General features: G+C 35.5%; 4 protein-coding genes, 2 long non-coding RNA genes, 1 other non-coding gene and 1 pseudogene across 34 annotated transcripts; 2 read left to right on the plus strand and 6 right to left on the minus strand.

Annotated features, from left to right (window-relative positions):
• The first annotated feature begins 7,753 nt into the window (after positions 1–7,753).
• Positions 7,754–325,155, plus strand: DEFB135 (defensin beta 135). 22 transcript variants are annotated; one of them, XM_070261344.1, is made up of 16 exons: positions 7,769–8,036; positions 47,883–47,975; positions 113,599–113,713; positions 131,050–131,185; positions 131,651–131,801; positions 135,031–135,056; positions 183,831–183,880; positions 185,165–185,219; positions 189,042–189,373; positions 212,998–213,200; positions 223,790–227,220; positions 229,367–229,505; positions 258,322–258,408; positions 261,188–261,278; positions 298,134–298,223; positions 299,132–300,658. In XM_070261344.1, exons 5-9 carry the CDS (start codon positions 131,715–131,717, stop codon positions 189,064–189,066), a joined length of 243 nt encoding a protein of 80 aa, XP_070117445.1. In that variant the 5' UTR covers positions 7,769–8,036; positions 47,883–47,975; positions 113,599–113,713; positions 131,050–131,185; positions 131,651–131,714; the 3' UTR covers positions 189,067–189,373; positions 212,998–213,200; positions 223,790–227,220; positions 229,367–229,505; positions 258,322–258,408; positions 261,188–261,278; positions 298,134–298,223; positions 299,132–300,658. The 22 variants fall into 22 exon arrangements, with proteins under 22 accessions (XP_070117436.1, XP_070117433.1, XP_070117435.1 ...); XM_070261335.1 differs by lacking the exons at positions 131,050–131,185; positions 299,132–300,658 and adding an exon at positions 314,506–325,155 and having other exon boundaries at positions 7,754–8,036; XM_070261326.1 differs by lacking the exons at positions 183,831–183,880; positions 185,165–185,219; positions 189,042–189,373; positions 299,132–300,658 and adding exons at positions 140,984–141,057; positions 211,411–212,171; positions 314,506–325,155 and having other exon boundaries at positions 7,755–8,036.
• On the minus strand, positions 22,700–25,773 carry DEFB134 (defensin beta 134). The gene is made up of 2 exons (XM_014737749.2): positions 25,580–25,773; positions 22,700–23,666 (listed from the first exon to the last, which is right to left on the minus strand). Exons 1-2 carry the CDS (start codon positions 25,635–25,637, stop codon positions 23,524–23,526), a joined length of 201 nt encoding a protein of 66 aa, XP_014593235.1. The 5' UTR covers positions 25,638–25,773; the 3' UTR covers positions 22,700–23,523.
• LOC106782837 (beta-defensin 43-like) lies at positions 50,895–84,769 on the minus strand. Its single transcript, XM_070256888.1, has 2 exons — positions 84,565–84,769; positions 50,895–51,221 (listed from the first exon to the last, which is right to left on the minus strand). Exons 1-2 carry the CDS (start codon positions 84,620–84,622, stop codon positions 51,067–51,069), a joined length of 213 nt encoding a protein of 70 aa, XP_070112989.1. The 5' UTR covers positions 84,623–84,769; the 3' UTR covers positions 50,895–51,066.
• On the minus strand, positions 102,924–103,113 carry LOC100629392 (DNA-directed RNA polymerases I, II, and III subunit RPABC4 pseudogene; annotated as a pseudogene).
• On the minus strand, positions 260,978–358,182 carry LOC106782840 (uncharacterized). 6 transcript variants are annotated; one of them, XR_011436674.1, is made up of 7 exons: positions 357,986–358,182; positions 353,696–353,768; positions 342,942–343,029; positions 327,266–327,371; positions 308,351–308,455; positions 262,869–263,056; positions 261,135–261,270 (listed from the first exon to the last, which is right to left on the minus strand). It is a non-coding gene; the product is annotated as an uncharacterized lncRNA (long non-coding RNA). The 6 variants fall into 6 exon arrangements; XR_002806423.2 differs by lacking the exons at positions 261,135–261,270; positions 262,869–263,056 and adding exons at positions 307,754–307,919; positions 354,920–354,991; XR_011436673.1 differs by lacking the exon at positions 308,351–308,455 and having other exon boundaries at positions 260,978–261,270.
• Positions 358,088–462,461, plus strand: LOC111772518 (uncharacterized). 2 transcript variants are annotated; one of them, XR_011436678.1, is made up of 5 exons: positions 358,088–358,248; positions 359,964–360,103; positions 409,625–409,743; positions 453,559–453,666; positions 462,330–462,461. It is a non-coding gene; the product is annotated as an uncharacterized lncRNA (long non-coding RNA). The 2 variants fall into 2 exon arrangements; XR_011436677.1 differs by lacking the exon at positions 409,625–409,743 and having other exon boundaries at positions 358,093–358,248.
• On the minus strand, positions 433,517–433,623 carry LOC111772638 (U6 spliceosomal RNA). Its single transcript, XR_002806642.1, has one exon. It is a non-coding gene; the product is annotated as a U6 spliceosomal RNA (small nuclear RNA).
• Positions 462,462–536,140: 73,679 nt separating the features above from the next.
• Positions 536,141–541,719, minus strand: LOC138923274 (disintegrin and metalloproteinase domain-containing protein 20-like). Its single transcript, XM_070261346.1, has 2 exons — positions 541,567–541,719; positions 536,141–538,868 (listed from the first exon to the last, which is right to left on the minus strand). The coding sequence occupies exon 2, from the start codon at positions 538,741–538,743 to the stop codon at positions 536,521–536,523; it is 2,223 nt and encodes a 740-aa protein (XP_070117447.1). The 5' UTR covers positions 538,744–538,868; positions 541,567–541,719; the 3' UTR covers positions 536,141–536,520.
• Between the last annotated feature and the right edge of the window lie 34,997 nt (positions 541,720–576,716).

A 576,716-nucleotide genomic window follows, 5' to 3' on the forward strand; every position in this document is an offset into this window, starting at 1 on the left:
AACTAAGGCAAAAGTAGGAGTTTTTAACCTATTTTATTTCTCTGCAACAAAATAGAAATTTACATTTTTTCATGTTTTGTGCATCTAGCACTAAAAGTGTTTCAAGTGGTCATTGTCATTACTATTAGTATTCAACTGAACAAAGTAATATAAATATAAAGTCAATTTTAATAAATATTAAATTTATAAAGTAAAACGTTTGGAAATTTATTTCTAATGAGATGGATAAAAATTGTTTTTCAATTTCAAAATTTTTTCAACAAAAAAATTTTTTTGTCACATATCTTTGGATAAATATTACTAGAATAAGATTTTGTCACTAATTCTATTCCTGTTTTTTAGATTAAACTCATTAAGAAAGTTTATTTGTAAAGTAAGTAGATGGAAATGAAAGTTTTATTACAGCATTGTCTCTCAATTTCTTGAATTCTCTCTGAGTTATATGCTAAGAAAGCATTCGTGATCTGTCATAGCAATTTTTAAAAATGTTCTATCCATCAACAAGTAATTATGCCCCCCTTCAATTTTGCTGGTATGAAAGAATTATAATCATCTGACTTATGAAAGTATCTATTACTCAAGTTATGGAATCATTGCTTTATTAATTTCCGAGTTTACCAAAAAGGCTTTAAGTTACTTAGATGCATCTCATTTAACCCTTGATTCTCATAGAGTTTGGAAATTAAAATACTGTTAATTTCTATATATGTTTACCAATATAATTTTTTGATAACTGTTTTTATTTTACCATGTGATTTAAATATATTTTATTAAAACTGAAAACTCCAACTTTAGCTCATTTAATTCACGGAAACTATCCACTATATAAACCAATCAAATTAATCAGCTTAATCAGCCTTATTTTCCATCAGAAAAAGTCTGACTTTATTTTTCTATTCAGTCAAGCAAGTTAATTCATAGCCTCTGCCACAGATTCTCACTTCTAAGTTGTAATTCCAAGATATACAAAGATATAAGCATGGATCCCTGCCATGACTTTGTTGCCTAGATGAAATAATGTGTCACCACCTTCAGTATTTCTTCCCATGCTTTACTTTCATGGAGACTTTTCTCACGAGCACTGAGTACTCTCAGTAGGTGAAGGATGAAAGAGGTGAGGTAGTTAAATGAAAATTGTCACTAATTTTGCCATCTTATTTATAATATACTTGAATTGGGAACACACCGATGGGGACAAAAGCATTTTGGCTTAGATTAAAGAAACTCTCCAAACCAAAAGTATAGATTGTCATTCTGTTGCCTAGGAGATTTTATACCTTAAGTCGTTGCATCAAAGCAAGATTTGGGATCTGTGCTTTTGGGTAAGCTTTTCACTTATAAAGCAGGAGATATGTTATTGTGAAATGAAGATTTGGGAAGGAGAACTGGCATGATGCCTCAACTCCAGTTATGTTGAGGCAGAGTAAATATGGATGTTGAATAAATGGGGCTCCTTATTTCTGTGCTCAATCTCCTTGGAAAAAATTTTTAACCTTCAAGGATATGCATTTTCCAGTTTGAAACTGTCAACCTAGATTTTTGTTGGATGGAGTAACCTCTTCCATTGTAATAGGCAGGAAAAAGGGAAGGGAAGGGTGCAGACTGAGGTGAGTGTGTAGATCTGACGGTAGGATTTTGAGATGTAGGAGGTTCTGTTGCCAGCTGAAAGGGAGTGTGGTGATGGTGACGTGTAAGCTCTAAGGAAAGTGCAGGAATTTTGAGATAGTTACAGTGGTATTTGGGAGATAGTGCAGACTACGAAGGCAGAAGGGTTGCCATGCAGTTCTGGGCACTTCACTGATTTGAAAGGGGTGCTAATCTACTTTCTTGTGTAATTTTTCTCCATGAGTTCTCAGCAGTCCAGTTGCAGAACACTGATTATTATACTCATGAAGTGTCCATCAGATTTCAAGCTATGAGTACAGATAGAATCACTCATGAGGAGTCTGCAAAGTCAATAAAGGAGAGTGCTGAGGGGAGAATCTGGGGGACATTGTAGTATAAAAGATGGGTGGAAGAAGAAGGGGCCTAGGAAGCAAAGAAGGAAGACAGTAACTCTATTTCATATCTAGTAAAAAAAACCTATAAAAAGATAGGGATTAAACTTGGAGATTATTTTAAGATTATCATAAGATTTCCTTATGCATTGTAGACACTGATAGACTCACAAGGGATTCTCAGCTTTTGAGGATTGGTAAAATTTTACCTTAGGACAAAAGAATCTCTTCTGCTACGCCCATTTCCTCTGCCTCTTGTGCCAATATTTCAACACATCGCTCACGTAAAACCCCATGCTTCAGAGATTGTCAGTGCATGTGTGTATGTGTAGATGCATCATCTCGTGACAAAGATATGATTGGAGAAAACTCTAGAACACTTTGGGAAAGCAGAGTATAAAAGATAGCTCTGGTGATAATGTATTGTATTGTATACTTGAAATTTGCTAAGAGAATAGTTCTTGGGTGTTTTCACCATAATAACAGGCAAATAAATAAGGTGACGGGTAGATTTATTAGCTTCACTGGGGGAATCATTTGACAATGTACATGTATATCAAAACATCACATTGTATACCTTAAATATATACAATATATATTTGTCAATCCAACCTCAATAAAGCTGGAAAGAAAGATAATAGCTCTGGGAGTCCATACTTCTGAGTTCCAGATCTACCTCTCCCATGCCATCTGTGTGAGCTTGACAGTTGCTTTCAGTATCCAAAATAAAGGGACTGGGGAGGTTGAACTCTAAGGTCATCTTTAACATTCTGTAAATCAAATTCTTATCCTCTTGAGAAATTTTGGTTAATCTGCCTGCTGCTTAGATTTTGCCCCCTCACCCCAGTTTTATTGAGATATAATTGATGTATAACATTGTACAAGTTTAAGATGTGCAATATATTGATTTGATGTATGTAAATATTGCAAAATGATTAGCACAAGTTTAGATAACATCCATCACCTGACATAGTTACAATTTTTTTCCCTTGTGATGAGAACTTCTAAGATCTATTCTCTTAGCAAATTTCAAATACACAAAAAAGTATTGTTAGCTATAGTTATCATGTTGTACATTACATCCCCAGAACTTATTTACCTTGTGACTGGAAGCTTGTACATTTTGAGGATTCCCTTTTCTCCACATCCTCACCAGCATTTGTTGTCTTTTGTCTTTTTGATAATACCCATTCTAATATGTATGAAGTGATATCTCATTGTGGTTTTGATTTGCATTTCCCTAGTGATTAGTGATGTTGGCTACCTTTCACATACCTGTTGACAATTTAACTGTTTTCTTTGGAAAAATGTCTATTGAGGTCTTTTGCCCATATTTTAATTGGATTATTTGATTTTTTGTTTTGTTATTGAGTTGTATGAGTTCCTTATATACTTTGGATATTAACCCCTTATCAAATATGTAGCTTGCAAATATTTTTTCCCAATTCTGTAGGTTTCCTTTTCATTTTGTTGATCATTTCCTTTGTTGCACAGAAGTTTTTCAATTTGATGTAGTCCCACTTGTTTTTAACTTTTTTGCTTGTGCTTTAGGTGTCAGATCTAAAAAATCTTTGCCAAAACCCATGTGAGGAAGATTTTTTCCCTGTTTTTTTTTCTAGAAGTTTTATGATTTCAAGTCTTACGTTTAAGTCTTTAACCTATTTTGGGTTAATTTTTGTGAGTAGTATAAGACAGAGGTAAGTTTCATCTTTTACATATGACTATCTAGTTTTCCCAGCACCATTTATCAAAGAGATGACCTTTTCTTCATTAAGTATTCTTGGCTCCCTTGTGAAATATTAGTTAACTGTATATGCATGGGTTTATTTCTAGGCTCTTGATGCTGTTCCAATAGTCCATGTGATTATTTTTATGCCAGGTCCATACTATTTTGATCACTATAGCTTTGTAATGTAGTTTTAAATCAGGAAGTGTGATTCCTCCAGCTTTGTTTTTTCTCAGCATTGCTTTGGCTATTTGGGATCTTTTGTGGTTGCACACAGATTTTAGAATTTGTTTCTTCCATTTCTGTAAAAAAATGCCATTGAAAATTAGAATATCACCCTTTTGCAATCCTTGATCAATTAATGGATCCAGGTGGTGAGTATCAATGGTTGCATTGAGTATCAATGGTTACTGAAAGCACAAAAAAGAGAGAGAACCAGATATTGTGAGCCTTCTGATGAAAAGACACAAGAAAACTTATACTCTTTCTAAAGAGATGGAACCTGGGTCTGATGAAGCCTCTGGAGTTAGCTATAAATTTTCAGGATATACGAGGACAGAGGTATGAGTTAAACTGCACCATGAGTGGGTATTCAATAAGCAGAATCCAGGTTGTGGGTAACTTTGCAGCTCAACTGTCCTAGGTTCTTCAACAGATAAATTGTAAGAGAGCAGGAGGAAGAATGCATAGATAAAAAGAGGCCAAAAAGACATACCAAATAAAAAATGGGAAGACGAAATTTTAATTTGTAGGAATGCACTATTGGGTGATAAAACCATAAAGAAATTCAAGGACATGATTACAATAAAACTTAGGCTAGTGGTAACATGGGGGGATTATGATTGAGATGGGTGCATATGGAGGGGTTTGTGGGGTGGCTTCAAAGTTCTATTTCATGATATAGGTGGTTTTACTATGGGGTTAACCCTGTAACCCTCTAACTTCTATTTTCTTTTTGAAATAGAAAGCAAAATAATCTGCTGAATGGAAAATGGGTTGTGGTGGGTAGTGAGGTCAAATAGCATCTGAGATTGACTAGGATATGTCAAAGGAATGACGTAATTTCTAAACTCAGTCTGCCTGCAGGATTGTGTGATGTTCTCCAGTGGCTTTCAGAAACGCAGGAGTAGAAGCAGTTCAGTGGATGGCTTTTCTTCTGTGTAGTATGGTGGAGGAAAAAATAACAATTAATGTTATAGAAAAAAAATTGTGTGATGTCGTTGGGATCATAGATATTACCCAGGAAGATGGAAGGTTAATGCTTGTTATGAGTTGAATTGTTTTCCCCAAAAGATGTTGAAATCCTAACATCCAGTACCTGTGAATGTGACCTTATGCAGAAATAGGGTCTCTGCAGATGATCAAGTTAAGATGCGGTCGTTAAAGTGGGTCCTAATCCAATATTACTATGTCCTTATAAGAAGGGCAAATTTGGGCACAGGCAGAGACACATATAGAGGGAAGAAAATGTGAAGACATAGGGAGAACATCATTTGTAAGCCATGGAATGCCTGAGACTACCAGAAGCTAAGAGAGAGGTCTGGAATAGATCATTTTCTCACAGCCCTCAGAAAGAACCAACTCTGCAGACAACTTGATTCCAGACTTCTAGCCTCCAGAACTGTGAGACAATATATTTTTGTTCAAGCCACCCAATTTGTAGTACTTTGTTATTGCAGCCTTAGGAAACTAGTACAGTGTTCTAGAAAAAATTTGGATTTAGTTGATATGATGTCATTTGTAAGTGATAGTTCATGCTCTCATTGAGCTTATGGTCAAGTGGAGGAAGAAAATATTAAATCAAGAAAAACATAAACACAGAAGTATAGAATTCCAATATTTTAGTGCTCCAATTGTAACAGCTAATGATGAAAAAAGATCCTATGAGAGAAATTAATGAGGGGGAATATAATTTAGGTGGGGAACGTTGAGGAAAATTCATTCTGTGGAAGAGACTGATACTATCCTTTGAAATGAGTAAATGTTAGGTGAAGATTGGGAGAGGGTGATGCAGATTTCCAGGAGGTGTGAACAGCATATGTGAAAGCTTTGAGGTGAGCATGTTTGAGAAAAGTAAAATCCAGTAGAGTGGAATACAGTGAGTGAGTGGACGAATGAGAGGAGTTGGTCTGGGAGAGGCAACCACAGGCCAGATCAGGCTGGACCTTGTCATCTATATAAGCAGTTTCTACTTTAGCACAATAGAAAGCCAATGAAAGCTTTTACACAGGGAAAATGCATGATCCAATTTCAGTTTTATAAAGGTCATTTTGGTTTCTGCAAGAATGATGAATGGTAAATATGTAAAAATGATCTGGGTGACCAGTTAGGAGGTCATTTAATTAGTTTAGTGTCAGATGGTGATGCCTTAAATTGTGTGGTGGTGGTGGAGATGGCAAGAAACGGATGAGTGTGAGCTATGTTTTGGAGGTAGAATTGGTAAGATTTGATGAACAATTCAATGTGGGTGGGGTGAGGGAAAGGATGTATCAGGATCATGTCTGATATTGTTCTGTAAATAGCATGGGACTGTTACAAGATTGTGAAATGCTGCTTGTCTGTCCCATGGTGTGTGGAGTCTCAGCAGATGAACAGCCTCCAATCACCAAGTGCTGCTAGGAAGCAGTCTCCTCAGAGGAGAACTCAGCATTTCACTGGGACACAGAAGTGGAAGGGTGTGCTGGGGAGAAAATGTAAAGTAGAAGGAATTGGGGTTCTGGAGGGAACATTGGAAGGAGTAGAGTTGAGGGCCAAGGAGGTTTGTTGGATAAGAGGAGATCAGAGCCAGATGAGGTGAAAGAATGCAGATCTGGCTGTACCTAATGCTCCAGGTTAGAAAGTAGTCCTCAGGGGTGTGTCCCTCAGTGTACTTGTGCTCACTTGAAATATCCCTTTGGGGTCCTCCAAACTCATGTATTCCACTCTTTCTCTACTTATTGATTTTTTGTTCTGCAGTCCTTTTATGAGCCTTCCACAGATATGTAATCTCAACGACATCACAAACTGCATATATATTTTATATGATGAAAAAAACACAGGTCAGTGTGATGAAAGAATTGGCTCCTGTACTGGCTCTTCCACTTTCTAGTTGGAGGAGTACTACCTCTACCACCTCTATTTTTAAGTGTCTTCTTCTGTTATATGGTCTGATAGCCTGGTAAACATACATTTTATAAGGACTTTTCACAATAATTGCTTCATTTGACCTCATAACAAGCTTTTGTGATAGGTAGCACTGATGGTGTGCAACCTATTTTACAGGTGAGAAAACTGACATTTAGAGAGGTGAAGCAAGTGCTTTATTGAAAGCTCATCAAGCTGAGTCAAGATCAGAACTCAGGTTGTCTAATTCTGGGTTCTATATTATTCATACAATATCAGATAGAGCTTTTGTAAAGCTTAAAACACTTTGTAAACTGTCAAGCTCTGTTGACCTTCAGTCCCTCAAAGCCGAGAGTTCTATCATAAATTCTTTGTCTATTCCACATGGTCTGGCATGTACCAGCTGCTCAGTGGGGAGCTGTAAGACTCAGTGTGCTCTCCAGACTCATGTTGATGGTGTTATAGGGATTTGATCATGCTTTTTGGGAACATCTTATTTCCCTAAATAGATTGCAGGTACACTAGAACTGGGCCGGCCATCCTTTAATTCTTCTGCATACAGGAGTCAGGAAAATGTATGTATGAGTTATGTTGCTGACATTTACAATCTGTGTGAACTTGGGAAAGTCATTTATTCCACCTGAGCCTTATGTTCTTTGCTTTTAAAATGGGAGAATAATATCTACCTGGGTGTGTGTGTGTGTGTGTGTGTGTGTGAGAGAGAGAGAGAGAGAGAGAGAGAGAGAGAGAGAAAGAGAGAGAGAGAGATTGGAAACAACTATTGAAAACACTTTATCAACTACACAAGGTAGCCTTACAGTTCTGTTCACACTATAGGCATTTGTTAAATGGATGTACAATGAAGGTACAAAGATACATACACAGTACCCTACCAAGACCTAGAATAGGGTTGTTCACACAGTGTGAATTCAGTTGCCAGCATGCAAGTGGCACTTGGGAAGGGAAGTGTATTTTAATGGTGAGATGTTACGTTCAAAGTCAGACCTTTAGTTCATTGGACTGCTCAGTGGAGCAAGCAGATGTTCTTGTTCCTAAAAGGTTCACTAGCTACGCAGTTCCTCATCTCTTGAGAGCTACATATAGAGTGACTCTCCCTTGCCTCTCAGCTGTCTTTTTGCTGATTGGTTCAGCTATGAGGAGCTTACTCTCGGTCCTTGTGATCCTTGTCTTGCTCTCCTATGTTCCACCAGGTAAAATGGAATTCCCATCGCTGTGAAATTAGGCACAGTGAAGGGAGAGAGGGAGTGAGGTTCTATAAGAGTGAGAAGGAGGCAGGGCTTGGACAAAGGAAGCTGAAACAGGGAGGGATGTGAGTAGAGATGGACACTTTGGGCTGCTCCAGGGAATGGAGAGTAGATGCTAGGAACACATAACAGGAAGTGTCTCCAGAGAAGACACTCGTTCTGGATTTTGGTCCAGGGAGTCTGTGAGGTTTGAAGGGAAAGTTGGATTAATGTTACTGGCAAAAGTGGGGTAGAGCAAAAGCATGAGACCTTTGGAGGACAGGTAGGATTTGGGGCTGGGAAGGAAGCCGTTCCTTTAGGACTCTTAGAACTTGCACTCCTGTCAATTACCCAGATTATTTTTCACACATTTAGAAACCAAGGCAAATTTGATGCTGAAAAGAATCAGCAAACAAAGCTGGTTGTTCAAATATATTAACTCATAGCATCACGGGATCCTATGGAACATCAGTTCGTACAGTTGGAATTTACATCCACTGGACAGAAGCCAGCAACTTGATAACACTGAGAAGGGTCCACTTAAGTCACTAAAATGGAGGTTCTCAAAAACTGCTTTGCTTGTGGTTTTCTGGGATCTGCATAAATCTTTTACCCTTGGCATCACACTTTGCACTGTGTCTCCACTGGACTCCTTTGTCTCAGAGAGGTGTTCCAGGGCTAACAGGTACACAGCACGCTACTTTGCTTCCCAATAGCCTTTGGTCATACCACACTGATTGTTCTCACACCACAAAGGCCCAATAGGTAGTCCCTGGGCTGGCTGGGTGGAGAGACTGTTAAGGCTTAGCACACGAAGGTGGGTAATATATTACAGTGACTCAGAGCCACCCTCACCCTCTTAAACTGCATTCCTACCACTTCTCCCCCACCCCTCAGCTTCCAGAAGTGCCCAGGTCTTAAGGTTAGGAAAAAGACCAGCATTGGATTTAGATATGTGTTTCAGGTATTTCAAACCATTTCACACTTATTATCCCATGGGATGTTTTCAAGTGCCCTGTGATTAAGCCAAGGCAGGTAGTAGGGCATTTGGTTAAAAGTCACATAGAAAGTTATTAGGAATGCAGGGCTAGAAGCATGGGCTTCTGTAATTCTAGGTTAGTGACCTTTCCTTCTTCAAGCCAACACTTTGATAACCTCAGACTGACTTGGTGCTATCCCAGACCCTGCAAGCCTCCTGGTATGGGGCCTCTGCAACTCCTGGGACTACTCTGAGTTCTAAATATTCTTTCCACAGCAAATAGTCCCAAGCTGTATCTGTTGAACTCTGTTACCTGCACATGGTTGGTTAGTGATTTGTGTAAGTGGGGACCATGGGAACTGACGACTCATAATAGGGTCTCTGGAAAATAACTTAAGAGCAACTGAAAAAGGGGTATCTAGCCATAACATGACTGAGATGTTTTGATCCTATCCAATTTGCCATTAATAAGTTATAAAATATACACTTCAATCTAATTTATCTATGGCATCATGACCCTGTAGGACATTGTACATTTACCTTTGTTTTTGTTGGCAGTTAGAAGTGGATTAAATATGTACATAAGAAGAATCTATTCTACATGCTGGCGATTGAAAGGTGTTTGCAAGAGATCATGTGCAAAAAAAGAAGTATACCATATTTTGTGTGATACTGCAACTCTGTGTTGTATTAGCGCAAAGGATTTACCTCCACTGGTTGGGAAATAGTGGTATCTGAGGTTCCTGCTGATTTCCTCTGGGTACCCAGATCCTCCTCAGTTGCATCATTCCATTAAAACGAAGGCTTTAGCCAATCAGTGTTTCTGTGTCTGCTGTGTTTCTCTTTATTCAGAAGCATTCATTGTCTCTCCTTTGGAAATAATCTTTTGGATAATTCTTTGTCATCAGTATTGTTCTTTTCTTTTAACTTATTCCTTATTAAAAATTTCCTAAAAACTTTTTTTGAAGTATGCCATACAATCAAAAAAGTACAAATCATAAGCGACATTAATTTCACAAATTTAATGCACCTATGGAACCTGCACCCAGATGAAAAAAAGAATATTACAATATCTCAGTCACCACCACTCGCTACTCCATGAAGGATAATCTCTACCCTGACTTCTAAATAGCATAAATCTTGGTACTTGGTTTTGAGCTTTACATAAATGGAATCATACAGTAGATATTCATTTGTGTCTGGCTTCTTTTAAGCTAAATCATTTTTATGACATTTATTTCTGTTGTTTGATGTAATTGTAGTTTATTCATTCTCAATGTTGCATAGTATTACATCGGGGAATATACCACAATTTATGTGAATATTCTAGTTTAGATGGTTATTTGTGTAGTATCTGGTTTTGGGATCTTTTAACTAGTGCTGTGATAAACATACTTATACATGTTTTTTGAGGCTTATATGCAAGTATTTCTGTTGGTATGTACTTGGAAGTGGAATTTGGCCACGTGTATGTTCAGTTTTAGTAGATATCGTCAAATTGTCTTCCAATTTGGCTGTAGCAATTTATATTTGCACCTAGTGTCTGAGAGGTCCTGTTGCTTTATGTCCTTTTCCACAACTAATATTTTCTGCCTTTTTTTCCCATTCTAGAGGGTATAAAGTGATGGCATATGGTGATATAATTTGCATTTCACTGATGACTAATGAAGCTGAGCACTTTTTCACATGTGTAGTGGCTATTTACATATCCTTATTATATCCTTATTTGTGATATACCTGTTCAAGACTTTCATCCACTTTTGTGTTAGATTGTCTAACTTTTTCTACTTGGGATCCTCCTCAGGAACACTCATTATTTGACATTGGACAGAATGAAGTAAAATTTGTATTGAAAATATTTAAATTTAATGTTATAATCCAATGTTACTGCTATAAAAACAGAAATAAAAATTAGAAAAAAGAAAATATTTAAGTTTAAATATGGAGTGTGTTGTAGTTTACAATGTTCAGTTAGAGAAATTTTGTACTGTTTTGTTTGACAAGGCCATAAAATGTTTCGACTCTTAAATATTATTAAATTTCATCATCATAAGGAAGATAAATTATTCAAGTTAATAATGATTCGGGTCCCTTCTTTTTTGAATAGGTTTTAGGAAGAATTAAGCCAATGAGAGAGAAGCGGTTTTTCTAGTATGACGGGGATAGGAAGCACTGATTTGCTCCTGATGGGGAAACTCCTGGTGGAGGACACTATCAAAGTTTGGAGCTTTAAACAAACACTGACTGCTGTGATGGGTGAAGCACCCATCCTGTGCAGATTACATCCTAAGACTGAACCAGACTCGTTTGGCTCTTCTATGAAAAGCTCAATGGCGATTATATACACAGCCAAGTCATGTTTCAAGGTCATTACCATCACTCCTGCCATCATCTACATCTATTCTGAGTGTGTCCTGCTCAGGTGGGGAGAGTAGGTAGTACTACTTAGGTAGGTGGTTCCTGTCTTATCTACTACAATAAAAAAACAGAGCCCTTTCTTTTCTTCTTTTTTTAGTGTTTGCCATTTTGGGCTCATTTGGTGTGTATGTGTTTGTGGAATACAGTAGATTAAAAGAGGCTAGTCTTAATTTTTCTAACTTAGTAGCCATCTATGATACATGAGTTTCATCAAGCCTCTGAATAGCAACGGAGTTATAATTGTACTGGGTTGTGCTTTCTCATCTTGTCTACCTCAAATCACTCATTTACTGCTGAGAGCCCTTGGATATGTCTTATGTGACCTCCCTAAATTTTTTTTCATGCTTTTCTTGTTTGGGTCCTTGTGTTGGTTTCTGCTACTAGGAATTTGACTGGAAGGTGAGATCTTCTCTCTATAGCTGCCACTGGGGTTGGTGCTGCCCTATTCTTTGGGGCAAAAGAAAGGGCTACCACATTCCCTGCAGGATTCACTGAGCCAGGCTCATACCATACTGAGCTAGGTAAATACCACTGTTCTATATTTTTTTCATCACCTAGGCATCAAATCAATGCTGCTCATGGTCTCAGGTCTCGCGGAGTTCCTTTTGAAAACAACTTTTTTTGCTACTTCCTGCAATCTCTTTCTGCATAGGACTCAGGCAGATGTTTATGTGGCCTGGAAGGGAAAGAGATACCATTCTATTGACTCCACATTCCTCTCTCCTTTCAGGAATCTTCACAAAAATTTTCTCCTTTTCATCCCCTTTTCCACAGACAACTGAACTTATGTCAATGGATTAAGGCCAATATCCCAGCCCTCCAGCTGCAGACAAAGAACTTATTTCTATGGATGTAAAAAAATATATCCACCAATCCATCCAATTTTTTGGATGCATTTCAAAGTAATGTACAGCTATCAGTACACTTGTCCTGAACTACTTCAGCGTGGTATTAGAGTTCAAGAGTTTCCTTTTGCTTTGAAAACATATTTACATACAATTAAATGCATAGATTGTAAGTGTACCATTTGAAGAGCTTTGACAAATCCATATACCTATGTAATCTAAACCATATCAAGATATCAAATATTTACATCACTCCAGAAAGTTCCCTCATACCCTTTTGCAGCTGGTATCTGCCACCAACTTTCTATTTTCTGAGCAGCAGCTGCTGTTATGTTTTTTTCTTTTTTGCTGAGGAAGATTGGTCCTAACTAACATCTGTGCCAATCTTCCTCTATTTTATATGTGGGTCACTGCCACAGCATGGCTTGATGAGTGGTATAGGCTATGCCAGGGATCTGAACCTGTGAACCTGGGCTGCCAGAGTGGGATGCGCCAAACTCAACCACTAGGCCACAGGGCCAGCCCTTGTTATGTTTTATATTAGCCATCAGTTCAGTTTGCCTATTCTAGAAGTTTTTTTTTTTTTAAAGATTTTATTTTTCCTTTTTCTCCCCAAAGCCCCCCGGTACATAGTTGACTTCAACAAAATTTAAAACTATCGATCATCAAAACACATCACTAAGAAAAAAAATAAGAAACCAGGGATTAGGAACTCAATAATAGAAAGACAAAAAGAAAACCCAATAAAAATGGGCAAGAGATTTGAACATACTCTTGACAAAAGTAGTATCAAAATTGCCAAGAATCACATTGAAACATGTTGGAAGGTCATCAGGAAAATGCAAACTACCACAATAGTGAGATACCCCTGCATGTACACACTGCAACGGCTAAAAATAAAACAGGCTGACAACACCAACTATTAGCTAAGATGTGGAGAACGTTGAACTCTCATACATTACTTTCCTGTCAACAGTGCACAGGATTCCATTTTCTCCACATCCTTGTCAACACTTATCTCTTGTCTTTTGTATACTAGCCATTGTTAACAGATATGAGGTGATGTCTCATTGTGGTTTTGATTTGCATTTCCTTAGTGATTAGCAATGTTGAGCATCTTCTCATGTACCTGTTGGTCATTTGTATGTCTTCTTTGGAAAAATGTCTAGACAGGTCTTTTGCCCATTTTTAAATCTGATTATTATTATTAATTTTTGCTGTTGAGTTGTATGAGTTCTTTATATATTGTGGAAATTAACCACTTATCAGATATATGGTTTACAAATATTTCCCCCCATTCTGTAGATTGCCTTTTCATATTGTTGATGGTTTCCTTTGCTGTGTGGGAGCTCTTAGTATCACACATGTTTATTTTTACTTATGTTGCTTTGTGTTTTCAGGGTTATAGCAAAAAAATCATTACCAAAACAAATGTCAAGGAGCTTTTCCTCTATATTTTCTTCTATGAGTTTTATGGTTTCAGATCTTACACTTATATTTTTAATCCATTTTGAGTCAATTTTTGTGAGTAGTGTAAGATAGGAGTCTAGTTTCATTGTTTTGCATGGGTTTAACCAGTTTTCTCAACACCATTTATTGAAGAAACCCTTTTCCCCATTGAGTATTTTTGTCTCCCTTGTCAAATATTAGTTGGCCATAAGTGAAAGTGTTTATTTCTGGTCTCTCAATTCTGTTCAATTGCTCTATGTGTCTGTTTTTGTGCAAGTATCATACTGTTTTGATTACTATAGCTTAGTGATATAGTTTGAAACCAGAAAGTGTGATGCCTCCAGCTCTGTTCTTCTTTCTCCAGATTGTTTTGGCTATTTGAGATCTTTTGTGGTTCTATATAAATTTTAGGATTTTTTTTTCTATTTTTTTGTGAAGAATACCATTGGAATTTTGTTAGGGATTGTGTTAAATATAGATGACTTTGGGTAGTATGGACATTTTAACAATATTAATTCTTCCTAACCAAGAACATGGGATATCTTTCCATTTATTTATGTTTTATTCAATTTCTTTCATAAAAGTTTTCTAGTTTTCAGGGTACAGATCTTTTATCTTCTTGGTTAAATTTATTCTTAAATATCTTATTTGTGAAGCTACTTCAAATTGAATTTTTCTTTATTCTTTTCCAGATATTTTGTTGTTAGTGTATAGAAACACAACTACTTTCTGTATATTGGTTCTGTATCCTGCAACTTTATAGGATTTGTTTATTAGCACTAACAGTTTTTTGGTGGAGTCTTTAGGATTTTCTATAGATAAGATCATGTCCTCTGGAAACAGAGACGGTTTTACTTATTCCTTTCTGGTTTGAATGCCTTTTGTTTATTTTTCTTGCCTAATTGCTCTGACTAGGACTTCCAGTATTATATGGAATAGAAGTGGTGAGGTGGGGCACCCTTGTCTTGTTTTTGATCTTAGAGGAAGAGGTTTCAATCTTACACCATTGAGTATGATGTTAGCTGTGGGCTTATCATATATGACCTTTATTATCTTGATGTATATTCCTTCTATACCAATTTGTTAGGAGTTTCTACCATGAAAATATGCTGTATTTTGTCAAATACTTTTTATGCATCGATTGAGATGATCACATGATTTTTACCATTCATTCTATGGTGTATCACACTTATTGATTTGCGTATGTTGAACCATCCCTACATCCTAGGAGTAAATACCACTTGATCATGGTGTATGGTCCTTTCTTGTGCTGTTGAATTTGATTTGCTAATATTTTATTGAGAATTTTTGCATCTGTGTTCATTAGGGATATAGGTCTGTAATTTTATTTTCTTGCAGTGTCTTTACCTGGCTTTGATAACAAGGCAATGCTGGTCTCATAAAGTGAGTTCAGGAATATTTTATCCTCTTCAATTTTTTGGAAGACTTTGAAAAGTAGGGCATTAATTCGTTTTTAAAGGTTTGATAGAATTCATCAGTGATACCATCTGGTTCTGGGCTTTTTTTCATTGGTAGATTTTTGATCACTGATTTAATCTCCTTACTCAGTATTGGTCTGTTCAGATTTCCTACTTTTTCATGATTTGCTCTCAATAGGCTATTTGGTCTGAGGAATTTATCCATTTCTTCTAGGGTGCACAATTTTTTGATATATAATTGTTCATAGTAGTTTCTTATGATCCTTTGTGTTTCTGTGATATCAGTTGGAATGTTTTGTCTTTCATACTTGATATTCATTTTTTTTGGTAGTTTGGCTAAAGATCAATTTTATCCTTTCCAAAACTAACCTTTAGTTTTGTTGATCTTTTCTATTTCTCTACTTTATTATTTCTGCTCTGATATTTGTTATTTTTTCCTTCTGCTAACTTTAAGCTTAGTTTATTCTTCTTTATAATTACTTAAATTGTAAAATTACTTTGTTTATATGAGGTGTTTCTTTTTTCTTAATTTGGATGCTTATTGCTAAACTTTCCTCTTGGAACTGATTTTGCAGAATCTCATATGGTTTAGTATGTTGTGTTTTGATTTTCATTTGTTTGAAGTTATTATTTGATATCCATTTTGATTTCTCTTTGATTCATTGCTTGTTCAGGGGTGTGTTTTTTAATTTGTGCATATTGTAAAATTTACATCTTTCCTTCTTTTATTGAATTCTAATTTCATAACATTGCAGTCCAACACCATACACCAAGGGAACGGGTGGGAGTCTCACTCATCTGTGCATCAGGTAATACACAGAAAAATTTGATTTGGGCTATGGAACAAGCAGGAGCCCTCATCAGCTTTAGCCCTCATTGACCATGGTCTGGGAACACCAGTAGAATGCTGACTTGACCAGACACTTATGGACAAGAAAGCCTTTGTAGAAGTCCAGGTTTTACAGAGGACAGGTTCCAGCACTCTGGAAGCTAAAAAAGAAAATACAAATTTGTACACAATGGAGTATGTAAGAGGAACTTTACCAGTAACAACCTTCCCCATGAAGTGGTGTCCTGAGAGCTCTAGGAGGCTGGGGCTCTCTATCATGGAGGGAAAGAGAGAGTAGTAAGTGAGTGTTCAGCTTCTGCAGCTGTGCAGGATGTGCTAAAGAAGCCCATCTCTCTCCCAGAGTAATAAGCGAAATATTCATGACTAGGGGCAGGGTGGAGACCAGGAAAGAGGCAGAGAGAATATTAGAGTGAATTAAAGGGATGTGGCTCCTTCTCACTGCATTCTGGATTCTAGCAGGAAGGCTGCTCATAAGCCATTGGGAATACCTCACCTGAGGATCCTGCCACTTGGCCTGCAGGCTCCTCTAATTCTCTGAGTGCAAACCCATATTTCCCTCCACTCTGTGGCTGGTTCCTTGTGTGTGATCCTGAGGGTGGTGGCTAGAATGACCTCAGGTAGACAGGGAATACACATAAAAAAAAAGCCAAAGTCTGTGGGAAAGGGAGAAACCTTGAGCTGTAGTTCCACCCTTGGGAAAACAAAAGAGTTTTCTTGCAGCCAGCCTGGTGCATTGTAAAATTGAGAGAAGACATATAACCTTAAGAATTCTGCCAGAAGAAGGTATATGAAGTACAGAGTTTGTGTATTCATACAGAGTCAGAGAAAAGTCTCAGATATAAGCAAGACTAATGAAAGCATTTCCTATCTGCTAGTAATAATTGGGGGAGGACACTGCTACTTGAGGTGTGAAATCAGCGATACAAAACTCCAAGGAATGTGAAGAAGGAAGAAAATACGACATCACAAAAGATTACAATGATTTTCTAATAACTGAACATAAAGACAAGGAGATCTGCAATTTACCTGATGAAGAATTCAAAATAACTGTTTGAGGAAACTCAATGAGCTACAAGAAAAAACAGAAGGACAATTCAGTGAAATCAGGAAAACAATACACAAACAAAATGAGAAATTTAACAAAGAGATAGCAATCATGAGAAAAGCCCCAAACAGAAATTCTGGAGCTGAAAAATTAAATGAATGAAATAAAAATGGAACAGAGAGCATGAAAAGTAGAATAAATCAAAGGGAAGATAGAATCAGTGAATTAGAGGATAAGAACTTTGAAATAACCCAGTTAGAGGAGAACTACAAGAAAAGAATAAAAAAGAGCAAAGAAAGTCTACATGATCTGTAGTATAGGATACCATCAAAAGAATGAATATTAGAATCATTAAAGTTCAAGAAGGAGAAGAGAGGGAGAAGTGGCAGAAAGTTCATTTAATCATATAATAGCTGAGAAATTCTCAATCTTAGAGGCTTAACATCCGGGTTCATGAAGTTAATAGATCATCCCATTATTTTAATTCAAAGTGATATTCTACAAGACACATAGGAAACTTTCAAAAATCAAAGACAAAGAGAAAATCTTAAAAGCAGAAAGAGAAAATAATTATAATACAAAAGAACCCCCTTTCTAGGCTATCAGTAGATTTCTCAGCAGAAACTTATAGGTCAGGAGAAAGTGGTATGATATATTTAAAATGCTGAAAGATAGAAAAATGCTAGCTAAGGATAGTCTATCCAGCAAAGTTATCCTTTAGAAATGAATGAGAAATCAAGACTTTCCCAGAAAAACAAGAGCTGAGGGAGTTTTTCACCACTAGGCTTGCCTTACAAAATATGCTAAGAGAGTATTTCAAATAGAAATGAAAAGACACTAATTAGTTACATAAAAACATACAAAAATATACAACATACTGGTAAAGGAATATATAGAATTAGACTTAGAAAACTCTAATTCTGTAATATGATGCTGTGTTAACTACTTAACTATAGTATAAAGGTTAAAGGAAAAGTGTATTAAAAATAACTATAGCTACTATAATTTTAATTAATGTACAATATAAAAAGAGGTAAATTATGACATCGTAAACGTAAAAGATGGTGAGTAAAAGGGTAGTTTTGTGTGTGATCGAAGTTAAGTTGCTACCAAGATAAAATGGACTGTTATATCTATAAGATGTTTTATGTAAGCCTCATGGTAACCACAAATCAAAAACCTATAGTAGACTCACAAAAGATAAAAAGAAGGGAATCAAAGCCCACCACTGAAAATCACCAATTGACAAAGGTAGGCGGCAAGAGAGAAAAAAGGAACAATGGAAATACAAAATAGCCAGAAAGGGCTGAGGCAGTGTCCCACATAGCACAACCAGAGGCACTCATAACTAGAATATACAACTATGTACTGAGGGGCTTTGGGGAGGAGAATAAAAAGAAAAAATAGAAGATTGGCAACAGATGTTAGCTCAGGTGTCAATCTTTAGGAAAAAAAAAAAAAAAGGACGGAGTTGCTGGAGGGATAAAAAAATGGCAAGAACAAATTATATGCTGCCGTGAGAGACTCCCTTAAGCTTTAAGGACACACATAGGTTCAAAGGGAAAGGGTGGAAAAGGATATTTCACGCAGGTGGAAACAAAAGAAACTGGAGGTAGCTATACTTATATCAGACAATATAGACTTTAAGCCAAAAACAGCAACAAGAGACAGAAAAAAATCCTTACATAATGAAAAAGGGGTCAGTTCATCAAGAAGATATAATGATCATCAATATATATGCACCCAACATTGGAGCACCTAAATATATTAGGCAAATATTGACAGATCTCAAGGGAGAAATAGACAATAATACATTAGTAGAGGAAATCATCCCACTTTCAGCAATGGATAGCTCATTCAGAGAGAAGATCAACAAAGAAACATTGGCCTCAAACCATACATTATCCCAATTGCACCTAACAGACATAGATAGAACATTCCATCCAACAGTAGCAGAATACACATTCTTCTCAAGTGAATACAAAACATTCTCCAGGATAGGTCACATAATAGGCCACAAAACAAGTCTTAGCAAATTTAATAAGTTTGAAATTATAACAAGTGTCTTTTCCAACCACAGTGCTTAAAACTAGAAATCAACATGAGGGAACCTGGAAAATTTACAAACGTGGAGATGAAGCAACACATTCCTGAATGACTAATGGGTTAAAGGAGAAATCAAAAGATATCACAAAACAAAAGAATATGAAAATGTAACATACCAAAACCTATGGAATGCTGCAAAAGCAGTCCTTAGAGGGACATTTATAGTAATAAATCCACACATTAAGAAAAAAATATTGTGGGACTGACCCCATGGCCTATTGGTTAAGTTCAGCATGCTGTGCTTTGGCAGCCCAGGTTTACAGGTTTGGATCCTGAGTGTGGACCTACACCACTCATCAGCCACAGATGTTAGCTCAGGGCTAATCGTCCTCAGCAAAGAAAAAAAAAAAAAGAAAATGAAAAATAAAAAAAATATCAAATAAAGAAGCTCACTTTACATCTCAAGGAACTGAAAAGAAAAACACACTAAGCCCAAAGTTAGTAGAAGGAAATTACAAAGATCATAGTAGAAACAAACAAAAGACCAGAAAACAATAGAAAAGTTCTTTGACATTAAGAGCTATTTTTTTGAAAAGACAAACAAAATTGACAAACTTTTATCTAGACTAGGGGAAAAAAAGAAGACTAAATAAATAAAATCAGAAATGAAAGAAGAGACATTACAACTGATTCCACAGAAATACATAGGATCATGAGACTAGCACAAGCAATTATATGCCAACAAACCTGATAACCTAGAAGAAATGGGTAAGTTCCTAGAAATATACAACCTACCAAGATTGAATCAGGAAAAAATAGAAAACCTGAACTGACCAATAATAAGTAAGGAGATTGAATCAGTAATCAAAAATTTTCCAACAAAGAAAAGCCCAGGACCAGATGGTTCTACCACTGAATTCTGCCAAACATTTAAAGAAGAATTAACACCAATCCTTCTCAAACTCTTCCAAAAAATTGAAGAGGAGGAACACTCCCAAAGCCTACATTGCTCTGACACCAAAGCCAGGTAAGGACATTATCAGAAAAGAAAACTATAAACCAATATCTCTATTAATACAGAAACAAAGTTCTCAACAAAATATTAGAAACTGAACTCTACAACACAATGAAAGAATCATATACCATGATCAAGTGGGTTTTATCCCTGGGATGCAAGGATGTTCAACATACCCAAATAATAAATGTGATACAACAAATTAATAAAATTAAAGGTTACCATTTCGATAGATACAGACAAAAGCATTTGACAAAATACAACATCTTTTTATGTTAAACACCCTCAACAAATTTGGGTTGGAAGGAATGTACCTCAACATAATAAATGCCATATACAGCAAACCTGCAACTAACTTCACACTCAAGGAAGTTGCCTATGCAGCGAGACCTGGGTTCCATAATTGAAGGAAGCTTAAAAGTACAGTTAATTTGGAAAAGAGAAAGAACCCCTCTTTGGAATAAAGCAAATAATTCATAGTTGTTGACCCAGAAAAGTATGAATTTCAAATTCAAACAAATATACAAATGAATTATTTTCAATATTTAAGCAAACTAACAAGATTTGAAATGCAAATCCTGAATGATAAAGTGTTCCAGACTAGAAAGCCTTAGAAAACTAAAATTCTGCTCTTTATGGGATTCCAATCTAATTAAGCAAGCCATCCATGACCATTTTATATTATAGCTGGTTACAGGACATGTTCAAACCACAGGGGCCATCCCACCATCTCGTGAGATATGAGAAGGGGATAAAGATGATGATGTCTCTTTCTCCTTGGCTTATGGTCGCAGGAATCAAGTGGGTGAAGAGAGTAGTCCCTTAGAGCATTAGGGAAAGCAATGGATTGTCTTTCTCTACCCTATCTTGACTCACTTTGTATAAGCTGAGCAAAAGGAGAAGGCAGGGTTAAAATGTCTCATTGTAGTTCTTGCTGTGATCTTTGAATCTTTAAAGGGTCAGTTCTAGTTGATCAGTTTCTCGGCTAATGGAGGGATAGCAATTCCATTTCTTATTTAAGTCAGCTTTGAGTAAAAAGGAGTTTCCCTAAAGAGGGAGATTTTTCTTGCCCTTGAGGCATCTCAGAATCCCTATTACAAATTCTAGGCACCCCAAGTATCACTTTTAGACAATGCAGTTTTCATCACTGGATGAGTGGAACGTCAGGGAGCGATATCCAGAAAGAATTTTGAAGGAAGTTTGCTCTATACTGTGACAAAACTTTTCCACGTTTTGTTGCTTTATGAAGACATTTGGTAAAAATATTATTTTTAAAAAGGCTTTGAATCTTAGAATTGAATTTCTTTTGGATATGTCCAGTGTACAGAGACTGACCCTAGTTAGCCAATTTCCATTCAGGTTCCATATTTAAAGAAACCTAGAAAAGCTAGAGAGTTTTCGTGTAACGTACACACTTTATGTCAAAAGAATAAAGCAGTTTGCAGCTACCACTTTTAATAACAGACTTCATTTCCTGGCTGGGTATCTGAACGCAGAGGTTTGGGTTTGCAGAATAGTAAAGTAGATACAGTGTAGTGTTGGCTGAGCCATTTTACTGTGGCTTCTGGTAGCGGTGGAAAGTTCTGTCTGTTCAAGATGAAACCAGATGCCAGATTCCATTCTTCCAACAGACGGAACTCAGGTTCTCTCCCTTGCTTTGGGGATCACCTCTCTAATGGGTCTCTAACAGTGTCCCCTTATCCAGTTAGAAAGAGGCTTTTCAGACAGTCTGAAGTGAAAAAGTAAAATGAGAAGTAAGCCTAAGGCTACCCAGGATGTTACAAGGCCAGAGTAACAGAAGATTCAGTGCTCTTCAGGTAAGGATTCCCCTGCCACCTTCAGAGTCTGATAGTTTTCCTGGGCCCTGTCTGGATGCATTTCTTACTCTGGATACTTAATAACCATGGTTACCATTCCAGGCCACCTCTAATTCCATTCCAATTTAACCCATCTCCCCTACTGACTCCACAGGAGAGTTTGGACCTCTGAGGGGAACACATAGTCTACTGTATTTTTGGTACCTTCCTCCTTAAAGATACTAACACTGGATTTTGTCAAAGATTGAAGAGTGTCTGGGAGGGTAGAATCCCTCACAACTCCTCGTTCTTCCTCACCCACTGTTGTCCTTTCATCTCTTTCCAGTTGTAGTGATTGGCTGGAAAGGCAGTAGTGTCATTTTAGGCCAAAACTTAATCATTATTTCCTCAGCCCTGTACCAGATCAGCAATTGGCTATTTTTCAGCTACAGCCCCACCATCTCAGAATCACTAGAGAGTCCAAGCTGTGTTCAGCATTGAAGTTGAAAAAAATTGCTCGACAACCAGAATTGACCCTACTCTGCCACCATACCCCTCATCCTTAGCAGCAATAGGCAGAACTCACACACGCATGCATCTGTATATGGGTTGATGATGTTGAACAGTTAGGCAGACATTCAGCAGCATCACAGTAGTCAGTAGGACAACCAGCACCACAACAGAAGTTGCTAGATTTGCCTGTCATGCTTCCATAAGGTTGGCTGGTAAAGAAAACAGTAAGTCCAAATGGATTTAGATAGTTTATTATTTACCCATACAGCAAAGCAAGATCAGCATGCTATCAACTCCTAGTCCCACAGAATGACACTCAACCAGAGGGGCCAGATGGTGGATAGCAGAGGTGATGGGCCACTCTGCTGCTAAGGAGCCAACCCTAAAACATAGCCAGGTGGTCTTATAGCTTTTAGCTGAACCCTAAAGAGACTGAGGTGGAAAGTCCCATGTTTCATTCCCTGAAAACAGAGAGGTGGATGAGAACCCGCCTCATGGCAACCCATCACAGGATGGCCTTTCTCCTTGTGTTTCAAGAAGAACTGCAGGGTCAGACTCTGCCAAGACTTAGGCCAGCCTGCAGTTAAGACTTGCCCGTGTGGTCTGTGTGAAAGACATATGGGGTCCTCAGCGGGCCAGGGCAGATCTGTTTCTCTACGGATGGAAGATTCAAAGAAAAGGTGAATGGGGAGCTGGAGGAACAGTAGGGTAAAGCCTACATGTAGAAAAATGTTTCTGTTTGAAGCCTCTATAAATAATTAAGACATCCTTTCTATGAGTAAAGAGAGAAATAGGCATTGAGGAGACCGTAGATATTGCTTTGAAGTGAGAAAATATATTCTAAGTTGTTTTCAAGAGAAGCTTAGCTGTCTTTAGGAAGGCTGCAGCTTGGCTTTTGAAATCCAAGATCATAAGATTCTGATGACTTATAAAAAAATTTCTAAAAACCAACAGCCGTGGGCGTATCAGTGTTACAGTTTAATCTGAATTCCCGGGCTGTGTGAAAGATAGGGAGGGTCAAGGAGTTTCAAGTTAATTGTCATTCACTGGCTTCTCTTGTCAGGGCTCAGGGTTTCCTTTGATACAGCACTCCAGCTGAAACATACAGTGGGCGACTAACATTTCACTTCCGTAGCACTCAAGTCTGCAGGTACCATTTCCACGGCATTTCTTGTGTATTTCTGATGACAATACATTCAAGCCTGGAAAGAAAATGAATGGAAATATAACTAACTATAGGCCTTTATGAACTATAGAATGACTAGTCCCTCCAATTTTACCAAACTAAAGTCCAAGGAGACTTGATCATAGTGATTGATCTTGTAATTAAAAAAAAAATTAGCTAGTGTTATGCATTGAATTGTGTTCCCCCTGGCCAAATCCATATATTGAAATCTTAACTCACTACGTGACTGTATTTGGACATAGGGACTTTAGGAGGTAATTAAAGTTAAATGAGTTAATAAGAGTGGGGCCCCAATCCAATAGGATTGGTGAAGGACACAGAGAGAAGATGGCTGCCCACAAGCCAGAAAGATAGCTCTCGTCAGAAACTAAATTGGCTTGCAGTTGATCTTGGACCTTCCAGCCTCCAGACCTGTGAGAAAATCAATTTTGTTGAAGTCACACAGTCTGTGGTATTTTGTTATGGTGAGCTGAGGTGACTAAGTCAATTAGTGACTTGGAAGTATGCCCAAATTGGTCAGCTAATATACTCTAAACAATCAAGTAACCTATGCAAGTAGTCATTCACTCATCATTTAATTATTTATTTATCCCAAGCCAGTTTTTATAAATCCAGGTACTGTTGAATTGAGTATGATATAGACCTTAATCTTAAAGAATTTTCAGTCTAGAAAAAAAGATATGTGAAAGTTATCAGGCATTTGAGCTGAGCTTACAATTTTGTAGATATGCTGCTCTGTAGAAACATCAAAATCTGAATGTTTCCTTGTTTGCATATGTAAGAGGGTGCTAAAAGGAAAAGATTGCCTATATTTGACTATCTGTAGAAATTTGGAGCCAACACACTACCCTATGTCCTACCAAGTCATCATGCCTTGGAGGATAATTGTCCCATAAGAACAAAAGAAAAGACGAAATGTAATGCTCTACATGACAAGAAATTCCTATGGAAACGGCAAGCTTTGGGAGTGTATAGGGCAATAAAAGAAATATTGTAGACTGTAGGCAGTTGTTGACTGTCTAGAAGTGATGAAGCCTTTGCTGTAAACCATAATGGAACTGGTCCCATCAACAGCTTCAAGAGGCCTGGATGCTACGGATTCTTAAATCTAGCCTATTGAGTCACATGATCTGAAAATCTGGTTCATCTGCCTGGAGAATACTTCAGGGAGTATGAAAAATTAAATGGGATCCTATAACATATGGATTTGAACTGATTAACTCTGAGTAAAGAAAATATTCAAGATGAGATTTCTAAAGTCAGTAATGGATATGGTCAAGCTAGAGTATGAAGCCAGTCAGTGCTCTCTCTCATGTCTCTCTAGCTGCTACCTCATCTGATCAGACATTTCTAGTGTCACATAAAACTCATTAATTCTCTTGGAACAAACAGTTCTGAATCTATTTCTCCATTTACCAAAGGAATCTATAAATAGTAAATTAACTATAAACAATTTCAGTATATTAGAAAGCTTAACAAATTGTGTATCAGTCTGCTGATTTTGACTATTATGACTAGATATGTTCCTGAATTATAGACAAAACAATATTCGCAAAAGAAGATGGGGTATTGCTAATGAAAAATAATGATAACTATCATGAGTCAGGTACTGTACATATTATTTGTATACATATTCTATACATTATCCCATTTAATCCTTACAAGACTCTGAGGTTAGTTATTATTTCCATTTTGTAAATGAAGAAACCAAGGTTCAGAGAAGCTCAGACTTTTGTCTAAAGCTATTTGTCTAAACAGCTAACAAGTTGGAGAGCTAAGATTCAAGCTCAGGTCTTGTTGACATCGAAGCTGCTTGATGGTTTTCCACTTTGAAAATTAAAGTGTCCATGGTGGGAGGACATTCACAAGTTTGCTTAGTGGAGTTGCTCTTCTAGACAAAGGACCCCCCAAGGAAGATTTCCATTTTACCTTCCAGTGTTGAGTCCCAAAAGAAGAGAAAGACAAACACAATGAGGAGAAGCTTCATGGCTAGGAGCTTCTGTTGAGGAGGCTGGTGGCACGGTCTGACACTGGCTGTCAGAGAGCAAAAAGGGAAGGGTGGGCATACCCTTCTGTACAAACCTTTCAGGTCTGTGGTATACCCTGCTCCAGGTATATATCTTACACTGATACACCCTGGGGCAGCTGAGTCAGTGATGCTTATATGAGGAAAGAACTGACAGCCCTTTCTGGTTTGACAGCTTTTCCTATTGGCAAGGGTGCTGTACTCCCACCTGGAGTTTCAAAAAGTACTACAGGAGACCTGAGAATTATATGTTTTTTTATTTTCTAAAAAAATAAAATTTATTTTGTCTGGTTTTTATGTTACAACAAAAATTAAATGCTGAATTTAAAAAATTTGTAAAATATTAAAAATTACAAGGAAAGAAAAGTTACACTTAAGCCCCACCTCTCAGAGACAACCTGTGTGTTTCTTTAAAAAGTTTTATTCATGCCTAGTTTATTGTTTAATATTTTGTTTTACATAGTTATAAACTTAATATACTTGTAATTAGGTATTCTGCTTTTGTAATATGATATGTGCCATAAGTATTTTCCGTGTCATTATAAACTCTTTATAAATGGTATTTTTAAAAGCTGCACAATATTCTATCAAGGTCATATTTTATAACCATCACTATCTTAAAAACACCTGAGATAAAAGTGGCATAAAAAACTGCAAATATTAAAGCATATAATTTGATAAGATGTGACATATATATACTTTTGCAAAACCATCAGAATGTTGAAGATAGTGAGCATATATGTCCCCCCAACCATTCTTCATGACCTTTTCCTCCCCAGCTTTGTTGATGTATAATTAACAAATAAAAATTGTGTATATTTAAGGAGTAAAAGGTGATGATTTAAAGTACATGTAAATTGTGAAATGATTACCACAATCAAGCTAGTTAACACATCCATCACCTCAAATAGTTACCTTTTGTTTTGGTGATGAGAATACTACTCCCTCAGCAAATTTTGAGTATACAATACAGTATTTCTAACTAAGTCACCATTGCTGTACGTTGGATCCTCAGAACTTATTCATCTTATAACTGAAAGTTTTTTCCCTGTGACCAGTATTTCCCCATTTCCCCCACCTTCTAAGCCCTGGCAACCACCATTTTACTTCCCCATTCTGAGTTTGACTTTTTTGAGATATCACATATAAGTGAGATTATACAGTATTTGTCTATGTGTGGCTTTTTTGACTTTGCATAATGTTCTCCAGGTTCATTCATGTTGTTGCAAATAGCAGAATTTCTTCCTTTTTAGTGGCTGAATAATATTCCATTCTATATGTGTATCACATTTTCTCTATCCATTTAGCATTGGTGGTCACTGAAATTGTTTCCATATCTTGGCTATTGTAAATAACGTGCAGATAGCTCTTTGAGATACTGATTTAGTTTTTATTGGATAATACCCAGAAATGGGATTGTGGATGACATTGCAGCTCTAATTTTAATTTTTCAAGGAACTCCATACTGTTTTTCATAATGGCTGTACCAATTTACATTCACACAAAGAGTGCTCAAGTGTTCCTTTTTCTCCGTATCCTCACCAACGTTTGCTATCTCTTGTTTCTTTTGTAATAGCCATCCCAACAGGTGTGAAGTAATATCACCTTGGGTTTTGATTTGCATTTCCCTGATGATTAGCGATGTTGAGGACCTTTTTGTCTACGTGTTGGCCGGTTGTATGTCTTCTTTGGAAAATTATATATTCAGGTCCTTTGCCCATTTTTAGTTAGTTTGTTATCTTGCTATTGAGTTGTATGAGTTCCTTACATAATTTGAATATTAATTTCTTAAAAGATATATGACTTGCCAACATTTTCTACCATTCTGTAGGTTGCCATTTCATTTTGCTGATAGTTCCCTTTGCTGTGCAGAAGCTCTTTAGTGTGATGTAGTCTGACTTATTTATTTTTGCTTTTGTTACCTGTGCTTTCCGTGTTATATCCACAAATCATTGCCAAGATCAATGCCAGGGAGCTTTTTCCCCATGTTTTCTCCTAAGAGTTTTATTCTTTCAAGTCTGACATTTAAATCTTTAATGCATTTTGAGTTAATTATTAATTGTAAGATAAAGGTCTAATTTCATTCCTTTGCATGTGGATATCCAGTTTTCCCAACATCATTTATTAAATAGACTGTAGTTTTCCCATTGTGTGTTTTTGGTATCCTTGTCAAATATTAGTTGACTATATGTGTGTGGGCTTAACTCTGGGCTCTTTATTCTGTTTCATTGTATGGGCCTGTTTTTATGCCAGTTCCATATTGTTTTGATTACTATAGCTTTATAATATTGTTTGAAGTTAGGAGTGTGATGCCACCATTTTTGTTCTTTGTCAAGATTGCTGTGGCTATTCACAGTCTTTTATGATTTTATAGGAGATTTAGGATTGGTTTTTCTATTTCTGTGAAAAATGTAATTGGAATTTTATTAGGGATTGCATTGAGTCTGTAGATTGCTTTGGATAGTACGGACCTTTTAACAATACTAATACTTCCAATACAAAAGCACAGAATTTCTATTTTTATCTTCATTAAATTTTCATCAAAGTTTTAGAATTTTCAGTGTAAATATCTTTTACTTCCTGTTTAAGTGTATTCCTAAGTATTTCATTCTTTTCATGCTATTGTAAATGGGATTTTCTTAATTTCTTTTTCAGATAGATTGTTGTTAGTATTTTGAAAAGCAGCTGATTTTAGTATGTTGATTTTGAATCCTACAACTTTATTAAATTCATTTATTAGTTCCATTAGTTTTTTGGTGGAGTCTTCAGTGTTTTCTATACATAAGCTAGTGTCATCTGCAAACAAGAAAAATTTTATGTCTATTTTCTGATTTGGATGACTCTTATTCCCTTTTCTTGTGTAACTGCTATGGCTCTGACGTCCAGTACTATGTTGAATAGAAGTGGTGAGAACGGGCAACTTTCCATCCCCCAATCTTAGAAGAAAAGCTCTTTGGCACTGGCCATGCTGTTAGATGTAGGCTTGTCTTATATGGCCTCTCTTACATTGAGGAACATTCCTTCTATATCTAATTTGTTATGAGTTTTTATCATGAAAGGATGCTTAATTTTTCAAAAGCTTTTTCTCTGCCTTTTGGAATGATCATATGATTTTTATCCTTCATTCTGTTAATGTGGTATATCACAGTTATAGATTTGTATATGTTCAACATCATTGCATCATACGGGTGAATTCCACTTGATTATGATATATTATCATTTTGATATGCTCTTGAAGTCAGTTTGCTAATATTTTGTTGAGGATTTTTGCATTTTTTTCATAAGGGATATTGGCCTGTAATTTTATTTTCTTGTTGTTGTAGTCTCCAATGTTGTTGGAACTTTGATAGGGATTGCATTGAATCTATAGATTACTTTAGGAAGTATAGACACTTTAACTGTGTTAAATCTTCCAATCCAAGAGCACAGAATATCATTTCATTTCTTTGTCTTCTTCATTTTCTTTCAATGCTGTTTTATAATTTTCAGTGTACAGATCTTTCACGTCTTTGGTTAAGTTTATTCCTAGGTATTTTATTCTTTTTGTTGCAACTGTAAATGGAATTGTAGTCTTAATTTCTCTTTCTGCTACTTCGTTGTTAGTTTATAGAAACACAACTGATTCTTGTATGTTGATTTTGTATCCTGCAACTTGACCGCATTCATTTATTATTTCTAAAAGTTTTTTGTGGATTCTTTAGGGGTTTCTACATATAAACTCATGTCATCTGCAAAGAGTGACAGGATCGTTTCTTCTTTTCCAGTTTGGATCTCTTTTGTTTCCTTTTCTTGCCTGGCTTCTCTGGCTAGGACTTCCAATACTATGCCAAAAAAGAGTGGCGAAAGTGAGCATCCTTGTCTGGTTCCTGTTCTTAGAGGAGTAGCTTTCAGTTTTTCTCCATTGAGAATGAGATTAGCTGTGGGTTTGTCATATACGGCCTTTATTATGTTGAGATATTTTCCTTCTATACCCATTTTATTTAGAGTTTTTATCATAAATGGATGCTGTATCTTGTCAAATGCTTTCTCTGCATCTATTGAGATGATCACGTGATTTTTATTCTCCATTTTGTTAATGTGGTGTATCACGTTAATTGATTTGCAGATGTTGAACAACCCTGCATCCCTGGAATAAAATCCATTTGATCATGATGTATGATCTTTTTACTGTATTGTCGGATTTGATTTGCTAGTATTTTGTTGAGGATTTTTACATCAATCTTTATCAGTGATATTGACCTGTAGTTTTATTTTTTTGTGTTGTCCTTGTCTGTCTGGTTTTGGTATCAGCATAATTCTGGCTTTGTAGAATGAGTTAGGAAGCCTCCCCTCCTCTTCAATATTTTGGAAGAGTTTGAGAAGGATAGGCATTAAGTCTTCTTTGAATGTTTGGTAGAATTCTCCAGGGAAGCCATCTGGCCCTGGATTTTTATTTTTTGGGAGGTTTTTGATTGCTGTTTTGATCTTCTTACTGATGATTGTTCTATTCAAATCCTCTACTTCTTCTTGATCCAGTTTTGGAAGGTTATATGATTCTAAGAATTTATCCATTTCTTCTAGATTATCCAATTGGTTGGCGTATAGCTTTTCATAATATTCCCTTATAATCTTTTGTATTTCTGAGTCTGTTGTAATTTCTCCTCTTTCGTTTCTGATTTTATTTATTTGAGTCTTCTCTTTTTTTTTCTACATGAGTCTAGCTGAAGATCTGTCAATTTTGTTTAGCTTTTCAGAGAACCAGCTATTGGTTTCATTAATTTTTTCTATTTTTTTTTTAGTCTTTGTTTCATTTATTTCTGCTTTGATTTTTATTATTTCCTTCCTCCTGCTGATTTGGGGCTTTGTTTGTTCTTCTTTTCCCAGGTCCTTTAGGTGCAGTGTCACATTGTTTATTTGGGATTTTTCTTGTTTGTTGAGGTAGGCCTGAATTGCTATAAACTTTCATCTTAGAACCGCCTTTGCTGTATCCCATAGATTTTGGCACATGTGGTATTTTCATTTTCATTTGCCTCCAGGTATTTTTTGATTTCTCCTTTGATTTCCTCATTGATCCAGTCATTTTCAGTAGCATTTTGTTTAATCTCCACAGTTTTGTGGCTTTTCTTATCTTGTTCCTCTAGTTGATTTCTAGTTTCATAACTTTGTGGTCAGAAAAGATGCTTGGTATTATTTCGATCTTCTTAAATTTATTGAGGCTTGTTTTGTGATCTAATACATGATCAATATTGGAGAATGTTCCATGTACGTTTGAAAAGAATGTGTACTCTGTGATTTTTGGATGTAATGTTCTATATACATATCTACTAAGTTCATCTGGTCTAATGTGTTGTTTAAGGCCAATGTTTCCTTATTAATCTTCTGTTGTGATGATCTACCCATTGGTGTAAATGGACTGTTAAAGTTCCTACTATTATTGTGTTACTATTTCTCCTTTTATGTCTGTTAATAATTGCTCTATATATTTAGGTTCTCCTATGTTTGGTGCATAGATATTTACAAATGTTATGTCCTCTTGTTGGATTGTTCTCTTTATCACTATGTAGTGCCCTTCTTTGTCTTTTGTTACAGTTTTTGTTTTAAAGTCTATTGTGTCTGATATAGATATTGCTACTCTAGCTTTCTTTTCTTAGCCATTTGCATGGAGTATCTTTTTCCATCCTTTCACTTTCAGTTTGTTTCTTTAGGTCTGAAGTGTGTCTCTTGTCTGCAGCATATATGTGGGCCTTGTTTTTTTTTATACAGTTGGCCACCCTATACCTTTTGATTAGAGCATTTAGTCCATTGAAATTTAAAGTAGCTATTGATAAAAATGTATTTATTGTCATTCTGTTACTTTTTTTCTGGGTGTTTTAGTAGTTCTTCTCTGTTCCTTTCTTCTCCTGCTCTCTTCCCTTGTCGTTTGAAGTCTTTCTTCAGTGATATGTTTGATTTCTTTCCTCTTACTTATTTTATACTTATTATAGATTTCTGGTTTGTGATTACCATGAGGTTCCTGTATAATATTCTATATATATAGCAATCTAAGTTGAGTTGATAGTCTCTTTAGCTTGACTTATTTCTAAAAGCTTTACTTTTTACTCCCCTCCTCCTACATTTTATGTTTTGGAAATAATATCTAATCTCTTGTTTTGTCTGTGTCTATCCATTACCCTCTTGTCATTGAAGTAGGTAATTTTAGCACTTTTGTCTTTTGACCTTCACATTGTCTTCATACGTCTGCACAGGTCTGCTTCATAGACCTGCTACCTTTGCTGTATTTTTGCCTTTACCAGTGATTTTATTGTCTGGTTTTAAATTTTTTAAATAATTTTCTTATCCCTATTTGTGGTCTTGTTTTTCCCACTTAAATCAGTCCCTTCAGAATTTCTTGTAGAACTTGTTTCTTGGTGATAAACCCCTATTTTTTTGCTTGCCTGGGAATTTCTTTTTCTCTCCTTCCATTCTGAATGATAATGTTGCTGGATAGAGTATTCTTGGCTGCAAGCTTTTCCTTTCAACACTTTAAATAAGTCATGTCACTCTCTTCTAGCCTAGAGAATTTCAGCTGAGACGTTTGCTGATAGCCTTATGGGCTCTCCTTTGTATGTCATTTGTTGTCTTTCTCTTGTGGCTTTTAGGATTCTCTCTTTATCTTTAATTTTGGACATTTTAACTATAATGTGTTTTGGTGTGGATCTGTTGATGTTCATCTTGTTTGGTAATATTTTTGCTTCCTATACTTGAATATCTGTTTTATTCCTTATGTTAGGAAAGTTTCCAGCTCTTATGTCTTCAAGTAGATTCTCTGCCCCTTTGTCTTTCTCTTCTCCTTCTGAGACACCTATTATATGAATGTTACTGCCCTTGATGTTGTCCCAGTTGTTCATTAGACTGTTCTCCTTCTGTCTAATTGTTTTTTCTATTGTCTGTTCAGTTTGGGTGATTTCCTCTAGTCTTTCTTCCAGTTCACTGACCTGTTCTTCTGTATTGTCTACTCTGCTATTGAGTCCCTCTAGTGAATTTTTCATTTCTAGTATTGTATTCATTTTGGATTGGTTCTTTTTTATATTTTCCAATTCTCTGTTGACATTCTCACTGTGTTCATCTAGTCTTCTCCCAATATCATTGAGCATCTTTATGAGATTTTGTTTGAACTCTTTATCAGGGAAATTGTGTATTCCTGTTTCATTTAGTTCTTTTTCTTGGATTTTGTCCTCTTCCCTTGTTTAGAATGTATTCCTCTGCCTCCTTATTGTACCTCTTTCTCTGTGCTTGTATCTATGTATTAGGTGACTGAGCTGTCTCCTGAGCTTGGAGAAGTGGCATTATGTAAGAGATGCCTTTTGAGGCTTAGCAGTGTGCTTCCCTGTTGTCATGAGTCCAAATGATCTAGGAGTGACCACTGTTTGGGCTACTTGTGTCCTGCTGTGGCAGGGTTGCTCTTACTGCAGGTACCCAGGGAGTCTAGTCTTTTCCTCCCTGTCTGGCTGTTTGTAGATTGGGTTTGGGGAGCCCCAGTACCATTGGCTGCAAGGTCTAGTAGCACACTCCTGTTGCAGTTTTCCTGTTTTGAGTATGTACTCTTAGCTGGTTGCTAGGCTCAGGGGCTTACAGTTGCTGTAGGCCTCAGGCCTGCAAGGCTATTGTCAGCTATCTTAGGATTGCAGCTGAGTGGGGCTGGCTCTAGGCACAGGAGCACCCTATTTTTTTAGGCTTTGGAAGGTGGAGTCAATTCTCTTTGAGATTGATTGTGAAGCACAGGTCTTCTGTCACTGATAAGCCCCAGCCCCACAGGTCCACACATGCCATCAACAAAACCCTGATCCATGCACACTTCCTGACCCCCTGGAGCATACCCAGTCACCCAATTGCAGAGGCCCCCACCTCTCCACCAACACCCCTCACAGTTCACCTTGTCCTCACACAGGCTCTGGCACACAGAGGTGGACACACTCACTTGCCTATAGAAGATCAAAGCACCCAGTCTATGCAGGCTGAAAAGTAGCCTGAGAGTTTGTTGTTGGGGGTAGCTGGTCCCTAGGGTGGGCTTCCTGCCCTGGCTAAACTGGATTAAATCTGCACTCTAGTGTGTGTGGCAGATCTCCAGGGCTATCAGGTTAGGGGAAGAACTTCAATCACAACTGCCAAGGTCTGTGTCAGCACACCTGTACTAGGTCACAACCATGGCCGCCACCAACATCTCGGTCTCTGGAGATGTCTCACATCTCATCAAGATGCACCCAGAGCCTACCAGGTGAGTCTCTTTTCACCAAAGGACTATGCAGCTGTCTTTTTGGTGATTTTAGGTTGCTCTCTGAGATGGGCGAATTTGCACATGGGCTCTTTAAGAGCAAGGTTTTTTTGACTTTCTTCTGGGGGTATTCCTCATTGCAGTTAATAGCCAGTGAAGCCAGATAGTAGGACATTCATCTCAGTTGTGCTGAGTCTGAAGGATGCTGACAGAGCTTCCTCTGCTAAGGTCCCCACTTCTCCAGGGAGGGCTGCGTACCTTAGGGTGGCTCCTGCCTGGCCAGCTGTGAAGGTCTGTGGCTGGCAAAGATGGACTTTTTCTCTCCAGAAGGAATTTCTGCCTTTTCCACCTCAGTCAGGACTGTCCCTTGTTGTAGGTTTCTTTTTTTTTATATCCAGTTTTCAGTTTTCTCTCCAGGGAAGTTTTTCCAAGAATAGTTGTAACCTGGTTGTGTTTGTGGGAGGAGGTGATTTCAGAGTCTGACTATACCAGCATCTTGACGAGATCTCTAGATGAATAATTTTAAATGGCATAGATGTGCCAATCATTGTCTGATTACATGTAGTTTCTCGAACTTCTTTCCATTACAAACAACATTATAATAAACTTTCTCTCACATATTATTTTAGTGTAGTGTGTTTTTATTCACATGAGATAGATTCTCAAGTGGAATTCCTCTACAATAGGACATGTATATTTTAGATTTTATTAGTCATGATTAGATTATTTCTAAGGAGATTTTAGCAATTTATAGTCTCACTAATGAGGTTTGAGAATACCTATTTCTCCATAGATCCTCCTGCACTAGATAGTATCCTTTAATAAAATTACTGCCAAATTAAGAATTAAAAAAAGATGTCTGTGAGAGAATTGTTATTTCTATGATTGCTTAGTGAGATTATAGATATTTTTTGTAATGTTTATTGGCTGTTTTTCTTTTATTGCTGAATTGTTTCTTCATATGCTTTACCCATTTTCCTACTGGAATGCCTTTCTAGTCTTATTTTGTTTTGTGACTTTTGCCATGTAGAGTTTTAATGTAGTCATGTCTGTCGGCAATGTCCTTTAAGACTTCTAGGTTTTCTTTCTAATATAAAATGTCTCACTTCAATCTGAAATCTAAATTATATAATATTCTTCTTTACTTCTAGTATTTGTCTACTTCTATTTTTAAATTTTATTTTATGAAATTTTTAAAATATATAGAAAAGTAAAAAAGTTAGGAAGTTGCTTATTTTTTATTAAAGAAACAAGTCATTACACATATAGCTAAAGCTTCACTTTTTCATGCTTTTTTCTTCCTACCTTCTTTGAAAATTACCATCATCCTGAAGTTCATATGAAGATAGAAAACTCTAAAAAAACAGAAACTTCAAGCCAGTCTATGGTCTCTGCATCAGTACTGGAGAGTGCCTAGAATTTATTCTACTTCTTCTTCTTCCTCATTTCAGGACAGTATTCTGTTAATAGCACCTTTTGTAATTTATCTTACATCTGTTCCTTTTTTTGTATTTTCTCTGCCAGTATCTTATGGGACAAATAGATCTAAGATATCCTATATTGCATCTGGGATAGGATAATATTTTCATTTTATTAATTCATTTTTACTGTGAATTATTACATATAGAAAAGTGTATAAAATCTAAGTATGTAAATAAACAAATTATCGAAAAGTAAACACACATGGAAACGCCAGTTAGGTCAGGACATAGAGAATCGCCAGAACCTCAGAAGCCTTTCTCACAGCCTTCCTCTCCCAATCATAACCCCTCATTTTCCCTTTTCCCCAGGTAAGCAGTTCTATGAAAATTGTTTCCTTGCTTCTCTTTATACTTTTCTATGCATTCTGAAAGTGTAGTTTAGTTCTATTTGTTTTTGAAATTTGTATAAATGGAATCATGAAGTATGTTTAATTTGTATATTCCTAACATTTCTTTTTTAAAGATTCATTCATGTTGCTAAAATGTAGTGTGGTGCTATCTATTCCTCTATTGATGAGAACTTAGGTTATTTCCAGTTTGGGGCTATTATGAAAAATTCTGCCATGAAAATTTTTGTATATGCTTCCAGCTGAACATAAGCACACACTTACATAGGTCCCACACCTAGTAGTGGAAGTGCTAGGTCATAAGGTATATGCACATATTAAACTGTTCTAGATAATGCCAAAATTTTTGCCAGAGTAATTGTACCAATTTAACCCTCCTATCATCAGAATATGCAAGTTTCTCTTGTTTTATACCCTTTCAAATACTTGATATTATAAGAGGTTTTAATTTTAGCCTGTCTGATAAGTGTATAGAGATTTTAATTTTCATTTCCCTAATTACACAAATGATATTGAATACCTTTATTTACATTTATTGATGATTTGGTTATCTTCTTTTATAAAGTACCTATTTACTCCTTTTGCTAAAATTTTGTGTTGGGTTATCTTTTATAGATTATATATATTTGCATAAACACATAATTATACGTGCATATTCTTGATACAAGTGCTTTGTTAGTAGAATGTGTACTTTTATCAATGAAATTTCTTACTGTTAATGTAAAGTTTATCATTCTTTTTTCTTTTTGGTTAGTGTTCTTGTGTCTTATCTGAAAACCTATAAATTTGCTCATATTTACTTTTTATTATTTCACATTTCTTATTTAATCCTATAACTCATATGTAATTGATTTTTGTGGAAATGATTATATTTTTCTCTGTTTCATTAGGTTTGGTTTCTGTAGATATATCTTTTTCTTTTGTTTGGGCATTTCCCTGTTTCTTCATTTTGCTTAACTTTCTGTGTTGATTTCTGCACATTAAATAAAACAACTCCCTCTCCTGGGCTTGACAGACTGACCTTGTGTAGGAGAAGACAACCAGCCTGGCCTGAGATTCTGGGTACCTCTCAAACCTTTGTCCTTGTCCCTACTGCTGTCTGTGTCCTTAGTGGCCCCCAGGAGGTTAGATTAGGATATGCCATGTTCCTTCAGTGCCCCAAAGGAGAGGGAAAATCCCACAGGCTTGTTCTGTCTCTTAAAGGACTACCAATTACCTGCCCTGTCAGAGTCCTGTTACAGGCTAATTGGAAGCACCAAAAATTGGGCAGCAGCTTGGAAGGTTAAGGTGCTATCTATGCAGTCTAGCCCATATCAGGAAGAAAGTGGGAGCTGGGTGTTTTTGCCTACTTGCTCTGTGCTGAGTCATGGGGAATAGCTCTGGGAGTGCTTCTGTGTTCACATAATATCATTTCTTTATTCTCTGTGGTCCTGCGGGACTCATAAATACAGTTCCCAGAGCTAGGTTATTTACGAGCCAATCCCTTGTGTGGCAGCCATAGAACCAGGGGCACTAAATTTGCGAACAATTTCTCTCAGGGAGAAGCTGGAGACTGTTTTATTGCTGGGACAAAACAGGGAGAGAAGGCCCAGGAAGTTTTATACATCCGTTCATGCTCCCAGAACTACTAATTATGTGCCTTGTGAGCTCTCAGATGCAGGCTAATTAGAGGCATGGCGTCGGGTAGCATCTAGGAAATCATGCAAATACCTTCCAGGGAGAAACTGGGAGCCTTGCTTTTTTTGTCTGCTCCCTCTACACTGAGCCCAGTGAGACAGCCATAGGAAGCAAGAGCACTTCCATTTAAAACTACCCCCTTGTTTAATGTGTTCTCGAGGAACTCAAAGGGCTGAGCCCTGTTGGCTCTCAGAGCTAGGTAATTTGAGACCCAGTCCCTCAGGTGGCGGCCATAAGTGTCAAGTGCTAGATGTGTGGATAAGCACTTTCCAGAGAGAAGCCAATACTTTGTTTTAGAGTTGGAGCAAAGCTGGAGGGAGAAGGTGGGGAAGTGCTCACAAGGCCCTGATGTCATGCTCCTGGAGAAACCCAGCCAGCTCCTAGATGCAGGCTTATTAGAAGCCTGACCCTCGGACAGCAGTTGGGAAAGTGTGCAGTTGGACCCCTTCCAGGGAGAAACTGCAAGCCTTGCCTTTTTGCCTGCGCCTTCTGCACTGAACCTGGGGGAGAGCTGTGGGGAGCTCCTGCACTTCTGTTTAAAACTGCCTCTTTGTTTAATATGGTCCTGGAGAACTCTCGACTGTCAAGCCCTTGAAATTTTTGCCTGTGTATTTACAAGTATAATTGCCTGAAATTTCCTTTCTCACATTGTCCTTTAGGTTTTGGTGTCAAATATACTAGACGTAGGAATGAGAAGGCACATCTTCTCTCTTTTCCTTTTCTCTTGGAGGATCGTGTACAATTGGAATTTTTCTTTTTTATATATTTCACTTACCAAGGAGTTAATCTAGGCTTGGAATTTACTCATGGGAATGTTTTTCATTAAAGAATTCAATTTTTTTCTCACTCTTCTGTTTTATTCTTTTTTCAATTATTTTATTGAGATCATATTGGTTTATAACATATAATTTCAGGTGTATATTTTTATATGTCAGTTTCTATATAGACTGCATCTTGCTCACCACCAATAGTCTAATTTTTATCCATCACCATACGTATGTGCCACTTTACCCATTTTACCCACCCTCTCTTCCCCTCTGGTAACCACTAATCTGTTCTCTTTATACATGTGTTTGTTTATCTTCTACATATGAGTGAAATCATATGGTATTGATCTTTCTCTGTCTTGCTTGTTTCACTTAACATAATACCCTCAAGGTCCATCCATGTTGTTGCAATACCTTTTTTTGTCTTTTTTTATAGCTGAGTAGTATTCGATTGTATTTATGGACCACATCTTCTTTATCCAATCCTCAGTTGATGGGCACTTGCGTTGCTTCCACATCTTGGCTATTGTGAATAATGCTGCAATGAACATAGGGGTGCATAAATCTCTTTGAATTGCTGATTTCGTGTTCTTTCAGTAAATTCCTAGTAGTGGGATAGCCAGGTTGTATAGTATTTCTATTTTTATTTTTTTGAGAAATCGCCATACTGTTTTCCATAGTGTCTGCCCCAGTTTGCACTCCCACTAGCAATGTATGAAGGTTTGCTTTTCTCCACATCCACTCCAACATTTGTAATTTTTTGTCTTCTTAATTATAACCATTCTGACAGGTGTAAGGTGACATATCATTGTAGTTTTGATTTACATTTCCCTAATAACTAGTGATCTTAAACATCTTTTCACATTCCTGTTGTCCATCTGTATATCTTCTTTGGAAAAATGTCTGTTCATAACCTCTGCCCATTTTTGGATCCAATCGTTCTTTTTTTGTAATTGAGTTGTATGAGTTCCTTATATATTTTGGAAATTAACCTTTTGTCAGATATATGATTTGCAAATACTTTCTCCCGGTTGGTGTGTTGGCTTTTTGTTTTGTTGATGGTTTCCTTTGCTGTGCAGAAGCTTTTTAGTCTGATGTAGTACCGTGTTTATTTTTTTTCTTTCTCTTGCCTGAGTAGACATAGTATTCAAAAAGATACTGCTAGGTCCAATGTCAAAGAGTGTACTGCTTATATTTTCTTCTAGGAGTTTTATAGTTTCAGGTCTTACATTCAAGTCTTTAATCCATTTTGAGTTAATTTTTGTGTATGGTGTCTACTCTCATTCTTTTGCACATGGCTGTCCAATATTCTTAACACCATTTATTGAAGAGACTTTCCTTTCTCCATTGTATTCTCTTGACTCCTTTGTCAAAGATTAACTGTCCATAGATGAGTGGTTTTATTTCTGGGATTTCAATTCTGTTCCATTGAGCTGTGTTTCTGTTTTTGTGCCAGTACTTGTGTTTTAATTATTGTAGCTTTGTAGTGTGTTTTGAAGTCAGAGATTGTGATGCCTTCAGCTTTGTTCTTTTTTCTCAGGATTGCTTCGGCTATTTAAGGTCTTTTGTTGTTCCATATAAATTTTAGAATTCTTTGTTCTATTTCCATGAGGAATATCATTGGGATTCTGATTGGGATTGCATTGACTCTGTAGATTGCTTTAGGTAATATGGACATTTTAACCATGTTTATTCTTTGAGTCTGTAAGTATGGAATATCTTTCTATCTCTTTAAGTCCTCTTTAAATTTCTTTCAATAATGTCTTATAGTTTTAAGTGTATAGGTCTTTCACCTCCTTGGTTAGATTTATTCCTGGATATTTTATTCTATTTGTTATGATTGTAAGTGGGATTGTGTTCTTGACTTCTCTTTCTGCTAGCTCATTGTTAGTGTATAGAAAAGCAACTGATTTTTGAAAGTTGACTTTGTACCCTACAACTTTGCAGTAGTTGATTATTTCTAATAGTTTTCTGATAGATTCTTTAGGGTTTTCTATATATAGGATCATATCATCCACAAACAATGAGAGTTTCACTTCTTCCTTTTGAATTTGCATCCCTTTTATTTCTTTTCATTACCTAATTGCTCTGGCCAAAACCTCCAGCACTGTGTTAAATAGGAGTGGTGAGAGTGTGCAACCTTGTCTTGTTCCTGTTCTCAGAGGAATAGTTTTAAGTTTTTCACTGTTGAATGTGATGTTGGCTGTGGGTTTGTTGTACAAGGTCTTTATTATGCTGTGGTACTTTCCTTCTTTACCCATTTTATTGAGAGTTTTTATCATAAATGGATGTTGGATCTTATCAAATACTTTCTCTGCATCTATTGAGATGATCATGTAATTTTTATTCCTCATCATCTTAATGTGGTGTATCACATTGATTGATTTGCAGATGTTGAATCATACCTGTATCCATGATATAAATCCCACTTGATTATGGTGTGTGATCCTTTTACTGTATTACTGTATTCAGTTTGCCAATATTTTGTTGAGGATTTTTGCACCTATATTCATCAGCAATATTGGCCTGTAATTTTCCTTCTTTGTGTTGTCCTTGTCTGGTTTTGGTATCAGGGTAATGTTGGCCTCATAGAATGCGTTAGGAAGTATTCCATCTTCTTCATTTTTTTGCAATAGTTTGAGAAGGATAGGTATTTAATCTTCTTTGAATGTTTGGAAGAATTCTCCAGAGAAGCCATCTGGTCCTGGACTTTTGTTTTTTGGGAGGTTTTTGATTACTGTTTCAATCTCTTTACTTGTGATTAGGCTATTCAGATTCTCTATTTCTTCTTGATTCAGTTTTGGGAGGCTGTATGAATCTAAGAATATATCCATTTCTTTTAGGTTATCCAATTTGTAGGCATAAAGTTTTTCAGAGTATTCTTTTATAATCCTTTGTATTTCTGTGGTGTCCATTGTAATTTCTCCTCTTCATTTCTAACTTTATTTATTTGAGCCTTCTCTCTTTTTTCGTAGTGAACGTGGCTCTGGGTTTGTCAATTTTCTTTATCTTCTCCAAGAATCAGCTCTTAGTTTCTTTAATCCTTTCTACGTTTTTTTTAGTCTCTGTTTCATTGATTTTTGCTCTAATTTTTATTATCTCCCTCCTTCTGCTGATTTGAGGCTTTGTTTGTTCTTCTTTTCTAGTTCTGTGAGGCATAGTTTAAGATTATTTATTTGGGATTTTTCTTGTTTGTTGAGGTGGACCTGTAGTGCTATAAATTTCCTTCTTAGAACTGCTTTTGCTGCATCTCAAAAGAGTTAATATGTTATATTTTCATTTTCATTTGTCTCCAGGTGTTTTTTCATTTCTCCTTTTATTCCTTCCGTGATCCAATAGTTGTTCAGTAGCATGTTGTTTAGTCTCCACATATTTGTGGCTTTTACAGCTTTTTTCTTGTAGTTGATTTCTAGTCTCGTGTCATTGTGGTTGGAAAAGGTGCTTAATATGATTTCAATCTTCTTAAATTTTGAGGCTTGCCTTGCTTCCCAACATACGGTCCATCTTTGAGAATGTTCCATGTGCACTTGAGAAGAATGTGCATTCTGCTGTTTTTGATATATATCTATTAAGTCCATCTGGTCTTGTTTCATTTAAGGCCACTGTTTCCTTGTTGACATTCTGTCTGGATGATCTATCTATTGATGTAAGTGGGGTCTTGAGGTCCCTTACTATTATTGCGTTACTGTCAATTTCTCCCTTTAGGTGTGTTAGCAGTTGCTTTATATACTTTGGTGCTCCTGTGTTAGGTGCATATATATTCATAAATGTCATTTCCTTTTGGAAGAATGTCCCTTTTATCATTATATACTGCCTCTCTTTGTCTCTCATTGTCATTTTTATCTTGAAGTCTGCTTTGTCTGATATAAGTAGGGCAACACCTGCTTTCTTTTGCTTGTCATTAGCTCAGAGTATAATCTTCCATCCCTTTACCCTGAACCTATGTTTGTCTTTAGAGTTGAGATGTGTTTCCTGGAAGGAGCATATTGTTGGTTCTTGTTTTTTAATCCATCCAGCCACTCTGTGTCTTTTGATTGGAGAATTCAATCCATTTACAGTTAGAGTGACTATTGATATATGAGGAATTAATACCTGCCATTTTATTTCTTGTTTTCCAGTTGTTCTATATTTCCATTCTTCCTCTTCCCTTGTATTTCTGACCACCTTTTCAGTTTGGTGGTTTTCTGTGATCACTTTCTCATTTTTCACTTTATTTATGATTTGTGGCTCTATTCTCATTCTATGTTTAGTAGTTACCATAAAGTTTGTATAAAAGATCTCATAGATGAGATAGCCCATTTTCTGATAGCCTCTTATCTCCATTAGCCTAAGCAGGTTCCACCTCTCTCCTCTTCCTCCTCCGTTATTGTTGTCACAAATTGTTCCATTTTAAATTAATAGCCAAGTTTGTAGTATATTGATGACAATGCCACTGGTGTTTTTTGTGTGTGCATGAGAAAGATTGGCCCTGAGCTAACATCTGTTGCCAATCTTCCCCTTTTTTGCTTGAGGAAGATTGTCACTGAGATGACATCTGTGCCAATCCTCCTCTAACTTTTCTATGTTGAACACCACCACAGCATGGCTTGATGAGTGGTGTGTAGGTCCAATCCTGGCATACGAACCCGTGAACCCTGTGTCACCAAAGCAGAGCAGGTGAACTTAACCACTATGCCACTGGGCTGGCATGCAAATTATTCGTTTTTGTATTGTGAGTTTGTGACTAAGTTGAAGTGTTTATAGCTTTTTCTTTGAGGAAGATTAGCCCTGAGCTAACATCTACTGCCAATCCTCTTCTTTTTTGCTGAAGAAAGTTGGCCCTGAGCTAACATCCATGGCCATCTTCCTCTATTTTATATGTAGGATGCCTGTCACAGAATAGCTTGATAAGCAGTGCATAGGTACACTGTTGGGATCTGAACCAGTGAACCTTGGGCCACCAATGTGGAGCATACAAACTTAACTGCTATGCCACCAGGCCAGCCCCTATTTATAGTTATTTTTGATACTTTCCTTCCTTTTATCTTTTATGTTATAATTGTTTGCTAACCTGTTCTTATAGAGAGCTGCAATTTTCTGATTTTGTCTATTTATTTCCCTACTCAAAGCTTTGTAAACTTTGCCTTTTTGTTTCAGGTGGGAGGGCTTCCTTCATCATTTCTTGTAAGGGAAGTCTAGTGGGAATGAACTCCCTCAGCTTTTGTTTATCTGGAAAGATTTTATTTCTCCATGATATCTGAAGGATAGTTTTGCCAGATAGAGTATTCTTGCCTGAAAGTTTTTGTCTTTCAGTATTCTGAATATATCATTCTATTCTCTCCTAGCCTATAGAGTTTATTCTGAAAAATCCACTGAAAGCCTGATAGGGGTTTCTTTGCAGGTTATTTTCTTCTGCCTTTCTGCCCTTTACATTTTTTCTTTGTCATTGACTTTTGAGAGTTTTAGTATTATACACCTTGGAGAAGGTCTTTTTGCCTTAATATAATTAGTAGTTCTATTGACTTCATGTACTTGTAAGTCCAGTTTCTTCTACATGTTTTGGGAATTTCTCAGTTATTATTTCTTTGAACAAGCTCTCTGCTGCTTTCTCCCTCACTTCTCCCTCTGGAATACCTGTAAGCCTTATATTGCATTTCCTCATTTTAAAAAAAATCTTAGTTCTCTCTCCTCTACCTGTAGCATTTCTATTTTTCTGTCTTCTAATTCACTAACCCTCTCCTCTATAACATCAGCTCTATTTTTTATGGTTTCTAGATTATTTTTTATCTCATTAATTGTGTTCTTCATATTCAGAATTTCTCTTTGTGTCTTTTAGAGTTTCAATCTGTTTTGTGAAGTATTCCTTCTGCTCATTCATTTTATTCCTGAGCTCATCAAATTGTCTTTCTGAGTTTTCTTGTAACTCATTGAGTTTCTTTATGACAGCTATTTTGAATTCTCTGTCATTTAGATTGTAAATTTCTGTGACTTCAGGATTGGTTTCTGGAGACTTGTCATTTTCCTTCTTCTCTGAAGTGTTACTGTAGTTTTTCATGGTGTTTGATGAATTGACCCTTGACTGGTGCATTTGTGGTAGTGTCAGGACACAGATTCCACCTGCCACTGCTGGGGGTGTGGAGCAGGAGCTGTGTTTTCTGATCCTGCTACATCTCCTGGGTGTTGCACAGGTACAGCTACTCTGTGCTTTCCCAGGCTGGCACCAGTCACTCTGCAGGTTGTGCTCACTTGGGCAGGGGCTTTGTGCGGGGTAGGTGGGTCATGCTCCATAAGCAAGGCCTCTGTGCTGCACAAGGGGACTGACTGAGCTGCTGCATGCTATGCAGGACAGCACCTATGCAGAATCTGAGCTGCCACTCTGTGGGTCCCATGGGCTGCTGTGATCCATGGGCAGGGCACCTTCTTGCAGGTGGGGCACCTTCTCTCTTCCACTGTGCTAGGAGAAAGAGGTGCCCACACTTGGACTGAGCTACCACTCAATGGATCTGGCAGACTGCTGTACTCTGTGGGTAGCAGCACCTTCTGAGTGGATGGGCACCTTCACAGGGTCTGAGCTGTGCCACTTAATGTAGATTGTTCCCACCAGTAGAGCTGCTATGGCACCATGGGTGCTCCCACAGGCTGGGCTGCAACTCTGAAAGTGTTCGAGTAGCCCAGGCCGTCCTTTTCTTACAGTCACACCAGCCACTGTGTGAGGATCTGTGACCTGGTTCACTGGTGCTGGTGAGGGGGAGAGGTGTGCTCACCCAGTTCCACTGCCTCCTGGGGATCCAGTCCACTTACCTTCAGATGTATAGCTTCATGGATTTCTCAGAAGTCCTGTTGTGCTGTGCAGGGAATCCTCTGGTGCTTAGTGAATCTCCATTTAGTTGTAACTTAAAGAGGAGAGACTAAGAGAATAACTTATTCCACCATAATGCTGACGTCACACTCCTAAAGGATTCAATTTTTGAAAGAGTTTTAGACTATTTAGGTTTTCTCTTTCTTCTTGTGCCAGTTTGAGTCAGTTTTATTTTCTACAGATCTGTCAATTTATCTAAAATTTTAAAATTTCTGCTTAATTAATATATGTTTTCTTTCCTTCACATTCTATTTATTTGATAGATAAAGGGAACAAATCTATTTTCTGATTTCAGTCTTCTAATTTAAGGCTGTAATTGTTATCTGAATAGTATTTTAGCTGTATCTCACAGTTTTTGAAATATAGTATTTGTGTTTTTATTCACTGCAAAATATTTCTAATTTTCAAGTATTTTTTCTTTGACTCAAGAATTATTTAGGTCCATTTTTCTTAATTTCAAAAAGCATAGTGTATTGGTTCTGTAAGACTGCTATAAGAAAGTACCACAAACTGAATGGCTTAAACAACAGAGATGTATTGTCTCAGCATTTGGAGGCTAGAAGTCAAAGATCAATGTTTTGGCAGGGTTGTTTTCTTCTGAAAGATGTAAATGAGAACCTCTTCCATGCTTTTCTCCTAGCTTTTGGTTGTTTGCGGCAATCTTTTGGCATTACTCAGCTTGTAGATGCATCACCCAACCTCTGCCTTCCTCTTAACATGGCATTCTTCCTGTGCACATATGTCTGTGTTCAAACTTCCATTTTTTATGAGGACACCAGTCATATTGGGTTAGGGTTCACCCTAATGACCTCGTTTTAACTTGATCATCTGAAAAGCCTCAATTTCCAAAGAAGATCACATTCATAATTATTGAGGGTAAGGACTTTGCTATAGACTGAATATTTGTGTCCCTCTAAAATTGACATTTTGAAACTTAATCCCCAGTGTGATGGTATGTAGAGATGTGGTCTTTGAGAGTGGTTAGGCATGAAGGTAGAGCCCTCATGAATGGTGTTAGTGTTCTTATAAAGAGACCTCAGAGAGCTCCCTTGCAACTTCCCACAATGAGAGGAGACAGAAAGAAGATGGCTATCTATGAATGAGGAAGTGGGCCTTCACCAAACACTGAATTTGCTAAGCCCTTGATCTTGGACTCTCCAGCCTATAGAACTGTGAGAAATAAATCTCTATTGTTTATAAGCCACACTGTTCATGGTATTTTTGTTATGGCAGCCTCAATGGACTAAGACAGAATTCAACATCTTTTTTTGGGGAGACACAATTCAACCTATATGAGGAATTTATTTTTCACATTATCTTTCTGTTATTGATTTCCAGCATAATTTCATCTGAGACTAAAATCAAGGTGATGTTTATTCTTTGACACACGAGACTTGCCTTTTTGCTAGTTTGGAGTAATTTTTGGTAAGCATTCCATAGCTTCTTGAAAAGCATATATATTTTACACTTCTTGGATGCAGTGTTCTACAGATATCAATTAGGTTGAGGTTGCTAACCATGTTGTTAAAAATTTCTATATTCTGCCATACTTATTTTTCTGCCTTTTCTCTCCATTACTGAGTGAAGTGTGGTAAAATCTTCTACTGTGATTGGAGATTTATTTATCCTTGATTTACTTAGTTATAAACATGTTATTAGATGCACATTTAGTTTATAAATTGTTGATATTTGAATATTTTATCACTAAAAAATGACTTTCTTTATGTTTAGTAAAGCTTAATGTCTTAGTATCTACTTTGCTGTAAATATAGCTATACCAGATTTCTTTTGATGAGTAATTGTTCTGATTATACTTTTCCGTTCTTTTATTTTTAATATTTGTGTATTCTTATTTTTATATGTCTTTTGTAATGTGCATGTATATAGTTTGAATTTTTACTGAGCATCCTTTTCTTTCAATTTCACCAGTTAATTTATATTTAGTGTAATTATTGACATGATCAATTTAAAAGCTATCAAATTATTTTGTTCTTTCTATTTGTTTCACCCATTTTATTTATTTATTTTTTTAGTCCTATTACATCTTACCTACCTATGTTTACATCGGTTATGTTCTTTTATCATTAAATTTTCTACTTCTACTATTTTGGAAGTTATCTGCTCTTTTTCTACTTTTGTAAATAGTTCCCATAAAAATTGCAACACACATCATTGTCATATCTAATTTAATGTTAACTGATGCCTTTGTTCTATTTTTGGAATACAAGGATCTTAGAAGACTTGAAATCCCTTAAGCTCCTTCCTGAAATATATGTAGAATTTTAAATCTATTTTATAACTTCTATGAGATGTTGTTTTATATAGTACGCTTTTATTCAGATCTAGTTGCATATTTACTACTTCCTACATCTTTATCCTTTCATATGGGGATGATTTTCTGTTCCAGGAGCATATTCTAAAATGTTTTGTAGTGTATGTCTTTAAGGGCTAATTATTTCAGTTTTGCTTAGTTAAAAATGTCTTTATTTTACTCATTATTTATTATGGTTAATTTTGTGTGCCCACTTGACTGGGCCATAGGGTGCCTAGATATTTGGTCAACATCATTCTGGGTGTGTCTGTGAGGGTGCTTCTGGATGAGATTAATATTTCAATCAGGAGACTGAGTAAAGTGGATTGCCTTCCCTAATGTGGGTGGGCCTCATCTAATCAATTGAAAGCCTGAATGGAAAACAAGGACTGACCCTCCTGGGAGTAAATGAGAACTCCTCCTAACTCCCTGCCTTGAGCTAGGATATCAGTCTCTTCCAGCCTTTGGAGGGAAATTGAAACACCACTCTTCTTGGGTCTCCAGTCTGCTGGCTTTCAGACTGGAACTTACACCATTGGCTTTTCTGGTTTTCAGGCCTTTGGACTCAGACTGTAACTACCTGTTGGCTCTCCTGAGTCTCCAGTTTGCCAACTGCAGATCTTGGAGCTTCTCAGCTGCCATAATCTTGTGAGTCAATTCCTCATAATAAATCTCTTTATATATGTAAAATATGTAAATCAAGTTGCATTTTGTGTAAGAAGTGGTTACTCTTCTTTTGCCTCTGCTCCTACAATATGTTCCTTCAGGAGTTAAAGCATGAATGACTTTTATTGGAGGCTCACCAAGAACTCTGATTTTTTCACTCTAAAAGTACAGTTTAGCCTCTCAGTTGACTCTTTTTTATTAATCAGCATATGCTTTTATGTAAAATCACCTTTATGTCAAAGTTTAATTCTATGAGTTCTTATCTCCTTATCATATGTTATGTATTGCTGTGTAACAAATTACCCCCAAAGTTGGCAGCTTAAAAGGGCAAACATTTATTATCTCATAGTTTCTGTGGGTCAGGAATTTGGGCATGGCATAAATAGGCACCTCAGCATCAAGGCCTCTCACAGGCTGCAATCAAGGTGTAGATCGGGGCTTCAATTTCATCTGTGGGCTTGACTGGGGGCAGAATTGCTTCTAACTTCACACGGTTGTTGGCAGGATTCAGCTCCTTGTGACAGAGATGTTGGACTGGGGACTTCTGTTTCTCACTGGCTGTTGGCTTGAGCCCTCCTTCACTTTTTTACTATGTTGGCCTTTCCATAGGGCAGAAAACAACATGGCAGCTGGCTTCTATCAGTGATATCACAAGAGAGAGTGAGCAGGAAAGGGTGAGAAAGATGGAAGCTTGAGTCCTTTTGTAATCTAACCTTGCAAGTGACATTCCATCACTTTTGCTATATACTATACATTAGAAATGAGGGACTAAATAGGAAAGGATTACATAAAAGCATGAATACCAGGAGGCAAGGATCATTGGGAGCCATCTTAAAAGTTGCCTACCCTACCCTTGGACTTTTTGGGCTAAGTTCCCTACTAATTTGTTAGATTTTCATTAGTTATAAGAATATTTAAAAAATATTTCATCTGCCTTTTTTTCCTGCTTTCAAAAGTCCAGAACACTTAGTTCCTGTTACCATATTCTAAACAATGTGTACCTTTTTCCCTCAGAAAGAGAAAAACAAAGAGCAGGCTTCCGCATTTCAAACGATTATGTTCTCTTGGTCACTGGAAGAAACTGTTGGATTGAGATTTTATGATAGATTTTGGAGAATGCAGATGAATTAAGAGCATGATTCCTTCCCTAAACCAAGTCTTGAATAAAGTAGAGGCAGAGGGAGAGTACAGAGTGAAGGAAGAAGGACAGCTTAGATAGTGGTGGGTCACTGTTTCTATCTCCAATCCTGGGATTCATATAATGGGAGGGGAGGGAAATGGAATCAAGCAATGGAGGACAGAAACTGGGCAGAGTCTGAGAGTACAGTACACTAGTGTTTCCTTGTGTGAGCAGAGCTCAAAGAGGTGGTGAGACCACAGCATAGCATCAATTGCATAGTTTTCTTTAGTCGATAAGTCTGAGATAGTCTCACAGCACTGATTCCCTTTCCCTCACACAGGTGCTCCAGCACAAGAGGGGAGCAGTAGTAGAGTCCCTTTATGGCTGAGATCAGCATGGAAGTGGTGAAACCAGAGATGTTCCCACCTGAATTTCTGCTAACCTAGAGTGATGCCTGAGTAGCAGAATTATTCCATGAACTGAAGCATGAGCCTCATGCAAAGAGTTTTAAGAATTTTGTTAAGACTAAGAGGCAACTCAGCTGTGGTACATTGACTAGTGACTGAAGACCAAGTAGGAATGAAGATATCTTAGTAATGTTAACATAATCAATGCTTTCCCAGATGCCTCACCACTGCTTAACTCCTCTGGGACTTGTAAGTAACTTGAAGAAAAGAGGAACAGCTCTGAATTGACTAAGTTTAAGTTTCTGTGATGAGATGGAATGAGGTTCATAATAGGAATTAAGTTCATTTATAAAAAAATAAAGTTAAACTTGTGCAAATATGCCAGTGGACTGATATTCATACCCTCTACTTCAATTGAACTTCATTATGCCAAAACATCTCTTCATTCTCTCTCCTCCCCCTCCCAACCTACTTTCTCTTCTGGCCTCTTTAGTTTAGTGAGCTATATCACTAACTATCTCTTTGTCAATTTTGAAATCTCAGTATCATCTCTCATATCTTCTTATTAAATCATATGGCCACTACATTCTGTCAAACCTACTTCTGAAATTCATCCTGAATCTCTTCTTTCTTCTTAGTCTTCACTACCAGTGTTCCAGTCCTACATTACTGAAATATAATCATGTTGCCTAGTGGGATCATATGGAATTTCTGTTTTTTGAAGGGAAGGGGCAGAAGGAAGGTGAAAAGGGTAAAGGGGAACAGGTGAACAGTGGTGGATGGCAACTAGACTTTTGGTGGTGAACACTTCCCCATCTAATTAACCTCAATCTAATTGATATCTGTATTAGATGCAGTCTATATAGAAGTTGAAATATAATAATGAAATTTATATAATGTTATAAACCAATGTGACCTCCATAAAAACAATCTTGCATAAATATATTGTGTTTATATAAGATTGTATATCTCATAAATAGCAAATATACCTTATTTTCAAAACCACACGAAATTTTAAAAAACACCAATTTTATCTGAGACTAAAAAGAATGATTCGATAAATTCCAAAAAGCTATGGGACAGATCACATTCTCTGGCCTGATGAAATTACAGTTAACATGTACGGAGCTTACATTGAGGTCAGGAGCATTTCAGAAATGTACATATATTATCTCATATAATCCTTATAATTCCGTGATGTAGGTGCTATTGTTATCTTGTTTATAGATAAGGAAACTGAGGCAGAGAGAGACTAAAGACCTTACCCAAGGTCAAACTGTTAGTAAGTGGTGGGGCTGGGATATAGTGCTATAGACGAAACAACAATGTGGTGGCTATAAATTGGGGAAATTAAAATAAAAGTGCACACAGGAAAACAGAGTGTAAGCCTTTATAAAATTTATATTTACTTTAACCTGACCATCTAAACATATAATTATCATGAATTTCCATTATCCATCATATTAATTATTCTTATATAGACAAGGGAGTTTTAAACATTTTTAATTTCTTTTCCTGGAGTCTGCAGAAGATGGAGCTAGACTTTTCACCACATCTTTTTTTTCTTCAATTCAGTCTTCTTCAGTCTGCAGCAGATGCTCCAATCAGCACAGTATCTAATTGCGAATTCATCAGCATTGCACTTCATTCTGCAATTATAGTATCCTGAACGACATACCTCCTTAAAAAATAAGCTTCTGGCTTTGAAAAGAGAAAACATTATATTACATTACTTACTGGTATATTTTAATGTCTGAAGTGTTTCATAATAAATTAAAACAGAAAAAAAAATCCAGGAGAGAAAATTAGAGATATTGAATAAAGGTAAACCAGAATTTCTTCTGTAAGGAGAGTAGATAAATGAGGCAGTAGCTGGAAAAGGGCAGAGTTTTTGATGAGAACTATTACGGGATATGTCTGTCTAAAATGAATGCTCCATTTGGGGCTGAGGAGCCATGAGGCAAGAAAGAATGTTTAATTTCAGAAATGAAGTCCTTAAGAATTGAGTGGGGATAAAATCAAGTGTACAAGTGAAAGGGTTAACCTTAAATCAGAGAATGAAGAGAAGGTAGAGTAAGGTGAAATTAGGTGAAGATATTTGGTGGTGGGAAGATGGGGAAGTTATTTCTTGTTGCTTTTACCTTCTTGGCGAAATAAAAAAAAAGGCACCAATTGAGAGTGAGAAGGGGACAGGGGGATTTGGGTCTTGGTTCCAACTTTTCAGTGTATTTAGGCTCAAAACTTCATTTTACTGGGGAAGTTTCAGAGATCTGCACAAGATTCCACAAGGCGTAATCTCTCACTTTGGTTTCCAGTTTTCTCTCTTTCTTTCACACACATACACACCTACACACACACACACACAAACACACACACACAGAGGCATTTCCTTCTATCCTTTGCCCCCCAAAAAACCTATCTTAAGTTTTATAGTAATCATTTCCTTATTTGTTAAAAATAGGGGGTTTTTTTTTGAGGAAGATTAGCCCTGAGCTAACATCCACGGCCAAGCCTCCTCTTTTTCCTGAGGAAGATTGGCCCTGGGCTAACATCCGTGCCTGTCTTCCTCTATTTTATTTGGGAGATGCCTGCCACAGTATGACTTGATAAGTGGTGCATAACTCCGAGCCTGGGATCCTAACTGACAAATCCTGGCTGGTGAAGAGGAGAGTGCAAACTTAACTGCTATGCCACCTGGCTGGCGCCTAAAAATAGTTTTATATTATCTGAGTTTTCGCCCTTAGACAGTATAGTTTTTTTCTCGTTATAATTTTTATATTCCCTTTAAGTCTACAGGTCCTTCCCAAATCCTTTCCTTACAATATTTATACTGAGAAAGTTGAAATGAAAAACCTGTAGCATTTTCCACAGTTTATATTTTTCTGATTGCATACTCTTGGAGAATTCAGCATGTTCCTGTGTCCTCTGTATTTTCAGCAAATTGGCAGCTAGCTTCAGAGTCTTGATCGGACTCATTTTTGATTCCTTTAGCTAGCTGTACTGTAGTTGGTGTTGTGTGTGTGTGTGTGTATGTGAGGCCCATAATGTCTGGTTATCTCTCTTTTGGAGATAATAGCAGCCATTGATTCTCAATGGCTAGATTCATTAATGCAATGGGGCTTGTACATGGGGATACTGTAATTATATAATGTCTTTTTCCTTGTTTAGTTGTAATATTTTAGTAAGGTGATGTTTTCTTTAATCTATTTTGTTTTTTAAGCCACTTTATTATGATATGACTGATGTGCAAAAAGCTGTGTATGTTTAATGTATACCACTCAATAAGTTTGGGGACAAGTATGCAACTGTCAAATCATCACCACCATCAAGGCCACAGACATATTTATCACCTACCAAAGTTTCCTTCCACCTCCATTATTAATATCATGATTATTATTATTAGTAGTAAGAATACTTAGCATAAGATCTATCCTCTTAGCAAAGTTTTAGTATACAATACAGTATTGTTAGTTATAGGTACTATGTGTATAGCAGAACTTCAGAACTTATTTATCTTGTGTACTGAAGCTTGTACCCTTTGACCAACAACCTCCCATTTCCTTCATCCCTCAGCTCTAGGTAACCACTACTCTACTCTCTATCACTATGAGCTTGATTTTTTTAGATTTCACATACGAATGAGATCATGCAGTGTTTCTCTTTCTGTGTCTGGCTTATTTCACTTAGCATATGTCTCTCAGGTCCATCTAAGTTGTCACAAATGACAGGATTTCCTATCTTTTTAAGGGTGAATAATGACCCATTTTTTCTATATACCACATTTTCTTCTTGTGTGTGTGTGTTTTTCACTTTTATTGAGGAATGATTGACTAATAAAAATTGTATATATTTAAGGTGTACAATGTGGTGTTTTGATATAATATACATTGTGAATTGATTAGTATCACAAGATAATTAACATATCTACCATCTCAGATAGTTTAGTTATCTTCTTTTTTGTGTGGTAAGATCCCTCCAGATCTACTTTCTGAGCAAAATTCATGTATCTAATACATTATTATTAACTATAGTCACTGTGCTGTACATGAAGTCTCTAGAACTTGTTCATTTTATAACTGAAAGTTTGTACCCTTTGAGCAATATCTCTCTATTCTCCCACACCTACTCCCTGGGAACCACCATTATGTTGTCTACTTCTTTAAGTTGAACTTTTTTTACATTCCACATATAAATGAGATCATACAGTATTGGTCTTTCTGTGTCTGACTTATTTGACTTAGCATAAATCCTTCAGGTTTGTCCATGTTGTAAATGGTATAATTTATTTTTTTTTCATGCTGAATAACATTCTTTTGTATGCATATACCAAAATTTCTTTACTCATTCATCCATCGACAGACTTTTAGGTTGTTTCCATATCTTGGCTAGTGTGAACAAAGCTGCAATGAACACGGGAGTACAGCTCTCTCTTCAATAGCCTGATTTTGTTTCCTTTGGATATATACTCAGAAGTGGGATTGCTGGATCATAAGGTAGTTCTAATTTTAATTTTTTGAGAAACTTTCATACTGTTTTCCATAATGGCTGTACCAATTTACATTCCTCCCCAAAGTGGACAAGGGTTCCCTTTACTCCACTTGTTATCTTTTTGTTTCACAATAGCTATTGTAATAGATGTGAGGTGATATCTCATTGTGGTTTTAATTTGCATTTCCCTGATTAATGATGTTGAACACCTTTTTGTATTCCTGTTGGATATTCGTATATCTTATTTGGAAAAATATTCAAGTCTTTTGCTCATTTTTAAATTTGTTTATTATTAGTTTTGTCTATTGAGTTGTGTGAGTTTCTTGTATATTTTAAATATGAACCCGTTATTGGGTATATGGTTTCCAAATATTTTCTCCTTTTCACACTGTTGATTGTTCCCTTTGCTGTGCAGAAGGTTTTTAATTTGATGCAGTCCTACTTGTCTCATTTTTCCTGTGTTGCTTGTGCTTTGGTGCATATCCAAGAAATCATTGCCAAGACTAGTGTCATGAGGCTCTTCTTCCATGTTTTCTTCTAGGAATTTTATAGTTTCAGATCTCATGTTTAAATCTTTAATCCATTTTGAATAGATTTTTCTCTATCTATGTACTCATTTGCATGTGACTGTCCAGTTTTCCTAACACTGTTCGTTGAAGGGACTGTCCTTTCTCCATTGTGTAGTCTTGACACCCTTGTCAAATATCATCAGTTCACTCTACATGCAAAGGTTTATTTCTGGGCTCTCTATTCTCTTCTATTCATCAGCATGTCTTTTTTTATGTCAGTATCATACTTTACAAATTATTGTAGCTTTGTAATATATTTCAAAATCATGAAGTGTGATGCCTCCAGCTTTGTTCTTCTTTCACAAAACTGTTTCGGCTATTCAGGGACTTTTGTGTTTCCATATGAATTTTAGGATTTTGCTATCTTTCTTCTTAATATTTTTTACGTTGTCTTAAATTTTTCTTTTAAAAATGTTTTAGGATTGTTTTTTCTATTTCTATAAAAATGACATTAGGATTTTCATAGGGATTTTATTGAATCTGTAGATTGCTTTGGGTGGTATGAACATTTTAACAATATTAATTCTCTCAATCCATGAACACAGGGTATCTTTCCATTTATTTGTGTCTTCTTTAATTTCTTTCATTGTTTTGTAGTTTTCAGTGTAACATCTTTCACCTCCTTGGTTAAGTTGTATTCCTAAGTATTTTATTTCTTTGATGTTATTGTAAATGGGATTAGTCTCATAGATTCTTTTTAGAATAGTTTGTTGTTAGTGTCTGGAAATGTTACTGGTTTTTGTATGTTGATTTTATATTTTGTAATTTATGGAATTCTTTTACTAATTCTAACAGTTTTTTGGTGGCATCTTAGGGTTTCTACACATAAAATCATGTCACAAATCTACAAAAAGCTGAACTCATAGAAAACAGAGAGTAGAATGGTAGTTACCAGAGGCTGAAGGGCTGGAGGAAATGGGCAGATGTTGGTCAAAGGATACAAGTGCCCAGTTATAAGATGAATAAGTTCTAGTAATCTAATATACAGAATGGCGATTGTAGTTAATAATACTGTTATTATATACTTGAAAGTTGTTAGGAAAGCAGACCTTAATTGTTCTCAGCCCCCAAAATAAATGGTAATTATATGCCATAATGGAGGTGTTAGTTATGTTGACAATCATTTTGCAATATATACTCATATCAAATCAATATATAGTACACCTTAAACTTACACGATGCTATATGTTAATTATATCTCAATAAAGCTGGAAAAAATAAAATGAAATAAAATTTATGTTTAGAAAAGATAAAACAAAAGCAAAGTTTATTACCAGAATTTCCCAGCTATATTCCTTAATAAGTCATTCTCAGATATGTGAATGGGTTCTGAGAAATGAAAATCAAAAAAAAGTTTGCAATGAAATAAAATTAGAGTTTGTGTAATTAAAAAGGAAATTCTATTTTCTTCACTCTAGCAGGATAATTTTTTTGGAAAGAGAATTCTAGGTTGGTATGGTACTTTTTCTTTCAAGACTTTAAATATTTTACTTCACTTTCCTTGCTAGCATGGTTTCTGAAAAGAAGTCTGTTGTAATTCTTATCTTTGTTTATCTATAGAAAAGATTTTTTCCTGCTGCTTCTTTCAAGATTTTCTGCAGGTTGAATGTGATATTTCTAGGTTTAGATAGATATATATTTTTTGGTATTTATCTTTCTTGGTGTTCTCTGTGCTTCCTGGATCTGTATTGTGTCTATCATTAATTTTGGGAAATTCTCAGCCATTATTGCTTCAAATGTATCTTTTTTCCCTTTCCTTCTTTCTTCTCTTCCTGTTATTCCCATTAGACATATTTTGCTCCTTTTGTAATGTCTCACAGTTATCGAATATTCTGTTCATTTCATTTTTTTTTTCCTCTGTCTTTCAGTTTTGGAAGTTTCTATTGACATTTCTTCAAGCTCACTGATTCTTTCATCACATGTGTCCAGTCTGTTGATGAGGTCATTGTTATGGCCTGAATTGTGTTCTGCCAAAATTCCTATTTTCATATCCCAACCTCTAGTTCTACATAATGTAACCATATTTGGAAAGAAGATTTTTAAAGAGACTAAATTAAAATGAGAAAATTATGGTGAAGCCCTAATCCAGTATCACTGATATCCTTATAAGAAGATGAAGAGACACTGGGGATGTGCAGTGGCAGAGGAAAGTCCATGTGAGGACACAGTGAGTATGCAGTCATCTGCAAGCCAGGGAGAGTGGCTTCAGAGAGCACCATACCTGCTGATACTTTGATCTTGAACTTTTAGCTTCCAGAGCTGTGGGAAAATAAATTTTTATTTGAGCCACTTGGTCTGTGTTATTTTATTATGGCAGCCCTAGCAAACTAATACACTCATCAAAGGCATTCTTCATTTGGCTACAGTGTTTTGATTTCTAGCATTTCCTTTGATTCTTTGTTAGAGTTTCTATCTCTTTGCCTATATTATCCATTTGTTCTTGAATGTTGTCCACTCTTCGATTAGAACCCTTAGCATATTAATCATAGTTGTTTTAAATCTTCAATCTGGTAATTCCAACACCTCTGTCATATCTGTGTCTGGTTTTGATGGTTTTTCTGACTCTCCAAACTGTGTTTTTTGTCTTTTAGTAAGTCATAAATTTTTGTTGAAAACTGGACGTGATGTACTGGGCTAAAGGAACTGAAATAATAAATCTTTAGTGTGAGGTTTTCTGTTTATCTCACTAGGGGTTAAGCTGTGTTTACTGTTTGCTGCAGCAGTAGCTGTCAGAAGCTGAAATTTTCTCTGGTTACCTGGTGTTTGTATTACTTGTTGCCTTTGGATTTATCTAGAGACTTCTTCTTGAATAAGAATGTCTGAGACATGCAATTCTTCCAGATGTTTTCCTGTATTGATATTATGGTGTAGGGGCTGAGAAATAATTTTGTAGTCCTATGATTAGGTATTAGTCTTTTTGTGAACCTGTACTCCTTGGCTGTGACCTTCACAACTGTTTCTCCATTTTTGTCCCTTAGGAGAGAAAAATATCTAGAAGAGACTGGAGTTGGGTATTTCCCTTCCACCATGTGGAAGGCTAGATCAAGCTAGAGTTGGATATTTCACATTCACCTGGTCACTGAAGCTCTGGTAAAACCCCAGTTGATAAGGTCCTGGTAAAATAGTTTCTCTTGAGGGCAAGCCGTGTTAAGAAGAACACATTGCTCTGGGAGTATTTCAAAATGGCTACCTTCCCCTCCCACTGTTGGAAATATGAGGGGATTTTTTCCCCCTGATCATCATTGTGAAAACTTGATAGGGCTCCAGGAGGTAAAATTCACAATAGTGTGAGAGTAATGCTAAGACTGGAGTTTTTACCCCTGGAGCTTTAACTCATAAATTTGTCCCTGTTTAGCTTCCTGCAATTTCCAATTACCCTGGAAATAGTTTCCATGGATGGTGCTCCTGCGCTTCTGTTCTGGTAAGTTTTGACTTTCTGTATCTGCCTGTCTGTCTCTCTAATTTTGTGGGCTGTGGTTTGCCCTGTGACCTCAGTTCTCTGATGGATTCAAGAAGAATTATTGATTTTCAGCTTTTCTTTTAAAAATTACTTTATTGGGGTCATATTGGCTTATAATATTGTGTAAATTTCAGGTCTACATTATTATATTTCAGTTTCTGTATAGACTGCACTGTGTTCACCACTGATGGTCTAGTTTTTGTTGTTGTTGTTGTTGTTTTTGGCAAAGAAGATTGGCCCTGAGCTAACATCTTTGCCAATCTTCCTCTATTTTGCATGTGGGATGGCACCACAGCATGGCTTGATGAGCCATACATAGGTCTGTGCCCATGATCTGATCCCATGAACCCTGGGCCACTAAAGTGGAGTACGTGAACTTAACCACTACAGCACTGGGCCAGCCCCTCAGTAGTCTAAGTTTTATCTGTCACCATACATATGTGCCCCTTTACCTCTTTTGCCCTCCCCTAACTCCCTTCCCCTCTGGTAACCATTAATCTGTTCTCCTTATATATGTGTTTGTTTTGTTTGTCTTTCACATATGAATGAAATCATATGGTATTTGTCTTCCTCTCTCTGACTTATTTTGCTTAGCACAACACCCTCTAGGTGCATCCATTTTGTTGTAAATGGCACAGTGTTGTCTTTTTCATGGCTGAGTAGTGTTCTGTTATATATATATACACCAAATCTTCTTTATCCATTGATCCTTTGATGGGCACTTGGGTTGCTTCCATATCTTGGCTATTGCGAATAATGCTGCAATGAACATAGGGGTGCATAAATCTTTTCTAATTATTGGTTTCACATTCTTTGGATAAATATGCAGTAGTGGATTAGCCAGATCATACAGTAGTTCTATTTTTAGGTTTTTTTAGAAATCTCCATACTGTTTTCCATAGTGGGTGCACCAGTTTGAGCTCCCACAAGAAGTGTTTGAGTGTTCTCTTTTCTCCGCATCCTCTTCAAGACTTTGTATTTCTTGTCTTGTTAATTATAACCATTCTGATAGATGTGAGGTGATCTCTAATTGTAGTTTTTATTTTCATTTCCCTAATAATTAGTGGTGTTGAACATCTTTTTGTGTGGCTGTTGGCCATATGTATATCTTCTTTGGAAAAATGTCTGTTCATATCCTCTGCCCATTTTTTGATTGGACTTTTTGTTTCTTTGTTGTTGAGTTGTATGAGTTCCTTATACATTTTGGAAATAAACCTCTTGTTGGATATATGATTTGCAAATATTTTCTCCCAGTTGGTGGATTGTCTTTTGATATTGTTGATGGTTTCCTTTGCTGTGCAGAAGCTTCTTAGTCTGATATAGTCCCATTTGTTTACTTTTTCTTTTGTTTCTCTTGCATGAGTAGTCATGGTATTCAAAAAGATACTGCTAACTGATGTCGAAGAGTGTACTGCCTATATTTTCTTCCAGGAGTTTTATGGTTTCAGGTCTTACATTCAAGTCTTTAATCCATTTTGAGTTAATTTTTGTGTATGATGTAAGATAATGGTCTACTCTCCTTCTTTTGCAAGTGGTGGTCCAGTGTTCCCAACACCATTTATTGAAGAGACTTTCCTTTCTCCATTGTATGTTCTTGGCTCCTTTGTCAAAGATTCACTGTAGATGTGCAGTTTTATTTCTGGGCTCTCAATTCTGTTCCATTGATCTGTGTGTCTTTTTTCTGTGCTACCAAGGTGTTTTGATTACTATAGCTTTGTAGTATGTTGTGAATTCAGGGAGTATGGTCCTTCCAACTTTGTTCTTTTTTTTCAGTATTGCTTTGGCTATTCTGGGTCTTTTGTTGTTCTATATAAATTTTAGAAATTTGTGTTCTATTTCTATGAAGAACATCATTGGGATTCCGAATGGGATTGCATTGACTCTGTAGATTACCTTAGGTAATGTGAACATCTTAACTATGTTTATTCTTCCAATCTATGAACATGGACTATATTTCCATTTCTATAGCTAAAGGTTTAGCTAAAGGTCTAGCTAAAGGTTTGTCAATTCTCTTTATCTTTTTCAAAGAACCAACTGTTCATTTCATTGATTTTTTTCTATTGACATTTTAGTCTCCATTTTATGTATTCTTTGATTTCTTTCAATAATGTCTTATAGTTTTCAGTGTCTAGGACTTTCACCTCCTTGGTTAAATTTATTCCCAAGTATTTTATTCTTTTTATTGTGATTGTAAATGGGATTGTATTCTTGACTTCTCTTTCTGTTAGTTGGTTATTAGTATATAGAAATGCAACTGTTTTTTTTGTGTGTTGATTTAGTACCTTGCAATTTTACTATATTTGTTTATTATTTATAATAGCTTTTTGATGGATTCTTCAGGGTTTTATATATATAGAATCACGTCATTGGCAAATTGTGATAGTTTACCTCTTCCTTTCCAATTTGGATCCCTTTTATTTGTTTTTCTTGCCTAATTGTTCTAGCTAAAACGTCTAGTAGTATGTTGAATATGAGTTGCAAGAGTTGGCAACCTTGTCTTGTTCCTGTTCTCAGAGAAATAGTTTTCAGTTTTTCACCATTGAGTATGATGTTGCCTGTGAGTTTGTCATATATGACCTTTATTATGTTGAGGTACTTTCCTTCTATACCCATTTTATTGAGAGTTTTTAATCATAAATGGATATTAGATCTTGCCAAAAGTTTTCTTTGCATCTACTGAGATGGCCACATGATTTTATTCTTCATTTTGTTGATGTGGTGTATCACATTGAGAGATTCATGGATGTTGAGGCATCCCTACATGCCTAGAATAAAAACCATTTGATCGTGGTGTATGATCCTTTCAATGTATTGCCATATTCCATTTGCTAATATTTTGTTGAGGATTTTTGCCTTTTGTTAATCAGCAATATTGGCCTGTAATTTTCCTTTTTCTGTTGTCCTTGTCTGGTTTTGGTATCAGGATAATGTTGGCCTCGTAAAATGAACTGAAAGTGTCCTGTCTTCTTCAATTTTTCAGAAATGTTTGAGAAGGATAGATATAAAATCTTCTTTGAATGTTTGGTACAATTCACCAGAGAAACCATATGGTTCTGGACTTTTGTTCTTTGGGAAGTTTTTGATTATTGTTGCAATCTCTTTACTTGTGATTGAAAGATTCAGAATCTATTTCTTTTTGATTCAGTTTTGGGAGGTTGTATGAGTCTAAGAATGTATCAATTTCCTCTGGATTATCCAATTTGTTGGTGTATAGCTTTTCATTGTATTCTCTTATGATCCTTTGTATTTCTGAGGTGTCGATTGTATTTTCTCCTCTTCTGCTTCTGTTTTTATTTATTTCAGCCTTCTTTCTTTTTTTTCTTAGTGAGTCTAGCTAAAGGTTTGTCAATTCTCTATCTTTTCAAAGAACCAGCTCTACGTTTCATTGATTTTTTTCCTATTGATTTTTTAGTCTCCATTTCATGTATTTCTGCTCTGATTTTCTTTACCACTTCCTTCTACTGTTTTGGGACTTTGTTCTTATTCCAGTTCCTTTAGGTGCACTGTTAGATTGTTTATTTGAGATTTTTGTTTCTTGAGGAAGGTCTGTATTGCTATGAAGTTCCCTCTTACTACCACTTTTACTACATCCCATAAGTTTTGGTATGTTGTATTTTCATTTTCATTTGTCTCCAGGTATTTTTTGATTTCTCATTTGATTTTGTCATTGATCCAATAGTTGTTCAGTAGCAAGAACGACTTGTTCAGCAACAAAATACTTATTTGTTGTTTAGTCTTCACGTATTTGTGACTTTTACAGCTTTTTCCTTGTAGTTGATTTCTAGTTTCATAACATTGTGGTTGGGAAAGATGCTTGATATGATTTAAATCATCTTAAATTTATTGAGGCTTGCTTTGTTTCCCAACATGTGGTCTATCTTTGAGAATGTTCCCTGTGCACTTAAGAAGTATGTGTATTCTGCTGTTTTGGGATGGAATGTTCTCTCTATATTAAGTCCATCTGGTTTAGTCTTTCATTTAAGGTCAGTGTTTCCTTGTTGGCTTTCCATCTGGATGATCTACCCATCGATGTAAGTGTAGTGTTAAGGTCCCCTACTATTATTGTGTTGCTGTCAATTTCTCTCTTTAGGTCTGTTAGTAGTTGCTTTATGTACTTTGGTGGCCCTGTGTTAGGTGGATATATATTAATAAGTGTTATACTTTCTTCGTGGAATATCACTTTTATCATTATATAATGTCTCTTGTTACTTTTTTTTGTCTTGAAGTCTGTTTTGTCTGATGTAAATATGGCTACATCTGCTTTATTTTCCTTGCCATTTGCTTGTAGTATCATCTTCCATACCTTCACTCTGAGCTTATGTTTGTCTTTAGAGCTGAGATGTGTTTCCTGGAGGCAGAATATTGTTGTGTCCTGTTTTTTAATTTGCTCAGCCCCACTATCTTTTTTTTTTTTAGATTTTATTTTTTTATTTTTTCTCCCCAAAGCCCCCCAGTACACAGTTGTATATTCTTCGTTGTGGGTCCTTGTAGTTGTGGCATGTGGGATGCTGCCTCAGCGTGGTTTGATGAGCAGTGCCATGTCGGCGCCCAGGATTCGAACTGACGAAACACTGGGCCGCCTGCAGCGGAGCGCGCGAACTTAACCACTCAGCCACGGGGCCAGCCCCCCAGCCCCACTCTCTTTTGATTGAAGACTTCAATCCATTTACATTTAGAGTAATTGTTGATATAAGAGGCCTTAATAATGCCATTTTATTTTTTGTTTTCTCATTGTTTTATATGTTCATTGATGCTTTCTTTCTTTTTTTTTGGTGAGGAAGATTAGCCCTGAGCTAACATCTGTTGCCAGTCTTCCTCTTTTTTTTTCTCCCCAAAGCCACAGTACATTGTTGCATATCCTAGTTGTAAATTCCTCTAGTTCTTCTATGTGGGATGCTGCCACAGGATGGCTTGATGAATGGTGCATAGGATCGCACCCAGGGTCCAAACCAGAGAACCCCTGGCCACTGAAGCAGAGCACATGAACTTAACCACTCAGCCACAGGGCTGACCTCTTCCATCATTTCTTTTTCTTTGTATTTCTGTCTGCCATTTCAGTTTGTTGGTTTTCTGTGATGGTATTCTCAGTTTTCTTTTTATTTATGATTTGTGACTCTGCTCTGATTTTTTGTTTTATGGTTACCCTGAGATTTGTGTAAAAGATCTCCTTGATGAGATAGTCATTTTTCTGATAGCCTGTCATCTCCATTAGCCCATGCAGGTTCCATCCTTTTCTTCTTCTGCTGCTACGTTTTGGTTGTCACAAATTATTCTTTTTGTGTTGTGACTTTGTGAACAAAGTGAAGTGTTTACTGTTATTTTTGATGCTTTCTTTCCCTTTACCCTTCAAGTTATAATGAAGTACTTACTAACGTATTGTGATATATAGCTGCTATTTTCTGATCGTGCCTATTTATCTCCTTGCTCAAAGCTTTGTAAACCTTTGCCTTTTTGTTTAGGTAGGAGGGCTCCTTTCTTTCTTTTTTTTTTTTTTGAGGAAGATTAGCCCTCAGCTAACTACTGCCAGTCCTCCTCTTTTTGCTGAGGAAGCCTGGCTCTGAGCTAACATCCTTGCCCATCTTCCTCTAGTTTATACGTGGGACGCCTACCACAGCATGGCTGCCAAGCAGTGCCATGTCCGCACCCGGGATCCGAACCAGCGAACCCCGGGCCGCCGAGAAGCGGAACGTGCGAACTTAACCGCTGCGCCACCGGGCCGGCCCCTGGAGGGCTCCTTTCAATATTTCTTTTAAGACATGTCTAGTGGCAATGAACTCCCTCAGCTTTTTTTTTGTCTGGGAAAGCTTTTATTTAGCCATCACATCTGAAGGGTAATTTCACTTGAGTATTCTTGGCTGGTAGTTTTTATCTTTCAGGATTTTAAAAATATCATTCCACTCTTTCCTAGCTTGTAGGGGATTTCTGCTGAGAAATGTGCCGCAAGTCTGATGGAGATTCCTTTGTAGGTTATTTTCTTCTCTCTTGCTGCCCTTATTATTCTTTTCTTGGCATTGACTTTTGACAATTTTAATATTATATGCCCTGGAGAAGGTCATTTTGCATTGAGGTAATTAGGAGTTCTATTAGCTTCATGTACTTCCATGTCCAGTTCTTTCCCTAGATTTGGGAAGTTCTCAGCTATTATTTCTTTGAGTAAGCTCTCTGCTCTTTACTCCTTCTGCGATATTTATAATCCTTATGTTACTTTTTCTAGTTGAGTAAGACATTTCTTGGATAATTTCTTCATTTTTTAAAAATCTTAGTTCTCTCTCCTCCACCTGAATCATTTCTAGATTTCTATCTTTGAGCTCACTAATTCTCTCCTCCATATGGTCTGCTCTGTTTTTAATGCTTTCTCCATTATTTTTCATCTCATTAATTGTATTCTTCATCTCCAGAATTTCTGTTTGTTTTATTTTTTAGAGTTTAAATCTCTTTGGTGAAGTACTTCTTCTGTTCATTAATTTTATTCCTGCAATCCTTGAACTGTCTTTCTGATTTTTCTTGTAACTCGTTGAGTTTCTTTTTGACAGCTATTTTGAATTCTCTGTCAGGTTGTAATCTGTGACTTCAGGTATAGTTTCTGGAGAGTTGTCATTTTCTTTCTGTTCTTCCATTTTACTGTAATTCTCTGTGGTGTTTGATGAATTGATCCTCTACACATTTGTGGTAGTAACCACCTTTCTTGTTTAGATACAGCTTTGGTTACTTTGGTTCTAAACTTCTTCTGTTTGTATTTGACAGCCTGCACTTTCCACCCTCCACTGCCTCTGCTAGAGGTGTAGTTAGGACTCTCCTGTGTTGCTTGTGCTTCTGACATTGCTGGTGCCTTGCTGCTTACAATGTCACCACAATCTCAGGTGTCACCACTATGGTCACCAGGCTGTGAGCACTTCTGCTGCTTCTGGGGTTGCCTGGGTCTCTTGTTCCTTCACTGGCTCTCCACAGGTTCTCCCTGGGCCTGGATGCTGCTGCCCCATTCATCACCTGTGCTGCTTTCCCTGGATTGTCTAGGGGTGCTGGTTGCACTGCTGCCAGGGGTGCTGAATTCACAGGTGTTGCTGTTGTTGCCAGAGACCTGAGGACCCAGGGACTTGTATGCAGCCCCCACTCCTGGTGGAGCTGGTGTCAGGGTTGCCGTCACTGGGGGCTGTGGTCACTGTTTCTTCTATGGTTCCTGAAGCTTCTGGTCACAGGTTCTACCTGCCAGCATGTGGGGAAGCAGGGGTTAAGCAGGGAGAGGCTTTTCTTGCTCTATATTTGTGAAGCTGCTGATCTCTGGTGCTAGCCGGTGTGTTTTGAAAGCTCAGGTCAGGGTGCCCCACCCCAGCTGGGGACATTTGAGTTTTGTATATGATCCCCACTGTTGGAAAGCTCTGGCCACTACTTGGGGAGGGGGTGAAGGGGGTACACATGCTGCATCTGCTGGGAGACAGCCAGGGAGCAAGCTGCACCTGTTTTTTCTGCTCCCACTACATCTGCTCAGTCACGCAAGCTGTGGTGTCTGCTGTGTCTACTCCACTTGCAGTTGCACAAGCTGCAGTACCCACTGTCTCTGCTCCACACCCTGGATCACTGCTGCTCTGGGCGGGGGGGGGGGGCTGCTCCAGTATTTTCTCTGCCTCCCAGGGTTCCAGTCCACCCACCTTCAGATGTATAGATGCATAGATCTCTTATGCATCCTGTTGTGCTGTATAGGGAATCATCTGTTGGTCAATGGATGTCCAATTGGTTGTAATATAGAAAGGAGGGACAAAGGGGACAACACAGTCTGCCGTGATGCTGACATCACTCTGTTCAGCATTTTTATTGCTGTAAAAATGGGAGTGATGGTCTCAAGCTCCTTATGTGCTAGACCAGGAACCAGCAGAAGATCTCCATAGCAATTTTAAGTTGTTTATATTGAATTTGGAATTATACCTGAGAGCCTAATGTTGCTTTTAAAGAACTTTTTAGAAACTCAAGTAATGAAATTTGTACATGTACTTTTTCAGTGGACTGACTGCTGAAATTTATGTGAGTTGTTACAATGAATTTATAGAATATATTTTAAGCTATTATTTCTATCTGCTATACGTAAATGAATTTGAAACTTAGGCTAAAGTATTGAAAGTATTTGATGGTGACGTATACCATGCTTGATTCACCTCTTTTGGAAATAATTAGAGCACAGAGATAATATGCTTGTCTTGGTTATTGACATTGGAGTATATAGCAAATAAAAGTGTCCTTGCTCTCCTGGAGGCCAAGGGTGGTAGAAATAAAATTAGGAGTGAATCTGGAGCATCCACCTTAAAGATGATGATTTCCTTTGAAGGTTAATAAACTGTTTAAATTACACTGTTTAAATTCTTTCTGTAATGGCAAACATTCATGACAAATATTTGACAAAAATGACAAACATTTATAGAAACAAAAATGAATCTTCCAATAATCAGTTTTGAATATGTTCACATGCTGGAATGAGAATTCTACTCAGTTGCTGGACCAGGGAAGACTGCTATAGAACGTTTTGAGCAAAGAAGTTAATGGATATTCATATCCACCATAAAGGAACACTTAGATTTGGGTATACAACTGCGTCTGTCTGTGGTCTATCATACACTCTCCATGCCTAGCTAACTTTCTGTTTATAATTTTAAATAGAATTATTCAATATTTTACAATACTTAGTAAGTAAGGTCAAGAAGAAAGGAAGTGTGTAAATGAGCAAATCAAGTTTGGCTTCATTCTTTTTAGCTCCTCTGGAGCCATTTTCCATTTTGTTCTGGGGAGATATGAATTTGAAATTTTAAAATTAACACAACTAAGTATTGAGAACAAAGTTTTTCAATAACGAAGCATCTGAAAATGTGTGAATTCAAACTGAGAATTCATTAAGTGAGGAGATGAGAGTATTTGGCAGAATCCACTTGTTAGAGATTAAAGGAAATAAATTTATATTTAATTCCCAATGAGTTTATTTTTCCCACTAAAATAGTTATAGGATGTCGCCGAATTGCCTTTCCATATAATCTTTCTAGGGGAGTTATTATGAATCTTTTAAAATCTTTGCCCCTCTGCCTGGTAAAGAGTACTTGATTATTGTTTGATTTTGCATTTTACAATTTTATTTCTTTCATTCTTAATGACGTTGAGCATCCTTTCATATGTACTTGAAATTTTTATTCTTTCTTCTGTGAATTTCTGATCATATTCCTTGCTTATTAGAAAAAGAAGTGTTTGTTTTATTCTTATTTTATAAGAGAAGTTTAATTAATGCAGGGAACATGCCTGTGTTTTTCATCATTCTCATCTTTCACAGCTGAACATGGTTTTTCATATTAGAAGGGTATAATACATATTTTGTTGATTTAGGAATAATAGAGATTTTTCTGTCATACACATTGCAAATGATTTTCTTCAGTTTATCATTCAACTTTGTCTTTGCTTTGGTTGTTTTGCTTTAGTTTTCTGTTTAATTTTTGATTGTTAAATTATCGTCTTTTTATAGTTTCTAGCATTTGTGTCTTGCGTAGAGAGATTGTCACCACTTCAAGATTACACATATATTTTCACCTGTCTTTTTGGTATGTTTAAACTTTCCTTTCATACCTTTAAATATTTAGTCCATCCAGTGGTCCACCTATTAATTGAATTGTGAAGTGTTAAGTATTCATTTGCAAAATAATGTATCTCTACTGCATTCTTTATAACAAAATTAATTCCACATGAACAAAATATTTAATTAAATAATATATATTTAGTCTATTTATTTAAAATTCCTTTTCTATCATAGACAACATGGAATAAATGATCTACTTTTGAATTTTCAATTGTCTTGCAAGATAGGCCTATCCTTTCTGGCACCAGCATCAAGTTGTTTTGAATTATTCTGATATTTAATAATACTGGCTTATCTGCATTATATTTATTTAGAACTTTTTTTTGGATATTCTTTAAGATGTATTTAAATAATGTTATTACTAAAATAAAAAATATTTTCTTGATTTTGGTTGGGGTTTGAATTTGCAGATAAAATGAGGCAGAATTTCTGCATTTAAAAATATTGATAGTTTGTACCTTAGGATGAGTTATACTTTATTCGTTAAATACTTCTCTTATGACTTTGTACTATATATTTCACTTTGCTTCACATAAATTGTAGGAAGTATTCTATGTATTGTGTAATTTTTCTATTTTTTTTTAAGGAAGATTAGCCCTGAACTAACATCTGCTGCCAATCCTCCTCTTTCTGCTGAGGAAGTTTGGCCCTGAGCTAAGATCTCTGCCAGTCTTCCTCTATTTAATATGTGGGATGCCTGCCATAGCATGGCTTGATAAGCTGGGCATAGGCCCCTGCCAGGGATCTGAACCAGCAAACTCTGGGCTGCTGAAGTGGAGTGCATGAAATTAACTGCTGCACCACTGTAGTGGCTGGCCTCCAATTTTTCTATTTTGATTTAATTTTTTTCTATTATAATTTCCCACTGGTTACAATGATGTCATACTCGATATATTAATTTTTATAACTATTAACTTTGTTACCATATGCACCTAATAGAATGCAATCAGGAAAACAGGTGCTATTCTAAATAATTTACCCAAAAGGAAAACACCGGAGTTGGAAGGGCTGACAGAAGAACTCAGAGAAGGAAAGGTCAGTGGAGAAGCAGAAAAAGAAACCATTTGGTCCTGAGTTTTTCTGTGTTTTAAGATTTTTGATTACTGACTCAATCTCCTTACTCATTATTGATCTCTTCAGATTTCCTCTTTCTTCCTAACTCTGTCTTGGTAGGTTGTATGTTTCTAGAAATTAATTCATTTCTTCTAGGTTGCCTAGTTTGTTGGCAAATAATTATTCATATAGACTCTTTTGGTTTAAGTATTTATGTGGTATCAGTTGCAATGCCTCCTCTTTCATTTTCATCTTATTTATGTTTTTATTTTTATTATATTTATTTTCATTTATATTTTTATTTTATTTATTTGGGGCTTCTCTCTTTTTTTCCTTAGTCAGTCTAGCTAAAGGTTTGCATGTTTCATATTTTCAAAAAAACGGCTTTTAGTTCTGTTGATGTTTTCTGTTTTTTTCTGGTCTCTGTTTTATTTATTTTCACTCCAATCTTTGTAATTTCCTTCCTTCTGTTGACTTCAGGCTTAGTTTGTTCTTCTTTTTTAGTTTCTTGGGTGTAAAGTGAGCTTGTTTATTTGAAGTTTTTCTATTTTCTTAATATAAGCATCTATCACTATAAACTTCCCACTCAAATCTGCTTTTGTAGCATCCCTTAGGTTTTGGTATGCTGTTCCATTTTCGTTTGTTTCGCGATATTTTTTGACTTCTGTTTTGATATCTTCTTTGACTCATTCATCATTTAGAAGTGCGTTGTTTAGTTTCCACATGTTTGTAAATTTTCCAGGTTTCCTCTCATTGATTTCTAGTTTCATACCATTGTGGTTGGAAAAGATACTTGGTATGATTTCAGTCTTTTTAAGTTTGCTAAGACTTATTTTGTGGCCTAACATATGATCTATTTTGGAAAATGTTCTGTGTGCACTTGAGAAGAGTGTGTGTCCTTTTGCTCTTGGATGGAATATAAATGTTCTATAAATGTCTGTCAGCTTCATTTGGTCTAATTTTGGTTTAAGTCCAGGGCTTCCTTATTGATTTTCTTCCTAGATGATCTATTCATTGCTGAAAATGAGGTATTGAAATCCCCTACTATTATTGTATTGTTTTCTTTTTCTCCCTTCAGAGTTGTTAGTAATTGCTTAATATATTTAGGTACTATGATATTGAGTGCATATATATTTATGATTGCTATATCTTGATGAATTGACTTCTTTTTAGTTATATAATGACCTTCTTTCGTTTTGTTACTATTTTTGGCTTAAAGTCTGTTTTGTCTGATACAAGGTTAGTTAACCTACTTTCTTTTGGTTTCCTCTTGCTTGCAATATCTTTTTCCAACCCTTCACTTTGAATCTATGTGTGTCCTTAAAACTGAAGTGGGTCTCTTCTAGACAGCATATAGTTGGGTGTTGTTTTTGTTATTTTTTTAATCCATCCAGCCACTCTGTCTTTTTGATTGGAGAATTCAATCTATTTATATTTAGAGTAAATATTGATATGTAAGAACTTTCTAATACCATCTTAATTGCTCTTTGGCCATTTTATATTTCCATTGTTTCTTTTTTCCTGTCTTTCTTTCTACCTTTGTGAGCTGGTGATTTTCCATGGTGTGTGCTCTTATTTATCTCTCTTTTTCTCTTGTGAATGTGCTGTTGACTTTTGCTTTATGGTTATAATGAGGTTTACATAAAACATTTTATAGATAAAACAGCCCCTTTTAAGCTGTTGGCAGCTTAACTTCAGTTGCATTCAAAAGCTCTACTCTTTTTCTCCTCCCTTTTATGTTTTTGATATTACAATTTATCTCTTTTTATATCATGTATTCATTAGTAAATTACCATAGCAACAGTTATTTATAACACTCTTTTATTTTAAACTTTATTCCATAGTTAAGTGGTTAACAAACTCTCATATTATGGAAGTAGAGTTTTCTAAACCCGTGCGTATATTTGCCTTTATCACTGTGTTGTATATTTGCGTATGTTTTCATGTTACTAAATGCTAAATGATGCTAAAATGATTAACATCATTTTATTTCTACTTGAAGAACTTTCAGAATTTCTTGCAAGGCATGTCTAGTGGTAAAAAACTCCCTAGCTCTTGTCTGGGAAAGTCTTTATTTTTCATTTATTTCTTAAAAATAACTACCATATAGAATATGCTTGGCTGGCAATTTTTCCCTTCTTCACTTTTCCTATATCATTCCACTCTCCTTGCCTGAGACTTTCTACTGAGAAATCTGCTATAGTGTAATGGATTTTTTTTTGTAGGTTGCAATCTTTTTTTCTCTTGCTGCTTTTAGGATTCTTCCTTTGTCTTTGATTTTTGAGTTTCTTATATTGTATCTTGCAGAAGATTGTTTTGAATAGAAATAATGGGGTGATCTACTAGATTCATAAACTTGGATGTTAAGCCTCTCCCCAGGTTTGGGAATTTCTCAGCCATCATTTCTTCAAATAGACTATCTGCCCCTTTTACCTACTTTTCTCCTTCTGGAACTCAATTATCCTAATATTTGTACATTTGACGATGTCCCAGAGTTCAAATAGGCTTTTTTTTCTCTTTTTTATTCTTTCTTTAAATTCTTCTCTGACTGGGTCATTTCCATGTTCCTATCCTCTCCATCACTGATTTTACCTTCTGTTTGATTTATTCTATTGTGGATTCTCTCTGTTGCATTTTTCATTTTCATCACTGAATTCTTTAACTCCCGAATTTCTGTTTGATTCTTTTTTTTATGACTTATATCTCTCTGTTAAATTTCCCATTTTGTTCATGAATTGTCTTCTTGATTACATTGAACTTTCTGTGTTTTCCTGTGGCTCATTTAGTTTCCTCAAGACAGCTATTTTGAGTTCTTTATCAGCTAAATTGCAAAATTCTATGACTTTGAATCAGATTGTTGGAGGATTATTTTTATCTTTTCGTGATATTTCCTCGACTCTTAATGTTTTTGGAGTTTACATTCCTGTTTTTTTATTTTAAGGAAACTACACCTCCTTAAATCTTTACTTGTCTTCTGATGGGAGATACTTTTTGTTGTTCCTTCTTGTATCTGTGACTTTCTCCAACCTTCTATGGATACGCCTCTTCCACACTTCTTGCTCCCTCTTGTGGCAAACTTTTTAGCTTGTGTGTCTTCTCTGATTCTTGCACTTCATCATGCTGGCCGCTGGAAACCTCTCCTTTGTTTTCAGAATATTACCTACAGCTCATGTTTGTGATTTCCCCTTTGCCCACAGACTCTGGCCTATTTTCCATGGGAATTTCCTGTTTACTAGAACTTTCCTTGCACCACAGAGCTTGGGAGAAGCCACAGGGGCCAGCTACAGAGTGGAGGGAGATGTGGGCTTAGTGCCTGGGGTGTTCAGGGTGCCGACATTCCAGCTGGGGGGATCCTCAAGTTAGGTTCTCCCAACAGTTTATGGTTAGGCTTCCTATTGGAGATCTGAAAACAGACAGCAGGAACTGTGTTCTTCTAATGTCCTTTGATATTCTTATCTGCTTCTTTTCCTATCTTCTACCTCCCCACCCTGCCCGGTCATGGAGGTCCTGCTTCAATACCATGGGTGTGTGGGCCAGGCACTCCTCAAGGCTGTCTTTCCCCTGTGGTTGAGGACACCACTGGGTAGTTGAGCCCCACACTGTGCCACCCTGCCACCCTCAGGGAGGGGCAACTTTATCAAAGTTCCTTTTACCCTCTCCAATGTGTCCAAACTTGTAATTTTTTTCTCCCACAGAGTGCTGTAATCTCTCCTCAGAAAGCCTGGACTTTTACCAAGGCTCTCTCATCCATGGGTGCCTGCCTACATCGGCATTTTCCTGGTTTTTCCTGACTGTGGCTGAGAAAGTCTGGGGTCGGTTCACAGGCTCTTGCTTGTTCTGTAACTTCTACTGAGGTCTGTCTGCCTGTTACTTGATCCAGAGGTGAATGAGACTTCTCTTCAGTCCCTTGGTATATGGTAGTAGATACCACAACTTTTGTTCATGGATGGATGGCTAATTAATTGTTAAGAAGCGGGGATAAAAAGAAGGAATGTCTTATGCTGCCATGATTCTGACAGCATTCTCATTTTTAAGTTTTTGAGGGATGTCCATATCGTTTTCTATAGAAGCTGCATCATTTTACATTCCCACCAGCAGTGCATGAGGATTCCAATTTCTCCACATCCTTGCCAATGCTTGTTATTGTTTCTATTTTTGATATTAGCCACTCTAACTCATGTGATATCTCATTGTAGTTTATTTTTTATTTGTTTATTTAGGTCACAATAGTTTATAACATTGTTAAAATTTAGCTGTACATTATCATTTGTCAGTCACCATACAAATGTGCCCCTTTACCTCTTATACCCACCCCCTAACTCCCTCCGCCTCTGGTAACCATTAATCTGTTCTCTTTGTCCATGTGTTAGTTTATCTTCCACATATGAGTGAAATCATATGGCATTTGTCTTTCTCTGTCTGGCTTATTTTGCTTAACATAATACCCTCAAGGTCCACCCATGTTGTTGCAAAGGGGATGATTTTATCTTTTTTATGGCTGAGTAGTATTCCATTCTATATATACTATGTCTTCTTTATCCAATCATCAGTCAATGGACACTTGGGTTGCTTCCACTTCTTGGTTATTGTGAATAATGGTGCAATGAACATACGGGTGCATAAGTCTCTTTGAATTATTGATTTCAAGTTCTTTGGATAAATACCCACTAGTAGGATAACTGGGTCATATGGTATTTCTCTTTTTAATTTTTGAGAAATCTCTACTTTTTTCCATAGTGGCTGCACCAGTTTGAATTCCCACCAACAGTGTATAATGGTTCTCTTTTCTCCATGTCCTCTCCAGCATTCATGATTTTCTGTCTTGGTGATTATAGCCATTCTAATGGGTTCACGGTAACATCTCAGTGTAGTAGTTTTGAGTTGCATTTCCCTGATGATTAGGGATGTTGAAGATCTTTTCATGTGCCTATTGGCCATCGTATAACTTCTTTGGAAAATGTCTGGTCATATCCTCTGCCTATTTATTGATCAAGTTGTTCATTTTTTCTTGTTGAGCTGTGTGACTTCTTATGTATTTTGGAGATTCACCCCTTGTCAAATATGTGATTTACAAATATTTTCTCCCAGTTGGTGGGTTGTCTTTTTATTTTGTTCCTGGTTTCCTTTACCTTGCAGAAGCTCTTTAGTTTGATGAAGCCACACTTGTTTATTTTTACTTTCGTTTCCCTTGCCCACATAGACATGGTATTCAAAAAGATCCTTCTAACACGGATGTCAAAGACTGTAGTGCCTATATTTTCTTCTAGGAGTTTTATGGTTTCAGGTCTTATCTTCAAGTCTTTGATCCATTTTGAATTAATTTTTGTCTTTGGCAAAAGATAATGGTCTACTTTCATTCTTTTGCATGTGGTTGTCCAGTATTCTCAGCACCATTTATTGAAGAGACTTTCCTTTCTCTATTGTATGTTCTTAGCACCATTGTTGAAGATTAGCTGTCCAGAGATTTGTGGCACTAATCCTGGGCTCTCAATTCTGTTCCATTGTTCTGTGTACCTGATTTTGTACCAGTACCATGCTGTTTTGATTACTATAGCTTTGTGGTGTGTTTTTAAGTCAGGTACTGTGATGCCTCCAGCTTTTTTCTTTTTTCTCAGGATTGCTTTGGGTATTTGGGGGTCTTTTATTTCTCCATATGAATTTTAGGATTCTTTGTTCTATTTCCTTGAAGAATGTAATTGGGATTGCATTGAATCTGTAGATTGCTTTAGGCAGTATGGACATTTTAACTATATTTATTCCTTCAATCCATATGCATGGAATATCTTTCCATTTCTTTATGTCATCATTGATTTCTTTCAATAATATCTTATGGTTTTCATTGTATAGGTCTTTCATCTCTTTGGTTAAATTTACTCCTAGATATTTTATTATTTTTGTTGCAATTGTAAATGGGATTGTATTCTTGAGTTCTCTTTCTTTTAGTTTGTTATTAGAGTATAGAAATGCAACTTATTTTTGTAAGTTGGTTTTGTACTCTGCAACTTTGTTGTGGTTGTTGATCATTTCTAACTGTTTTCTAATGGATTCTTTGGGGTTTTCTATATATAAGATCATGTCATCTGCAAACAATGAGAGTTTAACTTCTTCATTGCCTATTTGGATTCTTTTTCTTTCTTTTTATTGCTTAATTGCCCTGGCCAAAACATTCAGTACAATGTTGAATAAGAGTGATGAGAGTGGTCACCCTTGTCTTGTTCCTGTTCTCAGAGGGATGTCTTTCAGTTTCTCACCATTGAGTATGATGTTTGCTGTGGGTATGTAATATATGGCCTTTATGATGTTAAGGTATTTTCCTTCTATACTCATTTTATTGACAATTTCTATCATAAGTGGTTGTTGGACTTTTCAAATGCTTTCTCTGAATCTATTGAGATGATCATGTGGTTTTTGTTCCTGATATTGCTAATGTGGTGTATCACATTGATTGATTTGCATATGTTGAACCATCTCTGCATCCCTGGTATAAATTCCACTTGATCATGGTGTATGATCCTTTTAATGTCTTGCTGTATTTGGTTTGCCAATATTTTGTTGAGGATGTTTGCATCTATGTTCATCAGTGATATTGACCTCTAATTTTCCTTCTTTGTGTTGTCTTTGACTGGCTTTGGGATCAGGGCAATGTTGGCCTCATAAAATGTTAGGTATTGTTCTGTCTTCTTTAACTTTTTCGAATAGTTTGAGTGGATAGGTATTAAATCTTCTTTGAGTGTTTGCCAGAATTCTCTGGAGAAACATTCTAGTCCTGGACTTTTATTTTTTTGGGAGACTTTTGATTACTATTTCTATCTCTTTACTTGTGATTGGTCTACTCAGATTCTCTATTTCTTTTTGGATCATTCATGAATGGTTCTAAGAGCCTAAGAATTCATCCTTTTCTTCTATATTGTCCAATTTGTAGGCATATAGTTTTTCATAGTACCCTCTTAGAACCCTTTGTGTTTCTGTGGTATCTGTCTTAATTTCTCCTCTTTCATGTCTACTTTTATTTATTTGAGCATTCTCTCTTTTTTTCTTAGTGAGTCTGGCTAAGAATTTTTCAATTTTGTTTATCTTCTCAAAGAACCAGCTCTTACTTTCATTGTTACTTTCTATTATTTTTTTGTTTCAATTTCATTAATTTCTGCTCTAATTTTTATTATTTCCCTCCCTCTGCTGACTTTGGTCTTTGTTTGTTCTTCTTTTTCTAGTTCTGTTATGTGTAGTTTAAGATTGCTTATTTGAGATTTTTCTTGTTTGTTATGGTGGGCCTATATTGCCATGAATTTTCCTCTTTGGACCACTTTTGCTGCATCCCAGATGATTTGGTGGTGTATCTTCATTTTCATTTCTCTCCAGATATTTTCTGATTTCTCCTTTAATTTCAATAATCCACTGGTTGTTCAGTAGCATATTGTCACATATTTGTCACTTTCCCAGCTTTTTTCTTGTAGTTGATTTCTAGTTCCCTACGGTTGTGGTTAGGAAGGATGTTTGGTATTATTTCAATCTTCTTAAATTTATTGAGACTTGTTTTCTGTTCTGATATGTGATCTATCCTGGAGAATGTTCCATGTGCATTTGAAAAGAATGTGTGTTCCATGGTTTTTGGATGGGATGTTCTCTATATATCTTCTAAGTCCAACTTGTCTGATGTGTCGTTTAAGACCAATGTTTTCTTATTGATCTTCTGTTTGGATGATCTATCCATTGGTGGAAGCAGAGTCTTAAGTTTCCCTAGTATTATTGTGTTGCTGTCTATTTCTCCTTGTATGTCTGTTAGTAATTGTTTCATATATTTAGTTGCTCCTATGTTGGGTGCATAGATATTTACAAGTGTTATATGCTCTTGTTGGATTGTTCTCGTTATCATGATGTAGTGCCCTTCTTTGTCTCTTATTACAGTTTCGGTTTTAAAGTCTATTTTGTCTGATATAAGTATTGCTACTCCATCTTTCTTTCCATTGCCATTTTCATGGAGTATCTTTTTCCATTCTTTCACTTTCAGTTTGTGAGAGTCTTCAGGTCTGAAGTGTGTCTCTTATATGCAGCATATATATGGGTCTTGTTTGTTTATCCAATTGGCCACCCTATGCTTTTCGATTGGAGCATTTAGTCCATTGACATTTAAAGTAGCTATTGATAAGTTTGTACTTATTGCCATTTTGTTACCTTTTTCAGGCTTTTAGTAGTTCTTCTCTGTTTCTTTATTCTTCCCTTACTCTCTACCTTTGCAGTTTGATGGCTTTCTTTAGTATTATGTTTGGGTTCCTTTTTCTTGATGTTTTGTGTATTTATTATAAGTTTCTAGTTTCTGATTACCATGAGGTTCACATGTAATAACCTATGTATATAGGAATCTATATTAAGTTGATGGTCTCTTTAGTTTGACCTTTTGCTAAAAGCTCTACTCTTTTACTCCCCTCCTCACACATTTTATGTTTTTGATATCATATTTAACCATGTGGGTGTGTGTGTATCCATCACCCTCTTATATGGAAATGCATAATTTTAGTACTTTTGTCTTTTGACCTTCATATTATCTTCACAGGTGGTTAATCTGCTACTTTTACTGTATGTTTACCTTTACCAGTGATTTTATTGCTTTTTTAGGCGATAAATTCCTTACTTTTATTTATTATCTTTTCTTTTGCACTTAAATAAGTCCCTTTAGCATTTCTCGTAAGACTGGTTTATTGGGGATAAACCCAAAGTGTTTTGCTTGTCTGGGAAACTCTTTATCTTTCCTTTCATTCTGAATGATAACCTTGCTGGATAAAGTATTCTTGGATGTAGGTCTTTTCCTTTTATCACTTTAAATATATCATCCTACTCCCTTCTAGGCTGTAAGGTTTCTGCTGAGAAGTCAGATGATAGCCTTATGGGATTTCCTTTATATGCAACTTGTTGCCTTTCTCTTGTGGCTTTTAGGATTCTGTCTTTATCTTTAATTGTTGACATTTTAATTATAATATCTCTTGGTGTGGGCCTCTTTGGATGTATCACAGGTGCTCTCTGTGCTTCCTGTACCTGGATGTTTTTTTCCTTCCTTCGGTTAGCACAGTTTTCAGCTATTATTTCTTCAAATAGATTCTCTGTCCCTTGTCTCTCTCTTCTCCTTCTTGGAACCCATAATACAAATGTTAGTGCCCTCGATGTTGTCCCAGAGGTCCCTTAGACTGTCCTCATTATTTTTAATTTTTTTGCTTTTATCTGTTCAGTTTAGGTGATTTTCTCTAGTGTTTTGTCTAGCTCATTTATGTGTTCTTCTGTATCATCTACTCTGCTGTTGAGTCCCTCTAGTGAAATTTTCATTTCCAGTATTGTATTCTTCTTTTCTTATTGGTTCTTTTTTATATTTTCCAATTCTTTGTTGAAGTTCTCTGAGTTCATTCATTCTTCTCCCAAGATCAGTGAGCATCCTTTATGACTTTTTGTTTAAATTCTTTCTCAGGTGGATTGTTTATCTCTATTTCATTTAGTTCATGTTTTAGAGTTTTGTCCTCTTCCCTTGCTTGGAACTTATTCTTTTGCCTCCTCATTTTGCCTCTTTCTCTGTGTTTATATCTATGTATTATGTAATTCAGGTACATCTCCCAATCTTGTAGAGGTGGCCTTATGTAGGAGATGTTTTATGAGGCCTTGCAGTGTGCCTCCCTTTTTTCACCAGTTCCAAATGTTCTAGGACTGTCTCCTGTGTGGGCTACATGTTTCCTCCTGTTGTGACAAGGTTGCTTTTGTTGCAGGTGCTCGGCAAGTCTAAGCTGTCTCCCTGGCTGGTTGGTTGTAATGCTCAGCTGTGTGTGGCTTCTATGGACCCTTCAGTCACTTTATCAAGCATGGGGTGCTCCATTACACTTGTAGGCCTAATAGCACATTCCTGTTGCAGTTCTTCTGTTAAATGAGTAGGCCCCCAGTGTGACTGGTTGCTATGCTCATAGGCTTATAATTGCTATAGGCCTCCAGCCTGGAAAGCTTTTGTCAGCTCTCTCAGTGTTGCAGCTGTGTGGAGCTGCTGCTTGTCATGGGAACACCCAACTGTTTCAGGCTTTGGAAAGTGAGGATGATCCCCTGTACAGCTGTTTGAGAAGCACTAGTCTGCTGCAGCTGACAAGACCCACTGCCCACAGGGCCACACACCCCATCAACACTGTCCTGCCCCATGCATGCACCCTGACCCACTGAAGTGGACCCAGTTGCCTTGCTGCAGAGGCCCACACACTCCACCAACACCCGACATACTCCAGGCACTGCTTGTGAACACCCTATCTTACAGAATTGGACCCACTTGCCAGCCTGCAGAGGTTCTAGGCAACCCACCTTTGCAGGCCCAGAGGTTGTCCAATGGCTTGCTGTTGGATAGGGCCAGTCTTTAGAGTGGATTACCTGCCATGGCTGAACTGGATTAAATTCGTACTCTATTGGGTGGGGCAGATTCCTGGGCTAACAGGCCAGGGAAAAACAGCAATGACGTTTTTCACACCTGTACTAGGTCTCAATAATGGGTGCTGCCAATGTCTCAGTCCCTTGAGAGGTCTCACCTCACACCAAGATGTGCCCAGAGCCTATCAAGTGAGTCTATTTTCACCAAAGGACTGTGCACCTTTCTTTCTGGTGATTTTAGGTTGCTTTCTGAAATGAGTGTATTTGTGTGTGGGCCCTTTAAGAGAAGGCTTTTTCCCCCCTTATGTCTGATAGCTTTTCTAGGGGTATTCCCTGTTGTTGTTAGTAGCCAGAAAGCCAGATATTATGACACTCATGTTGGTTGTGCTGAGTCCCAAACTGTTTATTGTGGTAACACTCCTCTGCTCAGACCTTGCATGTCTCCAGGAAAGACTTCACACCTTAGGGTTGCTCTTGGCTAGCTGTGAGGTGCCACAAGTCACGAAGGTGGATTTTTCCTCTCCAGAAAGGAATTTCTGCCTCTTCCACCTCAGTCAGCACTGTCTATTGTTGCAGGGGTTCTTTTTATCCAGTTTTCAGTTCTCTCTCAGGGGTAATTATTCCAAGAATAGTTGTAAATTTATTGTGCCTGTGGGAGGAGGTGAGTTCAGAGTCCACCTATGCTGCCATCTTGACACCATCTCCTTGAACATCTTTTAATATACCTGTTGGCCATTTGTATATCTTCTTTGGAGAAATGTCTATTCAGGACTTTGCCCATTTAAAAATCAGGTGATGATGATGATTTTGCTGTTCAGCTGTATGAGATCTTTATATACTTTGGATATTAACTTCTTGTCAGGTATATGGTTTGCAAATATTTTCTCCCATTCTGTAGGTTGCCTTTTCATTCTTTTGATTTGTTTAGTTTGCTGCTCAGAGCTTTTTAGTTTGATGTAGTCCCATTTGTCTAATTTTGCTTCTGTTGCTTGTGCTTTTGGTGTCACATCCAAGAAATCATTACCAAGACCAGCATCAAAAAATTTTCCCCTATGTTTTCTTTTAGGATTTTTACAGTTTTCAGTCTTAAGTTTGAATATTTAATCCATTTTGAGTTGATTTTTGTGTAGTGTAAGATAAGGGTTCAATTTCATTCTTTTGCATATAGATATCTAGTTTTCCCAGCATCATTTGTTGAAGAGATTATCCTTTCCCCATTTTATATTCTTGGTACCCGTGTCAAAAACCAGTTGACCACATATGCATCAGTTTATTTCTGGATTATCTAGTGTGTTTTGTTGTTCTATATGTCTGTTTTTATACCAGTCCATACTGTTTTAAAAAAAAGAAATAAAAGTCATCCAAATCAGAAAGGAAAAGATAAAATTATCTTTGTTTTCTGATCACATGATCTTATATGTAGAAACCTACAGATTTCACCAAAAAACTGGTAGAACTAATAAATGAATTCATTAAAGTTGTAGGATATAAAATCAAGATACAAAAATCAGTTGTGTGTCTATACACTAACAATGAATTAAGGAAATTAAGAAAACAATCTCACTTGTAACAGCATCAAAAAGAATAAAGTACTTAGGAATAAACTTAACCAGAGCAGATTATAGTCTGCTACACTGAAAACTGCAAACCATTGATACAAAGAAATTAAAGAAAACACAAATATATGGAAAGGTATCTCACCTTCATGGATTAGAAGACTTAATATTTTTTAAATATCCTTACTACCAAAAGTGATCTACTGATTCAATGCAATCCCTATCACAAGCTCAGCGGCTTGTTTTACAGAAATAGAAATATAATCCTAAAATTCATATGGAACCACAAAAGACCCTGAATAGCCAAAGCAATCTTAAGAAAAAAGAACAAAGCTGGAGGCATTCCATTTCCTGATTTCAAAACATTACAAAGCAGCAGAAAAATTAAATTTTCTAAAGATGTCAGCTTTCCCCAAATTGATCTCTAGAGTCACTGCAATCTTAATGAAAATCCTCATCAAATGTGTATGTGTGTGTACTTGAATAGTTGATTCTAAAATTTATACGGAAATTCAAAGGGACAAGAATATTCATGATGCTCTTTAAAAAAAGAGAAAATGTTGATATCTTTCTCTACCGGACATGAAGTCATCACAAATTGTTGTTAATTAAGACAGTGCATTACTTGTGCCAAGAGAGTCAAATAGAGCAATAGAACAGACTAGACGGCCTAGAGCAGACACCAGATTTATGACAAAGAGGGCTCTTAAGTCCTTGAGAAAAAGATTTTTTTTTTCAGGAAAGGATGCTGGGCCAATTAGCTACCCAAATGGTAAAAACAAATAACAAATTTTGACCCCTATTTCACAAAAATCAATACCAGGTAGAGATTTACAATCTAAATATAATAGGCAAAATAATAAAGCTTTTGGAAGACAAAGAAAAGCTTTTTGAAGAAGATATTCAGACAATATCTTTATGACCTTATGTAGAGAAAGGGATGCAAAAAATACTAAATTAAAAAGAAGTTTGATAAATTGGGCTATATTAAGATTAAGAATGTCCATAAAATGGCATCATAAAGAGGGTGAAAAGGCAAGCTATAGAACAGAAGATATCTGTAAGACACATAATAAAGCACTTGAATACAGAATTTATAATGAAACCTTAAATATCACTGAGAAAATAACAACTCAATGGGACAATAGGCAAAATACTTGAAAGTTACTTTAAAAATTGATATTAAAATGGCCGACAAAAAATAAAAATATCCTCCATCTTATTAGTAATCTAGGAATTCAAGCATGAACTACAGTCACTTACTACCATTCCTCTGCCTGAATGGCTGTACTTTAACAGGGATGTGGACCAATAAGAACTGTCCTACATTGCTGAAGAGAATGCAAATTTGCTCAGCTATTTGGGAAAGTTTTGGCACTATTTCCTAAAGTAGAACATATACATACCCTATGACAAACACTTTAATTCCTAGATATATACCTAATAAATATGTGTTCACACACACAAGAATAATTTATTGAAAATGTTTAGTAGTAATAGTATTCATAGTAGCCAAACCCTGGAAACAATGTAAATGTTCTTCACTGGTGAAATGAATAAACTGTGGCATATTTTTCTGATAGTACACTATATAGGGAATAAAAATTAATGAGCTACAGTTGCACACAGCAACATAGTTAAATTTCATAAATGTGATGTGGAGTGAAGTAAGCAAGATACAAAATGTACATACTATATAGTTCCATTTATATAAATTTTAAAGCAATGTGACAAAACTAAGCAATAGTATATAGATATATGTGCTTAGGTGCCAGAGTTCTAATATATGTCCTTACTTCCAGAGTCCTAATATTGTTTTGTTGTTTGCCATTCCTGTAGGTACCCTAGGCATCAATCTGTATTAATCTAAGTCAATAATAGTGTTCTCCATTTCTTTCCCAGTGTTTAGTTTGGGGATGGGGATGTAAGCCATTTCTCGGGAAATTTTGGGAAAGTATTCTTTGTTGATATATGAGGAAATGCCCTCCTTTTCCTCTGGAATAAATTGGTGGGTCTGGATATGATGTCTCGTAAAAGGACAGCTATCTTAGGACCATGAAAAGAGTTAGTCAAGGATAAACCTGACGCTCTTCTGACACTCGATGGTATGGATGATCTGCGTTAATCAATTTTGGAAGTGTCTGAACTCGTTGTGTGTAATGATGTATTTTCTTTATTGTTGAAGCCAATTGAGTCTGAGTTGTTTGTAACTCGAACTGGAAAACATACTCACTGGTACAGCAAGTATGTCCAGTAAAATATTTTTAAAATATAATCCACACAATGGGAGAGAATATTTGCAAACTTGTATCTGGTAAAGGTTTAGTGTCCAGAATATATAAAGAACTCAACAAAGGTTCACAACTGACACCTCAATGATAAATGACAATCTAATTAAAAAATGAGTAAAGAATTTGAACAGACATTTCTACAAAGAAGATATAGAAGTGGTCAATAAACCATGAAAAGATACTCAGGATCATTAATGTTGCAAATTAAAACTACAATGAGATATGGTTTTACACCAACTAAGGTGTCTATAATAGAAAAGACAGACAATAGAAAGTGTTAGAGAGGATGTGGAGAAATTGGAACCCTCATGCATTGCTGGTGGGACTGTAAAATGAAGCATGCAACTGTGGAAAATTGTTTGATCATTCCTCAGAAAGATACACGTAGAGTTACCATATAACATGGCACTTCTATTCCCAAGTATATACCCATGAGAACTGAAAATATGTCCACACAAAATCTTAGACATAAATATTTATAGTAGCATCATTTATAATATCCCCAAACTAGAAACAATCCATATGACCATATGACTCATGAATGGATGAATAAAAGGTAGTATAGCCATTCAATAGAATACTATTCATCAATTGAAAGGAATTAAGTATTGATGCAAGCTATGACATAGATGAACTTTGAAAAACATTATGCTAAGTGAAAGAAAACAGACACAAAGGGTCACATATTATATGATTATATTAAGTGTCCAGAACAGGTAAATTGATAAAGACAGAAAGTAGATTAATGGTTGCTGTGGTCTGAGAGAAGGGGAGAATGGGGGGGGGGGTGACTGCTAATGAATATGGATTTTCTTCTGGGGTGATGAAATGTCCTGGAATTAGATAGTGGTGATGGTTGCAAAACTTTATGAATATACAGAATGCCACTGAAATGGTACTCTTTAAAACAGTTAATTTTATGGTGAATTGTATCTCAATAAAAAATATAAAAAACCAAGAACTATGAGAGAAATCTTGAATAACTAGGCATTAAAATATGCTTTAAGATAGTATGTGCACCAGAAAAGGTAAGTCAGTCAATGGATAATAGTATAAACCTCAGTTATAAGCCCAAAGATTAACATGTATTTATTATACAGTATTAGTGGATTTTAAAATTAATTTGGGAAGGTTATATTGATTAATAATAAATGTGACTGCATAATTGGTTATTTGGTTAAGTGATAAGATGGAATATTAACTTACACCATACACAAAGTAATTTCCACTCAGGCCCTTAGCTAGATCAGTGATCAGAGTGCTCTGTGAACCACAGGTTGTGATGGAGCAGCCTCGTTTTTACACCTGGCTCTTCTAATCACCACTCATTTTCCATTTTCTCAGTTCTCCAAATTTTCTCTATTGTGTAACCATCCTCCTACCATCTTTGGATCAAACACAATCTTCAAGTTAGAGTTCATAATAGGTTAAATCATCAAAGGGGACTACCACATAGATGTTGTCCTCAGCATCCACTATCCATTACGTCTATTTCTGAGAGCAGCCAATGCATTCCTCTGACATTCTTCATTGTGTGGTACAATCTGCCCTTCTCTAATTTATTTTCAAACTCTTGGAAGACCTCGTATTCCTTTTCATTTATATTTTCATAACTCTGGAATGAAAGGTTTTCGTCTTACCTTGAGGAGCTATGGACAACAACACAAAGACCCCGAGGATGGAAAGCAAGACCCTCATGGCTGAACAAGTCAGTTAGAAAGAATCAGTGGCTGAGATGAAGAGAACTTCTTTATGTATTTAGTACTCAAGAGGTGAGTTGCTGTATGGTTATTGAAGCTTTCAGTAGCAAGAACATTTCTGTGTTCCAATGAGCCTTCATATCAGAAGACAGCATGCAATGGACATGCTATCAGTTATTTCAAGTTCATTTGTCAAATGTTGACAGGGTGTGGGCAAAGACAGTAGGATGCACAATACTTACCAAGAAGGAGCAGCCATGATGAAGGCAGGAGAGATATTCTGTTGAAAAATCATTGTCTTATGGTTGGTTCCTGGAGGAACTGTAAAGGTTAAGGCAACATTTATAGAGTAAAAGCATTCACTTTATTTCTCCAATAATAGAAAAAGAAGCACTAGATATAACAACATGCCTATTAATTAATATTTTTGGGAATGTATATTAGCAGACTTCAGCAATGAAATTATATTTGAAATCATACATAGGCTAGTGAGACATAGAAAAGCTTTTGTTTGTCTCTCTGTCCAACCAACTGAATGAGATCAACTACTTTTTATATCTAAAGTCTTAGTGAACAAAACTTGTTTGGAAAGCAAATAATATATAAAAAGCCATGGCAATGCAATATGAGCATATGCCTGACAAAGTCGCCTAAAGTACCTCGTAGACACTTAGGAAATGAACATAAAGGAACACCAGAGTAGTTTGGGTGGCCCAGGGAATGCTTAAAGAAGGCACGAGTAAGAATAACAATATTAGAAACTGCAAAGTGCATTCACATACATGATCTTATTTGATCCTCATAATTTCTTAGATGGTCTTACTCCAGTTAAGTAACTTTTCTCCATACTAAGAAGGAAGCTCCTTTCTGCCATGCCTTCCTCTGGGTGCTCCTTCTACTTCACAGTTTTAGTGAATGGAACACGAAGTCACGTTATTTGAGCAGGTCCTCGCTGGCCATTGAAACTTTGAAGATGACATCTTAAGCTGAATCAGGGATGGAGGATTGGTAGTGGCTTGTGGTACCATTACTGGAGGTCCTGGAAGAGGCAAATCTCACAAGTGTTAGCCTAAGGAGGAACAATGAGGGAGTTGAAAACTCTGGACATGACTTTCCCTAAGCCTGCGTTCAAGTTCATTCTCCTCGGAAGTTCCTGGGGCAGTGTCACCTGGGACCAAGCCTCTCCTAGCACCCTAAAAAGTCACAGGGAGATCTTGGGGGTCATTTGAGGGTGTGCTGGTTGTTGATGACTGCTCCATTTACTTAAACCCAACTGGCCTGGGATCTTTAGCATCTCTGAACATGAATCCAAAATTTGTTTATTTTTCTCATGTGTCTTGGAGTTCTTGCCTTCTTGATCATAAAGGAAAAGCTTTGGAAGCATAGTTTACATTGCAAAGCCTTCAAATATATGAGCACAAATCACTGAGTTCCCTTAGGGAACACTAAGGGGGGAATTTTCAGTGACACTTTGGCGTCTTCTATAAACATTTGTTACCCATACAGACAGATTTAGAGTCAGGAGGTGGGCTTGTAAAGCTGCCCAGGAAGCCCAAGAACATGTTGTGATCCATGGGCTGGTAATCAGGGACATCAAAGGAAGGGCCAGAGGAAGGTTCATTGCATTCAGGGGGAGGGGCCGTCGGCACCAGGCGAGTGTTGAAAGATAGCTTATGATCAGGTTGCTTAGGGCATCAGTAAAGAATGATAAGGAACTTTGAAAAATGCTTCTTCTTAAAAGAACACAGAGAAGAAAATCAGATATCTATCAAGCTATCAAAGTACAAATTGTCACAGCAGAAGCAAGGAGTTAATTTACCATGAGATAGTAAATTAGACCTAGAATTATTGGATTTTATGGAACACAGCTCTCCAGAAAGGCACTGGATACTCACCAAAAATTCCTGTTCAAGTGTTCATTGTCTACTTTCCTTCTTTGTACTCAGTAGTATTGAAAGCTTTGGAGTCCTTGCTGTATCTATTATCTCTTTTTATTCTTGTTGTCATAATCTTTGTAAATTCATTTTTTCCTTACCTCCAGTCTACAAATATCACCAATAAAACATAAAACTACCTTCCTTGTCTTTAGTTTACTTATTACATAAGATCCTAATTTTTTCCCTTTCCTCTCAGCAAAGTAATGGTATACACTCTATTTCCAGTTCTTTCCATTCACTTCTTACCCTACAGGTTTCTGACATCTTCCCTCATCTTTCTACTGAATATTCTTTTGATAAATCACTAATAACTCTTTCTCTGTTTAAAAACAAACAAATATATATATATATACACACACACACACATATACACACATACACGTACATATATGCCTATATACTAAATATATATTTTATTTTTACATTCTGATTCCTAAATAATATATTTTTATTTTTAAGATTGGGAAACCCACAAAATTATTAAGATGGTAATAAATACAATGCACTATTCTACCACTTAAAAGATCATTACTATTTTGGTTTATTTCTCTTTCATTAAAATAACAGGTAGAGAAGAGTTTAAAAATTATAATAGAGTACTATGAACTCCCCATACCAAATATCTGAATGAAATGGGCACTTTTAGGGAAATATAAGTCAATATGTTGGCCAATAAAATAAAATTGCCTGTAGCCAAACTTCTATCCTTTCATAGTCAAAAGGTGCTAGAGTAAGCTAGATTTTATGCACAACTTTCAAGGTATAGATAATTTCTATTTTATGAGAATAATTCAGATGAGAGAATAAGCTAGATAGCTACTCAACATATTTTATGAAATAGAATAACCACAATATAGAAATGTCACAAGGTCAATGTGTTAGTTATGTACTGTTGCATAACAAAGTACCCCAAAATGTAGCGGCTTAAAACAACAAACATTTATTACCTCATGGTTTCTGTGGGTGAGGAATCTGGATGTGACTTAGCTGGGTGCCTTTGGCTCAAAGTCTCTGATAAAGCTGCAGACAAAACTGTCAGCTGAGGCTGTATTCTCACCTGAAGGCTGGGGGAGTTCTCCTTCTCATCCACGTGGTTGTTGGCAGGCCTCAGTCCCTTGCCACATCTGGCTTGTTCAAGAGTGAGTGATCTGAGAAAAGGTGTAGGAGCAAGACCAAAATGAAAGCCACTGTCTTTTTATAATCTAATTTTGAAAATGGCATCCCATCTCATGTGATATACTCTATATTCATTATATCTAAGTCAATAAGTCCATGGAGCCAGCTCTGTGGCCTAGTGGTTAAAGTTCAGCATGCTCTACTTTGGCAGCCTGGGTTCAGTTCCTGGGCGTGGACCTACACCACTTGTCGGCAGCCATGCTGTGACAGTGTTCCACATACAAAATAGATAAAGATTGACACAGCCATTAACTCAGGGCTAATCTTCCTCCAGCAAAAAAAACAAAAAAATAAAAAAACCCCTCCAGCCCACACTCAAGGGGACAGATTTGCACATGGGGCAGGAATCATTGAGGATTACCTTAGAAGCCACTTACCACAGACAGCAAAAGATAAAAATAGCCACTCTAAACTATGAACATAGATACAAATGTTACATCAAATATCATCAAATTGAATTTAACTTCAAAGTAAAAGGATAATACAACATAACCAAGAAATATTTATCTGGGAATGAAAGAATGGCCCAACGTTAGAAAATCAGTTAACTGAATACACCACTTTATTCTACTTTTTTTGATCACTTAGTATGTGCCAGGCACTGTCTCAGTCCTTGGAATATAGTAGTGGACAAGACAAACAAAATTCCTGCTTCCATGGAATATATACTGTAATAATGGGGAACACTTCACACACACACATGATAATTTTGGAAATGATACCTGTGTGATAGCAATAAAATAGCAGAGTTTTCACAAATTAAGGATAAAAGTGGTTAAGGGTACTGTCTTAGTTTTATCTTAGATGCAAACTCTGAGACAGGGACTTTAGTGCCAGTAGTTTTGTAGGGAGGTGATTGCAAGAAACACCAGTAGAAGAGTGGGAAATGAGACAAGGAAGAGAAAAAACTGAAAAAGAATGGACTTGAAGACAGTTACCACTTTGGGTATATCATTTCCATTGGGAACTCTAGGGTGGAGTGTAGAAGACTTTTCAGAGTTATGCCAGTTGAAGGAAGAGAAAGCTGGGATATCTATCTACACAACCTTTTATACCTCATTGATTGAGTCCTACTTCCAGGGGTACTAACTACTACTCGCATGATGTGGTCCTCAAAAGCCCTAAGGAGGAGATCTCAGGTATTCACAGTAAACATCCCTCACTGTGTAGAGAGGAATTGCCAAGGGATAAAGGCAGGGCGGCAACAGTGTATGCTATTGTCCAACTCTTGCACCACCGAGATTCCCTTATGCCCCATGTTAAGTCTATTCCATCTTGTCCCTGACATTTTAAGATTGTGGCTAGTTATAATTAAAAAAATAAGTGAAACACTAGTGTTAGGAAAGTTACAGGCCTTGCTACTTGCAGTTGGTCTTGAGGCCGTAATTTATATTCATCATCTTTCTTCTAGATATCCCTCATCCTTGGACAGCATTTCTGTTGATCTATTGCTTGCCCTGTGGTATAAGGCAGACCTTCATCCCTGTGATGACTGAAACTCAGGTTACTGTGTCATAGTCATGCTGTGATTACTAAAATTGTCAATTCATGGTTATCACTGGGCATGGAACAACAAGGAGACACCTCAGTGAATCCCCTAAGATTTTATTTGCCCTCTTTGTGATATCTTCCTATGATTATTAGGACCAATTAACTCTGCCAATGTAGTAATTTCTTTCTTTGCTGCCTAGTCTTTTGGTATCAGGAATTCAAAATAACCAGATGGTAGTCATAGCATTAAGGTTGGTGGAACCCTTATTGTCTCCTCTGGTAGAAGCAACCCCACACTGAAAACCTAAAACTTGAGCTCAATGGAGCCTAAAGATGTGGGGATAGGAAGCATCAATTCCCCAAGTGTGCCCCCAGGAGTGACCAGAGGGCCTAATTACACTCATACCTTGATTTTCAGACCCACGTATCCTAGCTGGTGGGAATAAGGAATCATACACTGACCATAGATTCAAAATATTTATTACATCTTAAAATACAGTGCCACAACACTGTAGTGTGACATCTTCAAGATAGTACCTTCATCTTTAAGAACATTTCAATGTTCCAAGCCTGTAAGCTTCTGGGTGAGAAGGCATGTGGTAAAACCAGTAGGTTTCGTGGTCATGTACTCATTTTTGTATTTTCTTTGCATTAAGTGAGTCACTTGGTTCAAGGTGATGTCATGTGGGATCTCATGATAGTAAATTACTTTATGAGTCCTTGCATAGAAGCATTGTTAAGGCACTGTGTGAGAAATGCAAATTCATACCCCCAAATATGTATATCAACCTAATAAGGTTGAATGATTGCTTCTTCTAGGAAGGAGTAGTCCAATGTAATCAATTCGCCACCAAGTCTCTTGAAGGGTGGTATTGTATTTGGGCTCAGTATTGGTCTCTGATGCTGACAGGCCAGATGTTCCACAATTGCCATTACGAGGTAAGTTTAACGAAAGGTTCGTGCAGTTAGGGTCAGGCACAGCTTCCATTCCTGCCACAATGACTAATTTATGTGTGAACCTATTGTACAAGCAGTGAGGTGGCTGTGAACAAAAACTGGCATTCCTCTATTGGAAGAGCATTCTGTTCACCTGGTTATTCAGTGTCTTCTCTACAATGGATACTCCTTCTACTATTGAGACATAAAATCTTCAAAGATATATTGCTCAAAGCTTTGCCTCTTGGGATTATGTTTTGATTTGCATTTCCCTGATGATTAGTGATGCAGAGCATCTTTTCATGTACCTTTTTGCTATTTGGATGTCTTCTTTAGAAAAATGTTTATTTAGTTCATCTGCCCATTTTTTAACCAAGTTTTTTTTGTTATTGAGTTAAGTGAGTTCTTTATATATTTTAGGTATTGATCCCTTATCTAATATTTGGTTTGCAAATATTTCCTCCTGTTCTGTAGGTTGCATTTTTATTTTGTTGATTGTTTCTTTACTATGCAGAAACTTTGAAGTTTGGTGTAGTTCCACTTACAGATTTTTGCTATTGTGGTTTGTGCTTTGTGTCATATCCAAAAAATCATTGCCAAGACCAATGTTGAGGAGCTTCTTCCCTGTGTTTTCTTCTAGGAGTTTTGTGATATCAGGTCTTATGTCTAAGTCTTTGATCAATTTTGAGTTAATTTCTGTGAGTGGTGTAGGATAGGGGTCCAATTTAGTTTTTCTGCATGTGTTTATCCAGTTTTTCCAACACTATTTGTTGAAGAGACTATTCTTTCTCCATTGGGTATTTTTGGTTCCCTTTTATATCAGTTGACTGTATATGCAGGGATTTATTTCTGGGCTCTCTATTCTGTTCTATTGTTCTATGTATCTACTGTATCTATTTTTGTGCCAATACCATACTGCTTTAATTACTATAGCTTTGTAGTATAGTTTGAAATCAGGAAGTGTGATGCCTCCAGCATTGTTCCTCTTTCTCATGATTGTTTTGGCTATTTGGGGTCTTTTGTGGTTTCATTACATTTTAGGACTGTTTTTCTATTTTTGTGAAAAATGCTGCTGTAATTTTTGTAGGGATTGCATTGAATCTATAAATGGCTTTGGTTAGTATTGACATTTTAACAATATTAATTCTTATGATCCACGATACTGGGTATCTTTCCATTTGTTTGTGTCTTCTTCAATTTCTTTCAACAAAGACTTGTGGTTTTTGCTGTACAGATCTTTCATTTCCTTGGTTAAATTTATTCCTAGGCATTTTATTGTTTTCAATACTATTGTAAATGGGGTATTTTCTTTATTTCTTATGCATATGCTTTGTTTTTGGTGTATAGAAGTGCAACTGACTTCTGTATGTAGATTTTATATCTTGCAACTTTATTGAATTCTTGATCAGTTACAACAGTATTTTGGTTGAGTCTTTGTTTTTTCCTATATGTTAAATCATATCATCTGCAAATAAGGACAGTTTTACTTAATCCATTCTGATTTGGATGCCTTTTATTTTTTTGTCCTGCTTAATTGCTTTAGTTGGGACTTCCAGTGCTATGTTGAATAAGAGTTGTGAGAGTGGGCATGATTGTCTTGTTCCTGATCGTAGAGGAAAAACCTTCAATTATTCACTATGTGGGGACCTGGAATTGGCCACCCCAAGATATGTCTCTTTGGCATCAGGATTATTTGAGGTTGATTGCTTTTGATAAACTGGGACAGGCAAGGAGGCTCTGAGGAATGGAACTTGCCCTTTGTTAGGACACGTTTACATTTGTAAGGTAAATCTCTGTCTGTAAAAGGTGCCTCCCTCTCTGTACCAGGAAGAAGAAAGGAGATGACCTTCTCTCTAAAAACTCTTAATCAATACCAAAGGCAAGGACATAAAATCTGCATTTTATTGTGCTAGTCTGGTAACCTCCTGTAACTGACTTCCCTCCCCCTCCCAACGTTGGCATTCCTTAAAGATTGAGCATCTTTCTTTAGGCTAGGAACTGATTGCTGAGCTCACCTGTGACCGCCCAGCTCCAGACAATCGACTTGCCTCCGGCTACACCCTCCGAGACAGCAGACCACTACCTGCTGTGTCCATCAAGCACTGTGCTGACGGGGCAATCTTGTGACTATTGTGGGAGGGACATTTCAGTCACATGTGAAACACCCCGTTTGGGGGCTGTATAGCCACTGTCTGCACCCCACTTCTTCGGTGCCCTTTCTTCTTTCGGGAAGAAAGGCCCCGGGCCATGGTTCCTCATAAAGCTTTGTTTAATTTTCTCTTGCTATTCTGTCTCATGTGAATTTAATTCGTTCTCCAGCCAGACGAACCCCCATTCGGGGAGAGGAAATGTCCTCCTCCCCTACAACTATTTAGTATGATTTGAACCGTGGATTTGTTATATATGGTCTTTTATTATGTTGAGGTACGTTCCTTCTATACCCAATCTATTAACATGTTCTTTTTCTAGTTCTTTCAGGTGTAAAGTTAGGTATATTCGAGATCTTCCTAATTTCTTAATATATTCACATCACTCTAAGCTTCCTTCTAAGAACTGCTTTTGTAGCACTCCATAGATTTTAGTATGTTGTGTTTCTATTTCATTTGTTTCAAGATTTTTTAAAAATTTCCCTTTTGATGTTTTCTTTGATCCCTTGGTTGTTTAGAAATGTGTTATTTAGTTTCCACATATTTGTAGATTTTCCAGCTTTCCTTATGCTGTTGATTTCTAGTGTCAGCTATTATGGTCAGAAAAGATACTTGGTATGATATCATTCTTTTTAAACTTACTAAAACTTATTTTGTGTTCTAGCATATGGTTTATCCTGGAGAATGTTCCATGTCAATCTGAGAAGAATGTGTATTCTGCTGCTGTTGGATAGAAGGCTCTATATACATCTGTTAGATCCATTTGGTCTGAAGTATGGTTCAACGCCAATGTTTCTTTGTTGATTTTCTGTCTGGATTTCCTACCTATTGCTGAAAGTGGGGTATTGAGATTCCTATTATTATTGTATTGTGTATTTCTCCATTCATATCTGTTAGTATTTGCTTAATCTGTTTAGGTGCTTGGTGTTAGGGGCATATATATTTATGATTGTTATATCTTCTTGATATATTGACCCCTTTATCATTATATACCTTTTTTGTCTCTTGCTACCATTTTTGGCTTAAAGTCTATTTCATCTGATGCAAATTTGGTTACCTCTAGTCTTTTGGTTTCCACTTGCATGGAATACCTTCTTCCATCCTTATGCTTTAAGCCTATGCATGTCTTTAAAGCTGAAGTGAGTCTCTTGTAGGCAGCGTATATATGGGTCTAGTTTTTTAATCCATCTAGCCACTCTGTTTCTTTTGATTGGTGAATTGTATCCATTTACATAGAGTGATTATTGATATGTAAGTACTTACTAATGTCATCTTATTGATTGCTTTGCTTTTTTTGTTTATATTGTTTCTTTTCCCTTCTGTTTTTGCCTACCTTTGTAAATTGGTGCTTTTCCTTGGTGGTATGCTCTGTCTCCTTTCTTATCTTTTGTGAATCTACGCTAGATTTTTGCTTTGTGGTTACCATGAGGCTTACATAAACCATCTCATAGGTAAAATAGTCCATTTTATGATGAGACTAGCTTTTATTAAATAGCCTACAAAGTCTCCACATTTTTACTCCCTTCCCTTTTATATTTTTGATGTCACCACTCACCTCTTTTTATGTTACATATCTAGTAACAAATAATAGCAGCTATAGTTATTTTCAATACTCTTTCCTTTAAGCTTTTTTACTGTAGCTAAGTGGTTAATACACCATCCTATTATAAAATTAGAGTTCTCTAAATCTAACAATGTATTTTTAACTTTTAGCAGTGTGTGATATACTTTTGTATGTTTTCATGTCACTGATTAGCATCTTTCCACTTCAGCCTGAAGAACTCCTTTCAGCATTTCTTGCAAGGCAGGTCTAGTGGTGATTAACTCCCTCAGCTTTTGTTTGTCTGGGAAAATCTTTATTTCACCTTCATATCTGAAGCAAAACTTTGCCAGATAGAATGCTCTTCACTGGCAATTTTTATCTTTCAACAGTTTGAGCATATCCTTACACTCTCCTGGCCTATAGAGTTTCTGCTGAGAAATCCACTGTTAGCCTAATGGTGGTTCCTTTGTAAGTTACACTCTTTTTTCCCCCTTGCTGCCTTTAGGATACTTTCTTTATCTTTGATTTTTGATAGTTTCATTATAAAGCGTCTTGGAGAATGTCTTTTCACATTGAGATAATAAGGTAATCTATTAGCTTTGTGAACTTGTATGTCCAAGTCTTTCCCTGGTTTTGCAAAGGTGTCAGCTATTATATCTTTAAATAAACTTTCTGCCCCTTCTCCCTCTTTCTCCTTCTGGAATCCAGATTATTTTAATATTTGTCTTTTTGTTGTAATCCCATAGATCATGCAAGCTGTTTTTGCTCCTTTTTACTCTGTTTTCTTTGTTCTCTTCTAATAGTGTTATTTCAAAATTCCTATCCTCTAACTCTCTTATTCTATCTCCCATCTGCTTTACTCCACTACAGACACTCTCTGTTGCATTCTTCATTTCATTCATTGAATTCTTCAGCTTCATAATTTCTGTTTGGTTCTTTTTCTGATTTCTATATCTTTGATAAAGAGCTCATTTTGGTCATGTATTTTTTCCTTATATCATTGAACTATTTTTCTTAGTTTTATTGCAGCTTCTTCAGTTTTTTCAAAACAGCTATTTTTATCTGTTTAGGCTTTTTTCAGTTTGATTGAGATGTAATTGACATTCATCATTGTATAAATTTAAGGTGTACAGCATAATGGTTTGATTTACACATACTGTGAAATGATTACTGCAACAAGTTTAGTTAGCATCCATCATCTTGTATAGATACAATAAAAAGAGAAAGAAAAATTGTTTTCCTTATGATGAGAACTCAGGATTGGCTGTCTTAATAACTTTTGCATATATTATACAGCAGTATTAACTATAGTCACCATGCTATATATTGTCTCTTGTCTCATGTCTGTACGTTACATCCCTACTACTTATCTTATACTAGAAGTTTGTAATTTTTGACTACCTTTCTCTAATTCCCCATACCCCCACTCCTACCTCTGGTAATCACAAATCTGATTTCTTTTCCTATGAGTTTGGTGGGATTTTTGTTTCCTTGTTTTTTTAGATTTCACATATAAGTGAGGTAATATGGTATTTGTCTTTCTATGTCTGACTTATTTCTCTTAGCATAATGTTCTCAAACTTCATCCATATTGTCATAAATGGCAGGATTTCCTCATTTATTCTGGCTGAATAATATTTCATTGTGTGTGTATATATATATATATATTAAATATGTATACTATAGCTTCTTTATCCATTCATCTCTCAATGGATGCTTAGGTTGTTTCTGGGCTATTGTAAATAATCCTGCTATGAACATGGGGGTACAGACATCTTTTTGAGTTAGTATTTTCTCAAAACATCTATTTTTTTTAATTAACAACCCTAGGGTGCTATTTCTTTTCTTTTTTAAAGATTGGCACCTGAGCTAATATCTGTCACCAATCTTCTTTTATTTATTTATTTTTAAATTTTTTTCTTGTTCTCCCCAAAGCACCCCAGTACATAGTTGTACATTCTAGTTGTAGGTCCTCTGGTAGTGCTATGTGGGATGCCTCCTCAGCGTGACCTGATGAGCAGTGCCATGTCTGTGCCCGGGATCTGAACTGGTGAAGCCCTGGGCCGCTGGAGCAGAGTATGTGAACTTAACTGCTTGGCCACGGGGCGGCCTCAAAACATCTATTTTGAATTCTTTATCATCTAGATCACAACATTCATGGGCTTGAGCTTCATTGGAGAATTATCATTTTATTTTTGGCAATGGCATATTTCCTTGATTATTCCTAAAATGTAATGGTTGTCTTGAGATGGGATACTGTTCGTTGGTGTTGCTTTATCTGGAGTTGTCTAGGATTTGTACGGGTAAACCTGTTCCAGTCTTCTCTCTCTCTCTCCCATGGCAGAATTCTAAAGCCTTTATGTTTTCTCTTGTTTTTATAATTCTCCAGGCTGGCTGCTGGGAACCTCTTTTTGTTTTCCAGAGGGTGGCACTAAAGCTCCAGTTTGTGATTTCTCTCTCGCCTACAGACCCTGGTCTGCCTTTCTGAGAGCACTCTAATTACTCGATCTGCTCTCACTGCAGCACTCAGAAGCAAACCCAAAGTGTGCAGGTGTGGCTTTAGCACTCAAAGTGTTGGGGGGGGCCTGTGCACCTAGTGGCGAGGTCCTTGGGTGGGTTGCTCCCAGAGGCTTACATGCAGACTTCCCACTGAAGTCCTGAAGCCGTCAGCAGGGACAGCATCTCTTTAATTCCCTTTGAAATTCTTATCTGCTTCCTTCCCTTTCTCTTTCCTCCCCCCAGACATGGAGGTCACACTCAGTACTCTGACTGCTGCTGAAGAAAAACAGGTTTCTTCAGACATGACCAGCACAGCTGGGGAAGACGAGCTCAGTTATTGGAGAATTATTATTTTCTCTTTGTGATAGGATGTTTCCTTGGCTTTTCATATTCTTTGTAGTTTTGTGTTGCTGCTTTCACATTTGAAGAAGCAGACGCTTCTTTAAATCTTTGCTAGTTGCCTTCATGTGGGGTGTTCTGTTTGAAGTTGTTGTTACTAACCGAGATTTTCTCTGTCTGTGTGTCAGCCCACCTGCTCCACTCTTTTTGATCTCTCTTTTGGCAGAATTCTTAACCTTTTATGTCTTCTTTGGTTCTTACAACTCACCAGGCTGGCTGCTGGAAGCCTCTCTTCTGTGTTACAGAAGACGGTGGTCTGGCTCAAGTTTATGGTTTCTCCCTTGCCCACAGACCATGGCCTGTTTTCTGAGCACACTCCCTGTCCATGGTTTTTGCATTTGATATGTGCATGGGAGTGAAAGTGTGCACTGAAGAGGAAAATGCATACGCCCTTCCAAATAAGAGGGGGCAGTTAAAGAGTTATTAGGAAAGAAGGAAAAGTATAGGTAAGATCAAGGCAAACAGTTTTTCCAGTTAGATAGTTCAAAATTAGTTGCAATAAATGCCTAAGGAATGTCACAAACAGACAAAGCAATAACCTCAAAATTATATGTAATTACCATCAAAATTTCAAAATGGCTTCGTGTTTAATCCTAGGAACTACACGACTGAAGCATCTGTTACTCTTCCTCTTTATAGGAAACAAAACCCAGTTACTAAGCTGAAACAACAGTGAGGATTAAGGTTAGCTCACAGGAATCAAGCCACAAGCACCAGACAGGTTAGTAGAGTAAGAAACCCCTTGACAATGATAATACCAGGAACGACACGGCTGCTGCCCCAGCTGGCTTATGTCAAATATGCTTTCAGTCACTGAAAGAAGTTCTCTTCTATCTCTCGCTGATTAAGGATTTCGTTAAAGGAACATATGTTAAGCTCTATCAATTACTACTTCAATATCTATTGAGGTGATCAGACGTTCTGTTCCTTTAATCAGTTAACATTAATTCCTTAGTATTTTTTTTTTTAATAAACTGCAGTCTTCTTGCATTTCTAGGACGAAACCTTTCTTGGTCACATTACATTAGGCTTTCAATACAGTGCATGGCTCACTTTGGTAATGTTTATTTAGGAGTTTTGCCCATATTTCAAATGCCAGATTTGTTATTTCTTTCTTCTTTGTGTGCTATTCTTTGGGTTTTTTCTATTTTTATTGGGCTAATATACGCACAATATGAAACTTACCATCTTAAGCATTTTTAAGTGTACAGTTCAGTGGTATTAAATACATTCACATTGTTGTGCAGCCGTCACCATTATCCATCCCCATAACTCTTTTCATCTTGTAAATTTGAAATAAAACTGAAACTCTATGTCTAAGAAAGAATAACTCCCCATTCTCCCCTCCATCTAGCCCCTGGCAACCACCTTATACTTTCTGTCTTCATGATTTTGACTACTCTTAAGTACCTCATACAATATAAGTATATAAGATATACCTATCTCCCTGTTGACATTGTATGAAAAGGGTTTTGTTCTTCACTTGACTCATTCTCTAAAAGGTTACATAATTCAATGTAACAAGATAGCATTGCTAATAAAATATTATGCTCATCTTCCATTAAAATTCTGTATATGAGTCAACAAAGTTAACATTAAGTCTGAAAAAATTATATACCACAAAATATAAACACTATGCAATAATTTCAGTTCAGTTTTGGTTGTGTTTTCTCTTCCAAATGAAGATACATTTGCAGAATCTAAGTAAATAACATTAATATTCATTTTCTTAAGTCTTTAATTTTCTTCAAATGTAACAAAAGTTTGAAATTTAGGGAGACTGAAATTTTTACTGGTTTTATATTCTACATTATTTAACTTGAGTTTTTACCTAACATTATACTTGTATCATAGGTCTTTTAAAAATATTCTTCCATATGGATACTTCTATTTAATCTTACTCTGTCTGCCTAATAGAGTTCGGGACTTGACAATGTATGTCTGTAGCAGATACTGCTGGCTGTTCAACAAACTGACATTGGATTCTGCTTGGGGCTCCCAAGCAGTTAGGTGAAGACATGCCATTGATTTCTAGACAGGGAATGTGAACAGAAGTGATGGATATCCCTTCCAGGACTAGCCCATGAGAAACTTCTAGGTATACTCCTTCATGTTCTTTCTCTTTTCCTATTGAGTGGATAAAGATGACCTCTGTTACATTGAAATCCACATGTTGAAGATGGCAAAGTCTGATAGCTGGGTTATGGAATGACAACATGGAGGTGACTCAACCTACCAGAAATACCTTTCCTAGACTGTTCATGTCAAATGAGATGAGCTTCTGTTCATTTGAGAGATTCTGCAGCATATTTATTACTCTAAATATATGTATATAATATATATATTACTCTGTATTACTATAACTAATGTTACCAGTTAATACCAGAATTCATAATTTGGGGCAAGACCAAAGGAGAAAGTAGAATAAGGGTGAGAACAATAGATTATTTAGGAATGAGGCAAAAAAAAAAAAAAAAAGAAAATCCACACTATTATAACCTCTATACTTACTATGAGAGTGGTACAGACTTGGCTCTAAGATGACTAGCAATGTATGAGACTAAGGAATTCTGGCTAATAAACAAATCATAATATAAGAAAATAAATGCAAGCAATATCAAAGAATTAAGCGTGAAGTATGATTATGCAGATGTTTCTCTTGCCATTCCACCTAAAGAAGTAATTATGTAAAAGTGTTTCCCACAACCTTTGGGACAATATTCTCACACTGGTTCAAAGGCTGTTTTTAAAAACCTCAATCTATATTGATATCATTACACTGGAGCTCTTTTCAGCAAAAATAATTTGGATGAGGTAAAAATAAAATATTTCAAATACACATCTCTCTATTGATCTAGACTGATAGAGGAGCAGATATAATAATATCTGGACCAGTGGGCTATTCTCTGAAACTAGCTTCATGCAGTTATTCTGTGACTCTGTGAAAACCAGTTGAATTCCCAGCCATATATTACATCTGATGTGTGAGTAGGGTTAGCATTCTTTCGAGAAAGCTGAGATTCTTAGCAATAATGGATGCCATATCACAAAGTTTCCCTCTTCTCCTTAAAAGAATGTTAAAGGAAGAGCACATTTTATGTTTTTAAATTTTTTTAAGTGCAACGCATTCAACATTTATTGAACATCTATTATATGCCTCACACTGGACCAAGCTTTGATATTACAGCAATTTTTTTTGTATGGAATTTATAATCTAGACCGGATATTATGAGAGCATCTCTTAAAGGAGAATACTGTATCAGATTGGAAAGTCGCAGAAAGCTTCCAGAAGGAGACTACACTAAAGTTGAGTGCTGAAAAGTTCAGTGAAGGACACCAGAAAAGGTCATCAAACATCTTCTTAGAATCAAAGGATTAAGTGAGAGGTGGATTGAAGTGGTGACAGAGGTAGGAAAGAAGTCAGATTATCAGGGATCAAATATACTATTCCTAATACTTTTGATTTTATCAAAATGGGGCGCCACTGAGGATTCTCACCAGGAGAGAGCCTTGAAATTTGTATTTGAGAAAGCAATCTGAAGAGTATGGAGGATGGAAAGGCTGGTAGCTGGGAGATCAATCCTAGGGTGAATACAATCGTCTATATGGAAATGGTAATAATTCTAGTAATTCTGACAATAATAGTTATTAAATTTGGAGCTTTTATGAATTGTTTCATTTTATCTTACAAATAAGCTTTGAGGTAGGTGTTATTATTTCATGCCTATCTTACAAATGAGGAACATAAACCCTGGTAAAGTTGCATTGTCAGCTATGAAGGGGACACTACGGGTATTTGGACCCAAAGCCTTTCACCAAAGTCCATACTGTTCACTGAGCTCTTGAGAACTAACCAACCCATCAATAAGTCCGACTAGCTCATCTTCAAAACATATCTCACAACCAGCTACTTCTTACTCCCTCCAAGTTACCACCTTGGTCCAGCCACAATTATTATTAGCTTGAACTATCACAGGTGGTCCCTAACTGGCTTCTGCACTGTCATCTGTCTCTATATTGTCCAGTCTCACAGAACAGCCTGAGTAATCTTTTAAGTCTTAAACTATGTCAACCTCTTGCTTACTATCCCAATGGCTTCTTGTCACAAGGCTCTAAGTCAGCTGGCCTCTGCCTACTTTGAACTGTGAGTCACATGGGCTTCATTCTGAAGTGGGGACAAGACAAGCTTACTTTTCATCCAAAGCTTTCACAGTAGCTGTTTCTCCTATTTCAGGAATATTCCTTTCCATTGTCTTCCTACAGCAAGTTCTCTCTCATTCTTCAGTCTTCTGCTCAAATAATCCTTCTCTCTTGACTAATTTCCCACATGGAGCTTATTCTAGGAGGGGTAGGGATGTGCATGTATTTATATGTGTGAAGAGGCAGCGTGTTTTTACATCTTCTCAGTTTACACTTTCTCACTTTATATGATATTTTATTCTTCCTTAGGACTGGTCACTTCTGATTTCATCTACTATTTTTGAATTCTTCATAACTTCAATCCTTGAAGACTTTTCAGAGTCTCGAAGCACTGTTACCTCCAAGTACCAACCACCATAATTCCTCTACTTTGCCAATGAAGCTGAAGTTAAAAGAAATGAATTGAACTGGCCAGTCATTGAGTAGCAGGGCTGGATTTGAACCAATTTCCAGTGCTTTCCCCACGGTTGTTGGTAAGCAGTTTAGTAGGGGACAAGTTATGTATAAAATTAAAGCTCAGATTTACCAATTTTTGTATTTCTAGAGCACTATTCATAAGAATCCTTAAAAGCAATTTTATATCTATTTTCCCATATTTTTTTCTTAAAATTTTCCAGGTAGGCAAGAGGTAAAATTACTCCCATTGTATAGATGAAGGGGACACAAAGAAGTAAGTCACTGACTGAAACGGTGATCTTGAGTTCCAGTGGTAAAACTTTTTCCATTAAACTGCTGTCTAGTTAACCAAATAACAATAGTCAATTAAACTACTGATACAAAAAGGACCTCTGATGAAATCAGAACAGTTAAGAGTAGAGTAGCTACATTATGCAATGGGTCTGGGTTTGTTTAGGGGGCTGTCATGGAGACATCACATTTATGTGGACTTCTCTGTCTAAAAAGGACAAGGTCAAGGAGGAATGTAGCAGAATTAGAAAATTATGAGAGCCATGGCTAAAGGAAAACCTGCACCAAGGAAGTACTCTTTAAAAATTTGAGCATTGTAGTACTTTGTACAGCATTTAGTAAATTTATAGAACTTAGTATTTGAGGATGCTACTAGAACTTAGGTGTTTTTAAAAATTGGCATAGATAGGTTTTTGAATGTCAGAGACACACATAGCTATTAATAAAGTTTGAACATGTCTAATCTTCAAAATGAAGGTTAGGGAGACCACTGTGACATCCCACAATGATGGAATCCTGGAACACATGGAGTATAGATGTGACCATCAATTCTCCTATCCCAAAGATGAAGGCAAAAATTATAAACATTTATCCAATCATTCAGTGTAAACCAATCTCTATTATTTTTATATCCTTAAAGCAAATTTTATTACCTTAATAAATGATTACACCTGGGAAGGTGCACCTGCCTTATGTCTGCTTCTTCCACTTTACTTGGGATTGATTTTACCTTGCAGAAAACAACCATTAAAGCTTCTTCTCTTTCTCCCAAGACTTAACAAATAGTCAAGCATTATATACAAATACAGAAAGGCCTATGCCAAGTAACAAATGAAAAATATAACTCAGAATCATATGTGTACACTGACAGTAAGTGCATTAGTATATGCTATACAAAATCACGCTGGAGAATTTACAAACAGTTGATGTCAAACAGTGATTTCCAAGAACTTACTTAATCAGACCTTTAGAAGGCCCTAGAAAGCTTCATTTATAACAAGAACCCCAGATGATTCTAGGTTTTGACTAAAAATATGGTTCGAGGAAGCACTTTTAACTTTCATTGTGTGGCAGATTACATATACAATAAAATTAAATCATAAATCATATAATTGCATTATATAAACTATTAACAGATACCTAAGTACAATATGGCTTTTAAAATGAAATCATATACGTATAGTTGTATTCAAAAAGATAAATACACTAATCAAAATCCGTACAATGAGAAACATTAACAGCAAGTCCAAATACAAATGAAGATAGTCTTCTGAATTCTGTATTTCATCGAGCATCGAAAACCACCAGTTTTAGTCCTTTTCCTGTACATTATTCTGTATTGACATTCTCTGCATCTGATTGGATCCCTGGATATTATTTCATTTTCTGTGAGACATTTTCTATAGATAAATGTCATTGGCTGTTGCTTTGAGGGTTTAACATCCTTCTGGGTGTCCACTGTTAGTCCCCACATAGCACGAAGAAACTTCTCACTCTGTGCTTCCAAACGGATTCTGGCTCGTTGCTGTGTTGCCAAAGTATTTTGTTCTTATCATTATTGCAAAATTATCTTCCCAATACATTTCTCATATAAATATAATTCCACATATTCTCACCATGATCTTTCTCATATTCATGCACAATGAAGAATACAAAGATAAATCAGATATTTCAATATAATATTGAAAATCCAGTGAAATTCTCTGGTTTCATCTTTCTTATAGTCTTCTTCTAAATAATGGATGGAAAAACATTTGTATTTAAATGGCTTTTACAGGTTGGTAAAATTCCATGACGTTTGGACACTGAGGTACTGAAAAAAACTCTACATCAGATACTCCTTTCTATATAGTCAATAATAAGCAAATTATGTAGCAGCTTATAGTTCAGAGCAGACAGATGAAATCCTTTTCTTTTTTCTGTCAATTGGTTTGTTGCTAAGGAAACTTGTTTAACGTTATTTATTTTTTTCCCTTTACATCACCAATTTTGATGTTCTACAGTAAGTTATCACTGTCAACTCTTTGTGTTTTCTGAAGACTGCCTTCTCTTCTATACATAAAACACTAGTCAACTCAGATCAGTTATTTGTGTATTTGGTTATAGTAGAGTATATTTAAGTTGGAATAAATGTTTGCATTGTGACAATTTCTGTATTTTTCTGTTGATGTTGAACAATTTTGACTGCTTTTAAAGGGCACAGAGCTCTAGCTGTCTTCATTTCCACAATGTCAAAATCATCGCTGTCGGGGTTAGACAGACCATCAGCGCATTTCGTGGGTTGGAGTGGTTTGTTTGGGAAATTTGGTGCTCTGTGGAGCACACAGTTATCTTAAAAACAATGTGCTGCGAATGTCCAAACAAAAAAGACAAAATGTGACTTGGAGTCTGGCAACATGCTGAAACCACGGCATTTGCATATTTACATCTGATATAAACACTGAAAAGATGAACTTTGATAAAAAATTTAAAATAATTGAAATTGAAAATATGACATTTAACAATATTAAGTGATTTAAAGATTTATTCTTTAAACTCAGAGTGGTAACCTCCAGTTAAGAAGATATTTTTAATGTTTGAAATTGCCGTTTGACACACATCACATGTATATAATCTAATCATTTATTACAGAATATTAAGCAAGAGTTTTAGCTGTCAGAAAATTTCACTATGATAACTTGTATCTCTGGGAGAAAAAAGAGATGTGGGAATAAGAAGAATATCTCCAAAACTTTGAATTATAAAAATGTGACAAAGAAAATGCATTTTAAAATAACTTTTATGTTTTTTAAATGTATTGATATGTTATTATCTGAAAATTTGTGTAATGATGTCAACTAAACCCATCAGAGGCAAAACTTGCCTTTCCTGCACCTGTGTGTAGAATTGACTGGCCTAATAGCCTAGACTTATGCTGGTTAAAGCAAAAGATGCCCTTTTGTTTTCCTGAAAGGCATAAAAGCTCCCACATGATGTCACTTGTGTAATTTTAGGACTTTTTAAAATGAAATAATTCTAAATACACTTATTCCATAAAAGTTAAACAATTTGTGAAGGGTAAAAAGTCATTAAACGATAGTTAGAAGAAAGTCTTATTTCTCTACACTTGAAACTGCTGACTCTCAGGTTTGATGTTCTTGATTAAAGTTTATATGATGATGCGTTTTTTTTGGAAGTTGGGGTGGAAGACTTTGCTAGTTGTTTATACCAGTATAGTGTTTCAGAAATTCTTGGAGTCACAGTAGGTACTATTTTACAATGTTTTCTCTTCTTTTGTTGTCTATAAGGAAGAATGACCTAAACATGAGTCCCATTTCTTACCTACCTTTAAAAACTCTAATTATATTTTCTTTATAAATACTGGTTTTATTAAAAAAGGTATACCACCAAATAAAAAAAAATTTATGGAAGCTGATAATGTTCATATGTATGAATCAAATCCTACTTAGCATATAATGGTGCTGAAATGCAATTAAAAAGAAGCTAAGGATAAGTCAATTATCCTTAAGAACAGACTCACTAAGGTTACCCATATTGTAAAGTCAGGCGTTTTGGGAAAACAAGAGCAGAAACAAGTCAGTCCTAATGACTAAAAGAGGAGCCTCAATGCAAGTGGACTTTACAGAAGTTAGGATGTAACTTTATCATCCAGTCAACAAGATTTAAGTTGTACTCACTATATGTACTAGGGTTCTCCAGAGAAATGGAACTGATCTGGTATGTGTATATATATATAGAAGGAATGAGGTTTATTCTAATGAATTACCTCACACAATTGTGGAAGAGGGTAGGTCCCAAGATCTACAAAGTGACTTGGCATGCTAGAGACCCAAGAGAGCTGATGGTTTAGTTCTAGTCCAAGTCCAAAGTCCTGAGAATCAGGAGAGCTGTTGTTTCAGTTTGAGCTCGAAGGCAGGGAGAAAGCCTATGCCCAGTTTGAAAGCAGTCAAGCAGGAAGAACTCTCTTACTTGGTAGAGAGTCATCCTTTTTGTTCTATTCAGACCTTCAACTGATTTGAAGAGGCCCTTCCACATTAGTGAGGGCAATCTGCTTTGCTCAGTCTACTGATTTAAATGTTAATCTCATCCAAAAACACCCTCACAGAAACAGCCAGAATGATGTTTGACCAAATACCTGGGCACCCTGTGGCCCAGTCAGGTTGCCACATAAAATTAACCCTCACACTGTATAATGAACTTCCTTTTTAAAAAAAATTTATTTTTTGTCTTTTTTTAATTGAAGTATTGTTGACATACAATATTATATTAGTTTCACATGTACAATGCGGCTATTCAACTTTATTTGTGTTACAAAATTTGTCACTCTGATAAGACTAGCAACTATCTGTCATCATGCAAAGTTATTTTAATATTCTTGACTATGCTGTACATCACATTCCCATGACGTTTATTTTATGGCTGAAATTTTATACTTCTTATTGTCTTTACCTATTTCATTCTTTCTTTCATCCTTCTCCCTTCTGGCTACCGCCAATTTGTTCTCTGTATCCATGAGTTTGTTTCTGTTTTGTTTTGTTTGTTCATTTGTTTTGTTTTTTAAGAATCTACATGTACGTGAAATCATCCAGTTTTCTTTCTCTTTGGCTTATTTCACTTAGCATAATAACCTCTAGATTCATCCATGTTGTTGCAAATGGTAGGATTTCATTCTTTTTTATGGATGAGTAATATTACATTGTATATTTATACCACATTTTCTTTATCCATTCATCTTCTGATGGACACTTAGATTGCTTCCATATCTTGGCTACTCTAAATAATGCTGCACTGAACATAGAGGTACATATATCTTTTTTGAATTAGTGTTTTCATTTTCTTCAGATAAATACCCAGAAGTGGTATTGCTGGATTGTATGATAGTTCTATTTTTAATTTTTTGAGGAAACTCCATACTATTTTCCATAACGTTTGCACCGATTTACCTTCCCATCAACAGTGCATGGGCGTTCCCTTTTCTCCACATACTTACAACACTTATTATTTGTTGTCTTTCTGATAATAGCCATTCTGACAGGTATGAGGTGATTTCTCACGGTGGTTTTGGTTTGTATTTCCCTGATAATTAGTTATGTTGGGCACCTTTTCATGTACCAGTTGGCATCTGTATGTCTTCTTTGGAAAAACATTTATTCAGGTCCTCTGCCCATTTTTTAATTGGATTATTTGTTCTCTTTCAATATCAAGTTGGAAGAATTTTTTATATATTTTGGATATTAATGAGACATATCATTTGCAAATATATTCTCCCATTCAGGAGGTTGCCTTTTTGTTTTATTGATGTTTTCCTTTGCTATGCAAAAGCTTTTCAGTCTGATGTAGTCCCATTTGTTTACTTTTGCTTTTGTTGCCCTTGCCTGAGGATACAGATCCAAAAAAATATTGCTAAGACTGATGTCAAAGAATTTACTCTTTTTGTTTTCTTCTAGGAGTTTTATGGTTTTAGGTCTTACCTTTAAGTCTTTAATCCACTTTGACTTTATTTTTTGTGCATGGTCTAAGGAAGTGGTCCCATTTCATTCTTTTGCATATTGCCATCTAGTTTTCCCAACACCGTTTATTGAAGAGACTGTCTTTTCCCTGTTGTATATTCTTGCCTCATTTGTCATAGATTAATTGACCATATATGAATGGGTTTATTTCTGGACTCTCTATTCTATTCTATTGATCTATGTATCTGTTTTTGCACCAGTAACATACAGTTTTGACTACTATAGCTTTGTATTATAGTTTGAAATCAGTGAGGATGATTCCTCTAGCTTTGCTTTTCTTTCTCAATATTGCTTTGGCTATTTGGGGTCTTTTGTGGTTCCATACAAATTTTAGGATTGTTTTAGTTCTGTGAAAAATGCCATTGGCGTTGTGAAAGGGATTGCGTTGAATCTGTATTGCTTTGGGTAGTATGGACATTTTGACAATATTAATTGTTCCAATCCACAAGCACAGTATAGCCTTCCACTTCCTTGTGTCATCTTCATTTTCTTTCCTCAATATCTTATAGTTTTCTGAGTGTAGGTCTTTCACCTCCTTGGTTTACTTTATTCCTATGTATTTTATTCTTTTTGATGTAATTATAAATGTGATTGCTTTCTTAACCTCTCTTCCTGATTGTTTGTTATTAGTGTATAGAAATGCAACAGATTTCTGAATATTGATTTTTCGTCCTGCAATTTTGCTGAATTCACTTCTTAGTTCTAGTACTTTTTTTGGTGGAGTCGCTAGAGTTTTCTGTATAAAGTATCATGTCATCTGCAAATAGTGACAGTTTTGCTTCTTCCTTTCCAGTTTAGATACCTTTTATTTCTTTTTCTTGTCTGATTGCTGTGGCTACAACTTCCAATACTATGTTGAATAAAAGTGGCAAGAGTGGGCACACTTATCTCGTTTCTGATCTTAGAGGAAATGCTTTCAGCTTTTCACCACTGAGTATGATGTTACCTGTGGAATTGTTATATATGGCCTTTACTATATAGGTGTATGTTCCCTATTGATTGATTGATGTATTATATTGATGTGTTTATGATAAAAACATCCATTTATGAGAGTTTTTATCATAAATGGATGTTGAATTTTGCCAGATGCTTTTTCTGCATCTATTGAGATGATCACATAATTTTCATCCTTTGTTTTGTTAATGTGGTGTATACACTGATTTGCAGATATTGAACCATCATTGCATCTCTGGAATAAATCCCACTTAAACATGGTGTATGATCCTTTTGATGTGTTGTTGAATTTGGTTTGCTAATATTTTGTTGAGGATTTTTGCCTCTGTGTTCGTCAGGGATATTGGTCTGTAATTTTCTTTCTTTCTTTTTTTTTTTTTTTTGATGTCTTCGTCTGGTTTTGGTGTCAGGGTAATGCTGGCCTTGTAGAATGAGTTTGGGAGTAATCTTTTCTCTTCAAATTTTTGGAATAATTTGAGGAGGATAGGTATTAACTATTCAACTTTTCTTTAAACGTTTGGTAGAATTCTCCTGAAAGCCATCTGGTCCTGAAGTTTTGTTTGTTGGGAGTTTTTTTTTTATTATTATTACTGATTCAATTTCATTACTAGTAGTAGGTCTGTTCAGATTTTCTATTTCTTCCTGATTCAGTCTAGGAAAATTGTAGGATTCTAGGAATTCACCTATTTCTTCTTGGTGGTCCAATTTGTTAGTACATAATCATTTGTAATATAGTTTCATTGATCTTTTCTATTTTTTGTCTTTATTTTATTTATGTCTGCTCTGATCTTAATTATATCCTTCCTTCCACTACGTGGGCTTTGTTTATTCTTCATTTTCTAGTTCCTCTAGGTGTAAAGCTAGATTTTTTTGTTTGAGATTTTTCCTGTTTCTGGAGATAGTCTTATATCTCTATAAAGTTTCCTCTTAGAACTGCTTTTGCTGTGTCCCATGGATTTTGAACTGATGTGTTTCTGTTTTCATTTGTCTCAAGGTATTTATTTGGTTTCCTCTTTTGATATCTTTTTTGACACATTGGTTGTTTAGTAGCATACTGCTTAGCCTCCATATGTTTGTCTGTTTTCCAGTGTTCTTCTTATGATTGATTTCTAGTTTTATACCACTGTGGTCAGAAAAGATGCTTGACATGATTTGAATATTTTTAAATTTACTGAGACTTGTTTTGTTGCCTAACATATGATCTATTCTGCAGAATATTCCATGTGTGCTTGAAAAGAATGTGTATTCTGCTGTTTTTGGATGGAATGTTCTATATTATCTCTTAAGTCCATCTGGTCTAATGTGTCATTTAAGACCAATGTTTCATATTGATTTTCAGTCTGGATTATCTATCCATTGATGAAAGTGGGGTTTTAAAGTCCCCTACTATTATTACATTTCTGTCAATTTCTCATTTTATGTCTGTTAACATTTGATTTATGTATTTAGGTGCTCCTATGCTAGGCACATATTTACAAGTGTTATATCCTTTTGTTGGGTAGTTCCTTTTATCATTATGCAGTGTTCTTTATCTCTTGTTACCGTTTTTGTTTTAAAGTCTATTTTGTCTGATATAAATGTTATTAGCCCAGCTTTCTTTTCGTTTCCATTTGGATGGAATGTCTTTTTCCATCCCTTCACTTTCAGTCTGCATGTCTTTAGATCTGAGGTGTGTCTCTTGTATGTAGCATAAATATGAATCTTGTTTTTAAATCTATTCAGTTACCCTATGTCTTTTGATTGGAGCATTTAGTCTATTTACATTTAAAGTAACTATTGATAGATATATACTTATTGCCATTTGGTTACTTTTTTCTGGATGTTTTCATAGTTCTTCTTTGTTCCTTTCTCCTTCTCTTGCTTTCTTCCCTTGTAATCTGATGACTTTCTTTAGTGCTATGCTTGGATTCCTTTCTCTTTACTTTTGTATATTTATTATTACTTTTTGGTTTGTGGTTACTGTGAAGTTCATATATAACAAACTATATATATAGCAATCTGTATTAAGTTGATGGTCTCTTAAGTTTTAACACATTCTAAAAGCACTATATTTTTACTTCCAACCACCACATTTTATGTTTTTGACATCATATTTTACCTCTTTTAATTTTGTGTATCCCTTAATCTCTTTTTGTAGATAGAGATAATTTTAGTACTGTTGTCTTTTTGATCTTCATACCAGCTTTATAACTGATTGATCCACTACGGTTACTATATATTTGCCTTTACCAGTATTATTTGTTTCTTTGATAATTTTCTTATTTCTCTTTGTAGCTTTTTCTTTTCCACCTAAAGGAGACCCTTTAACGTTTCTTGTAAGACCAGTATAGTGGTGATGAACTTCTTTAGTTTTTGTTTGTCTGGAAAACTCTTCATCTCTCCTTCCATTCTGAATGATAAGCTTGCCAGGTGGAGTATTCTTGGTTGCAGATTTTTTGCTTTCAACACTTTGAATATGTTATGCCACTCCCTTCTAGTCTGTAACACTTCTACTGAAAAGTTAGCTGATAGTCTTATGGGAGTTCCCTTGTAAGTAACTTGTTGCTTTTCTTTTGCAGCTTTTAAGATTCTCTCTTTATCTTTAATTCTTGACATTTTAATGTTAATGCGTCTTGGTATGGGCCTCTTTGGGTTCTTCTTGTTTGGGACTTTCTGTGCTTCCTGGACCTGGATGTATTTCCTTCTCCAGATTAGGAAATTTTCAGGTATTATTTCTTCAGATAAATTCACTGCTACTTTCTCTCTCTATTCTCCTTCTGGGACAACTAAAGTGCAAATTTTAGTTGCTTGATGCTGTCCCAGACATCCCTTAAACTGTCTTCTTTATTTAAATTATTTTTTCTGTTCAGCTTTAGTGCTTTTCTCTACTCTTTTGTACACATTGATGATCTACTCTTCTGTATCATCTAATGCACTATTGATTCCTCTAGTGAATATTTCATTTTGGTTATTGTATTCTTCAACTCTGATTGGTTCTTTTTTATAATTTCTAACTCTTTGTTCAAGTTCTCATTGTGTTCATCTATTCTTCTCCTGAGTTTGGTGAGCATCCGTATGATTGTTACTTTGTACTCTTTATCAGGTAGATTGCTTATCTCTGTTTTGCTTAGTTATTTTTCTGAGGATTTGTGTTATTTCATTTGGAACATATTTCTCTATCTCCTCATTTTGCCTAATTCTCTGTTTATTTCTATCTGCTAGGTAGGTCAGCTACACCTCCTTATCTTGGAAAAGTGGCCTTATATAGTACATGTTCTGTGGGGCCCAGCAGTACACTCCTCTTTGGTCACAAGAGCCAAATGCTCCAGGGCTGTCTCCTGTGTGGTTTGCATGTGCCTTTCTGTTGTGGTGAGGCTGCAGTTGCTGCAGGTATGCTGGTGGGTGGGGCAGGCCCCTGGCACCACTGGCTGTGAGGCCCAGTAGCATGTGACCATTGCAGGTGCATTGTTGGGTGGGGCAGACCCTTGTTGTGGCTGCTTGTGATGCCCAGTGGCATGCATCTGCTGCAGACTCACTGGTGGGTGAACCAGGCCTCTGGCACAAGCTGACTGTGCTGTCCAGCTGGACGTATCTGCTATGGATGTGCAAGTGGGTGGGGCAGGCCCACATGCCAACAGGCTAGAGGGAGGATTCCAAAATGGTACCTGCGTGACAGCACAGCTGAATGAGGTCACAAAAATATCTGTCATCAGTGTCTCAGGCCCTGAGAGGGGTCCCAGCTACCTCCTGCCTCTCCAGGAGGCACTACAAGCCTAGAGAGTCTCTTTTACTTATGGACTATGTGCTTTTCTATCCAGTGTTTTTGCGCTGATTTTTGGGTTGAGTAAGTCTGTGTGTGAACCCTTTAAAAGCAAATTTTCCTTTCCCTGAAGTTCCATAGTTCTCTTGGGCATAATCCCCATTCTTTTTCAAAGCCAGGTGATTTGGGGTCTTGTCTCTCCTGTGCTAGATGTAAGGGCTGGAGTGCCTAATGTGGAGCCCAAATCCCTTGCTCCCCTGGGAAAAGTTCTGTACTTTGAGATTGTTTTTGACCATGAAACCTCACAGATAGGTGTGATTCTTTTCCTCATCAGGGCTATATTTCTGCCTCTTCCACCCTTCTCAGTGTTGTCTCTTGTTGTGGAGGCTGTTTTCATCCAGTTTCCAGATCTGCCTCAGAAGAAGTTATTCCACATGCAGTTGTAAATTTGTTGTGTCTGTCGGACGAGGCAAGCTCTGGATCCTCCTATGCCATCATCTTCTAAACTTTCTGTAATGAACTTTTACTATTTATAAAGTAAAAAGGGAAAATGTGTGCAAGACAAAATATTTTCTAAGTGGACTTTCAATATTTCACCTCTATAAAATCCAATTTTACAATAATAGTGCCTGATATTTCCTAGACATTTAGCTATAAGAAGTATTCATTGTTCATTGCAGTGCTATTAAATGCCAAATCTTATATTATGTGCTTCAGCTAAATTAAAACCTTATTCTAAAAGTAAGTCTGTGAGATAGATGCTATCTTCCATCCTTTAGATTAAAACCTAATGGAGACCACATATTTACTAAAGACCAGACATGATTAAAACACAATTAAAACAAAAATATCTTTCTGACTCCAGCTAAAGATCTTTCCACTATACTTCCGTATCAATTGTCAAACTTAGATCAACCTCATCTATGTAGGTGTGGAGAGTGGAACTAACGTCATTCTATAACTGAGGTGTGAGTATAAAGTAGTTTTGTAATTCCTCAAAATATTTTTTTAAACTAGTTTTTATCATGATGTATTGATCCTTTTGGATTAGATAGAAGAATATAGTAAAGGGAAAACCTTGATGTCAGTAATCTAATCATATGCTTCTTACCAGGTAGCTTTGTAAAGTTGGGCAAAAGACTTTGCTATTCTTAACAGTCTTACATTAAAAAAAATCAATAGATTTTAGTTTTTAGAATGATTTTAGGTTTACAGAAAAATTTAACAGACTGCACAGAGTTTTCATATACTCCCTCTCACACACCCCTAAAGTTTTCTCTGTTATTCAGTTCTTACTTTGGTGTGATGTATTTCCTATAATTAATGAAGCAATATTGATACATTATTATTAACTAAAGCCCATAGTTTATATTAGGGTTCATTCTTGTGTTGCATAGTACTATGAGTTTTGGAAAATATATCATGTCATGTACTCACCATTAAAGTCCCATTCAGAATAGTTCCACTGCCCTAAAAATCTCCTGCACTCCACCTGTTCTTCCCTCCTTACCTCCCCTCAAAGCCTTGGTAAGCACTGGTCTGTTTGCTGTCTCTATTGTTTTGCTTTTCCAGAATCTCATGTAGTTGGAATCACATAGTATATAGCTTTTTCACACTGGATTCTCTGACTTAGCAATATGCTTAGGGTTCTTATATGCCCTTGTGTGGCTTGATAGCTCATTTCTTTTTATTGCTGAATAATAGTCCCTTGTATAGACATATAGTAGTTTCTGAAGGACATTTTGTTTGCTTCTAGATTTTGGCAACTATGAATAAAGATGCTATAAACATCCACGTGTAGGTTTTTGTGTGGACATCAGTTTTCAGCTCATTTGGATAAACACCAAGGAGCACAGTTGCTGGATCCTATGGTAAGTCTAGGTCTAAACTGTCTTCCAAAGTGTCTGTACTATTTTGCATTCCCACCAGCAGTGAATGAAAGCTCATGTTCTTCCAGATCATTATCAGTATTTGGTGTTGTCAGTATTTTGAATTTTGGCCACTCTACATTCTATGTGTGTATAATAGTACACCATTGTTGTTTTAATTTGCATTTCCCTAATGACAAGTTATGTTGAGCATCTATTCATATGCTTATTTGCCATCCATATATCTTCTTTGGTGACGTTCTGTTTAGACCTTTTGTCTACTTTTTAATAGTGTTGTTTGTTTTCTTATTACTGAATTTTAAGTGTTCGTTGTATTTTTTGGATAAGAGTCCTTTATCTGATATGTGTTTTACAAATATTTCCCCCCAGTCTATGACTTATCTTTTCATTCTCTTAACAATGTCTTTCAAATAGCAAACGTTTTTAATATTAATGAAATCCAACCTATCAATTTTTTTATGGATTGTGCTTTTTATGTTGTGCATAAAATGTCATCAGTAAATCTAAATTCAATGCTGTAGGGAAGGAGAACAGGGAAGGGGTTGGGCAATGAACCTCAAGATGTAGAGAACCCACAATATAGATAACACTTCTCTCTTTGTGTATGACCATCACTTATTTTACTAGTAGGAGAGTGTTATAGGTCAATAGTTACAAACATTTATATGCAACTACTAATTCTTCAAAAGAGAGCTAATCCCTCCAAATGATTTGATTTATTAAGTGTGGTGATGAGTGGGAATTAGAGAAAATGAGAGAAGGAAAACTTATCTGTTAAATAACTGAAGACTGACCAATAGCAACTCTACAGCTATTGGTGGGGGAGAATAGGAAGAAGTTTGAATAGAGGAGGAGCTGAGGGAAAGAAAAAGGGAGAAAGAGAGGGAAGGAGAGTGGAGAGGACAAAGACTTGAGAGAAGACAAAGGAGCAAGGAGAGATATTTTACTTGAGAGAGAGAAAAAAGAGAGAGATAAGTCATGATTGGCATAATGAATATAACCATGGGATAAAAAAAAATGTATGTAGGGCATTTATAGAAATATTCTGTGATGTGCAATGTAGAATTCTCCTCAACCTCCCCAAGAAAATTTAAAAAAAAATTACATTTGAATGAGTATGTATTCCTATTTATTTTATTTTCCTTTTATTTTTAATGCTGCCAAACTAAAATCTGGTGGCTCAACAGTAACAGCCAGTGGATGTGCTGAATTCATCTCACATTGGGGAAAGTCAATATATACTATTCCATGCTTGATATTGATAGTCAAATAAAGAGGGTTTATACTAGGATTTAAACAGAACTGAATATAAAATAATAATATTTTAAATAAACACTAGAATCTATACCTTCCAAATAAGAAAGAGATTAAAAACACCAAAGTAGGCCTTATAGCAAAATTAAGGAATTGACAAGATACATATAAGTGCATAAACTACACAATAAAATTAATATATATATCAATTATTAAACTACATATAAATGTTAAAATCTCTGTTAGAAAGGTGGAAACACTGAGGTTTGGTGAACATAGTATAATTTTAAAATAAAATCATACATTTTATAATAAAGATATAAAAGTCAGAACTTGTTACATGATTTTTTTCTGCCTCCAATAATAAAGCAGAAAATATTACAAATCAATGTTTGTTTAAAATATAAGAATAAATTGATAAAAAAAAAAAAACCCTAGAGGCTGGCCCAGTGGTGAAGTTGTTAAGTTTCCGTGCTCTCCTTTGGTGGCCTGGGGTTCATAGGTTCAGAACCTGGGTGCAGACCTACAAGCCATGCTGTGGCAGCATCCCACATACAAAATGAAGGGGGATTAGCATGGATGTTGGCTCAGTGACAATCTTCCTCAAGCAAAAAGAGGAAGACTGGCAACAGATGTTAGCTTGGGGCCAATCTTCCTCACCAAAACAAAACATAACAAAACAAAACCTAATAGCAAGGTCAGAATTTAGCTCATCTCAATTAGGTAGAAAAAAATACCAGCATAACCATTCTGACTCCTGTATTTAAAATTCTTTTTCCCCTGGACATCATAGATGAAATAATAGGAAATATTAAAAAGTAAAAGGGAAAACTGTAAAAAGTAATAAGAAATAAAAGATTATATAATTCTATAAGTGAAAAACTCATGAGAATCAAGTAAACATTATGAAACCCCTTTAAATAGTTATATACTTTTTTTTAATAGCAAAAATAAAATTTTGAAATACTTTTGGAAAAGCACATCTGACCTTTATAACACAATTATTTGTAAGACAGAAAAGAAGACTGGAGAACCATTTTCCTTGTTATAATCACTTTCATAAAGATATGTATTTTCCCCCCAAGTTCCCCAAGATTTTAAAATATAACGTTATTTTTAAGAACTAAGGAGTTTTCAAAAATGAAATCAAATCGTGTAAGATACATTTGGAAGGTGTTTATAAAAATTTTATATTTTATAAATAGATTAAAATACCATCACTTTCCAGAAGTAAAGTCCTTAGAAATGACAGAAAATGAGTATTTATCAAAAATGTTAAGTAAAACCCATAACTGCCATGATAATCAAGAAGAGCTTCAAGGTGAGTGGGAGCAGCAACTAGGAAAAAAACACGTGAAGCAGGAAGGCAAATAGGATGAGTTTGAAAAAGAAAAGTGAACCCAAAGTGTACCCAGGAGAGAACTGCCAAACATGTAGCAGTGGCTTCAAAGGGATTCCAAGTTTGGAGGACACTGGACCAATACGTGAATTGGGAATGTTAACTAGGTGATGTTGGCGGTAGCATGAAATAAACTCTCTTGCTTTGTGTCACAGACACTGATCAAATCTCTTGCTCTGACCCAATATTGTTTTTGTTAGATATCCTCCATCATGCCACAGAGCAGTGCTATCCGCACTATGCTTGGAAATGCAGGGCAGTTTCTCAGCAATGCAGTACATGTATCAGGGGGAACTGGGCATGCAATGTTCAGCTCAGCTGCTAGCTCATGCTTCCTTCCCCAGCAGCCCGTCATGTTCTCCTCGCCATCATTAAAAAGACACAGGCTTTTCAGACTTTGCAAAGAGCATAAATGGGAATGAAAAGTTACAAATAACAATACTATTAAGAATCATACACACACACCACAAATCAAACTCATTAATTGAAAGAATTTACACCTGTAGTAAAACTGTTGTTAGAACAAACAAAAAAAGATAGTAGAATACTATTATTGCATTCCTTGAAAGCTGGGAAAAAATGGAATCCATGTTTTGCATGCTTAACAGATCGATAATGAGTTATTAAATTAAACTAGAGATAACCTGGAAAGCACGGCTAATATGTTGGGGTAATCACATAGGGGAAAATCAAGGAACAGAATGGTCCCTCGGTATCTCTCTCTGTCAAAGAGATAAGTTTTGAGCTGAGTGATTAGGAGTTAAACCAATGTGGCAATTTCTAAGTTATGACAGGATGCCAATAAGGATTCGGAGTTTTTATGGGAAACTTAATTTCGTTTGGAACAGCAAACAAGACCCTCAAAAGTCATACTTTTTAAATACAGAAAACTGAATAATTATCTTTCAGCATTTTTATAAATTGTTCTAAATGGATCCTTTTCCATTTTATTAAATACAAATTCACAGTCTCAAAAACAATGTATTAGTTAGGATGCAGATTTGGTTGCTGTAATGAAGACCCAAACAACAATGTGGATATTAGCATAGATGACATAGAAAAGTGAAAAAAGGTAAATAAAAATCACACATCAATTTCTTTTCCTAGGGGATCATTCTACTGCATTTTCTTCTATTCATTTTTCTGTGTGTGTGTGTGTGTATTAATTACAAATTATAAACTTTATATCTTTAGAAGGATTATAATGCATATGCAATTTCCTTTTCGATTGTTTTATTGAGATCATAATGGTTTATAACATTGTAATTTTGGGTGTACGTTATTATTTATCAATTTCTGAATAGACTTCATCGTGCTTACCACCAGTAGTATAAGTTTCGTCTGTCACCATACATATGTGCCCCTTTACCCATTTCACCCACCCCTAGCCTACTACCCCTCTGGTAACATCTAATTTGTTCTCTTTATCCATGTATTTATCTTCCACATATGAGTGAAATCATGCAGTATTTGTCTTTCTCTGTCTAGTTTATTTTGCTTAACATCATACCCTTAAGGACCATCCATTTTGTTGCAAAAGGGACGATTTTCTCTTTTCTTATGATTGAGTAGTATTCCATTGTATATATATACCACATCTTTATCCATTCATCCACAGAAGGGCACTTGTGTTGCTTCCACTTCTTGACTATTGTGAATAATGCTGCAATGAACAGAGGTGTGCATAAATCTCTTTATAGCATTGATTTCAAGTTCTTTAGATAAATACCCGGTAGTGGGATATCTGGATTGTGTGGTATTTCTATTTTTAACTTTTTGAGAACTCTCCATAGTATTTTCCATAGTGTCTACATCAGTTTCGATTCCCACCAGCAGTGCATAAAGGTTTCCTTTTTCCCACATCCTCTCCAACATTTGTTGTATTTGTCTTGGTAATTATAGCCATTCTGATGGGTGTAATGTGATATCTCGTTGCGGTTTTGATTTGCATTTCCTTAATAATTAGCGATGTCGAACATTCTTTCATGTGTTGGTTGGCTGTCTGTATATCTTCTTTGGAAAAATGTCTGTTCATATCCTTCACCCATTTTTTGATCAGATTGTTTGTTTTTTTGTTGTTGAGTTGTATGAGTTCTTTATGCATTTTGGAAATTAACCTACTGTTGGATATATGATTTACAAATATTTTCTCCCAGTTGGTGGGTTGTCTTATCGTTTTGTTCTGGTTTCCTTTGCCTTGACGCTTTTTAGTATCATGTAGTCCCATTTGTTAATTTTTTCTTTTGTTTCCCTTGCCTGAGTAGACATGGTACTTGAAAAGATGCTTCTAAGACTGATGTCAGAGAGCATATTGCTTATATTTTCTTCCAGGAGTTTTATGGGTTCAGGTCTTACATTCAAGTCGTCAACCAATTTTGAGTTAATTTTTGTGTATGGTGAAGATAATGGTATATTTTCATTCTTTTGCATGTGGCTGTCCAGTTTTCCCAACTCCATTTATTGAAGAGGCTTTCTTTTCTCCATTGTATGTCCTTGGCTCCTTTGTCAAGGATTAATTGTCCATTGATGTGTTGGTTTATTTCTGGGCTTTCAACTCTGTCCCATTGATCTTTGTGTCTGTTTTTGTGCCAGTACCATGCTGTTTTTATTACTATAGCTTTGTGGTATATTTTGAAATCAGGTATTGTGATGACTCTAGCTTTGTTCTTTTTCTCAGGATTGCTCTAGCTATTTGAGGTCTTTTGTTGTTCTCTATGAGTTTTAGGATTCTTTGTTCTATTGCTGTGAAGAATGTCATTGGGATTCTGATTTGGATTGAATTGTATCTGTAGATTGCTTTAGGTAGTACGGCCATTAAATGTATGTTTATTCTTCCAACCCATGTGTATGGAATATCTTTCCATTTCTTTATCTCATCATCGACTTCTTTGAATACATCTTACAGTTTTCAGTGTATAGGTCTTTCACCTCCTTGGTTAAATTTATTCCTAGATATTTTATTCTTTTTGTTGTGATTGTAAATGGGATTGTATTCTTGACTTCTCTTTCTGCTAGTTCATTGTTAGTGTATAGAAATGAAACTGAATTTTTTAAGTTGATTTTGTACTCTGCAGCTTGGCTGTAGTTGTTGATTATTTCTAATAGTTTTCTGACAAATTTTCTAGGGTTTTCTACATGTAGAATCATATCATCTGCAAACAGTGAAAGTTTCATTTCTTCCTTTCCAATTTAGATTCCTTTTATTACTTTTTCTTGCCTAATTGCTCTGGCCAAAACCTCCAGTACTGTGTTGAATAGGAGCGGGTGAGAGTGGACACCCTTGTCTTGTTTTGTTCTCAGAGGGATAGTTTTTCACCACTGGGTATGATGTTGGCTGTGGGTTTGTCATATATGGCCTTTATTATGATGAGGTACTTTATATACCCATTTTACTGAGAGTTTTTATCATAAATGGATGTTGGATCTTGTCAAATGCTTTCTCTGCATCTATTGAGATGATCATTTAATTCTTATTCCTTATTTTGTTAATGTGGTGTATCACATTGATTGATTTGTGGATATTGAACCATCCCTGTACCCATGGAATGAATCCCACTTGATCATGGTGCATGATCCTTTTAATGTATTGCTGTATTTGGTTTGCCAATTTTTTTCTGAGGATTTTGCATCTATGTTCATCAGTGATATTGGCCTGTAATTTTCCTTCTTTGTGTTGTCCTTGTTTGGTTTTGATATGAGGGTAATGTCAGCCTCATAGAATGTGTTAGGAAACATTCCATCTTATTCAATTTTTTTGTAACAGTTTGAGAAGGATTGGTAGTAAATCTTCTTTGAATGTTTGGTAGAATTTTCTAGAGGAGCCATCTGCTCATGGACTTTTGTTTTTTGGGAGGTTTTTTTTTTATTACTGTTTCAATCTCTTTACTTGTGATTGGTCAGTTTGGATTCTCTATTTCTTCTTGATTCAGTTTTGGGGGGTTGTAAGAGTCTATGAATTTATCCATTTCTTCTAGGGTATCCAATTCATGGGCATATAGTTTTTCATATTATTCTTTTATAATCTTCTGTATTCTATAGTATCCATTGCAATTTTTCCTCTTTCATTTCTAATTTTATTTACTTGAGGCTTCTCTCTTCTTTTCTTGGTGAGTCTGGCTAAGGGCTTGTCAATTTTGTTTATCTTCTCAAAGAACTAGCTCTTAGTTATGTTAATCCTTTCTACTGATTTTTAGTCTATATTTCATTTACTCTGCTTTAATTTTTATTATTTCCCTCTTTCTGCTGACTTTGAGCTTTGTTTGTTCTTCCTTTTCTAGTTCTGTTTGGTGCAGTTTAAGATGACTTATTTGAGGTTTTTCTTGTTTATTGAGATGGGCCAATACAGCTATGAATTTCCTCTTGTAAACACTGGCTGCATCCCATAAGAGTTGATATGTTGTATTTTCATTATCATTTGTCTCCAGGTATTTTTTAATTTGTCCTTTGATTTCTTTATTGATCCAATGGTTGTTCAGTAGCATGTTGTTTAGTCTCCATATATTTGTGGCTTTTTTGGCTTTTTTCTTATAGTTAATGTCTAGTTTCACAGCATTGTGATAGGAAAAGATGCTTGAGATGATTTAAACCTTAAATTTTATTGATGCTTGCCTTGTTTCCCAACACGTGGAAAACATCTTTGATAATGTTGCACGTGCACTTGAGAAGAATGTGTATTCTGCTCTCTTTAAATGGAATGCTCTCTATATATCTATTAAGTCCATCAGATCAAATGTTTCATTTAAATCTACTATTTTGTTGTTGATTTTTTTGTCTGGATGATCTGTCCATTGATGTAAGTGGGGTGTTGCTCCTATAATTGTATTGCTGTTAATTTCTCTCTTTAGGTCTGTTAATAGTTTCTTTATGTATTTTGGTGCAGCTGTGTTAGGTGCATGTATATTAATAAGTGTTATGTCCTCTTGGTGGAATGTCCCTTTTATCAATATATACTGCCCCTCTTTGTCTCTCATTGTCTTTTTTAACTTGAAGACTGCTTTTCCTGATATGAGTATGGCAACGTATGCTTTGTTTGTTTGCCATTAGCTTGGTGTATTGTCTTCCATCCCTTCACCCTGAGCCTGTGTTTGTCTTTAGAGCTGAGATGTGTTTCCTGGAGGCAGCATATTGTTGGGTCTTGTTTTTTAATCCATCCAGCTACTCTGTGTCTTTTTATGGGAGACTTCAATCCATTTACATTCAGAGTAATTATTGATATCCAAGGAACTTAATTCTACTATTTTATCTCTTGTTTTCTGGTTGTTGTATGTTTCCATTATTTCTCTTCCTTTGTACTTCTGACTGCTATTTCATTTTGTTAGTTTTCTGAGGATGTTTTCATAGTTTTCTCTATTTTTGTGAATTGCGGCTCTGCTCTGATTTTTTGTTTAGTGGTTAGCGTAAGATTTTATAAAAGTTCTAGGTGATGAAATATTCCATTATCTCATAGCCTCTTATCTCTATTAACCTAAGCAGGTTCCATCCCTTCCTTCTTTCCCTTCTAGGTTATTGCCATTACAAATTATTCTCTTTTTAGTGTTGTGAGTTTGTGACTAAGTTGAAGTGTTTATTATTACTTTTGATACTTTCCTTCCCTTTATCTTGTAATTTATAACTGAGTATTTGCTTCCCTGTTCTGATAGAGACTCCAGTTTTCTGATCTAGGCTATTTATCTCCTTGCTCAGAGCTTTGTAGACCTTTGCCTTTTTGTTTCCAGTGTGAGGGTGTCTTTAGTTCTTGTAGGGGAGATCTAGTGGCAATGAACTCCCTCAGCTTTTGTTTATCTGGGAAAATTTTTATTTATCCATTATATCTGAAGGAAAGTTTCATTGGATAGAGTATTCTTGGCTGAAAGTTTTTGTCTTTTGGTATTTTGAATATATCATTCCATTCTATCCTAGCCTGTAGGGTGTCTGCCAAGAAATCTGCTGAAAGCCTGATAGGGATTCCTTTGTAGGTTATATTCTTCTCTCTTGCTGCCCTTAATAGTTTTGCTTGGTCATTGACTTTTGCCAGTTTTACTATTACATGCCTTGAAGAATGTCTTTTAGCATTGATGTAATTAGGATTTCTATTAGCTTCATGTATTTGTAAATCTGGTTCCTTCCCCAGTCTTGGGAAATTCTCAGCTATTATTTCTTTCAACAAGCTCTCTGCTCCTTTCTCCCTCTCTTTTCCCTTTGGAATACCTATAATCCTTATATTACTTTTCCTGATTGATTAGGATATTTCCCGAAGAGTTCCTTCATTTTTTAAATATCTTGGTTTTCTCTCCTCCTCCACCTGTAGCATTTCTATATTTGTATCCTCTAACTCACTAATTCTTTGCTCCATAACATCAACTCTATTTTTTATGGTTTTTAGATTATTTTTATCTTATTAATTGTGTTCTTCACATCCAGAATTTCTGTTTGTTTTCTTTTAGAGATCTGAACTGTTACTGTAGTTGCTCATGGTGTTTGATGAACTAATCTTTTGTCTTCACATTTGTGGCAGTATTGGGTTGCAGATTCCACCTGCTGCCACCAGGGTGAAGCAGGAGCTGAGTTTCTGATCCCACCTCATCTTCTGGGAGTTGGGGTTCTTGCGCTGGCCTGGAGAGCATTTGGGCATGCGTCTTGACTGTGATTTCTGGGCGGGGCATCCTTGCAAGGGCCAAGCCAGGGTCACAGGGGCACAGTGGGCTCCCCTAGTACCGGGAAAGTGATCATGAGCTGGCTAAAGGCTGCCACCACCTCTTCCTACAATTGTCCTGGGGCAACTTCTCACTTTTGGGGTGCAGCAATATTATGGGTGCTCATGCTAAGCTAGAAAGTATTCATGCACTTGCACAGTGCTGCTGGAGAAGAGCAGGGAGTGCTCATCTAGCCCCATCACTTCCCAGAGGGCCAGTCTATCCACCTTCAAATGTAAAACTTTGTGGATCTCTCAGGCATTGTGTTGTGCTGTGTGGGTTTCCTCTGATGGTTAATGAATCTCCATTTAGTTGTAGTACAGAGGGAGAAAGATAAAGGGAACAGCTCACTCTGCCATGTTGTTGACACCACTCCCTGTGTATATGATTTTGTATGATAGATTTTCAATAAATCTTGAGCACACCCATGGCGTTAACATTTTTAGTAAGATTTATTTTGAAATCTGTATATTTTCTCCTTTATATACCCCACAATCTGCTAGGCTGTTTTCCCACTGTGGAACATTTAAATTTCTTCCAGTTTTTCACTATTATAATTAATGGCACAATTAGTATTTTGATTTGTATGTCATCATTTAAATTTGAGATTCTTTAGTAGCATTGCTTGCTCAGAGAAGAGTTATTGGTGTGGAGAACTTTATGGCTTATGATTGATATTGCTAATGTGCTCTTCTGAACCTTTGTAGCAATTTATACACCCACCAATGCCTACCTTGCTATATTCTTCACCAGCCATGAATTTTACAGTACTTTAAGAATTTATTGCTTCAAAACTTAAAGTGGCTCTCTAAATTCTTGAATATTTTACATTTTCTAATCCTTCATGAGCCAACATGAAAATTTATATTTCTTTAGAATATGGTACAACTGTAGATGATCCTTATATTCTTAACTATCCCTAAATTTGTTCTCATTACTTATTTTTATCAACATGCATTAATGAGTTAAATATAACAAATAAAACTTCTAAAACTATAAGAAAATAAAGTTAATATTTCTCTGACAACTAGATGAGGAAGGAAATTATAATTATAAGTAAATAAAATATCACAAAGGAAAATCTATACATATGATTTAAAAAATTGGACACTAATTATAAAACAAATAAAGATTGGAGAAAATATGTATCACTAATATGGTTGCACATCAATGTATACGCATGAGTATGTAATCAGTAGGATGTGTATAGACACACACACACATACCAATGCTAGAATCTATTACACATTCTATTCGTCTGCTTGTTTTCTCATTTCTACTTTTACTTTTATTATTTCATTCCTTCTAATTTTCTTATTTAATATTCATGGTATATGTCCTTCTCATTTGGGGAGACTTTTTATGTTTATCACCAATAGGTATATTTATCACTGATTTTATACTTATAACCAGTTTTGTACTTATCACCCACATTTTCCTGAAAACTGTAGTGCCAGTTGTCACTTGTCTAAAGATGAAATGAGTAAATGAACAGGAAATGTAAATTAGTAGAGAAGCTAGGAAGAAAAAGAATTATTGTGTTAGTTCATTTTTTGGGAGACATGCTTATTATTATGTTTGCATAGTGAAAACATATATATGTCAATCATTTTAAGCTATTAAAACTTTCTAATGTAATATAGAATTAAATGTTGCAATATTTCCTCATATTCTTCAAGAGTACCATGATTTTGAGGTGTTTTGAACTACATAAACCATTTCAGCAAATCAATATTCAGCTTATAAGATATAGGTAACTCTTGGTCTTGGTTTTCAAAGATAACATATTATTACTGTAATGTGATGAGTTATGAGTTCTTGACAGCTATACCTGACTATCTGGCAGCTCAATAACAGGCTTGTGGAGGAGAAAAATCTTAAACACTTATGAAGCTTTTAAAATTGCTTATTGAATTATTACATTTTGTTCTGCTGACAATGTTATATTGAGTAATTCTGTGGCAAAAATCTTGTGAGCTGCTTAAAAATAGTTAACGTTTTTAATTCCATAGTGAAGGATTAAATTCCAGCAACAGTATTTTGCCGTGTTCATCTCCATAACCTAATAAATGATTTTAGATGTTAATGAGAATTTAATATTAAGTGAGAGGAGCACGGATTATAACACAACTGACTTTGAAATAACGCAATGATAGGATTGAAAGATATCTTGGAAGTAATTGAGTTGAACCCTAGGAAATAAGGCTTAGCAGATGACCAGTACCAAGTTCTTCTAACCTAGGGGGCAACCGGGGAGAAATGACCTGATCAAATCACCTTGTAAACATGCCTCCTGGTGCTATTTACTGGTGGAAAGATAAAGGACAGTTTTTATTTATAGAATGTTTTTAGCAGGGACACATGGTCTGTCTAGGTTGCTTTTGGTAAACAAATCAGGAGTCTATGGATTTATGAGACATGATCCACCAGAAAATGTCATTGTGAGCTGTGTAATTACAGGAGTGTGAAATAGAGATGTTTCATGATTAAAAGGCTTTCATTGTACAAGTGATGCCCTGTTTGGCTCACTTAGAGACCTCATATATTAAATGTGGGTGAGAGTATGTTCTAATGCATCAAGAAAAGATCTGGGCAGCTGCTTTAGCAATCTCAGAGTTTCCATATTTGCCTATGTCTCACAACCACCACTACTATCCATTAAATTATTTATAAAAAATGACACTGGGAAAGAGATGTGATTCTTGTAGGTCTGAATTAAAAATCTCACCTCTCTGTTATCTTAAACCTCTATTCACAGTTGAGAACAGAGGCTCAGATGGGTTAAGTAACTTTCCCAAGGGTACTCTGTATAACTCTGATGCTTATTAGATGTGTTACTCATAACAAGTTACTTAATCTTTCTATGCCTCAGTTTACTCATCTGTTAACTGGAAATAATACATACATCATAGATGATAGTCCAGATTAAATGAGCTAATTTATATCAATATAATTAGAATATTTCTTGGAGCAATAGTAAGAATGATGTATTAATTTTGTGAATATTATCTAGCACATTGGAATTGTATAGAATGGAATTTAAAATCTGAGTTTCTGGGACTCTGTATTTATCTTCTAGGCTTCATGAATTTCTCTATTATTAAAGGAGAAAAATCTTAATAAGACAAAAACTTCAAAATATTCCCTAAGTTTTATGAAACAAATATTTCTTAGAATTCTTCTCTCTTTCCAGACTGCATAAGCAATGCTCTTGAAGGTCAAATTGTTAGTGCATAGAAAAAGGATTAGTAGATTTTGTAATTTAGACTAGAACTCACCACTCTAACCATGTTCAAATTCACTTTTTCTTCTGAACAAGTACAATGGAAATTAATAATAGGTGATGGAGGGACATCTCTATTATAGATGATTTGTAACTTTAGGAATTTACAATATATCGGTGATGTGTTTGGGGGAGATCCTGTGTCTAAGTATTAAGTTTTGATTTCTTATTCTATGACAAACACTCTACTAAGTGTCTTCACACAAACTCATCTCATTTATAGCCATGAAAATTTTATGAGATAGATATTATGATTGTCCTTATTGTACAGAAGATGAAATTGGGTGGGAAGTATTTAATAAGTTGCTCAACTTCCTAGGTCTAACTAGTGGTTCCATTCGTATTAAATACTGACAGTCTTATGTCCTCTAGTCTCATACTTCTTACCCACTGTACCATATTGGGCAAGTGAATTCTTCTCTGAGTCTGTTTTCTTCCCAGGAAAATATTATAAAAAATGAGATAATGTATTCAAAACACTTAGTGGGGTGCCTGTCATATCATCATAGTCTACCAAATTAATAAAACAATAGATGGTCACATAGATAGTGAATGACAGAATTAGGATTTAATCCTGATCTTTCAAAGATCATCACTGCTTAGAATTGAAGGGTATAATATAAAGATGATAACTCTTTGGCTAATTACTTGTTCAGTTTGAAGGATTTATTTTGCTTAGCCTCTTGTCAAACATAGTACTTAAAAACAAAATCTTTTGCCATCACAATGTTGATGATTTACCTTTTCTCTCAAGAACTGAACGGTAGTCTTGGGGAAAGGGTAAATAAAAGAGGAAGTGGAGAAAGGGAGCAGAGAAATGTAAAAGGCTCTCTAGTTAATTTGTTTCCACTTATTTTTACAATAAAAGATCATCTATTTTTACAATAAAATAGTAAGATAATATACTCTCTTACAAAAGAAAATGTAACTTTAATATATTGTACCTATGTATCTTTTTACATAAATGGGATAACAAAGATAACATTCCAGAATATCAGTCTTTTTATTAAGAATGTGTATTTCTGTGTGAGATAGGAATGGTGAAGAAAGTAGAGTTTGGCAAAATCAATAATCTGAGACAAATACAATTTATGAAACAATTTTTTTCCCCAGAAAAAGTAACTTCTAATAGCCAAGAGTGGCTAATTTTGCCTACTGGCGTTGTATGATTCATCACTCATTGCTTTGAACATTTCATTTTCTTGATATATCTGTTAAATATGGACATACATCTTTAATTACAGTTCAAGAAAGCACAACTTTGAGAAGAACAGCATTTTGTATTTCAAACACACATTACTCTCCAAAGCTTTCAGTTTACAACTGAAGATGTATCAGTTCCTGTCAAATAAGTATTGATAAATCTCATAGATTAGGTGTTGTACACAGTTGATAACATCCATCTTCACAGAATCCATTGTTTGGGGAAGTAGAATGGCCATACACAGTCTACATGAAAACTAAGTCCATAAATGCTTCATATCTCACAGTACATTTTACTGTGACTTGTTTCTTTGGGTCTCAAGAAAATACTTTTAGTTTATAGATAAGAACATCAAGCTTCACAGAATTTGATTCACATAAGCAAATACATATTCCTAGTAAATGTCAGTGAAAACTTAAAATCTGATCTTCAAGTAATAAATTCTGTTTTCTTTCCATAGATGATATTGTCTTTTGCCAATCAATGCTAAGTTAGAAGTATATAAACAAAGTATCAAACATATTATTCTTTGGAATAACCGAAAATGTTTTACATGATTTTTAAAATATTATTTTGCATATTTAAAAATTTGATAGATTTCCATTGCATAGCAAGTGGAATGGTAGTTACTATTACTTTTGAGTGAGTTTACATTATGAGTTCATGAAAAAAGCCAGGTTAAATGATTTATAAAAATTCTTACATAGAAGTGATTAACCAGGATCAGTTTAGAAGCATTAATACTGAATTTCACTCAATCCATCTGTCTGTTCTTAGATTCTAGTGATTGTTATTCTTTTTATTCTTTGATCTGACTTTTGAATACTAGAATTTTGGGAGCACTTTGAAAAATTAAAAGTATCTAAAGGAAATAAAATATGGGGAACAATTATATCAATGACTATTACAGGATGTGAGTATCTCTGGGCACGATTTACTCAGGTGCTTGATTTTTTTCTCTTCCTACTTTCAAGATTTTCTCTTGTTGACTTTCAATATTTTTATTATGATGTGTTTGGTATGATCTCTTTCCACTTATCATTTTAGAATTTGTTGGGATCTTAGGCGTGTAGATTAAAGATTTTCATAAAATTTTGGAAGTTTTAGTCTTAATTTATTTGAATATGTTTTCTCCGCTCTTTCTCTCTCTTCCGGCACTCCTATTGTGCATATGTTGGTACACTTGTTGGTGTCCCACCTTACTCTTAAGAACTGTTTATTTTTCTTCAATCTTTTTTCTTTCTGTTTTTCAGATTACATAATTCATATCAATCTATCTTCAAATTCACTGATTCTTTCTTTTGCCAGTTCAAATCTACAGAGGAGTCCTTTTCATGATTTTTTTCTCTTCAGTTATTGTACTTTCAACTCCAGAATTTTTATTTGATTCTTTTTTCTAGTTTCTATCTCTTTATTGATATTCTGTTGTGGATGAGACACCATCATCATACCTTCTTTTATTTCTTTAAGTGCTCCTGTAGTTCCTTGAACACATTTATAACAGCTACTTTGAAATCTTTGTTAAGTCTGACATCTGGTGCCTCTCACAGGAAGTTTCTGTTACCTTTTTTCCTGTGTATGAGTCACACTTTCCTGTTTCTTTTCATGACTTAATTTTTTATTTAAAATTAGACATTGTAGATAATGCATTGTGTCAAACTTGGATAAAATTCTTTCACCAGAGTTTTCACTGTTGTTGTCTCCTGGCCTCATCTCCTGTCTCTGTGTGGACAAGAAAACTAAGCCCCAGATTCCTTCTCTGATATGCCCTCTGCCCTCAGGGCAACTGGAGTGTCAGCCAAAATGTTTATTGCTTTGATTCCTTCTTGCCTTTGTGCATGTGTATCTTTTAAAATTTTTGATTCTCTAAATTATTTATATATAAAAAATGTTGTTTTTGAGCAATATAATAAAGAGATTTAGGCAGGCAAGAGTATTTATTCTCCCACTAAACATTCTTTAAAACCAGGTGGCTGGAAAAGTTTACTGAAGTGGAAAACTAAGCAACTAAGAAGTAACTGGCAACTGATAAGAAGAATTACATCACAGTTAATGTTGTCCTTTAATTCCACAAACTAAAATTCAGTTTCAAGGAGAAAGTGTTGAAAAGGCAAATCCCTCTTTATCCTATCAATTTCAAAATCACACTTGCTAGTCAAGTGATGGCAGGTGCTTCAGGGAGTCTGTTCTTCTTCTGTCCTGCCAGTTTATTTGCACCAGAGAGATTTGTCAGTTTTCTGACATTGGCATATTTGTGAATATTGGGGAGAACTTTGAAAGATTGTAGAAACTGCCATTAATTTGATTTTTTTTAGCATATCTACCAGCTTGTTAAATAATAAAAATTTGAATATTTGCCATGAGAGAAACTTATTGTGTATATATGTATATATGTTTGGTGAGGATGATTGACTCTGAGCCAATATCTGTTGCCAATCTTCCTCTTTTTGCTTGAGGAAGATTGTCACTGAGTTAGCATTTGTGCCAATCTTCCTCCACTTTGTATGTGGGACTCTGCCACAGCGTGGCTGATGAGTGGTATATAGATCCGGGCCTGGGATCTGAACCCTGGGCTGCTGAAGCAGAGCATGTGAACTTAACCAGCACACCACTGGGCCAGCCCCATTATTGTATATTTTTAGTGAAGATTATATAATTTATGTCATATATGTATCTATCAATGGATATTTTAGTCAAATTACATTTACATTATTTTACAGTTTGTATTACATTTGTAGTAGAGAAGCAGCAAAAGTCAGATCACAGTAAATCTTTCATAGTTTTGCTCTATATACTACTTGAAGGCATTAATAAGGATGTCATGGTATTTCAAAAGGGAATATGTAGTTACTATTAGTAAACAATATGGATTTGAGTGTTTATAGTCACATTTTAAAAAATATAATAGATGCAAACATGGAATTTATTTTCCCAATATAGTTACTGTAAAAGTTCTATTTGATTTTCAAAATTTGCTTATCTTCTTCTTTTAATTTTTATCCTTATACTTAATCCTTTATACTCCTAATTAGTAGATATAAAACCTGAATATTACTCTTATCACTATAAACAAAATTTCCAAAACTCAGACAACTTCATATTTCCAGGAAACTCAAGATAAAAATCAGGAAAATATGGGTACTAATTATAGTTAACATCTCTGATATTAAATTATGTTGATTTTTGTTTACAAGATTCAGAACTATGGGGAGGTATCCCCAGATTTGACATCAGAAAGTTGACTCTGGTACTAACTATTAAACTCTGAATTTCAGCATCTCTTCTTGTGGATTGTGGAAAAACAGAGCTTTTCTCACAAGGTTATTGTGAACATTAGGCAAGATCATTCATGTGAATATTCTTTGGTTTTTTTAAAACCTTACTTCTTTCTTTTTTTTTTTTTAAAGATTGGCACCTGAGCTAACATCTATTGTCAATCTTGCCTATTTTTTTTCTTCTTCTTCTCGCCAAAGCCCCCCAGTACATAGTTGTATATTTTACTTGTAGGTCCTTCTGGTTGTGTTATGTGGGACATTGCTTCAGCATGGTGTGATGAGCAGTGCCATATCCAGGCCCAGGATCTGAACTGGGGAAACCCCAGGCTGCTGAAGTGGAGCACGTGAACTTATCCACTTGTCCATGGGTTGGCCCCTCTTTGGTTTTTATTTAGTATAGTCTTAGGGGTTGAATAGTGTTTCCCCAGAGAAATGTTGAAATACTAACTTCTGGTACCTGTGAATGCAACTTTATTTGGAAATAGAGTTTTTGCAGATGTAATCAAATTAAAATGAGGTCATTAGGGTTGGCATTAAACCAATATGGCTGAGTCCTTACCAAAAGACTATGTGAAGGCAGAGTGTGGAGAGTTTAGATAAAGTACTCTGTGATATTGCTGCCTCAGTATCCATCTTGTACGGCCAAGCGGCCTGCAGGGACCTCAAAGTGACACTCGCTCCTCCTGCAAGCTCGTGTCCTTGATAGCATCACAGTGTTATAAGCAAATGTAAGCCCCGAGCAGCCCTTGGCTTCCCCAGCAGCCCTTGTAAGCAACAGTCTACCTCACCTCCAAGCATTCCGCTTCTGTAAACCCTGCTCTTTTTGTTTTCAGTTGACCAATCTGGCCTTAGCCCAGGAACCCCAAAGCACTCGATCCACAGACCCAATAAAGGCATATGCCCCAGGTTTTGTCACTCGCTCTGCACTCTGCCTTGACTTCCCAAAGTGGCCCCTTGAGGCATGCTGTACTTCCTCCAGGACACGTGAGTAATAAACTGTTCTATTTCAGTTTCTGTTGGAATATTTTTTTGAACCATGGCTCATCATTTGACACTTCAGGGCTCTACTTTACAAACGTTAATTTAACAAAGTCATAACACAGAGGGACGACAACCAAGTGAAGATGGAGGCAAAGATTGGACTTATGCTCCGTAAGCCAGGGAACACCTGAGAGTGCAATAAGCTGGAAGAGCAAGGAAGGATCCTCTTTCCAGAGGCTTTAGAGGGAGCATGACCCTCCTAACACTTTGGATTCAGTTTTATGACCTCCAGAACTATGAGAGAATAAATTTCTGTTATTTTAAGCCAGTCAGTTTGTGATACCCTGTTATGTCAGCCCTGGGAAACAAAAATAGATAGGTTGCTTCTTTTGATTTTGACAAGCTTGGGTGCCACTGCTTGATCTTATACTTTTATTTTGGCCACCATATAGGATATTGATAAAATGACATTGCTAGGAAAACAAGACTTATAGAATTTACAGAATGTAAGGACTTAAAAGGGACTTTGAACCTCAATATCAAATCATTCACAGACTAAAAGAAGAAAAACCTTTTCATAAAACTGATGTTTCTGTTCATGTTTCACTTTAGGAGAACTGATTGAAACAAACGTTGCTTTGTTGTCTAAAGCAAGAAGACATGTTTTCAGTTTCCAGACATTGGACAACGATATCTATCAATCATGTGCAGTATGCTGCATATCTTTGAACAAACAGTTTCTGCAGAGGAGAAAAACCTGTCTCTATAAGCCATTACCTTGCTTTGCCAAGAATTGACAAATGATTCTACCTGGGCTCGTTCTAATCTAAAATATTCATTTCTACACATTTGCTTCCCTATTATGTTACTTAAAAGACATTTGGCATTCTAAAACTATTATTAAAATACAGATATCATTTGAAGAGCAATAAGTATCTACTCAGGTTAATAATTTCTTGAATCACACATTTAATAATAAATCCTTCCTTGATAAATCTAGTTATATAGGTTAACCAAAACAGACTGAAGCAATAAAAGTCATTCCATCTTTCACTGACCAGTGAAAAAGGATCAAGGCAGAAAAGGGAAGGCCAAGTCATGATAAATAGGGGCAAATAACACCCCTGAATCACATCCTCCTCCTTCCTGAAGACCTTAAAATTACAAATCTCTGCTACAAATTAGCTCAGTAGCTCACAGCATTCATTGGATGTTGTTTTCTTTTGAAGTGAAATGCGAGGTCACATAGCAATTCCTACATTTCTACACTAGCCCTCCTTTTATTTTTTTATTTTCTATCCACTGTTAGAATTTAACCTGAGCAGACTTACCATGCCCATTTCTACCAGAGGATGTGAGCTTACTGTAAATACAATGTAAAAGAAGTTCGGACTTAGGGAAGGGCTTGCCAGTTTGATACTTCTTATAGTACCATTTCATAGTTTGGTTCCATTATATTCTTCCCAACTTCTTCAAGCATTCAGATTACAGGAAGATTCTCTGGTGAGCATCTGAAAGCATGGCCCAGTGATATATAGTACTTGTCAAAATCAATTGAGTAGGCAAGGTATTCAGGCTTCATTTTCCATTAAATATAGAAGCCATTGGGAATACCCATCTGCAAGAGATACAAGACTTCATTTCCTCTGCTTCAAAAACCCTAAAATGAATTGCTTATTAAATGTGATGTAAAAAATAGTGCACTTTGTAGCACTGTAATTCTCTGCCATTAAAAAAGTAATCAAAGTGGTATAGCTAATACTGGTGCCTGAACAATGCAAGCTATTATGTAGAATTGGAAGGAAATGTACAGTAAATTATACACTATGCACTTGTGCTTTCTAGAGGCAGAATCTCTTTCACTGTTTTTCCTTTTGAAGTAAGCTTTTGCATGGTTACAGTTTTTCTTTATCACTTTTCTTTCTACGTACGTTTAATCTCAAATCTTGTGTTTATGTGTGTGCATGTGTCTGAATGGATAGATAGACAGGTAGATAGATAGAAGACAGATAGTAGGAAACTACCTGACACAGAAATAAAAGCTTAGAAATCATGCCACCACTATTACACGATACAACAAATTTTTAACAAAAGCAAGCATTCTTAGCACAGAATTCTTCAAAAGTGCTTGTGAAAGTTTTAGTACGTTAATTTTTTTCTGTCAAATTATATTCCATAAAGTTTGCACCAATTGATATATATTACCACAAACAGTGCATAAGCATGCCTGGTTCATGGAACTATTTTCAAAAGTTTTTAAAACTTTGACAATTTGATAACATTGTAACCAAACCTGGTTTGTTTTTACCCACTGCACAGAAAGCGAAACACCAAGACGATGAGGTTGCAGCAGAGAGTTTAATCACAAGGCAGCCATGCGAGGAAGCGAGAGCATGAGCCTCAAATTCGCTTCCCTGAAAATAAGCACTCAGGGATATTTATGGGATAGAGGGGCAAGGTGGTCTGAAATGTGGAAATAGCTCATTGGAGGTGAGGAGAGGTGAGGTAATTGATGATCTGTGCAAGCATAGTCAGACCTCATGCCTCTTCATAGGACCCATGTTCACAAAATGGCGGCATTAGCATGATCTGAGGGTGGAGTTTTTAGCCTCTTGACATCAAAAGGTCACCTATCAGACATCTGTGTGGGCCCAGTTGATGAGTTGGTGGTCTCAACCGGCCTGAAGTGGACAAGGAGTTCTAATTCCTGAAAAACATCTCACACACCCATTACCGTGGTGACCCAGGCTCCAGGAAGATGTCATCTGTAGGAGCCTAGTGGGAGCCAGATAGCATATTGCCTAAGCAGCCAGTTAACAACGGGTGAGTTAAACAGCTAAAAGCTATAATCATAGTTGCGAAATGGAAAAACACTGTAGTTCCTAACTACTTAATCATCAATGGCTAATTCTCTGTCAGTTTCAACATGTGAATAGTACTTTATTTTGTGTTTCTTTAATAATAAGTTTTATTATTTTACTACATATTCAGTAGTCATCTGTGTTTCTTTTTCAGGGAGCAACTGTTAGAATTACCTTTTATGTTTTAAAATTATGGTTTTTATTATTTTATTTAACTGATTTGGTAGAATATTTTGTTTCTGTATCTATTTTAAACTTGTATTTCATTTTTCAGATTACTTTTTCATTATTTTTGTGATTTCTGCCATATTGACTCATCATCTTTTATATTTAAAATGATCAATGTATCCATTTCTCATTTTCATGTCTAGAAAATACTCATCCAAGTCAAGATCAGGTAAATATCTATGTATATATTTTATAGTTCTTTCATTAAAAATATTAATCATTAAATCTGTAATTCATTGTATACATGGGAAAATTTTCTAATAAACCTTTGTCCATTTGCTAAATAATCCTCTTACCACTGATTGCGATCCCTTCATTGCATTTATTTCATTCTAGTAAGGTTAACTTTGTTACTTTGTACTGTGTTACAATGATTCACATAGTCTAATAATAGAATATTACTAATCATGTATTTCATAATAACTGATGGTAAAATTAATCTCTATTATTCTTCCAAATCAAAACATTCTTGAGTATTTGCAAAATATAATTTACAATTAAGTTTCTAAGTCCAAAAACATACCTTGAGTACTTGCTTGAAATTATATTTATTGATGCATTTCAGAATTATGGTTTACATAGTATAATGTTAAGAGCTTGGAGCCAGGAGCCGAGAGATAGATGCAAGATTCAAATTCTGGTTTAGCTACTTCCTGTGTTTGTGATCTGGAGAAAGTTACTTAGCTTCCCTGCTCATGTTTTTTTCACCTATAAAAGGCAGAATAATAAAAGTATCTACCTCCTTGGGGTGAAGTCAAAATTAAAGAATGTAATATTTACATAGGTTGTTGTCTGGTACATAGTAAGCATTATTTAAGAATTTCTGATTCAAGTCTACTTTGTATTTTTCAGTAGGATGTTTTTACTGGATTCATGGAAGTATTGCCCTTTTCTTGTTATACTAAATTCTAATTCCATTTCCTAACCTCCCAGCTCCTCACGGCTGTATTTCCTTCCTTCTATTTCCTTGCTTTAGCTTTATATAGTTACTTTTCATTTTTTTAAATTGAACATTGGTCAAGTTCTTATCATTGTTCCTTTTTACATGAACTGTTGTGGATGTCAATTTCTCTCTGAGTGCAGGTTTGGCTGTATTTGTTAAATGCTATTTATAGTAATCATATTCTTATTTTTCTTAGTCTATAATTTTGTTGGTCAGTCTGTAGTTTTTAAGTTCAAATTCGCTCAAATTTAAATATGTGCAACACTTAAAAAATTTGAATGCTAATTTGAATTCTGCTATGATGATTTAATTGCCATATCACATTCCTGTTCTGAATCCAGTTTCGTGTTTTTCTTTTTGCATATTTACTTTCATTCACAGTGTTTACTTACCATATCATCTTTCATTTTTTATTTCAAAAAGGTTAAATTGTTTGAATTTTGTGGTAATACAAATTTATTCTTTAACAAATTTTTTATTTTTCAAATGTGTTTATTTCTTCTAAAAGTTGAATCATCTATGTTCTTGTTTTTTTAAAAAAATTATATTCTCACAGGCCTATTAGTCTTTGAATCCATTAATTAATCAGAGATCTATCCATAACTACTGTTTTACTGAAAGCAGAGTGGGAGGAGTCACCTCAGTTTTTCTCAGTTGCTACCTTTCACTATTAGCATCGTCTTCTAAGGCATTAAACCTGAGGCTTGGCTGATATGCACAGACTCTAACTAACTTCTTGATATTTTATTGCCATTTAGTACATACTGATCTGAAAATACATCTCCTGATACTACTGATTGTCTTGCTATAAATTGTACAATTTATTCCGAGAGACTTTGAAGTGGTTTATAACATTTCCTTCACTAGACAGAGTACTTCAAATATAAAATTCCCATCATGATTTTCCCAGGTACTGCTACTTCTACTGCTTACATTTTTCCCCCTATAACAAAGCATCAACTTCTGTCTTCAATACAAAAATTGTTGGAAGTGTAGCCTTATAATTACTATACAAATGTGAAGTAACAAACAGGAAAATGAGGGAATGAGAGAGTCCAGGCTGCCTGGAAATCACCTCCAGATGGGTGGTATCTCTCTTTCCTCTGGTCTGAGAAAGGACTAGCCACTGCAATGTGATGGTGCAATGGATTTGGTGAATAGGATTGGGTGGCATAGTATGGAATACACTTTCAAGTGCCCACCCAATATTCATTTTCTATCTCTCTTATAATAGAATCCAGCCCCTGACTATAGATCACAACTTGCCTAAATCAGTCATTACTATCCTGTTGTTCTTTGCCAGATTGTCTGCAACCTGTCCAATGACATTTTAGGGTAAGCATGATGAGGAGTTTCTAGGATGGCTTTTGCTTGCCTGATAAAAGAGACAAATGTGACTGATACGTCCACTTCCTATGCTCTTTTTTGCCTTGAACTCAGAACTGATACTATTCTGCAGCAGCTTTCTTGTGACCATGACGCAACTAACATGATTATGAATGGAAAACATAGGCAAAAATATAAAAAGCTCCCAGAACTGGGTCTCAGTGACATTGTTGAGCACTGGACAACAACAACTGCTAACATCAGACTTCACTATATGTATAAAAAAATAAGCATTTTTTAAAGCCACTGACATTTGGAGTTTTTACTTGAATTTGAAAGCTTTCCTGCTCAGACAGATATTTGCTAATATTTTCTCCGTTATTGTGTCTCAAGGTTACATTAGTATTTGGGTCATAAAAATTCATTATAAATTCTAATAAATTATTAACTAATGGTACATTTTCCAGTATTGACAAAACTTTTCCAAATTTTTTTACGAGAAATTTTACAAAATTATTTTACAAATATATTTATAGACTTCGTAATCAAAAACCTAAAAGAAGGAAAACTAATTGTCCATAGATTATAGGTAGTATAACTCCAAGTTAGGTTATAAGCAAATTACTTCTGTGACTAAAATTTCCATTCTGAAAGGGTATCACAGTTTAGGATTTTAATCTGAAGCACAGCTATTTAATTTTATGTCCCCATATCCCATTGCCATTTCTCTTATGGCTAGAAAACTCTACAAGCAACGTGTGAGTGTAGAACTCTATTGTCCTACATGCTCCACTCTACATTTAACCATCAGATGTGATACTGTGATATTTCCCTTTTTGTGGCGAGGGATAATTTCAAAACATAGCTGCAGAAACAGAGAAAGGCTATCTCTGGATTTGATCATATAACTTTCAGTCTTTATGGTTATGAATTTTGGAAACTGTCCTCTGTAGAACATCTCAAAAGTTTTCAATTCCTTTGGGTAAATACCAAGAAGTGCAGTTGCTGGGTTGAATGGTAGGAGTATGTTTAGTTTTGTAAGAAACAGTCAAGCTATCTTCCAAAGTGGCTGTGCCAGTTTGCGTTCCCGTCAGCAATGAGTGAGAGTTCCTGTTGTTCCACATCCTTGTCAGCATTTGGTGCTGTCAGTGTTTCAGATTTTGGCTATTCTAATAGGTGTAAGGTAATACATTTTTAATCTGTGAACTCTAGTAATGATTTTAGGCAAAGATTTTCTTTATTTTTCTATAGAATTGGAAAATGAAAGATGAAATTCTTAAACTTCTCTTTATGATTTTTAACATTGAGGCATAGTTTAAAAACATAAAGAGGATGTTGATCTTTACATGTGAATTTTCCTAACCTGAGTATTTTTACCATATTTGCTTTTATTAAAATCAACTGATACTGAATATATTTGGCTCAAGATGAATCATAAATTAAAAGATAACTTTTTACAGGTCTGATGAGTTTTTAACATCTGTATTTATTTATACTATCCTGAAAGTAAACATAAGGTTTTTTGGATACAAGACTTAAATTGTTGCTTAAAGCAGTAAGTACAGGGATCTGTACTGCAGAAGAGGAACCCTGAAATTATGAATCTGCTCATTCTTATAGGCTACCTGCTGCCCTCTTTCCTTCCTGAAGGAGGGAGAGAAACCTTTGCTCCCTGGTCCTTTACAGTCCTTTGATATGTGAATGTAAAATTCTGCAGATCAAATTTAATTCCCCATTTGAAATGCAAACAAATAGACTCTAAATCTCTCCCATTGTCTGTGGTATTCAATCATTCTTTAAATTTCAAGGCTTATCCCTTAACCCAAGTTCCAGAAAAGCAAACAGAAATATGAAAATGTTTCCTCTAAAGTACTATCTGGTCAATAACCAAAATAATGTTATGCTTCATTAAAGTTTCTTTCTTTCCTAAGAAAGAAAAGATAATTAATCTAAGAATAGTTAGAATCCAAACGCCTTGCCTGAGGTTTCAGAAGAAATAAGCCAGTTGCTGCCTCAAATCTGAAGTAGCAGCCATGTCAGTAAGTCAGTTACCTTGAACTTCTGACCCATAACCTTGCTTATTTGGCTATGATACAGGAGTCGTGAAAACATTGGACCTATGAGTTTATATACACTCTAAGAAGAGAAACCAGGTTCATCAAACTATTCTACCCTGGAGCCAGGATGACAGAATGGAAGCATTGGGTCAGACATACTGTTTTATCTTTTTACGTTTTGGTGCTGACACCCAGCAAATGGCCTTTATATATTTAAAAATATTTTCTTTTCAAGAGTGCTAATTGAGTTTAATCTTATTTGCAGATTACGAAAATATAAAATAATAGTCTGTTGGAAAATTACTGATATGAGTTCAGAATCCATCTCTACTGGAAAGCTTACTCATTTATGTTACATTTTATAATTGTACCCTAGCAGCCTTCTAATGGCCCTCAGATGCCACTCTAAAGCTACTAGTCAAGCAAAATGAGCTCTTAAAATGCTAATTTATGGAACGAGTGAGATTGTGGGTATTTTTTCAGGAAGATTTGTAATGTCAACACAAATAATCCATAATGAATCTATAAATCAAAATTGAGGTGAGTTTATTATGAGCCAGACCTAAGGACAACATAGCCCAGGAGAGCACCTTCATGAAAGAAGGAAGCACTCCAAAGAAGTGGGGTGCACAGAGTAGTTATATACCATCTTGGAACAAGGAGCATACATCACCTATGACAGGAATATCCCTTTTACAACAGTCATGAGATGGCTTTGCTGGCACAGCAGGTCAGTGGTCACAGAGTGAACGCAGGTGGGTAATTAATCCTTAGTTCCTGGGAAGAGATGCTTATCCTTAAAGAAATGCAGATATGGGAGAAAGCTACATCCCTATCTTTAAAGACGTCATTCTTGACTTTTGGGACATTGTAGATGTTTAAAACAGATGTACAATGCATGCTTGACAGGCTACATCAGGCTTTTCTGGAAAAAGAAGTTCAAGCCAAATTAGTTTTAAGTCAAATAGCTTCCTCATGTACTCCAAGATGTCCTATTGCTTGTCATGTATCCATCAGTAATTAAAAGATGAACTAAGTTTCCTCTCAAAAGAATAAGAGGCTTTGAAAAAAAACGTGATTAAAGACAACTGGTTAGTAAAGTGATGAGTGGAAGTAAAAAATGTGAGGATGAAATATAAAGAAAGGAAGTAAAAATGAGCAATGCTCAGAGTATAAAATACAAGTGACATCTTTTCCTATTATGACCTTACCACATACAGGGAAAATAAAATAAATACTGGAGCGAAACAGGCAATATAAGAAGAAAAAAAAAACAAAGAATTCAAAAGCACATTCCTTAGGAGGAAATGTCAAAGAAAGGAAAGATCAGGGTGGGCTAATGAAGTTTAGGGTGAAGCCTCTGATGTCACTTTAAGAACATATGGATGACAAAGCAAGTAAGTCAAGTAGAAAAAGTAGATTCCTTTTTGCAACTTGTACTGCTTGGACAATCCCAAGGCCTGTGTTACTAGGCCCGGGGTGCCTGAAGCACACCACCCTGAGTCCACTAATGAGCTGCTCCGACTTCAAATCTTCCAGGAATGCCATGGTCTGAGTCGTGTTGCCTTGGGCTATAGGTTTTATACAGCCTCCTGCTCTGACAATCAGCAGATGATCAACATTTGAAGACAAATCCAAGAGTGACTGTCCTAATAGTGCCAGAGTGTTGAACGAAAATGATAAGAAACAGAACAATAGGCAATGTTTCTACAACTTCATTAAGACATTTAAAAATCCATACTTATGTATACCTATTTATTTTTTTCACAGTCATTCATTAAAGTCAGAGATGCTCAGAAACTCCTTTCAGCATCCTGGAAGAACAAGAGAAACAGAACAGAACAGTATGTTTTTGAATCTACAACAGTGTTTGATAGCTGCTGTGGAAAGAATCTAGGGGAATTGAAATGGGTTTCTCAGACATACATGTCCTGGCATGGGAAGAGCTCTAAAAATATATTGCGTAGAGTTTGAGAGTAATCTAGAATGGTATTCATTGAAGGAGTATAATAAACGGGGGACTATTATATGATTCTACCACTGTATGAACAGACACAAAAACAAATGAATTATTTCTTATTTTATATTACCTGTTCAGATTGCTTGCACAGAGCCTCAGATCTGTTTTAGGAAATCTTTCCCAAGACTACTGGTTAAGAACATGGTAAATTACTTTGTGAAATTATATAAGCTGATGCTTCATTTTTTTTATGGTTGATATGATTTAAAAGAAAACAGGAATTATTGCTGTTTCTATTTTTATTGTGATGATCTGCCAGTTATTTTTTCCCCGCATGGCAGGGGAAGGGTAACAAGGCCTTGCTCTTACATTCCTCTACTTTTCAAAAATATGATATGTTTAAAGATTCTTTAAAAGTCCATTTTTGATCGGTATTTATATAAACAATCAGATACTTCTCAAAAGTGAAAAAGTTTTCACAGAATAAAACACGGTATTAGGATATTTCAGGTCAAGAATAAAGGTATTTGAATGACCCTGGATTTCAGAAGTTAGTAAACTTGTGTAGACAATGGTGCAAGTTTGGATTGATAGGTGATATATTGATTGTTATTTTTGGTTTTCATGCAATATTCACCAATTGGAAAAGGAAAGTAATATCTTTTTTTCTCAAAGTAAATTGTCACATTAGAAATATTGGCATTTAATTGAACTTTTCTGTTACTTCCTAAGACCCTGGATCTCTTTCCTTGGACCTAAAGGACAATATTACTTTGGAATAATCCAAGCTGGAGTAATCCAATAATTCAAGATTTCCCATAAAAGATCCATGACTGGCGCCATTTGCAAATGGAGACAATGCTTGACTTCCTAGTGTGATTTGAGGAATTTAAGAGATAATTGGTATACTTAGTAGTGGAAGAATAGGCTCTGAAGTCAGAAAAAGAAACAGAGACAGTAAAAATTGAACAAGAATGTTCACTAATTTTATGACTTCAGACAAAATACTACAGATTTCTGAGGCTTGTTTTTCTCTTAAACTGGAATAAATAGAAGATTAGTATGGGTATTAAATGAGATAGCACATATAAAACACATGATAAATATTTTTACCTTACTCTCCAAATCTCCTCTCCTTCTAAGTGCATGGTGTTTCACAATTATCTTTCTTATAAAATTTAAAACCTTCCTAGGAAAGTCACATTCAGTCACTAGATCCATATCACAAACCCATAAATAGTATTTATTGCTTAGTGATATAAAGGCATTTAGGGTGCTTAAGGACTTTCCAAGTTCTACTCCTATCATCTGAAAATATAACTTGCATGTTTCCTCTCGCCTGTCGAAGACCTGCTCCTCCTGAAAAGTCATCTTCCTCGGATGTGGGTTCCATCTGCAGTTGCCTTCCAGAACTGCACTCACTCTCTCCTGTATTGCCAACTCAAACTCTCCTACTCATCCATTCACTCTTAACACATCAACATCCTCTGGCGTCTGCCATCTAAATCACAATCCCCTCGAGCTATTCTACAATTTCTTCCTTATCCTTCCGTGGAATCTTCTCAAAGCAGTCATCCAGGATTTCTCTACTTCCTCATTGACCATCCCTTCCTGGACCTGGCTTCTATTTCCAGGTTCTACCAAACTGCTCTTTGTAAAATCAACATTCACTTCCACATTATCAAAGTCGAAGGTCTTTTTGGGTTTAAATCTCTCGGTAGATGATAATACTTTTGACTATTTCCTCTTTCTTCAAATACTTAATTTTGGTTCATATAAAAGCCCTCTTTTGGTTTTCCTTCTAACTCCTTGGGATCATTTCAAACTTGTTCATGAGTCCAAATCCTCTGCTTCACTTGCAAATATTCTTAATGTCTAAGCTTGCATCTTTAGCCTTATGTTTATCCCCTACTATATGTTCTTTCAAGACAACCTCATTTAAATCCTGAATATATTCGAATATCCCAAATATATATTTGCAGTCTCAATCTCTCATTCTTTACCTCTCTATAGAACGGCTCAATTGAAATCTCTGCTTAGGTGTCTCATAGCACCATAAACCAATTTTAAAACTAATTTTTTTAACCCTTCTTTGTGGTTCTATACATCAAATTGGCTTAACTTCCGATATTTCCCACCTTGGAAAATGTCTCCATTATCAACCTAGTTTCCTAAGGTAGAATCTGGTGATTAATGTTGACGCATATCCTGCTTACTCATCCATGCCCTTTTTTCATCATTTACTGTTTGTTTTTTTTCAAGTCCTCTTTTCTCAAATTTTCTCTCCAACTCGTTTTCTCTATTCCCAATGCCCTTATTTGGGCCTATGTTATTGTTATTGTCATTATTATTATTTAGATTACATCAAAAAAAGATGTTAACTTGGTCAGACTCTACAGTGCTGCTAGAATCAACTTTTTAAATGGCAACATAGATCATGTCACTTTCCTATTTAAAACTCTTCATGCTTCTTCATTTATATCCGATGTATTTAAAAGTAATCAAGTTTATCTTTTAAGCTCCTCATTATCTCTTCTTTCCTATTTCTTGGTCCTCATTTTCTGTTACTGCCATAATTACTTTTGATTCAGCTATAAAGAAATACTAGCAGTTTCCCAAATGTATAATTCGGTTTCACTCTCTATCATCATTCATTCTAGATCCTCTGATTAGAATGCTCTTCCCTTTTCACTTCATTTATTATTATTATAATTCTTTCTCGAATTTCAGTTGAAGTATTGTCTCCTTCAGAGAGTATTCTGGATTTTTGCCAGGTCCCCTTTCTCTACTTTTATCCTTTCCATTATAATGCATCACATTTTACTTATACTGGTAACTTCTCTCTGTTTCTTCAATAAACTGTAGCTCTTTGAGGGCAAGACCACATCTTATCTAGATCTATGTTTTTATCTTATGGTACCATGCCATAGCAATTCTTTTACATAAATGTTTGTTGAATTAGTGATTGAATAAAGGCTTAGGGTACTTTTGAGGAAATGAATTCTTTGAGAGGGAACACACGAGGTAAGTGAGGAGGAACCAAAATGAACTCTTCCTATAATTTTGCCAAAATTGTCTTTGTCAGGATAGATGATCAAGCTATGAAGGTTCAGGGTTTATGACTGCCAGGCATTGGAAATAGCATATCCTAGGATTCAAGATGTGCATCTTCATTGAATAAGCTTCTTGCATATTTTCCTGAGTTTCTACTCAAGCAAAAACCTTTTTCTAAGGAGATAGGAGTTTAGGAGTGGCTGCAACTTTTCTGTCTTTATTTTATAATCTTTACGTATTTCCTGATTTATTTTAACTCATTTATCATTTTGTTCATTGAAAATCCATCAAAAATTCAAGATAGTAACCCCAAATGCTACTTAATAGTAATTATATTTAAAAATATAATTTTTGGACAGAAGAGAGATTAGATAGTTTTTGGTCTAATCTCTTCATTTAAAAATATCTGAAGTCTTAACAGTTAAGTTAATTACCCAAATCACACAGTATGCTAGTAATTTAGGGATTCATCTTAGGATCCACTTAATGAATACATGTTTACTAATCATTAAAGAAATTGTCTGGCTATTGTAAGAATTAGCCTCAAATGTTATCACTACAGTGTTTATTTGCCAAGTTTTGAAACACTTCGATACACAAATAGCTGCTGTTTTTAGTATGGCCTGACATTATAAGATTGAGTGTTTGCTAAGATATAATGTTAATATGTCAGAGCATATTTTTCAAAAATTTAACGCCATGACTCTCACACAAATGTAAAACGAACACACGTCAAAGATTTCATTCAGCTCATTAATTGATGAGAGTATCATTAAGGTAGTAAAACACTCTAAGGAGAAGTCAAGAAGGGAGACTTACATACTCATTCAAAGGCATATGGAAATGAATTAGTTAATAGATTTAAATTGGTTAGTGCCCTACATGGCAATAAAATGGTAACCTTTGGGGTTACCTTTTTTGTTGGACAGAAAAATGCAAGATAACATGTAACTTCACAGTATCTGAGCTCTACTCAAATAGTTTACAGAGAAGACACACACACAGATGACTTCTCCTATGTAACTAAATAACCCTTGGGATATTCTGTCAAATAAATTTCTCATATGACATGGAAATGGCTTGCAACCATCTGCTTTATTTCCAAGTTTTACATAATTTTAAAGTATATTATAAAAGTCTTTGCAATATCCTGCCGCGTCTAATGACATAGTAAACTTTTCAGTTATGTAAACATTTGAATGAAAACTATTTGAAGAGACTAGTATCTAGTAGAAACTCTTGTAGCTCCTGACCTGTTACACAAGGTGTGTGAGTGTATTGTATGAATTAAATGAAAGAAAAGAATAACAGAAAATTTCTGCAACAATAGCTACCACTTATTAGTCTCATTATCCAAGTTTGGCAACATGATCAATGTTCTGAGTATATTTTTGTCACCCTCATTACAACCTTAAAGTTAGGAATTATTTATGCACAATTAACAGATGGCAAACTAAGATTTAGAAAGATTAAAAGCTTTGCTCAAAGAAATGAAAAAGCAGATTTGAATTAACCTTCATCTGCCTCCAGTGTTCATTTTCTTGCTTCTTTACCTTGACGCTTTTTTTTATTATTCTCTGGCTTTTCTGTTGTGCTATAAAACATTGGAAGACTGGGGACTGAGATAGTCTAATATGTAAGTAACATTTTTATCCCCTGGAAAATAGCACTTAGTGACCAAGGAATAATGCCATATTAATTGGTAATAACATTAATGTCTATTGAGCATGTACTGCTTTCCAGTTCCTGTGTTAATTATATAATCTGCATTATCTTGTTCAATGTTGACAATGGTGCTATATAAAAGACAATTTTGAATCATTAGTGCTAGCACCTGAAAGTAGACTTTGTTTGACTTAAGTAAAAAATAAATGAATTAAAATCATGGTGGAGAGCTGATAGAATTCCCCAGACAGTTAGAAATCCAATTGTGGAGAATACATATGCAGGAATAAATCTTATGTGTCCTTAATTCCTGTGATAATACCAGATAATTGGTCCATTGAGAAAATGGCCACCACCACTGCCACACAAGAGCTGTTGGAACTTGCATGGCTGATGTCCTGGGCACTGCTGCCCTCTTAGCCCTAACAATGCTGCCACTGCTCCCTGAGGAATGTGACTTTCTTGTAACTGCCTCCACTCCCAGAGATAATTATCCGAGGTCTTAGTTTGGAGCAGGTGCCTGACATTAGTATCAAAGTAGAAAGGGTAGTACGTGGCATTTTTAAGTTTCTACAGTGAGACAAGAGCTCTGTCTTCCCTGAGATTCATGTGGTGAGGAATTTTATCAAGCTTAGAAGATTTATGCTAAGCAGCCTAAAAGAACAACTAGAGACTATTTTACAGGTAAGAAAACTGAAGCCCAAATGATCATGAGTCTGCAAAAAGACACAGTTAATAACTGGTGGAGCCTTGATTGGAACCTACGTCTGTGTGACTCTCAAATCTCTGCTCCTAGCTCCCTTGTGTTCTGGTAGTTTCCTATTGTCCATTTCTGGTTTTTCTGAGTTATTCCCCAGTCCTCATCTCTGTTTCTTAGAAGGCACAAGTGTACACTTTTCATTACTTCCCTCTGCCTGGCTGCTGAAAGGTCCCTGTTACTACACCTCTATTTCATTTTACGAACCAAAGCAAACATCATTAGAGTTTTCCTGTGTTACTTGTTCTAATAGCAGCTCTTAGCGCTGCTTCAAGACTCTTTACACAAGAAATTCTCACACACTTCAACCTCAACCACATAATGTTTTTTTCTACATGTGAATTTTCAATTCGTTTTGTATATTACATCCTATGAAGCTATATATTCTTTTTTTAATGAGGAAGATTGGCTTTGAGCTGACATCTGTTGCCAATCTTCCTCTTTTTGCTTGAGGAAGATTGTTGCTGAGCTGTGCCAATCTTCCTCTATTTTATGTGGGACACTGCCACAGCATGGCTTGACAAGCAGTGCTAGGTCTGTGCCGGGGATCTGAACCTACGAACCCTGGACCACTGAAGTAGAGAATGTGAACTGAACCATTACATCACCGGGCCAGTCCCGTATATGGATTTGATGACCTTAAGTCTTAGAGGTTTTGGACATGGAATAATAATTGAATTTATAAAATAAAATTTTTTGAAAAGATAAATGTAAAAGAAGCCAAAATATGGGAGAAAATGTTTGTATACTGTAAACATTTTTGAAACAAAGGGAAGAAGCTTTTAGGCATTGTCAGTTGCTAGGAAACCATATGTTGGCTATATAAGTCTCAAAATAACTGAATATCTCATGCCTTGCTTTAGGCCCATAAAGTACTAATAGGAACAAAGGAAAATCTTATGTATAAAAATGTTTTTCATTTTCAGTACTTAAAAAAGATTACTGCCAAGACAATTATTAATTGAAGAGACTGCTGTACCAATAGTAAGTTTCAAATCAGACACTGTCCCTTGTTTGGAGAACTGAGCTTAAGCTGCTATATAATTTATGAAGCTATGCAGCTATGAATTAATTATCTAAATTTTTGGAGGATTAGGGTCACCATTTTAAAATTATAAATACTATTAACTACTTCACAGGGTTTCCATGTAAAATCAATAATAATGTTTTGATACAATTTATGACATATATTTAACATATAGCATCTGAATCAGAAATGCATTTATTTTGCACAAATTGATTCTTAGGAACCCTCATGCAACTCTTCCTCGTTGGCTCTATCATCTCGCAATTGTCTTACGGCAATAGCCTTTTGACAGGTTTCCTGGTCAACGGTTTTTCTCTTAGGGCTAGCTATCTTTCCTAAACAAAATCTTCATCCTCTGGGGAAATATAGTTGCATAAAACAGAACAAAAAACTTCCTTCTCTAAAATTCAATAGGCTGGACAAAAATAATTAGGAGCAGTAGAACACAAATGAAAGACAAGGTACGATTTCATTCCATAAACTGAAAATGGTCATTCACAGACATCGTTTTCCATGAATTATTGAATGATTCCTCTCCAATTCCTTCTGAAGCAGTATAGTGGGTGAAAATGAGTGGACACATTTCTGAGAACTCCTGTTAACAACAGAGATGTAGAAGGAAGAATTCAGAATGGGGATATGGGATGGCAGTAAGTTGGCAGAATAGGGACCAATGAGAAATGTAAGCCACAGTCCACCACTACAGGTGAATAGAACTTCACTTGAGTGAGGGAATTTCAGGGTTTATCAAGTTTGTTTTTCTCTGGAAAGGAAGAAAGTGGGAGAGGCTTGGTAAATCTCAAAGTTCCTGTATATCACAACAAGCAAACACTTCAGAGAATAGAGAAAGCAAAGACAAAGGGGTAAGAAAATTAAGAATTGGTAGTGGTACCGATGACCTAGGGGAAAGATGAATAGACATCTCAGTTTAGTGTCCTTCTCTACGGCAGCAGATAAACAACTCTATATCTGAAGCTAATTCTAAGTTTTGCTTCTATTCCAAAAGTTACTTAATATTGTCCTCAAAATACTAGTCAACAAATGCACTCAGAAAAGAGAATGAAATGAGCAATATAAATACTGGAAACTCAGAGGAAAAATATAATTATTAGCAAGTTATATGAAAGAACACTTAAAATTCCAAGAAACTTCACTGAAAAATGGAAAAACACAGACAGATAATTAATTTGTATAACTGGTTACATCAATAACATATCAAAATCAGAGCATTACGAGCACAAAGATAGTAAGGAAATATAAGGAAGTAAATATTATGTTTACATTAAGAATATGAACAATAGTATGCCTCATGATGAGTGTAATATGAAATATGTAAAACCCACATGTAAATAAAACTTTTGAAATAAAAGAAGACTTAAAAGAAGACTTGGATAAATTGAAGAAACCACCTCACTCCTGGAGACTCCATATTTTAAATATATGAATATTCCTAAAAGGATCTATAGATGAGAGGTAAACTCAATAAAAATACCAAAACTGTTTTTCAGAGTGGGGAGTGAAACTTCCCAAAATTATTCTAAAGTTCACCTGATGATAAGTGACTAATCATGGAGGGTGAGGAAGGAGGGACTACCACAGAAGAGAGAACAGTGAACACAGTCTGCTAGTAAAATATAACATGGCACTCAAATACTGGGAAAGAAATGGAAGCTGGGTCTATACTTAACTCCTTACGGCTGAATACATTCAACATATATACTATAAAAATTCAAATCATATAAGTCTGAGGAGAATATATACACTAATATTTTCAATGACACAGCAATTTTGATTATTCTATGAAATCAAGAAATCCAAAATAAAGTGATTCCTGAATTTGACATATGAAAATTTAATCTTCATTATGACAAAACAAATAATAAACCTCCATAATGTCAATCTCATAATAAGGAAAAAGAAAAATGAAGCCATTTGGGGGAAAAGGACTTGTCATATATAAGAAACCAAAATTTTTTAATATATAACGTATTGTATATGTCATTGGGAAAAACAATGTGATAGACACAATGGCCAAATTATATGAGAAGGCAATTTACAAAATCAGATAAAATGAAAATGGGCAAACAATATTTTTAAAAGCTTCAATTTCATTTTTAATTTAAAAATATAGTCAAAATAGCAATAACCTGCCATTTTTCACTTATCAGATTCACAGTAATTAAAATGAATCAGATAAATCTCTTTGTGGCACTATGGAAAATAAAGATCATACAAGAACAAAATTAGCACAAGTTATCAGCAAACGTCTGTTCTATAGTGCAGGGCATGCAGGATGCCAGAGAGCCTTCTCAATGCCAACCCTAGCCTCTCACATCATATTTACAAAAGCACCTGAAATCAGAGCTCACTACTCTCCCACTCCAGAGCCTGGTCTTCAGGAGGTATAAATTTCTACCCACAAAGCCGTGTTCACAAGAAATGTAACTGTAGCTTTCTATGTTTTTATTTCGTATTTTAAGTCCCCACTTGACATCAGTTCAGAGTTTTCACCCCTTTACCCCAGGTTTAGATTAGATTCCAAACCACCATGGTGGAGGACTGTCTCATCCTTAGTCAGTTTCAACCCTCACTGACATTTGCTGAGATGTCCATTCTCTCCTTTAGACATTGTTAAGTGATTCGTGTATGTCACAAATGTGGCTTTTCAATGTTTTCTTATTTTTATTTTGGAGTCTTAACCTCCTTGGCTGGCGGGGGGAGCATAGATCCCATTTGCCGTCAGATAACACAAAGTTACTTGGATACTCTTCTATACCTTTCCCAGTGGGTTTGACAGCTTTGAGTTTGGATGTATCAACTTCTCTTATTTTTTTCAGACTGCGATCTCTTTATTGACGATATTGCTTGCTCTGAATTAGGAGGTTATTTTTCTGTCTACTGAGTCCCATCAGGGCCTAGGTCTGAGTTTTGGAACTCATAAGCATTTCCTTGCTCTGACATTTCTTTCCTGAGGCAATGAATGACAAGCAGCCTAATAGGTATTGGGGAATATTTAGCCTAAAAAGTTGATACAATTTGACAATATCTGATGACAGCTCTTCTCACTTGTAACTGATACCATCTGCAAAAAATATACAGGGATGGAAATGTGTAATGGCACAAGGAGGGGGTATGGGGGAAGTTTAGAGAGATGGGCTGGGCAGGAAAATCTTGCTAATGGAGAGGTATCTGAGCTCCTTTTGAAAAATGTGAGGGATGGTGACTGGGAGAAGAAAGGAGGAAAATTTATGGTATTATTGATATGTAAATTTTGAAGCAGAGAATATCTTGAGATGAGGTTGAATGTATAAGCAGGGACCAGATGATGGATGTGACGATAAAGAACTCACATTTTGTGCTGCAGATCATGGGAAGACAAACACTCATTTTAATCTTGGGAATAACATTGTTTTTGCATTTGAAAAGATCAAGTGAGTGGCAATGATTTGCATTAATTTCACGGGAAAAAAACAGATAGAGGAAGACAAATTCATAGGTTATTTCAATAGTTCAGGCAGTGGCTTGTGAACATTAGAACTAAAAAAAGAAAAGACAGCCTTGAGAGATATTTAAGTGGTATGTTGTGAGGAATTGGAAGTGAAGGTGAGGGAAAGAAAGAAATGAATTATAGCTCCTATTTTCTTGACTTTGTACTCTTGAAGTATAAGAAAACAAAAGAAGGAAAAAGAAAGAGTACAGGGAGAGGAGAAAGACTTTGGAGACAATGAACATTGAAATTGGAACAGAAATTAGTTTATTCTGAACTTGGAACTATCAAATGTTACAGTGATCAGAAATTCCATGTTTTCTCTCTTTTATCATTATTTACTTCTTTTAAAAATTGAATTCCAGTATCTGGTATAAGATAACAAGAATAAGAAAAATCAATATTTTTGAGACAAAAATGTTGATATTGAGGAAATGCTAACTTTTATAGTTTTAAAATACCTGCTTAAAAATATAAACTACTTAGTTATTTGATTTTTCCCCCAGCCTAAATGCATATACTTAGAAAAATAAAAAGCTGTATATGGACTGATCAAATTTAAACAAGCTAAAAATTAGTCCATGCAAAAAATAATCCACCTGTTTCAGTGAATTCACAGCTGTAACACATTTCACTGACATCAGCCCACACCAGTAAAACAAGTTTCCACTTAGTTCTGATTTTAGAATGTGCATTATCTGGCCTGCTTATAAATTCTGTGCTCTTTTTATGTTTCTACTATTAATTAGTGCTGATTTTCCTTGCTTGAAATTTCCCAAGTTGTAAACTCAGAAATGGTTTAAGTATGAGGCATTTAAGTGCTGTAAAGTGGAGCCAGTAAACTTTTTTTTAACTGAGGTCATAATAGCTTACAATATTGTGAAATTTCAATTGTACGTTTGTCTCTCACCATGTAAGTGCTTCCCTTCTCCCTTTGTGCCCACCCCCCACCCCACTTCCCCCTGGTAACTGCTGAACTGTTCTCTGTCCGTGTGTTAGTTTGTCTTCCACATATGAGTGAAATCATATGGTGTTTGTCCTTCCGTCTGGCTTATTTCACTTAACATAATACCCTCAAGGTCCGTCCATGTTGTTGCAAATGGGATGATTCTGTCTTTTTTATGGCTGAGTAGTATTCCATTGTGTGTGTGTGTGTGTGTGTGTGTGTGTGTGTGTGTGTATATATATATATATATACACACACCACACCTTCTTTATCCAATCTTCAGTTATTGGGCACTTGGGTTGCTTCCATGTCTTGGCTATTGTGAATAATGCTACAATGAACACAGGGGTGCATAAGGCTCTTTGAATTGTTAATTTCAAGCTTTTTGGATAAATACCCATTAGAGGGATAGGTAGGTCATGTGGTAATTCTATTTTCAGTTTTTTGAGATATCTCCTTATTGTTTTCCATAGTGGCTGCACCAGGTTGCATTCCCACAAGCAGTGTATGAGGGTTCCCTTTACTCCACAACCTCTCCAACATTTGTTTTGTCTTGGTGATCATAGCTGCTTTAACAGGTGTAGGGTGATATCTTACTGTGGTTTTGACTTGTATTTCCCTGATGATTAGTGATGTTGAACATCTTTTGATGTGCTCTTTGGACATCAGTATATCTTCTTTGGAGAAATGTCTTTTCATAGTCTCTGCCCAGTTTTTGATTGGGTTGTTTGATTTTTTTGTTGTTGAGTTGTGTGTGTTCTTTATATATTTTGGAGGTTAACCTTTTGTTGGATATATGATTTGCAAATATTTTCTCCCAATTGGTAGGTTGTCTTTTTGTTTTGATCCTGGCTTCCTTGGCCTTGCAGAAGTTCTTCCATCTGATGAAGTCCAACTTGTTTATTTTTTCTTTTGTGCGAGAAGACATGGTATTTGAAAAGATCGTTTTGAGATTGATATCAAAGAGCAGGCTACCTATATTTTCTTCTGGAAGTTTTATGGTTTCAAGTCTTACCTTCAAGTCTTTGATCCATTTTGAGTTTATTTTTGTGTATGGAGAAAGATAATGGTCTACTTTCATTCTTTTGCATGTGCCTGCCCAGTTTTCCCAATGCCGTATATTTAAGAGACTTTCTTTTCTCCATTGTATGTTCTTAGCACCTTTGTCAAAGATTAACTGTACGGTTTTATTTCTGGGCTTTCAAGTCTGTTCCATTGATCTGCATGACTGTTTTTGAACCAGTACCATGCTGTTTTGTTTACTATAGCTTTGTGATGTATTTTGAAGTCAGGTACTGTGATGCCTCCAGCTTTGTTCTTTTTCCTCAGGCTTGCTTTAGCTATTTAGGGTCTTTTGTTGCCCCATATGAATTTTAGGATTCTTTGTTCTATTTCCTTGAAGAATGTCATTGGGGTTCTGATTGGGATTACATTGAATCTGGAGATTGCTTTGGGTAGTATGGACATTTTAACTATGTTTATTCTTCTGATCCATGTGCATGGAATATCTTTCCATTTCTTTATGTCGTCATTGGTTTCTTTGAGTAATGTCTTGTACTTTTCATTGTAGAGGTCTTTAACGTCCTTGGTTAAATTCATTCCTAGATATTTTATTCTTTTTTGCTGCAATTGTAAATGGGATTCTATTCTTGAGTTTTATTTCTGTTGGTTCATTATTGGAGTATAGAAATGGAACTGATTTTTGTAAGTTGATTTTGTACCCTGAAACTTTACTGTCATTGTTGATTATTTCTAACAGTTTTCTGATGGATTCTTTAGGGTTTTCTATATGTAAAATTCTGTCATCTGCAAACAGTGAGAGTTTTACTTCTTCTTTTCCTATTTGAGTTCCCTTTATTCCTCTTTCTTGCCTAATCGCTCTGGTCAAAACCTTCAGTACAATGTTGAATAAGAGTAGTGAGAGTGGGCACCCTTGTCACATTCCTGTTCTCAGAGGGATGGCATTCAGTCTTTCCCCATTGAGTATGATGTTGGCTGTGGGTTTGTCATATATGGCCTTTATTATGTTGAGGTACTTTCCTTCTATCCCCATTTTGTTAAGAATTTTTATCATGAATTGATGTTGGATCTTGTCAAATGCTTTCTCTGCATCTATTGAGATGATCATGTGGTTTTTATTCCGCCTTTTATTGATGTGGTGTGTCACATTGATTGATGTGCAGATGTTGAACCATCCCTGTGTCCCTGGTATAAATCCCACTTGGTCATGATGTATGATCTTTTTGATGTATTGCTGTTTTCGGATTGCCGATATTTGGTTGAGGATTTTTGCATCTATGGTCATCAGTGATATTGGCCTATAGTTTTCCTAGTTGTGTTGTCCTTGTCAGGCTTTGGTATCAGGGTGAAGTTGGCCTCATACAATGTGTTAGGAAGTGTTCCATCTTCCCTAATTTTCTGGAAAGTTTGAGAAATCTTCTTTGAATGTTTGGTAGAATTCTCCAGGGAAGCCATGTGGTCCTGGACTTTTATTTTTGGGGAGGTTTTTGATTACTGTTTCAATCTCTTTACTTGTGATCGGTCTATTCAATTGTCTATTTCTTCTTGATTCAGCTTTGGGAGATTGTAAGAGTCTAAGATTTATCCGTTTCTTCTAGACTGTCCTATTTGTTGGCATGTAGTTTTTCATTGCATTCTCTTATAATATTTTGTATTTCTGTGGTATCTCTTGTAATTTCTCCTCCTTCATTTCTAATTTTATTTATTTATTTCTCTCTCTTTTTCTTTGTGAGTCCAGCTAGGTGTTTTTCAATTTTGTTTATCTTCTCAAAGAAACAACTTTCTACTCTTTTTTGTTTAAATTTCATTTATTTCTGCTCTGTTTTTTATTATTGCCCTCCTTCTGCTGACTTTGGACTTTGTTTGTTCTTCTTTTTGTAATTCAGTTAGGTGTAGTTTGAGATTTCTTATTTGGGATTTTTCTTGTTTGTTAAGGTGAGCCTGTATTGTGATGAATTTCCCTCTTAGGATTGCTTTTGCTGCATCCCATATGAGTTGGCATGGTATGTTTTCATTTCATTTCTCTCCAGATATTTTTTGATTTCTTCTTCACTTTCTTCAATGATCTTATGGTTGTTCAGTAACATGTTATTTAGTCTCCACATCTTTGTCCCTTTCTCAGTTTTTTTCCCTGTAGTTAATTTCTAGTTTCATAGTATGATGGTCAGAAAAGATGCTTGTTATTATTTCAATCTTCTTAAAGTTATTGAGGCTTGCCTTGTTTGCCCATATGTGGTTTATCCTTGAGAATGTTCCATATGCACTTGAGAAGAACTTATATTCTGCTGTTTTTGGATGGAGAGCTCCATATATATCTATTAAGTTCATCCAGTCAAATTTTTCATTTAATTCCACTGTTTCCTTATTGACTTTCTATCTGGATAACCTATCCATTGATGTGAGTGGAGTTTTGAGGTCCCCTACTAATATTGTGTTGTTGTTAATATCTCCTTTTAGGTTTGTTAATAGTTGCTTTATTTACTTTGGTGCTCCCTGTGTTGAGTGCATATGGATTTATACGTGTTATATCTCCTTGGTGGAGTGTCCCTTTTATCATTATATACTGCCCCTCTTTGCCTATCATTACTGTTTTATCTTGAAGTCTACTTTGTCTCATGTAAGCATGGTGACCGTTGCTTTTTTTAGTTTGCCATTAGCTTGAAGTATCATCTTCCATCTCTTTACTCTGTGCATGTGTTTGTCATTGTACCTGAGATGTGTTTCCTGGAGTCAGCATGTTGTTGGGTCTTGTTTTTTAAATAATCCCACCACTCTGTGTCTTTTTATTGGAGAATTCAATCCATTTACATTTAGAGTGATTATTGATTATGACGGCTTAATCCTGCCATTTTATCCCTTGTTTTCCAATTCTCCTGCATTTCCTTTATTTCTTGTCCCATATATTTTGGACTATCAATTCAGTTAGGTAGATTTCTATGCAGGTTTTCTTAGTTTTCTCCTTATTTATTATTTTTGTCTCTGTTCTACATATTTCTTTAGTGGTTACCATGAAGTTTGTATGAAAAATCTTGTGGATGAGATAGTTCATTTTCTGATAACCTCTTTTTTCCTTAGACCAAGCCAATTAACTCCCTTTCCTCGCCCCCTCCTAGGTTATTTTTGTCACATCTTATTACATCTTGTTTTGTGAGCTTGTGGTTAAAATGACAAGATTATATTTAATTTTGGTGTTTTCCTTCCCTTTATCTTTAATGTTATGCTTGGATGTTTGCTAACCTGTTCTAATGAATAGCTACAATTTTTCTATTTTGTCTAGTTATTTATCCCCTTACTCAGGACTTTCTAACCCCTTTCTTCTTTTTTTTTCAGGTATGAGGGCCTTTTTCAGGATTTCTTGCAGGGGGGGCCTTGTGGTGATGAACTCCCTTAGCTTTTGTTTATCTGGGAAGATTTTTATTTCTCAATCCTATCTGACGGATATTTTCACTGGATAGAGTATTGTTGGCTGAAAGTTTTTGTCCTTCAAAGATTTGAATATATCATTCCCAACTCTCCTAGCCTTAAGTTTTCTGTTGAGAAATCTGCTGAATGCCTGATAAGGGTTCCTTTATAAGTTACTTTCTTCTGTTCTGCTGCTCTTAGTATTTTTTCTTTGTCATTGACTTTTGCCAGTTTCACTACTATATGCCTTGGCGAAGATCTTTTTACATTGATATAGTTAGGAGATATGTTAGTCTCTGTCACTTGCATTTCCAGCTCTTTCTCCAGGTTTGCGAAGTTCTCTGCTATTGTTTCTTTGAACAAGCTTTCTGCTCCATTCTCCTTCTCCTCTCCCCCTGGAATACTTATAATCCTTATGTTGCATTTCCTAAGTGAGTCAGATGTTTCTCAGATAATTTCTTCATTTATTTTTAGTTTTAGTTCTCTCTCCTCCATCTGAAGCATTTCTATATTTCTGTCCTCAATATTGCTGATTCATTCCTCCATAATATCAGCTCTATTGTTCAGAGAATCCCTATTCTTCTTTATCTCATCCATTATGTTTTTCATCTCCAATATTTCTGATTGGTTTTTTCTTTATAGTTTCAATCTCTTTTGTGAAGTAGGACCTAAATTCATTGAACTATCAGGATTTTCTTGTAACTCATTGAGTTTTTTTATGGTAGCTATTTTGAATTCTCTGTCATTTAGATTATAGATTTCTGTGCCTTCATGATTGATTTCTGGGTACTTGTCATTTTCCTTCTGGTCTGGAGATTTAATACATTTTTTATACTGCCATATGGTGTGGATTGGTGCTTCCACATTGTGCTAGCATTCTATTGCTGTTTCCACCTGTAGCCACTGGGTGAGGGTGAAAGGCTGTGTATTCTGAGCCTGCCACAATCTGTGGCACAGCACCCAGGTGCTGAACTTGGGTGGCAAGCAGGGGGAAGTGGTGCTTTCTTTCTCCTGCTTGATCTCAGGGGCTTCTCACTTTGCCCTCACTATCTGCTTTCCTGGGGCATTAGCTTGATGAAGACATTCCCACCATACCTAGTTGCCTTTGTGTCCCAGGCTGTGAGGAACCTCAGAGAGTGACGTTGCTCCTGTGGATGGCTGCTCCCTCCTCACTTTCCACTAGGAGCCACGTGTAATCCCTGAATTGCTTCCCTTCAGGGAGGAAGAGAAGATTTCTCTTACTTCGATTCCACTTCCTCAAGGGGGTGCTCCAGCACCTCCACCTTCTGATGTCTGGCTGCATGGGTCTCTCAGAAGTCTTTTGCATTGTGTGGATGTTCTCTGTTAGAATGTGAATGTCCTTTTTTGTTGTATCTTAGAGGGGAGAGTTTATGGGGAGAGCTCACTCTGCCACCATGCTGATGTCACTCTCCCAAAACGTTTTTTTTGATAGTTAAGATGGCAACAGCAATCCTAGTTTGCCTATAGTCAACCCAACTAGAGTCCATGACATGGACAATGAGGGTCTATGGTCTGAACTGTTGTCTGAGTGAAATTAATGATGGCATTATTGCAAGAGTCAGTGGAGAGAGACTCATCCAGGGATGACTAGAACCAAGTGCTGAAACAAAAAAGCTTAAACAAATGTACACTTGTACCCATTGAGAATGAGAGCATCTATTGCTTCAAATCTCACTGAGACTTGATTTTTTTCATCTTTTAATGTTTTGCTATGGTATGAAGATTCTTTGGCTCCTTATTTGTTAAAAATAAAAAATGCCATTGTTGCTAATTTTACTTGGTATTTTGCAAATATCTTCTCTCAATATGTGGCTTTTCTCTTGATTGTCTTTATGGTATCTTCTCATTAACAGAATTTTAATGCTTTAAAATGTATTAATATTTAGCTTTGTAGTTTGTGCTATGTTTTCTGTTTGTTTCTCTTCTCCACATTGATGTCATAATCTCCTGATTTTCTCCTAAGATTATATTATCTTTCCTCTTTCAATAATGCACCTGGGATTTATTTTTGTGTATAATGAGATTAGGGATATTATTGGGCTTGATTTTTATAGTGGAGATATTAGGGATACTTTCTCTCATGTGGATAACTCAGTGTTCAAGCAATAGTTATCAAAAACTCTTATCTTTCACCACTGATCCAATATAGCAATTTGACATCACTCTGGCCTTCTTATTTTATTCCATTGATCTATGTACTATACTTATGGCATCAATTAATTAATTATGTCTTAATTAATATGGTTCATAATAAGTCTTGATATTGATGAGATGCCAATTCCCCCCAACTTGTCCTTTAGCTTAAAGTTGGCCGTTTTTTAATTTTATACTATTACTTTATTGAATCAACCCATCAAGTTCCTAAATTTGTCAGTTAAATTGTTATTGGAATTATACTGAAATTGTTTCAGTGGAATTTAACTGAATCTGTTTTATTAGAATTATATTGAATCAGTTTTGGAAGAATTGGCTATTTTTCAATTCTGAGTTTTCCAATCCGTAAATGAATTGTATTTCCATTTTGTATATTACTTTAATGTTTCCTGAGGTTTTGTAAAAAATTTTTTAGTTAAAGTACACGAAATATGTGAAACAAAAGTGTATGAGTAAGGAGGATGTGATTAACATAAAGGGTTCTAAGGTCCTTATTGCAGTGAATTCCTGTTTTGAGGGAACTGAACATCATATAGTTTTTTTGACTCTCTTTACTGTCAGCTTTATTGAGCTATAATTGACATATAACATAATATAAGTTTAAGATGTACAGTGATTTGATATATGTATATATTGTGAAATGATTACCACAATAAGTTTCGTTAATACATCCATCAGCTCACACAGTTAAACTTTTATTGTGTGATGAGAACTTTTAAGATCTACATTCTTAGCAACTTTCAGATACATAATACACTATTGTTAACTATTGTGACCATGATGTACATTACATCCCCCAAACTTATTCATCTTAAAACTGGAAGAAGTATTTTTAGACTACTTTTACCTGTTTCCTCCACCTCCCCACCCCTCACCTCTGGCAACCAACAACATGTTCTCTGTTTCTATGAGCTTGATTCTTTTAGATCCCACATATAAGTGAAATCATGAAGCATTTGTCTTTCTCTGACTCATTCACTTAGCACAAGCCCTCCAGTTTCATCCATGTTGTCACAAATGGCAGGGTGTCTTTCTTTTTTATGGCTGAATAATATTCTTTGTACATGTTAATGCATTCAAAGGGTACTTGGCAGTGCTTAGTCCTCAATTTTCATACAGCTGTGACAAAATGCATTCATCAGCATGTTATAACCATCTTGTGCTTGTGGTGAATAAAGCCATACATTGATGGCTTTCATATGGCAACACCTTGGTAAAATAGCTGCAAGTGCTTTATATTAAAACAGTTTTATATAATAATCACCAACACATAAGTATTGGCCACCTTGTATTTCAGGTGGTGATGTGTGGGTAGATGTTTTTCAGTTGGTTCTCCATAGAGGGGAATAAGGGGCCTGATTTCTAACACTTGCCAATTTTGACTTCATACTACCAACTTGATGACACTGAACACAGAACTGAAGACAGAGATGTACAATCTGCTCTCCTGAATAAGTGCCAGATGGCTTCAAAGCATCACTGATATATCTGGATATTTCATTTTATTTATCTCTTCATTTGTTTTATGGTATTGATTATTTTGACCAATTCTGTGCAATCCCATTGAGATAGGTAAGTCATATATTTCATTTTGACCCATAAAATGGATCAAAATTAGAAACAGATTGGAAAATTTGTATGAAGTTTCTATAATTTGAAAACACATTTTTTTGGTAGCTTCTGACAGGCAAATCTCTTCAACTTAAAAATATAATAAATGTAATTACACTTTTTTAGCATTTTAAAGTAACAGTGAATATTCTTTCTTGTCTATTTGACAAGATGTTGGCCTAGTTCATTTTTATTTGATTTACATGCATTCCAAGTAAATATAACCTTCTCATGCTCTCTAGTCTCTTCATGATCTTTGCAGGGTCTCAAAATATTTCAGTCAGAGAATTCACCATGTGTAAGTAAGAAGTCTCTTGCTGAAAACAATTAGAACAAAATGATGTTATGTAGCCTTTAGTCCTGGAATAGGCTAGCTAGGCTCTCAAAACATTTTGTTCATTGAACTTAAAATGTATCAGTTTGAGAAGCATTAATTATGTCAATTATATGTTGTACGTGATTTTCTGTAAAGATGATGGGAGTGTAATTTTGAAGAAAACAAGCTGTGTTTCATTAACAGAGCTGAATATAATTATGGTTCATTGTAACAAGCCATAATGAGAGACCACAGTGCATATCGAGTTAATGTATTTATATTTACCAAATGAAGCAGCTGCTCATTTTCAGGTGTGCCCTATTTTTGCACAAATTGCACATCTTAAAATTGTTGCTGTGTTTTACTGAGCTATATAATTGTGTAATCAGATTACTTTTATTCCAAATATATTGCATTATTGATGAATTTGTGTGTATTTTGTTATTTGGACATTTGTTTCCTAAGGCTATCTTGCTGTGTTAGCACAATATTGCATGTCATTTCATCTAGGACTGTCAGAGGTTGTCAGGACCAAATGTGTCAAATCTGCTAAGATGCAATCCAATACCTCCACATGAATAAAAAGTGAATATTCATACACAGAAATACCTTCTGTTTTATTGCTGTTTTAAATTTGTGCCCTACAAACATAGGAATTCAGATGTTTTATTTCATGTGATTCTCATAAAAAATGTGGAGCATTTGTACTTGCATTTATTGCATCATTAAGTATATTTTTACTTGCATTCAATTCCTACTCTAGGTATTCCTTAATTTCTTGATGGTTTATTGATTCATTTAAGAAGTTTCTTTAAATATCTTTGTTGTTAAATAGCTTTATTGAGGTATAATTGATATACAAAAAATAACTGGACGTATTTATTGTATACAATTTGATGAATTTGGAACTAGGCATACACCAATGAAACTATCACCACAGTTAAGGTAACAAACAGATCCATCAGCTCCAAAAGTTTCCTCCTGCCTTTCTTTTTGTGTGTGTAGTAAAAGCACTTAACATGAGATCTACCCTCTTGACCAATTTTTAGTGGGTATAAAGTAGTTTCAGTTATGCAAGCTGAACAAATTCCAGAGATTTACTGCACTGCATAGTGCCTATAGTTAATAATTCAACATTGTACACAAAATTTTATTAAGAGGGTATATCTCATATTAACACACACATACAAATATCTTATTCAATATGTTTGGGTGATTCCAGGGATAGGTTTTTCATGTCATGTGGTCCCCAATGATGCTGGAAATAGAAGTACTAAATTAGATAATTTATTCCTCCTCGTTTATTCCTCTTTTATGATTTTAGTTTCTTCCCACCTCTATCCTTTTTTTTTTTTTTTTAGGAAGATTAGCCCTGAGCTAACATCTACTGCCAATCCTCCTCTTTTTGCTGAGGAAGACTGGCTCTGAGCTAACATCTGTGCCCATCTTACTCTACCTTCTATGTGGGATGCCTACCACAGCATGGCTTGCCAAGGGGTGCCATGTCTGCACCTGGGATACGAACTGGGGAACCCTTGGCCGCTGAAGCGGAACATGTGCACTTAACTGCTGTGCCACCTGGCCAGCCCCCAACTCTATTCTTAATGTTATCTATTTATAAACATGGCAACAAACTCAGATTTGCTCTACCAACTAAATATAATGTTTCATTTATTTTTCAGGTAAGATTCATTTATTTAGTGCCTATCATAAGGAGGTGCTCAATTAATTTTCTTTCAAAATTTCTCTGATAGTAACCATTATCTCCTCAAAGTTTTGTTTTTGTTTTTATGATCTCTTTTCTCTCTTGTCCTGTACTTAACATTTATGCCACTAATATATGTCTTAGTTTGTTCTGGCTGCTATAACAAAATACCACAGAATGGGTAGCTTATAAACAAGAGACCTTTATTTCTCACAGTTCTGGAGGCTGGGACATCCAAGATCAAAGTGCCAACATGGTTGGTTGAGGGCCCTCTTCCTGGTTCATGGCAGGTGTCTTTTCCTGTATCCTTATGGTAGAAGTGGAAAAGGATGTCTCCCGAGCTTCTTTTATAGGGGCACCAATCCCATTCATGAGGGCAGAGCCCTCATGACTTAAGCACCTCTCAAAGGTCCCATCTCTTAATACCATCATTTTTGATGGTTAGAATTTCTGCATATGAATTTGGGGGGGGACACATTCAGACCACAGCAATATATAAAGAGAATAAATTGTTATTGTATTCAATTCAAACAATTAAAATGTTTCATTTGACTACAAATTTTGTTTTATAGACTCAATTTTAACTGTTAACAGATTTTTCAAAAAGTAAAAGCTTATTTTATTATTTTCATCATTATAAAAAGCATGACTGTCACTTCAATGTTTTTTGTTTTAAGTAACAGTTTTGTTAACAATTCATTATGGAATAATGGGGTCTAAAGAAAAACATTAAAAAACCTAAGCAAGATGTTCCTCTTCAAAATGTTTGAATGTCTTTAAATAATAAATTTAACTACATAAATTTGAGTAACGAGACAAAACAAATTGTTCTCAGTAATTCAATCACTGTTTCAAGGTGACAATTAAAATATTACTTTATCTGTGACATTCTCCTTGATTCCAATTCTAAATTTGGTTTACTAAGTTATTTTCTATTCTTCCTTTTCTTATTCTTTTCCTTTGTATCATAATTTCTTTCTTTCACTTGTCACAATTTGTGATATAATCCTTAATTTTGTTTTAGTTCTTTAATACCGACTTCCCCAACTTCATCAGTTTTATATTCTAAACTGACGACATGGGCTCATATTTTTGTCAACTCTTAATGTGTAGCATCTTGCACTAAAGTTGTCTGGCTGAATCAGTTTGTTAAGCATCTACTACTGCCAGGCAATGTACTGGGAGATCATATAAAAATGAATGTTATAGTACCTCCCGTCAGGGAGCTCACAAACTATTGGGAAAAAAAGTATTTTTTAAAAAACAACACCACTAGATTGAGTTTAGGGTTATAATTGGGACTTGGCTGTATGTTGTATTAGCAGAGAGGATGATCACTTTAACACAATAAAGTCAGGAAGGATTTAGGAGCAGAAATGCTAAGATTTGAACTTGAGTTCACATGGACTAGAAGGGAGTAAATGACATGCAAAATGGAACAAAATATAATGAGTTCACATATCTCTTTAATATGTGCTATTCTTCTGTCTTGCATTGACAACACATGATTGTGTGAGAATTTCTTGAGGATAGAAAGTGGAATTGCTTCATCATAGGGTTTATAATTTCTTGGTTTTACTATGTACTCGTTCACATTTCCCCATATCTCTTTAATATATGCTATTCTTCTGTCGTCTAATTTTTGCCAAACTAACAGAAGTAGAATGTTATCTCCGTGTTGTTTTGATTTGCATTTCACTGGTTACAAGTGAATGTGACCAACTCCTCATATACTTAACATGATGTCTGTCTCCTTTGTGATGGACCCTTTTCCAAGTAGGTTCATATCCTCGTGTTCCCTTTTCTTTTTTCAGAGTGGCCAACTATGGTACCCCATCTTTGGTTGTCACATAGTGATCATATTTCAATCAAACAAAATGATTACAGGATATAATAATTACAAAAGGATGCTTAATGGAGATAGTGGGCCAAAATATTTTCAGGAAGGGCTGTCACAGAAAACTCTGATTACATCATTGCCGTCTTTCATATATCAAATGATCTCTGGAATTATTGACTGTAATATTTGCCTATCTCATCCTTCTGGATTTTGTCATTTGACTGTATAATCAATCTGCCGTAAATTAGAGCCAATGTGCAGATGTTAAATGTATTTAATGGAGGTATGAGGCAGTTTTTAAATAATACTTGAGCTATCAGGACCATAAAAAGTCCACCTAAAGAATGAAAAAATAGGGCATTTTGGGAACTTTGGGAGAACCTAGTTGGGGCATATTATAAGAAGTAGATTCAGTTTAGATGCCAGTCATCTAGGGGCCAGACGGGGAACCTTTGTGATGCTTCTTCCCTGATACCTCTCATTACGTTGACCACAAGCCCCGGTTCCCTCATAATGAACTTGTTTATATCTATTTTTCTAGCAGTATACACTTTATTGTAGATATTTGATTTATTAACAAAGTGTTATTAGTTCTGGTTGTGTAATTATATCAAGCTTATTAGTGCACATGACTTGGAGCTACTTAAACTATCATTTTATTAAAGAAAAGCTCTTTGTTCTCATTACAGAGATAGAAACATAAACTTAGGATACAAAAATGGAACAAGTATAGTTTTAACTTATATGTTGTATAACTGTTATATAAACATCATTCAGTTTATCTTTCTCATAAAATGTAACACCTAGTTCAGAATGTCTGCTCTTAAAGACAGTCCTGTATTTCAATGTTTCTTATTAACTTCTGAGGTTGATTGCTTCTAACTTTAATTATGCTTTTCTAGCTAGGATTAAGTTAAAGAAATGTCAGCTTATAATTGTCTGCATTATCATCATCATCATCATCATCATCACATATATTAGACTGCACAGGAAAATCTGTTTTCAGCTTGTCTTCTTTTGACTGTATGTTTCCTAAGGGTGGGAAGAGAGTCCTATTTTTCTTTATTTTTTTCCTCCTCAAAGCCCCAGTGCATAGTTGTAAGTCCTTCTAGTTCTTCTACGTGAGCCACTGCCACAGCATGGCTACTGACAGATGAGTGGTGTGGTTCTGCACCCAGGAACTGAACTTGGGCCACCACAGCAGTGAGAATGCCGAACTTGAACCACTAGGCAATCGGGGCTGGCTCACGGGGGTTATGTTTTTCTTTGAATCTCTAATACCAAGTATAATTCTTGGGGCATGGGAAATATTGCGTATAATCATATAGTGAGTTAAGATACAAAACTCAAGCAAGTGTGTATTCTGTTATGGTTCATAAAGTATCTGAGTTATAAGAACAGTGATTTGTTCTGAGATTGCATTATAGCTCACTTTTTTTGTAAGCTGATAATGCTCATGAATTTTTGTGTACAGTTGAGTTTTGCAGCTGAACTGACTATAACTTATATAAGATAATTAAATCTATTTATACTAAATCAGTTTACTAAAGGAAAGAATAAATGTACAAGAATAATATTTTCACCATTATTTTCCACAATTTATTATTAAAGAGCTTTGTCTTTTTAAGCTATACAGCAAAAAAATCTACATTTCCACTGAATTTTCTCCTAGAGTTGATATTTCTCTGATGTTAACATCGTCACATGCAATTTTCCTCAACTTTTTTCTATAATTACATAGGAATATGTATGTGTACACCTATATGTATTTATAATTATAGTTAAAAAATTATTTATAGATTTTCCACCAAATATATGTGTTAGGGAAGAACTTTCACTTCTAACATCCTGCTTTTTGAATCCTCAAACATTTTGTTGCAAATAACTGATACTAATTTCTGAGACTTTCAAAAAACTCTTTATGGGTTAAGGTTTACATTTCTAGAATGGTTAAATTAGAAAAGTCTCTTTCAGCTCAATTATTAAACTTTTCCAAGCAGCACCATCCAGTTCATCATCTTACATTTCTTTCGATTGTTGACCTTGTCCCCTTAGGTATCTGCTGTCTGGAGCCTTATTCTGTTCCCATTTTATCTTAAGTCTTATTCTTCCCTATACCACTGTACTGAGGAATTGTTATTAACAAAGTCCATTCCTTTTTAAAGGCATTTGTTCTAGGATTAAGTTAAAGCTTATAATTGTCTGCATTATTATCATCATCATCATCATCAGGAATCATATTTTAGGCTCAGAGAACTCACCAAAAATTGTCCTATTACCTTTGAGCAAAGGTTATTGAAAGATACCAGTTAGTTAAAGTGACAATTCCACTCCTACCATCCCACATCAGGATAAGAGGAGATGTGAGAGGGATATGGAAATCAAATTTTGGGCAAGTACCGTGTTTAAAAAGTGTGGTTTCCCTTATCCTGAAGGGGGAGTATAGAGTGATGCTAACAGCCTTAAGAGAAATACTTTGTCAGATTTGGGCTGCCACAATAAATGGGCACTAAGATTTTGTTTCCGAGATGGATTTCTGTTTAGTTACTCATTTACCTTGACTGTTCTGATGCTATCAGAAAAGATAAGAAAAATATTGGAGGGAGATGGCATGGCTAAGAATTAGGAGATAGAAAGGGGGTCAAGATCACTACTCTCCTTCATGTTCTTGATTCCCTAGAGGAATTAAAGGTGGATTTTGCAGGTGCCAGCAAGACTAAGAGTTGGCATGGAAAGTAGACAGTTTGAGAGGCTTATTGAAGACCACTGCTGAATGAGTCAATTGAATTAAGATGCCAGTTAAGTACGAAGATAAGTTTGGAAAAATGAAATTTATGAAATTATTAGAAAAATAAAACTGTTTTATGTTTATATATATAAATTTAGGTTCCAAAGTAAACCAGTTAACAGTAGTTCATAAGTTTTTCATCAAAAGTTGGAGTTATAGATAAAATAATTACCTTTTTTCTTTTTTCTTTGAGGAAGATTAGCCCTGAGCTAACATCTGTGCCAATCTTCCTCCACTTTATACGTGAGTTGCCACCATAGCATGGCTTGTAAGTGGAGTAGGTCCACGCCTGGGATCTGAACCCATGATCCTGGGCTGCTGAAGCAGAGCGTGATGAACTTAGTCACTATACTATGGGACCAGCCCCTAAAATAATTATCTTAATTAATGAATCAAACCTATATTAGAACTGAAATAATAATCAATGAGATTATCCAAAAGTTCTTTACTTGAGACTAGAGAGATGTCATACCTTCTTGCAGGTAAGAAAGAGAAGAGGATAAAAAGCAGAAGGAAGGGAATGTGACCAGAACATCTTCAACTGATGTATTAGTAGTCTATTGCTGTGTAACAAATAATACCACAAATTAACAGTTTAAAAAAGAAAGTATTTTCTCACACAATTTCTGAGAAATCTGGGAACATTTACTGAGCAGTTCTGGCTCAGGATCTCTTAAGGAGTTGTTGTCAAGCTGTTGGCCAGAGCTGCAGTCACCTCAAGGTTTGACCAGGGCTGGTGAATTGGCTTCCAAGTTCCCTACAGCTGTTGGCAGGCCCTGTTCCTCACTGGCTGTTGGCTGAAAACTTTAGAGAGAAAGTTTGTAAGCCTAAAAATCCACTGGAGGTATGCTATAGGAGGTCATCAATATTAGAGAAGCAGGCTCAGAGTTTACCTCAGATGGGCAAACTTTTAATTTTCTTAATTGTTATAAAACTCATATTTTACACTGGCAAAACTATTCCTGTGGATCCAATGACAGGAAAACTCCTAGAGTATCAGATGGACACAGAAAACAAACCCCCTGCACTTTCAACCTTCCCTGTGGTTTCCCACGTCCCTCTGCCTCTCGCCTCCATCCTGAGCAGTGCACTACGAGGCACTGTCCCTTCCACCATGCGCTCCCGCTCACCTGACCAGTGCCAGAAGCCCATCCTGCTTCCTGTGAGTCAGGGATCACTTTTGCGTCATTACCATTGTGTACTCTACTTTGTCTCTAAGCTTTGTCCTTGTTATGTAAAGGAAACTGTCTTCGGAATTTAGAAAACTCCTTTCTGTCTCAACAAAGGCTAGATTTCCACACCAGTATTCCACCAGGAAATTAACAAATCTAGTTTGAAATTCAAAGCAGAGTAATGATTTCCCCTTCAGAGATTTTCCCCTTCAGATGGACTCTGAACATGCTTGTTGTGTTTCACTCTGAGAAAGGTTTTAATTTCACTTTTCCTCTCCCGCATCACTCTGTTTGTCCCATGGACCTGCGTGTACTGTCTGAAACACACTGAGTGGGAGAGAAGCACATTTTTTTCTTTAGCAAAATGGTAACTGTGATTGAAGCCCCATCTAAAAATGAATTCCTCCTATTAGAGGCATGAATACCATACTTTTTCTTTTTGGCTTATGAAACCATAAATTTATTTCTCAAGTTCTGGAGGCTAGAAGTCTGAGATCAGATTACCAATACGTTTGGGTCCTGGTGAAAGCTCTCTTCCAGGTTGCAGACTTCAGACTTCACTATATCCTCACTTGGCAGAGATCAGAGAGAAGAAGCAAGCTCTCTCATGTCTCTTATGAGGGCACTAATCCCATTCATGAGGGCTCCACCCTCATGACCTTGTTCAATCCTAAATACCTTCCAAAAGCTCTACCTCCTAATGCCATCACATTAGGGGACAGAGTTTTAACATATGAATTTTGGAGGGGCACAAAACTTCAGTCTATAACAAACAATTTTATTTTTCTCATTCCTAGCCCAGTATTGAACCATACGGCTTCTTTATGGCATCAAAGCTTAATAAGGGACAAAAAGGTTTTTTTCATTTGAATAAACAGATTTTTGTAATTAGATGATTGAATTAGAGACATTTATAACAAAATACCTTGAATTGAGTTTTTATTCATTCAATAAATATTTATTGAGTGTTATCTCTGTGCTAGTTGCTGAGGATATAGTGGTGAAGAAGCCAGTTAAGTTCCTTGTTCCAAGGGGTTTACATTCTAGGGGGACAGACATTGACTGAAACAACAGTTATTCATTCATCAGTTAGACCAACAGGAGAGAAATCAGAAATGTCTTTGAATTTTGACAAATGCATATACCTGTGTAACCCAAGCCCCCATCAAGACACGGAAATTTTCCACAATTCCAGAAAGTTCCCTCATGCCTGAAATACTCTTCTTTAGAGTTTGGCATGACTGACTCTTTTTTGTCATTCAGAGCTCAGCTTAAATGTCTGTACCCTGTACTCCCCTCCCCCACCATATTAATTTTTAATCTAAACTTATTAAACATTTCCTTTGTGTGCAGCAGCTCAGGAATGGTATTGCTTAAGAAATCCCTGATCAATAGTATGTAACCCAAATATTCACATCAGTATTTTGTAAGAGAATATCCTCAATTGTGTCTAAGATCAAGTTAGGTTTTGCTTTTCACTGTTGTCCACATTGCTTTCAGACTCTCCATTTACCATCCTGGTTATCAGATGTTGAAGTAATGCTGTTTATTTCAAGAATTACATTGAGCCTAATTAGAGTTTTGAAATTCATGTTATAGATACTGAGGACTATGGGTAATTGTTATAAATTATTAAGAAGAGGATTCAAGTATTCTGCGGTAGGATCCAGGTTAATTTTTGTTTCTCACAATATCAATTTGCTCTAGTTTTTCTCAGTGATTATCACGAAGTAGATATGTATTAGAAAATTTCTTTGCAAGAACTTCCATATCTGTACTGTATAGAAAAATATGTAAGATTTGATCCCTATGCCATGTTTGTTTTCAAAGAGTTTGTTTTCTTTTCTTCTTTCTTCCTTCCTTCTATAAGGGAGGAAGACAATTCCTCTACCCTCTAGGTCCTTCTGGTTGGTCTAAGAATTAAATTGACATGAGACAGAATAACAGGAGAAAGTCAAACAAAGATTTATAACATGCATACATGGGAGAAACTCAGGGAAACTATTGAACCCAGCCAGAATGGCCAAAGCTGCCACCTTAAATACCATCTTCAGCTAAAGACAAAAGAGGATATTGGCTGTAGTGGCTTGGGGCTTCAAAGGGGAGGAAGGCAATTCACATGGAAATGGAAAAGCTAATGTTTGGTAGACAGAACTTTGATAAGAATGGGCTTAGCAAGGACCCTCACAGTCTATCAATACCCAGAGTTATCTATGATGATTGCCTGTCCTGGGGACAGGCCTTTTATCTTAAATTCTTTTAGGCAGTTAGGGGAAAGGTCAAAGTTTATTTCAGAGTCTTTTGTCCTCAACCAAATAGACATATTTTGGGGTGACCAATTCTGATCTCCCACACTTAGTTCATCCCTTTCTCCCTCCCTTCTTTCCTTCCTTCCTTACTCTCTGTGTCTCTCTCTCTTTCCCCTTCCTCTCCCCTTTCTTCTCATCTTTCCTTCCTCCCTTTTGGAAATACAAAGCATTTTAAAAAATGATACATTAGCATCCATTTCTCTATCTGCATGACATGTTCGTTTTCCCCTCAGGGATTCTGACCATGTGACTGATGACTTGTATTAACTACCTTCTATCCTGCTTTCTCCCTGCATCTACTATTTATACAGAGATAATATTACTTACTTAGACTGGCCACCTCATCAGAAACAGCTTCAATTGAAGCTCAAATTCTTGGAAATAAGAACTTGTAGTATGAGCAGGCAAGATTTTTGCAAAACGAGGGACAAATATTAAGACTGAACATGAGATATGAGTCTCTCTCTTTGCATTATCCCATACCAGATACTGCCCAACTTCAAGACAAATAACTCAATTAGTGTTATTTGTAATAATTATAACTTCAGAGAATATGGAATCTCAAAAAACTTAAATACTCCCTAATCCTCCAAAATATTAGACAAGTCAGTATGGAAGACAGACTGAAATGGAAAATAAAAAGCTGGTGCCAAAAAAAGAAGTTAAAATGAAAACAATTTTGTTAATGAATACTTGTAGAAATGGGGAAGCTAGTTTCATACTCTTGGCTGGATAAGAATGGAGACAGTCATAAGGTGCTTATGTGTATTATTAATAGCAGATCTTCTTAAAGCACAAACAGAACTATCTCCTTCTTGCAAGGGAATGTCTGATTGCTGAGGCCATGAGGTCTCCCAAGATAGTAGAAGTGGTACAATTGTTTTGATTTGTCATTCCTGTAGGCAAGACTCTGCTTTGCCGCTTTACACTGTTGTCTGCATCTCCAATAGGCAAATAATTTCACCTCATTGAGCTGCTTCTGGAAAGGGTGAGGAGAGGTGAGTACAACACAGGGGATTAGCTTCTAGCCAGACTTTTCTGGATCGCTGAACATCATCCTATAAACAAACATCTGACTGCTAAAAGCTGAAAGCCCATTTGCACTTTTATTTCATGAATTTCATTCATGTCATGTCATTTCATTTCATTTACTCTTGTTCAATGTGAGGATACATTCTGAATTTGATGTGTTACTTTCAGAGAGTAGCTTTAAAAGTACTATTAAAATAATATATGCTTGGCTTTTTACCTTTGGTTTCAGTTTTATAAGATTTTGAACAAAGTGAGAATTAATATAGTTTGGCAATATTAGTTACATTTATATATATACGTGAAAAAGTGAAATTTGGAAGACAAAAGTATTGAAAGTTCTTAGAAAGAAAGAGAAAAATATCTTAACTATTTTTGCACTGCTGCCTCAGTTCAGTATGGAGATATTTACTCCAGTTCAGTGAATATCTGGAACAAAAGTTCAAAAGAATTTATACTTGAAAGTAAAGATTTGTTTTAAAAGTTAGTGACCCTTGCTTATAATGTCTATCCTTCATAAGAAGAATCTTTATTTTTCATACTAAAGCCACAAGTAAATTCAGGATTCATGAATTAATGAATTATGTAGGCATAAAGAATGAAATTAAAATTAACATATGTGTGTTCCTAATCTCTTTACTAATGTATCCTTCTTTAGTACTAGCCGTTTTCCATTTAGTGGAGGCAGAAAAAGCATTGAAGTAGGTTGTGTTTTAGGATGTGGAATAATCAAAAGCTACTTAAATTTGGTGTAAGTGAACTGAAATACACTCAAAATGATAGTTTACCATTCATATATAATTTTTCTTGGAAAAAGTCTCTAGTGTAAGAATAAATTTTGTCAAAGCTTTCTCATGTAACACAAGGTAATATAGATGTAAATTTTTCATTGGCCTGCCAGAATCTATTTCACCTCTAGGAATTGTGCCGTGAAGACTGGAAATGGCAAAAGCCAGTTGTCTGCATGCCTTCAAGGAATGCTTTCTTATTTTATTTCACGTTTTGTAAAATACAACAAATAGAAATGGCCAGCATTATTATTTACTAGGAAACAAAATAAACAAAATGCAGCTGAAATCCTTTAAAAGTTAAAAAAAACAAAAATAAACAGTGTTACAAATATGGCCACATTTTCTAAAAATGATCAAAAATTATTTTCTACATCAATTTTTTCTAGCAGCAATGAATCAAGTATATTTATTATTAAATATTTACATGTGGGGTATAATTTTGTCTCATATAATTGTCGTTATTTCACAACAGTATTTAGTATTTCTGATCTTGCTGCTAATTATCCTTCTAATCCTGGCTGCCCAAAATAAAAGTTAGGATATTTTGGCTTATGATGTGCTGTTGAAAATAAGTATGACAGATGCTGAGTGATCAAAAACAAAGATCCATCTAATTGCTCTCATTTTGGGTCTGGAATTCTCTTTGCCTCAAAACAAAAAGCAAGCAAATAGCACAGTGGGTATATTTTGCTTAATACAATTATGCAGATTAAAAATATCAATGGGAGTGAGGGCAGGGAATGAAAATGTGATCATAAAAATGCCTTACATTCTTCAGAAGGTACAGACTGCCTTAGATGCGGGAAGGAGCACACCATTACATCCCATTTCAACTGAGCCACGTGCATTAGTCTGGGTCCCCTCGCAGATACTCCCAGAATAATTTTGACGAAACGTCTGGGCTCCACATGGCCCAGTCAAGTTGGCACACAAAATTAAACATCACGTCACGTAAGCAGAAACAAAAAGTTCTCCCCAGCAAACTGGTGGAAAGTGGTTTACGGGCAGAAGGTGGTTCATATTTTCCACCACTGCAATGGTAGGTACACATCCACTCTGACTCTCATCCCACTGATTTAAGCTCCTTGTGAGAGAAAGAAGTCATGGTAGCATTCAAGGGCATAGAGAGCATAAGCATCACTCCCTTTCACAAAGATTTGCTGATGCAAGAAGTTCAGGTCAGGCACTACATGTATCATTCTGTATGTAGTCATCCTCTATGTCGCCATGTCCTTGATCACAGCAGTTATTAACAACTGTCTGCTACTTCTCTGTGTTCTCTGTTAAATGGTAGGTAAAATATTGAGAGAAGTTACAATGTTTGTACTTTCATTATGATATCTCCCATGCCCGGTATGTAATAGTAGATGCTCAATAAATTCAGAACAAAGGAAGGGAAATATAGATTGGTTGATCAGAAATTAAAATCAGTTTAAACTACAATAAAAGAGCTAAGCACACAGGAATTAGAAAAATGAAAATGGTTAGAAAAATAGAGTACCTTTGGCTAGAGATTGGCAGATACCAGAGCAGGGCATTATTATAACAGAGGTATAAACTTTGGGAAACACAGGATGGGAGTACAAACTAAAAAAGCTCTTTATGTGCTGGATTTTATCAGATGCTTTTAGACTGCTTTGATTTGCTGTCACCACTTGTGGACCTAATTGAGTTTTGTGAACTCCTTTTGGACTGTTAGTTTTCTCTTGATTACACCCTTGTTTTTAGACTCTGATGTACCTCCTGCTGAGTGGTTATTTTTGTAATGTCGAGTACTAGAGGGCTCAGGCTTGGGTCAGAGGAATTGGTAAATGCAAAACTCAGGGCTGCTGAATTAGAAGGGATGACTATTAGAGTCGATCATTTTGAGGCATTGGGGAAATTTTATATGCAGTTTCTAACATTGAATTTGCCATTTTCACAAGGTTCACTAGGAATGTTCCAGCCTTTGCAGATTTGACTGGGTATATTTGCTAGTCTGTGTTATCCTAAGGAGTTAATCCGCAGCCTTCCCAGAGGACAGCAGATTGCAATGGATGAATGAGCTTCATATCTGTCAGAATATCCTCTGCAACAGTCTTTAGCTGTCATGGAAAGTTTCAAACATGCAAAGACAGAGGCCCAAATACGTGTCCTAATTTGGAAGAGTTTAAGGAGGTTCGAGGGACTTTAACTTGATCCACAATTGGTGTTCATACTTACATAGACGTGGTCCTAAAGAAAGTCATACTGTGGGACAGGAAAATCAGCTTGTGAGCAAAAAAACCCAAAAAGGTAACATATGAGTAATGACAAAGGAAGGAGCCACAGAGACTGAACCACAATGATCAGCTTGGTCTGGTTCTGAGAAGGAAAGAAGGTCAGGCTGTGCATTGCTAACCCCCCGGCCAGGCACTGCCTTTCTTCTCAAATGCTGATATTAATAGGAAGATGAGGTCTGTGGAATAGGTAAACCATTGGAAAAGCTCTGCTGTGAGAAACTCCTTTGAGAGAAGAAGTGTTTACCCCTAGCTCAGGAAGAATGAGTAAGAATAAGGTGAAGTCCTTGGGAGGGCCTGGAGGAGACAGGCTGCAGAGCTGGCGGTAACTAAAATGAGCTTGATTGTTCAACTTGTGTTGGTGATTACAAAAGAACAAGAATGCAAATGGCAAGAAATGAAGAGAAAATTGTTTGCTTAAGTTAACTATTCATTTTTAGTATGAGCAAATCTAAATATCAAAAATGGGTATGATTTTTATAGTGAGAGGGCCAGAAACCCTCACAAGATCAATTATAAGAAATAAATTAAGGCTGTAGTCATGGAAATGTGTGTCGTATTTTTCTTAAAACCAAATATGCACATTTGACTCTAACAAGGAAACAGGCGCCTGTGTTGGGTTGTATCTACAGGAAGGACTTGTCACAAAAATATGATACAATTTTCTTCTTCAGCATCAGCTGTGAACTATCTCACTGTGTGAAGGCTACCAGAGAGGAAGAGCCCTCTCTAGAAATTGTCCTCAGGGGTCAGCTCTGCTGAGTTGCTTCTGTATTAATAGCCTTTTCTCTTCTTTCCATTCTGACTGAACCCATTCCTTAACAGCTCCAGACTTTATTCTTGGTAGCTCTCACGAGAGCAGTGTTCTGTGGATTGACGGTAAGGAGTGGCAGTGTGTATGGACCCTCCAGTTTGCACAGGATTTGTAGTAGCTTATTTTGCCATTGATTTCAAGCTACCTGCTCACTAAAAATCCTCCTCTTATCCCTAACCACATCCACATTTAGCATGATGAAACAAACCCTTGAGTGTTTACCGAGTAAAGAAAATAATTTTCCCTGTGGTGTATTTCTTTCATGTGTGTCACCAATGTGAAGGCACTGTGGGGGATGGGAATTGGCCACCCCAAGATATGTCTCTGGCATGAGGATTATTTTGGGCTGGTTACTTGTAAAAACTGCAGACAGGAAAGCAACTCGGAAAGGTAGAATTTACTTACCCTTTGTTAAGAGACACTTGCATTTGTAAAGAAAATCTCCATCTGTAAATGTGTCTCCCTCTCTACCAGGAAGAAGGGGGATGACCTTATCTCCAGAAACTCTCATCAATGCAGAAGGGAAGGACTTAACTCTGCATAATAACCTTACTTTTCTTTACTGTGCTTTTCTGGTAATCTCCCCTAACTGACTCTCCCCTACGCCCAACATCCTCCTTTGTCTTTAGCTGAGGGTGGTATTTAAGGGGAGAGCTTCTGCCGTTTTGGTGAGTTGCCTCTCCCATGTATACATGTTATCAAGCTTTGTTTAATTTTCTCCTGTTATTCTGTCTCATGTGAGTTTAATTTGTTATCTGGCTAGAAGGACCCAGAATGGGTATATCTTCCTCCCCTATAGCACATGAGGAGATAAAATGAAAATCAAAGTTCCCACAATTAATTTGATTTTAACTTAAGTCAGGGGATGGTATATATACTAAGAATTTTATTTTCAATCTCATTCATCTCTAAAATAATTGAACAGCCCTTTCTTTCATAATCAGTATGTGTGCATGTATTTTCTTTTATAGAGAGATATCTACCAATAACACAAAAGGTGTCTTTAATCTCTGGTGACATTCTCTCGTTTGCTGAACTTATTTTATTTATTAGGAGATTTTGGGGAACTCTGTAGTTTCATAGCCAGCTGAGAGATATCTCCTGGTTAGAGTTTATTCAGTTTTTCTGCTCTACATAACCTGATTTGATTTCCATTTATTTATTTACTCTTATTTTCCATTATTTCAACCTCTGAAGAATAGTGACTTAATTAACACTCTGGAATTGTATTCCCTCAAAACAAATAAACAATTCAAATTGCTATTTCTGTCAAAATTCTTTTATCCTTAAAGGTCAGCTCAAATTGTGCTTCCCTTCTGTGGTTTTTCCAGATTTCTCCTGAGTCAGAAGTGTCTTCTCTATCTTGTATGATATTTTAGCATATTGTATCACTTAAAAAAAACCTTTTTCTGAAAATGACAGTTGAAATCCAGGAAAAGTACATTCCAAGTCTTTAAAAGTCACCAAACGTGTAAACACAATTTAGCTTACAATTTTTCCTTTCCCAGCTGTAATAACTGAAGACACTACTTTTTAAATTTTCTTTTTTCTTGTTTCCACATAGGATAATGGGAAACATTTGCATTCTTAATCAATTTACCATTTAGCACATTATTTCAAACTTCTATTTCATGGTAAAAGGTGGAGGAGGAGGAGCCTTTTTTGACATCTCTACTTTTTCTGCATGTCAATCACAGCCCTAGCCATTGATTTCCTTGGACTATTTTTCAAGAGAGCCCCTCATCTTGATGTGTATGTTAAGGGTGATTAGGTTTACTCACCAGCTGAGTGGTTCCTGCATACAAGTTAACGTCAAAGAGAAGCCAATTTTAACATCTGTCAGAGTAGAGCCAAAAAACAGTTACATATCATGAAACTTTGGAACTCTATATAAATAGTAAAAACTGCAATTGGCAAAGACTAATGGTCTTCTGTGGTTATTTTTGTCCCTCAGTATTTTTGTATTTATATTTTTACTATATAAATATTTTATTATATCATGTATTATACATTTTTACTATATTATATGTTATTTTATATTTAAATGTATATTTAAAGAACAATCTGATACTGGTTGACTTTTTTTTTAAATAAAATGCAAAAATGGTGTTTGCAAAAAAACATTTGGTGGACTAGTCATAACCCAATGTGTTTTGGGAGTTTTGGGGGAGAGGAGAGGGTCATAGTTAAGGCATGGAACTCTGGAATCAGATATACCATGCTTTATAGCCCAGAATTTATGTTCTGCTATATATTAGATTTCTCACTTTGGAAAAATTATTTATTCTATGAAAACTTTGGAAAAGTCCATCCACAAAATGTAATAGAAAATAATAGTGTATATTTTTAATTAGGATTAAATTAGGTAATATATTCAATTTAATCCTATCACTAATAAGCACTCAATAGAGTTGTTATTATTAATTTTAATTATGATCATTAATCCATTCATTATATTTATTTTCAATAAAGGTGTGCATGGAAGGATATGCTTAGAAAGTATTAAACAGGCAGAGAATTAACAATGACAAGTATTCTTTATTGAGGCAAAACTTACTGTGAGGTGGCCCAATATAAATGCTATACATGTAGCCCCAGTAACTTAGAAGGAACACAATATCATCAGGCTTTGGAAAAGTACAAAAATATTAAAATTATAGAAACCTTTGGAATAAAACACTGTCTTCCCTTAGCTGATTTTTAAGAAAAATCTTTTTGTGACACCAATAGGTCTTAACATATAAAATGAGTCCATTTCAAATTCTTGGTGACCAGGAAAGAATTGTTACTCTCTCTCTTTTGTTATTTAGTATGCTTTCATCAGGATAGCTAAAGTTATTAATGTCAAAGGGTTTTTGTGGAGAGACTTGTAAGGGTTCTTCTCTTGTTTGAATCATAAAACCTTAATAGTGAAGCCACAGCAGTCAATTTCTACTGAGATTTGAGATTCTTGCCCTCAATAGTATCAACAAAAAAATCACATTCATCTAACTCCATTGCTCTCAAATGTAACCTGTTTTTGTGCTGCAACTCATTGAAAAATGAGTTCACAAAAGAACAATATCAGAAACAAAACAAAACAAAAATCCCCTAATTCACTAATAAATCTGTCTGGATAAAGATAGACAAGACACATCTTGAAACAATAAACATGTATGTAATAGAACTGTTTCTGTGGTTGAATACACCTATATAATAAAAGACTGAACAATGTCTTGCCTGTTTTCCACTATGGATATATTTTGAAGGCATAATTTAGAAAGGCATCATTACCTTTGTAAATTATGATCTCAGGCTAGCAATATGCTGAAGATGGTGAACTGCAGTGATGAAATTTGTGTCTATTTTGCGTCCAACAATTCCTTCAACTGAAATTGTTATCAGTATAGCTCATTGTTAGAAGCATTTCTATCACTCAAGTGACTTGCTATAATGCTGAGATCAGAATGTAGAGGAAACAGGACTAACTTTAAGGATTCAAACTTCTCTTGAAATACATAAAAATTTGTTGAGAGTGTCTTGTAGTGGAGCACATCTAATGATTTGAAAGACTCAGGTTTTGGTAGCTGGCTTTATTTGTCCATTGATTCATCCATCCATTCTGTCACCCATCCATCTACGACAGGCCCTTAAGAAATAAGCATAATTTCAAGGATATAATAATGCACTGAAGAGACATAAGGAGCAATTGCAGGCATAATCAAAGCTCTTTTGGGGGCATAATTATAGGAAAGGCTAGTATAGAATAAGGAATCAGAAAAACTTTGATAGGGTAATAAATTTGTGCTAGGACTTGAAGGATTTAGCAGGTGATATAGCAGGGGAACATAGAATGTTGAACTAGAGGAACCAGTATTACAAAGGAATTTATTTTTCATGTTCCTCTTGGTATTAGTCAGGATGCTCCAGAGAACCAGAACAAATAGGATGCATCTATCTATCTTCTGTCTATTTATCTATCATCTATCTATCTATCTATCTATCATCTATCTGTCATCTGTCTGTGTATCATCTATCTATGTCTATTGAGAGAGATTTTAAGGAATTGACACCCGTGATTGTGGGGACTGGCAAGTCCAAAATCTGCAGGGGAAACCAGCAGGCTGGAGACTTGGGGAAGAGCATTGCACCTTGAGTCTGAAGACAGTCTCGGGGCAGAATTTCCTCTTCCTGGGGGATCTCTGTTTTCTCTTAAAATCTTCAATTGATTGGTTGAGGTTCACCAACATTATGGAGGGTAATTGGCTTTACTCAAAGTCTACTGATTTAAATGTTAATCTCACAAAAAATACCTTCACAAAGTATTCAGACTGGTGTTCGACAAAATATCTGGGTACCACAGCCTAACCCAGTTGGCACATAAAATGAACCATTTCACACTCCTCTTTATTAGTGAATGGAAACTTTTCCAAGAAGAAAAATTGTGATTATTCATAACATGGAGGAAGGCCAAATAACTGACGATCAACAGGCTGAAAGGTAATTCACAGAAAATTATTTGTCAGATAACCAGTTTATCAAATTACCAAAAACAGGTATTTATTCAACTATTTTTACAAGTTTACAACTGATGTTATTTGTCATGATTTTTGCAATATTTGTAGACTTCTGCAAAGTTTAATGAAAGGTTTTATTTTATCCTTATAGTAGCATTTTAAGAAATATTAGAAGTCAACCATTTCTCCACTTATCCCTATGTATCCCTTGTCTTAAAGAGGACATTAAATATTATCTTTTTTTTTGTCTAAAAGATAACATTTATACAATGATTATTGTATGCCAACCACTGTTCTAAGTTTTTTATGTGTATTAGTCCAATTAATCTCAAACTTATAAGGTAGGGACTATCATGATCCCCTTTTTCAAGAGGAGGAAACAGAGGTTAGGTCATTTGCCCGACTAACACAGCTGGTCCATGGTGGAAGTGGGATTGCACACTCAGCTGGGTTGTAGAGCTAGGCTTACTCACTACAGCCTACTTGTTCTGGACAGGGTAATGGCCCCTCGAAGATGTCCACCTCCTAGTCCCCCCATAACTATGAATATGTTTACTTCAAATGGCAAAAGAGACTTTTCAGATGTGATTAAATTAAGGATTTTGAGATGAAGAGATTATCCTGGATTATGAGGGTGGGCCCACTGACAACTGTCCTTAAATAGTGAAGAGGAAAGCAGAAGAGTCAGAGATGTGACAAGGAAAGCAGAGGTCAGAGTGATGCTGTTGCTGAAAGGGGGCCATGAGCCAAGGAATTCAGGTAGCTTCTAGAAGCTGGAAATTTATCCTTTGTATAAATCCCCCCTTTAGAGTCTCCAGAAGGAATTGGCCCTGCTAACACCTTAATTTTAGCCCAATAAACCCCATTTTGGTCTTCTGACCTCCAGAACTGTAAGATAGTAAATTTGCATTGTTTTAACTCATTAAGTTTTTGGTGATTTTTTTACAGCAGCTTAGGAAACCAATACAACTTTCTTGAAATCAATTCTTCTTTGCCTTACATTTCAAATAACTACTTTAATTTTTTTAATGTCTCATGTTCAGAGTCCTCAAGAGAAGGTATCTGAGTCATTGTATTCGTTATTTTTCTTTGGGGGCACAATTATCACCCAGGTAATCTCAAAAATCTGCCAATGACCTGGGCTTTACTCCCTGGTCTATTCAGGCCAGTATAGGAGAGTCTCACAGGACAAGAGTTCCTTGTGTGTTCAGTGATGAGAGTGGCATGGGAGTCGCTTGGAGAAATGTAGGTTTCTCTCTAGTGTAGCACTGTTGTTGTTGAGTTTTTAAAAAAACTATTTGTCTATCCACTGCACACCAAATCTTACATTTTGCATCCACTGATCTTGATCTGCACTATTACATAAATTACAGACGTGTCCTGTGTCATCTGACAACTCTGTGCTTCATTAGCTTTTGTGTAAATAAGATTACGTAATAACAGGTGATTTTTAATTGTTGTGACAGTTTTAAACTTCATTCTCATGAAGTCTAATGAATTCTGAAAGGAATTCTCTTGCCTCTTGGTCTAATGCTTGAGATCACAGACTCTGGTGTCAGACTGCCTGGGTTTGACCACTGACTCCCACGTGCTGGGAACATCTACCAACCTCTCCTTCCCTCAGTTTCCTCAATTGTAAGAGAATAGATGCTAACAGTACCTATCTCAGAGGGTTATAGCGAGGACTAAATATCCTAATACATTTAAAGTGCTTAGAACAATGTCTAGCACACAGTAAGTGCTTAACAAATATTAGCTATTATTATTATTAAACATTTTAAAATCACTTTGGAAAGAAATTCGTCTTGTTGAACTTATTTTCATATACTATTGAACCTGAATGCAAATATGATGTGTAAGATGGAGCTCTTTGTTTGCCTGATATAGATTTTGTGTGTATGTATGTCGGAAGTCACTCTGTTACAAATGTTAAAGTTCAGAAAAAGGAACATGGGTAGATGTACATTACGACTAGGACATACATCATGTCCACTTAGTGTCAAAATGGCAGACTTGATGCCAATGTTTAGACAGCACAGTTCCATGATCTTAGCAGCAATGTCTGGACAGCGCTGTTTATTCTCTCTTTTGAAATTTAAATCTTTGAACAATGGATGGTGCTAATGACAAGTATTTCATCAGTATTCACAATGGCTGACCACAGGTAGAGAGACTTTAATTATGATGTGATTGGAAGACCAATTCTCAACAACAATGCAGGATTCTTGACATGACTATTGCTTTTGCTGGAATAAAAGCTTCCCAATACAGGGATCTCAGAAAACAGCTGCCTTTCATTAGTGCGCTATAGTGTAGTATGTTGTTAGCAGTAAGACTTTTATTCAAACATTACACAGAGCCCATTATGTAATACAGATTTCCTTTTAAAGTACTGTTCTCTTTGAAATGGGTCTTGAGCACCAAGAATCTCTCTTACTGAATGCTCTGCTTATCTACAATGATGGCCCTGAGACATTCCCATGGAACCACTGGTACTTTCAAGTTTTCTCTTGTTTAGGGGTTTTGCTATCTCGTAAACTTAGTAATTTAGTAGCTTTTTCACTTTGGGCAAGTCTCTTCAATCTGGGCCTATTTTCTTAAATTTAAAATGGGCATAATGACCCTCCTTTATCATTTTATGTGGTCATCCTGGGGATAAAAGAGATGTATGCAAAGACATACTGATTGATAAAATGTACCAAATATAGGTAGTATGTTGTTTTAATTTTTGTGTTATACTCCTCCACAAAAAGCTCTTTGAAGCACATAATTAAAATTTCATATTTTCTCCTGAGTACATTTTTTTAAAAATTAGACTTATTTTGAGGTAACTGTGGATTCACATACAGTTGTAAAAAACAGTACAGAGAGATGCCATGAGCTCCTTACCCAGGTTCCCCAATGGTAACATCTTGCAAATGCATAGTATAATATCACAATCAGGATTTTGAAGCTGATATAGTCAATTTACAAAACCTTTTCATCATCACAAGCATTTCTCAAGTTACTCTTTTTTAGCTGCACCAACTTCCCTCCTACCATTTCCGCTCTTTAAGCCTTGGCAACCATTAATCTGTTCTGCATTTCTATAATTTTGACATTTCAAAAATGTTACATAAATAGAATCAAAAAGTACGCAACCTTTTGAGATTGGCTTTTTTCACTCAGCATAATTCTCTAGAGATTCATCAATATTTCTACATGTATCAATAGTCTATTCCTTTTTTTATTGCTAAGTAGTATTTGAAGTCTGGTTGTATCACAGTTTGTTTAAGCATTCATCCATTTAAGTATACCTGGGTTGTTTCCAGTTTTTGGCTATAACAAATAAAGCTGCTATAAACATTTATTTATAGATTTTTTTATGAACATAAGTTTCAGTTTTTTGGGATGTTTGCCCAGGAGTGCAATTCCTTGATTGTATAATAATTGCACATTTAGCCTGTAAAGAAACTGACAAACTGTCTTCCAGAGCGGGTATCCAATTTTATATTTCCACCAGCATTGTATGAGTGAGCCAGTTTCTCTGTATCCTCATTACCATTTTGTTTTGTAACTATTTTTTATTTTAGCCAGTCTGATAGGCATGTAGTGATTTCCCATTGCTGTTTTAGTAAGCAGTTCCCTAACGGCTAATGATGTTGAACTTAGCACATGATTAATTGCCATATGTATATCCTCTTCAGTGAACTATCTTTCATCAATTTTTCCCATTTTCTACTTGGATTGTTTTTATTTTTACTGTTGAGTCTGAGAGATTTTTATATTTTCTAAATATTAGTTCTCTGTTAGATATGCAGTTTGCAAATATTTTCTTCAGTGTATAGCTTGTCTTTCATCTTTTAACAGAGTCTTTTGCAGAGCAAAATTTTTTAGTTTTGTTAGAGCCTAATTTATCAAATTTTCCTTTTAAGGATTTTGTTTTTGGTATCTAAGTTAAAGAAGTCTTTTCCTAGCCCTAATTCCTGATGATTTTCTCTTTTTTTCTCTAAAAGATATGCAGTTTTATACTTAAGTCTGCGATGTGCTGTGAGTTCCTTTTTGTGTAAGTTGTGAGACTTAGTTTATTTTTTCTTTTTATTTATTTTAGTATTATTTTTTTTTAAGGAAGATTAGCCCTGAGCTAACATCTGCCACCAACTCTCCTCTTTTTGCTGAGGAAGACTGGCCCTGAGCTAACATCCGTGCCCATGTTCCTCTATTTGTATGTGGGATGCCTGCCACAGCATGGCTTGATATGTGGTGTGTAGGTCTGCAGCCAGGATCTGAACCAGCGAACCCTGGGCTGCCGAAATGGAATGTGGGAACTTAACCCCTGTGCCACTAGGCTGGCCTCTCTTTTTAAAATTTTTTTTCCTCTTAATGTCTACTTGTTCCATTATCATTTGTTGAAAAAGCCATTTTTCCTTCATTGAATTCCATTCACAACTTTGTACAAATCATTTGGGTATGTTTATGTGTATCTATTTCTGACTTCTCTGGTCTGTCCTTTACAAATATCACAGAGTCTTGATTACTGTAGTTATATAAAATCTTGAAATTGAGAAGACTGATTCTTTCGATTTTATTCTTTTTTTCCTGAAGCTGTTTTAGCTATTCTAGTTCCTTTCCCTTTCCTTATAAATCTTAGACTGATCTTTTCTACATGTGCAAAAAAGTCTCAATCGGATCTTGATAGTAATTGTGTTAAACCTGTATATCTTTTGGAGAGGTTGGAGAATGCTCAAAATGGAATAGCAGCAACCAAAACTGAGCAAATGATCCAGCCTCATAGATTGCTTAAGAACCCTCCATTACAGTCACCTGCCCTCCACCCACATTCAGGCTGATCTACCTGAAAAAGACTCTAAGGATCATAAAACTTTCTGAAGAATCGTGAAGTGTTAAATAAAATTGAAAAAAGTCAAACTGTGGCCTAAAAGCCTCATGATTGTTTCTGGCAAGTGTATGCAGAGACGCAGAGCCTTGCATTTTGGCACCCACAAAACAAGACTTTGTGGAGCATGGACAGGGGCCACTGCTTGATGTTTGCTGTGGTAGTTATTAACTTTCTACGACTTTTCTAATAAAAAGAGATTTTGATAAAATGTAGAGAAAAGATTAAAAACCTAAGACACTCCAGTTCTGTTTTAAAAATCATTCCTTCTTTGACAGACTGGTGTTTCTTTTCCTGTCCAAATTTATTCAAAATCTTTAATTTATATTTGGCTCATAAGGTTAAAAGAATGAAGTAGAGGAAAAAAGTGTGGTTAACTTCCTTCCCCTATCCTTGCCATTCCCTCCTACTTTCTAGCATTCATTTTAATTTTTTACTTATTTGTTTTCCTAGCTCCAAGTCTTGGAATTCCTCCTTCCTTCCTGAAAAGAGGAAAGAAAGAGCTCTGGTAATTGTGTTGGGTTTTTTTTCTTCTCATGTGGGAGACTTGGTTGAAAGCACTCGTGGCTTCAGTTTGTAAAATTCTGAAAAGAAATAAAAGGGAGAGAGAGAGAAACAGAGAGACACACACAGAGAGGGCCCTTCTCCTCTCTTTAAACAAAACCAAACAAAAATCAAAATTATTAGTGAGAGGGGAGCCCAACTCCTGTATAAAAATCCTGCCAAGGTATCACATAATGTTGCTCACTATCTGTATGTGCAACTAGAGTCTGCCTCCCAGCCTGCCTGAAGCTGCTCTGCAATAACCACCTCCCTACAGGGAGGGCCTGACCAGCCAGAGGACTGCGTTCTTTTGTGTTCTGAGTTTCTTAGAGGACAAGAATCCTCTAGGCCAAAGCTTGGCACTTTTTTCTATAGCCACTTTTGATGATCTGCTGATCATTACAGACCAAGCTAAACCAGAATATCCATTTGAAAATTTCAAGCTTATTTGTCCTCAGCCTACATAGGAACGTGTCCTGGTGTTTGTCTGACAGCTCAGTGTACTAGCCCCAATATAGCCTCCAGATAGGAATAGGCAGGAAGTGTTTTAAACGCCTTTTGTGGTAGAAATGAAAAACAATCTTAGAATTTACAATCAGATAGACTCCCAAGGGTATGAGTGTTAATGTCTTTTCAAAGCGAGTGCAACCATTCCTGAAGTGATAGCGTTTTAATGGTCAATTTAGTGAGGCTGAACTACAGTTCCAAATTATTCAATCAAACATAAATCTGGGTGCTGCTGTGAAGGGATTTTGTAGAGTTGAGTAAGTCTCTAATCAGTTGATTTTAAGTTTATGAAAAGGGAGGCTATCCTGGGTGGGCCTCGTCCAGGCAGGTGAGCCTTTACAAGCAGCCTGAGGCTTTTGCTGATCTTGTGCCCTCTGAGTTCTAGCATATTGGTGTTTTTCCCTTTCTTTGAACTTCACGCCTCAGCTGGTGTTCATGGAATTCCAGCCTACTCATGATCTTCCTTTCCTGAACACCTACCTTACTGATTTTGGACTTGTTTAGCAAGTCCACACAATTGTGTAAGCCAATTACTTGTAATACAACCTTTACTATATATTTATCCCATGGTTCTGCTTTTCTAGTTGAACTCTGACTCAATTATAGGGAAGCATTTGTTACTTTTATGCTGTGAGTAAACTGAATAGTGCATCTAAACACTGTAGTGTCACTGAGGACTTCCTTTCTTGGCCATTTGAGGGACTAGATACTGTCAAGAAAGTGATTGAAAGACCTTTAATCTGTCTTAATTTTAGTTCTCCTGCAACATGAGATTTTTTTCCCTGGACTTATAGACTTATAAAACAATTCTTGTTTTTTCTTATACAAATGTAAGAATTAATGGAAAAATTAGGTTGTATACAAATTTTTTTATTATCCAGACACACAGCCTTAAGTATGTAAATAAACTTCAGCTTCCTTAGTTCTAAATATATAAAAGGCAGGTTTCTGGAGACTATTCTAAGTCCAGGGATGGCAAAAGCAACAGGTCAGCATTTGCAGAAAGATAATAATTGACTTTATTTCACTCACACTCAAACATGTAATAACATGACATTTTGTCACCAGTGTCATGAGCTTCTTCCTCCTGCTATCCAGACAAAATTCATGTGTTCAGGTTGTTTCTTTAAAACTGCCTCATTGCTTCCTATTGATTCCAGCAGTAGCTTCTGTCTGCTTGTCACTACCTCACCACGCTCATTCTCAGTGACAGTGAGGGGGCCTTCTTGCTGCAGCTAATGAGTAGACTGCTGCAGCTGCTGGCATCGGGACTCTGTGGCTGGCCTTTGTTTGCCAGAGGTCTCACTCTCCGAGAGAGTGTCAGATGGTGGGTGTTCCCTCAGTCAAGCCTGGGCTGTCTTGATTTTTACCACCAACTGTAACCCAAGAAAGTCATCCATTTCATCACCGAGTCCTCAGAGAAGGCATTGAAGAAGATTTGAGTTAGGTTGACAGCATCTAAGCCAAAAACTTAAGCCCCATTGGGAATGGGGAGAGATATTAAGTAGCCACTGCTGTCCTGTCTTGACATTCCTGTGCCATGTGATTGCTTGATGGGTGCTGGGTCTTCTTCATGCTCTGGGCCCTCATTCTCCATTATTGGAGAAAAATAAGCATTTTGAGGTGTTGCATTTCTCTTCTTATAGAAACAATGAAAAAAGAAAAAAAGAATAGGTGAATTTAAAGGAAAGCAATCCAAATTACATTGCTATTAGAAAACTTGGAGTTTGTAATTCCAGAAATCTTACAAGAGATTAGATAAAAATGGATGCTTCAATAAATTTGGGTTAACTGTAGATCTCTAACTTCTCAGCTACTAAGGCTCATAAGCACTTCACATTTTAAATATACAGTTTTATGCACTGAAGGACTATAATATTTCAACCTCTGCAGCCAAGAGACAGAGAAGGCACTCAGGTGTAGCAGTCTTTAGATTTGTGGGCCTTCCATTTACTCCTATAAATGGGCTGAGACTCTGAGACATAAAACAAGTGACTGGGTGATAAATGAACTGAGAAACAAGGCAATAAACCAAAAATGGGTGTAGACAACAGATGAATGAGTCCAGAGCCAAGGCAGTGAAACGGCTTTATCATTTGTAGAGAAAGCCGAGGCATGCTTCCACATGACATGGTTTTCATTCTGGATAGCCTTCCCCCCTTTCCTGTGCACCTGTATGTGTATTGTCCAAATAGAGTAAAACAAACCTGACAAAATAGAATTCACAGTGCCTATAAAGTATAAGAATAGCTGAGACCATTTTCTTGAATGAACACTATACTGTAAGTGAGTTTTCAATGAGGGAAAAGTGCCTTTGGGCAAAAGAGTAAATAGGGAGCAAAAAAAAAAAATACTTTGAGTAAAGTTTTAGAAATACTGTTTCATTATGAAGCTAAAACGGTGACTATTTGCTTGTGGAAATGCATTTTTATTTAAAAGCATGATGATTAAAATGCATATTTTTTTAAAGTTTATATATCTCTTAAGGTTTATGTCACTGAGCTTTGGATTTATCCCCTTTGGTGTTCATCTTGACCTTACCTGATTCTATTTAAATTCTGTAGCATTTGGTGACCACTAGATTGTTTTTATCATGCTTAAAATTTTCCTGGTGTTTTGTTAATGTCGGTCAACATTGAGTAAATTCAGAGGAGAAAGAATATGAGGCCCATTCACTCACTCATTTATTTATTCAATAAATATTTTTTATATGGCAGGCACTGTACTCTGGGCTGGAGATGTAATAGTGACCACAGCAGATTGCAAGACTGTTATCTTTGAGTCTGAAATTCACTGAAAGTATAGAAAGGCAAAAATCTAGTTAAGAATTTGGATTCATCCTCTTAGTTTAGAACAAATGATGAGGGGCCAGCCTGGTGGCATAATGGTTTGTGCACTCTGCTTTAGTGGCCTGAGGTTCACTTGTTGGGATCCTGGGAGCAGAGCTATATACCACTCATCAAGCCATGCTGTGGCAGCATCCCACATACAAAATGGAGGAAGATTGGCACAGATATTAGCTCAGTCACAGTCTTCCTCAAGCAGAAAGAGGCAGACTGGCAACAGATATTAGCTCAGGGCCAATCTTCCACACCAAACCCCTCCCCCCAAAACAAAAAACAGATGATGACCAGTGGGAATTATTATCTAAGAGAGTACTTTAAATACATATGTTATTAAGTTGGCTTCTGTTTTGATTTGGAAGAAGTGTGTGAATTCTAAAAAATTGTTATAATTCAAAAAGCCTAGGAAAATAATATTTTAAATGATTCTTTTATAGGTATGTTATTAGGCAAATAACATGAAAAGCAAAAGCATATTTGCTATGAATCAAGTGTGTACCTTCATAATTCTAAAGTTAAAGAAAGGATCTCGTCAAGATGGCAGCATAGGCAGACTCTGAACTCACCTCCTGCCACAAACACAACCAGATTACAACTATTCTTGGAAAAGTTACCCTGGAGAGAAAACTGAAAGCTGGATAAAAAGCACCCCCACAACAAGGAGCAGTCCTGACTGAGGTGGAAGAGGCAGAAATTCCTTCTGGAGAGGAAAAAGCCACCTTTGTTAGTTGTGGACCCTCACAGCCAGCCAGGCAGGAGCTACTCTAAGGTATGCAGCCCTCCCTGGAGAAGTGGGGACATTGGTAGGGCACATTTCTGCTATAAGCATCCTTCAGACTCACCACAACTGAGACGAGTGTCCTACTATGTGGCTTCACTGGCTATTAACTGCAAGAGGGAAAAGCTATCAGAGGAAAGCCCCCCAAAATCTGGCTTTTAAAGGGCCCACACACAAATTCACTCATCTCAGAGAGCAACCTCAAGTCACCAAAAAGACAGCTGTACCATCTTTTGGTGAAAAGAGACTCACCTGGTAGGCTCTAGGCACATCTCAGTGAGAGGTGAGATGTCTCCTGAGATGCAGATATTGGTGGTGGCCATGGTTGTGACCAAGTACAGGTGTGCTGATACAGACCTTTACAGTTGCACTTGAAGTTTTTCCCCTGGCCTGATAGCCCAGGGGCCTGCCACACCCTCTAGAGCACAGATTTATTTCAGTTCAGCCATGGCATGAAGCCTGCACTAGGGACTGGCCCCACCCAACAGCAAGCCCTCAGGCTACTTGTTGGCTTGCATAGGCTGGGTGCCTTTATCCTCTATAGGCAGGTGAGTGTATCCACCTTTGTGGGGCAGGTGAAATGTGGGGGGTGTTGTTGGAGAGGTGGGGGCCTCTGCAATTGGGTGACTGGGTATGTTCCAGGGGGTCAGGAAGTGTGCACAGACCAAGGATGTGTTGACGGTGTGTGTGGACCTGTGGGGAGTGGGACTTAACAGGAGCAGAAAACCTGTGCTTCTCAATCAGCCACAAAGAGTATCAACTTCACCTTCCAGAGCCTGAAACAATTGGGTGCTCCTGTACTTAGGGACAGCCCCACTCAGCTGCAATCTTAAGAGAGCTGACAATAGCCTTGCAGGCCTGAGGTCTACAGCAACTATAAGCCCCGAACCTAGCAACCAACCACAATGGGTACATACTCAATTAACAGGAAAATTGCAACAGGAGTGTGCTATTAGACCTTGCAGCCAATGATGCTGGGGCTCCTCAAACCTAATTTACAAACAGCTGGCCAGGGAGGGAAAGACTAGACTCCCTAGTACCTGCAGTAAAAGCAACCCTGCCACAGCAGACGGACACATGTAGCCCAAATAGGGGTCACTCCTGGATCATTTGGACTGGTGACGAGAGGGAAGCACACTGCTGAGCCTCAAAAGGCATCTTTTACATAGGGCCACTTCTCCAAGCTCAGGAGACATAGCTAACTCACCTAATGCATAGATATAAGTACAGAGAAAGATGCATAACGAGGAGGCAAAGGAATATATTCCAAGCAAGGGAACAGGGGAAAACTCCAGAAAGAGAACTAAATGAAATAGAAATAAGCAACTTACCTGACAAAGAGTTCAAACAAAAACTCATAAGAATGCTTAATGATATTGGGAGAAGACTGGATGAACACAGTGAGAACATCAACAAAGAATTGGAAAATATAAAAAAGAAGCAATCAGAAATGAATACAATACTGAAAATGAAAAATTCACTAGAGGGACTCAATAATAGAGTAGATGATACAGAAGAACAGGTCAGCAAGCTGGAAGAAAGACTAGAGGAAATCACCCAAGCTGAATGGACAAAAGAAAAAAGAATTAGACAGAATGAGAATATCCAAAGGGAACCCTGTGACAATATCAAGCACACTAACATTCATATTATAGGTGTCCCAGAAGGAGAGGAGAAAGACAAAGGTGCAGAGAATCTATTTGAAGAAATAACAGCTTAAAATTCCTAACTTAAGAAATGAAACAGACTTCCAAGTACAGGGTCAATGAAGAAATCAAAGGAGAAATTAAAAAATACCTAGAGGCAAATGAAAATGAAAATACGACATGCCAAAATCTATGGGATACAACAAAAGCAGTTCTAGGAGGAAAGTTCATAGCAATTCAGGTCTATGTCAGCAAAGAAGAAAACTCCCAAATAAACAATCTAACACTGCACCTAAAGGAACTGGAAAAAGAAGAACAAACAAAGCCAAAAGAGCAGAAAGAAGGAAATAATAAAAATCAGAGCAGAAATAAATGAAATAGAGACTAAGAAACCAAGAGCTGGTTCTTTGAAAAGATAACAAAAATGACAAACCTTTAATTAGACTCACCAAGAAAAAAAGAGAGAAGGCTCAAATAAATAAAATCAGAAATAAAAGAGGAGAAATTACAACAGACACCTCAGAAATATAAAAGATTATAGGAGAATACTATGAAAAGCTAAATGCCAACAAATTGGATAATCTAGAAGAAATGGATAAGTTCTTAGAATCATACAACCTTCCAAAACTGGACCAAGAAGAAGCAGAGAATTTGAATAGACCAATCACCAGTAATGAGATTAAAACAGTAATCAAAAACCTCCCCAAAAATAATAGTCCAGGACCAGATGGCTTCCCTGGTGAATTCTACCAAAGATTCAAAGAAGACTTAATATCTATCCTTCTCAAACTGTTCCAAAAAGTTGAAGAGGAGGGGAGGCTTCCTAACTCATTCTACAAAGCCAACATTATCCTGATACCAACACCAGACAAGGACCACACAAAAAAAGAAAATTACAGGCCAATATCACTGATGAACATCAATGAAAAATCCTCAAAAAAATACTAGCAAATCGAATACAACAATACATTAAAAAGATCATACATCATGATCAAGTGGGTTTTATTCAAGGGATGCAGGGATGGTTCAATATCCACACATCAATCAATGTGATACACAACATTAACAAAATGAGAAATAAAAATCACATGATCATCTCAATAGATGCAGAGAAAACATTTGACGAGATACAGCATCCATTTACGATAAAAACTCTAAATAAAATGAGTATAGAAGGAAAATACCTCAACATAATAAAGGCCACATATGACAAACCCACAGCGAATATCATTCTCAATGGAGGGAAACTGAAAGCTATCCCTCTAAGAACAGGAACAAGACAAGGATGCTCACTTTCACCACTTTTATTTAACATAGTATTGGAGGTCATAGCCAGAGCAATCAGGCAAGAAAAAGAAATAAAAGGGATCCAAATTGGAAGAAGAAATGAAGCTGTCACTATTTGTGGACGACATGGTTTTATATCTAGAAAACCCTAAAGAATCTACTAAAAAACTTTTAGAAATAATAAATGAATACAGTCAACTCTCGGATACAAAATCAACATGCAAAAATCAGTTGAGTTTCTATACACTAACAACAAAGTAGCAGAAAGAGAAATTAAGAATACAATCCCATTTACAATTGCAACAAAAAAAATAAAATACCTAGGAGTAAACTTAACTGAAAGAATTGTACACTGAAAAATACAAAACATTGTTGAAAGAAATCGAAGAAGACACAAAGAAATGGAAAGATATTCCATGCTCTTGGATTGAAAGAATTAACATAGTTAAAATGTCCATACTTCATAAAGCAATCTATATATTCAATGCAATCCCTATCAAAGTTCCAACATTTTTTACAGAAACAGAATAAAGAATCCTAAAGTTTATATGGAACAACAAAAGACCCCAAATAGCCAAAGGATTCCTGAGGAAAAATAACAAAGCTAAAGGTATCACACTCCCTGATTTCAAAATATAACTACAAAGCTATAGTAACCAAAACAGCAGGTAGTGGCACAAAAATAGACACATAGATCAATGGAACAGAATCAAGAGCCCAGAAATAAACCCACACATACATGGACAGCTAATTTTCGACAAGGGAGCCAAGAGCATACAATGGAGAAAGGAGAGTCTCTTCAATAAATGGTGTTGGGAAAACTGGACAGCCACGTGCAAAAGAATGAAAGTAGACCATCACCTTTCCTCGTGCACAAAGTCAACTCAAAGTGGATTAAAGACTTGCATGTAAGACCTGAGACCTAGAAATTTCTAGAAGAAAAGATAGGCAGCATGATCTTTGACATTGGTCTAAGCAGCATATTTTCAAGTACCTTGTCTGATTGGATGAGAGAAACAAAAGAAAAAATAAACAAATGGGACTACATCAAACTAAAAAGATTCTGCACAGCAAAGGAAACCATTGACAAATTAAAAGACAGCATAACAATTGGGAGAAGATACTTGCAAACCATATATTGGATAAGGGGTTAACATCCAAAATATACAAAGAACACATACACCTCAACAACAAAAAACCAACAACCCAGTTAAAAACTGGGCAAAAGATCTGAACAGAGATTTATCCAAATAAGATATACAGATAGCCAGTAGGTGCATGAAAACATGTTCAACATCATTAACTATCAGGGAAAGGCAAATCAAAACTACAATGAGATATCACCTCACTCTGGTCAGAATGGCTGTAATTAACAATACAGGTGTTGGGGAGGATGTGGGGAGAAGGGAATCCTCGTGCACTGCTTGTAGGAGTGTAAACTGGTGCAGCCACTGTGGAAAACAGTGTGGAGTTTCCTCAGAAAATTAAGAATAGAACTACCATATGATCCAGCTATTCCACTGCTGGGTATTTATCCAAAGAACTTGGAATCACAAATGCATAAAGATACATGCACCCCTATGTTCATGGCAGCATTGTACACAATAGCCAAGACTTGGAAGCAACCTAGTTGCCAATCAAGCAACGAATGGATAAATAAGATGTGGTATATATACACAATGAAATGTTACTCAGCCATGACAAAGGATGAAATCCAGCCATTTGTGAGAACATGGATGGACCTTGAGGGAATTATGCTAAGTGAAATAAATCAGAGGGAGAAAGTCAAATACCATATGATCTCACTCATAAGTAGAAGATAAAAACTATGACAAACAAACACATAGCAACAAAGATCGGATTCATGGTTACCAGAGGGGACAGCGGGGCGTAGGAGGGGGAAAGGGGTGATTCAGCTCATGTGTGTGGTGATGGATTGCAGTTAGTCTTTGGGTGGTGAACATGATGAAGAAAATTTGAAATATATTATGAGGTACATCTGAAAGTTATTTAATGTTATAATCCAATGTTACTGCTATACAAACAAAAATAAAATTAAAAAAAGAAATAAAGCTAAAGAAAATACTAATATACTTCACATAGACTATTATTAAATTTTTATGAATTAAATAATTTGGAGGATACATCATTTGATCTTTAATACAACCAATTTTTTATAGTAAGATCCAGCATTCTCATTCCCTTTAGAACTTAGCATGAACAGGGACCATAAAAAAATATTTTCTTCTTGCTGACAAACAAACAAGCGATGGAACATATTGTACTCCTGCAAATTCAGAGGAGACACAGATAATAAGCACATTTACAACCACTGAGGAGCAAGGCTGAAATTATTCCTGTTCCTATTAGGCTAAAATATAATGAGAACCAGTAGGTAACTGCGTGGTCATGCTCCCACAGTCACCTCAGGAAATGATAGCTCTTGCTAAAATAATGAGAAGAAAAGAAAAGACTCTTTTCCATGAGATATATCTTAAAAAAAAAATTCTTAGTCTTCACATAATGACAAGAGACAGAGATTGACTTATTTTGCTCAAATGTGCTACTGCAGCTACTTCCAAGAAATACAAATACAACTTTTCCTCTTTTATACTCAAATCCTTTAGAATCTTTGGAAAAATTCTAGGGCATGTAAAAGCAGTTTTTATTCTACCCTTTTTGATTTCTTCTGTCTTTTATGTTTGTACACACACAATGTTTAAACAAACAAGCAAAGTTGAAAAACAAAACACAAGAAAACAAAACTAGTTGAATTTAGTACAACAGCCCATTATTTTGAAAACAAGTACAAAATGGATGAAAAATTACATATTGGCCGCTTAAATTCAACCCTGTGGGCAAATTTTTAGAGTCATTTTTGTATGAAAAATGGTGCATGTATTAGATCGTTAATTGAGCATGAAACTATCAGAAAACTCTAAGAAATACTTAAAAACAATGATTTCCTGGGATCTAAGAGTTTAAATTTATTTGGGAAAGTGCAAAAAAGGAGAAAAATCAAGAAATTCCATTGAATCTAAAGTGGATATTTTCAGTATACTATATGTTGAAGTGTTTTGATCTTCTCATCCATTTGGGATTGGAAGACAAGAAGGCAGAGTGAAATTTGAAGCACAGCCATGGCAATGATACTAACCCTTCTGGTTATGTTTCTTCAAACCACTTCCAATTCGCCACTTCAAATTCCAAAGTCACTCCAAATTGCCACTTCCAATTTGTATGGGAGTCTGTGTTACAGAGTGAATGTTTGTGATCCCCCAGAATTCCTATGTTGAAGTGCTAAACCTCAATGTGACTGTATTTGGAGACAGGAGTTTGAGAGAAAGTCCTAAGGTTAAATGAGGTCATAGGGTGATGCCCTAATCCACCAGGACTGGTGGCCTTATAATAACAGGAGGAGACACCAGGGCTCTCTCCCTATGCCATATGAGGATGCATCAGGGAGGTGGCTGTCTGTATGCCACGAAGAGAGCTCTCACTAAGAACTGAATTGGCCAGCACCTTGATCTTCGATTCACCAGCCTCCAGAACTGTGAGAAATAAATTTCTGTTATTTAAGCCACCTGGTTTATGGTATTTTGTTATGGTAGCCCAAGCCGACTGAAACAGGCTAGAAAATAAAATACCAAACCCTAAGAAAAATCAAGATCCACACCCATATAATGTCAATTCTGGTCGCCTCAGGGTGGGGGAGTTCAATTTCTTAAGCCAAATTTAAGAACCTTAAGCAGAAGAGTCACTGGAAGTGCTTTATAAAGTTCATGCTCAGGCTTTAACTTGGATCACGCAAGAGAAATTCTCGCCGGCTAGCAGAGATTTTTTTAAAAGGAGATTTAGCAAGGGACTGGTTTACTTAGATAAGAGTCTAGGGTCTAGAAACTGCTGAGTTTCAGAAATTAATGTAGAAATGACTTTATTTATATTCTCAGGCAAATGATGAATGAGGAAACTTTGATTATAATACTTATTTCCTGATGCCTGATATTACAATTTATTATTTGGTATGTACACAGACACATATTTTACAATAAAATAAAAATACTAAATAAAATTGTAAAGGTTATACATAACACTACCAAAAATATTTTCTGAAAAAAAGAGACTAGGTATTTACAATTATGTATTAGCATTTTATTCACCCTTCTTCCTGCCCCCTGCCACAACCAACAAAAATGAAACGATTAGAACTTGTGAAGTCAATTAACCGTATTTCTGAGATAGACTAGATATCTTAATAGAAAAAAAAGACAATGCCTGTTACGCCTGTTATGGAATTCAACAAATTTATATGTTGAAGCCTTGACACCCAGTGTGACTATATCTGGAGACATGGTCTTTAAGGAGGTAATTAAAGTGAAATGAAGTCATTAGGGTCTAGTTCGGCTGTAATCCGCTAGGACTGGTCTCCTCTTAAGAGGACAAAAGGGATCTCTCTCTCTCTCTGTGCTCACTCAGAGGAAAGGCCATGAGAAGGTGGCTATCTGCAAGCCAAGGAGAGAGGCCTCACCAGAAGCCAATCCTGCTGGCACCTTAGTCTTGGACTTCCAGTCTCCAGAGCTGTGAGAAAATAAATTTCTGCTAAGTCCCCCAGACTGAGGTATTTTGTTATGGCAGCTGAGTAGACTAATATAACACCCTATGGTGGTACCAATGAAGATGTTGCCACAGGTGACGTATTCTTGTATATGCTATAGCTTCTTTGATTGCAGTTGGATCAAGTATTTGCCCCATCTCAAACCTATAGTCTCACACAAACAATTGCAATGATAAGATATTCTAGAAAGTCAAAGAAATAAATGGCTATAAAATGCTCCCGGTTGTCATTTAGTCTAATTGCTATTAAAATCACCCTCTTCAACTCATTTCCAAAGAAAACAGAAAATAGTGTGTTTTCTAAGAATAACAATATCAACATGACCAAATTTTAGAATATTTCCTTTATATCATTACTGAAAATCCCAGATAATATTAACACACATGAAAATGATAGAAAGTGAAAACAAATTGCTATTATATTTCAAACATCTGTGGTTTTGTTTATACAGTTTGCAGATTTCAGGTAGTTTTACAAAAGACTGATTTCTCATTTGGATATAGAAATTATGACTTGTTGTGTTTGGGTAAATCCATTTTTAGTTTATTTTTTTCACTCTCATGTTACAAAAAGAATAGGAAATACATGTTTTTTTAAAAATTGTTAAAAAAGAAAATTCATTAGTAAAAGAAAAATAAAAGATCCTTTTTGTTTAATGTTCTTTAAGACCATCTCCTTTTTAAAAGGACACTGTTAATAGTTTGATGTGCAAGTAAATATATGCACACATATGTGATACACTCATACATATAATCTTTAAAAATATGATCTTACTACATATAATGCAAGATGCTCTTTTTACTTTACATGCTGGTGTCTTAGTCCATTTGGGCTGCCATAACAAAAATGCCAAAGACTGAGTGGCTTAAACAACAACTATTTCTTTCTTGCAGTTCTGGAGGCTGGGAAGTCCAAGATAAAGACATCAGGTGATTTGGTGTCTGGTGAGAGCCTCTTTGCTGGTTCATAAAAGGCTATGTCCTTACATGGTGGAAGGGGCAAGGGAACTCTCTGGGGTCTCTTTTATAAGGCCACTAATCCCATTCATGAGGGCTTTGCACTCATGACTTAATCACCTACCAAAAGCCCCACTTCATAACACCATCACATTGGGAGTTAGAATCTCAACATATAAGCTTTAGGGGGACACAAACAGTCTATAGCATCTGGATACATTTTCATGTCAGTAGGTAGAGATTGACCTCAAATTTTTAAAGACTGCATAGTATTCCGTTATATGTAGCAACTAATACTTTATTTAATCATTCCTCCTTTGATTCATCTTTCGCAGGTTGCAATCAACTTATTGACAGATTACTTGCTGAAAATGCTTCACAAAATTACACTCTCACAAGCCTAGCTAACATTAACATTACAATCACTTAAGTATTTGCCAATACAATAAGTGGAAACTTTTACATTATAGTTCAAATTGGAAATTTAAAGCTAGCTCTTGGGCATTAAAAACAAATCTGTTGGAGGCAGGCAAAACTGTGGCCCAAACTGTGGCTCTTTCATGTATTTGCTGTAAGAAATTGGTGAAGGTCCTAGACTTTTCTAAACCTCATTTTCCTTATCTGTATCGAGGATAACAATATCTATGATATTGTGATAATTACATGAATTCATGCACGTAATATGTTTAGTACCATGTGTGGCACTAATAAATTCTATATGTAAATTTAAAACCAAGTAGTAGTAGTAGTTGTAGCAATATTATCTTTCCCTTTGCTTGCTGAACTAACCCTCTTATCTTTATTGGAAACCTTTTGGTAAAGTTCTTGAGTATATCCTTTACCTCTATGCTTTTCTTCAGCATAAGCCTTCTTCGTATTGATTTGACTTGTTGGTGTGGAGAAGAGATAGGGCTTTTCTTTAGGAGGTACACGTTATCCTTCTGTTTCTTATTGTCTTCATAGGTTTTCTGGTCTCTTGGGCCATCTTTCTCTCCATAAAAACCAACTTATTAGTCTTCTACTGCAGAAACCCCACACAAGAGAGTCTTTCTCCTGATTGTATCTTAAGGATGGAGCCAGTCATCCCCCGAGGGTGTGGTGTCGTCCAAGTGTAGCTGGTTACGGTCTTCTCTATTTTCCCAATTGACTACCCTTTACCCATGTCTTTCTCAGCTCCTATTGCTTCTAGTCTTGTGGTGGTGTAACTGAATTGCAGTTTTCTAGGTCTTCTATTGTTGATTTGGATTTAATTTTGTTTTTATAAAAACTCCTGTCATTTCAAATAAATTTTTGAAGAAGAGAATATTAAAAGCAGTTTGTAGGTCGACAATATTTCACTGAAAAATAATAATTTCTTTAAAGATAAAATGATGAAAACAATTAAAAACAACAAAAAATATAGTCCTCGAACCCTTTCAGTCTACAGTTTAAGGGGTTGGCAAATGCAGCAATAAATGCTTCAGGAGGAGGAGGAATGAATCTAGTGAAGTTGTAGCATATTGAGGGAATCAAGACTCAGAGCGGTCACAGCCCAGGCTCAATTGATTTATGAGACTGAGGGAGGATTTTGAGCTGAGTAACAGAAAAAGGTCCATGGCATGGATGTTTTGAGACATCTGGGGAAATGAACCAGGTGTGAGAAACTGGAAGAGCAGTGGCTCTGAAGCTTTATTATCCTTTCTTCTTCCTCTCCCCTACTCCACATAATCTGGACTTCTCCTGGGCCAAAGGCAGAAAAGATATAGCCTGGTAACAAGGAACAGTATATGGCAGCAACTGATTGGGGAGGAAGAATGGAGAGGTCAAGAAGAGCAAAGGGAAAATGCTGAGTTTCCGTGGCCACCTGCTTGAATGACCGGGTTTCAGTGAAGTGTAAGATACTTAAATAAAAAAGAAACATGGTAATAAAACCCTGAATAATTACTGCTAGTATTCTTCTCCATTTTGAGAAAGGCATAGATTGTCAAAGGAGTAAGGTACAATTCATTGAGATGTAATTATTTACTGCACGTGACCAGTCACTTGAACAACACATTTCGACTTCTGTTTTCATGAATCATTTACATAGAACTATATTCAGAATCTGATCTACATTACCTTTAATATTTTCTAAGTTGGAAATTCCCTGCTGTTTAATGATTCATCTTAATTTTTGAAACAGCCAGATGATACATAGATCAAGTTAGAAGATAAGGTTTTGATCAGACTCAAGTTCTCAGTGTCATTTCCTTGTAAGGCTCAGAAACTGTCTTTGGAAACAAGTCTAAAAGAGGGCTTATGGTAATAGGAAATGTGTATAGCGACAGAAAATAAATCTCTAAAAGCAAAGTGCATAGCTTTCTCACCTATTCTCTGCCTGGAGGTGAGTGGCTGTTCAATAAGTGCTGAATGAATACGAAAAAGAAATGAGAGAAAGAAAAAAAGAAAGAGAAAAAAAGAAGAAAAATAAGAGGCATGAAAAAGAGAAAGAAAACATAGGCTAAGTGATAGCTAATATCATTACATTACTTTTCACATTACAGGTCACTTCTGTGTACGTTAACTCTGGGGCATATACAAGTACAATAAAATAAGGACTTTCGAAAAACAATATTATTCTGACATATTCTATTTTATTCAGGGTCATTCTCATGCTGACTTTAAGTTGTAGATTCAGTTTTTAATACTTTAGAAAGAAATGCAATACCTTAGAGCATAAAGCAAAGTATAACCGGGGTTAGCATCATGAGATTTCTAAATTTTGTGGTAGAATTTGTTTAAGGAGGCATAAGAAATGTGATTGATTTCATTTCATCAGAAAATTTATCCAATTCATAGATATCTGAAATCAGACAAAGAATAGCAAACTTACAGCAGTATTATTTTCCATTTTAATGCTAGTTTCTCTGTTTCCTCTAAAGTATAATTTAACTTGAAAATATTACTGTTTTATTTATTTATTTTTGGTTGCCTGGATACAGTGAATAGTTAAATATAAATGTTTACCTTGTTTCTTTTTCAGATTTTCCTTCCTGCTTAAGTGTCTCCCCCAGTTCTTTCTGATCTGAGCATCATCTTGAGCATAAAGTACACAAGTGACTACAGTATTTTAGAGATATTGACACTTTATATTCTTTATTCATGATGAAATTCCATGATACCTAAAAAGATGCCTAGAAAGTTTATCATAAGAAAAATAGTATTGGGGGCCTACTATTCCAAAATGTGAATTTTTCACAAGACTATTCAAAAATTTTTGTCTGATATTGTCAATATTACTCCAAGTTTTATTTTTACTTAGAGTGAAGTCATATGAAATAGCATAGACATTGTTTTTGAATTTAAGAGTATATTGGGCAAACCATGTTTGAAAAATTAAACTCAGCTTTCTAAAATATTCACATTTTTTCCATAAAATCTGAGATGTGTGGTTTAGTACAAGTGCCTATGTGCACATTTCAAAATAGTTGCATGTTTCCATTCTTCTCTATGAAAAAAAATTGAAGAGTGTCAGAAAATAGGTCCATTGATTCAAAACTAACTCAAACACACTGAAAATATTTAACTGTGTTTCATCCATGGGAAAATATCCTTTTCAGATGTCAGTGGATTACTTAAAAAATACAACACTTCACTTGCATCTAATTATAGCAAAATTTCACGGGTATCTACTCTTCTTATAGTAGAGAAAAGAAAATATGAAATATTTATTGACTTCTAGCAAGGAAGTAAGGATGAGAATTAAATTTTTTTATTACTCTGTTAGGCCAGAACTGCATTAGGCCTCTTGTAACCATCTGATGTGAGAGTTTTATTATTTCTATTTTACAGATGTTGAATATAAAACTCAGCGAGATTAATTAACCAGCCTCAATTCACAAGAACAGAATGTAAATGAATCAGAATTTGCATTCAGATGTATCTGTAACTAATGCCTCTGCTATTGCTGCTGCTCTCTCTCCCTCTCTTTTTTTCCTTTTTCTTTTTGGCCTTTATATGCATTTATCTTGATGGGAGCACCATTCTAAATATGCGATTTCCATTATTACACCATATTCCTAAATTTATGAGAAAACAAGAAAGAATGAAAGGGAAATGAGGAGGAACAAAGGAGAAGCAAGAGAGTTAGAGCAAAAAAGACTGAGAGACCCAAACAGGGAGAGAGAGGGACTACAGATTGCAAGCTCTTTTGCTTTCAAACAGTAAAACCAGAGTAGCCAGTTGACTTTTTAATTTTTTTTGCTTTGAACAACTTCTTCAGTCATTTTGAAATAAAATTTATTTTCCACATATTTCTGAAGCCACTACAATGCCCTTTCTCCTACTATACAAAAGAATTGCTCAGTCATTTCCTAAACAGATCTAGGGAATAGAAAGGGTCTCTCCTCTAGTCATCTTCTCTAAAGTTGAGAGGAATACCTGATGACACTGTCTAGAGCTTCTCTATGTCTTTGCATAAAAGGCTATCTCTTTCTCTGAGGCAATATTCTACCAAGTTCTTATATTATCCACTCCAAGCATGTCCTCTGTGCTCTTTCGTTGTTTTTTATTTATTTTTTTTATAGATAGGAACTTTGACTTTTAAAAAGTTTCACTTATACCTTGTCACATGACATTTGTGGGCAAATCCATAACTGTCAGGGTTTTAGAAGGCTTAATAAAAACAGCTGAGCACGAATTACTCCTTGCTCATAAAGCTGTGTTTTTATAAATATCACTGCTTATCTAAATCCTATCCAGCCCTCCAGATTACAGAGATCTTAACTTGCCCATGAAGTCTTTCAAGACAACTCCAACCACAGTGGTTTCAGTCCTCTCTGAATTTCAGTGGAGGAAACTACAGAAAATACTCAGTTTTTCCTTTACTTCTTTGAATATTACTTATCCTCCAGCTGTCAATTTCTCATCTCCCAAATAAGGCAAAACTATCATTTTATTCTCCCCACCACCCTACCTCCAAAAGCCGAACCCAGCATCTGGCAACTAGTAGGCAATTAACGAATATTTTCTTTAATATTTTTTCTCAACTCATATTTGCCACAGTAATAATGATGATGATAGAAGACAGCTTGTTCTGCAATTCCTTAATGATAATGTATAAATAAATTATTAGGTTTGGAGAAGTGTGATACAGTAGAAAAAGTGTTAATTTGAGAATCATAAGAGGCTCTTCACTGTTCCAGTCTCAAATTACGGTTAACTCATTTTGTGTCTATGGGCGTATCATTTAATCGCCCTGGAGCTTTTTCTTATCTGTAAAAAGGAACATAGAGACACATATTCTTTAGCTTTTTTCTGGCACTAACCTTCTGAAAAATATCTGGTTCTTTTCTTTCATCTCTATAAACTGTAACTTAGGTTACTATCATCAGTTTGTAGGCAACAGATATTTTTCTTTCCACACTTAATGGATTCTACTACAGGTTCAAACAGGATATGACAATGAAACTCTGCACTGTTGGCTACTGTTTACAAGGGAATTGTGTGCTTTAAAGTTAATATTATCCTCAGATTTTTCAGAAGAATGTTAAGGAGCAGCTGATGGGCTTAGCCATTCTCAGCTAGTCTGAGCCACCAGACACTAGTTTATAGCTCTAGGAGAGAACTAATGTGGAGGAAACATAAAAAGAACCATTTTACCTACACTATGGGGCTGGATTTTTCTATCTTGTTTTTTTTCACAGAGGTTAGCTCTCCCCTGGTTACTATGTTCTGTCTCTTTAACCAGCGGTAAGGAACTCAGACATAATAATAGCTTCCTGTATGTTCTGTTTTCCTTGTCTCTTCTGAATACCCTCCTTTAGATCTCCAGCATTGAAATGGGAGAGAATGGTTGAGGGAGTAGGGATAGTGAATTAGCAGGAAGAAGCAAGCAAAAGAAAAATATCTGAATTGTATTCCTTAGCTGGGGTTTACAGAGCACCAGAACCAGTGGTAGATGCCACCTTCACTGTACAGGACGAGAACACTGTGGGAGGGGGTACAGGTTCTGGAGTGGCAGAACCAGATGGGAGACAATAGGGTTCCCCATGGCTCAAACGTTCCTTTTGTGCACAATAGAAGTTCTTGGGAGTATTAACTGACTACCAGCCATAAATGATCCCTTGGAAAAATGAAATATTTTCAGAGAGATCTGTGTGAACATAAAGTGAGATAAGGAGAGTAAGGAGTATGCTTTCATCTGAAAGAGGATCAAGTATGTCAGACAAGTCTCCAAGAACTCAGTTGCCATTCATTGAAATGAATAGTGGTTACTGTCTATGTGGTGGAACCATACTACAAAGACATTGGGTGTTTGCTGGTATCTATGTTAGCCTAGGTGACTAGCCAAGGCTTGTCAGCATTTGTGGGTTAACTATGACTAATCTTCTCTACTATTTTGAGTACTTCTAAGCACATAAGTATATTATGAGATGAAGAAATGGTGGAGTGGCACGATGAGTATGCCTGATTTAGAATTGATAAATCACACTGTGACTAGGACAAAAATCTTAAATTTTTCAAGAACTCAGTGGCTTGGGCTAAAAATTTAGAATATGTTTTCTGACGTCAGAGAAATGGAGGTTCAGAATGAAGAAAAAATAATCAGCTATTAAGTAAAATTTCATTTTGCTCTACTTTTTTTTAGCTTTTATAATTCATGACTAAATAATTTACACTTAGTAAAATTTTGTAATGTGTCTCAGTAACTATAACACCTTTATGAAATAAACATTATTTATAAACACAATCTATAAAATATATGGTGATATATAAATTTTACTTTTAATGTTATTTGTAACTTAAGGTCTAAATTACTTGGCGAAAGGACTAAGTACACTAGGAAACATATTACATACCACAATATTAACAGTATTTTGTCAGTACATACATCATTTAATTGTACAGTGAACAGGCTGTTGAGGAAGATAGACATATTATGAATATTTAAAAGAATGGGTAGATATTATTCTAATAAAGAGATTATTTAAGAGACAAAGCACTTAAAGATTAATTCTATAGACTGACTTGCACCACATTCCATAAATGTTCACTATAGAAAATGTTCACTTGGGACATACTTTAGTCTGTAAAGTTGTCTGGGATCATAGGGCATTTCCTTAACTTGTTCTAGCCTTCTCCACAGTTGCTTAAGTATTTTGTTCTCTCCAGAGATGGGAGATGTAGTAGGTATGATAACACAATAACGAACCCTCAGGAGTTCTGAGGCTAAATAGGACTTTAACGGACTTGAACAGGTACTTGAGAGTCATTTCAAAGTGTGAGGAATGCTGCAGACTGACTGGCATTTTTATTTTCTGCAAAACTTTGTTTACATACAAAAAGAAGCATAGTTTGTATAATGAAGATGAAAATATCAAGTACCAGATAAATCGAAATAATAAATCTAGAAAATACTAAACCTTTAAAACATCTTTTGTAAAAGAAAGTCTCCCCACCCTTCCATCCTTTTTCCTTCTCTCCCTCCCTCTCTTCATCATTCCTTTCTTTCTTTTCCTTCTTCCTTAGTTCCATCTTTCTACTTTCTTTTCTTCCTCTCTTCCTCTCTCTCCCTTCCTTCCTTCTTTCCTTTCTCCTGCCCTCCCTCCCTCTTTCCCTTCCTTATCTCTTTCTCTATTCCTTCCTTCTGTCCTTTTTCCTTCCAATTTCCCTTTCTTTTAATTATTGTTTTCTTTCTTTGATGGCCATTTGTTCTTGGAATTCTTATAAAGCAGAAAATTCTATATTCTGATTTATACTTTTTTACCTTACTCTCCACAGGCTCCAAATAATAAATTGAATTAAGAGTGAAGATGCTGAAAAATCCCGTAATTTTGTTATTGCCTTGGTGTCTTGAGCAACATACCTATTTTCTCAGTATTTTTTTTTAACTCAAATAGGAAACACATAGCCTAAAATAGTGAGTAGGTTTGAGTTTGTGTGTGTGCTGTAAAATATTAACTTTCTTTTTTTCCTAACTAAAGATAAAGAGAAGTTTTTCCACTTTTCTTAAAGAGTATAATTCTTTAGTAATTATTCATGGTGCTTGTCAGGTAGTAAAAGTAATATAAATGAAATGTATTTATATCAATAAAATGTTTCTCTTTTGTAGTAGACAATTGTCTCTGATTTTTCAAGGTAAGGTCTTTGTTTATTTTCAGAAGTCTCCCTCTGATTAACTTCACATCAGCTTCTCTCTTTAACAGTAGGAGATAATCTGGCTATTGGTTCCTTGATTTTATAAAATTAAGTCAAAGGAGAAGTCCACACCATTTTTCATTTAGCATGCTAAAAATTCGAATAGATTTTATCTAGAGACTAAAAAAAAGTACTGAATATTAGCTAAATAATCAGAATTGAGCCAAGTATTTCAAAAGATTCAAAGAATCAAATAATCCGACTCTTGGTACAAATAGATTTATAGCCAAGTTGAGGAGATAAATTGACAGGTGTCATTATTAAGGGTTGACAAACTGTGTTAGAAAGCAATATATACTTAGAATGTTTTTTAATAGTCTGTGAGGTTAATATCAACTTGATTTATAAACTTTTGCACTTCAGATATATAGACATTAAAATCGATGGAAAATAGTAACGTCTTTTTCATTGTACCTTTTCCCATGTCAATTCTTGTTACTTTAAAAAAAAGTAACTGGCTTTGAATAATTCCTGATAAAATTCCTAGTGTTACTTCACGTCATTCTCATATGCAGTATTTATAATTGAGGATTTCTATGAAAGTCCTTTACAATTCTTTCCAATTTCTTAGACAACAAATCTAATATAATAGACATTTATCAGTTAGGCAGTGCTCTTTTTGACTGTGGCACAGTAGGACTCACTGTCCTTGCTCAGAGAGCAATTCCTGTATGCCATTTCTTCTTCACAGATGCTCCTACAGACATTCACAGCTTTAGTTACTATCTCCGCCTGTATACATTTATGAGTCTCCACTGTGAGGCCTGTTTAACATCTTCATTTTAGCATTTCATTCAAGCTCATCATGTAGAAACAACACTCATGATCTTCCCGCCTATACCTAATACCACAAAGCCAATTTCTCTTCCAACATTTCCTATGGCCATGATTGGTTCCATCTTCCACACACTTGGGGAAGCCAAAAACCCAGTTTGATAAGCTCATTCTGCCTTTTCCCTATCTTTTGCCCCTTTCCATATCATACACATTATCAAATCCTGGCCATTTTCTTTTCTACATTTTCCTCCAATCTGTATTGGGTCCATTTACACTATCACCATCCTATTTCTAATTACCAGCAGAATTGCAACTATTAACTGGACCCTCCATATTCAGTCTTCTATATGAAAACCAGTCTATACTCTCCAAATAGTTATTTTTTCTGTAACATATATCTGGTCATGTCAATTATGCCTAAAGCCTTTTATGCATTCCGATAACCTTAAAGAAAAAGTCCCAAATTCCTAGTACAGCCTACAAAACGCAACATCATGTGGTCCTCACTTATTTCTCCAACCTCATTTTTGGTCACTTTTCTCTGTGCTTCAGGCACACTGACCTTTAGTTTTTCCATTTTTTGAATGTAAGGTATTCTGTATAGAATTGTGCAATGTCCTTTTTTGTCCCCTGGGTTTTTTTCAAGCTTAAACAATGCTAATGTTTTATTCTCAAAGTGAAACAACTACCTCAGAATCATAAGGAATGTTTTTTAAATGCATATTTCTGGGTTCCATTCCAGACTTTTAGTGAGTGAGTCTGGGACTACATTTTATCAGATAACCCAGGGAAATTTTATATACACAAAAACATCAAGAACCCTTACTCAATATATTAGGTTCTTTAATAGTTGGTCTTCTCTTCTCAACAAGTACTCTCAATTTAGGTCATCTTATCCATTCCCTGACATTAAACATCATCTATATGCTAGAGAAATGCACATGCAAATCTCAAACCTCTCTTTTGGACTTTAGAATTAGACATTGAATTCCCTCCTTGACATCTCCACTAGATGGCTCACAGGCATCTCAAATTAATAAACAGGGGGTGCACTAGACTCCTCAGGGTGCCCACAGCCTTTCCCTCCTCCAGTGTGCTTCCTCAAATATCCACCATCCACTTGCTCTGCCAGAAGCTTGCCTTTCACCTCCCACCAATTCACAACTATAGCCCATCTTTACTTCAAAGAGTTCTTGTTTCTATTTACTTTTTCTGTATAAAAAGGAAGCCTTCTTGGCCAAGCTACCAGCAGTTTTTGTTTGTACTTCTTTTTTTTTTAAAAGATTTTTATTTTTTTCCTTTTTCTCCTCATAGCCCCCCAGTACATAGTTGTATATGCTTCGTTGTGGGTCCTTCTAGTTGTGGCATGTGGGACGCTGCCTCAGCGTGGTTTGATGAGCAGTGCCATGACTGCACCCAGGATTCGAACCAATGAAACACTGGGCTGCCTGCAGCGCAGCGCGTGAACTTAACCACCCTGTCTGTACTTCTTATTTGTTTCTCCCACTTTCAGAACTACCTCCCATACCCACCCTAACCATTTTATACATTACAGCCAAAGGGAAACTGCTTCTCCACTATTTTGCTTAAGACCCTTCAAAACCTTCTCATTGTATTAGTATAAAATTTAAAATCTCTAATGTAGCCAGTAAAACTCTGCATAATCTAGCAGTTTACTCCACCTGGTCTTAATTCCTGCTGGCTCTCTTTCTGTACTGCAGCCACACTGGCCTTCTGTCAACTGTTTCTGACCTCAGGCCCTTTGCATATTCTGCATCTGTCTTTCCTCCCTCTTATCTCCAACTTTGTTTGTCTAACTCCTACTTATGTTAAAGCATCTGTATTTTACATGTATATTATATATACATGTAAACATTTCTATATATGATATATATACATTTTCATATACACAAACAAATATGTGTATGTATGTGTGTGTGTGAACTGTGTGAGTACACACAGAGACCCCAAACATGAGAAGGAATTACGTGTATGTGTATATGTATGTGCAAAGATTTCTCTGAGCCCTGTGAATTTAAATCATATCTCTTTATTTTATCGTAATTTATTTTTCTTCTTAGAATACATCTATCACTTTTAATTGTATATTTGATTTGAAAAATTAGTGATTTAACACCTGTTTCTAATCAGGTGGCAACTTCAGCAGGACAGGGACATTTGCTCTGAGTTCAGCACCATATCTCTGATACCTAGTCCAGTGCTTGGCATATAAGAGGCATTCAGTAAATAGTTACTGAATAAATGAACAAACATGGGAGTATCTCAATATGAGACTACTAAAGTGAAAAAAACCCAAATCATCCCTCATCTTAATTGTTTCTCTTGTTACTTAACTTTTTTAACTTTTAGGGTGAGGAAGGGGGTGACTTTTTGTATCAAAATTTCAATGTAAATTTGATTAACTGGACATTTAGGAAGTATCAAGACATTTGTCAAGTTTCTTGGTACAAATGCAATCATTCTGAACAAAGCATTATGCTGGTGGAAAGCATGTCAGATAACAACAACTAGTAGTCAATGCTATCAAATGCCAGAATTATAATCTAAAGAGGGAACAAGCAACTTGTTCAGAATCTAGTACAATAGAATCATTATGATGGCTTAAATACATGATCAAAAATATTTATCTTATAATTAACATATCACTTAGTTGAATATCTAGAATGGATATATAGTTGAGGAGCACACAAACTATTTCTCTCATCTAAAAGATTTACCAGGTCAATAATATGTGAACTGAGAAAGTAGGACTACTGAATATTTTTGGAATACCTAAAATTTTGCAGTATTTATGTGGGATAGTAAGGCCATCAATGATGATGCCTCTGACATCAGATTTCCCCAAGTAGACAGAAAACTGCATGTCGTTTTGTATCACAGCAAATAATTCTAATTACACTGCTCAGTGATTTGAGAATCATGTCTGCTGAAGATGGTCAAATTCTTAGAAATACATTTTATGTTTACTTTCCTCCCCATTTTTATTGGTGTAACTAGGGTCAACTGTAAGATTTAACCCCAGCCTAAAAATGATCCAAGGCCTTCATTATTACATCTTAAAATGACAGAAAGACAATTAAGCATTTATTTGGCTGCCTCAGCTTAGGAGAATTGGGTTGGGAGAATCTACCAAATGAAAATATAAAATTGCAGTATGACCTTGGCTGTTTTCCCAGCATCACAACTTAGGCATTGTGGCTCTCACCTTAAAAGTGATATCTTTGGGGATATAGCATAGGGAAATAGCATAGGCACAATAGTCCAGTATTGCATAAGTGTTAAAATAGAAAATGCTGGACAAGCATTTTCTTATTCTTCTGTACACAATTTATGAAATGCTTTTTCTTATGGTATTTTCATTTTTAAAAATATAAATTGTATTCCTCAAATTGAGATAAGACTGTTCAGAATGTAATGGAATAAATAGTATGTGGGGAGAAATTCACTTTACAGATGAACAAAATGTATTTGGTCATGTGTTGCTTAACAATGGGGTTACGTTCTGAGAAATGCATTGTTAGGAAATTTTGTCATTGTGTGACTATCATAGAGTTTACTTACACAAACCTAGTTGATATAGCCTATTTCCTCTAGGCTGCAAACTTGTACAGCATGTTACTGTACTGAATACTGTAGGCAATTAGGCAATGCAAACAATGGTAAGTATTCGTGTATCTAAACATATCTAAACATGGAACAGGTACAGTAAAAATACAGTGTAAAAGATGAAAGATGGTACATCTATACAGGGCACTTACCACGAATGGAGCTTGCAGGACTGGAAGTTGCTCTGGGTGAGGCAGTGAGTGAGTAGAGAGTGACCTAGGACATACTACACTACACTACTATAGATTTTATAAACACTGTACACTTGGGCCATGCTAAATTCATAAAAAAATATTTTTCTTTCTTCAATAATAAATTAACCTTAGCTTACTGTAACTTTTTTCCTTTACAAACTTTTAATAGCTTAAAACACAAACACATTGTACAGCTGGACAAAAATATTGTCTCTTTTTATCCTTATTCTATAAACTTTTTTCTCTTTTTAAATTTATTTACTTAGTTTTTTTACTTTTTAAACTTTTTTGTTAAAAACTAATACACGAGCACGCATACTAGCCTAGGCCTAGAAAAGGTCAGGATCATCAACATCACTGCCTCTCACCTTTACATCTTGTCCCACTGGAAGGTCTTCAGGGGCAATAACATGCATGGAGCTCATCTCCTACGCTATCAATGCCTTCTTCTGGAACACCTCCTGAAGGACCTGCCTGAGGCTCTTCTTGAGGAGGTGACACTTTTTTCAGAAATATGTCCATGGTGGTTTGCCTAGTTTGTTTCTTTTTTCATCATAGATTTTCCTGTAATCAGATAATGCGCTATGAACACTGCTCTTTATTAATGAAAATCTTTTGGTATTGGGGTCCCTGTTTTCTAACTTTTTAAGGATATCGTTGAGGTACGCAAAAGCTTCTGCTAAACACTTCACTGTAAATTTTCTTCACTGTGAATATTCTTCTTCTTTTCCTTCTCCCACAGTTTCCTTTTCTCTTGCTTCTTCTTCAGCTATACATTCCCCATTCTAGTTCCAACAACTCCTCATCAGTCAGTTCCTCAGGGACCACCTCTAGGATCTCCTCAATGTCATCTTCATCCACACTGAAGTTCAAGTTTGCCATCTCAACCAGAGTCTTGTTGATTTTTGCAACATCCTCATCCCTAAATCCTTTGAAACTGTGGACAAAGCTCTTGAGTGCCTTCTTCCAGAGGCCATTCATACTCTCCTTGGTGACACCACCCCAAGACCAAGCAAGGTTCTTTTGTTTTGTTTTGTTTTGAGAAAGATTAGCCCTGAGCTAACTACTGCCAATCCTCCTCTTTTTGCTGAGGAAGACTGGCCCTGAGCTAACATCCATGCCCATCTTCCACTATTTTATACGTGGGAAGCCTACCACAGCATGGCTTTTGCCAAGCGGTGTCATGTCCGCACCTGGGATCCAAACAGGCGAACCCTGGGCTGCCAAGAAGCGGAACGTGCGAACTTAACCGCTGTGCCACCGGGCCGGCCCCAAGCAAGGTTCTTGATGCAGTCATAGAATTGTAATCCTTCCAGAATTGCATTAGTGTCTTTCTTAGTTGCATCAATAGCCTGGGCAAGGGTTCTACCCAGGTAGTAGGCCTTAAAAGACGCTGCAACCCTTGATCCACTGGTTGGACCAAAAAGGTGGTATTTGGAGGGAGAAACACTGCTTTGCTATTGGGATTAAGATCACCAATAAAAGGAAGATGTCCAGGAGCACTATCAACAATAAGCAAAATCTTGAAAGGTATGTTATTCTCCAAACAGTAATTCTCTATTTTGCTGGCATAGCAATTCAGGAGGGCATCTTGGAAGAGAAGCTGGGTCATCCATGACTTTTGATTGTTCCTGTAGTGCACTGGCACTGTGTGCTTATTGATGTGCTTGAAGGCCCTGGGGTCCTCATTGTGTCGGATCACAAAGGATTTCAGTTTGTAGCCTGCAACATTGCCACAAGAAAGACTGTTACCCTGTCCTTAAAAGCCTTGTAAACTGGCATTGACTTGGCCTACTTATGGATGAAAGTCCTCTCAGGAATCTGTTTCCAGAATAGGAAGCTTTCATGCATATAGAATATTTGCTCTGGCAAGTAATTTTCCTCCCCAATCAGCTTATCTAGAGTTTCCAAAAATTCTTCAGCTGCTTTCACATCAGCATTCGCAGACTCATCACTCACTTTCATATGATGTAATGAATTACAATTCTTAGATTGTTTCAACTACCTGGAGCTAGCGATAAATTCAATATCATAGGTGGGTCCAGCCTTTCATTTTAACCTTGCAAACAAACTTTTTCTTTAGCCGTGATAGTCATGGTGCTGAGGGGGATATACTTCTGCATCTAGACTCCAATCCAGGTCATTAGAAGTTTCTCTACGTCTGATATAGGCCCTTCTTGAAGTTTTGTTAGTCTTATTGGCTTCAATGAAGCAGATCCTTTAACACGTTCCATCGCTTGTTCTTGATCTCCAAGATTGTAGCTATAGTGGAATGGAACATGCCTGACTGGTGAGCAATAACCATCACTGATTTTCTACTTTTGTAGTCATTAATCACTTTTAATTTTGTTTCCAGGTCAATCACTTGACATGACCTCTTACTGGCATTGTTAGCAGTGGATTTTGCATACCTAGAGGCCATATGAACAAAACAACGTGAGATTAAATCAAGCACAAGAGAAAATGATGCAATCAAGAGACACCGTAAACATGCAATGTATGAGGATGCTGCCGGTGTAACACACTGTTTTACAGCAAATTTTTTTCTTTCTTTTTTTGGTAAGGAAAGTTGTCCCTGAACCAATATCTGTGTCAATCTTCTTCTTTTTTGCATGTGGGATGCCTCCACAGCATGTCATGAAGAGCAGTGTGTAAGTCCATGCTGGGGATCCAAACCCATGAACCCCAGGCTGTGGAAGTGGAGTGCACAAACTTAACTGCTACACTGCCAAGCTGACCCTAAACTTTTTTTTAATAAGTAGAAAGAGTACATTCTAAAGTAACAAAAAAAGTATAGTATAGTAAACACATAAACCTTAAAATAATCGTTTACCATCATTATCAAGTATTATGTACTGTACATAGTTGTATGTGGTATACTTTTATATGACTGGCAGTGCAGTAGATTTGTTTACACCAGCATTACCACAAACATGTGAGTGATGTGTTGCACTATGGTATTAGGACAGCTATGATGCCTATGATGGCACAGGTGATGGGAATTTTTCAGCTCCATTATTATTTTATGGGACCACCATCATGCATGCAGTTCGTCACTGACCAAAGTGTCATTAGGCAACGCATGGCTGTGTTTTCTAGTTCATTTCATTGTTTAATCTGAGAACAAAGTAGTTATTTCTAAAATAATTTTCAGTTTAACATGATATTTTATATAATTTTTACAACCCCACTTCTCAAGTCCTAATGAGATACAATGATCATATTTGAAAATTATTTTTCTCTATGACATAGTCTTTAATTTTAACTATTATTAAATGTAAACTTCTATAGATTTATGTGATTTTGATGGAAGTCAGAATAGATAAAATGAAGCTGAGATCAGAATTTGCATTATTATTCTTTTCAGTTTTTTCTAGTAGTGTCCAATAAAAACAAGACCAAATGCTCCTTTGTTCTTATATAATGCATACAATCTAGAGATACTCATGTATTATGGTATCTCATTGAATATTTAACATCAAAGCAACTTCAAGGTGAAAAATAAACTGAAATACTTTGAAATAGAATGATATGCTATATTCAACAATTACCTTTTAAAGATAATTGGAATACACATTTTCCTTATAAAATTGGTAATAAGAAGTAGAAGGAAGAACTATGGCCTCATTCCTTGACTAATTTTTGTTAATTGCAAACTATTATTTTAAAATACCTTACTTAAGATAAGTGTAAATAATAAAACTTACGAAAATTTGCCACAAGAATTAAAAGATCATAAACTGGAAAATGCTTTAAAATAATATCACTTCATGGATTTCTCTTTTTCTCAAATGATTCTTTTTTAGGTGAAATATTTTAGAAATATGAAGAGATAAAAAACTGTAATGGCTCTGTTATAATTTACATTTCCACATTTATCCTATCCCTTGCAAATTGAAGTGACAATATAATTGAAAATATATTTGTGTCTATCCACAAATCTTACTTAAACAGGTACTAATCAATGGAGAATTAAGTAAGAATTATACATACAATATATAAATTTCTGACACAACTTTTGCTGTAAAAATAAGCAATTTCAGGATCATAGATTTAAATGTAAAAATGAAAGAATTCAAGTATTACAAGAAAACAGGGATGTATTCCTCTATAATCTACATGTAAATAAATATTTTCTAGCCAGGACTCAAAATTCAGATGTGATAAAAGAAATGACCAATAAAATTTCCTACAATTTGAAAGAATGCCTTGTGTATGATCACAAACGTTTTTAAAAATGTCAAGAGATGACTGACAAGAGACAACAACGAGATATCTGGGAGACAATATTTGTAACACCTATCACAGATAAAGCACTAACATCCTAAACAAATGACTCTTATTGGTTGAGGAACCAGCCCTGGTAGTCTAGTTGTTAAGATTCCACGCTCTCACCATTGCAGCCCAGGTGTGTTTCCCGGTTAGGGAACTACAGCATCCATCTGTTGGTTGTCGTGCTGTAACAGCTGCATGTTGCCTGATGCTCAAAGTTGTGCCACTGATATTCAAATACCAGTAGGGTGACCCATGGTGGACAGGTTTTAGCAGGACTTCCAGACCAAGATAGACTAGGCAGAAGGAGCTGGCACACACTTCTGAAAAAATTGGCCCTGAAAATCCTATGAATAGCAGCAGGACACTGTGTGATATAGCACTGGAAGGTGAGAGGATGGTGCAAAAAGATAAGGCAGGGTTCTTCTCTGCTGTACACAGGGTCACTAATAGTCACAATTACCTTGATGGCACTAACAACAGATTGGTTGAGGAGAACAAGATCAAAATGAAATAGAAAATGGGCAAAAAACCCAGAACACATATGTTTCCTCATTTGCACAAAACACACACAGAGGATAAATCAGAAACTAATGTGATTATTTACTTATGGAAGGTAGGTGGGAAGTTGGTAGAGAGGATGGGAGCAGTGGAAAGGGAAGAAGGGTGTGGGCAGGACACTTCTCTGAGTATACCTTTTTTAAAATTCTGAATTTATAATCATATTAATATTTCACAAACTCAAAAACTGATTCAATAAACAAGCATAGGGAAAGGTAAACCCAAATAGAATTCAACTAGAAGCAAATGAACCTAACATGCATTTCAAACGGACAACATAAACACACTGAAAGGGAAAAACAAAGTAGTATATTTTTACTTAATAAGGACATAAGAGAAGTGAAATCAAGTGTATTATCTCTACCCTAGCTATATTTTAAGCTTAACTGATAATTAATGTTTGCTTTGAAATGAGAGCAACTTGATCATACCATAGCATATATTTGGCTCTAATGCTAGCACTTTCTTAATGTTTAAATAGCTCAGTGGGAAAGTAAAAAAAATGTTGAAAGCCTATTTCTAACACCCTTCTCCCTTGCTATTTCCCACTTAGAAGATGGGGGGTGAGATACCCAATTTCCCAGACTCCCTTGCAACTAAGTGTAGCAATGTCACTCAATTCCACTCAGTCAGACATGGGGAAGGTCTTTTACTTTCCTGCTAAGGACAGATGCAGAGGGTGCCACCACTTTCCACAACCGTGCTGCTTAGATTTGCAGCTGCCAGAATTGCCCTACCACTCTATTCCTTGTTTTAGGCCATGAAAAATATAAACCTATTTGTTCAAACTACTTTAGTTTGGTTTGCTGTTAAATGAAAACAAAAATCCTCATTTATACACAGAAGATCTGTAAGCTTAGATCATGCCCTTAAGCTGGGATGGCACAAATAAAATGATTTCAGGAATCAAAGATCAATTAGTTCTTACAGATATTAAGATCTTCTATACATAATAGTTTTACATGAATAATCTCATTGAACCTTCAACATGCTGAAGACAAAAGATTATGCTTATGATATCTATCTTATATGAGATAAAACTGAAATTCCAAGATTTTGATTGTAACACTCATGAGCAATTGTTACTGGCTGCAAACAGGTTCTCTACCCACCACAAAAGAGGGGCCAAGTGAAAACTAGAACGCTAGGCTTACGGCAAGGAGAGGGTTTTTATTTTGGGTGATGTTAGCTGGGAGACAAGAGTGAGCCCTCAAATCTGTCTTGTCTCATCTCATCTCACCGAAAGACGGGAGGTGAGGGGTTTTAAAGGTTGGCAGGAATGTCTGTGTTTGTAGGGAGCAGGGGGAGTCTGTGGCCTTGCTGGAGATTTCCCACCAGCCTTTGTTGGGGCTTGTAAGGCTGCTTACAGAGAGGAAGAAGAAAGGGAATCCAGTTGGTTGTCCTTGGCCATCTGTCTCCATGGCTTATAGTGAATTCTGGAGCCAGTAAGCCAAGGAATAAGCAAGGAATGAGTGCTTTGGTTTTAACCCCATATATGCTGGATTTAATGTAGGGGAACTGATATCAGGGCAAGTATCACAATTAGCTCATAAGAAGAGCCAGGATTCGACACCAGAACTTTCTTAATTGATTTTCACCACACCTTTCAGCTTTACATAACAGGTAAATTCAAAAGAACTTTAAAGAAACGCAAATCATTATACCATTTTGGAGATACAATCCAGATAAGTAGCAATAAGTATAAGCCTCTGTGGTTTCCACCAGGACTGCTGCTTTTCTAAGTACATGTGATAATGATGGGGTTCACAATTTTAATGTTCATTACAAGATCAAATAACAATATTTGTTTGTTAATAAAACTATTTCAAAGTGTTATGGCTTTGCAATTTTTCCTGAGTAGATTTTAATAATTTTCTGATTCTGGGCAGAACAATCTTCACCCAGCTTTCTTACTCAAAAAAATTGTTTTTTCTGAGATAATTGAATATACTGATATTTCTTAGAAATAATGTGTAGGACTTGAGGCATAGAACTGATTAAAGTTCCCATTGAAATATGACCAACTCACTAGTACATGATTGTGATGGGCAGAAAAATATTAGTAAGATTAAAAAACTGTATTGGGATTTGAAGTATCTTACATTCCAATTTTATTGATTCAATAAAGATTAATTGCATGCTAATATGGGTCAGCTGAGAATATAAAGATAATATGTATTTAGTATAATGAGTTTAGAGTTTGTTAGGACAGACAGTCTTCAAAGCAGCTACTGAGGAAAATGCATTACAATGAAGGGATAAATAAACATGGGAATTACATTCAAAAAGTGGTAACATAAAAAAGCAGTTACCTCTCCCATGGAATGTCAAGGAAGCATATCAGATGAGGTGCTATTTGCTCTGGAATTGACATTTTTCTGGTGAGAGAAGTTGTAGGGATTTCCCCTGAGAGAAGCAATGGCTAATAAGGTAAGGAAAAGTGACATACAAGCACAGCACATTTGGGGAAGGCTGTAGAGGTGGACTGGAGCCAGCTTGTGAAAAACCCGTGAAGGAGTTTTACTGTAATACGTGAAATCCTTGGGGAGATTTTAAGGAAGGGAAAGAACTTGTAAATTTTTGCTTGCCAGATCAATTTTTGGTTTTTGCTTAAACTTTATTTCTCTTGGAATGAAAATAAATACACCCTCTGTCAACAATTGTGTTTCTGGGCTTCTGAAGTTGGAGGGTTTTTTTTTAATGAATTCTGTTTTATTTCATTTTGTATTATGTTCTTTCAATTTAGTAAAAATATAAGTATCACTCACGTAAACAGTAATCTTTACTATACATATTCTTATCTTTTTTACGTTAAAATGTTTATTTATTTTTTCACCCTTTCAAGCATTTTACTTACAAACATTAAGTTGCACAAACTATGTTTGAATAACTTACAAACATTAAGTTGCACAAACTATGTTTGTATACCTTACAAACATTAAGTTACACAAATTATAATTGTACAGGGTGAGAAGATACAAAATGAACAAAGCCATGCAAACCACCACTAAGGTTAAATGACAGATATTACTAGCATATCACCAGCACCCTGGAAACCTTCAGTCCTAACCACCACCTTCCAAACTGATAAACATTATCTTGACATTTAACATCCTACAATATTTTAGTTTTATCTGTTTCAACCATTCTTATTGTCTTTAAATTAAATCAAGGTATAAAGCGTTGCTTCTGTCTCAGACACATATGCATCTCCTGAAAACAGGAACATTGGTCACAAGGGGGAAAAACAAAAGATTATCAGGAACTAAGACCAGATGTCTGCCCCACTGGGAGACCAGCCCCTATATAACTGGCCTGTAATCTCTGTTCTGGAAGATGAGCTTTAAGGACATTAGTCTACCATCTTCTGCCTTTCCTGGTAAAAATGAATAAACCCTTCTATTCCATTGACTTGCCTCCTGACTTTTTTTTTTTTTTGAGGAAGATTAGCCGTGAGCTAACATCTGCTGCCAATCTTCCTCTTTTTTGCTGAGGAAGACCGGCCCTGAGCTAACATCCGTGCCCATCTTTATACGTGGGATGCCTACCACAGCATGGCTTGACAAGGAGTGCATAGATCCGCACCCGGGATCTGAACCAGTGAACCCTGGGCCATCAAAGTGGAATGTGTGAACTTAACCACTGCACCACTGGGCTGGCCCCAGCCTCCTGACTTTTTGGCTAGTCTTGTGGCAAGCTGAATGAGCCCATTGCTCAGTAACAAATTATTTTGAGAATTCCAAGTCTTCCTTGGCTAAACCCAGCAAAAATGGAATTTACACACATATAGTCAAAAAGATCGCCTTCAGAGCAAGGTGGTGGTGGTAGCAGCAATAGTTAGAAATAAAAGAGAAGCCACAATAAAAATTTAATCATAGAGGGGCTGGCCCCGTGGCCGAGTGGTTAAGTTCGCGCGCTCCGCTGCAGGCGGCCCAGTGTTTCGTTGGTTCGAATCCTGGGCGCGGACATGGCACTGCTCATCAGACCACGCTGAGGCAGCGTCCCACATGCCACAACTAGAAGAACCCACAACTAGAAGAACCCACAACGAAGAATACACAACTATGTACCGGGGGGCGTTGGGGAGAAAAAGGAAAAAATAAAATCTTAAAAAAAAAAAAATTTAATCATAGAAAACAACGCCTGTTTATCCTTTCATCTGTAGTACTCCATCAAAGAGGATGTTTGTATAAATATTAATTTCCCCCAAACTTTTCTGTATGTTGTGGAAAAATGCAGCATTCAAAGTATATATTATTATGATAAATGTGTGTAGAGTAATTTAATGATTACGCAACTGAGCAAATATCTTTAACTTCTCATGTTTTATTTTAGTATATTCCTTCTCCAGCCTCATGGTGTTTGAAAGCATTAATGGCATACAGATAGTATAAACTGAGATTAGGTTACTGCCTATGCATGGCATAATTCTCATTGAGGCTGAATGATCTGTGGAGAGGTGTAAGCTTATCTCAACAGCCCCCTTTCCCCTCTCTCCAATCTCATCATACTGCGTAACAGAAAATCCTCTCATTCTTTCTGGCATAGAGAGAAATTTATCTTTAAGAGCTTGCCTCTGGCTCCTGGGTTGCTTAGCCTAAGCTTGCTTAGTTTTATATGAATTGTTTCTCAACCTATTTGGTTTTCTGAGCTCAGTTAATTCATTTAGACAAAGCAAGTGGAGAAATGAATTACTTAGTGGATAGATGAGATTTATGAATGAAATGCTGGTAGACAGCATTTTCTGTTTTACTTTTGTTTTAGCAGTAACACATCAAGATTCTTATCAGGGTTGAATTCATTTATTTTACTATTTGTGTATTTCCGGGTGCAACAAAATGATAAAATAACTACATCATTGATTTATTCCACTTATCTGGAATATTTAATGAATGTAAATAGCCTATGAATTATGGGTCTCTATGAGAAGAGAAGACAAATATGTATGTTTAAATTGGACTGTGTGTTGAGAGACTATCCAGAGCTGAGTACTATAGGCATTCAAAATTAACCAAGAAAATGGGGAAATCAAGAAGAAAATTAGTCTTTCTTTTTTGCTAAAAAATAAGATAAAGCCGTAATGTGCTTTTCCCACAAAAACGAAACATGCAGAGAAGCTATGCCTGCTAGAGGTGAATTGACACTTGGTTCCAACCTTTCTTACAAAAAAGAGGGCAACAAGATCAGTTACATAAGACTTAACATCCATTAAAAAAAAGCAAACCAGTTTTTCAGAAGTACAACTATTTCTGGTTCTTATACTGAAGGGAATTTTCCCCAAGGGTCCCCATAAAGTACATGCTGTGATAAAGCATGAACTCAGTTCTGCTAACAGTTGCTCTGCTGGATACATCTCAGAGAAACTCTGGTTAGGATTACTGTTCTTCCTGAGTTCATGAATGGCATAGCATTGGCTTTGCTCATGCAGCTCATGCTCCATTTTCATAGTAGGATATCTGATTATGAAACTATTTTTATTACTTCATGCTTATTGGTAATATGACATAATCATTGCTAGTCTTAGGATCATTCAGCAAATACTGGAGTTATTTTCTGTACAAATTGTTGAGACAAGACTTGTGAGGTGGGCAATGATGACTAAGATTTTTTTTTTTTTTTCCCACTCTGGTCCTAAATGTTGATTTATAATAAAGGTGATTTCCCTCTGTGAGGTATATCAGAAATCTAGGGATCTCTACTATAGTGAACAGATTTAATCCTTCTACCCTCTCTCCTTGTATTAGGCCTGTAGGCTAACGGAAAAATAATTTAACCAAAGAATCATTTCTGGCTTTTGTCACTACTTAAGACATTCAAAAAAGAATGAAATTATGAGAATTATTTTTTCAACTCCAACCCTCCCACCACTAAGAGATTAAGGGTTACTTGAGCACAAGAACTGCGATACCTTGACAGTTGATCTGATAATCCAGACAGCTACTAAGTGACCGACGGGAAGATAGCATGTACAGCTGGGATACTCTGGACAAAGGAATGATTCACGTCTTGGGAGGGAAAGAGTGGGATGGTGCGAGATTGCATCACGCTATTCAGAATGGTGTGCAATTTAAAACTTATGAATTGCTTATTTCTGGAGTTTTCTACTTATTATTTTCGAACTGCAGTTGACAGAGTAACTGAAACTGTGAAAGCAAGACATCAGATAAAGGGGGACTACTGTATACTTTCTTTCTCTTCATTTTCCTCTTTTATTTTTCTCTTAAGAGAAAATACCAATCTTTTACCCCACTTCCTAAATCCCAATCCACTGACTATGACTGAAGGGCAGAAAGTGTGTGTGTTCCAGGCCTACCTCTATTGCAAACCCTGCTGATTGTCACTGGGTAGTCACAGGGTCCAAGCTAGGTGCCCCACAATGGCTTTCTAATCAGCTCTGCCTTCTCTGAATGATATGTTATTTTTTGTGAAGACCTCAATTACTCTAAAATCTATCTCCCAAATGCATTAATTTACATATTTATGAAAATATATATTGATAGCCTAGAATGTACCACAATTGTTACAGGTATAGAGAATTTAACAGTCAAAATTGTGCCTTCATGAAACTTACATTTTAGAGTAGTAACACAGACATTAAAAATAAACATGTCAATATTTAATGTTAGATGTGATGTGTGTTTCAAGGAAAAATAAAGGAGGATAGGTTGGATCTGGAGACATATTGCAGAAATGATACTTTTTTATGTGAAGAGCTGAGTGAAGGCCTCTGAAATAAGATTATAGATTGAGAAAGAAGTGAGGGGGCAAGTCATGTTTGTGCACCTCACCAGATTTGCTCTGCCATAGTTTCCTGATCAGTGCATTTGATGACACTCTAGAGATTACTGCCTGGTACCAACCACATTCTGGAAAACCATAGAGATGAGATTTTGACATTCATTGGAGAGAGAGAGTCGCTGAGCACCATCATTGCCTTCATGGTAGAGTCTGGGTCATAATGATTCTGCATGCAGCACTATCTGAAAACATACAGAAGGACTTTTCTATTGACTTGGCAATCCATTCAATTTTGCCTCAAAGTGACCAGTCTTATGGCATGGGAGATACAACAATGTGTTTATAAATGTAGAATTCACAGGACTTACCATGTACCCTATAAGTTAGAAGCAGCTCACGTAATAGAAGAGTGGTCCAGCTTGTTAAATGCTTATTTGAGATGTTACCTTAGGTTTAAGATGCTATCCTCCAAGAAGCAATCCCAGCATTGAACCAATGGCCAATCTATAGTACTGTGTTCTCAAGAACTAGCAGAAATGCATCCCAGAACCAAAGTCTGAAGCAGGATTGGCTCCTCTCACATCACTCTTAGTGACCAACTGTACAATTTTGTTTGATGGTTGTGTAATTTTAAGCTTCGTCAGGTTAGAAGCCATTTTTTCTTGGAGTAACACATCTGCCGGGAGACATTATATAAATTACACTGAACTGGAAGCAGCTGCTACCACCTATTTAGATGTCTTAAGCCAGCGGATTGACAGGAAAAAAGAATCATTGTACTCATTTGAGTAGTTGACTCTGATTATCCAAATTTTGTGGAGCCTGAAGATTACAAAATTTGGTGGGGGGATTTCTTTATAAAAAGAGAATAAAAATTACTAATAGGGTTTCTGAAGGATCCCTTGTAGGCTACAGGCATTGGATCTTTAAGATTAATTAGCTTCACTATAAATACACCTCTGGGATCTGGGATTGCTTACATTACTTACACAAGTGTAAGTAATGTCTGAGGCCTAAAGGACTTTCTGAGGTATTTTTTGAGGCAGTCATGTTTGGTGATAACAGTGTTGGGTAATTACAGCAACCATGGTCTGTTAAGGACAAGGCCAAGAAGAGTAATGACTCCTCAGGGCTGGAGAGACTTTCCAGGCAAGCAAACTAGATCATTCAAATTTCTCACTGAAAATGAGAGGAATATGGAATGGGAAGCTAAGGAAGGTTGAAAAAGATCACTTGTGATTTCTGGAATAGCTGTAGTCCCAGGAGTTATGGTTTTAGGTCTTTGGGACATTGTAACTGGTCTCATCTTTATCGGACTTGTACCTCCTCTCTAGTTGGAAGAACTGAGGGCATCACATTCTCAGAAGAGGGTGTAAGTGAATCTATGTATACAAGGGGTGGGTTGTACCAGACTCAGTACAGGTGCTCACCCAGAATGTTCAGCCTTGTTTTTCTGCTCAGTGCTCCCGATTAACTTAAGAATTATGAGGGAGTTGAATCCCTATGTGTTGAATTTTCAGCAGTGAGAGACAGGAATGAGCGAGCAACTAAATTCTTCTCCTTCCTTCCTCTGACAGACTGCCCCAAGATGCAGTGCCTCCAAACGACCTCTCCAGAGACTTACCACACAGACTAGCAACGTGCTATGATTTTTGGTAAATCTGGCCAGCTCAGTCACACACCACATTGTGTTTGCATTCCATTCTTCCTTGATCTACTTCCCTTTTCCCCACACTCTTACTTTCCTGAGATTGCAACATCCAATAAAAGGTTAGCACAAAAATTTTGTCCCAGGCTGTTTTCTAGGAAACCCACAGGAAGATTGTTCAAGGCAGTGGGAACAGCAAGTGCAAAAGCCCTAAGTCAGCAGAATGCTCAAGCAACAGCAAGAAATCTGGTGTGTCTGGGGGTTAATTAATAAGCGGAAGAATGTTAAAGGTAAGAGGTAACCAAGCAGTTGATTATATGTGACCTATTTGGTGTCTGTAAGGACTTTATCCTCTTTTTAATCCCACGCAGGAAACAGAAAGCCACTGGAGGGTTTTGAGGACAAGGTGAAATTTTCTTTTATGAGCCTTTTAAGAGGCTCCCCCTTGAAACTGTGTGCACAACGGAGCAGAGGGGAGACAAGGTGAAATTGGAAATTAGGATTTCTGATTCATAAGCAGTTACAACATAGATGAAATAATAGTGGCTGAGGCAAAGTTGGTAGTGGTTAAGGTGGTGAGAAGTGATCAAATTTTGAATATAGTTTGAAAGTAGAGCTGAGAGAATTTACTACTAGATTGGATAAAGGGTGTGAGAGAAAAAATTTTGTCTAAAGTATACTAGGAAGAATGGAGTTACCACTACTGAGATGGGGAGATTGTTTGATGAATGTGTTTTAGGGGAAGTGAATTTGTTTCTTGGATATTTTAAATTTAAGATGTCAAAGATATATATAAGCAGAGGAATGAGTAAATCCCCAATTCTCCAAATTAGCAATCGACAATTGATAGTGATTAACATGTTGCTATTATTTAAAGTCAGGAAGCCAAATAAGATCACTTTGGTTAATAACAAAGAGATAAAGTTTCACAAATTGAACTTAAGGTAAAATCCTTCAGATTTTATAGGATGAAGCAGCAGAAGAGACAGAAGCAGTCCTGGAAGCTGCATGAAGAAAAGCTTCTCAAGAAGGAAGGAGTGATGAACTGTGCAAAGCTGCTATATATTCTACTTGACAGCATGAACATTATTCATTACAGAACAACCATTACTATAAGGAGAAAAAACGGGATGTGTTTAATTCCTCTTTAGATTTGGCCTCTTTTCTCTCCCGATGGCTTTCTCTAACTTAAATACTCTCTATCACTTTTTACTGGTGTAAGAGTATAGTAGTTTGGGGTATTAAAATGCTGCTCGATCATTCTTAAGTTCACCCCTCTACTTCCGGATACCCAGTGCGTTTCTCCATATCATACTGGCATCAAAGACGTTTCTATAATTCTGTCCTCAAGAGAAAGGCACATATATGGAGAAAAAGGAGAAAAGTATTCCTTTACATTCTAAAACAAGCCCTTGAAAGCTTATGATGACAGCTTAAGAGAGAAAAGAGTCTTTGAAATCACTTTAAAGATAAAGAACAAAAACTTAGGAGACTGAGAGTTTTAAATCTAAACTATAAACCACAGAATAGGGAAGACTGCATGGTGACGAGGGAAGTTATTTCTGCTCCAAAAGACATAAATTCAGCAAGTTTGTGGGAACAAAAGGAAAACTAGAGAGGCAAGATGAAATTTTAAATGCTGGCTTCTTGAGTAGCACCCTTCTGGCAAGCATCCCCATTTTCCCCACTGTTCCACATTCTTCCACATTAGTGGAAAGCGTAAAAAATGTAATAGAAATCACAATAATTTTGAGAGTTCAAAGCTAAAGCCTCTGTGGCAAGCCCTGTAACCAGTATGGTGACTGACGGGTAGGTTAGCAATTAGTGAGGGTATCTGGTCAGATGGGCTGATGCATGGTTTCCTTTAGGACAATGTGGTAAGAAACATAGCTAAAAATTATTCAGTTTCTGCAAAAATGCTGAGAGAGCCTAGGAGACTGTCAGAAAGAAGGCTGTGGTTATAATGAGAAAGATACTGAATACCTGGCCCTTGTGATAGGAGGCCATGGGAGACCACAACAGATAACTTCACTCCTCTCTTGTCCAATTGCAGCAGATGTCAGAGAATGATGATGGCCAGAAATAGGCAGAAGCTGTATCCTGGGCTGGGTCAGCTGCTCTACACTGATGGTCAGAGAGAAGAGACAAAGTGACATGGAATAGACACACCTCCTTTTCTGCTGGGGCATAAGCAAAGCTCCTAAGAATTTAAATCACATTAGAGGAAGGGAATGGTGAGAGTTGAAATGACCACACTTTAATCCAGAAGGGGCAACATTATTGTCAAATGCAAGTTGGTATTCAGCCATCAACACAAGTAGGGCACATATGATAAGTTGAGTTCACCTTTGAAGAAAGACAGTTCTCTCATTGCACAAGGGACTTTTTAAATGGAAAGTTTAAACTTACATCATAGAAAAGATTCTATTGCCTAAAGACACCCCGTTCTTCACCTTATGGGATGAGATAACAACTTTGGTCAAGGCTATTGACCCACATTTCCAACTATTACTTGTGGCATATTAGGAAAATGGAGATGGCTCCACAGAGCAGCTAACAGATGCTGGTGAGGATATGTGAGAAAAACTTGGGTCCCACATTCCCATTCTCTGAACCTTAGGGAGTAGAATATGTGGCACCATTTTGTATTCTTTATTCTACATAATTTGCATTGAAAAGAATAATGAAGAGGCAGCGGATAATACATGTAAAACAATTACCGAAAATAAATGGCAACTTAAATCATACAGCTATCAAAGTAGCCTATCTGGTTTTTGTTTACCTATTCCTTCAACCCAATATTATTACAATATTTATTTTTCAAAATTGTTTTGGGTTATTCAGATGTGTGCTTTGGGAATCAGAATTGGAAAATTTGGTCTTCGGTTTCAAGTACTTCATTTTTGGACTCATTTTTAATGTGCATAGAATAAGACATCTTTAAGAATCCTATTTTCTGGTCAGGAAAAAGTGGCAGATGAGTATATTAAAAAAATAACTAACCAACAAACCAAGTTCTGGGCCATAATATTTCCTATGCAAACAACGTTGAATTGAGCTGAGAAGCATCGTGGCACCAGGAAAAACTGAGGGGCACTGATATCAGTTAGACCTATCTACATGCTCAGTATGCAGTCTGTAACAATGGCTTTGCTTCTCTGAGCCTAGATTTCTCCATTTATAAAAAGGGATAATAAAACTACACAGCATGTTATGAAAAGGATTATATGAAATAACATGCATGAAGCTTTCTATTATACACACTTAATCTTGGTATTTCTTTTCTTTATTTAGGCACCTAAAGATTATAACTTCCAAACGGCATGGACTTTCCCAGTTAAAATAGACACTACCATTTATGTAAGTATGAATTTAAAATTTGCAAAGCGTTATCAAACACAAGCAAATATAAAAAGTAAAGATAAGGAAGAAAAACTATTATAGATGATTTCGTTCCAATTCTTTGATTTTCAACTTAAAATCATAGTTTTTGTTAATGAAGGATTCATAATTTAGTTATATAAAATCTTTAAGGAGCCTCTGCAAACTAAAACATGCTTAAAAAACAGGATACTGAAAGAAAAAAAATGTAACACATAATGGACAAATGTTAATTTCAGAAATTTATAGACGGGATTACAGATTAATTTTTTTAGACTAAAAATGATTAGAAAAAGAAATAAAAGAGAGTAGCCTGGTGGTGTAGTGGTTGAGTTTGCATGCTCTGCTTCAGCAGCCCAGGGTTCATGGGTTTGGATCCCAGGCGTGGACCCACACACCGCTCATCAAGCTATGCTGTGGTGGCATCCCACATACAAATTAGAGGAAGATTGGCATGGATGTTAGCTCAGCGACGATCTTCCTCAATTAAAAATAGGAAGATTGGCAACAGACGTTAGTTCAGAGTCAATCTTCCTCACTCAAAGAAAAAAAGAAAAAGAAATAAAGGAAATGGATTTTCAATTTACACTTTGGCAACAAATATAGGAAAGGATGATTAAATACATATTAAGTTTCATCTGCCGAAAGGCTAATGGTTAGAAGCTTGAGAACCTTCTTGTTTGTGGAACTTTGGGCAAACTTTCACTATTAGCCACTGTGGAAGTATCAACTGGTGCAATCATGTTGGAAGGCAATTAGACAGCATTCATCCAAAGCTATCCTACTTGTCCTCATTGGCCCAGTGATTCAGCTAAAAATTTATCTCATGGGTATTCTTTCAAGTCTTCCATGATACATGTCCAAGAATGCTTTTTACAAGTTAGTGACAGTAAAAGAATGAAAATGACCTAAATAATAATCAACACAGGATTGGTTAAATAAAATGCTTTTGGCTCCTGGAATGCAGCTATTTAATACAATGAGGAGTTCTACTGGCACTGGTGTTGGAACGTCTCCAAGATATATTATTAAGTGAATAAAACTTCCTATTGTAGAATAAATGTCATGGGATGTGAACCACAGCAAGGTGAAGATAGTTAATGATACTGTATTGTATATTTGAAAGTTGTTAAGAGAGTAGATTTTAAAAGTTCTCACCATAAGAAAAGAAATTGTAAATATGTGTGGTGATGGATATTAGTTAGGCTTACTGTGGTGATCATTTCACAATGTATACAAATATCAAATCACTGTGCTACAAACTTGAAATTAACATAATGTTATATGTCAATTATATCTCAATAAAAAAAATGAACTCCTCTCCAAAAAACACACACTCAAAAGAATGTATCTAGTACAATTATAATTGTACAAAAAAATCAGAATTATATCATTTGTATATACTGAATGTACGCACTTTTTAATGGAAAGACAAAGAATTCTTTAGAGAAATTAACTCCTCGAAAAAGGACTGGGACAGGGGTAAAACTTCTAATTTTCCTCAGTGTCTACAGTTTAGTTTTTAACTATATGCATGTATTGTGTTTATTTTAAAAATGCGTAGGTAAGCTTTGGGACAATTGTAATAGTTCTCAATAGAGGTCATTTTTTAAAGCAAACATCACTTTTTAAAGTATTTTGGTTATTATTTTTTTCTTTCCTTTTGTGCTTCAGTAAAATTTACACACTCTGGTGATATTTCCTTTTGGAAACATTCCAGAATTTCGAAGGGCAGAACTTTAGTTCCAGCTGGGTTCTCTACGGTTTTTCTGCTGAACAATATGTAAATGTCCTTCTGAGTATGTCACAGTAACTCAACCTCGTTTTTCCTGTATTTTCAATAGTCCTTACGGGATTGATAAAATGCCAACAAAAATGAAGACGTTGGCCTTTTCTTTTTTCTTTTTAACGATTGGCACCTGAGCTAACATCTGTCACCAATCTTCTTTTTTTTGTTTCTTTCCTTCTTCTTTTCCCTAAAGCCCCCCGGTACATAGTTTTATATTGCAGTTGTAGTCCTTCTGATTGTGCTATGTGGGACGTCTTATTCTGTCATGATTTTGTATTTGTAATTCTTGTATATTTTTATAATACTAAAAAACACAACATTTGATATTTTTTGTAGGTTTTTAAAATCTTATACATGTGAGACTCTTGCTGTATCTACTGGTAGAAGTGTCTCCTTCTCTGGGAACCCGGATGCCTAGATCCTCAGAGCCTGAAGATATGGGTTTCACAAATGCCTCAGGCCACTGAGAGTGACAGTAAGTGGACCCATGCCTACTTCTACACCTTGCTCCCTGGACCCACATGTTCTGTATATTGCAGACACAGCACCATATAATGATCATTGCTTTCAAATGTATACTGAAGGCTGAAGGCTGTTATGTTCTCATATTTTACTATTCCCAAGCTGGAACTTCAGTTATAACTTTAAAAAGCTGTTCCATCACTTTCTCTCTCTAGTCATAACATACCTCCATCCCTCAATCCAAAGTTAAAATAGGCACCAATGTAACAATAGTTGATGACTTGGAGGTCTAGGCCCTCTGTTCATGGGGATTGTTTGTGTATTCTGGCCCTGTTCATGCTTTATGCTGGAGGAACCCCTTGCAGTTTTCAATGGATTGCTGGTGGGACCACCCAACCTCATAACTTGTTAGGTCTGATAGATCCTTAAGCACGTTGGCTAGTTCTGGCTGCAAAGTCAGGTGCTCTGTCTCTCCAAACAGAGCTAGAAGCTCTTTTTCTAAGGCTGTATATTTCTCTGTTACAGATGGTCTGTATTGTGACACTCTTATTGGGGCCAGCCACAAACTATACTTGCAGTCTTTTCCACCTGTGACACCTATACCATAGGGTCTGTTGGGTTGTGTGGATCAAATGGGAGGATGTTCGCACTGTAGCCTGAACCTACTCCACAGACTTTTCCTTTTCTCATCCCTACATGAAGTGGGAAGCCTTCCATGTCACTTGGTAGATGGAATAAGGTAGTATTTCCGAGGAAAGAAGTTCCTTCCAGAACCTAGATGGCCTCTAGCTATTGATCTTTCTTCTGAATGGTGAAAGATGAAAGATGCGGTAATTTGTTCTTTACTTTGGAGAGAATGCCATGGTATACACAGATCACCAGATCCCCCAAACATCACTGGAATTTTCATAGGATTTATTTCCCATCCTGTGGAGTTTACCTGTTTTACCAAGGCCTCCAGCATACTTCTTGCTTGTCAAGTCCTCTTAATACAATTTTATCCACATAGTGGACCATTGTAATTTTCTGTGGAATGACCGGGTAGTTCAAGTCTCTTTGGATTACATTATAGTAGATGGTGGAAGAGTTAGCATAGCCCTGGTTTAAGAGCATAAGTAGGTATTTTTATCTTTTCCATATGAATGAAAACCAATTCTGGGAACCCTTTCTGAGAGAGTTTGGACAGTAATGCAATTTTTCAGATCAATGATCCCACTGAGGTCATGCTATGTAGCTCTAGCAAAGATAAAATATCTGGCACTGCGGCTGAAATTATAGTTACTACTTATTTCAGTTTAGACAGTACAATGCTATTTTCCAGGTTCCTCCTTACCCTTATTTTTAGTGGGGATAAGCTGCATCCTCATTACATCCTTTAGGTCTTGAACTCGAATCTTGTATGCCACAGTCCCTGAATTGTCTGGGTATTGTTCTTTCCTCAGTGTCTGGCTACCTGAGTAAGTGGCTGTTGGCCAGGAAGGACTGGGGAAATCATTGCCATAAACATTTGTTGAAGTATATATGTTCTCCTGTGAACTCAGTCTCTCCTTAAATCACTAGGTCTGAAAAACTGACACAGATCTGGAAATTGGGAACATAATGATTACTTCTTGTTAGGATAGCTGCCCTCGGCATCCTGATCCTTGATTTATTTTGAATGTAGAGATTGAGCAATATTCCTGATGGCTGTTCTTCTGTATTTCCTCTGGGGTCCCTAAGGGTTATTCCACCAGGCTGTCACTCTAAACTTGCTACTCATTAAATAATCACATCATCTTGCTTCTTTCAGAATCCTATGATCCCCATTGCTATTAAGGAATCCAGTTCTGTAGCATTAACTCCTACCTTTAACTCTTCTCTACAGGAAACAGCCTATAAGCTCTTCAAAGATGATGTAGCCCCTCCCACTGGGGCACATCTCTTCATTTTAATAAACAGAATACTCTCTGTGCCCTTCTCCCCAGCCCAGGATATAGGTATAATTCTGGGATTATATAATACATATAGTACAGTATGATTACTTCTCTGTTTTTTTTCTTACCGTCTACTAAGGCAAATCTTCCATTTCTATTCCTTTTACCATAAGCCAGAAATATTTGCAGTTTTTTAAGAATGTGGCCTTAGCAATGGGTTTACACCATCTCTCTACATGCTTGCCAGCATGTCAAATCTTGTAGTATAGAAGAGTGGTACAATGTCAATAAACTTTCCCTTATCCAACTTCTTTTCCCTCCCCACTTCATCTATCTCTCTCAGGATCCAGTCCCACACAAACTCTCAGAGCTCCTGCCACAAATGTTGGCTAGGTATCATGTGTCCATTGGAGTACAGTCCCTCTCTTCTCTGAGCAGCCCTCACACTTTCTTTTTCAGTTTATTTTGTGTCTTGCACTTGCTATAGCCTTGTGGCAAGAAGGGGAGTAGGGTAAGTCTCGAGGGAGATCATATTTATGGTGCAAAGCAGAGCCTTCTGTGTCATCTTCAAGCAAAAAACGAGAGCAAAATCTTATCAGGCAGGAGTAGGCCACTTGTGCAGGCCCAAATGTTTCAGAGTGATCTGAGCTTTCATAGTTTCCGAGAGCATCAATCCACATATCCTCATTCAGGGCATTCCTTCCCAAACAGCTCCTTGGAATAAAGATTTGTTGGTTATGAAAATTTAACCTTCTCTGGAATGCTTTAACATTCTAATTATGTCCTAGGCTTAATCGTCAGTTTTTCCTGTCCTGGGCTGCTGAAGATGAGCAGTTTTTACATGTCTCCATGGTGGCCCTCTGACTTTTGCACATTACTTTAGACTGGTGCTTAATCACGTTTAACCTTTCGCTATATTTCTAAGATGTAGGAGTAACGTCCAGCAACAGCATTTGGATTCCATGCTCCTTATAATTACTACTCCCCTGGAACTCTCAAATGCCTGAGTGATTGCACCATCAGTTCATTCTTTTCCATTATGGGCTCATTACAGTTCAGGACTGGTGAAAATTTAACAATTGCACTGCTACAACCTGTCAGGCTTACCAGGACTTTCCCTAATGTCAGTGATGTGCTCTTCTTTGCCACATCATTGTGGTCAGTGGGTGATTCAGCTCCACAATCACATTACAGAGTGTACTTCATAGGGCCATTCTTGGCAACAACTGTAGTGTGTTGGGTTTGAGGAAACAGATTCTGAAACAGACATTGGCCTGCAGGGCATTTATATGGAAAGGATCTCAGAAACACGACCTGTAAAAGAAGTTGGAGTGGGCAGAGGGAGAAGTTGATTTGTGATGTAGTTTCATAGAGGCCTCCGCAGAAACCATGGGGAGCTCTAACATGAGGGTGGCCCTTCAGAGATGTCCCACATTGAGGCAAGGGGCTCAGCTTTTGTACTATCACGTTGACCACATTTGATATGGGTTGCCCATGAGGAAGGCAGGGTCATAACTTTGGGCAGACTGTTTGTTTCAGCTAAAGGCAATGCTCATGGAGAGAGAGCCTCCCCCAGCTAATATTCCTCACATCTAGGAGAATGCCTACATTGGTCCTGAAGGAGTGTGCTAAATTCTTTGCAAACATGAACTTATATATCTTCATAAGGATCCTTTGCAGTGGGTTCTGCAAGGATATTTTGCAGATGAGGAATGCACAGAAAACTTAAGTAACTTACCCATGTGGATGTGCCAAGGAAGTATGGGAGCTAGGACTCAAACCCAGGCAATCTGGCTCACAGCCTCCCAATCACTTCCTCATGCTGTCCTTAATCACTGACTTTAAATTACTATATACACTACGTTGTGTGAACTAATTGGCCTAACCTATATAAAGTATACTATGCCTCAGTATACTACAGGGTTAATCACTAGAAAATATAGCAATTTATTTTAGTGCTCCACATTAACTTACCATTTATCTTGGTGTAACGTGAGCATAATGAGTGTGGACAGAAACTTTATTAAGAGGCTTCTAGAATCAATGTTTGCATGTTTCAAATTTCACCTGTGTGTTTACGTGTATACCTGATTGGAAAGATATAGAATCACCTACTTGTGGTGACCTGAAATAAAGACAGAGGCAATAGTTGTTATTTGAAATGCAGTGGATGCCTATATAAACTGTTGATGCTTTGCATTCTTGCCCTTGTTTACACAAAGAGAAAAAATATTTTAAGAAAACACAATTTAAACTCTATTTACTTTCATAACACTTTTCATAGATTGCCCCACTCTACGATATGCCAAACACTTGAACAACATACTCAATTTAAAAAAAATATTACTGTAAATACAACATTTAGAATAGGTATAGAATGCAGTCGTGGTGAGAAAAATGTAATTATAGGACTCAGTGACCATTTTAAGGGGAACTATAGATTTTTGAGTAAGTAAATAGATAAAAAGTATTCCAATTGGAAAATGTGTTTTGAAATGCTTCATTAGAACTCGTACTGACTATGAAGCATTAACATCTTACTTTAATACATATCTAAGAATAATTTTTCTATGTTTAACTTGTAACTGTTATTAAATAAGTGGTGGTATTGGTAAAAGTGAGTGAAAATACAAAGTCTAATATGCCCACAAAGATGCACACACAAGTTTGATACATAACCAAAAAAGACTTCATTTATCATTTACTTGTTCACCACTCTAAAAATGACCAAATGGTATTATATTTGACAAAATAAAAATGTAAACAAGTGACATCTATTAGAAATTTCTTCAATAATGGAAATATTCTATAATACATTAATTTTATCATAACACCATATCTAAGGATAACATTTTATTTAAATTAAAAAATATATTTAAGTATTCTATGGGTAGCATAGCTGGAATAGTTATTATTACTCATGGAAAAGCTCAATATGTTTGAAGTGGGAAATTTTAAAATGTAGACATGGGTTTTCTTCTATTAAATCATAGCTAAGTTCTTAAAACTTAGCTTTTGTTTGTATTGAGATATTAATGTTGCTATTATGTTGTCATGATAAGCTTTGAAATTTAAGTTTCAGTGTTTGTGAAATAGGCAAACAGTTAGCCATTGATGATTAAGTAGCTAGTAAATAAAGTTTTTGTCCTTTTTGAAGTTATTGATTACAGCTTTTAGCTGTTCCCCAGCCCATTGTTAACTGTGCTGCTTAGGCAGTATGCCATCTGACTGCCACTAGCCTCCTACAGATAACATCTCCCTGGAGCCTGGGTCATCATGGTAATGGGGGTGTGAGCTGTTCTTCAGGAATTAGAACCCCTTGTCCACTTCAGCCCGATTGAGACCACCAACCCATCAACTGGGCCCATGCAGATAGGTGACCTTTTGACGTCAAGAGGCTAAAAACTCCCCCCTCAGATCATGCTCCCACCACCATTTTGTGATCATGCTCCTACGAAGAGCCATGGAGTCTGACTGCGCTTGTGCAGATCATCAGTTACCTCACCTCTCCTCACCGCCAATCACCTATCTCCACATTTCAGACCACCTTGCCCCCTACCCCATAAATATCCCTGAGTCCCTATTTTCAGGGAGCAGATTTGAGACTCATTCTCTTGCTACCTCACGTGGCTGGCTTGTGATTAAACCCTTTCTCTACTGCAATCTTGTCATCTTGGTGTTTGGCTTTCTGGGCGGCGGGCAAAAATGAACCTGGTTTGGTAACATCTGGGTCTGCTTGTCCAATATAATAGTCACTAGCCACATATCTCTATTTAAATTCAAATCGAAATTAATCAAAATTAAATGATATTTAAAAAATCACTTCCTCAGTTGCTGCAGCTACACTTCAAGCGCTAAATAATAGCAAGAAAGTAGAGTTATCTACAGGCTAGAATTTCCAAATGGTTTAAAGAAGTAAGTAGTTAGGGGGAGATGTGGGGCTGCATATTTTTTATTTTTCTTCTAAGTTGGGAGAGATTTGAAGATGTTTAAAGGTTAATGTGAAGCAGCCAGAAGAGTGCAAGAGGTTTGTCAATATAGGAAGGAGAGAGAAAAATCAATATAATAAAGTCCTTGAGGAGGTGGGAATAATGAGTAGAGCACAGTCAAAGATATTAGATGTTAAAAATAGAAGGGAAACATCATTTTAAACAAGAGAAGGGAGGAAGAATGGGTTTTAAGATCGGTGACAGGAAGTTGAGGAAGCTTTTGTCTTTGGTTCTTATTTTCTTTGTCAGCTATGAATCAAAGAATCTTCTGGGACCCACAGGGGAAAGAGTGAGGTCAGAAGTTGGATATGGCGGAAAATATAAATCAGGTGAGGGGTGGGTGAAACAACAGGACCCAGGAAGAAGCAGTAGGATTGCTGGCAATGTTGAGGGCCTGGTTGAGGTTGGTGATTATTCAATTACAGTTTCAAAGGTCTAGTTAGTGGCCTGATTTTCCTGCAGCTGTCAGCGGCCCATGGTAGACTCAGGGAATGAAATCAGTTGGGTTCCACCAGGATTAACTTTTTTTTAAGGTTTTGTTTTTCCCAGATGTTCCATTGTACTAAATAACAGATTTAGGAAGAGTTGCAAAAGAGTTGGAGCATGGAGAGAGAACTGAGCTGCCAGGATCAGAGTAGTCAATTAAAAACAACAAACTAAAAAATAAAGGTAACAGCTAAGCCTTTACACTTACTATGGTAGTATAAGCAAGAGGCTAAACCAGAGAAAGCTTCAACTCCCACACTGTTCCATTTTCCCCATGGTTGAGGGTCCCTGGTTTAGGGGCAGGTAGATTAGCACAAAAGTGAGGGTCATCTCTTTTTGCTGAGGGAACCCCAAACTAAAGGCTCCACCAGTTTCATTGATCTGGGGGCCAAGAGGAGGCAGAGGGGAAGAGTAAGAAAAGTACTGAGTACTGAGCCAGAAGAGAGAGATGTATCTTCAAGTTTCCCCCACCTTCCCCCTTTAAAGAGATTTTTGCAGAGGTGCCTAAGGAAGGCCTGTGCAGAAGGCCCCAATAAAGAGGCCTCCAAACGAAGGCACCTGGGCTAGGAATGCAGCTAAACAGAAGAGCAAGGCCAGCCAGGGGCACCTGAGTCCTTGACTGCAGCTCCCTCCAGAGCCTGCAGTGCATTGGCTGTGCCTCGAGTCTGGTGTGGGGAGTGCAGCTTTCCCCCTGAGTCCTGTCAGGTGCAGCCTTTATAATCGCCTATGTTCAGCTCTGAAAAATCACATAGTTATTTTGGCCAGGAGCCAGAATCCTCATGAGAGAGTTATGAAAAGGGCGAAGAACAGTCTATCTGCTGGAAGATTTGACAAAAGGTGAAAAAGTCACATATTGTGAATAGTTGTTTTAGAGTGAAGAAAGGATAGGTGATTAGGTCAGATAGATCAAAGAATAGGTCGGGGAGTCCGATGTGGTTTCCAAACTGCAGCTAAAATAATCTGAGGATTTGTTATGAAAGCATATTTCTAAATCTCACCTCTGGAGATTCAGATTCAGTAGTTTGGGGATGGGCACGTAAATATCCACTTAAAGCGAAGATCTAGGTGATTCTGCAGCCAATAATGTATGACCACAGTTTCAGAAAAACTGTGTGTTTAAGTATGAGTGGCTAAAATGAAGTGAAAGTGAATATTCCCAAACATGAAATTGTCACATGTATGAGAGGTATAAACTGACAAACAGAAACCAAAGGAAAAGGAAGAAGCTTCTCACCAACAAAGAGGTAAAAGGAGAGGCGCTTAACTCCTGATGACATTAATAAGAGTAGGTAACATCCGCTATCTCTTTTTCTACTTTCTAATTTGATCCTAATAACAATGCCAGCAGCCTCCTCTGGATCGCTAGTTTTATACCCATTTTACAAATTAGCCATTGAGGCTCAGAGAGTTTTAGCTACTTGTCCAAGACAGCCAGTAGGTAAAAATCAGGTTATAGTAAGAGCCCTCAGTTTTGCCTGATGTGCTTGTCAAAACTCAACCTTGTCTCTGGGTCATCATTAAGTGCACTTAGCTTCCTTTTCTACATCCTTCTGCTAGAACAATTCTCATAGAGCAGAAACCCAGAGATTTGATTTGAATCATTCTCAATGATTTTGCCTTGCTTTCATTCTTTCTCTCCTTGTCTTCCTTGGTTTCTCCTGTTAGCTTCTCATGCTGGAATACTCCTATCTTAGCTCTTGTTTAGTCTTCCATATTTCCCGGTGACATTGACTTTCCCTTTTGACTTCTCCTGCCAGCAGGTTTCAATTGCCCACATTAAACAAGCAAACAAACACTAAATTAAAATACTAAGGTCAATCATTGAATGAAGTTTCAGTGTCTCAGTTTGACTTTTTATTTAAAATAGAGATTGTCCATTTCTGACAGAAAACAAAACACAACTGAAGGCTTTGATAGCATTTCTTCATTCCTGGTTTTAAAATAACCTTCACTCAAACGTGTATCTCTTTTGAACTTTTATAATTTCAGTACTGATTTTGGGAAAAGTCACATTTTTTGACTCTGAGATTTCACAGAGGATTTACCATCCACCCAATGACTTATGAATACTTTTTATTGTATAGATTTGTGAAGGTTTTAACAAGAAAAAGTAGGCCATTTATTTTCAGACTGTTAGAGTCAATTCACTACGCAAATAAACACTTATTTTTGCAACCCAGTTATTCTCAGAAAATCAATGTAAAACTGGAATTTGCAAAGAGAAAGAAAATGAGTTAGCTGGCTGCACACTAAATAAATCTTTATTCTAGCCTAAAGATGTTTGCGTACATGCTCCTAAAGCAGATCTATGGCTAACAAATTGAGTTTCAGATTGCTTAACTTCAGCAGACAGTCAATTCTCTTCCTCAAAAGAGAGGAAATGTTTGCAAAATAGTATTTGTTTATAGGCTTTCTCAAACAAAAATAGCATCACTGGCCCACTACCATTAATATTTGCTTTTAGCTATTTTTTGAAGTGCAGGTAGGTTTTGTACCAATTCAGACCCTGTCTTGCTAAATCCCCATTTAGCAACAAAGTTGATCGTGTGAAGATTAAGAGGACTGGCATGAAACCAGGTATAACTAACTTGGGTTTTGGGAATTGAACCCTTGACTTTACCTAGCCAGAGCATCAAGAGACCCCGCTTGGTCTGCTTTTAATTTTTTTCCTTCATGGCTTTCTTGGATACCCTGCAGTTATTAAATTCATGATTCACAAGCTAGACTTTCATTTTAGACCTTGGAATTGGGAAATAGTAATTGAAGCTCAGAATATTTTTAAAGCCTTGTTTGGTTTACTTATCTGTCAGGAGTTCATAGAAAAGTGGAAAACAAAATGACTATCATTGACAATAAAAGGAGGAAGAGTGCTTTTGAGAGATTCTGAAATTGAAAATTTATGAGAAAATATTGAGGTCTTTTATTATTTTATTGCATTAATCTGCTTACCTCCTCAATTGCAATCACACTCCACATTGCTATATCCTTAGAAAAAGGGGCACAAGAGATATCTTTAAAATGCAAGATTAATGAATGCCAATATATTACCATGAAATGCACTGTGATAGAGAAGTGTTACTAGAAGCAGTTACTCTTGACTTAAAAAAAAAAATAAAAAGTTATCAGTCACATTAAACCTTTAAGTAAGTGCAAAACAAACAAACACAAACAAAAACACCTTCTCCAAAGTAACGTCATGAGTACTAAGCCTGTGTGATTGCCTCTGCACGCAATCATGACATCCTTCTACATATTTCCTACATTCCACGTGCTGGTTAGATAATACAGATACATAGTATACCAGGAATCAAACTATTTTATCATCTCTCTTTGGGAGTACTTGACAATATATGGTAGATACTCGGAGAGAAGTATATTTCAGAGTAGCTCTTGATTTACATAAAATGAATTGAGTTATTTATATGCGATAACCAAGAAATCTGATGAAATTTAATGGTCATATGGTCACTATTATAGCATCTTTGGTGATAAATAATTATTAGAAAATGTTACAAAACAACCACCAATTACTTTTTCTGCATAAGACCAATCTATTATTCTTGACAACATATAAATATGTGTCCTCATTTGAAAGAGAAATAAATGGATATCGTGGCTAATGGTAAAGTTGGTTTATTATGTGATTTGTCTGTCTAAATGATTTATCTATCAAAATCTCTCCTGAAGACAGAGAAAAGAGAAGATCAATACTATTGTTGTTGATTGGGTTATCCCATTTAGATTGAACTTGAAGTTAGAAAACTCTGGGATAAGTGTTTTTGTTTGTTCATTTGTTTATTTATTTTAATAAAGTTAGGCCCTACTGTAAGACATGGCAAATTATAACCATTGTTTACTTGACTAGTGACCTAAAGATGATAATGGAGCTTTTATAGTTATCAAGAGCCGTATGAGAAAATAGCTTTGAGGAGTTCTCATAGGGCTCTCAATAACTATGAAAGCCCTATTACCATATTTTAGCACGTACACAAAAATATATGTGCATAACATCTGTTAACATGTATATAGTATTGTCAGTTAGTGCTTCTAAGTATACAAGCAATACATAGTTGATCAAGATAGCAGGCTGAAATGTATTTGAGATCATTGTCATGAATTTTGTGGAGAAATATCTCCTGACTTTGAACCAGAAACCATAGCTCAATTCTAGAGATGTCAACTGAATTAGTTATGTGGCTTTACATGATTCATTTGAGCTTTCTGACCTTCAGTTTACTCGTCTATACTATATACATTAAACCACTATTTCATAGGTTTACTTTAAAACACATATCAAGTTAGATAATTAAAAACACAGTAACTCTAAAGTATTGTATCTGTAAGACGGTAATATGATTATCAATATTAGATAGATAGATAGATAGATAGATAGATAATAGATATTATCATTTAAAAAATATATATCCTTTTATTTCCCAGTGGGTGAATACCAGGTGGGCTTAATTTTCCTATTGAGGATAGCATCTCAAATTTCCTATTGAGGATAGATGAGGACTAACATCTGTGCCCATCTTCCTCTATTTTGTTTGTGGGATGCTGCCACAGCATGGCTTGATGAGCGGTGTGTAGGTCTGCACCTGAGATCTGAACCCATGAACCCTGGACCACTGAAGTGGAGCACATGAACCCAACCACTATGCCACTGGGCTGGCCCCCAGAATATACATTTTTGTACTTAAATTTAGCTTTATACTTCTATATTTTATGTCTCTTTTAGAAAAGCCTTCCATAATTTTAGATTGTAGAATAACTGTCTCATCACTTCTTCTAGTACTTTTATGTTTTCATATGTTATGTTAAATCTGTAAGCAAACTCGGATTTATTCTCATATAACTTACAAGGTGTAAATCTAAATTCATTTTTGCAGATAGCTAGTCATTTGTTGCAATGCTGTTTACTAAAAAGTTCATTTTAAATGGTAACATTATTATTATCCTAAGTTCTTACATGTGTTTGTGCCTTTTTAAGACTTTCCATCATGATCCCTTAATCTGAATCTTTATTCAAGTGGCTGATATTACATTGTTTTAATTATTGAGGAATTATACTTTGAAATATCCAGTAGGATATTTTATCCAGGCTAGTCTATAGTAATTGTGTAAGCTTTACAAATTAAGTTACAGATAATCGCTATCTTTATGAATTTTGATCATCTTTAAATGAGGACATGGTATGCCTGTCCATTTGCTAAGTCTTTTATTAATTCAGGGTTTAAAAAGACCTTTTTTTATACAGAACTAGTATATTTTCCTATTGAGTTAAAATTTCTATTAGATGATGTGAATGCACAGATCTTAAGTGCAAGATTTGATGTTTTAATAAAGGGTTGCATCTGAATTACTCCCCTCCCAAACAAAGTAAATATTTCCACCACTCCAGAAATTTCCCAATGTCCACTTCCAGTCAATTCGCATCACCCAGAGGTAGGCACTATTTAATTTCTACCACCATAAAATAGTTTTACCTATTCTTTTAAGATGCTTTGAGAGTCACTCTTCTTGTTACGTACATCAGGACTTTTATTGCTGAAAAATGCTCTCTTTTATGGATATACAACAATTTTTTATACGTTCTTCAGATTTATGGACATTTTGAACAGTTTGGACTTTTAAATAATCTTTTATCAATGTTTTTTTCTGGGCTTATTTTAGTATATTTTTTGGAAATATGTCAGAATGAAATTGATCAATTACAGAGTAGTTGCATGCTAATATAAGAAACTACCATGGGGCCGGCCCAGTAGCACAGTGGTTAAGTTCGCATGTTCCGATACTTGGCGGCCTGGGGTTCGCCGGTTTGGATCCTGGGTATGGACATGGCATCGTTTGGCAAAAGCCATGATGTGGTAGGTGTCCCGCATATAAAGTAGAGGAAGACGGGCATAGATGTTAGCTCAGGGCCAGTTTTCCTCAGCAAAAAGAGGAGGATTGGTAGTAGTTAGCTCAGGGCTAATCTTCCTCAGAAAAAAAAAAAAAAGAAAGAAAAAAGAAAAGAAACTACCAGTTTCTAAGGTGTTTGAAAATTTTTCTAATCCCACCAGCAATAAATGAAAGCTCCAGTTGCTCTATTCATCAACATTTAATGTTGTCAAACTTTTAACCCATTTGTGTGGATGTGTAGTAATATCTCATTGTGAATTTAATTTGCCTTTTTCTCATGATTAATGATATTGAGCACATTTTTGTATTATTATTGGCCACTTGAATACCTTCTTTTTTGAAGTGTCTGCTCAATTCCTTTTTGCTAGATTGTCTAAAACATTATTTATATTGATGTGTGATTTACATAAAATGTGCCCATTTAAAAATGTGCAGGTTGACTTATGAAAAACTTACACATTATTGTAACCACAACAAAAATCAAAACATAGAAGTTTCCACCACTTGAAAGCTTGCTTCTTGCCTCTTTGAATCAAGCTCTTATTCTACTAGCCTCAGAAAACCAACATCAGCCTTTCTATAGCTACAGATTAGTTTTACCTGTTCTAGAATATAATATAGATGAAATCATGCTATATGTGCTTTAGTATGTCACGCTTCTTTAACTCAACACACTATTGTTGAGATTCATCTGTTTTATGACATACTAGCAGTCAGTTCATGTTTATTTTGGATGCTATTTCATTATATATATTTATCATAATTCTATCCATTCATTTGTTGATGGATTTTGTGTTATTTTTCAGTTTATGGCTATAATAAGCATAGCTATTTTGAATATTTTTTGTACGTTTATTTGTATGGACATATGATTTTTACTACTTTGTTTAATGATAAGTGTATGTACAGCTTATAATAACCTGATAAACTCTCTTACATTCCCACCAGCTATGCATGAGGGTTCCCAGTTGCTCCAGATTCTCACAAACACTTGGTACTTTCAGTCTCCTTAATTTTAGTCATCATGGTGGGTGTGTACTGGTAGCTCCTGGATGGAATTTATATTTATACTGATGCCTAAAAGGGCTGAACATCTTTTCATATACTTATTGGTCATTTCAATATCTTATTTTGTGAAGTGTTAGTTTAAATCTTTTGCACTTTTAAATGTGCTTGTCTTATGATTGAGATGGAAGAGCTATTTGCTGGATACTCATCATTTGCCAGATACATGCATTATGAATATTTTTCCAGTTTGTGGCTTACTTTTTCATTTTCTTAATGGTATCTTTCAAAGATCAGAAATTTTATATTTTTTTAAGGTCTGTTTTGTAATTTTTTTTGGTTTGTGATATTTTGTCCTATCTAATAAATTTTTGCCTACCCAAAGTTTGTAAAGTTATCCTTTTATGTTTCTAAAAGTTTAAAAGTTTTATCTTTTACATTTAGGTGTACAAACCATTTAGAGCTAATCTTTAAGAATGATTGAAACAAGGATTAAGACTTTTTTTTTTATTCAAATGGGTATCTAGTTGGTCTAACATAACTTGTTAAAAAGGCTATCTTTTCCTCATTGAAATACTTTGGCACCTTTGTCAAAAAGCTATTGACCATACATGTGTGTCCAATATATCCATACTGTTCTATTGATCTCTTTGTTTATATTCTTCTGTATAGCATATTATCTTGATTCCTATAACTTTACAGTAAGTCCTAAATCAGGTAATGTATATCATCCAACTCTTGTTCTTTTAAAACATTATTTTGGCTATTCTGTATCTTTGCATTTCCATTTAAAACTCAACTCATCAATATCTACAAAGAAAGCCTTTTGGAATATTGATTTGGATTTCTTTACATCTATTGAACAGCATAATGGAATTGTCAACAAATAATTTTGTATTTCAATCTGTGACTAATAACATCTCCTACTTAATTAGGTCTTCATCAGTTGCAATATTTGCAATTTTAAGGTGCACATATTTTGTACCTATTTTGTGAAATTTGTTCTAAAATATTTCAAGATTTTAATGTTATTGTAAATGGTATTATGTGGGTTATAATTTTCACTTTTTATTATTAATACATAGAAGTACAAATGGCATTTTATATTTGCTTTTTATCTGCCGTCTTGTTAAATTCATTTACTTGTTCTAGTAGGCTTTTTGTAGATTCCTTAGGATTTCCTGTTTCCACAATCACATCTTTTATAAATAATTTCAGCTTTGCTTTTATTTTTCCAATGTGTAAGCCTTTAATTTCTTTTTCTGTCCTTACTGCACCGGTTATACTACATGCTACATAGAACTGGAGTGAGCAAATATCCTTATTCTGTTCCCATTCTTAGGAGAAAAGTGTTTAGGCTTCATTATAGTGTGATGTTTGCTATAGGTTTTCTGCAGATCCTCCTTATCATATTGAGAAAATTCTTCTGTACTTGTAGTTTGCTCAAAGCTTTTATTATGAATAGGTGTTGAATTTTGGCAAATGTTTTTTTTTGCATCTATTGAAGTGATCGTATGCTTTTTCTTTTTTAATCTGTTAGTATGGAAAATTTGATTGCTTTAAAAATATTAAAACAGGCTTGGATTTCTGGGGCAAAGTCCACTTAGTTATGAGGTTAAAATTTGCTAATACTGTTAAGAATTTTTGTTTTAAGGTTTATGAGAAATAGTGGCCAATAAATTTCTTATTGAAGGGCCTTTTTCTGGCATGTTATCAGGATAATGCTGGTCTCATAAAATGCAATGAGAACTGCCCCTCTTTCTTCTTAAAAAAATAATTTGTCAGGATGGGTATTATATTTTTTCTGAAATGTTTACTAGAATGAACCAGTGATGCCTCTTGAGATGGAACTTTTCTAGTAGCAAAGTTTTTGATAGTGAATTTCATTTCTCCAGTTCTCTTCAGATTTTCTGTTTCATTTTGGGTCAATTTTGATATGCTGTTTTTTAAAAGGAATTTTCCATTTCATTGAAAGTATAAAATTTGTTGACAAAAGGATGTCCAAAATATTCTCTCATAGTATATTTAATGTTGGCAAGATATATAGTAGTATTTGTTCTCTTTCCTCTTTCTTTTCTTGATTTACATTTTTTCTTTTTTTGATGAAGATTAGCCATGAGCTAACATCCACCACCAATCCTCTTTTTGCTGAGGAAGATTGGCTGTGAGCTAACATCCCTGCCCATCTTCCTCTACTTTATATATGGGATGCCTGCCACAGCATGGCTTGATAACTGGTGCATAGGTCTGCTCCTGGGATCCGAAACAGCAAACCCCAGGCCGCTGAAGCGGAGTGTGTGAACTTCACCACTACCCACTATGCCACCAGGCTGGCCCCTCTTGATTTGCATTTTTAAGAGCTTTATCAATTTTCTCAATCTTTCCAAAGAAGCGAATTTAGCTTTGTTATATTCTCTATTTTCTCGATATTAATTGACTACTGATTTTCTATTTTTATGGCATATTTGTACCCAATTTGTGTTTAATTTGACCTTATTTTTAGTTTCTTAAGGTGGAATTTAGGTCATTGATTTTAAACATTTCTTCTTGTCAAATATAATTATTTAAAGCTATAAATTTTTCTCATAGCACTGCTTTACCTGCATCTCACAAATTTTTGTATGTTGTATATGAGTATACTAATCACTTCAAAACGTTTTTCTGCTTTTCTATGTGATATTTTACCAGTAGGATGTTAATCTGAGCTCACATGAAAACTTCTCTTTCCGTGATTCATTTGCCCAACCACAGAACTTTTTATTAGGCAACAGAAGGAAGAATATTAATTTTTCTTACCTCTTCTGTCTTGGATTTGTGCTATGAGCTATTAATTTTAGTCTAACATAACAATGATTATAATGTGGGCTTGCTTTTTAAATAATATTCTTTTAACAAGAAGACTTGAGAGAAAATCCCAAACCAAATAAAACTGATATGAACCAATACTAGGCATTCCTACAAATTGCTCTATATATTCACTAGATTTTTTCTTTGTTTTTCTTTTTCACTCAAGTAAGCAAAAGATTTTTTCAAGAATCCATATCTATTGAAATAGCAGCGTGACAATTCAAACAAGTTTAAAGCAGGAGTGGAAAAATAGGGCTACAAACATCTATATTGAGTAAAAAGAATTTTTTTTGCTTTATGCAATTATGAATTTTTTTTAAAGAATCACTACTTTTCAAAACAGGCAATACAATATGAAGAAGCCACATTCAAGTTAATGATGTAGAAAGAAACTTTTAATAGTCATAGTTCTGAAAGGGAGGCAGGAGAAATGGTTAAGAACGTCAGCTCCATCCTCAGAGAAATGTCAGGTTTGGTCCTGGCTTGCTGCCTCCCAGTTGTGTAATTAATGGAAAATTATTTAACTTCTTTAAAACCAATCCCTTTATCTGTAAAATAGGTATTGAAATGAACAATGTGCTAGCACCATTTTTGTAGATTCACTTAAACAGTCAGGGATTTGGGAAACAGTTGTTAAGCCCCTGGAGGGTGGAATCAGCTATGTTGGAGGCATATCCACCCTGAAATTTGGATAATGTTACAAATAGGGCTTACCCCTCTACCCTTTTCAGAGAGCTGGTTTCTGAGCACACTTGGATGGCATGGTATAACACACGCCATCCAAGGTTGATGTGCTTATGCACATAAGGTACCCAGCACATGGAGAACACATAAACACTATCAATACTGCTACATTCTTCTGAAGGGCAGTGAGAGGGCTGGCCAAGGTGGAGTGAAGCAGGTGCTCTTTCATGATGTGGATGCGAGCTGATGAATGCATACGAATTTGGCAATACTGACAGCTTAAAAACCTTCATAAATCTTGACCTAGTAATTCCACGTCTTCGAGGATGTCCTAAGGAAATATTTGGACAGGATTTCAGAAATTTACAAGGTAATTTATAATGGCCAAATACTGTGCATTAAAAAAAAAGATTACACGAGCACACACACACACACACACAAATACACACACAAATACTAGCCAACAGTTAAATTATAAGTTTCTTGAAAGCAAGGACTGTGTCATATCTCCACTATATGTTTAGCAATTAGAAAAGTGAATATTCAATAAATATTTTTTGAATGAAAGAAAGAATAAAGGAGAAAGCTTAATAAATATTACACCTATATTATTATATATTTATTAACAATTATGTCTTAAATCATAGTTAATTAAATAAGAAAATATTTGTGTTTAAGTATTAATTAAAAAGCAAGACAGATAACTCTGGGGACCCTATAACCTCAAGTTGGGACAAAAATACAAAATGAATTCAACTGAAAAATTACTCTCTGGCTCTGTTGCTCTTACAAATATGTACATACACACACACCACTTACACTGAGCAAGGAAAAATAGAGAGAGAGAGAGAGAGAATATGATGAGTTAAGAAGAAATACTATCACAGCTTTAACAATTACTTTAACTGGGGATGGAATTGAAATGATTTGTATTTTCTTGTCTTCATGGCACTACTGTATATATTTCTTTTCAAAATTTCCATGACTGTGTGTTTCTTTGATTATAAAAAGGAAACTATACACTACAAAAATTAAATTTAAAGAAATATGGTTAAATAACTCATAAAGTATCCAATGAAAGTACATTAGATGTTTAAATATAAATGTATTACTTACTAAAATAAAAAATAAAATTAGTGGATGAGTAGGCACAAATAGATACGACTAACTGAAAGTAGCCCAAAAACTTTGTTCAGAAAACAAGAAATGCCTGTCTTACTACCTGTCTTGTCTATTCCTCTCTCCCTCCCTATTTCCTTTCTTCTTGTAAAGTGTAGCATTAAAAAAAAATCCCATGCAACATTTTTGAAATGACATTGATCTTAGGGGTTGAAATTTTGGACACACAATTTTCACAGCATAATCTGTATCCTCAAAGTGATAGGGAAATACAGCCTGCTTTGCAGCTTCTCAAGAAAATGTGCTATTTTTATCATCAATCTTCTCCATTTCATCTAATTCTATTTAAGGATATACCTTTCTAAAATTATTTTAGATTACTAATTTGTGTTAACACAGATGATACCAGAAATAGAGACACCAAATCCATGATAATAGATGATACACGGTCATGGACGTACTAAAACACTGAATGTCAGCTTATTATCAACACCTTACATTAATTAGCTGATCAGTATTTGACAGTCAACTTTAATATGGCTTTGCCCTCCTTAACCTGTTGTAATGTTTTATTCTTGATTATTTTATACATGAACACTCCATTCCTCCCTTCTAAAACATATTTCCTCTGTTTTTCCCCTTCTACTTTCCTCAATAACTGTTCAATCATATTTTCTTCTCAGAGAGCTAGTATTCTTCACACTTCACAGAACCATATATCTCTTACCCATTAATGCACATAAGCAGTGAAGAAAGGCATGGGTATAGGTGTCAGCACCACTGAAAGATTCTGAAATTGGGTGTGGTCTCTGCATTTACACTTTCCAATAGGTAAGAAGCACGTGTTTTCTTGACTGTAAGTCATTTGAAAAGATCATTCCCTTTTCCTGTGTGTTTATTAAGATGAAATAATACAAAGATTGGAATTATAAAAGGACATTTTATCAAATGTGCTTCAAATGAGATGTAAGGCATAATCTGTTTGATGGGATGATTTTGATTATTTTGGGAGGTAGAAATGTTCAAACATGGGCACAAATGACAGGGTGCATTTGTAACCTGATAGAACAGACAGAAATAATGTTTTGGAAGCACAGAGGATGCATTTTGTAACTTGATGGAACAAAGAGAAATAACATTTTGGAAGCTCAAAAAATGACTTTACATATCCCCACACTTCAGTGCAAAACAATGGATCATTTAGACAAAATGGTCTTTTGCCTGATTGAATGTTGTACTAATATAAATATTGTACTAATATAAATCGTTTAGATTTAAGTAATCCAACATGAATTTTATTCCATACATAATCTTCTACAAAATGTTATTCCCTGGTTTAATATTTCTGTCCTAGTTTTCTTCAAAGTAATTTCCAATGCTAAAATGAGGCATCTGGGTGGAGTCAATTGGCTGGCTGGATTGGTGGCTTTCTACTAATTTCTTGTTATTGTGCATACAATATTTAAAAGACCATAGCTAGATCTAGGCATAATTAACTATCTGAGAATTCCACAAACACAACAGATTTGACTTATCTAAGTGGAAATGCTGCTTTGTTTTTCATTAATTTGGCCAGTTATTAGCATACTAAAAATGGGACAGTTGGAAGTTTCTGCCAGTTTGAATGAACTGAAATCTTTATGTTCCAGGTTATATCTGAGCTTAATCTCTTGCAGAGGAGACCTTTTTTTATATACCAGCTCTTTTCTTTTTTCTTTTTCTTACCTCCTGTCCCAACAGGGTACTTTCTGGAGAAATTCTTCCAAGATATACTGCTTCTACAGACGAAGCCTTATAGCATTCAAAGATATAACCCTAATGGTCAGGAGTAGGGAGTATGATTCCTGCATGGGAGAAGCAGAGACAGAAAGAAATCAAAGTAGTGGAATAGCTCCTTGGGGAGCCTATCAGTCTGCCTTTAAATGAGACTTTGACCAAGGAATCAGTGGTCTCAGTTCCCTGAAAAGGTCAAGGTAGGCTTCTTCTGAGGTCATAAGTGTTGTGATTACTCTCAGGATATCTTTGTACAATATTTTGTCTGTCCTTCTTATTGAGGCTCTGAGACTTTGGGATATGTTCCATATAATCTGTTTAAATGAAAAATAAGAGATAATGAGTGAAAATGTTTAAGTGGAGCAATGTTAGTAACAATTGTTTGTTTTTCTTTGTTTGGCCAAATATAGTCCCTGAGAAACACATTCTTCAGTATTCAAATATGAAAACGAATTAGTATTAACTCAGGCAGGAAGATTCCGTGTCAAATCTTTGGCTGTATCTTTATGATATTGCATAAAAAAATGATGAACTGCCAATTAGTTAGGAAAAAGATAGATGTCTTCAAGTATCTCAGTCTAATGAGGCCATCTGTCTTATAAAACTTTAACTGTCACTAAGAAAGAAAACCGAATTGACAACCATTTATTTAGGCAAAAAGGGGCAGTAAGTAATTGGAGCTGAATGTACTTATACTTTAAGGAATTCTCACACTGACAGAAGAGAATGATTACAATTACTATGAAGTATTGGAACTGAATTAAGGCCAGTATCTACAATGTTTTGACTAAATGAGCATGTCTTAGGTCATTACAGTATCTGGAATACATTAGTGGCAGGTAAAAAGACAAGGGAGAATTTGTGAAACACAGAGAGAAAGGGGTCAGTGAAAGAATGTGTCTAAACCTTTAAGGCAAATCAATTTGAAGATTTATTCAGGCGAAGGTGGGTGGAGGAAGGAAAACTAATCTGGAAATGTGGATTTTCTAAGCCAGCCTTGTGTGAAAGGTACGGCTCCATGGTACCCGTGGGGTGCAGTTAGTGTTCATAAAGTAATCTGCATCTTGAAGACCTTTCCTTATCTCTTCACCACATCTCATCTTTCTCAGTTTTGTAATGTAGGTGAGACATCATATTTGATGGATGGCCACACAATTTTTTCTGTGACAGAGCAGGCCCTAAAAACAAGCTCCATCATCTCCAAGGCCCCAGGCTATTTTCACCACACTACACTAAAAAGGATATTTTCCATATCCTGTCCTTTTCTAGGAATGGAGCCATTCCCCTTCCTCCAGTTCGATGTGCACTTCAATTTCGTATTCAAGCATCAAAGCATTGAAGACTACTAGCTCATCTCCAACAGACAGAGTGCAGGAGAAGTTTTGCTCATCTCCGAACTTAGTGTAGATTCCTCAGCAATCTAGAAACAATTGAGCTGATGCTATTTCTACTGAGCAAAATGCAGAGGTGGCAAAAAGCCAGATAATGTGCTGCTTCCTGTGAAGCTGTGGTGGAACATTTACCTAATCTCCTGAGAAGGAACAAGTGTTCATGCAAGTAATTTCTCTTCTCTATTTAAAAATGACTGTGTTCACTATAATTTAAAAAAAAACAGCCTAATATTAAAAGGAAAACAATGGCTTTCTTGGAGATGTTTAGGTAAATATCATTGCAGTTGCGGTAAACTTTAAAAAAAAATAGATGAGATAGCTTACAGAACCGATATTCTGGCTTACTGGAAAATATTTATCATGTGAATTACCAACTTTCAAAAAATGGACTTTTGAAACTTCCTAAGAAATGCTAATCATCGCTTTTTAATGTGTCCAATTTAATCTTTGTTTGGTAAATCCTAAGAAATCTGAGGCTTCTGCAGTGTACTGACAACATCCTTATCAATATCATCATTATGCAGTGTTAATATACAGCTTCTGGCTCTTTGTATTATCTCTTTATTTGGGCTCTGGATTAACTACAGTTTTTTTTTTAATAACACTCTGCATTTTTATTTGTGCATCCATAAAGTTTATATTTACTGCCCTGTTTCCAAACTATAGCATTTTATTACTCTGGAGAAAAAAATTATCCCTTTTAGCTATATTCTCCTTACGTTAGAGTACATTTCAAATGACAAGGTACTCAGGGAATGCTGTCCTTGTGCAGATCACTAGCTCAGATAATTTTCTTAAAATTCTTTCAGTAAGTACAATTTCCAATTTTTATCTTTGGAATAATATGGCATAGAATGTTAATAAAGATGTGAGTTCACTGAAGTTATACCAAAATCATTAGCATTCACAAGACAAAAATGAAATTAAGATAAAAGAAGACATTATGATAAAGGTGAATGCTTTATCTTCTGATGTTTTCAGAAAAAAAAAGTTTTCACTTTTACTTTTCAAGTGTTTGATACCATCAGTTTAAAGTAACCTTGCCCTAGATCTCGGCTTAAATATTCACCTAATTGTTCTAACTGATAAAAGTGAAGTTTCTAAACAAATTTTTTTTTTTTGCATGAGCACTAGGTCTATAATTGTTTTGTTTACTTCCCTCTCCCTGACATTAGCCTGGGTCCTGGTGAAGCAAACATGCTTGCTATATTTCTTTAGTTTAATGATTAATGACATCTGATATCCAGAACAATAAAGGAATTAACCATAAAGGGGTCAAGTTACATAGCTGGGGGATTTTATACAATTCTAATGAAAAGCTGAAAATAAATCCATTTAAAATTAAATCCATATGTCTTTTCTCTTTTCAAATAAGTTTATAGAGAGTTTTCAGAAAGACAGAATAAGAATGGAAAAAGGAAGAGAAAAACAGTTGAGAGTGCGTTAGAGAACATATGAACCAACAATGAAGGTCAGCCCAATTGCTGTGATTAAGTATAAAAGCTGGCACTAATATTTTTGGCAGCCAGAGCAAGAGGTTAAGTGCATTGCTCTGATTATCAAAAGGGAGAAAATGTCAATTCTCAGAGGAAAGTAAGACGTTCTAGGACTGTATCTGTTAATAATAGTGGCTGGTTATTAGTAACAGATACAGTAGGATGGAAGCTTAACACATCAGGGTTTATTCGCATGTGTAATGAGATATTTGAGGATAGGCAGTTGTGATACTGGTTCACCAGATGAGGAATGTCAGGACCAAGCTCTTGGTAATTCTCCTGACTTTGTCTCATGTTCTCAAATAGACTGCTGAGATTCAGCTACCTAATGCCCAGGAAGATCATGTCTGAGACCCCAGTAGTTGACAGTGTTTGGTATTATGTAGCAAAGTCCCCCTAGTAGAAACTATACCCTAAGCCCAGTTGGATTAGGTCACCAGCCATAAAAGACAGGACTCACACAGAAGGGACAAAACCGAGATTCTGTTGTCAGATCTTGTATAAAAAGTGATGACTTACTCACACAGAACAATAAAGAAGCCAATGCTACACAGTATGAGTCTTTGTTGTTAGTGACCTTGAGTCAGTTGACTCCTAGCGATGAGGTCTTTTTGTCATTCTCTCATCTTCTGGCCCTATATCAAACAATACTCTGCTTCTATTCACAGAGTTTTCATGGCCAGTTTTTTGGAAGTGGATGGCCACATCCTTCTTTCTAGTCTGTCTTAGTCTGGAAGCTCTGATGAAACCTGGCCACCATGAGTGACCCTGCTGGTGTTTGAAATATCAGTGGCATAGCTTTCAGCATCGCAGCAACACACAGCCCCAACAGTATGACAATCAACAGTTGGGTGGTGTGGTTCCTTGACGAGGAAAGGAACCCAGGCCACGGCAGTGAGGGCATTGAATCTTATCCACTAGACCACTGGGGCTGGTTGATATGAATCCACCTGGGCTGAATTTAAAGTCTATACCTCTCTTAACATTTCCCAGACTAGCCATAAGGTTTTTCCCAGAATATGATGTGCAGTTGAGTGTGCGAGTGGATCTAAGTTACGGGAATTGAAATACTGCCATGAGAGGAACTAGGTGCGAATCAATATTAATTTATAGATGAATATCAGAGGCTTTGGTACAAAATCTACCATTTGATGAAGCAGCAGAAAATGAAGGAAACATTTTGTGCAGAGGAAGCAGAATTTACAGAATATATATTCAGTAAATATGGTAAATCCAGCGGCCAATCAAAAATAATTCTTATGTGTATTTTTTCTAATATAATATTTAAGTGTTGTGTTGTATTTTCATGAGGATTCTGTGCTTCTTAACTCAATACAGTAATTACACATAACAGTACGTCGAAAATGTTAAACAAGCTGACCCATTCAATCTAATTGTATTTACAAGAGCATTCAAGTTGAGGATTGTTTTATTTGGTGATATCCAAACAAGAAGAACTGCAACTAAATTTATGCTTTTGAATTTTGTATTCTACTTGAGTATCTTGACCTTGAAAAGTGAAGTCACTAAATACATATACAAATCAATTCTTAAAGTACTGTTATAGGCAATGGTTTATCCACATTACTGAAATTTCATCTGATTCCTCCTTGGTTTACAGGAAAACCCCCCAAATCATAAAGTTATTATTGTTTTGAAACCACGAAGGTTGAAACTTCATATATCCTAGAATTGAAAAAAAAAAACCCCCTTCATTATTACAAAAGACTTTCCCACAATTTGTATCTTTGTGCATTTGGATGAAACGTTAATGATAATGAACAGCTGAGCTTTTCATCTGAAAAGAGCATCTGTGTAATACTAGCATTGTAAAAGAGTAAGAAAACACAACTACATATCATTAGGCTGGTTGGCATCACAACAGAGATGTAATTGAAGAAAAACATTTTAAAACTGAGACTTTTGTTGTTGTTACTGCTGTTGTAACAACTTGGAAAGTGTCCCTGAAGAAGTTTCTTAGCTATATATACACCAAAATTTAGAGAAACATTTTCTGCAGTGCTTGTCTGTATAATACTCACATCTTGTTTTGACATGTGAGAAAATTAGTTTAAAATATAAGTACACATTTTAATAAACACTATTTTCCCACTCCTCACCAGAAATTCCCCTAGAGATACTGAAGGATTGCTTCAGCAACAGCTTCTCCACTGGGAATACCTCCCACTGTGCTCAAAGAATCAGGGAAGTAATTACACTGAAAAGAGAAAAAAAACTGGCTGCCTCAAGGGTAGACTTAACAGGGATGAATCATGTTTTTCAGTGTTATTTTTATCGCTGTCCAAAGTGTCATGGCTTACCACTGAATGTGACAAATTAAGCAATGCAGACAAACATAGGTATATTATTGAGTAAATGTATATCAAGATGAGGCAGAGGGCTGGTATTTTTTAATTCTTTAATGTTAGATATAAGAAAGTTCTCTATAGAATCAATTATTTACAAAATGAAAATAAACATCAATTAGGGTTTCTTTTAATAGTTTACATGAATATGAAAAGTCCATCCTCAAGAGTCTTTGCCTATAGTGTTTGAATCAAGGAAGTCTAAATGCAGTAAAAGAAACAATGCCCTGCATTTCCATGGCTTACCACAATAGAAATTAATTTCTCACTCATGCGACAGTCTGCTGGGATCTGTAAGACCTGCCTTCCACCTACTGAGTCAGAAAGATAGCTTCCTTCCCTCTTGTGATTTTGTCATCTCCCAGGACATTGGAGTCCTTTGCTCCCAGCTGGCAAATGGAAAAAGAGGATGGATAAGGCAAATGCTCTTCTTAACCATGTCAGCCTTGATGTGCAACATATAATTTCCATTCACATATAATGTCACATCCACTGGCCAAAATTAGTTATGTGGTCACCAAATCATTCCTCAGAAAAAGGAGGTGGGAAATAACACCACTTTTCAGACACAAGTGTACACTGCAGAAGAAGACTGGGGATTTTTAGTGGACAGCTAACTGACTCTAAAAACTCAGAATGATTTGTTTTGGGTTGGCATTTTAAAATCTTGGAGGAAGATCAGAGTGTATGAGAATGAGATCTCTGTCTCAGGATGCTACAATTTTAAAACATATTGAAAACTCAAATTTTTTCTCTGAGATCAAGAAGTCAACAGCAAAACATTACAGTTAGTTATGTACACTCATGTGCCCAGATACCTACGTTACGTGTTTAGGCATTGTTAAACATGCACTCCACGCTGAAAGCATGAATTTGCTTTACATTAGCTACATATAATACCACATGTTGAGACAGGATAGATTCATAGAAGGTTCTTATGGAATTCCATAACTAGTAATCTTGCCTCTTTCCATTTCTTCAAAGTGCTGCATGAACCTCTTGATCTATATGTAAATAAACAATGCATGACCATGCCTACAAAGTTACTGAGATGCTTTCCCTCCACATTATGTAAATTGAATCATCCGCAGTGGATCCGGTGTTCAGGCTCATTTCACATGGCATGTTTTCAGAGTGTTCAAATTGGATTTATGCTTTTCAATTTTATGACTTAAAATACATAGAATAAGACCAGGAGGGTGTTTTTAGAGAAGGTAGCTTGTCCTGACTTTCTTTACAAATGAACCAAGGACCAGAAGAAGTATATATTTGCTAGGCATTAAGCAGCTAAGTAGTGCAGAGCTGACACTGATGTATACAGGATCATGCCTTTTCCTTCAGGGCTGCTTTCTATTGTTTTTTCTTCTTACTGATGAAAATATATGAATGCTGACTTGTTTTTTGTTTAATTAACTATCAGCTGAAGAATACAGAGAGTGGTATGGTTTTTATTCATCACAAGCACATCCGTTTGAAATGTAATCCATAAACAAATATTTAGATGAAAAATTGGGGACTAGCCCCGTGGCTGAGTGGTTAAAGTTCCATGCGTTCTGCTTTGGTGGCCTGGGTTTGCAGGTTCGGATCCCAGGTATGGACCTACTCCACTCATCAGCCACGCTGTGGAGCCATCCCACATACACAAAATAGAGGAAGATTGGCACAGATGTTAGCTCAGGGCTAATCTTCCCCAAGCCAAAAAAGAGGAAGATTGCCAGTGGATATTAGCTCAGGACGAATCTTCCTCACCAAAGAAGAAAAAAAGAACAATTGAAATCAAGATGCAATTGATTTTTTTCAGCAAGCTGTTGAATAGGATTTTGAGCTACCAGAGAAGAAATAATTATGACTATTCTTGCAGCATGAAACAGCTACTAGTATATGTTATTCATTCCTGAAATATTTAGTATACTTTCAGAAAGTCAAAACTATGTTTAAACATGGATAGCAAAGAGTCTGTCTCCAAAACTGAAAACAACAAATTCAAATTAGGAGAATCTTTGGGTGAATACTGTTTTTTTTCTTTTTTTGGTGAGGAAGATTGTCATTGAGCTAACATCTGTGCCAATCTTCCTCTATTTTACATGGCATGCCACTACAGCGTGGCTTGACCAGCAGTGCTAGGTCTGCGCCCAGGATCTGAACCTGCGAACTCCGGGCCACTGAAACAGAGAGCATGAACTTAACCACTACACCACCAGGCCAGACCGGTGAATACTTTTTTTATTGTGTCTAGAAAATGACACGCAGCATACAGTAGTGGGAAATTTATGTTCATTTAGTTAATTCATTCATATATTTATTGAAGAGTCATTTCTAGAAGGACGTAAGTGTATGTATGAACTCCAAACGACATATAAGTCCCATTAAGGACTACTTTTTTGCTATTTTAATTTGTGGATTTGTAGTTAAACCTCAAAAGACCTAAGATATTCAGCAGGAAAGAGACATGAGAATCTCACAAGAAAAGGAGATTTTGATATTAGTAGCTTACTATTTCTGCTCTGAGAGATGAGATGTGTAAGAATTATATAATTTCGTATGCTTAACATTTAGTTATATGAATAAAAGATCCTAACCAACTTTACTTCAATAGGGCATTCGTTTCTTTAAACTAAATAGATTATCTTTTAAAATTCAGGTAGAAATAATAAAGTGGGAAAGGAGTTATAAAATGCAAACCTCCACTAAAAATATTTTTTAAAAATCCTGTTGATTATATTAAAAGAATTATACTCTGATTTGATTAGGAGGGAAATTCCACCTTGGATCTATTACACTAGAGGAATAGACATACTTTTATAGCTGCTCTTCATCTTTCTACCTTTTATAAATATTAGGAACGATACACAGATAGGAAGTTATCAAGTGGGATTAATCAATATTGTTTTATTATAGAAGCCATGTTTTATTAAAAAATAATATACTCTAGCAGGAGACTTCTCATACTTCTGTCTTTTATAAATACTTTCTAAGCTACCTATATATTTACATTTTCTGGATAATTGTAAATGAGAACAGAAAATTTTGATGTTTGATAATGATAAGAAATCCTTGATATGCATGGGCATAAATGAGGAATATTTGATCTGGGGACTTCTTTTTGTTGTCACAAACCAGAGCACTTCTGAGTTTATGAGAAGCATGAATATCCCATTTTTAAAGTAACATTTTCTTCCTATCTGTGATCCTTAGTGAAGTGTTGCATTCAGTAATGCCTTTTGCTTTGCGCGCTCTTTACCAGGCAGAATTACCCATCTGCAACAGACGCCCAATAATTTTGATTAGACTGTGAATTCTTGCATTGAAATTCAGCTCTTTTGGGCAGATTGTGGAGAGGGAGGAGATTGAGAAATATCTGTGGTGTTACAGTAAGAATGTGTTAAGATAGTCCTATATTTATGCAAGGGAGGTACTCAAACATCACAAGCTATTAGTAAACAACAAAATATTCAGTGGATGTCAATGGCCTTGACAACTAATTTGTCAAAAAAAGAAAATATAGTGCTAGAGAATGTAATTGTTTTTTAAGGGTTAGCTCTGGGAAAGAAACTAATTTAAAATTACAAGCACACTGTGAGACTGTATGCTTATATTATCTTTTCTAGTATCAAGGGAAACTGGGAATCTGTTTTATTGATTTACTAATTCTTAAAACTGAATTTCTGAGAAATGTGTCCTCATTTAGTATTCTAGGTCAATTGATAGTCTCTCATTGAACAGGTTACCCAAGTTTTCAGGAATTGGCATCACTGGGGGCTGAAATAATTCCAATTAAATAATTAATTTGAAACTATTTATACTGAACTGTTTTGGTGAAAATGCATGATTTGAATATACCTGTGATTTTTCAATCCAGCACTAATGAACCGTAATAGAAGAGGAATTAATCTCTGCCACACTGAAGAAACCACTGTGACTCAAGACGGAAGCTCTAATCTTTGAAGTGAGTGCACTGCCAATCAGCAATTTTCTTTTGAAATGGACCCATTTTATTTCACTTAGTTGCTTTTTGAATCCTAAGTCTATCATACCCTTATCTTCCTATTAGAATAGTGCCAGGATAGAAACAAATTTTGTTGTTCAGCAAATACTAAAGTTAGAATGGAAGCCCAGCATGGCCTCTGATATAGAATTCACCTTATTTTTCTGCTGACTCTTTCTTGGAATGCTACTAGATTCTGTTCACTATGTACTATTTTTGTGCCTTTCTACTTCTGTGCTTCTCTATTATCTATGAAAATCTCCATGTATCTCACATTCAGAGGACCCACTTTATTGGAGCTCACCTCGGACTTTGATCCAATTACTCACGGCCAGGATAGCAGGAGCACACAGGGCAAAGTATGGCCACTTAATGGAGCAACACTCTTGACAGCATCTCAGAGTATGTTGGGCTCTTATTCAATCCAATTTGGGGACCATAAGTTATAAACTTTAAAGATTATTTTAACTTGCTCTTTTTCAGCCATTTTATCATAATCAGGCACAGCTATTTACCATATCCTATTACACATTATGCCATTATGAAGAGGAACAAAGAATAGTGTCCTAAAGATTATCCACTCTTTATCTTATTGTAGAGAACACAAAAGCTCAGAACGATAGAAGGCTTGTCCTCTACAACACTGTGAGATACTACATAGCGCTGGGGTTATATATCAGATCTTCTTACGCCTGCCTATTTGGGGGATCAGAATTTACCACCTCAAGATGTATCTCCTTTGGCTTGATTATTTTACGTACAAAAGACTCAGGGAGAAACTCTGAACTTCCCCCTAAGTGCCTAAAAGAATTTAAGACAGAAGGCCTGTTCCAGGAAGGATTTCATACCATAGATAACTATAGCATAAAATAAACTAGGTGTAGTAGACAGGGAGAAACCTAGCAAGGCCCATTTGTTCAAAGTCCGCCCCATGTCCTGTTGTCTTTACAAGGCATGACAAACATTTCTTTACCAAACGTTTGCTTTTCCATCTCCATGTGAATTGCCTTCCTCCCCTTTGAAGTCCCAAACCACTAGTTCCAACATCCTCCTTTGTTTTTATCTGAAGATGATATTTAAGGTGGTGTCTTTGGCCATTTTAGTGAGTTACTCAGTTTTTCTGGGTGCCTCCTATGTATGTATGTTAATAAATGTTTGATTTTCTCTTGTTATTCTGTCTCATGTCAATTTAATACTTATATCAGCCAGAAGAACCTAGAGGGTAAAGGAATATTCTTCCTCCCCTACAGTAGCAAGCTGTCTAATAACCTATTGCATGTGGACTTTGGAAATTCCAGATTTAAGGGTCTAAACCTTTATCCTTATAAATCTTGAATTAACAAGTTTTATGGAAATCAGTTGTCCTGAGGTTCAAACATATATTTTTAAAACCTTCCTAAAAAAATAATTAAAATATCCTTTTAAGAGGCAAGTTTAATTCACTTACAGCCTCCCTTCCTCAACCTTACTCCATGATGAAGTCAAAGTTATATGTTTAAAGCAAATCTGATTATGTCACTCCACTCCTTAAAGACTTCCAATGACCCTATTCCCCTCTGAGAAAGTTCAAGTTTCTTTACACAGCCTTCCAGGTCTTTTCTGAACTTGCCCCATTTACCTTTTTAGTTGAATCTCACGTTGGTCAAGAAAACACACCCTGCTTTCCAAAGATGTTGAAACTGTTTGTACTCTTCCAAGACCTCCTTCCCTGTGCCTTCTCTTCGGACTTCCTCCTCTAACTACATTGTTCCTACGAAGACTGCTCTAATTACTTTTGTACATATATTTAAACAATATGTAAACCAGACTGTGTGCCTCAGAAAAGCAGGGCAGTCAGAACCAGTTCATCAATACTTTGCAAATAAGTAATTCAAAAAATTTCCCTGAAGCCAGGTTACTGGGGAAAGGAGGGGGTGAAGAGGTGGGAGAGGGTAGTCATGATCACCTGGGAATCTGTAGATAGCAAAGCTCTGAAGCTTTGAAAAATGTGAGAAGATCTAGGTCTCAAGAAAGAAAAAAGCAATTTTAATAGTGAACTGAAGAGTTTAAATGTAGAAACAAGTTTTAAGTTTAGGAATAATACCGATAAATCAATAAAAAGACAGATTTCCTTGTACTTAATTATAATCATTTAAAAATAATTAGAGTTTGTGAAGTGAAATTTATTGGTAAAAAAATGTCAGAATTTGAATGCCCAAATCATGTATGAAAGTGATTGAATTAGCAACGTTCTTGAAATTAATCTCTTTAAATTTACTTAAAATCTCTCTCTAGGGCCAGCCATTGGCATAGCAGTTGAGATTATGCACTCCACTTTGGCAGCCAGGGGTTCGCCAGTTCGGATCCTGGGCTTGGACCTACTAACAGCTTATCAAGCTATGCTGTGGCAGGTGTCCCACATATAAAATGGAGGAGGATGGGTACAGATGTTGGCTCAGGGCAGTCTTCCTCAGCAAAAAGAGAAGGGTTGGTGGCGGATGTTAGCTCAGTACTAAATCTTCCCCCCCCCCCCAAAAAAAACATCTTGCTCTATGTGTGTGTAAAATATCTTTAATTTTCTTCCTGTTTCTGCCACTTTATATATTTTCAACAAAATTAATTTGCATATGGCTTTATTTTTATTTGATTTTCATGCACTTCACTATGTTGACCAAATATGTGTTTCAAAACCAATTCAGATATAATAACAGTACTTCCATTACAGAAGCACAATATTATCAAGATCCTGTTTTCAATCCAGATTTTTGGTAACTTGTAAGAATTGGTGAACCAATATGATCAAAACCGTTAAGGAGACTGGATCACAGTGAACAGATACCAGGCCTGTTGAGGTAAGGGAGAAAAAATTCCGTTACAAAATACATATGAGTTTAACTAATGGCATAGTCAGGAGAGATAAAAGCAACACGTTAAATCAGAAGTCATTGATAATTATGTTTGAAAATGTTCTGCAAGCAGTCTAGGAAAGCAAAGTGTGCTGGCATTTAAAAGATTTCAATAAGTTATTCATTCTTCACTGAAATATTACTTTCAAATTTGTGGGTTTGCTGCAAACTTTATACTGATTCATTATTTTCCCCAATAGCTGGATTTTGATTAAATAATGTAGTTACATTTGAATTTGTTCTGTTTTACCTTTCTTGAATGTATTGAGGAAATGCAATTATTAAAATGACTCTGAGTAATAACTTTTCATGATTAAAAATATTTCATTTTTTGAGAAGAGGAGGGTGTCCTTGCCTAAATGCCAATAGCCTTTAATGGAACTGCAACTTTTAAAAAAGTTCATTTTTATTTTTTAAAAGGTAAATTTTTTCCTTTTTTTTCTGGAGAAGAACATTGAATGTCTATATTAAAAGGTTTTTCATTAATAAAGCATGGTATAATGTTGGCAGATAGGTTCTTTAATCAAGTATTTGTACATATTGAAGTTGTGCCAACAGTTTCTGATTTTCAAGTAACTTTTGCTACTTTTAAAGTAGTTACTTTATATATATACCTTTATGTATAGATGCACATATACATATATATGTCTGTTTATACACACACATATATGTATAAATATAGACAAATATGTAGATACATATATACGTATTTTAAGTGACATATATATGTATATACCCACCCCACCCTGCAAAAGGAATTGGGAGTGCCGAATGGCTGCTTCCTTAGCAAGTTGGTGGTTGATGGAAATGCTTCTATAGAGCTCATAGCTCAAGTCTATCAATTGCTACACAATGGTGTCAGGACCTTTTGATTCTGGAGCTAGTTGCAGATAGTGTCAGAGAATGGACAAGATGTTCTCAGCGAACTTGAGTTGTGATTTACTTCATAGATTATAAATGGTATGAAAATATTTTGGTATATCAACTATTTTTTTTTTTCTGAACAAACATACAATATGCTGATACTATGTTAGGGTTTGTCCAAAGTGCCAAAAGAAATTGGGAGCAAGATTTTTAAAGCTTTGGCTTTCGATATCAAAATTGAAGTCAAAATTAAAGACTAAAAATTTGGAAAAATATATGAGGATGGAGATTATTATGAGGACAAGTGGAGGAGACTTGAAGAGGATGAGATGATATTGAGGCTCATAAATAATCCCAGTGCCTGCCAGAGCCAAGTTAACATGAGCAGAATCAGTAGAGAGAGACTCAAGGGGAGCAGTTCCATCCACCACCAGCATAAGGCTAGCACATGGGGACTACATCAGCATCCAAACTGCTCCAGTATCTGAGTTAATCTGATGTAGTCAGTGCCAGGGAACTCTGTTAATTGTCCTTTTAGTTGGTATCTCATGAGGAACTCTCATCAAAAGTAAGTAGTATATCACCCCTTAATATCCAGGAAGGACGCCTCTCTGTAACTCTGTAACTGTGTTCAGCCCCTCACCCCGAATGTAAGAACAAGTGTGAAAATACCTTCAATAGCCTCAGACACTCTTAAGATCTCTTAAAACAGAGGTGGGCATCTCGGTGGTTTGTGGTGTGGACAAATTCTATAGTTCTGCTACTGTTGAACTGAAATGAACCTGTAGAGACATCTCCACAAGCCTTGGTATATAGGTATATTTACATATTATTTAGCATAGGATATATCCTTTAGAGACCTGAAAAAATAATGAAGGCAACTTCTCAAGAAACCCAATTTACAAATAGGGGCAAGCTTTGATATGAGAGGAAATTAACTTAGTAAACACTAATGAAACAATTATAGACATACATATATGCATACAAAGCAATTGGTAAAAAGAAGAAAATATATAGGGGCTAATTTAAGTTAAAGAGTCAGGGGAGGTCCTGGATTAAAGTTGAACTTTAAAAAAGTTAAAATATAAATTTTTGACATTTGTAGAACTCAAGGATCTCTCTCAGTCTTATTCTTCTAACACTAAGGAAAACATTCATCTTGGAGGCTTCCCCAAACCTACAGGTGTCTCTGTAGCATGGATAGTCCAGTTGTTATCTAGTATGAATTTTTCAAGATGGCACAAGAAATGACATTTAATCTTTATTTTATATTCATAAGGCAAGGCTGGTTTTATATACTGAATACATTATATATTTTAGCTGAAGTTGTTTTTATATTGAATACAATGCTCCCTGAACCTGGCATTCTAAAATAGTTTAAAGATGAACATTCAGAACATTTTTCACATTTGTTGTATTCAAAGAATTTTGCTCCAGTATGAATTCTTTGATTTAAAAGATGGAATGAGCTACAGAAGATGTTCTTAAATGGCTTATAGCTTTTAGGATGCTGCTGAATATTTTATATATATGTTTATATATATTTTAAAATATTTTTTGTGAATATATATATATATACACACACAGCTATATAAACATGTATACATACATGCACATAAAATTTATATATATTAAAATCCATATTTTTTGTTTTATTCTCTTTGTTTATTGTTTTATCTTTTTTAAATTGAGTTCATAATAGTGTACATCATTGTGAAATTTCAGTTGTACATTATTTCTTGTCCGTCACCACATAAGTGCTCCCCTTCACCCCCTGTGCCCACCCCCACCCCCCTTTCCCCAGTAACCACTGAACTGTTTTCTTAGTCTATGTGTTTGTTTATGTTCCACATATGAGTGAAATCATGTGGTGTTTGTCTGTCTCTCTCTGGCTTATTTCACTTAGCATAATACCCTCCAGGTCCATCCATGTTGTTGCATGGGATAATTTTGTCTTTCTTTATGGATGAGTACTATTCCATTGTGTATATATATAATATACATCATATATATATATATCACATTGTGTGTGTGTGTGTATATATATGTCACATCTTCTTTATTTAATGACCAGTTGATGGGCCCTTGGATTGTCTTGATGTCTTGGCTATTGTGAATAGTGCTGCAATGAACATAGGGGTACATATGTTACTTTGGTTTGTTGATTTCAAGTTGTTTGGGTAGATACACAGTAGTGGGATAGCTGGGTCATACAGTATTTCTATTTTTAGTTTTTTGAGGAATCTCTGTACTGTTTTCCACAGTGGCTGCACCAGTTTGCATTCCCACCAGCAGTGTATGAAGATTCCCTTTTCTCTACACCCTCTCCAACATTTGTTATTTTTAGTCTTAGTGATTATAGCCATTTAACGGGTGTTAGGTGGTATCTTAGTGTAGTTTTGATTTGCATTTCCCTGATGATTAGTGATGTTGAACATATTTCCATGTGTTTATTGGCCATCTGTAGATCTTCTTTGGAAAAATGTTTGTTCATATCCTCCGCCCATTTTTTGATTGGGCTGTTTGTTGTTCAGTTGTGTGAGTTCCTTATATATTATAGAGATTAACCCCTTGTTGGATGTATGATTTGCAAAAATTTTCTCCCAATTGGTGTGTGGTCTTTTTGTATTGATCCTAGTTTCTTTTGTCTTGCAGAAGCTCTTTAGTCTGATCAAGTCCTACTTGTTTATTTTTTCTTTTGTTTCCCTTGTCTGAGAAGACATGGTACTTGAAAAGATCGTTTTAAGTTTGATGTCAAAGAGTGTACTACCTATATTATCTTCCAGGAGTTTCATGATTTCAGGACTTATCTGCAAGTCTTTGATCCATTTTGAGTGTATTTTTGTGCATGGAGTGAGATAATGGTTTACTTTCATTCTTCTGAAAGTGGTTGCCCAGATTTCCAAACACCGTTTATTGAAGAGACTATCTTTTCTCCATTGTATATTCTTGGCACCTTTGTCAAAGATTAGCTGTCTGTAGATGTGCAGTTTCATTTCTGGGCTTTCACTTCTGTTCCACCAATCTGTTTGCCTGTTTTTGTACCAGTACCATGCTTTTTTGATTACTATTGCTTTGCAGTACATTTTGAAGTGAGGGATTGTGATGCCTCCAGCTTTGTTCTTTTTTCTCAGTATTGCTTTAGCAATTCGGGGTCTTTGGTTGCCTCATATGAATTTTAGGATTCTTTGCTCTATTTCCATCATTGGGATTCTGATTGGGATTGCATTGAAGCTGTAGATTGCTTTGGGTAGAATGGATATTTTAATGATGTTTATCCTTCCAATCCACGTGCATGAAATCTCTTTCATCTCTATATGTCAGCATCTGTTTCTTTCAATAATGTCTTATAGTTTTGATTGTATAAGTCCTTCACCTCCTTGGTTAAATTTATTCCTAGATATTTTATTCTTTTTGTTGCTATTGTAAATGGAATTGTATTCTTGAGTTCTCTTTCTGTAAGTTCGTTATTAGAGTATAGAAATGCACCTGATTTTTGTAAGTTGATTTTGTACTCTGAAAATTTACTGTAGTTGTTAATTATTTCCAATAGTTTTCAGATGGATTCTTTAGGCTTTTCTATCTATAAGATCATGTCATCTGCAAACAGTGAGAGTTTCACTTCTTCTCTCCCTATTTGGATTCCTTTTATTCCTTTCTCTTGCCTAATTGCTCTGGCCAAAACCTCCAGTACTATGTTGAATAAAAGTAGTGATAGTGGGCATCCTTGTCTTGTGCCTGTTCTCAGAGGGATGGCGTTCAGTTTTCCCCATTGGACATGATGTTGGCTGTGGGTTTGTCATATATGGCCTTTATTCTGTTGAGGTAATTTCCTGCCATCCCCATTTTTTTAACAGTTTTGACCATAAATTGACGTTGGATCTTGTCAAATGCTTTCTCTGCATCTATTGAAATGATCATGTGGTTTTTATTCCTCAATTTGTTGATGTGGTGTATCATGTTGATTGATTTGCGAATGTGAAATCATCCCTGTGTCCCTGGTATGAATCCTACTTGATCATGATGTATGATCTTTTTGATGTATTGCTGTATTCAGGTTGCCAATATTTTGTTGAAGATTTTTGGATCTATGTTCATCAGTGATATTGGCCTGTAGTTTTCCTTTTTTGTATTGTCCTTGTCAGGCTTTGGTATCAGAGTGATGTTGGCCTTGTAGAATGTGTTAGGAAGTGTTCTGTTTTCCCTAATATTTTGGAATAGCTTGAGAAGGATAGGTATTAAATCCTCTCTGAAAGTTGGTAGAATTCTCCAGGGAAGCCGTCTGGTTCTGGGTTTTTATTTTTTGGGATGCTTTTGATTACTCTTTCAATCTCTTTACTTGTGATTTGTCTATTCAGATTATCTATTTCTTCTTGATTCAGCTTTGGGAGGTTTTAAGAGTCCAAGAATTTATCCATTTCCTCTAGATTTTCCATTTTGTTGGCATATAGCTTTTTGTAGTATTCTCTTATAATCCTTTGTATTTCTGTGGTATCTGTTATTATTTCTTCTCTTTAATTTCTAATTTTATTTATCTGAGCTTTCTCTCTTTTTTTCTTTGTAAGTCTGGCTAGGCAGTGTCAATTTTGTTTGTCTTCTCAAAGAACCAGCTCTTTGTTTCATTGATCCTTTCTACTGCCTTTTTTGTCTCAATTGCATTTTTTTCTCCTCTGATTTTTATTATTTCCCTCCTATGCTGACTTTGGGCTCTGCTCTTCTTTTTATAATTCACTTACCTGTAGTTTGAGATTGGTTACTTGAGACTTTTCTTGTTTGTTAAGGTAAGCCTGATTGCAAGGAATTTCCGTCTTAGTACTGCTTTTGCTGCATCCTGTTTGAGTTGGTATGGTATATCTTCATTTTCATTTGTCTCCAGATACTTTTTGATTTCTGATTTAATTTCTCCAATGATCCATTGCTTGTTCAACAGCATGTTGTTTAGTCTCCACATCTTTGTCCCTTTCTCAGCTTTCTTCTTGTAATTAATTTCTAGCTTTATAGCATTGTGGTTGGAAAAGATGCTTATTATTATTTCAATCTTCCTAAATTTATTGAAGCTTGCCTTGTTTCCCAATATGTGATCAATCCTTGAGAATGTTCTGTGTGCACTTGAGAAGAATGTATATTCTGCTGTTTTAGGATGGAGTGTTCTATATATATCTATTAAGTCCAACTGGTCCAGCTTTTCATTTAATTCCACTGTTTCCTTGTTGATTTTCTGTCTGGATGATCTATCCATTGATGTAAGTGGAGTGTTGAGGGCCCCTACTATTATTGTGTTATTATTATCTCCTTTTAGGTTTCTTAATAGTTGCTTTATGTACTTTTGTGCTCCTGTGTTGGATGCATAGATATTTATAGGTGTTATGTCTTCTTGGTGGAGTGTCCCTTTGATCATTATATACTGCCCCTCTATGTCTTTCTTTACCTGTGTTATCGTGAAGTCTACTTTGTCTGATATAAGTACTGTGACACCTGCTTTCTTTTGTTTGCCATTAGTTTGGAGTATCGTCTTCCATCCCTTCACTCTGAGCCTGTGTTTTTTGTTGGAGCTGAGATGTGTTTCCTGGAGGCAGAATATTTTGGGGTCTTGTTCTTTAATCCATCTCACCGCTTGGTGTCTTTTTATTGGAGAATTCAATCCACTTATGTTTAGGCTGATTATTGATATATGAGGGCTTAATGCTGCCATTTTATCACTTGTTTTCTGGTTCTCCTGCATTTCCTCTGTTTCTCAACCTGTGTGTTTTGGTCTAACAGTTGAGTTATTAGTCTTTTATGTTGTGTTTCTTTGTTTTCTCCTTACTTATTATTTGTGTCTCTGTTCTGCTTTTTTGTTTAGTGGTTACCATTATGTTTGTGTTCAAAATCATGTAGATAAGACAGTCCATTTTCTGATGGGCTCTTTTTTCCTTTGTCTAAACCGATTTGGTCCCTTTCCTCTTCCCCTCTGAAGTTGTTTTTCATACATCTTATTCCATCTTGTTTATGAGTTTGTGGTTAAAATGACAAGATTTTCTTTGTTTGTGGTGTTTTCCTTCCCTTTAATGCTATACTTGAGTATTTGCTAACTTGTTCTGATGTATAGCTACAATTTTCTGACTCTGTCTATCTATTTATCTCCTTAGTCCATGCTTTGTAACCCCTTTCTCCCATTTTTTTTCAGCTATGAGGGACTTCCTGTCGATTTCTTGTAGGGGGTGTCTCATGGCTATGAACTCCTTTAGTTTTTGTTTATCTGGGAATGTTTTTGTTTCTCCATCATATCTGAAGGGTATTTTCATTGAATAGAGTATTCTTGGCTGAAAGTTTTTGTTCATCAAAGATTTGAATACGTCATTCCAGTCTTTCCCAGCTTGCAAGTTTTCTGCAGAGAAATCCCCCGAAAGCCTGATATGGGTTCCTTTGTAAGGTATTTTCTTCTGCCTTGTGGCCCTTAGTATTTTTTCTTTGTCATTTACTTTTACCAGTTTCACTACCATATGTCTTCCAGTAGGTCTTTTTACATCGACATATTTAGGAGATCTGATAGCCTCTTCCACATGGATTTCCATCTCCTTATGCAGATTTTGGAAGTTCTCTGCTATTATTTCTTTGAACAAACTTTCTGCTCCATTCTCCTTCTCTTCTTCCTCTTGAATACCTATAATTCTTATATTGCATTTCCTAATTGAGTTAGATATTTCTCACAGACTTTTTTCATTTCTTTTTAGTCTTAGTTTTTTCTCTCCTTTATCTGGAGCATTTCAACATGTCTATCCTTGATTATGCTGATTTGCTCCTCTATGATGCTTGCTCTAGTGTTCAGGGAATCCACATTTTGTTTTATCTCATCCATTATATATTTCATCTCCAATATTTCTGATTGATTCTTTTTTATAGTTTCAATCTCTTTTGTGAAGTAGCTCCTGAACTCATTGAATTGTTTCTCTACATTCTCCTAACTCTTTGAGTTTTTTGATAATAGCTATTTTGAATTCTCTGTCATTTAGATTACATATTTCTGTGTCCTCAGGACTGATTTCTGGGTACTTGTCATTTTCTCTCTGGTCTGGAGATTTAATATAATTTTTGATACTGCTAGAGGGTGTCACTTTGTTCTTTCTTATCTTGGTATTATTTGGTCACAGTTACCATCTATTGCCAGTGGGTGGACGTCAAGAACCACATGCTCTGAGCATTCTGCTGGGATCCCAGGCACTGGAGCTAGTATTGGGAGGGTGTGGGGGAGGGGCACTTTCTTCTGCGTGCCCTTGTGGGCTTACTCTCTCTGCTCTCATTAGCTGCTCTCCTGGGTGTTGGCTTGATGAGGGCAACCCCCAAAATATCTTTCACCCTGGTAGGGGACTTCCCTCCAGGTTGAGAGGGCCCTAGGGGATCTTTGACATTCCCATGAATGAAAGTCTCCTTCCCCTTTTCTTCTCTCTTGGAGGCCATGCACAGTCCCAGATCACCATCTTTTGGGGAGGGAGTGAAGTTTTATCTTACCTCATTCCACCCCCTCCCAGGGGGGCTCCAGCCTCTCCTCCATCCAACATATGGCTGCGTGGGTCTCTAAGATGACTTTTGTGTTTTGTGGATGTCCTCTGTTGGAGTATGAAGGTCTTTTTTGTTGTATGGTGGAAGGGAGAGATTACTGGGAGAGCTCACTCACCATGATGCTGACATCACTCAATAGGCTCTATTTTAAGATGTCATGTAAAATGATTATCTATATCCTTGCATAAGCATTCATAACAGAAAATATTGTGTCTGAATTTTTCATTGTTTTCTATTTTCTATATTTTTATTTTTATGGTCAGAGTTTAGTATTATATATATTGAATTTGAAATAATATTTAGAATAATGACTAACATTTTAAAATGTTTTATGTTCATAAGAAATTTAAGCAATAAATAAGTAGAATTGACAAATCTTAAACTCCAACACCTGAGATAACTATTAGTAATTGTAGACGAATTTCTCTCTATATGTATTTCTAGCCATATATTCTAATAGAAGAATGGAAAAGACAAGCAAACAGATGGATATACAATAAAAATTTTACACAGAATTATCCTTTACAATTTTTATCAAAATATATTAAACATAAATTTACTTGAATTTAACAAAATAAAAGCAATGGAAGCTATTACTAAAATTTCTATAAATGTGTATTCCCAAAATATATTAATTTGTAAAATATTACCAAGATGTATTAATTTGTAAAATATCTTCCAAATTTAAAATATACAAGTTACTATAACACCACATTTCAATTTTAAATGCTTTATTGAGTAATTATGTGGAATTTAACATCCTTATACCTGTTTGCCTGGTTTCTCATAATTTCTGTTATTTGTAATACTATTATTAGTATTATTATTGTGATAAATTTTTGAATATTTATATCATTTACATTTTGAAATTTAAAGATAATTCTCAAAAGAATTTTAATCTATGATGTGTTTTTGAATAGATTTAGTGCTCTTCACTGCACTAGTTGTTTTTATTCTGTTTTCTTCATGTTTTATTTGGCAAAAATTCATACCAATTTTCTCTTTTTCAAAAAGCCTTTCTGTCTTATATTCCACAAGTTCTTTCATGTTTGCTAGTTTCTGCCTTTCTCTAGTTTATTTTTATTATTCATTTTAATTATGAAATATTAAAACTTTAGAGAAAATTACTACCTGAGTATGCAGCACCAAGTTTTATCAAATCTTAACATTTTGTCATATTTGCTTCAGATCCACTTTTCTGAGAAACAACATAGTAGGCAAGCGTTGAACTTCCAGTGCACTATTCCACACCACATCCATTTTCTCTACCACTGTCTTCAGCTAAACACTATCCCAAGTTGATATTTAACATTTCCAGGTTTCATTTTTTATAAAACTTTTCCATATATGAATATATTTGTGACATTTTTAAATTTATTTTTAAACTCTATATCATCAATGTGGTCATACACATTGTGGTGCTATTTACTTTTTCATTCTTTTTGGGTCTTTATATTTTATGTTGGTAACAGTAACTCAATGCCAGCAGTTTTATTGGTTGAGGAGTATTACATTATGTTACTTCACCAGAGATAAATTGACCACACTTTTGTTTATGAACATTCTGATTATTTCTCTTAGCTATTGAGTACAATGCTGTGATGAGAAATCTTGTACTCACCCCCTTGTGCTCATGTGCTGGAGTTTGCCCAGGATACTTGAAAAGAAGCATAATCATGAGGCACAGGGTATGAATATCTTACGTTTTAACTAAAAAATGCAAAACTACTTTCTAAAGAGGCTTTATCAATTTACACCCCTGACTTCAGATTCTGAGTTTCCATTTCTCCCTCCCTTTGCCAACAATAGGTATTTTTGAATTGTAAAATAAGATTTGAAAATTTTATTGGGGATAAATAATTTGTTTATTCATATCCACATTGTGTAATTTTAAGGTGTACAATGAGTTGACTTGATACACATATATTGCAAAATGATTACCACCATAGGTTAGCTAACACCTCCACCACATCACATAATTAGCATTTTTTTCTGTGTGTGTGAAGTGAGAACATTTAAGATTTACTCTCTTAGCAACTTTCAAGTATATAATCCAGTATTATTAATTATAAGCACTATGCTGTACATTAGAACCCCAGAAATTATTCATCTTATAACTAGAAGTTTGTACTTGCAATTATGACCAACATCTCTCCATTTACCCCACACTGAGCCCCTCATAACCACCACTCTACTTTCTGTTTCTGTGAGTTTGATTTTTTGGATTCCACATATGTGATATCATATAGCACTTGTCTTTCTCTGTCTGACTTATTTCACTGAGCATAATGCCTTCAAGATCCATCCATGTTGTCCCAAATGGCAGGATTACCTTCTTTCTCATGGCTGAGTAATATTCCTTATCTACATATAACGTTTATATATACACACACATATGCCACATTTTCTTTATCCATTCATCTGTCAATGGGCACTTAAGTTGTTTCCACATCTTGGCTTTTGTGAATAATGCTGCAATCAACATGGGAATGCAGATTTTTCTTTGAAATAGTGATTTCCTTTCTTTTGGATATATACCCAGAGATGGAATTGTGGATTTTATGGTAGTTCTATTTTTAATTTTTTGAGGGACCTCCCTACTGTTTTCCATACTGGTTATTCCGATTTACGTTTCCACCAACAGTGTAAAAGTGTTCCCTTTTCTCCACAATCTTGCCAAAACATCATCATTTGTCTTTATGATGATAGCCATTCTAAAAGAGGTGAGGTGATATCTCATCGTGGTTTTGATTTGCATGTACTTGATGCTTAACGATATTGTGGACCTTTTCACTGACCTGTTGGTCATTTGTTTGCCTTTTTTGGAAAAATGTCTGTTCGGGTCCTCTGTCCATTTTTTAACTGGATTATTTGGTTTTTTTGCTATTGAGTTGTATGAGTTCTTTATATATTTTGGAATATTAATCCTTTGTTAGATATATGATTTACAAATATTTGTCTCCCATTCTGTTGGTTGTCTTTTTGTTTTGTTGATGATTTCCTTTGCTGTGCACAAACTTTTTAGTTTGATGAAGTGCCACGTATTTATTTTTGCTTAAGTTGTTTTTTCTTTTGGTGTTAAATTTAAAAAATCCCACCCAAGACCAATGTCAAGAAGCTTGCCTCCTATTTTTTTGCTAGGAGTTTTATGGTTTCAGGCCTTATGTTCAAGTCTTTAATCCATTCTGAGTTGACTTTTGTGTATGGAGTAAGGTAGGGGTCTAGTTTCATTGTTTTGTATGTGGCTATTCTGTTTTCCCAGCACCATTTACCAAGAGACCATGTTTTCCCCATTGTATATTCTTGCATACTTTGTCAAAAATTAATTGACCATATTTGCATGGATTTATTTTAGGATCTCTATTCTGTTCCACTGATCTACGTGTCTGTTTATATGAAAATACCATACTGTTTTGATTACTATAGCTTGCTGATATGGTTTGGAACCAGGAGGTGTGATGCCTCCAACTTTATTCTTCCTAAAAATTGCTTTGGCTATTCAGGGCCCTCTGTGGTCATACAAATTTTAGGATTGTTTGTTCTACTTCCACAAAAAATGCCATTGTAATTTTGATAGAGATTGCATTGAATGTGTAGATGGCTTTGGGTAATTTCTAGACAGACATTCTAACAATATTAATTCTTTCAATCCATGAACATACAACATGTTTCCAATTATTTGTGTCTTCAGTTTCTTTCACTATTATCTTGTAGTTTTCACTGTCTAGATCTTTCACCTCCTTAGTTACATTTATTCCTAGTACTTGATTCTTTTTGATGCAATTAAAATGGGATTGTTTTCTTAATTTCTCTTTCTGATAGTCCGTTTTTAGTGCATAGAAATGCAAGTGATCTTTTAATTTTGATTTGATATCCTGCAACTTTACTGAACTCATTGATTAGTTCCAACATTTTTTGGTGAAGTCTTAGGTTTTTCTGTATACGATATCATGTAATCTGCAATTAGAGTCAGTTTTCTTCTTCCTTCCAATTTGGATGATTTTTATTTCTTTTTCTTGCCTAATTGCTCTGGCTAAGACTTGCAATACTACATTGAATAAAAGTGGTTAAAGTAGGCATCCTTGTTTTGTTCCTGATCTTAGAGGAAACGATTTCTGCTTTTCACCAGTGACTATGAAGGTAGCAGTAGGTTTGTCGTATAGGCTCTTTATTATGTTGAAGTTTGTTCCCTCCCTATCCAATTTGTTGGGAGTTTTTACCATAAAAGGATGTGTAATTTTGTAAAATGCTTTTTCTGCATCTATTGAGGTGATCATATGATTTTTATCCCTCATTTTGTTAGTGTGGTGTGTCACATTGATTGATTAGTGGATATTGAAACATCCTTGCATTCCAGAAACAGATTCCCCTTGATTCTGGAGCATGATATTTTTAATGTACTTTAGAATTCAGTTTCTAATATTTTGTGGATGATTTTTGCATTTATGTTCATCAGGGATACTGGCCTGTAATTTTCTTTTCTTGCGTCCTTCTCTGGTTTTGGTATCAGAGTAATTCTGGCCTAGTAAAATGAGTTTGGAAGTGTTTTCTGCTCTCCAAGTTTTTGGAACAGTTTGAGAAAGATTGGTATTAAATATTCTTTAAATGTTTGGTAGAATTCACCAGTGTAGCTATCTGGTCCTGGACTTTTGTTTGTTGGGAGGCTTTTGATTACTAATTCAATCTCTTTACTACTAAATGTTCTGTTCAGATTTCCTATTTCTTCATTATTCTGTCATGATAGTTTGTATTTCTAGGAATTTGTCCATTTCTTCTAGGTTACCCAATTCAATGGTGTATAATTGTTCATAGTACTCTCTTATGATCCTCTGCATTTGTGTGTCATCAATTGTAATGTATTCTCTTTCATTTCTGATTTTATTTGTTTCAGCCCTCTCTCCCTTTTTCTGGATAGTTTAGCTAAAGGTTTATCTATTTTGTTTATCATTTCAAAAAGCTAACTCTTAGTTTCATTGATAAATTCTATAGTGCTGGTCTCTATTTCATTCATTTCTGCTAAGATCTTTATTTCCTCCCTTCTAATAATTTTGGGCTTAGTTTGTTCTTCTTTTTCTAGTTCCTTTAGGTGTAAAGTTAGGTTGTATTTGAGATCTTTCTTTTCTTCTTAATGTAAGTGTTTATGTCCATAAACTGCCTACTTAGAATTGCTTTTGTTGTATCCCGTAAGTTCTGGTATGTTGTGTTTCCAGTTTCATTTGTTTCAAGATATTTTGAAGTTTCTCTTTTGATTTCTCCTTTGACCTATTGGTTGTTCAGGTGCATGTTGTTTAATCTTCATCTCAAAGTTTTCCAATAGGCTCAACCCAAATCTTTATTTTCTAAAATATTATTTTCTTTTCTCACATACTCTTTGAGATAACATTTATTTCATCATTTGGATCTCAGCTTAATTGCCTATAAAATTCTTCCATATCTGTTATCACCTTCCCACTCCTAATGGCTCACATCACACTTTTATGTAGAAACAGAACACTAGTGTACTCATTTATAGAAGGCAATCATTCTCAAATTTAGCTTTTAAAAGTATATCTGCATTTAATTTAGCATACAGTTGCCTCATGTCCTCTCTGGGATATAATTGATATTCAATAAATATTAATAAATATTAACTTATTTACTGATAATTTCTTAAGGGACATTGTAGGCTGAAGTGATTCTAAAAACATCACGAGGAAGCTTTGTCATATGGAGCACCTTTAAAGCCCTCAGAGAGTTTGATTAGACTGTATATTCCACAAAATACTTTCCCTTTGTATATAGATATATTTATATTAATGTAGGGTATATGCAAAGTTCACACGATTTAATTATTTAAAAAGTATAATTTCTAAGATGAGGGTGATGCTAGTGAACCTAAAAATCATGATTTAGATTAATCTACATTAGAATTATATATCAATATATATATATCAATGATACATTTTGTCTGCATTAATAAGCCTCATTGGTTTGGGCATTCTGCAAATTAATTTAATAATTAACACTAAGTCAGATCTTTTTAGGCATCTCTTCTAAAGCAATACACCAAGAGAGACATTCAAGTACAAAGATATCCATGTGGCATCTAAATTAAAAAAAAAAAACAAACCTGGAACTAAATTTCCAAAACTAAGAGAAAGGTAAATGATAAAAATAGACTAATAGATAACACCTTAATCTGTATACAATAATAGCTAGTCACTTTAAATAGTACCTTTAACATAGGATATTATTATAAAATAATTTTTAGATAAAATATGTGATTTATTTAAATAGATTAGTATTGGTATTAAATTGAGATGAAAGGCATTTCCTCCCTAGTCTTGAGAAAAATCGTTTCAGAAATATGATCAAGAGTTCTCGTCAAGATGGCGCTGTGAGCAGACGTTGAACTCGCCTCCTCCCACGAACACAACCAGGTTATAACAATTTTGGGAAGAATAACCCTGGATTGAAAACTGAAAACTGGATAAAAAGAACCCCCACGACAAGGGACAGTCCTGACGAAAGCAGAAGAGGCAGTAACTCTGGCTGGAGAGGAAAAAAGCCACCTTTGGGAGCAGTGGAGCTTCTCAGCTGGCCAGGCGGGAGCCAAGCTAAGGTATGCAGCCCTCCCTGGAGGAGTGAGGTCCGGAACGGGGGCAATACTGCTATAACCATCCTTCAGACTCAGCCCAACTGAGATGGGGGTCTTACTGTCTGGATTTGCTGGCTATTAACTGCAGCGAGGACACCCCAGAAAAGCTATCAGCTGACAGCTGAAAAGATCCGGGTCTTAAAGGGCCCACGCACAAACTCACTCATTGCAGCAACCTGAAATCACCAGAGAGAAGGCTGACTGTCCTTTGGTGAAACAAGACTCACCTGGTGGGCTCTGGGGTCATCTTGGTGAGAGGAGGATCCTCTCCTGTGACTGAGACATTGGTGGAGGCCATTGTTCTGAGCCGGTCCAGGTGTGCTGATCTGGACACTGGTGGGGGCCATTGAGGTTCATCCCTTGGGCTGTTAGCCCAGGGGTCTGCCACACCCACTAGAGCACAGATTTAATCCAGTTCAGCCAGGTCAGGCAACCTGCCCCAGGGACTGGCCCCACCTAACAGCAAGCCCTCAGGCTACTTTTCAGTCTGCATTGACTGAGTGCCTTGGTCCTCTACAGGCAGGCAAGGGTGTCTGCCTCTGTGGGGCAGGGCTTGTGTGAGGACCAGGTGAACTGTTGGGGGCATTGGGGCAGAGGTGGGGGCCTCTGCAGTGTGGTGGTGGGGTACGCTCCAGGGGGTTGAGAAATGTGCACGGACCGGGACTATGTTGACAGTGTATGTGGTCCAGAGAGGGGGTGAAGCTTATCAGCAGCAGAAGACTTGTGCATCACAAATAGCCATAAAAAGGATCAGCCCCACCTTCCAAAGCCTGAAACAACTGAGTGCCTCCATGCCAAGGGCTAGCCCCACTTAGCTGCACTCCTAAGAGAACTGACATCAGCCTTGTTGGCCTCAGGCCTATCACAACTGTATGCCCCTGAGCCTAGCAACCAGCTACACTGGGTACCAACCCAATCAAGAGGACACTTGCAATAAGAGTGTGCTAATAGACATTGTAGCCAACAGTGCTGAGGCCCCTCCAAACCGGATTTACAAACAGCTGGCCAGGGAAGGAAAAATCAGACTCCCTGGGTACCTGCAGTGGGAGCAACCCTGCCACAGCAGAAGAACACAAGTAGCCCACAAAGGGGTCACTCCTGGTTCTTATGGTCTGGTGATGAGAGGGAAGCACACTGTTGGGCCTCATAAGGCATCTCATACATAAGGCCACGTCTCCAAGATCAGGAGACATAGCCAATTCACCTAGTACAAAGAAAATAACACAGAGAAAGAGGCATAATGAGCAGGCAAAGGAATACTTTCCAAGCAAGGGAACACTACAAAACACTGGAAAAAGAACTAAATGAAACAGAAACTAGCGACCTCCTTGACAAGGAATTCAAACAAAATATAATGAGGATGCTCACAGATATGCAGAGAAGAATGGATGAACACAGTGAGCACATCAGCAAAGAATTGGAAGATATAAAAAAGAACCAATCAGAAATGAAGAATACAATACTTGAAATGAGAAATTCACTAGAGGGACTCAATAGCAGAGTAGAGGAAGAAGAAGAACGGATCAGCAAGCTAGACAAAAGATTAGAGGAAATCACGCAAGCAGAACAGAAAAGAGAAAAAAGAATTAGACAGAATGAGAACAGTGTAAGGGAACTCTGGGACAATATCAAGCATGCTAACATTTGGATTATAGGGGTCCCAGAAGGAGAAGAGAGAGACAAAGGGGCAGAAAATTTATTTGTCGAAATAATAGAGGAAAATTTTCCTCACCTGAGGAAGGAAACAGACATCCAAGTTCAGGAAGCACAGAGAGCTCCAAACAAGAGAAGCCCAAAGAGGCCCACATAAAGACATATTATAATCAAAATGTCTAAAATTAAAGACAAAGAGAGAATCCTAAAAGCAGCAAGAGAAAGGCCACAAGTGACATATAACGGGAAGCCCATCAGGCTGTCAGCAGACTTCTCAGCCGAGACCCTACAGGCGAGAAGAGCATGGCATGACATATTTGAAGTGCTAAAAGGAAAAAACCTAAAACCAAGAATACTCTATCCATCAAGGCTGTCATTCAGAATGGAAGGAGAGATAAAGAGCTTTCCAGACAAGCAAAAATTAAAGGAGTTTATCACTAAGAAGCCAGTTCTACAAGAAATGCTGAAGGGACTTATATAAGTGGGAAAGTAATGACCACAAATAGAGATAAAAGAAAAAAATTATCAAAAAACCCCAAAACAACAACAAGAAAAAACAGGCAATAAAATCACTTGTAAGGTAAAATCATACTAAAGGCAGCAGATCAACTACCTGTGAAGGTAATATGAAGGTTAAAAGACAAATGTACTAAAATTACCTATTTCAATGATAAGAGGGTAATGGATATACACACACTAAACAAAAGACTATATATGATGTGAAAAACATATAATGTGGGAGGAGGGGAGTGAAAAAGTAGAGCTTTTAGAAAGAGGTCAAGCTAAAGAGTCTATCTACTGAGTATAGACTGTTATATGCGTAGTATATTAAATAGGATCTTCATGGTAACCACAAACCAGAAACCTACAACAAGTAGGAAAAAAAGTAAGACAAAAGAAATCAAACATATTACTAAAGATGGCCATCAAACCACAAGTGAAGAGAGCAAGAGAAAAAGAAAGGAACTGAGAAGAACTACTAAAACACCCCCAAAAAAGAAAAAGTGACAAAATGGCAATAAATACATATTTATCAATAGCTACTTTAAATGCCAATGGATTAAATGTTCCAATCAAATGCCATAGGGTGGCCAACTGGATAGAAAAACAAGATCCAGGTATATGCTGCATACAAGAGACACACTTCAGACCTACAGACACTCACAAACTGAAAGTGAAAGGATGGAAAAAGATATTCCATGCAAATGGCAAAGAAAAGAAAGCAGGGGTAGCAATACTTATATCAGACAAAATAGACTTTAAATCAAAAACTGTAATAAGAGACAAAGACAGGCACTACATAATGATAAAGGGAACAGTCCAACAAGAAAATATAACACTTGTAAATATCTATGCACCCAACATAGGAGCACCTAAATATATAAAGCAATTATTAACAGACATAAGAGGAGAAATAGACAGTAACACAATAATAGTAGGGGACTTTAACACTCCACTTACACCAATGGATAGATCATCCAAACAGAAGATCGATAAGGAAACACTTGCCTTAAAGGACACATTAGACCAGATGGACTTAGTAGATATATACAGAACATTCCATCCAAAAACCACAGAATACACATTCTTTTCAAATGTCCATGGAACATTCTCCAGGATTGATCACATATTAGGCCACAAAACAAGTCTCACTAAATTTAAGATCGAAATAACACCATGCATCTTTTCCTACTACAAAGGTACGAAACTGGAAATCAACTACAGAAAGAAAACCAGAAAAGCCACAAAAATGTGGAGATTGAACAAAATGCTACTGAATAATGATTGGGTCAATGAAGAAATCAAAGAAGAAATAAAAAAATTCCTGGAGACAAATGAAAATGAAAACACGACATGCCAAAATCTGTGGGATACAGCAAAAGCGGTTCTACGAGGGAAGTTTATAGAAATTCAGGCCTACCTCAACAAAGAAGAAAAATCCAAAATAGACAATCTAAAAGTGCACCTAAAGGTACTGGAAAAAGAACAAACAAAGCCCAAAATCAGCAGAAGGAAGGATATAATAAAAATCAGAGCAGAAATCAATGAAATAGAGACTAAAAAAAAATAGAAAAATTTAATGAAACCAAGAGCTGGTTCTTTGAAAAGATAAACAAAATTGACAAACCCTTAGCTAGACTCACCAAGAAAAAAAGAGAGAAGGCTCAAATAAATAAAATCAGAAAAGAAAGAGGAGAGATTACAACAGACACCTCAGAAATACAAAAGATAATAAGAGAATACTATGAAAAGCTATACGCCAACAAATTGGATAATCTAGAAGAAATGGATAAATTCTTAGAAACATATAACCTTCCAAAACTGGACCAAGAAGATGTAGGAATAGACCGATCACCAGTAAGGAGATCAAAACAGCAATTAAAAACCTCCCAAAAAATAAAAGTCCAGGACCAGATGGCTTCCCTGGTGAATTCTACCAAACATTCAAACAAGATTTAATACCTATCCTTGTCAAACTCTTTCAAAAAATTGAGGAGGAGGGGAGGCTTCCTAACTCCTTCTACGAAGCAAACATTATCCTGATACCAAAACCAGACAAGGACAACACAAAAAAAGAAAATTACAGGCCAATATCACTGATGAACATCGATGCAAAAATCCTCAACAAAATACTAGCAAATCGAATACAACAATACATTTAAAAGATCATACATCATGATCAAGTGGGTTTCATTCCGGAGATGCAGGGATGGTTCAACATCCACAAATCTATCAATGTGATACACCACATTAACAAAATGAAGAATAAAAATCACATGATCATCTCAATAGATGCAGAGAAAGCATTTGACAAGATACAGCATCCATTTATGATAAAAACTCTAAATAAATTGGGTATAGAAGGAAAATACCTCAACATAACAAAGGCTACATCTGACAAACCCACAACAAATATCATTCTCAATGGAGAAAAACTGAAAGCTATCCCTCTAAGAACAGGAACCAGACAAGGATGCCCACTGTCACCACTCTTATTTAATATAGTATTGGAAGTCCCAGCCAGAGCAATCAGGCAAGAAAAACAAATAAAAGGGATCCACATTGGAAAAGAAGAAGTGAAACTGTCACTCTTTGCAGACGACATGATTTTATATCTAGACAACCCTAAAGAATCCACTAAAAAACTTTTAGAAATAATAAAGGAATACAGTCAAGTTGCGGGATACAAAATCAATGTACAAAAATCGGTTGCGTTTCTATATACTAACAATGAAGTAGCAGAAAGAAAAATTAAGAATACAATCCCATTTACAATTGCAACAAAAAGAATAAAATACCTAGGAATAAGCTTAACGAAAGAGGTGAAAGATCTGTACACCGAAAACTATAAAACATTGTTGAAACAAATCGAAGAAGACACAAAGAAATGGAAAGATATTCTGTGCTCTTGGATTGGAAGAATTAATATTGTTAAAATGTCCATATTTCCTAAAGCAATCTATAGATTCAATGCAATCCCTATCAAAGTTCCAACAACACTTTTTACAGAAATAGAACAAAGAATCCTAAAATTTATATGGAACAACAAAAGACCCCGAATAGCCAAAGGATTCCTGAGAAAAAAGAACAAAGCTGGAGGTATCACACTCCCTGATTTCAAATTATACTACAAAGCCATAGTAACCAAAACAGCATGGTACTGGCACAAAAACAGACACATAGATCAATGGAACAAAATTGAGAGCCCAGAAGTAAACCCACATGTTTATGGACAGCTAATATTTGACAAGGGAGCCAAGAGCATACGATGGAGAAAGGACAGTCTCTTCAATAAATGGTGTTGGGAAAACTTGACAGCCACATGCAAAAGAATGAAAGTAGACCATTCCCGTACACCATGCACAAAAATCAACTCAAAATGGATTAAAGACTTGAATGTAAGATCCGAAACCATGAGGCTTCTAGAAGAAAACATAGGCAGTAAGCTCTATGACATTGGTCTGAGCAGCATATTTTCAAGTCCCATGTCTGACTGGGCAAGGGAAACAAAAGAAAAAATGAACAAATGGGACTACGTGAAACTAAAAAGTTTCTGCACAGGAAAGGAAACCATCAACAAAACGAAAAGACAACCTAACAACTGGGAGAAGATATTTGCAAACCACGTATCAGATAAGGGGTTAATATCCAAAATATACAAAGAACTCATACAGCTCAACAACCAAAAAACCAACAATTCAATTAGAAAATGGGCAAAAGATCTGAACAGAGATTTCTCCAAAGAAGAAATACAGATGGCCAACAGGCACATGAAAAGATGCTCAACATCATTAGCTATCAGGGAAATGCAAATCAAAACTACAATGAGGTATCACCTCACTCTGGTCAGAATGGCTATAATTAACAAGACAGGAAACAACAAATGTTGGAGAGGGTGTGGAGAGAAGGGAACCCTTGTTCACTGCTGGTGGCAGTGCAAACTGGTGCAGCCACTATGGAAAGCAGTTTGGAGTATTCTCAGAAAATTAAGAATAGATCTACCATATGATCCAGCTATTCCACTGCTGGGTATTTATCCAAAGAACTTGAAAACACAAAGGCATAAAGATACTTGCACCCCTATGTTCATTGCGGCATTATACACAATAACCAAGACATGGAAGCAACCTAGGTGCCCATCAAGGGACGAATGGATAAAGAAGATGTGGTATTTATACACGATGGACTCAGCCATAAGAAATGACGAAATCCAGCCATTTGTGACAACATGGATGGACCTTGAGGGTATTATGCTGAGTGAAATAAGTCAGTGGGAGAAAGTCAAGTACCATATGAGCTCACTCATAAGTAGAAGATAAAAACGACAAAAAAAAAACCCCACATAGCATTGGAGATTGGACTGGTGGTTATCATTGGGGAAGGGGGGAGGGCAAAAGGGGTGATTAGGGTCACATGTGAGGGGATGCACTATAATTAGTGTTCGGGTGGTGAACATGATGTAATGTATCCAGAATTTGAAATATGATGTACATCCAAAACAAAAATTAAAAAAAAATTAAAAAGAAAAAGAGAAAGGAATATGATCAACTATTGAGTTTCTAGAAGTAGGTACCCAGTTGGTAAGGTGTCTTGAACCTATGTGAAGAACATGTGAGATAGAGAAGTTAAGACTGGGGATGTTAGGAAAGTGGGTGGCTGAATTTAAAGACTCAATATCATTAAGATATTATAATCTTCTTTTGTGGATATCTGCAAAGCTTAGAGAGAGCCCTACTTTGATGTTTTTTCACCTACAAGGGTATAAATCCACAGCCCTGTCGTCCAATTGACCACAGCTAATTGGACGGGATGTTGATGTCTGACCTAAAAGGAGACAATCAGATACTCTCTCAGAATATGACAGCCTCTCTTCTCTACCAAGAGGGTTTATGAGAGAATTCAAGTCAGCAAATAGAGAAGAATGAAGTTGATGTACAGAAAGAAGCTGTTTGGTTTCTTTGTAATTTCATTCACTGTCTTGAGCTGCCTCTTGCTAGGTTCTTGCCTTAGGTTATAGTAAATATATACATGTTCCTATAACAAATTCTACCTTCAGCACTACTTTAAAAATGCATGAGTATGGTAGGGGATAGACTAGCTTTATTTTATCCAAAGAGCACAGCTAAGGCAAAATAATAGATTTTGCAGGGAGGCAGATATTGAAATATTTAGATTTCTTTTTCCCTAGGCAGATAAAACTTTTAAACAACAGAATAGGTGACCTTGTGAGCATTCCCATTACCAGTAATCTTCATCAAGGGGCTATGTGACCTCCTGACAGAGAAGTCATTGAGAAGACTTCAGTGTTAAGTGGGAGGATAAACTGTGTACAGGCAATCTGACTTCCAACACTAAAATCGAAGAGTAGAGTACAAAGAAGAGTGAATCTGAAAGTGACAAGTCTTTGTCACAATGCTTTGTGTTAACAATGTATAAGTAAGTAATGTTTTTAATGTTGCAGACATGTCAGGAGCACAGATAATGCCAGCATAAAATATTTTCAAAAGGGCAGAAGGAAAACTTTTGAGAAGGTTATTTTAGTAATACATTAGATAATTTATTGTGAAACATCACATTGCCTTGGAGGTCATGCAACTCCATGTCAATGAATAAAAGACAAACGATTAGAAGGAAATAATTACAGAACGAACTTTACACAAGAACATAAGTCCCACTTATGCTTGTTGTCCTAGAGTAGTATATACATTTGCATACTTTAAAAGCTGTTACCTGAGGGTGTGGCTTCCAATCAGCCTAAATCTAGGTGCTGACTGAGATCCTCCTCTTTGAGACACTGACAGGTCGTGGCACATACTCAACTACTGGGAGCCACTAAAGATAAAATAGATTTCTCAGAAAATTACAAAAGTTTGAGATAACCAACAACTAGGGTAAAGTTGAACAATAAGATTCATCTCCCACACAAAGCTGCTTCTTCAAGACTGGGAGAGGTGACTCTTATTTTATGCATAGAAAGCAACATAGAGAGTCAAGGAAAATAAACAAAAGAATATGTTCCCAACAAAATAAAAAGCTAAAACTTCAGAAGATGTTCTTAATGAAATGGAAATAAGTGATTCACCCAATAAAGAACTCAAAAAAAAATTGACCATAAAGATGCTCACCAAGCTTGCGAGAAGAATGAATGACCATAGTGAGAACTTCAACAAACAGAGAGAAAATATAAGAAAGTAGCAAATAGAAGTCACAGAGCTGAAGAATACAATAACTGAACTAAAAAATACACTACTGAGGTTTAACCATGGACTAGATGAAGCAGAAGAAAAGATCAGTGAATTCAAAGGGCAGTGGAACTCACCCAATCAGAGCAGTAAATGAAAAAAGTGAAGATAGCTTAAGAGACTTATGGAAAAACATCCCTAACCAAGGGAAGAAAACAGACATCCAGATCAAGGAAGCCTACAGAGTTCCAATTAAGAGGAATTCAAAGAGATCCACACCAAGAGACATTATAATTAAAATATCAAAAGTTAAAGACAAAGAGAGGATCTTAAAAGCAGCAACTTTAAAAAATCAACTTGTTAGGGCCAGCCCCAGTGGCCTAGTGGTTAAGTTCAGCACACTCCATTTTAGAGGCCTGGGTTCGTTTCCTGGGTGTGGACCTACACCATTCATCTGCCAGTGGCCATGCTGTCATGGTGGCTCACATACAAAAACAGGAAGATTGGCAACAGACATTAGCCCAGGGTGAATCTCCTCAGCAAAAAGAGGAAGATTGGCAATAGATGTTGGCTCAGGGCAAAGCTTTGTCAGCAAATACAACAACAACAAGAAAACTCGTAGCATACATGGGAACCCCCATAAGACTATCAGCAGATTCCTCAGCTGAAATTTTGCAGGTCACATGGGAGTGGCATGAAAGAAAAAAACTTCCAACCAAGAATACTCTATCTCACAAACTTGTCATTCAGAGTTAAAGGAGAGATAAAGAAATTTCCAGGGGCAGGCCCCATGGCCGAGTGGTTAAGTTCTTGCACTCTGCTTCAGTGGCCTGGGGTTTCACTGGTTCTGATCCCAGGTGCAGACATGGCACCACTCATCAGGCCATGCTGAAGTGACTTCCCACATAGCACAGCCAGAAGGACCTAGAACTAGAATATACAACTATGTATTTGGGGAGGGGGGGAGTTGGGGAGTAGAAGGATGAAAAAAATGAAGAAGATTGGCAACAGTTGTTAGCTCAGGTGACAATCTTTAAAAAAAAAGAAAGAAATTTCCAGACAAGCAAAAGTTAAAGGAGGTCATCATCACTAGCCTGGCCTTACAAGAAATGTTAAAGGGACTTGTTTATGCTGAAACAAAAGGACACTAATCATTAATAAGAAAACTCATGAAAGTATAAATCTCACTGGTAAAGGTAAATATATAGCAAAATTCAGAATAATCTAACATAGAGGTGGTGGATTAAACACTTATAAAGCTAATATGAAGGTTAAAAGGCAAAAGTAATAAAGACTATTATAAGTACAATATTTGTTGAGGGATACACAAGATAAAAAGACGTAAATTGTGACACCAAAAACATAAAAGAGAGGGAGTAAAAACATAGAGCTATAAAATGCATTCAAACTAATGTTGATATCAACTTAAACTTATAAATTTAAGTATTTACATATAAGCCTCATGGTAACCACAAAGCAAAAATGTATAGTAGATACACAAAAGGTAAAGAGAAAGGAATTTAAGCACATCACCACAGAAAATCATCAAACCACAAATGAAGAAAACCATAGAAGAAGAAAGGAGCAGAAGAACTACAAAACAGTGAGAAAACAATTAACAAAATGGCAATAAATACATACCTATCAATGGCTATTTTAAATGTAAATGCATTAAATTCTCCAATCAAAAGACATAGAGTAACTGAATGGATTAAAAACAAGCACCACCTATATATTACTAAAAGAGACTCACTTCAGATGTAAGGGCACACACAGACTGAAGGTAAAAGGATGGAAAAGTCCATGCAAATGGAAACCAAAATAAAGCTGGGGAGGTTATACTTATGTCAGAAAAATAGACTTTAAAACAAAGACTATAATAAGAGAAAAAGGAAGGTCATTACATAATTATAAAGAGGTCAATTGAAAAAGAGGATATAATATCAATAAATATTTATGCTCCCAACATAGGAGCATCTAAATATATACAGGTATACTTAGTTTTATTGTGCTTCACTTTATTGCACTTCATGTATATTGCATTTTTTACAAGACCCTTCACCAGCAAAAAGATTATGCCTCATTCAAGGCTCAGATGATGGTTAGCATTTTTTAGCAATAAAGAATTTTTTAATTAAGGTACATACATTGTTTTTTTAGACAGAATTCTATTGTACTCTTAACAGACTACAGTATGGTGTAAAAATAACTTTCATATACACTGGAAACTAAAAAATTAGTATGTCTCACTTTTTTGTGATATTCACTTTGTTGCAATGGCCTAGAATTAAACCTGCAGTATCTCCAATGTATGCCTGTAAAGCAATATTAACAGAATTAAAGGGGAAATAGACAGCATACGATAATAAAAGGGGACTTTACTACCCAATTCATCAATGGATACGTCACCCAGACAGAAAATTAATAAAAAAGCATTGCTCTTAAGTGACACATTAGACCAGATTAACTTAGGTAATACATAGCACTCCATCCAAAAGCAACAGAATACACATTCTTCTCAAGCACATGTGGAAGATTCTTCAGGAAGATCATATGTTAGGCTAAAAAACAAGTTTTAATAAATTTAATAAGATTGAAATCATATCAAGCATATTTTCCAACCACAATGATATAAAACTAGAAATCAATTACAAGAAGAAAACTGGAAAATTCAGTTATATGGAGATTAAAGAACATGCTCCTGAACAATCAATATGTCAAAGAAGAAATCAAAATGGAAATAAAAAAATACCTTAGGATAAATGAAAACAGAAATACAACATACCAAAATTTATGGGATGTGGCAAAAGAAATTATAAGAGGGAAGTTCATAGTGATACATGCATACTTCAAGAAAGAAGAAAAATCACAAATAAACAACCTAAGTTTACACGTCAAATAAATAGAAAAAGAAGAACAAACTAAGCCCAAAGTTAGTAGAAGGAAGGAAATAACAAAAATCAGAGCAGAAATAAATGAAATAGAGATTAAAAGACAATAGGAAAGATAAATGAAAAGAAGAGATGCTTTTTGAAAAGATAACAAAATAGACAAATCTTTATCTAAGACTCACCAAAAAAAAAGATGGAGCACTCAAAATCAGAAATGAAAGAGGAGACACAACAACTGATATCGTAGAAATACAAAGGCTCACAGGAGATTACTATGAAAAATTATATGCCAAAAAATTGGATAACCTAGAAGAAATCGATAAATTTTTAGAAACATACAAAGGACCAAGACTGAATCATGAAGAAATAGAAAATCTAAACAGAACAATTATCAAAAAGAAGAACTACCAAGTGTTGGCATAGCTTGAATGTGGAGAAAAGGGAACTCTTGTGCACCGTCAGTGGGAATATAAATCACTGCAGCTATTATGGGAAACAGGATAGAGGTTCCTCAAAAAATTAAAAACAGAACTACCATATGATCCAGCAATTCCACTTCTGGGTCTTTATCTCAAGAAAATAAAACACTAACTCAAAAAGATATATGCACCCTCATGTTCATTGCAGCATTATTCACAATAGCCAAGATATGGAAACAACCTAAGTGTCCGTGGATGGATAAATGGATAAAGAAGATGTGGTATATATATATATATATATACAGTGGAATATTATTCAGATATAAAAAAGAATGAAATCTTGCCATTTGCAACAACGTGAATGGGCCTTGAGCTAAGTGAAATATATCAGAGAAAGACAAATACCATATGATCTCTCTTATGAGGTCATGTGTCACTTAATGACATGGATACTTTCTGACAAATGTGTCAGTAGGTGATTTCATCATTGTGAGAACACCATAGAGTATACTTATAACACAAAGCCAGGTGGTATAGCCTACTACACACCGAGGCTATATGGTACTAATCTTATGGGACCACTGTCATAAACGTGATTCATCATTGACTGAAATGTTTTGAGGCACATGACTGTATGTGGAATGTAAAAAAAACTAAAGAAACAAACAAAACGAAAACAAGCAAACTGAAAAAATGAAGCTCACGGATACAGAGGTGGGGGGCTGGGGATGGGCAAAATGGGTAAAGGGGGTTAAAAAGTACAAATTGCCAACTCTAAAATAAATAAGTCATGGGGATGTAATGTGCAGCATGGGGACCACACTTAATAATACTGTATGGTATATTTGAAAGTTGCTGAGAGAGTAGATGTTGAAAGTTTTCATCATAAGAAAAAAATATAACTATGAACGGTGATGCATGTTAACTAGATTCATTGTGGTGATCATTTCACAATATGTACAGATATTGAATCTTTATGTTGTACACCTGAAACTAATATAATGTTTTATGTCAATGATATATATATATTGAAAAAAAGTCCCGGAAAAACTCTGAAGTCATTAGTTCCAATTGATATTGATTATGAAAACGAGTTTCCCTAATAGGGGTTTAAATATTTTCAGTACATTTTGCTTATTATGACTAGGAAGTGAATAATTAACTTTAGAAATGTGTTAATCACAGTTGTAAGAAAAATGGTAATACTTAAAGGGTTAAATTAGAAACTATATTTAGTAATAATAAATGCCAAATATGAATGCTAATGTTTGACAAGCATTGTAGAAAAAGTCTCATTTATTTATAATAACCTCTTAAATAGGTATTATTATCAATTTACAGGTGAGAGAAAAGGCTCAAAAAGTTAAGTTTCTTGATTAAAGACACAGAAGCGTAACAAAAATTTATACTCAGGTCTATCTGGGTCAAGGTGAGTAATGCCGGCTGCTGTAATCAATGACCAAAAAATCCTAGTGGATTAAAAGAACAAAGTGCTATTTCTCCCTCATTTCAAGATTCACTGTGACTGCTTGGTAGGATAGGGAGATGTCTGCACGTATAAACTCTCAGGATTCCAGGCTCCCTTCATCTAGCAGCATCACTGACTCCTAAAGCCTTAGAGTTGTGCTAGATTTTCTTCACTGAGTTAGTCAATGAAGAGAGAGAACCTGGAGGATTGCATGAGTTTGGAGGCCAAGCCTGGAAGTGGCATTCACCACTTTCACTGGCCAAAGCCCTGTTACGTAGGGCCACCTACCAGTAAGGGGTGGGAAATATCTTTCATGTGCCTGGTTGGCACAGCCCCAACTACTTATCCCGAATATTTCATTTTCTAATTAATCATTATAACTACCTGTACGCATTGTGTTGTAAGCAGTCAAGGCTTTATTCTTTTTATTTAGAAAAAAATAGAGAAAAAGTGCAATTATCTGGTCTTAAGCACACAAGGTTAAGTGAATACACTCAGCTAGTGAGGCTTTTCAAAAACAAATGACCAGAATACAAATTATTCAAAGTTTTAAACATTAAGGAATTGGGCTCTTTGCCAAATCCAAGGGAAAAAAGTCTTTTTGAAAAGCATAATATATTCAGGTTATTTTATCACATATATTTATAGATTGAAGAAAATTAAAACACTTGGTTATTTTACTTAAATATGATTTGTGTACATGGCTTGAAATTAGTGGATCATCCCAAACTTCATGAGACCATTTCTGTATCTGAATGTTTGAACATTTTGATTATATTTGACTTATCAACCTGTACAATGAAAAGCAAGAACTATATTTTTATGGCACATGGCAAAAAAACACATAAAATAAATTTATTTTTGTCTTTTTACATTTTATAAATTTTTTTAAAATTAAAGTAACATTTATATACCATAAAAATGCTTTATTTCTTCAAACCTACAAACAAGGAAAATATAGTCTGATAAATCCAAGATTTGTAAAAACTATGCACAAAACCCAAGGTATTTTGAAAAGAGGAAAGGTTGATATAAGTAACAGTTTTTAAAATTAACTTTTTTCTATTGTCATTTACACATCAGTATATAGACACTAATTGAAAATATGCTAAATGTGTTAATTAACTAGATGATGGGAATATTTTCAGAGTAAAAAAGAAAAAAAGGGAAAATATGCTATAACCATAATGATGTCTCGAAAAGTAGTTTAATACTTTCTAAATGGATTTCCTCCACGTTCACTGTATAAAATAGCTGTCAATACTGAGCAAATACAATTAGCAATAATGTTTAATTACCTTTAAACAAAAATAAAGAGATTTTCTCCCTCAACATGTTTCAAATATCAAAACCTATACTTACAACAATTTAAAACTACCAGCAGTCTAAATATTTAAAATAAAAACCTTTAGGAACTTCTCAAATGTTCTTTGTATTTCAGATACATCATCCTCCTCATCTAGTGAGGACTCCTTCTGAGATTTTTTCATCTCTCTTACTGGATGGCTTTTTCTTGCTGTTGGCTTCAGGCTTGTCTTTGTTTTTCTCCTTGTTATCTCTATCATGTTGTGGCTTATTGTTGTCTTGAACAATAGATCCATAAATTCCTCAGACCTCCCCTCTCCACATACTCAGCTGATGATCCTGTTTTTTTAATCACTGAGAATATACAAGTGAACAGAAGAGAATTTCCATTCTCTCACCAATATGTCTACTACGCACTTGCATTCATACCCCTTTTCTGTCACTGTAGATGAATTGCCTGTGTTCTAGAGGCCACTTAATTCCATCATATATCTTCTACTCGAAAGCTTCACTCCTGGGATTGTCCCTTTCTCTCTTGCATCACCGTTTTTCTCTCCCTTATTAGATCATTGACATGAGCATTCAAATTAGCTGTAATATCTCTCATGTGAAAATCTTTCTCTCTTGACTGAAGTTTCCTTTGGTACCAATCCTTCAGAAATTACTTGAAAGTTATCTACATTTTTTCTCTTAATCCTCATGTTCACAAATCCTTTAAATATCAGTCAGTTGTTCATTCCAGTTCTTCTTTTGATACCATTGTACTCTAAGTCATAAATGGCTCCCACATTGCTAGCGCTGGTGGTAATTTCTAGGTCTTCATTTTAATTATCAACAGCATTTGACACAATTTATCACTCTCTCCTTTAATCAACAGAATCCCTTGGCTGTTGGGATACCTCTATCTTATGTTTGTGTTTTTATTTCTTTTCTATTTCATTAGCCCTCTTCTAGTACTCTTTAACTGGTTCCCCTCAACTTTCCTAACTCTGTTAGAGCAATCTAGTGCTCAGTCCTGATCCCTTTTCTATATTCATACTTACTCCCTAAGATAACCCATCTAAATTGTTGGATTTAAATATCATCTATGTGCTGCTCAATTCCACAATTACGTCTTTAAATCCAGCTGAATTCTGGAGTGACATATCTCACTATGTTTTAGTGGTAAAATACATCTCCATTCATCAGATTGCACATTCCAATAATTGAATTTATCCTTGACTCTTCTCTTTTACTCTCTCTGTCAGATCCATGAGCCAGTCATGTTTACTCTGTGTCAATTATATCCTGCCTCATGCTGTTTTTTTTTTATCACTACCATAACACCCTAGTCCAAATCTCCATTGCAACTGCATTAACTGATTGTTTTCCATCCTTACTTGCTGATGGTTTATTCCCCATTGCTGCAAAAATGAGCCTTTGAAAATGTATGACAGATTTTATCAGCTCAAAATCTTTAAATGACTTCCCTACATACCTAAAACGCCACGCAATTTCTTAAATACTAGTGCAGACCCTTTATAGTTCAGACTCTGGCTACCACTCTTAACTCACATCCTATTTCTTTCTTTATCACTCACTGAACTTCAGCCATCCAGGCCCACTTAATGTTTTTCTTGACTAGGCTAGGCATGCCTGAGAGTCTTTTTATTTGCTATTCCATCCTTTTGGAACACAAGTCTGAGATTTGTATGGCTCACTTCTCTCAGATCTCTTCTGAAATATCACATCATTATAGTGGCTTGTCTTGATCACTCTCTCTCAAACAACACCCTCAGTCATACTATATATTACCCCTTATCCTACTTTATTTTTATTTACAGAATTTAAAGCTACCTGAAAATATTTTATGGTTTGGTTCATTTGTTTTCTCTCTCTCTAACAAGGAGATTATCTGTTTGACTGCTATATCCATGGTGATTAGAAGGAAGTTGACACATAGTAGGCACTAAAAACTATTTGTGAATAAATTAAAAGAATAAATTAATAAGTTCCAAATGCATTTTAAGCATTACAAAACTATTATGGTATCCTAACTTCATTGTTTGTATTGCTTTAGCCTCTGTATATGCTGGTGGTATGAATGGACCAATCTATTCATTTATTTAATAAGCACTTAATATAGTACTTTCTATGTACTAGCTACTGTTCTAAGTGCTTTTTAAATATTAACTCAGTAACTAGCAAACTGCTCCAGGAATCTGTGCCACATTTCAAGCATTACTCCAGTTTTACCCTTCTTGTTATTTAATCTTATTAGTCATTCATTAATTAATTGATATTCTTCTCTCCCCAGGATTTTTTTCCTGTTTGACTTTACATTGGGCTCTTTATTCCTAAACTTTTGGTTGTGTGGATTTGATATCTACTATTTACTTGGCTTGTTCTTGGCCTTCCTCTCTAATCCCTTAAATGCATGTTTAATCACTTCTGGGACTGTCTACATGGTTTGGACTTTGAACTTCTCAAAGCACTGTTTTATTTCTTGTTAATTTGATGACCCCACACAGGTAAGACATGTTACCCAAACACCACCAATCCCCTGTGAGGATTACCATCCTCTAGAGGATGGCAAAGAGTATAACAATGACAAGCACCAGAAGTAGGAGCCCACAGACCTCAGCCCACTGCATCACCTACAGGTTCCAAGTTGCCAAGATGGACTTTCCACACAAGGCACTGGTTGGAACAACCCTTTAACCACAGAAAAGAGAAAAGATACAGTAAGATCAGCATCTGTAGTGCACCTCAGTTCCCATGACCAGCAGTCTCCTAATAGCTGACACAGGGCTGTACATGCCCCTCTCATGCTGCATGGAAAGAGACCATTCTGTACCGATGTAGGGAAGCTTACTGGTGGGGCTGGCCAGGTGCCGTGTAATTTGCATGCTTAAGCTACCCAGAATAGAGAAAGATTTCTCCTAACAAGGAAGGAGAATCTGGGGCCAAGCAATAGCTCAGCACTCAGCCTCCATATAAGGGAATGTTCTAGGCCTACGTTGTTAATTGGGTAATCCCAGGGAGGAGCCACTGGTCACGAGATGGCTGCCTTCCCAACATATATCTTACCCTTCCATGATTTATCCAAGTTGTGTGCTTAGTCTATTTTTTGTTGTGCCTTGTCTATTTTTTATCTACGTATGCCTTCAAGAAACTTATTTATTTATTTACTGGGCAGACAAATTAAATAATTTATAAATGCACAGGGTGATATGAGTGCTATGTTTTTATTATATAGTATATATGGACTGACAGTTCTATAAAATCAGTCACTGTTAAAAATAACATTCTAAACTGTCAATAGTCCTGGAGAACCTGTGTTTGAATCCTGCTTGTTGGGACACTTTGGAAAAGCAATTTGGCAATATGAGTTAAGTATCTTTAAACTATTCATCCTCTTTTATTTGGTAATTTTAATTTGAGAATTAAATCAAAGGAAACTAGTCAGGCACAAATATGTTGATCATTGAATCATTTATGATTGAAAGAATTAGAAACTACTTAAATTTCCCAAAGGAGGAATATGGGAGAAAACCATGATGTAAATTCCTATATTCTGTAGCCAATTAAATTATATGAATACAATGGTTTCAAATGAAGAATTGGAATGAACAATTGACTGATACTTAAAGGATTTGTGAAGATGGGGATTGAGAGAAAAAATGTAGATAATTTTTATTTTGTTGCCTGTGTTTATGGTGTCATATCCAAGAAATCATTGCCAAATCCATGAAGATTTTGTGCTATGGTTTCTTCTAAGAGTTTTGTAGTTTTAGGTCTTACATATAAGTTATGGATCCATTTTTTAATTAATTTATATATATGGTGTCAGATAAGGGTCTAATATCATTCTTTTGCATGTGGATGTTGTTTTCTCGGCATCATTATTGAAAAACTTTTTCCTATTGAATGATTTTGTCAAAAAATCATACGGCCTTATACGTGCATGTTTATTTGTGAGCTCTCTATTCTATTCCATTGGACTATATGTCTGTCTTTATACCAATACCATGCTGTTTTGATTATTGTAGCTTTGTAGTAAGTTTTGAAATCAAGAAGTGTGAGTACTCCAACTTTGCACTTGTTTTTCAAGATTGTTTTTGCTATTTGGGGTTCTTTGATATTCCATATGAATTTTAGGAGAGATTTTCTTATTTCTTCAAAAAATATCATTGGGATTTTGATAGGCATTGCATTGAATTTGTAGATTACTTTGAGTAGTATTGACATCTTAACAATATTAAGTCTTCCAATCCATTAACACGGGATGTCTTTCCATTTATTTATGTCTTTTACAATTCATTCAGCAATGTTTTTTAATTTTCATTAGACAAAGCTTTCACTTAATTGGTTAATTGTTAAGTATATTATTCCTTCAATGCTATTGTAAATGAATTTTTTTCTTAATTTCCTTTTCCTATTGTTCATTGTTAGTGTACAGAAATGCAATTGATATTTATGTGTTGACTTTGTGTCCTCTATTTTATTGAATTTGTTTATTAGTTCTAATAGTTTTTTTTGTGTGTGAAATCTTTAGAGGTTTTTACAGATATGATCATGTTATTTGCAAACAGGTAATTTTACTTCTTCCTTTCCAATTCAGATGCTCTTTCTTTCTTTTTTCTTGCCTAATTGCTCTGCTAGAACTTTCAGTATTGTGTTGAAAAGAACTGTAGGGAGTGGGGACCTTGCCTTGTTTCTAACCTGAGAGGAAACTCAGTCTTTCACCATTGAGTATTGAGTACGATGCTCATTGTGGGTCTTTCACATATGGCTTTAATTTTGTTGAGGTAGTTCCCTTTTATTCTTGGTTTGTTGAATGTTTTTTATCATGAAAGGGTGTTGAACTTTGTCAAATTCTTTTTCTGCATCAATGGAGATGATCACGTGTGTTTTTTCCCTACATTCTGTTAATGTGGTGCATTACACTGGTTGATTTTTATATGTTGAACTATCCTTGCATTCTGAGATAAATCTCACTTGGCCATGGTGTATAATGCTTTTAATATGCTGCTGAATTTGGTTCTCTAATATTTTCTTGAGGATTTTTGCATCAATATTCATAAAGGATATTGGTCTATAGTTTTTTTTGTCTTGTAGTGTCTTTGGCCTTGGTATCAGGATAATTGTGTCCTCACAGAATGAGTTAAGAAATGTTCTGTCCTTTTTAAAATTTGGAAAAGTTTGAGAGGGATTGGTCTTATTTCTTCTTTAAATGTTTCATAGACTCCACCAATGAATCTGACTTGTGCAGGGCTCTCCTTTGTCAGAAGATCTTTTAATGCTGATTCAATCTCCTTACAAGCTGTAGGTCTACTTACATTCTATTTCTTCATGATTTAGTCTCGATAGGTTTTGTGATTCTATGATTTTGTGTATTTCATCTAGGTTATCAATTTTTTGGCTTATAATTGTTCACGGTACTCTGTTATAATCCCATTTACTTCTGTAGAATTGGTAATAATGTCCCTACTTTCATTCTGACTTGATAAATTTGAGTCTTCTCCCTTTTTTCTTAGTTTGTCTAGTTAGAGGTTTGTCAATTTTGTGGATCTTTTCAAAGAACCAACCTGGGTTCGTTGATTTTCTCTATTGTTTTTCTATTATCTATTTCATTTGTTTCTGCTCTAATCTTTATTATTTCCTTCCTTCTTCTTTTCACTCGTTCCTTAAGTTGTAAAATTAGGTTGTTGACTTGAGATCTTTCTTGTTTTCTAATGTAAGTGGTTATAGCTATAAATTTCCCTCCTAGCACTGTGTTTGCTGTGTCCGATAAGTTTTAGTACGTTGTGGTTTCATTTTCATTTGCCTATAAGTATTTTCTAATTTCCTTTGTGATCTCTTCTTTAATCCATTGGTCATTTAATTTCCATGTATTTGTTAATTTTCTTGTTTTCCTTCTTTTATGGAAATATAACTTCATCCTGGTGTGGCTGGAGAAGATACTTGTATGTCTATCTTTAAAATTTATTGAGATTTAATTTGTGGCCTAAAATATAGGCTATCTTAGAAAATGTCTTCTGTGCAGTTGAGAAGAATATGTATGCTGCTGTTGCTGGGGAGAATTTTCTATATATGTCTTTCAGATCTATTGGTTTATTGTGTTGTTTAAGGCCTCTATTTCCTTATCTTCTCTCTGATTATTCTATTCATTATTGAGAGTAAGGTATTAAAGTATCCAACTATTTATAGAACTGTCAATTTCTTCTTTCAATTCTGTCAGTTTCTGCTTCATATATTTTGATGGCCTGTTATTAGGTGGCTACATGTTTATAATTGTTATATCTTCTTGCTGCATTGAACCCTTTATTAACATATAATGTCCTTCTTTGACTCTTGTAAACCTTTTGATTGAAAGTCTATTTTTCCTGATATTAGTATAGCTATTCCTGCTCTCTTTTGGTTACTATTTGCATGGGATATCTTTTTCCATCATTTCACTTTCAATCTATTATTATCTTTGGATCTAAAGTTAGTTCCTAGTAAATAGTAGATAGTTAAATCATTTTTTTTAATCCATTCTGCCAATTTCTGTTTCTAGATTGGAGAGTTCAATCCACTTACATTTAAAATAATTGCTGAAAGAGACTTAACTTCTGTCATTTTGCTATTTATTTTCTATATGTGTTATAGTTTTTTTGTGCCTTATTTCCTATATTAATATTTTCTTCTGTGTTCAGTTTATTTTTTGTGGTGAAATGTTTAGATTCCTTTCTCTTATTCTTTGTATATATGCTATATATGCTATATCTATTTTCTTTGCAGTTACCCTGAGGATTACATTTAACATCTTAAAGTTATAACACTAATTTGAATTTATACCAGTTTAACTTCAATATCACATAAAAACTCTGCTCCTTTACACCTCTGCTCCCATCCTTTTGATTGTTGATGCCACAAATTACATATTTATACATTGTGTGCCCTCAAACATAAATTAATAATTGTTTTAAATGCATTAATCGCTTAAAGTATGTAGAAAATAAAATGTGGACTTAAAAACCAAAGTTACAATAATAATGCTTTTAGGCTAGTTTCTTTTTGAATGTTAGCCCCTTAAATTGTGCAGGAAACAAAAAGAAGAGTTATAAAAAGTGTTACAATAATATTAGCTTTTATAATTGCTCATGTATTTACCCTTTAATGAGATCTTTATTTCTTGATACAGTTTTGAATTACTGTCTCATGTCCTTTCATTTGACCCTGAAAGACTCACTTGAGTATTTTTTACAGGGCAGGTCTAGTAGTAATGAACCCCTCCGGTTTTGTCTTAATTTCTCTCTCACTTTTGAAGGAAAGTTTTTCCCAATATAGGACTCTTGATTCAGTTTTTCTCTTTCAGAACTTTGAATATATTGGCTCACTATCTTCTGGCCACTAAAGTTTCTCATGGGAAATCTGTTGATAACCTTATTGAGGATCCTGTTATGTGGTGAGTTGCTTCTCTCTTGCTACTTTCAAGATTGTCTTTTTGTCTCTCAAAAATTTGATTATAACATGTCTCGGTGTGGGTCTCTGAGTTCATTTTACTTGTAGTTTATGGAGCTTCGTAGACATTTATATTCATGACTTTCATTAAAATTAGCATGTTTTCATCCATTATTTCTTCAAATATTCTTTCTGCCCCCTTCTTTCTTTTCTCCTTCTGGGACACCCCCCATGCATATGTTGGTCTGCTTTATGATGTACCACAAGTCCCTTAGGCTTTGTTCACTTTTCTTCAATCTTTTTTCTTTCCGCTTTTCATATCTGATAATTTCCATAGTCCTATTTTCAAGTTTGCTGATTCATTCTTTTGCATGCTCAAATCTTAAATCTCTCTAGTGAATTTTTTATTTCTGTTATTGTATTTTTTTAGCTACCTTTTTTTTAAGGCTTTCTCTCTCCTTATTTTACTTTTGTTTTGTTCATATATTGTTGTCTTGATTTTCTCCACACCATCCTTTTGTTATTTGGGCATTTTTAAGACAGTTGTTCTAAAGTCTTTGTCTAGTAGATCTGGTATCAGTTCTTTTTCAGGGACAGTTTTTGTTGATTTATTTTTTTCCTTTGAATAGGTCACACTTTCCTATTTCTTTGTATGCCTTTAGTTTTTGTGGAAAACTGGATACTTGGATCTAATAATGTGATAACACTGGAAATCAGATTCTCCCCTTTCCTAGGTTGACTGTTCTATTATTTTTGTTAATTTTTGTCTTGCTTGTTTTTTGATTGTCGTAGGCAGTCTCTGTGCCTAGGATCAGCCTGAGGTGTAAACTTCATGTCTTCTCAGGTCTTTTCTGAACCTGTATCTTTTCCTGGGCCTGAATGGTCACTTTCTAATTTCCCTTATATGTGCAGTTGCTTTTGAAATATCCTAGTCTTCAATGTCTGGTTGCCAAAAGGGGGAAAAAGAGAAAAATGAAGCAGGCTTGAAAGAAAGAATGCTGATCCTTTAAATCCTGTGAAAGTCACTTCAGCTGGAGGGTAGGGATTTTCAACAGTGGAGGATATGCAACGAGAATGCCTACAAACCTCTTTGTATGTACCTGTATCATCAGAAGGAACAATCAACAATCAGCATCCAGATCCTCAATATTTGGAGGAGAGGATACTTTTTGCCCAACTTGGCTTCCTCAAGCTGAACATAAGCTGTTCCTGGAATATGTGCAGAGCTACCTGCCATGGGGCTTGGGGGAGATGGATTGGAGCTGCTACTGTGCTGAGTTAAACTGAACAAAATTACAATTTATTGTCCCAGCCTTCCCTTAGAGGTTGCAAGACTTCAATAGACTCTAGAATTCTGAAATAGTTACATCAGACAGATTCTACTAAAGCAATTGTTGTCTACATGGGGAAACAGATTCCCAGTGCTGTGTATTTTGTCAGCTTTCCAGAAACTTCTCACCACTACTCTTATCACTATTGATTTGTTATGTACTCTTTTGTAAAAGCCATCTTTCACTCTTTTACTTATGTCTGTGAGATTCAATCCATGAAACTGTGTTAGAGTAGTTTGTTCAATCTCATTGCTATTTAGCATGCTTTTGTATGAATACACCATAATGTATTCATTGTACTCAGAAGGTCATTCGTGTTGTTTACACCTTGGGGCTGTTTTAAATAAAACTGCTACTAACACTTTCCTACTTCTTCTGGTGCACATAGTATATGTTTCTATAGGGTGTACACGTAGGAGGGGACTTCCTGGGTCAACTTTAGTACATAGTCTCAAAAAAGTTTTATTCAAAATGGTTGTACCAGTTTATGCTTCCATTAGTAGAATCTAAGTTTGGGTTTTTCTGCATCCTTCACAACAGTTGATATGACCAGTGTTTTTAATTTTAACAATTTTTCTTTTTTTTTTTTACAATTTAACAACTCCAGTGTGTGCATATGAAATTTCATCATGATTTCCATTTGTCATATGATGACAAATGGAGTTTTCATGTGCCTATTACCCATTTAGATAGCCTTGTTTTTCTTTTTCTTTTGGTAAAGTGGTTAATTATTTGATTGATTTGCAAACATTGTCACCTTTAAATTTCTGATATAAAACCAACTATGATTATCCTTTATATGTGGCTAGATTTGATTTACTAATATGCTTTTTACGATTTTTGCATATATGCTCATGAAGAAAATTGGCTTATAATTTGACTTTCTTGCAAAACTTTGTCAGCTGTTCGGTAAAAGTTATGCTGCTTTCATAAAATAACTTGGGAAGTGTTCACTCTTTTTCTATTTCTGTAAGATTCTATGTCCAGAATGAATCACTGGCAAAGTCATCTAGGTCTGAAGACTTTGTTGTTGTTGGAAAGTTTTAATTATAGATCCAATTTGTATATTTAAAACTATTTAGATTTTCTAGCTCTTCTGTCAGTTTGGTAAATTTTCTTTATTGGCATAGAGTTATTCATAATATTCTTTTGATGTTATATATTATGATATAATATATATAATATTCATAATATTAATATGAATATTATCTTTTAATGATTTTATGATCTCCAGAGGTGTTCCTTTTTTCATTCTTAATATTGACAAATTTTGTCTACTCTCTTTTTTACTGATAAGACTTTCTAGGGTATCAATTTTATTAGTTACTTAAAAGAATGAACTTAAAAACATCCTCTATCACGTATTTGTTTTCTACTTTATTAAACCATGACTTTTCTTTATTATTTCCTTTCTCCTTCTTTTGTAATTTTGTTCCTACTTTCTTGAGATAAAATTGGAAAAGTGATTTGTTACTCTTTCCTATTTTCTAGTAAACGTATTTTAAAGTGGTAAATTATCTTTTAATCATGCTTTAGCTGCTTCCTTAAATTTGGATAAATTATAGTATTATTATCTAATTATTTTCTAATTTCCATTGTGTCTTTTTCTTTCTTACATGTCTTCATTTACAAACATCTGGCATTATCTAATGATTATTTTCCTATTATTAGCTTAATTCAACTGTGGTCAGAAACATACTACATTTGATTTCATTTTTTTGACATTTGTTGAAACTAGTTATATGGTCAGGCAAATGATGACTTTTCAGTAACTCTTCCATGTACACTTGAAAAGAATATGGATACCCTGCTTTTGTTTTAAGCAGTTTCTCTATAAGTCACTTAGACTTTTTCATCATATTGTTCATATGTTCTATCTATCTCTCAGATTTGGGGAAGGAAAGCAGTGTCTAGAATGTTGAACTTATCTCATTCGGCTTCCTTCATTTCTCAAATTTTGGCCCCTAGACTGTTGGCTACCTCAGAGGATCTTTGATAAATTTAGAGGAGAGAAATTTAGCAGCTTTCTTCTTCTGTTCACAAAAACTATTTTAAATAGTTTTTCTCTTTCAAATGATACCTCAGTCACACCTTGGAATCACTGAATGAAGACATGAAGCAGGTACCACAGCTGTAAGAAACAGCACTATTTCATAGAATCAGAACAAAATGATTTCTACGTGATTTTGGAATTCTAAGAAGCTACTAATTTTAGAAGAGTGTTTTGTTAGAATATCTAATTTACCAGATTTTTGGCATGAATGTTATATAATACAACCTGATTTTTGCTTTTAAGCTTCTTCATATTTAATATAAAGACTTTATTCATGATGAGAAAAGGTGCTAAATCTACATTGTTTGGGAGAAATTTAATATTTAATTTTGCTTAACTGCAGAAAGACAATTGTAGATTATATGAGGTGGTTCTTTCCTCCTCTTTAGATTCCTTATAGTCCTTTGAGAACCTTTCATGACTTATTCTAATTTTGTCTTTTAGAGGAAAGTTGTGAGATGACGAAACATCCTCCAAAGCTAATTTTTAATGTCAAAATCAAATAAAAATAAATTCATTAATTACAAAAAATTGAACATAAAAGCACAATGAAAAAGAAGCAGGCATACATAGAGTGCTTATTCTGGTAGGTGTGTTCATATATGTTGGGTACTTTAACTTTCAAAGGGACTGTGTGAAGGTAGTATTATTATGCTTTATAGATGAGAGGACATATTTAAGAAATTAAATAACATGTCTAAATTCAGACATTTATAATTGAATAGGATTGAGAAACCCTGGCTTAACAAATAATATAAATAGTGTATAAATATTGCACAAACTAGAGGCCTTTTAGACCAAACTCCTTACTTAATTTGTTGAGGAGTAACTTTGGATAAGTGATTTAAGCTTTCCAGAAGTTAAAAGTCTCCACTTGTGAAATGAAGGACATATATTGTAATATATTGATCTCTAAGCTTTTATTTTCATTGGTTTACTTTGTATCAAACACACAAAATCCTTTGAAATGCATATTATGCATAATCATATTAAATTCTCAGTTTTCATTATTTAGAGATGAATGGCCTGCCTAATTTCCCATTCTAGTTTGACTGTACTGCATCATGTCCTTACAGCCACAAAATAAAGGAAAAGGAAGAAAAGCAGTTCAATCTAAGTGTTTTTGACTTTATTCTCCTCATAAGTTCAAGGCATGTGTTCTCATTTGTGAGTCTGAGTTCCAAAAAGGCATCAATAAAACATAACTTCAAAAATATGCTGCTATGGACTGAATGCTTGTGTCTACCCCAAATCCACATGTTGAAACCTTACACAACTATGTGATGGTATTAGAAAGTGGAGCCTTTGAGGGTAATTAGGATGAGGTGAGAACATGAAGGTGGAGCTCCCTTGAATGGGATTAGTGCCTTCATAAGAGTTGAAGACAGATTGCTTCTTGTCTCTGCTCTTTACCATGTGAGGATATGATGAGAACTCAGCAGTCTGCAATTGGGAAGACGGTTTTCATCAGTATCTAACTGTGCTGGCTCCCTGACCTTGGACCTCCAGCCTCCAGAACTGTGAGGAATAAATTTCTGTTGTTATAAACCAACCGGCATATGGTAGTTTGTTACAGTAGCCTGAGTTAACTAAGATCTATGCTTTATAGTTCATTATGACATTATTGTAGAATACAGAATACAGTCAGCACCAAATTACCAATTGCAATGACCCTTAGGCCTTCCTTCCATCTCAGATACTTTACTATGTCAAAGAGAAAAAAGTTAATTACTTAAAAAAAATTAAACCGATAAAATTTGACAGATTATTCTTTCAATTCCATCCCTTAATACAAGCCCCTGTCATTCAGTGCCACTCCAAAATAAGATTCCTCATTTTCTGTGCTTTACCAGTATCTTACTAGTAGAAAGTAACTGGAATTTTCTCTTCTTCTTTTGTCACAGGTCTTATTTTTTTTCCCCAAAACTTTAATATGTGACATTATTTTCTGTTAGTAAAATTCACCTTATTACATTAGTGGCTTAAATATTTCCCTATTTGTGGAGAATGTGTGTGTATTTTGTTTCATTTTACTTTGGTAAAGCTACAGAGAAGTTATAGAAAATGGAACTTTCATCCCCAAGATGAGATATTTTGCTATTGATAGTCCTTTTGCAGACACCTCTGAAAGTCTTCAAGCTATATACAAAATTAAGGAATCTTACAACTCTGTATTATATTGTAAGTATTGATTCTGTGTGCCTTACCCTTACCGATGACATTTCCTTAAAGCTAAGATAATCTAACTTTAAGTGAAGATGAGTGTCTTTCTCCTAGAAGTTTCAGAGATTAAGATGTCCTGCTGAATCATTCTTCACTCAAAAGTACAATGAAAATCTTGTCTCTGGTATTCTATCTTCCACAACTCTCAGCACTGCCATATATTTGTAGCACAATAATAATTGATATTCACAGTGATAACACTGAAATATGAGGTCTTGAGGTGCCTTATGAACAATCAAACAAGATCAAATTATATTTTAGAGAGACATTACAGGCTAAAAATATAAATAGTAATTTAAATGAACACTTTATTAAGGATAATACTCTGTGCATTCTCTTGGCAGATTACAAGATATTTATTGAATAAGTGTTTCAAGATATGGGATTGATTTGTGAGGTGAATTTTCCCAGTAAAGTTTACATTCACTCTGTTCTCTTTCATATCCAGGCTTAAACTATTTGCACTGACTTCCAAAATACGCTCACGAAAGAATTAGAGTCAGTACCTAATGGTGAAACACACTTACATGGATAAAAGGAAATAAAATAAATTATATTTAAACAAAAAAAGTTTTTTATATTTCTTTTCATTTTATCTCATCCTAATTGCATGAATGCTCTTCATGGATAGAATTACCACCTAGCTGCTGCCAGCCAAATCAAGCTGAAACATGAACAGGAAAAAAGAATTAATCAGACATTCTTGTCAATTCCTCTCACTATAATTTTTTGTATTATATATTTTCCAGGGCTTGGATCCTTTTAGTTGTAGCTTATTTAGTACATAGATTGCCATGTTCAGATTGTCATAAGTGAATTGATTTGTTGGCACATTCTAAAAATTAATTAATTAATTTAAAAATTAAAAAAAAATTTTTAAGTGTGCTTATCTGGCATTTTTCCTTCATTTGCATTCTGATTAAAACCTGTTGAAGCATAATGAACATATACCAAGTACTTATTTTGTTTTATTACACTAATGTTGATGTTAATGGCATATGAAAAACATGTGCTAAAAGTATTTTTCCATTAGAAATGCAACATGTTAAACTCTGTCCAATTTCCATCTGGGGAACTAAAAATTGCCATGAACTCTTAGCTGGTTTTTTCCTTAGCTCAATCACCCAGAGCTAAAAATGTGGAAATTATCTTTAGAGAATCCCTTGCAAATTATTTCTATGAAATCAAGATCCCTAAATGTAGATCATACTTAACTTGAAATATAAACATCAATGTAATATTCTTATTTATACTGATTACAAAGTATATGCTCTGAATTATAGCTCTAGCCCTGCTACAGTAACCATTTTTAGTTAAAAATGGCAGATGAATAAGAATTTCTTAGGGGACTTTCTTTCTACTGATGGGAAGGTAGACAAAGCACTTCTATGTTGATCTCAACAGGGAGACAATTTCAACAATAGCCACAAAAATTATCATCACAGGGAAGAGAAAGAGAGAGAAAGGTTCCACGGTTAGATGGTTCTGGAACCCTCATTTGCAGTGTTCTTACTAACAGTATTTCAGCTTCCTAAACCAAGGGATGCTATAAACCAGGAGGGACTGCTGCTTTGGAATGGAAGCCAAAGGGCAAAAGATGGCAAGAAGCTAGCACATTTCATAAGGAAGTATTTGAAGAAAGTATGTAGAAGACCAAATCAAGCAAAGAAAAAAAGGGACTTAAACCGAGAAAAATGGGCACCCACTTGATATCACTGAATAAGAAAGTTATGAAAAGGAGTTTAAGAAAGAAAAGAAAAAAAATCTGAGACAACTTACGTATAAATAAAAAATCATTTTACGGCAATCAGCTGATTTATGACTTGTGTGTTTGTCATTCCTGATCACTGAGGTTCAAACTCAAAATTAGACTGAGTCTAACAGGAACACAACGCTGAGGGGGTAGCAGATAGAGACAGTATTCCTTGGTTGTTATGTAAGAGATGACTTCTATATGTTCAACCTCCTTTTAATTTGTAATTTGGTTATTTTATTTAGCAATTCTGGGCAAGTAGCAGAATTAATCACTGCTCCATTTTAATCAAGTGTTTTAGGCCATTGATTCTTACACATCTTTGAACCAGAAGCATCTGCATCACCTATAGGCTTGTTAGAATGCAGAACCTCAGGCCTTACCCAGACCTGAATCAGAATCTGAATTTTGACAAGATCCCCAGGTGATCTCATGCATTTTAAAGTTTGAGAAGTATTTATGTATAAGCACAACTTAACCAGTGTTTCTCAAACATGACTACACATTAAAATAACCTGGTAACTTTTTTGTAGACAGGGATCCCCAGGCTCCACAACTATGGATTTTGATTCAACTGGTCTGGAGATGAGTCTGGGTAGTGATAATTTTAAACTAAGCGATTCAAAGGATAGTATAACAATTGTATTATAGGAAAAAAATGGAGAGTATTGTTTTACAAAATGCCTGTGTGTAAGAATTATTTGGTCTAGTTTTTAAAATATCAGATTTACAGTACCGTGTCTGGAATCTGAATGATTATTTCTGGGTTTGGTGACATGAATTTTAGCATGTATGCTCCCTAGGTAAACTTTACGATCAGACAACTGGGAGATCCTGAGTACCTGCAAGACAAGACAGTCCATCAAAGTCTGCACAGGGGCAACCTCCTGATTGCCAATCAGGTGGTGTCAAAAGTCTTCTGGGATTGGCCTTTCTAACATAAAATTCCACTCTGAGGGCTAATTTTTAATTGATTTTGATATCCCCAGCAACATTGTTTTTCACTGTGGTTACTTGTTTGTGTCAGAGTTCTTGAAATCACTGCACTTTTAATAATAGTCCTGAAACATAGTTCACTGGAAAGCCTAAACTTTCAGAAATAGAAAAAGCTCATTTACCTCCAAGTCTAAGTAACCTGTGCAGGCAACCTGAATAAAGCAGTCATACATGGTCATCTAAGCTCTTATTTGAGATAAAGTGAACAAAACAGAAGTACTATGTTTGTCCCTCTGTCTCCTAGTCCTTATTCTGAGGGTGGTACACTCTCCCAGACCAGCAACTCTCTTTTGGTACGAACATGATGTGACTTTCCTTGGACCACAGTTTGCCTGCTGGTTAATCTCTGCCATTAGGTTTAAGTTTATTGAACCAAGGCAAATTGAAAATATTCAATAAACCAATTGCTGCAGCTGTAATATATGCTAACATTTATATACTTTTAATCTCCTTTCACACATCACATTTACATTGAAAGAGGGGTATGTCTAAGAGTTTTTGTCTTCAAAGGTTGATACACATGAATGAAAGATATCTTTTGCCTTGAATTTTTATAAGCTGAACTGATTAGAAGCCAAAATCATCATTTCATTGGATTGGTACATTATCCTAAGTGGGATAAAGTTCAAAACACATTAAAATAAATTGAAAAAAGCATGTTCTAATAAGCAACTGTAATCTGTTGTCTTTACTAAAACTTGTGAATTCTAAACATAATCATATGCTCCTGTAAATCTTACCTCCCCTCTCCTTAAGCAGAGTAATCATACCACTAGATTTAACAAATTGCCCTATATACCCTATACAAGAAATTAAAAAACCATGAGGCAAATAACTGAAAATTATTGAGATGCCAAAGCCATTGATTTTTCAGACAAAGGAACTAAGACCAGGATAGAAGATGTGGCTTGCACATGTAATTTTTCAGCTAGACTCTAACTTCAAGTTGTTTGAATCCAAGTCAAACACTCTTATGCTGCCTTTCTTCTTAGCCACTGCCTCCCATTTGGGGTGAATTCAAGTGACCTGGATAGGGTTAACTGAGGTTTCCATCTGACGGGAAGTGATTATGTATGAATGCCTCGATCTTTGATCTGTTATGCCTTTTCAGTGACTGGCTAAGTTGCTGTAGGTCATAGCAAAACCCAGCAGCAGTAGGAATGGAATAGGAGCAGGAATTCAATAAAGTGTTTTTATTGAATGTATTACTTGTACAACGCAACGAAATTCTCCCAAATTACATTTTTTTTGGAAAAGAATAAAATTTTATAAAGATTTCTGTGGTTATTGGACGATGATCCTCTTTAGCATGTATTAAGTTTGGAGATGTGTAGATGGCATGCACTGCAGAGTAGAAACAAATCGATGCTTATGTTTTGCCCCCACATACAAAAACAGAGAATATGCTGGATATATTTGGAAAAGGGAAAATAAAAATGATCGTTTCCCATATTAAGCTTCTGAAACTTCATATGTAAAATCATAAAGGAAGTATTCTAATTATTGATACCAGTATTTCTCCTGGAAAGGAATCTACTTTTCTTTAAGGAAATACCTTAATAAGTGACATGAGTGGGAAAGCTTAGGCATAGCCTTGAGGCTACGATCTTTTAGAAGACCTTGAAATAAGGTCTTTCCATTGATATGGCTATAAATTGAAGAAGAGAAGAGAAAGAAGGTTAGCTTTGATGTGGGAGAGACTGATAGGTGGCTAAAGCATAACTTGTAAAGTAGGGGAGGAGAGGACATTGATACATATGAACTCATATTTGTACCTTTGAAAAAACGTTTAAATCATTTCAGTATGAGCTTCTTAGAAAGTAGTTACTATGGCTTTTTATCCATAATCTTCATGTAAAATATATTCTTCCTTTTTTTCCCTGAAAGTAACATAACAAAGCATTACAGAATAATAGAAGTAAAAAGGATGGAGCAATTGCCAAGCATATGACCCTCATTTGTAGATTATAAAAATGAAACCCGGGGATGCAAAATAACTTTCTCAAGGTTATACAGAGGTAGTGATGATTTTAAAGACACATTATTATTATTAGTAGTAGTAATATCTTGAGTCAAACTACCTTGTAAATTCCAATACTAATTATTTTTTTTGAAAACAATAAAGATTTAATAATTTAAAAGCTAGAGAAATACTATCATTAGATTTCTGTTGTGATCCACAGTGAACAGATTAAACAGTGTACACCAAACTACGGGTCTCGGGCATTTTTTCAGAGAAGATATTATGTCTATATTCTTACATATTAGAAATTGAGTATTACGCCATAACAATCAAATAGAAAGAAAACAGTTTTATTTACATTTATTTCAAATTTTTGCAAATTCTTTTTTTTAACCAATTTTACTGGCTATTTTATGTGATCTCGACATAGAAGGATGGTGAGGGACACTTTTCATAATTAAAAATACACTTTTTAGGGGCTGGCCCCGTGGCCGAGTGGTTAAGTTCGCGCGCTCCGCTGCAGGCGGCCCAGTGTTTTGTCAGTTCGAATCCTGGGCGCGGACATGGCACTGCTCATCAGACCACGCTGAGGCAGCGTCCCACATGCCACAACTAGAAGAACCCACAACGAAGAATACACAACTATGTACCGGGGGGCTTTGGGGAGAAAAAGGAAAAAATAAAATCTTAAAAAACAAAAAATACACTTTTTAGATGAAATGATAAATTTAGACTATATATTTAACTAATAATTTAAGAAAATAATAATGAAATTATATAGAAAGGTGCAGACATATTCTTCTATCATATTCATCTGCAGTTTTCAAAAAGTATTTATTCAAATTATGATAAACATGTATTGATGTCATTTCAGTACCATTGGAAATCCAATGTATGAGAGAACTTTTAAAATACTGGAAGAGATATGTAAGGTATATTTATACATTTTGTTTTCAGCATACACAATATGTTCTTGTGCCTTCTTATCATTCATGGTGCATAATCCACAAAATTATTTATTTATACCTTTAATTTTTATGATAGATTTTGTGGTTTATGATTACATTTCTTTCAAGATTTTAGAATTGAGATAACTTGGATGGCTGATTTTTAATATGATAATTAAAAGAAAAATCATTTAAATAAAAGTAAAATTCTGCACCAGTGAAAAAAATACTCAAACATATAAAATGGAACTACAGCAGGATGTGAAAGAGGCAGTAAACATTTTGAAAGGTCTACAGTCTTTTCCAAAATATACCCACAGGTTTCTAAAGCTCTGGAGATATTTAGTATAAATTATTTAAAGCTAGCTGCTTTATTTCCTTCCCTGTTTTCAATGTTGAAACATATCTTCTGCTGCTTGATTTATTTCATGGAATATGGATTTAGAACAAGATATTTCCAAAACCATAAAGATTTTCTATTATTAATAAATAATCCACATGAGTTAGGAAGCAGAGGTTTAAAATTCAAACGGATTTCAGGCAGCAACTTGTGTTATAAACCCTTTTTGTATTAAAAAAAAATCTCCCATAATAATAGGAGATATGATGCCTCAGCATTTTAGTTGTGAAGGAGATGATAAAACTACTGAGTATGCATAGAAATTTCTTATTTGGTTGCAATATGGCAGGAATTGATAGCACAAATAATCACATGTGGAATAGTACTGTAAAATTAGACGATAGTTGAAAGATATTTTACAATAGCTAAACACTAGTATTAAAAATAAGCAATGTCATAGTTTACTAACTTCATTTTAGGTCTACATCATGTCAAAATAACTAATCATATTGTATAATTAAAAATAAAAAAGTGATCTGGCAAAAAAGAATTTAATATTAATTAAATCATACACATATGCTTTAGGAGCAGAGGGTATATAGTTTGTGATGAAATAAAAGGTTAAACAGCAATATTTATAAGATAGAAATAAAACTATACTAAAGGTCTTATTTTTGTCTCATTTCTAGTTCTAAAGCTACCTATAGTTGTTTTTACTACAGCAAATCTTAGAAGATTTCCTTTTTAGTTCCTAAATATGTTATTCATACTTACTAACCACGTGTTGTTATTGGGAGCATCCACTTAGGTAATAAATTTGAAATTATTAGAAAAATAATTGTCTGTAATGAACAAAGCGGTGTTTAAAAATCAACGGAAATTTAAAATGTTGCAGTTTGTCACTCCTGATATTAACAAATTAAATATATAAAATAAATTGGGTTTCAGGAAGATAAAATAGCCCCAAATACATTTTACAATTACGAAAATGTTGTGGCCACGTGGGACATTGTTTCACCACTTTCTTATTGCTTTAAATAGAAACTTGAAGGGCAGTTGCTGAGGACCAGGGCTTCGCTTGCTGCTAAGAATTTGAATATGTGCGCTGAAATGTCATTGGTGACTGTGCCTTCCAAAGAGGGTGTTTTCAGGTCTGACATAAGATAGTTAGATTAAAAAGTGTATTTCAAAATTTCTATAATGTAGAATTTGTGGGAGGGCTGTGAAAATGAGGTGGCAAACCTTAACCAATAAGGGGAAATAGCTCATTTCTGGATTAATTGCAACTGTCTAAAGGAGCATGTGACCTGACCTCTCATGTCAACTAATGTGAAGTAAGAATAAGAGATTTCTTTATTTCCTTAAAAAGTAGTGTGTTGTGTCTGCTTGAATAGGAATAGAAAGTTCAAAAGGCTAGTTCAAAAACAGTTCAAAAAGACATTTTTATATTTTCCCAAGATCGCATTTATAAATTATAAATTAATAATTTAGTCAAATACAATAGGAAAAAAGCCCACTAAATGTGTAAAGCCTAAATACTAAGACAAAATCAAAGTGAATATTGATATTTGAAAAATTTTAAAGGCTAGAAGGAGAAGTACTCTGCATACTTTGAATTAACTGGCTTACTGTAAAGCTAGAATAATGAAAAAAAATCATACCATGAACTATCGAACAATTACGGAAGAAGTGTTTATAGATAAGAAGAAAATTAATTACAAGAAAGAGGGTCTTCCACATTAATGGTCATTAGGCCCAGATATATGTCCCCATTTCTGTGAGATGTAACAAAAAAAGGAGCATTTTCAAAAAAAATTTTGTCACCTGTATAAGAAATTCTTATAATTTATAATTTAAATTAATATTGACTTGGGTCTCCTGGCAGATTAAAAAAAAAACAATGTGAGAAGTATAATTTTTACTTACCAGATAATGAATTTGTGACAGAAAAGTTAAAAAAAATTCACTCTTTAACAACAGAAAAGCAAAACAAAATACTTCAGTAAGGAACAGAAAATAAATTTCACATAACATTATTTTAAGAAAAAGAAAATGGGCCATGGTAGTTATTATCTTTAAAAAAAAATAGTTTCTTATTACTTTTGCTAAACTCTGATTGCTGTTGCTCTTCCCCAATGAACATCTATTTAAAAATAATCTAGCAGCTCTGAATGATTCTAATGTTCAAAAAAATCATATTTAAACAAACATCAATCAAAATGAAAAGCTATCCATTCTAAGAAAGATAAAATCTTTCTGCTACATAAAAGTAGTGAAATTTAAAATGCTAACAAATAGTTGAATTAGCGTATTCTGTTACAGGCATAAATCAATTGAGGTAGTGTCTTCCTAAATGACCTGGACTCCTTACATCGCCAATGTGTGTTCAAAGGATTGAACAGAGCATTACCTTTGCTACACCAAGGCTTAAGGGCATTCACCTTAAGGGTAATACTACAGTAAAAAGTAATTTTAAAGAAGTATTGAGGTATCTGGCGATTTTAGATTATACAGGTGACCAACAATTGTTAGGAGGCTTTGAGCCAATCAAGAGAAAAGGAGCAAGAAAAGCCTTATCCTATTTGTTTTTCTTTCTTGCTTGTTAAATCAGGAATGGTTCAGGACAGTTCCGTGAACTGTAGTAAGGAAAGAGCTGCATCTCAAGAAGAGGTTTCGATGGTCTCTGTCTAATTCGTAGAGGTTATCTCAGCATCTTCTTCTGTGTGTATACAGCTCCTATGTAATCCAGTACTCGGAGCTAATATCTTTGTTGGTATAGTCTTCTTTGATAGCCAGAAGGACTATTTTACCTTAACCTATGAAGATAAGTTTCATTAGTTGTTTTTTTATTTCCTCCCCAAATCACTTTTAAATCTATAGTTGGTTAATCATCTAACTTAACATCATCAGCTTTCATTATTTCAAGTTCAGTGAAATTAAAATTATTGGAAATAAACATTTGTAAAACCTTCCAATATATCTTGACAGATGCATGGAGAAGTGCTTCTCCTCTTTTAAAAATCTTATCTATTTATTGAAACTTGTAACATCCAAATAATTTTAAGATCAGCTTGTTTTGATCCACTACATTTATACATTCATTTGTTGTTAATTGCCATCTTTAAAATAATGAGGTTTTACATCTATGAAGGTGATCCAGCTCCTTATTTATTCAGGGTTCATTTATCAAATAGAGTTGTCTAATTTTCTATAAAGAAGATCTTGGTGATAGTAGATTGATACCAAGTACTTCCTTGGTTTATTTCTATTTTCATTGGGTTGTATTGCATTTTGTATTTGATTATTAATGGTTAAAAAGAATTTCTATTGCTTTTTCACTAAATATAGTAACCTTAAGGTATTCTTTTACTAGTCTTATTGTTTTCTAAAACTACTAGGATATTTTATTTAGCCAAGTAATGACAGTTTCTTTTCCATCATCTTCAAAGTACTTATTTTTAGTTCTTGTCTAGTATCTCTGCCTAGAATCTTTGTTCTTATGTTAAGAACATCAATAATGTGCATCCTTTTATTTATCATTCGAATGGCATAATGTCATTTTCTAAATGTAAACTTTAGTATATTAGCCCAGATTTTTGATAGAAACCTATTATTGGATTAAAGAAATTTCTATCCATTCTTCATTTTATAGGTGTTTTTTATCATGGATAAAGACAGAATTTTACAATTTGATTGCCTTCATCTATTGAGTGGATCATATGTTTTTTCTTTCTTAATGTGCTAACTAGATGAATTAGATTGATAGATTTTTTTTCTAATTCTAAACTATTCTTGCGCTCCTTGGATAAACTCTACTTGGTCATGGTATGTTATTACCATAGGCAGTTGGAAGCATTTGCTATTAATTCTTTCACCATTTAGTTCATATTTGATATTGGTTTATAATATTTTTTGTACTTGTCCTTTTTGTATATTAAATTTACATTAATCTTTTAAGATGAGTTGGTAAAATGCCTTAATTTTTATTTTCTCTGGAACTTCATAGAAATTAAGGATTACGTTTTTCTTAAAAGTTGGCAAAAATCATATGTGAAAAAACACCTAGAGTTTGGGTATAAAAGAGTAGAAGATTAATCGCATGCTCAACTTTTGGATAACTATTTGTGTATTATTTAATGGTCATTGCTTTTCTATGCATTCTGTAGTTGGTTTAGGTATTTACACTTCCATTGGGATTTTCCATTTGGTTAAATTTTAAATAAAAACCAGAATGTTGACCATAATATTGTCTTATCATTTTTCACTCTATTTATAGGTATGTCCTCTTAACAGATCTGTATATATTTTCTTTGTGCTATCGTTTATTCTTAAAAAGATTTTTTATAATTATTATTTCTTAAATTGTTTTCAAAGAATTTTCTATTTTATGCACAATTTATATCTGTGCTATTATTTTTCATATATTTCTGAGTTTTCTATTATTCTTTCTTTTCTACTTCTTGCACCCTTTCCTCGCTGATTTTTAGGATTTAATGATTTTAATAAATGTTTAAACGCTTTTTATGTTTTATATTGCTTTATTTCCTACTCTGTGACTGATAATTGCCTCCTCCTCTTTTCCTCTTAATGAAAGGGAGTAATTACCTCCTGTGATAATCCTGTTTCTGTCTCCTATGATATATGTTGGGTGTTTTGAAGGTATTTAACCTGTCTTCTTAGTTCACAGGTGCCTGGTTTATAAACAGCTCTAGAAAAGAACAGCTGCAGAGATTCATCCCCTTCTGGAGAGCATTTAGATAATGAGATTCTGTACATAGAACTTTTCTGTACTTCTGTGTAGAACTTGTCTGTACTTGTAATTTCTGCTGTAATTTGATGAGATTTTTGTGAGAGTCAGGATGTGTTTTGTACATGAAATAAGCATAAATTATTTTGTCCACCAAACTAAATCTTGAAGATTGCTTGCAATGATTGCATAAACATTTCTCTGATCTGTCACGTATCTATAGAATGCAACTTTGCCCTCCTTCCATCAAGAGGTGGAGTCTACTTCCTGTCTTTCTGAGTCTGGGAGGACCCTGTAATTTACTTTGAACAACAGAATATGACAAGAGTAAACTAGTGTGACTTCCCAGACCAGGCCTCAAGAGAAATTGTGGCTTCTGTTTTTACCACTGTGCAGCCTGAGACCTCCTTGCTGTCTGTGTTTAGACTACAGTAAGATGAGAAGCCAAGTGGTAAAGAATTGAGGTTTTCTAGCCAACAGCCAGCAAAAGTGACAAACACATGGGTAAGGCTATGTTGGACTTTCCAGTTTAACCAACACTCCATCTAAACGGAGCAACATGAGTGAGGCCAGGCAATCCAAACCACAGGATCAAAAGATAATAACAAATCGTTTTTGTTGTAAGCTACTAAATTGGAGGATGGTTTGTTATGAAGCAATAGATAGCTGAAACATTAGTCATATCCCTACCTCTTACAAAATTTTTCTTCAGTCTTCATTACTAATGGTATAAAGTCAAATTCCTTGTTGTACCCACAACACATATGCTTTATAACTTATCACATATGCTGCTTTTTCTTGGAGTTCTTGTTCTGCCTTCTTTATGACTTTTGCTCCACCTGTTATTACCAAAGTCATCCAGCTCACTTGAGATCTCTGGTGATTCTATTGTGGGAACTTCTTTGAGTTACTCAGATGGAATTAGTTTAAACCAGTAGGGCCTAGAATAATTTAATGTTGACAATAATTAGATAATGATGCATATTTAGTTTTCCATATCTAAAGGCTCAGTGGCTTCAGCCTATAATTTCCCCATAGTTTGAAATGAGATTTAGATTTTAGAGTAGAGTGAGAAAAACACCTGGAAGTGGACCATCCAAGGGAATTTCCAGGTAAATTTCCATGGTGGAATGACTTCTCAAGAAACTACATCTTTTGAGAGCAATCTGTGCTGAGTAAACTCAGGGAAACAAAATATCACTTCCCAAACCTCTCAAAGACAAAATATGATGATTTATTAATTGTCAATATTAAATTTAAATGTCAAGTGGATTTGGATATAATTGACATTGTATGTTAACTCTCTAACTGTAGGAAAGTACATGGGAAGCCAAATTGTAATAGACATTTTCTTTGTGAGTGCAAAATCTAAAAAGTGGTAGTTAAGCCAAAAGAAATCAGCTGGATGATTCCAATGCTTATTGCAACTATCTTCACTCACCAAAAGACCATATGTACAAGTAGATTGACCTCTTTGGCAAAATTATTAAAGTGCCTCTTTTTTGGATAGTGCAGGATGTATATTACCATCATTCTCTTCACTGAGTCAGGTTTTACTAATTTTCATAACGGTCATCATCCTGTTATTGATATGTTATTTTTCTTATATATATATATGTTATTTTCTTATATATTGAGCAAGAAGTTTAGCTAAACTTCTTATACTTATCCAGGCTTTTTATACTAATTTTATCTAGAAAATCTGTTTATGAAAGTTAGCACGGGACTGGGGAAACCAGGAATCCTATACTTGCATCTAAGGGCTTCCTGCTTTGACTTCTGAAATTTCTTTACATGTGTTTTATTTGTCATTAAAAGAACATCCATCCTTTAGTGTTACTGCTGGCATTTTTCTATCAGTTTCATCACTATGCTCATGGTGGGTAACACACAGGATGTTTTGACTAGGCATTGGCTAAGATTTCTTACCAACGCTAAAGGAAAATTACAGATCCCCCAACAGTTAACAAGTTGAGATAAATTTGGTTTCTGCTACCATTTTGAGGACTGGAATGACAAATTTTCAAATTGCAGTTTTAGCAGAGAGTGAGATGCAGCTGAGATAGATGGTAATTTTAATTATTCATCCTCTCAACAAATATTTTTGAGTGGTTACTATGTACCAGAAAATCTTATGCATGCCAGCAGTACATATGTGAGCAAAAGAGATCTTTATCCTAATGTCTCTTGCCATTCTAGTGAATGTTCTCTATGTTTTTGCATATTTCTATCATTCTGAAAACGTGGCTAATCCCAGAATGAATACTTAATAATGTAACACTGTGTTAGAGCAAGATATACAGTATCACAGCTGTGTGATTGAAGTATAAAATCTGATTTACTTAAAAAAAACTTAGCTCTTCAAGAAAATTAAAATCTTAGAGATTAGCATTTTATTTTTAGATAAAACCACTGCTGCATACATATGACATGAAATAGGATCAAATAATTTCAATTTTTAAAGAAATGTTAGTGAAAATTTTGGACTAAAATGTATTTTAAATGCATTGTCTCACTTTATAGTGTATAGTCTTTTGAAAGTGGCTATTCGAAAGCATATAAAACCATAATTGGGGATACATGTCCACTTTTTAGAGTTAATATAGTTTTCAGAACGACATAGGTGGAAAGAACATATTTCACCAATAGGTATCAATAAATCAAAAAATACAAAGAAACAGTCATTTTCATGACTCCTATGTAGGAAAAAATAATTCTATGTGCTTATGAACTTAGCCCTCCACCTATACTTACACTGTTTGTGATATCACTCAGTCTTATGGCTTTGCATTTCTTCTACCTCACGATGATATCTAAATTTATGTCTCTATACATACTTTTCCCCTGAACTCCAAAATTCAAATTCTGATCTTTTCCCTAAAATCTGTTCAACCCATAGCTTAATCCAGGTCAGTCTGATGGGAACTTCATCCTTCAACATGCTTAGGTAAAATCTTGGAGTCATACATGATCCACTGCTTTCTCACATATTCCACACCTAACGATTCAGGAAATCTGTTGGTTCTGCCTTCAAAATATATGCGAAATCTAACCACTTTTCACTACTTTCACTGCTGTCAACTTGGACTGAGTCATTATCCTCTCATTTTTGTTAGTATTAACAGCCTCCAAATTGGTTGCTATGATTCTTCCCTTATACCTTACAGGATGCACCTTTAGAAATGTAAACTCTCCGCTCTTCTACTGAAAACATGCAGTTGCTCCTCTTTTCACTCAAAAGTAGAAGTGAGTCTTTATGATGGTCTCCACTCCTCCCCATCTTCCTTTCCTCTCTTTCTCTTCTACTACTCTCCCCCTCACTCCTTCATGCTAGTCACACTGTATTTTCCTCAACTTCCGGCTCTCACCATAGGACATTTACACTTGCCAGGTACTCTTTCTATCACCTTCTCAATGAGTTCTGCTCAGATCACCCTGCTTGAAATTGCAACTGCTCCCATCCCCTGTAAAGTCTTATCTAAATTTTCTGCTCTAACTTTTTGTAAATAATTTGTCACCATCTAATATCCTATTTGAAATACTCATTCCTTAGGTCTATTGTTTAATAAAGCATAATTAATGTAAGCTTCATGAGAACATGTTTTTTTGTCTGTTTTATGACCAGATTAGTCACTGGTACATAGAAAGCACTCAATAAATATATTTTAAATCATTGAGTAAACTCTTGTATTTTTCACTAAGTCTTATTGCATGGTTAGCAGAAAGGAAACAGGATCTTATTTGATGAATTACTAAATGTAGTGAAATTTCACTAGACAGAATATAAGAGTTTTAAACAATTACTTCTTCTGTGGTCTTACCATACTACCACTAACTCTTCATTTAGTTTGATTTACTGTAAAGTATGATGATAAAGAAATTAAATACAGATGTCTTTTTTACTGACTCCTGTCAGTGGGAGTACGGAAACCGGGAAAAAAACATATATACTTGGCTTAAATGGAAGGAAGCATAGAGAATTTTGGGAATAATATTAACTAAGGTCTCTTGGTAAAGAACAGGCATTATAAGGGGAGGATATATTCAGATAGACAAGCCTTAAATCAAAGTTCTTAAACTTTGGATCTCTTTAGAGTGAAAGACTGAGCTACAAAGGTTCTCCAAACTCTTTGTGATCTGCACAAAATCTCACATGAATTGATACTGCTTATTTTTCCTTGAGTAGAGGGCTCATTTCACCAAAACTCTTACATAGGTTCTGTAACCACAATATGGTTAGAAGAATTGTAGTCAAGTCTAGAGATGAACAATATACATCTTCCACTCTAGTATTTTAAAGGGATGCAGGAAAAATGGTAATATATACAATTATTCCTTTAGCTAGACACTGGTTGATCAACTTTAGACTGTGAATCATGGGAACAGTTTATTTATTAACACAAAATGAACATATAAAAACTTGTATCTATATACCAATAATGAAATCACCCCACCTAGTACTATATCTTTCCAAATTTCATGTTTTATCTCAATACTCACGCCTCTCTTTAAATACTATGCTATCTTTGGACGTGGTTATAAATAAACCAATTAACATGATCCACTAACTAAGTTCTAAGTTCAACACTAACATGGTTACTTTTTTTCATGTTTTACACATTTCTTTCCAGATAGATACCAATAAATACAATAAATATGAATAAATTCTTCTACATCGCATTCTTCACTTGGACATATGTATATACCAAATGTAAAGCACTATGGCATCACTTATTCAATTTAAAAGATAATCTATGTCTCTTGGAAGGTGAATGCATACAATTGCTCCTCACCTACTACAAGATAAAACTCAGATTCCTAAACAGAAGTATTTTCCCCATCAATCTTGTCAGCCTATCTCCCGTAGATATCTCAAAAAAAAAACCAAAAAACAAATGAAGCTTTTGTTTTAATTGTACATGTTTATTTGCCAGCCCTACCCCACCATGAAAATTTGTGCCTTCAAACCTTGTTTCATAACACAGAAGAAGTTCTTTCTATATACAAAACATCCCCCAGAAATTCTACTAGAGTGTGAATCCAGCACTCCGGATGTTCCCAGAACACGGCATAATGTAAAGAAGGCAGTCCTGCTAAATGTGGTCTGAAGAACAGTACAGGATTGCAAACCACTTGTTATCAATTTTCAGTGAGAAAAGTACAGCAACAGAAAGCAATCTTGGAAATTTGTTTAATAACTTGACAGAAAAATTTTATATGTTTTAAATAGAATAATAAAAATAAATTGGACTTATATTTTTATATAATTAAAAATTTTTAATTTTTCCAGTAATTTATTTTTATTGCAGTTTACAAAAGTATTGGTCCACAATGGATCTGTGTTCCTTCTCCACACATATTTTGAAAAGCTCTGGTATAAAGGACCTGGGTTTTGTAGAATGATAACTATAACTCCAAGCTCTGACATATATTATCTATCTCTCTCAGAACACTTCAGTTTTCCAAATCTCAGTTTCCATATATACAAAGTGAGGATAATCAAACCTAACATGTAGGGCTGTTCAAAATATCAGCAGTATTGGTAATTGGGTACCAACCACAGAATAAAAAATGAATTTTATTAAATAATGTGTTTTTCCTCATATCTTGTGATGGCTGAAACAAGGTATTTTATTTTATTTTTTCATGTTTTTGTTTCTTGTTTAACTTAGTCATAAACTGCATATATATCCACAGCACCTGGGGGAGAGCTTTGTACATACCCAGATGCTCACTAAATATGTATTTGATTTGTTGACATTGTTACAGAATTGCAGTGTTTTCAGGCAGAAAAGTCAACATAGTGTTATATAAAAGCCATAAGTGTATTTCGGTTCACATTAATGTTGATCCTTTATTCCCCAAAGGTAGAGGCATAATATATGTTCCAAAAGAGTGGTCGACTTGTCTGTATTGTTGATACAATAGTCCCAGCCTAGAACAGTGGATGACATTGTTCGTATGTTTTGAAAAAGTACTTGTTAAATGAATCAAAAATAATTTGAATAACTCTTTAAACAATTGTGCTAGTTTTCCAACATTCCAAACCCACTATAAAAATCTGGTATTTTCGAGGTGACGTCAGCAATATGGTAGAGTGAGCTCACCTGGGACTCTCTCCCCTCCAAACTGCAACCAAAAGCACCAACTGCTTTCCAACCAGAAAAAAAAATCCTAATAACAGAAATTGTCAGAGACCCACAGCAGCCAAACAATGGAGGGTGGAGAGGCTGGAGCTGTCCTCAGAGCAGCTGGAAGGGGTAAGAGAGATCTTCGCTGCCTCCCATAGAGACTAGGATCACTGCCGTGGGTGAGGAAAGGAACAGGGGAGGGGCCGCGCATCCAAGCATCATCCAGGACTCCCACAGATCTGTGCAGCAGAAACCATCTAACAGGGGAAAGCTTTTGAGTGGGGGGACCACATCAAGCCAGGGCCCCAGAAAACCAGAGAGTGAGAGCTGATCCGAATCCAGGTCAGCGCACAAGAGAAAGTGCCCCCCCCCAACCTGCACTGCATGCCGCCATCGTGGCTGAAGGTGGAGGGCTCAGAACGTGCTGCTCTCAATCCCCATCTAGTGGTGACAGGCTCTAACTGCAACTGAATAATAGAATTATGCACAAAAACTGCTCCTCTACCTTTCAGTAATTTATAAAAGCTCCAGACCAAAAGGAAAATAATAAAAACACAGAAGTATGTCCTGAGGACTTGGAAACAGGTAAACTAAGTGACAATGAATTCAGAGTAGCTATCATCAAAAAACTCAATGAAGTAAAGGGAAATATAGAGAAACAAGTCAACGAGTTCTGGAATTACTTCACAAAAGAGATGGAAACTATAAAGAAGAATCAATCAGAAATACTAGAGATGAAAAATACAACAGATCAGATAAAACAGAATAGGGACTCTTTGAATGCCCATGTAGACACCATAGAGGAGCAAATTAGTATAATCGAAGATAGACAAGCTGCATGGCCCAGACAGAGGAAGAAAGAGAACTAAGAATTAAAAAAACTGAAGAAAATCTGTGAGAATTATCTGACTCAATGAGAAAATGAGACTGAAGAATTATCGGAATTCCTGAGGGTGTGGAAAAGAAAAAATGGAGCAGAAAGTGTGCTTAAAGAAATAATAGAAGAGAACTTCCCAAATATAGGGATTGAGAGAGAAATGTGTGTGGAGAAAGCTTTCAGATCTAGATTTGTCAATGTAAAAAGACCTACTGCAAGGCACATAGTAATAAAAATGGCAAAAATGAATGACAAAGAAAGAATACTCAGGGCAGCAAGGCAGAAGAAAATAAGCTACAAAGGAACCCCTATCAGACTTTCAGTGGATTTCTCTACAGAAACCTCACAAGTTAGGAGAGATTGGAATGACATATTCAAAGCTTTAAAGGATAAAAATCTTCAGCCAAGAATACTCTATCCAGCAAGAATATCCTTCAGATATGAGGGAGAAATTAAATCTTTTTCAGACAAACAAAAAGCTAAGGGGCTTTGTAGCCACAAGACTGCCACTACAAGAAATCCTCAAGAAGGCTCTCATACCTGAAAAAAGAAAAAAAGGGAGAAAGGGGTCACAAAACACAGAGTAGAGAGACAAATAGATACAATCAGAATAGGATAGCAAATATTCAACTATAGCATTAGGATAAAGAGAAGAAAATCATCAAAGAAAGACAATCTTATCACTCTAACCACAAACTCACAATACAAGTTGGAATAAGAGATGAAAATAATAATTTAGGAGGGGAGCAGGAAAGGGACTGAATCAGTCTAGGCTAAGGAAGTAAGAGACCACCAGAAAATGGACTGTTATACACGAAATTCTGAACACAAACTTCAGGATAGCCACTAAACTAAAAAACAGAACAGAGACACAAAACATAAATAAGGAAAAGTCTAAGAAACCCAGCAGAAGAAAATGCAGAAGTCAATGGGTAGGCTAAAACACACAGGATGAGAAACAAAGGAAATGCAGGAAAACCAGAAAACAAGCGACAGAATGACAGCATTAAGCCCTCATGCATCAATAATCACCCTCAATGTAAACAATTGAACACTCCAATAAAAACACACAGAGGTGCAAAATGGATTAAAGAACAAGAGCCAACAATTTGTTGCCTCCAGGAAACACACCTCAGCTCCAAGGACAAACACAGGCTCAGAGCGAAGGGGTGGAATACAATACTCCAAGCTAATAGGAAACAAAAGAAAGCAGGTGTCACAATACTTATATCAGACAAAACAGATTTCAAAATAAGGCAGGTAAAGAGAGACATAGAGGGCCAAAATATAATGATCAAAGGGACACTTCGTCAAGAAGAAACAACACTTATAAATATCTATGCACCCAACACAGGAGCACCAAAGTTCATAAAGCAACTATTAACAAACCTAAAAGAAGGTATCAAAAGTAACACAATAATAGTAGGGGACCTCAACACCCCACTCACATCAATGGGCAGATCATCCAGACAGAAAATCAACAAGGAAACAGTGGAGCTAAATGAAAAGCTAAAACAGTTGGACTTAATAGACATATATAGAACAATTCATCCCAAAACAGAATACACATTCTTGTCAAGCACACATGGAACATTCTGAAGGATAGACCATATGTTGGGAAACAAGGCAAGCCTCTACAAATTTAAAAAAATTGAAATAATAACAAGCATCTTCTCTGATCATATTGCTATAAAGCTAGAAATTAATTACAAGAAAAAATCTGAGAAAGGCACAAGGATGTGGAGACTAAATGATATGTTATTGAAGAAGCAATGGATCATTGAAGAAATTAAAGAAGAAATCAAAAAATACCTGGAGATAAATGAAAATGATAACATGCCATACCAAGTCTTATGGGATACAGCAAAAACTGTATTAAGAGGAAAATTCATCACAATACAGACACATCTTAACAAACAAGAAAAACCCCAAATAAGCAATCTTAAACTACACCTAACCAAATTAGAGAAAGAAGAACAAACAAAGCCCAAAGTCAATAGAAGGAGGGAAATAATAAAAATGAGAGCAGAAATAAATGCTATTGAAACAAAAAAGGCAGTAGAAAGGATCAATGAAACAAAGAGCTGGTTCTTTGAGAAGATAAATAAAATTGACAAACCCCTAGCCAGACTTAAAAAGAAACAAAGAGAAAAAGCTCAAATAAACAAAATCAGAAATGAAAGAGGAGAAATAACAGACTCTGCAGAAATACAACAGATTATAATAGAATACTACGAAAAACTACATGCCAACAAAATGGATAACCTAGAGGAAATGGATAAATTCTTGGACTCTCACAATCTCCCAAAACTTAGTCAAGAAGCAGCAGACAATTTGAACAGACCAATCACAAGGAAAGAGATTGAAACAGCAATCAAAAGCATCCCAAAGAATAAAACTCCAGGACCAGATGGCTTTCCTGGGGAATTCTACCAAACTTTCAGAGAGGATTTAATACCTATCCCTTTCAAGCTATTCCAAAAAATTAGGGAGGATGGAACACTTCCTGACACATTCTACGAGGCCAACATCACGCTGATACCAAAGCCTGTGAAAAAGGAGAACTACTGGCCAATATCACTGATGAACATAGATGCAAAAATTCTCAACAAAATTTTGGCAACCCGAATTCAGGAATTCATCAAAAAGATTATACATCATGATCAAGTGGTATTCATACCAGGGACACAGGGAGGGTTCAACATCCACAAGTCAATCAACGTGATACACCACATCAACAAACTGAGGAATAAAAACCATGTGATCATCTCAATAGATGCAGAGAAAGCATTTGACAAGATCAAACAGCCATTTAGGATAAAAACTCTTAACAAAATGGGGATAGACGGAAACTACCTCAACATGATAAAGGCCATATATGACAAACCCATAGCCAACATCATACTCAATGGGCAAAAACTGAGTGCCATCCCCCTGAAAACAGGAACGAGATAATGATGCCCTTTATCATCACTCTTATTTAACATAGTACTGGAGGTTTTGGCCAGAGCAATTAGGCAAGAAAAGGAATAAAATGAATCCAAATAGGGAGGGAAAAAGTGAAACTCTCACTGTTTGCAGATGACATGATCTTATATACAGAAAACCCCAAAGAATCCATTGGAAAAATTTTAGAAGTAATCAACAACTACAGCAATGTTGCAGGGTATAAAATCAATTTACATAAATCAGTAGCATTTCTATACTCTAATAACAAACTAACAGAAAAAGAATTCAAGAACACAATACCATTCACAATCGCAACAAAAAGAATAAAATACCTCGGAGTGAATTTAACTAAGGAAGTGCAAGACCTATACAATGAAAATTACAAGGCTTTTCTTAAAGAAATGGAATGACGACATAAAGAGATGGAAAGACATTCCATGTACTTGGATTGGAAGAATAAACATAGCTAAAATGTCCACTCTACCTAAAGCAATCTACAGATTCAATGCCATCCCAATCAGAATCCCAATGAATTCTTTACAGAAATAGAAGAAAGAATCCTAAAATTCATATGGGGCAACAAAAGACCCTGAATTGGTAAGGCAATCCTGAGAAAAAAGAACAAAGCTGGAGGCATCACAATCCCGAATTTTAAAACATACTACAAAGCTACAGTAATCAAAACAGCACGGTCCTGGTACAAAAACAGGTGCACATATCGATGGAACAGAATTGAAAGCCCAGAAATAAAACCACACATCTATGGACAGCTAATCTTTGACAGAAGAGCTGAGGGCATACAATGGAGAAAACAAAGTCTTTTCAACAAATAGTGCTGGAAAACTGGAAAGCCACAAGTAAAAGAATGAAAATTGACCATTCTTTTTCACCATTCACCAAAATAAACTCAAAATGGATCAAAGACCTAAAGGTGAGACCTGAAACCATAAGGCTTCTAGAAGAAAATGTAGGCAGTACACTCTTTGACATCAGTACTAAAAGGACACCATGTCTTCTCAGACAAGGGAAACAATAGAAAGAATAAACAAATGGGACTTAATCAGACTGAAGAGCGTCTTCAAGGCAAAGGAAAACAGGATTGAAACAAAAAAACAACCCACTAACTGGGAAAAAACATTTGCAGGTCATAAATCTGACGCAGGGTTATATCCATAATATATAAAGAACTCACACAACTCAACAACAAAAAATCAAACAACTGGATCAAAAATTGGACAGGAGACATGAATAGACATTTCTCCAAAGAAGATATATGGATGGCCAATAGGAACATGAAAAGATGTTCATCATCGATGATCATCAGGGAAATGCAAATCAAAACTACACTAAGATATCACCTTACACTCATTAGAATGACAAAAATAACTAAAACAAATAGTAACAAATGTTGGAGAGGGTGTGGAGGAAAAGGAACCCTCATACACTGCTGGTGGGAATGCAAACTGGTGCAGCCACTATGGACAACAGTATGGAGATTCCTCAAAAAATTAAAAATAAAACTACCATAGGATCCAGCTATCCTACTACTGGGTATCTATCCAAAAAGCTTGAGGTCAGCAATTCCAAAAGTCCCATGCACCCCAATGTTCATTGCAGCATTATTTACAATAGCCAAGATGTGGAAGCAACCTAAGTGCCCATCAACAGACGATCGGATAAAGAAGATGTGGTATATATACATACAATGGAATACTACTCAGCCGTAAAAAAGAAAAAAATCGTCCCATTTGCAACAACATGGATGGAACTTGAGGGAATTATGTTAAGTGAAATAAGCCAGATAGAGAAGGACAATCTCTTTATGACTCCACTCATATGAAGAATTTAAAAATGCAGACAAAGAGAACAGATTAGTGGCTACTGGGGGAAACGTGGGGTGGGGGATGGGCACAAAGGATGAAAGGGTGCACTTACAACACGACTGACAAACAGTAATATACAATAGAAATTTCACAAGATTGTAACCTATCATTAACTCAATAAACATTAAATTTAAAAAAATTGGATATTTTCATAAGAGAAATCAGTTAATTCAAAAACAACAGTAAAAACAACACACAGTTGCTGCATGCTTATGTGACTGACCTCCCAATTAAAACTCTGAGCACCAAGGCTCAAGTGAGATTCCTCAATTGGCAACACATTGCACGTGTTGTCACACATTCTTGCTGGGAGATAAGTATGTCCACGTGACTCCACTGGGAGAAGAACCTCAGAAGTTTGTGCCTAGTTTCTTCTGGACTTTCTCCCATACATCTTCTCCCTTTTCTGATTTTAATCTCTTTTTTTTTTTTGTAATAAACTGCAACATGACTATAACTGTTTTCTGAATCCTATGAGTCCTTCTAGTGAATCACTGGATATGAGGGTGATCTTGGGGACTCCAAACATAGGCCACTTTGTTAAGAGCTCCCAAATTTGAGTTTTCGCGGTTGATTCTTTGAAATCTTCTTGGTACGTACAACCATGGTTTCAGAAGAAATTGTAATTTTGGCATCTTGCATTTCTATTTCATTTTTTGTTGCACTTCCCACGACTTTCAGAATAATATTCAGTTGCAACAGTGATAGTGGGCACTCTTTTGTTGTTCCTAACTATAAAGCGAGAATTATCCATATTTTAGATTTGTAAACTAAGCACAATGGTATTGCTACATGCAGTTACATAGTACTATGTAAATTAAAAGACTTATGAAACTCCACGGGGTATACTCACATAAAGCTTTAGTGAAGGTAAAGCGCAGCACAATCATGAAAGACAAAGCGCAGACAACTCACAGGGTCCTTTCTCAGTCATGCAGGATGCACTTCATCTTCAGATTCTGATGACCAAAAAACCCATGAGATCTCTTGGTTATAGGGAAGCCATACAATCGTCTGAAGAATGCATCTTTAAATCTCTTATATGGTCAAACCAGGCTGCATGACCAAATTCAACAGCAGAAACCAAACAAATATAATGGTAACCAGCTGCAAGCCAACACTACACACATTTTCCATAAATGATGCTGATAAATTGATACAGGTTCTCTCCTAGTCTGTCTTGGACCTTGACATATATTAACCACAAGTGGATACATTTTATTGAGGTAGGAAATTTTGTATGAATCACTTGGTACTTGGCCTATCCACCAAGTGCATAAGAAGTGGTATCTACTTCCTAAGTTATTATCTACTTTAATATCACATTTTTATCATGTTCTGCTTATATTTTCTATTCTAGGTTTATGGAATTTTTAAATCTTTTAATACATTTATTTAATTCTTCTGATAATATAATCTTAGTATTAAGCATTACATAAAATTAAGGATTAATGTTACACCTACTTTTGAGATATTTACGACAATCACCAATTCAGGTGTAAACTTTTGTTTTAAAAGATTTTATTTTTTTCCTTCTTCTCCCCAAAGCCCCCCGGTACATAGTTGTATATTCTTTGTTGTGAGTCCTTCTAGTTGTGGCATGTGGGACGCTGCCTCAGCATGGTTTGATGAGCAGTGCCATGTCCGTGCCCAGGATTCGAACCAAGGAAACACTGAGCCGCCTGCAGCAGAGCACGCAAACTTAACCACTCGGCCACAGGGCCAGCCCCTCAGGTGTAAACTTTTAAATGTCCCATTATTCTGAAATATCATCATGAATATGAATCTTTTCTCCCAATAATCACTAATCATGAGGGAACTGCAAATAAAAATGCACTGAGATATCACATCAAACCAATTAGGATATCTATTATCAAAAAGATAAGAGATAATAAATGCTGACGAGGATATGGAGAAAAGAAAATGCTTGTGCACTGTTGGTGGGAATGTAAACTTGGATAGCCATTACAGAAAACAGTATGGAAGTTCCTTAAAAAATCAAAAATAGAACTACCATATGATTCAGCAATTCAACTTCTAGGTATATATCAAGGGAAATGAAACTATGTCTCAAAGAGATATCTGTATTCCCAGGTTTATTGCAGCATTATTCACAATAGCCAAGATATGGAAACAACCTCAGTGTCTATCCACGAATGAATAGATAAAGAAAATATAGTATACACACACACACAAACACAGACACACACACACATACAGTGAAAAATTATTCATCCTTAAGAAGGAAGGAAACCCTGTCATTTGTGACACTTGGATGAATCTGAAGGATATTATGCTCACTGAAACGTCAGACAGAGAAAGACAAACTCTGTATGGTATCACTTACGTGTGGAATCTAAAAAAAAAGTCAAATACATAGAAACAGAGAGTAGAAAAGTGGTTGCCAGGTGCTGGGGGTTTGGGGAAATAGGAAGAGGGTGGTAAAAGGGTACAGAAATAAATAAATTAATTAAATTTGATATTGTGCAGAAAAAAAGCCACTACATGACCAGAGTAGTTTAATTTTAATAAGGCAAGGGATAGTTAAAATATAAGATATTACTCTAAAGATTCAGACGCCAAGATTTCAATGATTTTAGCCAAAATCTAAACACACAGGTTAACTAATCTAATTTTTATATTTTATTTTTATATCAGAGGAACTAAATGTATTGCACATGTTTTACTTAAAGCTGTGACTAAGGGAATTTTTTAAATGCCAGGTGATAACTGGCTACATAATGCTACTAGTGATTTCTTGTAATAGGATCAGCAAATTATATATCCTGAAGTTCTCTACTTATGTTTATTAAAAGCAATCTTCCTTTAGATACTTTAAACATTTATCACAGAGCCAGCCCTGGTTGCCTAGTGGTTAAGTTTGGTGCTTACTGCTTGGGCAGCCTGGGTTCACTTCCTGGTCATGGAACCACACCACCCATCTGTCAGTTGCCATGCTGTGGTGGTGGCTCACATGGAAGAACTAGAATGACTTACAACTAGGATGTATAACCATGTACTGGGGCTTTGGGAGAGAAATAAAAGAGGAAGATTGGCAACAGATGTAAGCTCAGGTTAAAAAAGAAAGACAACAAAGAGAACAAGCAAGGAATAGACTTAAAAAAAAAAAACATTTATCACAGTAGTTTCTTTGCTCCATAGGTAGCTCACTTAGTTATTAAAGAATTAACCAATACCTTGAATAGATTGGTTTCTAGGGATCACTAAAAGGAACATTTCCTCAGAAATGCATCCATTCAGAGTTATATAAATAATTGCCCTCCCACACTGACACCTATTCTGCCACTTATTTCAAAAGAATTTAACATTTTAGAAAAATGGGACATTTTTGATACTGAGTTTTAAAATTTAATTTGAGGGGCCGGCCTGGTGGCACAGTGGTTAAGTTCGCATGTTCCGCTTCTTGGAGGCCCGGGGTTCACTGGTTCGGATCCCGGGTGCAGACATGGCACCGCTTGGCATGCCATGCTGTGGCAGGCGTCCCACATATAAAGTAGAGGAAGATGGGCACAGATGTTAGCTCAGGGCCAGGCTTCCTCAGCAAAAAGAGGAGGACAGGCAGTAGTTAGCTCAGGGCTAATCTTCCTCAAAAAAAAAAAAATTAATTTTAAATTATGATGAAAACACATTAATTTGTCCTCTTCTTTTGAGAGTCCTAAAAAACATGTATTGTCTACTTACAAAGATAAAAATTTCTTCTTCCTAGTGTTTGTTTCTTATAATTAGCTCTTCTATATATTTGTCTTGCTGCTGCTGTTACTGTTATGCTAAAAGCTCCCACATTCCATAATAAATAATTCTTATTTAGAATTATAATAAAAAGAATGCTGTGTCATTTATGACCAATCCTATTTTGTAAGGGGGGCTGATCTTGTTAATTGAAATGTTCATTTGTGTGTTGAATACATTAACGTGTTTGCCAGGCAAATTTGTGATGTGCTGAAAATATCTACAATGTTGATTTTAACAGACAGGAAAGCATTTGGAATTTTAAGGCAAACAAAGAAAAAGAAAAACAAAGACAAAAGGAGGAGGAGTGACATCAGCATCACGGTAGAGTGAGTTGCTCCCCTTGTTTTTCCCCTCTAAGTTACAACCATTAGGACATCCATAGACCAACAAAGGATTCTCTGCACAGCCCACAAAAATGCCCGAGAGATCCATGCATCTATACATCTGAAGGCAGGTGGACTGGATATTGTGGATGTGGTGGAACCAGGGGAGCAGCAGAAGCAGCTCCCGCTCCCAAAATCGGAGGCCCCAGGAACTGTGGTGGTGCCTGCAACCAGAGGCTGTAGGGACTGCAGAAATGACCATGAACAGAAGCTCCAGGAACTGAGGCAGTCTACACTCCCAGAGGCGCCAGGAAGCACCAAAGTGCCCAAGACCAAGGTTCTAGGAACTGAAGTGGTCCCAAGACGCAGGCCCCTCCATGTTCCTGACAGGCAGTGCCTCGAACCCTGGCCCTCCCAGCAGCAGGGGCTGCATCCAAGACACTGGTACCTCCAGCATTGGTGGCTATGCTTGTGATCTGAGGTTCCAGGAACTGCAGCAGTGCTCATGACTCAGCCCCTCCCTATCTCCACGCAGTGGCAGTGGTGACCATGACCCAAGACTCTAGAAACTGCTATGATGTATGCAACTGGAGGCTCCAGGAAATGCCACGGAGTGTGTGACCCAGCCTCAAGCCCCTCTCCCAGTGGTGGCACCTCTGAGGCTGGTCCTCCCAGCAGTGGGGGCTGAATCCAAGACCCTGGGCCACAGGATAGTGGTGGTGGTGCCCTGCCGGGGTCCAGCCTCAGCAGAGTCCAGGTTCCCGCGGGAGAGACGGCGTCGGCGAAAGTGTAAGTGCTAGATGTGAGACTAGAAGCAGTTGCAAGCAAGTCCAATTTATTTCGGGGACGGGGTACACTTATATAGGAAAAAATCACACGAGGTGGTCTAACTGTTGTCGTCATGGGAACAATAGGTGAGGGGCAGTGCGTGACTAAAGGTAATAATCAAAGGTGGTTATCTACATCCAGATGTGCAGCATACATATCGATTGTTTAGGAAGAGGTTACATAGTTTCAGGGTCTTCAAAGAAGTTAGGAGGGCAGCGAGTATATAATTAACAGAATATAGACCCCCGCATCCTTGGGGGCTGCTGTTTGTTCTTTGAGATATGTTTATTGCTAGTTCTGCCTGTTTTTACAAGGCTTCCAGGACAGAGGGAAGACGTTAATCAGTAATAGGCTTTAGAAAGGAGGACAAAGGACTCTGCTTAAAGAATTATGTTCCCTGGAGAAGTGCCTTGCACGATTCTCCTTCCATTGCCAGACCTTGTCACAATACAATGGCAGCTAGATTGGGGGAATGCTTCCCACAGTGCCCATGACCTGAGGTTCCAGAAACTGTGCTGGCACCCAAGACCAGAAGCATCAGGAACCACAGCATCACTTGCAATTACTCAGTCCCCTCCCCTCTCCAGCAGTAGTGGCAGTACCTACAACATGAGGCTCCAGGAACTGCAGGACCTGGGACCCAGGGACCCCTCCTGCCATGGCTGTGGCAGTGGTGCCCATGATGCTGGCACACCTGGCAGTGGTGGTGATACCCATAAACTCAGTGCCCCAGGCATGGGAACTGCTAACACTCCCAGAAAACCCAGGAGTAGCAGCATAGAGGGGACATCCAGCAACAGTGCCCGAGACTGTGAAGAAACTGGTAACAGCAACAGTAGAACCCATGACCCTGGTCCCATTGACCTGCAGCAGCCCCACAACTCCAGCCCCCACACCACTGGCAGCGGTGCCTGCAAATCTAACAAAGCCAGGCATGGCAGAGGCGCCTGTGACCCTGGCTCCCACCCTACCCTTCCCACCCCTTCACTTCGGTGGGGGAACTTATGACTCAGCCTACCCTGGAAACAGCAGAGGTACTTGTCAGCCCAGTGAATCTGTTGGAAATGCCTGTGACTGCAACAATACTGTAAGCAGCAAGGCACCAACAACTGTGGAGGCACATGAAGCACAACAAGGGCACAGATGACACCTCTGGCAGAGGCAGAGGAGGGAGGAAAGCTCAGGCTCTCATATACAACCAGAAGCAGCTCAGACTCAAAGAAAACAAGACTTACCCAAGTAAGAAAGCTGTTTGCTACGAAAAATGCACTGGCAGAGGAACAACTCATCAAGCACCATGAAAAACTACAGTAACATGGTATCACAAAAAGAAAATGACAATTCTCCAGAAACCAAACTTCAAGTCATGTAAGAATGTGATCTGATAGAGAATTCAAAATAGCTATCATGAAGAAACTCAATGAACTACAAGAAAACTCAGAAAGATGGTTCAATGACCTCAGGAATAAAATTAGTGAACAGAAGAAGTACTTCACCAAAGAGACTGACAGTCTAAAAAAGAATCAAACAGAAACTCTGGAGTTGAAGAACTCAATAAATGACATGAAGGATAAAGTAGGAAGCAGACCATAGAGAAGAGAGAATTAGTGAGCTTGAAGATAGTAATCTAGAAATGATTCAAGTGGAAGAGGAGACAGAATGAAGATTTTTTAAAAATGGAAAAATTCTATGAGAAATATTTGACTCACTTAGGAAAAGAAACCTAAGGATAATGGGTATCCCAGAAGGAGAAGAGAGAGAGAAAGGAGAAGAGAGCTTATTTAAAGAAATAATAGTTGACAACTTCTCAAGATTGGGGAAGAAACTATATACACAAAAACATGAAACTTATCAAACATCTAATTATCTCAATGCAAAAAGACCTTCTCCAAAACACATTATATTAAAACTGTCAAAAGTCAATGACAAAGAAAGAATACTAAGGGTGGCCAGAGAGTAAAAACAATAACCTATGAAGGTGCTGCCATTAGGCTAACAGCAGATTCCTCAGCAGAAACTCCACAGGACAGGAGAGAGTGGACTGATAGATTCAAAATATTGAAAAATAAAAACTGTAAGCCAAGAATACTCTATCCACCAAAGTTGTCTTTCAAATATGAAGAAATAAAGGCTTTCCCAGACAAACAAAAGCTGAGGGAGTTCATTGCACTAGACTTTCTTTACAAGAAATCTTGAAAAGGGCTCTCCTACCTGAAACAAAAAGGCAAAGGCATAAAAATCTTTAAGCATGGTGATAAATAGACATCTAGAACAAGAAAATTGCAACTGTATATCAGAGTAGGTTAGTAAACAATTATAACATATATGCTAATATTTTGTTGAGGATTTTTGCATCTATGTTCAACAGTGATATTGGTCTATAATTTTCCTTTTTTGTTTTGTCCTTGTCTAGTTTTGGTATTAGGATGATGCTGGCCTCATAAAATGAATTGGAAAGCATCTTCTCATCTTCAATTTTTGGGAAGAGTTTGAGAAGGATAAGTAGTAAACCTTCTTTGAAGGTTTGGTAGAATTTTTCAGAGAAGCTGTCTGGTCCTGGACTTCTGCTTTTCAGGAGGTTTTTGATTACTGTTTTGATCTCTTTACTTGTGATTTGTGTATTCAGATTCTCTATTTCTTCTTGATTCAGTTTTGGGAGGCTGTATGAGTCTAAGAATTTATCCACTCTTCTAGGTTATCCAATTTCTTAGCATATAGCTTTTCAAAGTATTCTCTTATAATCCTTCATATTTCTGTGGTATCCATCGTAATTTCTCCTCTTTCATTTCTGATTTTATTTATTTGAGCTGTCTCTCTTTTTTTTATTTGTGAGTCTAGCTGAGAGCTTGTCAATTTTGCTTATCTTTTCAAAGAACCAGCTCTTAGTTTCATAGATTTTTTTCTATTGTCTTTATAGTCTCATTTTAATTTATTTCTGCTCTGATTTCTATTATTTCCTTTCTTCTACTGACTTTGGGCTTCCTTAGTTCTTTTTCTAGTTCTTTTAGGTGTAGTGTTAGATTGTTCATTTGAGACTTTTCTTGTTTGTTGAAGTAGACCTGTATTACTATGTACTTCTCTGTTAGTACTGCTTTTGCTGCATCCCATAAGTTTTGGTACGTTGTGTTTTCATTTTCATTGTCTCCATGTGCTTTTTCATTTCTTCATTGATCCAACTGTTGTTCAGTAGCATACTGTTTAATCTCCACACATTTGTGACTTTTACAGCTTTCTTCTTATGGTTGATTTCTAGTTTCATACAATTACAGTAAGAAAAGATGCTTGATATAATTTTAATCTTCTTAAATTTATTGAGGTTTGTTTTGTTTTCCAACAAATGGTCTATCTTTGATAAGAACAGGTATTCTGCTGCTTTTGGATGGAATGTTCTATATATATCTATTAAGTCCATCTGGCCTGGTGTTTCATTTAAGGACAATGTCTTCTGGTTGACACTCTGTCTAGATGATCTATCCATTGATGTAAGTGGGGTATTAAAGTCTCCTACTGTTATTGTATTGCTGTCAATTTCTCCCTTTACATCTTCTTGATTGAATGCCTCCTTTGTCATTATATAATGTCCATCTTTGTCTCTTGCTATCTTTTTAGGCTTGAAGTGTATTTTGTTTGATATGAGTATGGCTACATTTGCTTTCTTTTGGTTGCCACTTACTTGGAGTATCATTTTCTATCCTTTTACTTTGAGTGTATATTTGTCTTTAGAATGAGATGGTTCTCCTGAAGGCAGTGTTTTGTTGGATCTTGGTTTTTAATCCATCCAGCCACTCTTATCTTTTGATTGGTGAATTCAATCCATTTAAATTTAGGGTGATTTTTGATATAAGAAGATTTAATACTGCCATTTTATCTTTTGTTTTCTGGTTGCTCTATATTTTCACTGGTTCTTTTTCCTTGTATTGCTGTCTGCCATTTCAGTTTGGTGGTTTTCTGTGACACATTTCTTAGTTTCTTCTTTTTCTATGTTTTGTGACTCTGCTGTGAATTTTTCTTCTGTGCTTACCATGAAGTCTATAGAAAAGATCTCATAGATGAGATAGTCCTTTTTACACTGACAGCAACTTATCTTCATTTGCCTATGCAGGCCCATTCTTCTCCTTCTATGTTTTTATTGTCAAGAAATTATCCCTTTTTATATTGTCAGTGTGTTACCAAATTGAGTATTTATAGTTCTTTTTAATGCTTTCTATCCCTTTAGTCTTTATGCTATAATTGTTTACTAATGTATTTTAATATAAATGTGCAACTTTCTGATTCTTTCTGAATCTTACTCAAAGATTTGTATACCTTTGCCTTTTTATTTCTGGTAGGAGAGTTCCTTTCAATATTTCTTATAATGCAGGCCTAGTGGCAATGATATCCTTCAGCTTTTGTTTGTCTGAGAAAGCCTTTATTTTTCCTTCATTTGAAGGATAACTTGCTGGATAGAGTATTCTTGGCTTACAATTTTTATTTTTCAATATTTTGAATATATCATTCCACTCTCTCCTGGACTGTAGAGTTCTGCTGAGAAAACTGCTGATAGCTTACTGGGGATGCCTTCATAAGTTATTGTTTTTCCTCTCTGGCCACCCTTACTATTCTTTCTTTGTCATTGACTTTTGACAATTTTAATATGATGTGCCTTGGAGAATGTCTTTTTGTGCTGAGATAATTAGGTGTTTGATTAGTTTCATGTACGTCTATATCCAGTTATTTCCCCAGGTATGGGAAGTTGTCAACTATTATTTCTTTAAATAAGCTCTCTTCTCCTTTCTCTCTCTCTTCTCCTTCTGGGATACCCAATTATCCTTATGTTTCTTTTCCTAAGTGAGTCAAATATTTTGCTAGAATTTCTCCATTTTTAAAAAATCTTAGTTCCTTCTCCTCTTCCACCTGAATCATTTCTAGATTACTATCTTTGAGCTCACTAATTCTCTCTTCCATGTAGTCTGTTCTATTTCCATTACTTTCCACTTTATTCTTCATGTCATTTATTGTGTTCTTCAGCTCAAGAATTTCTGTTTGGCTTTTTAGTTTCAAGCTCTTTGGTGAAGTACTCCTGCTGCTCATTAATTTTATTCCTGAGCTCACCTAATCATCTTTCTGAGTTTTCTTGTAAGTTGTTGAGTTTCTTCATGACAGACATTTTGAATTCTCCTTCAGTTATATTGCAGTCTTCCATGACTTTAAGTTTCGATTCTGGAGAGATGTAATCTGTGTCTGTGTGATACTGTGTTATTGTAATTCTTCATGGTGCTTGATGAGTTGTTCCTCTGCCAGCACATTTGTGGTAGCCAATACCTTACTACTTGGGTATGGCTTTATTTACTTTTTTCTCTGAACTGCTTCTGCTTGTATTTGAGAGCCTATACTTTCCACCTTCCACTCCCTCTGCCAGAGGCATCATCAGTGCACTACTTGTGTTGCTTGTGCCTCCAAGGTTGTTGATGCCTTGTTGCTTATATGGCTGCAGTTGCTGGTGTCTGCATTAGGGTTACTGGGCTGCCAGCATCTTTGCTGCTTCCAGGGTCACCTAGGTTGTATGTTCCCCCATTGTGGCATGAGAGAGGGGGCTAGTGGGATGGGAGCTGGTGTCACAGGCATCTCTCACATATCTGGGTTTGTTGGGTCTGCAGGTGTCACTTCTATGGGCTGGGGAGCTGAAGCTGAAGCTGCACCTCTGTAGCAGGTGGAGGCCAGGGTAATGGGCTCTGCTGTTGCTAGTACCTGACTCTCCTTGAGCTCAGATGCTGCAGCCACATGTGCCACATGTGCTGCTGCTCCCAGGTTATCTGGGGGCACTAGCAATTCTGCTGCCAGGCATGCTGGGTTCACCAGTGTTGCTGCTGTACCAGGGTCCCAGCATCTTGTAAGCAGCCCTAGCTGCTGGCAGGACCATTGCTGGAAGTGCTGCCACTATAGGCTGGGTTGTGAGTACTTCTGTGGTTCCTGAAGCCTCAGGTAGCAGGTGCCACCCCCACTGCTGGGGAAGGGGTAGAGGCTGAATCGTGAATGCTGCTGGAGTTCGTGTAGCCTGTGGTCTCAAGTGCCAGCCTGATTTCTAGAATCTCAGTTCATGGGCACTGCTGCCACTGCCGGGGTACTGGGGTCCTGGATGCATTCCTCACTGCTGGAAGGGCCAGTGTCAGAAGTACTCCCACCAGGGAAGGCAGAAGGAGCTGGGTTGCAGGCATTGTTGTGTTTCCTGAAGCCTCAGGTCACAAGCGCCATCAACCACTGCTCAGGGGGAGGTAAGGGTTGAGTGCAAGTGCCACTGTGGCTCCTGCAGTCTCTGGTCTCTTGTGCCAGGGTGCTTTTTGGAACCTCAGGTCCTGCACACTGCTACTGCTGGCTTTGATCTGGTGTCAGAGGTGCTGCTGCTGGGGAAGGAGGCTGGATCACAGGTATCATTGCAATTCCAGTAGTCTCTGGTCACAGGCCTGCAGTGATTCCAGGAACCTCTAGTAGCATGGGCTTCCTAGATGCCTGGGGCCTCCATTCACGGGAATTACCTTGTTTCAGGCTTTTACTAATTGTGTTATTTTTATGACTTCATATGTCATCATTTAAAAAAATATTCTGTATATCCTTGAAAAACTGTACATTCCTGAAATTCTAGTTTAGTTGTGCTCAATTTCTTAACTTCCTTAATTACATAACTCAAATATTCTAAGTTATTTTTTTCTTGCTTGAACTAGTATTTGCCAGTGGGATAATGGCCTTGGTGGTAGAACAACTGAGAAGTCATCTGCAGAAAATAAAAGCCCTGCAAACCTAAACCATGCCTTTTAACAAAATAATATAAGACAGAATAAAGATTTAAATAAAAAAACACTAAAAGGGAATGTGAGAATCATGTGTGTATAATCTCAAATAGAAAATACCTTTTAAGCGTTAAAAACAACAATTACAGCAGTAATTTAATAATAAGTTATTGATATATTCATTGTGCATGACCAAAAGCATCTTAAAGCTTAAGAAAAAGTTGAATAAACAAAAACGAAAGCATTTGTTACTCACATCATAGAGAAAAGGCTATTTCCCTCAAATATATGGAACTCTAAATCCTATGTGAAAAAGACCACTATACCAATGCAAAATGGACAAAGAACACAAACAGATGGTTCACGGCAAGGGGTGCATGTATAAGTGTATGTATAAATCCTATGATGTTGCCAAATCTTTCTTAGTTCCTGTGAAGTGTAAGGGACTCAGTTACTGTACACTCATACTCTTTGTAATCTCATGAAGTCTCCAGTGTGAATCTTTGTTCCCCAATCTAGACATTTTCATCTAATTCCCTATTCAGTAACTTTACAGTCACGTACTGCATAAGGATGTCTCGGTCAATGACGACCACACACATGACTGTGTTCTCATAAGATTAGTTACCACATAGCCTAGGTGTAGTAGGTTATACTATCTAGGTTTGTGTAAGAACACTCTATGATGTTTGCACAACAATGAAACTGCATAACGATGCGTTTCTCAGAACATATCTCTGTTAAGCAATGCACAACTACACTTGAATGTCTAACACTTATCTCAATCTTACTATGTCTAAATATGACCTCCTATTCTGCTGTCCCAAATCTTTCTTCTCAGAGTCTCGCCTGTAATAGTTCATCGTAACTTTATAGTTTCATCATTCATGCCCAACACTGTGAAGACATTCTCTCACTCCCCACATCCAGGCTACTGGCAAATTGGGACGTTTCCACCTTCAAAAATACCTCTAGGATCTACTCACATCTTACTATCTCTACTACTATTTTACAAGCTGACATGCTGCAACTCAGCATAATTAAACTACTTATCCCTTGCTAAACAAAATAATTACCCAATTGTAGTAATAGCACCAGATGTAGTTTTCCATCATAGTCTTCTTGAAAAGTTTTTTCCCTTGGCTTCTCGTACCCTACGCTGTCTTTTTTCTCCATCATCCTCACTGACAGCCTTCTCAATCTCCTTTGTTGGTGCCTGTTCCTCTCCAGACCTCTACATAATGGAATACCCTGTGACCCATTTGTAAGCCCTCTTTTTTTTCTCAATATATAATATCAATATATAACACATAAGATCAATAACAATCACTTTGCAAGCGATATCTAGTCCCACAGCCTGAAAGACAACATTTTAATACTATGACCCTCTAATTTATATCTGTGGTTCTCATCTTTCCAGATTCATTTTGGAGTGCCCACCACTTTGATATACAATAGCAGTTGAGTCTCTTTTACTTCATTTCCCACTGATTATTCCTTCTTAACTCTTTTCTATCTACATGTTAAAAAAATTCATGGGGCCAGCCCGGTGGTGCAGTGGTTAAGTTTGTGCACTCTGCTTCAGTGGCCCAGGGTTCACCGGTTCGGATGCCGGGTGCGGACCTATGCACCACTTATCAAGTCATGCTGTGGCAGGTGTCCTACATATAAAATAGAGGAAAGATGGGCACAGATGTTAGCTCAGGGCTAACCTTCCTCAAAAAAATTCTTAATTTGTTCATAATCATTAAAGATGGTGGATTCCTTCAAAATAACAACAACAGAAAATACAAACCTTATGAGGGGTCTATTTTAGTTTTCAATTTTCTATCACTGTTATTGCTTGTGTGTGTTTGCAGAAGTTTTCACATTTTCTATACAGCTATTTGTCCTTCAAGTTTCCAATTATAGTCATGATTAGAAAGGAGGAGGTTTTTTAATATTTATTTTTCAGCTGTAGATATTATGTCAAATGCTCATACATTTGGAGAAACTGCTAAAATTGTCCTTTTCCGCTTAAACTTCTCTGTAATCATGTGAGCATTAAGCTCTAAGGACCCCAAGGTACAACCTTTATTCTGCACTAATACCTGCACTATGAGAAGGATAGGGATTGACAATGTTTCTTCCCACATACCTGCTATTTTTACATAGTTAGTTGGTTGGATATCCAGATGCCATGGTTACAGACACCATAGAAATATACAGAAGCATAAAATCTCATTGGTGGGGGAAATTATAATGAAAATAATTGTATAAACTTAAAGGGCAAAGCCAAAGAACTGTACTTTAGCAAGCAATAAACTAAATAGTTAAATCAAGGCCCTTGGAATTAAAAAACTATTTTAACGTATCTTTAATTCAAATCTGTGACTTACCTGCAAGATTACTGAGACCTTGAAAGATTATTTGATTTGGCTAAGGTTATGCTACCAGATGGCAACATAGCTAGAAATAGAATTCACTCTTCCTGACTCACCTAATAAATACCAGTGCCACATTAGGCTTGGTGTATCTTTATTTCAGGGACACAAAACTGAGCCCTAGAGTTTGATTTTAGAATATATGATTAATAGATAAATAAAATACACATTTTGCTTCAGTGGGTAACAATGAAATATATTCTTTCTACCAAATATATTCAAAATTATGGACATGACTAGGCCAAATGGCATTAATGTTGACTTACTTCAATATTCATGTGGATGATCCCTTTCATGAAATAGTATAGCCTTGTCCTACCAGTCCCCAATCTCTTCACTTTGTGGCCCATTTTCTTCCCTCCATATCAGCATCCCACTACTATGGTACACCTAGGACATCATATCAGATATACAAAATTGCTTCTAAAATTTCTATCTCAATCATCCCATTTATTAACCACATATCATGACTTTCTTGATCATTTTCTCTAGCAACCTCCCTACTACAATTCTTCAATTCCATTAAAACTTTAATCTATTGACCTTACTATTTTCTCTCCATTCATTCACCTCAATCGTTTTAATTTCCTCCTATCCAGAATATTTTCAGTGTTTCAAATAGAAACTATTCCCTTGCATATGATTCTAACATTTTTGTTTTTTGATCCTTTCTCTTTCACACTTGCCTTGCCATAGCTTGAGGTGAACCCCAAAATTCACTTTCTCCTTTTTCACAAATAAGCACCAAAATGGTGCTATAGAAAAATCGTGATACTCTTGCTGATTGGCTTTACTTTAAATTTTAATCACTAATCTCAAATTAACCCTCACTCTTGCGTGGTGACCTTACTATTGTTTCTTAGAATTTCACTTTACCATTCTCTTAGATGATTTATTTCATGCATTAGCCTATCTCCTCAAATCTATCAAATGACCACTACCCTCAGACTAAAAGTCCCTCATCCTAACACCAAATCAAAAAACATCCCTATGGCTACACTTATCATCTTCCTTGTTCCTCTTACAAAGAAGAAAGCTTGCTCACTCAGTGTATGCCATGGAAGTTGAAAGACAAGGGAACAACATCTTCCAAGTATTCTGTACACAGTAAAACAAGAAAATAATAAAAATATTTTCAGAAAAACTAACACAACACAAAGAAAATAGAGTTTATCACCTGCTGATGTCCATCAAAGGAAGGTCAAAAAGTGTCATCTCAGGTAAAGAATAACTACAGAAGGTCAATATCAGATGCAAGAAGAAATTATAAATAAATAAACTGGTGGACATATTAGTAAAGCTAAATTAGTGGGATCTACATAAAAGTATCTAATTTGCAAGGTAAACTAAAAGATTTATCTAAAATGCTAAATTAAATGGTATGTTAGAAGAGATATAAAGAGTTCAAATGACCAAGGTCATTTTATGGTTTGGAAGAGAGTTAACTGCAAAAATCTTTATGAATTAAAAACCAGAAGTAATAAAATATGAGAGAAGAAAACTAAAACAGCGAAAAATAGAAATACAAAAAAACCCAGCATAGTGCAATTTTCAGCAAAGTAGATTAAAATGTCAAATATAATAATCATTAGATATTGATCAGAAAATATTGTTCCTGTCAGAAAATACTTAGATTACTTTTATGATATCCATTTTCTCACTTATAACAATATAAATATACTATATAGATGCATATATACTTATAACAATAACATACATATAACAATAATTCATATAACTTATTGTTATAAGTATATATGCATGTACGTATGAGTAGAACAAAAACATAAAAAAAGAGTTATAAGTTCTCATTACTTTTTAAATTCATAGTAATAAAGAAAAAATATTCTCAGTTCTAGAGATCTGCTGTACAATATTGTGCTTATAGTTAACAATATTGCATTGTACAGTTAAAATCTGTTAAGAGGGTAGATCTCATGTTAAGCATTCTTACCATAATAAACTTTTTTAAAAAGTTTATGGTAAATACATTATAAAATAAACATATTTGTTTCACTTTATATTCTTCCTTTTTATTTTGGGAAAAAAAACAAGTAATATAACATCCTGGAGGGAATATATTTGATTCTCTGTCTTTAATATTGTAAATCAAACAAAGCTGAGCAGGTGCTTGCTTATGAATCTATTTATTTTTAAAGTGAGAATATATTTTTTTTTTATCTCATAATGACTTTCTGGTTAAGTTGACCTGCATAGAAAAAAATTTTGTCAAATAGAAAGAAGCAACAGATGTTTTACCAAAATAAAAAAAGTATTTTCTCCTTTATTATCTGAATAATTACAAATCAAGTAATATTGATGTGTGTGTTTAACTTAATCTTATTGTAAAAATTCTGCACATAGAGCAAATAATGTATGTGGAATCATAGCTATTTCTAGAATGGTGGAGGACTATGCAGTCTCTCCTTTTTTCCTACTTTATTGAAAGGATGATTAATAAGGACCACAGGTATCGTTCTCTTCATAGATGAAGTGTTGATTCAGTACCAATACATGTAGCAATGCCTAGGACAGAAAAGTAAATAAACTGATTATTTAAGTTATATTTTACTTTATTTTAAATATTAGCAGAAAGAGAAATTTGATACATGTAATAGTAATAATATTTCTTAAATGCCTTCAATGTGTCAGGTACTCTGCCTAAACAATTTATGAGAGATGAAATAATATCTCTATTCATTAATTCATGCGTTCATCCTGTGACAAATACCTATTTACTGGGTATGCACCATATGTCAACTACCCTGGCTGATGAATAAAATGACTGAAGTCTCTCTTTTCATGGAGCTTACATCCTAATCAGGCAGACAGGAAAAATCCCAGGAAATTATACATGCACACATATTTACATATATACATATACATACAAATGTAACAAAATGTCGGTAATAAATTCTATGGAGAAAAATCAAATCAAATGGGATAAAGTGATAAAAAATGAGAGGGTGGAGGTATGCTATGTTATACATGGTGATCAGGAAAAGCATCTCTGAGGAGACCACATTGGCAAGGACTTAAATGCAGGGGAAGAAGTCCACTATGAGAATGTCTGGAGGGAATGGCAAGTGCAAGGGCCTTGACTGACGGAAGTGTCTTAGGAAAACCACGTACGGTGTGAGTCAGAGAGACTGGTGGAAAATGGCTCAGAAAGGCAGCCGAGACGAGATCATGTTAGTCCTGGCAGGTCAAGAAAATGCATCCAAGGTCGTGATGAGTGAGAGACGTTTCTCATGGTCACTTAGGCAACATACACAGGAGCTGGGATTTGAAACCAGACCTTTTTTCTCCAAAGCATGTGCCCCTAATTCCTACTGTGTATCTCCTCCCTTCAAATATGTTAATAACCACCTTTTATTTATCAAATTTACCAGCTCATTGAACAAATACCGATAGGATTGTAAGCATACCTTTTTGTTGCTGTTCTTTGCTAATAGTTCAATTGCTTTTTGGAGCAGTGTATTTTGAAGCATTGTAGACCTATTGAACATCAGGTTATTTTTTTCAAATTTACTTTTTAGAGATGCTTTTAGATTTTGTCCTTTATTTTGCTACTTCTCTTCCACTCCTCTTTCCTTACACACACATGAGGTCTTATTATTTTATATGTTTATAAATGTTAATTTGATAACAAACGTCTGATACACAAGATAAGGTGAGAAACATCAATTTCCACCGATTTAAGACATCCTAGACATTTGCATCTGCTCTCTTGTTGATGTTTTTCCTTCCTCCGAATAGGAGCCTTACCTCCCAGCTACTCTAGAAAAGTGAATGCTATTTGTAACTTTAATTCTCACTATCTGTATCTTTATCAGGCTTTTCTGTAGAGATACATAGTTGTGGGAAGATTAAAAATAAATATAAAATATGTTGAGGTTAAATAATATTTTCTGACTTAAGTAGCAAGTATACTGTATAATATATAGAAAGTTTTACAAAAGGCTATGTACTCTATCTGAATTCTGAATTAAAGTATTAAAAGTCAGCCTCCTGGGGGTGGCCCAGTGGTGCAGCAGTTAAGTTCAAATGTTCTGCTTTGATAGCCGGGGTTCGACGGTTTAGACCCCAGGTGCAGACCTATGCTGTGGCAGGTGTCCCACATATAAAGTAAAAGAAGATGGGAATGGATGTTAGCTCAGGATCAGACTTCCTCAGCAAAAAGAGGAGGATTGACAGCAGATGTTAGTTCAGGGCTAATATCCACCCCCCCCACCCCCCCCCAAAAAAGAAAGCCTCCTGTGCCTTATCATCTTTCTCTCCTAGATAACACTACATGGGCCCTTCATAATAGCTTTTTACCTTGCTGCCTGTTCTGATAGTTTTTAGATTTGATAAGCTTCAGTGTTACCTCAGGCTACTTCAGGTAAGATTTAGTAAAAATAAGGATCTGAGGCTGAAATAAACGAACTCCCTTTGAAATGCTCATTGCTAATGAAACCAAGGCTGACTGTTCTGATAAGGGCAGACTCAAAATTAATCAGCAGTAAGACATTAGGGGGAATGCTAAATTTCATTTCCCAAGTCTTTACAAGTGAAGATCCTCCTTATATTTGTATTCCAGATATTTGGGGTGGAAGTAAATTTACTGAGTGCTTTTTGTGTGTGTGTGAGGAAGATTAGCCCTGAGCTAACATCTGTTGCCAATCTTCCTCTTTTTGTTTGAGGAAGATTGCTGCTGAGCTAACATCTGAGCCAACCTTCCTCCACTTTGTGTGTGGGACACTGCCTCAGCATGGCTTGATGAGTGGTGTGTAGGTCCGCAACCAGAATCCAAACTTGCAAACCCTGGGCGGCTGAAGTGGGGCAGTGAAATTAACCACTATACCTCCAGGGAGCCCCAGGAGAGTTTTTGAATATACAGCATTGTATGAAAATGTTCCTTTTAAGCAATCTATTAAATGCCATATTACAATTACAATAAAGTTATTTTAAGTAAGATGTACCATAGATTTTTCTAAGATGACTAATCAAAATTTGGTAAAAATATCTTCCAGAGCAAAATCACAATCATATTAGCAAAAAGATATTGTGCAGGTTTAAATCATTCAATTAATTTGATTTAAAAAATTTTCTCTTTTTGATTCAGCAAATTTTCTTTTAGGGATAAAAGTAAAGAAATTTTGATAAGAGAGAAAAGGAAGAATGAATTGCCTAAAATTTTGGGAAAGCTGGAGAGAAATTGATTTCAAAATTGGGATAAAAACAGTCAAAAGAGTGCTGTATGCACTATTTACACAGGTGGGAAAATGCTAGAAGAATTCATTTATTGGTAGCAATGTGGTAAAGCTGCCTTAGGATTCCATCCGCAGCACACTGATCAAGACTAAATGGTTCTATTGAGGATCAAACACTTCCTTACCTAGAACAACAGAGACTCATACACACACAAAATTACATGTGTACTCCTGCCATTGGAGTTGCCATTTACCGTTCTCAAAGGCAGTCAAAAAGGAACATCAAACCTACCCAGGCTCCAAACAAACTACTCTTTTCTTTTCAAAACCATCCTGTATTTGACACAGTCCTCTTTTAAGTGATTTCTTTTCTCTGGGAAGAACTTACCCGACATATAAGAACCGAAATTGTACACTGGTTTCCTGAGACTAGCTTAAATACCAATTCCTCCACAAAGTATTTTCCGATGTCAACAACGGTTAATTTTCCCTCTTTAAAAAAACCCCTATAAATTAGGCATCTGTTATTTCAACCTCTCTTTTACTAACATTATGATCCATATTTGCTGGACCTCACCTAAATCTGATTTCAAATTGAGATTACACTCCCTGATTACATTGCAGTTATCAAATCACGAGAATCCTTTACCTGCTTATGGAAGTTAATGTCTCAAGTGTCTCATGTTTCGCCTTCTACTTAAAGAATATTGGTCAATTAGGTTATTTTGCTCCTAAGTTTTCATTGTGCTATACCGTTGCTTCCCCTGTGGATGCTGATCTTTGCTGTCACCTCTTGGCTGGGTACAGCAATCTCTGCTGGGGACTCTGATGTTGCCCCTCCACAGCCTTGAGAGGAAACACTGCTCTTCTCAGTAGGTTCTCCTGGCTCTATACCTATTTGTGGACCTGGGACTCAGACACACATTCTTGCTCTAAATACAAGCCACTTCATAATAGTCCCATTACACCTATTCCCATTTTAGAAGTAAAAAGAAGAGTCTTCATGATGTACGCATTCTTGCCCTGCCTCTGCTTAGTAGCAGTAGCTTGAACAAACCAAAGAAAAACCAAGTATCTTCCTTTCTTTGAGTCCTTCTCTCAGACCTAGAGAGATGATATTCCTTCACTCAGACAAAATGCACTCTTAAATTCTGTTCCCAGGATTAACTACTTCTCAGGAAATTGGTATCAGAAAAAATATTTTTCAAGAGAAAACCATATTCTAATAGCCATAATAATTCATTGCCCAAAAGTCTACCAATGGCACAATTCTCAGTTTTACTCACTGTCACTCTTAAATAGTCTATGCCTCTCTTGCCTATTAGATTGTGAAGTATGTGAAAGTATAACTGAGACTTAAATAAAATTATATGTCTCACAGTATATTATACAGGGCCTTACACAACGGACGGATGCAATGAATAAATATTTCTTGGTTACTGTTTTGAATGGGCTAGAAGAGGGAAGTGTGTGAGTCTGTGTACCATCTTTGCCTCTCTAGAAACTTACGTGTTGTATGACTATTATTAAATGAACAGATAAGTGTTAGTTAAATTGAACCAGATGTCTCAACAACAATTGAAATATCCGAAAGGAGAAGCTGATTAAATTAGGACTATAGACAGGTTGTGGTCAAATGGAAAACATGCTTTCTCTGAGAGAATACTTGTGAGTTTGGCTATATCTTCTAGTTTTTCAGAATTTGTAGCATTTAAAGTTTCACTTGAACTATCTCAATACGTACATCATAGTTAAAATTAAATTAAAAATACACCATACTGCCAAAATAAAATATCTATTTGGTCCGCCTATGGTCAATTTTTAATTTCTGTTCATTGTTAAGTTTCATTAGTGTTATATTTTTCTGTGTTATACACAGTTTGAAATTATAGTAGTGGAATAATGCATTAAAATTTGACAAATCTTGGGGCCAGCCCATGGCCAAGTGGTTAAGTTCATGCTCTCCACTTTGGCGGCCCAGGGTTTCACCAGTTCAGGTCCTGGGGGCGGACATGGCACCACTCATCAGGAAGGAAAACTTTAAGGAAACATCCATAATAGATTAGAACTAAAAGTTTTAAGTTGTTTCAGAAAAATCCAGGATTTGTAAAGGAAGGCAGAGAAAGTACGGTGATGTAATAGTAATTCAAAGGTAATGATTCCAATGGGCAAAATAAACATTTCACTTGTTTTGTTAAAAAAAATTGCGATTATTATTTCATTTATATGTAAGTGTAATCTTGATGGCCCTGTTTTTGTAAAAATCAATTAACAAACATATAAAACTATGCACATATATGCATGGCAAAAGGTATAGAAAAATATACACTACCCTGTTATCATTGACAAAGCTAGAGGACAAAGGTGAAGATAGAGGTTGCAAAGAGGATATTTCTAAACAATATTTAAAACAAACTTTGGCATTCTTTTATTGGTTGCCTTGAGCTTGTGTTTGTGTTTCTTAAATATTGGAGAATTTAAGAGAAGAATTTACAAAACTTGTCCTATTACAAAAATGACAAAAATTCTGCCAAATTATGAGTAACTGTTGCTTGTAAGAGGCATTTTAGTTGACTTCTTATGATCTATTGACATTTTGAGGAAATCATTTTTTTTTTTTACATTCTCATAATGTAGCTAGTATTGGAGACTCAGGGAAAACTTGGACAGTCTTCCCTTATATGAAATATAGATAATGCTGCTCCCTCTAATTTATAAGGGATCTACTTTAGGGAATTATTTTGGCATTTTATTTTATTTGGCATTTTAAATTATGTTCTAAAATTTTAACACATTTCAATATTTATACCTTTTTGTAGCGTGAAATCTTTGTCTATTTTGTTCTTTTTCAGTTTGTCAAATACGTTTGCTCAGTAAGCCAATGAAATTTTCTGAGTGAGCATCCAATTGAAAATGTTCAAATTAGAAAAGAGATGAGAATACTGTGTGTGAGTATTTAAAAAAGTTACAAGAATTCATCGTATATATTTTTATATAAAAAACTTTATCCCAGGTTAATGTCTCACTTCTGAATGTCTACTTTTCAAAGTTCAAAGTTTTCCTTTGCATATATATTCTTTTGATACATGCATAGCATCCCATTATTTTGATCTAATGTGATAGACTTATTTGCTTAACATCATTATTAATATTCATTGGTAATTTCTTTAAGTTATTATAATGTCATGTTTCTCTCTCCTGCCTTGCTGTCAGTTGCAGAATAACAGATCTGCTGCTAGTAACTATGCCTGTTCAAGGAACTTTTTTCTAATTTCATTACAATTTTCAGTAATGATACAATTTTTAGTAATTAACTTTCCAAGGATAATAGAATTATGTGTGCATTCTAATGTAATAAAATTTAAAAGAAGTCTAAATATTGGTAATGTGAAGGATATGGATTTTGGTTTGTTGATTTTGTGACAGATCCAATATTCATCCTAAATGTTTTTTGATATTTTTATTTTTCAGATGTATAAAAAAAAATTTTTTTTTAAATGTAAGCAAACTAGATTTTAAAGCCTCAAGTAAAATGATATTATTAAAACATGTTCTCAGCATCATTATATACACTAATCTAGCAGGAGGTAAGAGAATAAGAGGTATTTAGAAACACGTCTAATTCTAAAAATAAAATCACTAATGTCATTTGTAAAGATCACTCACTAGTATAGAATGAATAATGCACTATATATTTGAACAGTGTTTTGTAATTTAAAATCACGTTCACACATATTTTATCAAGGAATCCTCACAATAAACCTGAGGGGATGTTTTTATACATTTTCCCTTTCAGATACGTTAAGTGGGAAGTCAGACTAAATGCTGCTGTCAGCCCAGAACCAGGCGCTTTCAAATAAAGCTTTTGCTTTCAGCCAAGACTCAGAAGTCCTTAAGTGTCTCCCAAAGTAGGAATTCCTAACCCACTTTATCCCAAGGATCCCTTTGATAGCGTACTGCTAATACACTCTAATGTTATGCCTGCACACAATAGGAGAAAGTGGTAAATTCCATTTAGAAGTCAATAAAAATGTAATTTTTTCCTATTCAGTTTTATGGACTTCATAATCTCTGTCCATGTACCTTCTTGCAGTTTGCAAACCTCAGGATAAGAACCTCTGCTTTAAAGTGCCTCAGAACTTGCTTTCCAATTGCAACAGAGCAGAGAAGAGAAGAAATAGGAAGTGCAAAGGTGGGGCTCAAGATCTCTCATTCTTCATTTGTCTGTCTTATGTATTCTATTTTATAGGAAAGGTTGAAGAATGCTTCCTCTGCTTGAAAAGTAGGTGAACGTAAACTCGGTCTACTTTTTAATGATGTTTTCTCTGCCTTTTATTCCACTCATATTAGTCTCACTGTGTGTCCAAGTAAAGAACCAGTTGCCACAGATATTTCCATCATATATAACTGTGAAGGATGTGAAGTTAAAATGACACCTCTGCCCTCCAGGGTTGTGTTGTATTTGTTAAGACAGAGCTAACGTAAGGCCACATTTTAGCAAACTTGGCTGGACCATATCCATCTTCTCAATCTGTTGAGATTCTCCTCAACAGAGCATGTAAGAAAAATAATTAGAAGGAAAAAAGTTAACAGAAAAACAGAATCGTCACTCAATTTTAGCAAATGGAACTTCTGATAAAACTTTATTCATTCACAAATATTTACTGAAAGCTTTCTCTGTGCTGGAAAATGGCAACGGGTTTCTCAAATAGAAGTACTAGCGATGTAGGATTTCTGGTAAATTTTTTTAATTCAAAATCTTAATATTTTCAGCAATAACCAATGAATATTGGTCTTTCCTTCATTTCAGATGATTATCATATCCTCTTTTATGAACAATCCTTTATTAAGACTACTTAATATTTCTAATTATTCAAACAGCAGTGATAACAAAAAAAGAATAAATAGCCTTCTACATGGAGAAGAGAATGAGATGGCAAAGGTGACAAATCTGGAAACACTGAGAAGTGAGAGAACCCAGAATGCTTTCTATCCTTCATCTGCTAAACATGACTCAGTTGGAAGGGAGAGAAACTTCTCGGGCATGATATAGGACCTACATCTCATTCTCATAAGAGAAACACATGTAATGAGGGACACCTAAAACTAAGAATGAGATAAGAGTAGCCTACTGTGATATGTTTTCTACTGTACAATGTATAGTATATTTTCTTTAACCCAATGATGGGATATTTCATGCCATTTAGTTAAACAGCATACATCAAAAGAATAAAGAGAATTAACTAAATAATAATTACTTTATAATAATCAGACAGAGTAAAAATGATGTTTCAGGAAACATTTCTCTAGAATGTAAATTCCAAGAGAGTAGGTTATCTCTGAATATTTGGCACAGTACTTCAAAAATATCAGTTAAAACATTGCGAATGCTACTTAAATATCACTGATAATGAATAGTCCTATAGTTTCTTTTCAGTTACTATACAGTATAGTCTAATGAAACAATATGCTCCTTTAAAAATAGCTCTTTTATTGGCAATTAGAAGTTATTGATAAATCAGTCAGACTTGTGGATTCCAGATCACAATGATAAGCTCTATATACCATTATTGCATTTTGATTGATGCATTATTCAACAATATAGTTGATTAGATGCCTGGTAATATTATGATAGCTACTATCTGAAGCTATTTAGGATTTATTCCTCAATCAACAATGCGTGCAACATAAAAGTAGGATAAACTTGAGCAAGGAGCTTACAGAAGTGATTCTTTAAATGAGTTCTTCGTGTAATTAAGTTCACTAGGTTACTTGGTGTCTTCCTGAGTTGCTAATCAACATTCTACTAAAGCATTTAGGGACTTGTTTTGACCACTTTTCCTTTACTTGGCATCATTTATAGTCCTGATTTAGTGTTTTGTTCAAACTAAGGTTAGAACATCATAGACTCTTTGTAGGTGGAGTGAATCAAGGGAATATTCAAAGCTTTATTACAGAATGTAAAGAATTTAGTGTCTGTAATCTTTGACACTACTGACCCTTAAGGAAATTAAATTAATTTGGTTGATATTTAATAAAAAATTAGAAGTTTATGTTTTCTATTAGTTATGATATTTTAGTCTGCATAAAGAACTTTGTGTTTAATATTTGCTACTGCCAATATCAGATTTCACGTTCAAAGATAACGCAGTGGCACACTCTGTGTAGTCATGCACATACAGGATCTCAACAAAAAAGGCAGACATATCCACTTATCCAAAATTTTCTCACCTTGCTGTACTCTGTTGTATGTTAAAAGTCTGATTTCCATGCTTTGTCTTGGCTCTATAATTTACATTGCTCATTGACTAATATGATTAAAGAAAATTTCACTGAACTTTTAAAATGATTCTTCATTTTCATTTATTATGGGAGGCAATGCATTGGAAAGTCCTTTGTAAAGTCTATTTGCAAATGATAGGTGACATCATTACAAAAAAAATATTATTATGTTCATTCTGCTGATACAAGCATCAAACTAAGCAGAAGACAGGCTAGCTCACAGAATGCCAATGTTCATAATTTTTCCTGAACAGGATGTTAAAATGATCTCGTGAAATTACTGTTCTGCTCTCTCAACATCAAGGTCTAATAACTATAGTTAGTAAATCTTGAGAATTTAGCTAAGTTACTCCATCGTATTGCTACCTCCACATGCATTTTGTTTGGGCAAGAGGCCTAAGGGGCCCTAAACTGACACTAGCCCCCTCATGTAAGGGCAGACCCTAGATAACAGCCTGAAGAGACACAAGCAGTTGCAAGTTCCTCATATGACTTCACCAACAGTCCTTGTAATCAACAATCTCCCCTGGGCAGGGTCTTCCCTTACACCCCTCAGTAAGACTTCTTGGAGCTTACCAAAACCCTGCTCTTTTTTGGTTTGAATTGACCAATCTGGCTTAGCCTGGGAACCCAAAACCACTCCAACCATGGACACTAATAAAGGCATGTGCCCCACGTCCTGTCTGGGTCTCTGCCTTGACTTCCCTGTGTGGCTTCGGGAGACTTGCCTTGTATTTCCTCCACTGTCTGTGAGTAACAAACTTCTCTGTTTCAACTTCTCTTGTGGTCTGTTGTCAAACCGCAACTCACCATTTGGCATCCTGGGCTCTAATTACAAATGTTAATTGAACAAAGTCATGACAGTGAGTGAAAGATTTTATTGATATTATACTGATGGTGATATTCTCATTTCAAAATTTTCAAGTTTTAGTTTTAAAAGTTATCCTGTCCTTCATTTATATGCATTTTAACCTATCTTCGCATTGTTGAATAGTAAATTGTTTGAACCTGTGAAGAGTGTATTTGGTTTGTCGAACTGAGCCTATATAAAAATGAATCATAAATGGCTCCAACTTGACCTAAGAACAGACAAAATTAACAAAGCTGGTAAGATAAAAATACTTTACAGATTTACTAATGTCAATCTTCAAACTAATTATAACTTAATTACAGACTGTGACAAGATTAAAATGCCATACAGATCATAATATGTTTTAGGTGGTTCTCATCAATAAATAGATAAGAAAGACTCTGAGGTGAAGAAGTAAATAATATTAGCTCTCTTAGTTGAAGCTAAATGTCAAATCAAAATATGTTATTTAAATATAAAAAGTGTGGGAGAAACCTTTAAGTTATGTAATTTCTTATGGATGAATAGTAGCCAATTAACAAAGAGGATCTGAGGTGCCCCTAGGACATATCTGCAAATAGATTTTATGTTATTTCAGCTAAACTCTATTAATTAATCATTGATTTATACATCCATGAGCTCAGTTACGAAAATCTACATTTTAGTATTTTGACAGTAATGATTTATGCTTTGGGACAGAGTGAAGGCATTTCCGAAAACAAATAGAAAAATATTATGTTTTTTCATTGATGATTTTTTTAGTGACATCATATTTTAAGTGAAATTAGACTTACGCATTGGAAGAACACTTCAGGATGCTCTAATCAGGCACATTTCAAACACGACTGGAATAAAAAAATACTACCTGAGGATTTAATACAGATTTCTTATCTCCATTCAAGATTGATTGGTCCAGGGGAATAGGCTGACAATCTGTGCTAAAAAATAAAAATAAAAATAAATCAATAATATCACCCCAACAGTGGTTTTAAATTAATGGCATATTCCCACCACTACACTGTTAGAACATTGAAATTACAGGGAAAAGTCTGTTACTCCCAAGGGACAGAGTCTCCAACATTTTCTGCCAGCAGCAGTTACCGTGAAATTGATATTCCCTTAACTTCTGATCATTTCCACATCATGTTTTGTTATTCTTTGTCTTCATAATCTTTTTTTCTTTAAACCTCCATTTTCTGCTTCATATTGCTTTAGAATGAGACACTAAAAACATTGTGTACATAATGCAACTTATTTGCTTATATAATTGTAACAGCATTCTGATGCCTATAAATTGGCACGTGTAACTCCCTAGTTTGTCATACAAGATTTCTACAATTTGAAAGGCCATGTGTTTATCTTATCACTTCGAATTATTCCACAACTCAAATTTCTTTTGGAGACAAATTCTACACACTTCTTTACTCTTATGATTTTGATAATATTTATTTCCTAGAATGAATTTTTTCTCGTCTTTTTTATTTAAATCCTACTCCTAATGCATTAGTGTAATCAGATGAATGGATTCAGAGACTACGATATTATATATATCACACACACATATATATATATACTCACACATACACACAGTGGAATACTATTCAGCGTTAAAAAAGAAGGAAATCCTTTCATTTGCAATAACATGAATGAACCTGGAGGACATTATGCTAAAGGAAATAAGCCAGATACAGAAAGACAAATATTGTTATGACCCCACTTATATGTGGAATGTATAAAAATAGAACTCACAGAAGCAGAGAGTAGAATGGTGGTTGCCAAGGGCTTGGGGCTAGGGGAAAATTGGGAGATGTTGGTCAAATGGTACAAATTTTCAGTTATAAGACGAACAAGCTCTGAGGATCTAATGCACAGCACAGTGACTTGGAGACTTTAGTTAATAATACTGTTGTATACTTGAAATTTGCTGAGGGTAGATAAGTGTTCTCTCCACACATACACACAAAAGGTAACTATGTGGGTGATGGATGCGTTAATTAACTTGATTGCGGTAACCATTTCACAATGTACATATTTCAAATCATTACATTGTATACCTTAAATATATAAAATTTTTGTTTATCAATTATACCTCAACAAAGCTGGAAAAATTTTCTTCATAAAGCTTATGTTGCACACCTCATTCCAAAAGGTTGTTTCCTGCCTGAAATTTAACAAAAGCAGCTCATTCAATCTGTTCTGTTTAATCTTGTAGATTTATGTGCCTCCTGTTCTGTGTACAAAAATTTATTGATAGATCTGCAGATGCTCTGTCAATTTGCAATACTCTGATATCCTTCTGTAAACCCCTTATGTTTCCTCTCTTAGCACAAACATAGGTTATGGATCAAGAGTTTAAGAAGGCAGGACTCCCACATCGAGGTTGCTGATGTCCTATTCATCCCATCAGGCTGGAATCTTTTTGAATACGGTTTATTTTAAATGATAAATATAGACAATATTGGATATTCTATAAGAATTAACAAAGTTTTTTTATACCTTACCCTCCACAGAAAAAACTCTATACTAGATAGGTCTGTTCCCCAAGTCCTTCTCTGACAATCATAACTGGAGATTTTTCTCTTTCTCTTTCCTAAATGCATTAGAATGTGTTTCAACAGATTTTTCAATAAGAAAAAATGATAAGAAGAAATGTCATAAATTTTAGTCATCTAAATTATCCTGCAGTACTCCCAGAGCATCATGCTATTTAAAATTCTTAAAACATGTTATTTGCATGTAATTCTAACAAAACTTACATGAGTAAAATGTGCTATACAATTTTCTAAACTCTTTATAAGAATTATCATACTGATAATACTATGATGTAGGTAGTATTCTTAGCCCCGTTGTACAGATGAAGAAAGTGAGGTTCAGAAAGTTTAAGTAATATGACAAAGGTCATACAGCAAATTAGGAGAAGAACAAGGGCTTTAACCTATAAATTGAACTCTTCTGTCTTATTCCACTACTTACTCCCAGAATATCTGAGTTGTATATATGACTTTCCAGAATGAACTCTACTTTCTCCAGCCTCTACGTAATCACATATGGTGGCTATGTAACGAGATCCTGGTAATGAGATATAAGCAGAAGGAACCTGTGGTAGCTTTTAGTTGACTTTCTTAAAAGATAGTTATGTGCGTTTGGTATTTCTCTCCCCATCTCTTCAAGATGATGCTTGAAATAGAAATATAATAGCTGGAAATCCATATTGGATGCATCTTAACGTTGATGATGAATTCTGTACCATAAATTTGGCCTGGCACGATTTTAAACTACTGGGGGGCCTTTACACTAACTCTCAATTGCCCACATCCCCAATTTTCCATGAGAGAGAAATTTAACTTTATTTTATTTAAACCACTGTTCTTCAGTTCTCTATTAATCATAGCTGAATTTAATCCTGACTGATAGATTTCCTAGGCTATACTGAAAAATCACGTAAAATTAGTACACCTTATAACACTGGGTTATATATATTGATATTTACTGTATTAAAACTTAGGAACTAAAAATATGTATTAATTTGTTTAGAGTGAGAATAATAAACCCAGTACATGTTAACATATTTAATGAAGAACAATTACAGTTTCCTAGGCAAACATTTAATAAGTGGCATTATTATTTATTTATTTTTTCATTTTATTTTTTTGGCAGAGGAAGATTCACCCTAAGCTAACATCTATCGTCAATCTTCTTCCTTTTTTTTTCTTTCTTCTTTTCCTCCCCCAAAGCCCCAGTACATACTTGTGTATGGTTGTAAGTTCTCCTGGTTCTTCTATGTGAGTCGCTGCCATTGACAAACGAGAGGTATAGCTCAGCCCCAGAACTGAATCCAGGAAGCCCAAGCAGTGTGCGCCTAATTTTAACTGCCAGGCCACCAGGGTTGGCTCAATAAGTGGCATTTTTAATGTCTGGCTTGACAGAAGAGAGATTGGATGGATTCTCATATCTGTTTTTGAATTTAATCTGTTGCTATATGATTTATTGGTTAACGTATATGAACAAAATTCAGCCTCACAGAGATATGCATTTGGAAAAGGGAGAGATATCTTAATATTTTTTGATAATTATAGATATTCTTCTCAGGTACTATTTCAAAACTCAACAATTGGTAGTTTCTTAAAGGTTAGTTGCAATTAATGAAACTAACTGAAAGCATATCAACAACCATTTTATATTCTCTTACATTAAAATTTATTGCCATACCTTGTATTTTGGATGAATATTTTATCAATTTGGAAAATATCAATTTGGAAAATTACTAAGTAATGCAGAACCTCCACATTTCATACATTTCAATGAAACAATAAAAAATTGTATTCTTTAATTTTACACCTAATCTCATCAGAAAAGACATTGCGTTAGAAGATACCCTCAAAATGGTGGTTCCATCTTTTCCAAAATTTTAATATTCACTTGAAAGCTTACATTTTATCATTAACAAAAATTACCTTCAGTTGCTATCCTTGAAGTAACTGTTCTGTTCATCTTAAAAAGAAAATATCTTCCAAATAATTGGGACTGATAACTATTGTTTGTTGGTTGTTCCTTCAAGTAAAAATTGCAAAATTGCATCCCGTGAAAGAACTAGCTATTTCAGCTTGCAGCTCAGTCACACTGTTGTTTATGTTTTTGAGATACCCATCATACCAGTGCTCAGCAGAAGTCCTTTCCCTGGTCCTCCTATTTTATCACACAGAATAATAAAACGATGTGTACTCAAAGATCGATATGTAATAAAATTAATAAATTCTGCTGTTTCATCAGGCAGAAACCGTCTTTTTAAAAATTCTGAGTGAGTCATCCTGCTATGTATAGGTCCTGACCAGTAGAGATGCAGGCCAAGGGCAAAGAGAGTAAGAAATGGAAGGGGAAAGAATTTCTTCATCCTGATATATATCTCCATATCGCCCCATGTTATGTGATACTGGTATACATACATATATATTAAACATTCTCCTTTTCCCCTCCTTTCTTTTTTCTCCTACTTTTAGATGTGGTGAATCGGTGGTGGTGAATTTTATAATTTAGTATTTAGAACACAGGATATCACGGTGAGATTATAAGTGAACTAGAAAAAGAATGAACATTATCCAGAGACAGGGACAATGACACACGGAATACTCGATTTTTCGCTTTGATGCAGTCCTACCTTCAGAGTGTAACTGAAACGCGCTCTTCTCGGATCTCAAGCCGCTGGGTTCTCGACCGGAAGTCACGCCATCTCCTCTCGCGTTGTCCAGTTTAACGCGGACACAGATTTTGGGACTTCTCGGTCTCCATACTCCTGTGAGCCAATTCCGAGATTTGCGGTCAGCAACCTGGAGAACCGTGGAGCCGATGATCTAATTTCCGGTCGGAAACGCAGCAGGGTTGAGATCTGAGAAGAACCGTTTATTCAGTTCCACTCTGAAGGTAGGGTTGTGCATAGGCTGTTGGTTCTCTTTCTCTGGCGAACTCTAATACACCTGTCTTCATGATTGTGGTAGAAAAATGGTTTGCGAGTCATTTGGGACTCAAGCTCAGAGTCTGTTTTTCCAGCCTTTCCTGTGAATTTTGTAATCAGCTATTAAATCTTCCCTTTTAATATAGGTAGAGAAGTTTTTCTTTCTCACAACTGGAGCTGGACTGATACCAATAAATTGTTTTAATATCACATAAAATTATGTTATTGTGGTTCCTTTGTGCTCGTTTTCAGTTAACATAATTTTAAATTCTTTCTGACTGTAATCGAATAACTACTCGAAGTCTCAATAGAATAGTTTCTTCTTTTTAAAAATTATGAAATACTTCAACTTATCAAAAAATATAGAATGTATATCCTACTACATTTCCATTAAATTTTTACGTTTTACCAGATTGCTTCATATTTTTTTAAACAAATGTAAATTAGAGATTGGCATTTGCTTTTCATAAAATGTTGTAATTTCAGACATTTAGCTTTACTGCTTCATGCACCTCTAATTTATTTACTCCAACTGCTATTTAATAACATATGAATATTTAAAAATGTATATATTCTCTTCCAAATAATAGACAATTAAAACGTTTTCAAATTTTTAAAAATTCTGTAATAAATACTCCAAGGTTTTTTTTCTTATGCACATGTGTAAGAATTTGTCTGACATATACGTAGACTTACAATGGCTAGGTCAAAGTAAATGCAAACCGTTACTTTTGATAGCTATTGGTAAATAACTCTAGGAAATAGTTGTGCCAATTCCAACTTTCAGTAACAGCATGAGAATTTCCTTTCTGTATGTTTCTTCCCCAAACTTGGAGATTATTTTCTATTAGAGTGTATCTTTCTTATTCATAAGTATGAATGTTTTCATAGTCTCAACAGTAATAATAATACAATCGTTGCGCATATTTTCTCCTAGTCTATGACTAACTTTTTAATTTTATGGTATCTTTAGTTGAACACACATTGTTAATTTAACATAGTCTATTTTATACATCTTTACTTTCATAGGTGTATCTTTTTAAAGAAATACTCCTATTCTCCAAGATTGATCAGATATTCTTTTTTTTTTTAAACCAGGGTTAACTCTCTTTTTTTCTGTTTAAAATTTAAGTCTTTAATCTGCTGATGAATTTTATGTATGGGCTTAGGTGGAATTCTAATTTTCTTATCTTTTGTTTTTGTACATTTAAGAATCCTAATATAATTTAAGTAGCCCGTATTTGAGTTTTTACTATTTTTGGCTGTAATGGATAGCGTTGCCATGAATAGTCATGTACATGTCATTTGGAGGATTTAAATACACATTTTGGATGGGTATATGGCTAGGATTGGAATTCCTGGGGTGTATGGTTTATATGCATGTGTCCAGCTTTGAGATACTGCCAAATATTTTTCCAAAGTGGTTGTAACCATTTACCTTTCACTCCAATGTAAGAGTTCTAGTTTCTCTGCTCGTTGATTTTTAATGTATATGACAAATCAATTTATGATTGTCGTTTATATTGATTTCTAAAAATTCTTTATTTATTATTTAAAATATTTCGTATTTCCTAAACTTACCTCTTAGCTTTTAGAAGCTTCTTGTATATTAGAATCTTTCATGTGGAAATTCAAATAAGCTATAGTTAATGGCAGTTTGTATATTTGCTTTTCATTTCCACAGTTTTTACTTCTTCTCAGTCTACATAATTTGGCTGAGTCCTCAAATAAAAAATTGATGCTCACAACCAGAAGGACCCACAACGAGAATATACAACTATGTACTAAGGGGCTTTGGGGAGAAGAGGAAGAAAAAAAATTAATGTAAGTAGTGATATGGAGTAACATTGATTTATTCCTAATTTCACTGTGAATACTGCTAAAAAGTTCATTTTGAAGAATGTTCCATAGTAAGCATCTCAGTGATATCCATTATCAGGTTAAGAAAGTTTCCTTTTATTCCTAGTTGACTAAGAAATTCCTTTTATTGTGAATAGAGCTTAAATGTTATTCAGTTCTTTTTTCTGCAGTTATTGAAAGGAGCCTATGTTTTGCCTCCTTTAATCTGGTAAAAAATCATATTTTATGATATTTCCTGATATTAAATTATCCTTGCCTTTTAAAAATAAGCCCTACTTTGTGAAAATGTTATTCACCCCTTCTGCTTATGAAAATGCTATTTCCTCCTTTTGCTGAATTTTATGTATTTGTTATGATTTTTGCATTGATTTCTATAAGTGAAATAAGTCTTTCTTTTCTTGTATTGTTATTGTCCAGATTTTACTGGACCCATAATATTAGTTGAATACCTTTTCCTCTTTTTATTCCATACAATAATTTTTTCAAGTTAGCAATAGAGATATATTCCTTGAAGTTTAACACTCACCTGTTTGTCTTTGGGGACTGCTGTTTCTTGGGGTAAAATGTAGGGAAAATAGTACATCTAATATTAATTCCATTTTGTCAATCATATTTTTAACTTCACAAGTCAATATTATTTATTTATATTTTTACTTACAATGACACATTCTGTCTAGGTTTCTTGTTAATTTTTCCTGTTGCATTTACTTATAATGTTTTAAATATCTACTATGCTGTATATATAATAATATCACAGTTTTTCATAACTTATATTTTTACTGGTGGCTTTATCTTTTTCATCTATATTTCTGGAGGTTTACCTGTTTTGTGCTTTTTTAAAGGAATGCATTTTCATCCTGTTGATTCTTTCTGTTCTGTTTACTTAGCATCCATTTAATTAATATTTGCTCCTATTTTATTATTTCCTGACTTATCATTTCCCCTTGGTGTGCTTTTTCTTTTAGCCTAGCATTTTGAGGCCAATGTTAGAATCCTTTATTTAAAAAAGTAATGGGTGATGAAGAAAGGCTTTGGCTTTGGAATCAGATATTTCAGTGCTCCCACCTAGTAACTTCATGACTTTCTAGGAGTATAACCTCTTTGGATGTCAGGTTCCTCACATGCAAAAGGTAAAAACCATCGCCTTCCCGTGTGGCCACAGCGAAGATTAAGTGAGCAGACTTAAATAAAGGGCTTCACATAGAGCCCAGTGTACGGCAGATCCCCACAAAGGGGAGCATTTGTGTCCATCTTACTGTTGAGGCAAAGACGAATTATGTTCATGCTGATAAGAATTTTCTTAATGTTTAGAGATTTGTTTCATATTATCAGAGGGTTGTGTGTCCTCCTTTTTTCTAACTCAGAAATATAAATCTACTACCACACTCAGAAGAGATTCACAGTCATATGGAAACACGTAATTCTGGTTTATCTTGTTTATCTAAGGTAATTCAGACTTAAGTGTCTTTAAACAAGTGGTAGTATGATTTTTTCATGATAGAAACAAACCAGTTGGGGATGATATTATATCTCTCCTGTAAATATTTGAAGATTCATTTTCTTCTGGTTTTAAAATAAACCAATAGATTCTTATAGATCTAATCAGAGATGCATTACTCTTTTAGTCTCTTTATGCTAAGGTTATGTAAATAGCAGAGTCCTAGTTTGCATTTATCGTTTGACGGCTACTGTCTAGTTCATTAACATTTCTTGAGAATGTAAAAATATAGGCGTGGTTGTAAAGAAGATTTTTCTGAAATTGTCAAGATTGTTCATGTTATGAAAAGAAGTTACTAAATGAAATATTATAGAAAGCTTTAAGAACAGAGATATTTAGAATGGATCCAGCGAGAGATAGAAGAATGATATGAGTGATTTCCAGTAGTTGTTTAACACTATTTTAACAGTTATATCTCCATTCTTTCTAATCTCAACTACTTTCCCATAAATACATAAATTTTTAAAAGTGGCAATCTCCAAGTAAACTCTGCTACTTTAATTATGCTATTAAGTCTGGGTCTAATTCTTCTTAACAAATCATAAATAAGATTTTACATTTACATTCTGCCTAAAGACGGAGAGAGGCATAAGTCTCTCTAGAGATAACTGTTCAGAAAAAACTTCAGAAAATGGCAATGTTTCTAAAAGTTTAATGTAAGATTCTTCATCTCTTCTTTAAGTACATAATATATGTATGTGCATGCATATGTACTTATATGTATCTATGTTAGGCAAATAGATACATATATAATGTTTTTTGTAACTAAAATAATTTTTCTTTGTGTATTATATCCAAAAGTCACATTTCACTGAGTAAAAAATGACTTTATTTTGTGAGTCTCACAAATATATGATTACAGTACTTCATTCTAGAAATCTTTACTTGGCTTAACTGAATTATTAAATTTTACAAAATAAAATGGCAAAAGTCAATTCATCTAAACCTCAATGTGTTCTCCTAATAGACAAATGGAATTAATCTGGGAGGTAATGCTTAAGAACCATTTATTTAAACTTGAAGTTTTCAGAGATTTTTTATGATAGCTTTTCTTGCTAGGGCTCACAGAATGGTTTCTATTCTGTCAAAATTTAATGAAAATTGAAAATACTGTTAAAAAAGCTAGAATTCATTATATTAAATTGCTGCCCACTGATATTATAACTGGAGCAATTCAGTGTTCCAGAGGCCTAATTTAAACTTTAGACAAGACAATGTGATAACTTATTAAAGCGGAATTTTTTATAACTACCGTTAGCATATACTTCGATATTCCATTAGAACATGAGTATCTATTTTGAATTGGCCTAGATTTTCTTATATCAAGTATTGCTCCATTCTATTTTGAATTATATAACAGTGCACGGTGTAGCTTGTAATTTGTTGTTTTTTGTAATACTAAAGATATGTTATGTTTTTAACTGTAATTCATACAGTACATTGATTTTCTTTTTGCTATTAAGCTTCAGAAATGTAGCGCTCTATGACACAACATATATAAATCCAGAATCCAGTTCCACGCGCTATAGTAAGCTACATGTATAATGGTCATTCAGTTTATTTACATAATATTCAAATATGTCGGTGGAAATTTATCTAGAGTTACTGTTTAGCTGTCAAATTAAGGTAACATTTAATGTTATCTTACTAATCTCTGCATTACTTCTTTTGCAGTAAAAAATGTAGCTCTATCTAAGTTGGAAGTCCATGCTATTATATATGAGATGAAAGTCATAGTTTAGTGTACCTCAGTCTTTTGTTCCATTTTCTTTTGGTTCTTTTGGAAGGCTACACAACTGTATTCACCTTCTATAAAGCCTCATGTAATTAAAACCAACTAAGATAATTGAACTTAATATCTGAAAGACATCCTTTAAATTCTTGGGGTCAGGCTGTACCTCTAGGGACTCAAAACTTTCATATTCTTTATTTCATATGCCTTAGAATTATATTTATTTCAAAATAATTTCCATTCTCAGCCCCAGCCATCTTATGCATCATTTTAGTTGCCAAGTGCAGAATGCATAGGAGGGAATTATTAAAAACATACTATAATTATTCTGGAAAGAAATCAGTATATTTGCTTATTTTTCATTCACTCATTCAACAGATACTGAGTTCCTAATATAGTCTAGACAAAATTCTAGGATTTGAGGATACAGAAGTGTGGAAAAAAATGCCTCATGTTCTTAAAGCACAGTGGATGCTCAATAAATATTAGTTCACATCATCCTTAAGGGTATCCACTATTATATTTCTCTTCATAACATTTTTATGACTTTATTCATCTATAGGGATTATTTCAGTATACCTGGGAATAATTTCCACAGTTATACATTATGTTCAATTTACGTGAAGTCTGGTTTTCAGTGTCGCTTTTTCTAATTAGTATCTTGAATAACATTTTTGGTGGCTTTTGTTTAACACAGGGTCTTGGTCTTAATAGTAACTGAAAGGCATATTTTCTACTTTGATGACTTTGGTGTTTAAAAGTGAAAATTGCTCATAACTCTTAAATCTCTTATGAGTTTGGAAGCAACTGAGCATAGACAATTGAGTCCCGCCAATGGAATTCTTAATATGAGCTTTATTGCTGATCTTTGATTGGAAAATAGACGTCTTTAATTCATCCTTTTGCATCTGGACTCTGGAATGACACACCTGGGGGAGGATTTAAGTCTGAAAGTAAATCCACTTACTCAGAAGTTCTCTTCAAGTTGGGATGAGACAGAGAAAAAGAGAGACAAAGACTGATGCGAGCATTCAAATTTCCTCTAGAAGTTAGGTTGGAGCCCTGATCTCTGTGTCTCAATGAAGGAAAGCAGTAGGAGAACAAGAGGCATACATCTTGGGAGTGAGTGGCCCCAAAAAGGAGGAAAAAGCTTAGCTGCATATGGTTAAATCCATTTTCCATACTAAAATAATTTCATGTAACAAAACCAGTGTTAGTCTTAGCAGTAAAACTACTGACTAATGTCTAAGACTCCTGGCTTTTAGACTATATCTCATTAAAGATATATAGTCAGACAACTGTGTTCAGTTATCACTTGAAATAATTATTTTCTATGTGTATTATATTGCCAATTTGATACTCATTTAGATTCGCTTGTTTCAATTTGTCTTTGACTTCAACGATTTGTTTCTTTTAATTATTTTTCTTCTTGATTTAACTTTAGTTTGATTATGTAAAACATTTATATGATTTTAAAGATCAAAACTACTTAAAAAGATAAAATCATCTTGCTTCCATCTCTAATCCATCCGCTCCACTTTCCCCTTCTCGTCCTTTAAGTTAACCATTTTTATTTTACTTATTTCATCTGGAAAATTTGGCAAAAATAAGCTACTATGCATTTACAAACATACTTTTACTTTCCTTACTTATTAGACAAATTAAACATATAAAATGTAGTTCTGCATCTTGTATTTTTCACAGGATAATAAATGAATTCAGCAAGGTTTCAGGATACCAAATCAGTATAGGAAAATTAACTATATTTTTATATACTAATAATGAACAGTCTGATAATGAACTTAAGAAAAAAATTCCATTCCCAATAGCATAGCAACATATCTAGGAACACATTAAAAAAAAAGAAGAAGAAATGTAAGATTTGTAAACTGGAGCTACAGAACTGATAAGAGAAACTAAAGAAGATCTGAATAAACGGAGACATATTCCATGTTCATGAGTCAGACAACTCAATGTGGTTAAGATGGCACTTCTCCCTAAAAAGATCTGTTGATTCATTAAACCACTATAGATATCCCAGCAAGATTTTTTTTTTTTGCAGAAATTGACAAACTGCTCCTGATGTTTATAGAGAAATGCTATTCTTTTCTTTTATCATAAAATTTGAAAATCTTCTGTGGATAATGATCTGATATCCATCTACTTTTCTTTTTTTTTTTTTGCTATTTTCTCCCTAGTTTATTCTGCTCCAGCACTTTGTGTTTTTCTCTATTTCTGAATTAACCATACAGCTTTACTTTCAGGGCCTGTATGAGTTATTCCTTTGCTATGCACCCTCCTGACAAAACGTGAAACCCTATCAACTACATACATTCTTTGCTTCATATGGAAAGCACCTGTTCATTCTTCAACTCTCAACCTAAACCTTATCGTCTGGTTTTTCAGATCACCTCTTCTATAAATTAACCCCTCCCCAGGATAAAACATATCTTCTTTTACTGTGAACATTTCTTTCATATATTTGTACCAAATAATTGTTAGGAAAAAAATTCTGTACATATTTTAAGCAGAGACACCAACTGCCTTTGTTCTGAACTATGTTGTCACGGATACTTTTAGCAAACCTGTGGAAGGTACAGCTAGTGTTTTCTGTTGGAGCAAAGGTCAGGTTTGTTTGCTGTCTGATATAATAAAGATAACGTCAGGGAACCACACCACCCATCTGTTGGTTATACTGTGGTGGCTGCATGTTGCTGTGATGCTGAAAGCTATGCTGCCAGTATTTCAGATACCAGCAGGGTCACCCATGGTGGACAGGTTTCAGTGGAGCTTCCAGACTAAGATAGACTAGGAAGAAGGACTTGGCCACCCACTTTTGAAAAAATTAAAATTAAAATTAAAATAGCAGCGGAGCATTCTCTGATATAGCATCTAAAGATGAGAGGATGGTACAGAAAACACCGGGCAGGATTCTGCTCTGCTATACACAGGGTCACTGTGTACATGGGGCACTAGGAGTCGGAATCAGTTCAACGGCACTGAAAACAACAACAACACAATAACCGCTATACGAGAAGGGCACATTTGTCTCTCATTCACTAATATAATCCCAATGGTCAAACATTGTCTGTCCAATATTAGAATTTGTTTATTAAGTTGATCTCTGAAAAATTAAACATGTAAGCTATTAAATGATCCCAGATTATGAAAACCAAGGTGCACAAATGACACAATACTTGACAATATGATGTTCCTGTTCAATAATATATTTTTCAAATTCTGTTTTTCTGATTCATAAAAATAGGTACTATATATCAATTAGATGACCTTCTTAAAATTGACTGTGATCCCATAATTTCAGTTTCTACATTTTCACTTCTATTAATAATTGCAAATCGTGCCATGTTTATTGTGTGAGCCAATGAAGAAAAGGACAAAGCAGAATTAATTATATAAATTCATTGTTTGTCCTAAGTGAAAACTGAAAGTGTAAGTACTTGTGGTGCAGGTGGAATTTTCACATCAATTGTACTAGAGAAAAGTGATTAGATTATTGAGTTGCCATAAGGATCACATGAGTATTTTAAAGTGAAAACAATTGGTACTGTATCCATTCATACCAAATTCATATTTTATATGCTTATTAGTCAGGAAAGCAACAATAATCATCATATTCAAAGAGTGTTGTTAATTTAATTTTATTGCTTTTCCAGGCTGGGTTATAATTTATTGTTAAACTACTTTGGTTTTATAATCTGTGAAGACATAAAGAAAGGAGTTAAAATTATTTTATTCTGTTAAATATTGTTTTCCTTCCCAAGCAATCTACTTATAATTTCTGTTTAAGAAACACATGTAAAATGCAGTAATTTGAAGCTCAAATGACTTATTTTTGGATGAAGTTGACTTTTCACCTCAGATACAGAGAAACGATGAAGAATTCAAAAGGTTAAGTCAAGTTCAAGACCAACAGAACACTTGCTGTTCAGAATATCATTCTGCTAGGCAGGCCAGTGCACCTGTGCATAAATGCAAATAGACATATCTAGCCTACCGTCAAGGCACAGGCATTGTACTTACAGAAATATGCATGCATGTAATTAAATATAAAATAATTTATATAAATTTAGTTATTCATTGAGGGTATGAAGATACACCTACTATATTGCTTACCTGAAAGAAATAGGAGTTATCGTGGATATCAGGATATTGTATCTGCACATTTTGTAGCTGTGGGACAAAAGTTACCTGAGTTAGCCTGGGAGCTTTTGAGTCTGTGCTATATTGGAGTAAGATTTAGATAGATAAGGTATGGGTTCAGGGTATCCAAAATAATATTTTTGAATAGGGTATTTGATAGAAACATGAAAAATCTAGGGTTGTCAGAGAATGTCTTCGAGCTGTTGTGATTAGGATTTAAGGATTCATATACATCTACATCTATTTATACCTACTAGTGTAATTAACATTCTCTTCTTAACTTAAGGCATTTTCAGCCTAAGCAAACATTAACACCACAAAACAATAAGTGAGCCAAGAAATAGTTCAATTGCGTATTTCCCAGTAATAAAATAGGTTATTACTAGGATCTTTTAATAGTTGATTTACCTTCGAAAGGAATACTCTGAAAGAAATTCAGTGTTTTGTTACCTGAAACTCATGTTTTCCCCCAAACATATATAGTATCACTTCACATGAAAAACCAGCCTATTTAGTAAATTGAGCAAGTCAATTGATAGTAAACAAAATGTATGTATCTTAATTTTTTTTTTCTTTTTTAAGGATTGGCACCTGGGCTAACAACTGTTGCCAATCTTTTTTTTTTTTTTCTCTGTTTTATCTCCCCAACACTGCGCTGTACCCAGTTGTGTATCTTAGTTGCAGGTCCTTCTAGGTGTGGGATGTGGGACGTCGCCTCAAGGTGGCCTGACGAGCGGTGCAATGTCCGCGCCCAGGATTCGAACCCTGGGCCGCCGCAGCAGAGTGCACGAACTTAACCACTCGGCCACGGAGCCGGCCCCTGTATCTTAATTTTTAATGTTCCAGCTTAGAAATGTTTCTGTTCTAGTAAGGACTCTTTACTTTTCTTTTTTAACCTCCAGAGGAGAATAAAGCCTTTTAAATATGAATATATTTGAAATGTATCATTTTATAAGAACGTTATATTTGACAAATTGGGAATCAAAACAATTTTTGAATGTGTGCGTATGTTTACATTTACATGAAGATTCTTACTTGATTTTAAAATATTTTAAAAAGTAGTTGTTGTTCATTTCAGTAGGTTATCACTTTCTTTTCCTGGAGGTAGATTTGTTGTAAGACACTGGAATAGTAGAGGATTAAAAAAGCAGGCAGAAGATGAATGGATCACAAATTCTTTTAAACTGTACATATTTAGATAATAGGTATTTTACAATAAGTAGATTTAATATGGTAAGTAATTAATGACAAAATTAGAAAAGGATGAAAGCAATACAAACTGTATTGGATAAGGCTTAGTTCCCCATTAATAACCTTGACTTACTTCAGTAAACATATCATGCTTTCCACAGAGTGTAAAAGGGAGGAAAGAGTGTTAATTTTCTTTTGACTTGTAAGATAGCTGAGTAATTCAAAATTTGAGTTACTAGTAAACCACAAATTACAGTAAAAGTCTTGCCTTTTAAATATTTCTTTGTAGATAACGAGTGAGAAATTAAAGCATTTACTGTTCACAGATGTGACTTGGCAACTTAATAAAAAATGAAAAAACTGCCTTTTTAATAAACCATATGTGTGATGGTTATTAGCATCCTGATGTCTGCTAAAGAAATGCATAGTTTTATTTTTTTTTAATTTTTATTTTTTTCGGACGTACATCATATTTCAAATTCTGTATACATTACATCATGTGCACCACCCGAACACTAGTTATAGTGCATCCCCTCACATGTGACCCTAATCACCCCTTTTGCCCTCCCCCCTTTCCCCTTCCCCAATGGTAACCACCAGTCCAATCTCCAATGCTATGTGTGTTTTTTGTTTTTTTTGTCGTTTTTATCTCCTACTTATGAGTGAGATCATATGGTGTTTGACTTTCTCCCTCTGACTTATTTCACTCAGCATAATACCCTCAAGGTCCATCCATGTTGTCACAAATGGCTGGATTTTGTCATTTCTTATGGCTGAGTAGTAGTCCATCGTGTATAAATACCACATCCTCTTTATCCATTCGTCCCTTGATGGGCACCTAGGTTGCTTCCAAGTCTTGGCTATTGTGTATAATGCCGCAATGAACATAGGGGTGCAAGTATCTTTATGACTTTGTGTTTTCAAGTTCTTTGGATAAATACCCAGCAGTGGAATAGCTGGATCATATGGTAGATCTATCCTTAATTTTCTGAGGATACTCCAAACTGCTTTCCATAGTGGCTGCACCAGTTTGCACTGCCACCAGCAGTGAACAAGGGTTCCCTTCTCTCCACACCCTCTCCAACATTTGTTGTTTGCTGTCTTGTTAATTATAGCCATTCTGACTGGAGTGAGGTGATACCTCATTGTAGTTTTGATTTGCGTTTCCCTGATAGCTAATGATATTGAGCATTTTTTCATATGCCTGTTGGCCATCTGTATTTCTTCTTTGGAGAAATCTCTGTTCAGATCTTTTGCCCATTTTCTAATTGGATTGTTGGTTTTTTTGTTGTTGGGCTGTATGAGTTCTTTGTATATTTTGGATATTAACCCCTTATCTGATATGTGGTTTGCAAATATCTTCTCCCAATTGTTAGGGTGTCTTTTTGTTTTGTTGATGGTTTCCTTTGCTGTGCAGAAACTTTTTAGTTTGACGTAGTCCCATTTGTTCATTTTTTCTTTTGTTTCCCTTGACCGGTCAGACATGGGACTTGAAAATAAGCTGCTCAGACCAATGTCATAGAGCTTACTGCCTATGTTTTCTTCTAGAAGTCTCATGGTTTCGGGTCTTACATTCAAGTCTTTAATCCATTTTGAGTTGATTTTTGTGCATGGTGTAAGGGAATGGTCTACTTTCATTCTTTTGCATGTGGCTGTCCAGTTTTCCCAACACCATTTATTGGAGAGACTCTCCTTTCTCCGTCGTAGAAATGCATACTTTTAATTTTTAAACTTCACTTCATATATTTTATTCCCATAGAAAGGAGTAGTAGTATACTTCAGAAGAATTTAAAATCAGCCTTTTTTTTTCATTTTTAATAATCCTTTTTAAGCATTAAGGTAGATGGAAAGGAAACCACACACTCATTCTAATTCATTAGAAAATATTGAGTATCTACAAAAGCCCAGGCATTTTGCTAAAGCTGTAGAAACAAAGATGTTGAAGAAACACATCCACACAACTGTTTTTGTGTAGAGTATTTATGTCATTTGTATTGAATATACATGTATGCATAAAATATATATAATAAGTATATGTATTTAATATATATATTTTATATCAAAGTATGTTCATGGTAAAATGAAAGGAAAAGTGGATTTTAAATTTCCTAGTTGCTTCATAGAAGAGTGATTGATTAAATCAAATTTGAAGGATGAGTATTACAAGTAGAAAAACCAGCATGTGTAAGTGTGAGAGATTCTGGAATTCTTGGAGAATCATGTTTATTTTGTATCCCTGGAGTCTAGGCTGGGTTTGTGAGAATGACAGGAGATAAGGTTGAAGAAGAAAAATTGGTCATATCCTGAAGTGCCAGTTAACATGGATTAGATCCAGAATAAGAATGAGAAGTCATTTAAAATCATGAAAATATTAAGTAAACTCATTTGATTTGCATCTTAGAAAGGTCATTGCTGTTGGTAGGATGGATTGTAAAAGTGAAAACTGGTTCTCTTCTGTTTACTGTGTTGGTTTGGTGAGAGATGTGTATGAATATCTGTGAAGATGGAGTGAAGGGATAAGAGAGAGTTCTTGTTGGTTTTAATAACAATTTCAGTAGTGCCATTAGTGTGCAAAAGTCGAATGAGAATGTGTAATTGACATTTCCTAGTGTCTATATAGAAGAATTTGTGCTTAACGAAAATTTGAAGGATAAATATTGCAAGTAGAGAGACTAAGATATATGAGAAGAAATAAAAAGTTAATCAATTAAACAACAATAAAGAAGTTGATTCCATAAGCTCAAGTTCTTTTTTTCTTGGAAAATAAAGTAAGATCAATAAACCTCAGTGAAGTAAAACCAAACAAAAACCAACAAGGCACACACATGCACACACACACACACACAAATAATTAAAATAAGAAAGGGGTCAAATAGTAAATAACAAGATTTAAATTAGTAAGATAACTCTATACAAAATTGGGTGTTAATAAAATTGAATTTATGAAGGAAATGATGAAAAATATTGATGGATGTCAGAATATGTCAGCCCAAATATGACTGGTGGAGTTCAGGACATGCCACTCCCAAATATGCTGGTTTGATAAATTGATTATTTTGAGCTGTAGACACTTGAAAAACAGAGAATGCAGGAAGAGGCTTTCTCTGAACTCCCTTTATCTGTCTAAAAGCACATCCTCCAAAAGGAATTCAATTGTCTTAGATTCTCCTCCCTGGGCATTTCATCAACCAAGAAGGATTGACTCTTCTCACAGGTGAGACTAGAAGTCGAACCACACCTAGACAAACTTCGTCACAAACTATCAGATTTCCCATCTGTTCCTTAAAGGGCCCATTCATTTTTCCTAAAAGTAATTTCTCCTCCCCTAAAAAGCCTACATTCCTTCTCCCCTTTCCTTATTAACACGGTATTTAAGCCTGAATTCTAAGCCACCTTGGGGAGTTACTCATTTTTCCCTGGCTATCTCCTATGTATACATGAGCCATACATGTTAATATACTTCTGTTTGTTTTTCTCTTGTTAATATGTCCTTTATTACAAGAGTCTCAGCTAAGAACTCAGAAGAGTTGGGGGAAAATTATTTTCCTCCCTTACATGCTAAATAAACTAAAGAACAATAAAATTGCCTGAAAATAATAAAGTTTAAGACCATCAAAGAGGGGATTGGCATAACTTTCAAAGAATTATCTGAAAAAGAGTTTCCGGAATTTTCTTGTTTGTTAAATGTGGATCTCTTTCATGTTTGTACTAAGAAAATTTTTAATCCACTTAATATTATAAAGTTTGTATAATTTCAATACCACACTCAGGAAAGAGAGTAAAGTAAATTATAGACATGTATCATTTCTGTCAGCCATAGAAAAGCTTATCAAGTTACATTCAACAGAGGAAAGAACGAAATCTTAATGTAAGAATTTCAGCAAATGTATTAATAGAAATAAAAACATAAAGATCTAATTAAAAAATATATCAAGTCATCTCAATTGAAATCAAAAGGGAACCACATATTACTGTAAATTCTTACTTCATACACCAGGAAAGAGTAATCTTGAAGTTTTGAGACTTATATTCTCCACTCAGAGCCTTCCTTCCATTTTATTCCTTGCCATTCTATTATACCAGTGTGTAGTCTTACCAGTCCACAGTATGTGGAGAATCCTGACTTTTTTTCTCAGCCTAGATTCTTGCCTTAAGAGGCGCAAGGACACATTTGCCATTCTCAAGTAAATGTCAAAACCTATAATTGGGTCTAATATTCACCCAGGACCTTGAATACGTGAATTGGCAAATTCTCCGAATTCACTGTTTGATAACTTTAGATTGTCTTTTTTTTTTTTTTTTTTTTCAAATTTACCAGTGTATTTACATTTTGGTTATATTTTATCTGTGGTGTATATATGGTTGTTATGGAAAAAAGAATCTAAATTAGCTCGGTCTGCTATATTTTGAGAACTCAGAGTTCCTCAAATGTTTTCAGCTAGAATTTGAAATATGATTCATTTTCTTAAAGTGAAGCACATATGAAGATTCTGTGCTGAATGTGTTTGGCTTGTACTAGAGGGGATTTGAAAAAGTAAAGAGAAAATAGGAGATAAAATGGACCTGACTTGGTGATGAATTGGACACAGATGTTAGTGAATGGAAATGTTAGTAAAATTTTTCTTAGGATTCTGACATGTGCAAGTAGGTGAGTGTTTTCACCACTAGCGGTTAAAGGGTCAGTTTAGGAAGGAGAGAGTTTGGATGATACAGTTACTGAGACTGAGTTACCTTTAGGAAATCTAAAGAAATGGAATAAGAAGTTACTGATATAAATCTTAATCTCTGGGAAATAGTCTGGAGTAAAATTAGTTAGCTCTTTGTGTCATGGTAAAAAAAATAGTCCCTGCAGCAACAAGCAGAATATTCTCATACAACTACATTCAAAAAAAGAGAAAAGAACACATTTCCCAGTACTCTTAGAAAAATTTCCCTTGTATCTCATTGACCAAAACAGATAATTCTTAGACAAATCACTAGCAAAAAGGCATAGATCAGATGAGAGAATTGCAAATGCCAAACCTTGCCATAATTGAGTTGGTCAGGAAATAGAAAGGGCGAGGGTTCATAGTCAGGATATCTATCACAGTAACACACACACACAAGTTGAAAACAAAATAAATATATTGAAATAGTGATAGATGTCAATAAATATAGATATATATGTATCTAAATAACGTGTGTTTGTAATAGTGTACTGACTTACTCAGTGCTTCACAAATGATTGTAGAGTAAAAATGAAAGGCAAAGTCTTTTCAATCTCAGTTTACTGTTTCCCAGCACACTACTCATTTTCTCTGTCTTCTATTTTATTTCTTTTTTAGTCTCATATTTTCAAGTATTTTGTAACTGACTTGAACAAAGAGATTCTAGGTAATATTTTTTAAGTAGCTCATTCTATATAGCAATGTACTGTATCAGAATGCATACTTTTTAGCATTAGTTTTATGATAAATTGTATTACTCCCTAGATTTATCAAAAAATATACACTTTTAGAAATAATAGTCCCTTTTTCTAATTTAATGAAAAGAATATATGAGTATCAACATATAAGAAAGAAAATGTGTGATCCATTGGCTAAAATTCTAACTTCACTGAGAGTCATTGTTATCATTTTTTAACCAGCATTATTGCAACAGATTATCTTGAAGTCACCAACTTCATATTGTATGATTTCTTCCCTGATTTAAGTTTTATTAGGCTTCAGGTATCTGCCTAGAACAGTTCCAGCAAACATTCTGCTTTTACAGATCCAAATTCCAGGTGGGACATCATTTAGCTTAATTTAATGGAATCGTTGAAAATACTTGACAATCGTTATTTGAATTACAAAGCTATGGTACAAATTGTAACACTATGAGAGTTCTGTCAAGGAATATGAACTTTCTATTTATGTGTATTTTCCCATGTGACTTTTCGGTAATACTATAAGGAAGTTCATTGTATTCCCATATCACATATGCAGAATTGAACTTGGTAGGAATCATTACTCTTAGGTCACCCCAAGTAGGTCACCCTGCTACCCTAAGTCGTGGGCTTAGGATAAAACCCCAAACCATCTGAACCCAAAAACATTTTGCTTCCAAAAAGCGAGTCTTTACATTCATCATTGCTTAATGTTGTTGCTGAGGGTATAGGTTTTAATGAAAAGTTTTAAAAATTATGAAATATGAATGTATTCACTTTCTATCACTGCAATAACAAATTACTGCAAACTTAGTGGGGTAAAGCACAACTTATTATCTTACACTTCTGTAGAAGTCTGAAATGGATGTTATGGGTCTTAAACTAAAGAGTCAGCTGGACTGCATTCCTTTCTGGGGTTTCAATGGGAGAATCTATTTCCTTAACTTTTCCAAATTCTCGAGGCTTCCTGCACTCCTTGGCCCATGGCCTCTTCCTCCATCTTCATAGCTAGTAGTGTAGTGTCTTCAAATCTCATCTGATCACAGCCTGAAAGCTCCTCCAAATGTTAGCACTTGTGTGATTAGATTGGGCCCACTGGGGTAGTCTGGGATCATATCCCTGTCTAAAGATCCTTAACCTTAAACAAAACCTTTGCAGAGTTCCTTTGTCATGTAAGTCAATGTATTCACAGTTTCCAAGATTAGGACATGGATATCTTTGGGACTGTTATTCTGCCTATCACAATAAGTAACACATTATATGTTTATATTATTATTTTATTATATTATGTCATTTAGTATTCTGAAATGTAAGCAATGCATTAAAGAAGTTAATAGAGTATACATGTTGTCTTGGGACCAAAGAAAGTCACATGAAGCAATCTCTGCATAATAGAAGCAAGTCTGTAACCATAGTGTTTGACTATATTTTCCTCTCAAGTAAGCATCATCATACAGGACATATAATGGAAACCATCACAAAAATGAATTGAGTCCTATATATTGTTCAATTTTATATGTGTTTTTTGGTGCATGTCTAGGTGTATGTGTATGGCATACACCTTGTCTGACACATACCTATAGGAAACTGTTCTGTCTCCATATTCTGTCCTGACAGTGGCTTCTTGTCTACAATACAGATTACCCATCAAAACAATCAAGAACTGAGGCATGTCCATTTCTTTCAGAGCAGCCCGTAGCTTTTCATGATCCATATAGTCAAAGGCTTTACTGGATAGTCTGTAAGACATACACTAACCTTCTGAAATTCTGTGGAGCACTCCAGTAGCCAACATATAATTACAATTAGATTTCATGTGCTTCTCGATTTTTGAAATCCAGCTTGGACATCAGGCACTTCTTGCTTCAGATAAGGTAAAAGCCTTTGTTGCAGTGCCTTGAACATCACTTTACTTGCATAGGAAATTAGAGTAATGGTCCTATAGTTACTGCACTCCTTGACATCTCCTTTCCTGGGGCTTGTGATATATATTGAGCATTTCCAGTCTGTAGGCCATTGTTTTGTTTTCCATATTTGTTGACATAGTCTTATTAGAATTTTGACAAATTCAGTCTTTGTGGCTTCAAGTAGTTCTGTTGGTATCCCATATACCCCTGATGACATATTTCCAAGGAGTAAGATTGGTAGAAGAAATATCAACAATCTAAAATATACAAATGCCGCCATCTTACTGGCAGAAAGCAGCAATGACTTGAAATGACTTCTGACGAAAGTGGAACAAGAAAGAGACAAGCAGGACTGCATTTGAACATCAGTAAGACAAAAGTCATGACTACAGAAGAACTACACAACTTTAACGTAGACAATGAGTACATTGAAATTGGTAAAGATTTTGTTTACCTTGGCCAGTCATCAATTTAAATGGGGACTGCAGTCAAGAAATCAAGAGAAGACTGGGACTTGGAAGGGCAGCAGTGAAAGGATTAGGAAAGGTCACCAAGTGAAAGGAAGTGTCATTAAAGACCAAGGCCAAAATTATCCACACCGTCATATTTCCAATTACCGTGCGCGGGGGCGAAAGCTGGACAATGAAGAAGGCTGACAGGAAAAAAAATTGATTCATTTGAAATGTGGTGTTGGAGGAGAGCTCTACAGATACCCTGGACTGCCAGAAAGGTGAACAAGTGGGTCCTAGAGCAAATTAAGCCTGAGCTATTGCTGGAGGCAAAAAAGATAAAACAGGCTTTTCTACTTTGGGCACATTATGAGAAGGCAGGATTCTTTAGAAAAGACAACAATGCTGGGAAAAGTAGACGGCGGCAGGAAAAGAGGAAGACCAAATATGAGATGGATTGACTCTATGAAGGAAGCCATAAGCATGAGTCTACAGGAGCCAGAGTAGGGCTGCTGAGGACAGGATATTGTGGACATCGCTCATTCATAGTGTTGTCAGGGTTTGGAGCCGACTTGACAGCATGTAACAGACAGGTGTATGTGTTTCTTTCTACATATATCACGTCTGTATTTATGCAATAAAAATAATTCACCCTATTTAAAATTAAATGCAAAAATGTTGACTTGCTTTTGTTACTTTTAGGAAAAATCTATTTAAAAAGTCAGGCTTTACAAAATTTTCTTATATGTTATTAGGAAACAAGATATGCAAAAGATTAGCATACACAGTAGGAAAAATTAATTGACTTTTGAGACAAAATTTACTTTAAAGTCTTGGACATAAGCCACTGTTTAACTTTCTTTTGAAATCCCACAGCATTTTTTTTTGCCTTTTTTTTAGCACACATTAAATCATTGCAAACTAGTTTAGATATTGAAAATAAACTGATTTAGTCAATCTGCTGATAGTTGAGGCTACATTTCTAGGTAACGTTAAAATGATGCTTTGGAAAATGTGATTCTGGGATCGTTACAAAAGACCTTAGACTCTCACACATCCCTCTTCTATCATGTTACACAGTTTAATATATGTGATCAACTCTCACTGTTTAATTCCTTTCAATAAGTATTTGGTGATTCTTTGAATAGATATATCCTTCACAGGGGCAATATTTTTAGGTTGTCTTCAAACGTGCATGCCTAAAGGAAAATGCAGGATTTGAAATAACTATCCAGTGCAGGTTCTGGACACAATAGTGGAAAAGAGAATGTCCTGGACAAATAAATACAGCCTTGACCTCCCTTTATTAATTTATTCAGTCAATATTGGTAGTGATAGAATATTGAATCAGATTCAAATCTCAACATACCAGTTGTTATACATTGTGTTGACCTATGATAGGTGTGTAGGTTTTAAGCTGGCTTAAAATGTTAAACAAGGTGTACAGTCTTTGCACTCATAGGCTTCATGGACTAGTGACTATAAGATGTATAGGTTATCATGTCACTATATTATATATCAAAAAAATAGTTTGTTGAGCCAGCCCTGATGGCCTAGTGGTTAAAGTCCGATGCTCGCTGCTTTGGTGGCCCAAGTTCACTTCCATGCTGTGGAACCACATCACCCATCTGTCAGTTCCCGTGCTGTGGCAGCTGCTCACATAGGAGAGCTAGAACAACTTACAACTAGGGTATACAACCATGTACTGGGGCTTTGGAGAGAAAAAAAACAAAGAGGAAGATTGGCAACAGATGTTAGCTCAGGGTGACTCTTTCCTGGCAAAAAAAAAGTAGTTTGTTGATGTTTTCTGCTTCTTTTAGTGGATTGAATCAGTTATTTTGAGCTGTCGATTTAATTTCTAGTGCTTTAAAGTAAAGGTGTAAGATGACCTTTGTGAATTGCAGTTACATACTAGTTTCCCTCTATACTTCAGAATAGTATGAAGGAAAATTGTTTTTAAAATTAAATATGGGCCATGGTACAAAAGAAAGATTAGAAGACCTGGATTTTAAGTGTATGTGGCTGCTAAGTATTCTGAAGAAAGTTACTGATTTTTGGCTCAATATTTCTTGCTTAAAATGAGGAGATGAACTAGTTCATCATTTAAATTACTTCTAGCTAAAATATGATTCTAATTAACTTTTTTGAAATGAAGCCTCATAATAATAGTATGATGTGCTGCCAAATTCTGAAAATGAATAGGATGCATTCAGAAAAATACTGTTTAAGTTTGAAAGCAATGTTCACACTAGCAAATTTTGATAAAAATAAAGTGGTGTTGAATGTGATTTAGAGATTAACAACTAGATAACAATAACATCAAAGTGAAGCCATGTCAAAATCATCTCGTCAACTTAATTTAGTTTTATAATCTAAGTAGAAAATTATACTTTATTCTTTACTGATATAGTTTATCTATCTATCTATCTATCTATCTATCTATCTATCTATCTATCTATCACATTTTATCCTAGCTCTTTAAAGGCAGGACCATGCCTTGGTAATATTTTATATTATCAGTATTTAAAATAGTGGTTGATATATGGTAGACACTTGGCGTATATTTGATGAAGTACACTACTTTCCTACCCCATGTCTTGCCATTCCACACATGCAGTACATTCTACACTCTAGCCTCATTGTGTTCTTCACTATTTTCTGTGATCATTTTCACATTCATGATGCTGTTTTGTGCTTTTCTTCTGCATGGAATGCTGCTGCTTCCCTTTCCTACCTACAAAAAGGTGTTTCTCCATCTAATTTAATTCCTCCACATCCTTCATGACACATTTTAAATCTTGCTTTCCCTGAGAAGGAAAATGTTTATTTGCCTTTCTGTGCCCCGAAGGTACCTTCATATATTTTTAGTATTACAATTATATCACTCTATGTGAGTTATTCTTTGGTGTATCTTTCTCTTCATGAATCTCCAAGCTCCTGCAGGACAGGAACAGATCTTTCTTTGAGTCAGAAGACTGTAATTTTCAGTCATGACTTAAATAACTAGCTACGTCACTCTGAGCAACTGCTTTCCATTTCTGGGCTTCAGTTTCCTTACCTATATAATTTTAATGTTGGAATAGCTAATTGGTGAAGTATTTTCGAATATATAATATTCTCCGATCATAATTGCAAATAGGAGAAGTCTGATAAAATATCTGATAAAATATCAAGCAGGAAAAACAGAAACAAAAACAAAAAACCTCATATTATCAACAGCTAAATAAAACTAATATATGATCATTATTATTTGTTATAAGCTTAATTCTAATTCCTGCTTTATAAAATTACTTCCCATTTACTTTTCTAATAAAATGCTTCTCTGAAGGACTCGAGCAAAATAAATATTGAAGATGTATATTCGTGATATAAATGTGTGACATTAATTTCTAATAAACAACTTTGATTATATTTTCAATCATCCTAAAGTTCTGTTTCTTGAAGTAAATCATGCAAGTAAAATAAAATAGTAAATATAACTTTTCTTTAACTTTTGTGTTGCAAAATTCATAAAAGTTTGTGGTTAAGGGTCTGCACATGTCACAATTTTCTGTCATTTTGAAGCTCTACATAATTTTTTGTACTGTCATAATTTTTCACCTTGCCATACTCCTTTTTGACCCCTTTTCCTCTTTCATCAGTTTCACACTGTCCTTTTTAGGTTGGTGTTTATCATCTCCTTAAAAGGTTATATTCTGCTACTGATGCTTGAGGGCAAAACATGCCGTGTAATTTCGGGACTTTTAATCACAGGGACAGATAAGAAATAAAGTTAAGAAACACCTTTCATTTTCTCATTAAATAAATATTGTTTTCCTTATGTATATATAAAATGATCAGAAATTCCCTTTTGCACAAACTTTTTTTGCTTTCTTACTCTCTCACTTGTACTTCTTCCTTGGCCAAAATGAGAGAGTGTTAAATGTAATAATGAGGTAACTTCTGAACAGCAGGAGCAGTATAGTGGGGAATGGGATAAACAGTCAAATAATTAATAAAATATTGCAATTATTATTATATAATTATAGATTAATATGCCACTTACTTTTTTGTTGGTGCTGTTAAGTCAATTCCAGCTCCTAGTGACGCTGTATACAGCAGAACGAAACCCTGCCCAGTCTTTCTGCAACATCTTCTCACCTTGCTTGCTATATCAGACAATGCTTCACTGCTATTCATCAGGTTTTCATGGCCGACTTTTTTGGAAGAGGGTGGCCAGGTCTTTCTTCCTAGTCTGTCTAGTCTGGAAGCTCTGCTGAAACCTGTGCACCATAGGTGATCCTGCTGGTATTAGAAATACCAAGGGCATAGCTTTCAGCATCACAGCAACACGCAGCTGTCACTGTATGACAACCAACAGATGGCTCGTGTGGTTCTCTGACCCAGTGAGAGTGTCGAGTCCTAACCATTAGACCACCAGGGCTGACTATGCCATTTACTAGAGTAATTGAATTCTAATAATATGTTCATAGAAGATCAATAACAACACTTTAACTTCAATTCTTTTAGGCATATTCTGCAAGTAAATAAATTAAGCTTTAATTATCAGCCCAAAGTTTAGAAAGAATAAGTATCATTAGAATAATGATTGAGGAGCCGGCACTGTGGCTGAGTGGTTAAGTTCACACACTCCACTTCAGCGGCCCAGGGTTTTGCTGGTTCGGATCCTGGGCTTGGACGTGGCACTGCTCATCAAGCCACGCTGAGGCTGTGTCCAACCTAGCACAACCAGAAGGGCCTACAACTAGAATATACAACTATGTAGTGGGGGGCTTTGGGAAGAAGAAGAAGGAGGAAAAAGAAAAGATTGGCCACAGTTGTTAGCTCAGGTGCCAAACTTTAAAAAAAAAAAAAGGAGTAATGATTGAATTATTCAATTGCATTAATACAATTATTGTATCTAGAGATTTTTTCACAGAGGAAATCATGAACAACTTCAGAGCAATAAATTTTTGTTTTAAAATACTCATTTAGATGTGTAAATTTAGATGACAAAAAGCCATTTTATAAAAAACTAAGCAAAAGAATGTAAATTTTTGTTATGAGATTCATTGTTACATGGTCATAATGCTAAAAATTAACGCCAAAGAAACCTAGTGATTCCTCAGTATCTTACTTCAGATACTCTCCCAATGACAGATTTATGAATTCACCAAGTTATTTTCTTAGCGAGATGTTAGCAGTTCACGTCTTTACATATTTTAATATTGATTTCCCATGTATTATCAATTTTAATAGATCTTTGGGGAGCAGACAGGAAAGCTAATTCTGGAATCATTTTCTGAAACTTTTATAACAAAGATTATCTCAGAGGAGTAGAGAATTTGAAGAGAACAGCATTGAAAGTAACTAGAATTGATCATTTCACATAAGAGAAGGGATTTTATGAAGCATTTTTCCAAAAATGTTCCTTTAAAGTTTTTACATCTCAGAGTGCCTATTCTAGTTTGCATTAAAATGTTAAGAATGCATGATCACAATTATATTCTAAATCAAGCTTATAGTAAATGCTAATAAAAAGATAACTTCCTGAAGTATTCGTTACTTCTCTCACTTTATTTTTCTTATAATTTACCTTATGCAACATTTGTTTGGTTCTATTTACTTAAAACATTTTAAATACCTGTTACATGCCAGACATGATAAATGCTGAGGATACAATACACAAAAGATCTCTTGTCTTTGTAGAAGTTTACATCTAAGTGCAATAGGCAAATATAAAAAGTTACTTTCACTAAAACTTGTAAATATTATCTATATACGGGTTGCACCCATGCAAACTAAAAACAGGTGAGGAACCCACTACTCCAATTATATGCAAATTTTATGGCAGATGGTCACATTTAAGATTTTAAACTGGGAGGGGAGATTTTGCTCCAAGCAAGGGGGAGATGGACAAAGGCAAGAGGTGCCCATGAGCACCATGATTTTTGCAGCCCTGAATTATTGAACCATGAAGTACATTGTGAGAATGGTGAAAGATTAGGGGGAGACCTGGTCAGGAGCCTGATCATAGAGTTTATACCATTCTAAAGGAACTTGTCTTTATTCTGAAGGTCAGGGAAAGCCAAAAAACTGTTGGAAATATTCATTCATTCCACAGTTATTTATCTCATAGCTACTTACGTTCAAGTCATTGATTACACTGGTAAACAAAGTAGACTCTGTGCACAGAGTTTATAAAGCAGTATGGAAAATGTTAATTAAAAAAATAAATGCATAATTATAAGGAAAAAAACACAAATGGATGATATTGTTGAATTACATTTTAGAGAGAGCAATCTGGTAGCAGCATGGAGAATGGATTTGAAGATTATAAATCTAGAGGTAGAGAGATCCAATAACTCTCAGTTGCAATGTTCCTGGAAGGAGACGATAAGAAACTGAACTTTGAAAATTGCCATAAGCTAAAAATGGTGCATATAGAATTGAGATATATTTAAGGAGATAAGATTTATAGACTATTTGGTGATTGCTGTTATGTGGGAGATAGGAGAATTATAGAGGATTCTTGGAAAACACACAAGCTTCTGCTTTGATCAACTTGATAAACAGCAAAATCTTTAACTAATATGTAGAAATATCTTTAAAAGAAACCACAGGCTATAATGATAAGTTCAGTTAATGACTTAAATTTTTTTTGCTATTCAGCCACGTGTTACTATTATTTTCTTGTTAATAGGGAATAATTTTTCTTCTTAAGTTTATGTCACAAAGCATATGTGATTTAAGTATTCTTCTGTCACAAAATGGTAAATATTTGCTTGCCAAAGGAAAGAGGAATAATTAATAATCAAGTTTGTGAAGTGAGAGATTAAGTGTAGAATAATGGAACAAAACACAAAGTGAATGACTTTATTTATTTAACTTCATGAATATTTAAGACTTCTGGTACTTAAAGGCTTTGAAAGTTTTATCTGATTGCTGTTTTATGCAGTGGCTTGCAAGGTTTTGCATGATTATTTTTCTCCCTACCTGTCCAGTTTCAGCTTGCACTAGTCTCTATCTTGTCTTTAATTCTCTTTGGACAACCTCATTTAAGCCTCCAACCTGCTTTGACTGGTTAGTTCTTATTTATTCCGAATCATTATCTGCTCAAGAAAAATTCCGTAGAAACTTCAGCATCAGATCATTGTTACAACCCTTATAAATATTTATTTTTCCTTCATATTACCTTCCTAAGCTGCAATTTTAGATTTATTTCTTGGTTACTTAATTTATAGGTAGAGTCCTATCTATGCCCATGGAGCCTGGTTTTGTTCACTCGTCTACAAAGTCTGGTCTCACCACCTCTAGAAAATAGTAGGTGTGTAGTAAATATTTTTTTAATGTGTATGATGGACAACAAATGACAAAACTAAATAAAAATTGATTTAAAAAACGACAAAAATTCAAAACCAAAAATAAATGCCAAAATATGTGTGGAATAAAAAATAGATTACTAATTCCTGAGGAGGAATAAATCCAAAAATTGAACAACACAAAAACTGAATGGATTAAAAAATCAAATAGTCATTTACACACATGAGAAAAATATTTTAAAAAGCACAAAGAATTAAAATAATCAAGCTAATTAATAATAACATGAATTAAAAGAATAATATGCCATGTTTCTTTTTTAAAAGTAGCAGAAATTTGCTAAGATACAGTGAAACTAGTGTCACAGTGGATTTTGGTATAAATTGACATAAGAGTATGAGTAAATAAGTATAGCAACAGATCAAGCACATTATAACTATGCTTCTATTGCTGTACATATGATGGATTTGTTAAGTTGGCAATCAGTATGCATTTATTTCTGACCTTCAGAACCTGGAAACACTATTTTCTGGACAGCATTACTGTTAGAGTTTTGATGTAAGTTAGGTTCTACCAATCAGATTCCCTCCTATGAGATGTCAAAAGCAGAAATAAGTGAGAATCCATGTTCTTATTGTTTTAGCTATTGCCTCTGACAATAATAGTCAGCAATGTCCCATAGTTGTGTCACTCAGAATTATGAGTGTTATAAAATATTTTATGGAGATGGTTATGGCTCATAAATGTGATGGGATCCCTAGAGTCAAACATTAATATTGATGACCTCCTAAAATTCTGCTTGCCCGAGAGTGTCACCTAGTAGTTAAATTTTCTATTAAATACTCTGTATTAACCCTGGAGGATCAGCCTGGAAATGCATATTTACCTTCCCCCCAATTTTTAAGCACTGGTGTATTAGAAGTGAATTTCTGGAAAACAATAAAAATTACCATTTATAATAGAATATTGAAACCTAAAATATGTAGGAATAAGTGTAATGAATATTTGAGTGTATCAGTACCCTTAAAACTGAAACATGATACTGAGAGGAATTAAAGAGGAACTAAATAAATGGAGAGATGTCCTATGTTCATAGATAGGATACCAAATTTTGTCACTATCCCAATTTTGACCAAATTAATCTATAGATGCAATAACGTCATAATCAGAATCTCAAAGAGAATCTCTCTGTAGTAATTGACAAGCTAATTCTAAATTTATATGAAAATGTAAGTATCTAGAAAAACTAACACAATTATCAAAATACAGAATTGGAGGTCCCACATGATCTGACTTCAAGACAAGGTAAATCTACAGTAATCAAGAAGGGGTGGTAATAGCTTCAGAAAATACATGGATCAGTGGACACGGATCAGTGGACACAGATCAGTGAAGTTGAGAGTCCAGAAAGACACTCTCACACATATATGCTCTATTGAATTTCATAAATGTAACAAAGTAAATCAATTGAGAAATAATTTATGTTTTACATGAATTATAAACAGACTTTTGATAAATTTGATTTTACAGAAATACTTTTGCCTTCAAAAACCACAGTGAAGAAAATACTGGTACAAAATATTGCAAAATATATCTGATTGAGGAGCTGTATCCAGAATATATAAAGAACATTTACAACCCATTAATAAGAAGACAACCTCAAAAAACAAACAAAAATTTGAGCAGACATTTCACGAGATTATATATATGTCTAGTTACCAAGTGTTGAGGTGGTTAATTAGGACAACAAGCGAAATTGAAAGTAATAATCAAGTCTTTATTTATTTAATGTGACAGGGCAAACAAAGGGTAAAAGAAAAAAGATCTCCCTCTTTTATATTACATTTTTTCCCCAAAGAACGATACCAAGCAAGGGTCAAATGACAGTGCAGATGTGGGGGGAATCATCTCATTGTCAAGGGGCCATAGCAAAAGGCTCTTGCCTTTTTATGGACCTGAGAGACTAGGAGAAGGAAAATGGGGAAAGGTGAGGAGTCAAAAAATGCTGAGTCAGAGTGGAGAAAAGTACTTTAAGTATCTCAATTAGGAGGACTCATCCAAAATGAGGCACCTGGGCTAGGAATGTAGATACATGTAAGGGCACAGCCAGCTGCAGTGCCTGAGTTCTTGACTGCAACTTCTTCTAGAAAACTATAATACTTTGGTTATGCACCAAGTCTGATGTAGGGAGAGCATGAGGCTTGCTGAGCAAAGCCTTCTAATTGTCTATGGTTGGGCCTGTGAGATCACATACAGGATTTTGGCCTGGAGCCAGGCTACTTAATATGAATAGCAAATATGCACAACTTTATCAGTTCTGTATAAATGCAATTTTAAATGAGAATATAATACTAATATTGACTCTCCAGAATGGCTAACATTAGAAAGAATGACAGTACTAATTGTTGTAAGAGTTTGGATCAACTGAAACTCACTTGATTGAGGGGAATTCAAAATGGAATGGCCACTTTCAAAAATAGTTTGGCAATGTATTATCACATTAATAATTTACTCAATGTATGACTCAGCAATGCAACCTTTATGTATTTAACTGAGAGTATGAAAACTTATGTCCGCAAAAAGATTTGTATGTGAATGTTCATAGAAATTTTATACATGATAAACCAAAATTGGAAACAACACAAATATCAATTTAACTTTTGTTCTCTGCAGAAATTACCATATCAAAGTCATGCTTTCTCAAATAATTCTAATTCTGTTTCCCTTGAAACTAATATGCAGGTAAGTGTTTTATGTTGTATTAGAGTTGTACAAATATATGTAAGGCTTTGATCCAGAAAAAAAATTAGCATGTAAGCTTATTCTGCAAGTATGAGTGACAGGAATGTCATTTGGTTTTAGGGGAGCAGAGGTGGTTGAATGGTCAACTTTATGATACTGAAATGTCCTTGACAAACCATCATCATATTCAATATCATTGGAGTAAAGTTCTGATATTTAATGTTTGGTGATGCCAAGAGCTGCAAGTTTTTCATCAGGTCCCAATTCTATTCCATTGTTTGGGCTAACTTCATGGGCATGTAGTCACACAGGGCTCCATGCTTAGAAGGACCCCACACCTGATATGATGACCTGCTGTCACCATCTGGAATCTTTTAATAATTTGTCACTGAACATATATTTTGAAAGTGAAGTGTATGGAACAATGGAGCATGTATGTGAGCAGAGGAGATATGTGCAATATGCATTTCTGCCACTGTTCATTGTTTCCACATTCGCATAGAGTGTTTGCAGTGCCTCCATTAGCACAGAATCCAATGGGCCAATAATGATTGGGAGTTCACAGAGACTCAAAGTGAGCACAAAGTAAGCATATTAAGTCTCACAACAGAGTAAGTGAGGGTGGTGACAGTGCTCAGAGACCACACTTTCCATTTGAACGAGAACTTACTTTAAATATAAGACAATGGCAATGGCATTTAAAAAACGAATAATCAAGAAATCCTACCGTATCCTTCCTTACTTATGTTACTTCTGAGTACTAGTCAATTATTTACACCTAGAATGATGACATAGAAGGAAAGAAAAGGATAGTGAAACCCATGGTTCTTTATCCTTTAAGTCTTTCCCTTACTCATCAGTAAGCCAAAAGTAGAGATTATTGATATATTTTTATCAAAAAGTGAAATAAAAACAATTGAGTTTGTTTTGTCCAGGACTTCCACTGTTCTGGTAAGAACAAAATACATATACATATTTATGAAATATAGGTTGTACAATTTCGGTGATTCTGCATACTCGTTAAATACTTTTACATTTGCTTTTAAAATTGGGATTGCGTGCTATAAAGGTAAATGTTAAAATTCAAGAGGAACATTACATAATGAGAAAGGAGTAAATTCTCCGAGAAGACATAACAATCCTTAATGTATATGCACCTTACAACAGAGTGGCAAAATATGTGAGGCAAAATCTTATTGATGTGCAAGGAGAAATAGATGAATCCACTATTACAGTTGAAGCCATCAACACCCCTCTATCAGAAATGGACAGGTCTAGTAGGCAAAAAATCAGTAAGGAAATATTTGAACTCAAAAACACCATGAATCAACTGACATCTATAGACTGTTTCATACTACATCAGAATACACAGTCTCCTCAAGCTCATGTGGAACACTGACCAAGATAGACCACATTCTGGGCCTTAAAACATGCCTTAACAAATTTAAAAGAATAGAAATCATACTATTTCTGCTCTCGGACCATAAAGGAATTAAATTAGAAATCAATAACAGAAAAATAACTAGAAAATCCTAAAATGTGTGGAGATTAAATAACACACATTTAAATAACACATGGGTCAAAGAAGAAATCTCAAGAGAACTTAAAAATATTTTGAACTAAATCAAAATGAAAACATACTTATGAGAATTTGTGGGGTGTAGAAAAAGCAATAATTAGAGGGAAATTTGTAGCATTGAATGTGTGTATTAGATCAGAAGAAGTATCTAAAATCATCAATCTAAGCATCTACCTTAGCAAACTAGAAAAAGAAAAGAAAAGTTAAATTTAAAGTAGGTAGAAGAAAGGAAATAATAAGAATTAGAGTAGAAATGAATGAAATTGAAAACAGGAACTCAAAAGAGTCAATCAGTGATGCCAAAAGTGGATTCTTTGAAAAGATCAATAAACTTGCAAGCCTCTAGCCAAGTTAACTAAGACAAAAAAAAAAAAAAAAAAAAAAAAAGAGGACACAAATTAGTAATGTCATGAGTGAATGAGGGTATATTAATACAGATCTGATGGAAATTAAATGTATAATAAGGGAATATTATAAACTACTCTAGATCTACAAATTAGATAACCTAGATGAAATGGACTAATTCCTTGAAAGACACAATCTGAAAACTCACACAAGAAGAAACAGATGATATGAATATGCCTATAGCTATTAAAAAGTTGAATCAAAAATGGAAAGAAATTAAAACAGAAAGTACTAGGCCCATATGGGTTCACTGGCGAATTCCACTGAACATTTAGGAAGGAAATTATACTAATTCTCTTCAATCTCCTTTAGAAGATAGAGGCAGAGGAATATTTCTTAACTGATTCTATTAAGGCCAATATTACCCTGGTGCCAAAACCAGACAAAGACGTTGCAAGGAACACTACACACTATCTCTAATGAACTTGGTGCAAAAATCCTCAACTAAATATTAGCAAATTAAATGCGACAATGTTTACAAAGAATTAGACAACACTACCAACTGTGATTTATCCCAGCTGTGCAAAGTTGGCTCAACATTCCAAAATTAATTAATGTACTCCATCACATTAACAGGCTAAAAAAGAAAAATCTTGTGATCATATCAAGAGATATAGAAAAAGCATTTGACAAAACCCAACATCCAGTGATGATGATAACTCAGTAAACTAGGAATAGAGGGTAACTACTTCAACTTAATAAAGAATATCTACAAAAAATCTACAGCTAACATCATACTTAATAGTAAAAATCTCAAAGTTTTCCCACTAAGATCATGTGCAAGGCAAGGATGTCCCCTTTTGCCACTCCTATTAAACATCGTGCTGGGAGTCCTAGTTAATGTTACAAGACAAGAAAAGGAAATTAAAGGTATATAGACTGGGAAGGAAGGAATGAAACTGTCTTTGTTCACAGATGATATCATTGTCTATGTAGAAAATGCAAAAGAATCAACAAAAAAATACTCCTGGAACTAATAAGTGATCATAGCAAGTTTACAGGATATAAGGTTAATATACAAAACTCAGTTGCTTTCCTGAATATCAGTAGTAGCCAAGTGGAATTTCAAATATGGACCTTGAGAGTATTATGCTAAGTGAAATAAGGCAGAGGGAGAAAGTCAAATACCATATGATCTCACTCATAAGTAGAAGATAAAAACAACAACAAACAACCATGTAGAAACAGAGATTAGATTGGTGATTACCAGAGGGGAAGGAGGGAGGGAAGAGGATGAAAGTGGTGATTAGGCACATGTGTGTGGTGATTGTAATTAGTCTTTGGGTGGTGAACATGATGTAATCTACACAGAAATCAAAATATATAATGATATACACATGAAATTTATATAATATAAACCAATGTTACCTCACTAACAAAAAACCAGAAAGCACCCATAATGCCATTTGTATTAGTACTGCCAAAATGAAATACTTATGTATAAATCTAACAAAATGTGTACAATATCTGTATGGGGAAAACTATAAAACTCTGGTGAATGAAATTAAGGAAGAAATAAATAAGTAGAGAGATATTTTGTGTTCGTGGATAGGAAGACTCACTGTTGTTAAGATGTCAGTTCTTCTCAACTTGATTTCTAGATTCAATACAAATTCAAACAAAATTCCACCAAATTAGTTTTTGAATGTTGACAAACTTGCTCTAAAGTTTATATGGACAGGCAAAAGACCCAGAATATCCAACACAACATTGAAGCAGAAGAATAAAATTGGAGGACTGACACTACCAAACTTCAAGACTTACCATAAAGCTACAGTAATCAAGGCAGTATAGTCTTGGTTAAAGAACAGGCATATAAGTCAGTGGAACAGAAGAGAGAGCCCAGAAATAGATCCATACACATATATTCAACTGATCTTTGACAAATGGGGCAAAGGAAATAGAATGGAGAAAGTATTGTCTTTTCAACAAATGTTGCTGGAACAACTGGACATCCAAATACAAAAAATAAAAAAAGATTCTAGACACAGACCTTACACCTTCCCCCAAATTAATTCAAAATGGGTCATAGACGTAAATGTAAAATGCAAATTTATAAAAACTTCTAGATTATAACATAGAAGATAACCTAGATGAATTTAGGTTTGGAGGTGACTTTTTAGATATCAAAATCATTATCCATGAGAGCAAAAATTGGTATATTGGAATTCATTGAAATTAAAAATTTCTGCTCTGTGAAACTCAGTGTCAAGAGAATGAAAAATAAGCCACAGACTGGGAGAAAATATTTGCAAAAGGCTTATCTCTTAAAGGGCTGTTACCCAAAATAGTCAAAGAATGCTTAAGGCTCAACAATAACAAAACAAACAACTCAATTAAAAAATGAGCTAAAGACCTTAATAAATGCCTTACCAAAGAAGATATACACATGGCAAAAAAGAATATATAAAGATGCTCCACATTGTAAGTCTTCAGGGAAATGGGAATTAAAACAATGGGATACCACTACACCCCTATTAGAAAGGCCAAATTCTGAAAGAGAGGACACCAAATGCTGGTGAAGATGTGCACCAACAAGAGCTTTCATTTATTCTGGTGGGAATGCAAAATGGTATACCCACTTTGGAATAAAGTTTTGTGGTTTCTTGTGAAACTAAACATGCTCTTACTGTATGACCCAGCAGTCATACTCCTTGGTATTTACCCAAATAAATTAAAAACATATGTCCACACAAAAAGGTGCCTGAGATGTTTATAGCAGCTTTATTCATAATGGCCAAAACTTAGAAGCAACCAAGATGTCCTTGAGTAAGTGAATGGATAAATAAGTTGTGATGCATACAGACAATGGAATATTATTCAGCACTAAAAAGAAATGAGCTATCAAGCCATGAAAAAGACATGGAGGAAACTTAAGTGCATTTTGCTAGGTGAAATAATCTGAAAAGGCTACATACTGTATGGTGATTCCACTATATGACATTCTGGAAAAGGCAAAACTATGGAAACAGTAAAAAGTTCAATGGTTGTCAGGGTTAAAGGGAGGGGGAGAGGAACAGGTGGAGCACAGAGGATTTTTAGGGATGTGAAACTATTCTGTATGATACAATAATAGTGGATGCATGTCAGTATCCATTTGTCCAAACCAATAAAATATACAACACCATGAATGAGTTCTAATGAAAATTCTGGACTTTGCCTGATAATCATGTGTCAATTAAGTTCATCAGTTTTAACAAATGTACCACTCTGGTAGGAGATATTAATTATGGAGGCCATTATGCAGGTGTGAGGGCAGGGTGTATATGGGAACTCTGTACATTTTCCTCAATTTTCCTGTGAATATAAAACTGCCAAAATAAATAAAATCTCTTAAATATTCATGCAAATATTTTGCATTTTAATTCTTATTTACTTAGAATGACAGTAAATATCAAATAAAAAACAACATGAGAAGTCAAGAGAGACAACAGAAGAATGGAAAAGGCTTTATATTTCAGAATCTTTTGTATACTTTTTGAAGAAAGGACCCCTCATACTCAGTTGGTACCTCATTTTGAACTTACCAATTATATTTCCAACCCTGGTTTGGCAGAAATTCTTGGAAACTTAACCTTAGGTTTATTTGTCCAGTCCCTACAAAGATTCTGTGAAGTATATAAACTTCCTTAATTAACCCCTTTTATTTAAAAATTAGTAGAGAGGATTCACTTGTTTTTGCAAGTAGAACTCTCATTACATACATAAGATACATAGAAATATGATATAAAATATCCATTTTAAACTCTAAGTGTCAGAGAATTTTGAAAATAATGATAAAGTGTTTCAGTATTAGTTTCACATAAAATGAAGGGAATGTATTCTAGTTATTAATTAAACCTGGTTTTCATTTTTTCAGCACTCATTGTGACACACTGAAATTAGTGTAACATCATACAAGTATTCAAAAAACTCACAATTATAATTTTAACAATATATTAGAATATTACAATTAGAAACTTCTGTATAGAATGCTTCTATAAAATTGCTATTTATAAATCAATTAGGTCATCTTTCTCTAATTTTTTGAACTCATTATTGAATGCAAATATTCAATATTGTTCTATTAAAAATGTTAGCATAATGGTTTTATGAGTCTTTATTATTGCTTTTATTGAAATTATGGCATTATCTTTATAAGAACAGGGACAATGAAAGAAAATAATAACATTTCAACTTTGCCTAAACTACGCATTTACCTCGTTTTCTGAAAGTCTATAAAAATACTATGCTCTCGTTTGTCCAGAAGTACCTAAAGATTTGAAGAAAAAAAGTTCCCCCCAATTTTCTTATTTTACAAATCTGCTCTCATATAATTGTGTATTCTCTGCTAGTGTTTGGTAGAGACTGAACGTATTTAACAGCTAAGTCTAACAAAAAAACACAGACTAGTCTTATTTATACATTGCCATCATAGTCACTTTAAAAGTGTATTTTCTCATTTTGTTAGTTATTTCAAAATCAATTTTATGGCCAAGTGGCCTCTTTTAATGTCTGTTCACTGAGAGCAGCATTCACATAAATTATTTATACTTCATTTAACAATAGTATTGAGGTTCTTGTAATTTTTTTTTTTTTTTTTTGCTGGGAAGATTTGCCCCAAGCTAACATATCTTGCTGGTCTTCTTCTTTTTGCACTTGAGGAAGATGAGCACTGAGCTAACATCTGTGCCAATCTTCCTCTATTTTGTGTGTGGGTCGCTGCCACAGCATGGCTGATGAGTGGTGTAAGGCTATGCCCAGGATTTGAACCAGTGAGCCCAGGCTGCCAAAGTGGAGCATGCCAAGCTTAACCAGGGGCAGCCTCAAGGTTCTTGTATTTTCTAAAGTCCTTTAAGAATACTTAAATCATTTTGATTTGAAATGTATTCCTAAGGAGTCGGGGTAGGGGTGGGAGGGAAACAAGTGCTTACATAAGTATAAAATAAGGTACAAACTTTTAAATATCTTGAAAGGAAAGCAGTTACCTGTTTGGGTCTTTGTGCTGTAACAGTTTATTTGAGCTTTTTATAAGGTAAACATAATTGTCCTTTATCTTTTCCAGTTTCTGTTTAATTTTTGCTTTATTTAAGGTGATTTATTGTATTTAAAAATTTTAAGTATTCAAGGAATAAATCATTGCTTTTAGGCATAGAATGTTTTGACTATATAGTTCATATTAATTGTATGTAGTAGATTACTTTTTAATGTTATGCAAATATATTTGTAACAACCAAAAATTCTTTTACATTCATATATCAATCCGTTTATATTTATATTCACTTTTCTAGCACTTATAATTTGGAGTTCTTTATATTATATCAACAAATCATTTATATGTAAAAGATGATTAGAACTAAAAAATTGCATAGCAGAAATTTGTAGATTGTGCTGGAAACATTTCTGTAGACTAAACATAAAAAAATTACAAATTGACCTGTTTATCGCAATACAGGCCTACCTCAACAAAGAGGAAAAAATTGAAATAAGTAATCTTAAACTGCACATAAAAGAATTAGAAAAAGAAGAACAAACAAAGACCAAAGTCAGTAGAAGGAGGGAAGCAATAAAAATCAGAGCAGAAATAACTGAAATGGAGACTAAAAAAATAATAGAAAGGATCAATGAAACTAAGAGCTGATTCTTCAAAACCAAAAAAAATTTCACAAACTCTTAGCCAGACTCACTAAGAAAAAAGACAGAAGGTTCAAATAAATATAATCAAAATGAAGAGGAGAAATTACAATGGATACCACAGAAATACAAAGGATTATAAGAGAATACTATGAAAAGCTATATGCCAACAAATTAGATAGCCTAGAAGAAGTGGATAAGTGCTTAGAATCATACAACCTCCCAAAACTGAATCAAGAAGAAATAGAGAATCTGAATAGACCATTCGATGAAGATTTAGTACTTGTCCTCAAACTATCCAAAACATTGAAGAGGATGGATGCTTCCTAAATCATTCTGAGGCCATTATTACTCTGATACCAAAACCAGACAAGGACAGCACAAAAAAAGAAAATCACAGGCTGATATCACTGATGAACATAGATGCAAAAATCCTCAACAAAATACTCGCAAATTGAATACATCAATACATTAAAAGGATGATTCACCATCATCAAATAAGATATTCCAGGGATAGGGGTTGTGTAACACCCCCAAATCAATCAGCGTGATATACCACATTAACAAAATGAAGAATAAAAGTCAAATGATCATCTCAATAGATGCAGAGAAAGGATTTGACAAGATCCAATACCCATTTATGACAAAAACTGTGAATAAAATAGGTATGAAAGGAAAGTACCTCCACATAATAAAGGCCGTGTATGACACACCCACAGCCAACATTATACTCAATGGTGAAAACTGAAAGCCATCCCTCTGAGAACAGGACCAAAACAAGGGTGCTCACTCTCGCCACTCTTATTCAACATCATACTGGAAATTTTAGCCAGAGCAATTAGGTAAGAAAAGGAAATAAAAGGGATCCAAATCCAAAAGAAAGAAGTAAAACTCTCACTGTTTGTGGATGACATGATTCTATATATAGAAAATCCTAAAGAGTCTACTGGAAAACTATTAGAAATAATCAACAACTACAGCAAAGTTGCAGCATACAAAATCAACATACAAAAGTCAGTTGCATTTCTACACACTAATAACAAACTAGCAGAAAGAGAAGTTAAGAATATAATCCCATTTACACTCTCAATACAAAGAATAAAATGTCTAGGAATAAATCTAACCAAGGAGGTGAAAGACCTATACACTGAAAACTATAAGACACTGTTGAAAGAAATTGAAGAAGACATAAAGAAATGGAAAGATATTCCATGCTCATGGATTGCAAGAATAAACATATTTAAAATGTCCATATTACCTGAAGCAATCGACAGATTCACCTTGCACAAAAATTAACTCAAAATGGATTAAAGACTTGAATGTAAGACCTGAAACTGTAAAACTCCTAGAAGAAAATGTAGGCAGTACACTCTGACATTGGTCTTAGCAGTATCTTTTTGAATACCATGTCTACTCACGCAAGGGAGACAAAAGAAAAAATAAACAAATGCAACTACATCAGACTAAAAAGCTTCTGCAAGGCAAAGGAAACCATGAACAAAATGAAAAGACAACCCACCAACTGGGAGAAAATATTTGCAAATCATATATCTGACAAGGGTTTAATTTCCAAAATATGTAAAGTACTCATACAACTCAAAAACAACAAAAAACACACCTCAGTCAAAAAATGGGCAAAGGATATCAACAGGTGTTTTTCCAAAGAAGATATACAGATGGCCAACAGGCACATGAAAAGATGTTCAACATCACTAATTGTTAGGGAAATGCAAATCAAAAGTACAATGAGATATCACCTTACAGCCATCAGAATGGCTATAATTAACAAAACAAGAAATAAATGTTGGAGAAAAGGGAACCCTTATACACTGCTGATGGGAATGTAAACTGGTGCAGCCTCTATGGAAAACAGTATGGAGATTTCTCAAAAATTAAAAAGAGAGATACCATATGATCCAGCTACCCCGCTATGGAATATTTATCCAAAGAACATAAAATCAACATTTCAAAGAGATTTATGTGTCCCTACTTTCATTACTGCATGATTCACAGTTGTCAAGACATGGAAGCAACATCAACAGATGAATGGATAAAGATGTGTATACACACACACAATGGAATACTGCTCAGCCATAAAAAAAGGACAAAATTGTGCCATTTGCAACAACATGGATGGACCTTGAGGATATTATGCTAAAGCCAGACAGAAAAAGAAAAATACTGCATTATTTTACTCATATTTGGAAGATAAACACAAGCTAAAGAGAACAGATTAGTCATTACCATAGGGAAGGAGGTGAGGGAGGGCAAAAAGGGTATAGGGCCACGTATGTATGATGACAGATAAAAACTAGAGTATTGGTGGTGAACGTGGTGCAATCTATACAGAAACGGATTTATAATAATGTATACCTGAAGTTTACACTTCAGGTTATAAACCAATATAACCTCAATAAAATAATTTTTAAAATATAAATTGAAACAAATAATTACATAACATTTAAATGAAAAACACAGTATTCACTTTGGAGAATAACAATGGAGTTGATTTTACATCTGTTTAAAATTCATAACATAGTCTCCAAACTACATGATAAGCTAATACAAGTGGACAACAAGCTCAGTTCTTTGTTTTCTGCCAGAAGGAAGTTCATTCACATGTATTTCTCCTGTTGTCTTCTTTGTTGAGTTGCTTGAGTTGATGTAAGTAATTTGATCTAGTGGTTAGAATTAGTTATTTACCACAGTGAGAAGTTCATTTTGCTGCTGGAAAAAAAGAGCAATTTTCAGCACCCAATTTTCTTGATTATCCAGCTTGTCAGTTTATCCACATCCTCTACTGTGACCCTACTGCCACTTCTATTTTTCACAAGCTAGTTTCTCACTGATTTGGATGTATAAATAGGTGCGAATTTAACATCAACCTGGAAGATAAGAAGTTTACAAGATTATTCCTATCCTTAGTAATGTCACACAGTTACTAAAAACAGAATAAACTTAAAGTACTGAGTTGTAGTTCTAATATTTAGAAATATAACAGTCCCTATAAATTGTTAGTTTTTAAAAATAAGGGTGAGTAAAAAAGTTTACATAAATCATTACTAAGGATACTATGATTACATAATTTTAAATAACAGATAAAAATTAAGGCATAAAACAGTAGGTAGAGTACCAAGGATAAAAACAAAACAAAACAAAAGTTTTAAAATGTGGAATTTTTTGTGTATTGTCACTGAACTTATAAATTGCTATCACTTATAGAACTTCAATTAATCTCATTTTTTATTTCTTCTCTTGAGTTCTTTATATTCCAAGTCTCTCCCCATTAGTTAGCTGGCCGTTTAAATATTAGACTTCAATGGTTATTGATTTGGGGACAGGTAACCAGTTTGTGAGAGCTTTGACTGTTAGTAAACACATACATGGAACTTGGGATTTCAGTGCTGAATTACTCACAATCAGGGGTGGCACAGAGCCCCAATGACACAATAGGACTCAAAGCATACTTGTTGAATTAGACCTATTCTTAGAAATGTATAGTGTTTAAAACATAACTTTATAAAGTTATACTTGTAAAATATCCAGGATGACAGTAAGTTTCCACAACCAATACTGATGCTCTTCAAACTTATAAAAATTGCCTGTGCTGTTTTTAGTCTCCAAATTGTTCCACTGCCCACCATCTTTTCCAGGCTTTCCATGTATACAATCAGAGCAAAGTCATAAGTTTATAAAGATATAATATAACAATCATAGTAAAAGACAAAAAAATTCAAGGCATTTTTGTGAAAGTTATTTAAAAATATGTTGATATACTTCTAGACCAGAATTTATTGTGTTAGGTCAGTAAGATAAACCTACTCTAAAATTATCTCCAATATTTTGTTTTACAATACAATATATTTGTATTACAATATACAATACAATATTTGTTCTCCATTGCTCAGCTGTAGAACTTGGACTTTTTTGTTATGCCTATAGATTGAGGCAAGTGCTTGAAATGAATTCCAAATTTTCAATTTGTTTTTCTCATCTAACAGATGATCTGTTCTATAGAAATATTTCACAATACTGTGAGTAAGCAGTGCATTATAACTAGAGAAGAGATTTTAGAAATAAGCTATAATAAAGGAAGATAGACTGTGTGTTTTTGAAATAAGTGATTAGAATTGTGAAGGAAAACCAATTTGTTTAGAAATTATATACATAATCTTATACATTATGGTTGTCTGCTTTATGTTTATATTAACCATGATTATGATGAATAAAGAAGTTACAGCAAAAAAGGAAACTCAGATGAAAGGGGTAGTGACATATGTTTTAAATTTTCTTGTTAAACTGGAGACATTTGGAATTATTCTGAGTTAATACACTATCTCAGGGGAAATTCTAACATTTTATATATGTACCAATAATTATAAAGTCTTTTGAACGGTTTATCCAGCTTCAAATCATCTAAAACCTATTTCAGCAATGATTTTTGTGTTGACTTATAATTCTAACTCTTTCATACATATAAATATGTGGTTATATTTACCTTTTACCACCTACCTTAACCCAGATATAGCATACAACAAAAGGAAGTCATTCTTGTTAACTTAAATCGATCATACAAATGCACAATAGAAAAAGAAATAAAAACTGAATACACATTTTTGAAATTATGAGTATAAGTTAGACTCTAAGAGCTGAGACTGTAAAGTCAGACTCCCAGGGATGGGAGCCCAGCTCTAATATTTAAGAGCTGTGGTATCTAGAAAAGTTGCTAAACTTCTCTAAGTCTTGTATATGTTGCTTGTGAAACTCATTGCATTTGTTCTGAGCACTAAATGAGATAATCTGTATACAGCACTTAGCAAAAAGCCTGGTTCAGCCTAATAACTCAGGCAGGTCGATCTAAATGGTATTGGCCAGCCAACCAAATAAACTGTAAATATTTTGAAAAATAGTAATTGGTCTAATATCTCAATGATTTTTTAGATATGTATTTAAAATATTTTATTTTTCATTTGTAGATACTTTTATTCTAAATTGAGGCAGTTGATAAATGAGGAATTTGTATAGAACTCTTCAATAGGATAAACTTAAATGATAGCACCAGAGTCTGAAGTAAGACACTTCAAAGAAATGAATTGTTTAAAGTTTTAGACTATCAGAACCTGTGATTATAATTTTCAGTTGAAAAACCATTACTTAATATATTTATGAACCATTATAAGATATAAATAATTGGAAATAAATATAATTAAAAACTATAATCTGCTTCCATAAGAAAGATTCTCAAACTTTTAACATAAAAATATACTGTATTAACATTTCACATCATTCCTAGTTTTAGGAACCAAAAGTACTACTCATGGAGGAAAAATTATGTGTGTGGATTATTCTCTTTCGGTTTTAGTTTTGAGTGATATTTGGAAGAGTAGTCTCCATAAAAAGAGAATTGGGGAAATGCCATGAATTCAATATGGATACTTCAAAGATTTTATGCTGACTTGAAATTTATTTATCCTTCAAATTCCAAGAGGTACTTCTGTCCAGTAACACTTTCACTGATTAAGGTCTAATGCAATATTTTCCCAGAAAGGATGAAATTTTTTAATGTCCTATAGATTCCCTTTGGCCTGTGCAGTTTGTTTAGTCACAGCTATGAATTCTATGCTTTCATGATTCTAAACACTAATTCTCTAAAATCATTTAGCTATTTTTTAACTATGATAGCAGCACATTGCTTCCAATAAGCTAACTTGATATTGATCAAATGGTTTGGACTTCACTGTTCTTTATTTTTAAAATAGATTTTTAAATGATAAAGCACTTTGACAAGTGTATACAAAGGAAAGTAAGTCACCTTTTCCCTCCAGATTTCCAGCTGCTTTCCTCCAGAGGTAACCATTATTAGCATCTATGTATATTACCAAAAAATTATACTTACCTAAGCCTATAAATATTATCTGTTTCATATAAGTGAAACAATGAGTTTATATGTTTTTAACACAGTCTCTTGCATATATTAAGCAATTAATAAACTACTATTGAGTTGATTTTTTTATGATCTTGCTTGATTTTTCCCAAGAAAGACATTGAATATATATTATTAACTTACTCTTTGAGGTAACATAAGTGGTATGCCATTTGAGCTATTAGAGTGAGTAAATATGCTTTACTAAAGCTAAGAAAATAGTAAATTATTTCACTACCTTGATTTATTTCAAAAATTTCTTAGGTAACGAATTGCTTGGCTATTTTTCTTAAAGCAATCTCAGTTATGTGTGCTCCTGCACTTGCAGGAATGCACTGCTGGCACATCTTTAATGCAAACATTATCCATTACAGAGCAGAGATTAAATGGAAGAATGTGTAATTGGTTTTCCAGCAGACCAAGATCATTAATGTGAAACACACTCGCATAAGCACTGTTGGAAAGGTTTTGTGCTACTGCATATTGATCAAAGGCAAAAAAGATAACTGGAAATGGTAGAATGAGTATGAAGGAAAGTGGAAAATAGCTGAAGTTGTTCGAGCATGCTAAACAATTAACTTTAGAAATTAAAAAGAAAGATGGCTTCACTATCAGCCATAAAATTGACTAACTTACCTTTGTGCTCTTTGGTTAAACAAGAAAGAGAAAAGATTTATTTTTATTGTGTAGATATTTTAAATCTCAGTGTAAAATAAATATGTGGCTAAAATCTATATAAACACAATGCTGCTTTTAATTTTATTTCCTAGAGACTATTGCCCATGAGAATGAAATCAATGACAATTAATTTCTATTAAATTCAAATAGTTGAGTGAAAAATCGTTTCAATGGTATATTTGGAGTTTATAATTTGACTATCATGTACTAATATAGAGTTATTGTTTTTAAAATAAATTGACATCATTAAATACATTAAATGGAATTAATGAAAGTGATAGCTATATATAAAAAAGTAGATTTCATAATTTTTTTGTGTTGTTTTACCAAGAGCTAAAGTATAATTAATATGATGATAACAATATAGATGCGGAGGGTGTTAGATAACATTCACATTTTGCACTTCAGATTTAGGGAAATTGGTATGCAGAAAGACTAAAAGAAAGTTGCTGGAAAAGCAAAACTTCTCATTATAGTAAGTTTAGACATATACATTTCCATTGTAAGATCTGAGACCATGAAAATTCTAGAAGAAAACGTAGGTGGCATGCTCTTTGACATCCATCTTAGCAGCATTTTTTCAAGTACTATGTCTGACCAGGCAAGGGAAACAAAAGAAAAAATAAACAAATGGGACTACATCAAACTAAAAAGCTTCTGCACAGCAAAGGAAACCATCAACAAAACGAGAAGACAACATAACAATTGGGAGAAGATATTTGCAAACCATATATTGGATAAGGGGTTAATATCCAAAATATACAAAGAACTCATATGTCTCAACAACAAAAAAATCAACAACCCAATTAAAAAATGGGCAAAAGATCTGAACAGAGATTTCTCCAAATAAGATATACAGATGGCCAACAGGTACTTGAAAACATGTTCAACATCATTAACTATCAGGGAAATGCAAATCAAAACTACAAATGAGATATCACCTCACTCTGGTCAGAATGGCTATAAGTAACAAGACAGGTGTTGGAGAGGATGTGGGGAGAAGGGAACCATTGTACATTGCTGGTGGGAGTGTAAACTGGTGCAGCCACTATGGAAAACAGTATGGAGTTTCCTCAGAAAATTAAGAATAGAACTACCATATGATCCAGCTATTCCACTGCTGGGTATTTATCCAAAGAACTTGAAAACAAATGCATAAAGATACATGCACCTTTATGTTCATTGCAGCCTTATTTACAATACCCAAGACTTGGAAGCAACCTAGGTTCCCATCAAGCAACGAATGGATAAAGAAGATGTGGTATAGATACACAGTGGAATACCACTCAGCCATAAGAGAGGATGAAGTCCAGCCATTTGTGACAACATGGATAGACCTTGAGGGAATTATGATAAGTGAAATAAGTCAGCGGGGAAAGTCAAATACCATATGATCTCACTCATACATAGAAGATAAAAACAACTACAAACACATAGCAACAGATTGGATTGACGGTGACCAGAGGGGAAGGAGGGAGGAGGGTGGGGGAAAGGGGTCACTAGACACACATATGTGGTGATGGTTTATAGTTAGTCTTTGGGTGGTGAACATGATGTAATTTACACTGAATTTGAAATATATTATGATGTACATCTGAAAGTTATATAATGTTATAATGCAATGTTACTACTATAAAAACAAAAAATAAAATAAAAAATATACATTTCCAAAAAGGAAAAATAATTATTTCTCATTTTTCTAGGAAAAGCAATTTTATTATGGAATAGCATGGTCAATTTAGTATGGGACTGCAAACAATTAAGGAAAGAAGGTTTTTGCTGGTAATGATGATAATTTTATACTTTAATTCTATAAAACTTTCCTGTTTGTATATCTCTTTCACGTATAGTTTCTTATTTCATCTCCATAAAACCTGGTGTCCTAAAATATGAATGGGATAACATTGAAAAGGAACTGGGACACAATCTAGAAATAACTTCACTCAATTTTCTAAACTCTCAAAAGAGAGAATATTTTATTTATTCCTTAATGTAGTTAACTTAAAATGTTCTATACTTACCTACAAACTGAATTGTTTGCAAAAAAATATTTAAAATCAAAATTAAATTTATGTGACACTGAGGTATTAAATATGTGTGCAAATTCTTTGACCCTCCACCCATACAAGAGTAGAGTCTTATTCCTCTTCCCTGACTTACTAACTCACTACTAATGAATGGAATACTGGTAAACAATACAGCTTCTAGAAATCATAAGGCTTTTGTCTTATAGCAGTCGCATAGTGAACTCAAGAGATTAGTGTGTATGGCTTTTGTCTAATGGAACAGATTAAATCGATTCATAAGAAATCCATAATTTTGTTTAAAGAATATATACCAGCTTGTCCTGAGAGGGGCAGAATGAGTACACAATGAAAAGAGGCAATTAGATCCCAAACTTCCATGGTCAGGGACAAGCTGGAAAATCTACAGTACTGAAAATGAGGCCTGTGTTTTATGGAAAACGAAGAATGACTCAGAAGGGAGAACCAAGACCCCACATGAGAGAGACAAGAGCTATGGCAAACAACTTCTAGAAAGCAGTTGTAAGCCGCAATCAAGGAACTGGCAACATGTGTCTGACTAGATTTCAGAATCAGTGTGGACTAGTGATTACTGTGTGCCTTCCATTTTTTCCCCCATTTTGAACCATTGTATTTTTGTTGTTTGGGAGGAAGTTTTCTCTTTAGTTCATAGGTTTTGAGATAAAGAAGAACCATACTCTAGCAGCAGTACTTAAGAAAACATACTTGAGGTACACATTTGCTTAATTTAGATGATGAGATCCAGGAACATGAGCCCAAGTCTGATACTGAATAGGGGAGAGTCTAAACCCAAGACTTTTGAGAGTCTTGGAAGGAATGCACTTTGCATATGGAAGAAATATAAATAACTTGTGGCCAGAGGGGAGACTTTAATGGCTTTAAATATCACCACAAATACTTTGACATTCCTCCTGTTAAAGGGTGATGTCTCATTGTCATTCTCTTGAATCCAGGCAAATCTTATTAACTCAGATTGAATGAATAGATTACTGCAGAAATGATGCTGCATCACTTGAAAGACTTAAGTCCTAAAAGACGATTCTTCTTAGCTCTCTTTCTCTGTTGGGATACTAATTCTTGGAACTCAGCCATCGTGTTATAAATAAACCAAGCAGATACATGAAAAGGTCTTATATAGGTGCTCTACTCATAGGCCCAGTGAAGTCGTCAGCTAACAGACAGGATCAACTACTAGGCATGTGAATGACTGAATCTTTAGTGACTTCTATCTTCAGGATTTGGTCCACCCCAGCTAATACTATATGGACCATAGAAAAGTTATTCTTACCAGTCCTGCCCAAATTGCAAATTTGTAAACAAATATATTTTATTGTTGTTTTAAGCTGCTCAGTTGTGGGATGATTTACAATGCTGCAATAGATAACTGGAATGTATGATTTCTTTTAAAACTGTTAAACGAGGACAGAATGAGATCATATGGTTATTCAATAAATATTTATTGAGCAGCTACCATGGAAGTAGTCTCAAAATCAAGCCTGAAAAGAATTTGCAGTCCAGGTGTCTTAAATCCTGACTTTAGCAATCTTTAAAATGTTTTATATTGTCTCATTTCAGGTTTCCTGGCACTGCTATAGTAAAATTTCCTCAAAATAAATGTCAAATTATTTTTTCTTTATGCAAAATTTCTAAGAAACTGACGTCATTCCAATAAAATATAGTTTACTATAAAATATTACTTGGAAGGCCATACCTGGAGAGCAGCTCTGAAATGCATTCATGTGCATTGATTATGGAGTTCAGTGATTATATATGTGCATTTGTCCTCCAGAAAACTCTCCAATTGTTGTTGTAAAGCACTTGTAACTCAGTAAGAATGGAGATATTTCACAAAATCTGCAAGAGGAAAAGCTAAGTAACTCTGGCTTCAAAGTTGCTTTCAATTGCTCACAATCAGAGAGAGTTAATATGCAATGTAAATTCAGAGACCAAGAACGCAGCTTGGGAAGCAGCTGTGCATAGTAAGACTCCCTACTACTCCATCCCAATGCTTGGTTTCACATTGAGTCCTAAGGAAAAATATTTCAAACATCATTGGAGATAATCCTAATCACGGATCCTTGTGGCTGCTAAGTGACAGGAATCTCCAATAATCACCCTCCCCTCCAAGACTAAATGCAGCTGATAAGAAACAGAAAAGTAAGAGTTTCAGAAATTTCAGGAAAGCTTCACTGGACAAGATCTCTAGCCTTGACTCATTGCCCATGGTGTCTGCTGTGGAACTATAAAAACCACCACAGGAGGTTTGATAGGAACCCTGTCTCAAAGGACCTTACTTTCACAGGATCAATATAGACCATGCACATTTGTTGTCCTTGTCCATAATACCCATCATTCTTTTCCTCTCTGAGGACCAGTTCTCCTGTAAATTACTCTCTTCTTTTGTAAAGTCCTACGCTTATGTATAGTTGAGTGTATCAGTGTACACTGGGCAACCATCTTTCTTACTACAATGCATAATTTCCTTTGAATCTTGGTCCAGTAGGTGGAGCATAAATACTATTCTCACCATAGCCTCTGCCATGTGGATTTGTCTATTTCTCCATTCAGATTTATTGTTTTTTCTGATGTATTGTGACACTCTGTTATTAGCTAAATACATTTTTAGGAATGTTATGTCTTCTTTGATAATTTGTCTCTTTGTTATTATACAGTATCTGCCCATATTTATCTCTGATTATCTTCCTTGTTCAGAAGTCTAATTTGTCTGAAATAAATATAGCTACTCTAGCTTTTGTTTGGTTAGTGTTTGAATATTATCTTTATCTGATTGCTTTTAATTTATGAAAGTCTTTGTATTTAAAATGAAGTTTCATCTGACCATCATCGAGTTAGTTATTGCTTTTTTAAAATTCAATCTGACAATCTCTGTCTTTTCACTAACGTGTTTAGACAATTAACATTGAAATCTATTATTGATATAGTTGGATTATAGATCTCTCTTCTTGATGTTTTCTATTTGTTGCATTTATTCTTTTTTCTTTTTCTACCTTTTCTTGTTTTAATTGAGAATTTTTTATTGTTTCCTTTTGTTTCCTCATTTGACCTAATATTTATGACTTTTAACTTTCTTAGTAGTTGCCTTAGTTTAAATACACATTTTTAAATAATCTGAGCCCACCTTCAAATACCGTTCAACTTCTTTATGTGTATTGTAAAGATACTATTGCCATTTATTTCCAATTCCTCCCTCCTATTCCTTGTACCATTGTTGTCATAGATTCCATCTTACATATAAACATCCAATACATTGTTATTACTATTGCTTTAAACAGTTTATCATTAAGGACAATTAACAATGAGAAATAAAACAGAATGTTTTGCTCTCATTTATTCCATTTCTGATTCTTATTATTTTCCAAGTTTCTGACCTATACTGTACTTCTTTCTACCGAAGAATTTCCTTTAACATTGCTTATAGATGTAAGTCTGTAAGCAATAAATCCCCTCAATTGTCATTTGCCTGAGTAACTCTTTATTTTTATTTCTTTTCACTTTTGAAGGATGTTTTTGCTGTATATAAAATTCTGAGTTAGGATTTTTTTTCCTCTTTTAGCAATTTAAAGACTTCATTGACTTATTGCTTACATAGTTTGCAATAAAAAGTCTGCTGTAATTCTTATTCTTCTGCCTTTGTAAGTACACCACCCCCACCATCTGCCAGCTGCCTTCAAGATTTTCTCTTTATCTTTTGGATTTCTGCATCTCAAGCGTGTTCTGTCCATGTATGGACTTTTGTTTGTTTTTTTCTTTGTTATTTATCTTGTTTGATGTTCTCTGAGCTTCTTGGATCTGTCTGCAGGGTATAGGCTTCATTATTCTTCTCCTTAAAAATTAAGCCCTTTATTTTATAAGGGAGATGGGGCAAAGGATGTCAGTAGATTCCCACAATGGCTGAGGGTTTCCTGCCTGAGCCAGCACTTTAGGGGTATTCTTGCTGATCATCTCCAGGAGACCTGAATGGATTTCCTGGAGGAAACATCTGAAAAAATATGGTGACTCAAATATGTGTGGTCTGTGGACTTCCCACTTTCATGCTAGCCCACACTCAACCTTCAGCAGTGCATTAAAGTTTACAATTTCATCTTCCTACTGGCTTCTGTAGTGTTCAGTGGCATCTTCCCCAAGAAAATTAATGCTTGTGGTCTGCTTTAACTCTCTGTCTCTGTCTCTGAATTTCAAGTTTGTTGTTTGCCTTATGACTTCAATTCTCTGATGGGCTCAAGAAACTCTGTTGAGTTGGAATATATCCAGCATTTTTCTTGTTGGGTGAGGGTTGGCATCCACACAGCTCTCTATATTTTTGACCTAAAATCAGAAGTTTAAAGCTAAATATGTTAATAAGTGCAGAGATCAAAGATAGTAATAAGAAAAATCCTAAGCTGCTTTGGAAAATAAAAATGCGAAAGAGAACAAGAGAGTAATTTAAAGTCCTCTAAATGTGCATTGTTGTGTTGTGGTTGGAGCTTGCCAACCTTGCAATCCTATGAATTGAGTATTGTCATGGCAGTTTATCATGTGTATGCTCAATGATAGAACAAAAGAGAAAAGAGGACAGTGTCCTCTGAAATGGAAGCTTGGGAAATGATGAAAAACTATGAAGAACACAATCATTAGGGTCAAGCTGAGAGCCAAGAACTATCTGAAGATGCTTTATAGAGGACAGTTAGACAATGTGAAAGGGTTTGAGAAGCTTATCTATCTAACAGAATCCTGAAGAGGAAAATTTCTTTTTTTTTTTTTTTTTTTTTTTAAAGATTTTATTTTTTTTCCTTTTTCTCCCCAAAGCCCCCCGGTACATAGTTGCATATTCTTCGTTGTGGGTCCATCTAGTTGTGGCATGTGGGACGCTGCCTCAGCGTGGTTTGATGAGCAGTGCCATGTCCGCGCCCAGGATTCGAACTGACGAAACACTGGGCCGCCTGCAGCGGAGCGCGCGAACTTAACCACTCGGCCACGGGGCCAGCCCCGAGGAAAATTTCTTTTAATACAGAAGTTTAAACAGATTTTATACACTCCTCTCTCCTTACCATTTCATGAATTTGATTTTTTTGATTTATAGAAGGCTTTAATCTGATCAGCAACATTTTGATTGTAGTTGGTGTGATACAGTACTTCTATTGATGGTACTTCCTACCAGACTTGCTAATGTGGTTAAATTTGAAATTGAAGAACTTCCAAAATCTTTGTTATGTGCAAACCCAGGCAATTGTGATATTGAATACCATCAAAATGATTGTCTGAAATATGTCTAGGTAGAAGTCTTCCAACTTTCTACAGTATTTTCATAGTGAGAACAAAGAGAAAAAAATCACACGGGTCAATTCCACCATGTCTTGGTCATAGTACTTCTTGGGCCAGCTGATTTACGGAAGAGTCATATTTATTCCTCTTTACAAATTTCCATTTTCTGAGGTATTAATTATTGACAAAGATAGGGGTTAAGGAATTAATGGGAATAAAACCTTAGTGACTTGAAATCATGTGTGCTCAGTCAAGGAGTGCATTAAACATTATATGTAAATTCTAGTTTTGATGATGAAGTCAACTAATGCTGCTATTGTTAGAAAACTAAAAACCCAATCTATTTATTTAATCTGCAGAGGATCTTACCTTTTTAGTCTGCCTTAGTGATACATTTAGGGTATTTATGGAAATAGTAGCATCAGTAGCTCTGTAGAAGAAAAAGATTTCAAAGAAAAAATTTTATGTGTCAAATAGCATTATGTAGAAAGAAAGAATTTTGTGTTCAAACAATTTCCAGAACTCTATAACCATGCTTTGAAAGTTTCTTTTCTTTTGCAATTATTAGGACTTTTAAAATGCAGGTGGGCATGGTCAAATTTTAAGTGTAAGAAACACTCAACAATAAATATAAAAAGCTGTGTTTCCTAGGCAAAATGCATTTTCTGTTATTATCTTTGATTATTGGCTATTCAAGGATACTTTGTACAAGTGGAAATTAACCCTTGGATCTGCTTTCAAAAAATATTCCTTCTGCTTTTTCTTTCTCATAATCAAGATTAATAATTACTTAAGGTAATGTATTATAAATAAAGAATAAAAGGGAAATTTCTAAACTTTTCTAAAATTTAATTTTTTTTAATTTCTAAATGAAAGGAAATCTTCTAAATAGAGGGAAAAAGGGGTGTGGACTTTAACTCTTTATAATACACTGGTGGTACATATGGAAACACTTGTTACTGAGAATTAAGAGATTTTCCTTCTTCAAATTTGAGGAAAATTTGAAGTTTTTATTATCTAAAGAAGGTCTTCTGATTTGAATCTGGAGATAATTGATTTTTTCCCTTAGATCTCAAATTGCGCTAGTATTAGCAAATATCTGATCATTTGTTGACACTCATTTTTTAGAAGATAAAATTCTTATAAAGTATGGTCTTTGACTCCTCTTTGTGTTGATAGTTACCAGCACTCCAGAATAGATTGTGGACTAGGGTTCTGGAAAGTGACAGACACAATGTGAAGTATCTCAGGAGAGTTCTCACTGTCTTAGAATGTCATTTAAGCTGATGTGGATAAGGGCCACATGGCCTTACAAAAATTATCTTGGAGATGGAGTGAGATCTGGTTTGTTTCCTGAGACATGATCACTTTTGGATCTGTCCCCAGCAGTGACATAAGTAGGGAATATTAAATGGAGTGTTAGGCTTGTTACCCCAGAATAAGGAACTGTAGGATGGGGGTGGGAAAGGAAAATATTGATAAAGCCACTTTGATCAAACACTAAAAACTTAATTCAAAAAACTCAGGAAGAATTTGGAAATTTTAATTGTATACAATAATTTCTTTAACTTTTGTGTTTTTTATTGCTTTCCAGATTAATTAAAATTAACAGAAATTATTCAAATACTGTGTGGATGAATTATATAAACACCCCTACCCACCCACCTCCACAAGTACCTGAAGTTACGCAACACTATCTGGTGATTTGAAGAGGTTTGTGTATACCAACAATAGCTGAGAATGAATAGTTTCTTTTCTGCTAACTTTCCTGCCACTATTCAAATCTTTTTCAGTTTATGCTTAGATTATTTACAATAGCTGTGACCTTCTTTTGCCTCTGTTTTTCATTTCACTCCTTCGCCATTATATTCTATACTGCAGCCCCTGAATTATTTTCCTTGAGCATCACTTTTGTTATGTCATTTTTCTGTTCAAAAAAATCCATGATGAGAGAGTAACATCACCATCATGGCAGGGTGAGTTGTTCCACTTGTCTTTCTCCTCTAAGTTACAACAAATCAGACATCCATTGACCAACAGAGAATTCTCTACACAGCACAACAGGTTGCATAAGAGATCCATACATCACTGAGGATGGGTGGACTGGACCCCTGGAAGGCAGTGAAACTAGGGGAACAGCCCCCTTCCCCTCTTCAAGCAGTAGTGATTCAGGGCACAGATCTCACACAGCCACTCAGGTGGCTGTGAGCAGAGGCAGCAGGCTTCTCTGGAGACTGCTGACAGACTAGAAGAGGTGGGGAGCCCTGGCTCAAGTGACTTCAAGCAGACAGAAAAGGAGCAGAAAAATCAGCCCCTACTCCCCCTGAGTGGTGGCAGGTGGAACTTGCTAATAGAGGCCTCAGTAACCACAGCAGAACTGATGACTCAGCCCCGAGTAGTGGCACCCTTGACACCAGCAGCAGGGTCTGTATATAAGTCCCCAGGTCCCCAGGACCCTAGCAGCTACAGCGACAACCATAGACCCATCACCCCTGACAGCAGGGCAACCAGCACTCCTGGACAACCCAGGAGCAACAGTGAAGGTGGTGCATGGTGCAGCAGCATCTGAGCCTGTGGAGGGCATGCAGAGAGCCAGTGGAGGAACATGAGACCTGGGAAACGTTGGAAGAAGTTTACTTGCAGCCTGGAGACCCCAGTGGTGACACCTGAGACTACAGCAACATTCTAAGCAGCAAGACATTAACAATCTCAGAGGCACAAGGCAGCACAAGGAAGGCACTGATGATGCCTCTAGCAGGGGCAGTGGAGGGAGGAAAGTGTTCCTTCTCAAGTACAACCAGAAGGACCCAAGAACCAAAATAAACAAAGCTGTACCCAAATAAGAAAAGGTGGCTACTACTACACATGTGCTGGCAGAAGATCAATTCATGAAACACCATGAAGAACTGCAATAACACTGCAGAACAGAAAGAGAATGACAACTCTCCAAAAACCAAACTTGAAGTCACAGAAGATTACAATCTAAGTGACAGAGAATTCAAAATGGCTGTCATAAAGAAACTCAAAAGTGTTACAAGAAAACTCAGAAAGCTAGTTCAATTGGCTCAGAAATAAAATTAATGTACAGGAGGGGTACTTTGCCAAGGAGATTAAAACTCCAAAAAACAAAAAAAAAACCTCAAGAATTCTGGAGATGAAGAACATAGTCAATTAGATGAAAAATAATGTAGAAAGCATTAAAAATAGAGGAGACCATATGGAGGAGAGAATTAGTGAGCTTGAATTCAAGATAGAAACCTAGAAATGATTCAGGTGGTGGAGGAGAGAGAACTAAAATTTAAAAATTTAAAGGAATTCCTGGATAAATATACAACTCAATTAGGAAGAGTAACGTAGGACTTATAGGCATCCCAGGAGAAGACAGGGAGAAAGGAGCAGAGAGCTTATTCAAAGAAAAAAATAGCTGAGAGCTTCCCAAACCTGAAGAAAGAATTGAACATGCAAGTACATGAAGCTAATAGAATTCCTAATTACCTCAATGCAAAAAGACCTTTTCCAAGGCATATAGTAGTAAAACTGTCAAAAGTAAATGACAAAGAAAAAATATTAAGGGCAGCAAGAGAGAAGAAAATAACCTACAAAGGAAGCCCCACTAGGATTTCAGTGGATCTCAGCAGAAACTCTCCAGGCTAAGAGAGACTGGAATGATATATTCAAAATATTGAAAGACAGACACTATGAGCCAAAAATACTATATTCAGCAAAGTTATCCTTTACATATGACAGAGAAATAAAAGCTTTCCCAGACAAACAACAGCTGAAAAAGTTCTTCACAACTAGACTTGCCTTATAAGAAATGTTGAAACTAGCCCTCCTACCTGAGACAAAAATGCAAAGGTTTACAAAACTTTGAGCAAGGAGACAGATAGAATTAGAAAATTGCAACTCTACATCAGAATAGGTTAGTAAACACTTAATTATAACATAAAGGATAAAGGGAAAGAAAGCATCAAAAATAACTCTAACTACTTCAACTTGGTCACAAATTCAAAACACAAAACAGAATAATTTGTGACAACAATAATATAGAAAGGGAAGAGGAACAGGATAGAAGGTGCATAGGTTAATGGAGATAAGAAGCCATCAGAGAAAGGACTGTCACATGGATGAGATCTTTCATCCAAACCTCATGGTAACCACAAAACAAAAAAATCAGAACAGAGTCACAAATCATAAATAAAGAGAAAACTGAGAAAAACATCACAGGAAACCACCAAATGGAAATGGTAGACAGAAATAGAATAAAAAAAGGAAATATAGAGCATCCAGAAAACAAAAAATAAAATGACAGTATTAAGCTCTAATATATCAATAATCACTCTAAATGTAAATGGATTGATCACCCATCAAAAGGCAGAGTGGCTGGATGGATTAAAAAAGAAGATACATCAATATGCTGCCTCCAGGAGATCTATCTCAGCTCTAACGACAAACATAGGCTCACAGTGAAAGGATGGAAGATGATATTCCAAGAAAATGGCAAGGAAAAGCAAGCAGGTGTAGCTATATTTATATCAGACAAAACAGACTTCAAGAGAAAAAAGACAAGAAGAGACAAAGATGGGCATAATATAAATGGGACACCCACCAAGAAGACATAACACTTATTAATATATATGTGCGTAGCACAGGAACACTAAAGTATATAAAGCAACTATCAACAGACCTAAATTGACAAATTTTGACGGCAACACAATAATAGTGGGGGACCTTAACACCCCACTTCTGTCAATGGATAGATCATACAGACAGAAAGTCAACAAACAGTGGCCTTAAATGAAACAATGGACCAGATTGGCTTTACAGATATACATAGGACATTCTATCCTAAACAGCAGAATACACATTCTTCTCAAGTGCACATGGAACATTCTCAAAGATAGACCATATGTTGGGAAACAAAGCAAGCCTCAATAAATTTAAAAAGATTGAAATCATATCAAGTATCTTATCCAAACACAATGGTATGAAACTAGAAATCAGTTACAAGAAAAAACTTGGAAAGTCACAAATATGTGGAGAGGAAACAATAAAAAATATGCTACTGACCCAATATGCTCATTATATCAATGAAGAAATCAAAGGAGAAATAAAAAAATACCTGGAGACAAGTGAAAATGAAAACACAACATACCAAAACTTATGGAATGCAGCAAAAGTGGTACTAGGTGGGAAGTTTATAGCAATCCAGGCCTATCTCAAGGACAATAAAAATCTCAAACAATCTTACACTATATCTAAAAGAATAAGAAACAGAACCAAGCCCCAAATCAGTAGAAGGAAGGAAATAATAAAAATTAGAGGAGAAATAAATGAAATAGAGACTAAAAAACAATAGAAAGGATCAATGGAACTCAGAGCTGGTTCTTTGAGATTATAAACAAAATCAACAAACCCTTAGCCAGACTCACTAAGAAAAAAGAGAAGCCTCAAATAACTAAAAGCAGAAATGAAAGAGGAGAAATTACAATAGATACGACATAAATACAAAAGATTGTAAGAGAATACTATGAAGAGCTAAATGCCAACAAATTGGATAACCTAGAAGAAATGAATAACTGCTTAGAATCATACAACCTCCCAAAACTGAATGAACAAGAAACAGAGAATCTGAATAGATAAGTCACAAATAAATAGATTGAAACAGTAATCAAAAACCCCAGAAAAAATGTAGAGGTGGGCAAAAGAGGTAAAGGGCCACATATGTATAGCAACAGATTAAAGCTAGACTATTGGTGGTGAACATGATGTATAATAACACACATCTGAAACTTACACAATGTTACAAGCCAATATGACCTCAGTAAAATAATAATAAGGGACCAGGACCAGATAGTTTCTCTGGTGAATTCTAGCAAACATTCAAAGAAGACTTAATACCTATCCTTCTCAAACTCATTTGAAAAATTGAAGAGGACAGGATGCTTCCTAATTCATTTTATGAAGCCAGCATTACCCTGATAACAAAATTAGACAAGGACAACCCAAAATGGAAAATTACAGGCCAATATCACTGATGAACATAGATGCAAAAATTAGCAACAAAATATTAGCAAATCAAATACAACAATACATTAAAAGGATCATACACCTGGATCAAGTGGGATTTATTCCAGGGATGCAGAGATGGTTCAACATTCACAAATCAATCAACGTGATATACTACATTAAGAAAATGAGGAATAAAAATCACATGATAGTCTCAATCAATACAGAGAAAGCATTTGACAAGATCCAACATCTAATTTTGATAAAAACTGTGAATAAAATGGGTATAGAAGGAAAGTACCTCCACATAATAAATGCCATATAGGACAAACCACAGCTAACATCATGCTCATTGGTGAAAAACTGAAAGCTAGTCCTCTGAGAATGGGAACAAGACCAGGATGCCCACTGTCACCATTCTTATTCAACATATTAGTTTCAGCCAGTGCAATTAGGTGAGAAAAAGAAATAAAAGGAATCCAAACTGGAAAGGAAGAAGTTAAAACTGTAACCATTTGCAGATGACGTGATTCTGTATATAGGAAACCCTAAAGAATCCACCAAAGAACTATTAGAAATAATCAACGGGGGGCCAGCCTGGTGACACAGTGGTTAAGTAAACACATTCTGCTTCAGCAGCCTGGAGTTCACTGGTTCAGATCCCAGGTGCAGACCTACGCACTGCTCATCAAGCCATGCTGTGGTAGGTGTACCACATATAAAATAGAGGAAGATGGGCAAGGATGTTACCTCAGGGCTAATCTTCCTCAAAAGAAAAAAAGAGAAATAATCAACGAATATAGTAAAGTTGCAGGGTACAAAATCAACATACAAAAATCAGTTGCATTTCTATGCACTAATAATCAGCTAGCAGAAAGAGAAGTCAAGAATAAAATCCCATTTACAATCATAACAAAAAGAATAAAATACTTAGTAATAAATTTAGCCAAAGAAGTGAAAGACCTATACACCAGATAACCTTAGATATTATTGAAAGACATCAAAGAAGAAGTAAAGAAATGGAAAGACATTCCATGCCCATGGATTGGAACAATAAACATAGTTAAAATGTCCGTGTCACCTAAAGCAATCCACAGCTTCACTGCAATCACAACCAGAATCCCAGTGACATTCTTCACGGAAATAGAACAAAAAATCCTAAAATTTATACGGAACAACAAAGACCACAAATAGCCAAAACAATTCTGAGAAAAAAAACAAACCTGGAGATACCACAATTACTGACTTCAAAATATACCACAAAGCTATAGTAATCTGAAAAACATGGTGCTGGCAGAAAAACAGACACAGATCAATGGAAGAACAAAATTGAGGGCCCAGAAATAAAATGACACATCTATGGACAGCTAATCTTTGGCAAAGGAGCCAAGAACATACAAGGGAGAAAGGAAAGCCTCTTCAATAAATGATGTTGGGAAAACGGGACAGTCATGTGCAAAAGGTTGAGAGTAGACCTTCTCACACCATACACAAAATTTAACTCAAAGAGGATTAAATATTTGCACGTAAGACCTGAAACCGTAAAAGTCCTAGAAGAAAATATAGGCAGTACACTCTTTGACATCAGTCTTAGCAGTATATTTTCGAATAACAGGTCTACTCAGGCAAGGGAAACAAAAGAGAAAGTAAATAAATGGGACTACATGAGAATAAAAGCTTCTGCAAAGCAAAGGAAACCATGAACAAAACGAAAAGATAACCCACCAAGTGGGAGAAAATATTGGCAAATCATATGTCCAACAAGGAGTTAATCTCCAAAATATATAAAGAACTCATACAACTCAACAACAATTAAAATAAACATCCAGATCCAAAAATGGGCAGAGGATATGAAGAGACATTTTTACAAAGAAGATATACAAGTGGCCAGCAGGCACATGAAAAGGTATTCAGCATCACTAATTATTAGGGAAATGCAAATCAAAACTACAGTGAGACACCATATCACATCTGTCAGAATGGCTATAATCAACTGGACAAGAAATAACAAGTGTTGGAGAGATGTGGTGAAAAGGGAACCCTCATACCACCAGATGATTGAATTCTGGTGGGAGTGCAAACTAGTGTAGCCACTATGGAAAACAGTATGGAAATTTCTCAAAAGATTAAAAATAGAAATACCATATGATCGAACTATTCCACTACTGCCTATTTGTCTAAAAATCAATAATTGAGAATTATTTATGCACCGTTACGTTCATTGCAGCCTTATTCGCAATAGCCAAGACACTAAAGCAACCCAAGTGCCCATCATCAGATTAATGGATAAAGAAGATGTGGTGTATAAATACCATGGAAAAACTACCCAGCCATAAAAAAAGACAAAATTGTCCCATTTGTGACAACGTGGCTGAGCCTTGAGGGTGTTATGCTAAGCAGGATAAGTCAGACAGAGGACAAATACTGTATGATTTCACTCATGTGTGGAAGGTGAACAAACACTTTAGATAAGCAGAACAGGTTAGTTTTTACCCATGGGGAAGGGGGTGCGGGAAGGCAAAAGATGTAAATGGGCACATATGTATGGCAACAGACTAAAGCTAGACTATTGGTGGTGAACACGATGTATAATAATGTACACCTGAAATTTACACAATGTTATAAGCCAATATGACCTCAATAAAATAATAATAATAAAAACATCCTTGATGATTTCTCGTTGCCTACTAAAATCCTGTTTAGCACATAAGTTTTACAACTGTGGACGCAGCCTATTTTCAACCTCACCTCCAATTATTCCCTCCTATACTAATGAAATTAGTCTGTTTCTTACTCTAGAATATGCCTTATACTTCTTTTAAGTTTTAAAACTTTTACTATGTGCCCTTTCTTCCCTCTCTCCTAATTTTTAAATCTGTTCATTTTATTTGTCTAGATAAAGTTGTATGTATAGGATTATGACAGATACTGGAAGATTTAAAAGCTAATCAGAGACACTTACTGTTTTTTCTAAAACTGATGAGAATGCCAAATAGTTTTCAACAGGGTTTATATAATCAATAAAAGAATGTATGATTAATCTGGCAGTAGTGTGTATGAGAGAGTAGAGAGGGTGGAGATTCTTATGGAAACCTTTTAAAGAAGAGTCATATTTCCCAGGATAGGTAGGACTGATACTGGGGTAAGAAAGGGGTACCCAGTATCAAAGATAAATCTTGAGATACAGAGGATGACAGAAGAGGGGACAGTATGAAGGAGAGCTGATTTAAGGAGGAATATGATTTAGGTTTTAAATAGGCTGAGATAAGAGGATGCTAGGATATGACCTGTGATTTCAGGTTAGATCCTGAGCTTCTGTGTTACGACTTGTTTCTTGAATACAGCATAAAATACATAGAGTTCCATTCAAATAAAAATGATAAAATTACTTATTTATTAAGGAAGTATATGTTGTAAATACAGTACTTTTAAAAATTGAGATATAATTGACATGTGACTTTATGTTAGTTTCAGGTATACAATATAATGCTTCAGTATATGTATATGTTGTGGAATGATCACCACAATGTCTAGTTAACATGTTGAACTTGTATGTTTTTCATTGTTTTTCTTGTATTCAAAGAAGTAAATGTTTTGAGTGGAGGTTGAGATTCCCAGAGACAGGGTGTTAGTGAGAAATCAAAATGTGCCTTTTGATGGATTACTTGGTAAATCATTAAATCAGTTAAATTCATGTTGGTGTCTTCATTCCAACATTTGAGAACCTGACTGGTTTACCTAGCATTGCTGGAAAACATCTAGCAGTTTGATGTATTCTCTATGGAAAATTACAGCATGAAAGTTTTATAGTAATTGTATTGTACACTTGAAAGTTGCTAAGAGAGTAGCATGTAAGTAACTTAAATGTTCTCAATACACCAAAAAAACGGTAACTATGCAAAGTAACAGAGGTGTTAACTAAACTTATTATGGTAATCGTTTCCTAGTATAACTGTATATCAGATCATCACATAATACCTTAAACTTACACGATGTTATATGTCAGATATATCTCAATAAAGCTAGAAAATAATAAAATTTAAGAAAAGAAAAATGAATAAATCTACAGGTGTGTTTAGCTTGAAAAAACTTATATAGTAATTTAATGCTACACTAATTTGTGGGCATTTATCATCTTAGTTTTCCAAGTGTGTGCTACAACAGTGATACATCAACTAAAATCACTTTATTGCTTTACTGTTTACAGATATTTATAGCAGACCATTCATTTATTTTATCATTTTAACATACTAAATGCCAACAAAGAAGATTGCAAAAACAATCTGTCTGAAGTATCTGCCTGTTTATGCCCAAGCAATTACTATAAACCAAATTTTGAAAGTAATTTTACCAACGTAGAGTATATATTCAGAGAATCATGTAATACTATTTTTTATTTGTTAATGCTACTGTGATATATTTCACTAACATTGCTTGTTAACTGGTTGTGTTTCAGAGAAATGATTTTGGCAAACATGTTAATTAATGTTTAAGTTTGATGGTTTGAATTATCTTTTTTTTAAAAAAAATATCATTCCTAAGATGAGCTATAATCATTCACAGATCATTAAACCATGTTTAAATTTCCCCCTCAATATTTGGCACCATGTTATTTTGTACTCTATAAGCTCCAGAATGTATGTTGTAAAAAACCAGAATAGGCAGTCAAGTCCAAGAAGAGGCTGATCCTTGGCTCTGCCACATCATTACCTGTACTTTTCACATGTTTATCTGGGTTTACTCAGACTTAGTTTTCTGTTTAAAATTTGAATAATATCTGTCTCAAAGGGACTGCAGAAGATGAAAGTAAATATCATATTTTAATTACCTAGAAAACAGCTTGATATGTAGGCATAAATAGCTTTTATTTTCTTTTCCTCAAATGTATTATTGTATATTAAACTATGCTCCTAAGAAGTTCCCTTTTTGCCTCCATATTTCCTTCCACCTTTTATTCATTCATTTATTTATTCAAAAATTATTTCTTGGACACTATTTGAAGCTCTGGGCATATAATAATGAATGGTAAATACAAATGTAAGCCGGTCATGGGTGAGCTTGTGATAAGAGATAAGGGGGAAAAAGTTGTGAAGGGGACAGTTGGGATGAGGGCTATAAACAAATGAAAAGAATTTGAAGCAGGAACGTGACAGTGCAAATAGAGATGCCAAGAAGGCTAGTATAGCTGGGGTGAAATGAGTGGAAGAGAGTCTAAAAGAACAGCAGGTAGCTGAGGCTGTGTCACGGAGGGCCTACATTCATTTAGCAAATTCTTACTCAATACACAATGTTGTACTTGTCAGATACTGTATTAGGGACTGTGAAAACACTCGGGCTCTCACTGGGCATGAGATGATGACAAGGAAACTCATAATTATCATAGGAGGCAGTAAGTGGTTTGATAGAGGAATAAAGGAATGAAAGGAAACTATCCATGGGGAAATTGAAAGAATAGTTTATGGATTGAAAAAGTGGCTTAAATTGAGACTTAAAGAAAGAATGGGAGTTATTCAGGTGAATTGATTGAAGGAAGGACTGCAGAAAGGGTAGTAGTCAGTAAAAAGAAATCCCCTTTATGAGATCAAGCAATTATTGAATTGAAAAATGCAGTTTAACTTGGGCATAGAGGTGTTTTTCAAGCTCTTTTTGACTTAAAGATACTGTCTACAGTGGTTTTTTAAATAAATATAAGGGGACTCATTTGTCCCCACTGCCTTTGCTATAGTGTTAAGTTCTTTTCTTCCAGAGATTGTCTCACCTGAACACTTAATGTCAAGTTTATTTGATGGTAATTTGGTGAACTATTGTCTTGTCATGAATGCTTAGATAATGTAACCCACTGTCTGCTGAGTTTTGAAATGGGAAATTTGTATGTAACTTAAAGTTGTGACATTTTCCCTGGACATAAAACTGATTTATGGTTTTGAGGGAAACGTTGATCACTTTTGCTATCCTTACTGAGAAGCAGTCTTCAGGGACATTAGCAGAGTTGATCTGCTGCTCTATATGTCATATGACAGGACACTGTTTTAAATAATCTTTTTCTGTGTACATCTCATATTCACATATTGTCAAAACAAATGTTCTTCATTCATACATAAGCATAGAGGATATATTCCCTCCACACACCGGTTTATGGAACTTGGATTCCTAAGCAACCACCAATGGGACAGAGGTATTGTGTAGAACTGTGGAAGGCTTAATTTCTTTTGAGGTGAATTTTGACCAACCCGAAGTAGAAGACAGGAGGAATCCAGGCAGATAAATTTCCTCTCCTTCCTCTCTCTGCATATATCCCTAAATAGGTTACATGGAGAAATCATGGACCCTGGAATATTTCTCCATGTAGCTTATTTCAAGATGTCTTTTATGGCTGTCTTGTTAAACCAGCCAATGTTTCATTGTCAAACAGTGGCTACTACGGTAACTTATCACTTGTATCTTGTGAGGGGTTATTTTCTGCCTCACTTCTCTACTCATTCACTCTTGCTGCCTTGAGATTGTACCTCTCGTAAAGACAATTACCAGTTAATCCTCATGTTAGACTTTTCTTTATCAGTAATCCAGGCTATGAAAGTTTACACTAGAGATTATCTTAAAAAGAAGACATTCAGGATAGAATTTTTGAGCTTTACTTTCCACTTGTCTGAAAATAATAGATACCACATTATGGAGTACTTAAGCTTTCACCTGTGGTTAATTTGGATGAGTTATAGGTGAAACGAAAGATATTGGGAGATTAAATAACTTCCAACAGTGAAGTAGTATGAGAGCAATGGTACCTTTAATGATAATGGAGAACCTGTAAGAGAAAGGATAAGTTCAAAGTTTTTGGTAGGATCTGAAGGTCATAAGACTTCTATTGCATATTTAGGGAAAAACTTTATTTGCTTCAGTCTGAAACTATGCCTATGATCTGATTTTAAGGATGGCAGAGGTCAAAAGGACAGTAATTGATCATTTTTGTCATGTCTCCTATTAAAAATTAGGGCTCTGATAGAGGATGAATGGAACTTGGACATACAGGATAGGGGCATTGACTACAGCCTGACAGTCTTGACTACTAATTCCCCTAACTCCTACTAGCTGGTAGAAACAGCCTCTTCTTTTGTTATAAGAGGAAAGCCTCCCCGTCAGTGCATACCATGTACTATCCATATTAAGAAGTCCCTCACAAAGCAATGCTTGTTCTCTTCAGAATTCATTCACGTAACAACAGCTTGATAACAGAATAAAATCTAAATATGATGTGGGAGTACAAGTCCTGATCTGGAAAACAATTGCCTACATGTCAAAAGAATTAACGTGACTTGGCTAATATGTACTGATAAAATTTGGGAAAATAAAATGAGATTTTAATGAACTAGGCTAAAGTGACATAGGATATAAAGCTAGATAGAGGAAAATCCGTTGATATGAAGGCATGTTACTTATGACAGGGTTCAGTGTTTTGTCAAGGACAGTTATAGCTGGTCTTAGTTTTCCAGAATGGTTCCTTGAAGCCTGCACTCCAAGGTGGTCTACAGCAAGAAAGCAGATGTACTGGAACTTCCTTGGCTTAGTTTTGTAAAGGTTGATGGAAATATTGGGATGGATTTACTACCTGGCTATTTTTTTCTCAGGTCTGAGTCCAAAGGATACTCCCTATTTTGGCAATAGGAAGAGGCAGTAAGAAATTCTGTAGCGAGGCTGACTCCATCACCTTAAAGATAATGCATTAGTGTAGATTTGAACTGATTGTAGGGGATTCTTCTATAGAACTGGATGCCTAATATCAATGAGAAAGATAGGGATTATGAGATCCCAGAATAGGAAAAGCAATGTGGCAGAATTTTATTATCAGATACATGGTGGACATAATTATCATAGTGGGCGGAAAGGCTGAATTGGCTTTCAAGATTCCATTATTTGAAGGAGTTTATAATATTGGCTAAAAAAATCATGGTGTTTTTAGGGATGAAGCAAGTAAACAGTCAACTAGGATATTCTTTGTTTTCTGTAGTAAGAAAAAATTAACATGAGTGGGAAAAGGCCTGGCATCAGCTTCTACTGTGTAAAATCCTTGTCCTTCATCTAAGTTTACAGATCTGTCAATTCAGTGATGCAGATCACATTGTAAAGGAGGCTGGGACCCCTTATGATGTTGAAATGTCACACAAGTGTATGCAGTACATATTATTCTAGACTTTGCCCAAGGTGACCTGTAGCCATTCTGAAGGATAAATATGGACTGACAAAGAGAACTACATAGAAATGACACGTTTCATAGAACACAAAATGCCACCATAGTCCTCTGTTTGATACAGAGATTAGGGAAGCCAGATGATAAATGTGGTTTTGATTTGAATTCATTTCATAGTATGTCCAGTGCATCTGCAAACTTACCCTGTGCTTTCCCCCTCTGTTTCCAAATGGATAATAATTGTGATAAATATTCTTAGCAGTTGGTGTAAAATTAACTTGATTCCCTGACTTAAGTTAGGGCCATTGTAGTAAGAGAGTTCAAGTATAAGCTCCTGAAACTGCACCTTTCCATATAATCAAGTGAGTAAATAAGGAGTAATACTAAAGTCCTGAAAAAATTTCAAGTGTTAACACCCTCATCAAAGATTTGAGAAATGCAGAGATAATAGAGCCTATCACATTTTTATTCACTTAACCTCCCTGGCTTTTGAAAATGTATGTGGACTATGATGGGGAGATGATGGACTATCATAAAATTAATCAGCTAGTAGTATCAATCAGAGTTACTGCACTGGATATATTATTTTTACTGCAAGAGATCCACATAGACACAGGTACTTGATAGTAAACTATTGATTTGGTGAATGCTTCCCTCTGGAAATCCCATCAATGGGGAGTTGCAAAAGCACTTCAACTTTATACACAATACACATTTACTGTTTTGCTTCAGGACTATGTTAACTACTCTGCTCCATGTGGCAACAGAATCCACACAGCTTTGAACATCTAAACTTTTTTGATAGTGTTATACCCGTCCACTAACTGATGACATGATGCTAATTGGACAAGGTGAGCAAATATCCTACATCCCTTACTAATAGATATGCTTGCCAGAGAGTGGAAGGTATACCTCCCAAAGAATTAGGAGCTTACTACTCACCAGTAAAACTTTTAGCGGCTCATTAGTCTTGAGCAGATCAATGCATACGTTTTAAAGTAGGGAAGAAGTTTTTATACCTCTCTCTCCCCTACTACCAAATAAGAAGTCTAGTGCTTGTTGTGTTTCTTTGGACTTTGATAACAATATATACTACATTTGGGGGCCAGCCCATTCGCTGAGTGGTTAATTTCATGCACTCTGCGTGAGTGGCCCCTGATTTTGCCAGTTGGGTTCTGGCCAGGGACATGGCTTCATTCATCAGGCCATGCTGAGGCAGCGTCCCACATAGCACAGCCAGAGGCACTCACAGCTAGAAGATACAGCTATGTACTGGGGGTGCTTTGGGAAGAAGAAGAAGGAAAAAGAAAAAAACAGAAGATTGGCAACAGATGTTACCTCAGATGCCAATCTTTAAAAAAAATATGTTTATATATACACTACATTTGGGATTGCTACTCCTATCCATTTTCTTCTAAGCATAATGGGATGAAATCAAAAGTAAATAATAAGGTTACTTGGGAAATTATCACGTATGTGGAAATTAACACATAACTAAATAGCCAGTGGGTCAAAAAAGAAATCACGAAGAATATTAGAAAATGCTTTGAGGTGAATGAAAATGAAAATCCAACATGCCAAAACATACGGGCTTCAGAAAAAGCAATGCCTGGGGGGATATTTACAGATATAAACTTATATATTAAAAAGGAAGTTCTCAAATCAATAACCTCCAAATTTAAGAAATTTAAAAAAAATAAACACAAAGAAGGCAGAAAAAGGAGATAATATAGATTATAATGGAGACACATGAAATAAAAAGAAAAATAATAAAGAAAATCAATAAACCAAAAGTTTATTCTTTTTATTTATTTATTTTTGGGGGGAAGATTAGCCCTGAGCTAACTGCTGCCAATCCTCCTCTTTTTGCTGAGAAAGAATGGCCCTGAGTTAACATCCATGCCCATCTTCCTCCACTTTACATGTGGGACGCCTACCACAGCATGGCATGCCAAGTGGTGCCATGTCTGTACCCGGCATCCAAGTTGGCGAACCCCAGGCCGCCGAAGCGGAATGTGCAAACTTAACTGCTGTGCCACTGGGCCGGCCCCCCAAAAGTTTGTTCTTTCTAAATATAAAAAAAAGAGAGAGAGACAAATGTTTAGCTACATTGATTAAGCACAAAAAGAGAGAGGACTCAAATCAGAAATACTAAATCAGGAATTACTAAAATCAGGAATAAAAGGTAGGACATTTCTACCAAACTTATAGAACAATGATTATAAGAAGATACTGTGAACATTTGTATGCCAACACATTAGGTAACCAAGATAAAATCCACAAATTTCTATAAAGAACAAATTGCCGAAACTGGTTCAATAAGAAGTAAAAATTTTTATAGTCCAATGGCAGGTAAGACATTGAATTCATGATTTAAAAATTCCTACAATGAAAAAGTCTAGAAAGCTTCAGTGGTGAATTATACCAAACACTTAAAGAATTAATGGCTATCTTTAACAAGATCTCCAAAAATTAGAAGGGGAGGAAAAAATTCCCAATTCATTCTATGAGGCCAGTATTACTACCTTGATACAAAAAACAGAAAAAGGCATCATAAAAAGGAATACCACAGCCAATATCCCTTGAAAATATGGATGCAAAAATATCAACAAAATACCAGCAAACTAAACGCAGAAACATATATCAATACACCCTAAGTGGGATTTAACCCAGAAAGATTAGATAAATTCTCACGTTTTTTGTAGATTTGGGAATATGTTTATTTCTCTTTAAATTTTGAACGATGCTTTTGCTGGATATCAAATTCTCTGTTGATAATCTTTTTCTTTCAGGACTTTAAATATGTCATCCCACCACTTGAAATATGTCAGTCCTCCATGGTTTCTGATGAGAATTCAGCTCTTAATTTTACTGAGAATTCCTTGTACAAGATGTCACCTCTCTCTTGCTGATTTAGAGATCCTCTTTTTCTTTGACTTTCGGTGGTTTGATTATGTTGTGTCTAAGTGTAGATATCTTTGAATTTATCCTATCTGAGTTCACTGAGCTTCTTGAACGTGTAATCTTTTTCAACATATTTGGGAAGTTCTCAGCCATTTTGTTTCAAGTATTATTTTCGTATCTTTTTCTCTCTTTTCTCCTTCTAACACTCCCGCTATGTGCATATTGATAATTTTGATGTCCCATGGGTCTCTGAGGATCTGTTGGTTTTTATTCATTCATTTTTCTCTCTGCTCCTTAAACTGGATAATTTCAATTGGCCTGTCTTAAAGTTCACTGTGTTTTTTTTTTCCATCTGATCACATATGCTGTTGAGTCTCTCTAACGAAATTTTCATTTCAGTTGTATTTTACAATTTCAGAATTTTACTTGATTCCATATTATGCTTTCTTTCTCTTTATTGATGGTCTCTGTTTGAGAGACATTGTTCTCATATTTTTCTTTAGTTCCTTAGACATAGCTTCTTTTAGTTCTTTAAATATTTAAAATAGTTTATTTAAAGTCTTGGTTTATAAATCAAACATATATGCCTTCTCAGGGATAGTTTGTTTTGATTACTTTTTTCACCATGTAGAAGCGTACTTTCTTGTTTCTTTGCATGTCTTGTAATTTTTTATTGAAAACTGGACACTTTAATAATACAGTGTGATAACACTTGAAATCAGATTTTGCCTCCTGCTAGGGTATTTTATTGGTGCTACTTGTTGTTGTTGTTTATTTAGTTACTTTTCTGCAAATTCTTTATTCTTATTCTGCAGTTTTTATTCTTCATTATATGTAGACACTGAAATCTCTTCTTGGTTATGTAAATGGTTCGTTAATGATTGGACCAAGATATCCTTAAGTGTCTGGAACCAATAAGACTGCCTGCCTTTGCTAAGTGGTTCTGTGTATGTGTTGGAACATACCTTCAACAATCAGCCAGGAAGTTGATAACTCTTCCAAAGCCTTCACATCCTGTTTCTGTGCAACCTCAAGATCAACTAGGGGTGATGACTTAGGTCTTTCTCAGGGTTTTTTGACCTTGTGTACAGTCCTGGGCATGTCTTCAACCCTACACATGTGTGTGGCCTTCTACATTCCCAGGAGTATATTGGAGCTTTTCAATGTCCTAATGGATATCTTGTTTCCTATCTTTCCCTTTTAAAATTTTTGCTTAGCCTATTGTTTGCTTCAACTGCTGTCCATTACCTTAGGCTGCTACAAAGTCAAACAAGTTACCTCCAAATATTCTCAGCCAACATTCCTAGGGAAAAGACTTTTTCAGGGCAGGAAACCCAAGTCAAGTCAAATAAAGTTGGCTTTGTAAGAGGGGTCTTCCATGAAACCACCAAATAAGTCAAATAATGGCAGCTCTTTAGAAATGAGGTGTAGGAGCTCCAATCCCATTCTCCCCCTTTGGTGACTATCAGGCTTTTATCATTTTTTTCCAAGCTGGAGAGAGGGGAATGGGAATAGGACAAATTAAAACACCATAAAACTTTCTGTTCTTACCTAGATTCAGCCGGATTTCTAGAAAAAACCTCTCTAGATTGCTGCAAGCCTTTAGTTAATTTCTCAAGTTCTGAAAAAAATTAATTTTGACAGTATATGTCTTTCCTCACTGCTCTTAAAGAGGAGAACTTTCAAAAGTCCTTACCCTGCCATTTTTGTGACTATCTCTCCTCCATTCACTCTTGAATCCTGAAAAATCAGACTTTCTACTCTTCTGCTTATCTGAAGCTGTTATCAAAGTGATTAATTAACAGCATTTTAAATAAAATGGTTGAGTCTCAGTCCTCTTCTTGTTTTCTCAGTAACATTTAACATAACTGGTCATTGTTTTTCCTTGAAATTTTTTCTTCCCCTGACTTCCAGGATACTCCTCCTGCATCAACTGCTACCTGTTTACCAGTCATTTTAAGTACTTTGCTTTCATTTTTATTTTAAATATCTCATTCATAATCATGGTTTCAAACACCATCTATCAGTGATGACTCTGTATTAACCATGTTTCTAACATGTAAACTTGATTCCTTAGCATCTGCCCTGTATGCCTATGCTACGCACGCCTTGTTCTGAGTCACCTTACCTTGCCTTTCTACCTCTCTCATCACTTCTCCCCCTCACCTTGAGAGAAGCCCCCCTCCCATGGGTACACTTGTCAAATACAAACAAACCAATACAGAGTCTAGACACTCACCTACCTCCCTTTTCATGCTCTCACACTCCAAGCCACTATAAACATGCTCTAATAAGCCCAGGGTTAGGCATCAGACAACTAGGAACAGCCCCTGTGTCCCAGAGCCCACTAATAATTATTAATAATAAATTTTAATCAATAATGTAATAATTAATGTTTTAATTAATAATTATTCAAATTAGCCAGTCCTAAGCTTGCTTTACCCTGTCTCACCTGTTCCTTCCTACAGAAACTACAATAAAGGCTTTTGTCCATGGTTTCTTTCTTTCTCTCTGTCGTATGGCTGATCCTGGTGCTTCTTCATGTGGCCCTCCATGGTGTGACATGTATTCCCTCTCTTGGGATTTGTATCATAAACTATCATGTATCAGTGTATCATTAGAGTATCAATGGCAGTCATCTCCTTATCTGTTGGCCTTACCATACCTAAATAATAATAAAACCTATTGAAACAGACTCCTAAACTTATACCAACAGTTTGAGACTTTTATCTAAACTCCAAGCTCCAAAAGTGCTGATTCAATACCTCGAATGTTTAATAACCATTGCTTACCAAAGATATCCAAAATCAAACTCCTGATATTTCCCCTGAATTTGGTCTATTCCTTTTATTCTCTATCTCAGTAAATGGCAACTCCTTCCTTAAAGTTTTATAGGCTAGATACCCTGGATTTCTTCTTGACTCTGTTCTTTCTGTTACTATCCATAGCCAATCAATCAATCAATTCTGTTGGCAATTCCTTCTATATAAACCCAGGAGCCAACCACTTCTTACCACTTATACTTCTACCATGCTGGTTCAAGCCACTATCATCTCTTAGGGGCTTGTTGTTTACTAATTGTTTTTTCTGTTTTTTCCTTCTTACATATAGTTTACACTCAACAGAGAAGCTCAAGTGATCCTTTTAGACATGTTAAATTGTGTAACTACTTTACCATAAAACCTTCATCAGCTTCTCACCTCATTTATAATAAGGACTAAGGACCTTTCACAACTTGTGGTCGTCCTCCTATGTCTATCTCCTGTTTGCCTACAAGTTTCCTTCTTCCACATTTCTCTATAACCACAGTTATGTCTTTCTATTCCTCAAAAATACAAGCATATCCTCACCTCAAAGTGTTTTTACTTTCTGTTTCCTCCTGCAGGAGTTCCATTTTTCCAGATAAAATTCCTGTAAATTCTCTTCCCTCTTTCAGCTTTTGTTCAAAACCACTGTCTTATGAGTCTTTCCTTAGTACTTTAATTAAAGTTGACTCCCAAACTCCACACTTACCGTCTTATATCTTTTTCTATAATGTGTTTCATCATCTGACACTTCAGATATTCTATTTTATTGTTTATTTTTGTGTGTGTCTGTCTTCCCATACTAAAATATAAGCTCCATAAAACGTGGGTTTTTGTCTGTTTATCCTCTGTCTTCTCTCAGAACCTTGATTAATGACGGGGACAAAGAAGATATTCAAAAATTTTTGTTAAATGAATTATATTTTTCAGGCTCACAGTTAAATGGTTAGACGGTGGTGATATCTCTCACTTGAAAAAATTCTTTCCATGGATTTTGAGTTCGGTAACCTTAGTTCAAATCCTTATTTTTCCAGCTACTAGTAAGTGATAATAAACAAGTGTTTTCATGCTTAAAAGAGAACATATATCTTCAGCAATGTTCAGATAATTAGAAATAATCTACATATAGTATCTATTGTAGTGCCTGACACATGGTAGGTAATAAATATATGGCAACCAGTAATAGTTTTACCTTTCCTGTATTTCCAAAAGTCAAATGTTATTTTTTCTTCATGCATCGTTCTTTTGCAACTCATGAGGTTTCTCAATTATTGATAAGTCTGTCATTCCCTGGATTATTATAATTTAACAATTTCAAAAACTCAGCAGATAATGAAAGATATAGTTGTGCAATAATTTTGTCTTAAATGTTTTTTTATAACAATTATTCTTATGATGCTTCATTGCTGACAATGGCTTTATTTCTTCTAGATTGCCATGCATCTGTCACCAGTGCATCAATATTTAAAAGAAATTTTATGCTTTACTTGCTTAAAGAAATATGTTTTTAATTTTTCTCCTGAGGATGCACCAGGCAGTATAAGCATATCTCATTTATATCATAGATTTATAATTATTGTAAACATCTACATTCATGGTACTAAAGTCATGTTTGTTGTTTCAGGAGTGTCCCAATGTAATTTCCTTTATTTTCCCCCTAGAATTTTAAACAATGATGTAATCCTCTTTTCAATGTCACTAATTTTTAAAAAGATGACTAAATGAAAGTCTCCTTTTCCAGGTTTTAATTTAATGACGTCTTAGGGAATGCCATTTAGGTTTGCCAAATGACAGGTTTAAAACGTTACCGAAGACAAGATGTGAGAGTAGAAACATTTTGAAATGTCATGCTATGCACACTGAGTACTTGACCTCATTTATATTCATCTTACATCTAATATAGATAAAGCACATCTGGCATTTGGTATTTTGCATATGAAAATCTTACATATCTTTGTCAGAGCCAAGCACATCCATCCACGTCTGATGTTCAAAAATAAAATCCTTTAATATTAGGAAAAGTTTAACGATTAAAAATATTTATACTTAGTTTTAACCCCTTTTGACACATAAGTGTCAGAGAAATTTTTAAATGCCTGTAGAAAGATAAAACAAATATAATTTTAAAATTACTTAGAGTACAATATCAAACATATTTGTTGCTCTTTTCTTCCTTAATTCGAATTTTATCTTGGTCTTTCCATATCAAGTACTATGCCTAGTACTTAATAGGCTACAGTAAAATTTAATTGAAAAATTAATCTGACATTTTGTAATGTATTACAAAGTAGTCATTACACACACAACTTCTAAGGTACACATTTTATATAAGTTTCAAATAACAAATAATAGTATTAAGTATAAAAATAAAGATTTTTTTTTTTACCTGCACTGTTTCTCTTTCCAGAGCTTGGAAAATACTAATACTTTTTCCTCTCTTTGAAACTTCTCAGCCTAGATTACTAAAGGGGACATTAGGAAATGCAGTTTTAAGAAAGTGAAGAGATTCACTTTTTTAATCATAAAACCTAAAAGAAACTTGCTAAGGGCAGGTGATTTTTCAATGTAAATGGTCTCATTTTCTTGCAAATGTTCTAATACAAAGTTCCTCATCTCTGTGCATGCAGACTATAGCAGTATAGAAATAAATCATTGAAATATATTTGTAGTGGTATGAGAAAAAAAAGAGTCTGAAGTCAGATGTAATAACCCCCCAAAAGAAAACCCAAAGAAAAGAGATTTGAATTTACTAATTATCACATCCAGATGAAGCTCCATTGAAAGTCTTGAACTCATTTGGGCAGGGAGGATAACAACATCTTGAGAAAATATCAAAACTCATAGACAGGAGAAGGAATAAAATAAAAATTGATAGCACTAAATGAAAAAGAAGCCTGGAATGTTACATACAAATTTTAATGTTGCTTAACTTAGTAAAAATGTTTAATAATCTAATATACATTTTTTAAAAGTTAAAAATAAAGTACTAAACCAATTTATTATTTAGAGATATAGACATACAATAGTACACTTTAAAAGTGGCAAGGGAAATATTAAACACAATTCTTTTTAAAATTTAACTTAATTTTAGTTTCTTTAAATTGAGGTATATATACCTCAATATATAACATTACATTAGTTTCAAGTGTACAACATGATTCGATATTTCTATGCATTGTGAAATGATAACAACACTAATTAACAGTTGTCACCTTACATAGTTACAAATTTTTTTTCTTGTGATGAGAAGTTTAAGGTCTACTCTCTTAGCAACTTTCAATTATGCAATACAATGTTATTAACTATAGACACCATGCTCTATGTTACCTCCCCATGACATATTTATATTATACATAGAAGTTTGTACCCTTTGACCCCCTTCACACATTTCTCCCTGCCCCACCCCCTACCTCTGGCAACAAGCAGTCTGTTCTGTATATCTGTGAGCTTGTTTGTTTTTGATTTTTTCTTTTGGATTCCACATGTAACTGAGGTCAGATGGTATTCACCTTTCTCTGTCTGACTTATTTCACTTAGCACAATGTCCTCAGGATCCATCCATGTTTTCACAATGGCAATATTTCCTTCTTTTTATGGAAGAATAATATTCCATTGTATGTATGTACCACAGTTTCTTTATTCATTTATTCATCAATGGACACTTAGATTGTTTCCAAATCTTAGTTATTGTAAATAATGTTGCAGTGAACTTGGGAGTACGTATATCTTTTTGAGTTAGTGTTTTCATTTTCTTTGTATAAATACCCAGAAGTGGAATTACTGGATCATATGGTAGTTCTATTTTTGATTTTTTGAGGACCCTTCACACTGTTTTCCATACTGGCTGTACCAATTTACATTCCCACCCACAGAGCACAAAGGTTCCGTTTTCTCCAGACCCTCATCAACACTTGTAATTTCATGTCTCTTTGGTAAGAGCCATTCTAACAGATGTGAGGTGATATCTCATTGTGGTTTTGATTTTCATTTCCATGATGATTAGTGATGTTTTCATGTACCTATTGACCATCTGTATGTCTTCTTTGGAAAAACGTCTATTCAGAGCTTCTGCCCATTTTTTAATCAGATTTTTTTTTTTTTTTTTTTTGCTCCTGAGTTGTATGAGTTATTTATATATTTTGGATATTAACCCTTTATTAGATATATGATTTCCAAGTGCTTTCTTCCATTCAGAAAAGCTTACCTTTTTATTTTGTTGATGGTTTACTTTGCTGTGCAGAAGCTTTTTAGTTTGATGCAGTCTCAACTTTATTGTTGCTTTTGTTGTTTTTGCTTTTGGTGTAAAGATTCAAAAAATCATCACCAAGACCTATGGCAAAGAGCTTACCCCTATGTTTTCTTCTAGAAGTTTTCTGGTTCCAAGTCTGACATTCAAGTCTTTAATCCATTTTGAGTTAATTTTTGTGTATGGTGCAAAATAGTGGCCCATTTTCATTCTTTTGTATGTGGCTGTCGAGTTTTCTCAGCACCATTTATTGAAGAGAATTTTCTTTCCCCATTGTATGGTCTCGGCTCCTTTATCATAAATTAGTTGACCATAGATGCATGCATTTATTTTTGGGGTCTCTATTTTGTTCCATTGATCTATGTGTCCATTTTTATGTCAATGCCACACTGTTTTGATTATGATAACTTTATAATGTAGTTTGAAATCAGGAGGCATGATGCCTCCAGCTTTGTTCTTCTTTGTCAAACTTGCTTTGGCTATTCAGGGTCTTTTGTGGTTCCACACAAATTTTAGGACTATTTGTATTATTTCTGTGAAAAATGCCATTGGAATTTTGATAGAGATTGCATTGAATCTGTAGATTGCTTTGGGTAGTATGGACATTTTAACAATATTAATTCTTCCAATCCATGAATGTGGAATATCTTTCCATTTATTTCTGTCTTCTTCAATGTCTTTCATTAATGTGTTATACTTTTCAGTGTATAGATCTTTCACCTCCTTGGTTAAGTTTATCCCTGGGTATTTCATTCTTTTTGATGCAATTATACATGAAATTATTTTCAATGTTATAGTCTCTTGTTGGATTGACTCCTTTATCATTATGTAATGTCCTTGTTTGTCTTTTGTTATAGTCTTTGTTTTTAAAGTCTATTTTGTCTGATATAAGTATAGCTATCCCAGCTTTCTTTTGGTTTCCATTTGTATGAAGTATCTTTTTCTTTCCTTCACTTTCTGCCTGTGCTTATCTTTGCAGCTGAAGTGAGTCCCTTGTAGGCAAGATATAGATGGGTCGTGTTTTTTTACCCATTTGGCCACTCTGTGTCTTTTGATTGGAGAATTTAGTCCATTTACATTTAAAATAATTCTTGATAGGTATGTGCTTATTGCCATTTTGTTAATTGTTTTTTGTTTGTTTTGTAGTTCTTCTCTGTTCCTTTCTTTTTTTGCTCTCTTCCTTTGTGGTTTGATGACTTTCTTTAGTGATATACTTAGATTCCTTTCTCATTATCTTTTTTTTGTATCTACTATAGGATTTTGCCTTGTGGCTCTATGAGGCTTACATATTACAACTTATATCTATTATAGTCTATTTTATGTTGATAACAATTAAGCTTGAAACATACAGAACACGTCACAAGTTTGCATATTACCCTTCCTCAGGAACCGTGCTAATCTTCTCTAGATCATTCTAATTTTAGTATATGTGCTGCTGAAGTGAACACAGAAAAGTTTTGATAGTGGCCATTCCTGTTAGGGAAATGGGGTTGCTATATTGAAGGGCACAATGAAAGATGCAAGTCATTAATGAAGTAATAGTTCTTGAATTGGGAATTAGATTCATTGTACTTTTAACAAATTAATTAATTAAATGATGTTAATAAAGGTAACAATTCATAAATCAGTGAGATAGTGTTTCATTTACTATGATTATGAGTTCAAAAAGATAAAATGATGTAAGTTAAAATCCAGTAGATAATTTGCTGGAATAAATGTGTGATAAAATGGTATTTTAACAAAGAGAAAGAAGAAAATACCTAGAGGTGCTTGAGGTCATATTCCAGCTAGATAATGAATAGATTAATATTCCCTTGACAAATATATACAAATAATCAACACCTTGTATTTTAGGAGTTTGCATCACTTTTTTAATTTAGTAAATTGTGAAATGTGGGTAGAGATTGGTATTGGTATAACATTATAGAGATTTCATCATTATGAAGCTACTTTTTTACATAAATACATGTTACAAAGTTTCAGAGGTTTATTACAAAATATACATTACAATCTATGACATCAGAAACATACACATTTGTTTGCCACTTCAGTAAAATGATTTTTTAATAAATACAAATAAAGGTATTATACCTGAAACTGTGAAACTACTAGAAAAAAAAATGGGCAAAAACCTTCTTGACATTAGTCTGGGCTATGACTTTTTGGATATGACCCCCAAAGTACTGTCAACAAAAGCAAAAATAAATGAGTGGGGTACATCAAATTAAAAAGCTTCTATACAGCAAAGGAAACAAGAGAGTGAAGAGACAGCCTATGGAATGGGAGAAAATATTTCAAAATATATGTCTGATAGAGGGGTAATGCCCAAAATAAATAAGGAACTGAAACAACTAAATAACAGCAACAAAAAAAAAATCCCAAATAACTCAATTACAAAATGGACATAAGACCTGAATAAACATTTCTCAAAAGAGACATACAGATGGTCAATAGTTATATGAAAAGATGGTCAACATCGCTAGTTCATCAGGAAAATACAAATCAAGACCACAATGAGATATCACCTTTAGAATGGCTATTATCAAAAAGACAAAAGATAGCAAGTGCTGGTGAGGATGAGGAGAAAAGGGAATCCTTATACATTATTGGTGAGAAAGTAAGTTGGTACAACCATGATAGAAAACAGTATTTTGATTCCTCAAAAAGTTAAAAATAGAACTATTGTATGATCTGGCAATTCCACTTCTGGGTATATATCCAAAGGGAATAAAATCAGTATCTCAAAGAGATAAAGATATCTGCACTTCCATGTTTAGTGTAGTACTATCACAGTAGTCAAGATAGGGAAATAAGGGGCCATGATGGATAAAATGGATAAGGAAAATGTATATGTATATATATACACATTTATATATATAATATATAATTATATGTATTATATGTACATAATTATATGTATTATATATATAATATATATATGTAATGATATATAGATGTATACACACACATGTGTGTGTATCTAATGGAATATTGTTCAGCCATAAAAAAGAAGGAAATCTTGCCATTTGTGACAACATGGATGAACCTGGTGGGTATTATGGTTGGCGAAATAAGCCAGACAGAAAAAGATAAATGCTGAGTGATCTCACTTATATATGGAATCCAAAAAGTCAAACTCATAAAAGCAGAGAGTAGAATGGTGGTTTCCAAGACTTGAGGGATGAGGGAAATGGGGAGATGTTGGTCAAACAGTACAAAGTTTGTTATGTATGCTGGATGAATAATTCTGGAGAGCTAATGTACAGCATGGTGATTATAGTTAATAAGACTGTATTTAATGCTCAAAATTTGCTAAAATACTAGATTGTAAGTGCTTACCACGCACACACATTGGTAACTATGTGAGGTGGTAGATATATTAATTAGCTTGATTGTGGTAATCACTTCACAATGTATACATACATCAAAACATCATAGGCCAGCCCAGTGGCGGAGTAGTTAAGTTTGCGCACTCTGCTTTGGCGGCCTGAGTTTGGATTCACATCCTGGGTGTGTACCTACACAGTGCTCAATAAGCCATGCTCTGGCAGCATCCCATAAACAAAAAAATAGAGGAAGATTGGCATAGATGTTAGATCAGGGACAATCTTCCTCAGGCAAAAAGAGGAAGATTGGCAACAGATGTTAGCTCAGGGTTGATCGACCATCTTCCACACACACACATACACACAAATCACCTTATACATTTTAAATATGTACAACTTTTATTTGTCAATTATACCTCAGTAAAGCTGGAAAAAAATCTAAAAAGATAGTATATCATGCTTTCAAGATGTTATATAACATTATTTGTCTTCATTTTGTAGTCATGCATGTCTGCGTGTTTTAAAAATTCCTATATATATAAAAAGATACTAGTTGAGTGGAAACAAAATAGAGAGGCTCACATTTACCTTCAGTCAAATTTTCCCCAGGAATTTTAAAATGCCATAAAAATGAACAGAAATATTAGTAGTAAATTTATGGAGTATTTTCCTATTTGATTTATTCCAGAATGCAGAGTAGAAAAATTAATGACATATTAGTAATTTCTTTTTAATTTTAATGTAAATTAATCCCTTGCAATAATAGAAAATGATGAAAAATCACAAATTTAGTTTCATAATATTTACATTTGTGATTATCTAGATTATTAAATTCAAATTATGAAGTAAATGCTTCCTGTTTCATACTTTGAGGGATAACAGATCAAATAAGTTCTAATGTATTTTCCTACAGATGTTAGAATTTTGCTATCTACAAAACTCCCCATGAATTCTCGTCCATATAGAACTAGCTTACTATCCCAGACAGTTCTTGTAGCAGTTAATTTGTTGGAGCAATTTCCTTTGAATAACGCTTTATGATCTGTTTTTCAAATCACCAAACTATTCAATTATATTTTAGGGAGTATTTATAGTAAATAACTTTTTTCAAAATCTATTTATCAAATAAAATTTGTCAAAAATATTCTTATTTAAACACTCATTTGATGCTGTATTAAAAACATGATATTTTCAGAATCATAATAAATAACTGCTGCTTCAAATTGCCATGATCAATCTTCTTAAATTATTAAATCAAATTTTTAATATGCAAATATATTAATCACACTGACATTTAGCATTAGATTTTTTCTTTATATCTGTGTTCTGACATCTAGTATTTATCTGAAATTATAAAAGATAAATGTATTTTAAAACTCAATGAACATAAATCTCTGCATACACTTCGCATTCCCAACATCATCTTGATTTCTCTAATTTCATTCCTTCTATATAGCAAATATCTATAGTTAATATGTTCTTTGACTCGTATCTTCCCTTCAAACTGAAAGACACAAAACCACAAGGTTTTAGTTTTTTCTTCCTTTTTCAAACGATTTATTTAAGGTCTGCTATTGAAACAGGAAGCTAATTGCATGACTGTTCCTTGATAATAGCTTTTCCTAAGGATGCAGTGGAGGAGTTTGAAATTAAAACAAAATGAAACAAAAAAAGATGTTTATAAAGAAATAAATGAGTTAATGGATAAACACACCATGAAAGATCTTTGCCATTAGACCACAGTAGTGTTGAAGCAGGATAAAGTACACTAACAGTAAGGAAAAGGAACTAAATGCCTCTTTTTATTTTTATATCATTATTTATGAAATAGATCATCAGATCTTTTGAAGCACTGTACTCATTATATAAGAATACTTCATTTATACATTATTTTATACATAATTATATATATATATTTGTCTCACAACTAATGTTCTAACCCATTAACACATTTTGATGCAGTTATCTTCTTATAATCCATCTTCTCCATTATTAAAAGTGTTGCCAGGGGCCAGCCCGGTGGCCTAGTGGTTCAGTTTGGCTCACTCTGCCTCGGCTGCCTGGGTTTGGTTCCTAGGCGTGAACCTACACCAATCGTTGGCAGCCATGCTATGGTGGCAACCAATATACAAAATAGAGGAATACTGGAACAGAGGTCAGCTCAGGGTGAGTCTTTCTCGACAAAAAAGAGGGAGATTGGCAACAGATGTCAGCTCAGGGTGAATCTTCCTCACCAAAAAAAAAGTGTTGCCATTTGGGGGTTCTTGAATTCAGCATAATTGCTTTTTTTCTTATAAATGATTTTGCATTCATAAAACTTATAAAACAACATATATAATTCCTAAAAGTATCCCTCCTTTCAAAACTTACTTCTCTTCACCTGATATTTTAATTCATTTTCCACAGAGTAATTTTATTATCTTTAGTAATTAATATCACATACCCCTTTATATATCGTCTAATACATAACATAGTAAAGCAGCCTCTCTGCATTTACTCTGTGATGTTAGGAGGTTTTGGTTTATGTTATCTTCATCTCTGTACTTTTCTCTATGTCCCTTAAAGCTAGACCAAAGCCCAGCATATGGAAGTTGTTCAATAATCATGAAATTTTTAAATAAGGTGTAAGAAAAGTTGAAATGTCTCTTATTTGCTCACTTTGTTACATTGTTCCACTGATAGTAGTTATTATATTTGTCAAAATGCTTTCATAGAGTTAATAAATAAAACTGATAACTCAAAACAGAATTTTCAAAGTTTGTTCCAAGTTTTCAAAAGTCGGCTACTCTCAGAAAGACCTGAATACCACATCCTGTCTTGTAGCTACATAATACATATGTCCATGTATTAACAATGCTCTGCTTTGTATTTTTATTTTAAAAATCAGAGCCACTTCAATTTTTTTACTAACTTCTTTTTTAAAGGGACAAAATAATTAAGAGCAACTATCTCAAAAGCTCCAAAGTTATCCTGGATTTTTGTAACAGGTTTGAGAAACACAAAAAGGAAAAGGAACAAAAAATACATTAGTGAGGTCATTTACAACTCTATAGGCATGTATTTCATTGTCTAAGGTTATTTTCACAAGCACAGGATTTGATTCCCAGTAATTTTTAAAGAAGTTTGAACGCTGTATATAACACAAATGAAACTCTGTGAAAGAAACAATCATATAGGAAAAAAAGTCTTGATTGTCTCCAATTGAATGACTGGAAAACAGAAATAGAAACTTTGTCAACTTTTTTTCATCCTTATTTATAAAAATCTGGTTTGTTACTGAGGGATTCTATGGTTAGTGTTCAGCACATAAATATTTTGTATTTTTAGCTTCTCTTTTTGCCAGAGAAAAGCAATTTGTAACAGTGAGCTCTAATAAATAAGACAATTTTATTGCAGATGATTTGCTTTAGTTTCTAAGCAGATGATACTCCCTGCTTAAAGATTCATATATCTCACTTCAGATTTTTCTTGATCGAAGATGTGACATAAAATGTTTGCACATTCTATGAGTAGAAGTGAGAGACATACATTGTTTTAATGCTATGCATATGAAAACATTTACAGCTGTGAGAGTCTTAGGGAGTCTTGTATAAACTTTGTTTATAGAAGAATTTTCTAAGTGATAGTTAATCAATGCATATGCTTTTTTGCATGTAACACCTGTTAATCACCCAAATGTACTGGATCACATTTTTGGAAATGCTGAATTAACTGACTCAAATCCAAACGTAATATTTAATTAAACAAATATGTGTTTCTAACTAGAAATCTCTTTCTAGAAAACTCTAAGAAAACCTACAGTCACACACAATTCTAGGAATTGTTACAGTATGTTTTGGGAACAGTAGATAGTGTGACATAATCACACCACCCCATTCCCTCTTTCTGTGTCTACATCTCTGTGTTTGCATTAGTGATAGGGAATGTGAGATCATCAATTGCAAAAAAGGATTTTGTTATTTTTAATATTTAGTAGTAATAGAAAGACACATAAGCATGAGAAAATACATAACAAAGGTATACAACAGAATAGACGTGTAGCAATAGAAGAGAAAATGCCCTAGATATAAGGAAATGATAACAGATAAATCTTGGATCTGCCCAATGGAGTGAAGGGCCCTGGAAATAGTAAACGTGATGGCAAATTTCAAAGTCTTGTTTATTTCTCAGTTTTTAATTTTTTTAAAAGACAAAGCAAAGTTGCAGAATGTATGTTACCTTTATGTTGTTGTTTTCACCAGTTTTACTGTGGTGTGACTTACATACAATGAAATGAATTCATTGTAAGTGTACAGTTTGATGAGTTTTGACATATAATCATGTAACAACCATTCTATTAAGATATAGAGCATTTCAATCATCCTCCAAGTTCACTTTGTGCTCAACTCTCTCATCCTTGGTTCCAGGCAATCTCTGGTCTGCTTTTGATCACTACAGATTAGATTTGCCTTTTCTAGGGGTTTTTGTAAGTAGAATAATTGAGGATATAATCTCTAGTATCCATTTACCTACACTAAGCAAAATGCTTTTGAGACTCATCCATGTTATGTGAATCTGTAGTTTTGTTTCTTGCTGATTTATATTTCACTCTATAAACATGTAAAACTTCTTTAGCCAAGCCATCCACCTGCTGATGGAAATTTTAGTTAGCAAATCAGTAATTTTGTTTTAATCAAGTCATGGTTAGTCAAAACTCTTGGACATTTCTGCTTCTGGTAAAGATAATATAACAAGGACAAAAACTACCCTCTCCCCTAAAATAACCAAACCTCAACAAAATATATGAAACAATTTTTTTATAGGCATTATGCATCAGGGTACAAAAGATAGTGTTTTCTGAGAGACAAGAAACAAATGAGGTGAACCCTGTGAACCCTTATGAAGGTGAACCCTTATGCTTTGCATTTCTCAGAAACATGAGCTACTTATTCTCCAAAGTATTGGTTTAAACAAAACAGAAGTTTCTTTCTATCCTACTAGAGCTTCAGAGTAGTCTTGCCAGGGATGATAAGGCAGCTTTATAAATTCATTTAGGGATTCAGACCCTTTCTGGCTCACCATTTTACTGTGTAGCCCTAGTCGTCATGATCCAAGGTGGCTCCTAGAGTTTCAGACATCTTGTCTGCATTTCAGGCAGCATGATGGACAAAAGGTCAAAGACTATCAAGCCTCTTTTTCATAGACGATGTCATAAAATTGCAGTATTATTTTTTACATCTCATCACTTCCTTTACATCCTAATGGTCAAAATTTATTTGCATGGCCATATTGAGCTGCATGGGAAGCTGTAAAATAAGGTTTTTTAATTACGTAGCAGGGTACTCAGCTAACAATGACAGTGTCAATATTAAGAGGTAAATTACAGTCTCTTTCACAAGCCCAGTTAGCCTAGTGTTCAGAGACTATTTGCTCATTATCCTAATTAGTATGCCATGGGATAGCCCTATGTTTTGTGTTTATTATTTCTAAGCTCAAAGCCTCGGTGCAGAGCTATTAGCTTCTAATGTTCTATGTTGTTATTCTCCTAGATTTTAGCATATCAATTAAGAAAATAACAACATAAAAAGGAGATTTGCCTCTTCAATATACTCTGGGAGCATTAAAATTAAAGTATGAATACCAAATTAATGTTCAAACAATTTTATATTTGATATCGTTATGCAAGAGTTTGTTATTACAACTTTTAAGCCACAGACATATTACAAGTAGTAGAGAATAGCAATAGGATAAAAATTATATTAGATATGAAGGGAAGTTGGGATGCATAATTCACAAACTTCTAAAGAATTTATGGAAGAATAAATATCAATTGATTGTTATTTTTTGTTATTATTGTATGCATCTCAATCCCCTGGGACATTTATTCTTATTTACAGCATAAATTGAATCCCAAGTTTATTTTAACCAATTGAAATTATTTCATTAGATTTTATCAATACTACAAAAACCTCATTTGTTTTTAATCAAAACAAACACAACTTTGGGGCCGGCCCAGGGGTACAGTGGTTAAGTTTGCATATTCCGATTCTGCGGCCCAGGGTTTGCCAGTTTGGATCCCGGGTGCGGACCTACACACTGCTTGTCAAGTCATGCTGTGGCAGGCGTCCCACACATAAAGTAGAGGACGATGGGCTTGAATGTTAGCTCAGGGCCAGTCTTCCTCAGCAAAAAGACGTGGTGGGGGGGATTGGCGGCAGATGTTAGCTCAGGGCTAATCTTCCTCAAAAACAAAAATTTAAAAAACAGAAAGAAAACAAACACAACTTTGATGTTCAGAGAAAGAATGTGAACCAAGGAACAAAGTATTAAAAAAAAAGATTTCTGAAAGACTTAAGTGAAGGTGTCACAGATAAACACAGACATTAGTTACGGAGGTGAGAGCAGATTGTATTCAGTAACTTACCCACAGTAGGGAAACAGCTGAGCTCCGTTCTGATCTGTGAAGAGGTGACTGGGTATTGTAAAGGGAGAATGAGGGAGAGGGGAGAGGGAACAAGCAGCTCCAGCAGAGACTGGATTTGTTAACTGGTGATTATCTGAGGGAGAAGCAACTTCTGTATTGTATCTTTATAGCAGGAGACGGAGATGCAAGTTAGAACAAGGTGCCCCCTGGGCTGGGCTGGGAGGGAGAGCAAGAGTCATTTCCCTGAATGTTTGCATTTCAAAGAGACAGCTCTCAGGTCCTTAAGAAGACAGCTGGGAGGGCAGGGGGTGGAGTTCTACAGCTCAAAGGGAGAGAGAAAGGATTTATATGGCTAGCTTTCTAAAGTAGCTGCTCCAAGAGTGGGATTTAGGGTCCTAGATGTTTATTACCAGGTTTTACCCAGATCAAACAATCATTCTCCAGGCAGTAGACTCTTATGGGAGGCTAGGGTCATCCTAGGTGTGCAGCCTTGAGGTATTAGAGATGATGTTAGTGTTTGTTCTCTTAATTAGTTCTTAGTTCTCTTACTGTGGGAGTAGAGGAATAGGTAAAATCATTTGGGCTGAGAGTCTGCAGTTTTTAAGTTGAGGCCTAGTTGAAAAGAGGGCTCAGAGGAGCCTAAGAAGACAGTCTTTGCCAAAGGGCTTTATTTCTTTAGCTTTTGAAAAAAATTTCAACCTTGAATTCAGTTAAATAATGTAATATTGTGGTACTCAAAATACTAGAGATGTTAGCTATTTTAAGAAAATTGTTTAGACAAGAGGGTCTCTGTATTTGTATGAACTTGTCCCTTTCCTCTGAGATACTTTCTGTGTTCCAGAGAAGAGTAAAAATATGTAATATTATTTGTATTCAAACATATAAGAGTGTTAACTCTATTTTTTAAATAAAAACTAATTTGCTACTATTTTAACAGCTTTATTGAGATATAATTTGTATACCATACCATTTACCTATTTAAAGTATATGATTCAATGATTTTGAGTATATTCAGAGTTATGCAAACATCACCACAATCTAATATTTAGAATATATCTTCACCCTAAAAAAAGAAGTCTCGCACATTCGTCATTCCCTGTTACTCTTCCCACCTCCACAGGCCTAAGAACCCACTAATGTACTTTTTGTCTTTATGGATTTGCCTGTTTTGCACATTTCATTTGGATTATTGTGGCTTTATTTACTTACTTGTAATAGGTCTATTCCAATTTTCTACTTCTTTTTTGAGTCAGTTTCAATAATTTATATCTTTCTAGGATTTGCCCATGTCACCTAGGTTATTTAATATGTCGGCATACATTTTTTCATAATATTGTCTTTATGATCGTTTATTTAGGTAAATTTGATACTGGCACCCTGTCTTTCATGCTTACTTTCCGTGTGGTATTATTGTCAAATATGTTATACTGCTATGTTATAGACCCAACCATACAGTTGTATACATAGTTTTAAACAAATGCTTTTTAAATCACTTAAGAGAAGAAAGGAGAAGAAATATGCAGTTTTACTGTCTTTTATAATTACTTACACAATTACTTTCCTGGTACTCTGTTTTTTTGTGCTAATTTGAATTGTTCTCTGCTTTCACTTGATTTCAGTCTGAAGACCTTCCTTTATTATTTTTTGAAAGGTGGAGTGCTAGCAACATCTTTCTTACTTTATGTTTAGCTGAATGCCTTCATTTTTGAAAGACAGTTTTGCTGGATGTAAGTTTCTTTCTCCACTTTTTCTTTCTCTCAAAACTTTAAATATGTCATCCCACTGCCTTCTGGCCGCTTACTTCTGATGAGGAGTCAGCTAACCAGCTTACTGGGGTCCTCTTGTATATGATGGGTCATTGTTCTCTTGCTGCTTTCAAGATTTTCTGTTTGCCTTGTCTTTCAACATTTTTCTATCATTTGTCTGTGTCTTTCTCTCTTTGTATTTATTATACTTGTTGGTTTTTCAGCTTCTTGGATGTATAGGATAATATTTTTATATTAATGTGTTGGGAAGTTTTCAGCTATGATTTTTTCAAGTATTTTTGTCTGCTCTTTCTCTCCTGTTCTTATGGTACTCCCATTGCGTATGTTGGTGTGCTTAATGATATCCCACATATCTCTGTGGCTCTCTTCATTTTTCTTCATTATATTTTTTCTAAATATTTCACATTGCATAATCTCTATGATTTTATCTTCAAATTTGTTGGTTCCTTCTTTTTCTTGCTCAGATTTTCTGCTCATCTCTTCTCATGAAGTTTTCACTTTTCTAATTATGATTCTCATCTCCAGAATTTCCATTAGATTCTTTACTTATAATTTCTACCTCCTTATTAATATTTATTTCTTATGACTTCATCATCATTCTTTCTTTTGATTCTTTTAATGATTGTTTCCTTTAGCTCTTTGAACATATTTATAATATAGCTGCTTTACAATCTGTCTGCCAAATCCAACTTCTGAACCCTGCCAAAGACAGTTTTAATTACCTGTTAACTTTTTTGTTTGTTTTGTGTTTTCTTGTGTGTATTTCTATGGAGGAGGTTCACACTTTCCTAAATTTACGTGTCCTCTAAGTGTTGTAGAAAACTGGATATTTTAGATAATATATTGTAGCAACTCTATACGCAGATCCTCCACCCTAACTTGATGTTGTTGTTTGCTTGCTTATTAATTTGTTTAGTGACTCAACTGGACTAATTCAGTGAAGTCTATTTCCCTTTCAGTATGCAGCCTCTGATGACGCTCCTCAGAAGGCATGGTCTTGGGCCTCTGCACAGCAACCCTGATCTTCCTCACCAAGGAATGACTGTGGTTTTAATAAATCTGTCTATAAATTATAGATAAAATTCAAGATATATATAATCCATTGATATATATAGACAAACATAGATAATATTTTCTATTTGAATAAATGTCAAGTATAACTCACCAGTGGTCTGTGACCACAGTTTGTAAAACAAGAAGTTACAGCCAATCCTTTCACAGTGGGAGAAAGTGCTCATGGGAGTTTCACTGCTTCTTGCCTTCCAAAGGGGCTCCTGCTGCTTTGCCTGCATTCTCTTAGCACCAGTGCACAGTTTGCACAGAGTTAATTTATGCTTATTACTTAAGTGTTCTGAAATTTTTCTCTTTGGTTCATTTAGTATTCTCGGCTCTTTTTCTAACCTTTTTAACTATTTGTAGTCTGTTTTCAGTGAAAACTAGGAAACATGCTATTGTGAACAGTCTATCATATGTTACCATCCTGTAGTAGACTAGCAAACTTAAAAATACATTTCAAAATTTTTAGAAGTAAACTTTTTCTCATAATAAATTTTTTCCAATGTGACATAAAACATGTTTATTAATAGACTCAAAGATATTTTCTCGGGGCCGGCTGAGTGGCGCAGCAGTTAAGTGCGCATGTTCCACTTTGGCTGCCTGGGGTTCACTGGTTCGCATCCTGGGTGTGGACATGGCACCACTCATCAAGCCATGCTGTGGCAGGTGTCCCACAGATAAAGCAGAGGAATATGGGCCCGGATGTTAGCTCAGGGCCAGTCTTCCTCAGCAGAAAGAGGAGGATTGGCAGATGTTAGCTCAGGGCTGAGCTTCCTCAAAAAAAAAAAATTTTTTCTCTGTAAAAATTAAAAAGCCAAAAGTAGATAAACTTATGTTTAGCATTTAATTTTTACCTTTTGTGGAAATGATGTAGATATTCAATGAATATACTTTATTTAGTGTAAGTTAGTATAAACTTTTATCTTATTTACATTTATTTAAAACACTTGTTTTTAACAATTATGCTTGGATTAGACATTAAACAGCTAACTATTATCTCATTATTTTTCTTGTTGAAAGATTCTATAACAGAAATAATGTAATCTTATTTGACTAGTAAACCCAAATAGAAAAACTTGAATTGCATTTTGCATTGCATTCAGTATTGGTAACTATGAAGACATACCTGACTTTATTAAACCAACCAACTTAAACTAGCTTTTATTTACCAGAAGATTATCCTAGATCATGGGAACTTGAAAAACATTTAGGCTGTTTTTCTTTTATTTCTGAGAGTATACTTAATTTACATAGTACTTGTTTGTCTTTAAGCCAGTTGAATAGAGCTCTTTCCAAATAATTTTGACGATACCATCCAGAGGTAGAAAAATATCACATACATATATAGGCCTACACACATAGACATATAGAAAGACACAAATGGAGATCTTGTAGGTTTCATTTTAAATTTTTAGCCATGCCTCAGGTATAACAATATAAAACTCATGAGTTTATGAATAGCAGTTGGAATAAGTTAAATTCTCCTGCTCAGATGACTAAAGCTTTTTACTATTTGTGGAGAAGACTTTCAAGATTTGCATTTGCCCTTGACAAGTTATCTAGACTTTGGACAAAGGAGCTTTTATAGCAGTTTGTGTATGTTTTTGTAAAAAAGGGCTCTTTACGTTTTTTTTTTCCTTTAGTCTCCGGTGAGTGGCGGCTGTGTCTTAGTTACCTCCTGGGGAATTTACATTTCAAAGACAGAGTAAGATTTCCGTCTTCAAGGGACAGAGAAAGTTTGCAAGTTTTCTCCTAGGAGCTTTGGCTTTATTTCTCTATTATCAGAAGCCTAGAGTAATTAAATTTTTCCTTCTTTTTCTGTAAGTTCAGGACAATTGCAGTCCAATGTTCTGATGTTTTACAATATCAGCAAATGTCTGAAGGCAAATATGAAAGGGTTTGAGTGGATTTTTAGTTGCTCTAGGAGCTATGCTTTTGTTTCTCTAAAGATTCAAGTTGTAAATTAAGAGTTGCTGATTTTCATTTTTTTTTTTGGGTCTGCATATCTGCCAGCTCTCTTCAAGGAATTAGGTGGCCTTTTCCATTATAATGCTTTGAGCTTCATTTGCCCACTTAACTACACTATTTTAAATTTGTGTCTTTTTCACTAGGGAAAAAATTTCCAACTAAGATGGAAATCAAAAGATTCCATGTTCTGCTGTCCAGGGGACATGAATTTTCTGGGTGGGGGTCTAGGATGCATAGGAAGGCCTGAAGATGGCAAAGCCTGATTACAAAGCCCAGCAAAATGAGTCTTATTGTCTGTCCCAGGTGCTTCTGCTAAATTTATTTCCTGTTTTGCAGCATTTACATGAGTTACCTGTACATGCTAGACCTAGAGACTAGGCTAGAGTGTTTTCTGTAAATCTTATAGGGAAAGGAAAGTTAAAATAAGCAGCTGGATGTTTAAGGGATTTTCTGAGGAAGGTGGAGTTAAGGGAAGCAGCTGAAGAGATGGGCTGGATATTTTTTATGAGGAAGGTTCACCCTGAGCTAATGTCTGTCACCAATCTTCCTCTTTTTGCTTGAGGTAGCTCTGAGCTAACATCTGTTGCCAGTTGTCCTCTATTTTTTGTATGTGGGTTGCCACCACCACATGGCTGCAAACAGTGGTGTAGATCTGCACCTGGGAGCTGAACCCAGGCTGCCAAAGTAGAGCACACTGAACTTAACCAGTAGGCCACAGGGCCAGCTGAGATGGGGCTGGATTTTAAAAAGGAGAGTTTATGTGTATGTGGACTTCAGTTTTATTCTAGGTTTAATTTCCATTCTTTTATTTTTTTAAGGGAGTCCCTAAGGCTAGCTGTTATACTTCTTTGTATACGTCTTTTTTAATTTGGTCTTTTGACAAGTACTAATAAGACAATTGTTTTCAGTGAGAGCTCTCCAAAAATTTTTCAGTTTAGTCAGTTCAAAGGATCCATTGTCTGGCCATTGATGAGTAGAATCTTCATAGTTACTCAAGCCAATAAGACTTTTTATGGATTAACTAAGGACACAAGAGGTGTCCCACAAGAGAGTGCAAAAGATACAGCCCTCACAATATCCAGAAAGTTCACTTTCAAAAATAATCTAAGCAAAGACCTTCATTTCATAGATGGTAGGGATGGTGTAGTGAAAACTGTGTCTCCAGTTTCCTACAAGAACATGAGACGCCTCCAGTCATAGACCCGCTAATCTGTAACACTGGGCAGGTGCTACGGGAACGGGACTTTTCCAGCACAAACAAACCAATGAAAGTTGAGATGATAAAGATCTCTTGTTACTGCACAAAGGCCATGATCTGCTCACCGTGAGACAAAAGCCAATCATCAAGAAGCAAGATGGTGGAAGAGAAAGGGCATTTTGTTACAGCTTGCTAGTAAGAAGGAAGATGGCTGACTAATGTCCAAAAGAACCATCTTAAGGGGGGCACAGAATCTTGAAGCAGTTATATGGGCCAGTGAGTTATAGGGGAAGGGGTTAGGAATGTTGACCTTCTGGTGTTACAGACTGGGATTTGCCACACCAGATCCTTGTTTCCTTGTTTTCTTCTTTTTTTTTTTTTAAATATGATGCTAGCTGTAGATTTTTTTTTTTTTAAGATTGGCACCTGAGCCAACAACTTTTGCCAATCTTTTTTTTTTTTCTTTCTGCTTTTCTCCCCAGATCCCCCCAGTACATAGTTGCATATATTTTAGTTGTGGGTCCTTCTAGTTGTGGCACGTGGGATGCTGCCTCAACGTGGCCTGATGAGTGATGCCATGTCCGTGCCCAGGATCCGAACCAGCGAAACCCTGGGCCGCGGTAGCAGAGTGCGCAAACTTAACCACTCGGCCATGGAGCCGGCCCCCAGATCCTTCAGTTTCACTGATGATGGCTATCAGCATAGACTCTCTGTCTGAGGGTCATCACATTCCTAAGGAACTCAAAAGAACAAAGTTATCACCTTATCACAGCTGGGAGGTATGTGTACTAGCAGGGGTCATAAAATCTACAGAACAAGTGGATCTCCTGGAGGGTGCAAATCCAACTGGGTTAGTTAGTCGGAGGCTGTTCAAAGTTACAGCATGGTCTCTTTTCTACAATATGGCTTCCCTGTGTCAACCTTGTGTTGAGCCATTTTCACCCTTATGGACTGGACCCCTTACAACTAATTCTCCTGAGAGCTGGCATGGCCAGACAGAGAGAGTGCTGCTTATGGCTTTGTATCTCACTACCCTATTCTATGCAACTGATGACTAAAGTGCACCCCTATAAGTGCACCTTCTAGATGGTGGAGAGCAAAGATAATACTGTCACTGGTCACACAAAGACAAGCTCTCAGGACATAGGACAAGATGAAAGGAAAAGCGTCATCCAGTTTTTACATACAGGAACAGCAACAAAGTTTGTCTAAACAGATGCCAGTCTGGTGAGAACCGTGAGCTCACCAGCCTGTGAGGCCAACTTGAACAGTAGGCTTTTAGGGCCTATGCCTTCATTCTATCCTGTGGTTTTTCCTCCTTATGACAAACAACACAACAGACAGAGACAAAGAAAAACAATGGCCATCTCTGGGAGGTAAAGATTCAACAAAAATTAATAGTAGTATTCTAACAAAGTTTTTACCAGAGTTGGCAAACTTAAGGAACTAGTTACACAAATGTTTTCTCCTGCCAATCTAAATTTAGAAAAGGAAGGGACAAGAAATTTTTACGTTCCTCTCTCAACCAGGCATACAGAGAGATCTGGGAGAGCGGACTTTGTTAAGAATTCTTACCTTCTGCCAGCACTTGTCAGAAGTCCCAGGATCTCTCAGCTGCAATAGCCCTGGAGCAAGCATTGTCCAGCCAATGAAGTTTATCTTGCCAAATACATCAGTTGTTGGAGAGGAAATATTTTTCCTCTACCCTTCTAGGTTATCTTGGCTTGTCTAATAATTAAATTGACAGAAGACAAATCAACAGGAGCAAAACAAACAAATTTAATTTGTACATATGGAGGTCTCATAGGTATGGAAACTGAGAAGTGACTGAAGCAGGCTGTTTTATACTTTTCAATTACTTGTGAAGATTTAACAAAACAAAGGGATATGGGCTTGGGGGAGCAAATTAATGAAGAAGTAACAAAGTTTATTAATACTTCTTCCTCAGCCCCAAATTTCTTATCTCTGGCGTTAAGGATGCCCCCCATCCTCCCAGTATAGGGAGAGTACTTTCCCATGAGAGCTTTGTTTCCTGCTTTTGGAGGAACAAAGGAGAGTTAAAGAGTTCTTCTTGCACTGGCTGTTTCTCAAGTAACTTTGATTCAAAATCATCAAAATCTTACTTTGGGATATTTTGGGGCAGTCTGCCCTGAGCCCCATCACATCATGAAGGCAAATCCTTCAGTACCCACTTGAAACACTTCATTCCATAGGCTTCATAAGCAGGTTTATCAGGCCAGATCGGGGAACAGACAACAAGCTTTCTTGTCGCACCCCAGAACCACTTATCTCTGCCTTCAGGTGTCAATATATAATTCTCCCACACTAGGAAACTTGTTTTTGTTGAAATGAACCCATGAAAATATGCATGCACACTACCACCAAAGACACTAGGAAATTCCTAAGATTAGAATCATCTAGTTGTCTTCCCACAGAGCTAAATACAAAACATTTTACATGGTTAAGGTAAGGATCAAATCAGAAATTAGAAAATTTCTTATCAGTATGATCAAGTCTGAGAGAGAGAACTGCGCTATATTAAGGATAATTTTAGTTTTGGAAGGAAATTTTCTAGACTCTCCCTCCAATAACAACAACAAAAAAATGAAAACTGGATCCAAAGTACAATTTGAAAATATTTTCCCCAATATTTTTAAAGTTATTTTAACTTTGTAGAATTGACAAAAAGACAAATACAATTTATTTGAAAATAAAACTAGTCATTATTATCATATGTATTGGTATGATTCTAATGTGTTAACCAGAGGTTACAAAGAACTCCTTTGCAGTCTAAGTCCACTTGTAAAGCTATGAGAGTTCTAAAGCTCAGGACCTGAGAACATTTTGCCAAGTAAAACTCCCTGTAGAAGGGAAGATGTTTGAACTCTTTGATGCATAAGTTAATTTAATTCCTTCTGAACACTAATTAGTTCTTTAAAGCTATAATGTATATTGAACTGCTTTCTTTAATTAAATTTGCTAATGAAAGTATCTGATGACAACATCTCCTACAATTGCAGATAAATTAAACTTTTAGTGTTTTTTAACCTCTTTTTGACATTTTGATGTGATTAAAAGCATATTTAGAGTTCAACTCCAAATTATGAGATTAAATTGCTGTTTTATGTACATATTTCTTATTGTTTTAACAAACATTAACTCCAGCTCCAGTTATTAAAGATTACTCAGAAAAGAACATGGTGACAGCTACACTATGAGGTATTAGTCATATGCTGAAGATAAAAGATCAAAAAGATAGATGCAGCCTATGTGGGAACACCATGGAACATCATACCAGTCCTCAACTGACTAATTTCAGACTAGTTTTACATGAGATATAAACCTCAGTCTAAAGTCACTGTTAATGGGGGGGGAGGGGGTTCTGTGATAATATTATCAAACCTAATCCTAAGTAATACTTCTCAACCCCCATATTGTTCACAGATTGCCTGCATACTAAATTGCAAAAACATAGAGCATCAAAAAGATAACAGTTCCAAATTCCTCAAGCCTACAACATTGTTATTTTTTAACTTATGCAGCAAATATTTACTGAGTTCTACATGTTCAATAAACCCCCGCTTACCCTATTCCATTGAATCCGAAGCTATTCCTTGCTCTGCCTTTCTTAATTCTGTCTCTCCTCAAAATAATACCTTTGTATCCACATCCTTAAAACACTGCATTCCATAGCTTTTTATGTGCACAATTTCCATGTCTATTCACTTTGAAGTACTTTTCTGTTTTCAATGTTTCACTAATTATATTTGTCAATGATAATTTTTTTTTGAGGAAGGTTAGCCCTGAGCTAACATCCACCACCAATCCTCTTCTTTTTGCTGAGGAAGATTGGCCCTGAGCTAACATCTCTGCCCATCTTCCTCTACTTTATATATGAGATGCCTGCCACAACATGGCCTGATGTGTGGTGTTTAGGCCCCCCACCCGGCAGCCAATCCTGCCAACCCTGGGCCGCTGAAGCAGAGCATGTGAACTTAACCACTATGCCACTGGGCAGCACCGTCAGTGTTACTTTTATGTATGTAAATACATTGTGTAAATGATTTTAATGTGACCCAAACTATTTAGCCCAAATAGCATTTCTTTTTATCTCATCTCAGGAAACAATATAGCTGTAGTAAACAAAGATATATGTTTCTCAATTTTTTAAAATTAAGAATGTCAATTTTCAATTGTCTTTCATCAGTAATACTGGATAACAGAGACAATGGAACTGTAACTTAAAAATGCTTCAAAGAAACTATTTTGACTTTAATATTATATATCATGTCAAATTATCAATCAAACGAGAAGAAATTAAACATATTTACATACTAGTAAGGAAAAGGAAATTTACCTCCAATTTATTTTTCCAGGGAATATTTACCTGTAGTTTTTATCCAGCCAAATATAAACCAATAAAAAAGGAAGGCATGAAACTGAATAAAATGTGGATCTAAATGGAAGTCCAGTGAAAAGAAATCAAAAGGTGGCAAAATATCTGAGAGGCATGGGCCACACATAATCCAAACTAGATTTTGAAGTCAGAGTTTTCTGAAGATAATATATTCAAGTTAAATGCATTAACTCAACAAAAATATGACAATGGAACTAGATGAGCTTAGTATAAATACATATGCTCTTTTTGCAAACATGTAAAATAAATGCATTTAAAAACCAGAGAAAATGAGGGCTATGCAGGAAATGCATGACTCAAGTTTGAAGTGTCAGTACTTAAAGCAAGTGAAGAGGTATTAAAAAAAGAGACAGAATCAATTTGACCTTGAGTTCTAGAACAATTTGATTTTAGCAGAAAGATTGAGTGAAAGAATTTTATTTCTTTCAGGGTAGGCAAATTAAGAAGAATAATTTTTCAGGTGCCTTAGGGTTCCAGAAGGAAATAGATGGCTCATTCAATTTAGGATAATTCAAGGAGTGTTAATTAAAGGACTGTTTACAAATGTGTTCAAGGTTTAGAGAAACTGCAAGATCTAATGCAGTACTCCTCTCTAGGAAGAGCAGAGGAGAGGTATTACTGAGCCCTAAGGGACTAGGGATGGAGTATTTTCTGGAATCTGGAAGGAGACAGTAGTTTAGAAAAGGCTGCTTAGAAGAACACTATGATCTTTGGTGAAGGGACAAAGGCCTAAATTTACAAATGATAGTTAATGCTATGGAAGAGGCTAAAATCACCAAAGAAAACAGAATAATATAAAAGAAAACCTAGAAGTCAAGCCCTTTTATTTTCACTATATGTATATGCCCCCTTTCTTTCTGATTTATGAGGGTGTGCATATTTTCTAATTCATGGTTGTATCCCACAGGACCTAAATATTTCCAGGCATATAGTAGGTGCTCTCAATAAATATTTGACAAATGTATGAATTAAAGACTTGTTTATTAATAAACTATTATCTGTTAGGGGCTATTGTGCTGGGGAATGAGAAACTTAATCAAAACTTTAAGAATTTATTGTGTGTCAGGGAATACCTGAATACTAGTTATTGCTTCCCATATCTACTTTCTTTATAGTTTTGGTCAGCCTCAGGCAGTGCGGTCAAAGCAACAGAATGTCATAGTTGCCAATAGTCTACGCCAATTTTCAGAAGTCTGTCACATCAAAAAGCTTTACCCTAGTTTTACTGCTATTTTTTTCTCCCCTGCAGCAAAGGCCTTCATTTGTTAGAGGCGAAGAAGGTGAGCAGAATAAACATTAACTTATTCTAACTGGTCAAGTCTGCAGGAGATGCAATAGGTCTGAGAGACTGAAATAGGTCAGTAAACATCTTTTATTGGCAAACTCAAGATCTTCCTTTATGTGTTAAACCCTCAAATTCCCCCTAAACTGTTTCCTGGCCATTCTTCCAATATTGCTTTTCTAATTTTAATTTTGAATATTAAAAGTAATTGCACAGCATGGTTTTCTGAAGTCAGATATATAAAGTTCAGTTTTGCCTTCTTGGTTCAGGCTCCCAAAGTGTTTCACATAGATGCAGAAATATAAACAATATTCAGACTTGTTTTCCTTATTTTACTGATGAAAGCATACACATTGCAGTCCTTAAAATCTTCAAAATATTTATGCCCTCAAAACCAAGTAAGTTCTTTCTGAGACCTCTTAGCAAATATAATTGTAACTCATTTAAGCCTACTTCACTCATACATTATTCTACTGCGATCTATTTCCTCTTTAAATGTGTCACATCTTATCATCAGTATATAACAGATACGTTATTCTTTACTAAATCCATACATACTATATCTTATTCATATTTCCTTATTTTTCCTCTTATGTCCTTTTCTATTCCAGGATCCTATCCAGGATACCACACTACATTTAATCATTACATATCCTTAGGCTCTTTTTGGCCATGACAATTTCTTACACTTCATTGTTTTTGAAGACCTTGACAGTTTTTAAGAGTACTAGCCAGGTATTTTGTAGAATTTACCTCAATTGTGATTTGTCTGGTGTTTTTTTCATGATTAGATCAGGAATATGTATTTTGGGAGGAAGACCACAGAGCTAAAGTGCCATTTTTATCATAACATATCAAGGGGACATGGTGTAGCCCACACTTAAGGAGCGGGGAGCTATGTTCCACTTCTTTGAGGGCTGAATAGCTACATAAATTATTTGGAATTCTCCCGAATGACAGATTTGTCTCTTTTTCTTGGGAAGTATTTAAAAAGATTTTGAGACTCCATCACAGATCTCCTGAATCAGAATTTATGGAGGTGAGACCTGGGGTTCTGCATATTTAACAAGCTACCCAAAAGATTCTTAGGCAGCAAATCCGGAACCAGTTCTTAAATCCATATTGTGAAACCATTGTATTATGCCATACTGTAAGAGAAAGTTTGGGATTTGAAAAGAAAAATGTCAAAGCAGACATTTAGGGCTTATTAGATTTTAGAAAACGAGAACTAAAGCAATAGCAAGAAGCAAAGCACAGTTTGATGATTCCAGTGAGATTCTTTTTTCCTAAATGCCATTCTTAATATTCCACTCCTGACATCTATTTATGTGACTTCTGGGACACAAACAAGTCATAAATTTCTTGACTTTTCAAGGAGCTGAGTTAGGAAGCTCATCCCAGATATCTTCTTTACCGCTCCAGATCTAATCTCCATCCTTTTCCAAATTGATCCATAGCCCAAGAGGCTGATCTTTATGAAGTATGTCACTGGGCCTCCTAGTCCTATTGCTTCTTGTTGAGTTCAGTCAATGAAAAGTATCAACAGAAAGTGAAGAGAAGGGAGGATAGAGAAGCTGAAGTATGCATTCGCTCCACTCAACCGGAGGTGACAGCTTCTGTCACTTGACCCTTTCCACACATCTTTCTTTAATAACCATTTTTTTCCTTGCTCTCAAACTGTTTCTTTCCCCATGCCCTGCCATACCTTTGTAAATAATTCCTTTGTTAAACTTTCCTCAAATGCCTAATTTGAGTCTATGATAATTTTCACATCAGAAATATCATACTGAAATATAGTTACACATGCAGAAGATCAGCAGTAACTTGTAATAGAAGGTTCTGACAAAACCCTTGGCTTGCCAATAGTGTCTCTTAATTCTACATTGAATTTAATTCCAATTCACCATCTAGACATTTAAGTCACTTGTATTTTTTTTGCTCTGCCACATCTAAAATTATTCTCTAAAATCAAAACCAGGTAATTTATAGTGTGTTTAGTTCTATGCTACTTTATCACATGTGTAGATTGATGTAAGCTCAACTCAATCAAGATACAGAACTATTCCATCACCACACCTGTCTTCTTCCCCTTTACCATCCCTAACCTTGGTAACCACTAATCTGTTTTCCATCTCTATAGTTGTGTCATTTCGAGAATGTTAGGTAAATGGAATCATTCAGTTTGTGATCTTTTGAGATTGACTTTTTTCACTCAGCACAAAAGCTCTTGAGGTCCATCCGAATTAATGTATTAATAGTTCATATTTTTATTGCTAGGTACTAGTACTAGTAGGAGTGGTTTCAGTGTACTGCAGTTTATTTAACTATTCACCTGTTAAGGAACATTTTGGCTGTTTCCAGTGTTTGACTTTTACAAGTAAAGATGCTATGACCAATAGACAAGTTTTTGTGTTATCATTTCTCTGGGATAAGTGCTCAGGAATGTAACTGGTGCCTCACATGGTGTGTATTTTTATTTTTTTAAAGAAACTGCCAAACTATTTTTCAGAGTAAGTTAGTCTGCCATTTACATCTTTACCAGAAATATATGAAATATCTAATCACTCTGTTCTCACTGTCATTTGGTATTGTCACAGTTTTTTAATTTTACCTGTTTTAGTAGTTGAATAGGGATATCTCATCATGGTCTTAGTATGTAATTTCCTAATGGCTGGTGATAATGAGCATCTTTTTATGTGCTTGTCATCCATGTATCCTCTTCAGTGAAATGTCTCTTCATATTTTTTGCCCATTTTCTAATTGATTCTTTTAAACTGTTGAGTTTTGAGAATTCTTTGCATATTCTACGTATGAGTCTCTTTCCAGATATGTGGTTTGCAAACGTTTTCTCCCTGCAGATGACAACATTTTAGCATAGAGCAGGGAGGCTTTCTAACTACATGCTACACAGTCCTGATCTTCCACTGCAAGTGCTGTCAGTTTATGTAATTATGGGAGATGGCACCTTTGATCTAAACCTCAGTATTTTCCAGAGCTGTGGCAGAGCCAAGGCATCAAAAGTGGATTTGGAAGAAGCAAACAGAGACAAAGCAGTTGAATGGAGTAGTACAAAAAGACAAGAGTGATGCCATATGGTGACTGAAACTGACACACTTTCGTAGCAAATATGAGACATTCCTTAAGGATTATCAGATTTCATTTGACAAGATTTGCAGGAGAATGTCTCCTATTTGAGTAGGTAGTGACAATTTAATAAAATTTCCTTACTAATCCCAGTGACACAGTGCAACTTGGGAAACACTCAACTGTTAGCCATTTTATTAATGTTTCACTCTAGTCCAAATGAATCTCTATTTCATTGACAGAACGGTAATCTGTAGTTTCTGTCTGTTCATCACCTAGTGTCTTTCAAAAAGTCATTTTCTATAGTTTCTTTCTTCTTGACAAGATATGTATCATATGTCTCAGATTTTTTGTTTGCTTGTTTTGTTTTTTTTCATGGATAATAAATACAAAATAGATCAAATGGTATCCAGTGTTCTTTAGGATCATTGCCTACATTCAGTGTTAGGCTTCAACAAGAGTCTGCAGTCAGCAGTATCAAGGAGCTCTCTTGCCTATGATGGAAGTGAAATCGATTCCAACCTGTCAATTTCTTTGAAATCTGGTTCACTTACTACTTTTGAATAATGCATAGCATTTCTTTTTCCTCCCTTGTGTGGTTACTAGTAGATGAATTCACACTTTTCGGTTTATCACTTTCATTGTAATCTTTATTTGTCCAACTTTTCCTTCATTTTGCCTAAATCACTTTTAAAAATTATTTTATGTATATATTTTTAGTTTTACTAAGATATAATTGACATACAGCAGTATATGAGTTTAAAATGTACAGAATAATGACATGATATACATAGATTGTGAAATGATTACTACAATAAGTTCAGTTAAGATCAGTCACCTCATATAGTTAGAAAAAAATTTTATTATCCTTGTGATGAGAAATTTTACGATGTACTCTCTTAGCAACTTTCAAATACCATATAGCAGCGTTAACTATGGTCATCATGTTGTACATTAAACTCCCAGTGCTTTTATCTTCTAACTGGAATTTGTGTCTTTTGACCACCTTTACTCAATTCCCCCACCTTTCACCTCCCACTTCTGGTAACCACAAATCTGATCTCTTTTTCTATGAGCTTAGGTCTTTTTCCTTTTAGATTCTACATATAGGTGAGATCATACAGTGTTTGTCTTTCTCTGTCTGACTTATTTCACTGAGCATGATGCCCTCAAGGTCCATCTATGTGGTCACATATGAAAGGATTTCCTTCTGTTTTATGACTGAATGGTATTCAGTTGCATATATATACATTTCTTTTTCCGTTCATCAGTTACATCAGAAACAACCTAAGCGTTTGTTTCCATGTCTTGGCTATTATAAATAATGCTGCAGTGAACCTGGGAGTGTAGATATCTCTTCAGTATAATGATTTCACTTTTTTTAAAAATTTCTTTCTGGATATATATCCAGAAATGGGATTGCTGGATCATATGGTAGTTCTATTTTTAGTTTGAGGAACCTCCATAGTGTTTTCTATGGTGGCTGTACCAATACATTCCCAGTAACAATACACAAGGATTCCTTTTTCTCCACATCCTTGCTAGCATTTGTTGTCTCATATTTTTGATGATAGGCATTCTAACAGGCACGAAGTGATAGCTCATTGTGATTTTGATTTGCATTTCCCTAATGATTGGTAATGTTGAGCACCTTTTCATGTACTTGTTCGTCATTTGAGTGTCTTTGGAAAAATATCTATTTAGGTTCTTTGCCTATTTATTAGTGGGATTATTTGGTTTTTTTCTATTGAGTTGTATGAGGTTTTAAAACATATATGGGATATTAACCCGTTATCCCAGATATGTGATTTGCACATATTTTCTCCCATTTAATAGATTACCTTTTCATTTTGTTGATCATTTCTTTTGCTGTGCAGAAGCTTTACAGTTTCATGTAGTCTCACTTGTTTATTTTTGATTTTGTTGCTCGTGCAACAAAAAATTATTACCAAGACCCATGTCAAGGAGCTTTTTCCCTTTTCTCTAGGAACTTTACGGGTTCAAGACTTACACTTAAGTCTTTAATCCATTTCAATTTAATTTTTGTGAATGGTGTAAGATAAGGGTTTAGTTTCATTCTTTTATGTATGAATATCCAGTTTTTCCAGACCCATTTATTGAAGAGACCATCTTTTCTCCATTGCGTATTCTTGGCTCCTTGTCAAATATTAGTTGTGCACATATCTAGTGGTTTATTTCTGGGCATTCAATTCCGTTCCATGGTCTGTGTGCCTGTTTTTTTTTTTTTTTTTTTTTTTTTTTTGCCAGTACCATACTGTTTTGATTGCTATAGCTTTAAAACATCTGGAAGTAGGATGCCTTCTGTTTTGTTCTTCTTTCTCAGGATTGCTTTGGCTATTCAGGGTCTTTTGTGGTTTCATACAAATTTTAGGATTGTTTTTCTACTTCTGAAAGAAAATGTCATTGGAATCTTGATAGGGATTTTATTGAATCTATGGATAGTTTTGAGTAGTATAGACGTTTTGACAATATTAATTCTTCCAATCCATGAATATGGGATATTTTTCCACTTATTTGTGTCTCCTTCAATTTCTTTCATCAGTTTTTTTAGTTTTCAGTGTAGAGATCTTTGACCTGCTTGGTTAAATTTATTCCTAAGTATTTTATTGTTTTTGATGCTATTGTAATTGGATCATTTTCTTTATTTCTTTTTAGATAATTCATCATTAGAATATAGAGACACTACTGATTTTTGTATTTTAATTTTGTATCCTGCAACTTTACTGAATTTGTTAATTAGATCTAGCAGTTTTTTGGTGGAATCTTCAGGATTTTTAATTTATAATGACGTGTCATCTGCAAAGAGAGACAACTCTAGTTCTTCCTTTCAAATTCAGATGAGTTTTATTTCTTTTTTTTTGCTCTGGCTAAGACTTCCAGTCCCATGTTGAATGGAAGCATTGAGAAAGGGCAGTCTTGCCTTGTTCCTGATCTTAGAGGAAAAGATTTCAGTCTTTCACTGTTGAATATGGTGTTAGCCATGGGATTGTCATAGATGGCCTTTGTGATGTTGAGTTATATTGCTTCTATACCTAATTGTTGAGAATTTTTGTCATGAATGGATGTTGAATTTTGTTAAATGCCTTTTCTGCATCTATTGAGATGATCATATGATTTTTATCTTTCATTCTATTAGTGTGATGTATCACATTTATTGATTTGTATTTGTTGAACCATCCTTGCATCCCAGGGATGAATCCTGCTTGATCATAGTGTATGATTCTTTTAATGTGCTGCTGAAATTAGTTTGCTAGTATTTTACGGAGAATCTTTGCATCTATATTCATTGGGGATATTGGCTTATAGTTTTCTTTTCTCAAAGTGTTTTTATGTAGCTTTGGTATCAGGGTAATTCTGTCCTCATAAAATGAGTTAGGGAGTGTCCTCTCCTCTTTGATTTTCTTTTGAAGAGTTTAAGAAAGATTGGCATTAATTCTTCTTTAAATGTTTGGTAAAATTCACCAGTGAAGCATCTGGTCCTGGGCTTTTCTTTGTTGGGAGACTTTTGATTAATGATTCAGTCTCCTAGTAGTAATTAGTCTATTCACATTTTCTATTTCTTCCTAATTCATTCTTGATAGATTGTATGTTTCTGAGAATTCATTCAGCTCTTCTAGGGTGTCCAATGTTGGTGTTTGGGTGTTCATAGTAGTCTCTTATGATCCTTTGTATTTCTGTGGCATCAGTTGCAATATCTCTTCTTTCATTTATAATTGTGTCTACTTGGGTCCTCTCTTTTTTTTCTTGGTTAGTCTAGCTCAAGTTTTGTCAATTTTGTTTCCCTTTCAAAAAGCCAATTCTTAATTTTGTTAATATTTTCTATTTTTTCATTCTCCATTTATTTCTGCTCTAATCTTTATTATTTCCTTTCTTCTATCTTTGGGTTTCGTTTGTTTTCTTTTTCTAGTTCCTTGAGGAGTATACTTGCGTTGTTTATTTGAGATCTTTCTATTTTCTTGATTCATGTGTTTATAGCTATAAACTTCCGTCTTGGAACTGCATCCCGTAAATGGTATGGTATGTTTTTCTATTTTTGTTTGTTTCAAGATACTATTTAATTTCTCCTTTGACCCATTGGTTTATCAGGAGAATTATTTGATTTCCATCTATTCATGAGTTTTCAAGTTTTCCTTCTGTTATTGATTTCTAGTTTCATACCATTGTGGTCACAGAAGATATCTGGTATGATTTCAGTCTTTTTGAATTTGATAAGACTTGTTTTGTAGCCTAACATATTATCCATTCCATAAAATGTTCTGTGTGTACTTGAGAAGAATGTGTATTCTGCTGTTGTCAGATAGAATGCTCTGTATATGTCTCTTAGGTCCATTTGGTCTATAGTGTTGATCAAATTCACTATTCCTTATTGATATTTCTGTCTGGATTACATATCCATTATTGAGAGTTGGATGTTAAAGTCCCCAAGAATTGTTGTAATGCTGTTTATTTCTCCTTTTAGTTCTGTTGGAACGTGTTTTATATATTTAAGTACTCCAATGTTGGGTGCATAAGTATTTACAGGTGTTATGTCTTCTTATGGCTTGGCCACTTTATTATTATATAATCACATATTTTGTGTCTTTTTGTCATTTTTAGTTTAAAGTCTATTTTGTCCAATATAAATATAGCTGTCCTTGTTTTTGGGCTACCATTTACTTGAAATATCTCTTTTCATCCCTTCACCCTCAGTGACAGTACCTTTCTGTCAAGGAAAACAATTCTTCTTGTAAACTCTTAGACAATGAGTTTCATTCACTTCTGTGTATTTCATTTGCCATCTTTGAACATAAAAGAGATTTTTCCCTCTCACCCATCAATTTATGTGGAACCATTACTGAATGTTGTGTTAAAAGGTCTCTGCCAGTCAGTGTCTCCTGCCCAAAGAATAAATAGCCCCATTCTGATTGTTGCTGTCTGCTTTGTAAGCCAAAACTTTCAAAATGGAAAGCCATTTGCCAAATTAAATCCACAGATGTGTTTTTGTGGGTTTGAAGAATGCTTTTAAAAAAGAACATACATGTATTTCATACGGCATCTATACTTCACTTTGCTGCAGTCCCCATGACACCCAACCTATACTCACTTTATTGCTTTGCCTCTGAAAGCTTTTCACTTGGGGTTGCTGATGTACACTGATAAAGTTAACTGTCCTTTCTAGTTCAAAGAACATCTTCAAATACATTGTCTAACTGACATTTCACAATTACCTTATAAAGTCAATTATGGTATCTCCTTTTTTCTGAAAAAGAAAATAAGACTTAAGTGAGTCACCCAATAAGATGTGTTCAGAGGTAAAGGCTATAACCAGACAAATGCATTGAAGTAGTCCAGTGTGCAACTCATATAGAATCCATTATGAATCGTTTGTTACATTAACTCTTCATGGCTTAAAAAAATTAAAGCCTTCTCCACATACTAGAGATAGGTAATCACTAATACTTATGCAATAATTATATTTATATTTGAATAAGCTCATATTTATACTATAATTTATACATGTTTATACTATCAAAATTGTATCTCATATAGATTGTTTTAAATAGCTTTAATAAAAACATTTTAAGGTTTAGAATCATTCAATTGAAGACTTAGAGAATGCAAAGAACATCTAATTTTATTTCTTTATTTTTCAGGAGTAGAACCACCACCTAGAGAGAATTGTGATGCTCAACATTACATAACTCCTTAGAGCTAGATCTGGAACTAGAGGTTTTTCAAGTTGTACTTTTATCTCAGACAAATAAATATTGAAATTATTTAATTCATTACTTTGTCTTTATCTCTTTTAAGATCCAGTATGCAGTAAACATTCAAATTTGTATAAAAGTGTGGTACACAAATTTCCCTGAAAATCTTTAGAATGTCTCAAGTTCTAGATATAAAACTACCATAGAGTCAGACTCTACTGAACCACTGGAAATAATGGTGATAGAAAACAGTTATTGAGGAAATGGGATGGATTCATAACATTTCTCTGAATCAGAATGTTAGAATATGTTCCTTTAAAATGTTCTTTATTTGAAAAACTGCCTGATACAGAAGAAGTTCTTTGTCAAGTAACGTAACAGGGAAAAAGAATTTTGCAGCTGTGGGTCTTTGAGCATACCTGTCTATTAATATATATTATTAATATATATGACATATACATACATATATGTGTATGTCTACATATCCTATTGGTGGTGTAACAAATTACCACAATCTTAGTGGCTTAAAAAACACAAATTTATTATCTTACACTTCTGAAGTTCAGAAGTCTAAATTGTATCTCAGGGCTGAGTTCCTTCTGGAGACTCTTAGGAAGAATCCATTTCCTTACCTTTTCCAACTATTGCAGGTTCTCCTCATTGCTTGACTCATGGCCCACATCAAATTGCCTTTTCTCTCTCTACTCCTGCTTAACCTCACATTGTTTTGACTCTGACTCCTTCTGTGTTCCTTTTATAAGGATCCTCATGGTTACATAGAGCCCCCTGAGCTAGTTCCACATAATCTCCCTGTCTCAAGATCCTTAACCTGATCAAATCTGTAAAGGTTTTTTTGCCCAATAAGAACATTCACAGGTTCCAGGGATTAGGATGTGCACATCTTTGGTGTGACCATTATTCAATCTCTCTCTCTGTCCTATATATTGTTAAGACACAGTTCTCTACTTAATCTTCTGTCTGTCTCATTCCAATCATGTTCAAGGGCTCCTTTCAGTTAACTCAGCTAAAACAATGCAAACCTGAAGTTAGGCTAACATATCTTGAGGGTCCAAAACTTTCAAGTCAGTTGATTAACATATGCCATCTTATTTAATTATCAAAAGAATATTTTAGGGGCCAGCCCCCTGGCCAAGTGGTTAAGTCCGTGCACTCCACTTCAGAGGCCCAGGGTTTCACTGGCTTGGATCCTGGGAGCGGACATGACACCGTTTGTCAAGCCATGTTGAGGCGGCGTCACACATGTCACAATTGGAAGGGCCCACAACTAAAAATATACAACTATGTGCTGAGGGGATTTGGAGAGAAAAAAGCAGAAAAAAAAATATTGGCAACAGTTGTTAGCTCAGGTGCCAATCTTAAAAAAACAAAAAAGAATATTTTAGTTTAATAGCTGAGGACGCTCCTTATAGTTTAGGAAGATTAAGTAACTTGCAAGTTACATGACTATTAAGAATGAGATATCTTTATAACATAATACATAAACACATCTGAAATGTATAGGATAACTTAAATGTAATAATTCAGGCTTGACTCTTATCACTCTACCATGCTGCTTGCTGAACAATTCACGGCAGAAAATAGAATAGCTTCTTCAACAGGGAAGTAAATGAAAAAGAGAGGGAGAAAAAGTGTGTATGCATGTGGACTTAAATATTAAAACAAAGTGAACATTGATCATTTTCCAAGCATAGAGTTTAAAGATTTCCCCTTCACACTTGACAGTATGTATAGTTCACATATCCTGCCTTTTAGTTTTAATGTAATAAATAACACATTTATGTCAGAGCATGAAATGAGCCATAAAGGAATTTACAAGTCTTATATAGTCTAAATATTGGGCATTTGGAAAACTATTTCTTTGAAAAGATAAACATTTAAAATATTTTGAGAAAAATTAAAAATAACTTCTCTGTGATAATAGCTGCTTTTTATCCTCTCTTTAACATTGGATTATTTATTCTTTGAAGAAATATGTTTTAATCCAACATCTCGTTTGCAGCAGTGAACAACAGCTGAAAGAGGGAAAGAACTTATCATATATTAAAAAATATTTGTTTTTCTAATTCTGCCTATAAATTGACCTTCTCATATGCAAAAAGGATATGTTCAACTCCAGACGAAATTAAATATTTTTCCATCATTAAAAATCTTGGGATTAATTAACATAATTCCTCAATTAAATAAAGATGTATGTGAACTGCTTTATAATATATGGAAATTATTAAAATCTATGTGGATCATAGGTGTATGACTATACTTTCCAACTAAACATAAAGTACACATCATATGGTAAAAATATTATGCAGATTTATTAAATTTGACAAAAAGGGAATATGATTTCAGAATAAATTGGAACCACTAAGAGACACAAGGACAACCAGTGCTACATCATTAAATGCTTAACAAATGATAATTTGAGGCAGATCAGAATGCAGTTTTTACTTAAAATCTCTGTGCTTTATGTTGATTATAATAAGGAATCAATGAAATGCCTAAGTAGAGATTTTCTGAATTATATCCAAGTGTCTAGGGAAATTCTCTAAAACTTTGATTCATTTTATTAGGAAGCATTTTGTTTACTTAAAAAATGACAACTATGTGAAATAAAGAAGATGTTGAGATTAATCTCTTGCTTTCTTTTTCCTTAGAATTTTTTATCTTACTGGCTCCAAAATGATGATCAAATGATACAAAATAGTCCTATAAATGAATTGTTTTTGCACCTCAGAAAACAACTCTCCAAAACAAAAAATTCTCTCACGCAAATTCCACAAATCATAATGACCACAGCCCAGTGTATTTTCTAGATTTAAAAAAAATCCTTACTTGTCACTTGTTGGTTATTAGGGTGAAAATTAGTGAGCTGTTCCAAATTTTCCAAACGTGATCTCAAGTATTTTCCCTTCTTACATATAAAGAACAGCATTAGAAATTTATAGTGCATCTGTTGTACTTAAAGGTAAATTAAATTGTTTTTTGCAACTGAGAGTTGTAGGGAAAAGAAAACAAATAATTTTGCAGATAGTTGTATGTTCCTTAGAACTAACATCAAGAATGAATAGAATTATGTTAGAGATAGACAAAATAAAGTACTTCTGCTACATGACCAATCTTATTCTATGCTTCTGATTAATTATATGCCTTTTTTTTTTTCTTGGCAAGAAATGAATTGGTCCCAAATTATAATGGCAACAAGCAGAAATATTTCCTTCTAATTCGTTCCCCAATGTACTGTGAAGGCCAAGCTGTAAAATTTAACAAGTATATGCTGCAATTCGGGGGCTTATGGAAAGAAACTCCTGCAGATGTGTGTGAACTGCTTCTTATCAAGATACCCAATGGATTTTTTAAAGGACCACTTCAAGTTAATTCTTTAGCTTTAAGAGTATTACAGATATTTCCAAATTTTGGTGTCCAAGCTAAGCGATTCTGATGCTCAGAGAAAGGAAGTGGTTATTCTCAGCCAATAGTAAGACTTATTTTCTAATTTCTCTCCTCCAATTTCTGCTTGAGAATTTACCTTTCCCAGGTATAATAGACATAGGACTATTTACCCTTCTGGAAAAATTCTATAAAAAGTATAGTGATATATCTTTTCCCTTTGTATTCAGAATAGATCAGACCATCTACCAAAGTGGAGTATAAACTTAATACACTTATAGAAAACATTGAATCCTGTGTGGTTGAGATGTGCCATAGTCACGTTGTATCCTTTTTATTCTGTTTTATGTGAGCTTAAAATAAACTTGTATGTCCTTCAATCTGATCTCTCCATTCCAGCTCTTTATTTCCTATAAACAATTTATCAAAGATGCACACACACACCACTCAAAGCATATTCAATATAAAGGTATATGCAGCATATTAAATTTATGCTTAGAGAAGCGTGTCATTATCCAAAGCATGATTTAGTTCTTACTATTCCTGAATGAAGTGAAAAACTAAAGACAATGTAAGGAGTTATTAATAAAGATAAGTATACAGTTTTGGTATTTCATTTCATGAATAATAACAGTTAATAATAATTTTCTTTATTTTGGTTTGTTTATATCCTAATGACAAAACAATGAATAACCAAACCTATCTACATTCCCACAACTTTGACTGTTCTGAAAGCTTTTATTCCTTCAATTCCATTCATAAAATTTTCCTTAAAATCTGTCCTATATTTATATATCCTTCCCTTTTGGCCATGGCTGATTTATCTGGCAATTGGCATATGAATTATTACCTGCTATAGAGCTTTGGGACTTGGGACCTGAGAGAGCACTAGAGACAGTCACGTGAGTTGTATATGAATATGTTTTTCACCAAATGGATAAATCCAGAAAGCTGAACTGCCACAATAATGAAAAGTGAATGAAACATGGCAAAGTGCAGGGGGAAAAAAAGATAAAAAGAGGCAATGAAAGAAGAAAGATCATCTTAGTATTTTATTTCTGGTTTACAGATTTTCTTGAGGTTAAGGTCTTTTGTGAAATACACCAATCTCCTTCTAGTAAATTTACCATTTATCTAAATATATTTTGCTTTGTCATAAAGATATTCTGTCATATTTTCTAAAGCTTGAAAATTTTGCTTGTCATATTTTAGTCTAAGGCACTTGGATCTTGTTGGATTTAGTATCTATACATAAAATGAATGAGATCGTAATATGTGAAGTGGTGGAGGGCTGAATAAAGAACTAAACTAAACTAGGTAGAGTGGACTAAAGGTAGGGTCCTCCCTGGCAGACATTACATGGAGACTGCCTATGAAGTTTACTCCCCAGCTAAACTCTTAGGATTTTCTGAAGAATCTATAAAAACCAGAAGTTTTTTCTTTCATATCTGTTAAAATCAGGTTGGAATAATAAAATTATTCAGATTCTTGATAGTTATGAATCTGAGAGACTCATTAGAACTTAATTCTATGTTTTTGTTTCTTCTACTGATCGACAAACACAGTATGACAACTGACAGAAGGGTGGTATGGTTCTCTAGCTAGGAAATGAACCTGGACTGTGGTGGTGAGAGCACCTAATCTTAACCGTTAGATATCAGGGCTGGCTAGGCTTACATTAAACATTTTATATTTATAACAGTCTATTTTAAGCTCGTAACATCTGAAATGCATACAAAAGCTCTACACTTTTACATTCTTACACATTTTTTATTTATTTTTATTTTTTTGGAGAGGAAGATGAGCCCTGAGCTAACATTAATTGCCAATCTTCCTATTTTTGCTTGAGGAAGATTGTCCTCAAGCCACATCTGTGGCAATCTTCCTCTGTTTTGTATGTGGGATACTGCCACAGCATGGCTTGATGAGAGGTATGTAGGTCCACACCTGGGATCCAAACCTGCGAACTCAGGGCTTCTGAAGCAGGGTGTGTGAACTTAACCACTATGCCACTGGGCCAGCCCTACACACTTTTCATTTTTTAATGTCACAATTTATCTTTTTACCTTGTGAATCCATTAACAAATTATTGTAGTTACAGTTATTTTCAATACTTTTTGTCTTTTAGTCTTCATATTTGAGATATGAGTGATTTATCTACCTCCATTACAACATTAGAGCATTCTGAATGTAACTACATACAAGTGAGATTTATAGATTCATATGTTTTCTTGTTACTAATTAGCATCTTATCACAGCTTGAAGTTTCTTTAACATTTATTTTAAGGCCCATTTAGTGGTGATGAACTCCTTCAGCTATTGCTTGTCTGGAAAACTCTTTATGACTCCAGCTCTGAAGGACAGATTTGCCAGGTCATGTGTTCCTTGGGAGTTTTTTTTTTCTTACAGTATTTTAAATGTATCATCCCACTTCCCTCTGGCCTGAAAGTTTCTGCTCTAAATTTTGCTGATAATCTTATGAGAGTTCCCTTGTACATAATGAGTTATTTTTCTCTTGCTGCTTTAAGATTATCTCATTGTCTTTAACTTTTGACAATTTAGTTATAATTGGGTCTCTTTGGATTCATCTTATTTGTAACTTTGGAGCTTCCTAGATCTGAATGTCTGTTTCTTTCCTCAGATTAGGGAAGTTTTCAGCCATTATTTCTTTGAGTAAGCTTTCTGTCCTGTTTTCTCTGTCTTCTCCTTCTGGGATTTCTATAATGAGTATATTTATACTTTTAATAGTATCCCATAAGTCCCTTAAGCTGTCTTCACTTTTTTTATTCATTTTTTGCCATTTTAGTCAATTGCCATTGATAATACTTTAATGCATTGGACTTTTAAAATTTTTCCTAAGATATTTAAATGATAATTAAATTTCACTTTTCTCCTATGGACTTTTCTGAATCTGCATTCATACTTTCCAGGATCATTTGATATCTATGGCTAGATGTGATACATTCTAGGACAAAAAAGTAGTATATAGAGATTTATGGGAAGTGATATTTTGATAAAGGGATTAGAAAAGCTTTCTCTGAATAGATAACATTTGAACACAGAGTTCAGTGAAATGTAAGGGAGCCAGACAATTGTATAGAAGATTGTACAGGGCAGAAGAAATAACGTGTGAAAGTTTTATGGGAAAAATGAAATTACACTGGTTTGGAATAGAGTGACATTAAATAATAAGTAAGAGGTGGAACAATATAGAATATATTTTGAAAAAAAAGCCTAGATATTTTTTAATGGATGAAATGTGAAATATAAAAATAAGAAGGAAGTAAGAATAACTGCTAAATTTTGATCTACAGAACTGACTGAATGATGGTGCTTATGACTGAGAGGAGAAATTTGTGGAAATTTATGGTAATTTGGGGATGGTATAATTATCAAAACTCCAGTTTAGGACATTTTGAGGTATTTGTTAAGTACAATTGTGAATGACTTGGCAATTGGAGATATACATATATATATATATATATATATATATTTGGTTTTTGAGTTTGGAGTTAAATGCATATTTTGGCATTTGAAATCATGGGAATACATGAAATTACCTAGTGGTTAAATATATAGAAAAAGAGGTCCAAGTGGATGGTCCAGAAAAGGAAACAGAAAGGTATGGCAAATGACATAGAAGAAAAATCATCAGAGTGTTTTGGAAGACAACAGAAGTAGATGATTCAAGATGGGAATGAATGGCTGTGATAAATGCTGTTGAAAGGAAGAGCAAGAAAATGATTCATAATTAACCATGGGCTTTGGTGTTATAGATCTCGGTGAACTGTTTAGGAGAAGTTTCAGTAGAGTAGAGGTGATAAAAACACTACTTGGTCATCATGTATCTTATTATAAAATAATGGATTCAATTTGCTAGAATCTTGTGAAGCACTTTTCCATTTATAGAAGTTGTGATGTGCTTTGGTTTACTTTTCATGTTTCTTGTGCATGGGTTTTGTTAAGCTTCTTGGATTTTTGAGTTTATAGTTTTCAATAAATTAGGAAAATTTTCAATTATTTTTTCTCTGCGTTCCTCTGTCTCTTCTTTTAAATTTCAGTTAAATATATACTGGATATCTTCACATTTCCCACAGTTCACAGATATTCTATTCTTTTTCTTAAAATCATTTCTCTGTCTTCCTTTTTTTTGGGAGGGGGCAAGATTGGCCCTGAGCTAACATCTGTTGCCGATCTTCCTCTTTTTCTTGAGGAAGACTATTGTTAAGCTAACATCTATGCCAATCCTCCTCTACTTTAGGTGGGATGCCGCCACAGCATGACTTGACAAGTGGTGCTAGGTCCACACCTGGGATCTGAACCTTTGAACCCCAGGCTGCTGAAGAGGAGCATGCAAACTTAGCCACTACCTCACCAGGCCGTCCCCTCTCTGTATTCTATATTGTATAGTTTTTTCATGTGACTGCACTGGTTAGTATTCAGCTGAAGACTCAAAGGGGATGCTGTGTAGATTACTGTTGCTTTCTCTCTGTGTATCTGTCCCTTTTCAATACTCTTTTCTATGAAGTCTAGTCCCTTTGGCCTCTGAAAATTTATAGCTTTATCTTTTCAACTCAGGGAAATTGTCAGGCTCCAACTGGGTTCCTTCTATCTGAACTCTTGCCTATAAATTCTATTCAGGTAGTATGCAGGGCACTTTGTAGGGCTCCATTCATTTGTTTCCCCTCTCTCTTTCTCAGATCCCTTTTTTGCATTGCCTTTTATGATATAAAGCCTCTAATGGGGCAGAGCTCAGTAGAGACAGCTCACTCACTATTAGCTAGGGAGGCTTAAAGACTGAGGGCTGAGATAATCAGATGGCTCTTCTTACATGTTTGGAGGTTAGGATCCTAATTAGTCAAAATCTCTCTTTTTTATAGGTAAGAATATGAAAGACCTCAAGGTTATATCTTCTTTTTTTTTTTGTCTTCTTGTAAAAGATATGATATTCAAGTTGATCTGATTTAATAATATGTATTATGTGATTGTATGTTCCCTACTGATTGTGTCAGAGGTAGTAGCTCCTCTGGCAAGTCAGTTCTTTGGGGGATTTAGGACTTATTCCTTAAAGTCCAGCCTAGATCTCATAGCATAGCCCCTTCCAACAATGAGTTCAAGCCTCAGTTCCCTGTAGTAAACACATATAATTTCAGATTAAAATATTTATAATGGTCTCTGCTTTTGCACGGGACCTGGGCTGATTTTAGGGGCAATATTAGCATATATTTTATAGAATTGTGATTAATGTAAAATACTTAGAACAGTATCTGACATATATTAAGCATACAATAAATGTAAACAATTATTACTAAAGAAATTAGCATAAATTTAACACAGAACAGAAAGATACCAAAACTAAATGTAATCGACTTCAGTGATAGCATACTTCCTTTTCAAGTTGTCTGGACAGAGTACCTCTCCATTATACACTAAATCTTTTATAAAAATTTATTTATAATCAATTGAAATTTAATGTGTTATCATTTTAAGGGTATTTTAATCAACCATTCAAATGAGAAAAACATTGTCTGTTACTTAGTACTCTGTATAATACTGGAATAAGAATGTTATATTTCTTAATTTTTCACTTTAATTTCTCAGAAAAATAATTCTTGACCATTATTATCCCATAATTTCATCTATTTTAGATTCTAAAGTAGAGAAATTCAAATGTTCTCTGTTACTTCAAACAAATCTCAAAAAAAAATATATGTCCTTTTCTTTGCAGTCATACTGACTTTTCAGAATCAAAGAATTACTAATAAGTTAACCATAAAAACTATAACATTCAGGATAAGCAATATATTTCTTTATGCTCCAACTGAGTAATTTAAGCTTACAAATTGAAAAAAAGTTAAAAATAACCATGATCAGCTAAAAATTGTTTATTCTTGAAGGAAGAATTAATCAGGCTTTGCAAATTAACTCTCTTCAGCAAGAATACCATCATTTGCAAGAAAATTTAACTACAAAATAATTGCCGATCATCACATGGACATGGTTTTTCTCTTGATTCCAGAACACATCGTAAAGGAGCAGTGTGTATATTGAATACTTTTGCTACACAGTTCTTGAAGGACTGGAAAATAATGTTTAAACTAATCTAAAAATAGGTAATCATTTCTATCTTTAGAACTTTCTGATATATCTTAATATGCATTTTTCATATACCTTAATATAATATATATCTATCCATTTATTCATTCATTTCCTGAGTGTCTGCTTGCACCTGTCATTCTTGTAGGCAATGAGCAAAGTCAAAAAAATTTCTGCCCTCATAGAACTTAGATTCTGTTGAGGGATGGGAGCAGGGCAGATTATATATAGATGTCAGATAGCATTAAGAGCTACAAAGAATAAGAAAGTAAAGAAGGCACTTAAAAAAAGATAGAGTAATCAGAAAGCCTCACTAAGAAAATAATATTGGATCACCAACTAAGATAGGGAAATGTCTCGCTCGTGCTATTTTCAGGTTGGGTTTGAGAAGACTCGGAGAGAGAGAGAGGAGAAACAGATCAGATTTTAGGGGGGAAGCTCTCTGTAGTTTTGTAGAGCTTTATAGATCCATCTCATCCGTTTTTCATTTATTTATTTATTTTGCTTTTAATGATACAAATAAGTTGCTTTGCTTTCACAATTTATTGCTGCAATAATCATCCTTATGCATATTTCCCTGTTTATCTCTTTAGAAGTTTTTCAAATCTGGAGAGGAATAGCTGAGTCATAGGCATACATATATTCAATTTTCTGAAGGAAAATCAAACATTTAATAATAATTCTTAGGAAGTGTATCTCTCTCTCTCTCTCTCTCTCTCTCTTTTTCTCTCTCTCTATGTGTGTGTGTGTGTGTCTGTGTTTCTGTGGATCTGTGTGTATTTCCCATGGAATAACTAAGAAATTGATCTAAATTTAATGGAGAAGTAACTAACATATTTTTTGCATGTAATATTTACTCAGTGGTATCTGCTAAGGGAGCATGTACAATTTTGCCTAATTCATAAAATATTAAAGAAATTAACTGACATGACATCATCCTTTCCTGTATCTTTTATCTTCATATGGAAATGAGCTGAACTCTAACTTCACTCTGCCTCAAAGCCTGCAGTGACTAATGAACCCTTTTCTATTTTTTGTAATCTGTTTGTAATTTGTTTTCTGAAGTTCTTGATCTCGCATTTACTCCTAAATCGGTGGGAAATATTTTTCGATTTTCTTCTCCCCATTGCAATTCTACTGTTGTTGTATTTCAGATCTCATCATTTATAGCATGGATCACCACAACAGTCTCCCACTTAGTTTTCCAGCTACTTATTTGTTTCCCTCCAATCTGTCAGTGTTATCTTTCTAAAAATGCAAATCCGATCATGCGTTTCTTTTCCTTGTTTAAAATACTTGAATTGTTTCCTAGGTCTTCAGGATAAATTTTAAATTCATTAACTTGAGGTAATAGATGGTTCATAATCTTGCCTCTATCCATTTCATAGGGATCTTGCCCCACTGATCCCAAACATGAACAATTTCCAGGTTCCCAAATGCCCTGTGCTCCCTCCACCCACCACATCTTTGCACAAGGTATGTTCTCTTTACCTTGAGTCACCTGACTGCCCTGATTTATTTGGCAAATAAATATTTATGTTATTTAGATTTAATTTAGAAACGACCTTCATTCATTTTTCCAGGCAAAGTGTGTTGTCTCTACCCTTATTCTCCTATAGTACTCTCTGCATACCTCTACATTGTTGTTATCTAATGTCTTACTTGTGTGTGTACATATTATATTTTATGATCCATGAAAGTATGGACTGTGACTCATCTCTGAATCCTCAACACCTTTAACATTGCTACATATACCTAAGAATTTCAATAATGGAGTTTGATAAATGAATATAATATGCTAATCCTAGATTTATCATGGAGAAGTTAAAATGACAATATCTAAATGACTTTCCATGTATTTTCTGTTTTCTCTCATCATGTTCTGACTCCTGTTAGTTCACATTAGAAGTTATATTTAAAAGGTTATTTACTTTGAAATTATGTTTATGAGTTACTTTTCCAAAGACTAATCACCTTCATAGAGATTTAACATACTTTGATGAATTAAAAATTATATGGTTGATATAGACGCTTTTGAAAGTTCATTTTATTATAAAACTTAATTTTTTATTCTAATGTGCTAATGTTTTACTGTTGGACAATGGTTTTATGTTTTTAGAGCTAAGTAAAATGAATTGACTTTAATAAGATGATTCAATACTTGATTCAGTAATTTCAAAACTATGTCTTTGTGAGCTGGCCCAGTGGTGTAGTGGTTAAGTTAGTGCACTCTGCTTCATCGGCCTAGAGTTTGCCAGTGCGGACCTACACACCACTCATCAAGCTATGCTGTGGCGGCATCCCACATACAAAAGAGAGAAATCTTGGTACAGATGTTAGCTCAGTGACAGTCTTCCTCAAGCAAAAAGAGGAAGATTGGCAACAGATGTTAGCTCAGGGACAATCTTCCTCACCAAAAAACCAAAAACCAAAAACCAAAACAAAACAAGACAAAAAAACCTATCTTTTGGAATCCCGTAGGAATTGAAAGTGGAGAGAGGCAAGGTTAGAGGAGATTGAACGAGTATATCTTCTTTTCCCCTCATCCAATTCGACCACATTTGATTTGGTTTTAAATATTTTGTTTATGTTTCCCCTGGAAACATTTACTTTGTTTTAGTCAAGTGTCCCGTGGGCAAAAACTTGGATTTGATTATAGTTGCTTTAAATAAGAGAAAGTTGAAATTATATTTTTGAGTCTATTTATCATACTATGTAGGCCACTGGCCACTGTTTCTCCCGTGTGATTTCATGACTAGACTATAAACAACAACAACAACAAAGCCAAAGAAAAACTGGGACCACAAATCATAGCTTCATAATTGATCTCACCTTATACAAATCTGTTTAAATGTCTCACCTCATTTACCCTAACTGTATCGTTAGGGATCACTCAGTATATAGAAATTTTATCAGTTATTTTTACAGAGACAATATAGAATAAAGAATGTTTAGATAGATATAAAGCACTGTTAAATGAAAAGTCAAAAAGAGACACTAGAGGATCACAGGTGTAACAACTATAGGAAGGTGCTACCACCTCTAGGTTTGAGGAAACCAGGGAAAAGGTTGTGTTATTAAATTTTAGAAGCTTACAGAAGTGGCTCTATGAAGCTGATACTCAGACATTGCAGAAGCAGAGCTTCTCAACTAGTACTATGATTTCTGAGTTTTGAAGTGTGCTGTTGGGACTGAGAACAGATCTCTGAAGAGGGGGCATCTGCTCTCTGTCTCTGGAGCATCTAAGGAGGTGCATTGAGGTTAATTCTGTGAATGCGGACAATGGCAAATGGGATTCAGTTGCCGTTATGGGAATGATCTCCTAACGCTCTGGTGAAGAAATCAGGCTGGATTGATGCTGATAGGATCAGCAAGTAATCACGAAGCCAAGAGAAAGTGAACAGAAAAATTCAAGTTCCCCTTTTCCTCTTTCAGCTTTGCAATTTTCATCTAGCATATTAGTAAAAGAGAAATGTGATTTGAAAGTTCCCAGCCCCAGCATCATAAAATCTATTATAAATTATTTTCTCCTGTATTGGGGATATATAAAGCCTCAGTAGTCTCTGAGAGACTGTATCTCTTAGAGCAAAGCACACTATTTTTGATTATGATAATTACTTCTCAAATTCAGTCACAGTTACTTTTGAATATTTTGCTATCTAAACGCTAAATTGTAAAGCTAACAAAAAGAAGAATGTGTATAAAGTCATAAGGGAAAGAGGAAGAAAATATGCATAGCTGATATAGTCTTTATTTCTGTACTGGTCCTGAGACCATAGTTGATAGAACTTTCTCTTCCATACCCATACTGTTGTTTCCTTTGCTTTCAGCTCCAAGAGTTCTTTAACTGGTGTTTTGACCCAAATCATCATTCCTGAAGGGTTTGAATATTTATAATTTTGCCTTCTTAAATTGCTATAATAGCCCATTAAGTTTTAATGAGGAACATTGAAGGACAAGGAGGCATTCTGGAGAGTACCCTAAGTCCTTGATGGTACTCTCTGCTCCCACTGTGTGCTGGCAACCTAATTTATCCTTGATAATGGGAATTAATCACCCTTACCAGTAAAGTGCGCCCCTTTTTGGCTTATTAATTCAGTGAGGAGCATAAAATAGCCATATAGAATGTTCAATTTAAAAATTCAGCATAGTTATTGTTCATTTTACTTTTAAATATCAAGAACTCAAAATTAGAGCACAAAGTTGAGGGAACAAAAAACAAAATTTCCAGGAGTGTGCTATTAGATGTAATATTGAGAGAAACCACTCCCATTTTCACATACTAATGCCAATATGCATGGAATCAGGCTATGGAAGAGAGCATATGCTGCATCCTATGTACCTAGGTTCTAAGGTAGAAACTCAGCTGGCATTGAAGCTGATTCTGTAGGCCATTTCACTGTTTTATTATGCAGGCTGTTTCTGGGTGATAAGATTTTGGTAAAACTAGTTAATTCTATGGGCATGAGTCCATTGTCATGGTTTTTTCTGTAATGTATGTTCCTTGAACAGAAGTAATGTTATGTGCAATACCACGATAATGAATAAGGCATTTTGTAAGCTGATGTATGGTGGTGCTAGCAGAGGCATTATGGACAGGAGAGAAAAACCATATCCAAAATACATATCTATTCCAGTGAGAAAAAACTACCTCCTCCATAATGGCACAGATTCAAAGTAATTGAACTGCCCAGGGATCTGGCTGGTTTTACTGTGGAATGATATCACATCTAGAGATCAGTTTGGTCTCTGCTTTTAGTAAGGTAGGCACTCATGGTAAACAGTAGTTCATGTCACTAAACTTATGCAAAGGGAGAAAGTACATTGGGTCAAGGTATTTAAGCAAAATTTCTGATAAATTATTGATAAACCACTAAGTCATGATAACCCAGCCCATTTAAGGAAGAAATAATATCAAAACTTCACAAACTCTTCCAGATAATAGAGCAGGGAACACAATCCAATTTATTCTATGAGGACAGTGTTACCCTAATATCAAGCTAGAGAAAGTCATTTCAAGAAAGAAACCTATAGACTAATATCCCTCAGGAACATATACGCAAACCTCAACAGAATTTTAGAAGCCCAAATCCAACCACATATAAAAAGGATTATAAACCATCATCAACTGAGATTTGTCCAAGGAATGCAGGGTTGGTTTTATATCTGAAAATCATTTAACATAATACACTATATTTATTTCATAGCCCAAACAAGGAAATATTTTAAACTCCTATTAACTGGTGAATATGTAAGCAAACTGAGATATCTCCATACAATGGAATACTATTCAGCAATAAATAGGAAAAATATACTAATACGTGCTAGACTATGGACAAACCCCAAAAACATTATGCTAAGTGAAAGGAAAAACAGATACAAGAAATTGAATATTCTATGATTTTGTTTACATGAAATCTTCATCAAAACCAAATTTATAGAGTCAGAAAGCAAATTAGTGTTGCTTAGGGAAAGGAGGATGGATTTAAGAAAATTGATAGGAGGGATCTTTTTGGAGTGATAAAAATGTCTTGAAATTGCATTTTGGTGATGTTTCCCAACTCAGTGAATTTACTAAAAACGTTGAATTAAAGAGTTAAAATGAGTGAGTTTTATGGTAGGTGAATTATACCTCATTAAAGCTATTTTAAAAAAAATGAAAATGTTCCCCTTCCTTTCTTTTTCCCTCACTAACTTTTTTACACTCCACTTTTCCTCTTTACTACCTTTCTTCCTCCTTTCTTTCTTTCTGTATCGAATATTTACTGAATCTGTACCATGAATTCACCACTGCACTGGCTAGGCATTGTGGAGAATATATCATTAATAAAACTTTTATCGCTGCTTTCCAGGAGTTCACAATATGCTTCCTGAAGAAAGAAGTAAACAAACAATAAAAATATCATGTTATAAATGCTACAGTGGAGTGATATGTCCAGGAGACCATCAGCAAATAGAAAATTCAGTACCTATTATTGCTTTTGTGTTGACCAGAATCTTTTATAGAGAAGGCTATGTTTGCTCAAAGTACTAAAAAGCAGGAAGAGTTTTATCAGCCGGATTTAGGTGGAATGGGAGAAGTCATCCTAAATAGAGAGAAGATCTAAACGAGCATCACCAATAAAAATATAATTTGAGTCACATGTATAATTTAAAACTTTCCAGGAGCCATATTTTTTTAAAAGTGAAAATAAACATGAAGTTTTAACTTCTAAAATACATTGGATTTAACCATATATATTGAAAATATCATTTCTACATATAATCAATTTAAAAATATTAAGGCGCTATGCTCTTTCTTTTGTCATATTATTCTTCAATATCAGGGTTCATTTTATACTTATAGAACTTCTCAAATTAGCACTAAATTTTTATTCAAAATAATTGATCTGTACTTAGATATTATAAAAGTCATAGTTCAAAAAAGTATATTCACATACTCAAATTGTCCCAGACATACTTGAGTTTTCGAATAACTGAATTATCAAGGTGTTAAATTTAAATAATTAAAATTAAATAAAATTTAAAATGCAGTTCCTCAGTTACCCTAGCCACATTTTCTGTACTCATTAACTGCATGTGGTGAGTAGCTACCATTGTACACAGTGCTCTTCTAGACCACTGACAATTCTTGGTATGATATCCAGCTATAATATATAACTACAGATCTACAGTCTGATTCTAGCAAATCTGTTTCTTTAACCTTAAGTTCTTATTGTATTATTCCTGGTGGTTTGTTGATTTCTTTGATGTGAGAACAAAGGATTTGTTTTCATTCTCTTAAACTATTTCATGATATATCAGAGGTATTATTTCAATTTGATGATGTTAAGAATGAGAATCAAAATTTTTATGTTTATGTTTTAAAATATTACACACTTTATTGCAAATGATAATATGGTATATGATTAGATATATACATGCAAATATTCCTCCATAAAATGAATAAATTAGAATTGCTAGCTTAATAGGATATATGGTTTCATTTAATAGATACCATCAAATGATATTTCCCCAAATGAATGTTTATGCTCAAACCAAATTATACGGTAATAATGATTATCCCTTGCCTTGAATAATCGGTTATACAAATATATAAAATATATATAATAAATATATATAATAATTGTAGAAAATTTATATAGAAATATATATTATATTTTAAATATGTATATCTAAAACTAAGTGTATATAGACAGAGACTTACTAAAATCAATATTTTGTCACCTTATGTTACATAATGCGAATTATTCTGTCATTCTGTCTTGTCATCTTTTAATTAATCTTTTTATTTGAGATAATTTTAGATTCAGGTGTAGTTGAAACATATAATATAGAAACATCTTTTGAACTGTTTACCCCGTTTCCTCAATGGTAACATGTTGGAAACTGTATTACAATATCACAACCAGGACACTGATATTGATACAGTTGAGATACAAACTCACTTCCATCACTAAAAAAGGCCCTCACATCGCTGTTTTATAGCCATAGCCAATTCCATCCTTCTCATCTCCCGTGTTTTGTTTTTTATAAAGATTTTCTTTTCTTTTTTCTCCCCAAAGCTCCCCAGTACATAGTTGTATATTCTTCGTTGTGGGTCGTTCTAGTTGTGGCATGTGGAACGCTGCCTCAGGAGCGTTGCCGTGTCCGCGCCCAGGATTTGAACCAATGAAACACTGGGCCGCCTGCAGCAGAGCATGAGAACTTAACCACTCGGCCACGGGCCCAGCCCCAACATCTCCTGTGTTTTTTAACCCCTGGCAAGGACTAATCTATTCTTCATTGTTATAATTTTGTCATTTCCATAATGTTATGTAAATTAAACAATATGATCTTTAACATTTTGGGATTGGCTGTTCACCCAGGACCATTCTCTGGAGAGTCATTCAAGTTGTTGCATGTATCAATATTTTCCTCCTTTTTACTGCTGAGTAATATTTCATTTTGTGGATGTACCACAGTTTGCCCATTCATTCATTAAAGGATACCTTTTTTTTCCCCTTCCAACTTGTGGCTATTAAGAAGGAAGATGCTGTGAATATTCATGTACAAATTTTTGTGTGAACATTAGTCTTTATTTCTCTCAGATAAATGCCCAGAGTGCAATAATCAATTTTGAGTAAATATTTGTTTAACATGTGAGACTTAGGTTTGGGTTCCATTTTTTTTTTTGCCTATTGATATCCAATTATTCCAGCACCATTTGTGGAAAAAGCTATCTTTCCTCCTTTGAATTGCTTTACACTCTTGTCAAAAATTGGTTTGGTATATTTGGTGGATCTATTTTTGGGTTCTCTGTTCTGTCCTAATAATCTGTTTCTAAGCTTCTGCCAATTCCACGTGGCTTTCATTACACTAGGTATGTAATTATTGAAATAAGATGATGTGATCCAGCTTTGTTCTCCTTGTTCAATATTGTTTAAACTATTCTAGTTGCTATGCCTTTCATAAAATTTTTGGAATAATCTTGTCTACTGGAATTTTAGAGGAATTTTGCTGATACTGTATATAAATTTGAGGAGAATTGTTTAGTCTTCCAATCCATGGATATGGTGTCCATTACATTTTAGATCTTATTTGATTGTGTCAATAGCATTTTGTCATTTTTAGCATACCAGGCCTGTACACGTTTGATAGATTTACATTGAAATATTTCATTTTATTTTGAGTGATTATGAATGACTTGTATCTTTGATTTCAGTTTCCAGGTGTTCATTGCCAGTATGTATAGATGAAATTGTTTTTATGTATTGATCTTGCATCTTGCAACTTTGCTGAGCTTGCTTGTTAGCTATAGGAAGTGTTTTTTGATTATTTGTTATTTAAAAATCTGCAATAGGGACAGTTTTATTTGTTCCTTTCTTGTGTGTATGACATTATTTCATTTTCTTGCCTTGTTGTACTGTCTATAAATTCCAATACTATGTATAATAAGAGTGGTGAGAGTGGACACTCTTATCTTGTTTTTGATCTTAAAAGAAAAGCATTACGTCTTTTAACACTGAGTATAATTTTATCTGTAGATTTTTTTTTAAAGAGTTATTTTTTTCCTTTATCTTCCCAAAGCCCCCGGTACATAGTTTTATATTCTTAGTTGTGGGTCCTTCCAGTTGTGGCATGTGGGACGCCGCCTCAGCGTGGCTCAATGAGTGGTACCATGTTTGCGCCCAGGATTTGAACCGAGGAAACACTGGGCCGCCTGCAGCAGAGTGCGAGAACTTAACTACTCAGCCACGGGGCCAGCCCCATATCTGTAGATTTTTGTAGATTCTTTTTATCAAGCTGAGAGAGTTCTTCTTTAGGTTTCCAGTTTTTTTTAAAATTATGAGTTGGTGTTGAGTTTTTTAAAAGGTTTTATCTGCATCTTATGATATGGTTTTGTGATTTTTTCTTTTTCCTCTCTTAATATGGTTGGTTTAACCTTGATTGAGTTCCTAATATTGAACTAGCCATTTATCCTTGGAATAAACACAATTTGGTCACAGTTTATAATTTTTTATGTATTGTTGAATTCTGTTTTCTAAAATTTTGTGAAGGATTTTTGTGTTTATACTAATGAGGAATATTGGTCTGTGGTTTATTTATTTATTTTTTGTATTGAGTTAATACTACCTTCATAAATGAAATGAGAAGTATTTCTCACTCTTCTATTTTCTGGAAGAGATTGTGCAGAATTTGTGTGAACTCTTCATTCTCCAATGAAACCATCTGGCCTTGGATACGTCTTTCTTTTCTTTATCTTTTTGGAAGCTTTTGAATTATTAATTCAGTTTCCTTAATGGTTATAGGACTATATAAATTCTCTGTATTGAGTAACTTTTTATAGTTTGTGCTTTTAAGGAACTGGTCCATTTCATGTAGGTTGTCAAATTTATATATGTAGAGTTGTTCGTCGTGTTTCCTTATTATCCTCTTGATGTCAACAGGGTCTGTAGTGATATTCCCTATTTCATTCCTGATACCAGTAATTTATATCTCAATCCTGGTCTTTTCATCAGTCTTGCTAGAGTCTGGTCAATTTTATTGATCCTTTTGAAGAAGCAACTTTCTGTTTTATTGATTTTCTCTAATATTTTGTTTTCAGTTTCATTGATTGTTACTCTTGTCTTTGTTATTCCCAATCTTCATCTTATTTTGGTCTTGTTTTACTCTGTTTTTTCCCTAAGTTTTTGAAATTGGAGCTTATATTGATTTTAGACTTTTCCTCTTTTCTAAGGTACTCATTTAGTGGAATAAGTGTTCTTTTCAGTCTTTCTTAAGCTGTGTGCCAAAATGCATTTTTTATTTCCTCTTCTACTCATGAATTACTTAGAAGTGTGTAGTTTAATTTCCAAGTGTTTGGAGATGTTCCTGGTTTTTTCCTGATCTTGATTTCCCATTTCCTTTCATTTAGATCAGATAACACAGTGTGCATTATTTCAGTTCTTTTAAATTTGTTGATGTTTGTTTTATGGCCTTGGATATAGTCTATCTTGGTGTATGTTCCAAATGCATTTTAAAACAATATGTATTCTGTTGCTGTTTTGTTGTGTATTCTGTAAATGTTAATCAGATCATGTTGGTTAATGGTATTGTTGGGTTCTGCTCTATGCTGAATTTGTCTTGTTAGTCTATCAATTGCTGAGAGAAAGGTATTTAAGTCTATATTAATAAATGTGGATTTATCTCTTTCCCCTTTCCATTCTGCCAATTTTTGCTTCACAAATTTTGCATGTACATTTGCAAATATATTTTTTTTGAGGTGTATACATTTAAGATTCCTGTGTGGTTTTGGTGGATTGGCTTTTTATGGTTATGTAATGTCCTTTTTTGTCTCTGCTCCAAATTTTCTTTCCTTTGAGGGCTATTCTATTGACATTAACATGGCTTTTCCTCCTTTTTATTGTTTAATATTTGCATGCTGTATCTTTTTCCACCCTTTACTTAGTCTATATTGTTATAGTTGAAGTGAGTTTTTTACACGCAGCATGTAATTGGGTCATATTTTTTAAGCCACTCTGACAATCTCTGTCTTTGAAATGGTATATTTAGAACATTTACGTTTAATGTCATTATTAATGTTAGGCCTTAAATCTTATATTTTTCTCTTTATTTATTTTTGTTTTTTCTATTTCTTTGTTTCTATGTTCTCTTTTTTTCACTTGCTTTACTTAAACAGTTTTTAGAATTCTATTTTGCTTTATTTATGTTTTTGATATCTCTTTTATAAGTTTTTCTTGATTTTTCTATGAATTACATTAAATACACATAACTTATCACAGTCTACTGATGTCAAGATTTTAAGGTAAAATTACTTCCTTTTATGTCCCTTTCCCCTTTATAATATAATGTCTTAAATATTTTCTCCACATTTTTTTTTTTTAAAGATTTTTTATTTTATTTTTATTTTTTTCCTTTTTCTCCCCAAAGCCCCCCGGTACATAGTTGTATATTGTTCGTTGTGGGTCCTTCTAGTTGTGGCATGTGGGACACTGCCTCAGCGTGGTTTGATGAGCAGTGCCATGTCCGCGCCCAGGATTCGAACCAACGAAACACTGGGCCACCTGCAGCGGAGTGCGCGAACTTAACCACTCGGCCACGGGGCCAGCCCCTTTCTCCACATGTTTTTAAAAGCATATCAATGTTATAATTTTTGCTTTGTCAAAATAATTTAGAAATCCCAAGAAGAGAAGAAAAATGTGTTGTATTTACTCATGTTTTTACTTTTTCAATTATTATTTTTTTTCTTCTTGATGTTCCAACATTCCTTCCTTTATAACTTATTTTCTCCTTAGAGAACTCTCTTTAGTCATTTTTTAGGGTAGGCTTGCTGGTGACACATTGTTTTACTTTCATGTCATCTAAGAATATTTATTTTCTCATCATTCTTGAAGAATATTTCACTGGATACAGAATTCTGTATAAACACTACTTTCCTTTCAGCACTTGAAAACTGTTGTATGACTTCCGTCTGGGCCCCATTGTTTCTGATAAAATAAAAATACATCTTCATTTGAATTTTTTTCCCCTATGGGTAAGGTATTATTTCTTTGAGTGCTTTCAAGACTTTTCTTGGTCTTTATTTTTCAGAAGTTTGACTGTGTGTCTTGGTGTGGATTTTTTTGGGTTTATTCTATTTTGTATTTTCTTAGCTTCTTGATTCTGTAGGTTTGAATCTTTTGCCAAATTTGAGAGTTTTTTCAGTCATTATTTCTTCTTTTTAATTTCAGCTCTACCCTCTTTCTCTTTCTGGGACTTTGATGGTACAAATATTAGATCATTTGTTTTTGGCCCACAGGTGCATGAAGCTCAGGAGTTTTAATTAATTTATTTTAGTCTATTTTTCTCTCTGTTGTTTAAATTGGGTAATTTCTATTGCTCTCTCTTCAAGTGTACTAAATCTTTCCTCTGCCCTCCTCATTCTGTTGAGTCCATCTACTAAGCATTTTATTTCAGTTATTGTATTTTTCAGTTCTGAAATTTCCATTGGTTTTCTTTTATATCTTCCATTTTTTTGTTAAGTCTTTCTGTTTTTTCATTTGTGTCACATGTGTTCATAATTACTTTTTGAAGCCTTTTTATGATGTCTGCTTTAAGATCTTTGTCAGATAATTCTAACATCATTGTTATCTTGATGTTGGTATTATTAATTGTCTGTTTCATTCTGAGATCTTCCTGGTTCTTGATGCAGTGCTTTTCTATTGAATCCTGGACATTTTGTTTATTATGTGGTGAGATTCTGCATCATATGTAAATATTTTATTTTAACTGACTTCCCTGGATGCTGTTATGGCAGGGGAAGAGAGGGCATCATCTCATTACTACTAGGTCAGAGGTAATTGTTCAGTTTCCATGTTTGGCCTCTGTTGACACCCAAGGGGTGTTCTTCATTACTTTTGGGTGGGGTTAGAAATTCTGGCTCTCCACTAGGCCTTTACTGCCACCTTGGAGGAATTGGCATGCCTCATGACTGCTTCTCACGTTGTCTACACTGACACCACAGGGTGTTGTGTGCTTTGACTACTTTACATGATGTTGATAGTCTGTCTCTCCAGTAGGCTCCTCTGACACAACCCAGCATGGAGGTGAAGGATGCCTCGTTACTATCAGGTAAAGGTGGATGTCAAGAATCCCTATATAGTCTGCACTAAAATCTTGGAAAGGGATTTTATTATCACCTGGCACTGATGAAAGTCCAAGACCCTTGTTCATTCTTCTCTGATATCAGTCAAGGAGGGGATTTAGGCAGCTTACAGTCTGGAGAGGATAGAAAGCTAAGCTCCCCACTTATCCTTTGCTGTTACACGTGGAGTTGGGGACAAAGTTCTTCTGTAGTGTTTGACTGGAACAGTTATTGTCTAAAAGTTTCCTATCTTTCTTGGTTACCCATTTTCTGGCCCTATTCCTAACAAAAACAGGCTTCTGTTGGGACTTTTTTGTCTGTACCTGGTTGCATTTTCAGTTGTTTGCTTCTTCAGCTCTAAGTTTGGAATATATGAGGCAAAAAGAAAACCCAGCAGCCTTGCCACCTGTTATCCTGGGATCCTGAGCTCCCTAACCAGACTACCTATTTCTTTCCATTTTTGGAGGCTTCTTACAGCTGCTTTACATATAATTTTCAGAGTTTTTAGTTGTACTTAGTGGGAGGAATAGGGAAAAGTATTTTACTTGATTTTCCCCAAAGTGAAAGTTTATGTGGCTTATCTTTTAATTTATTTCATGGTTTCTTATGTTATACCAAATGGTAATTATTTATGTACTAAAGTTAATAAATTATTTCTGTAATATCTTTTTTGTTTTTACTTTGTGTTTCTACATATTGTGTTTATAAATTATTTTTCTATTTGTCTTGCATTAATTTTACAGCTTGTTTTCTTTGGGCATTTAACTTTTCAATACATCTAAAATTTATATTTGTAAATCATATGAAATGGGATCAGAGTGATTTATAAAAAAGAGAAATTCCAAGCTTTTTATTCCATCTAATGCTCTGCTATTAGATGACCATTTTTTAAATCTCCAGCCTCATTGACCAGGGCTGGATTAATTAGAAATTCTAAATATGCTGAGAAATTTTCAGAACAGAGAAGAATTCTGGAGTAGAAGCTAAAAGTACATTCATCCTAGATGAAACAAGAATTGGTGGTGGCAACATGCTTTGTTTCACATGATGAAACATAGCAACATGTCTATTGCTGCCTAACAAAGTACTCCAAAATTTAGTGGCTTAAAGTAATGATCATTTTATTATTTCACCTGATTCAACAGGTCACAATGTCACTTAGTGCACAGAAAGAACAATTCATCTCTGCTCCTTATGTATTCTCCTAGGGCTTGAACTTCCACTCACACATCTGGCACTTCAGCTCAAATGGCTTGTTTGGCTGGGATTTCCCTGAAATGGCTCATCTCAGGTCATATGTCTGGGCCTCAGTTCTCGCAGTTGACTAAGTTACTCGTTTCTCCTCTGTGTAATACTAGAATCTGTCTCTCTCCATTTGGCCTCTCTAAAAGGCCTCTCCACCAGAGTAACTGAACTTCTTAAATCACAGCTCAATATTCCCAGGATTCAGGGCCTTCCTAAGGCACAGTCCCACATCTGTCAGAGTTTTGCTTCTACTACATTCTGTTAGTTAAATCAAATTATAAGCCCAACCAAGATTCACTGAGAGGGCTATACTAAAAGAGATAAATATTATGAGGCATCATTGCTTGAAGGCCAATAATGTGACAGACTACCACAACCTTTATTTCCCTTTATTTCTCATTGTGAGTATCTGTGATAGAACTAAGATAAACACTATAATTTACTCATAGAGACTGGAAGAAGGACAAAAGGTCAGACCATCAATCACTTAGAAAATTAGGAGAGTAAGCAGGGAAAAAAGAGTACTATTTACTGCTTTAAACATGCTAGTTGAGAAGGCCAAGAACAGCTAGAAACAGCAGCTGTTAGCAGCTCATCAATTTTACAGAGACATGTGAACATCTGGAAAATTGACTGATATGTATTTTCAGAAAATACTTGTCCATTGTAGTGTTTTTAAATAAAAACCTTTCAGAAAGATACTTCAATCTATTCCTACATTGCTCTTTCAGATATGGAAAATCCAGTAGTCAAACTGTTGTATAATATATACTGACATAATGCAGTTTTACTTTTTTTGCTATAAGAGAGCTCTTAGATAGTTTTGATGATGCTACATTAAAAAATGTGTTGCTTCTTTAACTATCAAAAATTATACCTTTCTATATGCATTGCTATCCTAAAATTGAAAGACTAAAGTAAAATAATTTATTCAACAAACAAGGCAATATGTTAATTATTGTGGAGAATACAATAAAATAGCCCCCTATAGAACTATAGCTGACAATTTTTCCTGATGAACTTCTCAAGAATAGTTTCCATCCAGATGACAATATATTTATGATTAAATTTTTATTAATGTCCACTGAGAAGCCATATTTCACAAGTGTACTTTTTCTGCCTTGATATTTCCTAATCAATTCCATTAGTCCAAAAAGCACTATATATATATAATTTTAAAGATCCAATTTTAAGTATCCAAACAGGAGTAATATACTAGTCATCTACTAGTTGAATGTTAGACAAATTAAGAAGATTTTATATTCTAGAAGAACCTAAAATATCAGAGTTGGTTTATAGTATCAAGACAACTAGATTTACCTTGGATAAATATGCACATGGCTCCCTCTAAGAATATAGACTTCACAGGTTGTATTAAGGATGAAATTAAGAAATAAGCCTGGAGTTTAAGTGGTTAAAAAAAAGAAAATATAAAATGTAATTTATGCAATTGCATGTGCTAACAGTGAGTCATTCATGATCCAAGTTCTATAGCCTTAGGCATGTTACTTCAAATAGACACTAAACTTTAAGCAATAGAGTTGGAAGAATACAAACCAGAGGGCAGGAGAGTGCTTAACTTTTTTTTGATAATTTCCTCTTAGCTTTTACACATGTAATGAACTATTTTGAATCCCTTTTCCCTTCACTCAATCTATTTATCTAGATGCCCCATTTCATCTTCTCAGACTTTTTCTTTTTCCTTCTCAGAAAGCAAAATGCCTGGAAGGCAAGGAAGTATGGGTCAGTATTAGCATGATAAAGAGAGAACTACAACTCCTTTGATAAATTTTTAGATAAATTCAAGAAATAATCACATTACCATAGATAGTGTATTAAACTGAGTGATCTATTCAAATTTATTCAATATATATTTACTGATAGCATTCAAAACTGAAGTTACTGGGGCTGGCCTGGTTAGTGGTTAGGTTCATGCACTCCACTTTGGTGGCTTAGGGTTTGGAGGTTTGGATCCTGGGCATGGACCTACACCACTCATTAAGCCATGCTGTGGTGGAGACCCACATACAAAAATAGAGGAGGATTGGCACAGATGTTAGCTCAGGGCCAATCTTCCTCACCAAAAAATAAATAAATAAATTACTTAGCACAGTGAGAAACAAAATTTGGCCCTTCACTAAAAGAGCCTAGAGTTTGCTAGGGGAGATGATCTGTGCATTGATATACTTAATTTTTTGGCAGTAAACATGCAATAATGGGCACAAATGTAATGCAAAGGAATTCAAATAGGAAGAAGTCATATCCTCCATGATTGATCATGTTGAGCTGGGTTTAGTGAATGAGTAGAATGTGGAGCTGGACATCTCCACAGGCGGAGTCAAAAGCACAAATAAAAAGAGACCATTTGGAATACTGAGGGAGTTTTCAAGAATTGGTGTAGTGCAATTTGAAAGAGTCATATAATACTATTCAGGCAAATAATGGGGAATTAGGGTAGGATTTTTTTAATGCCAGATACAGAAAATCTACTTTTCAAGTAGGTAAAAGGGAATCATGTATGCTCTTAAATAAAATCCAATATATTAAATATAAATAGTAATTGAGAATAGCTACCCCTACAGTGTTGCTTAGAGCAAACTGAACAAAGAAGAATCAGAAACTGCGATGAATACATAATCTATTGTACTAGTTAGTCCTGGGATGAGACGATTGGAATCTAGACTAAAGAGGAATGCTAAGAATGCAAAGTGTCTACAATTCTAATGAGAATAATATATTAATTATTAAAATCACTAATTTTAAAAATACTTACTTTTGAAAGATTTTAAATGTTTCACAATACTCTCGTGTATTTTCCTATTTTCAGTGATTGCATTTTTAATGACCCAAACATTTTCTGTTTTTCTTAAAATTAAAATCAACCTAGATATAGGATGTGCATATAGACAAAAAAGTCTCTAAAGAAATCTATACTGAGAAGACTAAGTTCTGTTGAATGTAGTTCATGTATAAGACATATTTTTAAATCAAATAATTTAAGAATGGGATTTTCTTGTGTGTCTTGAAATGAATAAGCTATTCCTATATATAGCTTTCTTGTGATCTTAGCAAGGACAGAGGAGGTTTATGACTGGAGCTTTATCAGCCAAATCCATTTTCCACATCCTCCAAAATATAACCAAACGAAATTTAAATGTCAAATGTGTCAACTTCTTGCAAATCAAGTATACAGTCCAAATTCATGAATTTCTTGTTGAAGAAGTAATAGATATAAAATAGCATTCACTCTATAAGTCAAAATAGCAAAACTATATTCATTAAGGTATAAGCAATATATCCTTAAGATATAATGAAAGAGCATAACAGCACAAGTAAGATAGGAATATACAGAATTAAAATGCAGTGGAGATACAAGATTGCTGTTATAAAATTTATTTCCCTAGAGTCATATTAAGATTTTTATTGCAGTAGGTAGGTAATGTTCTTTACGAACAGTTCACAGTTAAATGGGCCTTAGAGACAAGGAGTGGGACTCCATGAGATCTTGAGGTATAATAAGTAAGAACTGAAATGGTAGCCCAAAACTTTTTTGGCTTAACCTAGAAAGTGACTTGCAACAGCACAGAAAATGGGGTGCTCATTGGTTTAAAATCTCCAAATAAGTGCAAAATCATCTTTTCTTGATTAATAATTATTAACGTTAGAACTTATTACAATAAAGTCTCAGGAATAGCCCCACTTTTTCTTCTATTACTAGAAATTGTAGCCACCAGGTACAAAAGTGACCAAACTCTTATCTGTTAACATTTAACCAGAGGTAGGCGACAAATTTACTGGAATTCATATCTAAAATCAAGATTTTTCTTGAAATAAATTTATAATACTCATCTTGATAATAAGATCATTTAGTTTGTTAGAAAAGCAGCCATCTATAATTAAAAAAAATAATGCATGTGGCTAGGCCAAACTGCACAAAACAATATATCTAAGATTAAATTAAGTAATATTTCACTGAAGATCTCTGGGTCTCACTTTTCTTATCTGTAAAATGAAAGAATAGATTTATAAGGCCCCTTACATCTTGGATGTCTTTAAGTTTAGGAATATATTTTTAAAATTCTTATCTTTAAATATGCTAGAAGCATCAAAATAGAGCTATATTTGATTTTTGATTTTTAATTTTTTTTTTTTTTAAATTTCTGGTGGGCATTTTCTTTTTTTTTTTAAAGATTTTATTTTTTCCTTTTTCTCCCCAAAGCCCCCCGGTACATAGTTGTGTATTCTTCGCTGTGGGTTCCCCTAGTTGTGGCATGTGGGACGCTGCCTCAGCGTGGTCTGAGAGCAGTGCCATGTCCGCGCCCAGGATTCGAACCGACGAAACACTGGGCCGCCTGCAGCAGAGCGCGTGAACTCAACCACTCGGCCACGGGGCCAGCCCCTTAATTTTTTAATAGTATTTCTTTAAGGATTGATATTTACTTTCAATAAAAATATAGGCAAATTTGTGTAAGTCTGGTTCTAATCTGTGCAGAAGAGGAGAAGCATTATGTATAAAGTGAACTGAAAAAAAATTAATAAAATAAAACTAATTCAGTACAAGAAAAAGATTAGAGCCAGAGTAACTGTGAAAATGTAAATCTCCCAAAACTCATGACAGAATTTGATTGGATGCAGGAGCAGGGAAAGAGAGGAGTGATGATGAGGCATAGGTTTCTGTATTTCACAACTGAGTGAATAGGAATGCCATATCGTGAAGTAGGAAATGCTGAGAGAAGGCGAATTATTGGGAGAAGGAGGACCTCATTTAGTGTTTGACATGTTGAGTTTGAGTAGCATCAGAACATTGAAATAGAAATGTCAGTAGGAAGCTTGTGATCTGCAGTCTTTAATACAATTATGGATTAGAGCCATCAGAATATAGATAACTGAAGATGTGAAGGTAAATACACTTGCCAGGGAAACTATGTAATTTGAGGAGACAAAAAGGTAAAATATGAAATCCTTGAGAAAATAAAAAATATAAGCTGAAGAACATATAATTGGGAAAAGAATGAGTATGACAAACAATCTCCTAGGAGAAATCTTTGTCATGTAGCTCAAAAGACAAACATGGTTCGAGAATGAGGGAGTTGAATTATACTAAATGCTTTAATAAATGTTGAGAGACACAGGAACCAAAGGATACTCTCTATTTTATTTACTAAAAGAGCTAATTGGGATGTGGACCCAATAGTTTGTTATCTAAAGTGAAACACTTATGATAATGAAAGGTAGTGCTGTTAGTAATAACATTGGGATAACAGGCTGTAAACCCAGACGATACCAGACAAACAGGGACATATAGTTACCCTAGGCATGCATCATTTGTATAAGAGAAGTTCCAGTGAAGCTGTAGGAACAAGGCCCTAGCTCATTAGAAAGAGGAATCATTGGGAGATAAAGAAGTTGGAACTGTAAGTGTTTATACACTTTTCAAGATGAATGAGAAGGGATATAGGCAGTAGCTATCTGAGAGTTATCACTGAAAGATGTTTTTGTTTTGATTTATTTTTAAGATGGGAGAGTCTTGAACGTGTTAAAATTGCTAATGGGAAAGAGATAGCATATGGGAAAGTTGAATGTTCAGAAAGCGGGTGGTAAAATCAAAGAAATATTATAAATAAATAAGACTATAAAGTGTTTAGGATCCAGAGTACAGGTGGAGGGGAAAGCACACTTCTCTCACTGTAACAGGAGAAGAAATTAATGGGAATCATCAAATACATCATTGCTTATGGTTGTGTATCAGAGTAGCATGGAAACAAGAGAAATTTGAGCTAAATTATCTGATGACTGTGAGAGGAAATATGGTAAGCAATAGAATATGAAAACAGTGACCACTACCCAAGGAAAAAATGGAGATTTGATCAAGGAAAGGAGAAAATTTCTTGGTCGCTTAGTTGAAATTGAACGCTTCCATTGGCACAGACTTGTGATTGTGTGGGGGCTTATGCCAGCAACATGACATAGAAACAAAGAATCTGGAGAACAGTTTTGGTTTGGGATTGGTAACTTCCCAGGAAGTTGTGCAAAAAACAATGGGCTAATAAATATAAAGGAATCAGTATTACTTGAAAATAAATCTAATAAAATGTGTATAAGATCCTTATGGAAAAATTTACAGTTTGTTGAAGGATATTAAAGAAATAAGTGAAGAGCTGTCGTATGTTTATGGATTGGGATACTAGATATCATAAAGTTATATATAAATTGTAGATAAAATGTTTATCCATGTGAGCAGGCTGAATGAATAAAATGAAAAGTCAGGAGTGAGATGATAGATTGGGATAAATTAGTTTTAGGTTACAAGGGAATGGATGTCTCAATAAAGCTCAAGAACTAATGTAGAGGAAGTGACTAAGAGAAGTAACATCCAAGGAATTTGTGGCAGAGACATGCTGAGTTTAAGATTCACAAGTCAGTCAGATCCATATGTCATGTAACTAGCTATCGGTACACTAGAGAATTAGGCTTAGGTTGATTTCTCTCCAAAACCTTTATTCTTTTCTTAATACAAAATGTCCTGTCTAGAAGTGATATTAATAAAAAATTATATTAAAATTTGGAGAACATTCATTTTCCATCTGTCTGTGCCATATTTGCCAAACTCAGCTATTTGTCTTCTTATTATGCTCCGAAATTTGTAATATTTCTTTGTATAAAGGGAGACTTGACTTATTAATGGTAACACCTCTATAATAAGTTGGACAGTCTATGTTCTTTGAAAGATGATATTCTGCAGGGTGAGGGTAATAGTAATATGGCAGACAGAGAACCACCATCATCAAAATACGCAGGAAAGTGGACAAAAATAAATGTTGTGTTTATATGTATATAACTATATGTACATTTCTTTCTATTGCAAATAGAAGACAGTGAAAAAATGGAGATATATAGTTTTAAAGATATGAAATTTAGGAGTCAATCTTTCTACTATGAATTCATTATAATCCCTAGTCATTTATTTATCAGTGAAGATAATTTTTGAGAAGTCTGAAGCCATCAGAGTTCTTTGTCTTATAGCAGTGAATTCATTGTTTTGTTGGAAATTCCTTGACTTTGGTCTTTATTTTCAGTCTAAAAACTTAATAGGACATTGTTGAGATTTTTCTCTATTATTTCCTGCTGACTATCTTCCCGTCCAGCAGAAATACAGGTACCCTAACAATACCAGAAATTCAGTTATTTCAGGCAAAGAAACTTAAAACCATATGCTTGAATTTTTTTATGTTGTGTTATTGTCTTCAGATTTACCATTAATTTTATGTCTTCATATTCACCATTCATTTGTATATTCATTCAACCAATATTAAATGTGGCATACACATAGTATGGCACTGATCTAAGATTTGGGGATAGAGCGCTGAGCAAAAGGGACAAAATTTGCTCTTTCATGAGGCCTACACCTTAGTGAGGAGAGAAAAAAATAAACAAAATAAACAAGCAATAGATGATAGATGATAGATAGATAAGTATGAAAAGATGACTAGGGAAAGCCAATATTTTCCTGCATTTTTCAATTTCAGGAAGGATAGTCATGGGTAGCCTCATTGAGAAGATTGCATCTCTGAAGGAGATTTCAGGCAAAAGGAACTTCAAATGTAAACACTCTGAGACAGGAGCATGCCTGACATGTTTATAGAACTGCAAGGAGAATCATGTGGCTGGGGTGGAGTGAGAGAGGGTGACATAAAAGGATATAACTGCAGAGGTAAAGATGAACCAAATTGTGTGGAGTTCTGAGGATTGGTGTAAAGATTTTGGGTTTTATTTTTAGTGAGATGAGGAGATACTGGAGAGTTTTTACTAGAATGGTGCCATAATTTAATTTGCAATGTAGTCACATTACTCAGGCTATCCCATTATTTATGGACTAAAGAGGAGCAAGAACAAAATATTGGAAATCAGTTGAGACTAATGCAGTAGTCCAACTGAAATACGATGGTGGCTCTGACCAAGGTGATAGTAATGTAAATGAAAGGATGTGGTCAAATTTGGATATATTTTGAAGGCAGAAGCCACAGATTTGACTGTCAGAGGTAGATCAAAGTGGCTCTTGGGTTTGGGGCATGAACAACAGAAATATACTTCTTACGTGAGATGAGGAAGATTGACAATGGAGAATGTCTAGGAGGAAATCAGGAGACTGTTTTTGAACTTAATGAGTTTGTGATGTTTGTTTAATATTGATTGAACAGAAATTACAAGTTAATGGTAGTATATGTGAGTCTGGAGTTCAGAGAGGTTCAGACCTAATTGCAGGAAAATGAGAAGTGTACAATTTGTTGGAAAACAGTAAGTCAGTGGATGTCTCAAAGAAATGTCTGCAGCCTTCTGATATGAAATTTATGTTGATTGAAGGTGGATCCCACTGTATTATAAGATATAAATAAAATGCACCTTATACGTATAGAAACACACACACATGCACATGCACACACCTGGGTGCAGCTACACTGAAAGAAACAAATGAACATAACAGAAAAGAGAATAACAGCTAAAAAGTGATGTCAGAGGCAAAGAAAAAGGAGAAAAGGAATGTGGAAAGGGGAGAATAGTGCATAGAAGAAGGAGAAAGAGCCTTCACATGTGTATAAACTCAACCTTCTGCCGGGCCAGGAAGTCCAAGCCTCATTTGAATAGGGTAAGGACTTGAAAGGCAAAGATCTAATGGAAGGATAAATAAAAAATGGTTGTGGCTATGTTGTTTTTGATCTCATCCCTGGAATATGCAAAGGCTAGGTCAGCAGATAGCTTTTACCAATGCACTAAATAAGGTCTACTCTTCCTTGTGTGGTCCATATTTCAGTGAATAGTATCACCTGAGCTAGAAAATTGGGCTCTCTACACATTCTCATGCTCATAATCGTAGTTCCAAAAACTTCTAATTAATTAAGTTTTGTAAATGTTGCTTAAATGTTTTGCTCAAGGCTTTGTAAGTCATCTAAACTATGATAGTAATCACTTATATATCTCTTATTCTTTCAATACATTCTACATATTCTTGCCTGAAATAATTCTAAGAAATAAATCTAGTCACAGAACTTTCTATATATTTCCCCATCCATTTCATGATTAACCTCAAAATCCTTAGTATGGCCAACAAAGGTCTTTGTTATTTGAGTTTTAGTTTTCTCTCTAGGTTAATTTTCCAATACTCATCCACATCCTCCACGTTCCCTAGACATATGAAACCACTTCACTGAAGTTACTTTATTACCTTTGCATGTGGCATCCCTATAGTTTTCATCTTGCCAAATTCCAGAGTAAAGTCTCTGTTCTCATCTTACTTGGTATCTTGACAGCATTTGACAACAGTGGTCTCGCTCCACTTTCTTGAAACGGTTTTTATCAGTTTTAGGACTTTCTGCTTCCTTCATGGGAATCTCTTCAGCCACGCTTTCAAAACCATCATATCTAAAAAAGCTGTTCTCTACATGGTTGATATTTAAGCCACACTTATTTGTTTTTAAAATATTGAAAATTTCTATATTAGTTGATAAATAGTATAATAATTGTGATAAATAGTAAAAATAATAAATTATAAATTCCTTGAATTATGGAATTGCTACTATTTACAGAGTTTGTCCTTTTATTAGCTTGTTGTAATTCTATGTATTTAACATGTAGTGTGTTGATATTTATAAATTCAAGGATTTATATTAAAATATTTAAAATAAATACCCAGATTTAAGAGAGAACAATAAAAGACTGTCTTTTTGTATTTCTCTTGAACATAATAAACACAAATACGTGGATCTGCAGAAGCACAAAGAAGAGACAAAATTAATATTAAAGCACACCTCAGGCAATCTTGTTTCCTAAGCAAAATCAGAGCAGCTCAGAAGATCGCCAATGCCATTTAAAGTAAGAACAAAATAAAACTACTTTAAAACAGAGATTTGAAGGTAATAATAAAGGATATTTTAATATAGTTGTCAATATTTTTCTTAGCCTCACAAGGAAAAATATTTTAGTTATTAATACTGACAATTTGAAAACCAAAAGAATGGGAGAGCAAATAAACTAAATAAATGAAATTACAAAAAAGATGTGGAGTTTCATAGAAATTCGGAAATGATATACTGTTTGAAACAAATCGTATTGCAATATAGACTCAAGTTAAAAATTAAAAAACCTAATAATTTGAAAATGTGTTTGATGAATGAAGTGAAAAAATAGAGTGGAAGCCTTTCAATTTATTAGTTTTAATATTTGGCCAAATACTGTTGTTAAGCTCTACAGGTTGAAAAAATGAAATTTATTTAAATAATTTAATATGCTATACCAATAAATTCACTTGCATAAATTGATTGTAAAAACATTGAGTGTATAGCAATATCAGATAGTTTTTAAGCATCCAAAAAAAAAACATCCTTGGATGTTTTTGCTGCAAGTTCAGCAAAGTCTAAACCTTTGTGACTGAGCCACAAGAATCCAGAGTGACCCTGGGCAACACATTTGAATCGCTCCTCATTTTGTGTCTACACTCATGCCCTTGGTCATCTCATTCTGTTTCATGGCTTCATTTGTCATCCTATAGGTGGATAACTTGCAACTTCTTCTAAGACTCTTCTCCTGAATTCCAGCTTCCTATGTCCATCTGTAATAGATACCACCACTTGTACAGCCAACAGATGTCTTATATAACATATGCCAACTGAGCTCCTCATCCAAACACCTCAACCACTGCCAACACTACCAAAACACACACACACACACAAACTGCCCCGCTTGCTCTTCTCTCACTTTCAATTTATGCTGCCATTTTCTTGGATTATTTCAATAGTGTCCTAATTAATCTCTTCTCTTGTATCCTCTTACTCCCTTTATTTTCATAACAGTCATATTGAACTTGTTGAAATCCAAGTCAACTTTATTACAACTCTGGCGTATTACTAATGGTGTCATCTGACAGAGAATAACCACAAAGAAGCCAAACTTTTGAAAGTGTTCTATCAGTCTCTGCGGTTTGGCTCCCTTTTCTTCACAGACCTCCTATCTCTCTACTCTCACCTGTGTTCAGTATGTGGTTATTCAAACACACCTGACGTGCTCCTCCCTGAAGCCCTTACCACCTTGAGATTTTTGCTTCTGAGAGTGGCCTTCTCTGTCCATAGTATTTACAATGTAATGCTCTTAACTCTCTGTATTCCACTTTCCTGATTGATTTTTCTTCATAGCATTATCACCATCTGACCTATCATATATTCCTGACTTAGTTTTGTTTACTTTCCATCTTCCTCACTATGCTGCAAACTCCAGAAGGATACAGAATTTGGCCTTTTTGTTCACTTCTATTCCTAGTGCCTAGAATAATGCCTGACATGTGTTTGGTGCTCAACAGATACTTGTAAATCAGTGAATGAGCATTAGTTGCTGTAATAGACCAAACAATACCCTTTCAAAGATGTCCACATCATAATCCCCAAACTTGTGTATGTGTTACTTTACACAAAAGAACGATTTTGCCGATATGGTTAAGTTCAGGGTCTTGAGATGGAAAGATTATCCTTCATTATCCAGGATATTCAATGTAATCACAAAGGTGGTTTTGAAGATGGAGGAATTGGTCAAAAGCCTGGGAATATTGATGACTTCTAAAGCTGGAAAAGGCAAAGGAGAGGACACTACCCTAGAGTTTCCGGAGGGAGCATGACTCTTGATGACTATCATTTCTGAGTCTTAAGGTTGGTACTTTAGAGGTGTGAAAAACATGCTTCTGGGAAGAAATAGAATGGAAAGATGAGGCTGACTACTGGAACCAATTAGGAATCACAGAACTAAGGGCCATTATTAGAATAATGGTAATAGGAGCAGCAAGCACAGGAAGAAATAGAACCTTCTCCCACCACCCACTTCCAGTAGCTCCTGCGCACCCCATCTTGGCGGAAGCCATATGGCAAAGGAGAAGTGACATTTGCAGAGTACTTGTACTGGCAACACAAAGAATACAAAAGTGTAGTGTTAGACCTTGAGTCAATAGTACAATAACCATGCCATGGTTTTATATCATTTTTTAACACTATAAAGAGACTGAAAATGTGAAAGCCTACAATAATTTCTCAGTACCCCTTTAAACAATTATTATATCTAAATCTTTAATATGCATTCATCTGGATGTATAGAAGAGGATTCTTTCTGTTTTATAGTCAACATCAAATATAACCTCATATATAGAATCATTATGTTGTACACATGAAAATGGTATAATGTTATGTGTCAATTATTTCTCAATTAAAAAAAGAAATATAATCTCTCAATTATTGTATTAGAAATCTAGCTAGTCGCAGGGAATAGTGATGAGTTGTTTAACCTACTTCAAATGACCTCCTAAAGAGGATGGGTAATTTGAAATAATCCTGAGAAAATGGGCCCAATTACTTAAGTACTTGCAAGTTTAATTGGGCTCTTATCACATTCAGGACTCATATGCTCTTTCTTTTCCTTTATTATTTTTGTTTCCTCTTTAAAAGTGGCTAAGCATAACAGGAATATCATGCCATATTTATTTAGTATAGGAGACTCTGTCCCAGATTTCCTTTAGTGGCCTGGTGCACCCATCCCCCTAGCTGGCTATACCCCTCTTCATTTAATCTGACATGATGGAGGCTGCTGCTGGGTCACAGCTGCACTCTTGAGAATTGTCCTTGGATCAACTTGAGTAAGCATTCAAGGCTAGATGATTTTATAATCCTTCTCCTCCGTCCCTCCAACAATTGCTCACTAAAACAGCCTACAGTCAATGACTGATTGATACTGGGATGCTGAGCAGGGCTAACAAAAGGGCATTCTTCTTGTCTGATCATAAAATTTACTCAATGGTAAAATTCGTGTTCCAGAAATACCTGTGTGGATGGGTTCACATTACATTCTAGCAAAAACACATTCTTCCTTAGCTCTTTTCCCTCCCTGTCCTACTTCCTTTCTTCCCTAACACTTTTCTTTCAGAGCATCATCTTTATAAAACACTTGAAGGAGAATCCCCATCACAGGGCATGATTCTAGAGAGGCTGATCTAAGGTATTAGAGGACCAGAAATGTGATATGAAAGCATTTCCTATAAAAGTCCTATATTTGGAGAAGTGAATGACATCATGTATGGCCCAGAAGTTTCTATTGCCCACTTAAGATTTATCTTCTAGTTGGAATCAGAAGTTTAGAATGAAATAGCTAGATCAGGTCTCCAATGAAAATTGTAATTATAGTGCTGTTATCCTCTACAGGACTTATGCTTCTCCTGAGCTTTCTAGTTATGTTACCGAAAGTTCGGTCTCTGAACTCAGTACCAATCCAAATAACGAGAACAGAGTTTTGGGTGAAAATGAAAAGAAAAAAAAGCTTACTTTTTTTTTTTTGCTAGGCAAAGGGAGCAGCAGCAGGATAGTGCCTTAGGAACTGCTGGCACCCCATTAAGAAGTGGATAAGGGGTTTTAAAGGTTGTGAGGAATATGGCTGCTTATATGGAGGGGGAGCCTGTGGCCTTGCTGGTCGGCGCTTTCCCACCAGCCTGCGTTTGGCTTTGTGAGACTGTTTGCAGGGAGGAGGATGGTGACATAAGGGAATCCACAGGTTAGATGTCCTTGATTGTCTTCCTCCCTGGTGGATAGTGGATTCTGGTGCCAGGAAGCTTTTCTGCTGATCAGAGGTTTTTCTTCTTTATTGCCAGCCAGCTGCAGGACACAAGAACTCTACCCCTTAGTTGTATATCCAGACTTCCAGGAACTGGGGTTACTCTTAAGTCCTAAGGGAGGGAGAGCATAAGCAGAGAAAAGGAAACGGAAAAGGAAGGAAAGGTTATACATGCTTTGAATTGCCAGCCTCAGTTGCTGGGTAAGTCTTTACTTCAGATAAGGAAGACATTTCTAGTCAGGTTGTTATTTAACTGTATACTTCTAATTTCAGATAGAAAAATCCTGTAACATATTCCCCATTGTCAGTTTTGCTTTCCGTTTCTTTTGGAAAGGGGCACCATGATCATCTAGCTACTTCCTACTGTATTTGGGTGACACTAGGGGGTTTTTGTGGTGGAAAGCTTAAACATGCTTTTGCCAGTTTTCTTTGTGGGTGGTTATAGTCTCAGTCACAGTTTTGGAAATACTGAGAATACAGCAGAGAATAAATTTAAATATAATATATATCCCAGCCACCAATAGGAGCATAGATAAACCAAAATGTAAAATTTCAGGCAACGTGGACTAGATTCCTTTCAGTGTCCAAGAAAATAAACTTGAAAACCTGTCATCAATATTTCTTTTCATACCATCCAGTACAGAGGTGTGATGATCTGACATTTGTTGTTGTAACCAGGTGGCTTGTTGTTTGATCTTTTCTATACTAGTTTCTACTTGTGATGAAGTGTTTATATATGTGTAGCAAGAGATATTAGCTATAGCGCAAACCCTACCTTGTTTGGCTGGAATATAGTCCAAGGCCATATGATTATCTAATACAGCCTTTGCTAGAGAGTCAAGAGAGGTTTGTAAGTTAAGGAGGGATTTAGCAGTTTCATTTGCTATGATTGTCAAGGTGTGAGACAGATTGTGGAGTACATATTGGTGGGCCACGACCCCCCACCAGGGCAGCAGAGTATACCCAAAGAAATATTCATCCCCATCAGGAATGTTTCCTGGCAAGTCTTAAGTGACTCAGGTATATAATTATAAGGAACTTTCCCAATGTCTTGATTCATTCAAGCTGTGGAGTGAAAAAGGGGTGATGATTTCGAGAAGATGTTGAGTGGAGAAAGTGAAATTGTGGGGACATTCTGTAGCCCAAGGGTAATTATTAATTTTTCAAATGAAAACATGTCCAAGAGGGGCACAAAAAAACTTACTTTCACCTTCATTGTGAGTGTAGTAGCTGACAGAGCTATTAGTCTAGAAATAGTAACCAACTTTGAATCCAGTTCATTCCATCCAGGATCTCTCCAGAAATGAATAGTCAACCATGGATTTAATTTCTTCCACTGGGTATCTGGTGGACTGCTGAACACACATAGGGAGTTGCCTTGAGGGTGGAGGCAAAGTCATTTCAAAGTATTCGGGTATCTACTGGGTGCCCTGGATCCAATATAGAACAGTACTGGTGGAGAGAGGAAGCATAAGACAGGCAATTTTAGAAAAGTTCTCATGAGGGAAGTGACTGATGCATATGTGGTACATAAGGTTGCGAGCCCGAAGGTCTCACTTAGGGACCCAGTCCCCATCAGGGACTTGGGTAAAGTCTGATACAGGATGCACCAGGGGGTCCCCATGACCCGGAGTGGACTGAGCTCAAGGAAGACAAATCCAGCAGTCCACATCTTGCATTGCATTAGCAATGGTTTGTGCAATGCATACCAGGGAGTTGGGAGTTGTCCAGTCAGGCAATAACTGGAAACTGTAAGGAATACAGATGAATTAGCAATGTGATGTATCTCATGACTGTTTTTTGAAGAGCAGCTTAAAACCCTCCAATGGTCTGCTTTCCCACTTATCAGGAGAAGGTGCCTGTGACTAGAAATCGTCTGGCACTTCTTTACTCTAGTGTGGTGCACCCACAGTCTTATATCTGTCAACTTAAAGGATGTATGGGTGGTTAATAACACATCCTAGGATCCTTTCAACTTTTCTTCAAGTTGTTGTTCTGGTCCTTTTTCCTTCCACACCTTCAGAAGCACCTTATCTCCTGCTTGGAATGGATTCAGTGAAGTTTCAAGGTGGGGAGGCAACCTGGAGGAGACAAACTCATGTATAATAATTAATATTTGACCTACATGCTGTATATACTGTTTCAATTTAACTTCTATAATTGCATGGGGGCCCTCCCCTTTTGCCTATGGAACTAGGAAGGGTCTCCCATATATTACTTCTTAGGGCTTAATCCAAGTCCACTTTAGGGGCCACTCTAATATGGAGGAGGGCAATTGGGAGTACTTTGTCCTATTTTGAATGGGTCTCTTGACAAAGCTTGGAAACAGACTTCTTTAAGTTATGATTCATCTTTTCTATTTTCCCCATGGATTGGGATCTCCACAAGGCATGTAGTTTCCATTTGATCCCAAGAATTTTACTTACTTGTTGTATAACTTCAGCCACAAAGACAAGTCCATTATCGCTCTGGACACTGGATGGCAGTCCAAACCTAGGAATAATATCTTTTAGCAAGCACTTGGCTACCTCAGTGGTTATCTCAGTTCTGGTGGGTAATACCACCCTGAAAAGGTGTTTATAAATGCTAATAAGGATTTAGAATTTCCAGTTGTCTTAGGCATTTGTGTAAAGTCCACTTGCCAGTCCTTACAAGGTTGTTCTTTGGAATATTGAGTTCCGTTCTGTGGGTGTTGTCTTTTCATCTTTGGGTTGTTTATAGCACATATCGGGCAGGAGTGTGAGGACTTCCAAGCCAGTTGATGCATCGTGGGCCCTCTAAGGTGAGGCTGTATGAAGTCTACTAAGGCATCTCTTCCATAATGGGTACATTCATGCAAGTATTTTATCAAGGGCCACACCAGAGCCTCAGGGAGTAGAATGAGCCCATGAAGGTTTATTTTCCATTTATGAGGAGGATCCCAGTCATCAAAACCCCATTATTGTGCCCTCTTTAGGTCCTCCTCCATCTAAGAGGGGTCATATTGACTTAGGTCTCATTGTGCGATGAGGGTCCCCCAAAATTTAGGTCCTTTGGCAGCTTTCTTCGCTGCCTTGTCTGCCATTCGATTTCCAGAAGCTATATAGGAGTCAGTGTTTTGATGGCCTGGGAAGTGCATAATGGTGACTGATTTTAGCTCTGTTACTACTTGTAGCAGAGTTAATATTTCTAAAGCATATTTTATTTCTTTATTTCCTTCAGTTAGTAGCCCCGTTTCTTTCCACGTGGCTCCATGAGCATGGGCCACCATGAATGCATACTTTGAATCAGTGTATATATTCACCTTTTTCCCTTTTGACAGTTGTAAGGCCCTCGTGAGGGCAATCAATTCTGCTTTTTGTGCCAAAGTTCCCGGAGAGAGCGCCTGTATCTCGATAACCTCTCCTTTAGTCACCACTGCATAACCTGCTCGTCTCTGTCCATCATTTATAAAGCTGCTGCCATCGGTGAATAGATCCCAATCTGGATTTGTAAGGGGCTCATCTGACAAGTCTAATCAGCTTGAACACACAGTTTCTATAACCTCTAGACAGTTGTGAAAATGTGAAACATTTTCAGAGTTCAGAAGTAAGGTGGCAGGGTTCAAGATTGTTACGGTCCTTAAGGTGATGTTAGGATTGTCTATCAAAATAGCTCAGTATCTGCCCATCTTTCCAGCAGTTAACCAATATGCCCCTTTTTTGTTCAAGGAACATGAGCACTTGATGGGGAACATATACCACGGTAGGCTGTCCCAAGGTAAATTTTTCTGCTTCCTGAGCAAGTCACAGGTGGCTGCTATAGCCCACAGGCATGGAGGCCATCCTTTGGCAGTGTGATACAATTGTTTAGATAAGTAGGCCACTGGTCTGGGCACCTCTCCCAGACTGTGTCAAAACTCCCAGAGCTATTCCCTGCCTTTCATGTACATAGAGTTTAAATTCTTTCTTTAGATCTGGGAGGCCCAAGGCCGATGCAGTCAATAACTCCTGCTTCAAGGTCTCAAACGCCTTTTGGTGTTCTCCTGACCATATGAGGGGATCTGTTTCTTTTCCCTTTAAAGCATCATACGGTGGTTTAGCTATTAGTCCAAAATTGGGAATTCAGATCCGCGAGAACCCTCCCATGCCTAAACATCCTCATAATTGTTTTCAGTTCTGAGGGCATCTTACCTGTAAAATTGCCTGTCATCAGTCAGACATCAAGTTACAGGTGTCTTGGCTTATTTGGAAACCCAAATAGGCCACCTGTTGTTTAAAAATCTGGGCCTTCTTTGGGGACAAGTTGTAGCCACACCAAGCAAGGGTATTATTGGTAACTAGGACTTGCTATCAGCAAATCATCAATATATTGTAGTAATGTTCCTTGGTTGAGTTGGAGTCCTCTCAAGTCTTTTGCCAGGGTTTCACTAAACAGTGTAGGAAAGTTCTTAAATCCCTGAGGCTACACAGTCCAACAATATTGATTGGTGACCCATGTATCTGGGTCTTGCCACTCAAAGGCAAACAATAGTTGAGACTTTCTTTCCAACGGAATGCAAAAGAAAGCATCTTTAACGTCCAGTACTGAGAACCAGACGTATTCCCCTGGTACTGTAGTTACCAGCATATAGGGGTTTGGTATTGTTGGATATGTATTCTGTACAATGTCGTTAATGGCCCTTAAATCTTGCACAAACTAGTACTCATCTGAGTGTGGGGTTTTTTTACTGGTAAAATGGGCTTGTTGTATGGTGATCGGCAGGGCCTTATTAGCCTGTGCTGCAAAAATCTTTGCAAAATCAGTTGGCTACTCTCAAGTCCTCTTTGTTCAGGAGATATTATTTCTTTCTTGGACAAGGGGTGCCTTCCTTCAGTTCAATTCTTATTACAGTGGCAAATGGAGCGTGCCCAGGGACCCCATCAGCCAGACACCAGTACTCACTTGCTGGTAGATCTCGGGCAGTGTTAGGTGTTCCCCTTCTTCTGTTCTTTCCAGGAAGGCCTGGAGTCTGAGTGCATTTTCCAGTGGCCCTTGGAGGTGGAGCTGCTGCTTCTTGGGTGAGAAGATTGAGCATTCAATATGCAAAGCAAATCTTGTCCAAAAAGGGTGATGGGACAGTCTAGTATATAGAAAAAGCTATGTTTCAGCTTTTGTTCTCCCAATTTGCATTCCAGCCATTGCAGCGTGGGTCTCTGTTGAGTTTCACCAGTGACTCCAACAATGGCAACTGGGGAATTACTCAGTGACGTCAATTTGCAGTTTAACACTGAATAAGTGGCACCAGTATCCACTAGAAAGTCAACCACTTTGGTCCCCACTGTTATTTGTACCCGGGGTTCGTGGAGGACTATTGAAATGGGAGCAGCAAGCATGGCAAGGAACCCCAGGACCCATCAATCATCATCTTCCTCCTCTGAGTCTCGAACTTGGGAGGTCATGAGCTTCTTCGTGGGACCCTGCTTTCCCTCTTTGGTGCCTTTTTCTAGCTTACGGCACTCATTTTTCCATTGCCCCTCTTCTTTGCAATAGGTGCATTGATTTTTCTCCAATTTTTGGTGTCCCTTTTTCCCGGGCCTTGGACTCCATTTTCTTTTCCTTCTGTCTGGAGGAGCAGTGTAAAACAACTTGACTGACTTGGCTTTGTGTTCCTCTTGAACGTTATAGACTTTGAAAGCAGTTGCTACCAATTGGCTAGAACTCATGGCTATGGCCCCTTCAACCTTATTGAGCTTCCTTCTCATGTCTGGGACTCTCTGTCCAATAAAGGTCATGTTGACCATTTGGAGGTTTTGGGGGGCTTCTGGATCTGAGTCAGTATATTTTCTATATGCCTGATATATGCATTCTAAGAACACCACAGGATTTTCTCCCAGTTCTTGCTGTAGTTCCTGAACCTTATTTAAGCTCCTTTGAGAACTCCTTTTTTACATCCAGCCAGGATGCACCTCTGGTAATGGCTCAATAATGCATTCCTCACATCTGTGTTTGGGTCCCAATTAGGCTCTACTTGGGCTATGGCCACACAGGAGTGGGAATCTGATTGGGATCCACATCATGTAAATGCTGAGCTTTTGCTTTAATTTTTATTACCACAAGGCACTGCTTCTTGCCCATAAGCATTGTGCTCAACAAGGACTGAACACCTACCAAAGTAGGGCAGTGGATAGAGAAAATGACTGTAAACACATCTGTCATCTTTTGTTGGTTCTTCCAGTAGGACAGGTCTTGGCTTTTCCAATTCAGCAAATCAGAAGTTGAAAAAAGGGTATACATCCAATAGTAGACAGCCAATTGCCCCTGGCCATTTGTTCCTACAGGCAACTGGCACAGAGGGAATTGCCCTGTCCCCATCCCAGAGGATCCCTGGCAGAAAACAGTACCTTGTCGGGTCCTCAAAGGGGAGAGGATTCCTGCTCCTGACTCATACCTAGGGGGATCCTTGGGGGGTTCAGCCCACCCCACTGCCTCTTCATTCAGTAAGGGTGGAGACAAAGGGGGCTATTGCTGCGGGGTTCCCTTCCACTTCCCATTGCCTGGGATTGCTGCGGGGTGTTGGGAGCACTTGCTATCAGCAGCTGTGCTACACTGAAATTAGGATCAAAAGGATTGAACACACTTAAGGCAGCCATGTCCTCATCAAGGTTTTCTTCCAGTGTCTGAGCATCTTTGACCATGGGAGGCTTGGCTTTTCTTTGGACCATCAGTTTGGTTCCTAGCTGATCACCTTCCTGATTGTGCAATTGCATAAAATCCTGCACTTATGGAATCTCATCCCATTTCCCAGATCTCTCACAAAATAACTCCAAGTACGAAATAGTCTAATAATTTAAAGTTCCCTTCAATGGCCATCTTCCTTCACTTTCTAAGACATACATTGGCAAGGCAGTGTTACAATAAAATATGATTTGTTTCTTAGTCATTTGCTTATAACAGTAGGTCAATCAGCCAAAATCTTCCCCAAGAGGCTCTTAGTTGGAATAGATGCGGCACCTCCCATATTAACACCTTTGACAAACAGACAAATAGCAACCAAACACCAAAGAAGCATGCTTTCCTAAAAAACCCTCAGCCAGCTAATGTAAGCTAGAACAAAGAAACCTAAACCAAAAACCAAAACTTCTGTTTCTAGTCCCACTTAGTCCGTGTCCTAAACTCAGTTGCATGCAACAAATGAAGATCTACCTCATGGATCTTCTCAAATGAGCAAGGACAAAGAAATCTCCCTGTGCACACTAGAGGACTTACCCAATCTGGCTGGGGCATCGCAACTTTTCTTCCAGCTGCTTTCCTTTTCTGCAAGGTGGTTTCCCTGGTAGCCGGAGGTCTGAACGGCTGCCAATGGAAGGGAGTGGGAGAGAAAGTCCCCGAAGCAAAACTGGCTTTGCCAGCTGCTCGGGCAATCTCACCAACCATCCCAGGTGCTGCGCAGAGTCCAGCCAAGGGAGCAGACCTGGGTTTGACCGAGGGTCCAAACAACCAAGCACTGGGCCTCAGGGATGTGGCCTCCCTGAGCTTTTCTTCAAACTTCCACTTCCCCAATTTGGACAGGCATGGAGATTGACTCGGTAGTGTCTGATTAAGCTGAGGAGGTCTCAGTGGGGACCACCCATGGGTCCCATCTGGATGGCCAGGTTTATTACTGGAAGTTTGGTCTCTGAACTTGGAAACAATCCAAATAATGAGAACAGAATTTTGGGTGAAAATGAAAAGGAAAAAGCTTTATATTTTTTTGTTAGGCAAAGGAAGCAGCAGCAGGATAGTGCCTTAGGAACTGCTGGTTCCCCATGAAAAAGTGAGTAATGAGTTTTAAAGGTTATGAGGAATGTGGCTGCTTGTAGGGAAGGGGAACCTGTGGCCTTGCTGGTTGGCACTTTCCCATGGGCTGTGTTTGGCTTTATGAGGCTGTTTTCAGGGAAAAGGATGGTGAGATAAGGGAATCCACAGGCAGATGTCCTTGGTTGTCTGCCTCCCTGGTGGATAGTGGATTCTGCTGCCAGGAAGCTTGTCTGCAGACACAGAGGTTTTTCCTCTTCGTTACCAGCCAGCTTCAGTACACAATAACTCTACCATTTTGTTGTATATCCAGGCTTCCAGGAATGGGGTTACTCTTAAGTCCTGAGGAAAGGGGAGTGTAAGCAGAGGAGCATGCAGACAGAAAGATTGTATATGCTTTGAATTGCTAGCCTCAGTTGCTGGGAAAGTTTTACTTCAGATAAGGAAGACATTTCTAGTCAGGTTGTTATTTAACCTGTATACTTCTAATTTCAGGCCCTGAGCTAACATCCATGCCCATCTTCCTCTACTTTATATGTGGGGTGCCTGCCACAGCATGGCTTGACAAGCAGTGCCATGTCCACACCCAAGATCCGAACCAGTGAACCCTGGGCTGCCAAAGCAGAACATGCACATGCAACCACTGCACCACCCAGCCAGCCCAATCATTGTTATTATTGGGATAAAAATAAAGTCTGCTTATCATAAAATAATACAAAGAAACAAATGCCACTGATACCACCAAAAGCAAAAAAAAAATTCTCTAGTTTAAAGAAAAAGAAAGAAAGGACTTCACAGTACAAATTAATTACCTGAGATGCAAATATTTAGCTAAGCAGAAATAGAATTTAAAAAGGATACCTTGTCATTTTTTGTGGATGGTAGAGGGATAATCTCTTTACAACTGAGTCAAAGGACATTAGACACCTGAACTAAACTTCAATTGAGGCAGAAAGTAAATTTATACTCAGATTTTCAGATATATGGTTTTTGCTATATTTTAAGTTGCTGGTAATGACTGCCTTTGGTGAAAAGATTCCAAAGAACTGTGCAATTATAAATTTATGTACTAATTAGCAGGTAGAATCCACAATGGGAGAGCTGTGATCTATAAGCATTGAACAGTTAGAGTTAAAAGCTCATAAATTCAGTTCTAGAAATCATCATCAGATGCTTTTTAAACAAATTTATGTAGAACCAAACATCTTTGATTTTAAATAATTTCTATTGAAACTCACTTTGTTCTGGCTATATTTGCATTTCATTCAATATCTGTAAATACAGTACAAGTGGTTGGATAAATCCAAAATAATTCTTAATAATTGTAAATAAAGACGTCTGTGGATACCCAAAATAGCCCTCTACCTATTACAAAGTAATGGGCTGCCTGGATCTTCAGTGCAGCCATTTCCCTTTCTCTTTAGATGGAGCAGATATCAGAGAAGAGTCTGATTGCTACTGTTTTGTATTTTACTCCTAGATAGACAGAAATTGGTACCACAGCTAAGTATTTAAGAAGTGAGTGTCCTTAAAGTGTTAAGCTTTATGGTCTCTTAGTGCCACATATCTCAAGTGGAAGGAAGAATCACACACATTGGGCATAAAAATCTGTGGGACATTTTATTCACTTGGGTGTATATCAGTGAGTAAATAAATATAAGTAATTGGATAAGATACCCAGGTAAAAGTAACACAGAATGGTGAAATAATAAACTATAAATTGTATTAAAATATTGCTTAGCATTTTGCTCATTATAGAGTGAATACTCAATGAATGTTGATTAGCAGCCTATCTTTTAAGAATATACATAACACAGATGAAACAAAATTGTGAGGAAAATACTTTCCATTGACCCATTGGTTAAAATTTGGGAAAGGTGATCCTCCCTGTCATAATAGTGCAGTATTTATCATATATGTGCTAAGTCAGTCATAATATATGAAGACCTTGTATTTATAATGTTTTATTCTTAATGAAAAGAGAAAGCAGCATAAATGTGTGTGTGTGTGTGTGTGTGTGTGTGTGTGTGTGAAAAAAGGAAAAGTAGCTTTACTCAGATGGAAAGATGCATCAGTCTTTCATATTTGGCTGCACTGATTTGTAAAGCATTATGTTAAATATATGAAATAACGAATTTTCAGAAGTGTGCAATTCAGTTGATAAAAACTTTACATATATAGTTTTAACAAAGTAATTAATTCCACAAAACCAACATTTTAGGGAGATTCCACAAAGTGATAAGAATGTAATCTGGTGCCAGATTTTCTGAGCTAGTTACCTGAGATCTGTATGCAACAGTGTTTTCATCTCTGTAGCAGAGCTCTTGTGAGAAGTAAAAATTATGCTCAGTACAGCAGTTAGCATCAATAAATGCTTCCTTTTGTCGTTACTACTGTTACTGCTAACACGACCACCATATGCATAGCACTAGTATACTGAGCACAAAGCAGTGGTATTATAAATGGAGTGATTCTACAGCCCCAACTCATTTTTACATCCTGATCTCCTGCATTATTTGAATATAGATTTCAAGAGATTTATGTATGTACATATTTGCCTTGTTAGTGCTTATATGCCACAAAAATAAAATATCTATTTAGAGATTTGGAATAAATATTTTTGAACAATATTAAACAAAGACACAAAGAAATATACACTTGCAAGATTAAATTGTTTACTGAATGCAATAGGTACAGATGTTGAGGAAGCAACAGTTAATGTAGCTGCAGAGAACTTCATAGAGTGGGAAAGTGTGTGCTTAACTTTGAATGTGAAAAAGATCTTTGAAGAATGATCACTCATTGAATATCAGTGAAGATTGGATGGAAGAAAGCTTCCGGGTGAGAGGAATGATTTAAAGTCCTAAGGGGATACTGAGGAGAATTCTGAAGGCTATTGGAGAGATGATTAGCTATACATTGTGAGGCCAGATTATGGTGTGTTTTAAGACCTGATCATAAGCATGTTTACCTTGTCTTGACCAAAAGAATTAAGAACCTAAGGTTTCTAAATAGAAAATGTCATAAAAAATACCTTAAAAGAGCTATTAGACAGAAACTTCTAATTTGTATTGAAGAGTGCTGAAAATGGAGAGAAGTGACCAATAAAATTGGTAGTAGGATGATCAACGCATGAGACAAAAATTTTTCTTCTTTGGATGTTTTCCAAGGAAATTGTGTATGGAAAGACAGAAAAGGGAGTCTTAGTAAAGGCTTAGAGTGAATAAATTTTGACATTTAGATTTTGAATCTGCACACTTAATATGTGCATTAGATATTTGCTCTCTTAATAAAATGTATGGAGACTAAAATTGATCTGAGAGCTCTAAATGATTGCTATTTTAAAATAGGATGATATATATTTCATATCAAGTTTTGAGGTCTTATGCAGCTGAAACTCTTAGTATTGGTTCATTTCTTAATTTAGCTTTGCTTGGCTTATGTTTATATATTTCTCCTAATAATTTAAAAATTCTTAAAGATATTTGTATAAAATATTACAATTGCTTGTTGGCATGTGCAATAAACTGATGATGACTGAAATGCTGATTTCCCCCAGACATAAGCATAAATATTTCTTCAAAGAGACATAAAGGAAAAATACTGTCATTTTTCCATTTATATAGAACTTTGTAACAATCTTCCTGTACTAAAATAATAAGCAGTGTTCAGTATTTTTTTTACGTTGATGCTTTCTTCTTCCCTCATTTGGTAACAACACAGAATATGAGTCATTCTAGGTCAGGAGTAGGGGTAGTTTTTCCTCTTATTCTAATTAGACAATCCGTGGTTTGATGAGCCAGGTATTTGAAAAATCTAGCTCAAAGAAAGTATCATGTCTTACTACTCCATACCTCTTTCCTGGATTGACAGTTCACAAAACATAACAGTGAAATGCCTGGTAAGAAAGATATCTGAAATGCCTAATATAATATAGACAAATTATCATATTTTGAGAAAGATATCCTCAAATCTACCATGAACATCTATTTTATTACCTTTATTTTCTATCATTTTTTCTTTTTAATATTTTTCAATAGCTGATCTATGTCAATAAATTTTAACGTTTCATGTTAGAAACCTAATACAAATAAATGAAATAGAAAGTACATGGAGATGGTGTCAAGACGGCAACATAGGCAGACTCTGAACTCACCTCCTCTCATGGGCACAATGAATTTACAACTACTCTAAGAACAGTTACCACTAAGAGAGAACTGAAAACTGGATAAAAAGAATCTGCATAACAAGGGATGGTGCTGACTGAGGTGGGAGAGGCAGAAATTCCTTTCTGGAGAGAAAAAAGCTACCTTCTAGATGTGATGCTTCATAGCTGGCCTAAGGTATGAAGCCTTCCCTGGAGGAGTGGGGGACCTGAGCAAGAGAGCGTTACCAGAATAAACAGGTTTGGACTCAGCACAACCAAGACAAGTGTCATAATACCTGGCTTTGCCAGTATTAACTACAACAGGGAATACCCCCGGAAAAGCTATCAGACATAAGGGGAAAAAAAGCCTGCTCTTAAAGGGCCCACCCACAAATTCACCCATATGAGAAAGCAACCTAAAATAATCAGAAAGAAACTGCACAGTCCTTTGGTGAAGAGACTCACCTGATAGGCTCTGGGTGCATCTTAGTGAGAGATGAGACCTCTCCAGGGACTGAGACATTGGTAGCAGCCATTATTGTGACCTAGTACAGGCCTACTAACACAGATGTTGGCAGATGCCATTGGAGTTCTTCCCCTGGCATATTAGCACAGGGGTCTGCCCCACCCACTAGAATGTCAATTTAATCTAGCTCAGCCAGGATAGGCAGCCTACCTTAGGTACTGGGCTAATGCAACAGCAAGCTCTTGGACAACTTGTGGGCCTGCATAAGAGGGGTACCTTGAATCCCTGCAGCAGGGTGAGTGGGTCCACCACTGCAGGGTAGGGCATGTGCAAGAGGTGGGCCTGTGTTGGTGGAATGTGTGAGGCCTCTGCAGTGGGGTGACTGAGTCCACTTTCGTGGGCCTGGGTGTGCACACATGGGACAGGACTGTGTTGATGGGGTGAATAGGCCTGTGGGTGGTGGGGCTTGTCAGCTGCAGCAGACTTGTGCTTCTCAACCAGCCACATAGGAAACAGACCCTACCTTCCAAAGCCTGAAACAATTGGGTGTTCCCATGCCTGTGGCTGGCCCCACTCAGCTGCAACCCTGAGGGAGCTGACAACAGCCTTCCAGTCCAGTGCCTTGCAACAATTCTAAGCCCCTGAGCCTATCAACCAACCACACTGGGGGCCTACTCAGTTAAGAGAAAAACTGCAACAAGAATGTACTATTAGACTTTGAAGCCAACTGTGCTGGGGCTTCCCATGCCCAATAAAGTGACTGAAAGGATCAAAGCAGCCACACACAGCTGAGCATTACAACCAGCCAGCCAGGGGGAGAGCCTAGATTCCCTGGGCCCCTTGCAGCAAGAGCAACCCTGCCATAACAGAAGGAGATGTGTAACCCACACAGGGGACACTCCTGGAATATTTGGAACTGGCGATGATAGGGAAGCACACTGCTGGGCCTCTTACATAAAGCCACCTCTCCAAGATCAGCAGATGTAGCTGACTTACCTAACACATAGATATAAGCACAGAGAAAGAGACAAAACGGGGAGACAAAGGAATACATTCCAAGTAAGAGAACAGGACAAAACCCCAGAAAAAGAACTAAATGAAACAGAAATAAGCAATCTACATGACAAAGAGTTCAAACAATGAGTCATAAGAAAACTCACTGATCTTGGGAGAAGAATGGATGAACTCAGTGAGAAATTCAAAAAGAGTTGGAAAATATAAAAAAAGAACCAATCACAAATGAAGAACACAATACTGATGAAGAAAAATCCAGAAGAGGAGCCCAATAGCATAGTAGATGATACAGAAGGATGGATCAACAAGCTGGATGAAAGACTAGAGGAAATCACCCAAGCTGAATAAGTGAAAGAAAAAAAGAATTAAAAGGAACCAGAACAGTCTATGGGAACTCTGGGACAACATCAAACATGATAACATTCACATTTTAGGTGTCCCAGATGGAGAAGAGTGAGACAGAGGGACAGAGAATCAATTTGAAGAAATAGCTGAAAACTTTCCTAAGCTGAGGAAGAAAATGGACATCCAAGTGAAGGTAGCACAGACAGCACCAAACAACATAAACCCAAAGAGGCCCACACCAAGACACCTTATAATTGCAATGTCAACAATTAAAGATAAAGACAGAATCCTAAAAGCCACAAGAGAAAGGCAACAAGTTACATACAAAGAAAACCCCATAAAGCTATCATCTGACTTCTCAGCAGAAACCTTGTAGACTAGAAGGGAGTGGCATGATATATTTAAAGTACTGAAAGGAAAAATCCTACAGCCAAGAATACTCTACTCTATCCAGCAAGGTTATCATTCAGAATGGAAGAAGAGATAAAGAGTTTCCCAGACAAGCAAAAATTAAAGGAGTTTATTACCAAGAAACAACACTTACAAGAAATGCTGAAGTGACTTATTTAAGTGGAAAAGAGAAGAGCACAAATAAGAATAATAAAATTATCAAAAAATTGCAATAAAATCATTGGCAAAGGTAAATATACAGTAAACGTAGCAGATCACCCATGTATGAAGGGATTAAGAAAGGTTAAAAGATAAAAGTACTAAAATTACCTATTTCCATGATAAGAAGGTAATGAAAACACACACACACACACAGAAAGAGGTTAGATATAATATCAAAAACATAAAATGTGGGAGGAGGGGAGTAAACAAGTATAGCTTTTAGAAAAAGATCAAACTAAAAGTCCACCAATTTAATATAGATTGCTACATACATAGGTTATTATAGATGAACCTCATGGTAATCATAAACCAGCAGCCTGTAGTGGATATATAAAAAATTAAGAAAAAGGAACTCAATTATAATACTAAAGAAAGCCATCAAACCACAAGGGAAGAGAACAAGAGAACTACTACTAAAACACCCAGAAAAAAAGTAATAGAATGGCAATAAGTGCATACTTATCAGTAACTACTCAAATGTCAATGGACTAAATGCTCCAATCAAAAAGTTTAGAGTGGCTGATTGGATAAAAAAACAAGACCCATATATAGGGCATATAACTGACACACTTCAGAACTAAAAACACTCAAAAACTGAAAGTGAAGGGATGGAAAAAGATACTCCATGCAAATGGCAAAGAAAAGAAAGCTGGGGTAGCAATACTTATATCAGACAAAATAGACTTAGATACTGTAACAAGAGACAAAGAAGGGCAATACATAATGATCAAGGGAGTAATCCAACAAGAGGATATAGCCCTTGTAAATAGCTATGCACCCAACACAGGAGGACCTAAACTTATAAAGCAATTATTATCAGACATAAAAGGAGAAATAGACAGCAAGACAATAATAGTAGGGGACTTTAACACTCCACTTAAACCAATGGATAGATCATCCAAACTGAAAATCAACAAGGGAACATTGGCCTTAAATGACACATTAGACCAGTTGGACTTAATAGATATATAGAGAACATTTGATGCAAAAACCTCAGCATACACATTCTTTTCAAATGCACATGGAACATTCTCCAGGATAGATCACACATTGGGCCACAAGCAAATCTCAGTATATTTAAGAAGATTGATATAATACCAAGCATCTTTTCTGACCACAATGATATAAAACTAGAAATCAACTACAGGAAGAAAAGTGGAAAAGCCACAAATATGTGGAGATTAAACAAAATGCTACTGCAGAATGAATGGGTCAATGAAGAAATCAAAAGAGAAATAAAAAAATACTTAGAGACAAATGAAAATGAAAACATGACTTGCCAAAATTTATGGGACCCAGCAAAGGCGGTTCTAAGAGGGAAGTCTATGGAAATACAGGACAACCTCAAGAAACAAAAAAAATCTCAAATAAACAATCTAACACTGCACCTAAAGGAAATGGGAAAAGAAAAACCAACAAAGCCCAAAAATAGTAGAAGCAAGGAAATAATAAAAACCAGAGCAGAAAAAAATGACATAGAGACTAAAAAAATCAATGAAACTTAGAGATGGTTGTTTGAAAAAATAAAATTGACAAGCCTTTAGCTAGACTGAACAAGAACAAAAGGAGAGAAAGCTCAAATAAAAACCAGAAATGCAAAAGAAGAAATTACAATGGACAGCACAGAAATACAAAAGATTGTAAGAGAATACTACAAAAAGCTATAGACCAATAAATTGGACAATCTGGAAGAAATGGCTAAATTCTTAGAATTATACAACCTTCCAAAACTGAATCAAGAAGCAATAGAGAATTTGAATATACCAACCACCAGTAAGGAGATCAAAACAGTAATCAAAAACCTCCCAAAAGAAAAGTCCAGGACCAGATGGCTTCCCTGGTGAATTCTATCAAACATTCAAAGAAAACTTAATACCTATCCTCAAACTCTTCCAAAAAATTGAAGAGGAGAGGAAGCTTCCTAACTCTATGAACCCAACATTACCCTGATACAAAAATCAGACAAGGACAACACAAAAAAATAAAACTACAGGTCAATATCACTGATGAACACTGATGCAAAAATCCTCAACAACATACTAGCAAGTTTACAATAACAATACATTAAAAACATCATATACCACGATCAAGTGGCATTTACTCCAGGGGTGCAGGGATGGTTCAACATCTGCAAATCTATCAATGTGATATGTCACATTAAGAAAGTGAAGAATGAAAGTCACATGATCATCTCAATAGATGTAGAGAAAGCATTTGAGAAGATACAGTATCCTTTTATGATAAAAACTCTGAAGAAAATATGTGTAGAAGAAACGTACCTTATATAACAAAGGCCATATGTGACAAACCCACAGCTAGTATCATTCTCAATGGAGAAAAACTGAAAGATATCCCTCCAAGAGCAGGAACCAAACAAGGATCCCACTTACGTGACTCTTATTTAACATAGCATTGGAAATCCTAGCCTGAGCAATCAGGCAAGAAAAAGAAATAAAAGAGATCCAAATTGGAAAGGAAGAAGTGAAACTCACTATTTGCAGATGACATGATTTTAGACATAGAAAAACCTAAAATATCCACAGAAAACTAATAAATAATAAATAACTATGGTAAATTTGCAAGAAATAAAATCAACACAGATAAATCAGTTGCTGTCTGTGCACTAACAATGAAGTAGCAGAAAGAGAAATTAAGAATATAATCCCATTTACAATTGCAACAAAAAGAATAAAATACCTAGGAATAAACTTAACCAACGAAGTGAAATATCTCTACACTGAAAACTACAAGACTGTTGAAAATAATAGAAGACACACAGAAATGGAAAAATATTTCTTGCTCTTGGATTGTGAGAATTAACATATTTAAATGTCCATACTTCCTAAACAATCTACAGATTCAACTCAATCCCTATCAAAGTTCCAATGACATTTTTCACAGAAATAGAACAACAAATCCTAAAGTTTATATGGAACAACAAAAGACCCCAATAGCCAAAGAAATTCTTTCCAAAAAAAGGAAGAAAGCTTGAGATATCACCTTCCCTGACTTCAAAATATACTACAAAGCTCTAGTAACCAAAACAGCGTGGTACTGGCATAAAAAGAGGCACACAGGCCAATGAATCAAGAGCCAAGAAATAAACCCACACGTCTATGGACAGCTAATTCTTGACAAGGGAGCCAAGAACATACAATGGACAAAGGATCATCTCTTCAATAAATGGTATTGGGAAAACTGGACAGCCACATGCAAAAGAATGAAAGTTTTTATACCATACATAAAAATTAACTCAACATGGATTAAAGACTTGAATGTAAGATCTGCAGCCATGAAACATCTAGAAGAAAACGTAGGCAGTATGCTCTTCCACAACGGTCTTAGCAGCTTATTTTTAAGTACTATATCTGATTAGGCAAGGGAACCTGTAGAAAAAATAAACAAATGGGACTACATCAAACTAAAAAGCTTCTGCACTGCAAAGGAAACCATCAACAAAACAATTAGGAAAAAATATTTACAAACCATATATCTGATAAGGAGCTAATATCCAAAATATATAAGGCACCCATTCATCTAAACAACAAAAGAACTAACAACCCAATTAAGAAATGGGCAAAAGATCTTAACAGACATTTCTCCAAAGAAGATATGCAGATGGCCAACAGGCACATGAAAAGATGTTCAACATCACTAATTATTAGTGAAATGAAAATCAAAACTACATTGAGCTATCATCTCATGCCTGTCAGAATAGCTATAACTAACAAGACAGGAAACAATAAGTGTTGGAGAGGATGTGGAGAGAAAGAAACCCTCACACGCTGCTGGTGGGAGTGCAAATTGGTGCAGTTGCTATGGAAACACTATGGAGATTCCTCAAAAAATTAAGAACAGAACTTCCATATGACCCAGCTACTCCACTGCTGAGTATTTATCCAAAGAATGTGAAAACACAAATATGTAAAGATATATGCATGCCTATCTTCATGGCAGCATTATTTACAATAGCCAAGACTTGGAAGCAACCTAGGTGCCCATCAAGGAACAAATGGATAAAAATGTGGTACATATACAGAGTGGAATACTACTCAGCCATTAAAAAGGATGAAATCTGGCCATTTGTGACAGCATGGATGGACCTTCAGGATATTATGCTAATGAAATAATTAAAAGGGAGAAAGTCAAATACCATTGGATCTCAGCTATGAACAGAAGATAAAAACAACAATAATGAGGCCGACTCCATGGCCGAGTGGTTAAGTTCATGTGTTTCCCTGCAGTGGCCCAGGGTTCGGATACTGGATGTGGACATGGCACCACTCATCAGGCCACGTTGAGGTGGTGTCCCACATCCCACAACTAGAAGGACATGCAACTAAGATATACAACCGTGTACGGGGGGGAGGGGGGGTTGGGGAGATAAAGCAGAAAAAAAACCCACAAAACAGCAACAATAATCACGTAGAGACAGAAATTGAATTGGTGGTTACCAGAGGGGAAGTACGGAGGGAAGTGGGTAAAAGGGGTGATTAAGCACACGTGTGTGGTGATGCACTTTAATTAGTCTTTGGGTGATGAACATGATGTAATCTACAGAGAAATTGAAATATAATGCTGTTAGCCCACCAAAAATGTGGTATTTACGATGGAATATTATTCAGTTATTCAGCCATAACAACAACAACAAAAGGTTAATGAGAATAAAGTTGTCAATTTCTCTCCCCTCAAAAAAAAAAAAACTAGAGAGAACGTATGCTGTCCTCAACTTGCATGTAAGTTCTCATTTAAGATGTTTTATTATTAATATCAATCAGCTAGTTCAGAGCATTTTTTCATAGTCATTAACACATTATACAGCTTTGAAAAGACAGAGGGAAAAAGCTAATTTTGCCCATATTTGTACCACGTCCCGTTATTTCTTCTAAACTATGTTATGCTATGTGCTATGGAGCATGTAACTTAAATTCACCTAATTTCAACTTCCTAGGGTTAAGGTAGATCCCTTGGTTTCCATTGTAAGTAAGAGCTGTATGACAATCTGGATGGCAAAAATTTGAGCACAAAATATACAAGCTCCTCTCATTTCTATATTAACTTTAGATTCATTGGTGAGAAGAGGAAACAAAAATGTTACTAGATGGTAGCTATTTTGAATATATGGATTTGTTTTCTCAATTGGGATATAAAATTGACATTTCATGAAGTTTTCTAGACTATTTCCTTACATCACAAGAAATAGGATGCTCATAAAAGATTTATCTTTTTTTCTCTAACTTGAAGGATGTCTAAAATAATTTAAAAGTTAGAGAGTCCTCAGTGAGAAGTTTACATGAGAATTTTTCTTTATGATCTGACTTACTCATATTTTAATTTTACCATATTTCAAAATTGTTCCTTTTGTTTAGACTAGATGGTTTGCAATAGTCTAATCCTCGGTCTTTAAGATGACACTTGAGAAAGTTGTCTGGTTGATGAAGAAACTGAATAAAAAAATAAATTGATTAGGAAAGAAAATACAATGTATCTACTGTCATATATCGAGTGATTATAAAATGACAAATTTTCAAATAAAAAGAGAATAATTTAAATCTAATTCAGGAATATAGCATTCTTTAGTGAACAGATGTAAAAAGGAACTGACTGATAACATCCTAACCAAGCCCACTCTTTTCTATATTTAAATTTGCAATCTACTCAAGGTAGATGACCATCCCAATATTTGGCAATAGACTACGCACTTCTAAACAACATGAATCAAGGAAGAAATCACAAAGAGTATCAGGAAAGATTTTGAACTGGGTGTAATGAACAGAAACAAAGTACAAGATTTATGGAATGCACCTAAAGCAGTGCTGAGTGGAAAATAGATTGTGTCAATTTTATATATAAATGCATATATATATATACATAAAGAAGATTTATAATTAAAAATCATATATATATAAAGAGCAAACTAAGCATAAAGTAAGCTAAAGAGAGAAAATTATAAATGTGAGCATAAATCAATGAAATAGAAGACAATAAACAATAAAGAAAATCCAAGAAATTAAAAGTTGGTTATTTGAAAACGTTAAGAAAAGTAACAAACTTAGTTAGATGATCGGAATAAAACAGAGAAGATGGATGTAGAAACCAATACAGTCTAGAGCATAAAGTAACACGTCCTTACACAAATGTTCAATAGGTTTTCCAAAAATATGCCCAGCTAATTCTAGAGGGGGGAGGAATAGACATGTCTTTTCCACAGTTTTTGTTTGGACAACTATATATCCATAAGCATGGCAAAAAAAACCAACTTAAATCCTTATCTTATGCCATTACACAAAATTAGCTCAAATGGAACTACCAATATAAAAGTAAGAAAAACAATCTATTTTAACTTTTAAGAGAAAACAAGGGAAACCATCTTTGTGACCTTCCTTTGGGCAAATAGTTTTAGGTATGAATCCAAGAACGTGATTCATAGAAGAAAAAAAGAAAAAAGTTAGGATTCATCAAAATCAAAAGCTGTGCTTCAAAAGAAGTCATTAAGAAGAAAAGACCTTCAGACTGGGAGAAAATACTTGCCAATCACTTATCTCTGGAAGACTTGTATTCAGAATTCATAGATAATTCTTATGACTTTTTAAGAAGACAAAAATCCAACTAATAAAGAGAAAAAACACTTTTATAGACAGTATAATAAAGAAGATAGATGAATGGCTCACAGGCAGTTGAAAAGGTTTTTAACATCATTATTCATTAGGGAAATGCAAGTGAAAAATTACAAAGAAATACCACTATATCCACTAGAAAGCCTATAATAAAAGGATAATATTGAGTTTGGGTGAAGATGTGAAGAATCTGGAACTACCACACGTTACTTATGGGAATGTGATGTGTTACAGGCACTTTGGGGAATACTGTGATAGTTTAAGAGTTATGTGGAAATTTACTGTGAGACCTAAGAGAAATAAAAACATATGTCCACACAAAGACGTGTACTTGAAAATCATGGAGAAATTATACACACTAGCCCAAACCTGGGAATAATGTAGTGTTTATGAACTGGTGAATAGATAACCAAAATAAGGCATATCTGTACAATGGAATATGATTCATTAGTAAAGAAATGAATTAACTGTAATACATTTTACAATATGGGCCTCAAAAATATTATTCTAAATCATAGATTCCATAATATGAACTGACAAGCAAAGGCAAATTTATAGTCAGTGGTTGCCGAGGGTGATAGGGGAGTGCAGAATAAACTTCACATAGGCAAGAGAGAATTTTTTGAGATGATGGGAATATTCCTAAACTGGATCATGATCATGACTGCACAAATTCTTAAACTTACTAAAATTTTTGAAAAAATTATACTCATAATGAGGGAATGTTATTCTATGTAAATTTTACTCAATAAGAAATTAAATGAAAAGTACTTCAATAAAAATGAGTCTTCTGGATCTGGCCTTGTGGCATGAGGGTTAAGTTCGTGTGCTCCACTTCACTGGCCTAGGGTTTGCAGATTTGGATCCCAAGCATGGACCTATACACTGCTCATCAAGCCATGATGTGGTGGTGTCCCACATACAAAACAGAGGAAGATGGGCACAGATGTTAGCTCAGAGACAATCTTCCTCAAGCAGAATGAACCAATGGGAAAAAAACATGGTTTTCCTATTATATTTAACAAATTTTTAATTTTCCAGATTTTGGATAATCCAACTTAAACTGATCAGGTTTTTAAGGATGAAGAAAAACTAATTTAATTACAATGATTTGAGTCCATTAACCTACTAGGTCTTATTGGAAATATATTTATAATATATACATGCTATTTATTACCTAGAAAAGTTTACTTGTCCAGAATATAAAAAAGGGAAAGGAAGGAAGAAATTAGTAAATATAAGGAAAACTATGCCATCATTTAATATAGTGGAATTTCATTTTAAAGTATAAATCCTGAAACCTTTGGCTATAATCCTTAATAATGAAATAACCAAATAAAAGAATGCTTATATTAATTCACAACAATTATTGATCAAATTATATTTTTAAATGAGATTTAGCAAAATAAAGCATACTTGTTGGTGCCTTATTTAAATGTATTGAAACAGGGATGAACACTCAGTTATTTCTTAAAATCTTTCTGTTCAAATCATGGTACAGTTCATAATATAAAGCTTTATTCAGCAATATTAGCCAAAGAGCTATAATTCTATACTAAAGTAAGTAATGGGATTAGGTTAATTCTAAATAAACAAATACCCTGTTAAAAGTAAAAACTCTATTCAGATTGGTAAGATTTATGACCTTTTATAGCAACACTGCCAACAACAAACTAGCCTCTTATGAGAATCAAACATACTTTTTCTTTTTACTATCACCATCTTTCTCCATTTACCTCCAAATAATAAACATCTTTATAGTAACTTCTGGAAAAGAGATTCTGATTCAGATAATGAAGACGTTTGATTAGTTACTCTAGTAATTTTACTTTGGAATTTATAAATATTTATAGTTTTATATTTGATTTAACAAATTTTATAACGTTTTAAGGAGGCGGCCTAATTTTAGATTGGGAAGGGTGAGAGGAATAAACTAAAGTTTTAGTAAATGCTTTTATAGCCTTTGTATGTGTGCTATCACAAATATTGCTTATCTGAATACTGTGAGCATGAGTTTGACAGGAAATTTAATTGTGCTATCTTTCGTCTGCATGACTTTGCAAGTACCTTCTCATTAAATATCAAAATTTAGTTTCAACTCTAAGGTGGTTTTAAATAGTCAACGAGCTTTCGAACACTTGTAGGTATTTTTTTTTAATTAGAAGCCTGTCTTTGTAAGTTTGAAAAAGATTTCACCCTACTAATTTACTTTTCATTTTATTCTCACGACATCATAACTATACATTATTTTCAAACTTATGGAGCTCAATTGCTATGAATCATAAGATGAGTGGAATTGCCGGATCATAGTTTTAAAGAGAAATAGCCAAAACTTTCTGTAGTAATTATACAGTTTAAACTTTCCCGCTAATAATGGTTGAAAATTCTAGTGATTCCACCTTTTTGCTAGTATTTGTAAATATAGCCATTCTGGGTCATTTTCTTAGTGGTGACTTTGGATGGCAAGAAATTTTTATTTTTTATGAACTTTATCACTTTTTAATAGCTTTTCTTTTCTGTCGTCTAGGAAATCTTTATGTACTGCCATCATGAAGATGTTTTTCTGTGTTTTCTGCAAAATTTTTATGGGTTTTGGTTTTTATTCAGATCCACGCCACATCACAGTTGTTTTGGTATATTGTTTTGGGTATGCATAATTCCATGCCAGGGATCTGAATCAGTGAACCCTGGGCCTCCCAAGCAGAGCATGTGAACCTAATCGCTACAGAACCTGGCCGGCCCCCTCCAAATACTTTATGTCCATACTCTGCTCTTAACTCCCCACACCTTAATTCTGGGCTATGCATAGCAACTTCTTTTCAAAGTATACAGTATAGAAATGGAGGTGGGGGAGAAGGATGACATAGAGAATCCTGACAAAGAGTATCCTAGCCAGGTCATGAAGGCTAGTATCATCATAGATGAGTTGTGTTTATACCATGTACCCTTGATATGATGTGATAAAAATGTCATTTTACCTCTGCATCTTCCACCCTAAAACCAGTTTCACCATAAAAAAAGAGATTTCCAAGTTTAGAGACCTTTTACTAAAGACCTGAGAGGTAGTCCTGAAAAATATCAAGGCCATGAGAATGAAGAAAGTCTGAGAGAGTCAGAGTCAAGAGAAGCCTAAGGAGATATGGCAACTAAATGTAATGTGATTTTCTGAATGGGATTCTGTAACAAAAAGAGTGTATTGGATACAAATTACAGAAATCTGCAAAAGTAGGGTCTTAGTTGATACTAATGTATAGATTGTCTCATTACTTATAAAATACAAATGTTTGATAGCAATGTAAGATTTAACAACAGCAGAAGCTGGGTGCAGGGTTTTGTTTACAGGAACTCTCTGACGTATTTTTGCAACATTTTTGTACATCTAAAATTATTTTAAAAGAAAAGGGTTATGTAGATTTATAAACTAATGGGTAAATATTTAAAAACAAAACTTACCTGATTAAGCTAGCATAAACATAGGGAATCAGAACACTATTTCATGTTTTCTAAATTTTGCACTCATGACTGCCTTGGGAGAAATAACTATTAAGCTTTAGCTCTCTCTTAATACTTTGTATGTTCAGAAATTAGTTTGGTCTTTAAACTCGATTTTTCATACAATCCTTATCTGATTATTTTACTTCATTTTGCTAGTTTTGTAAAATGAGTTATATTTTATCTCCTATTATATTTTATCTTGAAGAATTTCCATACAGTTTTTATTTTTTGATTGTTAGTTATTTGGAGACTTGTCTGTAAACCCTCTTGGGACTGCTTTTTCTGTTGTGGGCACATTTTAAACTAATAATCCAACTATTTTATTTATTATAGTTTGTTCAGGGTTTTAAATTTGGTTTTGTATTTGTCACATTTTTCAAAAAAGTTCATTTAAGCTTTTAAATAAATTCATATTAAGTGTTCATATTATGCTCTCAACATATTATTAGTCTTTCTTGGATCTGTTGTCTAGACGTCTGGTTTTTTTTTTGTTTGTTTGGTGAGGAAGATTGGCCCTGAGCTAATATCTGTTGTCGATCTTCCTCTTTTTGTCTGAGGCTAACATTTATGCCAATCTTCCTCTGTTTTGTATGTGGGATGCCACCACAGCATGGCTTGATGAACAATGTATATATCTGCACCAGGCATCTGAAACCCTGAACCCCAGGCCACTGAAGTGGAGTGTGTTAACTTAACCACTACATCACTGGGCCAGCCACTACTCTTCATTTTTTGCCTTAACGTTTTTCATCTTTGTCTTTTTTCATTAATCAATATCTGCAAAGGTTTTTGTTTTGTTGTTGTTGTTGTTGTTGTTGTTTTTTGGTGAGGAAGACTGGCCCTGAGCTAACATCTGTGCCAATCTTTCTCTGCTTAATATGTGGGACACCACCACAGCATGGCTTGATGAGTGGTATTGGGGTCTGCACCTGGGATGTGAAGCTGTGAATCCGGGACCGTTGAAGCGGAGTGTGTAAACTTAACCACTATGCCACAGGGCCAGTCCCTAATTCTTAATTGTACCTTAATTTGTTTCCTTTTCTATATTTGTGTACCTTCACTTACTTATTTTCTAATTTCTTGATGATATACTGAACTTTTTAATACTCACTGCTTTTTATTATGTAATTATAACCCAGTGTTCTAATCTGACCTCTATCATTTCTTAGGTTGCATTTATATTTTTACTTCTTGATGTACAATTTTACATGGGTTTTAAGACTTAGGTATTAAAGTAATTCTAAAATCATCCTGAAAATATGGATCTTACTATAATGTGGATGTGCCAATTCATCCTAAGAAATCCATGTTTATATTTTTCTTTGAAATCTATGTAATATGTTAAGTATAGAATGGTGTCATAGAGAGATAGTTACTAGATGAACACATGTACAAATAAATAAAATTTATGAAAAAGGTTACTAAGTCACATACCAAAGTAACATTATTAAAGGAAATATATGCACCACCTTTACAGACATCAAGTATCCATGTGCAAAAGGAAAATGAAGATTCAAAACTCTTTTTTTCTTTTAATTTGATTAATATAACCAACTAATGGAAACAATCATGTCAAAATATTGAATAGGCAGCTGTGATTAGAGGTAAGCATCTTCATAACTCAAGGAGTTAGAATACCATCAAATTCCCATTTGAAATTTTTTTTAGCAGTTACATGCTTGATCATAATTATTTACACACTATACCTTCTTCTTCTCTCTCATTGTTTTCTGACAAAGTTTCCATTACATAACTATGCTACTTAGTTATCCGAAAGTTCATCATGTTGACTGGTGGAATGACTTCTATTAATATTATTGAATTTAGAGTAAATATGATTTGTTAATTGCTAGAGTAATAGGTAGTGATTGCCTGTACTTCAACAAAATTTAAATGATATAAACATCATTAGAGAAATTGTATTTTATACTAAATTCCTTTCTGAAGTCAACTATTTTTTCTATCTGAAAATATTGGTGCGATTAATTAATGAAGAGCTTCTGCTGATTGAAGAAGGCTTTCAATTTTAAATAACCAGTCTTGTGCACTCACTTACCCCCCTACTCTAATTAAATGTATATTTTGGCATGAAGCATATATTTGAAGAGAAGTTAGAGTGCATTATTTCTTCTTAAACCAAAATAAGGCAAAGAGTTAGAGCAGTCAGGCTTTGCGGGGCGGCACACAGGAAAAGCTTTCCAAAGGTCTTGTTTTCAAACTTACATTTTGGAGAGCTGACATCAGCATCATGCCATAGTGAGTTTTTCCCTTTGTCTCTTCCTTCTAAGTTAAAACCAGTAGGATACCCATCGACCAAAACAGGACTCTCTGCATAGCACACCTGAATACCTGAGAGATCTATACATCTGAAGGTGGATGGACTGGAACTCAGGGACATGGTGCAAACAGGGGAGCAGTGGCAGTAGCTCCCAAGACCAGAAGTTCCATGAACTGTGGTCACACTTGAGACCAGAGGACCCAGGAATGACCAAGAATGGAGGCCCCAGGAATCCAGGCAACCCACACTCCTAGAGGTGCCAGGAATCACTGTGGGCTCATGAGACGAGACTCAGGGAAACAACGATAATATCTGTGACCCAGCCCCCTTTGTTTCCCCCAGCAGTGTTACCTCCAATACCAGCCCTTTCAACATGGGGGCTGCATCCAAGACCCTGACACTCCCAGAAGTGGTAGTGGTGCTTGTGACCTGAGATTCCAGGAATTGTGCTGGTGCCAGAGACCAGAGGCTTCAGGAGCCACACTGGCAATTACTTCTCAGCCTCTTCCCCTCCCCCAGCAGTGGTAGGTGGAACCTGTGACCTGACGCTTCAGAAGCTGCAGCAGCGCTTGTGACCCAGCCCCCAGCAGCAGCACTCCTGACACGATCCCTGCCAGCAGTTGGGGCTGCATGTAAGCCCTGGGTTCCTGCAAATCCAGCACCTCTGGCAGGGGCATTGCCAGACCAACCACCCCTGGATAACAGGGGAGAAACAGGAAAGGCGGAATGCATAGCAGGAGGGCCCAGCCCATGGCACACCCAGAAGGAGCCAGGTAAGAACGATAGCAGAGACCATGATCCCAGTACCCTCCCTCAGCTGCAGAGATGCACACAATGTCAGCCCCCTCATCAGTATCAGCAGCACCTGCAGACCCAACAGACCTGGACATGGTAGAGATGCCCATGACTCTGGCTCCTACCTCAGTCTCACCCTCCCACCAACCACAGTTGGGGAACATGGGACCCAGGCAGCCCCTGAAGCAGCAGAGGTCCTCATAACCCAGTGACCCCAGTGGTGATGCCCACAACTGCAGCAACATCATAAGCAGCAAGGCATCAGCAACATCAAAGGCACAGATAGCACGAGGAGGGCATTGATGATGCTTCTAGCAGAAGCAGTGGAGGGTGGAAAGCACAGGTTTTTTAATCAATCAGAAGTAGTTCAGAATCAAAGTAACCAAAGCCTTACCCAAATAAGAAAGATGTTTACTACCACAAATGCACTGGCAGAGGACCAACTCATCAAGCACCATGAAAAACTACAGTAGCATAGTAAAACAAAAAGAAAATGACAACTCTCAAGAAACCAAATAGGAAGTCACAGAAGATTACAATCTAACTGACAGAGCAACCAGGCAAGAAAAAGAAATAAAAGGGATCCAAAGTGCAAAAGAAGTAAAACTGTCACTATTTGCGGATGATATGATTCTATACACAGAAAACTCTAAAAAATCCACCAAAAAGCTATTGGAAATTGTTAACAAATACAGTAAAGTTACAGCATGTAAAATCAACATACAAAAATCAGTCACAACTCTATATACTAAGAATGAACTAGCAAAAAGAGAAATCAAGAATACAGTCCCAGGCCATCCTGGTGGCCCAGTGGTTAAGTTCACACGTTCCGCTTCTCGGCGGCCCGGGGTTTGCCGGTTCAGATCCTGGGTGTGGACATGGCACCGCTTGGCAAAAGCCATGCTGTGGTAGGCATCCCACATATAAAGTAGAGGAAGATGGACATGGATGTTAGCTCAGGGCCAGTCTTCCTCAGCAAAAAGAGGAGGATTGGCAATAGTTAGCTCCAGGCTAATCTTCCTTGAAAAAAAATTTAAAAAAATACAGTGCCATTTACAAATATAACAAAAAGAATAAAATACCTAATAATAAATTTAACCAAGAAGAAGAAATATCTGTATGCTGAAAACCATAAGATATTGATGAAAGAAATTGAAGAAGATGCAAAGAAGTGGAAAGATATTCCGTGCTCATGGATAAGAAGAATTAACAAAGTTAAAATGTCCATAAAGCAATCTACAGATTCAATGCAATCCCAATCAGAATCCCAATGACATTTTTCATGGGAATAGAACAAAGAATTCTAAAATTTATATGAAACAACAAAAGACTCTGAATAGACAAAACAATCCTGAGAAAAAAGAACAAAGCTGGAGATATCACAATCCCTGATTTCAAAATATACTACAAAGCTATAGTAATCAAAACCGCATGATACTTGCACAAAAAAAGACACATAGAACAATAGAACAGAATTGAGATCCCAGAAATAAATCTACACGTCTATGGACAACTAATTTTTGACAAAGGGGTCAAGACCATACAGTGGAGAAAGTCTCTTCAATAAATGGTGCTGGGAAAACTGGACAGCCACATGCAAAATGATGAAAGTAGATCATTATCTTACATTATACACAAAAACTAACTCAAAATGGATTAAAGACTTGAGTGTAAGACCTGAAACCACAAAACTCCTAGAAGGAAACATAGGCATATGGTCTTTGTCATCAGTCTTAGCAGTTTCTTTTTGATTATCATGTCTCCTTAGGCAAAGGAGACAAAGGAAAAAGTAAACACATGGGACTACACCAAACTAAAAAGCTTCTGCACAGCAAAGGAAACTACCAACAAAATGAAGACAACCTACCAACTGGGAGAAGATATTTGCAGATCATATATCTGGTAAGGGGTTAATATCCAAAATATATGAAGAACTTATACAACTCAACAACAAAAAAACAAACAACCCAATTAAAAAATGGGCAGAAAATATGAACAGACAGATATCCGAAGAAGATATACAGATGGCCAACATGCATGTGAAAAGATGTTCAAAGTCACTAATTATTAGGGAATTGCAAATCAAAACCACATGAGAAATGACCTCACAGTCATTGCAATGGCTATTATTAAAAAGACAAGAAATAACAAGTGTTGGAGAAGATGTGGAAAAAAGGGAACCCTTGTACACTGCTGATGGGAATATAAAATGGTGCAGTCACTGTGGAAAACAGTATGGAGATTCCTCAAAAAATTAAAAATAAGAAATACCATATGACCCAGCTATTCCACTTCTGGATATTTATCCAGAGAACAAAAAACAGTAATTCAAAAAGATATATGCACCCTATGTTCATTGCAGCATTATTTGTAATAGCCAAGACTTGGAAACAACCTAAGTGTCCATCAACCGATGAATAGATAAAGAAGATGTGGTATGTATATACACCTGAATACTACTTATCTGTAAAAGAGATGAAATCTTGCCATTTGCAACAGTGCAACAGATGGACCTTAAGGATATTATGCTAAGTGAAATAAGTCAGATGGAGAAATATAATTAACATACGACTTCACTCATATGTGGAAGATAAACAAATAAATGTATAGATACAGAGAACATATTGGCGGTACCAGATGGGCAGGGGGTAGGGAGAGAGCAAAAGGAGTAAAGGGGCACATGTGTATGGCGACAGATGGAAACTAAACTTTTAGTGGTGAACACAATGCAGTCTACACAGTTGAAGTATAATGATGTATACCTGAAACATATATAATGTTATAAATCAATATGACCTCAATAAATAAAAAGATTATATCACTCCTAAAAAAGAGATAATTTTATTTTTCTTTTGTTATCAAAATGTTCAAGTGTAATTTATAAAATGTTAATAAATTCAAAATTGGTGAAAATAAAAATAAATAAAATAAAATATGATATGCTCATTCTATGAAGTACTTTGCAGCTATTGAAAATGTTGTTGAGAAGTGTTAATATCATGGATCAATTTTAAAATATATTATTAAGTGAGGAAAATAAAGTACAAAATAGTGCCTATATTCACATTCATAGTAAGAAATCAACAAGTATTTATTGAATCATATATCCAAATACATAGGGAGTATAACATCATTTTCAAAAAAAATTAGAGAACTTTGCATTTTAATAAAATACTAAAAAGATCTACACGAAATTTTATTATTTTTGTAATTTTATATAGTTGGCTTAGTGGTAATTTTAACTTCATTGTTTGTGATTTTCTATTTCCCAATGTTTGTAATTTTTACCGATTACTTCTGTAATCATGTCAAACAATAACATTTAAAAAAACTTAGATTTTTACATATCCAAATTTTTCTGTGCCTTCTATTATGTATTTTAGAATTTTGTATTTAGGTATACTATTAGGAAAATTAATCAGCAGAAATCTTATTTAAAATGGAGTCAGGAGGCCAGCAAGGGGAGCACTCATGCCCTACGAAGATTTCAGAGCCCAAAAGGAAGAAGACTGCTTCTTCTTGCCCTATGACAGCTCACCCAATGAGAGGCTGTTAGAACTCTGGCAATGAAAAGCCACAACACTTTGAATTCCCAGTCTCCTCCAATGTACACTTTGTTTACAATAGCACTCCCACCTTCCCCTTCCCCCCTATAAAAGAGTTTCTCCTCCCCTTGTTGCTCAGGACTTGCACAAAGCTTTCCATGCTTGCAGTTCATGAACTGCAATTCTTTGTGATCCCGTATAAAACCATTTTTGTTGGAGAAATAACTGGCTTCTTTTTGTTTAAAATCAATACTATGCATACTTTGTGTTTCCCTAAGACCTATCCTGAGTTTTAATAGCATGAAGTAGTTTCACCTGTTTTGCGTTTGATATAAATAGAATTATATCATATAGACTCTACTGTAGCTCATTTACTTCACTCAATACTTTGTAAATTCATTCATTTTGTGACATATTTGTAGAGCATTCCTTCTCATTCGTCTGTAGTACTCCAGCATGTGAATACACCACAAGTTATTTATCCAGGCTACCATTGATGGACATTGTTGGTTTCCAGTTTGGGGCCATTATGATTTATATTTCTTTTTTTATTTTTATTTTTGTATATCTGTGAGTATGATTGGTATTGAGCTAACATCTGTTTGTAATGTTTCTCTTTTTGCTTGAGGAAGATTGTCACTGAGCTAGCATCTGTGCCAATCTTCCTCTATTTTATGTGGGATGCCACCACAGCACGGCTTGACAATCGGTGCTAGGTCTGCACCCTGGATCTGAACCTGTGAGCCCCCGGCTGCCAAAGCAGAGCGTGTGAACTTATCCACCATGCCTCCAGGCTGGCCCCTATGATTTATATTTCTATGAACATTTTAGGACAGGTCATTCAGTGAAAATATGGTGACATTTCCATCAGGCCTATAGCTCAGGTTGTAACTCCTCAGAGTATGTGATATATTCAGGCACAGGAAATATTTCAAAGCAGTTTTCCAGCGTGTTTCTACCAATTTTCACACCTAATACCAATGTATTTGAATTTGGATTATCCATAGCCTTGCTTATATATGATATGTTCAATCAAACTTTTATTTTAGCCATTCTCGTGTGTATAAAATGTGGTCAAATTGCAGTTTTAATTTGCATTTCCCTGATAACTAAAAAGTTGATCATCTTTTTGTATGTTTAGTGGCTGTTGGATATCCTCTTTTGAGATGTGACAGTTCTTTGGCCAAATTTCCATTGGGCTGTCTTTCTTTAATATCACAGTTTTGTTAAAGGGGTCCTATATATTCTCTATATTAAACTTCCTTATATGCATTTTGCAAATATATTCTCCAAATATCCAAGTGGCTTGTGTTTTCATTTTTTAGTGGTGTTTTCTGAAGAACAGACACTCTTATTTTTAATGTTCTATTTAGCAAGTAATGTTCTCACTTACAGATTTTGTTTTTGTTCAAGTAAACTTTGACTTCTCTGTGGTTTTACAGTCATCTTTCTCTGTTTTCCTTCGATAGCTTTATTGACATACCTTTGACAGTAGACTCTAAATCCGTCTGGAATTGGTCTTACTGTACAGTGTGAGGTAGAGATAAAGATATGTTGTTTTCACACAAATGTCAATTGACCAATACACGCTATTAAAATGTCCATTTTGCCTCTCTGTTTGATTTCACTGATCAATACCTATGTTAATTTTGAAAGCTTTATAATAGCCCTGGATATCTGGTACTGTTTTTTTTCTTCTTCAGAATGTGAGGTGAGTGGGAGTTCTAGAGTGCTTGTGTAAAAAGCTGGGTAGATCTTCCCCTTAGTGAACAATCATTTAACTGATGAAAATTTTTTGAAAAAATGTCTCTGGGAATTGATCTAAGGGCGTACAACAAATCGAGAAACATTTATCCAAACAAACCTTCTGAGTCTTGTTAAAAGCTAAAAGAAACTGTGGCATTTGACCTATAATACAATCCCTTCCCCAACGTCAGTATTACTTTCTGTATTCTGGACAGATGTGGCCAAGACAAAGGGGGTTCATTCAACCCCAAGCTCCCAATCTAGTGCTGTAGTTTCATCCAAGTAGGGACAGACCTCGGACTTCCCTATTCCTCCCCTAGCTTCCTGTTTTGGAAATTATATATTATGTGGGCATTTCCAAATTTAATTTCCCAGCTCTCACTCAAAGGGTGGGAGCTGTGCTTCAGGCACAGTATTGCATCCAATTTTGCTTGACCCAACTCACTTGGAGAGCTACTGTTCTATTCCAGGAGGAGCAAGCTAAGAAGACCATGGTCTACCATCTTCCTCTCACATCAACTCGTAGAGTGGAAATGTCACTGTGATAGAGAAATATACTGTGTACACCTACAGCTACTATGTAGTGGCACAGATGTTCTGCCAGGGGAGAGCCAGATCATAGAGCTCTGGTGAGGAGACAGATTTTATTTGGTATACAGAATGGAGAAGTTCATGAATAAGGGTAATGTTGAAAACAGTGCAAATTTTGGTGCTAATCATTTAAGAGTGGACTATCACTTCCATGAACCTAATAGCAACAAGCAAAATGGCAGTCCACCAGAAGTTTAACAAAGAGACAAGGGAAAGAGATAGCCAACAAGATTCCTCCTGGATCACATTTATTACTACGTGTCTAGAAGGCCATTCACATGTGCTAAGATGCATCCACTCAATAGCAATCAGAGTATGATATGTGACAGACTTGAAGCATTTTCAGGCAACAATAAAATTGATCAACAAAGTGTAGACACCTCAATGGCTTAAGGGGATTAAGCACAACTTCTGACCAAATAGTAAACTGTACAAAAAGCCACTCTGATTATCAATAAGGACATAAAATCTGAGATAAATAAATAAGAAGAACCAAGTGGAAAATCTTGAGCTGAAAAGTATACTAACCAAAATAAAAATATCAGTGAAGTAGATTAGCCTAAGATTTCAGCAGGAAGAAGAAAACAATCAGCATTTTGAAGATAGATTTTAAGGATCTCACATTCTGAAGAAAAGAAGAAGAAAGAAAGAAAAACTCACTGTGCCTCTGAGAAATAAATTACTGACTCTTAAGCAATGAGTTGGTATCTTTCCTTCCTTTTAAAAAATTTTGCCAAAAAACAGCTGTTGAATATTGTCTACTGACTTCTTTCTTTCCACTATCTTTAGGTCTGCAATATAAAGGATGTTAGAACTTTTGATGTATTCCATATATTTCTTAAACACTTATTTTTATGGTTTCATTTTTCTGTGTACATCACTGTGGGGATTTTTCCATTGACCTGTCTTCCAAATGAGTAATTTTGTTATCTGATATTTCCAAACTACTGTTCAAACCATCCACTGAAGTCTGGTCATATATGACAATTTTTTGTTCTAAAATAGCCATTTGATACTTTAGTATAGATTCCAACTCACTGAGGATATTCTACATTCTTTATTATATTAGGTATATTTTTCTTCCATTTTAAAATATATTAATTATAGTTATTTTTTTCATGTACTCTTGCTTCACTATCTGGATTGTCTTGACACTACTTGTAGTCTCTCCTTTTCTTCTTTTTTTTTTCTTTTGGTAATAGATCAGAAATTTTGATTCAACATATATGGTAATGTTTTATTGTATGCAGGGGATCATGTGTAAAACAACCATAGAAGCTCCAAGTGGCTCCTATGAAGAGTTCTCTCTCTTTGCTCTCTTAGGAAGATAGACTGAGGAGCTGGTTACCTAAAGCAAATCATGGATTGTGCGAGGTCAGAGACGAGTGAGTGTGGTAAATCTTGGATTAATTCTCCTTTCCTGATGTTGCTCAGGCATGGGCCTGCTAGAGTTTCAATTGTGAGTATTTTCTCAGCTCTGAAAGATTATGGAGAGTTAATCCCTATCACCTAGAGGTTCACAACCCAGCTCTCCAACCTCTTGCCACATGCAACATCAAAATCAGATGTGTGTTATTGAGAGACAGTACACGTGCTTGAGATAAGCCTATTTTTACTATCCCTTGTGTCCAAAGTACAACATGATTTTAAGGAACTACACTTTTGAGAAATTTCAGACTGGGTCACCAGCATCCCACAAAGCTCTCAACTGAAGCAGTTCTGACTTGGGGAAAAATGATTGTGAATTAGAGACCCCTCAAAGTCTAATGCATGAACCTATCTGAACCTATGTAGTAGCTAAGAGCATTGGGGATTTCTCTTAGCCTCAGCAGAGGTCCTCTCACTGGCCAAGCGTGAGGCTCAGTACACATCCAGCATCAGTGAGTGCTCAGAGGGGAAAATGGCTGGCAAGATTCAAGGCTTTTCAGAATTGCTTTCCTGGGCTGAAATTTTAGTTCATCTACCCCACATTGCTTCCTCAGTTCTCTGATATCTTTAAATTTGGTCCTTAAAATAAAATTAGAATTTTTTAGGTTTTTTCCCTAGAGGAAACATGGTCTGCCAAGACTTACATATCCTGCATAGAATTGTAAGTATCTTCTTTACCTTATTTTATAATTAAAGTCACAAAGGAGTTGAAAGGCAAGAATTATTTTCCTATCTTTTCAGATTTTGAAATAATTCTATGTAAGTGTCAATTACATCTCCAAGATGATAAGGATCACTGGTCTGAAAAGTTCAAATCTTCTGATGTCAGACTTCTTTCTGTGTTCTCCGTTATACCAAGATAAGTTCTATACCAGTCGGATTTCAGTCACAAAGAAGAAAGCCACAGCACCGAGATAATCATGAGTTACTATCAAGAAGATGCAGCTACTGTTTCTAGGACTAGAGATGGAGAAAAGATGTGGGGTTATGGGAAACTGGACTTTTGTAATAAGTCCTATGATCTAGGAATCTGACCTCTGAGGAGAGGGTTAGTCAACCTGGTGCTGGAACCTTAGGGATTTGGTGGAGGACTCAAAAGTCTGAGACTCAGAACTCCGAAAGTAAGATGCTTGGTAGCTATGCCAGTATCTCTGAGGATGACATGACCATTGGTTCTGGGAGTTACCAAAAAAAAAATATATATATATATACACATATATATATATAATATATATATAAAATATTTTCTCTATGTATGTACAGATAATGTGCAGACAGAAAGTTAATGTTGATTCCAAGGTGAAAGCTGTTAATGAGGCAACACTGACATGAACACCAATCAAAAAATCCTCCAGGTTTCCAGTCTCCCTGTAGTTTCCCTTGTTGGCAGAAAGTAGTAGGGAGAGGACTGACAAAAAAGAAATGAGATTTGTAGGTTCCCATTCACCCTGTGACAAAGCAGAGTACAAAGGGAAAGATCTTTAATATTGAGAGACAGCAAATTAAAAACACACACATAACATCCATGAGCTGTTCTTTAGCTCAGGAAACACAGACACTAATTCCATGAAAAATTAACCACTAAAGTTGCTTAAAATAATGGAAAGCAGAAATATGCTAGGAATTAGTTTATTTTGCTAATTGTTTGATGGCTAATGCTTATGATCCTGAATGATGAAAAATCTGGGGGATTTTCTGTCAATGATTATGACACATGCTGTAACATTTCTACTGCCAGGAGACTAAAACTTCATACATGAGAAAGTTCGTTTGGGATTGGGTTTCTCTTTTGAAATCTAAACTTTTTGATTTTCTTTCTGAGGTGACGTCAGAACATTTTGCTGTCAATCCTGAGGTTCAGTTGAAAAATTCTTCTTTTTTTTCTTCTGCTTTCCTTTATATCTCATACAAAGCAAAATTAAGCAAAACAGTAATAAAACAAAAAAAGGAATCAACCAAAATACTAGTATGTTGGGCTGCTTTTGCACCACCTTTTCTTTCTCCTTTGGTATCCAAGGATGTGGGGGTGGGCCACTATCAATACTACCTCCAGTACCATTTTTGAGGCAGTCGGGAGGGTCCCAGGGATAGTTGCAATGGCAGTGATGTCTATTGTTGCAGACCCCTTTCATATTGCAGGTCTCAGGTGAACAATCCCTGTCCAAATGTGACATTGGCATACATTTCTTTTGGATGCAGATATGATCTACACCACACTCTGTACCATCTTTCACTTCACCAATATCAGGTATCGTCATCCCATAATGGTAGTCTGTACCCCAGCAGGTGACGTCATTGAAGTGAGTCCAATGCACCGTAGAATGTTCTTCAAGAAAGGGAATTTTTGTCACATTCTCACACTGAACCCTCCCACACAGGCTATCTGAGGTATTACATCGTACAAATGCAGTGTTCTTTAAACCACAGTGACCAAAACGGTCACCGCGGGTGTTAATTCTCATGTAGCAACTCTGATTTGCACTTTTAGCCTCTTTGCCAAAAATTTTTCTACACTGTTCATCACGATTATTGCATCTCTTTTCATAGCAGTAGTCACCACTCTTGCACAAGAACCCATCTTGCATATACACATCTTCTGGACACTGATGGGAAGTCCCATTGCACCACTCTGGAAGATCACATTCATTTTCCTTTTTCCTACACATAGTGCCCGATGGCATGAATTTGCAGTCTTGGCAACAAAGCCCAAAAGCACAATCAGCCTCAGGAATCAGAGTGCAGTTTGACTGACAACAGTGATCTTCTATACACGTTAAGGAACCACAGTCACACTCTTCTCCTTCTTCAACCACACTGTTCCCACAGCGTGTCATGGTGAAGATACGCTCTGGACTTGGTGGAATGTACATACACTTTGTTCTTAGCATAAGCTCTGAATACCAAGTGTAACTGCAGTTGCTAAATCTATGTGTATCTCCTTTTCCTGCATTCATTATGCACCTACTTCTCCCACATGTGCATGTTCCATCATCGTGTTTCATACCCACAGTATGACCGACCTCATGTGTCACAGTATTTGCAAAACTAACAAGGTCCTCAGTCTGGAAACTCTCAATTCCACAATTATGACGAGAGTTACATACTGTTCCAACATAAGCTAAGCCACCAACGATACCAAATCCTTTCCCTGAAAAAATATGTGCAGCATCATGGGGCAAGCGGTCATTAAAGCCTTGTCTCTTCCAGTCACAAAATCTCCTAAGGCCTCTGTATATGTCATCTAGCAGAATGAGGTTTCCTTCAGTCCATATCTCAATTCCCATTAAAGTCACCTCAATATCCACTGTTTTAAAAAAGTTATTTGTGTGATGAATAACTTCATACGCTTCCTTCTGCACATCTGAGACATTACTGTCACGGTGAATAAAACGATTGTTGTCTACTACCACTGCAATTTCAAGATACCGCTTGTGGAGCCACCAGCCTTCATACGGAGTCCGCATCAAAGTGAAAGTATCACTCCCTTGAAGCTTTAATTGTCGAGCTATTTCTTCATCTGTTAATCCACATCTCATGGGTGGAGATTGTGTCTCTTCACTGTCAATCCTATGTACCAGATGTTCAAATATGGTAAGCCTTTTGGGCGTGATTTCATAAATAGTGTCCATTGTCTGTATTATTCCTTGAAAACCCCCTACACAGGTATTCAAAGAAACCAGGGATTCTGAGTCCCCTTCCACATAACCATGATAGTAGCAGTCATTCTGGACAAAAGGCTGGTCCTCAAGGAGAGTACCCTGATCCGTGTAGGTGAACACTGAGAGGTGTCTGTACAGGAAATGCTTGTTGACCTTCATGTGGACAATGTGTCTCTGGCCTCCAAAATTCATTCTGTAAGACAGCCATCCTGAGGGATTCTTGCCGGCATCAGTGCCTGCTACCCTCAAGGGGATCACCACTTCTGGGGGACCATGGTGTGAGGAGAGCCCCACCTGGGACAATGCAGAAAGGAACAGAAACACCCTCAGCCAGAGCAGCAGGAGAATGAGCCTCACATGCACCAGGGTCTCAACCACAGCTATTATGGAGCCACCATGTGCAGCCATTGGTGAGAGCAAAAGAAGACAGGGTGAGAAGAATCAGTGTTCTGTCTCTTCCCCCTGAGCTGGCTGTATGCAGCACCAACCTTTAATCTGTCCTCTGACAGAGTCACACCATCAGCGCAGCAGCACTAAAAGAAAAAAATAAGAAGAATGGCGGGTGGAGGTTATTAACAGGCCAAGGTGGAGGACGAAGAGAAGAATATGGATTAAAATCTGTGGGTGTTTAATTCAAAAAATGACTCAGTATACTGCCTTGCATTTGCTCTTAAATAATGGTGAGACAGTGTGAGACTGCGGCTGTACAAAAGAATGGTGATTGGCTGGGTTGATAATTATTGAACCTAGAAGAACTGCTTTCTTCTTTGATTAAAGTATTAATAAAAACACATAGTATGCAGACAGTGTGATACATACTTGGGAAACATGAATACAGGCCTAGATAATTTAATGGTCTGGAGCTCAAATTTGGACAGAGTGATTGGGGCAAAGATACACATTAGGAATCTGTAAAATTGCATTCAATGTCTTACATATACAGTGCTTTTTAAAAGTTCTCTAGTAAGAATATCCACAGTCTTCATCAGATCATTAAAGTAATAAGAATGCTGAAAGTAATGACACCAAGAACCCTTGTCCTAGTTGAAAAAATATAAAAGTGAAGTCTGCTGTAAAGGATATTGTACAGACTGATCAAATCCACTTCCCATAGTCGGTAACATAACAATGAAAGATGCCTGATTAAGGATGCATCACCTCCTAGACTCTCTGCCCATTTCTGGTTAATTATAATTTTTTCCTGATTCTATGTTCCTTGACCTCTTTTCTCTGCAATCATTTTCTTTTCATTTATGGAATCTTCCCTTCATGAAAAGCAACAGCAATTACTTCCCTCTACTCACGCTTCTTCATGGAAATCTCCGTATTCCTATTTAATTCTACTAAACCTACCAGTCAACAATGTGAAGCCCAGCAGAGGGAAAGATTTCCATTCTCAGAATCCCCATATGCCATACAAGTCAGATTTCTGTCTGCAATTTTCTTTGATTACCAAAGCTCCTTCCAAACCACTGAACTGATAGCTATCCCATTAAACCACTACTTACCTTTCTTGCTCTTACTCCAACTCCCAAATCAATCCTGCGCAAACCTCGAAGAATTTGGAGTCTGATTTACTAATTTCTCCTCCACCAATAATTTTACCAACATTCTGGATTTAGTAAGCATGTGGATAACCCATACAACGCCTATTTTATCTTAGCTTTACAACTCATTTTCAACAATATGTAGCTATTGACCTATGGTCGTGACCTATATTTTATTCTCGCCTTTGACTGTTCTGTTTCCTATTAAATATTTAACCACAACTTTTATCCTTAATCTGAACTTACTCCTCAAATTTGTAAAAGACAAAAGTAACTTTTCTTTCTATTTTTCTCACTATAAAGTTCCCTTCATTTTATATTTATCTGTATAGCCTAGCTCTGGACTCTATCAATTCAACCACTGTTGGCTAAAATCCTCAACCCAAACTAGATTAATGCTTTTTCCCTGCTTTTATTACTTCTACAACAAACTGCCCAAACTTCTGGGAATATAAATCACAAGGTCTCTTTAGGGGAATGAGTATGTAAAAGGTGGAAACTACAAATTGGGAGGAGATAGCCTGAAACTTCAGCCTAAAGGATAAAATCATGAGCAAGAATTTATTTCAACTAATTTTATACTTTTAATAATTTGTGCTTTGTGTCTACCTTGTTTCTTAATTTTATGGTGTTCTAAATTTCCTCATCAATATATAGGACCATCAGCTGAAAATCTATTGTCTTTGTTCTCATAAATACTTATTATTGAGTTTAAATAATGTTCGTTTAAATTGTAAAACCAAGAATTCTTCATTTTGTGCATGTTTAATAAGGATATGACATTTTTATTCATCTTTGCTTTATTGTTGCAGATAGTTGACAGGAGACTTGTTTCAGACTGAACATGATCCTTATCATTACAGGGACCTGAGTTCCTAGGGTACTTGCCTACTCATCTAGTCCTAACGGGGAGGACTATTTCACAAATGCCAAGAGCCCACAAGAAGAATATAAGTTCCCTAAATGAAATCATCGAGGACAACATCTTTAAATTGTGAGTAAAATCCTAATATGCCTATTTAATTTCTCAAAGTCTTTCTTGATATATATTTGGTAATTATTATAGAGTATGAGTTGTGATGGAAAAGAATTATTCATGAATAATATAGTGCTGTTAAGAGTGAATTTAACCAATTTAAATTGGTCAAATTTATTCCTCTGACCTCAGCTTGTAGGGGTAATAGGAAAACAAACTCCAAGAATATTTGAGCCAGACTACATTTTCCAAATAACGTTATTTTATCCAATGTCTTAAGAGAGACACTTCCTGAGAGAATATAACATTTTCAGGAATAATGTGGAATAGTGCCATAATAGTATAGAAACCTCAAAGTAGACTGTGACGCACTATCTTTTGTAAATTCTTTTTTCATCTCCCCACAGCTTCATCAAATTCAACAATCTCTGTTCCCTAATTATCACCTCCCTCCTCACTGTCATTATAACCTAATTCAGCTTTTTCCAAACTATGAGTAACAGCTCATTAAAAATACAATTTTGTGGCTCTCAACCAAGTAAAATAGAGCAGGATAGGACATAATAAAAGTTATATATCCTTCTTAATCTGAAAAATTGGCAAAGAATCATGTTGTGTTTTTACATATGTGTGTGTATGTGTTTTTATGTATGTATACACAAATACTAATGCTTTTCTTCTTTACAACTAAATTCTTGAATAACTTACCAGTAGTAGAAATAATGGTTCTCATGAACTTTTCCAGCTATACCCCTATCACAGATAGTTTGTACCACCCATTTCTGTGAACAAAGATTTTTATTTGAAGCTTTACATAACAAAGATAAATGAAGTCTTTCATCACTCATTTGATTATGTTCTAGATTCAACTGCTTAGCAACAAGACTCTTCCAATTCTACAGACCATGACAACTGGCTAAAGGTCCTCCTTCACTCCAACTCCACAATTCCCATCAAACTTCATCTCAAATTACTTTTCAGTATGAATAAATCTGACTATATTCTTTATCCCCATTCTATGTGCTCCCTACATACAGTATAAACACTTTAGTTCAGTACTTTTGCCCTGGTCTCAGATTATTCACAAAGATTGAACCATATTATGGAACACTTGAATTCCTTCAGGTTCCAGAAAGAAGTTAAACCATTTTACAAGATAGTTTTCATAGTAGTGAGCTAGGACATTTTCTTTAGTATAGACTTTAAATAATTGAGTTTCTTTGGATATTTTTTTCAGGGATGAATAGAATCAATTGTGATTAACAGAAAATTTTATAACAAAGTGTCTACAAGACACTGCCTCTCCTTAAAAAGTATACATTGATTATGCTTGTGATACCAGTCACAATCAAATAATATATCAACAGATGAAACTCTAATGATAGAGTTATCTCCAATATTGAATATCAGAAAAATTAGGAAAAGATGTGGATTGTATTTTAATGTTACAAGACAAGCATGAGATTTATATTTTTTAAAAAAAGGGGAACTAGTATAGATATAACATGCTACACTATTAAATGTTACACGATTTAACATTCATGTAGAAAGCAGAACTTTTTACTGAATTATTGGCTAACTGAAAAGGATTGACTGTTGTTCATCAATCAGTTATAACTGATAAAAAGAAAAAGATGTTGAAATCTAACTATTAGGTCAGGTAATTGTCAAGAAAGGCAGTGGTCTTATAAGCCTCTCCAAATTTAACATTATATTTTAGGCACAAATAGTTAAAAGGGATTGGCATGTTACAAATATCCAAAATCAGGTGTTATAATATTTTCTCAGGAGAGTAAAAACTCATGTAGCATCAGAGACCAAGAGAGGAGTTTTTAGTAAATAAAGTATAGAGAGCACCAAACAGATATAATTATGTTAGTATTCCAAGTTTCCTAAGGTAAAGAAAAAAACTTACCTGTCAGTAATTACTTTAAATATAAATAGATTAAATGCTCCAGTCAAAAATCATAAAATTTCTGAATGAATAAAAAAACAAGATCCAAGTATATGCTGTCTACAACAGAATCATTTGAGACTTAAGAACACACTTAAGCTGAAAGTGAAAGGGTGGAAAAAGATATTCTGTGCAAATGTTAACCAAAAGACAGCAGCTGTGGCTATACTTATATCAGGCAAAACAGACTAAAAGTCAAAAGCTGTTCCGAGAGACAAAATAAGTATTTATATAATGATAAAAGGGTCAATTCATCAGGAAGGTGTAATAATTATCAATATATACGCACCCATCTTCAGAGCATCTAAATATGTCAAGCAAATATTGACCAATCTGAAGGAACAAATAGACAGCAATACAGTGATAGCAGGAGGCTTTAATACAATAATTTCAATAATGTAAAGAGTATCAATAAGGAAATAGCATATTGAACAACACTGTAGACCAAATTATCTTGAGACATATAAAGAACATTCCATCCAACAGCAGCTGAATACATATTCCTTTCAAGAGCACATGGAATATTCTCCAAGCTAGAATCATATATTAGGTCACAATATAAGTTTTAACATATTTGAGAGGATTGAAATTATAGCAAGTATCTTTTCCAACCACAAGGAAATGACTGGAAATTGAGAACAGAAAGAAACTGGAAAATTCACAAATTAGTGGAAAATAAGCAATACACTTCTGAACAACCATTAGGGCAAAGAAGAAATCAAAAGGGAAAACAAAAAATATCTCAAAACAAATGAAAACAAAAATACAAATACAAAAACTTATGGAATACAACAAAAACACTACTAAGAGGGAAGTTTATAAAGGTAAACACTTTTAAAAAGAAGAAAGATATCAAATAAGCTAACTTTATGCCTCAAGAATTAGAAAAAGGCAAACAAACTAAGCCCAAAGTTAGCAGAAGGAAGTAAATAACAATGAGCAGAAATAAACATCATAGAGGAATAAAAGTAATAGAAAAATCAATGACACTAAGGGCTGTTTTCTTTCAAAGACAAGCAAATTGACAAACTTTTTGCTAATCTAACTAAGAAAAAAAGAGAGACGACTCAATTCAATGAAATCAGAAATGAAGAGGAGATATTACAACTGATAACACAGAAATAAAAAAAGATCATGAGTGAGTACCACAAATAATTATATGGGCAAATTGGATAACCAAGAAGAAGTGGATAGATTCCTAGAAACATAAACCTACCAAAACTGAATCATGAAGAAATAGAAAATATGAGCAGAGCCATAATAAATAAGAAGACAGATTCAGTAAACAAAAACCTCTCAAAAAAGTAAAGCCCAGGACCAGATGGCTTCAGTGGTGAATTCCTCTAAACATTAAAGAATTGACACTAATCCTTCTCAAAGTTGCCCAAAAAATTTAAGAAGGAACACATCTAGACCCATTTTATGAGGTCAGTGTTATCCTGATACCAAAGCCAGAAAATGACACTACAAGAAAAGAAAACTACAGACCAATATCTCTGATGAATATAGATGCAAAAATCTCAAATAAATACTAGCAAACTGAACCCAACAACACATTAAAGGGATCACACACCATGACCTTGTGAGATTTATCCCTGGGATACAAGGATGGTTCAGCATCTGCAAATCAAGTCCTGTGATAAACCACGTTAATAGAATGAAAGACAAAAATCACAAGATTATCTTAATAGATGCAGAAAAATTTTTTGACAAAATTAAACAGCTTTTCATAATAAAAACTCTCAACGAACTAGGTATAGAAGGAATTTATACCAGCAAATAGAGGCCGTATGTGAGAATCACATATATGTGCCCACAACCAACACCACATTCAAGAGTGAAAAGTGAAAGGTTTCCTCTAGGATTAGGACCAAGGCAAGAACGCCCGCTCTCTCTGCTTCTATTCAACACAGTACTGGAAGCCCTACCTGAAGGAATTAGGCAAGAAAAGGAAAGAAAAGACATCCATGTCTGAAATGAGGATGTCAAATTATCTCTGCAGATGATAGGTTCTTATATATAAACAACCCTAAAGACCCCATAAAAAATACTGTTAGAACTAACAAACACAATCAGTAAAAGTTGCAGAATACGAAATCAACATGCAAAATTTACTGGCACATCTATACACAAACAATGAACTACCTAACAAGGAAATTAAGAAATTAAATAACAATCACAAGTGCAATATTGTCAAAAAGAGTAACATACTTAGGAATAAATTTACCAAAGGAGATGAACATGTTAATACTTAGAAAATAGAGAAATGAGACTGCACCAGAACAAAACAAAACTTCTGCACAGCAAAGGAAAAAATCAACAGAGTGAAAAGGCAACATGCATAATGGGTGAAAATATTTGCAGACTATATATCTGATGAGGGTCTATATCCAAAATATATAAGGAATTCTTACAACTCAATGGCAAAGAAACAATAATTAATACATAATACGTATTAGTATGGCTAATATAAAAATATTTATATTTGCAAGTTTTGGCAAGTATGTGTAGAAATGGGAGCCCTAGTACACTGTTGGTGGGAATATAATTTGGTGAAGCCTCTACGGAAAAATATTAAAAAATATTTTTAAGTGGAGGTTCCTCAAAATATTAAAAACAGAACTACCATATGCTTCAGTAATTCTACTTCAGTTCCAAAGAACTGAAATCGGTATGTCTAATAGATAACTGCACTCACACCTTCATTGCAGCATTATTCACAATAGTTAAAATATGGGAACAACCTAAATGTCCATCAACAGATAGATAAGTAAAGTGCAGTATATACATAAAATATTATATTATTCAGCATTAAAAAGAAGGAAACCCTGCCATGCATGACAGTATGGATGAACCTGGTGAACATCATACTAAGTGAAATAAGCCAGTCACAGGAGGACAAATACTGCATAATTCCACTTATAGTGAGTTATATAAAATAGTCAAACTCACAGAAACAGAGAGTAGAATGGTGGTTGACAGAATCTGGGGGGAGTGGGAAATATAAAGTTGCAGTTCCATGAATATATACTTATACTTACGCAAGATGAATAAGTTATAGAGATCTGCTGTACAACATTGGTTCTATAATTAACAATATTGTACTGTACAATTAAAAATTTGTTAAGAAGATAAATCTCATATTAAGTGTTGTTACCAGAAAATAAATAAATAAATCTTGTGTGAATTAAAAAAATCAAATTTTTGAGAAAATAGACTAAGAAAAAAAGAGTTTCTTGGGGCCGGCCCAGTGGTGCAGAGGTTAAGTTCGCACATTCTACTTCGGCATTCCCCAATTTGGATCCCCAGTGTGGACCTACACACCATTTGTCAAGCCGTGCTGTGCTACGCGTCCCACATATAATGTAAAGGAAGATGGGCACAGATGTTAGCTCAGGGATAACCTTCCTCAAAAAATAAACAAGAGTTTCTTAGAGTATTTAGGTAAACTTTATTTCTACATACTGATACAAGGAGAGAGTGAACATTGTTTTATTTTTTTAACATCCAATTTTGCCAATGATACTCTTCTTTAGGAATATTGTATTAAATTTTCAACTGTAATTAGCTATGAAATATTAAATTTTTATATTGCTTATAAGTAGTATATTTCCCACTAATTCTTTCACTTCTCTTATAATCCGGTAACTCAGGCTTTGAATATTATGAGAGGTAAGCCACTTTCTCCCCCTGAGTTACAGGAGCAGTATATTTAAAGCATATGTTGAACATCTTCTCTAGAAATCTTGTTTTCTTTATATAAATCTATATAAATTTATATGCTTATTAGCTTTTATAAACCAATAAAAACAGGTACTTCCATGCATATTTAAGAAAATCCACAGTTGACTACATTAATTTCCTCCAGAAAGAGAAAAGTTACTCAATTTTTTTCAAAAGCATAGTTTATACTCCTCAAACAGAAAATTTTTATCAAATTTAGGGCACATTGACATAACGCTACAAGGCTTAATGTTGAAACAAAAATATTGGTTTTTATTAGAATGTTGATTAGTTATTGCGTGAAATAATAAAATTAACGTCATTGGATCTTTCAGAGAAACATGACTGGTAAAATATGAAAGCTCTGTGAATTTCCCTGTAAATCCAACAAGACAGTTATTTTTCCAGTTGGTAGTGAGCTGAGAAAGACTCCCAGCTGACAGACAGTAGGAAGCCAGGATCTTCAGACATAACCTCAATAAATGAATTGTGCCAACAATGTGAATGAGTTGCAAGTGGGTTCATTCCCAGTTGAGCCTGACTAACGCCTTGTGAGACCCTGAGTCAAAGACCTAGATAAGCTGTACCCAGATGCCTGATGCCCTGAAACTCTGACATGATAAAATGGTGTTGTTTTAAGCCACTGGCTTTGGAGTAATTTCTTACACAACAATCAATGACTATTGTACTTTTTAGGCAATACCTTATCTTTCTCTGCCATCTTTAGTCTTATTTACAGAATCTTGAAAGGATAATTTTGTTATGTGCTATTTGTTTTTCATGCTAACCAAATAAATAAAAAACAAATACATAAAATAAATAAATAAATAAAGCTGATGACTTGGAGCTAGAGATTTGGTTTTCTTATTACTTTAAAGTGCTACTTAGGTATAACCCTGTACTAGACTCAAATGTTCCCATAGAGCACAATTTTATATAAACATCATCTTTGGTATAGGAATTTCATTTTGTAGGTTTGTTAACTGTGTGGTCCATAATGAGTAGAGAGAGAAGAGGATGAAGATTTGGGAACTATGCAAACATCCTTATTCGTGTTGTTAAAAAAAATCACACTTTTAAGGCAACATAATATAAACACAGATTTCTCTATCTATGATTGGAAAGCCAAGGTACTAATGAATTCTATAAGATGTAGTCTCAAATATCAGTAAATATCTAAATCCTAAAGAAATAGATAAATAAAGAAACAATAAGAAAAATCTAGATGCACACTCCTCTGCCACTTGAAAGAATAGATCTTCGCTACTCAACAGAAATCTCTACATGAATGTGCCACAAAATTACAAATCAGAATCCACACCAATGTCACAAATGAAGGCAAATAATTGTCAATGTTCAAACCATGATCAGAACCAAAATTATTTTTGGATAAGAAACTTTTGGCATTGATAGGGAGAATTCGGGATAGTGGTCCAAGTGCTTAAGTGTTCTGGGAATACCAACATACATACGTTAAAATGGCACATTTTGCTATCAACGTCTAAGTGAAATCTCCAGATCTATGTCAAGGAATATATCAAAGACTGATAGAAGAATCCAATCAAGCATTTAATGTAGGTTTTTGTGGAGTGAGTCTTAGGAAGTTTCTTGGTCAAACATCAAGGGAGGCACCATCTTCTCTCTGAACCTACAATTAACTGTGAGCATTTTCTATTGTCTTGATTTTTGTGTTTTTTTTTTTTTTTTTTTGGCACCAGGAGGAAAGTTCAAAGTCCCAACATTAGCTGCTAGTCAGAAGCATTTTTCAACACAGCTCTTTGTATTTTCTTCTCTTGATGACATGCAATTCACATTGATTTCTTCAGAGCTGTGCTGTGAGGTTCCCTTCCTGAAATATTTTTTCTATTAGAATAGATCTGGAGACTCCTCTGTCTCAAGATGGGGAAGTAAAGAGAAATTTGCCCATAGAGAATGTAACTGAACACAATTTGTTCAGGTTACTTATTGCTGTTTAACAAATTATGCTAATTTAGTGGCTTAAAGTATATTTCATAAAATTTCACAAATGTGTAGGCCAGGCTTCAGCAGGACTTGGTTGGGCAATATTTTTGCTCCATGTGATGCCAACCAATGTTCACCTGGTGGCATTCAGCTGATGGTTTGGCTGGTCATGAGGATCTGTGTTCCTTTCATTTTTTGTCTGGTGACTTCACAGACATGGACAGAAGGCTGGGGTTGGCAGAGTCTGTTTATTAGAGAGCCTACATATTACCTCTGAAGCATTAAGTTATCCTTACATTAAGTTGCAAACATTCCAGGAGGCTCAGGCAGCAACTGAAAGGCTTCCTAGGACTTAGCTTCAGAAGTGCCACTACAGCACTTTTGCCACATTCTATTTGTCAAGAAAGTGTAAGGCCAGGTCAGATCTAAGTGGGGATGGGAAGGTAGTGAGAAAGAAGAAGAAATTCCATCTCATAATGAGAAAATGGCATGTGTGTAGAAGGAAGGAAGATATTAATGACACCCATAACATATGCAAGCTACTTCAGTCCACCCTCTAACTCTAAAAATTCATCTAGAGTGTTGAACTACTTTTTTTTAAGTTAATTTTTATTGAGTTTATGATAGTATACAATCTTGTGAAATTTCAATTGTACATTATTGTTTGTCAGTCATGTTGGAGGTGCACCCCTTCACCCTTTGTGCCCACCCCCCAAGCCCCCTTTCCCCTGGTAGCCACTAAGCTGTTATCTTTGTCTACCTGTTTAAATTCCTCATATGAGTGGAGTCATACAGAGATTGTCCTTCTCTATCTGGCTTATTTCACTTAACATAATTCCCTCAAGGTCCATCCATGTTGTTGTGAATGGGATGATTTTATTCTTTTTTATGGCTGAGTAGTATTCCATTATATATATATACCATATCTTCTGTATCCACTTAGTTGATAAAGCACTTAGTTGATGAGCACTTAGGTTTCTTCTACATCTTGGCTATTGTAAATAATGCTGCAATGAACATAGCGGTGCATGGGACTTGTGGAATTGCTGACTTCAAGCTCTTTGGATAGATACCCAGTAGTGGGACAGCTGGGTCCTATGGTATTTCTAGTTTTAATTTTTTGAGAAATCTCCATACTGTTTTCCATAGTGGCTGCACAAGTTTGCATTCCCACCAGCAGTATGTGAGGGATCCTTTTTCTCCACAACCTCTCCAACATTTGTTACTTTTTGTTTTGGTTATTTTTGCCATTCTAATGGCAAATTTGCATTTCCCTGATGATCAGTGATGATGAACATCTTTTCTTTTTTGTTTTGTTTTGTTTTGTTTTTTTCCGAGGAATATTAGCCCTGAGCTAACTGCTGCCAATCCTCCTCTTTTCGCTGAGGAAGACTGGCCCTGAGCTAACATCCATGCCCCTCTTCCTCTACATTATATGTGGGATGCCCACCACAGCATGGCATGCCAAGGAGTTCCATGTCCGCACCCGGGATCCGAACCGACAAACCAGCAAAGCCCGGGCCTCCGAAGTGTAACGTGAGCACTTAACTGCTGCACCACCAGGCCGGCCCCTGAACATCTTTTCATGTGCCTATTGGCCATCTGTATACCTTCTTTAGGGAAATGTCTGTTCATGTCTCCTGCCCAGATTTTGATTGGGTTGTTTGATTTTTTGTTATTGAGTTGTGTGAGTTCTTTATATATTGTGGAGATTAACCCTTTGTTGGATATATGACTTGCAAATATTTTTTCCCAATTAGTAGGTTGTGTTTTTGTTTCAATCCTGTTTTCCCTTGCCTTGAAGAAGCTCTTTAGTCTGATGAAGTCCCATTTGTTTATTCTTTCTATTGTTTCCCTTGTCTGAGAAGACATCATGTCCGAAAAGATCCTTTTAATACTGGTGTCAAAGAGTGAACTGCTTATATTTTCTTCTAGAAGCCTTATGGTTTCAGGTCTTACCTTTTGGTCTTTGATCCATTTTTAGTTTATTTTTGTGAGTGGTGAAAAAAATGGTCAATTTTCATTCTTTTACGTGTGGCTTTCCAGTTTTTCCAGCACCATTTGTTGAAAAGACTTTCGTTTCTCCGTTGTATGTCCTCAGCTCCTTTGTTGAAGATTAGCTGTCCATAGATGTGTGGTTTTATTTTTGGACTTTCAATTCTGTTCCATTGATCTGTGCACCTGTTTTTGTGCCAGTACCATGCTGTTTTGATTACTGTAGCTTTGTAGTATGTTTTGAAGTCAGGGATTGTGATTCCTCCAGCTTTGTTCTTTTTTCTCAGGATTGCCTTACCAATTCAGGGTCTTTTGTTGCCCCATATGAATTTTAGGGTTCTTTGTTCTATTTCTGTAAAGAATGTCATTGGGATTCTGATTGGGATTGCGTTCAATCTGTAGATTGCTTTAGGTAGTATGGATATTTTAACTATGTTTGTTCTTCCAATCCATGTACATGGAATGTCCTTCCATCGCTTTATGTCGTCATCCATTTCTTTCAGGAAAGCCTTGTAGTTTTCGTTGTATAGGTCTTTCACTTCCTTAGTTAAATTCACCCTGACGTATTTTATTCTTTTTGTTGTGATTGTGAACGGTATTGTATTCTTGAGTTCTTTTTCTGTTAGTTTGTTGTTGGAGTATAGAAATGCTACTGATTTATGTAAGTTGATTTTATACCCTGCAACTTTGCTGTAGTTGTTGACTATTTCTAAAAGTTTTCCAATGGATTCTTTGGGGTTTCCTATATATAAGATCATGTCATCTGCAAACAGCAAGAGTTTCACTTCTTCTCTCCCTATTTGGATTCCTTTTATTCCTTTCTCTTGCCTAATTACTCTGGCCAAAACCTCCAGTACTATGTTGGATGAGAGTGGTGATAGAGTGTATCCTTGTCTCATTCCTGTTTTCAGGGGGATGGCGCTCAGTTTTTGCCCAGTGAGTATGATGTTGGCTGTGGGTTTGTCATATATGGCCTTTATTATGTTAAGCTAATTTCCTTCTATGCCCACTTTGTTTAGAGTTTTTATCATAAATGGCTGTTGGATCTTGTCAAATGCTTTCTCTGCATCTATTGAGATGACCATGATGTGGTGTATCACATTGATTGATTTGTGGATTTTGAACCATCCCTGTGTCCCTGGTATGAATCCCACTTGATCATGATACATAATCCTTTTGATATATTCCTGAATTCGAGTTGCCAAAATTTTGTTGAGAATTTTTGCATCTATGTTCATCAATATTGGCCTGTTCTCTTTTTTCGTGGTGTCCTTGTCAGGTTTTGGTATCGGCATGATGTTGGCCTCATAGAATGTGTTAGGACGTATTCCATCCTCCCTAATTTTTTGGAATAGCTTGAAAGGGATAGCTATTAAATCCTCTTTGAAAGTTTGGTAGAATTTCCCAGAAAAGCCATCTGGTCCTGGAGTTTTATTCTTTGGGATGCTTTTGATTGCTGTTTCAATCTCCTTCCTTGTGATTTGTGTGTTCAGATTGTCTGCTTCTTCTTGGCTTAGCTTTGGGAGATTGTGAGAATCTAAGAATTTATCCATTTCCTCTAGGTTATCCATTTTGTTGGCATGTAGTTTTTCGTAGTGTTCTCTTATAATCCATTGTATTTCTCTGGAGTCTGTTGTTATTTCTCCTCTTTCATTTCTGATTTTGTTTATTTGAGCTTTCTCTCTTGTTTTCTTTGTAAGTCTGGCTAGGGGGCTTGTCAATTTCATTTATCTTCTCAAAGAACCAGCTCTTTGTTTCATTTCTCCTTTCTACTGCCTTGTTTCAATGGCATTTATTTCTGCTCTGATTTTTTGTTATTTCTCTCCTTCTCTTGACTTTGGGCTTTGTTTGTTCTTGTTCCTCTAATTCAGTTAGGTGTAATTTGAGATTGCTTATTTGGGATTTTTCTTGTTTGTTAAGATGTGCCTGTATTGTGATGAATTTCCCTCTTATACAGCTTTTGCTGCATCCCATATGAGTTGGTATGGCATGTTATCATTTTCATTTGTTTCCAGCTATTTTTTTATTTCTTCTTTAATTTCTTCAATGATCCATTGCTTGTTCAATAGCGTATTGTTTAGTCTCCACATCTTTGTCCCTTTCTCAGCTTTTTTCTTGCAATTAATTTCTAGCTTCATAGCATTATGATCAGAGAAGATCCTTGTTACGACTTCAATTTTTTTAAATTTATAGAGGCTTGCCTTGTTTCCCAACATATGGTCTATCTTTGAGAATGTTCCATGAGCACTTGAGAAGAATGTGTATTCTGCTGTTTTTTGGATGGAGTGTTCTATATATGTCTATTAAGTCCAACTGTTTTAGGTTTTCGTTTAATTCCATTGTTTCCTTGTTGATTTTCTGTCTGGATGATCTGTCCAATGATGTGAGTGGGGGGTTGAGGTCCCCTACTATTATTGTGTTATTTTTGATATCTTCTTTTAGGTTTGTTAATAGTTGCTTTGTGAACTTTGCTGCTCCTGTGTTGGGTGCATAGACATTTATAAGCATTATTTCTTCTTGATGTAGTGTCCCTTTGATTGTTATATACTCCCCCTCTGTCTCTCTTTACCTGCCTTATCTTGAAATCTACTTTGTCTGACATAAGTGTTGCAACATCTGCTTTCTTTTGTTTGCCATTATCTTGGATTATCGTCTTCCACTCCCACTCCTTCACTCTGAGCCTGTATTTGTCATTGGAGCTGAGGTGTGTTTCCTGGGGGCAACAGATTGTTGGATCTTGTTCTTTAATCCATTTTGCCTCTCTGTGTCTTTTTATTAGAGAGTTCAATTCGCTTCTATTTTTTTATCCTTTCTTTTTTGGGGGGGGATTAATTCTTTTTCTTTTTTTCATTTTTGGATGTACATCATATTTCGAATTCAGTTTAGATTACATCATGTTCACCACCCAAAAACTAATTATAGTCCATCCCCTCACATGTGAGCCTAATCACCCATTTTGCCCTCTCCCCTACTCCCTTCCCCTATGGTAACCACCAATCCAATCTCCAATGCTATGTGTTTTTTTGTCGTTGTTTTTATCTTCTACTTATGATTGAGATCATATGGTATTTGACTTTCTCCCTCTGACTTATTTCACTCAGCATAATACCCTCAAGGTCTATCAATGTTGTTGCAAATGGCATGATTTTGTCCTTCTTATGGCGAGTAATATTCCACTGTATATATTTACCACTCTTTATCCATTCATCCATTAATGGGCACTTGGGTTGCTTCCATGACTTGCCTGTTGTGAATAATGTTAGAATGAACATAGGGGTGCATTAATCTCTGCGAATCGCTGACTTCATGTTCTTTGGATAAATATCCCATAGTGGGCTAGCCTGGATCAAATGGTATTTCTATTTTTAATTTTTTGAGAAATCTCCATACTTTTTTCCATAGTAGTTGCACTAGTTTGCATTCCCACCATCAATATATGAGGGTCTCCTTTTCTCCACATCCTCTCCAACATTTCCTATTACTTGCCTTGCTAATTATAGCCATTCTAACATATGTAAGGTGAAATCTAATTATAGTTTTGATTTGCATTTCCCTAATAATAAGATGTTGTACGTCTTTTCATATGCCTCTTGGCCATCTGTGTATCTTCTTTGGAAAAACGTTTGTTCATATCCTCTGCCCATTTTTTGATCAGGTTGTTTTTTTGTTGTTGAGTTGTATGAGTTCTTTATATATTTTGGAAATTAACCCCTTGTCAGATATATGATTTGCAAATATTTTCACCCTGTTGGTGGGTTGTCTTTTCATTTTGTTGATGATTTCCTTTACGTTGCAGAAGCTTTTTAGTCTGATATAGTCCCATCTGCTTATTTTTTCTTTTGTTTCCCTTGCCTGAGTAGACATGGTATACACTAAGACCGATGTCAAAGAGTGTACTGCCTATGTTTTCTCCTAAGAGTTTCAGGTCTTATATTCAGGTCTTTAATCCATTTTCTGTTAATTTTTGTGTATGGTGTAAGATAATGGTCTACTTACTTTCATTTCTTCACACATGGCTGTCCAGTTTTCCCAACATCATTTATTGAAGAGACTCTCCTTTCTCTGTTGTATACTCTTGGTTCCTTTGTTGAAGATTAGCTGTTCATTGGTGTGTGGTTTTACTTATGAGCTTTCAATTCTGTTCCATTGATCTGTGTGTCTGTTTTTCTGCCAGCACCATACTGTTTTGATTACTGTAGCATTGTAGTATATTTTGAAGTCAGGGATTGTAATATCTCCTGCTTTGTTCTTCTTACTCAGGATTGCTTTGGATATTCGGGGTCTTTTGTTGTTTCATATAAATTTTAGAAGTATTTGTCCTATTTCTGTAAAGAATGTCATTGGGATTCTGATTGAGATTGCATGGATCTGTAGATTGCTTTAGGTAATATGGACATTTTAACTATGTTTATTCTTCTAATCCGCGAGCATGGAATATCTTTCCATTTATCAATGTCTTCTTTGATTGCTTTCAATAATGTCTTATAGTTTTCGGTGTACAGGTTTTTCACCTCCTTGGTTAAATTTATTCCTAGGTATTTTATTCTTTTTGTTGTGATTGTAAAAGGACTTGTATTCTTGACTTCTCTTTCTGCTAGTTTGTTACTAATTTATAGAAGTGCAACTGATTTTTGTATGTTGAGTTTGTAGCCTGCAACTTTGCTGTAGTTGTTGATTATTTCTAGTCGTTTTCTTGTGAATTCTTTAGGATTTTCTATATGCAGAATCATGTTGTCCCCAAATAACAAGAGTTTACTTCTTCCTTTACAATTTGGATACTTTTTATTTCTTTTTCTTGCCTAATTGCTCCAGCCAAAATCTCCAGTACTATGCTGAATAGGAGTGGCAAGAGTGGGCACCCTTGTCTTGTTTCTGTTCTCAAATGGATGGCTTTCAATTTTTCACTGTTAAGTTTGATGCTGACTGTGTGTTTTTTGTATACGGTCTTTATTACATTGAGGTGCTTTCCTTCTATACCCATCTTATTGAGAGTTTTCATCATAAATGGATGTTGGATCTTAAATGCTTTTTATGCATCTATTGAGATGATCGGGAGATCTTTATTCATCATTTTGTTAACATGGTGTATCACGTTGATTGATTTGCAGATGTTAAACCAGCCCTGCATCCCCAGTATAAATCTCACTTGGATGTGGTGTATAATCCTTTTAATTTACTGCCGTATTCAATTTCGCCAAGATTTTGTTGAGGGTTTTTGCATCTATATTCATCAGCAATATTGGCCTGTAAATTTCCTTCTTTGTGTTGTCCTTGTCATGTTTTGGTATCAGGGTGATTTTGGCCTCATAGAATGAGTTGGGAAGCATTACATCTTCTTCACTTTTTCAGAATAGTTTGAGAAGGATAGATATTAACTCTTCTTTGAATGTTTGGTAAAATTCACCAAAAAAGCCATCTGATCCTGGACTTTTGTTATTTGGGAAGTTTTTGATTGCTATTTCAAACTCTAGTGTTTGGTTTATTCAGACTCAGTATATCTTCTTGATTCAGTTTTGGGAGGTTGTATGATTCTAAGAATTTATCTGTTTCTTCTAGGTTATCTAATTGGTTGGCATACAGTTTTTCATAGTATTCTCTTATAATCCTTTGTATTTCTGTGGTATCCATCGTACCTTCTCCTCTTTCAGTTTTAATTTTATTTATTTGCACCTCCTCTCTATTTTTCATGGTGAATCTGGGTAAGGGCTTGTCAATTTTGTTTATCTTCTCAAAGAACCAGCTCTTAGTTTCATTAACCCTTCCTACTTTTTTTTTCAGTCTCTATTTTGTTCATTTCTGCTTCAATTTTTATTACTTCCCTCCTTCTGCTCACTTTGGCTTTGTTTGTTCTTTCTTTTTCTGTTAGGTGTAGTTTAAGATTACTCATTTGAGATTTTTCTTGTTTGTTGAGGTAGGCCTGTATTGCTATACATTTCCCTCTCAGTTCCACTTTTCTGCATCCCATAAGAGTTGGTATGTTTTGTTTTCATTTTCGTTTATCTCCAGGTATTTTTTTAAATTTCTCCTTTGACTTCTTCATCAATCCCATGGTTATTCAATGGCATGTTGTGTATTCTCCACATATTTGTACCTTTCTCTGCTTTTTTCTTGTAGTTGATTTCTAGGTTTGTAGTATTGTGGTTGGAAAAGAGGCTTGATACAATTTCAATCTTCTTAAACTTACTGAGGCTTGCCTTATTTCCCAACATATGGTCTGTCTTCAAGAATGTTCCATGTGAACTTGAGAAGCATACATATTCTGCTGTTTTTGGATGGAATGTTCTATGTGTATCTGTTAAGTCCATCAGGTCTTATGTTTCATTTAAGGCCACCATTTCCTTGCTGATTTTCTGTCTGGATGATGTATACATTGATGTAAATGGGATGTTGAGGTCCTCCACTATTATTGTATTGCTGTCAATTTCTACCTTTAGGTCTGTTAATAATTGCTTTATATACTTTGGTGCTTCTGTGTTAAGTGCATACATATTCATAAGTGTTATGTCCTCTTGGTGAAATGTCCCTTTTATCATCATATACTGCCCTTCTTTGTCTCTCATTGTCTTTTTTATCTTGAAGTCTGCTTTGTCTGATGCAAGTATGGCAACACCTGTTTTCTTTTGCTTGGAATAGCACCTTCCATCCCTTCACTCTGAGCCTATGTTTGTTTTTAGGGCAGACATGTGTTTCCTGGAGGCAGCATATTATTGGGTCTTGTTTTTTAATCCGTCCAGCCACTCTATGTCTTTTGATAGGAGAATTAAATCTATTTACATTTAAGATGATAATTAATATATGAGGGCTTAATACTGCCATTTTATCTCTTGTTTTCTGGTTTTTTTATATTTCCATTGTTTCTTTTTCCTTTTATTTCTGACTACCATTTCAGGTTGGTACTTTTCTCAGCTTTCTCTTTGTGATTTGTGGCTTTGCTCTGATTTTTTGTTTTGTGCTTACCATGAGGTTTTTATAAAAGATCTCATAGATGAGATAGTCTATTTTCTGAAAGCCTCTTATCCCCTTATCCTAAGCAGGTTTCATCCCTTTCCTTTTGCCCTACTGAATTATTATTGTCACAAGTTATTCCTTTTTGTTTTGTTTGTGACTAAATTGAAGTCTGTACAGTTATTTTTTTATGCTTTTCTTCCCTTTTTCTTTTATGTTATAATTAAATCTTCACTAATCTGTTCTGATAGAGAGCTGTAATTTTCTGATTTTGTCTGTTTATGTCCTTGGTCAAAGCTTTGTAAACCTTTGCCTTTTTGTTTCAGGTAGGAGGGCTTCCTTCACTGTTTCTTGTAAGGTGGGTCTACTGGAGATGAACATCCTCAGCTTTTGTATAGCTGGGAAAGTTTTTGTTTCTCTATTGTATCTGAAGGATAGTTTCTCTTGATAGAGAGTATTCCTGGCTGAAAGTTTTTGTCTTTCAGTATTTTAACTATATCATTCCATTCTTTCCTAGCCTGTAAGATTTCTGCTGAGAAATTTGCTGAAAGCTTGATAGGGGTTCCTTTGTAGGTTATGTTCTTCTGCTTTGCTGCCCTTAATACTTTTAATTTATCATTGACTTTTGACAGTTTTACTATTATATGCCTTGGAAAAGGTCTTTTTTCATGGATGCAATTCATAGTTCTATTGGCTTCATGTACTTGTAAGTCCAGTTCTTTACCCAGGTTTGGGAAGTTCCCAGCCATTATTTCTTTGAACAAGTTCTCTGCTTATTTCACGCTCCCTTCTCCCTCTGGAATACTCATAGTCCTTATGTTGCTTTTCCTAATTGAATTGGATATTTCTCAAAACATTTCTTCAGTTTTTAAATATCTTAATTCTCCCTCCTTCTCTAAGTGAGGCATTTCTATATTTCTATCCTCTAATTTACTAATTCTTTCCTCTATAACGTCAGCTCTATTTTTTTAAGGATTCTAGATTATTTTTTATCTCATTAATTGTATTCTTCATATCCAGAATTTCTATGTAATTTTTCTTGAGGGCTTCAATCTCTTTGGTGAAGTATTCTTTCTGCTCATTAATTTTATTCCTGAGCTCATTGAACTGTCTTTCTGAGTTTTCTTGTAACTTGTTGAGTTTCTTTGTAAAAACTATTTTGAATTCTCTGTTATTTAAATTGCAAACTTCTGTCACTTTATGATTAGTTTCTGGAGACATCATTTTCCTTCTGCTCTGAAGCATTACTGTAGTTCTTCATGGTGTTTGAAGAATTGATCCTTTGCTGGGGCATTTGTGGTAGTATTACATCACAGATCCCACCTGCCACCATTGGAGGGAGGGCAGGAGCTGTGTCTTCCGATCCTGCTGGTAGTTGTGCTGAGAGGGCTGATCTGTATTTGTGTGGGCTGGCCACAGCTGCTCAGCAGGTTTCAGTCACAATGGTGGAGGCTCTGTGCTCAGCAGGCAGGTTCCTTTCATGTGGTGGGGGGCACTGCACTTGGTGGGGGACCAGCTGAGCTGCTGCACTAGGCAGGAGGTGCACCCTTTTTTGCAGTTAGACTGAGCTGCTGCACTTGGTGGGTGAGGCACCTTTGCGGGGACTGAGCCACCACCACTCACTGGGGAGCATTCCCATAGGCAGGGCAACTGCAGTATGGTGGGTACTACCATGGGCTGGGCTATCACTCCAAAAGCATTCTCATGTGGGCCGAGCTGCTCCTGCCTCCACTTATAATCTCACCCGTCACTGTGTGAGGTCCCTCAACCTGGATCACTGCTGCCCTGGAGGGGGAAGTGTCTGCTCGCCTGGTTCCACTGCTTCCCAGGGATCCAGTCCACCCAACTTCAGATGTATGGCTGCATGGATCTCTCAGGCATCCTGTTGTGCTGTGTAGGGAATCCTCTGTTGATTAAATGATGTCTGTTTATTTTTAACTTAGAGGGGAGAGACAGGGGAGAAATTCACTCCACCATGATGCCACTCCTGTCATTAATTTTTGACAGTTTTAATATATGCCTTGGAGAAGGTCTTTTTGCATTGATGTAATTAAGAGTTCTATAGGCTTCATATATGCCTTGGAGAAGGTCTTTTTGCATTGATGTAATTAAGAGTTCTATAGGCTTCATGTACTGTTGTGTCCAGTTTCTTCCCCAGGTTTGGAAAGTTCTCAACTATTCTTTCTTTGAACAAGCTCCCTACTTCTTTCTCCCTGTCTTCTCATATCCAGAATTTCTGTTTTGTTCTTTTCAGAGCTTCAATATCTTTGGTGAAGTATTCCTTCTGTTCATTAATTTTATTCCTGAGCTCATTGAACTGTCTTTCTGAGTTTTCTTGTAACTCACTGAATTTCTTTTATGGTAGCTATCTTGAATTCTCTGTCAGTTAGATTGTAGTCTTCTGTGACTTCAGGTTTGGTTTCTGGAGAGTTGTAATTTTCCTTCTGTTCTGCAGTGTTCCTATAGTTCTTCATGGTGTTTGAAGAATTGATCCTCTGATGGCACATTTGTGGTAGTAATCACCTTTTCTTATTTGGGTACTGCTTTTATTACTTTGGTTCTGGTGACCTGGGTCTCATGTTCCTCTACTGCCTCTCCATGGACTCAGATGCTGCTGTCCCATGAACCACCTGTGCTGCTCTTCTTGGGTTGTCTTGGAGTGCTGATTGCGCTGCTGCCATGGGTACTAGGTTCATGGGTGTCACTGTCACCAGTAGGGGCCTGGGGACCTGGGGACTTGTATACAGCCCTACTGCTAGTAGACTCGGTATCAGGGTTGCCACCACTGGGGACTGGGTCATCAGTTCTGCTGTGGTTCCTGTTACATCTGGTTGCATAGGCTACCTGCCAGCACTGGAGCATGGGAAAGGGGTGTTTTTTTCTGTTCCTCCCCTGTCTGCACATAGTTGTGCTGATCAGCCATTCTTGATTTTCACAGGCTGGGCCACAGCTGCTCAGCAGAGCACCTTTACACGGGCTGGGTTGGGCTCTTGGTGGGTGGGTCATGCTCACACTGGTGGGGCTGCCAGTAGAGTAGGGCACCTTTGTGTGAGCAGAGCCACTGCCACTCAAAGGGGAGTGTTCACATGGACACAGCTGCCACAGCATGATGGGTGCTCCTGCAGGCCAGGTTACTGCCACTCTTTAAGTATTTGCACATGGACCAGGCTACTCCCACCTCCACTCACAGTCATGCTGGCCCCTTTGTGAGCATCCATATCCTTGATCACTGCTGCTTAAGATGGAGAGGGGACAGCTCTCCTAGTTCCACTGCTTCCCAGGGGACCAGCCTGCCTGTCTTCAGATGTATAGTGGCATTTATCCCTCAGAAGTACCATTGTGCTGTGTAGGGAATCCTCTGTTGGTTAGTGGATGTCTTTTTAGTTGTAACTTAGAGGGGAGAGACAAAGAGAACAACTCACTCTGCCGTGATGCTCAAGGAATCCTAAAATTTTATCATCCACTGTTCTTGGGCGTGGTGCAGACCTTCCTCATAATTTATATAGGGTATTGAAGTGGATGCTTTTTAACTTCAAACTACTTCTACATATTTACTCTTATATAAAAAAGTCTCTCTTCTAAAGAGGCTTACTTTTTGCCTGAAGAATTTAGTAAAGGCAAAATAAGGAAATATTTATTTCATATCAACTGTATGTTTGGTATTGAGTTAGATTTGAAATACATAGAAAACAGCTCTATAATTAGTATCCTTCAACTCAAATGATTTTAGGTAAATAAAAAAAAGAAAGTAAATTAACAATCACTATAGAGTGTGGGCAGTGCTCTGATGCCTCCCAATTTTCTATATAGAAGAAGTTTAGGTTGGAAAGTGGTGGTTGTGTGGAGCTAGAAGATTTGCTTTAAGCTACACTTTCCAGTCATTTTGCTGATTTTACATAGATTTTATATTTTTTGGAATTTCAGAATGCTAAGGGAATTTTGTAAGGTTCCCTGCCTGTATCTCCATTAACAAGCCACAATTTAGCATCGGCATAGGAAATAGGCTATCATGAAAATAACCTTGATCAGCAAAGGATTTAGGAAGTACTTTAGAGGATGTAAAGATGACTTGAGTCTTGAAGGATGAGTAGAAGTGAATCATGAGGAGAATCATGGTGACTTAATACAAGAGATAATACTTGGCACAAAGAAGGCCACCACTACATATTGATTGGGTTGATGCGAGAGGGAGAAATAGGAGGAAGGTAGCTCCCCACAGAGATTCCACGGTGTAGAAAGTCAGAGACATATGAGAGAATCTATCACATTCAGGCATCCTACCTTCAGTATTTTACTTTATTGCTATGTGTAAGGATTTGGAGGAAAAGAATATAAAGCTGGAATGCACCTTATATTTGTTAGTTTACATGTTATTTTAATGGTGATGAGGAAAAATTGAGATATTCTAAGGAGGTGAGTTACAGGAGCAGATTTACACTATTACTATGTATGACTCTAGGTGTAGTGAAGCCTGGGTTGGGGATACCGAAGCCTAGATTAGAAATGTCTGTTAAAGAATAATGCAAGGCCAGCTCCGTGGCCGAGTGGTTAAGTTCACGTGTCCGCTGTGGCGGGCCCAGGGTTCGGATCCTGGGTGCAGACATGGAACCGCTCGTCAGGTCACGTTGAGGTGTCATCCCACATCCCACAACTAGAAGGACCTGCAACTAAGATATACAACTATGTACAGGGGCAGGGTTGGGGAGATAGAGCAGAAAAAAAAAAGAATGTAATGATTGAAATGAGAAATGCAAGAGAAAGGTTAAATTCTTTACTCCATAGTGTCAAAGGAAACAGCATTCTTCAATAAAGGATAATTTTGGGGAAAATGAATGAGTGAAAACATCTCTTCAGCAAGATTCTAATCACCATAATTAGTATTTTTGATGCACATTATTTATGTTATTATGAATCACTGTAACAAATTTATTGCTGAAAATAGATTGTGGGCTCTAAAATAAGTTTCAAGTGACTTCTTGGGAAGCATATGTTTACTTAAGTAAACCAGAAATTTTCTATTTATTATTTTATATTACAGATAGATGTTTAACATATGTCAAGCATTTACTAAGTGCCCAGTGCTCTTCTAAGTACATTATATGCCTACAAGTTTCAAATTCTCACAATCAGTGAAGTAGATAGTATTAGTTCAAATTTACTAAGTTTATGTTGGGATTCAAAGAGAATAAGTTTCCTGAGGTCACATAGCTAGAACACAGCCTTGCGAGAACTGAATTGAAGCTGTCTGGCTAAGCTTTGTGATTGGACTTGACAAGGCAGTGTAACATCATGCATTCTGCACTCTCTTATTAACTGAGAGAGTACTACCCTGATTACATTATAATGTAACTTATTTTCTAAAGCAACATAATGCTCTTGTATCAATTCAACTAATTATTTAAAACCTAACAGTGTTCAAATCTAGAAACGTAAATGCATCCTTCTCCAATCCTTACTGTGTCCACTATATTGTCATGTCTCACCAAAGTCATTGACTAAATTCCATTTTGTTTTGTTTTAATATAGGCTTTATTTTTAAAGTATTTTTAGGTCCACAGAAAACTTGAGGGAAAAGTACAAAGAGTTCCCATAAACCTCCCCCCTACAGACTCCCTGACCATCAACATTCCCCACCAGAATGGTACATTTGTTACTAATGATGAACCTACATTGACACATCACTATCAATCAAAGTCCATAGTTTACATTATGGTTCACTGTGAGTGTTGAATTTTCTAATGGATTTGACAAATATTTAATGAGATGTTTCCACCATTATAATATCATACACAATAGTTTCACTGTCCTAAAGATCCTCTGTGCTCCGTCATTCTTCTCTCTACCCTCCAAACATCTGGCAACAACTGATCTGTTTATTGTCTCCACAGTTTTTTCTTCTCCAGAATGTAGTATAGTTGGAATCAATCAGTACATAGCCTTTTCAAATTGACTTCTTTCACTTACTAATGTATATTCAAGATTTCTCCATGTCTTTTCATGCCTTGATAGCTCATTTCCTTTTATGCTGAATAATATTCCATTGTCTGGATGTACCACCGCTTATGTATATCTATTGACATACTGATTTACATCTTGGTTGTTTCCAAGTTTAGGCCATTATGAATGAAGTTGCTATAAACATGTGTGTGCCAGTTTTTGTGTGAACAGAAGTTTTCACCTCCTTTGGCTAAATGCCAAGGAGTGGGATTGCTGAGTCATATGGTGAGAGTATGTTTAGTTTTGAAGAAAACTGCCAAACTGTCTTCCAAGGCAACTGTTACATTTCGTATTCCCACCAACAATGAATAAGAGTTCCTATTGCTTCATATCCACATCAGCATATGGCTTTGTCAGTGTTTGGGATTTGAGCCATTTTAACAGTTATTTGGTGGTATCTATTTCTTGTTTGAATTTGCAATTGCCTAGTGTTTATGACGTTGAGCGAGTTTTCATGTGCTTATTTGCCCTTTGTATATTATATTTAGTTAATGTCAATCCAGTTATTTTGCCTAGTCTTTATCAGATTGTTCATTTTTTTATTGTTGTTTTAAAATTTTTATATATATTTTAGATAACAGTCCTTTATAAAATATGTCCTTTGAAAATATTTTCTCCCAGTCTGTGGCTTGTCTTCTCATTATTTTAAAAATGCCTTTTCAGAGTTGCACTTTTTAATTTTAATGGAGTTCAACTTATTAATTACTTTTTTCATGGATTGTGTCTTTTGTTTTGTCTAAAAAGTCTTTTCAAACCAAGGTGATCTAGATTTTCTCATATGTTAACATGTAAGAGTTTAGTTTTATGTTTTACATTTAGGCCTTCAATCTATTTTGAGTTGGTTTTATGAAGGATTTAAGGTCTATATGTATCTAGATTTATTATTTTGCATGTGGATCTCCAATTTGTATGTGGATCTCCATCATTTGTTGAAAATTTATCTTTTCTTTATTGTATTGTCTTCATTACTTTGTCGAAGATAAATTAGCTATATTTGTGTGGGTCTGTTTGATGATATCTCTATTTTGTTCTATTAATCTATTTGTCAATTTTTTCGCCAATACCATACGCTCTTGATTACTGTAGCTTTATAGTAAGTGTTGTAGTTGAATGGTGTCAATCTTCCAACTTTATTCTCTCTAAATGTTGTGTTTACTCTTCTGAGTTTTTTGCCCTCCATACAAACTTTAGAATCAGTTTGTCAATATCCACAAAATAAATTGCTGGGATTTTGATTGATATGTGTTGAATGTATAGATCATGTTGGGAGAACGAATGTCATCATGCTATTGAGCCTTCCCTTCCACAAATATGGAATATTTCTCTATTTACTTGGTCTTTGACTTATTTCTTCACAGTCTTCCTCACATAGATTTTGCACATATTTTATTTGATTTATATGTAAGTATTTAGATTTTGGGGCTGCTAATGTAAATTATATTGTATTTTGATGACAATTACAATTGTTCATTGGTGGTATGTAGAAAAGCAATTGACTTTGTATATTAACTTTGTGTCCTGCAAACTTGGTGGAGTATAATCACTTATTATTAGTTCTAGGACTTTTTTTGGTCAATTTGTTGGGATTTTCTACTGGACAATCATGTCATCCATAAACAAAGAGAGCATTATTTCTTCCTTTTAAATCTGTATACCTATTTATCCTTTTCTTATCTTGTTGCGTTAGGTAAGACTTCCAGTACAATGTTGAAAAAGAGTGTAAGAGGGGACATCCTTGCCTTGTTCCCAGTGTTAGTGAGAAAGCTCATAATTTCTCACTATTAAGTATCATTTCAGCTATGAGTAGGGGTTTTTTGCAGACATTCTTCATCAAGTTGAGGAAATCTTGTTATTTTTGCCTGAATATGTGCAATAGGTTACTGATTTTACCAGTTTCAGTTATGTCATCATCCCTTCTTCATGTCAAAATATCTCTACTTATTATCCAGATTGAGTTTTCTAAATATGACTTCTTTTTGGTTTTTTTTTGTTTTTTTTTTTTTTTTTTGCTTTACAGAGGATATCTTGTTTTAATTTTATCTTTGAACCAGTAGAACATTCATGGCATGCTTCCTTATTTTAAATACATACTGAACAAACTAATTTGGAAACATTTTACAAAGAAAAAAATGAGATATAAGAACTTTCCAAAGGAAGTTAAGATAACAAAATGATCTAGCTTTTATATCTTCTTAAAGCCTCCTAAGGACTTAATGTTCTTTTTGCTTTTTTCCTGACTGATAACATACTATATCTTACCATATTTATATCTTCTTAAAGCCTCCTAAGGACTTAATGTTCTTTTTGCTTTTTTCCTGACTGATAACATACTATATCTTACCATAACCATGACTTCTTGGTATTCCAAAATATTTTCTGCTTGATTGAAAGTGGTTGAGAGGTCAAATAAATAAAGGTGGAGTCAAGGAAAACTTCAGAGCTCTAGTCTGATATGCCCCAAAACATAAAGTGGCCATAATGTGGACTGAAGAAGAGAGTGTGGGTGAGGCAGAAATATGAGGAGGTTTGTCTTGGACAGGTTAAATGTAAGGCATCCAACATGCAGTTCAATGTAGATATGGACTGATGTGGGCTATTGACTGGAGATATTGATGACCAGGACACTGATGGCATTAACAACCATGAAATAACAAAAGGAAGGAGGGAGAGAGGGAGGGATAAAGGGAGATAAAATAGAGACTAGCAGAGGACCAAAAACTGGGACAAGGTTACATCAGCATCATGGTGAGATGAGTCATTCCTTTTTTCTCTCCCTTTTTATTTAAATCTAATTGCACATCCATAATTGAAAAACAGTACCACTGCACAGCACTCCAGGACACCTAGGAGATCCATTCATCTATGCTCATGAATATGGAGGATTAAACTTCCAAAGAAGCTGTGGAGTAAGAGGAGTGTTGGTGGAAGTGGTGACAGCAGATCTGGCAGCAGGCCAGCATGACCTTTTTGGAAGAGAAGGAGGGTGAGTGGGGTCTGCCCAGTTGTGTGTGCTCTAGCTAGAGGGACCTGTTTGCTGTCTCTGAGGGGAGACCACAGTGACTTGAGGAACAAAAGGAAAGGGAAGAAGGCAGACAAAGGAACTGAAGGAAATTATTTCCTTCTGTCTACCTTGGGCATTCTGACAAAGGAAGTGCCCATAGACCTTTGGGACTCCCCAACTCAAGCACCCCCTACCAGGTCATGGACACACCCAAAGCCCCAAGTGCCAGGCACATACCTTCCTCGACTCTGTCACCACCATTTATTTTCTTTCTCTGCCAAATTTCTTTTTTTAAGCATGTGCTCCAAAACTTAGCAAACTTTGGTTTCTCTGCTAAGGGAAACCAAAAACTTGTGCTACAGTGTCACCTTTTGGAAAACAAAAAGATTCCTAATTACCAACCTCTTGACCTGTTGTAAACAAGTAAACAAAAACTTACCTGGATAAAAAAGGTGTTTGCTACTTCACATGCAATAGTAGAAGCACTTTTCACCAAACACTATGAAAAATCACAGCAACACAGGAGCACAAAAAGAAAATGACAATTTTCCAGCAATCAAACCTCAAAATGTGGAATATCATGAAACTGATAAGGAGTTCAAAACAGTCATTATGAAGAAATTCAACAAGGTATTAAAAAACACAGAACAGTGATACAATGATCTCAGGAATAAAATTAATAAACAGAAGGAGTACTTTACTGAAGAGATTAAAATTCTAAAAAATAACCAAACAGAAATTCTAGAGCTGAAAAACTCAATAAATAAGGAATGCATTAGAAAGCATTGAAAATAGAGTGGATCATATGGAAGAGAGAATAAGTGAGCTTGAGGATAGGAATATAAAAATGATTCAAGTGGAAGAGGAGAGAGAACTAAGATTTAAAACAAGGGACCGGGGCTGGCCCAGTGGTGAAGCAGTTAAGTGTGCACATTCCACTTTGGCAGCCTGGGGTTCACCAGTTCAGTTCCCAGGTGCAGACATGGCACAGCTCAGAAGGCCATGTTGTGGTAGGCGTCTCACATATAAAGTAGAGGAAGATGGGCATCGATATTAGCTCGGGGCCAGTCTTCCTCAGCAAAAAGAAGAGGAATGGCAGCAGACGTTAGCTCAGGGCTAGTCCTCCTCAAAAAGCATATTAAAAAAATAAAATAAAATAAGGGACAAAACCATATGTGAACTATTGGACTCTATTAGGAGGGCCAAAATAAGATTAATTGGTGTAAAGAAAGTCGAAGACATGGACAAGGGGGCAGAGAAGCTATTTAAAGAAATAATAGCTAAGAATTTCCCAAACTTGGGACAGGAACTGGATATAAGAGTCCATGTAGTTAATAGAATACCTTATTATCTCAAGGCAAAAATATCTTCTCCAAGACACATTATATAAAACTGTCAAAAGTCAATGATGAAAAGGGAGCTAAGTTAAAAAAAGACTTGAATCCATAAAGGAACCCCCATTGGGCTTTCAGCAGGTTTCTTATAAGAAACTCTACAGATAAAGAGAGAGTGAATGACATATTCAAAATATTAAAAGATAAAAACTGCCAGCAAAGAATACTCTATCCAGCAATGTTATTATTCGAATGTGAAGGAGAAATAAAAGTTTTCCAGACAAAGAAAAGTAGAGCAATTATACCACTACTAAACCTGCCTTACAAGAAGAATTGAAAGGAGCTCTTTAAGCTGAAACAAACTGATGAAGACACAAAAATCAACATATGGAAATCAGTTGCATTCCTTTACACTAATGATGAAGGATCTGAAAAGAAATAGAGAGAACTATCCCATTGACAATAGCATAAAAAACAATAAAATACATGGGAATAAATATAACCAAAGAGGTGAGAGATCTGTACGGTGAAAACTATAAGACTCTGCTGAAATAAATCAAAGAAGACATAAATAATTGGAAAGGGATCACATGTTTATGGATCGCAAGTATTATTATTGTTAAGATGACCATACTACCCAAGGCCATCTACAGATTCAATGGCATCCCCATGAAAATACCAAAGGCGTTCTTCACAGAAATAGAACGAACAATCCTAAAATTTGTGTGGAACCACAAAAGACCTCAAATAGCCAAAGCAATCCTGAGAAAAAGGAACAAAGCCAGAGGTATTATGTTTCTGGACTTCAAAGTATACTACAAAGCCATAGTAATAAAAACGGTATGGTAATGGCACAAAAATAGACACATCAACCAATGTAAAAGAATAGAAAGCCAAGAATTAAATCCCAGCATATGTGGTCAACTGTGTTAAACAGAAGAGCCAAGAATAACCAATAGGGGAAGAAAAGTCTCTTTAACAAATGGTGCTGGGAAAACTGGAGAAACACATGCAGAATAATTAAACTGAACCCTAATCCCACACCACTCACAAAAATTAACTCAAAAGGGATCAAAGACTTAAACATAAAACCTGATACCTTAAAACTCCTGGAGATAATGTAGAGAAGAATCTCTTGAGTATTGGTTTTTGCAATGATATTTTGGTCATGATGCCAAAAGCACAAACAACAAAAGTAGAAATCACTAAATGAGACTACATCCAGCTCAAAACCTTCTGCACAGCAAAAGAAACAAAATGAAAAGAAAATCTATGGAATGGGAGAAATTTTTGCAAACCATATGTTGGATAAGGGGTTCATAACCAAAATATATAAAGAACTCAGTCAACTTAATAACAAAACACAAACAATCCAATTAAAAAATGAACAAAAGGACTAAATGGACATTTTTTTAAAGAGGACATCAAAATGGTCAACAGGCTTATGAGACAATGCTTGACATCACTAATCATCAGGGAAATGAGAACCAAAATGACAACGCGATATCACCTCACACCTGTTAGAATAGCTGTCATCAAGAAGACAAAAGACAACAGGTGTTGGAGAAGATGTGGTGAAATGGAAACCCTTAGGCATTGTTGATGGGAGTGTAAATTTGTCCAAGCACTATGGAAAACAAAATGGAGGTTCCTCAAAAAATTAAAAATAGAGCTACCATATGACTTAGCAATTCTACTTCTGGGTATATACCCAAAGGAAATAAAAACAAGATTTTGACAGGATATATGCATTCTTATCTTTATCCCATCAGTATTAACATTAACCAAGATATGGAAACAACCCAAATGCCCATTAACAAATGAATACATAAAACAAAGATGTGGTATGTACACAGAATGGAATATTATTCAGCCATGAGAAATGAGGATATCATGCCATTTGCGACAACATGGATAGACTTGAGCATATTATGCTAAGTGAGATAAGTTAGACAGAGAAATAAAAGTTCTGTATGATATCACTTGTATGTGGAATCTAAAAAAGTTAAACCTGTAAAGCAGAGAGTAAAATGGTGGTTACAAGTCAATGAGGGAATGGGGACAGGGTTCCTGGTGTTTAAGGGTAAAAACTTGTAATATGTAGTAAACAAACCATAGAGTTCTAATGCATAGATAAGAAAGACAATAATATTGTACTATAAATATGCAATGTGATAATATCACTACATTGGCAATTATATTATAATATATAAATGTATCAAAGTCACACACTATTAGGCTTACACAATGTTACATCTCAAATTTATTAAATAAAAAATAAACTGGGACAGATCTATGTAAATAGATTGTGGGTTAGGAGAGTAATCAGCCAAGAATATCCAGAAGGAATGGCCAATGAAGTAGGAGAAAAATAAAATGAGTTGTTTGTCTGGGACAAAAATGACCAAAATATTTGAAAGAGGAGAGAATGAACCACACTTTCAAAATCTTTAACAGGTGAAGTATGATAAAGATTGAAAATTGGCATTTTGATTTATCAAAAGGAAATCATTAATGATCTTAACAACAACAGTTTCAGTGGTAGCATCAAGGAGAAGGCATGCCTGAAGTGAATTTAAGAAGAAGAGGAGGAAGAGAGGTCTTGGGGATCCTGGGTACAGAAAAATATTTCAAAGAGCTTAACTGCAAATGAGATAATAAAATGGAGCCAGATAGGAAGGGGAATTGGGATCAAGGGAGAATTTTTATGAGATAGGGAAAGAACCAACGTGGTTAGTTATCAACTTGAGAGTGAGAAATGACTGAGGTAGGTATAGAGGAGAATTAATGGAATGATGTTCTTAAATAAACTGGAGGGAATGAAATCCAATGCACACTTGGAAGACATAACTTTATTTTTGAGCACAAATACTCTTATAATTAAAGGATGGAAAGTAGAGTTATTTGGCACATCAATAGATAGAGCTGAGAGTCCCTTTTGATTGTTTTGATTTTCCCTGTTAAATGTGATCTAAGAGAACAGAGTTATCCCACATATAGATAGATAGATAGATAGATGGATAGATAGATAGATAGATAGATAGATATGGGTATTAGAATATTAGAGTATCACAATAGAGTCTATTTTCAGCACCACTTCAGTAGGCTCCCTCGTTTCTCCTCCCACTAATTACCTAACACCTCCAAAGGTAATTTCAATCACAATTCCAATATCTGTTACAATAGATAAATTCTGCTTAATTTTGAATTCTACATGAATGGAACCAAATAGTATGTAGTCCTTTTTCTGACTTCTTTCACTCCTCATTATGTCTATGAACTGCATTCATGTTGCTGTGTGTTATTATTAGTTCTTTTTGTTATTGTTGCTTTACTTTATGGTTGTTGCTCAGAATTCCGTTGTGCAAATGTTATATTCATTTATCCATTCTACTACTGAGAGAAAGCTGAGTTATTTTCAGTTTGGGGCAATTTTAAGTAAAGCTTCTATGAGCATATTCTTGTACATGTTTTTGGTTCACATAGGCATTCCTTGATGTTTATAAATGCAGTAAATCTCAGAATATACTCATTGGAATATAAAAAACATTCTCTGAATTACCTTGATTCCCTCCAACGTTGATTGTTATTTGTTGCCACTTTGGTCCTTCTCTTGTTTATTTTTAGATTTTCTCATATGTCTGGTCATCATTGGTCACCTGTCTTTGTTATCAATAAAAGACACATGGGTTTAATGTAGGTACTTGAAAGTGGTGTTTCTATTGTTATTTACCTATGAAGTTTCCTTATTTCACACTAGGAAGTTAAAGTGTTCATTGGATGTGTATAAGAACACAACTATCTCTTAAAAACAACAGACAGAATAAAGAACCTTTTCCAGTGCCAACCATGGAAGATTATGACCCCTGGGAAATATACACTCATTAGGTATACTGACACTTATCTTGCAGACAGTCTGAAATCTTCACACATAATTCCTTATTTTTAATCTGGAGTATATATTTTCCACTCACACTGAATACTGGGGACACATTACAGATACTCAGCATACATATTAACATTATTCCTATCTCTTTACCTACTCTTTTCTCTCTGAAACTTTCTGGGACTGTGAATGGAAATATGGTTTCCATGTCCAACTTAGACTTCCTTTGGAAATTCTGGTTATAACAATATGATTCCAAGTACCTTTTGTTTTTCAAAAATCCTTTAACTTGATGATGTTGTGAACTCTTCCAGTCCTCCCTTAGTAGTGCTATTTTAAATTGTTTTGATGTTCTTTGTTTACTGACATTCCAATTGTGTTAAGGGAAGTTCTCAGAGTGCCATCTTGAATTGCTGTATTTAGGCTTTGTGTGCCTGTGTGTGTGTGTGTGTGTGTGTGTGTGGTTCTAGTGCACACTACCTTTTGAACTTCTTGAAGGCAGAGAAGAATGATTTTCTCTAGTGCCTCAAATCCATAAATCCTCAATTTCATCGAAACTTACAATCCAAAGATCCTATCAACATTTTTTTTAAAGATTTTATCTTTTCCTTTTTCTCCCCAAAGCCCCCCAGTACATAGTTGTATATTCTTCGTTGTGGGTCCTTCTAGCTGTGGCATGTGGGATGCCGCCTCAGCGTGGCCCGACGAGCAGTGCCGTGTCTGCATCCAAGATTTGAACCAACGAAACACTGGGTCGCCTGCAGCGGAACGCACAAACTTAACCACTCGGCCATGGGGCCAGCCCAACATTTTAAGAACCTTTGCCTTTGTATGTCATCCATCCACTTCCCAGTAAAATTTAAGTGACATAGTCCAATTTATTATTTTCTTGCTTATTCATTCAACTTTCTTGTTTCTCACTGTGTAAGTGGTCCCCATCTGCAACAAGTTTGACCATGTTTGAGACCAACTGCATATAGACTGTGTGCTAATGCTGCGGATCTTTGCTGGAGAAAACTTCAGACCTGAGGAGTAGTTTCTTTATAAATTTATAACAGTTAAGCCCAAGGGCATCCTTAGTCTGAGCTTCTGCCCTTACTAAATTTTCCTAGTTTATTATTCTCCCAGTCAATCTAGATCACTCTAGATTACTCTTCTATACCTTCTTCTCTCTTCTCAATCTTACCCAACCTCACTCTCAGCTAATGATATTGCTTATAAGTTTATTCATAAAGTGGAAGCAATCATGATTCCATATCCAATATATTCCCCTATATGTATCTACATCCATGCAGTCCCGTTTTTTTTTTACACTTGGTTCCAATATAAAGCAAAATACTTCACTTTTGTACTAGGTCTTATCACTGATTTCCAAACATGTTTTTAACCCTCCACTCCTCCATAGCTGGTTTTGTCAAGCTTACTAATACTTCCATGTCATTAACTCAAAAATTCAGACCTCAATTCCCAAATGAACAAGCCGATGAGCAGCATCGACATGGGTGACGAATAAATACTTTCTTCACTTGACTTATAAGACACCATGTTATCCTGCTTTACTTCCTATATTTCAGCAATTTGTTCTCAAATATCTTTAATTTCTTTCATTATCCATAACATTAAAATTTTAATTGCTTTTGGTCTCAGTGTTTGGAAATCTTCCCTTTTCCAGCTATCTTTGCTGTTTTGATTCTATTCAGCTTTGTAGCTTTAAATACGTTTGTGTTGATGACACTCAGATTTATCTTCCTGGCTTTGCTTTTAATCTGCACTCTAGACTTTTTATATATTAATTACATGCTGAATGCCTTCACTTAGAATTCTAACAGCAATCTTAAACTTACATCAAAAACTAAACTTTTACTCTTCCCTTTTAATCTTTAATCTCCTTGTTTTACAGTCTGCCCCTTTTCAGCTAAGTGCAAACCTATCTTCTTTTTCTCAGGCCAAAACCTTAGTATCAACAGTGACTTCCCACTTTTTCCCATAACTCTTTTTAGTGATATAGGAAATCTTGTATTTTGATGTCAAAATATGTCCAGAATCCCACCGTTTTTCCAACCCCCCTTCTATCACATTTATCTGAGGTAATATCTCTCTCCTTGATTTTTATATTCATTAGTCTCCTAACCATTTTCTCTGATTCTGCTCTTAGTTCCATACAGATTCTTCTCAACAAAAGAGCCAGAGAGTTTTTAAAATGTAACTTCTCATTCCTTCTTTTTTCAAAACTTTCTATTGGCTTTCCATATCATTTATAGTGACTTACAGTGTTGTAAAAACCCCAGTCTTTGCAGTTACCCCATTAGCTTCTCAACTATATCTTCCATTACTCCAGGACATGAAGAAAGACAGGGGAGCCCAATAAGGCTTCCAAGTGATTATGCAATGGGCATGAAAGCCAGAAGAGACTAAGTAAAGGGACACAAAACATTACAGTTAATGCACAACCTAGTTTTGAAATGAGCTAAATTATTGGAAGAGATCTGTCAGCTCTGCCCTGAAGTTTTTATTATCAGGTACACAGCAGAAATAGCTGGAAGCCCCATGTGTTACAGTCCAAGTGTGATAAAGCCAGCCATAAAGCTGCCCAGGAGAGGGAGGTAATTTAGGAAAGGTCAGTCTGTGTAACAAAAAGATGAAAGAAACATCTCCACAATACTCAAAATCACAAAGAATATCAAACAATAACATCTGGAGTGAATACAATTATAAGTTTGTAGTTTTCTTTTTTCTAGGTTTCTAGCATATGTTCTGAGGAAGCATTGAGTAAATTAATCATCTATCTTTCTCCTTTTGGCCTGTCCTCAGGTAAGTGGGAGGTATATATTTTACTACTGAATCTATAGGTAATCTATAGAATCTATAGGTTGTTCCCATATCTTTTCCATGGCTAAGAAATGGGCATTTGACCCAGGTCCACCAATCAGATGCTCCTGACCACAATTTTGAGTCTTGAACATAGGGAACTAGAGGAGCACAGGGACTGTTTGCAATCATTCCCAGTGAAGAATGAAGAATTACTAGGATTAAGTGTCCTAGGTCTCTCCCCGCCCCCCCCCCCCCATATATAACACACACACACACACAAACACTCCCCCTCTCTCTTTGTTCCTTCTCTCTTGTCTCAGGATCCCCTTTTTTGAGATCTTGGCACTGATAATCTCTCCCTCTTCTTCAAAACAATGTTTTCATTTGTAGGATTTTCTGCTTCTTTCATGACAGCTATTAAGTGATGCTTTCAAAATCCACCATATCTAAAATAGTTGTTCTCTCCATGGCTTATAGTTAAGATATAGGGATACTTGTCTGTAAAATATTGAAAAGCTTCCATATCAGTTTGTTATATGTATAATATTAATTGTGTAAATCTTAAGAGTAATGAATGATATAATTTATAAGTCGAATTATGAAATTACACTATTTATACTAAATTTTTATATTTATATTATTGTCATTACATGTGAGTAGTAAGCATGTGTATATTGATATTTATAAATTCAAGGATTTATAAGGGAATATTAAAAATGAATACTCAGATTTAAGAGAGAATAACACAAGAATAAGTACTTTTGTATTCTTCTTAAACATAATAATGATGAATACTTGAGTCTGCAGATGTACAAAAAAGAAACAAAATTAATATTAAACCACATCACATGCAACCTTTTGCCATACAAAGTTGGAGCAGCTTAGATATCTCTAATGCCACTTAAGGTAAGGAAAAAATAAAATAAAAATTATTTTTAAAAAGAAATGTCATGTTAATAAGTGATATATTTACAATGTCAACAATACTTTCTTTAACCTTACAAAGAAAACAGTGTTTTAGTTGCTGACAATTTGACGAACTATAAAAATGAGAGCTAGTAAGTTAAATAAATAAAATTTCCATAAAGATGTAGATAGTTTTATAGAAATTAGAAGTGATATACTCTTTGAAGCAAAACATATTGTAATATAGATTCAAGTAGAAATATTATTAGAGGGCTAATAATTTGAAGACATCTTGTGAAAATTAGAGTGAAAGTCTTTCAATTTATTAACTTTTAATTTTTGGCCAAAAATGTTAAGTTCTGTAGGATGAAAAAATATAATTTATTGAAATAATTTAATATGCCATTTCAATACACAATTCCTATGACTTAGTTGACTGTAGAAATAACGGATATATATATATATATATACATAACAGTTACAGATAATATATAAACAGTAGAAAAACCTTAATGTTGTTGCCACAAGTTCAGCAGAGTCTGAATGTTCTGACTGAGCCACTTGAACCAGAGTGCCCTCGGCACAGCGTTTGAGTCTTTCCTCATTGTGTGTCTACACTAATGCCTTTGGTGATCTAATTCTGTCTCATGGCTTCATGTATCATCTTATAGGTAGATAATTTGCAACTTGCTCCAAGACTCTTCCCCTCAATTCCAGCTTAATATCTATTGTAATAAACACCACCACTTGTATAGCCAACAGATGTCTCATATAACATGTTCAATGGAGCTCTTGCTCCAAACAACACCACTGCCCACACCACCAACACACACACACACACACACACACACACACACACACACACACACGAGTCTGCCCCTCTTCTTCTCTTCTCATTTTGAATTTATGCTGCCCCTTTCTTGGATTATTTCAATAGTGCCCTAATTAATCTTTTCTCCTTTATCCTCTTATTCCCTCTATTTTCATAATAACAGCATAATGAATCTATTAAAATCCCAATCAACTTCATTACGACTCTGCTTATTACCAATGGTGTCATCTCACTCACTGAGAATAACCACGAACTTTTGGCTGAACTTTTGAAAGTGTACTATCAGGCCCTGCAAAGTTTGGCTCCCTTTTTTTCACAGACCTCCTATCCCTCTACTTTCACCTGTGTTCAATACGTGCTTGTTCAAACACCTGACATGCTCCTCCCTGAAGCCCTTGCCACCTTGAGATTATTGTTTCTGAGAACGGCCTTCTCTACCCCCAGTACTTAGAATGTAACACCCTCAACTCTCTGTATTCGACTTTCCTGATTAATTTTTCTTCATGGTATTA

The sequence above is a fragment of the Equus caballus genome, chromosome 2 (assembly GCF_041296265.1).
Source record: "Equus caballus isolate H_3958 breed thoroughbred chromosome 2, TB-T2T, whole genome shotgun sequence".
Classification (NCBI taxonomy): domain Eukaryota; kingdom Metazoa; phylum Chordata; class Mammalia; order Perissodactyla; family Equidae; genus Equus; species Equus caballus.

Bases quoted from the DNA above. Each gene is read 5' to 3' on its own strand.
- DEFB134 (XM_014737749.2), bottom strand. From the start codon at position 25,637: ATGAAGCTTCTCCTCATTGTGTTTGTCTTTCTCTTCTTTTGGGACTCA. The intron at 23,667-25,579 runs GTAAAATGGAAA...TTTTCTTTCCAG, and splicing joins TTGGGACTCAACACTGGAAG to GCTTGAATGTATTGTCATCA.
- LOC106782837 (XM_070256888.1), bottom strand. From the start codon at position 84,622: ATGAGGGTCTTGCTTTCCATCCTCGGGGTCTTTGTGTTGTTGTCCATA. The intron at 51,222-84,564 runs GTAAGACGAAAA...CTCTTTTCAAAG, and splicing joins GTTGTCCATAGCTCCTCAAG to CCAGAAGCTTATTTTTTAAG.
- DEFB135 (XM_070261332.1), top strand. From the start codon at position 323,192: ATGTTGGGAAACAAGGCAAGCCTCTACAAATTTAAAAAAATTGAAATA.
- LOC138923274 (XM_070261346.1), bottom strand. From the start codon at position 538,743: ATGGCTGCACATGGTGGCTCCATAATAGCTGTGGTTGAGACCCTGGTG.